The sequence below is a fragment of the Berkeleyomyces rouxiae genome (genome assembly GCF_048999995.1).
Source record: "Berkeleyomyces rouxiae strain 22BRR77 chromosome Unknown BrBRR77_ptg000002l, whole genome shotgun sequence".
Lineage (NCBI taxonomy): Eukaryota > Fungi > Ascomycota > Sordariomycetes > Microascales > Ceratocystidaceae > Berkeleyomyces > Berkeleyomyces rouxiae.
In genome coordinates, this window is record NW_027396492.1 from 3,401,321 (window position 1) to 3,944,329 (window position 543,009).

The 543,009-nt window shown below is 51.6% G+C and overlaps 157 protein-coding genes across 157 annotated transcripts; 60 read left to right on the forward strand and 97 right to left on the reverse strand.

Moving 5' to 3' along the window:
- Window positions 1-447: 447 nt before the first annotated feature.
- BROUX77_002522 (uncharacterized protein) lies at window positions 448-3,103 on the forward strand (the record flags this gene model as incomplete). Its single annotated transcript, XM_073747072.1, has 6 exons — window positions 448-489; window positions 825-873; window positions 935-1,008; window positions 1,169-1,497; window positions 1,568-2,791; window positions 2,884-3,103. The coding sequence occupies 6 exons, from the start codon at window positions 448-450 to the stop codon at window positions 3,101-3,103; spliced, it is 1,938 nt and encodes a 645-aa protein (XP_073607604.1).
- A 1,081-nt stretch (window positions 3,104-4,184) lies between these two features.
- On the forward strand, window positions 4,185-5,495 carry BROUX77_002523 (uncharacterized protein; the record flags this gene model as incomplete). The annotated part of the gene is made up of 2 exons (XM_073747073.1): window positions 4,185-4,286; window positions 4,434-5,495. The coding sequence occupies 2 exons, from the start codon at window positions 4,185-4,187 to the stop codon at window positions 5,493-5,495; spliced, it is 1,164 nt and encodes a 387-aa protein (XP_073607605.1).
- A 2,416-nt stretch (window positions 5,496-7,911) lies between these two features.
- On the forward strand, window positions 7,912-9,750 carry BROUX77_002524 (uncharacterized protein; the record flags this gene model as incomplete). Its single annotated transcript, XM_073747074.1, has 2 exons — window positions 7,912-7,920; window positions 7,990-9,750. The coding sequence occupies 2 exons, from the start codon at window positions 7,912-7,914 to the stop codon at window positions 9,748-9,750; spliced, it is 1,770 nt and encodes a 589-aa protein (XP_073607606.1).
- Window positions 9,751-13,711: 3,961 nt separating this feature from the next.
- BROUX77_002525 (uncharacterized protein) lies at window positions 13,712-14,953 on the forward strand (the record flags this gene model as incomplete). Its single annotated transcript, XM_073747075.1, has 2 exons — window positions 13,712-14,155; window positions 14,246-14,953. 2 exons carry the CDS (start codon window positions 13,712-13,714, stop codon window positions 14,951-14,953), a joined length of 1,152 nt encoding a protein of 383 aa, XP_073607607.1.
- Window positions 14,954-15,158: 205 nt separating this feature from the next.
- BROUX77_002526 (uncharacterized protein) lies at window positions 15,159-16,693 on the forward strand (the record flags this gene model as incomplete). Its single annotated transcript, XM_073747076.1, has 4 exons — window positions 15,159-15,662; window positions 15,728-15,911; window positions 16,068-16,420; window positions 16,514-16,693. The coding sequence occupies 4 exons, from the start codon at window positions 15,159-15,161 to the stop codon at window positions 16,691-16,693; spliced, it is 1,221 nt and encodes a 406-aa protein (XP_073607608.1).
- Window positions 16,694-19,822: 3,129 nt separating this feature from the next.
- BROUX77_002527 (uncharacterized protein) lies at window positions 19,823-20,417 on the reverse strand (the record flags this gene model as incomplete). The annotated part of the gene is made up of 2 exons (XM_073747077.1): window positions 19,823-20,283; window positions 20,345-20,417. 2 exons carry the CDS (start codon window positions 20,415-20,417, stop codon window positions 19,823-19,825), a joined length of 534 nt encoding a protein of 177 aa, XP_073607609.1.
- A 1,209-nt stretch (window positions 20,418-21,626) lies between these two features.
- Window positions 21,627-22,738, reverse strand: BROUX77_002528 (uncharacterized protein; the record flags this gene model as incomplete). The annotated part of the gene is made up of 2 exons (XM_073747079.1): window positions 21,627-22,229; window positions 22,295-22,738. 2 exons carry the CDS (start codon window positions 22,736-22,738, stop codon window positions 21,627-21,629), a joined length of 1,047 nt encoding a protein of 348 aa, XP_073607610.1.
- A 3,961-nt stretch (window positions 22,739-26,699) lies between these two features.
- BROUX77_002529 (uncharacterized protein) lies at window positions 26,700-28,538 on the reverse strand (the record flags this gene model as incomplete). The annotated part of the gene is made up of 2 exons (XM_073747080.1): window positions 26,700-28,460; window positions 28,530-28,538. The coding sequence occupies 2 exons, from the start codon at window positions 28,536-28,538 to the stop codon at window positions 26,700-26,702; spliced, it is 1,770 nt and encodes a 589-aa protein (XP_073607611.1).
- Window positions 28,539-30,062: 1,524 nt separating this feature from the next.
- Window positions 30,063-31,772, reverse strand: BROUX77_002530 (uncharacterized protein; the record flags this gene model as incomplete). The annotated part of the gene is made up of 1 exon (XM_073747081.1): window positions 30,063-31,772. One exon carries the CDS (start codon window positions 31,770-31,772, stop codon window positions 30,063-30,065), a length of 1,710 nt encoding a protein of 569 aa, XP_073607612.1.
- Window positions 31,773-34,080: 2,308 nt separating this feature from the next.
- BROUX77_002531 (uncharacterized protein) lies at window positions 34,081-35,889 on the reverse strand (the record flags this gene model as incomplete). Its single annotated transcript, XM_073747082.1, has 2 exons — window positions 34,081-35,731; window positions 35,885-35,889. 2 exons carry the CDS (start codon window positions 35,887-35,889, stop codon window positions 34,081-34,083), a joined length of 1,656 nt encoding a protein of 551 aa, XP_073607613.1.
- Window positions 35,890-35,978: 89 nt separating this feature from the next.
- BROUX77_002532 (uncharacterized protein) lies at window positions 35,979-36,935 on the forward strand (the record flags this gene model as incomplete). The annotated part of the gene is made up of 1 exon (XM_073747083.1): window positions 35,979-36,935. One exon carries the CDS (start codon window positions 35,979-35,981, stop codon window positions 36,933-36,935), a length of 957 nt encoding a protein of 318 aa, XP_073607614.1.
- A 3,253-nt stretch (window positions 36,936-40,188) lies between these two features.
- On the forward strand, window positions 40,189-40,866 carry BROUX77_002533 (uncharacterized protein; the record flags this gene model as incomplete). The annotated part of the gene is made up of 1 exon (XM_073747084.1): window positions 40,189-40,866. The coding sequence occupies one exon, from the start codon at window positions 40,189-40,191 to the stop codon at window positions 40,864-40,866; it is 678 nt and encodes a 225-aa protein (XP_073607615.1).
- Window positions 40,867-41,250: 384 nt separating this feature from the next.
- BROUX77_002534 (uncharacterized protein) lies at window positions 41,251-42,326 on the reverse strand (the record flags this gene model as incomplete). Its single annotated transcript, XM_073747085.1, has 2 exons — window positions 41,251-41,888; window positions 41,948-42,326. The coding sequence occupies 2 exons, from the start codon at window positions 42,324-42,326 to the stop codon at window positions 41,251-41,253; spliced, it is 1,017 nt and encodes a 338-aa protein (XP_073607616.1).
- A 505-nt stretch (window positions 42,327-42,831) lies between these two features.
- BROUX77_002535 (uncharacterized protein) lies at window positions 42,832-45,675 on the forward strand (the record flags this gene model as incomplete). The annotated part of the gene is made up of 2 exons (XM_073747086.1): window positions 42,832-43,119; window positions 43,225-45,675. 2 exons carry the CDS (start codon window positions 42,832-42,834, stop codon window positions 45,673-45,675), a joined length of 2,739 nt encoding a protein of 912 aa, XP_073607617.1.
- Window positions 45,676-46,258: 583 nt separating this feature from the next.
- Window positions 46,259-47,289, reverse strand: BROUX77_002536 (uncharacterized protein; the record flags this gene model as incomplete). The annotated part of the gene is made up of 2 exons (XM_073747087.1): window positions 46,259-47,200; window positions 47,272-47,289. 2 exons carry the CDS (start codon window positions 47,287-47,289, stop codon window positions 46,259-46,261), a joined length of 960 nt encoding a protein of 319 aa, XP_073607618.1.
- A 336-nt stretch (window positions 47,290-47,625) lies between these two features.
- On the forward strand, window positions 47,626-48,672 carry BROUX77_002537 (uncharacterized protein; the record flags this gene model as incomplete). Its single annotated transcript, XM_073747088.1, has 1 exon — window positions 47,626-48,672. One exon carries the CDS (start codon window positions 47,626-47,628, stop codon window positions 48,670-48,672), a length of 1,047 nt encoding a protein of 348 aa, XP_073607619.1.
- A 194-nt stretch (window positions 48,673-48,866) lies between these two features.
- BROUX77_002538 (uncharacterized protein) lies at window positions 48,867-51,137 on the reverse strand (the record flags this gene model as incomplete). The annotated part of the gene is made up of 1 exon (XM_073747090.1): window positions 48,867-51,137. One exon carries the CDS (start codon window positions 51,135-51,137, stop codon window positions 48,867-48,869), a length of 2,271 nt encoding a protein of 756 aa, XP_073607620.1.
- A 1,520-nt stretch (window positions 51,138-52,657) lies between these two features.
- On the forward strand, window positions 52,658-57,067 carry BROUX77_002539 (uncharacterized protein; the record flags this gene model as incomplete). The annotated part of the gene is made up of 2 exons (XM_073747091.1): window positions 52,658-53,532; window positions 53,584-57,067. 2 exons carry the CDS (start codon window positions 52,658-52,660, stop codon window positions 57,065-57,067), a joined length of 4,359 nt encoding a protein of 1,452 aa, XP_073607621.1.
- A 693-nt stretch (window positions 57,068-57,760) lies between these two features.
- On the forward strand, window positions 57,761-58,618 carry BROUX77_002540 (uncharacterized protein; the record flags this gene model as incomplete). Its single annotated transcript, XM_073747092.1, has 3 exons — window positions 57,761-57,826; window positions 57,966-58,200; window positions 58,290-58,618. The coding sequence occupies 3 exons, from the start codon at window positions 57,761-57,763 to the stop codon at window positions 58,616-58,618; spliced, it is 630 nt and encodes a 209-aa protein (XP_073607622.1).
- A 680-nt stretch (window positions 58,619-59,298) lies between these two features.
- BROUX77_002541 (uncharacterized protein) lies at window positions 59,299-61,051 on the reverse strand (the record flags this gene model as incomplete). The annotated part of the gene is made up of 5 exons (XM_073747093.1): window positions 59,299-59,796; window positions 59,869-60,397; window positions 60,485-60,595; window positions 60,690-60,795; window positions 60,937-61,051. The coding sequence occupies 5 exons, from the start codon at window positions 61,049-61,051 to the stop codon at window positions 59,299-59,301; spliced, it is 1,359 nt and encodes a 452-aa protein (XP_073607623.1).
- Window positions 61,052-63,549: 2,498 nt separating this feature from the next.
- Window positions 63,550-67,171, reverse strand: BROUX77_002542 (uncharacterized protein; the record flags this gene model as incomplete). Its single annotated transcript, XM_073747094.1, has 2 exons — window positions 63,550-63,602; window positions 63,691-67,171. The coding sequence occupies 2 exons, from the start codon at window positions 67,169-67,171 to the stop codon at window positions 63,550-63,552; spliced, it is 3,534 nt and encodes a 1,177-aa protein (XP_073607624.1).
- A 7,557-nt stretch (window positions 67,172-74,728) lies between these two features.
- BROUX77_002543 (uncharacterized protein) lies at window positions 74,729-76,567 on the forward strand (the record flags this gene model as incomplete). Its single annotated transcript, XM_073747095.1, has 2 exons — window positions 74,729-74,737; window positions 74,807-76,567. The coding sequence occupies 2 exons, from the start codon at window positions 74,729-74,731 to the stop codon at window positions 76,565-76,567; spliced, it is 1,770 nt and encodes a 589-aa protein (XP_073607625.1).
- Window positions 76,568-84,020: 7,453 nt separating this feature from the next.
- Window positions 84,021-84,479, reverse strand: BROUX77_002544 (uncharacterized protein; the record flags this gene model as incomplete). Its single annotated transcript, XM_073747096.1, has 1 exon — window positions 84,021-84,479. The coding sequence occupies one exon, from the start codon at window positions 84,477-84,479 to the stop codon at window positions 84,021-84,023; it is 459 nt and encodes a 152-aa protein (XP_073607626.1).
- Window positions 84,480-86,627: 2,148 nt separating this feature from the next.
- Window positions 86,628-87,560, reverse strand: BROUX77_002545 (uncharacterized protein; the record flags this gene model as incomplete). Its single annotated transcript, XM_073747097.1, has 1 exon — window positions 86,628-87,560. One exon carries the CDS (start codon window positions 87,558-87,560, stop codon window positions 86,628-86,630), a length of 933 nt encoding a protein of 310 aa, XP_073607627.1.
- A 64-nt stretch (window positions 87,561-87,624) lies between these two features.
- Window positions 87,625-89,633, reverse strand: BROUX77_002546 (uncharacterized protein; the record flags this gene model as incomplete). Its single annotated transcript, XM_073747098.1, has 2 exons — window positions 87,625-88,060; window positions 88,504-89,633. 2 exons carry the CDS (start codon window positions 89,631-89,633, stop codon window positions 87,625-87,627), a joined length of 1,566 nt encoding a protein of 521 aa, XP_073607628.1.
- Window positions 89,634-90,271: 638 nt separating this feature from the next.
- Window positions 90,272-90,958, reverse strand: BROUX77_002547 (uncharacterized protein; the record flags this gene model as incomplete). The annotated part of the gene is made up of 1 exon (XM_073747099.1): window positions 90,272-90,958. One exon carries the CDS (start codon window positions 90,956-90,958, stop codon window positions 90,272-90,274), a length of 687 nt encoding a protein of 228 aa, XP_073607629.1.
- Window positions 90,959-93,983: 3,025 nt separating this feature from the next.
- BROUX77_002548 (uncharacterized protein) lies at window positions 93,984-95,358 on the reverse strand (the record flags this gene model as incomplete). The annotated part of the gene is made up of 2 exons (XM_073747101.1): window positions 93,984-95,033; window positions 95,119-95,358. The coding sequence occupies 2 exons, from the start codon at window positions 95,356-95,358 to the stop codon at window positions 93,984-93,986; spliced, it is 1,290 nt and encodes a 429-aa protein (XP_073607630.1).
- Window positions 95,359-96,961: 1,603 nt separating this feature from the next.
- On the forward strand, window positions 96,962-99,823 carry BROUX77_002549 (uncharacterized protein; the record flags this gene model as incomplete). Its single annotated transcript, XM_073747102.1, has 2 exons — window positions 96,962-97,596; window positions 97,660-99,823. The coding sequence occupies 2 exons, from the start codon at window positions 96,962-96,964 to the stop codon at window positions 99,821-99,823; spliced, it is 2,799 nt and encodes a 932-aa protein (XP_073607631.1).
- Window positions 99,824-100,497: 674 nt separating this feature from the next.
- BROUX77_002550 (uncharacterized protein) lies at window positions 100,498-101,940 on the forward strand (the record flags this gene model as incomplete). The annotated part of the gene is made up of 2 exons (XM_073747103.1): window positions 100,498-100,617; window positions 100,708-101,940. 2 exons carry the CDS (start codon window positions 100,498-100,500, stop codon window positions 101,938-101,940), a joined length of 1,353 nt encoding a protein of 450 aa, XP_073607632.1.
- A 3,076-nt stretch (window positions 101,941-105,016) lies between these two features.
- Window positions 105,017-106,855, reverse strand: BROUX77_002551 (uncharacterized protein; the record flags this gene model as incomplete). Its single annotated transcript, XM_073747104.1, has 2 exons — window positions 105,017-106,777; window positions 106,847-106,855. The coding sequence occupies 2 exons, from the start codon at window positions 106,853-106,855 to the stop codon at window positions 105,017-105,019; spliced, it is 1,770 nt and encodes a 589-aa protein (XP_073607633.1).
- A 2,446-nt stretch (window positions 106,856-109,301) lies between these two features.
- BROUX77_002552 (uncharacterized protein) lies at window positions 109,302-112,729 on the reverse strand (the record flags this gene model as incomplete). Its single annotated transcript, XM_073747105.1, has 4 exons — window positions 109,302-109,950; window positions 110,009-110,742; window positions 110,809-112,549; window positions 112,605-112,729. 4 exons carry the CDS (start codon window positions 112,727-112,729, stop codon window positions 109,302-109,304), a joined length of 3,249 nt encoding a protein of 1,082 aa, XP_073607634.1.
- Window positions 112,730-113,851: 1,122 nt separating this feature from the next.
- BROUX77_002553 (uncharacterized protein) lies at window positions 113,852-115,174 on the reverse strand (the record flags this gene model as incomplete). Its single annotated transcript, XM_073747106.1, has 1 exon — window positions 113,852-115,174. The coding sequence occupies one exon, from the start codon at window positions 115,172-115,174 to the stop codon at window positions 113,852-113,854; it is 1,323 nt and encodes a 440-aa protein (XP_073607635.1).
- Window positions 115,175-117,957: 2,783 nt separating this feature from the next.
- On the forward strand, window positions 117,958-121,468 carry BROUX77_002554 (uncharacterized protein; the record flags this gene model as incomplete). The annotated part of the gene is made up of 3 exons (XM_073747107.1): window positions 117,958-118,518; window positions 118,700-119,588; window positions 119,664-121,468. The coding sequence occupies 3 exons, from the start codon at window positions 117,958-117,960 to the stop codon at window positions 121,466-121,468; spliced, it is 3,255 nt and encodes a 1,084-aa protein (XP_073607636.1).
- A 692-nt stretch (window positions 121,469-122,160) lies between these two features.
- BROUX77_002555 (uncharacterized protein) lies at window positions 122,161-123,174 on the reverse strand (the record flags this gene model as incomplete). Its single annotated transcript, XM_073747108.1, has 2 exons — window positions 122,161-122,925; window positions 123,001-123,174. The coding sequence occupies 2 exons, from the start codon at window positions 123,172-123,174 to the stop codon at window positions 122,161-122,163; spliced, it is 939 nt and encodes a 312-aa protein (XP_073607637.1).
- Window positions 123,175-123,630: 456 nt separating this feature from the next.
- BROUX77_002556 (uncharacterized protein) lies at window positions 123,631-125,415 on the forward strand (the record flags this gene model as incomplete). The annotated part of the gene is made up of 3 exons (XM_073747109.1): window positions 123,631-124,181; window positions 124,267-124,998; window positions 125,064-125,415. 3 exons carry the CDS (start codon window positions 123,631-123,633, stop codon window positions 125,413-125,415), a joined length of 1,635 nt encoding a protein of 544 aa, XP_073607638.1.
- Window positions 125,416-125,844: 429 nt separating this feature from the next.
- Window positions 125,845-127,526, reverse strand: BROUX77_002557 (uncharacterized protein; the record flags this gene model as incomplete). Its single annotated transcript, XM_073747110.1, has 2 exons — window positions 125,845-126,742; window positions 126,808-127,526. The coding sequence occupies 2 exons, from the start codon at window positions 127,524-127,526 to the stop codon at window positions 125,845-125,847; spliced, it is 1,617 nt and encodes a 538-aa protein (XP_073607639.1).
- A 2,607-nt stretch (window positions 127,527-130,133) lies between these two features.
- Window positions 130,134-131,896, reverse strand: BROUX77_002558 (uncharacterized protein; the record flags this gene model as incomplete). Its single annotated transcript, XM_073747112.1, has 2 exons — window positions 130,134-131,819; window positions 131,894-131,896. The coding sequence occupies 2 exons, from the start codon at window positions 131,894-131,896 to the stop codon at window positions 130,134-130,136; spliced, it is 1,689 nt and encodes a 562-aa protein (XP_073607640.1).
- Window positions 131,897-134,870: 2,974 nt separating this feature from the next.
- On the forward strand, window positions 134,871-137,183 carry BROUX77_002559 (uncharacterized protein; the record flags this gene model as incomplete). The annotated part of the gene is made up of 3 exons (XM_073747113.1): window positions 134,871-134,882; window positions 134,962-135,334; window positions 136,138-137,183. The coding sequence occupies 3 exons, from the start codon at window positions 134,871-134,873 to the stop codon at window positions 137,181-137,183; spliced, it is 1,431 nt and encodes a 476-aa protein (XP_073607641.1).
- Window positions 137,184-139,002: 1,819 nt separating this feature from the next.
- BROUX77_002560 (uncharacterized protein) lies at window positions 139,003-140,535 on the reverse strand (the record flags this gene model as incomplete). The annotated part of the gene is made up of 3 exons (XM_073747114.1): window positions 139,003-140,151; window positions 140,254-140,422; window positions 140,498-140,535. 3 exons carry the CDS (start codon window positions 140,533-140,535, stop codon window positions 139,003-139,005), a joined length of 1,356 nt encoding a protein of 451 aa, XP_073607642.1.
- A 1,623-nt stretch (window positions 140,536-142,158) lies between these two features.
- Window positions 142,159-148,406, forward strand: BROUX77_002561 (uncharacterized protein; the record flags this gene model as incomplete). Its single annotated transcript, XM_073747115.1, has 4 exons — window positions 142,159-142,270; window positions 142,464-146,257; window positions 146,439-148,238; window positions 148,299-148,406. 4 exons carry the CDS (start codon window positions 142,159-142,161, stop codon window positions 148,404-148,406), a joined length of 5,814 nt encoding a protein of 1,937 aa, XP_073607643.1.
- A 393-nt stretch (window positions 148,407-148,799) lies between these two features.
- BROUX77_002562 (uncharacterized protein) lies at window positions 148,800-150,172 on the forward strand (the record flags this gene model as incomplete). The annotated part of the gene is made up of 5 exons (XM_073747116.1): window positions 148,800-148,862; window positions 148,967-149,093; window positions 149,243-149,362; window positions 149,522-149,746; window positions 149,820-150,172. The coding sequence occupies 5 exons, from the start codon at window positions 148,800-148,802 to the stop codon at window positions 150,170-150,172; spliced, it is 888 nt and encodes a 295-aa protein (XP_073607644.1).
- Window positions 150,173-150,550: 378 nt separating this feature from the next.
- On the reverse strand, window positions 150,551-151,644 carry BROUX77_002563 (uncharacterized protein; the record flags this gene model as incomplete). Its single annotated transcript, XM_073747117.1, has 3 exons — window positions 150,551-150,636; window positions 150,727-151,516; window positions 151,594-151,644. 3 exons carry the CDS (start codon window positions 151,642-151,644, stop codon window positions 150,551-150,553), a joined length of 927 nt encoding a protein of 308 aa, XP_073607645.1.
- A 1,333-nt stretch (window positions 151,645-152,977) lies between these two features.
- Window positions 152,978-153,959, reverse strand: BROUX77_002564 (uncharacterized protein; the record flags this gene model as incomplete). Its single annotated transcript, XM_073747118.1, has 2 exons — window positions 152,978-153,720; window positions 153,791-153,959. 2 exons carry the CDS (start codon window positions 153,957-153,959, stop codon window positions 152,978-152,980), a joined length of 912 nt encoding a protein of 303 aa, XP_073607646.1.
- An 8,568-nt stretch (window positions 153,960-162,527) lies between these two features.
- Window positions 162,528-163,819, reverse strand: BROUX77_002565 (uncharacterized protein; the record flags this gene model as incomplete). Its single annotated transcript, XM_073747119.1, has 4 exons — window positions 162,528-162,708; window positions 162,775-163,150; window positions 163,230-163,385; window positions 163,465-163,819. The coding sequence occupies 4 exons, from the start codon at window positions 163,817-163,819 to the stop codon at window positions 162,528-162,530; spliced, it is 1,068 nt and encodes a 355-aa protein (XP_073607647.1).
- A 1,166-nt stretch (window positions 163,820-164,985) lies between these two features.
- On the reverse strand, window positions 164,986-168,298 carry BROUX77_002566 (uncharacterized protein; the record flags this gene model as incomplete). Its single annotated transcript, XM_073747120.1, has 3 exons — window positions 164,986-166,904; window positions 166,970-167,600; window positions 167,687-168,298. 3 exons carry the CDS (start codon window positions 168,296-168,298, stop codon window positions 164,986-164,988), a joined length of 3,162 nt encoding a protein of 1,053 aa, XP_073607648.1.
- Window positions 168,299-169,478: 1,180 nt separating this feature from the next.
- BROUX77_002567 (uncharacterized protein) lies at window positions 169,479-171,579 on the forward strand (the record flags this gene model as incomplete). Its single annotated transcript, XM_073747121.1, has 2 exons — window positions 169,479-169,669; window positions 169,782-171,579. 2 exons carry the CDS (start codon window positions 169,479-169,481, stop codon window positions 171,577-171,579), a joined length of 1,989 nt encoding a protein of 662 aa, XP_073607649.1.
- A 1,656-nt stretch (window positions 171,580-173,235) lies between these two features.
- BROUX77_002568 (uncharacterized protein) lies at window positions 173,236-174,137 on the forward strand (the record flags this gene model as incomplete). Its single annotated transcript, XM_073747123.1, has 3 exons — window positions 173,236-173,382; window positions 173,441-173,805; window positions 173,852-174,137. The coding sequence occupies 3 exons, from the start codon at window positions 173,236-173,238 to the stop codon at window positions 174,135-174,137; spliced, it is 798 nt and encodes a 265-aa protein (XP_073607650.1).
- A 428-nt stretch (window positions 174,138-174,565) lies between these two features.
- BROUX77_002569 (uncharacterized protein) lies at window positions 174,566-175,693 on the reverse strand (the record flags this gene model as incomplete). The annotated part of the gene is made up of 4 exons (XM_073747124.1): window positions 174,566-175,313; window positions 175,384-175,499; window positions 175,565-175,606; window positions 175,667-175,693. The coding sequence occupies 4 exons, from the start codon at window positions 175,691-175,693 to the stop codon at window positions 174,566-174,568; spliced, it is 933 nt and encodes a 310-aa protein (XP_073607651.1).
- Window positions 175,694-176,489: 796 nt separating this feature from the next.
- Window positions 176,490-177,523, forward strand: BROUX77_002570 (uncharacterized protein; the record flags this gene model as incomplete). The annotated part of the gene is made up of 2 exons (XM_073747125.1): window positions 176,490-176,606; window positions 176,669-177,523. The coding sequence occupies 2 exons, from the start codon at window positions 176,490-176,492 to the stop codon at window positions 177,521-177,523; spliced, it is 972 nt and encodes a 323-aa protein (XP_073607652.1).
- A 1,248-nt stretch (window positions 177,524-178,771) lies between these two features.
- On the forward strand, window positions 178,772-179,525 carry BROUX77_002571 (uncharacterized protein; the record flags this gene model as incomplete). Its single annotated transcript, XM_073747126.1, has 2 exons — window positions 178,772-178,784; window positions 178,840-179,525. 2 exons carry the CDS (start codon window positions 178,772-178,774, stop codon window positions 179,523-179,525), a joined length of 699 nt encoding a protein of 232 aa, XP_073607653.1.
- Window positions 179,526-183,455: 3,930 nt separating this feature from the next.
- BROUX77_002572 (uncharacterized protein) lies at window positions 183,456-184,325 on the forward strand (the record flags this gene model as incomplete). The annotated part of the gene is made up of 2 exons (XM_073747127.1): window positions 183,456-183,512; window positions 184,062-184,325. The coding sequence occupies 2 exons, from the start codon at window positions 183,456-183,458 to the stop codon at window positions 184,323-184,325; spliced, it is 321 nt and encodes a 106-aa protein (XP_073607654.1).
- A 318-nt stretch (window positions 184,326-184,643) lies between these two features.
- On the forward strand, window positions 184,644-187,821 carry BROUX77_002573 (uncharacterized protein; the record flags this gene model as incomplete). The annotated part of the gene is made up of 2 exons (XM_073747128.1): window positions 184,644-184,996; window positions 185,778-187,821. 2 exons carry the CDS (start codon window positions 184,644-184,646, stop codon window positions 187,819-187,821), a joined length of 2,397 nt encoding a protein of 798 aa, XP_073607655.1.
- A 5,934-nt stretch (window positions 187,822-193,755) lies between these two features.
- BROUX77_002574 (uncharacterized protein) lies at window positions 193,756-194,751 on the forward strand (the record flags this gene model as incomplete). Its single annotated transcript, XM_073747129.1, has 1 exon — window positions 193,756-194,751. The coding sequence occupies one exon, from the start codon at window positions 193,756-193,758 to the stop codon at window positions 194,749-194,751; it is 996 nt and encodes a 331-aa protein (XP_073607656.1).
- Window positions 194,752-195,691: 940 nt separating this feature from the next.
- On the reverse strand, window positions 195,692-196,573 carry BROUX77_002575 (uncharacterized protein; the record flags this gene model as incomplete). Its single annotated transcript, XM_073747130.1, has 1 exon — window positions 195,692-196,573. The coding sequence occupies one exon, from the start codon at window positions 196,571-196,573 to the stop codon at window positions 195,692-195,694; it is 882 nt and encodes a 293-aa protein (XP_073607657.1).
- A 1,062-nt stretch (window positions 196,574-197,635) lies between these two features.
- On the reverse strand, window positions 197,636-200,602 carry BROUX77_002576 (uncharacterized protein; the record flags this gene model as incomplete). Its single annotated transcript, XM_073747131.1, has 1 exon — window positions 197,636-200,602. The coding sequence occupies one exon, from the start codon at window positions 200,600-200,602 to the stop codon at window positions 197,636-197,638; it is 2,967 nt and encodes a 988-aa protein (XP_073607658.1).
- A 415-nt stretch (window positions 200,603-201,017) lies between these two features.
- BROUX77_002577 (uncharacterized protein) lies at window positions 201,018-205,865 on the reverse strand (the record flags this gene model as incomplete). Its single annotated transcript, XM_073747132.1, has 1 exon — window positions 201,018-205,865. The coding sequence occupies one exon, from the start codon at window positions 205,863-205,865 to the stop codon at window positions 201,018-201,020; it is 4,848 nt and encodes a 1,615-aa protein (XP_073607659.1).
- A 577-nt stretch (window positions 205,866-206,442) lies between these two features.
- Window positions 206,443-208,446, reverse strand: BROUX77_002578 (uncharacterized protein; the record flags this gene model as incomplete). The annotated part of the gene is made up of 1 exon (XM_073747134.1): window positions 206,443-208,446. The coding sequence occupies one exon, from the start codon at window positions 208,444-208,446 to the stop codon at window positions 206,443-206,445; it is 2,004 nt and encodes a 667-aa protein (XP_073607660.1).
- Window positions 208,447-209,976: 1,530 nt separating this feature from the next.
- Window positions 209,977-210,837, forward strand: BROUX77_002579 (uncharacterized protein; the record flags this gene model as incomplete). The annotated part of the gene is made up of 1 exon (XM_073747135.1): window positions 209,977-210,837. The coding sequence occupies one exon, from the start codon at window positions 209,977-209,979 to the stop codon at window positions 210,835-210,837; it is 861 nt and encodes a 286-aa protein (XP_073607661.1).
- A 497-nt stretch (window positions 210,838-211,334) lies between these two features.
- BROUX77_002580 (uncharacterized protein) lies at window positions 211,335-214,529 on the forward strand (the record flags this gene model as incomplete). Its single annotated transcript, XM_073747136.1, has 1 exon — window positions 211,335-214,529. The coding sequence occupies one exon, from the start codon at window positions 211,335-211,337 to the stop codon at window positions 214,527-214,529; it is 3,195 nt and encodes a 1,064-aa protein (XP_073607662.1).
- A 293-nt stretch (window positions 214,530-214,822) lies between these two features.
- Window positions 214,823-215,056, reverse strand: BROUX77_002581 (uncharacterized protein; the record flags this gene model as incomplete). The annotated part of the gene is made up of 1 exon (XM_073747137.1): window positions 214,823-215,056. One exon carries the CDS (start codon window positions 215,054-215,056, stop codon window positions 214,823-214,825), a length of 234 nt encoding a protein of 77 aa, XP_073607663.1.
- A 314-nt stretch (window positions 215,057-215,370) lies between these two features.
- Window positions 215,371-218,565, reverse strand: BROUX77_002582 (uncharacterized protein; the record flags this gene model as incomplete). Its single annotated transcript, XM_073747138.1, has 1 exon — window positions 215,371-218,565. The coding sequence occupies one exon, from the start codon at window positions 218,563-218,565 to the stop codon at window positions 215,371-215,373; it is 3,195 nt and encodes a 1,064-aa protein (XP_073607664.1).
- A 497-nt stretch (window positions 218,566-219,062) lies between these two features.
- BROUX77_002583 (uncharacterized protein) lies at window positions 219,063-220,106 on the reverse strand (the record flags this gene model as incomplete). The annotated part of the gene is made up of 1 exon (XM_073747139.1): window positions 219,063-220,106. One exon carries the CDS (start codon window positions 220,104-220,106, stop codon window positions 219,063-219,065), a length of 1,044 nt encoding a protein of 347 aa, XP_073607665.1.
- Window positions 220,107-220,515: 409 nt separating this feature from the next.
- Window positions 220,516-225,389, reverse strand: BROUX77_002584 (uncharacterized protein; the record flags this gene model as incomplete). The annotated part of the gene is made up of 2 exons (XM_073747140.1): window positions 220,516-221,500; window positions 221,884-225,389. The coding sequence occupies 2 exons, from the start codon at window positions 225,387-225,389 to the stop codon at window positions 220,516-220,518; spliced, it is 4,491 nt and encodes a 1,496-aa protein (XP_073607666.1).
- Window positions 225,390-225,439: 50 nt separating this feature from the next.
- BROUX77_002585 (uncharacterized protein) lies at window positions 225,440-229,361 on the reverse strand (the record flags this gene model as incomplete). The annotated part of the gene is made up of 4 exons (XM_073747141.1): window positions 225,440-226,766; window positions 227,120-228,459; window positions 228,753-228,877; window positions 229,259-229,361. The coding sequence occupies 4 exons, from the start codon at window positions 229,359-229,361 to the stop codon at window positions 225,440-225,442; spliced, it is 2,895 nt and encodes a 964-aa protein (XP_073607667.1).
- Window positions 229,362-233,400: 4,039 nt separating this feature from the next.
- Window positions 233,401-234,441, reverse strand: BROUX77_002586 (uncharacterized protein; the record flags this gene model as incomplete). Its single annotated transcript, XM_073747142.1, has 1 exon — window positions 233,401-234,441. The coding sequence occupies one exon, from the start codon at window positions 234,439-234,441 to the stop codon at window positions 233,401-233,403; it is 1,041 nt and encodes a 346-aa protein (XP_073607668.1).
- Window positions 234,442-235,278: 837 nt separating this feature from the next.
- BROUX77_002587 (uncharacterized protein) lies at window positions 235,279-238,473 on the reverse strand (the record flags this gene model as incomplete). Its single annotated transcript, XM_073747143.1, has 1 exon — window positions 235,279-238,473. One exon carries the CDS (start codon window positions 238,471-238,473, stop codon window positions 235,279-235,281), a length of 3,195 nt encoding a protein of 1,064 aa, XP_073607669.1.
- Window positions 238,474-238,970: 497 nt separating this feature from the next.
- Window positions 238,971-239,228, reverse strand: BROUX77_002588 (uncharacterized protein; the record flags this gene model as incomplete). Its single annotated transcript, XM_073747145.1, has 1 exon — window positions 238,971-239,228. The coding sequence occupies one exon, from the start codon at window positions 239,226-239,228 to the stop codon at window positions 238,971-238,973; it is 258 nt and encodes an 85-aa protein (XP_073607670.1).
- An 893-nt stretch (window positions 239,229-240,121) lies between these two features.
- BROUX77_002589 (uncharacterized protein) lies at window positions 240,122-241,288 on the forward strand (the record flags this gene model as incomplete). Its single annotated transcript, XM_073747146.1, has 1 exon — window positions 240,122-241,288. The coding sequence occupies one exon, from the start codon at window positions 240,122-240,124 to the stop codon at window positions 241,286-241,288; it is 1,167 nt and encodes a 388-aa protein (XP_073607671.1).
- A 164-nt stretch (window positions 241,289-241,452) lies between these two features.
- BROUX77_002590 (uncharacterized protein) lies at window positions 241,453-243,321 on the forward strand (the record flags this gene model as incomplete). The annotated part of the gene is made up of 1 exon (XM_073747147.1): window positions 241,453-243,321. The coding sequence occupies one exon, from the start codon at window positions 241,453-241,455 to the stop codon at window positions 243,319-243,321; it is 1,869 nt and encodes a 622-aa protein (XP_073607672.1).
- A 1,708-nt stretch (window positions 243,322-245,029) lies between these two features.
- On the reverse strand, window positions 245,030-248,620 carry BROUX77_002591 (uncharacterized protein; the record flags this gene model as incomplete). Its single annotated transcript, XM_073747148.1, has 1 exon — window positions 245,030-248,620. The coding sequence occupies one exon, from the start codon at window positions 248,618-248,620 to the stop codon at window positions 245,030-245,032; it is 3,591 nt and encodes a 1,196-aa protein (XP_073607673.1).
- A 9,172-nt stretch (window positions 248,621-257,792) lies between these two features.
- On the forward strand, window positions 257,793-262,591 carry BROUX77_002592 (uncharacterized protein; the record flags this gene model as incomplete). The annotated part of the gene is made up of 2 exons (XM_073747149.1): window positions 257,793-258,914; window positions 259,208-262,591. 2 exons carry the CDS (start codon window positions 257,793-257,795, stop codon window positions 262,589-262,591), a joined length of 4,506 nt encoding a protein of 1,501 aa, XP_073607674.1.
- A 335-nt stretch (window positions 262,592-262,926) lies between these two features.
- Window positions 262,927-265,003, forward strand: BROUX77_002593 (uncharacterized protein; the record flags this gene model as incomplete). The annotated part of the gene is made up of 3 exons (XM_073747150.1): window positions 262,927-263,062; window positions 263,208-263,758; window positions 264,155-265,003. The coding sequence occupies 3 exons, from the start codon at window positions 262,927-262,929 to the stop codon at window positions 265,001-265,003; spliced, it is 1,536 nt and encodes a 511-aa protein (XP_073607675.1).
- A 5,177-nt stretch (window positions 265,004-270,180) lies between these two features.
- BROUX77_002594 (uncharacterized protein) lies at window positions 270,181-275,109 on the reverse strand (the record flags this gene model as incomplete). Its single annotated transcript, XM_073747151.1, has 1 exon — window positions 270,181-275,109. The coding sequence occupies one exon, from the start codon at window positions 275,107-275,109 to the stop codon at window positions 270,181-270,183; it is 4,929 nt and encodes a 1,642-aa protein (XP_073607676.1).
- A 4,840-nt stretch (window positions 275,110-279,949) lies between these two features.
- BROUX77_002595 (uncharacterized protein) lies at window positions 279,950-283,576 on the reverse strand (the record flags this gene model as incomplete). The annotated part of the gene is made up of 1 exon (XM_073747152.1): window positions 279,950-283,576. One exon carries the CDS (start codon window positions 283,574-283,576, stop codon window positions 279,950-279,952), a length of 3,627 nt encoding a protein of 1,208 aa, XP_073607677.1.
- A 50-nt stretch (window positions 283,577-283,626) lies between these two features.
- BROUX77_002596 (uncharacterized protein) lies at window positions 283,627-284,811 on the reverse strand (the record flags this gene model as incomplete). The annotated part of the gene is made up of 1 exon (XM_073747153.1): window positions 283,627-284,811. One exon carries the CDS (start codon window positions 284,809-284,811, stop codon window positions 283,627-283,629), a length of 1,185 nt encoding a protein of 394 aa, XP_073607678.1.
- A 715-nt stretch (window positions 284,812-285,526) lies between these two features.
- Window positions 285,527-285,879, reverse strand: BROUX77_002597 (uncharacterized protein; the record flags this gene model as incomplete). The annotated part of the gene is made up of 2 exons (XM_073747154.1): window positions 285,527-285,638; window positions 285,731-285,879. The coding sequence occupies 2 exons, from the start codon at window positions 285,877-285,879 to the stop codon at window positions 285,527-285,529; spliced, it is 261 nt and encodes an 86-aa protein (XP_073607679.1).
- A 689-nt stretch (window positions 285,880-286,568) lies between these two features.
- Window positions 286,569-289,556, forward strand: BROUX77_002598 (uncharacterized protein; the record flags this gene model as incomplete). Its single annotated transcript, XM_073747157.1, has 1 exon — window positions 286,569-289,556. The coding sequence occupies one exon, from the start codon at window positions 286,569-286,571 to the stop codon at window positions 289,554-289,556; it is 2,988 nt and encodes a 995-aa protein (XP_073607680.1).
- Window positions 289,557-290,554: 998 nt separating this feature from the next.
- BROUX77_002599 (uncharacterized protein) lies at window positions 290,555-295,483 on the reverse strand (the record flags this gene model as incomplete). Its single annotated transcript, XM_073747158.1, has 1 exon — window positions 290,555-295,483. One exon carries the CDS (start codon window positions 295,481-295,483, stop codon window positions 290,555-290,557), a length of 4,929 nt encoding a protein of 1,642 aa, XP_073607681.1.
- A 1,047-nt stretch (window positions 295,484-296,530) lies between these two features.
- On the reverse strand, window positions 296,531-297,073 carry BROUX77_002600 (uncharacterized protein; the record flags this gene model as incomplete). Its single annotated transcript, XM_073747159.1, has 1 exon — window positions 296,531-297,073. The coding sequence occupies one exon, from the start codon at window positions 297,071-297,073 to the stop codon at window positions 296,531-296,533; it is 543 nt and encodes a 180-aa protein (XP_073607682.1).
- A 317-nt stretch (window positions 297,074-297,390) lies between these two features.
- Window positions 297,391-300,585, reverse strand: BROUX77_002601 (uncharacterized protein; the record flags this gene model as incomplete). Its single annotated transcript, XM_073747160.1, has 1 exon — window positions 297,391-300,585. The coding sequence occupies one exon, from the start codon at window positions 300,583-300,585 to the stop codon at window positions 297,391-297,393; it is 3,195 nt and encodes a 1,064-aa protein (XP_073607683.1).
- Window positions 300,586-301,082: 497 nt separating this feature from the next.
- On the reverse strand, window positions 301,083-302,126 carry BROUX77_002602 (uncharacterized protein; the record flags this gene model as incomplete). The annotated part of the gene is made up of 1 exon (XM_073747161.1): window positions 301,083-302,126. One exon carries the CDS (start codon window positions 302,124-302,126, stop codon window positions 301,083-301,085), a length of 1,044 nt encoding a protein of 347 aa, XP_073607684.1.
- A 380-nt stretch (window positions 302,127-302,506) lies between these two features.
- BROUX77_002603 (uncharacterized protein) lies at window positions 302,507-304,684 on the reverse strand (the record flags this gene model as incomplete). The annotated part of the gene is made up of 1 exon (XM_073747162.1): window positions 302,507-304,684. One exon carries the CDS (start codon window positions 304,682-304,684, stop codon window positions 302,507-302,509), a length of 2,178 nt encoding a protein of 725 aa, XP_073607685.1.
- A 50-nt stretch (window positions 304,685-304,734) lies between these two features.
- On the reverse strand, window positions 304,735-306,036 carry BROUX77_002604 (uncharacterized protein; the record flags this gene model as incomplete). The annotated part of the gene is made up of 1 exon (XM_073747163.1): window positions 304,735-306,036. One exon carries the CDS (start codon window positions 306,034-306,036, stop codon window positions 304,735-304,737), a length of 1,302 nt encoding a protein of 433 aa, XP_073607686.1.
- An 842-nt stretch (window positions 306,037-306,878) lies between these two features.
- Window positions 306,879-310,095, reverse strand: BROUX77_002605 (uncharacterized protein; the record flags this gene model as incomplete). The annotated part of the gene is made up of 3 exons (XM_073747164.1): window positions 306,879-307,652; window positions 308,121-309,768; window positions 309,923-310,095. The coding sequence occupies 3 exons, from the start codon at window positions 310,093-310,095 to the stop codon at window positions 306,879-306,881; spliced, it is 2,595 nt and encodes an 864-aa protein (XP_073607687.1).
- Window positions 310,096-314,621: 4,526 nt separating this feature from the next.
- On the reverse strand, window positions 314,622-318,242 carry BROUX77_002606 (uncharacterized protein; the record flags this gene model as incomplete). Its single annotated transcript, XM_073747165.1, has 1 exon — window positions 314,622-318,242. The coding sequence occupies one exon, from the start codon at window positions 318,240-318,242 to the stop codon at window positions 314,622-314,624; it is 3,621 nt and encodes a 1,206-aa protein (XP_073607688.1).
- A 50-nt stretch (window positions 318,243-318,292) lies between these two features.
- BROUX77_002607 (uncharacterized protein) lies at window positions 318,293-319,594 on the reverse strand (the record flags this gene model as incomplete). The annotated part of the gene is made up of 1 exon (XM_073747166.1): window positions 318,293-319,594. The coding sequence occupies one exon, from the start codon at window positions 319,592-319,594 to the stop codon at window positions 318,293-318,295; it is 1,302 nt and encodes a 433-aa protein (XP_073607689.1).
- A 1,003-nt stretch (window positions 319,595-320,597) lies between these two features.
- On the reverse strand, window positions 320,598-321,347 carry BROUX77_002608 (uncharacterized protein; the record flags this gene model as incomplete). Its single annotated transcript, XM_073747168.1, has 1 exon — window positions 320,598-321,347. One exon carries the CDS (start codon window positions 321,345-321,347, stop codon window positions 320,598-320,600), a length of 750 nt encoding a protein of 249 aa, XP_073607690.1.
- A 1,067-nt stretch (window positions 321,348-322,414) lies between these two features.
- Window positions 322,415-323,581, forward strand: BROUX77_002609 (uncharacterized protein; the record flags this gene model as incomplete). Its single annotated transcript, XM_073747169.1, has 1 exon — window positions 322,415-323,581. One exon carries the CDS (start codon window positions 322,415-322,417, stop codon window positions 323,579-323,581), a length of 1,167 nt encoding a protein of 388 aa, XP_073607691.1.
- A 1,319-nt stretch (window positions 323,582-324,900) lies between these two features.
- Window positions 324,901-328,287, forward strand: BROUX77_002610 (uncharacterized protein; the record flags this gene model as incomplete). Its single annotated transcript, XM_073747170.1, has 1 exon — window positions 324,901-328,287. The coding sequence occupies one exon, from the start codon at window positions 324,901-324,903 to the stop codon at window positions 328,285-328,287; it is 3,387 nt and encodes a 1,128-aa protein (XP_073607692.1).
- A 764-nt stretch (window positions 328,288-329,051) lies between these two features.
- On the reverse strand, window positions 329,052-331,406 carry BROUX77_002611 (uncharacterized protein; the record flags this gene model as incomplete). The annotated part of the gene is made up of 1 exon (XM_073747171.1): window positions 329,052-331,406. The coding sequence occupies one exon, from the start codon at window positions 331,404-331,406 to the stop codon at window positions 329,052-329,054; it is 2,355 nt and encodes a 784-aa protein (XP_073607693.1).
- Window positions 331,407-331,909: 503 nt separating this feature from the next.
- Window positions 331,910-333,229, reverse strand: BROUX77_002612 (uncharacterized protein; the record flags this gene model as incomplete). The annotated part of the gene is made up of 1 exon (XM_073747172.1): window positions 331,910-333,229. One exon carries the CDS (start codon window positions 333,227-333,229, stop codon window positions 331,910-331,912), a length of 1,320 nt encoding a protein of 439 aa, XP_073607694.1.
- Window positions 333,230-333,933: 704 nt separating this feature from the next.
- BROUX77_002613 (uncharacterized protein) lies at window positions 333,934-335,868 on the reverse strand (the record flags this gene model as incomplete). Its single annotated transcript, XM_073747173.1, has 1 exon — window positions 333,934-335,868. The coding sequence occupies one exon, from the start codon at window positions 335,866-335,868 to the stop codon at window positions 333,934-333,936; it is 1,935 nt and encodes a 644-aa protein (XP_073607695.1).
- Window positions 335,869-337,020: 1,152 nt separating this feature from the next.
- BROUX77_002614 (uncharacterized protein) lies at window positions 337,021-339,375 on the reverse strand (the record flags this gene model as incomplete). Its single annotated transcript, XM_073747174.1, has 1 exon — window positions 337,021-339,375. One exon carries the CDS (start codon window positions 339,373-339,375, stop codon window positions 337,021-337,023), a length of 2,355 nt encoding a protein of 784 aa, XP_073607696.1.
- A 503-nt stretch (window positions 339,376-339,878) lies between these two features.
- Window positions 339,879-341,198, reverse strand: BROUX77_002615 (uncharacterized protein; the record flags this gene model as incomplete). The annotated part of the gene is made up of 1 exon (XM_073747175.1): window positions 339,879-341,198. One exon carries the CDS (start codon window positions 341,196-341,198, stop codon window positions 339,879-339,881), a length of 1,320 nt encoding a protein of 439 aa, XP_073607697.1.
- A 704-nt stretch (window positions 341,199-341,902) lies between these two features.
- BROUX77_002616 (uncharacterized protein) lies at window positions 341,903-343,837 on the reverse strand (the record flags this gene model as incomplete). The annotated part of the gene is made up of 1 exon (XM_073747176.1): window positions 341,903-343,837. One exon carries the CDS (start codon window positions 343,835-343,837, stop codon window positions 341,903-341,905), a length of 1,935 nt encoding a protein of 644 aa, XP_073607698.1.
- Window positions 343,838-345,128: 1,291 nt separating this feature from the next.
- BROUX77_002617 (uncharacterized protein) lies at window positions 345,129-345,332 on the forward strand (the record flags this gene model as incomplete). The annotated part of the gene is made up of 1 exon (XM_073747177.1): window positions 345,129-345,332. One exon carries the CDS (start codon window positions 345,129-345,131, stop codon window positions 345,330-345,332), a length of 204 nt encoding a protein of 67 aa, XP_073607699.1.
- A 903-nt stretch (window positions 345,333-346,235) lies between these two features.
- BROUX77_002618 (uncharacterized protein) lies at window positions 346,236-347,246 on the forward strand (the record flags this gene model as incomplete). Its single annotated transcript, XM_073747179.1, has 1 exon — window positions 346,236-347,246. One exon carries the CDS (start codon window positions 346,236-346,238, stop codon window positions 347,244-347,246), a length of 1,011 nt encoding a protein of 336 aa, XP_073607700.1.
- Window positions 347,247-347,410: 164 nt separating this feature from the next.
- BROUX77_002619 (uncharacterized protein) lies at window positions 347,411-351,001 on the forward strand (the record flags this gene model as incomplete). The annotated part of the gene is made up of 1 exon (XM_073747180.1): window positions 347,411-351,001. The coding sequence occupies one exon, from the start codon at window positions 347,411-347,413 to the stop codon at window positions 350,999-351,001; it is 3,591 nt and encodes a 1,196-aa protein (XP_073607701.1).
- Window positions 351,002-352,369: 1,368 nt separating this feature from the next.
- Window positions 352,370-353,959, forward strand: BROUX77_002620 (uncharacterized protein; the record flags this gene model as incomplete). Its single annotated transcript, XM_073747181.1, has 1 exon — window positions 352,370-353,959. The coding sequence occupies one exon, from the start codon at window positions 352,370-352,372 to the stop codon at window positions 353,957-353,959; it is 1,590 nt and encodes a 529-aa protein (XP_073607702.1).
- Window positions 353,960-354,756: 797 nt separating this feature from the next.
- BROUX77_002621 (uncharacterized protein) lies at window positions 354,757-358,383 on the reverse strand (the record flags this gene model as incomplete). The annotated part of the gene is made up of 1 exon (XM_073747182.1): window positions 354,757-358,383. One exon carries the CDS (start codon window positions 358,381-358,383, stop codon window positions 354,757-354,759), a length of 3,627 nt encoding a protein of 1,208 aa, XP_073607703.1.
- A 50-nt stretch (window positions 358,384-358,433) lies between these two features.
- Window positions 358,434-359,735, reverse strand: BROUX77_002622 (uncharacterized protein; the record flags this gene model as incomplete). The annotated part of the gene is made up of 1 exon (XM_073747183.1): window positions 358,434-359,735. One exon carries the CDS (start codon window positions 359,733-359,735, stop codon window positions 358,434-358,436), a length of 1,302 nt encoding a protein of 433 aa, XP_073607704.1.
- A 399-nt stretch (window positions 359,736-360,134) lies between these two features.
- BROUX77_002623 (uncharacterized protein) lies at window positions 360,135-361,461 on the forward strand (the record flags this gene model as incomplete). The annotated part of the gene is made up of 2 exons (XM_073747184.1): window positions 360,135-360,345; window positions 360,737-361,461. 2 exons carry the CDS (start codon window positions 360,135-360,137, stop codon window positions 361,459-361,461), a joined length of 936 nt encoding a protein of 311 aa, XP_073607705.1.
- Window positions 361,462-361,958: 497 nt separating this feature from the next.
- On the forward strand, window positions 361,959-364,745 carry BROUX77_002624 (uncharacterized protein; the record flags this gene model as incomplete). Its single annotated transcript, XM_073747185.1, has 1 exon — window positions 361,959-364,745. One exon carries the CDS (start codon window positions 361,959-361,961, stop codon window positions 364,743-364,745), a length of 2,787 nt encoding a protein of 928 aa, XP_073607706.1.
- A 783-nt stretch (window positions 364,746-365,528) lies between these two features.
- On the reverse strand, window positions 365,529-368,611 carry BROUX77_002625 (uncharacterized protein; the record flags this gene model as incomplete). The annotated part of the gene is made up of 2 exons (XM_073747186.1): window positions 365,529-366,585; window positions 367,032-368,611. 2 exons carry the CDS (start codon window positions 368,609-368,611, stop codon window positions 365,529-365,531), a joined length of 2,637 nt encoding a protein of 878 aa, XP_073607707.1.
- Window positions 368,612-369,627: 1,016 nt separating this feature from the next.
- BROUX77_002626 (uncharacterized protein) lies at window positions 369,628-370,794 on the reverse strand (the record flags this gene model as incomplete). Its single annotated transcript, XM_073747187.1, has 1 exon — window positions 369,628-370,794. One exon carries the CDS (start codon window positions 370,792-370,794, stop codon window positions 369,628-369,630), a length of 1,167 nt encoding a protein of 388 aa, XP_073607708.1.
- Window positions 370,795-371,722: 928 nt separating this feature from the next.
- BROUX77_002627 (uncharacterized protein) lies at window positions 371,723-374,035 on the forward strand (the record flags this gene model as incomplete). Its single annotated transcript, XM_073747188.1, has 2 exons — window positions 371,723-372,100; window positions 372,509-374,035. 2 exons carry the CDS (start codon window positions 371,723-371,725, stop codon window positions 374,033-374,035), a joined length of 1,905 nt encoding a protein of 634 aa, XP_073607709.1.
- A 3,677-nt stretch (window positions 374,036-377,712) lies between these two features.
- BROUX77_002628 (uncharacterized protein) lies at window positions 377,713-378,459 on the reverse strand (the record flags this gene model as incomplete). Its single annotated transcript, XM_073747190.1, has 1 exon — window positions 377,713-378,459. The coding sequence occupies one exon, from the start codon at window positions 378,457-378,459 to the stop codon at window positions 377,713-377,715; it is 747 nt and encodes a 248-aa protein (XP_073607710.1).
- A 1,133-nt stretch (window positions 378,460-379,592) lies between these two features.
- BROUX77_002629 (uncharacterized protein) lies at window positions 379,593-382,313 on the reverse strand (the record flags this gene model as incomplete). The annotated part of the gene is made up of 1 exon (XM_073747191.1): window positions 379,593-382,313. The coding sequence occupies one exon, from the start codon at window positions 382,311-382,313 to the stop codon at window positions 379,593-379,595; it is 2,721 nt and encodes a 906-aa protein (XP_073607711.1).
- A 125-nt stretch (window positions 382,314-382,438) lies between these two features.
- BROUX77_002630 (uncharacterized protein) lies at window positions 382,439-383,587 on the forward strand (the record flags this gene model as incomplete). The annotated part of the gene is made up of 1 exon (XM_073747192.1): window positions 382,439-383,587. The coding sequence occupies one exon, from the start codon at window positions 382,439-382,441 to the stop codon at window positions 383,585-383,587; it is 1,149 nt and encodes a 382-aa protein (XP_073607712.1).
- Window positions 383,588-384,683: 1,096 nt separating this feature from the next.
- On the reverse strand, window positions 384,684-385,841 carry BROUX77_002631 (uncharacterized protein; the record flags this gene model as incomplete). Its single annotated transcript, XM_073747193.1, has 1 exon — window positions 384,684-385,841. One exon carries the CDS (start codon window positions 385,839-385,841, stop codon window positions 384,684-384,686), a length of 1,158 nt encoding a protein of 385 aa, XP_073607713.1.
- Window positions 385,842-386,006: 165 nt separating this feature from the next.
- Window positions 386,007-387,737, forward strand: BROUX77_002632 (uncharacterized protein; the record flags this gene model as incomplete). Its single annotated transcript, XM_073747194.1, has 1 exon — window positions 386,007-387,737. One exon carries the CDS (start codon window positions 386,007-386,009, stop codon window positions 387,735-387,737), a length of 1,731 nt encoding a protein of 576 aa, XP_073607714.1.
- A 56-nt stretch (window positions 387,738-387,793) lies between these two features.
- BROUX77_002633 (uncharacterized protein) lies at window positions 387,794-391,729 on the forward strand (the record flags this gene model as incomplete). Its single annotated transcript, XM_073747195.1, has 1 exon — window positions 387,794-391,729. One exon carries the CDS (start codon window positions 387,794-387,796, stop codon window positions 391,727-391,729), a length of 3,936 nt encoding a protein of 1,311 aa, XP_073607715.1.
- A 556-nt stretch (window positions 391,730-392,285) lies between these two features.
- BROUX77_002634 (uncharacterized protein) lies at window positions 392,286-398,367 on the reverse strand (the record flags this gene model as incomplete). The annotated part of the gene is made up of 2 exons (XM_073747196.1): window positions 392,286-394,168; window positions 394,488-398,367. The coding sequence occupies 2 exons, from the start codon at window positions 398,365-398,367 to the stop codon at window positions 392,286-392,288; spliced, it is 5,763 nt and encodes a 1,920-aa protein (XP_073607716.1).
- Window positions 398,368-398,423: 56 nt separating this feature from the next.
- BROUX77_002635 (uncharacterized protein) lies at window positions 398,424-401,784 on the reverse strand (the record flags this gene model as incomplete). The annotated part of the gene is made up of 3 exons (XM_073747197.1): window positions 398,424-399,725; window positions 400,010-401,298; window positions 401,379-401,784. The coding sequence occupies 3 exons, from the start codon at window positions 401,782-401,784 to the stop codon at window positions 398,424-398,426; spliced, it is 2,997 nt and encodes a 998-aa protein (XP_073607717.1).
- Window positions 401,785-402,904: 1,120 nt separating this feature from the next.
- BROUX77_002636 (uncharacterized protein) lies at window positions 402,905-404,716 on the reverse strand (the record flags this gene model as incomplete). Its single annotated transcript, XM_073747198.1, has 1 exon — window positions 402,905-404,716. The coding sequence occupies one exon, from the start codon at window positions 404,714-404,716 to the stop codon at window positions 402,905-402,907; it is 1,812 nt and encodes a 603-aa protein (XP_073607718.1).
- Window positions 404,717-405,003: 287 nt separating this feature from the next.
- BROUX77_002637 (uncharacterized protein) lies at window positions 405,004-406,029 on the reverse strand (the record flags this gene model as incomplete). The annotated part of the gene is made up of 1 exon (XM_073747199.1): window positions 405,004-406,029. One exon carries the CDS (start codon window positions 406,027-406,029, stop codon window positions 405,004-405,006), a length of 1,026 nt encoding a protein of 341 aa, XP_073607719.1.
- Window positions 406,030-407,045: 1,016 nt separating this feature from the next.
- Window positions 407,046-411,482, reverse strand: BROUX77_002638 (uncharacterized protein; the record flags this gene model as incomplete). Its single annotated transcript, XM_073747201.1, has 2 exons — window positions 407,046-407,251; window positions 407,615-411,482. 2 exons carry the CDS (start codon window positions 411,480-411,482, stop codon window positions 407,046-407,048), a joined length of 4,074 nt encoding a protein of 1,357 aa, XP_073607720.1.
- A 56-nt stretch (window positions 411,483-411,538) lies between these two features.
- Window positions 411,539-414,161, reverse strand: BROUX77_002639 (uncharacterized protein; the record flags this gene model as incomplete). Its single annotated transcript, XM_073747202.1, has 2 exons — window positions 411,539-413,219; window positions 413,377-414,161. The coding sequence occupies 2 exons, from the start codon at window positions 414,159-414,161 to the stop codon at window positions 411,539-411,541; spliced, it is 2,466 nt and encodes an 821-aa protein (XP_073607721.1).
- Window positions 414,162-415,112: 951 nt separating this feature from the next.
- On the reverse strand, window positions 415,113-416,594 carry BROUX77_002640 (uncharacterized protein; the record flags this gene model as incomplete). The annotated part of the gene is made up of 1 exon (XM_073747203.1): window positions 415,113-416,594. One exon carries the CDS (start codon window positions 416,592-416,594, stop codon window positions 415,113-415,115), a length of 1,482 nt encoding a protein of 493 aa, XP_073607722.1.
- Window positions 416,595-417,723: 1,129 nt separating this feature from the next.
- Window positions 417,724-419,043, forward strand: BROUX77_002641 (uncharacterized protein; the record flags this gene model as incomplete). The annotated part of the gene is made up of 1 exon (XM_073747204.1): window positions 417,724-419,043. One exon carries the CDS (start codon window positions 417,724-417,726, stop codon window positions 419,041-419,043), a length of 1,320 nt encoding a protein of 439 aa, XP_073607723.1.
- Window positions 419,044-419,546: 503 nt separating this feature from the next.
- On the forward strand, window positions 419,547-422,354 carry BROUX77_002642 (uncharacterized protein; the record flags this gene model as incomplete). The annotated part of the gene is made up of 1 exon (XM_073747205.1): window positions 419,547-422,354. One exon carries the CDS (start codon window positions 419,547-419,549, stop codon window positions 422,352-422,354), a length of 2,808 nt encoding a protein of 935 aa, XP_073607724.1.
- A 578-nt stretch (window positions 422,355-422,932) lies between these two features.
- Window positions 422,933-425,761, forward strand: BROUX77_002643 (uncharacterized protein; the record flags this gene model as incomplete). The annotated part of the gene is made up of 1 exon (XM_073747206.1): window positions 422,933-425,761. The coding sequence occupies one exon, from the start codon at window positions 422,933-422,935 to the stop codon at window positions 425,759-425,761; it is 2,829 nt and encodes a 942-aa protein (XP_073607725.1).
- A 764-nt stretch (window positions 425,762-426,525) lies between these two features.
- Window positions 426,526-430,116, reverse strand: BROUX77_002644 (uncharacterized protein; the record flags this gene model as incomplete). Its single annotated transcript, XM_073747207.1, has 1 exon — window positions 426,526-430,116. One exon carries the CDS (start codon window positions 430,114-430,116, stop codon window positions 426,526-426,528), a length of 3,591 nt encoding a protein of 1,196 aa, XP_073607726.1.
- A 164-nt stretch (window positions 430,117-430,280) lies between these two features.
- Window positions 430,281-431,447, reverse strand: BROUX77_002645 (uncharacterized protein; the record flags this gene model as incomplete). The annotated part of the gene is made up of 1 exon (XM_073747208.1): window positions 430,281-431,447. The coding sequence occupies one exon, from the start codon at window positions 431,445-431,447 to the stop codon at window positions 430,281-430,283; it is 1,167 nt and encodes a 388-aa protein (XP_073607727.1).
- Window positions 431,448-433,362: 1,915 nt separating this feature from the next.
- BROUX77_002646 (uncharacterized protein) lies at window positions 433,363-436,989 on the reverse strand (the record flags this gene model as incomplete). Its single annotated transcript, XM_073747209.1, has 1 exon — window positions 433,363-436,989. One exon carries the CDS (start codon window positions 436,987-436,989, stop codon window positions 433,363-433,365), a length of 3,627 nt encoding a protein of 1,208 aa, XP_073607728.1.
- Window positions 436,990-437,039: 50 nt separating this feature from the next.
- BROUX77_002647 (uncharacterized protein) lies at window positions 437,040-438,296 on the reverse strand (the record flags this gene model as incomplete). The annotated part of the gene is made up of 1 exon (XM_073747210.1): window positions 437,040-438,296. The coding sequence occupies one exon, from the start codon at window positions 438,294-438,296 to the stop codon at window positions 437,040-437,042; it is 1,257 nt and encodes a 418-aa protein (XP_073607729.1).
- A 4,230-nt stretch (window positions 438,297-442,526) lies between these two features.
- On the forward strand, window positions 442,527-444,587 carry BROUX77_002648 (uncharacterized protein; the record flags this gene model as incomplete). Its single annotated transcript, XM_073747212.1, has 1 exon — window positions 442,527-444,587. The coding sequence occupies one exon, from the start codon at window positions 442,527-442,529 to the stop codon at window positions 444,585-444,587; it is 2,061 nt and encodes a 686-aa protein (XP_073607730.1).
- Window positions 444,588-444,950: 363 nt separating this feature from the next.
- On the reverse strand, window positions 444,951-446,582 carry BROUX77_002649 (uncharacterized protein; the record flags this gene model as incomplete). The annotated part of the gene is made up of 1 exon (XM_073747213.1): window positions 444,951-446,582. The coding sequence occupies one exon, from the start codon at window positions 446,580-446,582 to the stop codon at window positions 444,951-444,953; it is 1,632 nt and encodes a 543-aa protein (XP_073607731.1).
- A 402-nt stretch (window positions 446,583-446,984) lies between these two features.
- BROUX77_002650 (uncharacterized protein) lies at window positions 446,985-450,179 on the reverse strand (the record flags this gene model as incomplete). Its single annotated transcript, XM_073747214.1, has 1 exon — window positions 446,985-450,179. One exon carries the CDS (start codon window positions 450,177-450,179, stop codon window positions 446,985-446,987), a length of 3,195 nt encoding a protein of 1,064 aa, XP_073607732.1.
- Window positions 450,180-450,676: 497 nt separating this feature from the next.
- Window positions 450,677-451,720, reverse strand: BROUX77_002651 (uncharacterized protein; the record flags this gene model as incomplete). The annotated part of the gene is made up of 1 exon (XM_073747215.1): window positions 450,677-451,720. One exon carries the CDS (start codon window positions 451,718-451,720, stop codon window positions 450,677-450,679), a length of 1,044 nt encoding a protein of 347 aa, XP_073607733.1.
- Window positions 451,721-452,129: 409 nt separating this feature from the next.
- On the reverse strand, window positions 452,130-452,966 carry BROUX77_002652 (uncharacterized protein; the record flags this gene model as incomplete). The annotated part of the gene is made up of 1 exon (XM_073747216.1): window positions 452,130-452,966. The coding sequence occupies one exon, from the start codon at window positions 452,964-452,966 to the stop codon at window positions 452,130-452,132; it is 837 nt and encodes a 278-aa protein (XP_073607734.1).
- Window positions 452,967-453,717: 751 nt separating this feature from the next.
- BROUX77_002653 (uncharacterized protein) lies at window positions 453,718-453,966 on the reverse strand (the record flags this gene model as incomplete). The annotated part of the gene is made up of 1 exon (XM_073747217.1): window positions 453,718-453,966. One exon carries the CDS (start codon window positions 453,964-453,966, stop codon window positions 453,718-453,720), a length of 249 nt encoding a protein of 82 aa, XP_073607735.1.
- Window positions 453,967-454,070: 104 nt separating this feature from the next.
- Window positions 454,071-455,231, forward strand: BROUX77_002654 (uncharacterized protein; the record flags this gene model as incomplete). Its single annotated transcript, XM_073747218.1, has 1 exon — window positions 454,071-455,231. One exon carries the CDS (start codon window positions 454,071-454,073, stop codon window positions 455,229-455,231), a length of 1,161 nt encoding a protein of 386 aa, XP_073607736.1.
- Window positions 455,232-455,702: 471 nt separating this feature from the next.
- Window positions 455,703-461,120, reverse strand: BROUX77_002655 (uncharacterized protein; the record flags this gene model as incomplete). The annotated part of the gene is made up of 4 exons (XM_073747219.1): window positions 455,703-457,473; window positions 457,782-458,437; window positions 459,117-460,765; window positions 461,060-461,120. The coding sequence occupies 4 exons, from the start codon at window positions 461,118-461,120 to the stop codon at window positions 455,703-455,705; spliced, it is 4,137 nt and encodes a 1,378-aa protein (XP_073607737.1).
- A 253-nt stretch (window positions 461,121-461,373) lies between these two features.
- On the forward strand, window positions 461,374-462,240 carry BROUX77_002656 (uncharacterized protein; the record flags this gene model as incomplete). The annotated part of the gene is made up of 1 exon (XM_073747220.1): window positions 461,374-462,240. One exon carries the CDS (start codon window positions 461,374-461,376, stop codon window positions 462,238-462,240), a length of 867 nt encoding a protein of 288 aa, XP_073607738.1.
- A 730-nt stretch (window positions 462,241-462,970) lies between these two features.
- Window positions 462,971-465,709, reverse strand: BROUX77_002657 (uncharacterized protein; the record flags this gene model as incomplete). The annotated part of the gene is made up of 1 exon (XM_073747221.1): window positions 462,971-465,709. One exon carries the CDS (start codon window positions 465,707-465,709, stop codon window positions 462,971-462,973), a length of 2,739 nt encoding a protein of 912 aa, XP_073607739.1.
- A 967-nt stretch (window positions 465,710-466,676) lies between these two features.
- Window positions 466,677-471,605, forward strand: BROUX77_002658 (uncharacterized protein; the record flags this gene model as incomplete). Its single annotated transcript, XM_073747223.1, has 1 exon — window positions 466,677-471,605. One exon carries the CDS (start codon window positions 466,677-466,679, stop codon window positions 471,603-471,605), a length of 4,929 nt encoding a protein of 1,642 aa, XP_073607740.1.
- A 9,304-nt stretch (window positions 471,606-480,909) lies between these two features.
- Window positions 480,910-484,001, reverse strand: BROUX77_002659 (uncharacterized protein; the record flags this gene model as incomplete). Its single annotated transcript, XM_073747224.1, has 2 exons — window positions 480,910-480,914; window positions 480,998-484,001. The coding sequence occupies 2 exons, from the start codon at window positions 483,999-484,001 to the stop codon at window positions 480,910-480,912; spliced, it is 3,009 nt and encodes a 1,002-aa protein (XP_073607741.1).
- A 164-nt stretch (window positions 484,002-484,165) lies between these two features.
- On the reverse strand, window positions 484,166-485,332 carry BROUX77_002660 (uncharacterized protein; the record flags this gene model as incomplete). Its single annotated transcript, XM_073747225.1, has 1 exon — window positions 484,166-485,332. The coding sequence occupies one exon, from the start codon at window positions 485,330-485,332 to the stop codon at window positions 484,166-484,168; it is 1,167 nt and encodes a 388-aa protein (XP_073607742.1).
- A 1,608-nt stretch (window positions 485,333-486,940) lies between these two features.
- BROUX77_002661 (uncharacterized protein) lies at window positions 486,941-491,739 on the reverse strand (the record flags this gene model as incomplete). The annotated part of the gene is made up of 2 exons (XM_073747226.1): window positions 486,941-490,324; window positions 490,618-491,739. The coding sequence occupies 2 exons, from the start codon at window positions 491,737-491,739 to the stop codon at window positions 486,941-486,943; spliced, it is 4,506 nt and encodes a 1,501-aa protein (XP_073607743.1).
- A 761-nt stretch (window positions 491,740-492,500) lies between these two features.
- On the forward strand, window positions 492,501-494,693 carry BROUX77_002662 (uncharacterized protein; the record flags this gene model as incomplete). Its single annotated transcript, XM_073747227.1, has 1 exon — window positions 492,501-494,693. The coding sequence occupies one exon, from the start codon at window positions 492,501-492,503 to the stop codon at window positions 494,691-494,693; it is 2,193 nt and encodes a 730-aa protein (XP_073607744.1).
- Window positions 494,694-495,519: 826 nt separating this feature from the next.
- On the reverse strand, window positions 495,520-496,903 carry BROUX77_002663 (uncharacterized protein; the record flags this gene model as incomplete). The annotated part of the gene is made up of 2 exons (XM_073747228.1): window positions 495,520-495,577; window positions 495,657-496,903. 2 exons carry the CDS (start codon window positions 496,901-496,903, stop codon window positions 495,520-495,522), a joined length of 1,305 nt encoding a protein of 434 aa, XP_073607745.1.
- Window positions 496,904-496,953: 50 nt separating this feature from the next.
- BROUX77_002664 (uncharacterized protein) lies at window positions 496,954-497,901 on the reverse strand (the record flags this gene model as incomplete). The annotated part of the gene is made up of 2 exons (XM_073747229.1): window positions 496,954-497,655; window positions 497,812-497,901. 2 exons carry the CDS (start codon window positions 497,899-497,901, stop codon window positions 496,954-496,956), a joined length of 792 nt encoding a protein of 263 aa, XP_073607746.1.
- Window positions 497,902-498,528: 627 nt separating this feature from the next.
- On the forward strand, window positions 498,529-499,695 carry BROUX77_002665 (uncharacterized protein; the record flags this gene model as incomplete). Its single annotated transcript, XM_073747230.1, has 1 exon — window positions 498,529-499,695. One exon carries the CDS (start codon window positions 498,529-498,531, stop codon window positions 499,693-499,695), a length of 1,167 nt encoding a protein of 388 aa, XP_073607747.1.
- A 164-nt stretch (window positions 499,696-499,859) lies between these two features.
- On the forward strand, window positions 499,860-503,450 carry BROUX77_002666 (uncharacterized protein; the record flags this gene model as incomplete). The annotated part of the gene is made up of 1 exon (XM_073747231.1): window positions 499,860-503,450. The coding sequence occupies one exon, from the start codon at window positions 499,860-499,862 to the stop codon at window positions 503,448-503,450; it is 3,591 nt and encodes a 1,196-aa protein (XP_073607748.1).
- Window positions 503,451-505,294: 1,844 nt separating this feature from the next.
- Window positions 505,295-507,163, reverse strand: BROUX77_002667 (uncharacterized protein; the record flags this gene model as incomplete). Its single annotated transcript, XM_073747232.1, has 1 exon — window positions 505,295-507,163. One exon carries the CDS (start codon window positions 507,161-507,163, stop codon window positions 505,295-505,297), a length of 1,869 nt encoding a protein of 622 aa, XP_073607749.1.
- Window positions 507,164-507,640: 477 nt separating this feature from the next.
- Window positions 507,641-508,684, forward strand: BROUX77_002668 (uncharacterized protein; the record flags this gene model as incomplete). Its single annotated transcript, XM_073747234.1, has 1 exon — window positions 507,641-508,684. The coding sequence occupies one exon, from the start codon at window positions 507,641-507,643 to the stop codon at window positions 508,682-508,684; it is 1,044 nt and encodes a 347-aa protein (XP_073607750.1).
- A 497-nt stretch (window positions 508,685-509,181) lies between these two features.
- BROUX77_002669 (uncharacterized protein) lies at window positions 509,182-512,376 on the forward strand (the record flags this gene model as incomplete). The annotated part of the gene is made up of 1 exon (XM_073747235.1): window positions 509,182-512,376. The coding sequence occupies one exon, from the start codon at window positions 509,182-509,184 to the stop codon at window positions 512,374-512,376; it is 3,195 nt and encodes a 1,064-aa protein (XP_073607751.1).
- Window positions 512,377-513,347: 971 nt separating this feature from the next.
- Window positions 513,348-514,484, reverse strand: BROUX77_002670 (uncharacterized protein; the record flags this gene model as incomplete). The annotated part of the gene is made up of 1 exon (XM_073747236.1): window positions 513,348-514,484. One exon carries the CDS (start codon window positions 514,482-514,484, stop codon window positions 513,348-513,350), a length of 1,137 nt encoding a protein of 378 aa, XP_073607752.1.
- A 56-nt stretch (window positions 514,485-514,540) lies between these two features.
- Window positions 514,541-515,639, reverse strand: BROUX77_002671 (uncharacterized protein; the record flags this gene model as incomplete). Its single annotated transcript, XM_073747237.1, has 2 exons — window positions 514,541-514,791; window positions 515,096-515,639. 2 exons carry the CDS (start codon window positions 515,637-515,639, stop codon window positions 514,541-514,543), a joined length of 795 nt encoding a protein of 264 aa, XP_073607753.1.
- Window positions 515,640-515,751: 112 nt separating this feature from the next.
- BROUX77_002672 (uncharacterized protein) lies at window positions 515,752-516,441 on the forward strand (the record flags this gene model as incomplete). Its single annotated transcript, XM_073747238.1, has 1 exon — window positions 515,752-516,441. One exon carries the CDS (start codon window positions 515,752-515,754, stop codon window positions 516,439-516,441), a length of 690 nt encoding a protein of 229 aa, XP_073607754.1.
- Window positions 516,442-518,962: 2,521 nt separating this feature from the next.
- Window positions 518,963-521,022, forward strand: BROUX77_002673 (uncharacterized protein; the record flags this gene model as incomplete). The annotated part of the gene is made up of 2 exons (XM_073747239.1): window positions 518,963-520,575; window positions 520,860-521,022. 2 exons carry the CDS (start codon window positions 518,963-518,965, stop codon window positions 521,020-521,022), a joined length of 1,776 nt encoding a protein of 591 aa, XP_073607755.1.
- Window positions 521,023-521,078: 56 nt separating this feature from the next.
- BROUX77_002674 (uncharacterized protein) lies at window positions 521,079-522,215 on the forward strand (the record flags this gene model as incomplete). Its single annotated transcript, XM_073747240.1, has 1 exon — window positions 521,079-522,215. The coding sequence occupies one exon, from the start codon at window positions 521,079-521,081 to the stop codon at window positions 522,213-522,215; it is 1,137 nt and encodes a 378-aa protein (XP_073607756.1).
- Window positions 522,216-523,186: 971 nt separating this feature from the next.
- On the reverse strand, window positions 523,187-524,149 carry BROUX77_002675 (uncharacterized protein; the record flags this gene model as incomplete). Its single annotated transcript, XM_073747241.1, has 1 exon — window positions 523,187-524,149. The coding sequence occupies one exon, from the start codon at window positions 524,147-524,149 to the stop codon at window positions 523,187-523,189; it is 963 nt and encodes a 320-aa protein (XP_073607757.1).
- A 5,911-nt stretch (window positions 524,150-530,060) lies between these two features.
- Window positions 530,061-537,463, reverse strand: BROUX77_002676 (uncharacterized protein; the record flags this gene model as incomplete). Its single annotated transcript, XM_073747242.1, has 3 exons — window positions 530,061-530,065; window positions 530,149-532,136; window positions 532,539-537,463. The coding sequence occupies 3 exons, from the start codon at window positions 537,461-537,463 to the stop codon at window positions 530,061-530,063; spliced, it is 6,918 nt and encodes a 2,305-aa protein (XP_073607758.1).
- A 1,885-nt stretch (window positions 537,464-539,348) lies between these two features.
- Window positions 539,349-540,515, reverse strand: BROUX77_002677 (uncharacterized protein; the record flags this gene model as incomplete). Its single annotated transcript, XM_073747243.1, has 1 exon — window positions 539,349-540,515. The coding sequence occupies one exon, from the start codon at window positions 540,513-540,515 to the stop codon at window positions 539,349-539,351; it is 1,167 nt and encodes a 388-aa protein (XP_073607759.1).
- An 858-nt stretch (window positions 540,516-541,373) lies between these two features.
- On the reverse strand, window positions 541,374-541,898 carry BROUX77_002678 (uncharacterized protein; the record flags this gene model as incomplete). The annotated part of the gene is made up of 1 exon (XM_073747245.1): window positions 541,374-541,898. The coding sequence occupies one exon, from the start codon at window positions 541,896-541,898 to the stop codon at window positions 541,374-541,376; it is 525 nt and encodes a 174-aa protein (XP_073607760.1).
- Window positions 541,899-543,009: the final 1,111 nt, after the last annotated feature.

Below are 543,009 nucleotides of genomic sequence, written 5' to 3' on the forward strand. Positions count from 1 at the left end.
AAGGCAGTAATTGAGAAATAATAAACACCACATGAGCGGCGTTGAAGCCCACGCAAAAATATAAAAGTTCGTCTCATCGTCAGCTCACTCCGGCCGTTAAAAACCTGCACCTGATACTCGCTCCTTCCTCTTACAGATCCGCCTGGGTCGGGTCTTCCTCAAAGCTTCTTTCCTCGATTTCCCTCTGCGCCTTCCTTCTAGGTCGTCCCTGCCCCTGCACACTCCAATTACTACTTGTGCCAGTAACTAGTGAAATATCCATAGATAGTTAACTACATATTTTTTCTTCTTCCTCTTTCTCTCCCTCCACCTTCGCGTTCTCTTCCCCTGCCCGCGATCTTTTTCCTTGTGCTATTGTTGCACGCCAAGAAGAAGTCAAAGAAGAAGACGCTGCCAAGAAGGGTGCCCTCCAATCTTGTTCTTCCAGCGACACTCAAAAAACACATCATGGCTTCAATGGCTTTCAGACGGCTTGGTGCCGCTCCTACGGTGAGTGTGGTTGGGGTTCTTTGTCATGTTTGGCCCGTCACAGCCGGGCCGGTTGTATTCTCTTTTTTTGCCCTCCGCCGGCGCAACTTCCAGACTATGGAAACGCCCTGGACGCCCTCCGAATCTTGCCGCTTCACGGTCTCAAGAGGTTCCGAGGACTAGGGTGTCTGCCGTCTCTCTTGATCGACGACCCCGCGACCTCGTGATTGCTGCCATCAATCTCACAACCCGCCGCCCCTCCACATCCCGAGAAAGCGATACAGCCGGCACAACATTCTTGCAACTCGCTTTTCCGCTGACCTCGAGTCACTAACCTGCTTTTTCGTCTGCTCCAGGCGGCCACCAGGGCCTTCTCCCGCCCGTTCTCATCCTCGCGCAGCGTCGGTAAGCTTTCTCGCTATTTCTCCCAATGTTTTCCGTCTCTGACTCGGCTTCTTTCCCACAGCGCGCGTCTTCGCCAACGGCCCCCTCCGTGCCAAGGAGGCTTCTCCTTTCGTCAGCAACAAGTACTCCGTCATTGTATGCTCCCACCCTTTCTCCCACTTCACAATACAGACCTGTCGTCGGCTCTCCCAAACATCGAGCTCGGCTTCTGCTCGCTGCCGAACGAAACGCTGCCGATCTGCCTGTTTGCTGGGATCTTAGAGCTGACCCGCACCTTTCTTCTTCCCATCTATAGGACCACGAGTACGATGCCGTCGTTGTCGGTGCCGGTGGTGCCGGTCTGCGTGCTGCCTTCGGTCTGGCTGAGGCCGGCTTCAAGACTGCCTGCATTTCCAAGCTGTTCCCTACCAGATCCCACACCGTCGCCGCTCAGGGTGGTATCAACGCCGCCCTCGGCAACATGCACCCCGACGATTGGCGGTGGCACATGTACGACACCGTCAAGGGCTCCGATTGGCTTGGTGACCAGGACGCCATCCACTACATGACCCGTGAGGCTCCCAACTCGATCTACGAGCTGGAGAACTACGGCTGCCCCTTTTCGCGTACTGAGGACGGCAAGATGTAAGAATTACATGCTAAGCAATGTCTCGCCAGTCCAATTACTAACCTTCTGACCCCTCCCCTCCTCTAGCTACCAGCGTGCTTTTGGTGGTCAGTCCCAGAACTTTGGCAAGGGTGGTCAGGCTTACCGTACGTGCGCCGCTGCTGACCGTACCGGCCACGCCCTTCTCCACACTCTCTACGGACAGTCCCTGCGCCACGACACCAACTACTTCATCGAGTACTTCGCCCTGGATCTGATTATGCAGGATGGCGAGTGTGTTGGTGTTATTGCCCTCAACCAGGAGGATGGAACCCTGCACCGCTTCTTCGCTAAGAACACTGTTCTGGCTACTGGTGGTTACGGACGTGCCTACTTCTCGTGCACTTCTGCCCACACTTGCACTGGTGACGGCAACGCCATGGTGTCTCGTGCTGGTCTGCCTCAGCAGGATCTGGAGTTCGTCCAGTTCCACCCCACTGGTATCTACGGTGCCGGCTGCCTGATCACCGAGGGTGCCCGTGGTGAGGGTGGTTACTTGGTTAACTCCGAGGGTGAGCGTTTCATGGAGCGTTACGCCCCCACTGCCAAGGATCTGGCTTCCCGTGACGTCGTGTCTCGTTCCATCACTCTCGAGATTCGTGAGGGCCGTGGTGTCGGCCCTGACAAGGACCACATGTTCCTGTCTCTGAGCCACCTCCCCGCCGAGGTCCTCGCCGAGCGTCTGCCCGGTATCTCCGAGACCGCCGCCATTTTCGCCGGTGTCGATGTTACCAAGCAGCCCATCCCCATTCTGCCCACTGTTCACTACAACATGGGTGGTATCCCCACTCGCTGGACTGGTGAGGTGCTCAACGTCAACGAGAAGGGCGAGGACGTTGTTGTCCCTGGTCTTTACGCCTGCGGTGAGGCTGCCAGTGTTTCTGTCCACGGTGCCAACCGTCTGGGTGCCAACTCTCTTCTGGATCTGGTTGTCTTCGGTCGTGCCGTTGCCCACGATATTCGCGACAAGTTCACACCCGGCGCTGCCCTTCGCCCCGTCGCTGCCGATGCTGGCTCCAAGTCTATCGAGGACCTGGACGCTGTCCGCACTTCCAGCGGTCCTCGCCGCACTGCTGACATTCGTCTGGACATGCAGAAGGCTATGCAGACTGACGTCAGTGTGTTCCGTACCGAGGCCTCGCTCCAGGACGGTGTTCGCCGTGTGACCGAGGTCGACAAGACCTTCAAGGATGTTGGTATCGAGGACCGCTCCATGATCTGGAACAGCGACCTGATTGAGACTCTGGAGCTGCGCAACTTGCTGACTTGCGCGTAAGTTTAACCCCCTTTTCCTGTCCCTTTTCCCCTGCCTCTCGAGGCCTATATGTGCAACATTAGAATCACGCTGACTCTTTTCCTCCTAGTATCCAAACCGCTACCTCTGCCGTCAACCGCAAGGAGTCACGTGGTGCCCACGCCCGCGAGGACTACCCCGAGCGTGATGACAAGGAGTGGATGAAGCACACCCTGTCCTGGCAGGCCGAGCCTCACGGCAAGGTCGATTTGAAGTACCGCAAAGTCATCTCCACCACTCTTGACGAGAACGAGTGCAAGCCCGTTCCTCCCTTCAAGCGTGTGTACTAAGCAGCCTAGGCCATGTGCCGTTTTTTTCTTCTCCATTTTCTCTTGTCCCTTTTCTTTTCCCTTTTCTCCTCTTTTTTTCCTTGTGTTCTCAATCGGCGACTGCTTCTTGTTTTCCTTTTTCCGCTTTTTGTCTTTTCCTGCTGTTGCTGCTGCTGCTTTCCAAATGGAATCCACCAGGCTCAAGGCATTTTGTTCTTGCTAACTACTGCGAGGTGTTGCAAATGTCTTCTTGCCTGCATTCTCACATGTACAACATTACAATCGGCCCATGGTCGCGTCGAGTCCCTCATTCTGCTTGGCAGTAGTGTCGTTCTCCTCCTTTAACTAGTACCATGATAGTTTCTCCGAGAAGGTGTTTTTGTCTCTGGGCTTGTGAAGGGGAGAAACAGGAGGAGGGGCCAAACAAACGCTGTATAAAAGGGTTTTTTTTTTTTTTTTCTTACAACTTAGACTTTTTTCTCCGTACCAAACGAAGCATAATATTTATCCTTCTGTTTTCTCTCGTCTTGCTCGTCTCAGTGTACCATGTTGACTCTCAGAGTCTCTGTTCCCTGGGGTGCATTGCTGTTTGGGGTGTTTTTGTTAGGGTTTGGCTCTGTAGGGCTAACTAGTCAATCTGTGTAACAATAACTAACTAGGTGAACAATAACTTCGCGGGGGTACCATGATAAGCCTCTCCTGGGAAAGGCACTTGCCTTGGAGAGACGAAAGCTTCTTTGCTCTTGCTGTTATTGAGTAAAAGGAGAGCTTCCTTCTCGGGGTCTCGGGGTAAACTCTGTGAAACCTGTTTCCTTTAGTTTGTCTTCGTGTCTATTCTTTTCCATCGTTCTCTTCTTCTCACCTACAAACCTACAAGTCTCCTTTATCCTATATCCCTTCTCGAGCCTTTGTGTTTTCCATTTATTGTTATCTTTCCTAAAATTACTCTATAGTATCGGTACTAGTGTTTAGTATTGGATATTTTTTCTCTCATCGAGCGACTCGCCATGCTGTAGGTCTACGTTTATTGTACTTCCATGTTGATCTACTGAATTGCATTGCTGATATTGTAACATTGAGATTTGAACCTATACCCTCCATCATGTCCGAACCAGAACCAGAACCATGTCCAATGGATGAAGCCCTGATGGAAATAGACGAGGACCTCTTCTATCCGCAAGCGCGCCGAGATCCTCTCAGGGTGGTACGCTCCAGGGCGTTCTTCATAGGCAGGCCCGGCTTCATCCCTTGTATCGGAACCATGTCTCTAGGCACACCATCCGACTGCCCGCTGCTCGCCAAGCTGCGTGTAGCTCGTGATATGCAATTCCAAGGCATCGAGCTATTCTAGGCAGATTTCAATGCCTTTGTTATGCAAGCCATTGGTCTGACGATTGAAGACTACTTGCGTGGGGCCCGTGTAGTTCGAGACTACAGCGAATCTCTTGACCTCAAGATTGTTAGCTTGCAGCCGTTTGCCAACTTCGATGGAATGATGTCCGCCTCCAAAAAAGAGTTGATAAAGGAAGCTTTTACCGAGGTCTGGCTCAAGGTCTTGGAAATCCTGGGTGTCATGATGGTTGGCGTTCCAGCTGCGTATAACTGTGAAGAGGATTTCTCAAACATCTTGTATGAGACCTCTGAAGACGTCAACTGGATATCCCAAGAGCTTCTGAAGACCCCCGGTATCATGGTTGGATACGAGCCTCTTTGCTTCTCCCGTTTCAATTCAACATGGCAAGCAGCACTGAATGTGGTCAATGGATCCAACTATAAAAGCATACTAGATGGCAACCTGCCGATCACCGGGCTCATCATCGACACTTTCAACCTATGTGGAAGCACAATTGCCAACCCAATTACCGACACGGGTTTTGAAGTGAACGGGCATGAAATTTTAGACAAGAGTCTTGACGAGCTAAAAAGATCAGTGGCAGTAAAAAACGGTATCATCTGTCTAGTGCAAGTTGCAGATGCGAAGCTCGTCAAGAGAGGAAGATCGAACCCCTACGATATAAACAAAAAGGAGGTCAAGAGAGTGTGGAGCCGCAACTACCGTCTCTTCCCATGTGAAACAAAGCGCGGCGCATATCTCCCAGTACTCAAGGCGCTACGGGAGCTCACTGACCCCGAGGGGATTGCGTACCAAGGATACATCAGTCTGGAAGTGTTCGTTGGATCATCTGAGGAGAGGACCATTGACCCTGTCTATCATTCCATGGCAGCTTCATACATGCCTGACCAAGCAGGAAGCTGGGGGCTTCCCACTGCGGCAGCTTTGGAGTGCGGTCACCGAGCACGGACCAGTTGGATGAGGCTCTGCGGTGAGCTTGGCTGGCAGTCGGATTGGTCTCCCAAGACTGACGCCGAGTATGTTGGTTATTCCGACTCCGTTTATTCTGGAGATGAGTGAAGGTTGCGGCGTGGAGTGCACTTTGGGTCATAGCCTTTGATAATACTAGGTACGAAATTGAAAAGTAAATGCGTACAAGTGCAAATTGTGAAAGTGAGTGAAAGAATTTCGATAAGAGAGTCGGTGGTTATGGTGAACGTTTTATATACTGGGGAACCCTATTGGAGTAGGCAACGTGATATGACTTGGAGCTAGTTAGTTGGTTTTAATATCTGACATTCCGGGGCTACTCCTTCAAGATAATGGCTTTCCGCATAGAATACCATCAAAACTTGAAAGGTCGTTCCTGGCGTTGGAGTAGGCTGGAATGGACTGTTGGTGTGGTTCTATATGTTCACGGCACCTCAAGATATTTGTTTCTAGACATGTTTACACTATTACATAAGCATATTTGGTTATACAATATTGTGTTTCTAGATACACCATCTCAGCCAAGATGCCGAATGCTCCGTCCTTGATCGTTGCTGTTAAGTAGTTTTTCTTTTTGTTATTTTGTGCTAAGTGGGCCGCATTGGCTACTAGACTAGCTTATTTAAGGGGTGTGAATTGAGATGGAGTATTCCTGATTGGTGTTTGTGTCTTGGTGAACTTGGGGTTATGTAGAGCATTCTGGTTGGGTGACTGAGCCTTTAACGTATACCAATCTTTTTTTTTTGGTTATTGTGCTTGTTTGAGTGGTAGCTTTTGTGGTGGAGGTTGAATGTGCTTGTTGTGGGTGGAGTAATGAGTATCCTGGATTTTGAATCAGAGTGGCGTTGGAGAATATGTTGAGTGTCTGCTGAGGACTGGCGGGCTGGAACCCTATGTTGTAAAGGGCATACTACGAGAGGGGTGAACCCTACGGCTTCCATGTCTTGTTTATGATTTGGATGAGTGTGCTTGCGCGTGTGGGGAATAACGTGTGGTGACCAACCTCGATCACGACAGAAGGAAGCTGAAGGGCCCTTGTACCACAAGCCAGTATTTACCAAGAGCCAATGAGAGAAAATGGAAGTCAGCAGTTGCCTCGAATATGTCAACAAAGCCAGTCGCATAAGTGATTGTTTACATGCTCTAGTAAGAGGTAGCTGCTTCAATGAAGGCTGCGCGTGCTCGGCATGAGCCGGCTAACAGCGCACCAAGCAGCTGCCGAGACGCCGAGTCTGCCGCCTAGTGTGATTCCACATTGTTTTGGATGCTATGAGCCAATGAGAACCCTTGGACTGGCGAGAAATCGTACCACTTTCTAGTTCAGCTGCGCTCTTGGCGGTAGGTACGCGTTCTGACGCGCCGTGTGCCTTCCTCTTCACGGCGTGTCGTGCGGTAGTGGCGGGGCTTCTGGTGTCACAAGAAAAAAGCTGCTCACCGCCTGCCGGTTCGGGCCGAGTGGGTGGTGGGGGCATGGACAGAGTGCAATGGGCTCGGAGAAGTTTTTGATAGCAAGAGGATGTGCGCAGTGGTCGATTGAGGTTGAAATCAAGCCAGGATGTAGCGGTGACTCGTGCGTATTTGCACATGTCAAAAGGTTGAGGAGCAGGCGGGAAATGAGTTCTTGGCGTCGAGAGGGAGGGATGTAGTGCGACGCTAAAAAAGCTTATATTGACGACATGTGGCGGAGAGGGGTCCTATGGTGTCGGAGGAGAGATACATTTCCAGTTACGCAGGGCCTTTTAAACATGCAACCGCGTTTTCCAATACTCTCAATGGCGGGGGTTCATATGAGGGTCTTGAAAATGTATCACAACGCTTATTTTACCGTGATATCATGGAGTGCCTACTTTCTGAGATGTCTTCTGCGGGCAAGATGCGACCGGGAGACCGAGCAGCGGACTCCGCGCGTCAAAAGCCTTTGGTCCTGTATGGAAGTACCATTTCTGAATCGAATGGACCTCCCAGGCCAGTTATACGAGCGATTCTGACCGAGATATCCACCACTAAAACCCAATCGTCCTGTCCGTCTGAATCCCCGTACCTTCTCCCCGCCGGCCCGACGCGTGTCGCGTCCCGAATTCTGCCAGTCATATGGCTCCCCGCCTTCCATTTCGGGCCGGGCTGATTGCGCCAGCCAACCAGAGCTGACGGTCTTGAGCAGGGGGGGCTCTCTGGGTATAAAAATGCGGGCAGTCTCCTGTTGCTCCGGTTGCTGGTCGATTCATTTCTTTCTTCTACATCATCACTCCGACATTGCGTCCGTTTGACTACTTGTGACTTTGCTTCGCGGCTTTGCTTTTCTTCATCGACTGACTTGACTTTCTGATTCTGTTGTTTTCTGCAACTGCTCTGGCTTCTACCATCGTCCATTGTTACTGGCCTCTTTCTCTCTCGTCGTAGTTGCCTGTTGACTTGGGTCATTGTTCTATCCTCGATTCTCGTCTGGTGTTTGCTCTTGCTGTTACTGCTGTTGCTTTTCTTGCTAGCTACCTGCCCCTGTGTCAACATGTCTCGTGTAAGTAGTTGCCCCCTTTCTTGGTGCACACCTTCCTGCGTCAACACATTCACTAACTTCCAGCCCTAGCCCACGAATCATACTGCCACTCCTGGAGGATCGGCTTCCCCGCCGTCTCCGCCAGGTCCACCACCGGGCCCGGCGTATTTCGCCTCGGCATCGGGGTCCGGTCGCCTCCGGACCCTGGATCTTTATCGCGCCCGGTCCGGCAAGGTCCACCGGGTGACCTCTTGGGCTTCGGCCCCGCTGCGGTCTGCGTCCTTTCCCAGGGCGCAGCCTCCCCTCAAGTCGGTCCTGCGGCCGTCTATCTCGCTGCGCTTTATTGAGCGCCCGAAGAAGACGGTCCGCTGGGCCTTTGATGTGAAGGAGAACGCCCCTCGTCCAAAGAAGGTGGACGAGGAAGAGCCCGAAGACTCGGGCTTAGATCTGGAAGCCTTGGTGGCGGAGGCCAAGGCACTGATGGCAGCAGAGTCATTGACTATGCAGGAGGCTATCAACCAGGTCCTGGCCCGCGCACTGGACCCAAGTGATGACGAAGAAGGGGAAGATGAAGACGAAGACGAAGGCAAAGACAAAGAAGAAGAAGGACCCAGCGACTGGGGCTTCAACTCCTTCTCGTCTGAGTCAGACGCGGAGGGAGGTGATGCTGCCCTGTCCCCCGAGGAACAGTCCTCAAATGGCCTGGTGTTGCCAGACCCGTTCTCGCCTTTGGGCAACAACGGTCTGGCTCTGCCAAGCCTGGTCCCCTACAACAGGGGGGACATGGCCCGCACTCCCAGCCCCACTGGCGAAAGCCGGTCGTCTTCGCCCTTCCTCTCGTCGCCGCTTGACGCGAGAGTTTCTCCCGCTCGGGCTTTTCCCTGGGATGCCGGTCTCACGACCGGCGAAGACCGGATGTCTGTGGCTGAGAGCCCAGACCTCCCTTCCTCGCCGTTCCTGTCCACTCCCCGCGATGCCTCGCCGTCTCCCTCCCGTCTCACTTTCTCCCAGGCTCCGGGAAATTCGCTTGAGGAGAGCCCCGTGGCTTCGGCCTCTTCAGTTTCCTCATCGGCGTCATCGACGCGCACGAAACTACGGGAGGCCTACGACCGCCCGTTCCCCGCCCGCCAGTTGTTTGGCTCTGCGTCGCGCACGCAGGGCTCTTATTCGCCTCTTTCTTCTCCTCCTTCTCCTCGCTCTCCTTCGTCCCGTTCGCCCTGGGGCCTTGAGCCGACCGAGGTGCTTGTGTCGTCTCCTTGCCCGGCTCCTGCGCCCGTCCGCCGCCGTAAGAAGCAGCCCCCTGTTCCCCACACGTCGATCCGGGGCGACCCGTTCCCAGTCTTTTCTCTTTTGGGAACAGTCTTTTGGGCTGTTGTCAGCTTTGCCCGCATGGCCTGGGCCCTTGCCATCTCGGTTTCGGTCGACATGGCGAGCCCCTTCTCCTACTTTTGCTCCGCCTTCTTCATCCTGCTTGCTCGCCTCGCCCTGCCCACCCTGTTGGCTCTTCTCTTCGCTGCCTTGCGCCACGGCGTCTGTTCCACCTTGGCCATCCCCCTTTCGCTCCTGCGGTTTGTCAGGTCCTTTGGACCTCCGCCACCCCCAGGCAAGGATAGGTGGGAGTTGTGGGAGGTGTGCTACCTCATAGTTGGTGCCCTCGTCATGCCATGGTGCCAGCTCCTGCGCTTGATCGTCCTGTTCTTGTGGCCCTATGTCGAAATGGGCTACTATGCTGGAATGTCGTGGTACAGCGATACCACTCGATCAATTTCTCGTCGTGCTTCTCACGCCCTGAGCCTGTGTGGATGGGGGATTCGGACAGCGATTGCCACTGTTTGCTGGGAGCTTTTTTAGCCAATGCACTGGGCAGCTGGGCTATCCCTACCTGATCTCCTCCGGGCTGTCGATATCTTGCTGGTCTGCCTGACGACCACTGTTGTTTTTGCCCTTGGCCTTTTGTTGTCGCTCTTGTCGACTGTGTGTGTTGGCATTGTGTGCCTATGCTCTGCCGATTCCTCGATAACTCCAACGCCACCCAGCGAGCCTGAGCCTGTTGTCCCAGTCGTACTGGAACCACGGTGGGGCCGTCTCAACAACTTCCAGGCTGCTGGAATCCACCCGGTCCCTGCTAGCTGGAATGGACCCATGTTTGGTGCAATGCGCAGAAGACAGTAGAGCTTTTGGCTCCTGTTCTCTCGTGTTTGTCCTGCTAGTTTCCGTTCTTCTGGTTGCATAGGCCATCCTCTCAATTTCACCTGTCGTGATACTATCTCTAGACTTTCATCTACGGTTTTGTCCGCAGCTTGATCTGACCGTTCCCGCATCCCCCCAATCTTCTCTATTTCTTGTGGATGGCCTCCCATCGCCATTCGACACCAGACACTGCCCGATGCTACTTGAACAACGACACGCTCCCTGCCTGAGCTTCTGTTTGAGTTGTGTAACCCGGGTTTTCCTCTGTACAACATGGCTTCACCGTGTGGTGGTAGGCCTGGCTCCTTCATGTGTTCCTAAAGTCCCCTTTATTATTGATATCCTTGAAGCTTTCTTATTCATTGTGACTATGATTTTCATTCATCATTACTATCATTTTTGCCATGCTTCGCTTCTGGCTTCCCTAGTTTTTAGGCCTCACCGCGTCGAGCTCCCGCCATATCCTGGGGTCTGCCCTTGCATAATAAGAGGGCACACCACCCAGGGCTTTATTCCAAGAAGGCGAACCCCCGATAAACATTGTCACAAGGGGGACTATACCGAGCTGAAGGACGAGCAGGACGACCTGTGGGGAAGTGTATTCTTGCAAAGAGCCGAACAAGGTCGGTTCCGATGGGGGCATGTCCTACAAGGACATACCCCTTTCTCTTCATCGTCTTCGCCTTGGAGACCCGTCTTCGAGACCTATTTACACGGAATAGGTCTTCAGAGAACAGGTTTCTCAAGACTAGTCTTAAACGAACAGTTACCAAAGCAACTGTTCAGCTTGGGATGCGTCTACATATGCCTACTTTTGTAAGGTTTGCTTTTGGGGAGCAGATTGTCAGAGTCCAGGCTGGCATGGGACGCTTGCCACAACCTCTCTTTTCCTTGTTGTTTTTGTTTTGCTTTCTGCGTTGATGATGCGGCTTGTTTTTTGACCCCGCAGCTCACAAGAGGCTACAGGGCATGTAGCTTCGCTTTGTTTTGTTTTGCTTTCTGCGTTGATGATGCGGCTTGTTTTTTGACCCCGCAGCTCACAAGAGGCTACAGGGCATGTAGCTTCGCTTTGTTTTGTTTTGCTTTCTGCGTTGATGATGCGGCTTGTCTTTTGACCCCGCAGCTCACAAGAGGCTACAGGGCATGTAGCTTCGCTTTGTTTTGTTTTGTTTTGCTTTCTGCGTTGATGATGCGGTTTGTCGTTTGACCCCGCAGCTCACAAGAGGCTACAGGGCATGTAGCTTCGCTTTGTTTTGTTTTGTTTTGCTTTCTGCGTTGATGATGCGGTTTGTCGTTTGACCCCGCAGCTCACAAGAGGCTACAGGGCATGTAGTTTCGCCATGGTATTTAGCATCTCAATTTTCCACCGTGTGTTTCTCCATAATACTACTTCTTTTCTATTGTTTATCTCTATTGTCTGCCATTTTCCTCCCTCATATCACCGTGATGTCATGTTGCCTCCTCCACTCTACCTCTCTGTAAAATTGAGTCATTAGAGAACCTGTCTGTCTCAATAGTCGCGTCATGCCATAGTATATCTATGATCTCATCTCCTGAGCTCATGTCTTTCCCTCTCATTTTCCGCTCTCTCTTCTTGCCTGTAGTGCTCCTTCCAATCGAACATCTGCTTCGCACCGCCCATTTGCTACCAATGTGTCTTATTCTTCTCTACACTAGCGACAGAATCGCTTGTAAAAACTACTGCTTGTCGAGGCGTATGTACTACCACTGCGCCAAAAAGACGAACGTTCCTTGGACTTGCTTACTTAGTCTGGCTTCTATTTTCCATTATGTACACTGGGCTCTCATGGCCATTGTGCTGTACGCTAACTGGGTAACTTGGCCTCTTTGTAGTGATCCCGACAGCGATGGTTTGACACTGCTGGCACTTCAAGTATTTCTGCCGCCTCAATGATCCTTGTTAGTACCCACATGCCAAGTCTTGTGTGACATGGTTATTGAACTGTCGTCCATAGTGGAGTCCCAATAAGCGAGCCCCCGCAAAAAAAAAACGCCGAAGCTGTATCGTGATAGCGAACTTTGCCTTCACAAGCAAGAAACTGGCCGCGTGGCCCAATGGCAAGGCGTTTGACTACGAATCAAAAGATTGTGGGTTCGAATCCCATCGTGGTCATCAGTTTAATCATCCACTTCATCAATGTGGTGTTCTCTTTTTGTGTCGGGCCCTCGATGAGGGTATTGGCAGTTCTAGCCATCTATTTTTTACTAGCCACGAACAGAGGCGCCATCTGGCTGGCTTCCCAAGTGGCGAGACGCGAGTAGACAGGCGCGAGTAGACAGGTAAATAAAGACTTTCATCATCATAAAAAATCAATCAATCAACCTCGCGAGTAGACGGGTTAATAAATACTTTCAACTCAACTCAATTCAACTCGACATCCACAATACTTTTCATGTAGCCTAGTTACGTTCAATACAGTAAAGTCACACAAAACGGCGAAATCAACAACATCTCCCTGCTAAGTAAAGTCGGCGCGCCAGAGTCCCTTTGCCATTATACTTTGGAAGGTGAGGTTGCTGTATGCATGGTTCGCATTTTAGACTTTGGTCTTCACTTCTCTCAGTTATCCATTTAAAATTGATACACGAAATCATCCCGTTTCCTGTCTTCTTTTCCTGCTTGATCCTGTCTTGTTTTTCGTTTCATCGTAACTAGCATCTTCTCCCTTTCTTGCTTCGTTGCTGTACTTTGTTACGCTGGACGTACCTACTGCTAGATTCTAGGATCCCTATCCGCAGCCTGTTTGGCGTGAATCGGCATTCAGTTTCGTCTAGTGGTAGGACAGATGTATCCTCAAATGTAAAGTCATTTTAACTTTGTAATTTTATCTCTACTGTTGGATATTAATTACCGATGGTTTGGAGCAAATCAACAGACTCAGCGCTATAGGGTTAGGAGTGCACAGAGACCATTCAGAACGTGATCTCCAAGGCCGCTGTTGATTGGTTGACCCCTACAAGATAAAAGCACAAAAGCATGATACTCGATCCACTCCAGAAATACAACATCCCAAGCCTCAGGGGTCTTGCTCTTGGGAAGCTTTACCCCCCGGACTCCGCTTCAGGCATGTTGAGCGCCATGGGCGTTGGGGCAGGTATCGTCTACCCGGAGACTACCACCAGACTCTTGGTGTGGGAGGCCCACCAGAAGAACTGCCCCCTTGAAGGCGGGGTACTAGGGACCCGATGGTGCCCTCCATCAGCCGTCCAAGGCCGCTCAAACCTTTGCTCACCGGCGCTCCAGACAGGTGCCTCCACTATCGCATGCGACGCGGCAGCCGCGCCGATACGGAACATGCTGACAGTACGATGCTGCCACCGATTAAGCGTAGCCACACGCGTGATAACACCCCGCGCTCACGCCCGCTTCGACCACAACAGCCGGCGACCGCAACAGAAACATTGAGCAGAAGACACACCAGTCACTCTCGAGTCGTTGGCGCTCCTCTAACCAGAAGGCTCAGCTCCCCCGGTGGTCGATGAGACCCACATCAGGGCAGCTATAAAATCCATGGACATCGAGTCTGCCCCTGGTCCCTCTGGTTGGTCCCCTAAGTTGGTGATCTAAGCAGCGCGGCACCCAGACTTCGTCAGCTTCCTGATGAGACTTGCTGGCGACGTGGCTGCTGGCACCTCCTCCAGAAGGGCCCTTCTCCGGGTCTCACAATTGGTGGCGCTAGACAAGATCCTCGGCGTCCGGCCGATCGCAGCCGGCGAGATCTTTTACTGCCTGGCCACCCGTGCCGTCCTCTTCTCTGCTGGCCTACACGGCCTCCTCCCGAACCAACTTGGCGTCGGCAACCCCGGTGGTGTCGATCCTGCCATCCACCTGATGAGAGAGGCTGTTGAGGGAGACAACCTCCGAGGCTATGAGCGCCTTACGCAGCTCGACTTCTCCAACGCGGTCAACACGGTTTCGAGAAAAGCTATGGCTGAGGCGGTGCGCAGATTTCGCCCAGACCTAGTGAGCATGGCAAGATGGGCGTACGACGAGCCCAGCCTCTTGATCACTGTCGAGAGCAATCGACTTGTTTCGACGGAGGGTGTACGTCAGGGTGACATCCTCGGGCCGCTGCTCCTTAGCCTTCAATTCTGCAGCTCATGAGCCTGTGATTTCCACGAAACCGCCCCAAAGCATTTTAAGATTCTTCTTACCTCTACGATACCATCACCCATGTCTACGCTTTTGATGAAGACCAAATCCATCACCCAGCGTGAAGCTCAAGAATCGGCTCCCACTTCCAAACCAGCGGCTCCTACCACACGCCAGGCCCCTTCCGAGGTGCCGTCTGACCATATTTCGTCCTTTTCCGAACTTGAAGACATCAGCGGCCACTCCGTTGACGCACACTCCCCAGGATATAGCCCGCCTGACGCCACCACGAGTCACAACGACAAGATGGTCCCCGCTCCGCAGCCAGAGCCACCCCAGGCTGCCATCAACGCCTCCCCGATTGAGAAAATAGAGCGAATGAGGCTACAAACCCAAGTTCTCACAGTTGCCTCTGCCCACCCCCCAACGATGTCGGATGCAGATGCAAAGGAGGAGAAAGAGAGCCGCGCCCGAGCTTCTCTCATCACAACCAAGTACCTGAGAGTCGAAGTTTGGGGTTTATGCATCCCCGACTCAGACGCTTTCTCTGGACCCAACAATTGGTCCTCTTGGTACTCCTCTGTCGTGGATGCGTTTCGCGAGCCGAATCTACAACTCCGAGATGTCAAGTACCTTGACGAAAGCACCCACACTCGCCTCCGCCGCATGCTGAAAGCCACAGTATGCGAGACCCTCAAGGACATCGTTTCTCGCACCACGGACTTTGAGGAGGCCATCAACGCTCTCTAGAACGAGACGGTCGGAACCCTCTCTATGACCAACGAGGTTTACCTGGAGAAGCTCAAAGACTTCTGTTTTGCTCCCGGCGAGACTCTATCCACCCTTGTGCCTAGGTATAAAAGCCTAGGGCTTCGTCCAAAAGAAACGCTCAGTTCCTCCCGAGACTGAACCCTCGGGCGTTGACCAAACCACTCATACCACGCATCCAAGCAAGATGGCTGAACCATCTTCTTCTCACGCTTCGCGTTCGAACGATGCTACCGCTCCCGTCGAGGAGCAATTCGTTAAAATGTCAGATTTCGAAATGATGGACAAGCGATACCAAGCCATCATCCTTGAGCTCCAATCTTTGAGAGCTACAAAAACTGCCACCAACGACGAAGACGAGGCCAGAGCCAAATCGGCTAAGAAGGTCTCCATCAACCTAATTCTCGAATGTCGTTGGGAATTTGACATATCATCAACTTCACAACTACAAAACGCCTCATCCTGGGCTTCTTGGTCGTGGTCTGTCCGCATATCATTGGGCAACCTCGGCATCGATATTCTGGATACGCCGTTTTTCGCGCACGACGTTCAGAGCTACCTGTTAGGTAAGCTGAACACCACCGTCGCGCCCCATCTCCAAGCCTCGGTCCGTTCAAGCGCCACAGTTCTTGAAGCATACAACGCTCTTAGGGCTTCCACTCTGGGTTCAGTCACCAACGCTGTCAATGAGGTTCGGGACAAACTCCAGGCAATCAGCTTTCGCCAAGGGGAAACTTTTTCTTCCCTTATCGAAAGATACAAGAAGCTTCTTGGCAAAGCCAACCCTTGGAAGTGTTCACCAACGACCTCGACAAGATTTCTGCACTGCGCACAGTCGTTATCAGCAAGTACCCCGAGCTGAGCATGAGTTTGGCGCGGTACAATGACTGGTTCATGTTCGTGGAAGACCTCAGCCGCGAGTCGCATTTGCCCAAGTACCGTAAGACCTCCTTTCAGCCACAAAGGAAGTCTCTGGGTTCAGGACCCACTTCATATGAAAGGAGGGCAGGCTGCTGGAATTTCCATAAGCCTGACCACCGCTCTGACCACTGTCGCGAGCCCCTCAACCAACCGAGGATCGGCGCTCGCCTCTCAGCCGTTCGTGCCCGAAATGGCAGCAGTCAGAAAAGCGGACCTTCTCCTCAGAAGCAGTCTGTGAACGTCGCCGACAGTGCCGTTTCATTTGATTATGGTATGACGAACCTCCCTAATCCGCCATCCCACCACATTCCCATCACGAAGATCAACGCGTCATGTTTCACCCTGTTGTCGATTGAAGACCTGAGTGCTGGCTCCACAATCGATAGAAGCGTGAAATGGCTAGCCGACACTAGCGCCTCTGTACACGTCGCGCACAGCAAGTCCTACTTCGTGCCTGGGTCTTTGGTGGATGCTCGGATGATGGCATCTACAGCAAATGGGAACGTGATGGCGACTCAAATGGGCAATGTAATTCTTCGGGCTAGAGAATCCAATTTGAGGATTCAACTGAAAGATGTTCTTTTTCTACCACAAGCTTCTGTGAATATCCTCTCTCTGTAGAAATGGAGCGAGGCAGGCGGCATTCTGGCTTCAAACAAAGTGATCACTGATCGACGGATAGTAGCTACATGTGATTCCAAGTTCAGATTTCAGGTCAGAGTGGTTTCCTCTGCGGCCAATGCAGCCGACGAAGAGACGCACGACAAGGCCGTCGTCGCCAATGCTCTAGAAACACCATAGCCAGGACCAGAGGGTCTCTCATCTCCCAACCCAAGTTCTCTAGCATGTGGGCATGTGGCACCTGTCTCAAAGCTAAAGGAACCAGGTTTTCCCCTCAGGACGAGCGACCACCAGTTCACCATATCATGAACTGTGCTCATATTGACGTCGCTAACGTAGGCTGGATATCCGCCAACGACAGCAGGTACTTTGTCGTTCTCGTTGACTAGTTTACAAAGTACAAGTGCGCTTTGCCTATTCCCAAAATCACTAAGAAAGCGGGAGACATAATCATAGCACAGCTCAAAGCTTGGACAGTGCAAACTGGTCGCCTTTCCGTCAAATTCGTGCTCGACAATAGAACTTCAAATGGACGACGCTGCCACAAGGCAAGAGAGCCATAGGAGTCAAGTGGGCATACAAGATAAAAGTCGACAAGGACGGCAAAGAAATACGAAAGAAGTCGAGACTGAACGCGAGAGGAGACCAACAAACCGAAGGGATCGACTACGACGAAACGTTCGCCTCCACAAGCAGACCAGACTCGTGGCGAGTGATGCTAGCACTAGCGCAAAGGGACGGGAAACCAGTACGCCAAATAGACGTTATCACGGCATATCTATATGGGATACTACCAGAAGATGTCTGCTTTCATGTACACAAGATGATCCGCGAGTACATGAGCCGACACCCAGAAGAAGCAGCGGAAACAGGATACGGAAACGACAAGTACATCAAGCTTGAGAAATCGCTATATGGACTCAAACAGGCAGGGAGGTGCTGGCAAGGGCGCTTACGAGCCATCCTGACAAAGATCGGCTACAGCCCAATCCGATCAGACCCAGCGATTTACACGAACGGCAAAACAAGCATATGCACTCACGTCGATGGTTTTTATACACCGGACCAAACAATGCAGAACTAGACAAGTTCGAGAAGAAACTACAGAGACAGATAGCGGTCGAGCTCAACCTCAACCCCAACTTCCTAATGGGAGTGCGCATAGGCATACGCAGAACAACCACGAACATCGACCGACAGACGTACGCCAGCGACATAGCGGAAGAACTTGGAATACAAACAACGACAACCACACAAACGCCGATGCACAAGTACGAAACAGACGGCGACACACCACCATTGGACAAGCAACAAGCCACACAATATAGGGCAACACTGGAAAAGGTGAACTACATGGTAACCATGACCAGACCCGATCTGGCAGCAGCGTGCAGCACAATGGCGGCGAACATGGGTGAACCGACAGAGAGAAACAGGGAACAGCTAAAGCGACTAGTACGGCACATCGCTAACACCACACAATACGCAATACGATACGCAGCAGCAAGAGGGCAACCCAACAAGAAAGTTAAGATATTTGGATACAGCGACGCGACATGGGCGGATTGCAGGCGAACAACAAGATCACGCACAAGATGTGTATTCTTCATCGTGGGAGGACCAGTGAGTTGGGCATCGAGAAGACAACCGACGGCGGCGAAGTCAACCGCGGAATCAGAGTACGCGGCAGCATCAAACGCGGCATCCCAAGGAATATAGTTACACAGCCTGCTAACAGAGTTGGGATACGAACTAGAGCTGCACATGTTTTGCGACAACAAAAGCGCCATCAATTTCGCGAGCAACATGAAGTTCAGCAAAGCCATGAGGCATGTGGCCGTACACTACCACTTTCCGAGAGAACGGGTAGAAGACGGAACCATTCAACTGTCATTCATACCGACGAAGTATCAAATGGCCGATATCCTGGCGAAGGCGCTGGACAAGCAAACCCACAACAGACTGGCGCAAGCACTACAAGGCGCAAAACAGGGGGAGCGGCCACCGCACGAAAGCATAGAGATACACGACGGAGTCAAAGACTAGGCAGCACAGGATGGCACCGCAACGAAAATGTAAGATTGTTTGAATCAAAGACCAGCTAAGGTCTCAGTACTAGGGTTGATACCCAACGAGGAGGCTGAGATCCCAGCAAGATGAGACAACAAACGGGAATAGAGTGAGTCCGTTTTGGAAACGGCTAGGAGAGGGTTGAGGTCACGTACTAGGAAGGCAACCTAGCACTAGGAACCAAATCCCTGGAATGTAAGGAACCCGAGACGGGAGTATGAGGGATAAAGTAACCAAGGTTACTAATCCAATACGAAGGAGATAACAGGGGGCCATACAAATGTGTGGGTCCCCGAAAACCTATAAGAAACCAAAGGAGTAGCAACAAAACGAAACATGGATCTCTTGGAGGACAAGTTGAAGTTTGCGTTTACAAGATACCTATCTTCAGACCGTTAAGTTCTACACATTCTATCTACCAATTAGTGAAACTTCTATACCCATTCAATACACCACCACCCACCATATTACAGAAAAGGCCAGGCGATGAGGGGCAGTATGAAAATGGTATACATCACCTGACCGGACAAGCGATGGACACACCCCGGGGAGTCCAGGAGGAAACGGGCAGCCACCGATGAGTCAGCCAACGCCTCACCGACCCACATACCATCAGCCACAGCTAGGAGGAAAGATAAAACGGCCTGCGAGGCCGAGGATAGGAGAATGGATAGAGATGGAGGAATTATGCAACCATTCAGAGTCTACTTTGTTATTGAGATCGTTATTAATTCATTCACCCCCATCGCTATAACTGATGACTGCTTGGAACATATCATACCCTACCCGCTTTCCACACATTGTGCGGCATCCACCAGAACCACCTCGTGCCCCTACAAAGGGTACAAGCTGCCACCAAGGACATGATGTACTATTCTTTGATAATCTTTTGATGATCATGGTTTTCTAAATAGATTGGATTTTACTGTTGAATGGGTCAATTCTACACTTCCTGCACCGCTCGTTCTGCCGCGCCATTCTGCGAGGAACTGTAAGGAGGCGAAGGGACAGCCTTGACGCCCATGCTGTCGCCCCAGGACGCGATCTTTGCAATGTTGACGTCGGTGCCGTTGTCGAGAGGTGACAAAGACGCGGCTTTTGCTTTAGGCACGCCTCGCAGCTCCACATGGCCGAAAAGTTTGGGGAGGGGAAAATGGATCTGCGTGTTCCCTGAACGATAGTGTGGCGGAGGGCATCATTGCCAATGTGATTCAGGCACTCATGCATGCTTCTGGCCTTCTACAACAAAGTTGCTTCCGCGTGGAGTCCATCGTCGCACGTCAGGTCTGAGATGACCGCGTTCACCATTTCCACGGAATCCCCATTCTCAGAGTGACCTAGAGAATCCATGTAGTACTTGGACATATTCATCACTTTGAACCTGCAATTTTTGTCCACGAACGAAACTTTCTTTCCATCAAGCACCAGCCCTCGGCCATCATTTTTGCCGCGAATTTTCTCAAATTGCTTCATTGACATGGTATCTGCGGGGCCATCCGGGATGTGTAGAACATCTTTCAGCATCAAGGTAGCGCCCAATTCCACCAACAAAATGGCAACAGTGCCCTTCTGACGCACAACGCCATCATCCGTAGCCGACGCCACCCCACGATCACACGACCGCAGGCTACCCGGCGCAAAAGCATCCAGGCTGCGGTGGACATGAACTGTCGCGCCGGTATCCACAAGCATGGGGGTTTCTGGGGTGAGGTTAGCGTTGTTGTTGGTGGTGGAACCGTCGCCGCTAATGGGAAATCGGACCTTCAGAGTTGGAACTGGAATCTTGGACGGCTTGCGTCCGGGCAGCAATACGCTCCGACTCGCGAGTGGACATATAGCGTATTGGAGGAAAACGATATGAATGGTAGATCCGGAGGGCGGATCTCTATCGCGCTGATCGAGAACGAAAAGACAAACGTTATAAGAGAGTAATCGGCGCGCTTCGTAAACACGCAGACTCATAACCTATTGTTTGGGTCAATTGACTCTTTTATTCATAAACTATCTCAAAATGGTAGATTCGCCAGATTACCTTTTATACCTAGAATATGAATGTGAATGTTATTTTTAGAGTCCTGGGGCCCGCAGCGTTGTTATCATCGAGTGATATCATGCCGTGGGCCAGATTCCAACGGGGAACATGAGGACTATAGTGGAGCTAATACTGAACGGGAGTACTATATACATGATGTTGACAACAACAGAGGGCCATTCGGAAGTACTTTAGCAAAAGATGCTCTTTGGATACCCAGCCAGTGAAAAACTCGAAAAACCTGATATCCCTTGTCACATCAATCCTCAGAAAATTCCGAAGAATCTTCTTCACTGGTCCCGCAGGCCATATCTCCCCCGGACGGTGTGCAATGAACACATTCACTATCGGTTTCCAGGGGCTGCCACACGCCGTGAAGCCCCGCGGTGAGGCCACAATTTGTCCAGAATCGTAGAGCTTGTGGTCAACGAAGGCAGGCGAGCTGGAAAAGAACTGTTGAACCTCTAAAGGACAGTCACGAGTTATGAAGGGGGAAAATCCCGAGATGGGTCGGGAGTGAGTAGGAGAGGAGTAAATCGACGACGAAGAAAACCCTCAAAGTAGTAAATGCGGACTCGAGTCCTAAAAACTCATGAGAATGGCAGCAGAATCGGAGTCATGGTGCTGGCCTCGGAAAAAACCCCAGCAAAAGCTCAAGGGGAGGGGGGCCGACCTCAAAAGTAACCCCCCCTCCCCCCTTCCGAGGGTTGTAGGAGGGAAGGTTGCTTTTTGTGTGAATGAGTAAGCGTGTGTTAATATCGATGATCTATTCTCTCTATTCTGGGTTATGGCCGTCCTCCTGGGGTCTCTTATATACTTGTCGCATGTAAGACTGTGGGCGCACTCATCTATGTATGATCATCCTATATGAGGCTGTGGGGCCAGTGGCGGCCGAAGAAGGACGAATTCTCGCGGAGATATTAGCGTTGCTCCGGGGGGAGCTTATCGAGAAGGGAGCTGTGACTCGCTGTGTTGAGGTCGTGCATGACTTCCCGCTGGGCTTTGGGGACCTCAGGGGGGGCTCTTCAGGGTCACGATAGTTGCGAGGGCGGCTTGGGCAATGTCTACTGTGACGGGGTAGACAGCATGGGACTGCTCGAGGTAGAACGGGATGCCCATACCTCCCAGGCGCGTGGGGAGGGCCATAATGTCGTTGTCGTGGGGGACGGGAGCGTCCACGCCTCTGATCCAGCGCATCACCTTGAGTAGGTGGGCATCGAGCTCAGCCCACAGGTCATCAAGTCCATCCGGCCGAAGCGTTCGGACAAGGTGCCTGAGGCCTTGCTGCGTGCACACCCGCAGGGCGAGAAGCGCCTGCTGGCGGGACAAGCGACCCATTCGGCGGTGGGCGTGCGTCTGCTGGGCAATGCGGCCAGCGAGGAAAGCCCGACGGGCAGGCTCTGGGCCCAAGGAGCCATGCACCGCTATGCCAGACGAGGCACGGCAGTCCTGGACGAAGGAGACCTTACTCTTGGACAGGTTGAGGGAGACCCCGATGTCCATGTCATCAAGGATCTCGGTCGCCTTGTCGAGTACTTCCGTCCTCCGGCCTGCGACGAGCAAGTCGTCGAGGTAGGCTATGACTTTCTCGTGGGACCAAGGGCTGCCATCAGCCTTTTCACGAAGGTTCGCATTGCCAGACTGAAGAGCAACGGTCAGAGGACGTCACCCTGACGTACACCCTCCGTCGAAACAAGTCGATTGCTCTCGACAGTGATCAAGAGGCTGGGCTCGTCGTACGCCCATCTTGCCATGCTCACTAGGTCTGGGCGAAATCTGCGCACCGCCTCAGCCATAGCTTTTCTCGAAACCGTGTTGACCGCGTTGGAGAAGTCGAGCTGCGTAAGGCGCTCATAGCCTCGGAGGTTGTCTCCCTCAACAGCCTCTCTCATCAGGTGGATGGCAGGATCGACACCACCGGGGTTGCCGACGCCAAGTTGGTTCGGGAGGAGGCCGTGTAGGCCAGCAGAGAAGAGGACGGCACGGGTGGCCAGGCAGTAAAAGATCTCGCCGGCTGCGATCGGCCGGACGCCGAGGATCTTGTCTAGCGCCACCAATTGTGAGACCCGGAGAAGGGCCCTTCTGGAGGAGGTGCCAGCAGCCACGTCGCCAGCAAGTCTCATCAGGAAGCTGACGAAGTCTGGGTGCCGCGCTGCTTAGATCACCAACTTAGGGGACCAACCAGAGGGACCAGGGGCAGACTCGATGTCCATGGATTTTATAGCTGCCCTGATGTGGGTCTCATCGACCACCGGGGGAGCTGAGCCTTCTGGTTAGAGGAGCGCCAACGACTCGAGAGTGACTGGTGTGTCTTCTGCTCAATGTTTCTGTTGCGGTCGCCGGCTGTTGTGGTCGAAGCGGGCGTGAGCGCGGGGTGTTATCACGCGTGTGGCTACGCTTAATCGGTGGCAGCATCGTACTGTCAGCATGTTCCGTATCGGCGCGGCTGCCGCGTCGCATGCGATAGTGGAGGCACCTGTCTGGAGCGCCGGTGAGCAAAGGTTTGAGCGGCCTTGGACGGCTGATGGAGGGCACCATCGGGTCCCTAGTACCCCGCCTTCAAGGGGGCAGTTCTTCTGGTGGGCCTCCCACACCAAGAGTCTGGTGGTAGTCTCCGGGTAGACGATACCTGCCCCAACGCCCATGGCGCTCAACATGCCTGAAGCGGAGTCCGGGGGGTAAAGCTTCCCAAGAGCAAGACCCCTGAGGCTTGGGATGTTGTATTTCTGGAGTGGATCGAGTATCATGCTTTTGTGCTTTTATCTTGTAGGGGTCAACCAATCAACAGCGGCCTTGGAGATCACGTTCTGAATGGTCTCTGTGCACTCCTAACCCTATAGCGCTGAGTCTGTTGATTTGCTCCAAACCATCGGTAATTAATATCCAACAGTAGAGATAAAATTACAAAGTTAAAATGACTTTACATTTGAGGATACATCTGTCCTACCACTAGACGAAACTGAATGCCGATTCACGCCAAACAGGCTGCGGATAGGGATCCTAGAATCTAGCAGTAGGTACGTCCAGCGTAACAAAGTACAGCAACGAAGCAAGAAAGGGAGAAGATGCTAGTTACGATGAAACGAAAAACAAGACAGGATCAAGCAGGAAAAGAAGACAGGAAACGGGATGATTTCGTGTATCAATTTTAAATGGATAACTGAGAGAAGTGAAGACCAAAGTCTAAAATGCGAACCATGCATACAGCAACCTCACCTTCCAAAGTATAATGGCAAAGGGACTCTGGCGCGCCGACTTTACTTAGCAGGGAGATGTTGTTGATTTCGCCGTTTTGTGTGACTTTACTGTATTGAACGTAACTAGGCTACATGAAAAGTATTGTGGATGTCGAGTTGAATTGAGTTGAGTTGAAAGTATTTATTAACCCGTCTACTCGCGAGGTTGATTGATTGATTTTTTATGATGATGAAAGTCTTTATTTACCTGTCTACTCGCGCCTGTCTACTCGCGTCTCGCCACTTGGGAAGCCAGCCAGATGGCGCCTCTGTTCGTGGCTAGTAAAAAATAGATGGCTAGAACTGCCAATACCCTCATCGAGGGCCCGACACAAAAAGAGAACACCACATTGATGAAGTGGATGATTAAACTGATGACCACGATGGGATTCGAACCCACAATCTTTTGATTCGTAGTCAAACGCCTTGCCATTGGGCCACGCGGCCAGTTTCTTGCTTGTGAAGGCAAAGTTCGCTATCACGATACAGCTTCGGCGTTTTTTTTTTGCGGGGGCTCGCTTATTGGGACTCCACTATGGACGACAGTTCAATAACCATGTCACACAAGACTTGGCATGTGGGTACTAACAAGGATCATTGAGGCGGCAGAAATACTTGAAGTGCCAGCAGTGTCAAACCATCGCTGTCGGGATCACTACAAAGAGGCCAAGTTACCCAGTTAGCGTACAGCACAATGGCCATGAGAGCCCAGTGTACATAATGGAAAATAGAAGCCAGACTAAGTAAGCAAGTCCAAGGAACGTTCGTCTTTTTGGCGCAGTGGTAGTACATACGCCTCGACAAGCAGTAGTTTTTACAAGCGATTCTGTCGCTAGTGTAGAGAAGAATAAGACACATTGGTAGCAAATGGGCGGTGCGAAGCAGATGTTCGATTGGAAGGAGCACTACAGGCAAGAAGAGAGAGCGGAAAATGAGAGGGAAAGACATGAGCTCAGGAGATGAGATCATAGATATACTATGGCATGACGCGACTATTGAGACAGACAGGTTCTCTAATGACTCAATTTTACAGAGAGGTAGAGTGGAGGAGGCAACATGACATCACGGTGATATGAGGGAGGAAAATGGCAGACAATAGAGATAAACAATAGAAAAGAAGTAGTATTATGGAGAAACACACGGTGGAAAATTGAGATGCTAAATACCATGGCGAAACTACATGCCCTGTAGCCTCTTGTGAGCTGCGGGGTCAAACGACAAACCGCATCATCAACGCAGAAAGCAAAACAAAACAAAACAAAGCGAAGCTACATGCCCTGTAGCCTCTTGTGAGCTGCGGGGTCAAACGACAAACCGCATCATCAACGCAGAAAGCAAAACAAAACAAAACAAAGCGAAGCTACATGCCCTGTAGCCTCTTGTGAGCTGCGGGGTCAAAAGACAAGCCGCATCATCAACGCAGAAAGCAAAACAAAACAAAGCGAAGCTACATGCCCTGTAGCCTCTTGTGAGCTGCGGGGTCAAAAAACAAGCCGCATCATCAACGCAGAAAGCAAAACAAAACAAAGCGAAGCTACATGCCCTGTAGCCTCTTGTGAGCTGCGGGGTCAAAAAACAAGCCGCATCATCAACGCAGAAAGCAAAACAAAAACAACAAGGAAAAGAGAGGTTGTGGCAAGCGTCCCATGCCAGCCTGGACTCTGACAATCTGCTCCCCAAAAGCAAACCTTACAAAAGTAGGCATATGTAGACGCATCCCAAGCTGAACAGTTGCTTTGGTAACTGTTCGTTTAAGACTAGTCTTGAGAAACCTGTTCTCTGAAGACCTATTCCGTGTAAATAGGTCTCGAAGACGGGTCTCCAAGGCGAAGACGATGAAGAGAAAGGGGTATGTCCTTGTAGGACATGCCCCCATCGGAACCGACCTTGTTCGGCTCTTTGCAAGAATACACTTCCCCACAGGTCGTCCTGCTCGTCCTTCAGCTCGGTATAGTCCCCCTTGTGACAATGTTTATCGGGGGTTCGCCTTCTTGGAATAAAGCCCTGGGTGGTGTGCCCTCTTATTATGCAAGGGCAGACCCCAGGATATGGCGGGAGCTCGACGCGGTGAGGCCTAAAAACTAGGGAAGCCAGAAGCGAAGCATGGCAAAAATGATAGTAATGATGAATGAAAATCATAGTCACAATGAATAAGAAAGCTTCAAGGATATCAATAATAAAGGGGACTTTAGGAACACATGAAGGAGCCAGGCCTACCACCACACGGTGAAGCCATGTTGTACAGAGGAAAACCCGGGTTACACAACTCAAACAGAAGCTCAGGCAGGGAGCGTGTCGTTGTTCAAGTAGCATCGGGCAGTGTCTGGTGTCGAATGGCGATGGGAGGCCATCCACAAGAAATAGAGAAGATTGGGGGGATGCGGGAACGGTCAGATCAAGCTGCGGACAAAACCGTAGATGAAAGTCTAGAGATAGTATCACGACAGGTGAAATTGAGAGGATGGCCTATGCAACCAGAAGAACGGAAACTAGCAGGACAAACACGAGAGAACAGGAGCCAAAAGCTCTACTGTCTTCTGCGCATTGCACCAAACATGGGTCCATTCCAGCTAGCAGGGACCGGGTGGATTCCAGCAGCCTGGAAGTTGTTGAGACGGCCCCACCGTGGTTCCAGTACGACTGGGACAACAGGCTCAGGCTCGCTGGGTGGCGTTGGAGTTATCGAGGAATCGGCAGAGCATAGGCACACAATGCCAACACACACAGTCGACAAGAGCGACAACAAAAGGCCAAGGGCAAAAACAACAGTGGTCGTCAGGCAGACCAGCAAGATATCGACAGCCCGGAGGAGATCAGGTAGGGATAGCCCAGCTGCCCAGTGCATTGGCTAAAAAAGCTCCCAGCAAACAGTGGCAATCGCTGTCCGAATCCCCCATCCACACAGGCTCAGGGCGTGAGAAGCACGACGAGAAATTGATCGAGTGGTATCGCTGTACCACGACATTCCAGCATAGTAGCCCATTTCGACATAGGGCCACAAGAACAGGACGATCAAGCGCAGGAGCTGGCACCATGGCATGACGAGGGCACCAACTATGAGGTAGCACACCTCCCACAACTCCCACCTATCCTTGCCTGGGGGTGGCGGAGGTCCAAAGGACCTGACAAACCGCAGGAGCGAAAGGGGGATGGCCAAGGTGGAACAGACGCCGTGGCGCAAGGCAGCGAAGAGAAGAGCCAACAGGGTGGGCAGGGCGAGGCGAGCAAGCAGGATGAAGAAGGCGGAGCAAAAGTAGGAGAAGGGGCTCGCCATGTCGACCGAAACCGAGATGGCAAGGGCCCAGGCCATGCGGGCAAAGCTGACAACAGCCCAAAAGACTGTTCCCAAAAGAGAAAAGACTGGGAACGGGTCGCCCCGGATCGACGTGTGGGGAACAGGGGGCTGCTTCTTACGGCGGCGGACGGGCGCAGGAGCCGGGCAAGGAGACGACACAAGCACCTCGGTCGGCTCAAGGCCCCAGGGCGAACGGGACGAAGGAGAGCGAGGAGAAGGAGGAGAAGAAAGAGGCGAATAAGAGCCCTGCGTGCGCGACGCAGAGCCAAACAACTGGCGGGCGGGGAACGGGCGGTCGTAGGCCTCCCGTAGTTTCGTGCGCGTCGATGACGCCGATGAGGAAACTGAAGAGGCCGAAGCCACGGGGCTCTCCTCAAGCGAATTTCCCGGAGCCTGGGAGAAAGTGAGACGGGAGGGAGACGGCGAGGCATCGCGGGGAGTGGACAGGAACGGCGAGGAAGGGAGGTCTGGGCTCTCAGCCACAGACATCCGGTCTTCGCCGGTCGTGAGACCGGCATCCCAGGGAAAAGCCCGAGCGGGAGAAACTCTCGCGTCAAGCGGCGACGAGAGGAAGGGCGAAGACGACCGGCTTTCGCCAGTGGGGCTGGGAGTGCGGGCCATGTCCCCCCTGTTGTAGGGGACCAGGCTTGGCAGAGCCAGACCGTTGTTGCCCAAAGGCGAGAACGGGTCTGGCAACACCAGGCCATTTGAGGACTGTTCCTCGGGGGACAGGGCAGCATCACCTCCCTCCGCGTCTGACTCAGACGAGAAGGAGTTGAAGCCCCAGTCGCTGGGTCCTTCTTCTTCTTTGTCTTTGCCTTCGTCTTCGTCTTCATCTTCCCCTTCTTCGTCATCACTTGGGTCCAGTGCGCGGGCCAGGACCTGGTTGATAGCCTCCTGCATAGTCAATGACTCTGCTGCCATCAGTGCCTTGGCCTCCGCCACCAAGGCTTCCAGATCTAAGCCCGAGTCTTCGGGCTCTTCCTCGTCCACCTTCTTTGGACGAGGGGCGTTCTCCTTCACATCAAAGGCCCAGCGGACCGTCTTCTTCGGGCGCTCAATAAAGCGCAGCGAGATAGACGGCCGCAGGACCGACTTGAGGGGAGGCTGCGCCCTGGGAAAGGACGCAGACCGCAGCGGGGCCGAAGCCCAAGAGGTCACCCGGTGGACCTTGCCGGACCGGGCGCGATAAAGATCCAGGGTCCGGAGGCGACCGGACCCCGATGCCGAGGCGAAATACGCCGGGCCCGGTGGTGGACCTGGCGGAGACGGCGGGGAAGCCGATCCTCCAGGAGTGGCAGTATGATTCGTGGGCTAGGGCTGGAAGTTAGTGAATGTGTTGACGCAGGAAGGTGTGCACCAAGAAAGGGGGCAACTACTTACACGAGACATGTTGACACAGGGGCAGGTAGCTAGCAAGAAAAGCAACAGCAGTAACAGCAAGAGCAAACACCAGACGAGAATCGAGGATAGAACAATGACCCAAGTCAACAGGCAACTACGACGAGAGAGAAAGAGGCCAGTAACAATGGACGATGGTAGAAGCCAGAGCAGTTGCAGAAAACAACAGAATCAGAAAGTCAAGTCAGTCGATGAAGAAAAGCAAAGCCGCGAAGCAAAGTCACAAGTAGTCAAACGGACGCAATGTCGGAGTGATGATGTAGAAGAAAGAAATGAATCGACCAGCAACCGGAGCAACAGGAGACTGCCCGCATTTTTATACCCAGAGAGCCCCCCCTGCTCAAGACCGTCAGCTCTGGTTGGCTGGCGCAATCAGCCCGGCCCGAAATGGAAGGCGGGGAGCCATATGACTGGCAGAATTCGGGACGCGACACGCGTCGGGCCGGCGGGGAGAAGGTACGGGGATTCAGACGGACAGGACGATTGGGTTTTAGTGGTGGATATCTCGGTCAGAATCGCTCGTATAACTGGCCTGGGAGGTCCATTCGATTCAGAAATGGTACTTCCATACAGGACCAAAGGCTTTTGACGCGCGGAGTCCGCTGCTCGGTCTCCCGGTCGCATCTTGCCCGCAGAAGACATCTCAGAAAGTAGGCACTCCATGATATCACGGTAAAATAAGCGTTGTGATACATTTTCAAGACCCTCATATGAACCCCCGCCATTGAGAGTATTGGAAAACGCGGTTGCATGTTTAAAAGGCCCTGCGTAACTGGAAATGTATCTCTCCTCCGACACCATAGGACCCCTCTCCGCCACATGTCGTCAATATAAGCTTTTTTAGCGTCGCACTACATCCCTCCCTCTCGACGCCAAGAACTCATTTCCCGCCTGCTCCTCAACCTTTTGACATGTGCAAATACGCACGAGTCACCGCTACATCCTGGCTTGATATCAACCTCAATCGACCACTGCGCACATCCTCTTGCTATCAAAAACTTCTCCGAGCCCATTGCACTCTGTCCATGCCCCCACCACCCACTCGGCCCGAACCGGCAGGCTTGATTTGATTGTTTTTATTTTACCTGTCTACTCGCGAGGGGTTCTCGACATACGACAGGGGACTACAAGTCCCCCCCGCAAGGTCCTTGACTTGACTTGACTTGACTTTATTTTACGTGACTAAGCTACATGAAAAGCATTACACGGCCCGCCGTGAGGCGGACACAGATCCTAGCAGATCTGCTAGTCATGAGAAAACCCTAGAAATCGGGGCTTTTCAACCCCCGCGTGAGCGTAGGATATCTAGTGGGTGGAATTCTGCATGTGTGGTACAAGGAAACAAGTAACAAAAGAAAAAAAAAAAAAAAAAACGGAAAGTATACAGAAACGAACGCAGTAAAGCACATGGTAGCAAAAGAAAAGACAGAACAGAAGCAAAACAAAAAACGAAAAACCATATCTTCGAAAGATGGCGCCGCAGACAAAGGAAATATGTGAGAAGGTGGTGTGGATTTATTCAGCCTGCGTGGCGCTGGGCATCAACTTCTTTGCGAGAGCGCGGAAGCCCTTCTCGGAGACGATCAGCTTCTGAATGAATCTTTCTTGGAAAGGTCTAGCGACATGGGCGCAGGTCCATGCGTGAAAGGCAGACTTCTCCTCGTTGCAGTCTGGGCAGAGTAGTTCGGCGTCTTCGTGAGCAAAGCGGCGGTGGTACTGGGCGAAGTCCCCATGAGCGGATCTCGCACTCAGCACACGACCAACCGTCTGTCGTCCGAAGCTTTTATACTCGTGCTTCCAGAGTTTGGGCGCATCTAACTGGTGCGTCAGGTGGGAGGGCTTCTTCTGGGTGTTCCACCACTTGTCAGAGCCTTCCTGGAGCCATGTTTTGCGCCACCGCTGGGCCCGGGCAAGCGACATAAACTCTGTCTCTGTGTGGTCCCTGGCAGCGCCTCCTTTTGCGCGTTCGTCAGCCGCTTCGTTTCCCTGTACCCCCATGTGACCAGGGACCCAGTGTACGTAGGCGGTACAGCCGGGCCTGTGGATGTGCCAATTGCGAAGCTTTGACTTGACGCTATCGATCTGGTTTTGGGACGTTCCGATCTTTGTTGTTGGGTTGAGGATGCGGTCGACGACACTCCTGTTGTCCAGGCAGAGGTGTAGAGTTTTGCTTTGACCCGCGTATTCCACTTCAGCACACTCAAGTGCATGAAGGGCTGCGATGGCTTCGGCATCTGCGACTTCATTCCATTTACCCGTTGGTATGGGCCCTGCGAGCGTGTCCTCCGGGTACCCTACGACCCAGCCTGCTCCGGTGAAACCAGAAGCCAGCATGGAACCGTCCGAGTACGCCCATATGTCGTCAGGACACCTGCTCCGCCGTTCGGCGTGTCTCTGCACCTCCTCCTCCTTGTCGGCGAAGGGCAGAGATCCAGGGTATGGTGATATAGCTGTTTTGTCATACAGGTAGCTGGCCTGTGGGATTGATTTTGGTAGAAGCCTGCGGAGTGCGTAAACTCGCGCGTCTCTCTTGTCCCGGACTAGCATGTGATTGGGGTCAAGGGTTGCTAGCCGGATGGCTTCTCGGTGATGGAGGTCGTCTAGGATGAGTTCCATCGTGGGGATTTTGGCTGCGTGATGGAGCAGGGCGGTCGAGGTCGTGCAGTACACCGGGAGGGCCGCCCGCAGGGCTGCCCGTAATGTCTTTCCCAGTTGAGACTCTAGATGTACAATCTGCCGCCTGCGCGTCCGTAAAGGCCACCATGCGACCGCAGCAAACGTTAGAATTGGTATGACACACGCACGCACTGCATGTATCAGGGACTCTGTTGGTGCCCCTTTGTAGACTCCGGAGAGCATCCTGATTCCACTGATAGCCTTTTGGGCTTTCCTCACGGCCAGAGCGACCTGGGGGCGCGGAGACTGCTTTCTATGGAGGAGGGCGCCTAGCCAGCGTAGGGGTTCGTTGACGCCGACTGGAGCGAGGGATTGTCCATTGGGGAGGATGACCTCGGGGTTCCCCATGTTTCGCTTGTGGGTAATGTGAATATACCCGGATTTAGCCCAGTCTAAGGAGAGCCCGTTTCCGGAGCACCAGGACTGAGCCACCTCGAGGTCCATCTTGAGGAGAGCAGCATTCTCTCTGAGTGTTAAGGATTTGGCTACGAGACACCCATCGTCTGCATAGCCTAATGCTGTGGGGACTCTTTCGTATAGCGGGGCCATGAAGAGGAGAAAGAGTATGGGTGAGATTGGTGAGCCTTGGGGCAGGCTTCCACCGAGGGGGGTTGGTTGGTCGTGGAACCCATCCAAGGAGATAGTGGAGGTGCGACCTGACAAAAAGGAGGCTGTCCAGCGGCATATTGAAGCGGGCCATCCTTATGAGATAAGCCGGTTCACCATGCGGTTGGGTGTGACGGAGTCAAGGTCCTTGACTTGACTTTGACTTGACTTGACTTTATTTTACGTGACTAAGCTACATGAAAAGCATTACACGGTCCGCCGTGAGGCGGACACAGGCCCTCTCGGGCCTGCCAAACATGAGAAGACCTTGGTCATCGGGGCCCTTCGACCCCCGCGCGAGCGTAGGACAACCAGTAAATGGAATTCTGCATGCGACAAGGAAACAAGTAACAAAAGCAAAAAAAAAAAACAATTTCCCCAGATAAACCCTAACCCCCACAAAAAGTTGACCATCCCCACCAACATTCGTTCGACCGAGAAACGTGGCCAGACACAAAGTCGACCATCACAACCAGCGTGGCATGGAAAAACCCGAGTCGTTGAGCGGGTGAAAAACCATGCCAGATGAGCCCCCGGAGACTAGGGGTGTATCCTTCCGCTTTTCGAAGTGGCCGCCGCACCGAATCATGGCTGAGGCTCGATGCAGTCCCCGAGTGCCACAGCAGGACAAAGGAAAGACAAAGGAAAAGGAAAAAAACGAAGGTGGACTGTCTGAACCTTCAAAGGGACAGTCCCAAGTTGCATTGAATTGAAAGTCTTTATTTAACCTGTCTACTCGCGAGGGATTCTCGGCATACGACAGGGGACCATTGCTGGTACCAGAAATACATACAGCTGTTTAAAAACCAGCACCCGAATCCGCCTATAGATAGTTGCACTGGCGAAGTGTAATGACGTGCAGTTTCCCACCGCCCAGCTGCTAGGACTGTCCCTCTCTCGTGCAACCTCCAAACAAAACCCGGAATCCTGGCTAACTGCTGTAGTACCGCGCAAAAAGCGCAACAACCCCAAACCATCCCCCAAAGAAAAAGTGGAACCAAAACCAGCGCAGCCCTGCTGTGGAGCTACCATCCCCACCAACATTCATTCGTCGGCTAAAGGGTGGGAAAACGAGAAAAATTCTCGCAGACGAACCAATCAGCGGACGTGGCCTGGGGGCTCTCGAAAGAGCGAAAAAACCACGGCCAGATGAGCCTCCAGAAGTCTGGTGATCGTGGGACCTGAAGAAAGAAAAGTTGGCGTAACCGTAGCGTGCGCAATGGATGAGGCACAGCGATACGGTTCCCGCGCCACGGGGCGGACTACCTGAACCTTCCAGAAAGGCGGTCCATCGAGAGTGAGTGTGTCTCCCTGAGGTGCAGTGCAGAGTGCTCGAGGGGCCGACGGTCGTAGCGGTGGTGAGAAAAGGGGCGAACGTCGACGAGATCAACCCACGAGAGGGGAAAAAGACGGGCTCAAGGCCTCACAACTCGAAAAAAGAATAGACGCAGCTTTGGGGATATGTGCGCGCTCGTTCAAGCCCACAACGAGGGGGGAATGTTCGTTTTTTGGCCAGGGGGCGACATCTTGAACTCAAAGGTGCCACCCCGAGGGTTGTAGGAGGGAAGGTTGCAGTCCCAAGTTGCGAAGATGGATCCACGAGTTGTTGTGTGTGGCGGCGATAAAGGGCCGGCGATCGCGAGGAGGGTGTCGTGAAAAGGGGGCGAGTCGACGGCGAGGAAATCCCTCAAAGTTGGGAGAAAGCGGACTCTGGCTTCGCAGCTCGTTGTCATGTTGAAGAGACGAGAATGGCAGCAGCATTGGGATCGTGTTGCTGTCCTCGTGAGACCCTCAGCCTAGGCTCGAGGGGGGGAGGCCGACCTCAAAGGTACCCCCCCGAGGGTTGTAGGAGGGAAGGTTGGTGACTAAGTTACATGAAAAGCATTTGATTTGATTTGATTGTCTTTATTTTACCTGTCTACTCGCGAGGTATTCTCGACATACGACAGGGGACTAAAACTAGTACCAAGAAATACATACAGAAGCTAAAGAACCAAAAACCCAGAATCATGCATACAGAAAATCCCCACAGCACGAAGTATAATGACGGAGGGTCCCCCGACCGCCCAGCGCAATGGCTGTCCTTCGCTTGTAAGGCCCCAAACAAGACCCCAAGCCTCGGCCTTTACCCTGTAGAAGACCAAACCCAAAAGAAAGATAGAACATGACAAAAGAAAAGTAACAAAGGAAAGACAAGAAGTAGAGAGAGAAAGGGAGAACGAGCAAACAGACGAGAGTGGCAGCGCGCGCGCTAAGCCGAGAGGCCCGGGGGAGCCCCCGCACTGGGAGGTGGAGGGGCGGGCGGTGGTAGGCTCGACGGGGAGCGAGCGGGAGGGTCGGCGGCCTGTGGGTGCACCTCAGTCCTCGCACGGCGGTGGGCGAGCAGCACAGTGGGTGCTTTAGCTGCCTTGGCGGCCAGCCAGGTGGCCCCGCGCTTGGTGCCTATCAACTTCTGGAAGAAGCTGCGGGACACCCGCTGTGGGTTCCGGGGGCAGACCCAAACATGTTCTGGGGCGGTCTCCGATCCGCAAAGGGGGCAGGAGAGCACGGCGTCCACATGTTCGAAGCGGCGATGGTAGGCCGCAAAGTCGCCATGGCCGGACAGAGCAGTCAGCACTGCGCAGGCGAGCTTGCGATCTGTCTCGTCAAGGAGACTTGACCAAGCCTTCTTGGGGGGTTCAACTGGGCGGTGCAGATGGGGTCTGATGGCGCGTCCCTCCTCTGCCCACCAGGCGCGGAAAGCAGAGTCGAGACGGGAGCGGAAATAGTGGCGGGCCCAGGAGAGCGACATGCCGTCCAGCCAGATGTTTGTCCTGGCCCCTAGCTTTGCTTGCTCATCTGCGAGCTCATTGCCCGCGATGTCGGAGTGGCCCGGGACCCAAATAGCCTCTACCTCGGGTGGGCCGTCGGGCCAGGGCCTTGGTCGTGGCCGCTCTGGGTGCGGTCTGATCCAGCTTGCGCAGATCATCTGGGCGCGCCTCAGATACTGCTCGGAGGTGCCCGGCTTGGCGTAGCGAGACGTGAGCCGGTTCACTGCGGCGAGATTGTCGGAGCAGATCCAGACCTTGCGGCACTGTGGCTTCTCCCATGAGTCGACCTCTGCCAGGGCCTTGGCGATGGCCAGCACCTCGGCGTCATGGACTTCGGCGCGGAACGGGGCAGGGCAGTTGCCCGTGGACAGGGTCCTGCCGTCCTGAATGACCACCCAGCCGGCGCCGACCTTGTCATCCCTCAGCTTGGATCCATCCGTATAGATCCAGAGATCTGAGGGGTCCGAGGAGCGGACTAGTAGCTGGTGGGCCGCGGCTGCGGCCTCCTTGTCGCCTTGCAGCGGGGGGCGGGTTGTCGGGAGCACTCCCTTGCACCCAGCAGGGAGGCTCGTGGCGATCCTGTGCGGGAGTAGCCTCTTGAGCGTACCCAGCTTGCCACCATCGGTGTCTCCGAACCCTAAGGGGTGGTTTGCCGGGGCTAGAGATGCCCTGATGCCGGCCGAGGCCAGGAGGTGGTCGAGGACGCAGCTCATGGGGGGGAACCCCGATGCCAGGTTGAAGATCGCACATGGCGTCGTGCAATATAAGGGCAGCGCTGCACGTAGTCCCCTCCTGACCGTGCGGTCCAGGATGTGGGCAGCCCCGAGAAGGCCCCGGGAAGGCTTGGTTGGCGAGGGGCCAGGGCGCCACCACGTGGCCGCCGCGTATGTCAGTTTCGTGACCACGCAGGCGCGGACGGCCGTGAGAGCCCCCCTAATCGGCGCGCCCTTCCAACAACCGGACAAGATCTGGATGCCTCGGATCACGGGCGCCGTCCTCTGGGCTACGTCGCGGATGTGCGGCAGGAACGACAGGTTGCGGGACCACAACACGCCCAGCCAGCGCAGAGTCCCGCGGGGGTCCACCGCATCGCTTGATGGCAACGATTAATGTTACCACTACACCAATTACGCGCTATTAATGGTTGTTGACAGTGATGAATCTTTCCAATCTCAAAAAGTGTCGTAAAAGAAACCTTACAACCATAGGAACATGTATCAACCCTACCCAACCCTTACTATTTACCACATCATCAACGCAACTTTTCTCTCTCAGCAACCTCAAAAAACGATATAAGACACCTCTTTCCGTTCAGAAAGACCGAAGAAGTATTATAAGAATGACGGAGTCGAGCAGCACTGCAAGCGCGCAGGCGCAGCCATCACGCCCAGAGGTGCCGCCCAAGAACAACATGGCGGACATCCTGGCCAACTGGCACGCGAAGAAGATCCAGGAAGCTACCGCGCTGGCCGAAATCGCGGGTGAAATCGCGGCCAAAATGGACGAAGGGGCTACTAAAGCCTTCAAAGACGCCTCGATCAAGAATGGGGACGAGAAGAGAAAGAAGTTGGAGAAGGCACTGGCAGACACCCTGAAGTGGTGGTGCGAGTCAGGCGGAGGAGTGGACACCGTGACTGCGGGTCCAGCCCCTTCACACGCAACGACCAACAACGCCCGCGGCAACAGCACAGCGCCAGCCGCAAAGGAGACCTCGAACAAGTCGGGAAAAGATACGCCCGCCAATACCGGGACTACGAAGGCGTCCCCCAACGAGGGACGGGAAAATGCCACGGGACCGACGAGCGGTCCGAAGACGAACAACTCGACATGGTCGCAAGTTGCCAAGAAGGGGGCAAAAGAACCGGCGCCTCAGCCAGAGCCCAAGACCAAGAAGCGCACGAGCGCGGAAAAGAAGGTATTCGTGGAGCTACCGGAAGGATCCCAGTTTAGGGAACTTAGCCCGAGCGCCATTACTAGACGCCTCAACGAGGGAGTCCCCAAGGGGAAGGGAGTGTTGGAGGCGGGCTTCAGCAAGAAGGGACTGATACTTGTCGCTGAAGGAAAGGCGAAAGACCTGATGGATCGCGCAGAGCACATCAAGAAGGCTTTAGACGCAGTTACAGTCAAAGAACCCTGCACGTGGCAATTCGTGCGCGTATACCGGGTTGAGCGAACCATCCGGGAGCTCGGAAGCGACGGGAAAATTGCCGCCCGCGCCGTGACTGAAGAGGACATCCGAACGGCGGCCATGGAAGCCTTTGGATGTGCACCCCTGGCCCTATCGTGGTGGATCTAGGAGGGCATGCACGAGGGAACAGTGTCGATTGCGCTGGATCCCAAAAAGATGAAGGGAAGACCCAACCACGTGGCGTTCATGGGAACGACACGACCGGTCTCGTACCCATCCAGACGTCCCCAGGCCCGCGGCCACTCCCAGGAAACCACCGCGGAGGAGCCAACCGGGCGCAACACCGGCGATGAAGCCTCAAGAAAGAGAAGAAGGGTCGTCTCCCCCCACGGTATACGAGACAATGGTGACCATGAAATGGACGTCACAGAGCCCTCCGCCAATGACGACGACGTGACGAAGACCGCCCCCGCAAAAGACGCAGAGAAGTCCGGGGCCCCCCAAGTTAAGAACAAGGATGATGTCGCCACTTCCCCGGCCGACGCGATGGAGACCCGGGAAGAAGAACTATGATGGAGGGCCCTATAGAGCCAACAAGGAAGTAGAGTGTTAGAATAGCGTAGATTAACGTGTAGAAGGTAGCGCCATCACACGCAACCCCATTGCAACAGGCACATACTCTGGGAGCAGATATCATTGCCATCCAGGAACCCTGGGTGGGCAAAGATAAAAAAGCCAACAAAACACAGACGCACCATCAATACGACCTGGTGGCACCAATGACGACATGGGACCCAAGACCAAGGGCCTTATTGTACGTGAGGAAGGGACCACGATTTGAGTGCAGGTCACTTGGAGAGGAGCACCCTGACATCACGACAGTAACGATTCGATCTGGAAATACGACAATCCAGATAATAAGCATATACAACGCAGGCAGAGGGTCTGTGAGAACGAACGAGGCGGTCCTACGACTTTTAGAGACTCGCATATCCAGCCCTAGTCTGACAGCCGGAGACTTCAACCTCCACCATCGGGTATGGGACGAGAAATGCGAGAGGACGTCTCCCGAAGCGGAAAAACTTTTGGAGTGGGTAGAGGAGCATGAGGCAGTCGTACTCAACGCCCAGTTAGGCCCAACCCACGACAGGGGACACACCATTGATTTGGCCATTGCGACCAGAGGACTCTTGGCGCAACGGACAGTGAGGAAGGAAATCATTCCAGGCTTATCACCTAGCGACCACGAAGGCCTCATGACGACCATAGAGGGAGCACCAGCAGACAGCGACGCCACGGAAAAGCGACGAGACCTGAAGAAGTTGGATGAGGAGCGATTCGCTAAGGAATGCAAGCGACTCAAAGACGACCTGGAGAGACTGACAGCCGACGACCCCGAGACGATTGAAGGGGGCCCGCAGGGCTATGCTGACAAGCTTGCTGAAGCCCTCACTGTGGGACTACAACGGGCAGTGGAGGTCTGTGCCCCGGAGGTACGGCCGAACAAACGAGGAGTGCCCTGGTGGGATGACAGGTGCAAGGAAGCCGCGAAAGTACACCGGAGAGCCAGACGAAGGTGGAAACAAGCCATGAGAAGTGGCGGAGCTAGGCCCGAGATCGCAGAGCAGAGGAACCTGGCAAAGAAGAAGTTGTGCAAAGAGGTTCGCAGAGCGAAGAAAAACTACTACGCGAAGGAGATCAGAGAGATCACCGACACGAGAAAGATTTTTGAAGCAGCCAACTGGGCCCATAAACAGGCCAAGCAACGCACCCCTCCTCTCAAGAAGCCCAACGGGGAGATGCTGTCAGACACCAGGGACAAGTGCGAACTCCTCTCGGACGTGCATGCACCGACAAGACGAGAAGATGACGAAGCACTGGGCCCACTAGACGAAGACGGGAGAAGGGTCTGGGACCCCCCAACCGAGTCAGAAGTGTTGCGGGCCATCAAAAAGCCAGCAAACACAGCCCCGGGAATGGACGGACTCCGAAACGATCTGTGGAAAAAGGCCTGGCCGCACCTGAAAGAAGCCATTGTCCGCCTCTACCAAGTGGCCCTGACCCACGGAGTACACCCTGACATTTTCAAGAAGACCCGTATGTGTCCGGTCCCCAAGCCAGGGAGAGACCGTCGAGAGCCAAGGGCATACAGACTCATCTCGCTGCTACCGACCCTGGGCAAAGGCCTGGAGCGACTGGTGGCAAGGCGGCTGGCCTATGAAGCCGTGGAAAGAGACGTCATCCCCAAGAGGTACGCTTGTGCGATTCCAAAGCGCGCGTGCTCAGACCTGTTGCTCAGTCTGGTAGACGAGATCGAACGGGGCTGGGAAATGAAGAACGCAGTGTCGATAGCTACATTCGATGTCAAAGGAGCTTTCGATACTGTCACGCCGAACCGCATGGTCAACCGACTTCAGGAGGAAGGGTGGCCAATAGCACTGTGCAAATGGACAAGATCGTTTCTACAAGGACGAAGCGCAGCGCTAGCGATGGACGGTCATGTCACGGACACGAGACAGCTGGGAGGCTCACTACCCCAAGGGTCACCGGTCTCCCCGATTCTCTACATGCTGTTCATGGCCCCTCTATACAGCTCTCTACCGGGAGCTAGGGGTTACGCAGACGCCGGATGTGTCTTGTGGGCTTCGCCAGTTTTGAAGACCAATGCACAGGGGTTGGCTCTCCTTTTGGAACGGGCTGATAACTGGTGCAGAGGAAATGGCCTACAGTTGGACCAGGGAAAGACGGGGATCCTGCACCTCACCAAGAAAAAGCAGGCAGGGAACCCTCCCGTGAAGTTACCGGACGGGAACGTTATTGAGGCTACGCCACAGGGCAGCACTCTCCGCTGGCTCGGACTAGAGCTGGACAGGAAGCTAGCGTTCACTCAGCACCGCGACAAGACGATCAGGAAGATTGAGACCACAGCCAGCGGGCTGAGACTCCTCGCAGGATGCCACAAGGGAGCTCCCCCGGGCCTTTTACTACATGTAGTGAGAGCCTGTGCAGTCTCCAAACTGACGTACGCTGCGGCCGCCTGGTGGCCGATGCACAAGGAACGGAAGATCGCCACGACAGCCAAGCTATTTGATATAGCCCTCAGGAAAGCGATCCGAGCAGTCTTGCCAATGTACAGAACGACGCCAATCGGACTGTTACACCGCGCAGCGATGATTCCGCCGGCAGATATCCTCCTCGATAGCAACGCTAGAAGAGAGGTAACCCGGCTGCACAACCTCGACGACGCTCACCTGTGTAAGGACTGGGACATTGGCAACAGAATTCAGACTCTCTCTAGGCTCCTGCCCAAGACGATACCTAACCCTGGCGGGGTGAGACCTGCAAAGGAGGGACCAGACGACCCATGGAGATAAAGGGCGTCAAAGATGAGGAGGTAGCCAGACATCTAGAGGACCTGCGCATGGCGTGGCCTGATACGGTGTGGGCCTACTCAGACGGGGCGAAAGTCAAAGACGGCGGCGCAGGGGCCGGGTGGACCCTGGTGGTAGACAATACGACCTGCGCCGAAGGTAGCAAACCATTGGGCACCTGGCAAGAAGTGGCTGTCGCTGAGGCAATCGCAGCCCTACACGCCGTGCAAGCGGCCCACGAGCCACCGCAAAAGACGACCGGCGACCTTTACCTATTTCTTGATAACAGGGGCATTGTGAACCGTCTGAATGCAGAAGAGGGCGACCTAGGGACATCCCAAACAGTCATCGACGAGACGAGACGACTCCTGGCAAGCTGGAAGCTGAGACAGGGCGGGCTCTTTGCGCCAAAGGCAAGAGTCAGATGGGTACCGGGCCACAAGAACATCCCCGGCAATGAAAGAGCCGACCGGTTAGCCAGAGGGGTTGCTGGGACTGAAGTTGGCGGACTCGAGATGTCGCTCTCCAGGGCAAAACGGTGGTGCCGAGAGCAGGCCGCCACAGAGTTCAAGACGTGGTGGGGGGCGCAGAACGGGCCTTCCCATATAGACAAGCCAGAGTCCGTCGAACCTTGGAAGTTCAAGGACTACAGGGAACACGACCGACTCGATATTGGCACATTGATGGCAGCAATTTCTGGATACGGCGACTTTGCCACGTACCACTAGAGGTTCGAGCACACCGGGGCCGCTCACGATTATCCGAGATGTGGATAGGAGAAGACTCCGTGGCGCCTGTGGACGTGTAACTTGATTCCAGACAACTGACAGTTGTCGGAGAGACTCGTTATATGGCCTCTGTTCTGCTGTTTACTTTTTAACTCTTGTCATTTAGTATTTGAGCCTATGTGTGTTTTCCCAAGTATCTCTGCGCGAGAGAACCATGATGTCCTTTGGAAAATCCAAGTTGCCACTCACAATCTATTTCGGGGTGTGAACTAGTAATTTAAGCAAAACACCTTACTGCCTAGTCTCACTTACATCTCTTTTTTACCAATGATAGGGCCCTAGTTGAATAGTACATGATTGAGTTTGTGTATTCATACAACCCATCTATTCCAAATAGTCTCTCCGTCGCTCAATGATATCATCTCGCCCAATAGGCCGTGTACCATCGTTGAACACCATAGCCTCGCGGTGCTGTCTGCGAAGCCGCACTTCCTCTTCAGACTGCTCACGCCCTCTAGAAAAAGCACTAGGGGCCGTGGTATTGCATTCTGTAGCATCTTGCTCCTCCCATAGTGACGGACACAGCTCTTCCCAGAACTCGGGATCAAGCTGCTGCTCCGCCTTGGTTGGAAAGGGGAGAAGGCCAGCTACCAGCAGCGCATTCATTCCAAGCGTCGTCTTTTGCAGGCACCTGATTATGTCTGCAGTTCTGTTGCGTCTGTTTGCGGTGTACTCGGAAAAGTTCCTATGCCGCTCTTCAATGCTATCGCCCCAATTCTGCTTGACAAGCCACTTTTCAACGAACTGTGACCGTAGAAGAAGGATGACGTCGCGAGACTGGGTAAGCTCATAAAGAAACGATAGACAAAGCTTCTCGGTCTCATCCCGAAAGTTTTGCTCGTCCCATGTGCTATCATCTAACTTAGGAATTACAGAATCTGGTAGTGATAGCTCTAAGCAGCGCACAAAAGCATCGTACGAGCGCTGATTATTCAATTTTTTGAGCGGATTCCGAGAGCCGTCTGGTTAAATCGCAGTGTCAGCAAGAAGTATACAAAAAGAGGGATAAAAGAATACTTACATGTATTTGTTATCACCAGCGCAAGAGATTGCAGACAGCGAAGCCGGACTTCATGGCTCTTCTTAGTAATGCCTGTGATGAGGATGTCAAGGGTCGCACCATCTTCAACGGCACGATCTGACAAAATCTTTAATGAAATGTCCCGGATGGAATAGTTCGGATGCTCTGCTAGCTTCTCGATTGTATGGAGCGGCAATGCATCTTCAGTCTCCTGAGTAATATACTGAGTCTTGACCTGTACTGGCTCAATAACGCTATCTTCCTTCACCGAGTTTAACATGCTCCACATAACGCCGACCATGGTGACAGCATAAGCCGCCATGCCGAACAACAGCAGACGCTCATTTTTGACACTCCCGATCAGGCTGAGAGAGCTCATGATGGATGCACTTGTGTGTGTGACGTGATTGTGATGTGGGTTCGGGTTCGGGTTTGGGCTTGTGCATCACAAGCTTCAATCACTTTAATCAACCAGCCCTAGCGCTAGAAAGCTTAGCGTAGAAGAGCCGCAGGCGCAGTATAAAAAGGAGTTTGATGCAGCACCACTAAAGAGTACAGAATAGCAACACCAGGATAAGCAATCAAGTGGACAAGTGCATGGCTGATTCAGCCGTTGCCGCCCAAGTTCAGAGGCCAATGAAGACAGCTCTGAAGCTTGCTTGATCCTGGTCCAGTTATGCCCGCGTTCACCGCCTTGCCGATAAGATAGGGATAAGTGGGGCCATACAAAAATAATTTTTGGGATGGGATGGTCTTGAACTTTTTTTTTGCGGTATTGCGATGCTGAGCAGGTCTTAATACTTGCTTGCTCTTGTTGCGACTGGCGCTTGACCGACAAGCGACACTTTTGATTCCATTCCTTATTTTCATACTCCGTCGCAGCCATGGCCCCGTCTCAGCTCAAGCGACTCAAGTCCTCGCTCCGGGAGCAGGGTATTATCGGCCCGCAAAAGTCAAAGAAGCAGAAGAAGGCCCAGGCCAATGATGCCAAAGGCCAGACCGAGAAGCGCCTGCGCAAGGCGGCCGCCTTGGGCAACATTCGCCAGCAATTCAATCCTTTTGATTTGAAGCACAGTCGGGGCCCCAAGTTCGAAGTGACGACCAACAAGCCCGCCGCGTCCAAGGGCGTGATGGGACGGCCTGGCGTGACAAAGGCCGTGGGCGAGCAAAAAGTATACATCTATTCCTCTACCCATATCTGATTCTTTGTAACGTTGCAAATTATCTGCCGCGGCACATGCTTGCTTCATATCGTGCTAACATGGCCCAAAATTCAGCGTCAAGAAACCCTCCTCGTCGAAATGCAACGGCGCAACAAGGTTGGCGGTATCCTCGATAGACGAATCGGCGAATACGATCCCAACATGGCCCTCGAAGACAAGATGCTTGAGCGTTTCGTCGCCGAAAAACAGCGCAGCCACAAGAAATCATCATTATTCGACCTTGAAGATGAGGAGCCTATTAGTGCGCTGACCCACAACGGCCAGGCTCTCAGCTTCGACGACTACAATGATAACGACGACATGTCTGACATTGGCAGCGACGTCTCGATGGACGAGCGCAAGAAGATCAAGCGCCAGCGCTTCCTGGAACAGCTCCAGGCCGACAGAGACGCCATCGAGGGAGATGAAGATGACAGCCAGCCCAAGCCAAAGAAATCCAAACACGAGGTTATGAAGGAGCTCATCGCCAAGTCAAAGATGCACAAGTATGAGCGACAGGCAGCCAAGGAGGACGATCTGGAGGTCATTGCAGATATCGACAAAGAGACTCATGATGTCTTGAACCTGTTGCTAGGCTCGAAGCCCAAGAAAGATGCTGCGCCAGCCGAAAAGACAGTAACCAAGGTTGCCGGCATGGACCGTGCCGACTTTGAGAGGGACTTTGACAGAAAGATCAAGCTGCTTGCCGACGACACTCGCTCAAAGCCTGCCGAGCGCACCAAGACGGATGAAGAAATTGCTGCCGAACAATCCGAGAAGCTCAAGAAGCTGGAGGAGAAGCGCATGAAGCGCATGAACGGCGAAGAGGATTCGTCAGAGTCCGAGCAGTCAGACGACGAGGCCTCCAAGCCTAACCCCGACGGCGACATTAACATGGATGACGAAGAGGAAGATTTTGGTCTGGGTGCCGGTATCAAGACCAGACATACTGCAGCCGAGCTCGGATTCGACGATGAAGACGACTTCCTTATTGACGACGACCTTGTGGCCAGTGGGTCAGACGTGGACATTGCGACCAGCGACGAAGACGACGAGGAAGAATCGGACGACGAGGAGGACGATAGCGAGGACGATGGCAAAGATCAGAATGACGACGATGACGAGTTCACCCAGGGTCTTCGGTTAACAGCACAGGAGCTCCAGAACCCCGCTTTTGAGACTTCGGGTATCAGGACACGTGAGGGGAATGACGAATCCGGCCTGCCCTATACCTTCCCCTGCCCCCAGTCTCTCGAGGATTTCCTAACTATTGTTACTGCCCATCCCTTTGAGAAGGCCCCTACCATTGTGCAGCGAATAAGAGCCCTATACCACCCCAGTCTGGACAGTTCCAACAAAGACAAACTCAGCCATTTTGTAGAGGCTCTAGTTGACTTTGTTGCCAACTGCCATGAGTTCGAGGGTGTCGATTTTTCCGTGGTCGAAAGCGTTTCCAGACACATCCACTCCATGGCCAAGATGTTCCCAATCAATGTTGCCAAGCAGTGCCGCAAGTACATCGCCGAGCTTGCTGAGCAGCGTTCTCTGGCGCCTAGCATGGGCGATCTTGTTCTGTTGACGGCTATTGGGTCCATGTTCCCCACCTCCGACCACTTCCATCAGGTGGTTACGCCCGCCATGCTCTGTATGAACCGCTACCTCGGTCAAAAGGTGCCACAAAACGTCACGGACTATGCCATTGGTGCTTTCTTTGTGACTCTTATCCTGCAGTACCAGCAGCTGGCCAAGCGCTTCGTCCCTGAGGTTCTTGTCTTCACACTCAACGCCCTTGTTTCACTTGCTCCTGTTAAACCATCGACTCCCCTGGGCTCGTTCCCCGTCCACGAGCCTGCCAAAGGTATCCGCATCAGCAAGGGCCAAACTGTTGCCGTTCGCAAGATGATGCTCACTGACTGCGAATTCAAGGATCTCACGGATGTAGAGGAACTGGTGCTCAAAGTATCTCTCGTCAATACCTTTACGCAACTAATCGACGCAGCCTCAGAGCTATGGACCAGCAAAGCCTCATTTGTCGAGACCTTCCAGCCCGCGCAAGACGTACTCAAGCACATTCGCTCCAAGGCCTCGCGCAACCATCTGCCAGCCAGCCTGCTCGAGCGCATCGAGCGCACCATTGCCAAGCTCTCGCGCGCGCTGCAAGTCGCCCAGCTCAACCGCCGGACCCTCGAGCTGCACCACCACAAACCGCTCTCCATCAAGATGTCGTTCCCCAAATTCGAGGACCAGTTCGACCCGACCAAGCACTACGACCCCAACAAGGACCGCGCCGAGTCGGCGCGCCTGCAAAAGGAGTACAAGCGCGAACGCAAGGGCGCCCTGCGCGAGCTACGCAAGGACGCCAACTTTATGGCCCGCGAGAAGCTGCGTGTCAAGAAGCTCAAGGACGAGGCCTACGAGAAAAAGTTCAAGCGCCTGGTGGCCGAAATCCAGGGCGAGGAGGGCGCTGCGTCCAACGAGTACGAGCGCGAGAAGACGGCTCGCAAGAGGGCAAGATCGCGGGCCTAGAGCAGGCAAGCTCTGGGATATGTGTACTTGCTGTTGTTGGTGTTATTGTATCTATTTCTTTTACTTTTTTTTGTCATGCGTGGTTGAGGCTAGGACTGTCCCTATTATCTGGACTCTTCCTCCCCTAGGTATCCTTTCGTTTCATACAAGGAGTTTGTGTGTCGTTGTTGTTCTCTGGCAGCTTAAAAAATCTCGAGACTTTTACAGATTCAATTTTTCAACAATTGGTTGATTATGTGCGTGATTTTATTTGATTGTCTTTATTAACCTGTCTATTCGCGAGGTATTCTCGGCATACGACAGGGGACTACAAGTAGTACCAGAAATTACATACAGAAACAGAAACCCAAAATCCAAACCATGCATACAGAAACCCCCGCACAAAGTGTAATGACTAAAGTGTGTCCACCCGCCCAGCCCAGAGGCTGTCCTTTGCTTGTGTGGCCCCAAACCTGGCCCAGAATCCTGGCCTCGCCGCTGATGCAGACCAAACATAAAAACAAAAACAAAGGAAACAACAAAGGGAAGTACAAACAAAGAGAGAAACAAGTAGGAAAAAGGAGGTGATGGCAGCGCAAACGCGCTAATGGGGAGACCCCAAGGGTACGCCGTCTCTAGGTGGCAGAGGGGGCGCGGGAGGGGCCGCGTCTTGCGCCTGCGTGTCCGGCCTCATGCGGCGGTGAGCCAGCAGGGCCGTGGGGGCTTTGGCTGCTTTGGCGGCCAGCCAGCAGGCTCCGCGCTTGGTACCGATCAACTTCTGAAAGAAGCTGCTGGACACCCGCTGTGGGTTGTGGTGGCAAACCCAGATGTGCTCCGGGCTCGTGTCGGCTCCGCAGAGGGGACAGGAGGGCACGGCGTCCTCGTGCTCGAAACGGCGGTGATAGGCCGCAAAGTCGCCGTGTCCTGACAAAGCTGTCAGCACCGCGCGGGCGAGGTTGCGATCGGTCTCGTCAAGGAGACTTGTCCAAGCCTTCTTCGGGGCCTGCACCGGGCGGCGCAGGTGAGGTCTGGAGTTGCGACCCTCTGCCTCCCACCAGGCGCGAAATGCGGTAGTGACCCGGGCGCGGAATTCACTGCGTGCCCAGGAGAGTGACATGCCAGTCCTTGTGGTGATTATGTCTGCACCCCACCTGGCTTGTCTGTCGGCGAGCTCGTTGCCCACGACATCGGAGTGGCCTGGAACCCAGATCGCTTCCACCTCAATGGCTCCATCTGGCCACGGTCTTGGCCGCGGATGGTTGGCGTCGGGACGTAACCAGTCCGCGCAAATTGTTTGGGCTCTCCGAAGGTGTTCCTCGGAGGTTCCGGGCTTGACGTCCCGGGACGTGAGTCTACTCACCGCTGCCATGTTGTCTGAACAGATCCAGACTTTGCGGCACCGCGGTTTGTCCCGCAGGTCGACGGCGGTTATGGCCTCGGCAATGGCCAGCACTTCGGCGTCGTGCACCTCGGCGCGGAAAGGGACCGGGCAGTTAGAAAAAAAAAATTGTTTTGGTTGTTGCTCCTGGTGGGGGTCGAACCCACGCTATTGAATTTGTCAGTATGCTGATGCTGGAGAGTGATGATTGGCTCTGTTGATGTGGAGAATTAACTTACACTTTCGCATTTCGTCATATTTATCAGCGGGTCTGATCAATATAAGAACGACACGCTAACCACTGCGTCACAGGAGCAGCCAAGTTCAAGTTCGAAAATGCGATCCCTATGACCACTAATACGGCAAAGGTTTTGGTTCTTAACCCTAATGACCTTTCTGTACTGTAGCTAACCCAAACAACTTTAGCTTTACAAGACTGATTATTTAGTTAATTAGTGAGTTATGATAATTTCATAGAAAATGAAAGTAGACAACAACAAGTACTAACTGCATTTATTCTCAAAGTAAGTTACTCCAATTAGACTTAGGCCTCTCCATGAATAACCCCTTAGTAACAATGCAACGCAGCTACAATGAGCTTTCGACATAGACCACCACGGGCTGAGCCATCAGCTCCCACAAAATCTACGGAAAATAGTAACAGCAACGACGCAGAAGAAGAAGAAGAGGACGACTACATGACCATGTCCATCATGGAACCTACGCAACCCACGCAAGAAACTTCATTCCAACGCACCCAGCGTCTCAAGAAAGAAGCCATGGCGCGCGGCCGGCCTAAGTCCAAAGCCGAGCTCGCGCACGACGAAGCAGTCGCGCGCGACGCCGCGCTCTCGACATCGCTGCTCGACGCGCCTGGCGCCAAGAAGAGCAAAGGCCTGGCAATGATGGCCAAGATGGGCTTTGCCGGCGGCGGGCTGGGCAAGAAGACCGAGATGGGGCAGGGCAGCGGGCGCGCCGAGCCGATCCGCGTGGAAATCAAGAGCGACAAGGGGGGTATTGGGCTGGAGGCCGAGCGCAAGCGCAAGTTGCGCGAGGAGGCGGAGCGGCTGGAGTGCGCAGGCGAGGCCGCAGACGGCGAGAACCCGACGGCAAAGAAGAAGCCAAAGGTGCTGGATCCGCTCGAGTACCGCAATCGCCTGGCGCGGGAGCGCGAGACGGAGCGCATCGCGAGCCAGGTCGTTGCTGCGCAGCGGATAGCGCTGCGGCTGGACGAGGATGGGCGCGAGACGGCGCAGACACATGCAACGGACGTTGCGGGCGTCAATGTGCTCTGGCGCGGGCTAGTCAAGACGCGGCGTGAGGCGGAGCGGCAGAAACAGCTGAAGCGCAGGCTGGATGAGAGCCTGTCAGCAATGCACGGCGGCTTTGAGGCTGCGGAGGATGACGATGATAGAATGGCAATGGGCAAGGACGTGTCGTCGCTTCTCCCTCTTGACGAGGATGAAGCCAGCGATGACAAGGAGCTAGAGGAGTTTGAGGGACTGGAACCGGCGCGCAAACTCAACAGGCTGCTAGTCCACCTTCGCGAAACACACAGATACTGCTTATGGTGTAAATCTGCATACCCGGATGCTGAGATGGACGGGTGTCCTGGGATTACGGAAGAAGAACATGATTGATAGGCTGGTAATCGAGCAATTGGGTATAAGATGAGAAAACTATGTACGTATGATGTGCCAGCTCGATCGTGGATATCTGCGCAAATTTAGAAACAAGCAAAGCCAAATAGAGAAAAGAAAACACAGAAGTCCCAGTGAGAAAAAGGAGAAAGAAAAAAAAACAAAACCCACTGCCGTCCATTGCTGTCCCTTGGCTACACCTCAAAGTAGTAATCATCATCCAGGCCATTTCGACTCGGAACAACACCCATGCCTGGCGCAGGCCGAGAATACGACGTCTCCAGATTGACGTTCAACAGCCTGATCTTGAGTCCATAGTCACTGACCATGTTTACCAGCTTATCCGTCTCAGCCGTGATTGGTGTCTGGTGCAGAAGCAAAAGCAGACCGTCAAGCCACTCCGACGCAGCGCTCTGATGCAATGGGTACAGAACAAGCACTGCCTTTTCGTCTGCATGACGCTCACCATCAGGTGCGTCAAAGCTGTTGATGGTAATTTTATGAGCCTTGTTCGACACGACGCCATTGTGTAGGAGACTGGTCGATGACAGGCCGCCGGCAGTGCCGTTTTTTAGAGTCGGCGCCGCAGAATCCGCATCGCCCTGGTCCTCGTCGCCGTCGGCACTCACGGTAGATGACACGTTTGACACCACGGAGCTGATGGTGTTAAGGTCGATCTTTTGCGCCAAGTCATCTAGTGTGGGATCGTGGGATGTTTTCTCAGCAAAGTCGGCATAATGCAAGAAACGCCGGTTGTGAGAGAGGCGCGCAAATCGCCATGGTGTTGCAGTGTATAGTGGTCGCTTCCGTGGATTGTTGTCAAGCCCATCAACTTCGACGTTGCTGCCGTTGCCTGAAAGTCCGTTGTGTGCAGACTGGGCTGCGCTATTCGCTGTATTTGAGCGTTGATACTCGCGCTTGGGTGTTGGTCGGGTGAACCAGGCGCCTTGTAGTAGACAGCGTATGCGCTGCTCCTTTACAAACTGCAAGGCTTCGTTGCGGAGTTCTTCGCGCACTTGGTACAGATGCTGGCCCCAGTTGTCTTCAAACGACAGTTCCAATAGCTCCATCTGGAGCGCACGTAGTCTTGAGCATTCAAACTCTTGTAGCTCTTCTTCCACCTCAACTATGGTCTTGGTTCGTGCGGCCTGGCCAATGACTTGTTCTATTAGGATTCGTACCAGCTCGGCAACCTTGTCAAAATCGGCGCGAACAGCCCCTGTAGCCTTCCACAGCCGGAAAAAAGCGTGAAGACCAGCTGTATGCATTTGTGCCCACTGCAGCATCAGCGGCTTGAACAGCTTTTCGTCCATCTTGTTAGCGTCAAGAGACTGGTGGCTCTTGGGCTCGTCGAGGTCTTTGTCAACTTCAAAGTGATCATAGAGAATGACACTAACTGCCATACTCGCTCTGGCAATCGGACTACGCTCGTGTAGTGGTCTTGATGACTGTTCGAGAAGAAGCTTTTGAAAGCCGTCTTGGTTCTTTTTCACGTAGTCGGCGAGGTCCATAAGACCGAGATAACCGCAAAAGTCGAATTCGGCAGCCGGGTTCTCCGTCTCAAAGCCTAGTCGTCGCCACTTGTTCGGGTTATGTTTGCGGCCCCGCTCTTTATCTTGTCCGGCCTCTACCGAATCGTCTTTGGAGCTGTTCGAGATAGATTGGTATCTCCCTGGGGCGGAAGAGAGATGTATGCTTTTGAGGGCCCGCCGATGCTCTGTGCGATCCGGGTCCACGACAATTTGGCGCCACTTGCGCAAAAGAACTTTGAGCAGGGATTGGAACTCTAGCAAAGGGTGTGCCAGATCTTGCAAGGCGCTACTTTGCATCAGATTGAACACACTCTTTAACAGGCCTAGATCTTGCAGTCTTTTAAAAAACTTCATCCAGTCCTCGAGAGGAACTGCGCTGTCGTTACCATCAACCATGATGGAGTCGCGGATCAAGGCATTGATCAGCTGCAGAGAGTTTGCGCATAGCATGTGATCTGCAGATTGGAGCTGCTGCACGACGAGCTCGAAGAACTGGGGATGTACAGCTACAGCGGGTTTCAAAGCTCGGAAGCCAAAAGTGATTTCAGAGTAGGAGGCGGCAGTAGGGCGAGAGTGGCTAACTAGGGCGACTAGAATAGACATGGCGCCACGCAGAATATTGACGAGTGGATTTGTCACAATAAGCTCGACGACGCGCTCGATTAGATCGCTGGCGTGCGTCCCGTTGAAGATGTCCCAGCCCATGTCGACTTCCAGCAGTCTGCTCAAGCTCTGGAGCGCATACGCCAGCGTATTGCCACCCAGTGTCATGATTAGCCGCCGGAGTGCGTCCAGGCCGCCGGACGATATGAAGACATCTGCAAACGCCGGGTCGTTGATGGAGGACTGGAGCTTGAAGACGGCCATGCGTCGCGCAGCATCTTCGTCGCTGTTGAGGCGGGAAAGCAGCGCTGGGATATCGGCCTGGTCCATGCTGCTTGGCACAAGTGTTGTTTGCGGATGGCTATCGGAATCGTCTGGTTATGGTTGGTCGGCCGGTCGGTAGGTTCTTTGTCAAAAGTTCTCAGAGGGCTTTTCACGGCGTGTCGCAAGACCGAAGGCGCCGTACGCTCCGGCGTAGAGGGCGGATGATGAAGATCGAGGAGGAGATGTATTAGGCGTCGAAGATGGGCAGCATTTCTGACGAGAAGCAAGGAGAGCAAGTGCTACAAGACAGCTGTCGTTGGCCGGGAAAGCCCCTGGAATAATTAGTTTGTCGCGTGGATACCGTAAGCGCCAAAGTGAGGCAGGAAAGGGGAGAGAAGACGAATTGAATTACGGCGACAATACAGGATTTGTAAAAAAAAAAAAAAAAAAAAAAAAAAAAAGAAAAGACAAGGAAATTATAGTACATAAATGCGGGGGAAGGTAGGCGCGACGTGAGAAGAGTGCAACTGCTAGTTCTGTTTTTGACAAGACACAGCCAGTGGACGGGAACATGAGAAAGAAATGAGAAGTTGCTTTTTTTTTTTTTTTTCATTGTTTCACTGGTACTAATAAACCAGCAGCTCCTGCCGATCATGAGACTCCCTTTTAGCAGTTGCATTTGCATTTTGGGGCGGCTCCTCGATGGCAAACCCTTTTTCTATCTTGACACAAAACTATATAAAAACATCTAAGAATGACTAGCAGAGACAGAGTCGTCGCTTCTTCGACGCCGTCGCGAAAGAATTGTAGCCACGGACGGCTAACTAGGTTGCATGATGTCGTCATTATGGCAGATGCTTGGGACAGGTGTCTGGTTTCTTATGCCAAAAGATGGCCTAGCCTGTGATAGTCAATAATCTATCAAACAAGCCCAAACCCCATATCATACAGCCCTGTTTGGTTCGTGGTGTGTTGACTAGTTGCCTGCTCCGGACCAGACATCTCTCTAATACTGAGCAAACAGGTTTGAAAGCCTTCACAAGTAGAGGGAGAGTAGCCCTGGACTTGATCGCATGCACCCGCCAGCGCCAAATAACCAAAAGCCAACACCCGCTTCCGCTTCCACTTCCATCGTTTCTCTCTATAAAGATATCCCGAGACAAGTGTTCCTCATATGCAGCCACAACTCGTGGGCTGCTGGTTGGTGACATGACAGTTGTAATTCATTTCCTAATAGGACAACACTTTTGGCTGTGTAAAATGATGATCCCAAGACCATCACCATAACCCCTATCACGTGACTACACAACCCTACAACTTATCCTAAACACCGCAGACGACAAATATGATTAAAGGGAATGCCCTAATCTAACAGCCCCTTTATTCAGAAGTATAAGTAGCGCGCGGCTGTCCAGGAGGTAGCCATAAGTGATAGACCTTAATAGATAACTTCAACTTCATCCAAAGTGCCGTTCACCACATTCACTGCCTTTTGGAACCTACAGGTTATGAGCCTCTTATTTACATTCCAAACCCGTTTTACCAATCTTTAAACCAGCACCCCAAGAACCCCAGATTTGAGAAACATGGCAAACAACACTGGCAGCCCACTCAACAACTTTGAGGACATGCGGAAAGAAATTTCCAGCATCCCCCAGATTTTTCCGCCGCCACAGTCCATTGTGATGGCTACCAGTGTCCCCAGCCCAACACACGAAAACTATCGACAATGGCTTCAGACTCTGAACCACACCCTGATGCACAACTCCCTGCCGGTAGTAAACGTGAGACCGGGACCCAGATTCGCTGAAGGCTGTGCTCCTTGTGGTGTTACTGACAGTCGATTATATCACACTGTCCTATCCACATTGAACAACACGCAAAAACTCACATTTGCGTCTGAGAGTTCCGAGCGGCTCATGCAAAAGCTTGAAGATTATTTCAGCAAGTTTGACAGAGCCGTGGAGGAACACCTCAAAACCCAGCTGACAAGCATCAACCCGGTCCCCAAGTTTTCCAACATCTGGGCAAACATCAACTGCGTGAGAGCGCAGTTGCAATACTATGATCCATTGGCGGACAAGATACACAATGACAAAGAGTTACTGCGTCGAATCTCATTGGTGATCGACCCAGTACGCTACGACCACGCGATACAGTACGTGAGAAGTACTCCATACGCTTCGGCCGAAGACATACTCGACAAATTCATTACAGATGAATTCAGAAATGTACCCAGCCGCCATGGTGCCCCCAGCTCTCACGTGGCGAAAACTCCGGCACCCACTGTTGCAGCCAACAGTGCCGTCGAGACCCGCTCAGCAAAGGGCCAACGTCGCAGACCTAACCACAACCGCGATGCTGAGCGTCAATACCCTCCTTGCTCGACTTGCGATGATTACCACCATCCCAACTCGCGCTGCAATGAATCTCTAACACCTACAACTGGTAAGTCCCGCTGGTTAGTTGACTCTGGAGCTAGTAGGCACATGACCGCTAACCAAAATCTCAGGTCACTAAAAACCACACGGCCGGTTGTCGTCAAGACTGCGTCAAGCAACCTGAAGGCCAACCAGGTGGGCAACACAACAGTTCGTAGTAGTGATAGAGATAATAAACCATTGCAATTACCCTTGAAAGATGTGCTCATTGTGCCCCAAATCACCGAGAACCTTATATCCGTCAGCACACTATGCCAAAGTGGACACAAAGTCACGTTTGACGACAAACAAGTTGTTGTCACAGATAAAGATGACCAGGTCCGACTCACTGGCCAACACAACCCTGCCGACAATCTGTACGAAGTAGACGAAACTGCTTCGAGAAATAACAAGATTGCTGTGCTTAATGCCGTCACCGAGGAGCAAGAGCTTGAGCATGGGAGACTCGGCCATTTCTTACGCGAATCAAAGATGACGATGGACGACTGCGACGCTTGCACACTCACCAAGATGACTGACAAGCGCAACAAATACAGCAAACCAGCATGCGAACCTTTACAACTGGTATCTGCCGACATCATGGGACCATTCCCACCGTCACTTAACAATGGGCGATACGCGTTGGTGATAGTAGACAGCGCCACTCGAATGCACTGGATCTATGAACTGAAAGAAAGATCCGAAGCACGAGACAGCCTGAACAGATGGCGAACACAGGCGGAGCTGCAATCCGGCCACAAACTAAAGGCAATTCGGTGTGACAACGCACGAGAACTCGTCTCGACTACTCTGGAATGGAACCAAGAATATTCAATTGACAATCAACACACGGTTCCCCATCACTCTTCTCAGAACGGACTAGCCGAAAGAGCGAATAGAACCATCCAGGAGGCTGGGAACGCAATGCTCACATGGTCCAAACTACCCAATGAATTCTGGTTCATGGCCATGGCAGCAGCGACACACACGTACAACACGTTCTCCCCACCACATGACCGCTCAAAATCTCGGTACCAAGCCTTCACAGACAAACCTACAGACACCAAACACTTACGCGTTTTTGGCTGCAAAGCCTTCTCGTTGATGGAGTATGAATCACTACCAACAGGCACAAAGCACAAGAACATGCACCACGCGAGAGAAGTCGTCTTCGTAGGATACTCTGACCACACCGACAAGCATTTCCTAGTATGGGCACCAGACCGACAGCATGTGATCAAGGCACACAAGGTCTCCTTCAGACAAGAAATACCAGCTGGAGACACAGTGCACCTCAACTTGCCCACTCGCAATACAGGTCTAGGATCGAGCAACACACCCCCTGCTCGCCGACCAGTTGGCCGTCCCAGAAAAGAGAACAGCGCACCGAAGCCTACCACCAATGAACCAGAAAACGAACCACCTGCTCCGATTCCAATTGAGAAAGGTTCATCGTTGGAAGAACTAATCGTTGAGCGCATTGAAAACAGTACTAGGAATGAGAACGTTGAGCTAGGCTCCGCAACAACCGACAAGATGAAATCGGAAGCTGAGAAAGACAACAGCACCTCATCAGACACTATTGTGACCGAACGGCCCGCTGACGAGGACATGCAGCCCCAACAAGAAGTCATGCTGGAAGACATTCCCAACCTAAAGCCTGAAGAAAGAGGGGAGCTCCCGGACCCGATCGATCCCGGAACAACAACCACGGTTGAGGAAATAGGGGAGCCAACTCAACAGATCAACCCTGCGACCTTGTCCAGACCCGACACATCCGATAATGGTCCAACATATCAAACCAATCCTATCATCAGTCAGAAGCGAACCATTAACGATACAGAGATAACTCCACCGACGTCACCCCATCACAAGAAGGTGAATCTTGGCCCGATCGACATCGAATTTGTGTTGACCGCCAATGCATCGGCGATAACAATGGCGATCCCGAACTACCCGGTGGAAGTCCCACAACCCAAGAACTATTGGGAAGCCGTCAATGACTCCAAATGGGGACCCTTCTGGGTAGAGGCGAATGAGCGGGAGTTAACGCAGCTGATTGCCAACTGCACTTGGGATGTAGTACCACATCCAGGCAAGAACAGCAACATTTTGACGAGCACCTGGGCGTACAAAACAAAACACAATCCCGACCACACCATCGCACTCTTCAAAAGCCGATTATGTGCTCATGGCTTCAAACAACTGGAAGGGATTGATTTTTTCGAAACATTTGCACCCACGGTCAACATGGCAACACTGCGATTCTGCCTATCGCTGGTGGCACAGACTGGTCTTGAATGTCAACACTTTGACATTAACAATGCATTCACTGAAGCGGACCTCCATGAAACCATCTACATGCACCCACCGCCAGGTCTCAGGAATATTCCCAAAGGACAAGTACTAAAACTCAACAAGGCCATATATGGACTCAAACAGGCCTCACGAGAATGGTACAACACTGCGAGCGAATATTTCCGGAGTGTAGGTTTCGTCATATCAGAAGTAGACCCATGCTTGTTCTACAACCCAGACAAGCAACTCATAGTCCTACTTTATGTAGATGACATACTGGTGATAGGGAAGACGGCAGCGATAGACTGGTACCACATGAAACTGAACAATCGGTTCAAGTTCAAACACTTAGGTCCAGTGAGCCGATTCCTGGGGATGGTAGTTCGACGAGATCAAGAAAAGCGAACACTGACAATATCCCAACAACCATACGTCGAAGAAATTCTCCACGACTATGATTTCATTGACAACCGACGACGACCGGTAAATTCACCAGTGACTGAGGAATGCGATCTGCGCCCGAGACAGGATCACGAAGCACTATGCGATGTCACAGAGTACCAGAAACTTATGGGTAAACTCAACTATCTGGCTACCATGACACGTCCTGACATAGCCTTCGCGGTGAGCAAACACTGCCAATTCATGCATGCTCCCACCGACCGACACATGTCAAGTGCCAAACACATCCTCAGATACCTACGCTCACACCCTGCTAGAGCATTGACATACGGGACCCCATCAGAACAAGGCCCCAGATTACTTGGATACTCAGACGCAAACTTCGGAGCCGAATGGGATGAACGATACTCCACCACAGGATACATATTCATGTCCGCTGGTGCCCCCATAAGCTGGAAGAGCAAACGTCAGAAATGTCTGACAACTTCCACGACCAATGCAGAATTCATAGCATTGTCTCAGGCAGCCAAGGAGTCCGAGTACCTAGCCAAAATCGCGAGATTCCTACACGCACCAACACTTCTACCAGACACATACGAACAAACCGTCAGAAGTCGAGGACAGGAATCTACCCAACTGATCTACGGGGATAACCAAGGTGCCAATGCCCTAGCGAATGGTGGACAAAGTCTTGGACGCATCCGTCACATAGAGATGCACTATCTCTTCGTCCGAGAACAATGTTCGCGCAACAAACTGCGAGTGGAGTACATACCTACAGGACGGATGCTGGCAGATGGCTTGACCAAGCCATTGACGGGACAAGCATTCGAAGACTTCACTGAAGGGCTCACCATGCTTGCCAGGGGAGTGTAAAATGATGATCCCAAGACCATCACCATAACCCCTATCACGTGACTACACAACCCTACAACTTATCCTAAACACCGCAGACGACAAATATGATTAAAGGGAATGCCCTAATCTAACAGCCCCTTTATTCAGAAGTATAAGTAGCGCGCGGCTGTCCAGGAGGTAGCCATAAGTGATAGACCTTAATAGATAACTTCAACTTCATCCAAAGTGCCGTTCACCACATTCACTGCCTTTTGGAACCTACAGGCTGGGCTCTTTCGTCTTTGGTGCTTCTCGAAACTGCAACCGCCCAAAAAAAGCACCACTTCACATCTTGAGCGCCACAGAATTAGTAATCAGGACGCCTTATCTTATCTTTGAATCTCACCGCTTTAGTGTGGCGCAACATTTCCTCTGGCCCAGCCTGGTTTTTTTGAGCTTCAACCTTTGCAAATGTTGTCAGCCCTGTCTGTAATCGACGACATAACTAATCCATAATTACCAATTTCGCCGACTTTATCGCCCTCCTTCCAAAGCCTCTTGCTCTCTTATTAACCGTATTTTCTTTTCTTGTTCCATTTGGATACTTCACCCTCGACCTTGGCTGAGTTAATCGTTCCGAGCTTCTTTATTTCTCCCCCAAGCGCTTTTGCAAAGTCTCCATTCTGTCTTTGTCGCAAAAACAAAAAAAAAAACTCGAATAGCATCGTCACAATGGCCAACTTCCTTGCTTCCATCTTCGGCACAGAGCTTGACAAGGTCAATTGCTCATTCTACTTTGTAAGTTTCACATGCCCGGCACTCTTTGCTGCCCAGAGGCCTCTCGACCGCCTGCCATGTTGACTGTTCCCTCGCGCCGCCCATCTACCCTCTGTTCTGATCCCAACACGGCTAACACTGCCTCTCCTTTTGCCCATAGAAAATCGGAGCGTGTCGTCACGGCGATCGCTGCTCGCGCAAGCACGTCAAGCCGTCATATTCGCAGACCATCCTCATGCCAAACCTCTACCAGAATCCCGCGCACGACCAGAAGAACCGTATGAACCCGAGCCAGTTGCAGAACCACTTTGACGCCTTTTACGAAGACGTGTGGTGCGAGCTGTGCAAGTACGGCGAGCTAGAAGAGCTTGTTGTATGTGACAATAACAACGACCGTGAGTTGATGCTTCCACGCCCTTACTGTATATAAATATATACATTATGTACATCCATACTAACCACTGCTCGCCCCCCTGCTCCCTAGACCTCATTGGCAACGTCTACGCCCGCTTCAAGTACGAAGACTCGGCCCAAAAGGCCTGCGACGAACTCAACACGCGCTGGTACGCTGCGCGCCCCATCTACTGCGAACTATCGCCCGTGACCGACTTCCGCGAAGCCTGCTGCCGCCTCAACTCGGGCGAGGGCTGTGTGCGCGGCGGCTACTGCAACTTTATCCACCGCAAGAACCCCTCGCCCGACCTCGACCGCGAGCTCTACCTCGCCACCAAGAAACACCTTAAAAACATGGGCCGCGGCGAACGCTCTCCTAGTCGCTCGCCTACACCGGAGCCCACGAGACGGCGGTACTGAAGACTGACACCGAAAAAGAAACAGGAATGGGGGAGGGGGGGGCTTGGTCATGTCTCAAGGGAGGCTTTGGTCCGTCAACTGCTCGCGACCTTAAGTTAGGCGACCCAACTAGATCAGTCAGTAATCGGCTGCCAACTGTTGGTGGGTGTGGGTGCATTTCAACAGGCACATGGAGAGGATCCACGCGTGTTATATCTCGATTCTTCATTTTTTTTTAGTTGTCGTGGCATGTCTGGCGTTTTTCTTCTTTTCATTTCAAGTTTTGGGGCTTATTTTCTTTCATGTGGCCTTTCTGTTTTTTTTGGGAAATATTTTCTTCATTGACAACTAAGTATGCATCTTATGATTGTGAATAATATTGAAACAAGTTAAATCTAAGAAAGAAAAAGGGAAAAAAGGAGAGAAGATGCGTGTTGGGGGGTTTTGTGGTATGGACTACAATCCAAGCCCCCTCGCCCTCCTCCCTTCAATATCGTCTTGGCTGAAATGAACGCATATTGCAATGAGTGAAGAGATGAGAGAGATCCAGCTATGTCATAACGGCTAATGTGCAGATACATGACTTGCTTAGAGGATAGTCCGCGGGTTCGGTCTTGATTATGGAATATCGTAGATAGAGAGTGGGTTATGCCGAGTCCGGGATCCTCGAGTCGTTCGTTGGCTACGGCCAATTCAACCGTCTATATGTCTATAAGGTCGGATGAAGCACTCCGGAGTAAGTCGGGCGAGCCAGTCACCGCCGCGGGAGATTGAGGGACAGGTTGGGAAGAAGCGGGCGCCGCAGATGCAGGTTTTTGGCCCTTTAGAATAGGGTAGATGGCCAAGATCTGCTCTGTCTGCTGAGCGGCAGTGGCAGCGCTGTCAATATTAGCATTGATGATCCATTCCAGACCATCTTCACCTTCTTCCATGCTTCCAGGCTCGTCGTGGACGGCGCGGAAGAGTCTAGGGCACCATTCAGTGCCCTCCTGGGCGCGCTTAGCAGCCTCCTCGCGCTGGCGATCTTCAATCTTGCTCTTTTCATCTGTGGCGACAGTGTGGTTCTTGACGACGACGGCCTGAGCTGTGCTCTGCCAGAGACGCTGCGACTCGCGCTCTTCTTGCTCCTCTATCGGGCGGGAGAGGGGCGAAGAAGGCTTCGATTTGTTGGCGTTGAAAAAGACTGTCGTCTTGCCAGTCTATAAGAAGGCTGTTAGTAATTTTGTGAACAGGAAGAGGAGGTCAGTTTGGGTACAAACGTAGTGACATACCTTGGTGCAAGTAATAGACATCTCGCCGCTCCAGTAGCCCGAAAGCTCGTAGAGAACCTCCCCGGTGCTCTCCCGCTTGATGACGCCACCAATCGCATTATAGGTACCGCTGACCCAGCCCTTAGTCTTGAACTCGACATCACACGAGAGATCCAGCTCTGGGCACTTGACGATAGAGTGGTCGCCCAGTTCGTACTTCATTTTTCCAAATAGAATGCCACGGGCATACATGTTTGGCTGTGTCAGGAGGTAACGCTCCCCGTGAGCGGGGTTCCGTCCACGGTTAAGCAGAGTGAGGAAAGCGACACCCTCCATCAGGCTGGCTGCTGAGTTGCCGAGAAACTTGCTGCGGGGTTTCAGGGTGCCGTCAATGCGGATGTGGTGCTCGGGGGCCATGTAGAAGTAGGATGATTTGGGCGGGTGGTGGGAGGTTTGTTCGGATATGTAGTAGGCGCGAGTGTTGTCGTCAAAGTCCCAGTAACAGGTATAGATTTCGCCGAGAATAGGGTTGAGGGGCTTTTTGACGCCTCTATCACATGCAGGAAGAGTCCACGGTTAGTATTGTGTAGAAGGGGGATTTGGAGTCTATCAAGGTAGAGAGTGGGGGAAAGCTTACGGAGGTCGGATATGCCAGCCGCTAAGGTAGAATTTGACGACGGAAACAAAACGATCGGTTGGATCGTCAATGTGTGGTATGGGAAGCAGCATTTCGGGATGGCACATGAAGCTGCAGCGAATTGTCAGTACAAGCGGACACAATGGAGGCGGCGGCAGAAGAAGCTGGATACAGCACCGAGAGGCACTCTCGGGGGCATGCTTACTTTGTTATCCGCTCAAGCATGCTGCGAGGCTCGAGGATAAAGGTTGGGAGTGTAACACGGCTAAGATCGGCGCCAGGACGCAGCTGCGAAATCAGGTGCGAAAGGACTGCGCCGGAGAGGGCTTTGGGTTAGCGAACAATGGGTGGGCGGGCAGGAGAGACACGCGGCAAGCGACATGATGCTGGACGCAGGCAGGGCCCGGAGTAGATGCCGGACCGCTCGTCTGTGGAGAGGCGCGTGAACCTACCGTTGCCTTCACCGGCCTCCATGACTTCGGTGTCGTCATCATCGGCGCCGGGGCTTGTGTGCTGCTCTTCGGGCTTGGCTGAGGCGCCGGGCGAGTTGAACCAGGACGTTAGCATTGTAGTAGATTAAAGACGAGTGCAGTGGGTTGGACCGGAAGTAAGAAAGCGGCTTGTTTTGTTCTTTATCGCGAGTGTGAAGGGACAGAATAAAAAAAAGCAAAAAAGGAAGCTGAAATGGGCCGAAAAATGCAAATAATCTGTCTTGGTTTGAGCGGGGGGAATGATGGGAAAAAAAGAAAATTAAATCCAGGTATTTTTTTCAGCCCTCAAAGCGCTAATGACGCACTCTGACAGCAGCGGCCTGAAAAAAGCGGAAATGAAGGGCTCCTCGTGATTCGATGAGCCAAAAGCGACGCAAGCGAAGCAGAGGCAGAAGAAGGAAAAACGGAAAGGCGACAGCCGGCTGCTGCTGATGAGGGTGCCCGGAATGTCAAGACACGGTGATAATTTTGCAGAGAATTGGCAGAAGCAGCACGTTTGAATAAGCTCGTCGTAACGTGAAGCAGCGGGGTAGCAGCAGCTGGAGCAGCAAGAGCAAGGAGCGGCGGTCTCAAAACAGGCAGCAGCTGCAGTTGGGGCAGTTGCTGCAGTGCAGTAGCACAGTAGTGGGAGACTAGCTAGCTAGCTGACTCAGAGAAACAGCCAAAAAGTAAAAGTAAAGAAAAAGAGCTCCGGCCGGGAAGGAGGAGGAAGGAGGGAGCAACAAGCCTTCCCTTGTCCCGCTTGCAGAAAAGAAACAAAAAAAGGGCGACTCGATGGGCAGGGAGAAGATGAGATGGGAGGACTTGGAAGGCGCACAGCAGAAACGGCAACAACGGAACAGTATATGAAGTAGGAGGAGCTTGAGAAGGGCAACTGTGCGCTTCTCGCTCCTTCCTGGGGCTAATGTATCTGGAGAAGAAACCACCAAAAAAGGTGGAAAAAAAGAGCTGCCCCCCGGGCCGACCGGCCGGCCCGGAATGGCGGGATCCGAGGCCCAAGCTCGAGACTTACCTGGTGATTTTCCCGCCAGCAACGACAGCCTCCGAGGGCTGAAGATGCTCATAGCTGCGGTTTCTGTGTTCTGTTGTCGTGTTTTTTTTTTCTTCTTTTTTTGGCAGCTTCAATTGTGTCACTATTGGCCTGCAAAAGCTTGGGCAAAAGTTAGTCCACGAGTCGCAAAAAGAAAACGTCATAGCTTCCCCTCCTCGCCCAGCTCTGCCGAGTCCGCTTCTCCCCAACACAAGCAGCGGAAGAAAAAGGGCAAGGCGAAAGCTGCCAGCTTGGGTGTGCTCACCAGAAAATAAAGACGCGCTGAGGTCAAGATTCCAGAGTCGTCGGACGGAAGCAGAGCCCACGATCACGACCACGATCACGATCACGATGCCGGTGCCAATAATGGTGGTGCAGGGAAAAGACGGAACAAGTTGGTCGACCAAAAGTCAAATGCATGCAGAGTAAATTTACATGCAAGAAAAGAGCACAGAAAGAAGAAGAAGAGAGAAGTATCGTTGGTTTAAGAAAAAAGAGATGCCCACCATTGCGGCCCAAAGAAAAAAAAGAAAATGCAAAGTCCGATGCCTCCCCCTCCTCCAACCCTCCACACGCCCCTTTCCACTAAGACACTGCATATAACTACCAACTATACAACTAATATATTTCCGAGCCCAAGACCGAGTCTGCACACGTTCGTCCGTCTTTGAGGCGTTGGAGAAAGCGAGTGAAACAAGTGAGCAAGCAGCGGCAACTCAAAAAAAAAAAAAAAAAGAAACGACTTGAAATACCTAGACCAAGTAGTTCCAAGATCAAAAAAAAAAAAAAAAAAACACACGTGTGTGAGCAAATACCGCACTGAAGGCCTCTGCCCTCCTCCTTTCCTCTCCTCCTCCGCTGATATAAATTCCTTGCCGGGTCGTCCGCGTAGAAAAAGGCAATAAAAAACGAATAAAAAAAGAAAAGTCCAGCTGCAGAGCCGCCTCCATTTCTTCTCCACCATTGACGCTCCTTTTTTTTTCTCCTCGTCACATGCTTACGGCTGCCACGCCACATGAAATCTTACACCAGAAACAATGACGCTATTGATACTAACTAACACACTATAGAGAAAAGAATGAAAAGCGGCCCAGACAAGAATAGGTTACAGCACCCAGAACACAAGCACAATACCGTAGACAACAAAAAAGAAAACTAGACAAAGAAATACAAAGGTATCCAACTCTAACCCATCGCTTCATTTCATGCATTACAGCCAAAGGAAAAAAAAAAGAAAAACCCACTCCCCAGCTAGAGAGAAAGGAGGAACAAAAAAGAAGCCTGTCAGACTACGGCGACCGGGCGATAAATGGAACCAACAAACTTCTCCAGCCTCAGACAAGAAAAGAGAAATAAGAAAAAAGAAAAGAGACAACAGTGAGCTTGACATCCTTGGCCAATAAACGTCAAAACAAACCCCCTGCCCCTCTGTCGAGTCAAAGTACATATCATCCCGTCTCGTCTTCATCAGCGCAGATGAGGTAGCCTCTTGTTCTTGTTCTTCATCCTCCACCCTTTGCCTTACTGTTCTGTTCTGTTCTGCTCTACTTGAGACCCTTTGTGCTTGCCGGCAACACACTACACAACAGTGTGCGATCTAAAAAAAACATGTCGAGTTAGTAAAACGAAAACCACGCTTTACCCTTTTGCTCAGATGAAAAAAAGAGGGAAAAAAAAAAACTCACCATCTTCGCCATCAAACATGATGGAAATGTCGTCGTGCTCGCCCGGAATCTCCGGCAAGTCGAGGCACAAAAATGCCATTTCGTCTGCCGTGCCGTCAAGCTCCATGCGTTCGCGGTCCTTTTCCTTGGGAATCCGAGGCAGCGGGAACTTGGCATCGAGAATCTTGATGCCCGCCTTGCCGCCGCGGCTAAACGCCTCAAACTCGTCAGTCCGCTTGAGCACAAGGCCCATGCAGTGTCCGTAGTGGAAGGCCTCGAAAAATACGAGCAGCTGCACCACTCCGTCGCGCTCGACAATTACGATGCGTGTGGCGCCGGCCTCCCATTTCTTGTGCACCGGCACAACCATGCGCCGCCGCGTAATGGCAAACGATGCCGCAACACCGTCAAACAGTACCCGGAAGCCAGTCAGTGCAAACAAGAAGCTGTGCAGATCCCGCGTGTTGACAAAGTTGAAGCTACGCACGGAGCGGCCATTGGCAATCTTCTCTAGAGATGCCTTCATTTCGCCCGGTACCTCTTTGCCAACTTGTGCCTCTGCTACTGCCATGGTCATGTCTGACTGGGGCAACCGCAGGATCTGGAACAGAGACGGCTCCGAGACTCCGAGTCTGATGCGCAGCTCGCCTGGCGTTACATTTACGCGATCAGTAATCGATCCGTTCATGAAGTCTGTGACAATGCGCAGCTTGTCGGCCAGTACAGTTGTGGGAATGTCCTCCCCAGATTCATCGTTGATGACACGCACGCCCTTCCATGCCAGCTTCGAAATACCGGCAAATCCCTCTCTGTCCATCAGCCTGGGTGAGATGCTGTAATGCTTGATGGCGACTTCGGTAAAGATCTTTTCTTGGTTGAGAGATGTACCAACCACGATGGAGTGGAAGCGGAGGCGTTCTTTTTCATCCTTGAACGACAGCACCATCGTGCCCCGAGACCGGTTGCTGTCAAACTTGACCAACAAAGCAGGCGCGTCGTTTTCACCGCGGAGGAAGCCAAACTGGAAAGGTAGACCAGGGGGAAACATATGGCTGACACCGCTCAACGTGCGTGTCTTGGGACCAGTGATGATGGCCAGGCGGAATCCGCGATGGTGGTAGCGCGGACCTGTAGCCGCATCCTCTTTGTAGACTTGTTCTAGGAGGCAGAGCTCAGACCCAGGGATGGCCTCTTTAGGGAAGGCCCGTGACTGGGGATCAGAGTCAAAGTATTGGAAAGCAGGCAACGTCGATCTGAAAATGACATTTTCTCCAGACTTGGGAAACACAAGCGACTGCATCTTCTTGCCATATTCGTACATATTCCAAAGCATGCGGAAGTCAAGAGACGAGCACCGGATGGCCAGCTGGAATCCGCGCGGAAGTCGCACGTCAATGGTGTTGGACTCGGGCTTCCACCGCACCTCTTCCCACGTGGTTCCAGCACCCTTGATAGACTGAATGCGCAGTTGCACGTTGCCATTTTGGCTGACTACTAGGAACGTCAGGTTGGGCTGGTTGACAGGGCGTACAGTCGACAGGAAACAGCGGAACGAAAGGCCCTGGGATTCACGGCTTCCCTGCTCGGACAACACGGCATCGACAATGACTCTACTAAAGTTGAAGTATTCCGGGGTATCTCCCAATGGGAGAGACTCGACTAGAGATAATGGCTTAGGGCCTTGTGGTCTGCTAGAGTTGCTGAGGAGAGAGGTGGTAGCAGAAGAAGTAAGAACTGGCAAGACATCCTGGGGGATTTGGGGATATTCGACCCAAATGAATTTGTCTGTGGTTTGAGGAAGAAAGGCCTCTTCAGGTGGCATAAAGTCATTTCTAGACATGGAAACCGCCAGCTTGCAAAGACTAGAGCGCAAACTGGAGCGGACTTCTTCAACCTCGGGGTGGGGAGGCAAGTTACGAAGTCCCATGACTTCAGGGACAGCTTCCTCGCAGAGCCAGTATGCTTTGGACAGGTTAGCATAAGCCTGCTGCTTTTCCATGGTGTATTGTAGTTCGTCCTGGGCAGCGGCCTTGTTGCGGTTTCGGATGAGGACTTCCAGCGCTTGCCTTCCGCGCAGAAACCACCAGAGAGCGGCTCTGGCAAGGTTTATCAGCTCGCAATACTTGAGCGGACCAGAAGTCTCGGCGTGTAAGCGAAACAGCTCGAAAAGGTGCTTGGTACGTGCCACAAAGGCCGTGAACTCTCGTGGTTCCGCAGCAGGCTGGCCGGTTATCGACACATCGGAGCTGGCATGAGAATATGATGTTTGGCTATAGGCAGAATAGGGCTCGCCGTACGATGCAGTGCTGGCGTTGCGAGAGAGATTACTGGGTAATTGGCCCGAGACATAGGGTGATCGTGTGGTGTAAGATACCGGACTGTAGTTGGACTGGGGGCCACTTGGAGTCGGTGGTGAAACCTTTGCTCGTGAGTTGTGGGCCGGCGGCGGCGGAGGAGTTGCCTCTACAACGGCAGGCTTGGTTGAATCCATGTAGTGGTCGTAGATTGATGTCATTGGCGCCTCGGGGGACACTTCACGCACAATGGACCCGTCTGAGCTGTAATGAGAGCTGGGCGGTGAAGGGCTCATGGGAACGACTTCGTTTTGCACAACAGAGCGGGCCTTTGCGAGGGCTCTACCTTCAGCCATGCGCATCTCTGCTTGCTGTGTGTCAATAAAAGAGCGGCGGTTAAGATCAGGGGCGCGGATAGATTCGAGGTGCCGCGGTGCGGAGTGTTGGTGGGCAGACGGATCGGGCTGTCTTTGGCGCGGAGCAGGCTCGGAGAGTTCTGGGGCAGGGATAGTGTTGAAGCCGGTCTGGTTGCGCTTTAGAGATTTGGGTTGGAAATCAGGGTCATTGTGCAATCTGATGCTCGCAGGGACGGGCGCAGGAGCAGGCCGGCCGGCCGCGATGCGGGCCATTTTTCGGCGCGAGACTTCGGTCGGGGGCTCTTCGCACTCGTCACCACCATCGCCGATGACCTCGGCCAAGGCAGCGTCCGGGAAATGCACCTTCAGACCCTTGTTCTTTCTCCGGGGGTGGCTATATGAGGCCGAACGGACATTGGGGCTGGGGGCGAGCTGGCCAAGCGACCGTTCCTGCACAGAATGATGCGAATGTTGGTGGTGAAGCTGGTGCTGGTTGGAGCGGATGGTCAAGTGATATTGCGGGTTTCCGTTGTTGGTGGTGTCGGGGCCGGCGCCAAGCGAGGCCGACTGGGGATATCTGGGGGCCGCCACAGTGTCGATTTTGGTCAGGGCGCGAGGAGGGGCTTCGGCGCTGTTGTGGAAGTTGGCGGGCAGTCTCCCTGGCGAGGGGATGTCAGAAGGAGTAGAGTGAGAGACTTGCAGAGTGTCGGTGGTGGAATTGAGAAAGTCGTCGACATTGGCGGCGGAATGGGAGTCGTCGACATGGCGGTCCTTGCCAAAGAGCTTTCCCTTCCAGCGGTCTCTCCTTGATACCTTGGCGCCATCGAAGCCAGACTGGTCGGATTCCATCATTGTGGCGAGGGGTGGGAGTGGGTGTGGGTGTGGTATTCTGAGCAATCTAGTGTGCGATAGAGACAGCAAGCAGCATGTTCTTATGGGCAGCAGTTGGCGGCAAAGGCAAGGAGCGGCCGGCGGCTTGAGAGGCTAGACTAAGCTGAGATGGCACAGGCTGTTCGTATCGTGGGGGCCAGACGAGGGGAGGCGAGGCAGATTGGCGGGGACGCCCAGCAATGGGGACGGACGAGAAGCACAAAAAAAACCTTGGGTATTTCGGCTAGGGCGGCGAGGATGACAGGCGGGCCGCGGGCCACGGGGTCGGCAGGCCGAGGAAAAGAGGGGTGAGGTGATGCGGTGGGCGATGGAGATCGGGAGCTGAGGCTCGGATCGAGTGGGCGGGCGCTTGGGGAAATTGTCGCCAGATGACAAGAGGCGAGGAGGCGTGTTTTGGGCGGGCGAGGTGGTCTCTGTCCGGTGCAGGCTGAGCGGAGAAGAGAGAGAAAGAATAATTAAATGGCACGGGCAAGAAGCACGGAAAAAGCAGGGCTGAGGCCACTGTAGATCAGGACGTCCAGGAAGCGGAGGAGTGGAGGAGTAGAGGGGGATCTTGCGAAGCAGCACAGCCAGAGTAGAGTCTCTGAACGAAAAGAAAAAAAATAAGAAAAAAACAAAGACAGAAAAAGGAAACGTGATGAAGATTCCAAGATCAGATGCAACAATGCAAGAAAAGAAAGAAAAAAAGAAAGAAAAACAAATGTGATGCTGCTGCTGCTGCTTCACGCTGCGGCAAATGACGCCGTGCAAAAATTGAAATTCCAGGCAACAAATAGAATAGCTACAGGGCCTGGCAGGCTGGCGTTTCGTGTTTGCAAGCCTAAAGGCACCCACTGCCCGTTAGTTATAGTTAGGGGACATGAAACACCAAGGCTCGCGGCAAAGGGCCCTGTTCTGGTCCAACTATGTACAATGTATGTACAGGAGTTAAATATGTACATATGTACATATGTACCTGGCATTTACGTATGGTTTGGGCCTTTGGCCTTTGGCGCCTGCTATCACTGTTACGGGCAGCTTTACAACATATAATATTCCGCCCTTCATTTTCTTTTTCGCCTGGGGTCTCATCACACACGCAATGTCGCAAAGCCAAAGATGCAGAAACCACAGCTGAGGGACACGAAAGGCGGCAGAAGCAAAGCCCGCACAAGCTCTGCCGGCCTGGTCTGCCTACACCTCCCCGCTCGCCTTTTCCGCCTGGCCTGGCCGTGCTGGCATTTGCGCCCCGTGGCTCGCGCCTCGCAGAGCTCGCAACACGCAGAAGCCCGTTTCCCTTCTCGTGCCCGGTCTCTCGTCTCTCGTCTCGCGTCTCTCGTGTGCCCTCGCCCACCGCCTATTCTCGTCATCGATCAAAATAGAACAAAGAAGGCCCGTGAAACTAAACCTCGTCTAACAATAAATCCCCACTCTCCACTCTGGCCTGGCACCGAGGAAGGTGGGGGTGGGCTTTTAGTGGGCCACCACAGAGCAGTGGGCTCACAAGCCACGGCCGTCAGAGGCTGTGGACTGTGTTGTTGGAGCAGTTGCTGCTGCTGCTGCTGCTGCTGCTGCTGCCGCTGCTGCTGCTGCTGCTGCCGCTGCTGCCGTTGCCGTTCCTGCTCCTGTTCCCGTTCCCGCCCACTCCCACTCCCACTCCCGTTCTTTCTTTTCTCTCTCACGCGTCCCTCCCCTACTCACTCCGTCCTTTACTGTGTCCACACTGTGTCCGCACTGTCCCTGGCATTTCCTTTCTTGTCCCATGTAGCCAGCCCGCAGCCACCTCTTGCACTTGCCTCTTGCCTCGGATTCCTCTCCTGTTTACTTTTGCCTACTTTGGGTTTGTTTACTTGTGCCTACCTTCTCCAACTAGTCACTCTCGACTACTATTGCGATCTCCGTCTCCTCTGGAATCTGCCAACCACACACAAAGTCCGCGCTAAAAACAAGTCTAACGACAGGCTAAGTACAATATTTCCTCGTGTCATTTCCCTTTGCTAGCCTCCTGCAGAATAACCATGTACCTATCTCCCGTTTTCACCCAGCACTGGCCACTCTCGCACTCCGCCCAGTCGCTCCCGAGAACCGTACGTCATACATGTGCCGTAACTAACTATACGTATTTGTAGTTCTCTCGTGATTTGACAGTTTGCGTAATCAAGGCAATCAAATCAAATGTCTGCACCTCGTAGTAGCTATCTATGTATGTACATATGTAACTATATGTACTTAGACACATGGCTGTCTTGACCAAGTCTGACATCACTTTTCGTATCTCTTTTTTTCTCTAAATCATACTGAACCATCCTCTTACCACATTTCTGTTCAACACGCCCACACGCTGCTGAATGCAAGGGAACACTCTCGACATGTGCCAGATTACCATTGTGGTGTTAGTCCTGCCTGCAAACTAGTCAGAGCGCTCGACTTCCACCTCGGTCTTCTTTTCTTGTTGGCCCAAAAGAGACCCTTGTTCTCTCAAATCTGTGCTTTAACCAGCTTGCACAAATGCTACAATGATACCTAGTCAGTCACAAGTACTGGTACAAAACGTAGATGGGCCGAAATAGTGTTTCAGATTTGCCTCTCAGAATCTGGCCGGCTGCGTCACTGGTTTCTTTTAAAACCCCAAGTAACCCTAGTCTACTCAGCCAATCCACCCCAGCCCAAGTCAACTTATCCATAAAGCCGCACACCCACCCCCTTTTCTCTCTCCTACCTCACCTGTCTTTGTTTCCACCTTGTTGGAAAAACATGTCTTTGTTGTTCCTTCTTCCGAACGGCCTGTTTCTCGCCTATTGGCGAAGAATGAGCCATAGTTCTATAGATTCCATCGTCTCCATCGTCTCCAGTCTGCTCCATTCCACAACAGCCCTGCCTTTTTTCTATTTTGCCTCTCCCATCTGTTGTTGTGCACCCTTTCAACAATGGTCTCTAGTAGTTTCATAAAAATGCGCACAATATCCGACTTGGATTGTGATACTCCCATTAATACATACTGCTCGTCTCCCTTGTTATCGCGTTGTCATTGTCCATACGCGCCATGCTCGGCATACATGCACACAAGTAGACATTTTCACATGTGCCATTCATTTTGAAGCTTCCCTTTTCTTCAAAAACAAAGCCCAAATATCCTTGTCACTCTTCTCTTCTCTGTCCTCCAACTATTTTTGGCAGCACCCGTATTCACTTGCTCTGAATGGGAGGAAATGGGGGTGAAAGAAACAAGCTTGTCCTCTAAAACACGAGCTTGACTGGCCCTATAAGCCCTAAAAAAAGCACGTCCCACAGGGTCCCTCGTTTCCCTGCCCGGCATAGTTAGCATCTGGGAACAACACGACAATTATGCTAACCCTAATAATTTGTTTGGAGCATAAATGCTAAAAAGACAGTGAGCTGAGAATCAACACGACCTCCCTTCTTTGGACTTAAAACTAATGGACTGCCTTCAAGAAAGGACATAAAACGGGAATAGGGGTATGAGTAATTTGACAAATCTACTAGAAATAACATAACAACCACTGTTTGGCATTTCACCAACACATGCAAAGTCTGCCTTGCCCAAAACGCCAAGCACTGGGGGCCAGTCCTCCTTAGATTCACATTGACCAACTACACTAAATTGCATTGGGCACATACAAGCATCCACAGATAGTACCAAGAATTCCATGGTGTACTTTTCCTTGGCATGGCCCATATTTGCTCCTTTGTCCATGTAGTAAGTTGAGACTCCTGGTGGTACAAGCTCATGTTAGTGTGTAACCTAATATCCCGTCCACCCTGGAATGTCAGAGTCAGTAAACTACCACTGTGCCAAAAAGACGAACGTTTATTTGGACTTGCTTACTTAGTGAGGCTTCTATCTTCCATTGTGTACATTGGGCTCTCATAGCCTCTGTGCGTATGCCAACTGGGTGGCTTTGGCCTCATGGCAGCGGACTCCCACAGCGATAATTTGAAAAATCGCCAGGCCTGTTAGCACACGAGTGGTCTTGATTGGTGGTATTACTACGAAATAGTTATTACGAGGATAAGAAAATGAGCTCTGCTGTTATTTCCTACTCGACGATCAAACTTTCCATAGAATTTCTTGCAACATGTCTCCCTCACTTAGTGTATTCCCAGGTTTCTTGTTTTCATTGATTTATGCAGCTCGTAATATGAAAACCATATTGCTGCTTGTTCTAGAGTCATGAGTTACACCACCTTGAATGTAGTATGGCTGCACAAACGAATCGAGCGTCAACAGTAGACTATGTGACGAAGCCTGTATGTATCCAGGAGCTATATACGTCGTTTCTGCTTTAGTACATCCGGAGCTTTCTTGTATGTATGAGGTGACGATTCTTCATATGAAATTACACACTTCATATTTAACTAACTACCCATTAAGTAACTAGCGAAGATTGAGATACTAAGATGGTGTTAGTTTTCGCCACAGAGCCATAACAATGCCGAACATGCTTGAATTTCAATGATGAGGTTTCTTTGTAACTAGTGTGGAATGGTGTTCAGAACCAGCCTGCATGATATAATAGTCAAAGAGCCTGGTGGTGATAAAAATACACTCTGCTCAGCAAACAAGTAGGCGGGAAACTTTGTATTTCGATAACAGATCATGATGATATGAACAGGTGTAATGGAAGCCAAAATTTGATACAGGTCATTTAATGTTAAGCGAGACATTCATGTGAAGCTGGGTTGGCGGAGGAGAGTATCTTCAGGAAGGCGAATTAGTTGACATGATTGATGGAACATGCACATAGCGCTTTGAACTATGGAGTAATGTCCGATGGATTAATGCAGCCGATGCCAGCCGATCTTGTCGTCTTTTAAGTGAATTCTACATCGTCCTCACTTGGTCGCTGAACTTGCTTGATATTCGGATAGCTACTCAAATTCCTCTACCAAGCAAACAATATAAACTTTACACTTCACGAACAACGGGATCGAGGTACTTCTGGAAAAAACTCAAATTTTCAGCAACTGAGTTTTAAGGGCCATCAAGGGCTTTTTTTTCCATGTTGAACATATTTATTAAGACCTGTATCCGGTATTTGGCTTAACTTGGCGATGTGAAAACCCCCCCCCCCCCCCCCCCCCCCCCCGAGGCTGACTAAAAGCCATTGGAGATTCTTTAAACAATACAAAACTTTGCTTCTGAAATCTGGGAATTTTCTCAACTAGGATACCATAATTTGAGTTGAAGAGAAGTTGAACTCTGAAACAGTTGGTGTCTGAACGAGCGTAAATATTGTTAGGATGTAGCTGCAGGTGAATATAATGAAAATGATAGTTAATGCTGGGAAAGAAGCAGATCTTTTGTGTCACGACGGAAGTAGAGTCACGTGTGGAATATGCAGTGGGAGGTTGTGTTTATTGGTGATTATAAAGGGAAACTTAAAAGTTGAGCTTGTGGTCAAGCGTATACTGCTGAAATGATTCGAGCCAGATAGGCTCCCGCAAAGAATGGCATCACACTTTTCCCATCAAGGCCATGTTATTGCTTGATGGTATGACTGATGTTAAGAAGACGAGGCAAAAGGCGGAGTGGGAACGGAAACAATTGTACTTAAAGGAGAGCTCAGTGTCACCATTGTAATGATTCATAATGATTTTCATGATGTTATTTCTGCTACGGTCTCATTCGGGGGTATTTGCCTCAAGGGAAAGGTCTCGAACACAGCTGGTTGTCTACGAGGGGAGGGGGGGAGGTATTGTGTGAATCGATGATCTCTTAACTCCCTCTGTTCTAGGTTTTGGGCGTCCTCTTGGCGTACCTTATATAATCCTCGTATGTCCAGTTGTGTGCACACCCATCTATGTGAGGGGCACTCATCTATTTAAGGAGGCACTCTTTTTCTGACAGGTATTATCAACAAAGAGATGTTTTAGGTTTTCAGAAGAGGAATAAAGGGCAGGCAGAGTTCAGGGTATAGAACAGCAATAATGGATCTTAGGAGGACCTGTATGCTTCCACCTATACCGAGACCCGTTCTCATTGGTTTTGGACAAGTATGCCAGAGCTTGTGGGAGAAATGTATAGGCCAAATATACCAGGTCAGCGCGTCGCGGAGATCTTGTTTACATGATGCAGAAAAGGTAGTTACCTCAATGAAGGCTGTGCGTACTCGGGATCAGCCGGCTTTCAACTCACAAAGCAACTGCCGAGACGCCGAGTCTACTGCCTAGTGAGATTCCGGATTGTTTTGGGTGCTGTGAGCCAATGAGAACCCTCAGACTGTCGAGAACCCTCAGACTGTCGAGAGATCGTACCACTTTCCAGTTCAGCTGCGCTCTTAGTGGCAGGTACGCGTGCTGACGCGCCGTGTGCCTTCCTCTTCACGGCGTGTCGTGCGGTCGCGGCGGGGCTTCTGGTGTCACAAGAAAAAAGCTGCTCACCGCCTGCCGGCTCGGGCCGAGTGGGTGGTGGGGAGGCCTAATCGGGACATCAAGGGCCTGCCAATCAGAGGATGCGGGTTAAGAGTTGGGAATAGGGGGCATGGACAGAGTGCAATGGGCTCGGAGAAGTTTTTGATAGCAAGAGGATGTGCGCAGTGGTCGATTGAGGTTGATATCAAGCCAGGATGTAGCGGTGACTCGTGCGTATTTGCACATGTCAAAAGGTTGAGGAGCAGGCGGGAAATGAGTTCTTGGCGTCGAGAGGGAGGGATGTAGTGCGACGCTAAAAAAGCTTATATTGACGACATGTGGCGGAGAGGGGTCCTATGGTGTCGGAGGAGAGATGCATTTCCAGTTACGCAGGGCCTTTTAAACATGCAACCGCGTTTTCCAATACTCTCAATGGCGGGGGCTCATATGAGGGTCTTGAAAATGTATCACAACGCTTATTTTACCGTGATATCATGGAGTGCCTACTTTTTGAGACGTCTTCTGCGGACAAGATGCAACCGGGAGACCGAGCGGCGGGCTCCGCGCGTCAAAAGCCTTTGGTCCTGTATGGAAGTACCATTTTTGAATCGAATGGACCTCCCAGGCCAGTCATACGAGCGATTCTGACCGAGATATCCACCACTGAAACCCAATCGTCCTGTCCGTCTGAATCCCCGTGCCTTCTCCCCGCCGGCCCGACGCGTGTCGCGTCCCGAATTCTGCCAGTCATATGGCTCCCCGCCTTCCATTTCGGGCCGGGCTGATTGCACCAGCCAACCAGAGCTGACGGTCTTGAGCAGGGGGGAGCTCTTTGGGTATAAAAATGCGGGCGATCTCCTGTTGCTCCGGTTGCTGGTCGATTCATTTCTTTCTTCTACATCATCATTCCGACATTGCGTCCGTTTGACTACTTGCGACTTTGCTTCGCGGCTTTGCTTTTCTTCATCGACTGACTTGACTTTCTGATTCTGTTGTTTTCTGCAACTGCTCTGGCTTCTACCATCGTCCATTGTTACTGGCCTCTTTCTCTCTCGTCGTAGTTGCCTGTTGACTTGGGTCATTGTTCTATCCTCGATTCTCGTCTGGTGTTTGCTCTTGCTGTTACTGCTGTTGCTTTTCTTGCTAGCTACCTGCCCCTGTGTCAACATGTCTCGTGTAAGTAGTTGCCCCCTTTCTTGGTGCACACCTTCCTGCGTCAACACATTCACTAACTTCCAGCCCTAGCCCACGAATCATACTGCCACTCCTGGAGGATCGGCTTCCCCGCCGTCTCCGCCAGGCCCACCACCGGGCCCGGCGTATTTCGCCTCGGCATCGGGGTCCGGTCGCCTCCGGACCCTGGATTTTTATCGCGCCCGGTTCGGCAAGGTCCACCGGGTGACCTCTTGGGCTTCGGCCCCGCTGCGGTCTGCGTCCTTTCCCAGGGCGCAGCCTTCCCCCAAGTCGGTCCTGCGGCCGTCTATCTCGCTGCGCTTTATTGAGCGCCCGAAGAAGACGGTCCGCTGGGCCTTTGATGTGAAGGAGAACGCCCCTCGTCCAAAGAAGGTGGACGAGGAAGAGCCCGAAGACTCGGGCTTAGATCTGGAAGCCTTGGTGGCGGAGGCCAAGGCACTGATGGCAGCAGAGTCATTGACTATGCAGGAGGCTATCAACCAGGTCCTGGCCCGCGCGCTGGACCCAAGTGATGACGAAGAAGGGGAAGATGAAGACGAAGACGAAGGCAAAGACAAAGAAGAAGAAGGACCCAGCGACTGGGGCTTCAACTCCTTCTCGTCTGAATCAGACGCGGAGGGAGGTGATGCTGCCCTGTCCCCCGAGGAACAGTCCTCAAATGGCCTGGTGTTGCCAGACCCGTTCTCGCCTTTGGGCAACAACGGTCTGGCTCTGCCAAGCCTGGTCCCCTACAACAGGGGGGACATGGCCCGCACTCCCAGCCCCACTGGCGAAAGCCGGTCGTCTTCGCCCTTCCTCTCGTCGCCGCTTGACGCGAGAGTTTCTCCCGCTCGGGCTTTTCCCTGGGATGCCGGTCTCACGACCGGCGAAGACCGGATGTCTGTGGCTGAGAGCCCAGACCTCCCTTCCTCGCCGTTCCTGTCCACTCCCCGCGATGCCTCGCCGTCTCCCTCCCGTCTCACTTTCTCCCAGGCTCCGGGAAATTCGCTTGAGGAGAGCCCCGTGGCTTCGGCCTCTTCAGTTTCCTCATCGGCGTCATCGACGCGCACGAAACTACGGGAGGCCTACGACCGCCCGTTCCCCGCCCGCCAGTTGTTTGGCTCTGCGTCGCGCACGCAGGGCTCTTATTCGCCTCTTTCTTCTCCTCCTTCTCCTCGCTCTCCTTCGTCCCGTTCGCCCTGGGGCCTCGAGCCGACCGAGGTGCTTGTGTCGTCTCCTTGCCCGGCTCCTGCGCCCGTCCGCCGCCGTAAGAAGCAGCCCCCTGTTCCCCACACGTCGATCCGGGGCGACCCGTTCCCAGTCTTTTCTCTTTTGGGAACAGTCTTTTGGGCTGTTGTCAGCTTTGCCCGCATGGCCTGGGCCCTTGCCATCTCGGTTTCGGTCGACATGGCGAGCCCCTTCTCCTACTTTTGCTCCGCCTTCTTCATCCTGCTTGCTCGCCTCGCCCTGCCCACCCTGTTGGCTCTTCTCTTCGCTGCCTTGCGCCACGGCGTCTGTTCCACCTTGGCCATCCCCCTTTCGCTCCTGCGGTTTGTCAGGTCCTTTGGACCTCCGCCACCCCCAGGCAAGGATAGGTGGGAGTTGTGGGAGGTGTGCTACCTCATAGTTGGTGCCCTCGTCATGCCATGGTGCCAGCTCCTGCGCTTGATCGTCCTGTTCTTGTGGCCCTATGTCGAAATGGGCTACTATGCTGGAATGTCGTGGTACAGCGATACTACTCGATCAATTTCTCGTCGTGCTTCCCACGCCCTGAGCCTGTGTGGATGGGGGATTCGGACAGCGATTGCCACTGTTTGCTGGGAGCTTTTTTAGCCAATGCACTGGGCAGCTGGGCTATCCCTACCTGATCTCCTCCGGGCTGTCGATATCTTGCTGGTCTGCCTGACGACCACTGTTGTTTTTGCCCTTGGCCTTTTGTTGTCGCTCTTGTCGACTGTGTGTGTTGGCATTGTGTGCCTATGCTCCGCCGATTCCTCGATAACTCCAACGCCACCCAGCGAGCCTGAGCCTGTTGTCCCAGTCGTACTGGAACCACGGTGGGGCCGTCTCAACAACTTCCAGGCTGCTGGAATCCACCCGGTCCCTGCTAGCTGGAATGGACCCATGTTTGGTGCAATGCGCAGAAGACAGTAGAGCTTTTGGCTCCTGTTCTCTCGTGTTTGTCCTGCTAGTTTCCGTTCTTCTGGTTGCATAGGCCATCCTCTCAATTTCACCTGTCGTGATACTATCTCTAGACTTTCATCTACGGTTTTGTCCGCAGCTTGATCTGACCGTTCCCGCATCCCCCCAATCTTCTCTATTTCTTGTGGATGGCCTCCCATCGCCATTCGACACCAGACACTGCCCGATTCTACTTGAACAACGACACGCTCCCTGCCTGAGCTTCTGTTTGAGTTGTGTAACCCGGGTTATCCTCTGTACAACATGGCTTCACCGTGTGGTGGTAGGCCTGGCTCCTTCATGTGTTCCTAAAGTCCCCTTTATTATTGATATCCTTGAAGCTTTCTTATTCATTGTGACTATGATTTTCATTCATCATTACTATCATTTTTGCCATGCTTCGCTTCTGGCTTCCCTAGTTTTTAGGCCTCACCGCGTCGAGCTCCCGCCATATCCTGGGGTCTGCCCTTGCATAATAAGAGGGCACACCACCCAGGGCTTTATTCCAAGAAGGCGAACCCCCGATAAACATTGTCACAAGGGGGACTATACCGAGCTGAAGGACGAGCAGGGCGACCTGTGGGGAAGTGTATTCTTGCAAAGAGCCGAACAAGGTCGGTTTCGATGAGGGCATGTCCTACGAGGACATACCCCTGTCTCTTCATCGTCTTCGCCTTGGGGACCCGTCTTCGAGACCTATTTACGTGGAATAGGGCTTCAGGGAACAGGTTTCTCAAGACTAATCTTAAACGAACAGTTACCAAAGCAACTGTTCAGCTTGGGATGCGTCCACATATGCCTACTTTTGTAAGGTTTGCTTTTGGGGAGCAGATTGTCAGAGTCCAGGCTGGCATGGGACGCTTGCCACAACCTCTCTTTTCCTTGTTGTTTTTGTTTTTGCTTTCTGCGTTGATGATGCGGTTTGTCGTTTGACCCCGCAGCTCACAAGAGACTACAGGGCGTGTTGTTTCGATTGGTGGTATTGTTGTTCTGGTGGTTAGCTTGTGCTATTTGAATCTATGCTTTTATCTGTCTGCTTTTCCCTTGTTCCATGTAGTGTCCATTGTTTAATGACCATTGTTTCCTGACCGCGTGTACCGCCCTCCCAGCCACTAAATGCTATTGTCAGCCTCTATAGACTCATCGCTTTGAAACTTTTGATATTAATTTCACTCTGTGTATCAATCCTCTAGTTTCACCGTCTGAATACCTACTGCCTTCGTTTTCCGCTTCTATTGATGCAAGACCTACACAACACCACCGCCATTTCCTTAGCCCCTGACTCAAACACGAGACTTGTAGGCCAAGGTCATCAAGATAATGTATTACTATTGAGATACCTGCGTTAAACCTCGGGTTGTCAAGTTACCCAGCTCTCCCGTACATCCCATAGCTTTGTCTGTCTCTTGCGCTTCTCGTTTAGTCGCCATCGTTTCCATAACCATTGTTATGGTCAATTACTTCTTTATTCATCAACTATCTCAAAAGTGGGAAATCCGCTAGATCACCTTCACATAGTTCTGTGGTGTATGCCAAACTATTGCGGTGGGAATCCGCTGCAATGAGGCCAAATTTATCCAGTTAGTATACGCAAGGAGGCTGAAGTAAAGCCCTGCGTACATGATGGAAAACAGACAAGTCCAAATGGACTTTTGTCTTTCTGGCGCAGTGGTAGTTTGCCCACTCTGACAGTGTAATCCGTGTATATAACCTGCCCTGTTATTGGTCTGCTTATGTAACCTCGCAAACCACTTGCTACCTTAGCCAGCCGCTGCGCGACATTGTCTCTAGAGCTGGCAATTGGATGTTATTTCCGTCGTGGGTTTCAATGTTAACGCATGCACTCCACGAAGCCTATTCCCTCCACCTCCTATAAATTATCGACTGATATGGCCTTTTTCTCTATTTTATTTTGATGCCAGAAGCTCGCATCTCTATACCGCCAGCACTCGAACTTGAACTATACTCGATTTTTACCATGTGACATTCCCTTTCTGTCTCCCCCCCTTATTCTTGCCATCTACAATCACTAACAAATGCTGAGAACAACTAGTAATTCCTGTGTTGCACATTCTTGTGAAGGCTGTTTCTGTGTAACAACGATCGTCAGTCTCAAACTCAACCTGTCAAAATAAAACTGTGAGCCCAGTCTTGACCCAGAACTGTTGATACATCCCATGTAACATCCCTGAAACGTCGATCCCGTTAGGGTTATAACCTGTGACTACAGAGTCGTTGTCTCCAATACGTTTGACGATGGAAATATCAAGTGAACATTAAGGGAATATCACACCTAGTGCATATTCAGATGCATTTCACATGTTCGCATATGAAACTTGCCCAGTTCATGATGCAATGGCTACTGTGAACCTACAATTCCTGATGGACAGTGGATTTGATTTCGTGTATAAATGTATGGCTTTTCCTCGCCTCAATGTGTAGATTTAGACTTAGAAATCATCGATCATCGTTCATCTTTTCTCCGATACCTTGAACTTTTCATTCCTATATCTCTTTGAACTTGTGACTTTCCGGAATCTACTTTCGACAAAGGACAACAGTAAGTCCTCTTAAATACTGATAAGAACGGACAACCCAAATATTGTAATGAATTGGCAGTGCCTACTATTATCCGTCTTGATATGGGGACGTACTGTCGTCCTTCGACCAAAGTAGATTCCGGAACGTCACAAAATCAGAGAGATAGTAGAACAGGGAGATTCAATGTATGAGAAAAGAAGAGAACGATGAACAATGGTTTCTAGGTCAAAGTCTATAGAGAACGAGAAGGAAGAGCAAGCCTTTGCATGCGAATATCAATCAGTGTTGTACCTCATGTGTATTTTACAGACTCAAGATATTATTACATCATGATAATGGTAGATGATTGAATAGAGCATCTGAGCATTTCTGAATCACGAGACTCTGAATCCTCCAACAGTCGAAAGCGGCTGATTTTAGTTTCCTACGTTTTGGATGACTTGGGTTGTTTATATTTAACGCCTACACAAATTACTTACACCAAGAGATGAATTAGGCCCGATGCTGCAAGCAAACCTCTATATTTACCGTTTTGATGTCTAGAAAGAAACAGCGGCTGAATCAACTGTTGAAATGAGAAGCAACTGACAGCCTTCCCACATGTTTTGTGTCGAGCGGCGACGAGAGAAAGGGCGAAGACGACCGGCTTTCGCCAGTGGGGCTGGGAGCGCGGGCCATGTCCCCCCTGTTGTAGGGACCAGGCTTGGCAGAGCCAGACTGTCGTTGCCCAAAGGCGAGAACGGGTCTGGCAACACCAGGCCATTTGATGCCTGTCCCTCGCGGGACAGGGCAGCATCACTCTCCTCTGAGTCAGAGACGAAGGAGTTGAAGGCCCGGTGACTGGGTCCTTCTTCTTCATAATCTTCTCCTCACTTGGGCCCAATTCCCGGGCCAGGACCTGGTGGTTTGCCTCATGCACAGTCAGCGACTCTGCTGCCATCAGTGCCTTGGCCTCCGCCACCAAGGCTTCCAGATCTAAGCCCGAGTCTTCGGGCTCTTCCTCGTCCACCTTCTTTGGACGAGGGACGTTTTCCTTCACATCAAAGGCCCAGCGGACCGTCTTCTTCGGGCGCTCAATAGAGCGCAGCGAGATAGACGGCCGCAGGACCGACTTGAGGGGAGGCTGCGCCCTGGGAAAGGACGCAGACCGCAGCGGGGCCGAAGCCCAAGAGGTCACCCGGTGGACCTTGCCGGACCGGGCGCGATAAGGATCTAGGGTTCGGAGGCGCCCAGACCCCGATTCCGAGGCGAAATACGCCGGGCCTGGTGGTGGGCCTGGCGGAGACGGTGGAGATGCCGACGTCACTCAAGCCGTAGTATGGGCCAAAGGCTACGAAAGAACGTTAGTATTAGAGTTGACGGCAGAAGGGTAACGTGGGAGACAATAGTCAACTCCGCCACTATGACAACCACAATCCTGTCGATGGAGTCATGCGGCGACAAACAAGACTGCTCTACTTACTCTAAGCCTCATGATGCAGATTGGAACCCGCAAGAAGATGACTACAGTGGCCAGACCAGTGCTGATAGTGGAAACAAAGGCCACAGTCAGAATGGCAATGGCAACGCAGTAGTAGCAGTGCTTTTGGCGGACGTGATGATGAAAACATGTGGTGGAAGTGGGGAGAGAGCAAGTGAAAAGAAAAAAGAAGAAAGCACAACTAGTGCAAGATTTATAGCTGCGGTAACAATCGTCCCAGTTCCGGGGATGGAAAGTCTGTCAAGCAAACAAGGAAGGCATTTTGTTTGTTTACAAGACAGGAAAAGGAAACAAGAAGACTTGCTTTCTGTTTACAACGGCAAACTCTCGCTGCCTGAGGCCGACACTACTAAACACACGTGAAAGCCACGCAGTATGATAGTAGATAGTGCCCTAGACGCGGTAGAAAAGGCTGTTTACTGTTGACCACCGTTTTCTCAGTGATATCTTAGCCGAAAGTACCGAAGTACTGGGGTTACTCACTCATCTAGCAGATCTATTATGGTGTAGGGACGAATTTGTCGCACACCAGTGACAACTAGCTACTTCCTTACAATGCTCTTCTTCAAACAATATAGTAGGGCATGAGTGGCGTTTTGATTGCTATCCATCGTAATGTACAGTTCGTTATGCGACGTTATTCAGAGCATAAGGTAGGGCTATACATACAAAAACAATAGTGGCAACTGTAGACATCCAACGTCTAAGTATACTCTCCCCAAAACGGTAGTTAACCCACATCGATGTGGGTTATTATACGAACAATTGTATCCCGCTTGGGGCATCTGTCAAACTATCGCTGTAGGGATCGCTACAAAGAGACCAAGCTACCCAGTTAGCGTACAACACAGTAGCCATGAGAACTCGGCGTATATAGTGGAAGATAGAAGCCCCACTAAAAAAGCAATTCCAAATGACCGTTCGTCTTTTTGGAACAGCGGTTGTTTACATGCTTTGACAGGATAGTGTAGCACCCTGTAACCCTATTCTGAGCTTAACCCTCAAGATACCGTGTGCCGCAAGGCTCCACATGGGATAGGTGAATCGGTCAGAGGAAGGCTATGTAGAACTTAATCCCGAATACATACTATGTGCATACTACCACATGACAAAAAGAAATACGTCATCATGTCTCTGTAGTCCAACGACTCGACAATGCTTATGAGAGGCACGGCGAGCTGGGCAAAGCCGGGGAATTGGCACATAGCGGCCAGTTTCTTGTTGATTTTGCATTTCTGACACCTGGAGTGGATTGGGTAACTGAAGAACAGAGGAAGCGCGCTGGAGCATAGAAGACACGTACCGGGTGTGTTTTGATGCCGCCATGTACATACATCTATAACGACTACCAAACAACGCCTCTCTTTCAAGCTACTACATCAGCTACAGAGGAAGCATGCTAGAAATCACGTAGAAGGCTACATGTAACTAGGCGTAAGACCAGACAAAAAAAGACCCTGAACGAGCCCCTCCACCGACACGCCCTGTCAGCAAGCACAATGGACTAGGCCGGTTCTGGAAAAGCAACAGTCTTTTTGGCCAGCTGCTGGCGATGGATGCCGCGAGCAATCACGCTACCTATGCCATTTTCTGCCGCCAGGCATGTTCTTTTTTGAAGCCACTGACAGCTTCTACATATCCAAGTATGTACATGGCTAAAGTCCGCCACTAGCCGAGACTCAGAGTCTTCCAAACCCTCAAAACAAGCTCAGAAAACGACACCAGCGTATCTATCTCCGCATGTAACCGAGTTCCAGGCTAAGTCTACTCCACCGACTACCAGTACGTGTGCGAGAGCGGGAGCGTGTTTTGGCCGTCAGAAATTGCCAGAAATCAAGTTGCATTGGGCGTCTAAACACAACCCTTGATTATACCATGCGAGTACAATTGAATCGACAGGCACTCGGTCAGTGTCAGAAGAAGAGAGAGTGCGGACGTAGAGATGAACTTGCTGGACGGAACTAGCTTGTTGTCATTGCGTCAGACCCTAACATAGACAATGCCAGGGTTGACACGTGTGATGCTTCAACAAGAGCTTAAAATAGAAGCCAGCTACAGCCCTAAACACCGCAAGGGTAAGACTAACTCAACGCTCGTCACAACAATCAACATTTCCACTGGAGACAGAAACTACGACATACACTGATAAATACACCACGAGGCAAGGATGGAGCTAGTTGTCGACATGAATTGGAGAAGAAGTCTATTCATTGAGCCTTTTAAGGAGGAATAAATATTGAGGCAGTTGAAAGACCTTGAGCAGAGTCCTAGCGAGCTGTGAAAGAGAACCCCATCTTCCACAAGGCCTGTCTGCCTGCCAAAACGCGACATTCTTCATCAATATCATCTTGAATGTTGCTGATTTTAGTCGACACAGCCATTGTCTGCCGGTGGGTCTTTGCGGGCCGACCCGGGTTGAAGATATTGTCAGGTGGGGAGACTTTTTCAGAGAGACCAATCGTCAGTGCAGATTGTAGAGGAGAGAGGTTGATAGAGGAGAAAGACCTGCCTAGGGCACATCACCAAGTATATCGAGGTTAGAGAAGAAGAGTTCCTAGGAAGTCGCAAGGAGCCACCGTAGTCCTTTCCATATGTGCCCCAACCTTCAGGGTGTAAGTCAATGTCAACTGCTAGATTTGGAAGCGCCTCGGTGTCGCAACATTGTCTTTTTAGGCTTTTATTTATTTGTTGTTCTCCTCGGTGCCATTCAGAGCGCACTGGCAACTACGTTATGCCGTCATTCTTCAGCAAGCAACAGCTTTGTCACAGGCACGGGAAACTTGGCCACACCACAACAAGCAGTCTGGCAAATTAGAGCTTTAGGAATTGGGAGCACGCAAGCGGCTTCCCAAAGACACTCGATTGTGAAGTCTGGGTATACGCAAGCACTTTCCCAGTTACAGGAGATATACTAGAAATCACATAGAAGTTTGAGTGTAAGATAAGAAAATGTATAAATAGCGCTTCGTTGTATAAAGGCAAAAGACAAGAAAAGAAGACTGTGCCCCCTGAGGGCCTAGACGAGGAAGCAGGCCATGGCGACAACGCGAGCAAGGATAATGAAACGGGCGAGGATGAAGGACTTCAGATGAAGGCGCTGGGAGCCGGAAATAAGAAGGCCATTTCAAACAACATTCTCTTCTCAGCCAAAGCGCGCCGTCCATCTTCGATGGCACGATGCATTCCCCAAACCTTGGCCGACAGGGTGTTGATTTCCTGTTCGACCGCTTCCATCTCCTCCTTCTTCTTGAGCCGGTATTTTCGGGAGGCCAACGCAGCCTTCTCCGCCTTCTTCGCCTTCTCCACCTTCTTCGCCTTCTTAGATCTTTTAGCTGCCGGTGGGTTTTGGACAGCGCCAGAGTCCGCAGACATGATGGGGGAGGTGGTAAAAACAGCAGGAGCCCCAACCACTTCGGGGGCGACAGGGTCCGCAGAAAGGGCGGTGGTCGTGATGGGACTAATAGTTTGTTCCGCAATGAAATTTAGTTCTTCAAGACTGAGGATACCAGATTCCCAGTTCTCGGGCAGAGGAGCGCCTGACATAGTGGTATAGATAAAAAGAATATGTGGTAAGAAGGTGTGCTGTTAAACAGAATACGTAGTAAAAAGATATGTTTGTAGATCATCTTCAGGAGTGGATGTTGGGTGTCAGTGAAGAGGGTAACTTGATAACTCAGATTAGGTCGGAAGAGGCTTGTATTTATAGTTGATTCTTAGGCCAGTTCACATGACGATGGCCAGCTTGACAACGCGTAGAATGGTGTGATTTCACCCAATGATGCCGCCATTACTGACATCAGGTTACTGGAAGAGAACATAGACTGGACGATATGACGAACGTCTAGTTCCAAGCCCCGTGGTAGGGGCTCAGCCTCATCCGGCACCTTCTCACACACACGCCCTGTCAGCAAGTACAGTGGGAGAGTCCGGTATTGGAATAGCAACAACCTTTCCGGCCGGCTGCTGATGATAGAGGTTCAGAAAGAGCACGCTACTTTATGATCACTAGGGCGAGAGGACGCTCGTAGTTCGAGAAGTTGAGCGGGGATACGCCTGGTCTGGACTTCGCTTTCGACTAGGACTCTTTAGGGACTGGAACTGGACAGGGGCCTTAGCAACGTGTTGATTCGGCCTAGCCCTATGTACATCAGGTACAGGTTTTTGAAAACGCTCGACGTTTCTAAGCTCTATCCGTGTAAGTTTCCAAGTTCGTATGGTATTGGACAGCATTGCAAAAAGAAATGCAAGGGACAGAAGTTGTAGTGGGCCAATACCATGTTACGCTTCACTCAGGGAAGTCCCTTTGTAGTGACATAGCTCTGGAAATACGAAGGAAATAATTGGGAATAGCTGAGTCCAGTGGTCGAAGTAAAGTTTAAGATGCTTAGTCCATGTTACCTGCGCTTATTGACATAGCCGCTTCGAAATTAAGCGCCGGTTCTCTAAGCAACAACTGCATGATTGTGAGCTGCCAAAAGAACAAAGTCATTTACACGATTATAAATGTTATTCTTAAAAACACCAAAGAACTCTACAGCCGTAAAGACTTTCCGTAAGCCACCCTGTTGATATTGTCAGCATTCCAACCCTACAAATAGAAGCATCTTAGGGTTGTGCTCCTCTGACTACATCGGAATTGCCTTTGAAGATGCTGAGGCAGTGATTCTAAGCCAAGGTCCTTCTTTCGCGATTTTTCAAAAATCTCCATCCAGTTCAGCGCCTTTAATAGCTCCAACCAAGGCTTCTTTTGAGAATTTCATGGCACACAGGCTGTCAAAAATTGAGTTGGTTAGTTGATGTTATTGTTACTCGGCTGAGAAGATGGTGTAACACAAGACAGTTCCACTAAACAGTTGGCAGAAACTTTATTTCTTTTTGTTTTATTATTTGTTTTATTACTTTTTAAAGTCTCGCAGGGTGTTGTCACGTGCAGATCAACCCTATATCACAGGGCTTGGGTTTGATATCACGTGAGTCGCATCCCCATCCTGGTGGGGACATGCGGACTGTGTGGGAGATCTATGGCTGGCGCCCGCATTCCGCTGGGCGCGTGGGTGTAGCTATACATGGGTAGGCTACGAAACTACTGGTTTGGTGGCTGAGGTCTTTCCACCGGTTCAGCCACAGGCAATGGAGCTTTGGGGTGGTGGTGTTCAGGCACTGCGTACTCTGTAAGAAAGTTGGATGCTGCGAGGTATTTGGCGAAGCGGATGGCGCCTTCTGGGGTTCCGAGGAGTCGTTAGATGCTGCCAAGCTTGAGGTTAGGCGCGGCGGTTTTCGCCTGCTAGCGCGCGGGTTTGCACTGTATGAAGTGCACGTTGCTTTTTAGGGCCCCGCGTGAATAGCCGAAGCTTTCGGGGGGGGGGGGGGGGGGGTGCCCCATGTGTTGGTGATACGTAGCGAAGTCGCCGTGGGCTGTGCGACACTGCAAGAGGTAGCTGAGGTAGAATCGGGGCAGGGATAGTTCGGGTGGAGCTTTAAAGCACCAAGATATTTAAAGCTCCTGGTAGAAACCTGGGCTGTTCTTCTCCCAGTAACTGGAGGTGGCGACGGTGTGTTGTGTGCGGGCCCATCTTTCGAGGGCTGCAAGGCTTACTGGCAGGGGAGACCCGTCCGATGTGGGAGTGGAGGCCGCGGACTTGTGGCGTAGTCGGCTGCGTCATTTCCTGGGATTCCAGCGTGCCCCGGGATTCAGTGCACGATGACCCTTCCGGGCCCGGAGGAAAAAGCGTTGCGTGTGCGTAGTGGCCAAAGAGCAGCTGTGGCGCGGAATTCGAGGATCACGTCTTGTGACGTCTTAGTGGGTGTGCCAGTAAGCAGGCGGTAGGCTGCTTCTTGGTTGTCAAGCAGGATCACGGCGTTCTCCGCAAAAGCAGCGGCTGGGGACTTGAGCGCGGCTTTCAGCCCGATGAGGGCCCCGTATAGCTCGGCGTCGTAGACCTCCATGGCCTCACCCAGGTGGGCAGCGGTAGATGGCAGCGTGTGGCCTGCGGCGTAGAGCACTGCAGCAACGCCTGTGGACCCGTCTTGCAACTTGGATCCGTCCGAGAAGATTTGGACATCCCATAGAGGAATGCGCATGATGTGAGCTTTGGCTGCCCGAATTTGGCGTACATCCTTGATGTCTGGAGGGCGTGGTGGCGGGTGGTCGAGAGGGAGAACCCGAGGGGGTATGGGCGCGCGCGGGAGCTCGCTGTGCCGAAGGGTTAGGCATGTATAGGCGCGTGACCTGATCATTCTGGCCAAGGGGTGGTGCTCGTCCAGGCCCGTGGCGCGGACAGCGGCGTTACGCCGACAACGGTCAAGCATCAGCGGTGCCGGGAGGATGCCTGCTTCTCTGTACAGAGCCGCGTGCGGCGTGGTGCGGTAGGCGGGGACAATGACTTCCGCCACGTTGGTGGTAACCTTGGAAACCATGTCAATGAGTCTTTTTTGTCGGGCCATGCCCAGGTTGCCTCTAGCGAGGTGTCTTTGAGTCCCATGGTACCATATGGAGGCACCATAGAGAAGGACTGGGAGTACAGCTGCAGTGGCCGCAAGACGTAGGAGGTTGGCAGGGACGCCGCGCACGGCGTTGGCCAAAGATCGGACGTGCGCAGTGGCGCGGGCAGCTCGTGAGGTCATGGTTCTGACATGCAGATGGAAGTCAAGTCTAGTGTCTAGGTAGATGCCGAGCCATCTGGTAGCTTTATTCGGGGATGGTGGCGGGGCCGATGGTAACAGAGGGTTCGGTCTCGCGAGTGCGATGGAAATGTTGGAGTTCTGTCTTCCCAGAGGAGAAGCTGAGGCCGTTTTCAGCGCCCCATTTGATGGCCTCGTTAGCGAGTTTCGTCGCGTTGGCAGCCGAATCTTGGAGGGAGGAGGCGTGTCCTAGCATGGCTGCATCGTCTGCGTAGCCAAAGTGCATGTTGCTGTGGTGCATGGGTGCGATGAACAGCAGAAAAAGAATGGGAGAGGCAGGGGAACCTTGAGGAAGCCCATGCGCAAGAGACGCGGTGGGAGCAATGAAAGACTCGATGCGCAGATGAGCGGACCGGTCGGAGGCGAAAGATCGGGCCCAGCGGCAGGCCCAGCTCGGGAAGCCATAGTCGCGTAGTCGGCCTGCGAGGCGACCAGGAAGGACGCTGTCGTAAGCGGCTTCGATGTCCAGGGTGATGAGGGTAGATACGGACCCTCTCGCGAGTCCTCCTTCGATACGGTGTACGAGGCTCTCCACAAGGTCGGTGGCTGATCGGCCGGGAAGGCCTCCAAAGAGTTGAGCGGGAACAAGGCAGAGAAACTTTATTTCATTTATTACTTTTTAAAGTCGCGAAGGGACCTGTCACGTGCAGGGCAACTCTAGGGGCAAGGCCCGGGGAAGGTGCTCCTGAGTCACAACCTCATCCTGGTGGGGACATGCGGACTTCTATGAAAACTAAGGCTAACACCCGCGATGCGCAGAGTGCAATGATATAGCTACACGAAAGGGTGGAGGCTACTACTTTAGGGAGTTGGTGACTGGCACCTTTCGGCTAGGCCTGCCACAGGCAGAGGTCCATTGGGGTGAAAGTGGACGGGTACGGCGTACCGCGTCAGGAAATTTGATGCTCCTAAGAAGCGAGCGAAGAGTATAGCGCCTTTGGGGGTGCCCAGGAGAACCTGGATACTGCCAAGGCGGAGTTTGGGCTCGGCGATTTCCGCCTGCCTCCAGGCGGGTCTGCACGGCAGGAAGTGCGTGAGGGATTTAGCAGAGCCACAGGCGCATGTTTTCCCTTCCGGAGGATGCCCGAGCTTTTGATGGTAGCAGGTGAAGTCCCCGTGGGCTGTCCGACACTGCAGGAGATAGCTCAGGTAGAATCGGGGTAGATGGAGTTCAGGCGGGGCTTTCACGTACCATGGGATTTGCAGTTCCAGGTATGTTCCTGGGATGTTACCATGCCAGTAGGCGGTGACATTCTTCAGGTGTTGTGACCGGGCCCACGACGCGAGGGCCGCCAGGCTGGACACGGATTCGTGATGCTCGGGAGGAGGGGTGGATACGGCAGCTTTGGCCGCCCGATCTGCAGCTTCGTTTCCGGGGATGTCGGTGTGTCCGGGGATCCACTGAACCATGACCTTCCCGGGGCCAGGTGATATGGAGTTGCGGGTGCGTAGTGGCCGCCGGTCGGCGGTGGCGCGAAAATCGAGGATGATGCCTTGCGACGTCAGAGTGGGTTGGCCGATCAAGAGCCGGTAAGCAGCTTCCTGGTTGTCGAGCATGACGATGACGTTTTCGGCGAAGGTGGCGGCAGGAGATTGAAGTGCGGCTTTGAGGCCTGTGAGTGCCTCGATCAATTCGGCGTCGTAGACCTCCATCATTTTACCCAGATGGATGGAGACCGTTGGGAGTTCCAAGCCTGTGATGTAAAGGGCCGCAGCGGCTCCTGTGGAACCATCTTGTAGCTTGGACCCGTCTGAGAAAACCCGCAGGTCGCAGTAAGGGATTCGGGCGATGCGCGACTTGGCGGCTCGAATGCGCTGGGCATCCTTGGGTTCTGGCGGTTTTGGTGGTGAATAGGCCAGCGGCAGGATGCGTGTGGTGGGGGGCGCTCGGGGCAGTTTTCTGTGCCGTAGCGTCAAGCGCGTGGATGTGCGTGCTCTAGCTAATCGCGCCAGAGGGTGGAATTCGTCGAGGCTTGCAATGCGTACGGCGGCCTGACGGCGGCAGCGGTCCAACATGATGCGTGCGGGGGGATGCTTGCTTCTCTGAACAGGGCCGGGTGGGGAGTGGTGCAGTACGCGGGGATAATGACCCTGGCTGTGCGTGCGACGGCCTTCGCGACCATGTCGACGAGCTGCTGTTAGCAGGCGGGGCCCACTCTATCTCTGGCTAGAAACTTTTGGGGGCCATGAAACCAGACGGAGGCACCATGTAGCAAAACGGGGAAAATAGTGGCGCGAGCCGCCAGGCGCAGCAGGTTGGCCGGGACGCCGCGGATGATTTTGGCCAGCGATCGGGCATGGGCTGCAGCCCGCGTGGCTTTCGCTGTCATCTGCTTGACCTAGCCATCGGGTTTCCTTGTTGGGCTGGATAGTGACTCCGTCGATAACTACTGTTGGCCCCCGTCCTGAGGTCCGATGGAAGTGTTGTAGTTCAGTTTTGCCTTGGGAGAAGCTTAGGCCGTTCTGGGCTCCCCATGCAATGGCCTGGTTAGTCAGCCGGGCGGCTTATGCAGCAGCTTCAGCGAGGGTGGGAGCGCGCCCCAGCATGGCGGCGTCGTCTACATAACCGAAGAGTATCTTACTGTTATGCATGGGAGCAATGAACAGAAAGAATAGAATGGGAGATACAGGCAATCCCTGTAGAAGGCCGTGCTCTAGCTGTGTGTTAGGGACGATGAAGGAATCCACGCGCACGTGAGCTGATCTATTTGACGCGAAGGATCGTGCCCATCGAAGCCGTAGTCGTGAAGCCGGCAGGCCAGACATCCTGGGAGAACGCTGTCGTATGCGGCTTCGATGTCAAGGGTGACTAGGGAAGACACCTCCCCGTTCTGGAGGCCGTGTTCAATGCGGTGAACCAGGCTTTCCACAAGGTCCGTGGCGGAGCGCCCCGGGAGGCCTCCACAAAGCTGGGGGGAAGTCAGGCGATGGATGAGGGCTGAGTTAGAGAGACGCCGGGCGACGAGGCGCTTGATGCCTTTACCAATGGTCGGGAGTAGGGAGATGGGTCTCCAGTTTGCAGGCGTGTTGAGATCTTCTTTGTGTGGCTTTGGGATGGGAACCACTTGCGCTTCCCGGAATGGGGTGGGATGGTAGTCTGTAGCAAGGCACAGGTCAAAGAGTTTCATCAGCCAGGCGGCGCGCCAATCAGGCGCCTGCCAGACGGAGCGGAGCGTCACAGCATTCAAACCATCTGCGCCAGGCGCAGAGTTGTAGACGTCTATGAGGCATTTGTGAACTTCCCGCTCGGATGCGGCAGGCGGGAAATCAATTATGCGTGGGGAGATGGAGTGGGCGAATTTGCGGGCATGCACAGGTTGAGCGCGTTGTCGTCCACCCATTCCTCAAAGGTGCCGATGCCGGATGATGGTGGGCATCGTTGATTCCATCTTTGTGAGACTAGGTTGAAGTCGCCTGCTATTATGGAGTTGCGGCGGATCTCCATGGTCAAAAGGGGATCCAGACTGGCGTAGATGCCCTGGCCTAGCTATCTATACACATTAGTGATATGGATTTAGGGGTTCGTGTTGAGACGGAGACAAATCGTGTCGGTGGTGGCTGTGGTGTTTAGATGTTTCGCATCGAGGCCAGACACCTTTCGCACGTAGGTGAGGCGCCTTGGGCGGAATATTGAGGAAGTGGGGGAGATGGGAGCGAAGAGGTCGTACCCTTGGCAGCTCTTGGGCGGGTGTCGGTGGCCTCGAGTGTTGGACCATGGTTCTTGAACGAGGACAATGTCGGCTCTATGCTCGGCCGCAAAGTGAAGGATTGTGTCATGGCATGGGCCTGATTTCTGCACATTGGCCTGGAAGATTTTTAGCCGAGGCGGCCGTAACCGGCCGCGTCGGTATTCTCTGGGGCGCCGCGAGGGCGGAGGGCTCCCGTGGGGGACTTTCACAAGCGCCTGGAAGGCGCAGTGCCTCCCATGTCACAATCGTCCAGACTGCTGCCGACGATGACGCAGTCGGTCTTGCGGTCCGCGGGAGAGCCGCTGGGTCTTTGGGCGAGGCCTCTGGCTTCCCCGGCAAATCGTTTTCCCCGACAGCTACGCTTGAGGAAGACTCAGAGGGAGAGGGGCCGGAATAAAGCTGGGGATGGGGGCCGAGGCGTTGGCGATGACGGCTGCAAGCTCGTCTTGCTTGTCGTTAGAGGCGGATTTCTTGTTGGACCTGCAGTTAGCCCGGCAGACGCGGAGGCGTTCCTCCGCAGACGGGGAGAAGACACCGCCGACATCGCTACTATAACTAGTGCACTGTGAGGCTCGAATACTGTCAAAGTACATATATTCTGGTGACCGCCCCACTGTGTGGGGCGCCGCCGGAACAACTATACTCCCATGTGTCCACTCCCAAACAAGAGGTTCACACACGGCGTTCAACAACCATTCTGAAAGCCAAATTCAAGACAAGCCTACTTCACGAAAACCACTTCCAACACCCAAGCGTCCAAAGAAAGATACGAAGCTTGGATTACCACTTGATGCCAGACCATAAACCTGGAGCCGATTTAATATCTGGAATCCCCCAAAAATGGTAGTTACATAACACAGTCTAAGGCCTAGATCGGCTCAAAAATAAACAATATATGACAAAAAACATATCACGTAGCCCCACTTGCATAAGTCGCCATATGTAGCAACAAGTACCTTTTTGTTGGTTATGCAATTGTGGATACCATGTCGACAGTCTTCCCACCTTGTGCGACCTTGTGCCTTTCACCTCACGATGACCTTTTCCTGTGAAGGCTGCAAACACCATGGGCCCTAACGACTGCAAGCCACTTTTGAAGTAAGAGCAGATATTTGAGGCCATATTCTGGCGCCGGTGATCTCAGAATCTTAAACTTCCTCTTTACCTGACCAAACACCCGTTCCACCGTGATTCGAAGCCGTGAATGCTGCAGGTTATACAGCTCTTCTTTGTTCTGCGGCCTTCTATTGCCTTGACTCCATTCGTCGAGGTAATGTCGCAGGTTGAAATAGAGCGTCAAGAGACCAGGCCGTGACCCAAATCCGGCATCGCCAAGGTAGAATCTCATGTCATATGTGATACGGTTATACTCTTGAGCCGATCAGGGCCTAGATCTACATACAGCAGAGAAGAACAGTACTCCTTATGTATCTAAAAATCAGCAAGATATAGTTAACCATGCCTTTTTCTACATATCAAGACAGTACACCAAGCGATTTGTCAAGTCACCCGCTGTCATTCTTGAGCACAATATACCTCGTCAAGTACATCAAAGATTCCACGTACAACCGGCCGAATTGCCTGATTTACGTTGTAATCAGAGTTTTCTTGCCATGAAACGGGGGCATTGTGAGGGCTAAGACGTTGGCTATCATGGGACGTTACATACATGCTGCAGAGTCGGGCCTCAGCTGACGTTTTCAACGTAAATGCCAGACTAATGCTATGATAAACTGTCGTGCAAAACAATTTGATGCTGTGTCACTCATTTTCGCTTGGTCATCTGTGTATAAACATACATACATATGGAGTCCTCAATGATAAGCACCGCCGTTACAGTCATGTAGTATGCCTCAGACTTTGATATAAAGACTAGTTCTAGCATCTCCGTTTGAACCTTTCAAATTCTCACTTCCAAAAATAAGTTCTGTTGGGCCGCTTTTCAATAGACTTCCCCTTTGTCATTTCCTAGTTTCAAAGCACCCAAGTTCCAGATACGTCGTTTCTTCGCATCTTTCATTATGGGTAGATCTACCCCCGAAACCTGGCCCCGGCCATTGTCCACGTTTCTGCATCGCCACTGACTTTATCTAGCGCTCTGTGTTATTTGTGAAAAGGGTAAGGGAAACCTCATTTTAATTTGTGATTCATGTAAGTTCATTTTCATGTTTTGTCGTCGAAGCCCAGAAAAAAACTCATCGAAATCCAACAGGCATATGCAGACTCGCAACTTGCGATATTTCTCGGTCCGGTCATTACTACTATCCTAACCGTAAGTGCACGCATCATATAGTTGCCTCGTAGTAGCTATTGCTGGCCACAAGCTTCCCCTTGAGATGAGACATGCTTACCCTTCTCCTTCTTAGGCAACAGATACATGCAAGTCCTGCGACAACCAGACTGTCAATGGCAAAAAATGCAAAGACTGTAATGTAAGTCTCTAGGAGCTTTCCAACTCTTCACTGAAGCAAATAGACACTGGTGAGAGATGGATTCTAATATTGCACCATAGGCTAAAAATGATGGGCCATCAGACATGGCATTGCAAAGCAGGTAAATACCAGGAGAAAATGAGGGTCGGGGAGGTCTATCCATGCACATGAATGTAGGAATATCAAGGCCTTATCAAAGATTCGCGTGCCACTACTGCCCACGTCATTATTTTACACTACGCCGGTTATTCCTCGAGCAGCTCATACCACTCGGGAATTTCCTTGATAAGACCCCACATGTATTTCTCCAGTTTGACTGCGCATTTGGTATACACAGTGGTTGGATCGTTGTACTGCCGACAGTTGCTGAAAATGAGCTTCAGATCACCGACTAGATCCTTAGGGGCCGTGTAAAAGTCATGCTCCAACCGTTCCTCGACCGTTGACAAATCCATTGGCGATGAAATTACGTTATAATAGTCGGGTACCTCGTCTCTGTTGACGGGATTGAGAAACGGCCATGCCTGCTTGTGGTTTTGGATTTGGTACAGGAAGCGCCGAAGCTCATGGAAAAGAGGACCATGTCGCGGTACACGTGCCAGTTCGTCCATGTCTGGAGACCATCCTGTTGCGCGGATGGCTGGTATAGATAACGGGTCGATTGGAGTGACGCCGTTGGCCCATTGCTGGGGCGGTTGGTGAATGATGTGGCTTTTGCTGAGGTGACGGATCTTGGCTTGCACCGTCTCTTTTTGTTTCAGAAGCATTCGACCAGCTTCTAGGTAGCGTATTCGTGGAAGCATGGAGCATTGCATCATGGTTCCACCTTCGTAGTCTTTGATATAGCCCATCCACACAGATTTGTCCAGGGTGATTTCTTTTGTAAACCCTTGCTTTTGGAAGTAGCCCGTGGCGTAGTTGTCGGCATATGTCAGAAAATGCATGACAGGCGAAGTGGCCTTTACATAATCTTTCAGATGGGCCATAAGATGTGCGCCATAACCCTTGACTTGCTGGTCCGATGAGACAGCGCAAAAGACGATTTCGGCAAACTTGCGGTTTCGAAATTCTCTGTATGATATGCCACCAATAACCTCGAGCGGCATTTTTACAATGGCAATGGACTTGTGTGTGCGATCGTAGACAAGCCGTGCAATGTAGTCTTTTGGCATCTTGGGAAGCTGTTTTTGGAAGAGGCACTTGAGGCCCGTCAAGATGATAAAGCTTTCTCTTGCACCATCGTTGTTGACAACTCGGAATTCAATCTCGCCATTGCGCTCTTCCAATACTGCCGGCTTTACATTAGTTAGAAGGTGATTGTAGAGTAAGTGGCGACGCAAGACGGGGACTCAGGGTGGGGTGGAGGTTATGACAGCATACCTTGTCTGGAAAGGGAACTCTGTATGGTGTAGTTGAGGGTACAGCATCCAGTTCTACTGAGCCATCATTACTATGGCTTGTTTTAATGCGCTTTGTATCGGGAGCTGCAGTGGGCTCTTCTGATGTTGTGCGTTTGGCGATAGCGGAGTTTTGGCTTTGGGCCTGGTCGGCGGTGTTGTCAGCGGCATCGGCGTCTGCAACATCGGTGGCCAATGCCGGCTGAGTTTGGGGCTTATCCATTGGTCGGAAATTTGCAGTTCGTGGGGGGGTGTTGTCGCGGTTTCGTGTTTTGCGGGAGCTTCTATGAGTAACCTTTGAGTCTAGTTAGCGCGCAGATGAGCTCATGGATTTGTCGCGAACTTGGCTGGCGAGCTGATGTTGCGACGGGTGGCATCGGTGGCAACCTGGCCAACAACCCTAGTTTCTGTATCACGTGACTATGCGCTATCCAACCCTAGGGTTACGATTCTGGGGCATTGTGAATTGAACTGAGGGTTTTATTCATAAATACTGAGGTAAGTTGTGTTATCAACTAGTATTTATGATGGGGATGAGGGGTGGGGTCCGGTGTTGAGATTAGGGTTAGGGTTGCGCCACAACAGGCATATTAGTCCCGGTTCTATCAAAGATTATAACTAACTTCTGACTCCCAAATGGTGTCTGAACATACCATGCATTGGTGCAGTTGGTTGTTTATAGAGGGACTCAGAGCCGACTCCGATGGTGGCTAGCCCTGCGTCAAGTATCGAATGACAATGGACGTTATGCTTTTAGGATTGTAGATCACTAGCAAGCGAAGGTTTTCCTAATGGTAGAATAACGTCTCCACCATGGTGCAAGCCGAGAGTGATAGCAAGCTCCCATTTTCCCTGCTTAAAGATGAAGAAAGAAATAACTAACTAACCACCTTGATATTTACTAGCTGAAAAAAGCTACGACTCGCCAGATCACTTGTCTAGACACCATGTAGGCGGGGATGTGCCTTGAAGTGTTTAGAACACAACACGCACAAGGGTGAGACGGGTTCAGGTGGACGGAAGTTCAGCCAGGCGTTGAGAGCTATCAATTGAGATGGGTGGTTCATTATTAGCAGTGCGTAACACAACACGTGCCAATGCAATGCAATGCAATGCATTTAAGTTTTGTGGTTTTCATCTGATGGATGGTAGTGTCGTCGTTGCTCTCCAGTGAACAAGCCCTCCTCGAGTAATTAAATCACCAAGTAAACAAATGAAATGAGCATGGGTTGGAAAGGGGCAGCAGAATTGTGTGGCGTCCTGTGGCGGGCCTACCTGGGACCAATTGGGGCTGTACTTGGCCGATTATTGTGGCTTGCCCCAGCCATGTTTACAATTGCGACCCTATTGCTAGCCTTGATTTTTTTTTTAGCTTCCTTTCACATGACATGACTCTTCTCTGCAGCAATCGTTTTGATTCTGCTTCTGAATTCAAGACTCTTTTGTCTTTTTTTTTTTTTTAAGCTCGGTGTCAAGCCTCACCAACCTCAGAGACAGCCATCAGCTGCCGTTGCTGTAGGGAAGCTAGAACACAATCAAATCGAGGCCATCCACCGGCCTATGACCTGACACGCCTGATCTGGAAAGTTTTTAGTTCTTCAACGCCCAGAGCTCAGCCTTTACAGCGCACAGGCCCCTGAAGCTAGCGAACCCACCAGGGGAGTGACACCTGCAAGCTGCAGATTTCCAGGTTCCATCACAGCTGACAGCCGCCTGGGGAAGCTTGGACTAAGCTCTGGCACAGCTTGTTCTGTTGGTTATTTCCTGGCTTCATCTCCCTTCTCTGCACTTCTTTTCCCTTCCCTTCTTCTGCTCTCTCTTTTGCCATGATACAATTGTCTCCCCCTCCGGTAGCGCCCGCCTCGTCTGCCTCGCCGCCAACGCTCTCCGTCCCACGAGCCTTGCCTCGATCTCTGCGAAAATCCGCATCCGCTGTTGGCCTCAATTCTGCATCTCCCATCAACCCTGGGATTTCTCCTGCAGCCTCGTCCAATCTTCACAGCCTTTGTACCCGCCCAGGGTCCAGCCAGGGAATTGCGCCCAACAACCTCGAGCAAAACACCGGCACAAGCCATCGCCGAATCGCCAGTCCTCCCTCTCAACAACGCCAGCCACCGACTTTGACGTTGGCCCGCAAAAAGTCCATCCCCGGCTTGAGCCCCTCTGCTCTGGCTTTAATTCCGGATGCCAGCGAGTCGTATGCATTGAGCTCAGTTGTTAGCCAGTCCTCCAGAACAGCTTCAAAAATTGATACCCAAAGCCAAAGCCAAAGCCACAGAAACCCCACCGCAACAACCATGGCCGATGATTTGCTGGTTGGCGATTCCGTTGATGTCCCTGGAGGCATGGCCGGAACTGTGCGTTTTGTTGGTTCCGTCAATGGCAAAAGAGGCGTGTTTGCTGGTGTCGAGCTGTTGCCCGAGTTTGCCAGCCGTGGCAAGAATAGCGGCGATGTTGACGGGTATGTCCCAATTCTATCACCCCGGGCCATTGCTTGTTTTGTCTAACGTTTGCTTTACTCCAGTATCTCCTACTTTACTACCACTCTAGCAGGCGCCGGCATCTTTGTCCCTGTTTCCAAGGTCATGCGTCATGCTGGGCTCAACAGTTACCCTGCCACACCTACAATCAGTGGCATCAAGGGCTATAGCCAAAATGCCAACAGCACCACTCCACCCACCCCATCAATACTGAAGTTCAGCCAATCAGTTGGTCCTGGTCGTGCCGCAAGCCCTCTCGGAAAGAAACCTAGGCCATCTCTGCACCGCCCCGAGTCGCCTCTTCGACGAGTCCAGATGACACCCGCTCCCCGCCAATCCACGAACGGCATGAAATCCCCGACAAAAGCACCTGCATATGGCAGTCCAATAACCAGCAAGTTCTCCCAAAGCGTAAGAGGAACGGCCGGAGACCCAGGTAAAAGGCTGCCTGGGTCCAGGCTAGACTTTAAGTCCAGTCTTATTGGTGCGCGCAGCTCTTCTGCAATTGGCATGAGACCCATGTCATTTGACGATGAAGAGCCTCCAGTCCCGACTATACAGCGTGCCCGAACTAATGCGGGCGTGTCCTCGGTTGCTCGTAATCGGCCCTCCTCTAGGGCAACTGCAACCTCATCCAATGGCCACACCACTCAGGCAAATGACGAGGAGGTTGAACGCCTGCGTGCCCAAGTTGAAGACAGAGATCGTCAGTTGCGTGACCAAGCAGCTACTCTGACTGAAATGGAGGGTGCCCTGGCCGAGGTTCAAAAATTGATGGAACACCCAAACAACATGCGTCCGCAACGGGATAGTATCGATGATCATGATACCGCTCAGTTGAGAACGCTTTTGCGCGAAAAGAACGAAAGAATTGCCCTCTTGACTGGAGAATTCGATTCTCATCGAGCTGACTTCCGCAGTACTATTGATGCCCTTGAAATGGCCAGCACTGAAACAGTGAGGGTATATGAAGCTCAAAAGAAGGATCTTGTCCAGGAAATAAATGAACTTGAAGCTCGTTTGGAAGATGTTGATGCCGTTGCTCGCCAACTTAAGCAACTAGAGGAGCTTGTCCAAGAGTTGGAAGAGGGCTTGGAGGACGCAAGACGTGGCGAAGCGGAAGCCCGCGGAGAAGTTGAGTTCCTGAGAGGAGAAGTCGAGCGTACGCGCTCAGAGCTTCGCAGAGAAAAGGAAAAGAATGCGAATGGCACTGGCAACGGTGCTAGTACGACCGGAAGCGCCATCAATGGTATGTCAACAGGTGGAAACCGGAGCTCTCTCGCCACCACATCAAAGGAGTTGGAGCAAAAGGAGGATGAAATACGCGGCCTCAAGGCCATAATCCACTCGCTCAGTCGCGACTCGGCACCCAACTCTCCGCCAATCACTGGGCCATCGGATGGCTCTGGCGACTCTGTTGAAACCCGACTTTTGCGTGAAAAACAAGAACGTGAGATAAACGAGCTGCGTGCCATGCTTGATAGCAAAGCCGATCGCGAGGAAGAATTGGAACGTGAGATTGAGGGCTTGCGGCGCAGTGGTAGCTTCACTACAAAACCCCTCAATAGCCGACCCAACTCTCACTCTCACGCCCACCGCACTAGCGGTATGACGATTAGACCTTCCTCTCTCCGAGACCCATTGAAGAACGGTGTGAGCCACACTCGAGACCGCAGCTCAGGTCCCGAGATACGAAAGGCATCAACCGAACTGTCCGGTCATAAACGAGGCTCAACTCTAGACACTATGCCAGAGAGTGATACTTACTCGACCGCCACTGAAACTAGCACGCTCTGGTGCGAAATCTGTGAGACCAACGGCCATGATATCCTCACCTGCACCAACATGTTTGGGCCCGATGGCCCCAAGCCTACTTCAGCAGCAATTAACGGAAGTAACCGTGATACACTCAAGGCCACGGCAAGTCATGCGAGCATGAATGACCACAGCAACAGCAGCCAGGATGAAAGCTACAAAGTGGCGCCCTTGAGGTCAAAAAATACCCCCCCACTCCCCTCGGGCGAGTTTACCGCGGCTTCAGCCCCAGCACCCCTCGCTGCTGTGCCCATCAGAGTCATGCCGAACCCCATGGAGTCAGGCCCGGTTGCTGGAAAGGAAAGCGGTACTATCGACCCGTCTAAGTGGTGTGCAGTCTGCGAGCGTGATGGCCACGACAGTGTTGATTGCCCATTCGAAGATGCCTTCTAGGGCAGTTTGGGTTGACTTGATTTCTCTAATCCCTGTTTCTCCCCTTTGCTATTTTCTCCCATTACCCAATGTTCGCACTTTACATGCTTTAACGATACCACCACCACTTTACCCATGTTGTTTTGTCCTCTATTCTATGCCGTTATGACTTTCGTCCTGCCATCACTTTCGTGTCTTGCCAATCTTTAAGCTGCCATCTACCTTTTAATACCAGGTCTTTCTTTTATGTTTGTCCCACACATCAAGCTACTGGAACCCAAATCAGTTGTTCAAATCAAATCCCTGTCAACATGTCTACAAATAAAACGGGGCTAGCAGGACACGTTGAGGCTGCTGTTAGTAAGGGTTATGTTACTCATGTAGGGTTACTCAGGCTCCCGTCCTTAGTTTACAAGATGTTTGGCGTCTAGAGTTTCTTTTTCTCTCACTCTGACATGATCACAAGAGCTTGCTTTGCGACGCCCGAAACCCGATTTTTACTGACCGCAGAACAGCAGTCTTGAAGGTTGAAATAAGCCAAGCGACCGCTCGAAATAACACGCAACAAATAAAGCCCGAAGTTTACGACGAGAGATCCATCACACGAGAGCGAAGAGCTTGGGACACTTCACGCCAAGCAGTTCCAGCACCCGACAGACGGCGAGGAAATACGAACGAGCTTGCACGGATTCACAATGGCGCAAATGGTGATGGACCTGTTTGCGTCTCTGGGAAATTGTCTAAACTGCTTTCCCGGATCGCCAACCCTCAAGATCAATAGCCGCAGTTTCAAGATTCTGAGGCTGCTAGGAGAGGTGCGGTTCTTTTTCATCTTCTATTGCTGTATTATGCTTGGTATCCCGTTCAAATCTTTGTAGTAACTAACGCCGTGACTATTTTTCTAGGGTGGCTTTTCTTATGTCTACCTCGTCCAAGACATCTCGACTAGCGAGCTCTTCGCCTTGAAAAAGATCCGCTGCCCCTTCGGCGCTGAATCGGTGTCTCTTGCTATGAAGGAGGTCGGGGCGTACAATGCCTTTGCCGGTACCCCCGGAATCATACACAGCATTGACCACTGCATAGCTACTGAGCGCGGGGGCGGTGAAGACAGCAAAACTGTCTACGTCTTATTGCCATACTACAAGCGCGGCAACCTCCAGGATATGATCAACGCCAACCTCGTTAACGGAACGCAATTCCCCGAACGAAAGCTCATGGTTTTATTCTTGGGCGTGTGTCGCGCGCTCAAGGCTATGCACCAGTATCAGGGCAGCGGCGGAAGCGGTGCAGCGCGCCCGGTTGAACACATGCGGATGGGCGATGAAGCAGACGATCTCGACAACCTCGATTCCGACTTGGATTCTGACTCAGACTCGGACACGGGAAAGCAAGCGCTTCGCAAATCCAGCAAGAAGAAGCCCCAGAAACGCAACACGAAGAGCAATCGCAATGCCGGCAGTGGCTCCAAGACGTCTACTTCCAACACTGGGGCTGATGGCGATCATGAGTCTGCGCAACAACGGCCTCTCATGGGCGCCTCCTCATCTGCTGCTTTTTCAGCGACTTCATTCGCCCATCGCGACATCAAGCCTGGCAACATCATGATCGACGACTCGGGTACCGGACCCATCCTCATGGATTTGGGCTCAGTAGCAGAATCGCCGTTGGTAATCACGTCACATTCGCAAGCAGTTGCAGTTCAAGACACAGCTGCCGAGCACTCAACAATGCCCTACCGCGCGCCAGAGTTGTTTGACGTGAACAATGGCGCCGTAATCGACACCAAGGTCGACATATGGTCCCTCGGGTGCACTCTTTACGCCTGTCTCGTGGGAAAGTCTCCGTTCGAGGCTCGTTCAGACGAGACCGGAGGCTCACTAAGCCTGTGCGTGCTAGGCGGCGATTGGCGCTTCCCTGGCGAGGGCGGCCCAGGACAGGGTGTGCAGCGCCAGGGCACGGCGGCAAGCTTGAAAAGGGCACAGCAGGACGGCGTGTCTGGGCCCAAAGAGGTGGTAATCTCTGAGCCTGTTAAGGATATTGTGCGCAAGTGTTTGTCGGTCGAGTCGGTAGAACGGCCAGACATTGACGAGTTGATTCGCCTAGTTGAAGACGCCATTGATGTCGACGACATGTCTTGAAAAGTGATATAGGACTTCTCCAGAAACAGGAGGGTTGAAGAGGGGTTGTTGTCATTTATCTTCATGTTATTGTCTACATATTGTTCCTACTTATCAGTAATCAACATGGATACACTTGAAGAATGATAGAATCTCACGTCTTAGACTGCATAACTAACTAGTTATGTCTTATGATAACCAAGTTCCATGCGCTAGGGTTCTCTGTGCTACATCAGGGTTGTCGCTGATATGTGACGTCATATCTGTACAAGAAGCTTCTACTATCCTGGAACCCACCCTGAGCTTCTGGTCACATATCAATGGATATTGACTTGCCTCTAGAGACGAGATTTTGATGTTTATAAACTGTAGCCCTAATAGGCTTGGGAACGAAAACGCAACACGAAATATATATAACTCACCTAGCCTGGAGGGTTCAAGGAAGGTCGTCGCCGGCGCCGGCGCTGACAAATCGACATGCTGAAGAAGGGTTAGCTATCGATAAAGAAGCTTGAAGTTGGGAATAAATAAGTTGCGATGTAGTGTGAATGAGTGCAGGGGCCGTATTTTCTTGTGATGTGATAACACATATCTTGGCCATCATCAGACTGGCTGACAAAGGCATAGTGAAGCCCTGTGAAGACATCAAAGCCGCTATGTATAATCGATGAAATCGTATTTTCAAAGATGTGGAAGAAATATGCTACATTTCTCTGACTGAAGCCCTGGCTGATAACATATAGAAATGCCACCACTCTCTGCTGTACTAACTGGTACCGGGTTGACTTCACGAAGGTATTTGTACGTAGCCAGGTCAGTAGTGGGACAGGTTCCGACATTGTGCTGTGAAATATCCCTTGAAATACGCTAGGATTGCCGGAGAAGAAGTCTGCTTTGTGCAAGACAGGCAGAAGGGTAGACGTCATGGCGACGACACCAGCCCTGGAATTTCGAAACTTGGTAACGGGAGTGGCATCATTGCAACATGGACGTCGAAACAGGATCAAGGAAGAATGGGAAAAAGAACCGCGTGTTGCCGACAAAATCCCATAGGAAAATCTAGGTGACTAGTAACGATGAGGAGACTGGCCGCTGGACTATGACTGGAGAAGATGGCCGAATGTGTGGGACCAAAGCTTTTTAGATGCTTCCATTTGGATCTATGATGTCAGTCGCAGAAGGGGGTACGCGGGGAGTTTAACGGAGGGTGGGGTAAACATGAAGGGACGTTCTCGAGACGTGTTGCAATGAGTTACATGCTTAACTGAGTCAAACAGGAGAGGTGGCCGATTGGGCCCTGTGAGTGGTGAAGATGGCTTCTACAAGGACACATAGTTGCGTCTGAGACAGACAAAGCTATGGGATGTACGGGAGAGCTGGGTAACTTGACAACCCGAGGTTTAACGCAGGTATCTCAATAGTAATACATTATCTTGATGACCTTGGCCTACAAGTCTCGTGTTTGAGTCAGGGGCTAAGGAAATGGCGGTGGTGTTGTGTAGGTCTTGCATCAATAGAAGCGGAAAACGAAGGCAGTAGGTATTCAGACGGTGAAACTAGAGGATTGATACACAGAGTGAAATTAATATCAAAAGTTTCAAAGCGATGAGTCTATAGAGGCTGACAATAGCATTTAGTGGCTGGGAGGGCGGTACACGCGGTCAGGAAACAATGGTCATTAAACAATGGACACTACATGGAACAAGGGAAAAGCAGACAGATAAAAGCATAGATTCAAATAGCACAAGCTAACCACCAGAACAACAATACCACCAATCGAAACAACACGCCCTGTAGTCTCTTGTGAACTGCGGGGTCAAACGACAAACCGCATCATCAACGCAGAAAGCAAAAACAAAAACAACAAGGAAAAGAGAGGTTGTGGCAAGCGTCCCATGCCAGCCTGGACTCTGACAATCTGCTCCCCAAAAGCAAACCTTACAAAAGTAGGCATATGTGGACGCATCCCAAGCTGAACAGTTGCTTTGGTAACTGTTCGTTTAAGATTAGTCTTGAGAAACCTGTTCCCTGAAGCCCTATTCCACGTAAATAGGTCTCGAAGACGGGTCCCCAAGGCGAAGACGATGAAGAGACAGGGGTATGTCCTCGTAGGACATGCCCTCATCGAAACCGACCTTGTTCGGCTCTTTGCAAGAATACACTTCCCCACAGGTCGCCCTGCTCGTCCTTCAGCTCGGTATAGTCCCCCTTGTGACAATGTTTATCGGGGGTTCGCCTTCTTGGAATAAAGCCCTGGGTGGTGTGCCCTCTTATTATGCAAGGGCAGACCCCAGGATATGGCGGGAGCTCGACGCGGTGAGGCCTAAAAACTAGGGAAGCCAGAAGCGAAGCATGGCAAAAATGATAGTAATGATGAATGAAAATCATAGTCACAATGAATAAGAAAGCTTCAAGGATATCAATAATAAAGGGGACTTTAGGAACACATGAAGGAGCCAGGCCTACCACCACACGGTGAAGCCATGTTGTACAGAGGATAACCCGGGTTACACAACTCAAACAGAAGCTCAGGCAGGGAGCGTGTCGTTGTTCAAGTAGAATCGGGCAGTGTCTGGTGTCGAATGGCGATGGGAGGCCATCCACAAGAAATAGAGAAGATTGGGGGGATGCGGGAACGGTCAGATCAAGCTGCGGACAAAACCGTAGATGAAAGTCTAGAGATAGTATCACGACAGGTGAAATTGAGAGGATGGCCTATGCAACCAGAAGAACGGAAACTAGCAGGACAAACACGAGAGAACAGGAGCCAAAAGCTCTACTGTCTTCTGCGCATTGCACCAAACATGGGTCCATTCCAGCTAGCAGGGACCGGGTGGATTCCAGCAGCCTGGAAGTTGTTGAGACGGCCCCACCGTGGTTCCAGTACGACTGGGACAACAGGCTCAGGCTCGCTGGGTGGCGTTGGAGTTATCGAGGAATCGGCGGAGCATAGGCACACAATGCCAACACACACAGTCGACAAGAGCGACAACAAAAGGCCAAGGGCAAAAACAACAGTGGTCGTCAGGCAGACCAGCAAGATATCGACAGCCCGGAGGAGATCAGGTAGGGATAGCCCAGCTGCCCAGTGCATTGGCTAAAAAAGCTCCCAGCAAACAGTGGCAATCGCTGTCCGAATCCCCCATCCACACAGGCTCAGGGCGTGGGAAGCACGACGAGAAATTGATCGAGTAGTATCGCTGTACCACGACATTCCAGCATAGTAGCCCATTTCGACATAGGGCCACAAGAACAGGACGATCAAGCGCAGGAGCTGGCACCATGGCATGACGAGGGCACCAACTATGAGGTAGCACACCTCCCACAACTCCCACCTATCCTTGCCTGGGGGTGGCGGAGGTCCAAAGGACCTGACAAACCGCAGGAGCGAAAGGGGGATGGCCAAGGTGGAACAGACGCCGTGGCGCAAGGCAGCGAAGAGAAGAGCCAACAGGGTGGGCAGGGCGAGGCGAGCAAGCAGGATGAAGAAGGCGGAGCAAAAGTAGGAGAAGGGGCTCGCCATGTCGACCGAAACCGAGATGGCAAGGGCCCAGGCCATGCGGGCAAAGCTGACAACAGCCCAAAAGACTGTTCCCAAAAGAGAAAAGACTGGGAACGGGTCGCCCCGGATCGACGTGTGGGGAACAGGGGGCTGCTTCTTACGGCGGCGGACGGGCGCAGGAGCCGGGCAAGGAGACGACACAAGCACCTCGGTCGGCTCGAGGCCCCAGGGCGAACGGGACGAAGGAGAGCGAGGAGAAGGAGGAGAAGAAAGAGGCGAATAAGAGCCCTGCGTGCGCGACGCAGAGCCAAACAACTGGCGGGCGGGGAACGGGCGGTCGTAGGCCTCCCGTAGTTTCGTGCGCGTCGATGACGCCGATGAGGAAACTGAAGAGGCCGAAGCCACGGGGCTCTCCTCAAGCGAATTTCCCGGAGCCTGGGAGAAAGTGAGACGGGAGGGAGACGGCGAGGCATCGCGGGGAGTGGACAGGAACGGCGAGGAAGGGAGGTCTGGGCTCTCAGCCACAGACATCCGGTCTTCGCCGGTCGTGAGACCGGCATCCCAGGGAAAAGCCCGAGCGGGAGAAACTCTCGCGTCAAGCGGCGACGAGAGGAAGGGCGAAGACGACCGGCTTTCGCCAGTGGGGCTGGGAGTGCGGGCCATGTCCCCCCTGTTGTAGGGGACCAGGCTTGGCAGAGCCAGACCGTTGTTGCCCAAAGGCGAGAACGGGTCTGGCAACACCAGGCCATTTGAGGACTGTTCCTCGGGGGACAGGGCAGCATCACCTCCCTCCGCGTCTGATTCAGACGAGAAGGAGTTGAAGCCCCAGTCGCTGGGTCCTTCTTCTTCTTTGTCTTTGCCTTCGTCTTCGTCTTCATCTTCCCCTTCTTCGTCATCACTTGGGTCCAGCGCGCGGGCCAGGACCTGGTTGATAGCCTCCTGCATAGTCAATGACTCTGCTGCCATCAGTGCCTTGGCCTCCGCCACCAAGGCTTCCAGATCTAAGCCCGAGTCTTCGGGCTCTTCCTCGTCCACCTTCTTTGGACGAGGGGCGTTCTCCTTCACATCAAAGGCCCAGCGGACCGTCTTCTTCGGGCGCTCAATAAAGCGCAGCGAGATAGACGGCCGCAGGACCGACTTGGGGGAAGGCTGCGCCCTGGGAAAGGACGCAGACCGCAGCGGGGCCGAAGCCCAAGAGGTCACCCGGTGGACCTTGCCGGACCGGGCGCGATAAAGATCCAGGGTCCGGAGGCGACCGGACCCCGATGCCGAGGCGAAATACGCCGGGCCCGGTGGTGGGCCTGGCGGAGACGGCGGGGAAGCCGATCCTCCAGGAGTGGCAGTATGATTCGTGGGCTAGGGCTGGAAGTTAGTGAATGTGTTGACGCAGGAAGGTGTGCACCAAGAAAGGGGGCAACTACTTACACGAGACATGTTGACACAGGGGCAGGTAGCTAGCAAGAAAAGCAACAGCAGTAACAGCAAGAGCAAACACCAGACGAGAATCGAGGATAGAACAATGACCCAAGTCAACAGGCAACTACGACGAGAGAGAAAGAGGCCAGTAACAATGGACGATGGTAGAAGCCAGAGCAGTTGCAGAAAACAACAGAATCAGAAAGTCAAGTCAGTCGATGAAGAAAAGCAAAGCCGCGAAGCAAAGTCGCAAGTAGTCAAACGGACGCAATGTCGGAATGATGATGTAGAAGAAAGAAATGAATCGGCCAGCAACCGGAGCAACAGGAGATCGCCCGCATTTTTATACCCAAAGAGCTCCCCCCTGCTCAAGACCGTCAGCTCTGGTTGGCTGGTGCAATCAGCCTGGCCCGAAATGTAAGGCGGGGAGCCATATGACTGGCAGAATTCGGGACGCGACACGCGTCGGGCCGGCGGGGAGAAGGCACGGGGATTCAGACGGACAGGACGATTGGGTTTCAGTGGTGGATATCTCGGTCAGAATCGCTCGTATAACTGGCCTGGGAGGTCCATTCGATTCAAAAATGGTACTTCCATACAGGACCAAAGGCTTTTGACGCGCGGAGCCCGCCGCTCGGTCTCCCGGTTGCATCTTGTCCGCAGAAGACGTCTCAAAAAGTAGGCACTCCATGATATCACGGTAAAATAAGCGTTGTGATACATTTTCAAGACCCTCATATGAGCCCCCGCCATTGAGAGTATTGGAAAACGCGGTTGCATGTTTAAAAGGCCCTGCGTAACTGGAAATGCATCTCTCCTCCGACACCATAGGACCCCTCTCCGCCACATGTCGTCAATATAAGCTTTTTTAGCGTCGCACTACATCCCTCCCTCTCGACGCCAAGAACTCATTTCCCGCCTGCTCCTCAACCTTTTGACATGTGCAAATACGCACGAGTCACCGCTACATCCTGGCTTGATATCAACCTCAATCGACCACTGCGCACATCCTCTTGCTATCAAAAACTTCTCCGAGCCCATTGCACTCTGTCCATGCCCCCTATTCCCAACTCTTAACCCGCATCCTCTGATTGGCAGGCCCTTGATGTCCCGATTAGGCCTCCCCACCACCCACTCGGCCCGAGCCGGCAGGCGGTGAGCAGCTTTTTTCTTGTGACACCAGAAGCCCCGCCGCGACCGCACGACACGCCGTGAAGAGGAAGGCACACGGCGCGTCAGCACGCGTACCTGCCACTAAGAGCGCAGCTGAACTGGAAAGTGGTACGATCTCTCGACAGTCTGAGGGTTCTCGACAGTCTGAGGGTTCTCATTGGCTCACAGCACCCAAAACAATCCGGAATCTCACTAGGCAGTAGACTCGGCGTCTCGGCAGTTGCTTTGTGAGTTGAAAGCCGGCTGATCCCGAGTACGCACAGCCTTCATTGGGGTAACTACCTTTTCTGCATCATGTAAACAATGCTTTACGCGACTGGCTTTGTTGACATATTTGGGGCAACTCCCAACTTCTATTTTTCTCATTAGCTCTTAGTCAATTTTAGTCGATTATAGGCTAACGCCACTAACGCCACTGATGTCAACAAACCTAAAATTCACTCCCCTTCCCGATTCTGTCTTTCTTGACTGTAGTCCGTGTTTGATCATGTGCCACCTACTTGTAGCTGATCCTTTACGTTACATGCGAATCTCACACAATCCTTCACCCTCAACGTCTGTCTCAAACAGTGGACTCCGTTCATAAATTGCACTTGAATGTAGCCTGAATACTTTTTTTTACTGTTGATTGCATTCTGGAAAGATAGTGCAACAACTATGACTGTGATCATCATCCAAACATATTCCTCCATCTCCACTTGCGCGGGATTCTGAGTGATGGTAATACCCTGTAAATTCACGACACAATGTGTAGTTTCACCACTCCAGACACAAGAACAACAACGTTTTCGTAATATGGCGGGAAGCAAAAAACACCTGGACATCCCATGTCTACTCCCCCATAGTAATTATTTGGCGTACGTCACCTCTACATCATGCATGTACGCAGCGATCTTTGCTGTGACAGCCATCGCGAGGTTCCAGCAAGCTGGCCACTCTTTACTAGAGGTGAGAGGACGAGTGGTTACGTGATGGGGGAAGATGTTTTCTTTGCCTACATCATTTCATTTGCGGCAGTTTGCGATTTTGCGTGCTACGATTTCTTCCCTTCAAGCTCATTTTCTTGTTAATCTTTGATGCTGGGGATGGCCCACTATCCTTCTCAAACAGAAACTATGCGTAGTGCTGAGACGAGGGCTTTGAAATTATGGCCGGTGACTGATTCATCTTCATTCGGTCTTTATGGTTTGTGTAGATGTCAAGTATAGTCAAGTCACATTAAGACGTAAAAGAATACAACAGCAGCAACTAGATAAATATTGAATACTAAAATCAACTCAATTCAAGTCAACTACAGCTGCAGGCGGTATGTCGCAACTTCAAAAGGCCGAAGAGAAATTGGGAAAGAGGACAACCCGGACGACAGAGCATCACACAACTTTATCTCGCTCAGATCATCTTCCAAAATATTCGTCTTGTGAACGCTCTTGATATTCCACGCTGTTTCCACCACGGCTCTAGAATGACCACCTAAGCTCTCATAGACACGAACTATGACGCTCTTTCCAGCACGTGCAGGTAATTCTCCTGTTCTCACATCCTCATCGTCTTCGCCTCGTTTAACACAATCCAGCATCAGTGAATCATCCCCCACAAGCTTGATTGGCATTTTGGTCGTATCAAAAACGCCTCCGGGCGAAGATAGAGACAAGGAAGATGAAGCAGGTATGGGCTTGAGGGGGTTGTTGAACTGATAGGCTGCACGAACAGTTGATGCACCCAGAGGGCCCTTGTGCGGCAAAATTGCCCAGCTAATACTATGGTGACCCATATCAGCGTGAGCATCCGGTGCCTTGGGAGAACGCAAGAGTGAGAGTCGCATAAGGTTTCCGCAAGTAGCAAACCCGTACTTCGAGTCGTTCAGAATAGAGACACCATAGTTGGACTCCGACAAATCGGCGAACCGATGACAGCAAACTTCAAACTTAGCCATATCCCAACTAAGAACTTGTTAGTCATAGAGAAAAGACACACCACTTCAAATTTCAGATCACTTACCTAGTATTATAGTGCGTGGGACGCTTGGTGATACCATATGCACTTTCGTATGAAGCATCGGTATTACGGATTGTCACGGGAAATTCAACCTTAAGGAAGGTCATGCTTTCATGCCAATCAACTTCGGCCCGACAAACCACCGCAGTCTGCTCGTTATCCACGGCTGCTGACAAGCTTATGTAGCTGGCTATAGAGCTCTTGTCACTGATTTTGGTCTGCGTGACAAGAGTCACACGATGAGACTTAGCTTCAAAAACTGTGGTTTCACCAGGTGGTAGTTCTTTACGTGTTTCCAGATGGTAAACCTCAACATCCCATGCCTGCCAATACAGAGGTTTGTCATCAAATACCACATATTGGTTCGCTTTTTGGCCAGGTTCAATGACTTCACGCTCATTGCGTAAGTCGTAAAGTGAGGTGATGACACCCCCCTGTACTGTGACTTTGAGTTGGCTGTTCTTCAGCTCAAATGCATCTTTTGCTGTCTGCTGAACACTGACAAATGGCTTGTCTTCTTGTGCCTTGGAAAATGGCTCGATAGCGAGCAGATTACCCGATCCTGAGGCCACACCGACTTCTGTTTCTGAGATGTCAACAATTTCAGCACGGGGCCACGGCAGAGTGTTGATTGCAACAGAACCGGCGACAGAAACTGCATCAGATGTTGAAAGACCTGAAATAGAAAGAATGTCCTTGAGTAGCTTGGCTCCACGATTGAAAACTTGATCGTATATCTATGAAAATCAAAATGTTAGCAAAAATGTCAGAATAACATAGATATGAGATATGGCTCTACTTGCCTCGTCAGAGTCATCGTAGCACATTTCAATAGAGCTACCAGGGAGGCAGTCATGGAACTGACACAACAGAATCGCTTCCCACATGAAGTCGATGTCCTTCTTAGGATACTTGTAGACCGAGCCATTCTTCAATGAGGCACATGTAGCCAAGTACTCAATGGTACGCATCAACGTCTCGGATTTGCGGTTATTTTTCTTATTGTTGGCCTGGGTGGTGTAAGTGCCACGGTGAAGTTCAAAGTACAACTCGCCATACCACGTGACAAAGCTCGAGGCCTTTTCCTGTAGTTTGTCAAAAAACTCGTCGACCGAGCTACCCATCTTAACTCGAGGCAAGAGGCCAACTTGGTCAGATATACCACGGCAGCGACGCAGCTTTTCAACATGTTGCCAGGTTGGTCCGCCACCACCGTCACCTTTGCCAAATACCAAGAGTGAAGTGGGATCTTGGTCCATTGATTTGTGCTGAGACTGACTGCGCTTGACATCGCCAAAATGGGCCTCGGCAGTGTAAGTTTCTGCGGGGGGCATGTGGCAGATGACTTGCGTGCCATCAAGGGCTACCCAATTGAAAGTTGTATGGGGAAACTTGTTGATGTTGTTCCAGCTAAGCTTTTGCGTCATGAAGCGGTTCATGCCCGCGAGGCGGCACAGCTGAGGAATTTGTCCCGAGTAGCCAAACGTATCGGGCAACCAAAAAGTCTTAGAGCGAGTGCCGAAACGGCTTTCAAAATAGCGCTGGCCGTACAAAAACTGCCTAGTCAAGGACTCACCACTGGGCATATTGGTATCATGTTCAACCCAACTTCCACCGATAGGGTGGAAGCGACCTTCCTTTACCTTTTGCTTAACTCTTTTGAAAACCTCGGGGTAGTTTTCTTCCAGCCATTTGTATTGTTGGGCTTGCGAGCAGGCAAAGTTCAACTCATGGTATTGGTCCATCAAGTTGCACTGGTTAGTCCAGGAGCGTGCAACTTTACGTTTGGTCTCAGCCCAAGGCCACAGCCAGCAGCTGTCGATGTGACAGTGGCCAATTCCAAAGACTTGAGCAGGGTTGTTCGATTCATAGACCTTGGAAGAATCCACCAGAGCACCAAGGTACTCCTGGGCAATCTTTCGACATTTGTCCAAAGATCCGATGTTGTTCTTGTCGAACGTGTCGATTATGCGATTACACACATCAATTGCTTTGTGCTGTTGCCATGTATCTTGGGGGAATTCGCGAGCTGCATCTCCGATGATCCAGATGTCTATCCAAAGACCCCGAGCCTGTAGGTTAACAGCTACAATCTCGGCCTTGGTAAGTTGGAAGTAGCGATTGGGATTTGGTGGCTGGATTGAATCGCCGCCTGGAGCGTTACCAAACATGCCATTGCAAGCCATCTCGACATAGAATACGTGGGGTTTTCCATCCCGAAATGTCTTGGGCATAATCCACTCAATACGCTCATTGTTACCAGTGAGGCCTTGAAGAGGGACGCCAGCCTCAGACCACACCATTCCCTCATTATGTGCGTCCCAATGAAATTCAAGATGTTCCTTGTCTCGCAATTCCTTAGGCACTGTAACTTCGACCTTGATCCAGTGAGTGGACCATGAAGGCCCAAACATGGCACCAATGTTCGTCGGTTTGAAATTTTGAGCAACGGCGTGTTTGAACGTAGGGCGTTCCTGGCCAGGAGCTTGCCAAGCCCAGAGCCTCACGTGAGGTGAACTGGTAGCTTTCCCATCATACATCACCCTAATAGAAGAGTTAGTTGATGTTTTATGCAATCCCAGAGAGGCCTATTACTTACGATCGAAGGTTATGGCTTTCCCACTGGCCCTCAGCCGTAAATTGAGCAATGCGTTCCCGGTAGATTCCAGTAATCCGCTGGCCAACAGGACGCAAAGCCAGCTCCGGATAGCTACTGTCTGTCATATTGCGAGGGGTGCCACACATAGCTGTGACGTCAGAGATTTTGTCTCAGGCGTATAATATATTTCAGAGGGCGAAGATCGGAGGCGGCGGGAGCTTGTATTCTGGAGCGATGCAAAGAGGGAGGGGTCGGTTTTAGGTCGGTTATCACGAAAGGCAGTCGTTATGGTCAATATCCGCACACAATCGAAAGCTTCAGATGCCGAGACTACTGAAGGTAAATTTAATGTCATAAGTTGTCAAAAATATCGCAATCGGAGAGTACAAGAGAACATCAAGGTTTCAAAATGAAGAGGTTGGGTTTGCCCAATGCTAACAGCAAGGGAGAGAACGAGGGGAAAGAATGAATGCAGCAACTGCAGGCATGTGGAAGCTATGTATGTAGCTGCCGGACTTGAGTTGGAGAAACAAGACGCAAACTTGTACACAGTTACTAACTAGTTAACTAGTCAACTACATTTGGGTTTCAAAGGTTCTAGCTATACCTTGCCCATCGCTCTTCAGGTTTGGACGCAAAAACTCCAAGGAACATGCACAAAGTGCGTCTAAGGCTTTTGAAACATCTGAGGCATTTGCTACGTTATTGTTTGTTTCCCTTTCTAGTTGTCCCCCACTCTACAATTAGTTAGCTGGCCACTCGATATAGTTGAGTTCTCCAATTCGCATAGAAGTTGGAGCGGCATAGACCCTAACCTAGTGCAACCCTAGCAACATCATGGGTTTACCACAGAAATACATAACTAATATTCTCAAAATGATCTAATTCTACACACATGAAACTGTGGAGGCTGAAGATTAGGGACCGATTGTGGTCAAGCCTAAGATATCACAAAACCCCTCCCAAATCCAAATGCTACAAAAGGAAAATAAATAAAAGAAAAACAAAAGACAGGAACATCCCCGGAATGGGACAAGATCGAAACAAAAGAAAGAAATTCAAGTTGCTGGTAGCGGATAGCTGCGCTGTCTTTCGAAGAAGCACTAGCTGTGTAAGTCAATGTAAAATGAAATGCGCCACTGGCTGGTGATAACAAGCTCTGATAACAGAAAGGATGGAGGAAGTAGGGTCGTGAAATAGTCGTTGGTGAAAATCAAGGTCGAGACAAGGGCAAATTCCACCATTTATCATGTCGTGTTGTGCTCAGCGAGCATTTGGGCCGTGGTGTATTGCGGGGATGTACGCTCAATATCAATATCCTCGTCCAGTTCCCCATCTTCATCTTCGTCATCGTCATCATCGTCGTCGTCGTCTTCATCTTGGCCCAGATGGCTTGTGCTGTCATCCCCATCATCGCTTTCGCCAGAGCTCTCGTCAAAGGTCAAAAGCCCTAGTAGAGGGACATTTAACTTGCGGTACTGGCTTTTGATAAGGTTGTCGGCAATTTGCAAAAGCTTTCCATCGCGGTCAATGGGGATGTCGTCATCAGTGGAGCTAGTCCCATCTTCAGCATCTGCAGCACTTTGGTTCAACTTGACATCAGGCAAGTTCATTTCTTCGGGGATGTCATGAATCCAGCGGTGGATAGCATCACTCTTGTTAACCCTGGGCGCTTCTGCGTCGGTAGCAGGGCTTGGAGACCCCTTGTGGCTTCGAGCGCCAAGGGCCTTGAGCCCATTGTAAAAACGTCTCTTTTGCTTTTTGCGACGACGTCTAATACGATCCCGTACATACCATGCCACTACAAGCATGGCTGCCTGCATTGTCTCTTGACACTTTTGGCGTTGCACGGTGGCCCAGGCCTGGCATTTTTGGTGTTGAAAATTGGCTATAGCCTGGCAACGTTGCTGATAATATGTAGCAATGCGTGACACTGCGGTGGCATATTTCGCAGCGTCAACATCGTGAGGAAATCCGCCCATCATTGGTGTAGTTGGTAGTGGCAGAGGTGTTGGGATAGACCCGGAGGCCGCTGCAGAGTTGCTGACAGAAGGGCCAGGGATACAGGAAGGGGAGGGCAATGGTGATGTAGTGGCGGTGAATGTGGGCTTGTGAGTTTTTGCCGTTATAGTTGATGGGGTAGGTATAGCGGTGAGCTTTGCCTTGTCGGGTGCGGTGGTAGTAGTGGTGGTACTAGTACTAGTCGTTGTGAATGATGGAGCAGCTGACTGAGCACTGGAAGCCGTAGTGCTTGACTGGGAGTGGTCATTTTTCATAGAGGGCATATTTGGTAGCATGCCCAAAGCGGCAAAAGCAGCAAAGGGGTTCTCCAGCATAGTGGAAGAGGATATTCCAGCAGGGAATGGCGGGTTGTGATCAGGAGGACCACGGAGTTCGGTGGAGGCCTTGCGCTTTAGGGTGGGCGATACCTGCGGCATGTTGGACAAGATGGGAGCAATGTTGGGAGTGTTTAGCCCCGGGAAAACGTTGGTCGAAGCAGTGGGTTTGTTGACAAAGACGTGAATATCCGGGGGTGGCGTCACTGGAACAAGGAAGTCGAGCCTCTGCATTTTCGAGTGTAGCAGCAAGTAGTGGCAGGAGGACAGTTAGGACGTGAAGTCCTGGATGATGGAAATAGAGAAACAAGCAGCGGATGAGGCGGGATAGAAGCTGGAAGCAGGGTTTCCGAGTCTGATTAGAAATTGGTAATGAAGTGCGGAGAGAAGACGGCGGATGGAATGTGGGAGGTGTGATGGGTGTGATGGGTGTGAAGGATGTGATGGCGGCAGAGATTGTTGTGTGCCACGGCGAAGTTGGTGGTGATGTTGTGGTTGTGTGAGTCAATGCAGTAGATGATTGCAAGTCTAACCAGACCGGGCAAGTCGAGATATTTGTATGACGAGTGCTGGTGTGGCAGTGTAGAACCGCCGGTGAATGACTTTGGAGAAAAGGTTAGCAGAGGTTTGGCAGCTGGAGATATCGGTGGGTGGAAGAGGCAGAAAGAAGTGAGATCGGCAAGTTATAGACGCAAGGGACGAGAAGAATAGGCGAGAAAGGTGAGACGAAGCCAAATATAGCGACACATGGGAGAGTGTACCGTACCACACATGTGTAGGAGTGCCTGTACGTGTGTGTATGTGTGCGTTTACTTTTACTTTTGCATGTGTATCTGTATCTGTATGATGCGCCTGTTCGTGCCGGGGCCGCCCACTGCCTCAGTCCACTTGGAGACACTTCTAATCTTGTGCAAAATTAGCAGAGAGACAATCATGACTTACCACTACACACCACCATGGCCCGGCGAATTGGGATAATATGGCGTGTTGTATAGAGGCGAAAACACGAGATGAGAGGTCGACAATGAACACGATGAGCCGGGATTCGGTGCAGCTAGCATGTGTTGGGCGGATGGAAATGGGGTGTTTGGAAACAAGGCCACGCGGAGTAGAAAAAGGAACGAGATGGAAGGCAAGAAAAGAGGAAGAAAACGGGAGTCAAGAACCGGCCTTGCAGTTATCGTCATTTGTACAAGTGCAGGTAAACAAGCGAGAACAGCACAAGGCAAACAGGATCGTCTCGACGGATCAGGCAGAAGGAGAGGAGACACCATGTGCAGAGGAAGCATTAAGAGGTCGATTTATATGGCCTTTTTGGTCATTCTGGGCATATGTAGCAAGAGGGTAGCCAGAGCATACACAGACGCAGGGACGGGCGGGCGAAGTAGTAGGTACATAGATGGCGACCTGTATCTACTGACTACTTGTGTGTACATATGCCAACACACACAGGTTATATGTACATACATGCATACATAACAAGTTGGCTATATATAGTTGGCTGCAAGCAAATTACAAGTCCCAGGCCACTGCCTACAAGTCCTGGACGCCTGTATTCCAGAAGAAGGAAAAAAAAAATTAATAAAGGCCGTGTACGTGGAATTGCTCCGGTAGAGTCCCAATCGAGCCCCAATCGAGCCCCAATCGAGCCCCAAAGGCTTACCTGTGGCCTGTACTTGTATGTCGCGGGTCTGGTGATATCGCCAACGACGTCGTCAAAATGGGCTGAGGTGTGGTTGGAATCGACCGATGATAAGTGGGGCGCCAGGGCCGTGCGAAGTCGCTGGGCAGTTGGACTGGGGTAGTTACATCCTTTTGGGTGTTTTGATTTTATCAACTTGATTTGGCTCTTTCCTCTTGGGGACCTCGGCTGACTAACACACCACACCAGCCAACCAACTAGCCCGTCCGTCTCTCTTTGACCACCAACACATCCGCACCCATGCGGCGCAGAAGAAAGCTGCCAAACACGGCTCGAGTTGATTTGACAGATAATAGCATCTTGCGTCTTGCGTCTTGCGTCATACAAGACTTGCAGTCCGCGCCAGATCTCCCAGTTGTCCCATCTCTGGACCCGTATGACTCCATCGTTGCCGCTACACGTTGCATACCGATGCCTCTCTATTTATCTCCCTGTACATCTATCCTACTCTCCCGCTCGAGACCCTGGCCTTTGCATCGCACGCAGCCGCCCCGCGTGCTTGGCTCCGACAGTGGACCTCCTCGCTTATAAAGACTCGCCTTCTCCCTTCGCGGCCCGTATGATTTGGTTTTCACATCCAACTCGAGAGTCCAGCAGAAAACCTGCAATGGGACATTCCTCCACACTTACCACGTGGTCCTTGGCCCAGAAATGAGGGCTGATGTCAGACTTGTCAGTTCATGTGGCGACCGATCGGGCTGGGAGCCTGGTTTGCATGGTGCCATTTCACAGCCATGTCTGCTGTCTGATGAAACCAGGGGAGGCAGGGCGGGCAGGCATTAGGATTGGGCATGCTATTAAGCAACAGGGCTTAACAGGGCCCGCTTATGCAAGAGCTTATCCGTCTCAACCCTAAGGAACATGCTGCCAAAGGGTTGCTAGCTGCACCATCTCCAGTTTTGCGCCCTGATGATTTTTTTCTAACCCGCTGGTCGCCCATCACAAACCTCAACACCTGTAGCACGCGCTTCGTTGCTCTCCAAAGCAGGGGTCCGCCTGCTCCAAGCGTCACAACATCCTCAATTACCCGCGGGAAAAAGGTGGTCATTTACATGAATTATCTGGCCTCTGTTTGCCAAGCGCCCCTAGTCACACCCAATTCACCGCCAGAGAGGCTGATGCTACGAGCCGCTTCATAGAGACTCACACACAGTAGTACCCTGCCCAGTGCTGCTTAAGCCGCCAAACCCCCTGCCGTCTGGGATGACCTGCGAATTCGTTGCAAAGCGTTATTTCTACATATAGTCACTGGCTTCGCCTTTGGTCTCGCCCCGTCTCCCTCGCTGTTGGTGTAACACAAAGACTCTGTTATATGATGATAACCGCCGCTTGGAAGTCTGGTTCAATATGGCGGCAGTGTCAAGGCAAATTGCACCTGTCACCGCGTTTCCAACCAAGCGGGATCGAGTCACGTGTGCCACAGTTAGATCCAGCATCCGCCATCCGGACATTTGTGCCCAGCAGTGCTCAGGGGAAGTCTGCTGGACCTGCCCAGAAGCGCTCCAAGGCATCTGAAAAGATAACATTCAAGCTGAGCGACCTTCCACAGGGACGTCTGAGCTCACCTTTGGCAAATAAGTTGGATGAAGACCAAAAGATGGAAACACGGACTTCGCCTGGGGTCATCTCCGCCAGTGCCAACCCCCAAGAAGAAGGACATGGTTCTAGTGCGGGCCCCAACATCGATAGTCAGACTCCAAACTACCCAACTGTCATCATGCAGGCTCACCTCAATATGAAGAGACTTCCTAATTGCGTGGTTATAACGCGTGTTGGCGGCTTCTACGAGCTTTACTTGCACCAGGCTGATGAGTTTGGCCCAGCTCTCAGCCTCAAGGTTTCCCAAAAGAAGACTGTGTCAGGGCCAGTGTCAATGGTACGTCGTCTTGTATTGCCCTTGTCTATGTCTCTACTTTAAGCCTGCGCATCTTTTATCATTGGTTTCACGGCGGCCATTCATAAAACGACACAGTGTTTGAACTCCACCTTCAATAGACTTGTGAATGTGAACTCTAGACTAATCAACATGGAATTTACCCCTCATCGTTATACTATAGTCCGGGTTCCCCTTCTTTCAACTAGAACGTTACCTTAAAATCTTAGTTCACGATCTTAATCGCCATGTTGCTATTGTTGAAGAGTTTCCCAAGTCTGAAACTGAGAGGATGAAAACCGGAATAATGCATGATCGAAAGGTTGCTCGGATCGTCACTCCCGGAACGCTGATTGATGAGACTTTCATGGATCCATACTCCAGCAACTATGCTATGGGTATCTATGTTCCATTGTCGAATGAGGAGTTCCAACTCACTGGGAAACATTCCAAAGCTTTGGCCTTGGATGGACCATCGATTCCCCTGGGTCTCGCGTGGCTAGACCTCTCAACTGGACAGTTTTATACCCAACTTACAGACCTCGCATCCTTACCATCTATTGTATCGCGAGTGAGCCCGCGGGAAATTGTTCTTGATCAGTCTCTTTCACTTTCCCCGGATCCGTCTTTGACCTCAGCCCCCGCCCCCCTGACAAACTCTTCAGCGGAAACTAGCACATCTCACATGCCAGATGTCATTCATTCTGTTCTTACTGAAAATCGGAACATAATCAGCTATGCTAACCGTACCCATCTCCTGACACTCGATTCGTGGGGTTCTATTCTGGAGAATCCCCTCTCAAAGGCCTCGGCGAAGACATTTACAGACAGTGAAATCAAGGCTGGAAGCTTGCTTCTTAGCTACATCGAGGATCGTCTCCAAGGATTGAGTATCAAACTGCAGGCACCACAGCGTCAAGGAACCTGTAATGTCATGACCATTGACAAAAATAGTCTACGTTCGTTGGAGATCAAAAATACCATGCGAGACGGTGTTTACAAGGGTAGTCTACTACACGCCATTCGAAGGACTGTTACACGCAGTGGTACCCGCCTTCTCAGTCACTGGCTCAGTAAGTATAACTACTCTACGCTTTTACGTCATATCAGATTGACTAACAGTTACATTCTGTCCTCCACATGTATAGCGTCCCCATCCACGGATATTGTGACCATTGAGAACCGGCAAAACCTGGTGTCGGCTTTCTGTACAGACGTTGAATTGCGAGATACAATTATCGTACTCCTCAGGCGAAGCTGCGACTCCCAGCGTCTTGTTCAAAAGTTTGCCTTGGGTCGCGGTAACGCCGATGATTTACTAGGTCTTGCAGCTACTATTCAGACGACAATAGAAATCTCCGAGAGACTTACTCAGGCCATTGATGAAAATCCAGCTGCAGAAACTGATTTTATTTCATCTTTGATCGATAGACTCTCGTTGGATGGTCCTGTCAAACTAGCTAAACAGATCCGCCGTGCCATCGACGAGGAGGCCCTAGTGCATCAACATCAGCTCGAGGAGTCTGCGACTGGCCAAATGATGGCACTAGCTCAGGAAATTGTCAACACTGAAGGTACACAGGCAGACTTGATAGCCATGCCAAAATCAGTTGCCACGTACTCCAAGAAAAAAGACAAACAATCACCAAGCTTGCGTGATGTCTACGGCGAGGACAGCGAGGTTTGGGTCATGAAGCCATCGGCTAGTGCGGCGCTCAAGAAGCTACATGTGGCATTGGAATCTCTAAAAGAGGAAAAGGAAAAACTATGTGCGACTCTGTGTGAAAAACATGACGCTCCTTCGCTTACACTGAAGTTTATGCCTGGCCTGGGTCACATCTGCCATATCAAAGGCAAGGATGTGCAGAACTCTTCTATTCTATCCCAGGATGATTCCCTACAGACACGGGTTTTACGAGCAAGTCGGACTACCCGTTCATTTTATCTTCCTGAATGGTCTCAACTTGGCATCCGCATAGACCAGGCCCGGACATCCATCCGTACCGAGGAACAACGCGTGTTCACATCTTTGCGCGAAAAAGTTATATCGAATCTTGTCAAGCTGCGACATAACGCCCAAGTTCTTGATGAATTGGATATCGCCACGTCCTTTGCTGTCTTGGCCGAATCCAAGGGCCTTGTGCGGCCGCGCCTGATAAATTCGCCCATCATTGATATCCGCGCTGGTCGCCATCCCACTGTTGAAGGCGGCCTGCAAGATCATGGCAGGTCATTCACCCGAAATGACTGTTCTCTGGGAGGACCTGAACACGGTTCTCTATGGCTCATAACTGGGCCTAACATGGGGGGTAAAAGTACATTCCTACGCCAAAACGCTCTACTAACCATCATGGCCCAGGTTGGCTGCTTTGTCCCCGCAGAAAGCGCCACGTTGGGTGTGGTCGACGCCATATTTAGCCGGGTTGGTTCCGCTGATAACCTGTACCAAGACCAAAGCACCTTCATGGTTGAGATGCTCGAAACAGCACAGATTCTACGCCACGCCACGCCACGGTCCTTTATCATCATGGACGAGATTGGCCGTGGCACCACGCCCGAGGACGGCACTGCCGTTGCCTATGCCGCGCTTAAGCATCTCGTAACCGTCAACAAGTCCCGCGCCCTGTTTGCCACACACTTCCACAGCGTGGCTGATTTAGCGCGCCGGGACGGTCTTTTGTCTCCCGAAGACGCCGGAAGCAACGTGGACAAAACTAGAGACGGCCGCGTTGCGCCGGTTGAAGCCTATTGCACAGACGTCGAGGAAGACCACGACGGCAGCTTTGTCTACGTGCACAAGCTGCGCCCTGGAATCAACCGCCATAGCCATGCGCTCAAGGTCGCGAAATTGGCGGGGCTCCCGGAGCTTGCAATCAAAACAGCAGAGGCGGTGCTTGTGGAGAAGGGACTCGTTACAAAAATGCTGTTGGATCAGGGCGAAAACTCAAGTTGATTGCGGGTATTGTTGGTCGATGGATTGCTTAGGACACACGGCGTGTTCCAAGGTTTATTTGTAGAAAAAAAAGAATTGCGAAGAATTTAGAGGAACAAGTAGTGCACATGTAGAGGGCACCAAACCACACTGGCACTTTCTGCAGTAGCAACATGTGATGTCTACATGAAAAAGAAGAACAAGATTTTATGTAACATGTATCACCAAGTCCAAGAAACAAGAAATTTTTAGTTTTGCAATCTTTTTTTTATTACTTTTAGTTGAAGGACATCAACATGTTGGACTAGAATCTTTGCAAATAGCAATGTTAGCACGTAATGTTCGTTGGGCTGTCTGTCGTGCAACAAGGTTGGGTTTGGGCTCGAGTCATAAAAAATCAAAGTTCATCAAGAAGTTCAGGGTTAAAAAGCTCATGATATGTTGTATAATCATTCGAGTGTGGGGGTGAAGTTTGCGGTTGTAGCCAAAGGCGTAGAGTAGAGTGGGAAGAACTTACCATTAATGTCGTCAAGAAAGATTGTAACACCCAAGGTTGAGAGTACAGTCCATGTTCCAAAGTCTTCGTTTTCAAGTACAAGTCAACAAGCCCAGCAGGCCCGTATTTCAGAGCCTGAGAGTAAGAAACCCACGCAAGAGCAACATAGGTCCGTGAAACGTCCGTTCGACAAGAGTGACTGACTAGTTTAGCACATTTAGTCGAACAGACCGAAGCCCATGTCCTCGTCAGAGTCCTCCTCGGCCTCCTCGGCCTTCTCCTCAGCCTTCTCCTCGGCAGCGCCAGAAGCGGCAGCGGCAGCAGGAGCGGCAGAGGCGTAGGCATCGGGGTTGGCGATGCGGTCCTTGAGCTCGTCGATGGCCTCCCAGCTGTACTCGGTGGTGAGGGCAACGGACAGAACGTTCTTGTAGGAGTTGACCAGCGAGTGGGTGACGGAGGCCAGGGTGGGGTAGGAGACAGCCAGAGAGATGCTGGCAATGGTGGCAATGGCAGAAGACAGAGACTGGAGGAGCTGCTCCTCGCTGATGTCCAGAACCGACGAGGGGAAAGCGTTGCCCTGGTCGTAGACCTGAACAACACCCAGACCGTAGGTGAAGGGAGAGATGTTCAGCATGTTCAGCAGGGTGGCCTCGGAAGGACCGACCTTGGCGTTGGCCTCAATCAGCTTGAGATCGGAGGTAATCTCAATGGTACCACGAGCGATCTTGGTGGGGACACCGAGGGCCTGGAAGAAGGAGGTCTTGCCGGGCTCCATACCAGTGTTGCCAGCGGGAACCCACACATCGACGGGGGCGACGGCACCAGCACGGGCAGGGGCAGCGACACGGTTGTCGAGAATCTTGTCACGGATGGTCTTGAGGTCGCAGTTGGTGAAGACGAAACCGACGTTACCCTTGACGAAGGGCAGCAGGGCCTCGTACTCGGGAGAGTCGCTGATGAAGGTACGAAGAGCACGGCGAACCTATTCAAGCGTCGTGTGTCAGCGGTCTGCGGGGTCATGCTTGGGAGAGTTGAGATTCCAGAAAAAAAAACTTACCATGGTGTTCTTACCCATCAGGACAACGGCCTCACCACGGAGGGAGGCACGGATCTCGTGCATCTGCTGAGACGAGACATTGTCGACGGAGACGATGAAGATGGACTTGTACTCCTCGAGCAAGCCCTTGAGCTTGTCGAAGTAGCCGGCCTTGTTAGCAGTCTTGCCCCCCATTGCTTCTTATTTGAATAAACCTGAAGGTAGGATGTTTAAGGGCAAAAGAAGAGGGAAACGGAGTGAGAGGGAAAAAAGGGAGTTTTGGAGTTGGTGATAGTCTTGTGAGAAAAAGCCAGCAGAAGTCCCAAGCCTTCTTCTGAAATTGCCCAGATATTCAGTATTTTTGTTTCTTGTGGATGCAGAGGGGCGGTTGATCCTCGGCTGATTAGTATTATGACAGAATGTGTGCTTGCTGTTAGGGCTAGGAGACAAACTTGGTTGGGAACCAGTGGCTCCACTTTTGACTTTGGAAGGGGCGTGTAAAACAAAGCGGCGTGGCTTTAAAGTGTGGGTCCTGCTGACTGATCCAGACGTCGGCCAAGTTTTTTTTACATGGCGCTCATGATGAAGTGAAGCGATGTGAAGGTGATAGAATAGGAACACAACCACATATCGTTATTTTACTGCTTTCAAATGGCGGAAGAGACAACTTCGAAGCTGCCGTACAGCAATCTTTCTTGCTTCCGTTCCAACGGCATCGTGTTCGCCGTCCGCGGCGGTCAGATTGTGTCCTTTCGGGAATCGGGCGGTCCGTCTATATCAAAATGGACCCATCCCGATCAGCTAAAGGCAGCTGAACCAGAATCAGCTCCTCCGAAGCGCATTTCTGCCGATATGGAGGGGTCTGAGAACACAGAGGACAATCAAGCAGGCCAGGAAAACTCTGAGCGCTCGACCAAACGCCAAAGAACAGAGGAACCCGAGGCCAAGGGTCTCGAGTCGACGGGAGAGCCTGAGAACACCCAGGACAAGGCTGTCGAGATCCCTCAGTCTGGAGCTTCAAAGGAACAAAAGAAGAGCAAAAAGAACAAGTCCCAAGCTGTAGTCAAGGCCGATAGGGCAATCATTACTCTTTTGAGTGTGACATTGGACGGACGCCATGTAATTGCGGTCTCAGGGCATGACAAAGCCGTTTGGGTATTTGAACATGATGGCAAAGGCGTGCTCACTCGGAGTAGCAAACGGTACGTGTTTGACAAGAATTGCGCACCATGATCAGTTCGGATGAACTCAACATATCATTGAACTCAAACTTACGCTCTGCCACAGGACAATGCCCAAACGCCCATGTGGGATCACTCTTGCGCAAGAGGGGCGCACAATCATTGTCGCCGACAAGTTTGGCGACGTATACGCGCTGCCATTAATTCCCAGCGACACCGTCGCCAAGGGCCCCACGCTGACGCTCGCCGTCAAGCACAAGCGCGAGACTCCCGCCGCCACGCCGCTAACCGTGCATTCCGCCGGTAACTTGCGCGCGCTTGAGGCGCAGAAGCGCCATATGGCCGAGCGGCAAAAACAGCAAGAGGAGGAGCGAGAGCAGCGGCGCGCTGCTGCCGCTGCAGCAGCTGTTGCTGGCTCCGATGCTCCGGAAGCACCAATGTTTGAGCATTCGCTGGTCTTGGGCCATGTGTCCATGCTGGCGGATGTGCTTGTGGCCCGGGGCGTTGGCGAGGGCCAGGCAACGCATGAGTTCATCATTACGGCAGACCGCGATGAGCACATTCGCGTGTCCCGCGCGCCGCCGCAGGCCTATGTCGTTGAGGGCTTTTGCCTGGCGCACAAGGACTTTGTAAGCACCCTAACTATTGACGAGAGTAGACCAGAGATTCTGGTCTCGGCTGGTGGTGATCCCGAGGTCTTTGTCTGGGACTGGCAGCGTAGCGAGCTGGTGGGCCGGACCGACCTGTTGGCCGTTGCCAAGAAACGCTTTGGCGTGGAGAAAATTGCCGTGTCAAACATGGTGGCTGTTGGCGGCCAGTTCTTTGTTGTCTGCGAAGGGTATGTTTCTCTCTGTTTTATTCCCCAAAAAAACTAAAGTGTATTACTAACAGCCCACTTCACAGAATCCCCGCCATATTTGAACTTACCCTAGATGGCAATACTCTATCCACACCATCCATCATCTCTCTACCTGGCAAGCCATTAGGCATCACTGTAGCCAAGGACACTCACATCTTGGTTTCTGTTGATGGCCACGGTCTTGTTAGCTTGAACAAGACGGCCGACGGGACATGGGAGTCCAAGACTGGCGGCTTCGAGGATGCAACGGTCGATTCTGACGCTGCCGATATCACGGCTGCCGAAAGCCAAAAGCTTTTTTATACTGTTGAAACTATGCGGAAACGAGTGTCGGATTTCCTCGCTAGCCAGGAAGCTGAAGCCGAGGCCGAGGAAACACCAGCGATTGAGGGTTAGTTGATATGGATGCATACCATTTTGTACACTAGTATATGAGGTGTAGATAATACGCACTGCATTATCAGAATACCAGATAACAGAGACCATTAGACAAGTGCTAATTACATCTACCCTCAACTTCGTAACGAGCGTGATCATTGAACATAAGACGTGGCAAATTTCATGAACTGGTTATAGTAGACATCATTCAATTGGTAAAGTCACCATGTATATCGACAACCGGAAGAGCATAAGAGTATATTAATTGACCAGAGGCCCAAGGAAAACATGGCAAAAGGGAGCCTCGGGGAAAGCAAATACTATACTAGTGAAAGATGATATCCAGCGAAGCCCGAGACGACGAAAGTAACAATATTGAGTAGATAAAGCCATCGAGAATCGTTGTCACTACTGCAGGGTGTGTGCTAAGCTTATCGCCCTTGCACATTAGAACAGCTTGTGCTCCAGAGTCATCTCAGACTCGGGCTCCAGGCCAACGCAAGCACGGAAGATGTTGGTCAGAGCAGAGCGCTGCTTAGCCAGGGCGTTGACCACGGGAGTTCCCGAGGGGGTCAGGGGGGCCTTGAGCATGTAGCTCAGAACGCTGAGAACCGAGTGGAAATGCTTGAACTCGGCAGCATCGACAGTCTTCCACTGGATACGCGTCATCATCTCTGCAACCAGAACTAGATCGATAATAAGGGGAGAGGCAAGCAGAGAGTCCTCGCAGACGTTGAACATGGAGATGGTCTGGTGACCACCCATGAAGATCTCGGCGTAGTACTCGTCCAGAGCGCGCTTGTTGTCGCCAACAGCGGGCATGTACTTGATGACAACAGTGTGGTCAGGGTGCTCGCCGGGCTTGTAGAGGACGCTGTTGGCCTCAACCATGTCATCAACAACATTGGACTTGCTGATTTCCTTGCTGCGGAACTGCTTCTGCGAACTCAGATTCTTGCCATCATTGTTGCCAAGATGGTTGTACGAAGCAATCGACGTCAGCTTGATTCCAGCATTGATCATAAAGTCAACCAGGGCCGACTTCATCTTGGTCTGGCCAGACTTGAAATCGTCACCACCAATGAAGGCATTGTGGCGCTCGGCCAGCTCAATTGCGCCGGGGACAAAGGTGTTCTGGGGAGAACCGTTGATGAAGGGAGAGCCCTCAAGAATGCAAGCAACAGCGAACACGGTGGAAGGAGACACTTCGTCGTGGCCATCAGAAATTGCCTGGAGCAGGTTGTCGGCTGTATCATTGACGCCAGGGACAATTTCAGCGTAGCGCTCGGTGTTGGCAGTCCAGAGGACAATGACCTTGTCAAGGCTGTGGGTGTCCTTGAAATCACTAAACCGAATGTATTAGCCATGGTAAACTCGAAAGCAATATTACAGGGGCAAATAGCTACTTACCGAATGTCCTTGCGCAGCTTTTCGACATGCTCAGAGCTGGCCTTGGAACCGGCCAACACGTTGTCGGCACGGTCTTCCTGGTTCGCAGCAATAAAGTCGGGGTAGTAAATACTGGGCAGAGGCTTCATGGTAGCCATCTCTTTGCGAACAAGGGCCTTGAGGGTGGGCTCCAGGACCTGAGCACGATCCATGGCCTCAGCCATGTTCATGCCACTAATGTCCCAGCCGCCAAGTACAAAGTTATTAGGGTGGGCCATGGGGAGGATGTCACGGAAAGGAATGTTGACATCCCGCATAGTTTCGGCATCGGTTCCAAGCTTGATGGTGGAGCCCATCATGACGGAGCCGTAGTAGTTGGCAGCACGGGGGCCCTCACGGGTGTCCCACTTGAGGCCGTACTTGTTGGCGAGAATGCCAGCGGTAACAGTAGTTCCATTGTTGCCACCCCATCCGACAAGCATAACGCCGACCTTGGGGACCTTGCGATCGACCTTGAAGTCGTACACAGTTTCCTTGGGTTTGGCGACATACTTGCCAGACGAAGCGTCCTTGGTTACCGAGGTGGTGCGGTAAGTGTACTTGGAGCGGATTTCATTGTCCGAGTACACGACGTTGGGGGAGAGAACCTCGAAGAGCTCCTGGGGGGAGGTCGAAGAGGAGGAGGGGTGCACGGTGGTGCCGTTCGGGGAGTCCGAGTCCATCTCAGCGTGGGGAGCCATTGCGAAAGAGAGAGAAGAAAGGAGAGGTTTGGATCGGAACGGTTTGTGAGTTTGTCAAGACTGTCTCTTATTTGGTAAAGAGAGAGTCCGCTGATCCAGCAGGAGAGGAGCAACGGCCTCCGGCGAACGGGTGGTGCACCCTGAGAACTGGTTAGCACAGGAACACCTTTGAGAGCATGTCGTGCTGTGGGTAGAGCACAAGACTTACGAGTTAAGAAGGTTGGAGAACGTGGTGGCGGTCGGGTGATCGAGTTCAGGAGTCTCGATCGACTTGGTGTTGATATTGGTTGGAAGAGAAGAGAGAAGACGACTCTGGAGCAGGAGGCACTCAGAGGTTTTATGGGGTTGAAGAGATAAAGAAGATGTTTATGATGCCTAGGCAAAATAAAAGAAACAGGTGGTTTGCGGAGCGAGAAGTAGAAGTGGTTGGGTGGGTGAAGAGGAAAGAAACAGAACAAACATTGACGAGAGACAGCAAGTTGTTCTTTATAGTTTTGCCGTGGACGTGTAACAGTACAAGTCACTTACGCACAAGATGCGGTACCTCGGGGGGTACCTGCAGATTACATGAAGTCTAGCAGCAGAATGGCCCAGAAAAGTCCAACATATCATGTACCGCACAAGTACCCGCTGGTGCCTCCCGTCATAGCCATGGCACAGCTCACGAGCCTCGGGCCAAGACGCCACAACAAATGAGTGACAAGCTAGCCAGCAGCGGTCTTATTCTGACGGCATCCTTGCCAGCTGTTCTGACTGGGGGGTTTTGGCGGAATGGAGGAGGTGGTCGGAGCGGTGAGCAATGAAAACAAACAGCCAGAGATACCCGGAAGAATACAACAACGAACGGCTAGAAAGAAAGCGTGCAGTGCAGTCGTGGGACGCGCACTCTGATTGGCTCGACTGGACTGAGGCATAGCTATATGCGACATAGAGAAAAGGCCCCTGAGTCTGGCTAACTAACTAGCAGGTGTAGTTGGCCAACTAGCGTCTACAGACTTGTACATATGTACATGTCTCTGCATGTAGATAGTTAACCATGTACATATATAACTATGTATCTGTGTATGTATGTACACAGCAGCCTCCAGACCGCATTCCCTGGCCCCTCCACGCAGACCAGACTTGCAATGCCGCAACATCCGCAGGCCAGCGAACCTGGTAAATCATGTCGCCGCGCTAGAGGGGGCTCAGGCCAGACTGCTCTGCTCGACCTCAACTAACGGCTAACTGCTTCGGATCTAGCCCCAGTTTCTCGGTTTCTCAGTTTCTGGGCGCAGACAACCCCGTCCGTCCCCTTTGGCCCGAGCTCCAGGTCCAGCCAGTAGAGATACATGCGCATACGTATAACTACAATGACTAAACAGCTGCCTTTCCACCATCTTTCTATCTTTGCGTCTCTTGTGCTCGTGGTCCCTCATCTTGGCTTAGCTTTCTCTTCTCTTCTCCCTTGACTCTCCGCAATTCCAGTAGTCAGGGGGGCAGTCAGAGGTCCAAGTTTTGTTTCCCAACCAAGCCAGGACACATGGCAAGTGTAGCTATCTACCAAGTGAACAGAACTAAACTTGACAACCTCCACCATAAACGTCCAAGAGCCGCCTCCTGGCCCGAGTTGCAACCCTGGCTTGGCCTGTTGATCCCCGCATCAGCAAATCCCGATGGCGGAGACGCCCAAACAGGCAGACCGACCTCATGTTGACACACCGTCGCAGCCAGTTACATAACAACAAGTCTGTAAATCTGTCTTGGCCAAGGCAACAGGTCCTCGATGTTCCGGTAGAAGTATAGCTACATAGCCAGAGCCTCGGTGTGTGTGCATGCAGCCCCTTTTTTGCTCCTGGTGCGTTGGCCTTGTTGTTTTTGGTTTGGCCATGTCACCGCATCACATCACCTGTTGACGATTCCGGGCTAGCGGGCTGTGGCTGGGCGACATTCCTCGCTTCCCCGTAGATTCACACACACACACTAATTGGTATTCAGCGTGGGGAGCCCATGATTCCACCGCCGTTGTGAGCTGGATTAGGCCAGTTCCATCACTGCTAGGGTTAAACCCAACATTCCAGATTAGAAACTGGTATCGTCATCGCCCGCCAAGCCGATAAGGCGCCTACCCCCCACTCCCGATAAGATAACGACTGGTGTGACAAAAGTCAGGGTCTGGTGGGTTATAGGGTTGCTGTGACCAGGGTCGAACCCAACTTGCACAGAAGCTCTATTGAGATGCTGCCTTGAAATTTCGACGCTTATTTACTAGTGCCGATCTTGGCCTTTCTTGGCCGGAGAAATAGAATTAGGAGGCCGAGGACGATGGAGAAATGGAAAATGTAATGCTGCGAGGCAAACTTGAATGAAGAGGAGCCTGTTGCAACCCCACGTTAAATGAGGCTGATTTTATTTTATTTATTCTGGCGTTCAAAATACTACAAGAGAATTGCTGACAAAAAAAGGAAACGAGATAAAGACTGGGACTGAAGATACAGCGATGGCTGCTGTTTTTTGTGCTAGCAAAACGAAGCATTCTGTGAAAAAGACAAGGTGTGGCCAAGGTGATCTAGAAGAAAATAAAGAGGAAAACAAAAGACGAGGAAACAATAAGAAAGAAAAGAAAACTCAAAACATATTTTCTGGAGCAATAATGTTGATGGAGGCCCAGTTGACGATGGGCGCCTCCGTGAGATTGCGCTCATCAATATGAACCTTGGGTAGAGACGGCTCGCCGGGGGTGCCATCATCCTTCCATACAGGATTCAGACGCAGAGGGTTGATGGCCGGCGCCGGCCCATCTGCTTCTGTGCGTCCCAAACTCTCACCGCGGGACCTCGGCGCCCGTTGTGGTGCAGGTACAAGCGGACTAGGTGTTGCGGCCAGAAAATAGCGCCCGAGCTTACTTGAGCCACCGGACGGTGAAGCTGGGGACATGTTGCCGGCAACGCTGGCGTGGACCGTCATGTACGAAGCAACTTCGTCCGCCATGGCGACCTGTTCCATGCCGCGAATTGTGGCCTCGGGAAATGCTCCGCCAGGGGGGAGCACCAGTGTTGGCAGGCCACAATTGACGAGCCGCAGCACATCCGACAAGCCGAAAATCTCCAGGTCTTCGTCGGCGAGGATGTCGCGGAACGGGTTGGTTTCGTCGGTATGCTTATCACGAGGGGTGCGCGGGCGACTAAAGCTGCGATTAAAGCTGGAGCGGGGGCTGATCATGGGACTGGTACAGGGTGACGTCGGTGCTGGTATTCTGGGTCGCACAACTAAGCCCCAGCGACGAGCGGTCACAACGGCGGATTGGATATCGAGATCGGCGTCACGAGCGGCGCGATGAAAGGCAGGGCTCTCGCAAAACGATGACACTGAGCCATATAGTGCCCACCACGTTCGCCCATTGATATAGACACTTGTGGCAGGCGGTGGTGTGATTTCGAGGACAGGATGAGAGGTTTGTACTGGCGTCGGCGGCATGATGCAGGCGCTGTCGGCGCGTCTGGAAGAACATTGGTACTCTTTTATAAGGGCCATTTCATCATCTTCTTCCTCATCTTCGCTAGGCAAAATCTGTGTTGAGCTGTAGTTCTTGACCTGGGCTGGCTTCAAGTTGGTCTCTTCAATGTGCTCGAAACCAGACTCGGGCTCAAAACCAAGGTTATCTGGCTGGTCCCAAAGTCGCATGGTTGAGTCTACAACCACTTCCCACAGCGTCAGATACGTTCTGGGAGGGGGTGATGTCATTTCAACAGTACTGTAAGAGCTCCAGGAGGCTGTATCGAGTTCATCTCTAGGAGTCTCAACGTGGGGGAACATGGCGTTTTGTGGTTGTGGAATACTTTGTTCAAAGACCTCCTCGGGCTCATCGTCATATTCCGATTCCGAATCAGAATCAAGGTTGAGGAATTGAAGCGGCTGTGGCTCTGGCTCTGGTACCTCATGTAACAAAACTGGCTTCAAGCCATCCTTAGAAGTATCGATGCGCCGCATTCCACGGCGCAGACACTCGGTCACGAGAAGCATATCCCGCTCAATGTCGACGCTCCCAGGAGCCCTGGTGTGACTAGGAAGCATGGAGTTGGCGCTATGGTGTTTTTGGGAGCGGCATTGGGAGGAGGAGCGGTAACACAAGTTGGCAGAGGTTGGCACATGAAACTGGGGTGCAAAGGACCGGCGATGCAGCAGCTCACTGCGGACATCGCCAACCTGGGCACGCAGATGGGCAATACAGTAACGATGTGAATAGTCTTCGGTTTCAATAATGGCGCGGAAGCGGCAGTTCGGCTCGCCGCATGTCACAGGCTGACTAAGAGACTAGACGATCACGGAGGGAGTTAGTGGGTGGTCGTCTTGAGGCGGTGTCATGTAAGTGAGCTAGTGGTACTCACCATTTTGGCAAGACGGTTCAGGTAGATTGATGGATAAAGAGAATGGATCGGGGCGATATCTCAAAACACCAAGCAGCAGCAGAATCAAACTGGCAACAATGAATAAATAGGCCAAGACTGACTACACGCTTTGTCGTCACTGGCTTAGAATCAACAAGCAGGAATAACAAGACAAGACAACATAACATCCCAACGATCTCCATTCCACCAGCGTGCGCTAGGCGAGGAGCAGCCGCTGGCTTCTTATAATTGCCGGCTGACATCCACGGCAGCTCCATCTATACCTTACAAACAACACAAGGTGCCAGCACAGCAACGAGAGGCGCAATTTCATTGCTTGGGAACTGATCTGCATTCCATCTGAGAGGGGGGGGGGGCTTTTTTTTTTGCTTTCCAGCATTCCGAGTGTCCAGTTTTTTTTCCTGTGTTGTTTTCTTTTGCTTTCTTTCCTTTTGATGTTCCTTATTTATGTATGTCTCTCGTTGTCACGCTTCTTTTCTTCTTCATGTCTTTCTTTCCGGCTACAACTTGCTTCTTATGTTCCTCTCTCTTACCTCTCCTACATTACCGTCACATTCGCTGCGCTTCTAGCCGCCCCCTTGCGTAGTACGTCAATACAAGTGTACACATGGAGGGTCACTTGCAAATGCTGCTGCTGGCTCAGTAGTCTCCACATCTTTACACAACTCGACTATTTCGTTTCTCTCTGTTTTCTCCCGGCATCTTGGTCTTTTGGTAAAGAGCAGTTCGTCGTGGCTTGCAGGATTCTTGCAAGGCAGGCGCTTCTAGCTCTGTTAATAGGCCCAGAATAAGATGCTGGCAAATATCTTTGCTTCAGGGCTTCTCGACTAACTGAGACTGCAATTAGAGGCCTGGAAGGGGGCCTGCTCCAGCCGCCAACCCCCCCTGAGGACCCCTGGAGGTTGGGCTCCCGGCAAGTTTTTCCAGTTTTCCGGATATTGCCCTATTGGAGGCATGCATTGGGCCTTGTTCTGTTTTTTTTACTGCTAATTCTTCTTCCTGGACAACGTGGAAGCTTGATCCTTGGCCAAGTAGGCAAGCTTGCATCTGGTCGGTTTTCTTTTTCTTTTTTTCTTTCTTTTTTCCTCCTCTCTGCCTCCTTTCTGTCACCTTCCCACACAACTTCACCTTGCCATCCTGCTCTCATGACCTGCCCCTCATCCTCTCCTCGTTCCTCTCCTGCGCCACTTGTAACAAGAAGCTCCGGGGAATGAAGCCTCGCAAATCCTATCGAAAGTCTCTAACAAATTGAAGGCCACCTGACGGACAAGAAGAAGAAAAAGCTGGAACAGCAAAAAGAAACCCATGTGATCCTATGCTTGGCTCTCTGCCTATAGAAAGCAAGAAATGCAGACCATACATATCAGAGGAACCGCCGTCGGTGGGCTCAATATGTACTCTCATTTCTGAATTTGAAAGTCTTTATTGGCCCATCTACGCACAAAGGATCGTCTCTGAACTCTGTCACTATTTTGTGTCGTTACATACATACATACAACTCTCTTGTTTCTGATTCCTTGTTCCTTTTCTTTTCTTTCTGTTTTTTTTTCGCACCTCGCTCCGTTACCCCCAGTTTCGCCGAGCATCATCCCGTTGCAGATGCAAAAAAAAAAAAAAAAAAAAACCTGAACAAAATTCCACTCATCATCACCACAATCTTGTGCAACCATGCACGCTCACGACCATCGTCAAAAAGATGAATATTGACAAGAACGAGATTCGAACTCGCGCGGATTGCTCCACTGCGATGGTCTTCCGGAGGAATGAACCTGAACACAGCGCCTTAGACCGCTCGGCCATCTTGCCCGGTGATGTGAAAGAACGATCGTTATCACCGCTTATAAAGTCAACCCAAAACTCGGCAAAGTTTTTTTTTTTTTCGGCTTGCCGCCGTCGTATTGCTGCGAAATAACAGTAGGTAGACGTAAAAGAATAAAATCAAATCAAATCAACAGAATTGTGTTTCCCGTTCACTTGCACAAGTACAAAGAACAAGATCGGTGGGTAGACCATGTTCTTGGTATGATTAGTATCCAAGCCAGCGTCGTATACATTCGAAAGATGTGCATCATATAATGAAAAGAAAAACACACTCAACCACCTTGCACGTCTGAGCCCTCCGACTTACTTACACAACCATAAACAAGTTCACGTCGGATGATTCGAGACCATCGTACTTTCTCGCTTAGATTCACCTGTGCACGTCTCCTTCTTTTATGCCGTTAGACGTACTACTCGTTAGTTATGCTTGCATACAAGTGCCTTTCCTGTTGCTCATGGATCTCGATCTTCCCATGTCAGCATCTGTCTTCTTTTGTTCTAAGCCCTCCTTTTGTCGCCTCTAACTGTACACATGTACATCTTGTCCTTTCTTCCTCGCTGCGTATTCGTCAATTCCCCTGCATTCTGCATGCCATTTTTTGCAAATCTTGTCACTTACGGATGCTGTCCGAGAAAAATATCTCTTCCTTGTTCCCACAGGCGTGGATACGAAACAAGATGGTTGGGTCAGCGGTGAGTGCCAATCGTCATTATGTCTCTACAAGTCTTTTATATTCCCTATCAGGTTTCATACGAGTGATAAATGGAAAAATAAGGAAAAAAAGTCTTCGAGAGATCTAGAAGGTTTTCTGTTGCTAGGGTTACTCTCAGCAAAACTAGCACCTAGGGTTGAAAAATCTAGTGTTCACCCCCGCAGACTCAGACTCTTCCGTATCATTCATCTGGTTATATATTCAAAAGCAACCAACTACAAACCAGTTTCAATATTGAGTTCCCTTCCCTCAGTTTGGGTATATCACAACCACAATGAAGGTCAATGAAAATACCAGTCAGTCTCACCATAGTGTATTTGCCATCTTTTTGCTACCTGCTAACTCATGCTGCAGTCGTTTCTACACCAAGGGTCTTACTTGTTCCTTACGAAGCTCGTCATGTCCCGCTGTATCACCACTGGATGAAGGATCCCGTATGCTGCCCTATATCCTTACTGGGTTGGTTTCATTAGTAGTGTTACGTTGAATCATCATGCTAATGCCCACGAATAGAAAATCCAAGAAGCTACGGCTTCAGAGCCTATGACCTTGGATGAGGAGCTGGAAAACCAGAAATCATGGCGCACGAGTACTGACAAACTGACATTCATCTTGTGTAAGCCTCTGGATTTCAGCTCTTCCTCTTCTAGTTTACCTTCCGTTGTCTCCGGTACTACTGACGCCGATGACAATATGCTTGGAGATATAAACCTCTTTCTCACCGAGGTTGTCCTGTCAGACTCAGATGATGAAGGTGCTACTGTACCAGGCTCAGGCTCTTGTTGCACTGGCGGCGGCAGCGGCTGCCATTCTCACAATGTGCCTGATGAAGAGAGACTGTATACCGGCGAAATTGATGTCATGATAGCTACTCCTGACCAACAAGGTAAGGGAAGTGGCACGGCTGCTGTGCAAGCACTGTTGCAGTACATCACAAAGCACGAGGCTCAGATTATAGCGGAGGCATCAGATGGCGGCGAGGGTAAAATCATATTACTGGAGGCGCGGATTAAACAGGGTAACGAGCGCAGTCGCAAACTCTTTGCAAACCTGGGGTTTGTTCAAAGGGGGTCTGTCAACTATTTTGGGGAGGTTAAAATGGTATGCGATCGTAGTTGGAGAGACACACAGGTTGACGAGTATAAGGAGGGCAGCTATGTAAGGGGTACTGATCGGTAGCAAAGTTGCCAAAGGTCATACAGAAGAGAATTCTGAGCCCATGAAACTGAATCCTGTGGTAGACTGTGTTACGCGAGCGAAAATGAGCAATGATTTTCCAGGTTTGACGGAAGGGCTCCATCTGTCATGTGCAAGAATAAACGAGACCATACAACGAGGGATTAGGTACCAACATTGTGTTTGAGAATCAGAAGAGAAAACCAACTTCACGGAAGGTGTGTGTCTGTGCAGATAAGTCATCTCGGAATCAATTGTATGCAGTTTGTAAGCACATAGTTATGTACATAGGTTTCTAGGAAGGGGATAGGGGCGGCCAAAAGAGTGGCTGACTGTGGCTGACAAATCTGCTATTCGTGGCTGTCGAATGTGCCAATGGGATTCTGCAGATAAGATAAGAATATATCCAGCGACATGAAAGTTGGCCTTGCGACCATTCAGAACATCTTCACTTCACATTAAAATATTATTTCCCCCCGCTGATACTAACCATCCTAACAATGGAATCAACAGAAAGCGTCGAAGCTGCTACTCCCGTTGCCATCTTCAAAAAGCGCGGACCAAAGGGCAAAAACCTGCGCAAAAGACCAGCAACGCCTCCACCGGCACACGACTTAGATTCCGACTCAGGCTTCGAATCGACCGATGACGAAAACACCGGCCAGCGCATCAAGCGGCGCAAGAAGGCTACACACGCAGTAATCACCGCCTCGTCGGCTACAACAGGCCCGGAAGCAAAAGGGGTTGCGGAGCCAGCCACGGCTGACTTGAACGCCACTGTATTTGCGGCGGATCGCAGCGTTGCCATCACCAGCGTGAATGACGCAACAAAGCAAAGTAACTGGTTCGATGAGCCAGGGGAGGGAACGTCAGTGGTCAAGAAGTCTAATAGCGCTAGTGGTCCAGCAGCCCAGTCTTCAATTGCGTCATCATCGACGTCAGCGCCAGATGGCACATACAAGGGCCTCGCCAACCAAGCCAAGTTTATAGAGAAGAATCCCAATGCGCCGAACCGCACCTACGGCCCAATGAAAGCAGCGACAAATATCCGCACCATCACCGTCACCGACTACGCTCCAGACGTGTGCAAGGACTACAAACAAACCGGCTTCTGTGGTTTTGGAGACAACTGCAAGTTCCTCCACTCACGCGAGCAGGTAATGCAAGGCTGGCAGCTAGACCGAGCGTGGGAGAATGTCAGCAAGGGTAAAAAGAACATGGGCGGGACCGTGATAGCCAACGCGGCGGAACGGACAGCCCAGGTTAATGGTGGCGCCAGCGACGAGAAGGACGCAGCTGAGGCGGCATTGTTAGGAAAAATTCCGTTCAAGTGCATAATCTGCAAAGACGACTACAAGGCCCCTATTATTACGCGCTGTGGACACCACTTTTGCGAGGCTTGTGCGCTCAAGCGCTATCGAAAGGACCCGTCATGCGCAGCTTGCGGAGTCGGCACCAATGGTGTTTTCAACGGGGCCAAGAAGCTTAGCAAGCTGCTTGAGAAGAAAGCTGCGCGACAAGAGCAAATGAAGGCGCAAGATGAGGAAGCGGAAACGTAGCGCCAGTCATGACGGAGGGGCTGATGCCGTAAAACCAAAAGTCATCTATCCCGAGAAGCCTACTCTCTGGCGCGGAACACATCGACAATGCGCAAACTTTGACACCATGCAGCACCATTAGTTCATATTCGGAATGGCCACAGGCCTGAGAAGAGGAGTACGGCAATGAGCGCTAGAGATTCTACTGCTATTTCTTTTCCAACCCCCGTATCGAAATCTTGATCGACTAACCTATCATCAAACCCCCACACAAAGAAAAACATCTCATGTCTACTCCTCTCAACTCAGTATCCTTGGTTTCTTGTACCCCATTTCTCCCCATACCTGCCTATATCGAATGCAACTCTTCAGAAATCCCTTGCTTGAGTGATATTCGGGCTCTCAGTTTCAAGACACTGAAGACCTATTGATTAGGCCCGGCGGCTGTACTTGGAGTGCCAGAACTGCTTCACCTTGCTCTTTGAATTGTTTTCCAGCAATCTCTGGCACTCCGTCGGCATTCCCACTAGCAACCTTTCTTTAAGTCCCATGCAAATAAAGTAGAAAACCTGCCTATACCCATATCAAAACCCTCCCTTGCTGAGTCTAGCTCCATGTTTTTTGTTCTGTTATCGTGCTTCTTGCTGCTGACTTTACAAGGCTACATGAGTGTTGCATTCCACACCCATTTGCAGAGCCCGCGTCTCGTCTGTTTTCTTTACTCTAGAAGGGGGGACAGCCATGGCGTAGAGATGTGTATTAACGACTCTTGTGTGCTGGGCAATGCTTCTTTACAGTCTAGAGGACAGACCGCGGCTTCTCAAGAGTATCTTTTCTTGCCGGTGCAACTTCTGCGCCTTGTTTTTGCGATCCAGTGTAAGCCTGAGTCGTAGCTTGAGGCGGTCGAGGATATGGATGAGTCTGGTCTGCGAGCTTGGAGAAGACGAACAAGGGTCCGAGGAAAATTTGGCCTCGCATGCTGCCAACACGCGGCCCAATGCGGGTGTGTAGTGCTGCAGAGACGCTGGGTTTTGCGCAGCGAGGAGCTGGTCAAGCGCTGGATCCCGCTCGGCTGCCCAGCGAAGAAAGATGTCGACGGAGTCTTTGATATATGAAGACCGAGGAGACCAGGCAATGTTGGGGATGGAGCATGACATCACGAGAGGGAGGCGAGGCAGGGTGTGTATTTGGGTTTGCGAAGGAAGGAGTGTTGTGTGAGGAGCAAGTGAGTTGTTGGGGGTTGGTGATGATGTGAAGAAGTGTAGCTTATGGGACGCTCGAGAAGAAGAATCAGTTAGAGACACAGCGACTCTCTCTCCGAGAATGTTCCCAACCATTTTGACGTGTTCTTCTATTCACTGTCTTTTATACCCACTGCAGAACGGTTTTCTATTTCCATCTCATAACTACGCTGAGAAGCAAAACTTTCAGACATGTCATGCCCACTTGCCTAGCCTATTCATCTCATAAGAGTGCCATTTACCAATCATTCCGTCTAGTGATTGTATAATTCCATGGCTTGAGTTGACGGCTCTGGCCTTGATCGTAACTTATATACACTCTTCTCGCTCAACCCATATCCCTGCTTTGGGAGGGGCCTTGCACCGCATGATCACATAGTCCAACTGGAAACACAACTAGGACTTGATTCGGTGCCAGGACCAGCCACCGGGCCCGTTAATACATAATATATACATGACTACAGCCAAGACTATAAGGCAACACAGAACAGTAGGGTAGTGATAGTGCTGGCTCTCACGTGTATCCATTGGCTGTATCCATTCTATACCTCGCTCCGCATAATGCTTGCTGTTCGCCGTCTTTCCAAAACCTACAGTCCCTAATTTGCAAATATCCTCACTGTAGTATCCATGCTAGCTGTTGCAATGACACACCTGATTTGCGGGCTCGAGCCATTGGCCCCATCCGGCTTGGCGCCGCCCTCGGTCGAGCCGTTTGGCAACTCGGCTGGCGCTGGAGCGGATGCCCAGCGTAACGACGTGATGAACTGCTGGTGTGTGTCGTTGAGCACCTTGACACACTTGCCCTCCTGGCTAAGATCCCAGCAACGCAAGGTCTTGTCGTCGGACACGGAAAGCAGATACTTGCCTCCAGGATGAAAGACAATAGCGCTAATCCAATTGTCGTGGCCAACGAGAGTCCCGAGACACGTGCCCCGTGAGTCCCAAAGTTTGATAGTCTTGTCGCGAGAGCCTGAAGCCATGAATTCCGCCGTGCTGCTAGCTGGTGGTGGTGTCTTGAGACCGGCCCAGGTGGCCAGGTACTGATATGATGACGGGGGTGCTAGTGCGCAGCATGAAATCACGTTCTCATGGCCTGTGAGAGTAAGGGTGTTCTTGGGGTTGGGCGTAGAGACATCCCACAGTCGTACCGTGCGGTCGTTTCCAGTCGACAGCAAAAATCGGCCATCAATTGCCGGGCAAACATCTCGCACCCAGCCAGCGTGGCCCTGTAAAGTCTTGAGACAGTATCCGGTCGATGTATCCCAAATACGCAAAGTCTGGTCACCGCTGGCACTGACCAGGAGATTGCCGCCGGGAATAAAGCGTACAGTGCTGATGCTGTGGTCATGGCCCTTAAGAGTGCGGGTGTTCTTGTAGTCATCCGAAGGATCCCATAATTTGATAGTCAAATCGGTACTGCACGATGCCAGGAGAATATTGCCGCGAGGGCCGCCAAAGTCAACGTCTCGTACAGCCTGAGTGTGTGCCTTTATGGTGCGTTCTAGTTCGCCAAACTCCCAGTCCCAAATTTTGATGGTACAGTCTTCAGAAGCAGAAGCCAGTGACGAGAAAACAGGATGAAAGGCCACAGAGTTGACGGTGTCGCGGTGGGATTCGAGCGAGTGGCGGGACGGTGATCGGGGGAGCCAAGATGACGGATCTTGGCTGCGTTTGGGCATAAAGGCCGGGGAAACATTGTCGAGTTCGGATTGCAATGATGCACAGCGGGTTTCGAGCTCCATAATCTGGCAAAAAACAGAAGAGGTTAGCTTGAGCAACCTTGTTCCTTTGGCGTCGCGTCCCGTCCCAAAGACTTGCTGGTCGAGTCAACTAGGTCTGCGCATTACCTTTTTCTGTAGTCGCACTACACTGGTCCATTTCTTTTCTAGCAGCGTCTCGTACTTCTTGGCGGTTTCGGCGTCAAAGGCTTCTTCGCTCAGATTCAAGTCCTCGCGCAAGGCTGCTGTGGCATTTGGTAAGCTACTGGCGGCCACGTAGGCAATGATAGATTTGTGACTATCAAAGAGGGGACGGTTGTTAGCACGTGTATGTATACAGGGAAAATGGTGGATAGAAAAAGAAGCAGCGTACAGCTCTTCCGCCTGGCGATTGGTCAATATGGGAGCCATTGTTTATATACGAACGAAACCAAACACCGGCTGATGGTGGTGGTATCGTAGAGAGAGGGGGTTTTGGAAGGAGAAAGCGTATGTATCTATGTATCGATGTATCGATAGATGTGTGCTTCCAGGTTGACAGTACAAAGCCAAGCGTGGTAGCCTCGAAGCCGGACGGTTTTGCTGGAGCGCGGATGACTGAAAGGCCGTGAACAACGAAAGCGACACGGCTGGCGGTTTGATGTGCCACACTTCGCAATGGGATCGCCAACGTCAATGGATTCGTGGGGGGGAAGATGTCGCAGGGTCGGGTCAATATCGACAGGCCAGTTCGCCAGAGAAGCCCTTTTCGTTGTGTTAAGAGAGAGAGAGAAGGAGATGGAAAAGAAGCAATGGAAGAGCGTTGTAAAGCCGATTCGCTGGGATGGTCTTTGGCGTGGAGAGAATGAGAAGCTGAGGAGCCAAAAGATGAAGGCCTCTGAAGCTTGGATGGTCGTGGTTATCGGCAGGGGAGGAAGGAGAGGTGAGGAAGAGGCTTTCTAAACCCAGACAACCCAACCCTAAGGGACAAGGACAAGGAGGAGTATGGGAGACAATGGTTTTGTGATTATTAACAACTAGTTATTTGTACGTGCTTGGTTGTTTTTATCAGAGGCATCTGTGCCACCTGCAAGTTACTAGGTAGCTAGACGAAGACCTGGGTTGTGGGAATAGGGCCACAGAATTCATGACATGTCATCTTTGAGGAGTTATGGTCTGGGAATATATCACGTTGGCCGAAGCCCAATATCTGAGTCTTTGCATTAGAGACACATGTTTTCTTTCTTGCCGAGGACGCCCTCGACGGCGGGTTTCCATGGGCACGGAGGAACTCAGGAGTGGCAGAAGCTGGTTGCTTGTTCGTAGCCTATTGAATCGCTGGTCCTGTTAATTTACACGGGAGATGTGCTTGTGTTCGTTCTTTTGTCCTCGGCGGTCTAAACCCTTTAGCATAGGGTTAGCACGGCTGACTAGCACTGTGCAGGATTGAGCTTTGGCCAATCACAGGCGCGAGATGCTGCCCAAGGCCGTGGAAAGCTTGACACGCCCAGCCTGCAGAAAATCACAGCCTTGCCAAAAATCCTTTTCAACATTTTTCTCCCGAGCTTTTGTTGGCCCAGTTTCACGACAAGGCACATAAACACGCGCAACCAGAGCATCATCTTCATCTGCGTGGCCTCCAAAAAAAACACAGGCCTTTGTTTTATTTTTCCTGTACTGGAATCCTGAATCCTGCTTTGCACCCGTGACCAACTGCACGAGGCAACCATTTCCACCCACACGCGCTGTGTTTTGCTCCCGCTCTGTTTCTGTTCGCTTTTGTTTCCCTTGCACCTCGTTCCATACCGCCGTCTTTGTTTAATCATCAACCCCATCTGTCGCGTTCGCTATCTCGATCGCTGCCCATCTGCGGCCTTCCACCGGGGTTCTTTCCTGCTCAGCTTGACCGCGATCTTCCCGCCATTCGATAGTGTGACTTTGACTTGCCGTCCAACGATCTGCTCTGCGCACATAAATCCACCTTCCACTCGCGCTGCTCGCCATCTCTCATCAGCCGACGTTGATTTGTCGCAGTGACAGCTCTCCTTAGCCGCGATGTCGTTCGGTGGCTTTGGCGGCTTCGGCCAGTCAAACAACAACAATAACAATAGCCAGACTTCTGGTGGTTTTGGTTTTGGCTCAAACGCAAACACCAACTCAACTCCCGGTACGTCCTGACAAATATTCGCTGGCTCCCATCGTGGTTCTGAAACCAGTCGCGTTTTGATCCCCCCGCAGCTAATGATCAATGGCCCATGGTCTCGGAGAACCGACAAGGAATGCTCTGAAATCACCGAGACCATCCGCCTGCTCTATCTTTGCGTCTTCTAATACTAACACAATATCAATTGGCTTCATAGGCGGCTTCGGATCGACAAACACAACCAGTGCTTTCGGTGCTAATAAGTCCACCTTTGGAACTCCGGCCAGTGGTGGTCTTTTCGCCTCTTCAAACAACAACACAACCACCAGCAACTCGTTCGGCGGATTTGGTAGCAACAACAACAACACCACCACCAACACGTCCAGTGGCTTCGGCTCAACTTCAGGCAATAGTCTCTTTGGTGCCAGTAAGCCCGCCACTACCGGGACCGGCTTCGGATCCAGCACCCCCAGTGGCGGCCTGTTTGGCAACACTGGTACTTCCGCGTCAACTGGTTTCGGTGCCGTCGCCAACAGCACCATCGGCAATGCAGGTGACCCACCGGGCACCAACACCATTCCATTCCAGGCCTATCAGGAAAAGGAGGGAACTTCGTCGACTCTCAACTCATTCCAGAATATTCTGTTTCAGGACGCTTACAAAAAGTGGTCTTCCGATGAACTACGTCTTGTTGACTACGCCCAGGGCCGTCGTTTCGGCAATGCTTCCGGCGGAGGCGCTTTTGGTGTGAATGCTTTTGGCAGTGGAACCACGTCTGCCTTTGGAAACAACAACACAACTCAACCATCAGCCTTCGGCTCCAGCATCTCGGGCGGTGGTGGAGGTATGTTCGGTAACAATAACAGCAACACTACTGCTGGCACCAACACCACTGGCTTTGGCACCAACAACAACACAACTTCTGCCTTTGGCGGCACGAGCGGTGGAATGTTTGGCGCAAAGACCAACACCACCGGTGGTGGCTTGTTTGGCGGCGCCTCCAACACCACGAACAACACCGGCGGCGGTCTTTTTGGTAATAACAACACAGCTGGCTCTACTACTACTGGTAGTGCCTTTGGATCTACACCAGGTGGCGCCTTTGGCCAGTCCAGCAATACTCCTACCACTGGTGGCGGCTTATTCGCCAACAACGCCGCGAAACCTGCTGGCAACGCATTTGGCGGCTTTGGAAATAACGCCGCAACCTCTGGGACAACAACTGGTGCATTTGGCCAAACGAATAACGCTACTACTGGAGGATTCGGCCAGACCAACAACAATACCGCAGCCGGCGGTTTATTTGGTGGAAATACTGCGACGACTACCAACACTGGTGGCGGTCTCTTTGGAAACAACACAGCAACTCCTGCTGCAACGACCAATGCTTTTGGTGCTGCCAACACCTCAAACACTGGCGGAGGATTGTTTGGAAATAACAACGCTGCCAAGCCTGGCGGCCTATTTGGAGCTGCTCAGGCAAACACTCCCGCTCCTGGCGGAGGCCTGTTTGGTGCGAATACTGCCGCTCCTACTAACACTGGCTTTGGTGCCACTAACACCACCAACACTGCTGCTGCTCCTGGCGGTCTCTTTGGAGCTGCCAAACCTGCTACATCTGGTGGCTTGTTCGGTGGCAATACCGCTACTGCTACCCCGGCTGCGGGTGGTGGTCTGTTTGGTAATGCTGGTGCAACAAATACGGCAGCTCAGCCCGCCACCGGTGGCCTTTTTGGCGGCGCTGCTCAGATTCAGCAGAAGCCATCTCTCTTTGGTCAACCTCAGACCGCCAGTACAGGAGCCTTTGGAGCACAGAATAACCAAGCTGGCAGCTCGTTATTCGGAGGCGCCCAGCCCGGCGCTTCCATGCTCGGACAGGGCGGTTTGGTTGGTAATCAGAATGCTGGTGTAGGTGCTCAAGGTCTGAATGCCAGCATCAATGATGTCTCGGCTTATGGCAATGCATCCCTATTTGCTGGCCTGTCTAATGGCGAAGTTTCAAATCCTGGTCCGCTAGCCACCCCTCTTTCCAACAAGGGCAAGGCAAAGAAGAACAACGTTCTTCCAATGTACAAGTTGAACCCAGCGTCCAGCTCGCGCTACGCGACACCCCAGAAGCGTGGCTTTGGTTTCTCGTACAGCACTTACGGAACCCCCAGCAGTCCTGCTAGCGTTAGTGGCACACCAAACGGCTTTGGTCGTAGTTTACTAGCTACTAGCTTGTCACGCGGTCTCAGCCGGAGCATGTCTACCAATAGTCTGCGCCGTACATATGGCGGTGATGAAGGTTCTGGTGCAATAGGCAATGGCCTGACAAACAACAGCATTTTGACCCCTGGCGCTTTCTCCTCAAATACTTCCTCGCGGTACTACGGTAGCACAGGAAATCTTAACGCCAACAACAAGAAGCTTGTAATCAACCGTGATGTCCGCAGCGACTTGTTCTCGACTCCTGCCAAGGACAAACCTTTGATTGAGCCTTCGTCCAACGCTGCCGCCAACTCAACTAGCACTCGAAAGCTTAGCAAGCGCGTTTCATTTGAGACCAGCGGTGGAAATGATGACGAGGCTTCATCGGCTCCCAAGTCCCGTGTGTCCGCTCTCGCAAGCAGTGAGCGTGGTATCAAGGCAAGTGTCAGCATGCCCTCCCTCCACGACGCCGCCAAGGGTAATGAACTTGCCATCGTCCACGAGGAAGAAATCGGCTCACCTGTACCTGCTCCTAGTGGTGGAAAGGACTATCTCCCCGGCCAGTACTGGATGTCGCCCTCCATCAAGGAACTTTCTAGCATGAACCGCCTCCAGCGCCAGAGTGTGGTTGACTTCACTGTGGGCCGTGAGAACGTGGGTCAGGTTCAATTCAAAGTGCCTGTCGATCTGAGCAACATTGACGTAGATGACATCATCGACAACATTGTGATCCTGGAGACTCGCTCGGCCACTGTTTACCCAGTAGCGGAGAAGAAGCCTCCCATGGGACGCGGTCTGAACGTTCCCGCTCGCATTACCCTTGAGCAGTCTTGGCCTCGCGGCAAGAGGGACTCTGGTGACCAGAGACGCATTGCTAAGCATGTCGATCGCCTTCGTCGCATCGTCGATACCGAGTTTGAGGATTACGATCCCGAGACTGGTGTGTGGGTTTTCTCTGTTGAACATTTCACTACCTACGGTCTAGAAGACGGTGACTCTGACGAGGAGGTCGCCGAAGTTGCCGACACTCCTCGGGCGTTTCCTGCTGTTGCTCAGCAAGATGTCGCCGATATGAATGGCGAGGCCTCTATGCTGAGCCCATCAAGTGACTCATTCGGCTCTGATCCCGACGACACATTTGACTTTCGCAACAAACGCCTAGCACTTCCTGGTACTTTTGACTCCGCTACTTCTACTACCAGTGGCAATCGGTTTCTTGGCAACTCTTCTGCTGCGCAGTCTTTTTTAGGGGTTAGCTCCGTAGGTTCGGCGTCCAACCAAATCATGCTTTCCGTTGAGGACAGCGATGTTGGCGATGAATATGCCGCTTCCGACAGTGACGACACGACGGGTCTTGCTGTTGAAAAGCATCTTGCTGCGGAGCCCTATGACGATGACTCGTCGGCATCTTCGGAGGCCATGGGAGAAGATTCAGAAAATCAGAGCGAAGACGATGATGGAATGAGCACGGATGAAGAAGCTCCTGGCGGTGGTGTTTTGCGCGCGCGCATGCGTGCTCTCAAAATGTCAGCTGGTCCAGTTCGGGTTGAGGTGACAGACGGCGATGACTGGATGGATATGCTTCAGAAAACTGTCAGCCCTGTGAAACGCGATAGGGTCCGTTTCCAGACTGGCCAACTGGCGCCTATCCCCATGACCACGAGTCTGGAATCCAATCCCGTTATCATGGACTCCGAAGGGGAGGAGCACGAGCCTCTGGGAATCGTTGGTGATGGAAGGGGGTTTGCCACAACTATCGACTTGATGAACTCGCTTTTTGAAAAGTCGAAACCCAAGCCAAAGCCCAAAGGCTTTGTTCAGGTGCGTAGTGCTGCTCTCGTCTAGTGTTTTTTTGCCCTGAAAAAAACAGCATTCTTTGGTCTCGGTAACCATTAATACATGTTGTACTGCTTTTCACTTGCATGTCTTTTCATTTGTTCACCCTGCAATACGTGATTTCAAGATTATCATCTGCTAACACAAATCATTATCTCAATTCTAGTGGCCCTATGATCGTCAACCTAAAACTGCTAATGCCCCTACCGACCTTCCAGCGACAACCCGAGTACGTTGGGGCCCCGATGGTACTATCGTTTTTGCTTCACGAAGCCCTCTGCAAGAGACCATATCGACAACTGCGGAACAAAACACGATCCTAACCGTTCACAAATGCCGGCTATCTGAAGAGCTTCCGGGCGTTCGCCTAGGCCGTCTGTCTGCTGATCGAGCTGCGCATCTCCTTGACAACCATGTGCGGCACACCAAAGTCAATGTTTTAAATGGTGTTCCTAGTGCTTCACTTGATATTTCTTCATTGAAAGTCATGTTCCAGGACCGCAATACATCCGACACAGGTGTTGCTTATGAGAAGCTTGTCTGGGATCTTGCAAGCATTCTCTTTGACCCCATGGAGAACGAGTCCTCGCGGACGCGCAAAGAAAAGCTCTCTGCCTTTTGGACGGATATAGTAGCTTCATCATGCGCGACTGAAGCCATGTTTTCAGGCTCTGCCGAGATGAAAGCCGTTGCATCGCTGGCTGGTCACCGTGTGCAAGAGGCCTGCAAGCATCTTCTCGATGGCAAGAACTTCCACCTTGCAACTTTGGTTTCTTTGATTGGCACCGATGAAACACTTAAAAACGATATGCGTGACCAACTGAGTGGGTGGAGGGACGCTAAGATGCTTTCTGAGTTCTCTGAGCCTATCCGTGCCGTGTACGAGATGATCGCTGGCAATGTTTGCGTTTGCGAAGGAATCACCAATGTCCCTCCCCAGGACCGAGCCGAATCGTTTGTGATATCCAAGAAGTTTTCTTTGGACTGGATGCAAGCCTTTGGCTTGCGTCTTTGGTATGCAACAACTCCCAGTGATGATCTCACTGTCGCCATCCGCAAGTTCCACGACGACATTTCACGAAAGTTTGAGCCCTTGCCTATGCCGTGGTTTGTCAAACAAGCTATCACTCCTCTGTGGGATGATCAGAACCAGGCTAAGCGTCAAGATCTTCTCTGGGGTCTTCTGACGCTGTATGCCGGCATTGGAGACAGTCTTCCATGTGTCATCCGCCCCGAAAACTCTCAGATGTCTCCTCTCGATTGGCGGCTGTCATGGCAGCTAGGCCAAGCTCTTGCTTCTATAACCAGTCTGTCTTTTGGTGCTGATGGCGATGTTCAAAGCGACGCCGCTACCCTTTCCTTCGCTTCTCAGCTCATTAATGAAGGTAGTTGGCTACAGGCCGCGTTTGTTCTTCTGCACCTGAACAACGCTGACTCGCGTGCCAAGGCCATCCGCGATCTGCTAGCTCAGAATGCGGGCTCAATCGGCGTTGAAAGCGACGACACATTTGTCACGCTGACCCAGGTGTTCAAGATTCCGGCTGCTTGGATTTGGGAGGCCCAGGCGCTGTACATGCGGAGCGTAAAGCATGACGCACCTTCGGAGGTACGCTGCCTGTTGAGGGCTGGTGCCTTTGTCGAGGCCCATCAGCGCTTCCTGGAGGAGGTTGCGCCTCTGGCCGTTATCGAGCGTGACTACAAGCTTCTATCCTCGATTTTGGGCGACTTCGAGGACCGTCACGACACCATTGCCAATTGGGCTCTGGGCGGCGACGTCTACCAAGACTTCCTTTCCATTGTCACCATAAAGGCCAAGAAAGAAGAGGTCCCAGTGCACCTGCTCACAAAGATGCTCTCCACCCTGCCCGCCATGCAGGAAGCTTCAGCCAACCAGGAAGCTCTGGTCATGGCAGCCGTGTCTGAGATGAGCAGTATTGTTGCTCGGATCATCACTGATGTTTCGCAGGTAGGTCGAAGCGCCCCGCGATATTTTGTTGTAATATGGATGATACTAACTTTAGAATAGGATACTCTGCTGCCCCGTGTGCTGTCTCTGCCGCTGACTGAGGATGGCCACCTGAAGTACTCTATCGACCTGAGCATTTCATACTACAAGGGCATCATGACACAGTAGATGGCGAGCTGTGGTGTGTCGTGTTGGTGATTCCAGGATGTTGTCAAGCCTGTTGGTGCTGATTCATAGGATGGTGGACACGGCGATTGTGCCATGTCATTTGTTACCTTTTGCTGTTTTAACATTTCTAGTTTTGCTATTTGGTGTAGTTGGTTATCACTGGTTTTATTTTGTGTCGAGTTTGTAATAAAATCGCTGGGCTTTTGATTAGCACTGAAATGCATGTGACGGTATTTGTCCTTGGTTGCTGTGATTACGATTATGGTAGATGGATGACTAAGCAAGATCGAGATGCGGATCGGATAGATGGATGGATGTGCCCAGACAAGATGCCTCAATCCGCGCCAATTTCCAAGTGCACCACACCACACGCTTGCACACACATGGCCCGAAATGAGAGGCACTATCACGAGGCTGTTTCGGCAGTCTATGCCACACACACATGAAAATCCACTGGTACAAAAAGCCTCGCACCGACCTGCCACTTTGCTCGCTTGAAAGCGCCTGGACTGACGATGAAATCACCCACTCCCCTCGGGCGTTGGCTTCTGCTAATTTAGGGTCTTCCACGCTCGGGAACACCTCCGTACTGGCCACGCATGCCGAAAAGAAGAAGCATTCGCGGTGTCAAGCACGTGATTGCCGTGTCGTCGGCCAAAGGCGGCGTAGGCAAGAGCACAGTTTCCGGTGGGTGTGATGCAAAGGAGGGAGGGGGGGGGCGACGTATTATTCGCTGTTGTGAAGCTCAAAGCAGAATCGCTAACCTTGTTATGAACGGGGCCCCTGGGCGGCGGCGGGGCCGGGGGGGCGCGGCGGAGAGGGTTTGCGCGGCATAGCAAATCTGTCGATTTCGTTTGCCCACATGGGCTTCAAGGCGGGGATATTGGACGTGGATATCTTTGGGCCGTCGATTCCGACCATTTTTAATCTTGGTGGTGAGCCGCGGCTATCCGAGCGTGAGTTTTATTTTCTACTTCTTTTCTCCGTTTGGGAGAGGGGCGCTAGATTAGACTGTCTGGCGCGCGGCGGCGGGGGGCGGGGCGGGGGGGCGGGTGGGGGGGGGGGGGGTTTCTTTCGTTTTTGGAGAGGCAGGCTAACCCAGTTATCATGCACAGATAATCAGCTGGTGCCACTAACTGGCTACGGGGTCAAGACCATGTCGATGGGATACCTCGTCGGCGAAGAGCAGCCGGTTGTCTGGCGCGGGCCCATGGTGATGAAGGCGATCCAGCAGCTCCTGCATGACGTCGATTGGGGCGAGTTGGATGTGCTGGTGCTGGATATGCCACCGGGTACGGGCGATACGCAGCTCACAATCACGCAGCAGGTGATCTTGGACGGTAGGCAGTTTGTCTCTGGCATACATAGGACTCGTGGGTGGGCGGCTTGGTATTAACTGTCCTTTTTGTCTAGGTGCCGTCATCATATCTACGCCACACACTCTAGCCGTCAAGGATGCAGTCAAGGGCATCAACATGTTCAAGAAAACCGACATCAACGTGCTGGGCATGGTTCAGAACATGTCGCTCTTCACCTGCCCCAACTGCCACCACGACTCCCACGTCTTCGGCGCCAACGAGCGGATGGATGCGCTGTGCAAGGGCCACGGGATTCCTTTTCTGGGCGACATTCCGCTGGACCAGGCCATAGGGCACGACGCTGATACTGGACGGCCTACTGTGGCCACCGATCCGGAGAGCAAGCGATCACATGCATTCATGTCTATTGCCACTACCATAGCAGGACAGATTGGACTGAGACACTAGCGGAGGGCATAGCTGGTTGGATATTATTATTATTTCTTTTCTCTTTATTTCTGGAGACTAAATAAATACTAAATGACGAGAGCCCATCCAGGCACAGCCACTGCCTTGAAAATTTATAGACCAAGTGGTCATGTCATGTCATGATGGGGCGTGCGTTGTGTACCGCGTCGGTACACCACGATAGCAAGCTTGGAACATAAACACCACCGAGTTAGTGTCTGAGACATGGCGAGGGTTCGAACAACGTTACTGTGTGCTGCATATTGCCCAGTGCGGGTAAAAGCAAGATCAAACCAAAGCTTTTTTCCGGGGAGGCGTTCTAGATCATGACCAACGGCATTGTAGCTGGCAACGAGGCGCCATGCCCATACATGTTGTTTAATCCAGGTCGTCAGTTGGCTGGTATACATGTCGAGTTCTGGCTGTGTCCTTACGCATGGCTTTGCCCGATCCAGTGAATCCAACTAGGCGGGAGTATTAGTAAATGGTGCAGCAGGTGGGAATACCAGTCTTATATAAAAAAAGACGCAAAGGGAAAGCTCGCAACAACATACCTCGGCCGTTGATGCCGTCGGGCGTGCGGAACATGCTGTCCTTCTTCTGCGTCTTGCCAAACTTGGATTTCGACTGAAAGCTCTGCCACTTGGACTTGCCCGCCTCAAGTTCTTTGTTAGCCTTGATCTTCTTGGCCTTGCGCGGCTTCTCCTCGCCGTCCAACGTGCTCTGCTCAGCCTGCCGCTTTGCCACCTGGTCGGGGTACAAACTCGCGGCTGCCGAAACAACGGTGCCCGCGACCGCAGAGGCTGCCAGGGCGTTGGGGAGGGGTGAAAAGGTGGCTGGCGACTCGACCACGGGGGTGGACGCGCCCGATGCGCCGCTCTCTGGGCCGGGCGTGCTGCCGTCAGCCTTGCGCTTGTTGGTGGTAAAGGGCTTGATGTCGCGCGCGCGCAGAGTCTCGGAGGCGTCGTAGCCCTTGAACTTGACCGTGTAGACCGGGGCGGTACTCGAGCCGGTGATGGAGGTGATGCGCGCAGGGTAAAAGGCGCGGTCGCCCGTCTTCCAGCGCGCCAGGATGGTGTCGTTGACCTGGTATGTGACGGCTACTTCGTCGTCGGCGGCGGCGGTCGGAGTCGGGCTTGCAGTCGAGCGCGATGTCGAGGCTTTCTTGAAGCCGGTAGCGGGGGGCTTGGCGGTGGCAGCCTGCAGCGGCGGCTCCGGTTCCTTGGGTTTCAGCTCAGCCAGTGATTCATTGAGAAGGGATATCATTTGAGCCAACTCTTCTCTGAGGCCCGAAAGCTCGGCATTCTCTGGGTCTTCCTTTAGCTGCAAGTCAACGAGATCGAGCTGGAACAGCAACGGTTAGCACAAGACTGGACTGGGCCTGGGTGGTGGAGGGGGAGTTCAGCTGCGGATTAACTTACTTGTTCTTGGTATAGCGAGCGATCTTGCTCTAACTCGGATTGGCTCGACATGATGATGGGGTGGATGGCGGAGAAAGACCCTTGAGGTTGATTTGCGGTTCAGTCGTGTGATGTCAGCGAAGACTCGGCTTGGGGTTGGAGGAACTGGAATGTGCGGTTGCGAAGATGAAGGCGACAAAACTCATGTGTGTGATAAAGTTCCACGGCGCCGCAAAGTTGACCGTGTGCTGACTCGCTAGAAGACGTACGTAAATGTGGGTCAAATATGTCATAATCCTGTGCAACAAGACACCGCCAAATCTACGAAGAAAAAAAAATACACAAAAAAGGCAACCCCCCCCTTAGACACCTGAAAAAAGAAGGAAAAAAATGGCGTCACGTGATGCCACGGCCCAGCGAAAACCTGACGTGATTGGACGCCTGTTTTTATTTTATTTGTTTGTTTGTCCCACCTTTGTCATGAATGTGCTGTTGTCAGAGATGAAAACGAAATCGAAATGCATGCGGGTAAATGGGGGGGTTGAGGAAAAAGAGAAGAAGGACAGAGGAAAAAAAAAGGCAAAAAAAAACAACAAAAAAATATGCATACACACACATGTCCCGCCCTCGGTGCGGAGCTGGTCTACAGGTCTCCAAGTAAACAAACCATTGGGAGCACGGACTCTGGAGACTCTGTGCCGACTGACTGGAGGCTGGAGGCAGCGTCTATGCACCTCCCATCCCGTCATTCTGGGTAGTCAAAATCCCACGCAGAGGTGGTGATGTGTTAATCGCTTACTTTTTTTTTCATTTTTTTTTCAGCACGCGCACTCACACTTCACTCATTTTACCAAGACAGGATACGGAAAGAAAAGAAAGCTGTAGTTGTGTCCAAAAAAAAGTAGTTTTTTGTTTTCCTGTGGCGCTATGGTTATAGAAGCATGATAATGCTCCGAGTGTTCCGTTCTCGCCACGCACGACGTCTGTCTCGCCACGCACCAGAGCCACAAGACAACGGACGCCTTTGCACCAAAACCTCAAAAATAGATATGTACAAGAAAAAAAAAGAAGCCCTCCCTGCAAAAAGAAAGAAAGAAAACCGACCCCGCAAACAAGCTCACAATCGCGCAGTTTTCGGGATTCTCGAGACACAAGAATCAGTCCCCGGTCTCATGGAGCAACGGAACAAGAAAGACACGGTCTCAGCTCGGCATGATAGCTTCTATACCCTATATCGGACATGAGCCAGGACCAAAAACCAGGCTAGCCTTGTGCGTAAAGCCCAGCTGGCCGGCCGTGTCCCTATGACGTGTACGACATCCCTTGACTAGCGCAGAGCTGTAGCACACAGAGGACTATTGGGGCTTTTAAACTACAGAATCCTGAGCGGGATTACAGCTAGATTTCACAGCAAGTCTGGAGGCGTGTAAAAGTTGGGCGGTCCTCGAGGGACACAGGCTGGCGGCACGGATGCCATTCCGTATGACGCTGAGCTGTAGCTGGGGGCCTGGTACTGTGCTCGGTACTGGTTTGTTACCGACGAGCCAAGATCATAACTATACTCGACATTGTTGTCGTACACGGGGGGAGACCCGACTTGAGAAGACCCCGAAAGCGTAGAATACTGGTGGGTTGGTGACGGGCTAGAGTTTGGCAAGTTGGGAGACAGCATGTGATCGTTGGTCACCGCAGGTGGCGAGTGGGCGTGCATTGTTGTCTCTGGCTGGGCATGGCCAAAAAAGGCCGACTGACCAGCCAGACCGGGGGTTGTGTTGTAAGCAGAGTGGCTAGCTTGGGCAAACCCAAGACTTCCATGAGACAGGTAGGATGATGGAGTTGGAAGAAATGACGATGTTGATGCTGGCGGAATCGAGCCATCGTAGCTTGCAGTAGACCAGTTTATATTATTTGCAAGAGGGGGCGGGGGCGACGAGAATCTTCTAGGGTTGGCGTTATAGCTAGACAGGGCGGGGAGAATTGCTTCAGGATGGGCCATGTGATGGTCTGGTTCCTCTCTTTGCGACAGTCGCCGCTCGTTCTTGGAGCGTCGACGGGGCCGGTTTTCATGCTGGTCCAAAGAGTGGCTATTCAGAGCTTCACCACTGTTGCGTCGATCAGTCTCAAGCTTTTCCTCCCTCTTCCGCTTGCCTGCGGGTTGAGACAATGGTTAGCAAGCATATCCCAAGACGTACGGGCGAGGCACAGGGACATGACATACGATAGTTCCGCTGGGCAATGCGATTTTGCAGGCGCCGGCGTGTCGCCAGATCGGATTCTTTGGTCCAATCTTCATCGGGGCGAGCTTCGGGGCAAAAAGCACTGCTGGAGTGAACAGCCGTGCTGAACTGCGGGGATGTTTGTCTTTGAGAGTTTGAAAAAGACGACATGTTGACGGATCGTAGGGGGGCCAGAGGAGCCCTGTTGAAGACAGAGTTGAAGGATACGTGTGGTTGCACTGGTATCAGTCGGCCGGGGGCAGCAGGAAGTGGGTTGGCCATCAATAAGAATATAGAAACCGGACGAGACGGGAGGAGAGCAGCTAGTTGTGAGCAAAGAGCATGGGGGAGGACAAGACAAGACAAGATGGAGAAAGAGGAGAGGAGAGGAGCTTGGGGGGGTATTTATGCGCGTCTTTCCGTGCTGCTGCTGTTGATGATAATTATGTCTCTGGTGGTAGTAGAAGTGGTGGCAGTAGAAGTAGATAATGGAGACGGCAGAGCTGTTGGTCTGTCTGTCTGTCTGGCAATGTTGAAGAGTGAATCAATGCATCCGAGTAGCAGGAGGTGGAGTTCATATTTATACATCCGTGCTTGTATAACTAACGAACCAGTAGCTAGCTAGCTAGCTAGCTGTCTGTCTCCGAAGTCGAAGTACCTGCAATTGTCAATTGTTGATAGCCAGTCGCCACAAGGTTGTATCTAGATTATTTGCGTCCATTGGGCACTATACTACAAGGGGGAGGGGGTGGGGTGTGGTGGTCTCGAAGATCTTAGCTTCACGCCGCAGGTAGGAATCGTCGAGTTTAGAACAAACAAACCAAACAACAGGTTAAGAGACAGGGAACAAGGGACGAGGTCGAGGTGAGGATCAAGGGTACATGATGCTTCCACAAGCTACGAGCAAGAAAGAGAGAGAGGCAGGGTACATGGAGTAGGAGTAGGAGTAGATGGGGAGAGAGAGAGGGGGGGGGCGTGGGAGTCCGTGAGTCTGCGAGTCCGTGAGTCTGTGAGTCTGTGAGTCTGTGAGTCTGTGTGGAGTGAATGAGGAGTGACTGACTGACTGAATGGGTGGTGGGCGTGTCTTTCCGTCTTCTGTCTGTCTCTCTTTCTGGCCAGTCTGCTTTGCTTGTATGTACAAGTAACGAGTACAAGTCATGCAATGTACCGTGTACTTATCTTCGATTTGTATAGCTATCTAGCTATAGGTAGGCCAAGTATCCTTGTAAGTACCCTTGTCACTAACTCTAACCAGTTAGCCAACTAACTACTGGCACAAGACAGCTTCACACTCACTCACCAACTCACCCACTCAATCACTCACCCATCCACGAAATATATCTCCACGCTAAGAATCAAGCTTGTATGATATGATGTGATATGATCCAAGTACCAAGTATCCACAAGCTCACCTACCCAAAACAGAACTCAACTGAGCTCTCCAAGCCACTCGCTCTTCACGCCGCTCGCTAGCCGCTGTCCGTTGGCAGCTGGTTCTACCCTTGAGTCTTGAGTTTCCCCTTTCAGGCAAAGACTTGTATGTACCGAGTAGTAGCCACTCCACTGGCTTTACTGATTGACAGATGCTACCCGAAGCGAGGCAGATCAAAATGGCTGTGTTCAAGGATGCAAGCAAACTAGACAGTCGAGGCGCCAGTTTGGGGGAGACTGAGAGTCCTGGAGCTGCGACCTGAGAGAGCTCGCGGCATGGGCTATGACCTGTGAACCGTCACCGGCTACATACTTTAGTTGCTTTCGGTCATCATTACACGCACGGGCTTGTGTTGTGGCACGGTCAAGCTGTGCGATTTTCTGCGAGCGGACTTTCTTAGACGACTGATAATCTCCAGCTAGGGCGCCCAGTGTCAGGTCAGATACTACCATTCGTTGTTGTTGAAGCATAGAGTGCTTACCAGTATTCCATCTGTTGATATTAACCCGAACCAGGACATATTTGTGAGGCCTAGACCTCTATGCATGGGGGGAAGGGGGGGGGGGGGGGCGTTGTTCGGGACTGTTTGTTAGGCCAACCACGGCCATTATATGTATATACGTAGTTCTTCTTGTTTAGTTGATAAAAAAATAAAATAAAAAAAACACTACACAAGCATCCAAACCATGTCTTTCTTTGTGTAGCATCTGTGTCATTGCGGCGGATTCGACATCCCACCATTATTCCATCAACATTTCAAAGACATGGCATGGCATGGCATGGCTTAGCCGAGGTGAAGGAGACAGGACAGGCCTTGCTTGTGACGTCCTTCCCTATGGCCTCCCTCCCCATGTTCCCCCCGTATGTCTGTGTGTAAGAGAGATAGAGATGCAGAGATAGAGGAGCTTGCGGCGTTCTGGCAAGTGTCAGCCCGCCCTTCTAGGCCCTTTCTTATTTAAGCCGAGCACACACAGAGGCTTCTTGGTTTCCCTGTTTTCTTTTCCCTCATGTAACACATCGACAGAGATAGCCAACTACCGTATGCATCTATGTATGTATGACATCGTATTCACGACAGCTAGAGTCGAGCATGTCCCAATGCCCCCCATCCCCCCTCCCACAATCACAGAGAACGCGCAGATGCGATGTCCGCACCGACTTCATGGTGTAGAAGAGGCCGGGAAACGGCCAACTTGACAACTGGATGTAGGGCGCATTGATTGAAGGCCAACTTGAATGTCGTATGATGATGAAACAATGAGAGTGTATTCTTTCATGTTTATGGCCGTGGGTGGAGAGGAGTGGAGAGCGTGGCGCGGGGTGTTAGTGGCCGGAAGAGTCGTAGTGGCGACGGGCTAGTACGATAGGAGCTAGCGGACGGTCGGCGAAGAAAAGCACAGCACGTCTTAGGTGTCATGAGCTAAGAAAGTAGAGCGCACACGTATGGATGTGTGTGTGTAGCTATGGCAGCCAAGGCGTGGGCGAGCATGAGCATGGCCTGATGCCGCAATACCCGCGATTGGCGGCGCGCGAGTCTGCCACGCTAACCGGCCGAGCTCGATGGAGCCAAGGCCAAGGCCAAGGCCAAGGCGTGCCGAGTGAGGCCGAGTCGAGTCGAGTCGAGTCAGTCAGTCCGTCAAGACCAAACGGATTGGGCCAAGGGGTGGGTGGTTGACTCGAGTCAGGTTGGGCGCGAGTTGAATTCCAATTGCAATGGCAGTTGGATTGGGTCAAAGCGTGTGGATGGATGGAGTCGAGGGCGGTCGAGGGCGGTCGAGGGCGGTCGAGTCATGTCGAGTCTGATTCTGATGGAGTCTGGTGGTAGTGGCAGAGGCTCTTCTCTTCTTCCAGGACTGATACACGCATCGTCGCATTTGAGAGAGAGGACGGCACAAGAAAGCAAAAAGAATAATAATGAAGATCCTTCGCTCCCAGTGGTGTAACATTACTTATGGCCCACCCCCCAAAAGGACTCTGCCCTCATCCTAGCTCCACCCACTTTGAGTTAAATGGGAGGCCCACTGGTGCCTGGAAGAGCCTAGTTTAGTCTAGCAGTTGAGAGGAGAGTCTCACCGCGGGCCAATCAGAGGGCGCGAGATCTTGTAGCTTGGAACTGCAGGTCTAGGACGAAAAATGCCCGGCTAACAAGAGACATGCAAAAGGCAAAAGCAGACAGACAGACAGACTTGGCCGGGCCTGGCTTTGGATGCCAAGTACAGGGTACAAGAGTTGTGGTAGCACACGAATATGTTGACCTTGCTCGGCTTTGGCTGTCCTCAACTTGCATACATGTGCAGCTCCTTTTTCCGCAGCCAATAGCAGCGCTGCCCGTGGAAAAGTCGCCGGTGCTTGTGTGGGAGACACGGATACAGATACAGATACAGATTCCAAGTTCGAGTTCCAGTTAGTACCGGCTGGACAGGGCACACACACGCACAGAGAAAGCCATGGAAGCTAGGAGAACACGAGGCACAACCACAGACGGCGGCGGAGGCACGCGGCAGCGGCCAGCGGCCAGCGGCGGGCGAGACAGCCTCAAGACGCGCATCTGTGTGGGCGTGTGCCAGCCAGCAGCCAAGTAACCAACTAACACAGGCATACTAACCACTAGTTGCAAGTGGTGAGGGGAACATCGTCACCCGCGCTTGGTGCTAACAAAACTAGTCCTTCCGCCTCCTCCTCTCCGCCCCTCTCTATCTCTCTCTCCCTGGCGTTGATGGTTCTAGGGAGAACCCGGCAACTGAACTCTACTACCCAGTCTGTTCCTCCAAACTCCCGCATCGAGCTTGCCGCGAAAGAAGGTGCTGACGGCTATGTCGTGATGAGGAGAAGGCAAATGCAACGGCCGGTTGGAACCAACATGCCGCGCTGCACGACTGTTTTTTTTTCACTTGTTTGGAACTGCAAGCTACTCTCCTCCTCACTTCTTCTACTTCCACCTTGTCTCTCCTCCCCTCTACCATGTCTACGGTTTTTTCGCCATCGCCCCCTGCACACCTCTCCTCATCTTTGGTACATGGCTGGCTCCTATTTCCTGGCCCGGCCTGGCTCTCCTTTTCTTTTTTTTTTTCTTTTTTTACGTTTCCTTCGGGCTGGTTTCGCCTCTTACCGGGCGGGGGAGGGGCTGCTGCTTGGACACCAGTGAACTACCCACTCGTATCCGCTGATCTGGACCCCGAAAGAAGAGGAGAAGACTCTGCGAATACAAAGCGAGCTAGTACACCACACCAGATACATGTATATCTGTATGCGTGTACAAAGACCACAAGACAAGCCCATAGAGAGAGAAAGCGAGCGGGGGGCCAAAAACCTCCCGTGTCTTAGTGTCTTGACTAGCCACCACGCACCGCATGCTGTTTGCTGCATAGATTCATTCTTCTTCTTTCTTTGTCTGCTTGGCTTGCCTTTCTTCTCCTTCTTTTCTTTCCTCCTTGTCTCTCAAAATTAACCCATTAACCTCGTTAACTAGTTCTCCCAAACTCGCATGGCCAGCTAACCCTTGCCAAAGGGCGAAAGGGCGAAATGCACATGTCAAGCATAAAATGCCCACTGGGGAGAAAATCACAGGTGAATCACACCAAGCCGCCCGACACGACGTTCTCGTTTCTTGGTTTTTTTCCCCCGTCGTTCTGGTGTCTCTATACCATGCCAAGTCTTGCTCTTTCGAGGCTTGATTAACTGTAGTCAACAAAGCATGCAACTAACTACATAATTACATAGTTACATACTTGCACACTTCTATGTGTACCAACTCACCAACACTATTTGCACTCGCAGACGGGCGACGGCCCATTATCAGACACCCCGAGCAATATGGCGAGCCAGAAAGCAGCAATGAGGATGCAACCAACCTGCTCTTGTACCGTAGTGCAAAAGAAAAAGCAAAGAAGAAATGGAACTGGGTGAGCCGTGGATAGGGCCAGGCCGAGATAAGGCATCCAAGTCGTCGTCGTCGTCTGCGTTGTGTCTCAACCGTTGAGGAGAAAAAACACACTTTCGCACACGCAGAAATGTATATCTGCACACAAGGCAGTGCGTGCTATCTTGGAGCTCCAATGGCGACCTTGTCTGCTTGCTTGCAAGCTACTGGCTAGCTCAAGACAACGACGCCCGTGATATGACATGATGAGAGGTCTTGGGCTTCTCAAAACAGGGATAGCCTGCGTGTGGGACACTGTTCTTTTGTTAGCGAGCAGCCACAAAACACATCGCGGGGACATACTTGGACGCACCCATGGCCATGGGCCATGGCCCAGGGAGAGAGGAGAGGGCAGAGGAAGAGGGAGGGTGACAGGTACTACCTACATACATGAGTGTTTGGCCATGGAGGTGCATGCATGTACATACATACATATGTACTACATACATCGACATATATACCTAGCCAACTACTCAAGTATGTAGCTACATGTGTAGCTATACAAGCAGATACAAATACACATGCAAGTACTCTTTCGTATGCTTCTGGCTAAACTGACTAGCTTCCAACAGCTAACGATTCCAGAGACCAAGCCTCGGAGATTGTCCGACCAACTGACAAACCAACATACACACACACAAATCCAAATACACACACACACAAAGACTCACCACTTCACCTTCCCCCCCCCCCCCCCCCCAAAAAAAAAAAAAAAAAAAACCACGGCAGTACAGTGACACTCCAAGTACTCACCCCCCCCCCCCCCCCCCCCCCCCCCCAAAAGCCAAAAGGCACTTCAAGCCCGCCGACTTGTCCCCCTCTTCGCCCGCCAAGCCCAAATCCGTGGAGCCCACCTAACCATAAGCGAGGCGTGCATATATCCCCAGAACCAAGACAAAGTGTCGTCGAAGCCCAGGTATCCCTGTCCTTGTCTCCTTCCATATCTACACCCACATCCTTGCCCTTGCCACCTCTTGCCGTTCATCCTCCCGCCGCCGCCTCCAACCTGCTCGATTCTACCTGCTTTCTGCCCTTCTCTCTATCTGTTCTGCCAATCACCAACCAACCAACACACCCGGTTCTGCAACCGGTGAGAAGCCCAGCGAGTGTGAGTCTTCTGACCCAAGGGCTAAAAAGAAACAAAAAAAACTGTTCCATGGCCTAAGGCTTCTGTGTGGACTGATCAGTAGCCAGGCCATCCATCTATCTGCCTGACTGCCTGGCCTGCCACAAGCCCGCCCGCCGCCCGTCATGTTACTTATTTCTCTGCTCTTGGATCTTGATTGTGATGGGCCTCTTTCGGGGAGGGGGTTCTTTTCTTCCTTTTTCTTCTGCTTCCTGTCTCCTCTGTTTTAGCAAAAGTCGTAATCACTCCTTGGTCCAGCTGGCTGGTCATGCAGATTTCTCTCTGGCAGAACCCTTATTTCTTTCGTTTAGAACCATGCCATGCTTCTCTATCTCGTTTCTTAGAGCCTGTATCTTCACATCTCCGCCGGCCACTATTCATCTGTAACTATGGCTTGTGCAACCCGGCCCCAGTAAAAAAAAAAGAATAAGAAAAAAGAAACACTGACGTATTTGAGTTTGTATCTTAAGTAGTACAAGTCTACAAATTCGTCGTCATAAACAGCTCTATATATACATCCATTCATCTATATATACGCATCCGCCCGCTGCCACACCGTCCATCAATCCATTCTTCCCCCAACTCGGGCTTTTGCCCTCGTCCCCATCCCTGCCCCTCGCTCGCCTCAGCAAATTTAAACGAGCTACAGGGCCGTCTCGTCCCTCTCCGACGCTGGGCTGGCAGCCAGACAGGCAAATGCACATGCTCAAACCATTGACATTGGTGCCCGTGGTGAATATGACAGGCCGGCCCCGGGCCCGAGCCAGTGGCTTTGCGACGGTAGAATCGTACAATTTCCCGTTTCTCCCTGCCTGGACCTCGTCCGGCCCATCTGCCGCACAGCCAGACTCAAAAGGCGTGGTCAAGCGCTCCCATGAATCCAAGTGATACAAGGCTGATCGCATCAAACTACTCACCATCTCATTGAATGCTTGCGCCGCTACACAATGCACTTCTCCAGCTTCTTGGGCTAGGGATGAACCCTTGAAGACCTGCCTCGCTTGTCAGCAGTCCGGTCACGTCAGACTGACAGACAGAGACTGCAGTTTCTTTAGTGGTTCCTGGCTCCCACCTAGTCATGTACATCCATACATACAAGAACTCGCATCGCTGACCACTGCCAGCTGACGGCCCTCGTCTTCATTCCATAAACCCAACCACACCCGCATCCAAGTCTCTACCCACACTCACACACATGGGCCTCTCTCAAGTCTTTCCATCTTCCACATCCATCACCTTTGCTGCCCCCCCCCCTCTTTAAAGTCCCATAGGGCTGACTTGTAAAGGCTCCGCCAGGCCCCAACTGCGCGCCGTGTCACCTGGTGGAGAGATACATATGTACATACCTGCTGCCAGCTTTGCTTGACAAAGCCCAATTGGTAAGCAAACCTTTGACGCTCAAAAAACACATGTCCACCTACATGCATCGTCACTCGTCTCTCCTTGGTCAGGCGCCCTGTGGTATCCCGCAAGACTGCACCAGTCGAGACTGAAGGCTCAAATCAACCAAGGGGCTGTGTGCAAAACTCAAGACAGCCAGACAGACGTCTGGCCGTCTTCAAGTCACGGCGCATCGCCGGTCCACATGTCTTGCTTGACGGAGACTTGGTGGGCTGGTGTCACATGCCACAGCAAGACCGTCCCTGTTCTGTGACAAACTGTCCACTCACAACGCATTCTACGGCGTCTACTAGATATACTGCCTTTTCTCACAACAATGGCCAAGGAATATCATGTAGATAGGAAATATGTAACGAGATAGGCTCTCTCGGCCCTTTTGCTAAGCTGCAATCTTTTCTTCAAAAAAAAAAAGAAAAATCTATGTACAATTTTCTTTTCGATATAAACTCGAGATAGTTAGATGGAGGCAAATCCTCGTCTTCTTTCTCTTCTCTGTACTCGTGTCTTCTTCTCCTTCTTCAGCCAACAAGACGCCAAAGCCATGCCAAGAACATCCAGTAACACCCGCGAACAAACCCAGACATGTGAACAGAAAAACCTCATAACTAACCCACTGAAACTCCGTGTAACCATGTCGTGCCGTGCCGACCAGTCGAGCATGCACCAATCAATATGCGAGCAGAGTCCCGACTCATCGATGTCGTCATAGATACAGCCAACCCGTGTCGGTTCTTTTTTACAGTCATGTGCGCAGCATTCCATGTTCTCTTCTGGTACGCACACAACTCTGCTTTCCTTGAGAGCCAAAGCTGTCCATCTATCTTGTTGAATTGATAGCACCAAGCCACACAAGCCTTGCACTTACATGTTGTGGCCATTGGCGTTGTGCTCGATACTGGGGTCTGCAAGGTTTATCAGCAACTGGGCAAGACACCGTTTAGTCGCCGCGTCGTCGCGCAGAACCGCCGAAAACGTGGCATCTCGGAGAGGTTCCGGAAGACATTGACGGAGAGCCTCGCGGGCTCGCGCATTGTCGCTGAGTCTAAATACAAAGCAAACAAGTCAGTCAGAGTCACTGCCTGGAGCTTCTGGAAGCACATCATTTTACCTGAGAAAACATCTGACAACATGTTTGAGCAGTCTTGCCGTTTGTTGCTCGACAAGCTGGGTAACCATGTTGCTCAGTACAGTCCCAACGGCATAGAACCGTTCATACGTAGCACAAATGTAGTTGAGACCATTATCATCCAATAGGATCTTCTGGACAATGAAGATGGCGACGGTTTTGCTAAGTTCCGATCCGGTCTCCATGATTCGTAAGCAGAGAGGAATTATCTCTGTTGTGAGCAAAAAGTTGATCACCTCTGATGAGTCATTCTTGACCAACGCGCCAATAACGCCGAGCGATGTGAGACGCAAATATTCAAAGGGCCGTGACTTCGAGGTAGTGTTGAGGAAGGGGTAAAGGTACAAAGGTATGTGAGCTGTATGGGTGATTTCACGTATTAGCATCCATCTCATTGCTAGGCTAGCAGTCGGAATAAGTTTTTAAGAAAGACTCACCGTTGAGGAACAAGGTCCTCGTTTCATTGTGAGATGCAACACACTGCAACAACGCCAGAGCATTGCAGACACGGTTAGAGGCGGCGGCTGTCAACTGGGAAGGGCTGAGAAGGGTATAGACTGAAATTATTTCCTGGAGAAGAGAAGTCATAACACCTAACACAGTAAGCTGTTTGTTAGCCATTGTACTCTTGGTCCACCAAACCAGTGCAAATCGAGTGCTCTAGATGCTTACCGAAAGAGTGCCACAGGATGAGAGCCAGCTCCTGGACCTGCTCTCTCTTTTTGCTCAGCTCCAAGAGCGCAGCCTCCCTTGTGTTTTCGTTGAGAAGATCGGCAATGAATGCCATAGTTCTTCTGTTGTCCTCTGAAACGACCATCTCGTGGCCGGCTTCATGGCCATGGGTGTTTGAAAGTCCAGCCATGGGGCCATGGTTTGCCAGCCGGTTAAAGTGCTGCTGCTGTGCTACAGATGCGGCAGCAGCCACTAGATGTTGCTGCTGCTGCTGCTGGGTCTGCTGCTGCATCCATGAGGACTCAGGTTGTGCATGGAACTGGTGGTGCTGGTAGACGTGGGCCGCGGGTATCATTCTCGGAGCGGGGTGCGGGTGTGTTTCGGCTTAGACGGCGGAGTTTCGGGTATCGCAAAGTTTGTGGCTATTTGCTTGATGTTTCCAGAGCGAGCACCAATGGTTGAGATGAAACCACGTAAGAATATTGGCGTCGAGCCTCAAGTTTCCAAAGAGCTCTTGTTAAACTTGGTTGGCTAGCGTTGTTGGTGGTGTTTGCATTCGAAGCTCGCTCGCCGGATTGATGTCTTCGTCTTCTTCGTATACGAGGTCCCGTCGATTAGAGAATAATGATGTTGGATTGATCGTGATGGTGAGGACAGATCCCACAAGTGTCGTAAACGAGAAATCGCAAGAGCAATAAAATGCAATGTGTAAAGAGGGGTTGTAGGGGGATGGTGTATTTGTTATTCAATGCTGAGCGGGTGAGGGAATTAACAGGTTCTATGTGCGATGGTCTGGCCAGGAAGTAGTTGGTAGGGGACGAGCGTTCAAGGAAGAGGGAAAAATGCAGTGTGGACTTGGGCTTGGGCTTGGGGGTTGTTTAGAAGATTTCAGATGATGGAGTAGTGCTGATTTCCTAGCCTTGTAACCTTGTGTGATTGACTAAAGAAAAGGCTGTGGAAGGAGAGAGAATAAATTTTTGGTGGCCGCAGAATCCAGGCCAAAAAGCCTGGTACCTGAGCACTTGTACCTGAACATATCCTCACTTAGGGTTAGTTATTCTAGGGCTGGTGAGCTGTGCTATTCTTACTATCAAGATGTCGAGATGACCAGTCAGGCCGTGGTCCCTTTATTCTTGCAGACGGAACTGGGAAAAAGCTAAACCACAAGACCTAATATGTTGCTAGGTTACATCTATAACTACAAGCACCTATAACTAAGCATCCTTCAAGTATTGGCTACGCATTCACCGTGGACGAGTCATGCAAAGTTTGCTTCACTACGATAGCTAACCACCCAAAAAAGCGTGTTGTTTGGCAAGAAAAAACGTATGAACAAAAGCCAGACATTGTACTTAGTTAATGCAAAAAAGAAACTATCCCCGTATAAGAGGGAGGGTACATGATTGTAGACAAAAATGAGGGAAATAATTAATTGAAGGTTTGGCTTCATAATTGTGAGGTGTGCTGTGCTGTCAATGCAAATGCGCCAGTGGAGAGTTTTGGGCAGAGGCCACCTAGAACCTAGAACCGAATATCCTTGAGAATTTGATCGGCCATGTTCTTGTATTGCCAAGTATTACCCGTCATTCTCTTGAACTGAATGCCATGGAGAGAGAGAAGAGGCACCTTGACAATAAAGATTTCGAATTCTAAAATCATGCTGCCGCCAAGGTCACTTTGTACATGTGTAGACGTCTCCCCAACTGGTGGCCGCGCTGAAGGTTGGGGTGGGTCGCGAGTGAGGCTCTCGGTTGAAATATCCGAGTTGGAGTAGCTCCGGTCCGTGGGAGCATGGCCAGGAGTCCGCGGAGAATTGCGACTAGCCTCGCGACCTTCCTCGCGCTCACCGGGGCGCAGAGTACCAAAGCTGAAGCGGCGTCTGTGGCCGGATTGGTTAGGGCTGACCGGCGGGTCAGAAACACCCTTGAGATCAATGCTTGGAGAGTGACGACAGCTGAAGCCACCTTTGATCTCGATATAATCAACGCCCAACTTGTTGAGAACCTTTTTGATTTCAGCGCGAATTTCAGGCACAGACTTGGTTGAGGTAGTCGAGACACTGAAAAGACCCTTTAGATAAACCGGTTTTGCCAATTCAGAGTCGTCAAGGCGTTCCGTGGAAAGGCCAAAGCGGTTGTTGACTTCTTGATCGGTTTCTTCGGGAACGTTGGCTTCGCGGACCTCATCGCGACGCATGCGTCGTTGCTGCAGATTTTCAATACGGCCGTGGCTGCTGCTGTGAGGAACACGGGCAGATGTTGAACGGGAAATGGGTTGTGACCTTCTCTCCATAGCTGGGCCTGCCTGGTTACTAGAATGTTCAGAGCTACCAGGCAGTGGAGGCTCTTTTTGGGTCCGATGGGAGATCCGTCGTCTCATTTCTGCAGAATTAACACTTGTGGAGCGTCCCAAGCGTTTAGACTGGCTGCCTGGTAGCCCGCCAGCTGATGGAGGAGGGCTTAGCAATGCACTGTGTTGGGGTTGGCTTGTCCCTGCCCGTGGTTGGCTACCAGTCGTCTCGCGATCATCGCGACGTCCACGGCGAATGCTAAAGCTTTTGCGAGGAGTCGATGGTGAGACGAGCCCAGGGGAATGGACTTGGACAACGGGGGGGTGGGAGCGGTCCTTATCGAGCCTTTCAGGCTCACGCCGTTTCCGTGCGCTGAAGCGACGAAGAAGACCAGCGGCGCCACTTTCTTTCTTGGGAGGCTCGAGTCGGGTGTCTGGCGGTGGCTGTGCCGTAGGTGAAATGGGTGTTTTGCGGGCCGCGACAACAGCTTCAGGGACATCGTCTTCCCCGTGAGTCCGTGCACGGGGGCGAGTTCGGCCACCTGTGGCAGCTTCGCCGGGCATCTCGTACGCGGAGGTGTTGGTATAAGCAGCTTGAGGAGGCGCAAGTTCCACGATGGAGTCTTTGACAAGCTCAGCAGACAGGTCAACTGTGCTCTTACGGGTAGGTCTTTCACGCTCTTTCTTCTCGCGGACCAAATAGTAGACTGAGACTAATGGGCTGAAAGCATTGAGGGGGTCGTTGCCCAGTTGAAGCGCTTCGGAACTTGGAACGGTGAGAGTATCTCGGCTATTGGCGGAGTTTCGTCGACGGTAAAAATCGAAACCAAAACCTCGTTTTTTCTCAGTGTCTTTTACCTGCGGGATTTCACGTTCTCTTTGGTACAAACGGACAGCACGCTGGTACTCTTCGGACTCGATGATTCTAGTGAGTTGGATCCTTATGGTCTCCGGGGAGCCAAAGTTGAAGCCAGTCATGGCGTTTATGACGTCATTGTCCAAAGGAAGCTTGAGCGGCTCACGGGCGGGAAGATAACTTTCGGGGGCGCCTGAGTAGCCTTTGACCATCCAGGGATGCGTTAGAACCTCGTGCATAGTGGCGCGCTGCTTCGGATCGGTAACTAGCATTCGTGACATTAAGTGTTTGCACTCTGCAAGCTTGTTAGTAAGTTTGACGTGTGTTGCGGCGAAGATGATGGTAGGCAGAGAGACTTACCGCTAGAAAGCCAACTTGGATAGTCAACAACGCCCTTTTTGATTTTGGCGTGTAGAGCAGGCATGCTTTGGTCGTCAAAGGGGACTTTTCCGCACACTAAGACGTAGAGAACAATGCCAAAGCTCCAGATATCAACTTCGGGACCCGTGTAGGCGCGTGCCTGGAGAAGCTCGGGAGCGGCAAAGTACAGACTGCCGCAGAAGGTGCGTAGGTGGTTGCGAGGCGAGAACAAATTGCTTAGACCAAAGTCGATGATTTTGATGTCGCCAGTCTTGCTGATGAGGATGTTTTCGATCTTGAGATCTCTGTGAACGATGCTGTTCCGGTGGCAGTAGTCGAGGGCACTGCCAATCTGGCGACTAAACTTGCGGGCTTGCTTTTCTTTCAGCTTGCCATGGGAGATGATATAGTCGAGCATTTGACCGCCATTCACATACTCAAAGAGCATGTACCAGTGGTAATTGGTACGCACGACATCACGAAGGCCACAAATGTAAGGATGGTACAAAAGCGTGACAATGGCAGCCTCGCGGGCAGTGCGGATTTCCTTGGATTGGTCAGCTCGTTCTTTGTCGGCTTTGCTTTGGTGGTTTTCATCTGTTGAGCCGCGGGGAATGATTTTGCAGGCGACCTAAAGTGACAGAGAGAGGATCAATTAGCCAGATTCAGACACGGAGATGAGAGAGCGGCTAAGATGTGATTTCATCAACGACTTACCTGTTCACCGCCATCTTCCTTTCTAGCAAGCTTCACCTTGCCCATACTGCCAGCGCCGATGGTCTTGCCCAAGATCCATTTGCCCGAGGCGGTGGGGATACTGGTACGCGACTTGCTGGGTCTTGACTGGTGATGGGAGGAGTGGTGCCCAGAGCGGCCCTCGTGGCTCGAGGCGGGGGCAGCGCCATTGGGCGGTGCGGCAGTCGAAGTGGCTTCGGGCATTTCGGCAGAACGACGGTGGTGTTGTTTCTGGTCAGACTTTGAGCTGGTGCGGCGATGGGGACGGCCGTGTTCACTTAGAGGAGGGTGGGGATGGTTGGTTGGGATGGAACGATTGTGATGGGTTACGCTGGAAGAAGAATGCGCATAGGCCTGTTGGGGGCGAGGATCGAAGGCGGGGCCGGAGCGGGAGGAGGAACGCCGGCGGGAGTGGTGCTTGGAAGAAGCTGAGGGGCTGTCGGGGGTCTGGTAGTCGGAAACTGAGCCTGAGCCTGAGCCTGAGCGGCGATGATGCGAGCGGGATTGCTTGGACGAGGAGCGGTGGGCGGAGTCGTGTCGACGTGAGTGAGATTGAGACTGAGATTGATATTGAGAGGAAAGCGTCGCAGTCATGGCGGCTGGGCAAGCAAGCTCACAGAAGCGAACATGCACGATGTGACGAATGGAAATCCGCCGGGGGCATGAGCATGGACGAGGAGGAGCAAGGCAGCCTGGGGAATGACAATGAGACTGGGCTCAGTGCACGCAGCAAGCAGAGTAAAGGGCGAATAGCGGGTGGACGGTGACAGGCAGGGACAAAACGTGGCACACGCGAATCTGGTTGAGCAAAAAGACAAAAAGGCAGAAGGGCAAAAAGGGGGGGGGAGTAGTAGTACTTTGTGCTTGGGAGCGTGTCAGGTCAGGCGATGGGATGGCGGGCCAGCAAAAGAATGCGTTGGGCGCCCAGCGTCAGTGAGTGAGTGTGGGTGATGATGAGAAACAGAGCGGAGCGGGAGACCAAGAGCAAAGCGGCGGCGGGCGATTTGTTGGAGATTCAGAGGCTCAAAGGCTCAGATGGCAGATGGCCGATTCGATTGCAGTTGGCAGAGGGGAAAAGACAACGGCTCGATTCAGGAGGGAGGGCCAGCAAACTAATGGGACGAGAGGATGCGAGGTTGCAGCTGCAAGCGAAAGCCCAAGCAAGTACAGACGTGTTAGCAGCTAAGCAACTATGGCTGCGTGTACATAGAATAGTTGCTAGAATAAGAGTATATGGGGGTAGCAGTGGAGTGGACACGCCGAATTGGCTGGCAGACACTGCTGTTGGGGCGCTTTTTTACAGGGGCTAATTTAATTCGGGCTGTCGTGCCAGAGGGAGGAATTTGCGACCATGCCATTCAGTCGGAGCCGCATTCGTTGGCGCGACGGCCCAGCTGGTTTTGGTTCATTGGGCCAGCTGGTTCGCTATGGGTTTCTGCTCGCTGTTGCAGCACTCGTTACAGGACGAAGACGGGAGCAACAAAGCTTCAAAGGGGGCCGGCCGACGTGGCTGCATGGAGATGCGTATGCACACGTGCACTATCGATTCAGTTGTTTCTACCCTACTCGAACTCCTATGCCCAATCACGTGTCTCTCTTTCTTGTCCAACGTATTTGTGGGCCCATTGACTGACACAAGTCTCGAGTCTCGAGCTGGGGATTCTTCACCAACTCGACTTCATCTATTTATTCCTAGATCGATGTGGCTTTCTGGCCATGCTTCAACAATTCTAGCTAACCCAATATCCCCTGAACCTGCTGCCACCCGTGCAAAATGTCTTCAAAACGCACATGGTCTGCCTACGACCACGAGTCTAGCGAGGCTCCTTTTGCCGTCTATGGTTCGCCCATCCCATCATCGCAGAACGATCGAGGAGCCTTTGTGCCACTGCATTTGCAAGAGGCACGGGATGATAAGGGCAGACGAAGGTTTCACGGTGCCTTTACTGGAGGGTGGAGTGCAGGGTATGTCTACAAGCTAAAAGAAAATACTCTCATTTGTGACCATGGCTTCTCCTCCCTTTGACACAACATGCATGGCCTAGATCTAGCTAAAATCAAAGAAATCATGCTACAGGTACTTCAACACTGTTGGCTCCAAGGAAGGCTGGAAGCCCTCGACCTTTGTGTCGAGCCGCACGAACCGTTCAGGAGCCATTGGTGACCAGACCAAAGGGCATTTACAAAAGCCTGAGGATTTTATGGATGAGGAAGACGTGGCAGATGCCCAAGCCTCAGCACAGTTGCACATGGTCGATGCGCCTCAATCTTCCGTTCTGCTTGGAAAGGGCTCGGAATCTTTGTCGCCTTTGGAGCTGATGCTTCTTGGACAAGCGCCTCGAGAGACTACAGGGCATCGTCTTTTACAAAAAATGGGCTGGAAGCCTGGCCAAGGCATTGGTCCCAAGGTTCTCCGTACTGCCCGTCTTCATTTGGGCGGCAGTACTGCACTTTCTGACTCCAAAGACTCTACACTTGGCCAAGAACACCTGTTTGCTCCAGATGATATTGATGTTGCGACGGCCAATCGCAAATCGACTCGTCATGGCTTGGGATATCTTAATAACGACTCGGGGACACACCAAGGTTTGCTGGGTCTTACTGTCCAAGACCGGGATGATGAAACTCAGCCCATAAAAGGCCGGATACGCATGTCAAAATCTTCTTCGTCATCAAGACAAAAAGAAAAGGTTGCACCTCTTGTCGGAGTGTCGTTGGGCGAAGATGACGAAGACTACGACGAGACTGACCTTGGGCCTCGCATCAACTACAGCAAAACAAAGCTGGCCAATGATGCCAAAAAAGCCAAAAGAAAGCCCACCTCCAATCTTTCCAACAAATCCACCCTCAAGCGCAATCCTGTTGCTCTTGGTCAAAGGGTATCATGCACACTACCAGGCGGCTTTGTATCGGCCTTGCGGTCAGCGACTGTAGTAGAGGAGCAATCATCTCGGGATTACGACCCGCCAGTAGTTCCCAGTGGTTGGACTCCCATGGTTTCTGCTTTAGAGAACGGAAGCTCGGCCCGTTCTGTGCAACCTACGACGGCCTTACAGATGCCACAGTATCGCGGGGCCGTCCTTGGTGAAAAGCAGCTTCTAGGCCAATCCATATTTGACTTCATCACCCCAGAAGCTCGTGCACGACTAGCTATAGTTAGTGGAAAGTCGGATCTCCCTGCGGCTGGTGGCAAAGCGATTCCAACGAATGATGATGCTCCAGTATCTGTCGGGGATGTGTACGCAAGCTCGCCATCACTGGATCGCGAGTCGGCGTTGGCAGCCTTGACAAGAGCAAATACATTGGGTGGTCCGTACCACAACGACGAGGCCAAGAAGAAGAGATATACATTGTACTTGAAAGTGCAAGCCAAGCAAGTTGATGTTACTGACATTTCACCCGACCTGTCGTTGGCTGAGCTCAGGCTCGAGCTAGCAGAGTTTTACAATTGCGCTCGTATATTCAGGCCAATGACAGGTTTCATGGCATCTCGTTTTGCTCCCTCATCCAGATCACCAGGCGATAAAGACTCTGACACACGGCCAGCAGTAAAACATGAGGATGCTGCTATCGAAGCTGCGAAACTGGGCATGTACGGAGCACTAACGAGGTCTATACAGGGATTTAGCCCAGTCCGGCTTCTGTATAAGCGATTCAACATTGTGGCCCCATCCCACACAGTTGTACCGCCCGAGTCTGAGTCTGGGCCAGCCCGTGATTCAGATGCCACAGTCGACTTGTCGCACGAAGCGAAGCAGGAGATGGGTGCCATGAATGATGGGCAGCCGGGCCAACAACATGGGCGGGCAGCAGAGGTGGCAAGCCGGCCGCCAGAGGATGTTTTCCGGTCGATATTCGGAGAAGAGGAAGAGTGACTTGACTAGTACAAGGGCGTGGGTGTACCCTGTTGGCAGACGCACGCTCTGGTTGTGACACCAGGTGTAATTACAGAAAAGCGTGCTTGGTCCATGGAGGAACAGGGGGCCCGAGTTACCTGCACCGACATGTTGTAGCGAAGATAAATCGGTCATCACATCACACGCAAAGGTGAATAGTTTTCATCTCGGGCTTTTTGGTGACGATGGCGCGTGTGTATGAATGTAACGGGGGGCTTTTTCTGTACATTTTTATGTGCATGCCCCCATACTTGCACATGGGGGCTAGCGTGCACACCGCCTATGCTGGACCAAGAAAGATAGTGATGGCCGGGCCTCGATGTTCTGGCGGCAGAGCAAGCCAGCGCGAGTTGTCCGTGGTGTAATTTCAAAAGATCTCACAGTTAAATAAACAAGATCCTTTTTTTACGTCCAAAAGCTAAGCTTACAAGTCATAAGAATTGGTCTTTTCGCGCCCAGGAAATGAGGCCTAGTCACCACCGTAACTTGTAACCCGTAACCTAACCCACAACCCAGCCATCCATCCAGCCAGCCAGCAATCGCACCAACAAATCACAACCCATCTCTTGTTTTCTTACCGCTTCCTGCTCTGCAACAGCCAAAATTCAGGTCCCAGCTCTTGTTTTGCTCGCTTCTCTTTTTGCTTGTATTTTTCCCCCGGCCATCTGCTCTCGCTCTTCTCCCAAACTGCCAATACCTCCCTCCTCCTCTGCCAGCGCCCTCCAGCCCATCCATTCCATTCCATTCCATTGCCCTCTTGCTGCAACCCAATCCATAACCCAGTCGCGTAGTGCTACTTGCTGGGAACCCTCCAAACCCGTCCCGTCGTCTTCGCTTCCTGCCCTTTGCTCGCCGCTTTTCGCAGCCACGTTGTCTTCGTTACAAGGCATCTCGATTATCACGGGACAGCCCTCCGAGGCACAACCCACCAGCGATCTCGTCGGCGACCATCGCAATCGTAGCCCAGACCTCGCCCGCCTCCGCCAGATCCCCCTTTCCCAGGCCCAGGGCCAAACCCAGACCCAGACGCCAGCCAAAGCGCCACCGCCTGCCTCTGCCCATCGCCAACCACCACCCCCTGGATATCCAGCTTCTGAGTCCTGCTCATCCCGGCCACCGCCTTTCTCCAAACTCCCTAATCCCACCTCAGACTCTGTGTGTGCGTGCGACCCGGAACCGCACTTGCGACTGCCCACTCCTCAGCCGCCGACTCGCGCCGCCCTGCCGCCCGCTCCTGCTGCCGCCGCTGCTGGTCAAACCTTCTCGCCTTCTGCCCTGACCGCCCTCTCCGACGACCTCGCTTCGGCCCCCTGCTATTCGCCTGACGTTGCGCCCACCCAAACCCCCTCCTGTCCCCCCGACTCACCGCCGTCCGCCTCATCCGCTGTCGACCCGGCCTCTGCTTCCTCTGCCAACAACAACATTATTATTAACAACAACAACAAACCACCCCCGAGCCGCAAGGACGACGATCTTGAACCTCCCCCCGCCTACTCCGAAGGTTCCAGTCCCCTCCTTTCTTTCACATACATCATGTCTGCTGCCGGTGGCCCGTCCAGTCTCATCACCCAGGTGCAACAAGGAGGCCCTCCTGTTATTCCCGTGGGAGATGTTGGCGCCGATGAGTCCATCACCATGGACCTTCGAGGCACCCGCTTCGTCCTGTCCCGTGACGAGCTGTTGACTCTTCCGGAGTTTGTCCTTCTTTCGCTGTTTCCCAACGGTCTATTCCCCGATGGCCAAATGGGAGGCTTTGGCGACAGCGACACAATCCATATTGACGTAAGACAATTCTCCATTGTGCTTTTGCTGCCATTCTAACCACCAATGCTCTATCTAGTACGACCCGACTTCTCTCAACTACATGCTAGAATTCTTCCGCACGGTCGCCCAGTCTATCCCTCCAGAGCTCTCCGACACTGAATCAGCCGATGCCATATCTACCAGAGACGATGCCCGTAGAGCTGGAATAATTGTCCTCCGGGAAGACCTAGATTTCTATGTCATACCGCCGCGTCCCGATATCTCGCCAGAGGCCATGCTAGACGTGAAGCGTGCTGCCTCCCGCATGCTTCTCGCACAGGACGGCATCTTCTCTGGCTTGAAACGCAGCGACGAACCTGGTACTACCGAGGCGCATCTCATTGAAATGCTGACAGCTGGGTACGCCGTCTTTTACCCTCACACACACTCTCTCTACTCTCGGTGCTTCACGCCTTAATTGCTGTCCATATGCTAACACTGTTCCCAGGGGTTTTGACCATGATGATCGCTGGGGCCATCGTGCAGGTGAGCCTAATAAGACAGTCATCTGCAGCCTGGCGCTGGCCCGCCTCAGAAGTGATATCCGAGGTAACGATGTCGGTAACAATGCCGTGGGGATGGCCCAGAAGCTTCTTCTGTTCTGGCGCAAGCCTGCGCGTCGCTGCTGGTGGGAGGGTGTCGAGCTCCAAAATGTCGAAGCTGTTGATGGAGTCTTGAAGGTTTGGATCCGCCGTGTGTGGACCCTAGAGATGAGTGTTATCGGTCTGCGATGAGCCATTGAATCCATTCCACTACTACACTTGACAAGATATGCGCTTTGCACACAAGCCCAGCCAGATCTTTGCTCCTGATGGCCGAACCTTTGGTGTTATATTCGCGTCCTCTCAACTAAACATCCATCCAAATGTTCTTCATTAATGGGTGTTTTCATTCAGAAGGCTCAAGTTTCTGTCACGTTCTTCGTTTTTTTACTGTTCAGTTTGTCTTTCCATCGCCACCCTGCCGTGTCCCATGTCACTCCCTATTCTTACATCATTGTGTGTTATGTATATGAAAAACCAGCACAACCATGTTTATTCGTTCGACTATGCTCATGTTCGCTTCACAACTACACAAGCCTGTCCATTTCTCGCTCTTTTCGTTGCGTTGATGTCATATTAAGAGGCTAAACTAAGATCAAATATCCAATAACTCGACATCTTTACTCCTCAACCGTCTTAATGCACTCCCACTCCCCGCCCAGATTCTCTTTCCAAAGCGTGACCTTGTTGTCGGCGCCGCTGATGGCCAGAACATTGCCGCTCAGTGACCAGCTGACCTTCCAAACAGCGGAATCAAAGTTGAGAACCTTGGAAGTCCACTTGCCCGGATTAGCAGTGTCAGAGGTCCAGATGCGGGCAGTCTTATCCTGAGAAGCAGAGGCAATGTAGGACTTCTGTAGAACAGTGGGTGACCAGGCAACATCTCTGACCCAGTCCATGTGGCCTGTCAGTGGGTCTCCATCCTGAACGTATGACTGCGATGCCACATCAAAGGTCCATAATCTCAACGAGTTATCGCAGCCGCCAGTCACAAATCTCCGGATTCCCGTGGCAGAGGGCGTAGGGGTACTGCTAACAATGGTTCCAGGGCTAGTGGCGGGCGCCCATGACACCGAGTTGACACCAGATCCGTGGGCCTGGAAAATCTTATGGTCAAAGTTGTTGTCCTTGAACTCGAGCACGCTCACAAAGCCGTCGGACGAGGCACATGCGAGGAGACAGCCCGACTCATGTGGCGACCATGAGACGATGTTGACGGATGCCTTGTGGAGCGCAAAGTCAAAAACCTTTTGCCATTGGTTATTCTGCTCGCGCCAGATAAACACCTTGCCGTCGTATCCAGCCGACGCAAGAATGTTTCCATACTTGGGGTGGGCCCAAGAAACACACCATACCGCACCCTCGTGACTGTATATACGCATCAGTACTATTTCTCGGCATGATTGTAGACTAGCATTGTCGCCTAGGTTGTCCTTACCCTCTTAGTGTCTCGAGAAGACGTTGTGATTCACCCTCGATTTCGAAAATTTTGATTGTGCGGTCGCTGGAACAGGTGGCAAGTCGGCGGCCATAGTAGTCGAGAACGGCATCGTGCTGTAAACAAAGCTAGTCAATTACCCTGCTATCTAAAGCCGACACACACCATCGGGTATTCGTACAATCATGTCATCGTGGCCAGTGTTCGAGATTACTTGCGACACCTGTATTCCCCAGTGTTAGTTTGTGCCATGTTATTTCGAGCGAGATTGTGAAGTTCGTACCGCGTTGTTCTGCGATCTAGTCTCCATTGTAGTTCAGAATTTCGGGCAAAGTTCGTTCCTGGGGCTCTAGTGAGTCGATGATGCTGTGTTTATCGAGTATCAAGGTCAGCCCAAGGTATACATACGTTTCAATAACGTGGTCAACAGTGCCTGGAGATTGATAACACTGATGTAGTTAAGTTGAGCTGGACGCTTAGCTAAGTTACCAGCCTTGTAGTCCAAGCTCTCCAGATTAGGCCACGTCGTTAAGTGGGGCTCTACACTAAGTAGCTTTGTATACATGTGACACATAACCCAGGTCAAATATTTTTGAATACAATAACCCTAATGGCTTCGTCCTATTGAAGTCAATATGTGAAGCTGCCACGCCATTGGCGGATGGATATGGTTGAGGTTGATGTTGCATCACCTGCGCTGCTTCTGTCAATGAATGCATTTATCAAGAAGTAGGTAGAGTTGGAGTCTGACATTAGTTTACTGCATACATATTTTGAAGGAGCTTTTTGGTTAACTAGTTGTTGGTTAGACCATTCTGGAACAATAATGAGTAGTTAGTTAGTTGGCTAGTTGGTTGTTTATGAAAAACAAAAGGTGCACATGCAATGTGACGTATACGCACTTGTTTTAGCTGTTGCCGAGTGGGTAAACAACGGGTGATCATGGAATTAGACCAACCTCGGCCATAGTTATGATGTATTGGACATACGTAACTACACATCTAAAGAAGCCATGTGCCAGTCACAACATTTAATATCTCGCGTCCATCAACTACCACTTCTCTGTACCCCTGATTACTTCTACACATCCATCATTTATCACCACAATGTCGGATGGTCTTTGCGGAGACTCAACACCCTTCAAGGGGCTTGTTGCACACCAAACTAAAGACAGCAGCCTACAACGCGGGCTACGAGACTCCGCGCCATCCCAACCCACCGCCGTAGGTGCACTTAATACACCCAGACCATCGGCCATACGGGCCTAATACTAATATAGAGGCAGTCTTTCCGAAACAATGCAGCCGGGCTGAATGGTGGCGATGATCTATTTGGAACCTTCATGGGCGATGCCTCTTCGTTGCAGCTACAAAGCAATGAGCTGCAGGCACCACAGATACAGACACATCCGCAGTATAATATGATGGTACCGGCTCAGCACTTTCAAGCTACACCTGCTATACAACAGCCGCATACAGCCGCACCGTCGGTGAACCATCAAGCTCCCATACCAACGGGCATTCATCCGTCCTCACTGGCAATGCCAAACCCCACCCAAGGACAGTTGATTGGACAAGAGCCAAGACACTTCGCTTCTCCTATAATGGCGGCGCATATGTATAATCGGAGCATGCCACCAATGCAACAAGCTACTCCTCACATGGCGCCGTTAAATTCTCTCGATGTCCAGATGGAAATGGACAAATGGTTAGCAGCCAACGCGGCGGTTGTACAAGGCTCAGACCAAGGGATAGGTGCATCAAGTGTAGAGCAAGACTTCAGCGAGGTCAACGATATCATGGACCAACTAGCTGAGAACCTGTCCAGAGATATGAATATCAAATCAGCCGCTGAAACAGAAACATTGCCGCCAAAGAACTCTCTGCGAAAGGAGACAGACGTCGCCCTTCCCACCATGGACTCTGCGCCAGACACTGAAAAGCAAGCATCTAATGTTGAGAAGCCAAAGCCTTCTGATATTTCTGAAGTCGCGCGACAGATACTTGATTCTGTGGACCATGAAGACGACGAGAAATGGAAAAACTCTTCCTTCTTCGCGCTGATGCGGGACTTTCGAGATGGGAACAAGGAAGTTCTGGACGACAAGATTCTTGATACAAAGGCGCCTGCATTGCCATGAGTCAAGATAGTTACAGATATGTAGTTGCTCAATAATTTACATGACCAAGGAAGATAGACCACACACATGCATACAAGTCCATGCATGTGCATTTGCATGTGCATTTGCATTCATATGTCCTCGTTCCACTTGTATGGTTGTTTGTACTAGGGATTGCGCTATCTACGGAGATGAAACCCGACGGCAAATCTCAAGGCTGCACCCGCTATTTCATTTCAAGTCTGCAATCCGAAAAAGGGGATCGTTGAAGACGCCGATAACGATCCTCTGATATCAACCTGCATTCAAAGGGCGCAACTTGTGAAATTTGACATCCGTGGGTGGTCTAGAACCGCAATTTTCGGGAACCCAAAATGGGTTTCAGGGCTTTATCAGCACAAAAGCCCCCGCCATGGCTGCGACCAACCCTAGTCTGGCACATCAAAGAGTCTCCTTTAGGACTAGCAGCTACGGTGTGTGACTCACACCAGGCCCCAAGAAAACCTGCGCCCCGACACCGGCCAATCAAAAACGAGGTAGGCCGCGCACACAACCCCGTTAGCCAAGAGGGGCGTACTGGGAACTTGGCAAAACTAGCAGCATTAACTATTTTGTATGTGACTGTTGCGTATATTTGTTAGCAATGTGTATTCTGTGCCCGTACTCGGTACTACCATCCTAACTTTGGGCATGTCGCACCAAATGGACTACAAAACCTCTACCAAGCGCCACTCCATTCTGCCTTTGGTTTCTTTTTCTCTTCAACCCAAATGCACACTACATACACTCATCGAAAATCCAGAATACATCAGCCAAGATGTGTTAATTAATTTGCTCCCGCTTCGTTAACTCCCATTTTTTAAATTTCTTTTTTCAAAATACGTCAGCTCCTCCTTTCTAGGTCGATCTGAACTCTCTTTCCACGACTTTTCGTCTTCGAGTTCTTCTCTTTCACTCAATCCCAAGGCTTTTCGGTCTTGTATTTACAATCATCATGGCTCCCCTCCAGTGCTCTCAGCCTATTGGCAACACCTGCGCCCCAACATACAACGAATCCAGACTCTGTCTAGCTTCCTCTTCATCTAGCACATAGAAGAACTACACCCAACCACAGATAGTGGCTACACTAACTTCATCCCAACTGCTCAACCTGCATATCGCACCACGGCCCGGATTACATACAAACCCATACACCGTACTACACATCAAGTGTTTTCTCTTGTCAGAATAGTGACCAGCACACCAAACATTGTCGGACCATTACATAGCATGGACTTTTCAGGTATGTCAACTATTCTACTATACTTCCAAACTCGCATACTGACTTTCTTTTATAGCCATCGACCTGAACGAAATCGCCATGTTGGATAGCCATTTTGTACCCGTGACGGAGGGCTCCCACGGTATGTCCACTATTGGGACTGTTTCGCCTCATGATCTGGTGCTTTCGGACAGCTTTTCGGCGCCGGGCTCCTCATCTCTGACGGCTATGACTACTCCTTCCCTATATGATAGCTCTCCTCTGTTTGAGGTGTCTCCTGGCTTCACGACCGGTGAATTTGATGCCTGTGGCTCCAACTGGTACCCCCTCTTCCCAGTGGAACCCGTTGCTTCAAAGGATCCCGTTCTCGATTCCATGATTGCCTCACCAGTCTGTATCCCACTGTCGTCGCCTAGCATGGCCAGTGATATTCTGCCGGTCTCACCCGTGGACCCCTGCAAGCAGGTCATGACCCCCATTCGTCGCAAGAAGACTGCAACTTCTTCTACCAAACATTCTGCAGCTGCTGGTGTAAATGCTCATCGCCGTACAAAGCCTCTTCCCCCCATTGTGGTGGAGGATCCTTCTGATACCATCGCAATGAAGCGTGCTCGTAACACCCTTGCAGCTCGCAAATCGCGTGAACGCAAGGCTCAACGTCTTGAGTCCCTTGAGGAACGTATTGTTGAGCTGGAAAAGGATCGCGATCACTGGAAGAAGTTGTACCTTGCCTTGTGCGCTGCACAATCCCCTCTCGCCTAAAAGCTTTTGTTCTCGGTTTTTGTTTGCTAGCATTTATTCTGCTACATAATTATCGTTTCTGCTTTTTGTTCCAATCCTCAAAGATTCCGTTGTATTTTTGTTTTTGTCCTTGGTAGTACTAGTCGATAAGAATATAGTCGTGAATTAAGATTTAGGTTCTCATTGTTGACGTCTTGTACATCTGTAATACTCTTGGCTTTTTGCATAGTGGCTGACTTTGTCGGTCTAGTCGCACCACAAGGTGATGAATGTGGAATTCATCGTTAGCCCAAGCACCGCTACATTGAAACAGGTTGTGGAGAGCGAAAGACTTGTACGAATTAACCCTTGAAACAATCCAAAGCTAGGGAATAATAAGGGTTGATACGTTTTGATGCAAGCTTTGGTTACACTGGCGATAAACTCATTCCTAGCCTCGTAGTATTTCGCCTCTACAGATACTCTTCTCTAGTACAACAAAGCTACCTCTTGATTCACCCCTATACTAACTTATACCTATCACTCTACTATTTAAAACTACGCGACCATGATACAACAAAACGAATCTACCCACTGCGAGCGATAAGAACTAGTGCTGATGTTCGAACTTGGCCTAGCTGCACGAAACATGCAGAGAATGAGACGCGTTTACCACCGACATGATCGCCGTTGATACATTATGGAAAGCCATGTGCTACGGACGACACGATTATATTATGCGTTCTGCTTGAGTGTGCCAACACGGCCGTCAAAAGCAATAACTTTCATAACGAATGGCCTGGTGATGTCTGACAGGGCTACTCGAGCGTTGCTGGTACCAAGACGCGATCGAATGGCTGTTATTACCGGTTGCCACTGCGGTGACTACGATAACTGACATTCCGTTGCTTTGGAGAGCTTTTGTCACGATCGATATATTGCCGCACCGGTCGACATCTCAGCTGTTTCAATTGATTCGATGGTTGATACTGGTTATCACTCAACTGTTTATATATCTCTCTGGAAGACACGTGGGAATTACCAAGAGCTATTGCATTTACATCTATTGTGGCAATCCTAGATTCTTGATCCGGTGTTGTTCTAACATCCTAGGTCTTGCGTCTAGTATGTCTAAAGCAAGAAGCGCACGTGGTCGATGAACAAAGAAGGGTTCTCGTTGCCATCAGGGACAGACTCAAGGACTGAGTGCTCTTTATGGCGACTCAAGGCTACGATACCGTTTCTTGGGTAAAATAACTATCCTCCCGAGCATGCGCTTTCTCTGGCAGCTACATGGAGTTAATTGTGGCGGAACTCAGTCGTGTCTCCGTCCATCCCCCTCTTGAAAATAAGAGCTTCATGCTTTCTTCGAGCTACCTCAAACCTACATTGTCCTGGAACTATACTATCACAGGTAGACTGAACAGGCTCTTCACGGAGTAGGGGTTGATAATATATCTAGTCTCCCCCTGTCAGCCTCTACGAGATGTTAAGTCAATGAAGAAGCGGTTGCAGTACACTTTGTTGTTGAGATTTCGGGCTGCCAAGAGTAATGTCGGATTCTAACTTGACTAAGATATATTGTTGTCTCCTGCCTGCTACTGCTCATGTTGTAAACTCGGCGCATGGCTTCCGGGATTACTTCAGAAACTCTATAGCTTTATCCACCGGACAATGTCGACTTGGTGTAACTGTGGCGACCAAGAGTTTGAAAGAATACACGGAACTAGTTGGCGACTCAACAACTATCCCTGAGCCCAATTCATGAGTTCCGCACTTACCTCGAAGAGAGCAAGGTGGACTAGCTCAGTATTTGGACAGGGTCAAGTGGTTTGCCTAGACTGTCCGAACAGGCGATGTTGCTGTGTTTCAAATGACTGTCAAATAACTGGTTAAGGTCTACTCTGACAAAAAGCATCTAGACAGATGATGTATGAGTGCAGGAGCTCTTTACCATGGCTGATAAACTTGTTCTCTAGGTAACACTGTACGTTATGCCGATAGATGCCGACATCACCGATATCTTGGCCCCCCTGTGCCTCAAACCGCCACGCGACAAATACGCTGCTTGACGATCCACGACTGTTACACACACAGGAGGAAAACTCGAATAAGAACAAACATAACCCATACCCAAGTTGTACCTTTTATCGGGGATTTAACTTGGGGCGCCTTTCTCACTCCCACCAGCACATTGGAAGTGGGATTGGCTGCAGGATCGTTCTTGAAATACTGCCATGGCTTTCACGGCATACTGAAATCGATTACACGAGACTGAGGGCTTGTGGATGCCATCTACTACTACCATGTTCCAAAGCGCCTTGGAACTAGAACACGGCTAAATCACTCGCAATTCTTAATTCATTTGTTCTCGCCGTTTCTTTCATTCTCGCCTTCTTTCAAACTGCGTACTTGGGCACACAATAGTGTGAACATCCTATCCAAGTTTTGTATATACACCCTTGATGGTACCCAGCCACAAAATGAATGAAGTCTGACAGATGAAAAGAAATTACGATGGAGAAAAGAGAAAAACCCCATCCAACACAAACGAAGAGGAACGGCTCTCAATAGAAATGAGGTGACGTCAGGCTCAACAACTAGAGCTCCATCCCAGCCACCTAAGCCACTGACTGCTTGGGTCTTCTCTAGTTAGCCACTACTAATTGGGCGCAACGGCAGCAAGACTCGGAACGTACAAGCATTGGTGTATCTAACAAAGGCAATAAGAGCTTCTTCAAGACGAGGAAACACCAAAATTAGCCACCTTAAGCGCGGATTTGCCGTAGAGGCATGATGGCATAGCTCAAGCACAGGAGCTCGTCGTCGGGTATCTTGACATCGACACCGGGGACCTGATAGTAGTTGGGAAACTAGGAGCTGGGTTAGATTTGACCGTCAAATCTTTAGCTGATATGACATTCTCTCAAGGTAAAGAGGGAAAGGCCTTTGCTCGTTGTTTTTGGATGAATGCATCATCGAGACAGCCGGTCGGCGCTACGCCTACATGGCCAGCTGTGTCCCCAAGAACACCTAAATATGAACGGACAAGTCAAACTGCCGACTAGCGAAAGGGTCGAGAAAAAGATCTTGAACAAGATTGGCGTCTGCACCACGCGCGTGTTATACCCTATGAACAAATGGATCTTCTCCTCTATTAGCTCAGTCGCTTTCACTTTTGAGACGCCATTGAAGACCCTAGACTGTCGGATCTATCTCTTTCAATCCTCCCCATTTCGTGAGGTCCAAGCCATTCCCATTCCCAAGCCGCACAAGCATGACCTCACCTTGGCCGTCAATTGGACACCAATATTTTTGCTCTTCGCCAGAGAAGACATTAGACGCCTAGTCGCTCGAAAGTTTCCCAATGACGTTGTCCTCTATTGCCTTGTCCCTACGCAACTCTTCGGCAGTTGCCCCGCGGCCACTGATATTGTGTAAAACCTGGTACATCCCCTCAAGAATGGAGCCATGAAGAAGGTTATGTCCGCTCTTGTCACACTGGATATTGAAGCTGCATACAGCAGTGCTCGCTCTCCTTGGCCGTCTTGCTTGCTAGCTATTTGAGTATGGCGTTCCGGATTGGGTGTGTATCTGGGCCCCCTGCTTTGCCTCCAATCGATCGGCTCTCTCGCGCATCGACTCCTTTGCCACTTGAGAATAACCCCCACAAGTTACTTGTCTCTACCATCATTTTCCTGATGTTCATCGCCCATATGTATCACAGCAATATGCACTTTAGGTATGTGGACGACGTGGTCATAATGGTGTGTGCATTTCTCCTTCAAGAATCTGCTAGCCGAGAGCATCAAGTGGGGCTCTTAAAATGGACCCAATCTCTGCGCTGGGAAAACAGGGCTTGGGCATTTTCACCTCGCCCACGGAGTTGAGCCGTTCTTCGTCATTGACATCTCATCACTACTATCCATCCGAACAAGCCCACCAAACCCGACTTGCGCCTGAAATGTCAAGATGACGAAATTACGATCTGTGCGTGCTACCGCGCTCGGCTGCTCCCTTGCCAACACCGTACGTTACATCCCAGCTAACATGCTCGTCTACTGTATCATACTCCACGTAGCTCTGTACAAGAAAGCGGGCGTCCTGCTAGTCTAATGGATGTTTGACTGCTATCATTGGGCTGCTGCTATCTGCGTTGCCGGCCTGAACGAGTAGCATCCAATCGCAGCCATGGCCGGATAGCGCATCGACGGCGGGCTAAGAAAACAAAGAAGACTTCTGCTGCCACCACCGATACTGGCTCGGCTGATGCCATGACCGTCAATATGACTGCGGAAATGGCTTGTGCAGCCACTATTTCCGATCCCACCATCCGTTGACTGCCACACTCGTTTTCATTCACTCGACACCACCAACCTTCAACGATGCTGCTACCACCTTTGCCCGTGATACGGAAATGACAGACACTGATGCTTTGCCCAACGCATCACCTGTGGCTATTGGTGCCGCGATCAACAAAGGTTGAGAGAAGTTAACAAACGGGCCAACCTTTGGCCTAAAGCTGCCACCTACGTAACAACCACCGCCAACAACACTACTGCTGTCTCTACAATCCAGTGTACCAAGGTCGGCAATATCCTATTCCATGCTGTGAAAAGTCAGGCTGTCAGGTTGATTATCTCCAACATGCCACGTGCGGCTAAGGAGCTGTTCTGCTTTGACGCCTGTGAGTTATCACTTTTCACATCTACCGACTCCCGCACCTGCCAGTTCCCTAAAACCTGCTTTGCCATTCACAGCGTGCTAATTGAAGATAGTTTCGATAGGCTCAAGAACATGGCAGAAATCAACGGCGTCAAGATCCCCGACTCGCCGCTCTAGCTTGTAGCTCCTGCCAAGGGAAAGCAAGCTGGCTTGATAGTCGTCGAAGCCCAGATCCAAGAGAACTATGACAAGTGCGTCGGTAAAAGACCCAACATCGGCGGCGCCATTATGCCTATAGTGCCGTACATCGACCGCCATTACGCGACCAATGGCTCCCCTTGCCCACGAAAGAGGGCCCCACAATAGGACAATGTCTACACATTTTTTTACCAGGACGTGAATAACATAAAGGTTGTTCATGAGGCAATACTTGAGGCTGTTGCCACCGGAAAGACAGACATTGTCTGCATTCAGGAGCCTCATACCCTAGAACTAATGAGCGGGTATCGAATGTTGACACAACCGACTTTCACCCTGGTTGTGGCTTTTAAAGTCAGAAGTCTCGAGGCCATACCTCTGCGCCCGCGGGTCTTGACCTACGTCCGCCAAGGCCTGCCGTTTTCTGTGCTGTTCGAGTTTGGCGATGCTGAGAGTGATATTCGGACCCTGCGCATTCTTGCGTCAGAGCCATTTTCGCTATGCAAAGTCTACAACGAGCGCCAACAGACTCTGCAGTCAGCCCCCGAGTCCCAACACCGCCCATGTACCATTAAGCGCATCAGCCCTTCATCGCGCAATTTTAATACAAGTGCCCTGGTTCTCGGCGACTTCAATCTCCATCGTCAATGGTGGGTTTCCCTACGAGAGCATCCCTACTAACCATAAGCTGGCAATTTTGTTAACTGGCTGATGACGCAGAATGCCACTCTGATTGTCGACTCCGACTACGTTGAACGCAATGGCGGCACCTACACCAACAGCAGCACGACATCGGTGATCGATCTCGCATTTTCCCTGCGATCTTGACCGGGCCTGTTTACAAACTGGAGGTATCTTGAGGAGACAGGCTCCGATCACCAGGCCATCAGCTTTGATTACGTCAGCACGACCACACCAAAAACCTTTACACGTAACCCGGCGTTCAACACAAGACGGCCGACTGGTCACTGTTTCGCAAGAAATGGTTGGCTGGCCCGGCTGATCTTGAGCTTCAGCTGTCCCTGGCAGAGATTTCTGCAGACGGTGATGCAGTGGCGCGACTGCTTTCGGAAGCCCTGTAATCTGCTTGTCAGAAGTGCATGCCCGCGCGAAGCCACGGTGGACGCCCAAGCTCCAATCACGACGTCAGGCCGCATCGCGCGCTGAGAGAAGATGCAGATGAGGCAAGCTGTCGCTGCTTGAGTTTCATTCGATTTGCAACAAGTACACCCATGCTATCGAAGATGCCAAGTCTACCCTCTAGACTACGTTCTTCTTCGACACCGACAATGAAAAAGTCTACACAGCCTAGAAATACACCAAGCCAGCTACGGCGAGCTACTTGAGCCCCATCCAGGGGCCAGACGGGTTAGCCAATACCCTCGAGGAGAAGGAAAAGGCTTTCCTAACGCTACTGGGTGCTACGTCCAGTGCTGGTGTCGACCCCCGACTTGACGCTGCCGTTACACACGACCCCCATCACGACCCCCCCCACGACACCCCCCCCCCCCCCCCCCCCCCGAACGACACCGACCGAAGCTTATACCCCTGGCCTGACCTTACAGACCACGAGATCAAGGAGGCAATCATGTCCGCCAACGCCAAGAAGGCCCCCGGGCCCGACGGCATGAACGCCAAGATCATCCAGATCGCCTTTGAGGCCCATCCGGCGCCCTTTCTCTCCGTCTACAAAGCCCTGTCTCGCCTCGGAATACACCCCACACTCTGGAAGCAAGCTACTGGGATTGTGCTCGCGAAAGACGGAAAGGCTGATTATTCAGTCGTAAAGTCCTACCGCATCATCTCACTGCTCAACTGTCTAGGCAAAGTGCTCGAGAAAGTCTTTGCGACCCGCTTAAGGTACCTCGCTAATTGCCATGACAGCTCGCTTCTAGACGACACTCAACTGGGAGGCCGCAACCAGCGTTCAGCCATGGACGCCGCTCTCGTATACGTCAGCCACCTGCAGAAGGTCAAGGAGATGAAGCTCGTTCCAAGCACTCTCTTCCTTGACGTCAAGGGCGCTTTCGACCACGTGTCAAAGCCCTGCTTGATGCGCAGCTTACGTGAGCTCGGTCTTCCCCTGGTGTTCCGAAAATGGGTTGCTTCGTTCCTCCAGGACCGTACTGTCGGCCTGCACATCGAGGGTCAGCCGTTTCCGATGACCCCGGTTAACATCGGCATCCCCCAAGGTTCCCCCATCAGTCCTCTACTCTTCCTGTTGTATGCTCGGCATATAGTGGCTCGGGTGGCCGGCGACACACCACAACTTCAGCTGTCGTATATAGACGACTTCAGCGTAACCGTGGCGTCCAAAAGCCCGAGGCGTTCGGCGGCGCTTCTCGAAGAACTCGTGACGGAGCTGCGGGCCAAGGCTCGCGACTACGGCATTGAGTTTGAAGAGAGCAAAACTGAGCTGATCCACTACACCGATGCTGCAAAGTGGGCCTCCCAAACTGTCCGAGTAGGTGATGTCACTGTGCGTCCCCAAAAGATGGTCAAGTGGCTAGGTTTCCATTTCGACAACAGACTTTCGTTTAAACAGCACGTCCAGGCACGGACCCAAAAGGCTGAGATCGCGTTCCGCGGCTTGCTTCGGCTCGCTTCGAACACGCGTGGACTGTCCATCGCGGCACTCCGTCAGCTCTACATCTCCTGTGTGGGTACCGTCGCCGATTACGGATCAATTCTCTTGTATGACCCGTCAAAACCCCAGCTCAGTATGCAAAGGGTATACCAGAAACTGCAAAGCCAAGCTGCCGCCCGTATCCTAGGTACATTCCGCGGTTCACCAACACGCGCCGTCGAAGTCGAGGCCGGCCTCCCGCCCCCCTCTATTCGATTCGCCAAAGCACGCATGGCCTACGCCGCTCGCACTCTCCGCCTCCAACGCAACCATCCCGTCCGTGTTGCGTCCCAACCCGACAAGGACGAGCTTGCCCCCGATGACTCAGACCTGCCTCTCCTGGGGCATAACATGAGTGTCAAGACTCGACTCGGCTGCATCATGCGCGAGTTGAAGCCATTGGTGGCAGGCATGTGGAGACGAGAACGTCGCCGACAGGAGTGGGATAGTCCCTGGCAGCCGCCACTGACCGACCGCATCTCCATCGTCGTCGACCCTGGACCCAAGGAGGACGCTGCCGTCAGGCATGCCCAGTTCTTGTCAAGGCTTCCGAACGATGCCGTCACCGTGTATACGGACGGCTCCAAAGAAGGCTCCAGGTGCTCACTTGCAGCGTGCGTGGTCGATACCAAAACAGGTGAAATCAAAACGAAAGTCAGTCACCGACTGCAAGATGTGGAGGTTGCAGACTGCGAGAGCGCCGCCATCGTGGAGGCACTCACGCTCCTCGCCAAAACAGAAAAGATAACAAAGCAAGCTCGCCCCTGCTATGTGTTTGTCGACAGCCAATGTTACGGGTCGTGGACCCGATGTTGGATCATCTTTGGGCTGATCCATTATTACGGATAGGGCCCAAGGAAACCATTAGGGTTCTAGAAAGCCAACGACTCAGGACAATGATAGGTTCCAGAGGTGGACAGTCAGGCCTGCGCGGATATACGGCCGGGAGGAGAGGATAGAACTCTCTAGGTCGTATGGTCGGTTTGAGGTAAAGAGGCACACTCAACTAATTGATCTTATAACACACGGAAGGGAATAAACAATCACAGGAACACTGAGGTAACGAAGACGACAGAAGGTACTGATGCAATGAAGGCTATCAAGAAACAAGTGATGATTAAAGATATAGTACTAAAGAAGAAGGTACTATCGAAGAAGTGATACTATAAACTAGTATACACAGAAGAATGGCAAAAGGGGTGTATGTGATTGTTAAGCTTGGGGAGCAAGAGCTAACCTGATCACACAGGGCAGAAGGCAACGCTATTTAAGGCGTTGCAGATTCTGACAACAGAGATCTTCCCAAGCTAGAACCAAATCACAGATAACCGAAAGTGGGGACATACGTAACTCAACGTTACCAGACGCTACTATCAAACCGGATGTTAGTTCACGAGATAAACCAACACTGCAGCAGCAGACTGAAAATCCCTCAAGACACCCAGGCAACGATATGTCGCGTTACAGCGATATCGGCCTAACAGGTGTGGACCCCACGCTCAAACGCTGTTGACACAAAAGGAACGAGAATAGCAGTCAACTCAGAATAAGCTGTTACGGGTTGAGAACCCGTGGTTGGATCAGACAGAGCTGATCCAGTGCTTTCGAATGCAGGTCGTTTCACCGAATTTGGACAAGGTTTCGGATGAACTTCGGCAACTCTTCGGAGGCTTCGGAGAGCTCGGACCGGGTCGGACTTGAGGTCCGTGGGTAGGATTCGCCTAATCCGGCAGGATGCAAAAAGGTCCGAAGTGTTCCGAGGGAAACTGAGGGATTCCGACGGGATCGGAGTTAACCTCGAGTTATCGCCGAAAACTCGGACATAAGGAGCTCACGGAGGGATATTGAGCCGATCGGGAACTTGCATTTGTAAGCACAAAAATGTCTATATAGTAGACCCAAATCCGCTGTTTAGTTTAGTCTTTCTTCTACCTTTTTCTCTCCATCAAAAGATAATAAACAGCATTCTGGTCATAACTGCAAGACTCTCTTGTACTTAGTGAACCGCTCACATATTATCTTTTGATCCTTTATTGTTTCTTAGAAGTTTGTGAGGAAACTTCATTGCCCCCTATTGTTTCTTAGAAGTTTGTGAGGAAACTTCATTGCCCCCTATTGTTTCTTAGAAGTTTGTGAGGAAACTTCATCACTGTCATGAATAGCCATTCTTGCCATTGCCATTGCATAGGGTTATGCCTGGCACCTTACCCCGCTTCCGTTGTGTCACGCTAATGTTCCAAGGACGTATGATGATACGGTTATACCACTTGGTGGTCTGTGTAACCTTGAGGTGTCACTCCGGTTTATCTACTCGGGTGTGGCCGGCTTGCACACTATAGATCATCGCTATTAGGTAACTCGGTACTCTGCAGTTGATGCAGCTTATTCTGAGTTGACTGCTATTCTCGTTCCTTTTGTGTCAACAGCGTTTGAGCGTGGGGCCCACACCTGTTAGGCCGATATCGCTGTAACGCGACATATCGTTGCCTGGGTGTCTTGAGGGATTTTCAGTTCTGCTGCTGCCGTGTTGGTTTATCTCGTGAACTAACATCCGGTTTGATAGTAGCGTCTGGTAACGTTGAGTTACGTATGTCCCCACTTTCGGTTATCTGTGATTTGGTTCTAGCTTGGGAAGATCTCTGTTGTCAGAATCTGCAACGCCTTAAATAGCGTTGCCTTCTGCCCTGTGTGATCAGGTTAACTCTTGCTCCCCAAGCTTAACAATCACATACACCCCTTTTGCCATTCTTCTTTGTATACTAGTTTATAGTATCACTTCTTCGATAGTACCTTCTTCTTTAGTACTATATCTTTAATTATCACTTGTTTCTTGATAGCCTTCATTGCATCAGTACCTTCTGTCGTCTTCGTTACCTCAGTGTTCCTGTGATTGTTTATTCCCTTCCGTGTGTTATAAGATCAATTAGTTGAGTGTGCCTCTTTACCTCAAACCGACCATACGACCTAGAGAGTTCTATCCTCTCCTCCCGGCCGTATATCCGCGCAGGCCTGACTGTCCACCTCTGGAACCTATCATTGTCCTGAGTCGTTGGCTTTCTAGAACCCTAATGGTTTCCTTGGGCCCTATCCGTAATATTTTGTTAAGCTTCATTTAAAGACTCACACATTCTTCCAACTCTTTGTTATTCTTTAGCACACCTTATTCTTCTTTTCGTTCCGGCTCTCGACTACGGCCGATATCCCGTCTTCCTATGATCATACTAGCGCTGCTGTTGTTACACAACCTTCTTCGTCCGCTAGTCATAACTCGGCTCTTTCTGGTTCTTAGTTGATTCCATTTCTCAATCTACTTCTCTTCTTCTGTGGACAGTCAGTTGATGGCACTGTCTCTGTCCCAGCTCCTTTAATTTCGTTGAAGCACTTTGTTCCTCTAGGCTAATGTCGTCTCAAGCTTTGCGTTCCACTGCAAGCAATGAGAACCGGCGGGCTCACCGCACTACCGCTGAGCAGGTTCTCGATCCTGTTGATCAGGATGACCTACGGCTAGAACAAGTGCACAAGCGATATCCCGAATGCAGTTCGGACAGTTATTATGATTTGCGTCCGGTGTTCTTGCGGGATGGTGTACCTTCAACCACCTCTTGTCAAGACGCAGGTCATGCTGTTAATCTTGTCTCGACTGCCGAACATATCAATACTCTTCCGTCTGATGATGCACATCTAAATTTGCAACTTGTCAAGCAAAACCTGGATGGCATGCTCACACGTGGCTTCATTGCCCCTACTTCTTCAGTGTTGGCTTCTCCGATTCTTTGTCCTCGGGAACCAGGCAGTGTACGATCTTCTGTTGATTTACGGGCGGTCAACTACCTTATTTTATAAGCTGTTCATTTGGTCCCGCATCAACCAGTCGTTACAACTTGCCACATCTGAACGGGGGTTTCCAGAAAGCCATGTCTACCAGCTATGCACCTTTTGGCTTGCAGCAATGATGTTGCCAACTCCCAGATTACTTTGAGTTACAACATGGTACCTGAGTGTATAAAGTGTTGTTGTTGAGTTTACTCACACACCTGCCATTGTGCCAAAGCATGTTATTGAGTTCTTGTGGGATTTCTTGGACAGTTTATGTCTGTTTTTAGACCTCTGTGTCTGTATTTCTTGGCCTTTGTCTTGCCTAATTGTTTTGACTCCTGTTGGGTCTATTTATATGATATCAGCAGCTAGTGTCTGTTCTTTGCTGAGCTCGTTGGTTCTACGAACAGCTCGTGTCTGTTCTTTGGGTTGACACCTCTTAATGCCTCTTCCTTGTGACACCGTGTGTCCATCGGCGACTGCTTTTTTTGTGTCTCTTCTTTGACCACTATGGTGCTTGCGTTTGACCCCTGCTGGGTTATAATTGCCGACAGCTCGTGTCTGTCCGGGTATTGATAGTTTATATCTACTCGCTTTGCTGACAGCCCGTGTCTGTCTGGGTATTGACAGTTGCTGTCTACTCGCTTTGTTAACAGCTCGCTTCTGTCCCACTTCTTGACAGTTATGTCTAGTCTTCGTGCCACAGTTGTGTCTAATGCGTTAGGCCACTGTTCGGACTATTTTCTTTCGGCTGTTGTTGTGTCTACTTACGACCACTATACGTCTACTTCTTGTGACATGTTCTGTGTCCTCTACTTTGGACAGCTCTCTTGCCTGTTACTTTCTTCGACTCTGTTACGTCTACTTGCGACTACTCTATGTCTCCTTTCTTCGACCTCTTTGTGTCTTCACTTGGGCCTACTCTCTGCCTCTCTCTTTTGGACAATATCTTGTTGTTTTTCTTCTCGTTAAAAGAAACACGATGTCCCTCTTCGAAGTCCTGCCTATGGTGGTGCAGGCCAGTCTTGTATCTTGTGCTGAAATACTGCCAAGTTTGACAAGCTGACTTTACCAATTTCTTGTTTTCCCCTTTCACCAATACTCTTTACGGATCCTGCACGTCTTTGTTTCCATGCTGTCTGTTGTCATATACCAATTACCCGATCGATGATGAGTCCCCATTACACATGTTAGTCTATTCTCCCACAACCGGAATCGTGTTCGTTTACATCCATCGAACCATGTCCCAGGGGGTTCTTAGCTATTGTGGAGGCGATTATGTCGCGGCGATTGATGATTGTGCCAACTGAGTAGCCACTCTGGTGTACACTTGTTACCAGAACTTGGTAGTTCTCAGGGGACCTTCTGCATCTTGCAGGCAACAGATTTATGGGCTATGGAACTGAGCGATTGTTGTTTGTTATAACCTACAGGCCTGGCTCTTACTTCTATGACCAATGCCATAACTAGGGAGGACAACAAGGTTGAAAAACCTTTGCCTTTGCGGGTACTGAGCTGCGTTCTCAACTTATTCCCACTTAAGATCCTTGGTGCTGCCCCTCGGTTGATGAGGTTGCCTTTCGTTATTCCCATTCTTTTTTACCTTCCTCTTGTCTGTGGACACGAGGCCCTTACGAAGTTGTCGTTGCACTTCAAGGCCTTGTTTTATGTTGATCAGATGTACAAGCTTTCATGCTAGGGATTCCGTTGATCCCCTATACGTCACGATGTTGTTGGTGCATCGAGATCTACAATTCTTGCCTGCGGAGTCATGCTGTGTCTAGACCCGTATGGTTGGCTTATTCCTTCTGTTCCGATTCTGCAAAGCCCGGTGGACTTCCGTGTCCCTAGATGCCCGGCTTCCTTTTGCGAATTCTCCGACTTGATTCTAGTCTAGGATGTGGCGATCTTAGTACTGCTGTGGAAATCAGTCATTTAAAAGGAGCATACTGTCATGAATAGCCATTCTTGCCATTGCCATTGCATAGGGTTATGCCTGGCACCTTACCCCGCTTCCGTTGTGTCACGCTAATGTTCCAAGGACGTATGATGATACGGTTATACCACTTGGTGGTCTGTGTAACCTTGAGGTGTCACTCCGGTTTATCTACTCGGGTGTGGCCGGCTTGCACACTATAGATCATCGCTATTAGGTAACTCGGTACTCTGCAGTTGATGCAGCTTATTCTGAGTTGACTGCTATTCTCGTTCCTTTTGTGTCAACAGCGTTTGAGCGTGGGGCCCACACCTGTTAGGCCGATATCGCTGTAACGCGACATATCGTTGCCTGGGTGTCTTGAGGGATTTTCAGTTCTGCTGCTGCCGTGTTGGTTTATCTCGTGAACTAACATCCGGTTTGATAGTAGCGTCTGGTAACGTTGAGTTACGTATGTCCCCACTTTCGGTTATCTGTGATTTGGTTCTAGCTTGGGAAGATCTCTGTTGTCAGAATCTGCAACGCCTTAAATAGCGTTGCCTTCTGCCCTGTGTGATCAGGTTAACTCTTGCTCCCCAAGCTTAACAATCACATACACCCCTTTTGCCATTCTTCTTTGTATACTAGTTTATAGTATCACTTCTTCGATAGTACCTTCTTCTTTAGTACTATATCTTTAATTATCACTTGTTTCTTGATAGCCTTCATTGCATCAGTACCTTCTGTCGTCTTCGTTACCTCAGTGTTCCTGTGATTGTTTATTCCCTTCCGTGTGTTATAAGATCAATTAGTTGAGTGTGCCTCTTTACCTCAAACCGACCATACGACCTAGAGAGTTCTATCCTCTCCTCCCGGCCGTATATCCGCGCAGGCCTGACTGTCCACCTCTGGAACCTATCATTGTCCTGAGTCGTTGGCTTTCTAGAACCCTAATGGTTTCCTTGGGCCCTATCCGTAATAATCACCCCCTATTGTTTCTTAGAAGTTTGTGAGGAAACTTCATCACCCTCCTACCGTGCCATACTTGACGAATGAAGTACGGCATCACATCAAGCCCCCGCAGTACAAGCCCCGTACAGCCACCCTCGCCCTCATTCTGGTCCGCATCCGAAGACAACGCGTCCCCTATACGCCGTCGAGCCAGAATGAGTAACGACAAGATGGAAGATGTTCTGGCTGGACTTGCGCTTGACCAGCCTGGCCCCTCCCGGCAACAAGCCGAGGCGCCCCCACAGCAGAGTTCAGACACCCCAGGATTGGAGGTGTTCACCCCGGAGCAACTAAGAGTGATCCAGATGTTGCTACGAAGCCAAGTCCTGTTACAGGCAACCGCCCCCCCGGCACCTGCACCTGCCCCGGTAGCCCCTACCCCGGCGCCAGTACGTACCCCGGGCCCCTTCGCCCCGATGATCGACCATCGGTACAACGCAAAATGGCCGGAGTGGGACGGAAAGACAGCGTCGTTCCCGCGATTCTTCAAACAGTTGAAGGCCCGAGCTCAGATCGAATCACAAGTCGTTGGCTCCTCCCAGGCAATTTGCCTAAGTGTTTTCATGGCCATTCCCACAGAGCAACAGGCCAGAGTTGAACAGTGGTTCACTGACGGAGCCACTCATGGTTGGGATTGGGACGCCTACCTTGGCCATATCCATGACCAATTCGAAGACAAGGAGGCTATTCAGAAGGCGGGTCAAAAGCTTTTGACCATGCAGATGGGAAACCATCAGAGTTTTATATCGTTCTTGCAGGATTTCGAGCATCAAGTTGGCCTTTGTGGAGGTTTAGATTGGCCAGACCGTGTGAAGATCATGTACCTGAATTCCGCTATCAACCAAACGTTACAGGTACACCTCACGGCAAAAAACCTCCCCAACGATGATTACCCGCGTTGGGTTGAGAAGGTGAAGACGGTGGCTGGCCGAGTGGAAGCGTTGCCAGGATACCGGTCGAAGGACACGTCCAAGACCTCGACGTGGTACGCGAAAACTAGAGGTGGAGCAAGGTTCGCCGAAGTGGTGACCCTGTAAGGGGCCAAGTCGTAAAAGGACGTAGAAGGGCAGAAACAGATATATTGCGATGGAGAGAAGAAGAAAGAACTAACTAAAACTAGGAGAGAGCAGCAGCTCTTTATACTGCCTGGGTAGAACAACTGAGGCCTACCTGATTGACCCAAACGTGGTGAGTCATCGGGCGTTCGGATCAAGGCCGGTTGGGCCACTTGTATTCGGACCGTCAGTAGTCGGGCCTTTGCGGACTCGGACCACCGACACTCGAACCACCGTTGCTCAAGCCACACCGGCTTCAACTCGGGCAATCAGGCAAAGCCTTGACCCGGGTCTCCCAGACCCTAACATCAGCCTCCTTCTCTTTCTTCCCATCCTCCCATGGCCGTGTAACACAAAAAAAGAAAACAACAGGAAGGTGGACACCAACTGAAAACAACAAAGGGAATAGCAAACAACAAGCAACTAATCATCGGTAAACGACAACAGAACGAACAAGGAGTGGAACAGACAGTGTTAGGGTCTGGGAGACCCGGGTCAAGGCTTTGCCTGATTGCCCGAGTTGAAGCCGGTGTGGCTTGAGCAACGGTGGTTCGAGTGTCGGTGGTCCGAGTCCGCAAAGGCCCGACTACTGACGGTCCGAATACAAGTGGCCCAACCGGCCTTGATCCGAACGCCCGATGACTCACCACGTTTGGGTCAATCAGGTAGGCCTCAGTTGTTCTACCCAGGCAGTATAAAGAGCTGCTGCTCTCTCCTAGTTTTAGTTAGTTCTTTCTTCTTCTCTCCATCGCAATATATCTGTTTCTGCCCTTCTACGTCCTTTTACGACTTGGCCCCTTACAGACAGTGGAGAAACAAAAAAAATGTCAAAGGAAAGGGAAATAGACCCTGTGCAACAACCGTGGAACTCGCAGCTCCTTCAATCAAACTTCGGACTCAAGCAGTCCTCTCGCCACGGCACTCACACCTCAACGTCGGCAGTCTCCTGCGCTCGCAAGAATTCTTCTAAAGCAGCCGTTTCTTCCAGCGCCTCTGTAGGTTCCCAAGTGGGATCTCGCCAACCAACCCATTTCACCAAGTACTGGGCTGGTTCGTCTCTCGTGGCTGGCCGGTGTTCCAGGATCTTCTCGACTTCGTATTCCTCAAAGCCATCGATCTCGACTGGTCCGGGGCTCGATACGTGCGGGTCTTGTGAGGGCCAAGGGTCGTTCGGGTGGTATTTCAATCTGTCGGCATGAAACACGTCGTGTCCTCTGGCACCCTTCAGGTCAAGACGGTAGCTGTGGGAGCCTACAGCCTCTAAGACCTGGAGCTTCTGGTATCTTGGCCGGAGTCGCTTGCCTGGGCCTTCTTGCTGCACAGTATGGGAGCTTTTTGCCAACCAAACCCAGTCGCCGGGCTGGAAACGTCGATGTGGTTGTCTGTGTCTGTTCGACTGTTCCTCCATAGCAGACTTGGCGGCGCTGAGAGAGGCTTTGGCCCAATCCGTGTGGTCTGCCAAGCTCTTCAGGATTCTTGTTGCTTGAGCTATGGGACTCGTGTTGGCTGCAACGGGGGCTGCTAGGGGGGCAATGGCGTCGGGCTGCAGCTCAACCAAGTCAGGACTATAGCCGTGGGACAACGTGAACGGGGACGTCTCTGTTGAAGCCGCTGGGGCTGCGTTCAGGGCAAACTCCACAATTGGCAGGCAGTCTAGCCAGTCTGAGCGGTCGTGTAGGAGTTTGGCCATCTTTGTCTTCACCTCAGCATTTGTCCTCTCAGTGGCCCCGTTGGTCTGTGGGTGGTAAGCGGTGGACAGACGACGATCGATCTTCAGGGTGGTACAGAGTCGTTTCCAGAACATGTTGGCAAATTGGCGGTCAGAAGCAATGCTGTTAGGAAGACCATGGCGAGGGTAGTAGACTTCTGTTGGGGTTGCACCCTTAAGGACCGACGGAAGCCCGACACCAACACTAACGGCGTATCCTCGAAGGACTAGTCCGGCGCTGGTACGGCAAAACTAATGCCAGACCAGAACCAAGACTAACGGCACTTCCTAGAGGAACTAGTTGTCGTCGCCGCCGATCGTCGGTTGCCTCCCTTTCCAACAGGATAAATAGTCGCATTGTTTCTACACCATTTAGAGAGTTTAGTTTTGTTCTTCAATTCGAGATCTTTGTCCCTCTGTGTCCCTTTCTGTGAAGATCCAGCTTAGCGTAATCACACCTTAACATCATCTCGAATTCTCAAACCCCCCTTTCCCTTTTCCTTTTTTTTTTTTTATTTTTCCTTAAGTCACTCTTATCTTTCCTTTTTTTTTACTTTACCGCCGACCCGACGAGGGATCGAGATATATTTTTACTTTTCTTTTACTTTGCCATTTGAATATCCACAGCGGCCAAACCCTATGGCCCCAAACTATTTTGCACCCTCTGACGACGATTCTTCCTTCCACCACAGCTTCCGAGAAGACAGCATACTACCAGAAGTCCCCGGTGAGCCAGAGGTTTTCCACGAAGCAACAATGGCTGTGACGGGTTGTCTAAGTACGGAGAAAACTCATAGTTAGGTCCAATGCTGTTTATTATCTTTAACATAGGGAAGAAAAGAAAGAAAAGGAAGAAGAAAATCTAAACTAAAGATGGGGGAACTGGCTCTGCTTTATAGGCATTCAGGAATCCAGTTGTGTGGGCCCCACCAGGGCAACCAGCCCTATGACCCCTGTACAATAAAAGTGGGGCATCATCCCTGTACACAAAAGTGTGTCCCGACCCACTTGACACAAAAAGTGGGTCGCACCCTGGTCGACTAAAAGTGGGTCCACAAACCCTAACCCGAAAGTGGACCCAACTTCAAATCACACAAAAAGTGGGTCAACATGGATCAGCCCAAAGATGATCCAACATCGGGTCCACGACCCGTAACATTACCCCCCTCCTCTCATCCGTGTGCGGGGGCCTGTCATAGCGCCAGTCTGTGGCTCTCCAACGTCATCCTCATCTCCAAACTCGGCTTCGAAAGTCTCCAGTGCTTCCGTCTCCTCAAAGTCGGCTCGCGGTCTCCAGTCTGGCTCTGCATACCCTGCCCATTTGACAAGTACCTCTCTGCGGTAGCCTCTTCCTACGCGTCTCCGGCGGCTTCTCAAGATTCGCTCGACCAAGTATTCAGGCTCTCCATATTCGTTCTCTTCGAGCGCGGGGGGTTGCGTGTCGTCGGTCTTTTGGGAGGGGAGTGGATTCCCGGCTGCTCTCTTGATCAGGTCGACATGGAACTTCGGGTAGATATTCGTAGGCACATCAAGCTCGACAACGTGGGGAGATACGACTTTCGTCACTCGGTATTTGGCGTTGACCCACGACATTTTCTTGGAAATCTGGGGTGTCGAAATGTTCTTTAGCTTGAGCCACACTAGGTCGCCTACTTCGAAACGTTCTTGGCTGCTGCGTGACTTGTTGGCCTGATTCTCCATTTCTTGCTGTCGTGACGCCATGGCGGCTTGTGCCAACTCCCAGCCTTCACGGAATCTCTCAACGAATCTCTCGGCGTCTTGCTGTTCCAGTGTCTTCGGCGACTCTTCCGGTTGGACTTGCTCGATCGTGTCCACATGGTAGCCGTGGGTGAGGAAAAACGGGCTCACCCCCATGGACGTATTGCGGTTGTTGATGGCTAACATTGCGGCAGGCAACAGTTCCGGCCAGTCGTACTGGGAATAGGTAACGAACGCTCTCATGTACGCCAACACTTCCTGGTTCATCCGTTCCGTGGCTCCGTCTGTCTGGGGATGGAATCCCGTGGATAGTCTTCTCTCGATGCTGGTTAAACGACATAGGCTGCTCCAAAATTCGCTCGTCCAGTTGGTTCCTCTGTCTGACGTGAGGGCGTGTGGGAAGCCGTGATACTTCCAGTGACATTGCAAGAATCTCTCGGCGCAATGTGTCGCGGTCATTGTTGTCATCGCTTCAAGGGTCACAGCTCCTGTCAATCTGTCGACAATCACCATCAGGTATCTCGGGTCGCCGGGCTTCCGTGCCGGCAGTTCAGTCATGAAATCGATTCCCAGCTCTGAATGTGGTCTTTCCGGTATCGGCAGTGGTCGTAGTAGTCCTTTCTTCCGTTCTCGCCAAACTTTGGATCTTCCGCACACGTCGCAGTTCGCACAGAAGCGACGTACATCTCTCGAAATACCGGGCCAGAAGAAGTCGCGTGATAGAATGGCAAGCGTGCCGTCTCGTCCCGGGTGGCCAGTAACGTGTGAATCATGTGTACTCTGAATCAACGCTGTCCGTAGGGGCTCCCAGTCTGGTATAAAAAGCTTCTGTCGATATACAAGGGCGCCTCGGTTGTCGAATTCACATTCGGCTATGGATATAGCCACCTTCTTGGTCAGTGTCGGGGGAAAACTTCTCTCTGCGGTCGCTAGAGCCTTGTACATTTCGTGGAAATCGCTGTCCTTCGTCTTTGCTTCGTCCCACAGGCGCTGTAAATCTTGCTGCGAAAATATCTGGTCTCCGTGGGGGACAATGTCGGTTCTCTGAACGATCTCCGCCGGGGACAGAGCTACTGTCGTTGCTTCGGGAAGCCAGTGATCCTTGACTAGCTTCATGATTCGAGATTTGAGTCGCTCATCATCCTCGCCCTGGGGGGTGTCCTGCTCTCGTCGACTCAACGCATCGGGCTTTCCGTTCTTGACTCCTGCTCGAAACTCCAGTTGGAAATCATACTCTGAAAGTGTCTGTGACCACCGAACCTGTCTCTCCGATAGCTTGCGCGTTGTCATGAAATATTGAAGATTCCTGTGGTCGGTAAGAATCTTAAACGGGGCTCCAAGACTCTTTAGTTCGCCTCTCCATTCTTCAAGACACTTTATGACAGCCAACAACTCTTTATCATGGATCTCGTAGTTGACTTCGGCGGGGCTCAGCTTCTTTGAGAAAAATGCAACGGGGCGGAGGCTTCCAGTCTCGTCGACCTGCGACAGCGTACCTCCCAGTGCCCATCCTGAGCAGTCGCACTCTACTATTGTAGGCCGTTCTTCATCCCACATTGCTAGCACGGGGGCTCTCATGAAGTCGTTCTTCAGCTTCTCAAAGGCTTGATTTTCTGTCTTGCTCCACTTCCACGGCTCTTCTTTCTTCGTAAGTCGAACTAGCGGCGCTGCAACTTCGCTGAATAACGGGATAAATTGGCGGTAAAAATTCGCAAAGCCAAGAAAACTGCGGACGCTTTTCACATTCGTCGGAGGCTGCCACTCGCGGATTGCAGCCACTTTAGCGGGATCAACTTTTATCCCCTCTCCGGCCTGGATGATAAAGCCCAGGTACTTCGTCTCGGTCACTGCAAACTCGCACTTGTTCAGGTCTAAACGTAGACCAGCATCGCCCAATCTCTCCAACACAAGGTTCACTTTTCTCATGTGGTCCTTGTGACTTCCGTCGGTGTAAATTAGTACATCGTCAAGGTACGCGGAACAAAAGTCGTCCAAATAGTCGCGGAGCGTGCTGTTGATGTATCGTTGAAACGTGGCGGGTGCTCCGGATAGTCCAAAGGGCGTAACTAGCCACTCGTATAGGCCGAACCTGGTCCGGAAAGCGGTTTTCCATTCGTCGCCTTCTGTGATTCGTATCTTGTGAAACGCGGCGCGGACATCGACCTTGGTAAAATAGCGTGCCTTGGCTAGCGCTCTCAGAGTTTCACTGATTAGCGGCAGCGGGTAACGATCTTTCTCGGTTATGTCGTTCAGTGCTCGATAGTCCACGCAGAATCGCAGACCGCCTCCGGGTTTCCGAACAAACAGGACAGGGGCGCCTCCGGGGGAGCTGCTAGCGCGAATCCATCCCTTGTCTAAGTGGTCTGCGAGCGTCTTGCGCAGAACCAATAATTCATCTCTCGACATGTTGTACAGGGGGCCCTGTGACGGGTTTCACTAAGTATGAGAGAATCTCATAGTTATGACCAAATGCTGTTTATTATCTTTAACATAGGGAAGAAAAGAAAGAAAAGGAAGAAGAAAATCTAAACTAAAGATGGGGGAACTGGCTCTGCTTTATAGGCGTTCGACAATCCAGTTGTGTGCGCCCCACCAGGGCAACCAGCCCTATGACCCCTGTACAATAAAAGTGGAGCAACATCCGTGCACATAAAAGTGGGTCCCGACCCTTGTGACACAAAAAGTGGGTCGCACCCTGGTCGACTAAAAGTGGGTCCACAAACCCTAACCCGAAAGTGGACCCAACTTCAAATCACACAAAAAGTGGGTCAACATGGATCAGCCCAAAGATGATCCAACATCGGGTCCACGACCCGTAACATTACCCCCCTCCTCTCGTCCGTGTGCGGGGGCCTGTCCGGGCGTCAGCTTCTGGTACGCCCACATCGTCTTCTGTTCCAAACTCGGCTTCAAACATCTCAAGCGCTTCGGTGTCCTCGAAATCAACGCGCGGTCTCCAATCTGGCTCTGCGTATCCGGCCCATTTGACAAGAACTTCTCTGCGGTAGCCTCTTCCAACGCGTCTCTGGCGGCTTCTCAGGATTCGTTCAACAAGGTACTCGGGTTCGCCGTATTCGTTTTCTTCAATTGGCGGCGGTTGCGTGTCGTCCGTTTCTTGCGACGGGAACGGGTTCTGGCTGGCGGGCTTGAGCAAATCGACGTGGAATCTCGGGTGAACATTTGTCGGCACGTCCAACTCAACAACGTGGGGAGAGACAATCTTCCTGACTTTGTACATCGCGTTCGTCCAGGAAAGCTTCTTTGATAGCTGCGGCGTCGAAATATTCTTGAGCTTTAGCCACACGGTGTCTCCGACTTCGAACCGAACCTGGGGGCCTCTCGATCGGTTGGCCTGATCTTCCATGTCCTGTTGTCGCGCTGCCATGGCTGCCTGTGCTAGCTCCCAGCCTTCGTGGAGTCTCTGAATGAACTTCTCGGCGTCTCGGTGTTCTAGCCTTCGCGGAACGGACTCTTCTGCTGTAACTTGCTCGATTGGGCTGACGTGATAACCGTGCGTCAGGAAAAACGGACTCATTCCCATCGAGGTATTCCGGTTGTTGATCGCCAACATGGCCGAGGGGAGCAAGTCTGGCCAATCATACTGCGAATAGGTGATGAACGATCGCAAGTATGTCAAAACTTCTTGATTCATCCGTTCCGTTGCGCCGTCAGTCTGTGGGTGGAAACCTGTCGACAACCGTTGTTCGATACCAGTAAGCTTGCAAAGATGAGTCCAAAACTCGCTCGTCCAGTTAGTGCCTCGATCAGAGACCAGCGCGCGCGGGAAACCATGGTGCTTCCAGTAACACTGCAGAAAACTCTCTGCACATTGTTCGGCCTTCATCGTGTTCATGGCTTCCAAGGCAACACCTCCCGTTAGACGGTCAACAATCACCATCAGGTAGCGGGGATCTCCCGATTTCTTCGCGGGGAGCTCAGTCATGAAGTCTATACCCAGCTCCGAGTGGGGTCGCTGCGGGATCGGAAGCGGCAACAGTAATCCCTTCTTACGCTCGCGCCACACTTTCGACCGCCCACAAACATTGCAGTTCGCACAAAAACGTCTCACATCTCGCGATATACCTGGCCAGAAAAACTCGCGGGACAGAATGGCAAGCGTGCCGTCGCGTCCGGGGTGGCCTGTGATGTGTGAGTCGTGCGTCTTCTGAATCAGTGCCGTCCGTAGGGGTTCCCATTCTGGAACAAACAACTTGTGGCGATATAACAGTGCTCCACGTTGGTCGAATTCGCACTCGGCTATGGATATCGTTATCTTCTTGGTCAGCGACGGGGGAAAACTTCGTTCGCCTGCTGCCAAAGCTTGGTACATTTCCTGCATATCCGAGTCGTGGTCCTTCGCTTGGTCCCAAAGCTCTTGGAGGTGCGGTTGCACAAACAGTCGTGATCCGTCCGGGACATTGTCGGGGCTTTCTGCGATGTCACCAGCTGCCACAGGCACCGTTGCTGTGTGGGGAATCCATTGGTCCTTGATGAGCTTCATGATCCGAGACTTCAGGCGGTCGTCATCTTCGCCTTGCGGAACATCTTGCTGTCGTCGACTGAGGGCGTCGGGCTTTCCACTCTTGCTGCCTGACCGAAACTCCAGCTTAAAATCGAACTCCGAAAGCATCTGCGACCACCGAACCTGGCGCTCCGAAAGTTTGCGAGTCGTCATGAAATACTGTAGGTTCTTGTGGTCGGACAAAATCTTGAAAGGCGCTCCCAAACTCTTAAGTTCGCCTCGCCATTCCTCAAGGCACTTAACCACTGCCAAAAGCTCCTTGTCATGAATCTCGTAGTTAACTTCGGCAGGACTCAACTTCTTGGAGAAAAACGCAACCGGACGCAACTTGCCGTCATCATCAACCTGGGATAGAGTGCCTCCAAGTGCCCAACCAGAGCAGTCGCACTCCACCACCGTCGTTCGGTCTTCGTCCCACATTGCTAAAACTGGTGCCGTGATGAACAAATTCTTGAGCGTCTCGAACGCGCTCTCTTCGGCTTGGCCCCATTTCCACGGGACACCCTTCTTCGTTAAACTGACCAAAGGGGCCGCCACTTCGCTAAACGAGTCGATGAACTGACGATAAAAATTGGCGAATCCGATAAAACTGCGGACCCCTTTGACGTTGGTCGGCGGAACCCATTCTCGTATAGCGGCAACCTTCGCTGGGTCAACCTTGACTCCTTGGCCGGCCTGAATGATGAAACCCAAATACTTCGTTTCCGTAACTGCGAACTCGCACTTGTTAAGGTCCAAACACAGACCCGCATCTCCCAACTTCTTCAGCACGAGCTCGACCTTTTCCATGTGCTCCTTGCGACTACCATCGGTATAAATCAACACATCGTCGAGGTAGGCGGAACAGAAATCGTCCAAATGTTCACGCAGAGTGCTGTTGATGTATCTTTGGAAGGTCGCTGGTGCTCCAGTAAGTCCAAAAGGCGTAACAAGCCACTCGTATAGTCCAAATCTTGTCCGGAAAGCCGTCTTCCATTCATCGCCCTCTTTGACACGAATCTTGTGAAACGCAGCGCGGACGTCAACCTTGGTGAAGTAACGGGCCTTGGCTAACGAACGCAGCGTCTCGCTAATGAGGGGCAGGGGGTAGCGGTCTTTCTCCGTGATGGCGTTGATACCACGGTAGTCGACACAGAATCGTAGGCCACCCCCGGGCTTTCGTACAAACAGGACTGGCGCACCACCGGGCGAACTGCTGGCTCGGATCCAATTCTTGTCCAAGTGATCCGAAAGTGTTTTACGCAGGACCAAGAGTTCATCTCGAGACATACCGTACAGCGGGCCCCACGGGACTTCTTTCTCTTTGCCGTTGTTGTCCTTGGTTAACTTGATAGCGTGGTCGATACCGGGGCGGTTGGGCGGCAAATCTCGTTTCTCATCGTCTAAAAACACGTGGCCGAGGTGCTTCAGTTCTTCGGGAAGCTGCTCGGTAATCTCTCCTAGGGTCATGCGACGCTTAACTTCAAGAGCCTTGTTGATGTCGTGGATCGTGGCGGCGAAAACCTGGATCTCTTCCTTCTTTTTCTTGCTATGGCGAATCTCAGCGGCGAAAACAGAGGCCATAACCATGTTTGCCTTTGCGCCTGGAACATGCGCGTCGAGCCAACCTTTCTCTCGAACCATAAGGGCGTCAGCTCCGGAACCTAGACGAATAACTCGTTCCTTGGCCAAATAAACGACATCGTTGCGCTCCATCCATGGCTTTCCCAAAATCATGTCGTAAGCTAGATTGGGGATAACGTAACCATAGACTGTTTCTTTGCGTCCGTCGATGTCGAGCTCACAAAAGGCAATTTCCGAAATCCATCTCTTCTTTTCGTCATTCTCGGCTAACCGTAGCTCACGCTTCGTTATCGGCATCCGTTGCAAGCCTTTCTTTTTCACCAACGATTCGTTGAAGGCTGACGTTACTAGGCATCCGCTATCGAACAAGGCGTCACAGTAGAAGGAGTTGTCGATAAAAGCTTCGATCAGGAACGGGGACGAATGCATCTGGGAAATCGCTTGTTTGGGGGCATCCGTAATCTTTGTCTTTCGTGGCGAAATAGGTTCATGCCGGTCCTTCGTGGGGGATTCTCTCCTGGTAACCTTCTTGTCGATACTGTGGTTCTCCGGGGTTGTCGTTGCATGTACTTCTGCGGGCGATTCTGCTGGGCGAAACTTCGGGCACCTAAACGAACGATGGCCCTGCTCTAAACAACGGAAACAGGCTTGTCGTAGTCGTGCCTTTTCGATATCAGATTGCGCTCTCCATGGCGCTCGTGGCTTCGGGGGTTCAGCAAACTTCTGCTGGCTCTTCTTTTCTATAATCTTGGCAGCGGTCTCCAACTGGGAGATCAACGCTGCTACTTCTGACTTCTGCTGAAACTGTACTTTCCGGACCTGTACTTCGGGTCCGTCTTCGGTGTCTTCTTCGTCTGTCGATTCTTCCGCGGCTTCAGGGATCGGGAACTCCTCTTGGTCGACTGGCTGTTGCACATACCACGTGCTGCTAGATCCTTCTCTATATCTTGCTTCGTATTGCGGCAAGCACTCAACTCTTCCAGCTATAGTCCGTACTTTCGTCACCCACTTGTTGTAATCGTCGTCGGGTAACTTCTTCGGAGTGAGGTGGTACTGTAATGTGTCGTTGAGGGCCGCATCTATGAATAGGATCTTGCATCTGTCGGGCCAATGCCAACCTCCACAGGCGCTCAGCGAATATTCGTAGTCTTGCAGAAACGCGTTGAAAGTCTGCGCTTCTCCCATTCTCATGGTCATCAACTTCTGACCTGCCTTCATCACAGCTTGCTTGTCGGTGAACTGGTCGTTGATGTGTTCTAAAAGCTTCTCCCAGTCCCAGTCGTGAGCTTCCCCTTGATCGAGCCAAAGATCCAAACGTGGCTGCTGGCTTTGGGGAATACTCATAAAGATTTCGAAACATATTTCGCTGGGAGTGAGGCGGTGGCGATGGCTGATCCGGGCTCTAAGCTTCAGTTGATTGAAGAAACGCTTGAACGAAGAGGGCTGACCATCCCACTGGGGCCATGAGATATTGTGTGTGGGAGAGGGGGAACATTGTTGGCTCGATAACAGCTGATGCACTGACTGTAACAACTGGAACGTGGTAACATCAGGCTGCGGGTTGACTTCGGTCTGCTGGGGCATGGTGGCGACCTGGGGTGGCAACGTGGCGGGGAGGAAAGGCGGAAAACTGGGGGTCCTAGGGCTCAACATGGCATAAGATTGCACTTGCCCAAATAGGATAAAAACAAACAGGTAGAACAGGGATAGGAACATATCCAAATAGAGGGATGAAAACTGTATATAAAACTTCTTGAACGGATCCCGTAACTCCAGGGGATCGTGAGAAAACTCAAGAAGATGTTAAAGATAATATGTGACGGGTTTCACTAAGTATGAGAGAATCTCATAGTTATGACCAAATGCTGTTTATTATCTTTAACATAGGGAAGAAAAGAAAGAAAAGGAAGAAGAAAATCTAAACTAAAGATGGGGGAACTGGCTCTGCTTTATAGGCGTTCGACAATCCAGTTGTGTGCGCCCCACCAGGGCAACCAGCCCTATGACCCCTGTACAATAAAAGTGGAGCAACATCCGTGCACATAAAAGTGGGTCCCGACCCTTGTGACACAAAAAGTGGGTCGCACCCTGGTCGACTAAAAGTGGGTCCACAAACCCTAACCCGAAAGTGGACCCAACTTCAAATCACACAAAAAGTGGGTCAACATGGATCAGCCCAAAGATGATCCAACATCGGGTCCACGACCCGTAACAGGCCCCATGGGACCTCTTTGTCTCGTCCTTGTTCGTCTTTCTTCATCTTTATAGCGTGGTCGATGCCTGGTCGGTTGGGCGGTAAATCTCCTTCGCCATCGTCTAGGAAGATCGGTGCTAAATGCTTGAGTTCCTGCGGGAGTCTCTCGGAAATCTGTTCTCTTGTGAGGCGGGCTTTCACTTCGAGGGCCTTGTTGATGTCTTGAATGGAGGCCGAAAACACTTGTAGCTTCTGTTTGCTCTTCCTTCCTCGTCGAATCTCTGCGGCAAAAACTGCTGCCATCACCATGCTTGCTTTGGGGGCGCCAGCGTGCGCTTCACGCCAGCCTTTCTCTCGGACAATAAGTCGGTCTCCTTGATCCTTGAAGGTAATCATTCGCTCTTTCGCGGAGTACACGACGTCGTTCTTCTCCATCCAGGGCTTTCCCAGGATCATGTCGTAGGCTAAATTCGGTATCACGTAACCGTAGACTCTCTCTTTGCGACCGTCGATATCAATGTCGCACACTGCAATTTCTGAAATCCATCTCTTCTTCGTGTCGTTTTCTGCAAGTAGTAGCTCTCTTCTCTTCACGGGGATACGCTGGAGACCCCGTCGCTTGACTAAACCTTCGTCAAATGCTGATGTTACCAAGCATCCAGTGTCGAGCAGTGCGTCACAATAAAAGAAGTTGTTGACGAAAGTCTCGATCAAAAACGGTGTGGAATGCATGTGGTTGACTGCATCAGCATGGACGATGTTGGTGCCGGTTCTCTTCTTGCGTCTTCTCTTCTTTAAACTCAGGGGCCGAAATTCGTCTGGGTCTACTCTTGTGTCCGCATCGTGTGGAACACTCTCGATAATCTCGTCCATCGGCTCTGAAACTTCTGGAATCATTGCATGGTTCATTCTCGCTGGTCGACGACTCGGGGCAAACTTCGGGCAGTCAAGAGACCGGTGGCCCGTGGCAAGGCAACGGAAACAGGCGTTGCCAGACTTTGCTTTCTCTTTTTCATCTGCAGATCTCCAAGGTGCACGGGGTTTGACGGGACGGGTGCGTTGGCATTCATTGCTCGGGAGCGGCGTGTGGAAGGCGTTGACACTCATTGTCACGTGTTCTTCATCATTGTCGGGGTGCGGTTGCTGGTCCACGACGCTCGGGGTTACAACTTTGGCGGACATTGTTTCTGCTTTCGTCTGGCTGTACCACGTCAAAGTCTTCGACGGGTCCTTGGAACTATATCCTGGTAGCGCTTCCACTCGTCCCGCTACTCTCTTTACTTTCTCAACCCATCTTGGGTAGTCGTCGTTGGGGAGGTTTTTGACTGTGAGGTATACCTGAAGTGTCGAGTTTATGGCGGAGTTCAGGTGTAAAATCTTAACGCGGTCGGGCCAGTCCAAACCTCCACATAAGCCAACTTGGTGCTCGAAATCTTGTAGGAAAGACACAAAACTCTGGTGACTTCCCATCTGTATAGCGCAGAGCTTCTGGCCTGCCTTCTGGATCGCGTCCTTGTCTTCAAACTGGTCGTTGATGTGCTGAAGAAAACTCTTCCAATCCCAATTGTGTATGGCGCCATCGGTGAACCATTGTTCTACTCTCGCTTGTTGCTCAGCGTGAATACTCATGAAAATGCTGAGACAAATTGCTTGGGAAGACCCGATGACGTGAGCTGCGATTTGCGCGCGGACCTTCAACTGTTTAAAATATCTGGGGAAGGACAAAAGCTTTCCATCCCACTCTGGCCACGGTGCGTTGTAGCGGTGGTTAATCATCGGTTGTGAAGGTGGTAGGGCAAGTGCAGGCGCGGGAGGAGCCGGGGCTTGTAGTTTCGCGTGGTTCTGTAGTATCATCTGGACTATTGCGAGTTGCTGAGGCGTAAATACCTCTAATCCTGGGGTATTGGTGGGCTGCTCCTGTTGGGAGTCGCGGGGTAGCCCGGACAGAACATCTTCTGACTTGTCGTTCATCGTTAAAGTATGCTATCTCACGGCCTGAATGCGAGTCTTAGCTTCTTTCGTCACGTGCGGAACGTGGTATTCTTCGCTTAAGAACCTTGACACTTATGCAAGGTCGGCGGACTTCGTGTGGTGGGGGGACGGGAAGCTTCCTCACAGGCTTCTAAGAGAACATAAGGGGTAATGAAGCTTCCTCACAAGCTTCTAAGACAACAAGGGGTCATGAAGCTTCCTAACAAGCTTCTAAGATAACAAGGGGTAGTGAAGCTTCCTCACAAGCTTCTAAGATAAAAAAAATGTGATGTTAAAGATAATATGTGACGGGTTGTCTAAGTACGGAGAAAACTCATAGTTAGGTCCAATGCTGTTTATTATCTTTAACATAGGGAAGAAAAGAAAGAAAAGGAAGAAGAAAATCTAAACTAAAGATGGGGGAACTGGCTCTGCTTTATAGGCATTCAGGAATCCAGTTGTGTGGGCCCCACCAGGGCAACCAGCCCTATGACCCCTGTACAATAAAAGTGGGGCATCATCCCTGTACACAAAAGTGTGTCCCGACCCACTTGACACAAAAAGTGGGTCGCACCCTGGTCGACTAAAAGTGGGTCCACAAACCCTAACCCGAAAGTGGACCCAACTTCAAATCACACAAAAAGTGGGTCAACATGGATCAGCCCAAAGATGATCCAACATCGGGTCCACGACCCGTAACAATGGCTCACAATAACGAAATGCAGGGACTCCCCAACTCCGCCCCCGCGACCCCAGTGGTTGTGCGAAACACCTCCTCTATTACGGATAGGGCCCGAAGAAAGGATTAGGGTTCCGGGTACAGCCAACGACTCGGGACAATGATAGGTTCCTGAGGTGGACAGTCGGGCCTGTGGAGGAAGACGTCAGTTAGACAGAGTGCTAAGACGTATGGTCGGTTGAGATGAAGAGGCAACACACAACTTAGATGGCTATTCTGAGAATAGAGCGGTACAAAGAGGAAGGAGGAGGAACAATCACACACTTCAAAGAAGAAGAAAGGTTGAACTGCAAAGAAAGCAAGAACAGAATGGTATAAAGAAGAAGAAGAAGGTAAGCAAGTGCATGTGATTGTTAAGCTTGGAGAACAAGAGTAAACCTGATCAACTCAGGGCAGGAGACGACGATATTTATGTTGTCGGCGCTCCTGACAAAACTCTGTCTTCCCAAGCTAGAAACAATCAACATCTAACTACGAACAAAAGATAAGTCTCGTGTAAACAAGACGTAACAGGTTCGTAACAATCGAACCAGATAACAACCCCCACCTAAGCACGCAATGGCAATTGCAACAAGAAAACTCCGCAGCAGCAGAACAACGTCTATCAGAGCACCCGTGCTCAGCACATCCCACGACAACCTCATATCCGTTGATCAACTCACGATCTACACAGACCAACCTGTGCCATAAGCGCATCTTCATAGGTCGCCGACCTTCGGCGTTGTGGAAAAGAAGAGTGGGGTAGGTCTCATGCATAACCCTTAGCATGAGCAGTGTCAGGATAGCTATTCATGACATCCTCCGACCTCCGCCCGGTCCGTTATGACCATACGCGGCCTGATCTCTACCCAACGTACCGGTCATACGTGGAGATGAAGTACCGCTACGACCACAGTCACTTCAACGGCGCAGGAGGGTTCATTCTGCACTGTTACGGTCTGTTAGCCGACAATGCCTTGCTCCAGGCACAGACCTACATTGCCCGCATGAGCCGCGATCCATCGTTGGAGAACGTGGATAAGTTCCTGGAATTCTTGGACAGCTGCTTCGAGGACACCTCAGCTTCCCGTCGTGCACTCTTGGAGCTGCACACCCTCAAATGCCGAGGTGCCTCTGCTCCGGAACATTTGGCTCGGGTCAGTCGGTTGATGCAGATCGCTGGCTGCTATAGACTGAGCCACGAAGAGCGCATAATGAATCTGAGGCGCACCCTCCCCGGGCAAGTGATGTCTGCCCTGGCTGGTTTCCCAGACCCCCCAACCTACGAACAATACGCACAACAGGTGCTTAATGCCTGGCAAAAACTCGACGAGTGTCGGCATGCCCACCCTCCGAGGAACCCTGCCCGGACGTCCCAGTTCCGCAATGTCCCGGCACAACACTCCCCTGATGCCATGGACTGGGCGCCCACCCATAACAGTGCCCCCCGTCGTGCCAAGTGGGTCTCCAAGGAAGAACTCCAGTCACGAAGAGCCAGAGGACTGTGCCTCCGTTGTGGCGCTGGTGGCCACATGTCCCCTAACTGCCCATTCGAGCGTGCCCGCCCCCCGGTACAACAGAGTGTTCGCGCAGCCACGAACCTCCCTCCTCCTGTACTCGAAGAAGAGGGCGAAGAATATTACGAGACCGCCGAGGAGGACTCGGGAAACTGATCGCCTCTGCCCCAAGTCGTGGTCAGAGGCCCAAGCAGGTTTTCAAAGACGACAAGGCTGCTGTGAAGGAATGGGAAGAGTTGAATAGATCTATTACCAACACATCAATTCAATTAGATGCAGTGATCAACAACACTTGTCCCGTGATTGCATTGATTGACACCGGTAGCGCTTCCCCCTCTATGATCAGCAGTGACCTTGTAAAGAAATGGAAACTTGATACGCATTTCAGTTCGCGTCCCAGAACGCTGGTACCATTTAATTCAAAGAGTACCGTCACGGTTGACCGATTAGCCGTGTTTAAAATTGACATATCGGGCCACATAGAAAAACATGTGGCGTGGGTAGTACCAAAATTAGCCGAAGACATCCTGATCGGATACCCATGGCTCAAGAAACAAGGGGCAAGGATAGACTGTGAAGCCGACACAGTTAGATTTAAATCCGGCATTGTCGCTCGAGGAAAGGCGACGACAAACCATACCTTCCGCTCTACCATGGTACGAATAAACAGAGCGAGCACCTTCTTCCGCGCCGCCAAGAGAGATAAGCTGCGGGTTTTTGCAGCTTCAATCGAAGATATCAATAAAGCCTTGGCCCGTTTGGAGAAAGATAGAGTACCAGCCAACCCCAGAGAGTGGAAAAAGAAGATCCCAGCTTGGATCGAGCACGACAAGGTCAAGGTGTTTGATCCAGACGCACAATTTGCTAAAAAGATGCCTCCCCGCCGGCCTGGCCAGGATCATAGGATCGAGTTGACCGTGCCCGACGAAGAAGCTCCATGGGGCCCCCTTTATAGCATGACCAGAGAAGAACTCGTGGTTCTTCGCCAGACGCTTCTTTCATTGCTGGAAAAAGGCTACATTCGCCACAGCCAGTCCACTGCTGCTGCTCCCATCCTATTCGTGAAAAAGCCTGGTGGCGGCCTCCGCTTCTGTGTAGATTATCGTGCACTAAACGCGACTATGAAAAAGAATCGGTACCCACTCCCAAACATCAGCGAGACCCTAGCTAATGCTTCCAAAGCTAAGTGGTTTACGAAACTCGACGTTGTTTCCGCGTTTCATAACATCAGAATCGCCGAGGGAGATGAGTGGAAGACCGCTTTTCGAACGCGACAAGGCCTTTTTGAGTGGAACGTCATGCCTTTTGGTCTGGCCAACGCGCCTGCAGAGTTCCAAAGTTTTGTGAACAGTCTGCTACGCCCATACTTGGATGTGTGGTGCTCTGCCTACGTCGATGACATCTTGATTTATACCGACGGCACGTTAGAGGACCACTACGAGAAGGTCAACTTGGCTTTAGCAAAGGTTCTGGAGGGCCAACTGACAATCGACATTGATAAATGTGAGTTCGCGGTATCGAAAGTGAAGTACCTGGGATACATCCTTGAGCCCGGCAAGATTTCAACCGACCCAACCAAAGTCTCTGCAGTGTCGGACTGGCCAACGCCCAAGAAGGTCAGGGACGTTCGAGCCTTCCTCGGTCTATGCAATTTCTACCGCACCTTTGTCAGAAATTTCACTACTCTAGCGACTCCCTTGCTACAGTTGACAAAGAAAGACCAGGCCTTCCAGTGGGGCGAAAAGGAAGAAGAGTCCTTCCAGGCTCTAAAAGAAGCATTCACCTCGACCCCTGTCCTCTGCACGCACAATCCAGATCTGCCAACTGTTGTTGAGACAGACGCGTCTGGCTACTGTCTCGGTGCAGCGCTTCTACAGACGCAGCCCGATAGATCAACTAGGCCTTGTGCTTATTTCAGCCGCAAAATGACTGCCGCCGAATGCAACTACCCGATCCACGACAAAGAGCTGTTGGCTGTTGTCTGTGCCCTGAAGGAATGGCGTGGCGAACTCAAGGGCCTGAAGGAGACGTTTACCATCGTCTCAGATCATAAAAACTTGCTGCATTTTACCAAGTTGCAGCACTTGTCCGAACGCCAAGCTAGATGGTACCTGACCTTGAGCGAATACAACTGCACCATCGTCCACCGTCCTGGTAAACTCTCCCCTCTCCCAGATGCTCTCTCTCGCCGCGACACCCCAGACAACACGAATGACGCGCGCTACAACGACCGACTAGCCACTATCTTGCACCACGACGGTAACGGCCTGAAAGTTTTCTCGACACAAACCACCAACACGCCAGAAGCCCCTTCTACCCCCGAACTTCCGCCTGCCTTACGGGAACTCTGGTCTGATGCCTGTGCTGCCGATGATGAATACGCCATTATCCATAAAGCGTTGACAGATGGACTGTCACAGTGGCCCGAAACAATCAGACACAAGTTGAGAGTCAACATTTCCGACTGCTCTTTGGACGCCAAATCCGCTATTCGATTTCGGAATAAACTATGGGTACCTACTAACGAGCCATTGAGAACCGCCATCCTACAGAACATTCATGACTCGCCCATGATGCTGCACCCCGGAAAGAACGTCATGCAAGTCGAGCTGTCTAGAGAGTTTTTCTGGCCCCGCTACGTCGAAGATATCCGCCGTTTCTGCCGCAACTGTCAAATTTGTGGTAGTTCTAACATTCGTCGCGACAACAAGGACACCACCCTCAAAGCCTTGCCAATTCCCGACCAGCCTTGGGCCGAGATTGCCATCGACTTTATCGGACCTTTGGAACCAGCACAGAAAGGCGGCATCACCTACACCCACGTCCTAACTGTTATAGACCGTCTATCCAAGGGCGTCATCCTTATTCCCGCCGACGCCCTCGACATGGAATCTGTTGCAGATATGTTCTTCCACCACTTTTACCGACACCACGGCATGCCAAAATCTATTTTGTCTGACCGCGAATTTGTCAACGCAGCTTGGCGACACCTCTGCAAACGCCTAGAGATCGAAAGGCTAACCACAACAGCTTACCATCCGGCTACCAATGGAGCTGCAGAGAGGATGAACGCTGAGATCAAAGTCAAACTTGCCAAACTCAGCGCTGAAGGCCCCGCCTGGCTCAATCTACTGCCCATGGTCGAGTTCAGCATCAATGCCACCCCATCTTCTGCCACTAATGTTTCACCTTTCTTCTTGTCTCACGGCTACCACCCACGAGTCTTCGCCGCACCACCATTGCCTGTCGAACCCGACAATAACGGTCCACTCGGACAGGCTGAGAGGGTCATCCAACGCCTGAGAGACGCCCAGAAATGGGCCCACGCCAACCTTTCTCTGTCACGAGCGGAGATGGAGCAACGCGAGAATGAACACCGACGTCCTGCACCAGATTTTCCTACAGGCTCATACGTTTGGCTCACCCTACGCCCTGAACAACAAGGCTCAGGCCTCGGCAGGAAACTTAGAGCAAAATACCAATACTGCAAAGTGTTGGAACAAGTTACCCCTCACACTTATCGTCTTGAAGTACCGGGTACAACTGCTCACGACGTCTACCATGCCGATCGCCTTCGCTCAGCTGCCAACGACGCTTTCCCTTCCCAAAAGACTCACGACGATCGACCAGCACCTATGGAAGTCATCAATGGTGAAGAATACTGGGAGGTCGAAAAGATCCTAGGCGAACGCACTTCTAACGGTGTCAAGCAAGTCAAAGTCAAATGGAAAGGCTACGTCAGACCTGGCTGGGAACCAGTCGACCTTCTGGTCGATACCGACGCCTACAAACTATGGCTCAGCCAAAAAGGAACCAAAACGACGCGCAAAAGGAGGAAGAGAGGCTGATGTTGGGGTTGCACCCTTAAGGACCGACGGAAGCCCGACACCAACACTAACGGCGTATCCTCGAAGGACTAGTCCGGCGCTGGTACGGCAAAACTAATGCCAGACCAGAACCAAGACTAACGGCACTTCCTAGAGGAACTAGTTGTCGTCGCCGCCGATCGTCGGTTGCCTCCCTTTCCAACAGGATAAATAGTCGCATTGTTTCTACACCATTTAGAGAGTTTAGTTTTGTTCTTCAATTCGAGATCTTTGTCCCTCTGTGTCCCTTTCTGTGAAGATCCAGCTTAGCGTAATCACACCTTAACAACTTCCAAGAAACGGCTGGCAAGATACTCGATATCCAGGCTGCGGCAGGCTATAAGGATGACACCCTTGGACAGATGGTCCACCACCGTCATGACGTGCTTGTAGACTTTTCCTTCCTTCTTGCACGGCGGGAGAGGGCCAATCAGATCTATGCCAATGTCACGCCAGATGCGGTCAGGTACCGGAAGGGGCTTCAGGAGACCTTGCTTGAGCTGGCGCATGACGTTCGTGTTAAGGTGTGATTACGCTAAGCTGGATCTTCACAGAAAGGGACACAGAGGGACAAAGATCTCGAATTGAAGAACAAAACTAAACTCTCTAAATGGTGTAGAAACAATGCGACTATTTATCCTGTTGGAAAGGGAGGCAACCGACGATCGGCGGCGACGACAACTAGTTCCTCTAGGAAGTGCCGTTAGTCTTGGTTCTGGTCTGGCATTAGTTTTGCCGTACCAGCGCCGGACTAGTCCTTCGAGGATACGCCGTTAGTGTTGGTGTCGGGCTTCCGTCGGTCCTTAAGGGTGCAACCCCAACATCAGCCTCTCTTCCTCCTTTTGCGCGTCGTTTTGGTTCCTTTTTGGCTGAGCCATAGTTTGTAGGCGTCGGTATCGACCAGAAGGTCGACTGGTTCCCAGCCAGGTCTGACGTAGCCTTTCCATTTGACTTTGACTTGCTTGACACCGTTAGAAGTGCGTTCGCCTAGGATCTTTTCGACCTCCCAGTATTCTTCACCATTGATGACTTCCATAGGTGCTGGTCGATCGTCGTGAGTCTTTTGGGAAGGGAAAGCGTCGTTGGCAGCTGAGCGAAGGCGATCGGCATGGTAGACGTCGTGAGCAGTTGTACCCGGTACTTCAAGACGATAAGTGTGAGGGGTAACTTGTTCCAACACTTTGCAGTATTGGTATTTTGCTCTAAGTTTCCTGCCGAGGCCTGAGCCTTGTTGTTCAGGGCGTAGGGTGAGCCAAACGTATGAGCCTGTAGGAAAATCTGGTGCAGGACGTCGGTGTTCATTCTCGCGTTGCTCCATCTCCGCTCGTGACAGAGAAAGGTTGGCGTGGGCCCATTTCTGGGCGTCTCTCAGGCGTTGGATGACCCTCTCAGCCTGTCCGAGTGGACCGTTATTGTCGGGTTCGACAGGCAATGGTGGTGCGGCGAAGACTCGTGGGTGGTAGCCGTGAGACAAGAAGAAAGGTGAAACATTAGTGGCAGAAGATGGGGTGGCATTGATGCTGAACTCGACCATGGGCAGTAGATTGAGCCAGGCGGGGCCTTCAGCGCTGAGTTTGGCAAGTTTGACTTTGATCTCAGCGTTCATCCTCTCTGCAGCTCCATTGGTAGCCGGATGGTAAGCTGTTGTGGTTAGCCTTTCGATCTCTAGGCGTTTGCAGAGGTGTCGCCAAGCTGCGTTGACAAATTCGCGGTCAGACAAAATAGATTTTGGCATGCCGTGGTGTCGGTAAAAGTGGTGGAAGAACATATCTGCAACAGATTCCATGTCGAGGGCGTCGGCGGGAATAAGGATGACGCCCTTGGATAGACGGTCTATAACAGTTAGGACGTGGGTGTAGGTGATGCCGCCTTTCTGTGCTGGTTCCAAAGGTCCGATAAAGTCGATGGCAATCTCGGCCCAAGGCTGGTCGGGAATTGGCAAGGCTTTGAGGGTGGTGTCCTTGTTGTCGCGACGAATGTTAGAACTACCACAAATTTGACAGTTGCGGCAGAAACGGCGGATATCTTCGACGTAGCGGGGCCAGAAAAACTCTCTAGACAGCTCGACTTGCATGACGTTCTTTCCGGGGTGCAGCATCATGGGCGAGTCATGAATGTTCTGTAGGATGGCGGTTCTCAATGGCTCGTTAGTAGGTACCCATAGTTTATTCCGAAATCGAATAGCGGATTTGGCGTCCAAAGAGCAGTCGGAAATGTTGACTCTCAACTTGTGTCTGATTGTTTCGGGCCACTGTGACAGTCCATCTGTCAACGCTTTATGGATAATGGCGTATTCATCATCGGCAGCACAGGCATCAGACCAGAGTTCCCGTAAGGCAGGCGGAAGTTCGGGGGTAGAAGGGGCTTCTGGCGTGTTGGTGGTTTGTGTCGAGAAAACTTTCAGGCCGTTACCGTCGTGGTGCAAGATAGTGGCTAGTCGGTCGTTGTAGCGCGCGTCATTCGTGTTGTCTGGGGTGTCGCGGCGAGAGAGAGCATCTGGGAGAGGGGAGAGTTTACCAGGACGGTGGACGATGGTGCAGTTGTATTCGCTCAAGGTCAGGTACCATCTAGCTTGGCGTTCGGACAAGTGCTGCAACTTGGTAAAATGCAGCAAGTTTTTATGATCTGAGACGATGGTAAACGTCTCCTTCAGGCCCTTGAGTTCGCCACGCCATTCCTTCAGGGCACAGACAACAGCCAACAGCTCTTTGTCGTGGATCGGGTAGTTGCATTCGGCGGCAGTCATTTTGCGGCTGAAATAAGCACAAGGCCTAGTTGATCTATCGGGCTGCGTCTGTAGAAGCGCTGCACCGAGACAGTAGCCAGACGCGTCTGTCTCAACAACAGTTGGCAGATCTGGATTGTGCGTGCAGAGGACAGGGGTCGAGGTGAATGCTTCTTTTAGAGCCTGGAAGGACTCTTCTTCCTTTTCGCCCCACTGGAAGGCCTGGTCTTTCTTTGTCAACTGTAGCAAGGGAGTCGCTAGAGTAGTGAAATTTCTGACAAAGGTGCGGTAGAAATTGCATAGACCGAGGAAGGCTCGAACGTCCCTGACCTTCTTGGGCGTTGGCCAGTCCGACACTGCAGAGACTTTGGTTGGGTCGGTTGAAATCTTGCCGGGCTCAAGGATGTATCCCAGGTACTTCACTTTCGATACCGCGAACTCACATTTATCAATGTCGATTGTCAGTTGGCCCTCCAGAACCTTTGCTAAAGCCAAGTTGACCTTCTCGTAGTGGTCCTCTAACGTGCCGTCGGTATAAATCAAGATGTCATCGACGTAGGCAGAGCACCACACATCCAAGTATGGGCGTAGCAGACTGTTCACAAAACTTTGGAACTCTGCAGGCGCGTTGGCCAGACCAAAAGGCATGACGTTCCACTCAAAAAGGCCTTGTCGCGTTCGAAAAGCGGTCTTCCACTCATCTCCCTCGGCGATTCTGATGTTATGAAACGCGGAAACAACGTCGAGTTTCGTAAACCACTTAGCTTTGGAAGCATTAGCTAGGGTCTCGCTGATGTTTGGGAGTGGGTACCGATTCTTTTTCATAGTCGCGTTTAGTGCACGATAATCTACACAGAAGCGGAGGCCGCCACCAGGCTTTTTCACGAATAGGATGGGAGCAGCAGCAGTGGACTGGCTGTGGCGAATGTAGCCTTTTTCCAGCAATGAAAGAAGCGTCTGGCGAAGAACCACGAGTTCTTCTCTGGTCATGCTATAAAGGGGGCCCCATGGAGCTTCTTCGTCGGGCACGGTCAACTCGATCCTATGATCCTGGCCAGGCCGGCGGGGAGGCATCTTTTTAGCAAATTGTGCGTCTGGATCAAACACCTTGACCTTGTCGTGCTCGATCCAAGCTGGGATCTTCTTTTTCCACTCTCTGGGGTTGGCTGGTACTCTATCTTTCTCCAAACGGGCCAAGGCTTTATTGATATCTTCGATTGAAGCTGCAAAAACCCGCAGCTTATCTCTCTTGGCGGCGCGGAAGAAGGTGCTCGCTCTGTTTATTCGTACCATGGTAGAGCGGAAGGTATGGTTTGTCGTCGCCTTTCCTCGAGCGACAATGCCGGATTTAAATCTAACTGTGTCGGCTTCACAGTCTATCCTTGCCCCTTGTTTCTTGAGCCATGGGTATCCGATCAGGATGTCTTCGGCTAATTTTGGTACTACCCACGCCACATGTTTTTCTATGTGGCCCGATATGTCAATTTTAAACACGGCTAATCGGTCAACCGTGACGGTACTCTTTGAATTAAATGGTACCAGCGTTCTGGGACGCGAACTGAAATGCGTATCAAGTTTCCATTTCTTTACAAGGTCACTGCTGATCATAGAGGGGGAAGCGCTACCGGTGTCAATCAATGCAATCACGGGACAAGTGTTGTTGATCACTGCATCTAATTGAATTGATGTGTTGGTAATAGATCTATTCAACTCTTCCCATTCCTTCACAGCAGCCTTGTCGTCTTTGAAAACCTGCTTGGGCCTCTGACCACGACTTGGGGCAGAGGCGATCAGTTTCCCGAGTCCTCCTCGGCGGTCTCGTAATATTCTTCGCCCTCTTCTTCGAGTACAGGAGGAGGGAGGTTCGTGGCTGCGCGAACACTCTGTTGTACCGGGGGGCGGGCACGCTCGAATGGGCAGTTAGGGGACATGTGGCCACCAGCGCCACAACGGAGGCACAGTCCTCTGGCTCTTCGTGACTGGAGTTCTTCCTTGGAGACCCACTTGGCACGACGGGGGGCACTGTTATGGGTGGGCGCCCAGTCCATGGCATCAGGGGAGTGTTGTGCCGGGACATTGCGGAACTGGGACGTCCGGGCAGGGTTCCTCGGAGGGTGGGCATGCCGACACTCGTCGAGTTTTTGCCAGGCATTAAGCACCTGTTGTGCGTATTGTTCGTAGGTTGGGGGGTCTGGGAAACCAGCCAGGGCAGACATCACTTGCCCGGGGAGGGTGCGCCTCAGATTCATTATGCGCTCTTCGTGGCTCAGTCTATAGCAGCCAGCGATCTGCATCAACCGACTGACCCGAGCCAAATGTTCCGGAGCAGAGGCACCTCGGCATTTGAGGGTGTGCAGCTCCAAGAGTGCACGACGGGAAGCTGAGGTGTCCTCGAAGCAGCTGTCCAAGAATTCCAGGAACTTATCCACGTTCTCCAACGATGGATCGCGGCTCATGCGGGCAATGTAGGTCTGTGCCTGGAGCAAGGCATTGTCGGCTAACAGACCGTAACAGTGCAGAATGAACCCTCCTGCGCCGTTGAAGTGACTGTGGTCGTAGCGGTACTTCATCTCCACGTATGACCGGTACGTTGGGTAGAGATCAGGCCGCGTATGGTCATAACGGACCGGGCGGAGGTCGGAGGAGGTGTTTCGCACAACCACTGGGGTCGCGGGGGCGGAGTTGGGGAGTCCCTGCATTTCGTTATTGTGAGCCATTGTTGCTTCGTGGAAAACCTCTGGCTCACCGGGGACTTCTGGTAGTATGCTGTCTTCTCGGAAGCTGTGGTGGAAGGAAGAATCGTCGTCAGAGGGTGCAAAATAGTTTGGGGCCATAGGGTTTGGCCGCTGTGGATATTCAAATGGCAAAGTAAAAGAAAAGTAAAAATATATCTCGATCCCTCGTCGGGTCGGCGGTAAAGTAAAAAAAAAGGAAAGATAAGAGTGACTTAAGGAAAAATAAAAAAAAAAAAAAGGAAAAGGGAAAGGGGGGTTTGAGAATTCGAGATGATGTTAAGGTGTGATTACGCTAAGCTGGATCTTCACAGAAAGGGACACAGAGGGACAAAGATCTCGAATTGAAGAACAAAACTAAACTCTCTAAATGGTGTAGAAACAATGCGACTATTTATCCTGTTGGAAAGGGAGGCAACCGACGATCGGCGGCGACGACAACTAGTTCCTCTAGGAAGTGCCGTTAGTCTTGGTTCTGGTCTGGCATTAGTTTTGCCGTACCAGCGCCGGACTAGTCCTTCGAGGATACGCCGTTAGTGTTGGTGTCGGGCTTCCGTCGGTCCTTAAGGGTGCAACCCCAACAGTTCGTGCTACCGCAGATTTCGCAGTTGCGGCAGAACCGTTTGACATCCGCTGTGTAGTGCGGCCAGAAGTAAGTCTTGGAAACTTCCTGACACATGATTCTTTGGCCGGGGTGGACTAGTGTCACGGAATCGTGAATCTCTTGTAGCAAGGCTGTCCTCAGAGGTTCCCACTGGGGTACCCACAATCTTGATCTGTATCGCAGTCGACCTTCGGAGTCCAATGAGCATTCGGACAGTGACACTCGCCAATTAGTCTTCAAGCTGTCTGGCCATTTGGGCGCCTGAGAGGCAACCACTGCGCATGCTGCCGCATAGTCAGAGTCGGCTGACAATGCTTGTTCCCACAGTGTACTGAGGGCTTCCTTACGGAACGGGGATGGCAGTGTAACGCGAGCAGATCTGACTTTCAGGGCACCGTCGGGCAAACACTGGAGGAGCTGTTGGTTGCGAGCTTGTAGGCGGGGATCATCGGGACCTGAAGGCATGTGAAGACGGGAGAGAGCATCGGGCAGTGGGGACAGTTTCCCGGGACGGTGTTCCAGTGTTAGGTCAAACTCGCTTAGCAGGTTAGCCCAACGAGCTTGCCTCTCTGTTAACTGTTGCGCAGAGGTAAAATGCAACAAGTTCTTGTGGTCTGTTAACACTCGGATGGGTCCCTGGGCGCCACGTAACTCTCCTCTCCACTCTTTCAGGGCTCGGACAATTGCCAACATTTCTTTGTCATGGATCTCATAGTTGGACTCGGCAGGAGACAGCTTCTGGCTGATGTAGGCACATGGAAACAGGCCATCTGGATGCTGCTGCAATAGGACAGCTCCAGTGCTGTAGCCTGAAGAGTCAGCTTCGACAGTTGTTGGCAGAGAGTGGTCGAAGAGGCGCAAGACGGGCGAAGCACAGAAGAGATCTGTAAGGCTTTACGGTCTAAAGGAGAACGCTTTTAGAACAGCAGAAATAAATTAAGAAACAGATAAAGAGAAAAGACTAATGTACAAGAAAACGGGCGGAAACAACACTATCTATATACACGCGGTAGAGGCATGACGCGTACCCTTGACAACGGCGGTGTGCACACGGGTTTGGCAGGCGGTGAGTAACGGCGGTATGCAAGGCGGTGTGGACGGCGGTGTAAACGGCGGTGAGGGCGGAGCCTGAGCCTACCTCGATCCATAGATCGTTACAATCGCCTCCTCCTCCCTCTCCTCCGGGGGACTACTGGCAACTTCCAGGGGCACTCGTGGGTCTGCTCGTATCTCTCAAGGGCTGCTGTGTCTTTGACGTGTGACAAGGGTTCCCACGTTGGCTCTGCCCATCCAGTCCACTGGACGAGCACTTTGTGACGTTTGTCGACGACCTTGTGTCGTAGGATCTCGTCGACAAGATACTCGCCAGCCACTAAATCGCCGGAGGCTTCTTCGGGCGCGATTGCAGGTGGTTCCGGGTTGGCTAGGACTTGGGAAGGCAGAGGGTCATCACGGGCGCGGCGGACAAGACTCACGTGGAAGACGGGGTGGATACCGGTGGGCGTGTCGAGTTTTACGGCGTGTGTGCCAACGATTTGGATCACGCGGTACGGCAAGGCAAGCCAGTCGAGTGTCTTGGAGGGGCGGATGGTGCGCACGTTGCGCAGACGCAGGTAGACTCGGTCGCCGACTTTGAAAGCTTCCGCTGCCTGGCGTCCCCGGTTGGCATGTCGTTCCTGTGTTTCGAGGGCGACAGCCATGGAGGCTTGGGCGAACGCGGTTGCGTCGCGGTGCTTGGCGAGCCAGTTGTGGCCGGCAGTGGCGGGGGAGACGGTGGAGCCTGGTTCGTGGTCGGTAGTCAAGTCGAGGGGGTCAATGTTGTAACCGTGGGTAAAGAAAAACGGGGAAAGGCCAGTGGCAGTAGCGGTGCGATTGTTCAGGGCGACCTGGGCTTGGGGGAGAAGTGCAGCCCAGTCGTCTTGCAGGAAAGCGGTGAAGGCACGAAGGTAAGTCTCGATCTCTTGGTTGGAACGCTCTTGGGCGCCGTCGGTCTCGGGGTGAAACGCGGTGGAGAGGCGGCGGGTGATGGAGAGTTGGCGACAGACTTCTGTCCAGAATAAACCGGTGAACTGAGGGCCTCGGTCGGAAGTGATGGCGCGAGGTAGGCCGTGGTGAGCAAAGACATGGGTTATAAAGGCTCTGGCAACATCTGGGGCAGTGTAAGATTGCATCGGTATCAAGATTTTACTCTTCGACAGCCGATCGGTGATTCCCAAAATTGTAGTGCAGCCTTCGGACTCAGGGAGACCGACGATGAAATCCATGGCGAGTTCTTGCCAGGCACGGTCCGGGACGGGCAGGGGCTTCAGGAGGCCACGCTTCTGGTCGCGCCAAATCTTGCTTTTACCGCAAGTGTCGCAATTACCAACGAAGCGGCGGACATCGTCAGAGAGGCCAGGCCAAGCGTAGGAGCGGCTGACTAGATCACGGGTTGCTGATCCTCCAGGGTGACCGGTAAGCGTGGAGTCATGGACTTGCTGGATGATACGAGTGCGGAGGGGCTCGTAGTACGGGATCCACAGGCGGTCACGCCAGAGGAGACGGGTGGCGGAGTCGAGGGTACACTCGCTGATCTGCCAAGGAAGGCCCCACTCGTTGGGGAACGAGCGGGCTTGTTCTTGGACAGCTTGTCGCGCTTGCCAATAACGTTCGTTACGGGTAAGTGCCGAGTGCCAGAGGGTCTGGAGTTCCGGGTCAGCAAAAGGGGCATCTAGGGCAGCGTGGTCGAGGGTCAGGGTTCCTTCAGGGTCTTTGTCAGGCTCTTTAGCCCAAACGGCGGCGGCAATGACGAAGTCGGGCCCGTCAGGGCGCAGAACTTGGTGGACACGGGACTGGAGGCGTTCATCGGAGAGGTCTTGGGGCAGGTCTTGGTCGCGGCGGGAAAGGGCATCGGAGGTCACTTGAGTAACGCCGGGTCGATGAATTAACCGAAAGTCGAACTCGGACAATTCATGGGCCCAGCGGCGTTGGCGTTCTGACAGGGTTCTTTGCTTCTGGAAGTACAAAAGGTTCTGGTGGTCGGTGTGTACTTCGAACGGGATGCCAGCGAGGTAGGAGCGCCAAGCGCGGAGGCAGGAGTGGATGGCCAACATTTCCTTATCGTGGATAGGGTAGTTGACTTCCGCTGGGCTGAGCTTTCGCGAGAAGTAAGCAACAGGACGCCAAAGAGAATCAGCACCTTGCTGTCTGAGGGAACCTCCCAGGGCCCAGCCGGAAGCATCGGCTTCAACGATGGTGGGGAGGTCAGGGTCAAAGGTGGCAAGGAGCGGGGCAGAGACAAGGGCCTTCTTCAAAGCTTCAAACGAACGGAGTTGTTCGTCTTCCCACTTGAAGGGTTGGTCCTTCTTGGTCAGCAGAGTCAGGGGAGCAGCGACGGTGGAGTATTCGGGGACAAAACAGCGGTAGAAGTTGGCAAACCCAAGAAAACTACGGACTCCGCGGACAGACGTGGGAGCCTCCCATTCCTGGATGGCTTTGACTTTGTCTGGGTCTGCACGGATGCCGGAGCCGGGTTCAACAATGAAGCCGAGGTACTTGATGGACGGGGATTCGAATTCACTTTTGTCCCAATCAAGTTGCAGGCCAGCATCTCCAAGAGCGCGGATGATCTGACGGACAAGGTCACGGTGGTGTTCGTGGGAGTCAGAGCTGTAAATCACTACATCATCGAGGTAAGCGGAGCAGGATATTCCAAGCCAGCGGGAGAGAACATGGTTGATGAAACGTTGGAACGCAGCAGGAGCACCAGTGAGACCGAAAGGGGTGACCAGCCATTCATACGCGCCGAGGTGGGTGCGGAAGGCCGTGTAGGCTTCACTGCCTTCTTTAAGACGGAGGCGATGGAAAGCAGAGATGACGTCAACTTTGGAAACGTACTTGGCAGCAGCAATATCACGGAGGGTGTCGTTGATCAGTGGTAACGGGTAACCATCCTTCTCCGTGACGCTGTTCAGGGCACGGTAGTCTACGCAAAAACGAAGACCACCACCAGGTTTCTTCACGAAGATGACGGGGGCACCGCCTTCAGCACTACTAGCTCGGATAAAGCCAGCGTCCAGCAGGTCGTAGAGGGTTTTCCGGAGGAGCAGCAGTTCTTCTCGGCTCATTGAGTACAGAGGACACGAGGGCGGGGACAAGCCTGGTTTAAGGCGGATCTCTGTATCAATTCCAGGGCGGTTCGGGGGAAGCTCAGAAGCTTTCTTCCTATCGAAGGCGTCGATGACGGGAAGAAGCCACTCGGGACAGTTGGCACGGGGGTCGGTGTAGATCTTGGCTTTGAGAGCTTTCTCAATGTCATGGAGCGTGGCGGAGAAAATGCGGACATTGGGAGAGCGTCGGGCTCTCAACTGGAAGGCACGGATGGCGCGGGCGGAGACGGGGAGAACGTTGGGGTCAGCGGTGGTTGTAGTCAGGCGAAGAGGCGTGGGCAGGCGGATGAATACTTCGTTTTGCGCGGGGCGAAGGGAAGCATCGTGTTTGGCAATCCATCCTTGACCGAGGATAAGGTCTTCAGACTGACCGGGGACGATGTAGGCGTAGAGTTTCTCGTCCAATCCTCCGAGACCAAGATCGAAGACAGCAACTTGGTCTATGACGGGTGGATTTCGGTCATCAACTACTTGAGCAATTGGACGAGGGCAGATGGGCAGGATGGCAGCGTGGGCGCGGGTAGCGGTGCGCGGAGAGACAGTGGCAAGACACAGGCAACCGGAGTCGACGAAGGCAGAGGTAGAACAAGTTTTATTTAGAACAACATCTATATAAGTACCCCTAGCCCCCATTTCCTCCCGAGCGATCTTCTCTCCTTGGGGCTCTAGACGGCGACGTTCGCCTAGAGCTCTCCATTTCCCGACATGTCGCGGGGCACGGGCGTGGGCGCAGGCGCGGGCAGAGGCAGAGGCAGAGCCGGGGTCGGCATAGCAGGCTGGTAAAGGTTGGCGGAGCGGACAGGGACAGTGGTAGTAGGAGCAAAGTTTAGCGGGCAGTTCTGGCGCAGATGGCCAGTCTGCCGGCAGCGGAAGCAGGCGCGGTTGCGGCGAAGGCGCTCGCGCTCCTCGTCGGTCAATGGCTTCAGGGCCGTGGTGGTGATGGTGGGGGTCCAGTCCATGGCGTCGGGGTGGCGGACAGGTGCAGGGTTGGCAGGGAAGGACGGGGTTATCCTGCTGGAAGAACGCTCGAGGACGTTGCATTCCTCCAGCTTGGAAGAGACGGTAAACAACTCGGACTTGTAATCCTCGTAGGTGTAATCCGTCCTCGGGTTCGCCATGGCCCGACGCAGTTCTGGACAGAGGGCGGTGCGCAGGATAGAGATGCTGGCACGGTCGGAGTCAGTACCAGCTTCGCCGAGCAACTTCTCGAACTTGGGCAGGAAAAGAGCGAACGGCTCGTTATCCCGCTGGCGGAGGTTCTGGAGTTGCGTGGAGGCGCGCTCGGCAGCATACGGGTCGATGAACATTCTGTCCAGGTATGCGAGGAAAGTGGCAGCGGTGTAGCCCATCTCAAGGCCACGGGCAAAGTAAACAGCAACAAGGTTCTGGGCTTCGGTGGACATACGGGCAAAAAGATATGTGTACTGATCCCCATCGTCACCGATGGAGGGACCGTCACGCGCGATCTTTTGGCGGGCGTACATGGCCCAAACGCGGTACTCGGCTCTCTTGCCGCTGAACAGGGGAATGTCGGGAATCTTGGGCTTGGGGCGTTTGACAAAGGCGTCAGCTGTGGCAACGGGGACGGACGGAGTAGCAAGAACGGGGGGAGCAGGGGAGGCAGTGGCAGCGCGGGCAAAGGCCTGGAGATTGGCGATCTCCTGGTCCCGCTGTTGTTGCGCGCGGGAGAACTCTTCGCGCAGTTGTAGCTGTGCGCGTTCGTTGTCTGCGCGCAGTTGTTGCTGCGCACGTTCATTTTCCTCACGCATGGTCTGGAGGGCTTGGAACAAGTCTTGCATGGAGGGGCCTGCGTTGCTCGGGCCGGGGACAGTGGGGTTGGACATTGTTGCGGGAGGCGAGGCGGGGTCAAAGAAGACAGAGTTTTGAGAAGCAGCGTCAGAGTCAGAATCAGGGTCTTGAGGGGGGACGCGGTAGGACATGTGACGGTCACAGGAACGTTGGGAACGGAGGTAATTGGCGTTGGACGAGGGGACAAGGTGGGAACAGGGTCTGGTTCAAGGAACGTAGTCGAGGGACGAGGACAAGAAACGAGGTCGAGGAACGAGGACAGGGAACGGGGTCGAGAGGACGAAGAAAGATCTGTTTCTATTGTAAGGCTTTACGGTCTAAAGGAGAACGCTTTTAGAACAGCAGAAATAAATTAAGAAACAGATAAAGAGAAAAGACTAATGTACAAGAAAACGGGCGGAAACAACACTATCTATATACACGCGGTAGAGGCATGACGCGTACCCTTGACAACGGCGGTGTGCACACGGGTTTGGCAGGCGGTGAGTAACGGCGGTATGCAAGGCGGTGTGGACGGCGGTGTAAACGGCGGTGAGGGCGGAGCCTGAGCCTACCTCGATCCATAGATCGTTACAAGATCTTTGAGTGACGAGAAGGCAGCTTGGCATTCTGGAGACCAGACGAAGGGAACTAGGTGACCAGTCAGTGAAGTGAGAGGGACGGCTACTTCGGCAAAGTTCTTGATGAACGGGCGGTAAAAATTGGCAAATCCTAGGAAGCCACGGAGCTCTTTCTTGGAACTGGGTACGGGCCAGTCTTTCACTGCTTGCACCTTGGCAGGATCCATTGTTGCTTTTCCAGGCTTGATGATGTAGCCCAGGTACTTGACTTCTTGTACACCGAACTCGCACTTGTCGATGTCAACCGTCAGTCCGGCCTTCACGAGCTTGGCTAGGACGTGGTTAACTTGTTCCTTGTGCTCGTCGAGGGAGCCATCGGTGTACACTAGGATGTCATCAACGTAAGCAGAACAAAACAGGTCGAGGTACTCTTGCAATACGGAATTCAGGAAGCGTTGGAATTGGGCAGGAGCATTGGACAAACCAAACGGCATCACGTTCCATTCAAAGGAGCCCAGGCGCGTACGGAAAGCGGTCTTCCATTCGTGGCCTGGCTCGATACGGATATTATGGAACGCTGCAACGACGTCAAGCTTAGTGAACCACTTTGAACGGCTGATTTGGCGTAGTGTTTCCTTGAAGTTGGGTAACGGGTATCTATCCTTCTTCATCAGCTTGTTCAACAGACGGTAGTCCACGCAGAATCTAAGTCCACCGCCAGGTTTCTTGACGAACAGGATGGGGGCAGCAGCAGTGGAACTACTCATTCGAATGAACTTCTTGTTCAGTAGGTTCAGTAACGTTTGGCGCAGTACTATCAACTCATCGTGGGAAAGGCTGTACAGTGGTCCCCAGGGAGCTTCCGAGTCAGGGACAGTTAGATGAATCTCGTGGTTCATCCCGGGACGCAGCGGCGGGAGGCGGCGCGTGTAGAGTGCTTCTGGGTCAAAAGCAACAACATTCTGTGGGTCTATCCAACTGGGAACCTTTTCCTTCCAGTCATCTGTAACAGGCTCGTTCTCTCGGGCCAACTTTTCCAATGCTTTGTTGATATCCTGTATGCTCGCAGCAAAGACCTTCAAGTCCTGGTGCAAGATCTTGCTGACACGTGCAGCTTTCAATTCCGTAGGGGTGTCCAAGTTCCGAATGGTCGAAACAGAGCGAGGGACGGAGAAGTGGGGGAGCACCAAACGGTGCCGGTTGCAGTCTATTAGGGCGTTGTGGTGGCTCAGCCACGGGTATCCAATAAGAAGTTCGTCATCATAAATGTCGGGTACGACAAGGGCAAGGACTTCTTCCCGGAGGCCGCCGAGATCCAGCTCGAAGCGGGCAGCCTGAGTGGCCACAGAAGAAGGTTGGTCATTAAAAGGTTTTAGGGAAAGGGAAGTTTGCAGCGCAGAACAAGGTAGTTTCAATCGTTTCACGAGGGCCTGGGATATGATCAAGGAGACTGTATTTCCGGTATCGACTAAAGCTACTGAGTTGTGAGAGCCGTTGATTACAACGTCAACAGATAAGGAGCCTCTCACAAGCAAAGGGGACGTTCCCTTCTTGTTCTTACCCCTCCGGGGGCGACTGTCACCGGAGGGTCTCAGTTTTCCGACTGAGCAGTGGGCAACTGTACGACACCGAAATCGGCATCCAGGTCATCGTCTAGCTGCGGCGGCGTGGGCACGTGTACACCGCGGACACGGGCAGGAGGCGCGTTCCGGTTGGGAGGCACATCGTAGGGGCATTCCCGTACAAAGTGACCTGAGGCGCCACAGCGGATGCAGAGGCCAGCGCGACGACGTCTCTCTCGTTCCTCTTCGCTCGCCCAGCGGGCAGTGCGGCGGTGTCATGAATAGCCATTCTTGCCATTGCCATTGCATAGGGTTATGCCTGGCACCTTACCCCGCTTCCGTTGTGTCACGCTAATGTTCCAAGGACGTATGATGATACGGTTATACCACTTGGTGGTCTGTGTAACCTTGAGGTGTCACTCCGGTTTATCTACTCGGGTGTGGCCGGCTTGCACACTATAGATCATCGCTATTAGGTAACTCGGTACTCTGCAGTTGATGCAGCTTATTCTGAGTTGACTGCTATTCTCGTTCCTTTTGTGTCAACAGCGTTTGAGCGTGGGGCCCACACCTGTTAGGCCGATATCGCTGTAACGCGACATATCGTTGCCTGGGTGTCTTGAGGGATTTTCAGTTCTGCTGCTGCCGTGTTGGTTTATCTCGTGAACTAACATCCGGTTTGATAGTAGCGTCTGGTAACGTTGAGTTACGTATGTCCCCACTTTCGGTTATCTGTGATTTGGTTCTAGCTTGGGAAGATCTCTGTTGTCAGAATCTGCAACGCCTTAAATAGCGTTGCCTTCTGCCCTGTGTGATCAGGTTAACTCTTGCTCCCCAAGCTTAACAATCACATACACCCCTTTTGCCATTCTTCTTTGTATACTAGTTTATAGTATCACTTCTTCGATAGTACCTTCTTCTTTAGTACTATATCTTTAATTATCACTTGTTTCTTGATAGCCTTCATTGCATCAGTACCTTCTGTCGTCTTCGTTACCTCAGTGTTCCTGTGATTGTTTATTCCCTTCCGTGTGTTATAAGATCAATTAGTTGAGTGTGCCTCTTTACCTCAAACCGACCATACGACCTAGAGAGTTCTATCCTCTCCTCCCGGCCGTATATCCGCGCAGGCCTGACTGTCCACCTCTGGAACCTATCATTGTCCTGAGTCGTTGGCTTTCTAGAACCCTAATGGTTTCCTTGGGCCCTATCCGTAATATTTTGTTAAGCTTCATTTAAAGACTCACACATTCTTCCAACTCTTTGTTATTCTTTAGCACACCTTATTCTTCTTTTCGTTCCGGCTCTCGACTACGGCCGATATCCCGTCTTCCTATGATCATACTAGCGCTGCTGTTGTTACACAACCTTCTTCGTCCGCTAGTCATAACTCGGCTCTTTCTGGTTCTTAGTTGATTCCATTTCTCAATCTACTTCTCTTCTTCTGTGGACAGTCAGTTGATGGCACTGTCTCTGTCCCAGCTCCTTTAATTTCGTTGAAGCACTTTGTTCCTCTAGGCTAATGTCGTCTCAAGCTTTGCGTTCCACTGCAAGCAATGAGAACCGGCGGGCTCACCGCACTACCGCTGAGCAGGTTCTCGATCCTGTTGATCAGGATGACCTACGGCTAGAACAAGTGCACAAGCGATATCCCGAATGCAGTTCGGACAGTTATTATGATTTGCGTCCGGTGTTCTTGCGGGATGGTGTACCTTCAACCACCTCTTGTCAAGACGCAGGTCATGCTGTTAATCTTGTCTCGACTGCCGAACATATCAATACTCTTCCGTCTGATGATGCACATCTAAATTTGCAACTTGTCAAGCAAAACCTGGATGGCATGCTCACACGTGGCTTCATTGCCCCTACTTCTTCAGTGTTGGCTTCTCCGATTCTTTGTCCTCGGGAACCAGGCAGTGTACGATCTTCTGTTGATTTACGGGCGGTCAACTACCTTATTTTATAAGCTGTTCATTTGGTCCCGCATCAACCAGTCGTTACAACTTGCCACATCTGAACGGGGGTTTCCAGAAAGCCATGTCTACCAGCTATGCACCTTTTGGCTTGCAGCAATGATGTTGCCAACTCCCAGATTACTTTGAGTTACAACATGGTACCTGAGTGTATAAAGTGTTGTTGTTGAGTTTACTCACACACCTGCCATTGTGCCAAAGCATGTTATTGAGTTCTTGTGGGATTTCTTGGACAGTTTATGTCTGTTTTTAGACCTCTGTGTCTGTATTTCTTGGCCTTTGTCTTGCCTAATTGTTTTGACTCCTGTTGGGTCTATTTATATGATATCAGCAGCTAGTGTCTGTTCTTTGCTGAGCTCGTTGGTTCTACGAACAGCTCGTGTCTGTTCTTTGGGTTGACACCTCTTAATGCCTCTTCCTTGTGACACCGTGTGTCCATCGGCGACTGCTTTTTTTGTGTCTCTTCTTTGACCACTATGGTGCTTGCGTTTGACCCCTGCTGGGTTATAATTGCCGACAGCTCGTGTCTGTCCGGGTATTGATAGTTTATATCTACTCGCTTTGCTGACAGCCCGTGTCTGTCTGGGTATTGACAGTTGCTGTCTACTCGCTTTGTTAACAGCTCGCTTCTGTCCCACTTCTTGACAGTTATGTCTAGTCTTCGTGCCACAGTTGTGTCTAATGCGTTAGGCCACTGTTCGGACTATTTTCTTTCGGCTGTTGTTGTGTCTACTTACGACCACTATACGTCTACTTCTTGTGACATGTTCTGTGTCCTCTACTTTGGACAGCTCTCTTGCCTGTTACTTTCTTCGACTCTGTTACGTCTACTTGCGACTACTCTATGTCTCCTTTCTGCGACCTCTTTGTGTCTTCACTTGGGCCTACTCTCTGCCTCTCTCTTTTGGACAATATCTTGTTGTTTTTCTTCTCGTTAAAAGAAACACGATGTCCCTCTTCGAAGTCCTGCCTATGGTGGTGCAGGCCAGTCTTGTATCTTGTGCTGAAATACTGCCAAGTTTGACAAGCTGACTTTACCAATTTCTTGTTTTCCCCTTTCACCAATACTCTTTACGGATCCTGCACGTCTTTGTTTCCATGCTGTCTGTTGTCATATACCAATTACCCGATCGATGATGAGTCCCCATTACACATGTTAGTCTATTCTCCCACAACCGGAATCGTGTTCGTTTACATCCATCGAACCATGTCCCAGGGGGTTCTTAGCTATTGTGGAGGCGATTATGTCGCGGCGATTGATGATTGTGCCAACTGAGTAGCCACTCTGGTGTACACTTGTTACCAGAACTTGGTAGTTCTCAGGGGACCTTCTGCATCTTGCAGGCAACAGATTTATGGGCTATGGAACTGAGCGATTGTTGTTTGTTATAACCTACAGGCCTGGCTCTTACTTCTATGACCAATGCCATAACTAGGGAGGACAACAAGGTTGAAAAACCTTTGCCTTTGCGGGTACTGAGCTGCGTTCTCAACTTATTCCCACTTAAGATCCTTGGTGCTGCCCCTCGGTTGATGAGGTTGCCTTTCGTTATTCCCATTCTTTTTTACCTTCCTCTTGTCTGTGGACACGAGGCCCTTACGAAGTTGTCGTTGCACTTCAAGGCCTTGTTTTATGTTGATCAGATGTACAAGCTTTCATGCTAGGGATTCCGTTGATCCCCTATACGTCACGATGTTGTTGGTGCATCGAGATCTACAATTCTTGCCTGCGGAGTCATGCTGTGTCTAGACCCGTATGGTTGGCTTATTCCTTCTGTTCCGATTCTGCAAAGCCCGGTGGACTTCCGTGTCCCTAGATGCCCGGCTTCCTTTTGCGAATTCTCCGACTTGATTCTAGTCTAGGATGTGGCGATCTTAGTACTGCTGTGGAAATCAGTCATTTAAAAGGAGCATACTGTCATGAATAGCCATTCTTGCCATTGCCATTGCATAGGGTTATGCCTGGCACCTTACCCCGCTTCCGTTGTGTCACGCTAATGTTCCAAGGACGTATGATGATACGGTTATACCACTTGGTGGTCTGTGTAACCTTGAGGTGTCACTCCGGTTTATCTACTCGGGTGTGGCCGGCTTGCACACTATAGATCATCGCTATTAGGTAACTCGGTACTCTGCAGTTGATGCAGCTTATTCTGAGTTGACTGCTATTCTCGTTCCTTTTGTGTCAACAGCGTTTGAGCGTGGGGCCCACACCTGTTAGGCCGATATCGCTGTAACGCGACATATCGTTGCCTGGGTGTCTTGAGGGATTTTCAGTTCTGCTGCTGCCGTGTTGGTTTATCTCGTGAACTAACATCCGGTTTGATAGTAGCGTCTGGTAACGTTGAGTTACGTATGTCCCCACTTTCGGTTATCTGTGATTTGGTTCTAGCTTGGGAAGATCTCTGTTGTCAGAATCTGCAACGCCTTAAATAGCGTTGCCTTCTGCCCTGTGTGATCAGGTTAACTCTTGCTCCCCAAGCTTAACAATCACATACACCCCTTTTGCCATTCTTCTTTGTATACTAGTTTATAGTATCACTTCTTCGATAGTACCTTCTTCTTTAGTACTATATCTTTAATTATCACTTGTTTCTTGATAGCCTTCATTGCATCAGTACCTTCTGTCGTCTTCGTTACCTCAGTGTTCCTGTGATTGTTTATTCCCTTCCGTGTGTTATAAGATCAATTAGTTGAGTGTGCCTCTTTACCTCAAACCGACCATACGACCTAGAGAGTTCTATCCTCTCCTCCCGGCCGTATATCCGCGCAGGCCTGACTGTCCACCTCTGGAACCTATCATTGTCCTGAGTCGTTGGCTTTCTAGAACCCTAATGGTTTCCTTGGGCCCTATCCGTAATAGGCGGGCAGCAGGCGCACGAGTAGGCTGGGGGGCAACGCGACGGGTTCGTTCCCAGTCCATGGCGTCGGGATGGCGGTGGGCAGCGGGGGCGGACGGGTAATAACCGGAGCGGCGGCCAGAAGTCGACTCGGCATCGAGCTTACGCTGCCGCAGTTCCTCGGCAGCTAACACGACCCGGTCTAAGTACTCCGAGAAGACCCGGGGAGGGAACGAGTTCGCCACGTATTCCCGAATGGGCGTGTCGAGGCTGTCCTTCAGCCACCTAATCTTCTGTGAGTCCGCCGCGTCCAGAGCTTTGGCGCGGGTCAGCAGGTCCTCAAACTCCTGCAGATGGACCTCGATCCTTCTGCCTCTCTGCTTTAACCGCGAGAGCTGGTCTTGTGCCTTATCTACGGCAACTTTGTCCTCAAACGCTCCCTGCAGCTCTTGAAGGAACCGGTCGCAGGAAACGGGGCCGTCGTCTGTTAGTCGGGTCTTGATTGACCGCATGCGGCTGCGGGCCAAACCCTCGGCCTGGGCATAGATCGAGACGATGAAGTCTCGGTCGGCCACATGGCCACGCTCGCAGTGCCATATTTCCAGGACCTGGTCGAACCAGGCGTCAAATTCCTCGGGCTCGGTGGAACTCAGCGAGGGAATCTTGTAGCGCAGTTTTGCGCGACCATTCTCGTTACCAGCCGCTGAGGCGGCGGCGGCAGCAGCAGCGGTGGCGGTAGCAAGCGCTGCTTGGGAGGCTTGGGTTTGGGCGGCTGCCTGCTGGGCGGCTTCGCTCTGGTTCTCCAGCATAGCCAGCATCTTGGCAAACTTGCTCTCCAGCTTGGCGAACCGTTGAGCATATTTGTCCTCAGTGCTGTCGACACTGGGGACAGGGGAGCTTGCGTAAGCGGCCCGCATGTCGTCGGTGGTGCGGCCACTCATGTTGAGAGTTTGTGTAACAGTAAAAAATAATGTGTGATGAAGATTGATAACGGGTTTGGGGAAAATAAACGATAAGACTGTTGAGAACTGTAGGGGCAATGCAATCTGTAAAAGCTGTATCTGTACCTGTGGCTGTAAAGAACTGTAGAACTGTAGAACTGTAGGGCTGTAGCGAAAAAGAAGATCGCAATATGATGTAAGGGGCCAAGTCGTAAAAGGACGTAGAAGGGCAGAAACAGATATATTGCGATGGAGAGAAGAAGAAAGAACTAACTAAAACTAGGAGAGAGCAGCAGCTCTTTATACTGCCTGGGTAGAACAACTGAGGCCTACCTGATTGACCCAAACGTGGTGAGTCATCGGGCGTTCGGATCAAGGCCGGTTGGGCCACTTGTATTCGGACCGTCAGTAGTCGGGCCTTTGCGGACTCGGACCACCGACACTCGAACCACCGTTGCTCAAGCCACACCGGCTTCAACTCGGGCAATCAGGCAAAGCCTTGACCCGGGTCTCCCAGACCCTAACAGACCCTGTTAAGGTGTGATTACGCTAAGCTGGATCTTCACAGAAAGGGACACAGAGGGACAAAGATCTCGAATTGAAGAACAAAACTAAACTCTCTAAATGGTGTAGAAACAATGCGACTATTTATCCTGTTGGAAAGGGAGGCAACCGACGATCGGCGGCGACGACAACTAGTTCCTCTAGGAAGTGCCGTTAGTCTTGGTTCTGGTCTGGCATTAGTTTTGCCGTACCAGCGCCGGACTAGTCCTTCGAGGATACGCCGTTAGTGTTGGTGTCGGGCTTCCGTCGGTCCTTAAGGGTGCAACCCCAACATCAGCCTCTCTTCCTCCTTTTGCGCGTCGTTTTGGTTCCTTTTTGGCTGAGCCATAGTTTGTAGGCGTCGGTATCGACCAGAAGGTCGACTGGTTCCCAGCCAGGTCTGACGTAGCCTTTCCATTTGACTTTGACTTGCTTGACACCGTTAGAAGTGCGTTCGCCTAGGATCTTTTCGACCTCCCAGTATTCTTCACCATTGATGACTTCCATAGGTGCTGGTCGATCGTCGTGAGTCTTTTGGGAAGGGAAAGCGTCGTTGGCAGCTGAGCGAAGGCGATCGGCATGGTAGACGTCGTGAGCAGTTGTACCCGGTACTTCAAGACGATAAGTGTGAGGGGTAACTTGTTCCAACACTTTGCAGTATTGGTATTTTGCTCTAAGTTTCCTGCCGAGGCCTGAGCCTTGTTGTTCAGGGCGTAGGGTGAGCCAAACGTATGAGCCTGTAGGAAAATCTGGTGCAGGACGTCGGTGTTCATTCTCGCGTTGCTCCATCTCCGCTCGTGACAGAGAAAGGTTGGCGTGGGCCCATTTCTGGGCGTCTCTCAGGCGTTGGATGACCCTCTCAGCCTGTCCGAGTGGACCGTTATTGTCGGGTTCGACAGGCAATGGTGGTGCGGCGAAGACTCGTGGGTGGTAGCCGTGAGACAAGAAGAAAGGTGAAACATTAGTGGCAGAAGATGGGGTGGCATTGATGCTGAACTCGACCATGGGCAGTAGATTGAGCCAGGCGGGGCCTTCAGCGCTGAGTTTGGCAAGTTTGACTTTGATCTCAGCGTTCATCCTCTCTGCAGCTCCATTGGTAGCCGGATGGTAAGCTGTTGTGGTTAGCCTTTCGATCTCTAGGCGTTTGCAGAGGTGTCGCCAAGCTGCGTTGACAAATTCGCGGTCAGACAAAATAGATTTTGGCATGCCGTGGTGTCGGTAAAAGTGGTGGAAGAACATATCTGCAACAGATTCCATGTCGAGGGCGTCGGCGGGAATAAGGATGACGCCCTTGGATAGACGGTCTATAACAGTTAGGACGTGGGTGTAGGTGATGCCGCCTTTCTGTGCTGGTTCCAAAGGTCCGATAAAGTCGATGGCAATCTCGGCCCAAGGCTGGTCGGGAATTGGCAAGGCTTTGAGGGTGGTGTCCTTGTTGTCGCGACGAATGTTAGAACTACCACAAATTTGACAGTTGCGGCAGAAACGGCGGATATCTTCGACGTAGCGGGGCCAGAAAAACTCTCTAGACAGCTCGACTTGCATGACGTTCTTTCCGGGGTGCAGCATCATGGGCGAGTCATGAATGTTCTGTAGGATGGCGGTTCTCAATGGCTCGTTAGTAGGTACCCATAGTTTATTCCGAAATCGAATAGCGGATTTGGCGTCCAAAGAGCAGTCGGAAATGTTGACTCTCAACTTGTGTCTGATTGTTTCGGGCCACTGTGACAGTCCATCTGTCAACGCTTTATGGATAATGGCGTATTCATCATCGGCAGCACAGGCATCAGACCAGAGTTCCCGTAAGGCAGGCGGAAGTTCGGGGGTAGAAGGGGCTTCTGGCGTGTTGGTGGTTTGTGTCGAGAAAACTTTCAGGCCGTTACCGTCGTGGTGCAAGATAGTGGCTAGTCGGTCGTTGTAGCGCGCGTCATTCGTGTTGTCTGGGGTGTCGCGGCGAGAGAGAGCATCTGGGAGAGGGGAGAGTTTACCAGGACGGTGGACGATGGTGCAGTTGTATTCGCTCAAGGTCAGGTACCATCTAGCTTGGCGTTCGGACAAGTGCTGCAACTTGGTAAAATGCAGCAAGTTTTTATGATCTGAGACGATGGTAAACGTCTCCTTCAGGCCCTTGAGTTCGCCACGCCATTCCTTCAGGGCACAGACAACAGCCAACAGCTCTTTGTCGTGGATCGGGTAGTTGCATTCGGCGGCAGTCATTTTGCGGCTGAAATAAGCACAAGGCCTAGTTGATCTATCGGGCTGCGTCTGTAGAAGCGCTGCACCGAGACAGTAGCCAGACGCGTCTGTCTCAACAACAGTTGGCAGATCTGGATTGTGCGTGCAGAGGACAGGGGTCGAGGTGAATGCTTCTTTTAGAGCCTGGAAGGACTCTTCTTCCTTTTCGCCCCACTGGAAGGCCTGGTCTTTCTTTGTCAACTGTAGCAAGGGAGTCGCTAGAGTAGTGAAATTTCTGACAAAGGTGCGGTAGAAATTGCATAGACCGAGGAAGGCTCGAACGTCCCTGACCTTCTTGGGCGTTGGCCAGTCCGACACTGCAGAGACTTTGGTTGGGTCGGTTGAAATCTTGCCGGGCTCAAGGATGTATCCCAGGTACTTCACTTTCGATACCGCGAACTCACATTTATCAATGTCGATTGTCAGTTGGCCCTCCAGAACCTTTGCTAAAGCCAAGTTGACCTTCTCGTAGTGGTCCTCTAACGTGCCGTCGGTATAAATCAAGATGTCATCGACGTAGGCAGAGCACCACACATCCAAGTATGGGCGTAGCAGACTGTTCACAAAACTTTGGAACTCTGCAGGCGCGTTGGCCAGACCAAAAGGCATGACGTTCCACTCAAAAAGGCCTTGTCGCGTTCGAAAAGCGGTCTTCCACTCATCTCCCTCGGCGATTCTGATGTTATGAAACGCGGAAACAACGTCGAGTTTCGTAAACCACTTAGCTTTGGAAGCATTAGCTAGGGTCTCGCTGATGTTTGGGAGTGGGTACCGATTCTTTTTCATAGTCGCGTTTAGTGCACGATAATCTACACAGAAGCGGAGGCCGCCACCAGGCTTTTTCACGAATAGGATGGGAGCAGCAGCAGTGGACTGGCTGTGGCGAATGTAGCCTTTTTCCAGCAATGAAAGAAGCGTCTGGCGAAGAACCACGAGTTCTTCTCTGGTCATGCTATAAAGGGGGCCCCATGGAGCTTCTTCGTCGGGCACGGTCAACTCGATCCTATGATCCTGGCCAGGCCGGCGGGGAGGCATCTTTTTAGCAAATTGTGCGTCTGGATCAAACACCTTGACCTTGTCGTGCTCGATCCAAGCTGGGATCTTCTTTTTCCACTCTCTGGGGTTGGCTGGTACTCTATCTTTCTCCAAACGGGCCAAGGCTTTATTGATATCTTCGATTGAAGCTGCAAAAACCCGCAGCTTATCTCTCTTGGCGGCGCGGAAGAAGGTGCTCGCTCTGTTTATTCGTACCATGGTAGAGCGGAAGGTATGGTTTGTCGTCGCCTTTCCTCGAGCGACAATGCCGGATTTAAATCTAACTGTGTCGGCTTCACAGTCTATCCTTGCCCCTTGTTTCTTGAGCCATGGGTATCCGATCAGGATGTCTTCGGCTAATTTTGGTACTACCCACGCCACATGTTTTTCTATGTGGCCCGATATGTCAATTTTAAACACGGCTAATCGGTCAACCGTGACGGTACTCTTTGAATTAAATGGTACCAGCGTTCTGGGACGCGAACTGAAAAGCGTATCAAGTTTCCATTTCTTTACAAGGTCACTGCTGATCATAGAGGGGGAAGCGCTACCGGTGTTAATCAATGCAATCACGGGACAAGTGTTGTTGATCACTGCATCTAATTGAATTGATGTGTTGGTAATAGATCTATTCAACTCTTCCCATTCCTTCACAGCAGCCTTGTCGTCTTTGAAAACCTGCTTGGGCCTCTGACCACGACTTGGGGCAGAGGCGATCAGTTTCCCGAGTCCTCCTCGGCGGTCTCGTAATATTCTTCGCCCTCTTCTTCGAGTACAGGAGGAGGGAGGTTCGTGGCTGCGCGAACACTCTGTTGTACCGGGGGGCGGGCACGCTCGAATGGGCAGTTAGGGGACATGTGGCCACCAGCGCCACAACGGAGGCACAGTCCTCTGGCTCTTCGTGACTGGAGTTCTTCCTTGGAGACCCACTTGGCACGACGGGGGGCACTGTTATGGGTGGGCGCCCAGTCCATGGCATCAGGGGAGTGTTGTGCCGGGACTGTCATGAATAGCTATCCTGACACTGCTCATGCTAAGGGTTATGCATGAGACCTACCCCACTCTTCTTTTCCACAACGCCGAAGGTCGGCGACCTATGAAGATGCGCTTATGGCACAGGTTGGTCTGTGTAGATCGTGAGCTGATCAACGGATATGAGGTTGTCGTGGGATGTGCTGAGCACGGGTGCTCTGATAGACGTTGTTCTGCTGCTGCGGAGTTTTCTTGTTGCAATTGCCATTGCGTGCTTAGGTGGGGGTTGTTATCTGGTTCGATTGTTACGAACCTGTTACGTCTTGTTTACACGAGACTTATCTTTTGTTCGTAGTTAGATGTTGATTGTTTCTAGCTTGGGAAGACAGAGTTTTGTCAGGAGCGCCGACAACATAAATATCGTCGTCTCCTGCCCTGAGTTGATCAGGTTTACTCTTGTTCTCCAAGCTTAACAATCACATGCACTTGCTTACCTTCTTCTTCTTCTTTATACCATTCTGTTCTTGCTTTCTTTGCAGTTCAACCTTTCTTCTTCTTTGAAGTGTGTGATTGTTCCTCCTCCTTCCTCTTTGTGCCGCTCTATTCTCCGAATAGCCATCTAAGTTGTGTGTTGCCTCTTCATCTCAACCGACCATACGTCTTAGCACTCTGTCTAACTGACGTCTTCCTTCACAGGCCCGACTGTCCACCTCAGGAACCTATCATTGTCCCGAGTCGTTGGCTGTACCCGGAACCCTAATCCTTTCTTCGGGCCCTATCCGTAATATTTTGTTAAGCTTCATTTGAAGACCCGACGCTATTACAACTTTGGCTCTCTTTGGCACTTTTTTCTCTCCTCATTTATTTTTCCCTCTCTATTACGTTTCAACTCGCAATGGCCCTCACTCGCGAAATGATCGAGCATCTCAATACGTTCCTCCTGTCGATTCCTGACCGAACTCCTGAGAACTGGCATCTCGGTGCCCTTCCTAGGGAGTTCAGTGCTGAGATCAAAATGGCTATTGTGGCGGCTTACATGTCTGGTCTGCGCACCGACGATGGTGCCCCGCCCATCCCCGTTGGCTCTGTTCCTGATGCGGCTCAGGTTTACTGGGCTGCGTTCCAGGCTGGCGCTGAAGCCCGCTTCAACTCCCTTGAGTCTCTTCCCCGAGTCAAACGGGAAGAGGATGCCGATCCGTTGAAAGAGGCCGACAAGCATCTTGATGTCGTGCCCTATGATGGCAATCAGCAAGGCTTCCAGGCGTTCCAGAGGCAACTTGCGGTCAAATTTGCTGCTGCACCCAAGCACCACCGCACGGAGCAGCGCAAGCTGATGACTGCCTTCTCCTACCTTAGAGATGGCGCTCTGGATTGGGCCATGCCTCGGATGGACCCGGCCACTGGACACATGAACTTTGAAACGTACGACGATTTTATGAAATCGTTAGCTGAGGCTTTCGATGACCCTGACTGGCGCATGACTGCGACCCAGCAGATCTTCGACTTAAAGCAGACAGGTACTTGTACTGCCTATCACTCTGCTTTTACAACGCTGTTGAAGAAACTCGGTTGGGCCGACGCTGATTTCACCATTGCACTATTTCAGCGAGGCCTCAAGCCCCACATACAGGACGCTCTGGCTTGGAACACCTATCCTGCCCCTAAGGGAACGCTTGATCAGTTCGCTAATTTCTGCAACACGCTGGACAATACGATCAACAACCGAACCCGGGGAAACAACGGGAAAATCCAACCGCCTCCTGGTGTGGTCCCCTTTCAGCAAGATTCTCGTTCGAGAAATGCTGGCGCCCAAAAAGCTGTCCCCAACACCAAGCCAGCTAAGGGTACCTCTGCAGGTCCCGATGCCAACGGTCTACCCTTCCGTAAGACTGCTGACGGCAAAATGGCAAAGGGTGTTTGTTGGAAGTGTGGCGCAAAGGACCACATGCTAAAGGCTTGCCCCAAAAACAACCTTGCTCTTCGCGCAGCTACTGTCCCTTCTCCCTCCACTTCTACCCGGGCTCCCTCGACGGCCCCTGCGCCTGATGCGTCAAAAAACTAGAAGGGCTACCGACCCATTCCCCTCTGGTCCTGGCTAGCCCTGACGCTGCTGATGAGGGTCTCTTGAGAATCAGCACTTGTTCTCTTGATAATGCTATCGATTATGGTAACTCTCCCCCTCTGGTTATTCCTGTGACAGTGAATAATTCCATTGAGGCCTACGCTATGGTGGATTCGGGATCAACAACTTGTTTTGTGGATTCTGAATTTATAGCAAGGCATCAGATTCCTACTGTTCTCAAGGCCAGAGCCGAGTCGCTCCATGTTGTTGATGGTAGTGAAACTGCTGCGGGTAAAGTGACCCACCAAGTTCCTTTGTCCCTCTCTTTTCCTAATTATTCAGAAACTTTGGTTTTTCAAATCACGAAGCTTGGGGGCTACCACATCATCCTGGGGAAATGCTGGCTCGACGCCCATAACCCGGAAATTTCTTGGCCTTCCAATACGCTCAAGATATCGGTTACTTCTACCGCCGATGGCAATGCTGTGGCAGCTTCTGATTCTTCTTCTTCTTCTGAGGAGGATAAAGAGCTGTGTGCTCCTATTATTCCCCCTGAAAATTTTATTGGTACCATGTCTTTGGTAGACGAGGTAAAAATCGCGCTATCCACGGACAAGTGGGCTCTTGATGTTATTTCTGCTCTTCGAGGCCAGTCGACCAAACCTCCAGATGTGGACCTCAGTGTCTGCAGGCTTGACAATGACGGTCTTTTGTTTGTCAACGACCTTCTATATTTGCCGAACGAGGATCTACGAGTTCGTGCATTGAAGAATTGTCATGATATTATGCCTAGCGGACACCCTGGACAAAAGAACACTTTTGAACTTCTTGTTCGGGAATACTGGTGGCCCGGGATGCGTCGTGATGTCATCCGGTACATCCGAAATTGTGAGGTCTGCCAACGGATCAAGTCCGCGCGACATAGTCCCTACGGTCTACTGAAACCTCTGACCATTCCGCAAGCTCGGTGGACATCTGTGTCCCTTGATTTTATCACCGGCTTGCCGGTCTCCAATTCTTTTGACATGATTCTCGTTGTCGTCGATAGGCTTAGCAAAATGGCTCACTTTATACCTTGCGATTCCTCGCTGGATGCTGCAGGTTTTGCTAAGCTCTATTTGTCAGCAGTGTATAGGCTCCACGGTCTGCCATTGGACATTGTGTCCGACAGGGGTAGTCTGTTTACGTCGGCTTTTTCCAAGGCTTTAGCCAAACTGTTGGGCATAAAGCAAAATCTGAGTACTGCGTTCCACCCTCAGACCGATGGTCAGACTGAGCGTGTGAACTCTATTTTGGAGCAATACCTGCGGGGTTACACCAACTATAGACAGGACAATTGGGCTGATCTTTTGCCCTTGGCGGAGTTCTCTTACAATGACTCCGAGTCCAGTTCTACTATGCTGACGCCCTTCTTTGCGAACCACGGGTTTCACCCCAGAAGTGGGCGTGAGTCGCTCCCAGTCTCTGTGGAAAAAGGCCCGTTGCGGAACTTTGTTAAAGAGCTTGACAACATTTGTCAGTTTTTAAAGACTGAAATTACGTGGAGCCGTGAGCGGATGACCGAGTACGCGAATCGACACAAATCTTCCGCCCCTCTCCTTCGAGAAGGGGACTTAGTGTGGCTTTTGAGTAGAAATATTCGAACTACTCGTCCTTCAAAGAAGTTGGACTTCAAGAAGCTTGGCCCATTTAAGATTCTACGGAAGGTGTCTTCGCATGCCTACGAGTTGGCACTCCCTGCCACTATGAAGGTTCATCCCGTCTTCCACGTTTGTCTGCTGGAACCATGTGCGTCGGATCCTCTTCCTGGCCAGAAAAACCCTCCTCCTCCTCCCGTCATAGTAGATGGCGAGGAAGAATTTGTGGTCAAGGAAATTATAGGCGTGTCTTCGCGTGGCCCTCTGCAATATCAAGTAGTTTGGGAGGGCTATGAACATGATGGACCCTCCTGGGAACCTCTGGACCATTTAGCCAATGCACCTGAGAAGGTTGCAGAATTCTACAAGAGGATGCCTAACGCCAGACGATCTTAGTACTGCTGTGGAAATCAGTCATAAAAAGGGGGGCTACTGTCATGAATAGCTATCCTGACACTGCTCATGCTAAGGGTTATGCATGAGACCTACCCCACTCTTCTTTTCCACAACGCCGAAGGTCGGCGACTGTCATGAATAGCTATCCTGACACTGCTCATGCTAAGGGTTATGCATGAGACCTACCCCACTCTTCTTTTCCACAACGCCGAAGGTCGGCGACCTATGAAGATGCGCTTATGGCACAGGTTGGTCTGTGTAGATCGTGAGTTGATCAACGGATATGAGGTTGTCGTGGGATGTGCTGAGCACGGGTGCTCTGATAGACGTTGTTCTGCTGCTGCGGAGTTTTCTTGTTGCAATTGCCATTGCGTGCTTAGGTGGGGGTTGTTATCTGGTTCGATTGTTATGAACCTGTTACGTCTTGTTTACACGAGACTTATCTTTTGTTCGTAGTTAGATGTTGATTGTTTCTAGCTTGGGAAGACAGAGTTTTGTCAGGAGCGCCGACAACATAAATATCGTCGTCTCCTGCCCTGAGTTGATCAGGTTTACTCTTGTTCTCCAAGCTTAACAATCACATGCACTTGCTTACCTTCTTCTTCTTCTTTATACCATTCTGTTCTTGCTTTCTTTGCAGTTCAACCTTTCTTCTTCTTTGAAGTGTGTGATTGTTCCTCCTCCTTCCTCTTTGTACCGCTCTATTCTCAGAATAGCCATCTAAGTTGTGTGTTGCCTCTTCATCTCAACCGACCATACGTCTTAGCACTCTGTCTAACTGACGTCTTCCTCCACAGGCCCGACTGTCCACCTCAGGAACCTATCATTGTCCCGAGTCGTTGGCTGTACCCGGAACCCTAATCCTTTCTTCGGGCCCTATCCGTAATAGCTTACCACCCACAGACCAACGGGGTATTACGGATAGGGCCCGAAGAAAGGATTAGGGTTCCGGGTACAGCCAACGACTCGGGACAATGATAGGTTCCTGAGGTGGACAGTCGGGCCTGTGGAGGAAGACGTCAGTTAGACAGAGTGCTAAGACGTATGGTCGGTTGAGATGAAGAGGCAACACACAACTTAGATGGCTATTCTGAGAATAGAGCGGCACAAAGAGGAAGGAGGAGGAACAATCACACACTTCAAAGAAGAAGAAAGGTTGAACTGCAAAGAAAGCAAGAACAGAATGGTATAAAGAAGAAGAAGAAGGTAAGCAAGTGCATGTGATTGTTAAGCTTGGAGAACAAGAGTAAACCTGATCAACTCAGGGCAGGAGACGACGATATTTATGTTGTCGGCGCTCCTGACAAAACTCTGTCTTCCCAAGCTAGAAACAATCAACATCTAACTACGAACAAAAGATAAGTCTCGTGTAAACAAGACGTAACAGGTTCGTAACAATCGAACCAGATAACAACCCCCACCTAAGCACGCAATGGCAATTGCAACAAGAAAACTCCGCAGCAGCAGAACAACGTCTATCAGAGCACCCGTGCTCAGCACATCCCACGACAACCTCATATCCGTTGATCAACTCACGATCTACACAGACCAACCTGTGCCATAAGCGCATCTTCATAGGTCGCCGACCTTCGGCGTTGTGGAAAAGAAGAGTGGGGTAGGTCTCATGCATAACCCTTAGCATGAGCAGTGTCAGGATAGCTATTCATGACAGTAGCCCCCCTTTTTATGACTGATTTCCACAGCAGTACTAAGATCGTCTGGCGTTAGGCATCCTCTTGTAGAATTCTGCAACCTTCTCAGGTGCATTGGCTAAATGGTCCAGAGGTTCCCAGGAGGGTCCATCATGTTCATAGCCCTCCCAAACTACTTGATATTGCAGAGGGCCACGCGAAGACACGCCTATAATTTCCTTGACCACAAATTCTTCCTCGCCATCTACTATGACGGGAGGAGGAGGAGGGTTTTTCTGGCCAGGAAGAGGATCCGACGCACATGGTTCCAGCAGACAAACGTGGAAGACGGGATGAACCTTCATAGTGGCAGGGAGTGCCAACTCGTAGGCATGCGAAGACACCTTCCGTAGAATCTTAAATGGGCCAAGCTTCTTGAAGTCCAACTTCTTTGAAGGACGAGTAGTTCGAATATTTCTACTCAAAAGCCACACTAAGTCCCCTTCTCGAAGGAGAGGGGCGGAAGATTTGTGTCGATTCGCGTACTCGGTCATCCGCTCACGGCTCCACGTAATTTCAGTCTTTAAAAACTGACAAATGTTGTCAAGCTCTTTAACAAAGTTCCGCAACGGGCCTTTTTCCACAGAGACTGGGAGCGACTCACGCCCACTTCTGGGGTGAAACCCGTGGTTCGCAAAGAAGGGCGTCAGCATAGTAGAACTGGACTCGGAGTCATTGTAAGAGAACTCCGCCAAGGGCAAAAGATCAGCCCAATTGTCCTGTCTATAGTTGGTGTAACCCCGCAGGTATTGCTCCAAAATAGAGTTCACACGCTCAGTCTGACCATCGGTCTGAGGGTGGAACGCAGTACTCAGATTTTGCTTTATGCCCAACAGTTTGGCTAAAGCCTTGGAAAAAGCCGACGTAAACAGACTACCCCTGTCGGACACAATGTCCAATGGCAGACCGTGGAGCCTATACACTGCTGACAAATAGAGCTTAGCAAAACCTGCAGCATCCAGCGAGGAATCGCAAGGTATAAAGTGAGCCATTTTGCTAAGCCTATCGACGACAACGAGAATCATGTCAAAAGAATTGGAGACCGGCAAGCCGGTGATAAAATCAAGGGACACAGATGTCCACCGAGCTTGCGGAATGGTCAGAGGTTTCAGTAGACCGTAGGGACTATGTCGCGCGGACTTGATCCGTTGGCAGACCTCACAATTTCGGATGTACCGGATGACATCACGACGCATCCCGGGCCACCAGTATTCCCGAACAAGAAGTTCAAAAGTGTTCTTTTGTCCAGGGTGTCCGCTAGGCATAATATCATGACAATTCTTCAATGCACGAACTCGTAGATCCTCGTTCGGCAAATATAGAAGGTCGTTGACAAACAAAAGACCGTCATTGTCAAGCCTGCAGACACTGAGGTCCACATCTGGAGGTTTGGTCGACTGGCCTCGAAGAGCAGAAATAACATCAAGAGCCCACTTGTCCGTGGATAGCGCGATTTTTACCTCGTCTACCAAAGACATGGTACCAATAAAATTTTCAGGGGGAATAATAGGAGCACACAGCTCTTTATCCTCCTCAGAAGAAGAAGAAACGAGGTCTTCGTAGCGTCTGGTCAGGGCATCAGCTCTAGAATTCAAGGAGCCAGGCCTATAAGTGATGACATAACGGTACTCGCTCAGTTCCATAGCCCACCTCGCTTGCCGTCTGTTCATGGCCGGAATTTGCTTAAGAACGGCTAAATTCCGATGGTCCGTCAATACCAGAACAGGTTTTTCCAGACTTTCAACCATGAATCGCCACGACTTTAGAGACTCCACAATGGCTAACAACTCCTTGTCACCTACGCCGTAGTTACACTGGGCAGGATTCATTTTTTGAGAGAAATAGGCCACGGGGTGTAGTAGAAGCCCCTTGTCAGTCGGGTGGTATTGAGACATGACGGCAGATATTACACGGTCAGACGCGTCTGTTTCAATAACAGTGTCCAACAGGTAATCAAAGTGCTTGAGGATAGGTTCAGAGCAGAAAAGGTCCTTCAGGGTGTGAAATGCTGCCTCACATTCAGAGGACCAGACAAAAGATTGCGTCTTTTTAGTCAACTCGAAGAGAGGTGTGCAGATTCTAGAGAAGTCACGGATGAACCTCCTATAGAAATTGGCAAAACCCAAAAAGGACTGGACTCCCTTAACAGTTCGGGGAGCCTCCCACTCACGGACAGCCGCAACTTTAGCGGGGTCCATCTTCAGAGCATCGGCTGAAATAACAAAGCCAACAAAGGTAGTTTCAGTCTTGTCGAATTCGCATTTTTCACCCTTGACAAACAGACTGGCCTGCGCTAATTTTAGCAGGACTTTGCGCACATGAACATCATGTTCCTCTTGGTTCAGAGAGAACACCAGGATATCATCCAAGTAACAGACACAGAATATGTCCAAATACTCCGACAAGACCTCGCTGACATATTTCTGACACGTGGCAGGAGCATTGGTGAGCCCAAACGGCATCACATTGTACTCAAAAATGCCATATCGAGTTCTGAAAGCTGTCTTGTATTCATCACCTTTCTTGATGCGAATCAAGTGGTACGCAGCTCTCAGATCCAGCTTTGTAAAAATGTTTCCCGTAGCCGCCGTGCGCAGTGATTCATTGATCCGAGGCAGAGGAGTTACGTCTTTGATGGTGATATCATTGACGGCTCGGAAATCAACACAGAATCGTAAACTGCCTGGCTTCCTAGCAAAAAGAATCGGGGAAGCCAGCGGCGAAGAGGAAGAGGAAATAAAGCCTTTAGCAAGCATGCCATCTAGATATTTTTTGACAGCCTGCAACTCGAGTGGAGTCATATCGTACAGCGGGGCCTTGGGGTATTTCGCATCGGGAACGAAGTTAATCGCATGATCAATGTCCCGGTGAGGTGGTAGTTGATCAGCACCTTCTCGAGAGAACAGAGGAAGTAGGTCATGGTATTTCTTCGGGATGCGTTCAAGGAGCCGTGCATGCTCTTGTTCCGGAGTTAGGTCCTCCTGATTGAGATAATCCAGGACTTCCTGAGCGGTGACACGATAAATCTGTAGTTTCTCAGCTTTGGCAAAGCGATGCAAAGCCTGAGACGACACCGTCACACAGGAACAAGACACAGCTGACGATTGTGCAATAAAAGAAGGAAGGGGTGAAGTGGCTGAAGCAGGAGCAGATCCCTCAATCTGACTGCCAGCGGTAGAAGCAATATTTTTGTCGTTTTTTGTATAAGAAAAATCAAACGAAGCGCCAGAATCAGTAGAAGCAGTCGAAACAGAAGAAGAAGAAGAAGAAGAATCAGAAGCTGCCACAGCATTGCCATCGGCGGTAGAAGTAACCGATATCTTGAGCGTATTGGAAGGCCAAGAAATTTCCGGGTTATGGGCGTCGAGCCAGCATTTCCCCAGGATGATGTGGTAGCCCCCAAGCTTCGTGATTTGAAAAACCAAAGTTTCTGAATAATTAGGAAAAGAGAGGGACAAAGGAACTTGGTGGGTCACTTTACCCGCAGCAGTTTCACTACCATCAACAACATGGAGCGACTCGGCTCTGGCCTTGAGAACAGTAGGAATCTGATGCCTTGCTATAAATTCAGAATCCACAAAACAAGTTGTTGATCCCGAATCCACCATAGCGTAGGCCTCAATGGAATTATTCACTGTCACAGGAATAACCAGAGGGGGAGAGTTACCATAATCGATAGCATTATCAAGAGAACAAGTGCTGATTCTCAAGAGACCCTCATCAGCAGCGTCAGGGCTAGCCAGGACCAGAGGGGAATGGGTCGGTAGCCCTTCTAGTTTTTTGACGCATCAGGCGCAGGGGCCGTCGAGGGAGCCCGGGTAGAAGTGGAGGGAGAAGGGACAGTAGCTGCGCGAAGAGCAAGGTTGTTTTTGGGGCAAGCCTTTAGCATGTGGTCCTTTGCGCCACACTTCCAACAAACACCCTTTGCCATTTTGCCGTCAGCAGTCTTACGGAAGGGTAGACCGTTGGCATCGGGACCTGCAGAGGTACCCTTAGCTGGCTTGGTGTTGGGGACAGCTTTTTGGGCGCCAGCATTTCTCGAACGAGAATCTTGCTGAAAGGGGACCACACCAGGAGGCGGTTGGATTTTCCCGTTGTTTCCCCGGGTTCGGTTGTTGATCGTATTGTCCAGCGTGTTGCAGAAATTAGCGAACTGATCAAGCGTTCCCTTAGGGGCAGGATAGGTGTTCCAAGCCAGAGCGTCCTGTATGTGGGTGTCATGAATAGCCATTCTTGCCATTGCCATTGCATAGGGTTATGCCTGGCACCTTACCCCGCTTCCGTTGTGTCACGCTAATGTTCCAAGGACGTATGATGATACGGTTATACCACTTGGTGGTCTGTGTAACCTTGAGGTGTCACTCCGGTTTATCTACTCGGGTGTGGCCGGCTTGCACACTATAGATCATCGCTATTAGGTAACTCGGTACTCTGCAGTTGATGCAGCTTATTCTGAGTTGACTGCTATTCTCGTTCCTTTTGTGTCAACAGCGTTTGAGCGTGGGGCCCACACCTGTTAGGCCGATATCGCTGTAACGCGACATATCGTTGCCTGGGTGTCTTGAGGGATTTTCAGTTCTGCTGCTGCCGTGTTGGTTTATCTCGTGAACTAACATCCGGTTTGATAGTAGCGTCTGGTAACGTTGAGTTACGTATGTCCCCACTTTCGGTTATCTGTGATTTGGTTCTAGCTTGGGAAGATCTCTGTTGTCAGAATCTGCAACGCCTTAAATAGCGTTGCCTTCTGCCCTGTGTGATCAGGTTAACTCTTGCTCCCCAAGCTTAACAATCACATACACCCCTTTTGCCATTCTTCTTTGTATACTAGTTTATAGTATCACTTCTTCGATAGTACCTTCTTCTTTAGTACTATATCTTTAATTATCACTTGTTTCTTGATAGCCTTCATTGCATCAGTACCTTCTGTCGTCTTCGTTACCTCAGTGTTCCTGTGATTGTTTATTCCCTTCCGTGTGTTATAAGATCAATTAGTTGAGTGTGCCTCTTTACCTCAAACCGACCATACGACCTAGAGAGTTCTATCCTCTCCTCCCGGCCGTATATCCGCGCAGGCCTGACTGTCCACCTCTGGAACCTATCATTGTCCTGAGTCGTTGGCTTTCTAGAACCCTAATGATTTCCTTGGGCCCTATCCGTAATATTTTGTTAAGCTTCATTTAAAGACTCACACATTCTTCCAACTCTTTGTTATTCTTTAGCACACCTTATTCTTCTTTTCGTTCCGGCTCTCGACTACGGCCGATATCCCGTCTTCCTATGATCATACTAGCGCTGCTGTTGTTACACAACCTTCTTCGTCCGCTAGTCATAACTCGGCTCTTTCTGGTTCTTAGTTGATTCCATTTCTCAATCTACTTCTCTTCTTCTGTGGACAGTCAGTTGATGGCACTGTCTCTGTCCCAGCTCCTTTAATTTCGTTGAAGCACTTTGTTCCTCTAGGCTAATGTCGTCTCAAGCTTTGCGTTCCACTGCAAGCAATGAGAACCGGCGGGCTCACCGCACTACCGCTGAGCAGGTTCTCGATCCTGTTGATCAGGATGACCTACGGCTAGAACAAGTGCACAAGCGATATCCCGAATGCAGTTCGGACAGTTATTATGATTTGCGTCCGGTGTTCTTGCGGGATGGTGTACCTTCAACCACCTCTTGTCAAGACGCAGGTCATGCTGTTAATCTTGTCTCGACTGCCGAACATATCAATACTCTTCCGTCTGATGATGCACATCTAAATTTGCAACTTGTCAAGCAAAACCTGGATGGCATGCTCACACGTGGCTTCATTGCCCCTACTTCTTCAGTGTTGGCTTCTCCGATTCTTTGTCCTCGGGAACCAGGCAGTGTACGATCTTCTGTTGATTTACGGGCGGTCAACTACCTTATTTTATAAGCTGTTCATTTGGTCCCGCATCAACCAGTCGTTACAACTTGCCACATCTGAACGGGGGTTTCCAGAAAGCCATGTCTACCAGCTATGCACCTTTTGGCTTGCAGCAATGATGTTGCCAACTCCCAGATTACTTTGAGTTACAACATGGTACCTGAGTGTATAAAGTGTTGTTGTTGAGTTTACTCACACACCTGCCATTGTGCCAAAGCATGTTATTGAGTTCTTGTGGGATTTCTTGGACAGTTTATGTCTGTTTTTAGACCTCTGTGTCTGTATTTCTTGGCCTTTGTCTTGCCTAATTGTTTTGACTCCTGTTGGGTCTATTTATATGATATCAGCAGCTAGTGTCTGTTCTTTGCTGAGCTCGTTGGTTCTACGAACAGCTCGTGTCTGTTCTTTGGGTTGACACCTCTTAATGCCTCTTCCTTGTGACACCGTGTGTCCATCGGCGACTGCTTTTTTTGTGTCTCTTCTTTGACCACTATGGTGCTTGCGTTTGACCCCTGCTGGGTTATAATTGCCGACAGCTCGTGTCTGTCCGGGTATTGATAGTTTATATCTACTCGCTTTGCTGACAGCCCGTGTCTGTCTGGGTATTGACAGTTGCTGTCTACTCGCTTTGTTAACAGCTCGCTTCTGTCCCACTTCTTGACAGTTATGTCTAGTCTTCGTGCCACAGTTGTGTCTAATGCGTTAGGCCACTGTTCGGACTATTTTCTTTCGGCTGTTGTTGTGTCTACTTACGACCACTATACGTCTACTTCTTGTGACATGTTCTGTGTCCTCTACTTTGGACAGCTCTCTTGCCTGTTACTTTCTTCGACTCTGTTACGTCTACTTGCGACTACTCTATGTCTCCTTTCTTCGACCTCTTTGTGTCTTCACTTGGGCCTACTCTCTGCCTCTCTCTTTTGGACAATATCTTGTTGTTTTTCTTCTCGTTAAAAGAAACACGATGTCCCTCTTCGAAGTCCTGCCTATGGTGGTGCAGGCCAGTCTTGTATCTTGTGCTGAAATACTGCCAAGTTTGACAAGCTGACTTTACCAATTTCTTGTTTTCCCCTTTCACCAATACTCTTTACGGATCCTGCACGTCTTTGTTTCCATGCTGTCTGTTGTCATATACCAATTACCCGATCGATGATGAGTCCCCATTACACATGTTAGTCTATTCTCCCACAACCGGAATCGTGTTCGTTTACATCCATCGAACCATGTCCCAGGGGGTTCTTAGCTATTGTGGAGGCGATTATGTCGCGGCGATTGATGATTGTGCCAACTGAGTAGCCACTCTGGTGTACACTTGTTACCAGAACTTGGTAGTTCTCAGGGGACCTTCTGCATCTTGCAGGCAACAGATTTATGGGCTATGGAACTGAGCGATTGTTGTTTGTTATAACCTACAGGCCTGGCTCTTACTTCTATGACCAATGCCATAACTAGGGAGGACAACAAGGTTGAAAAACCTTTGCCTTTGCGGGTACTGAGCTGCGTTCTCAACTTATTCCCACTTAAGATCCTTGGTGCTGCCCCTCGGTTGATGAGGTTGCCTTTCGTTATTCCCATTCTTTTTTACCTTCCTCTTGTCTGTGGACACGAGGCCCTTACGAAGTTGTCGTTGCACTTCAAGGCCTTGTTTTATGTTGATCAGATGTACAAGCTTTCATGCTAGGGATTCCGTTGATCCCCTATACGTCACGATGTTGTTGGTGCATCGAGATCTACAATTCTTGCCTGCGGAGTCATGCTGTGTCTAGACCCGTATGGTTGGCTTATTCCTTCTGTTCCGATTCTGCAAAGCCCGGTGGACTTCCGTGTCCCTAGATGCCCGGCTTCCTTTTGCGAATTCTCCGACTTGATTCTAGTCTAGGATGTGGCGATCTTAGTACTGCTGTGGAAATCAGTCATTTAAAAGGAGCATACTGTCATGAATAGCCATTCTTGCCATTGCCATTGCATAGGGTTATGCCTGGCACCTTACCCCGCTTCCGTTGTGTCACGCTAATGTTCCAAGGACGTATGATGATACGGTTATACCACTTGGTGGTCTGTGTAACCTTGAGGTGTCACTCCGGTTTATCTACTCGGGTGTGGCCGGCTTGCACACTATAGATCATCGCTATTAGGTAACTCGGTACTCTGCAGTTGATGCAGCTTATTCTGAGTTGACTGCTATTCTCGTTCCTTTTGTGTCAACAGCGTTTGAGCGTGGGGCCCACACCTGTTAGGCCGATATCGCTGTAACGCGACATATCGTTGCCTGGGTGTCTTGAGGGATTTTCAGTTCTGCTGCTGCCGTGTTGGTTTATCTCGTGAACTAACATCCGGTTTGATAGTAGCGTCTGGTAACGTTGAGTTACGTATGTCCCCACTTTCGGTTATCTGTGATTTGGTTCTAGCTTGGGAAGATCTCTGTTGTCAGAATCTGCAACGCCTTAAATAGCGTTGCCTTCTGCCCTGTGTGATCAGGTTAACTCTTGCTCCCCAAGCTTAACAATCACATACACCCCTTTTGCCATTCTTCTTTGTATACTAGTTTATAGTATCACTTCTTCGATAGTACCTTCTTCTTTAGTACTATATCTTTAATTATCACTTGTTTCTTGATAGCCTTCATTGCATCAGTACCTTCTGTCGTCTTCGTTACCTCAGTGTTCCTGTGATTGTTTATTCCCTTCCGTGTGTTATAAGATCAATTAGTTGAGTGTGCCTCTTTACCTCAAACCGACCATACGACCTAGAGAGTTCTATCCTCTCCTCCCGGCCGTATATCCGCGCAGGCCTGACTGTCCACCTCTGGAACCTATCATTGTCCTGAGTCGTTGGCTTTCTAGAACCCTAATGGTTTCCTTGGGCCCTATCCGTAATATTTTGTTAAGCTTCATTTAAAGACTCACACATTCTTCCAACTCTTTGTTATTCTTTAGCACACCTTATTCTTCTTTTCGTTCCGGCTCTCGACTACGGCCGATATCCCGTCTTCCTATGATCATACTAGCGCTGCTGTTGTTACACAACCTTCTTCGTCCGCTAGTCATAACTCGGCTCTTTCTGGTTCTTAGTTGATTCCATTTCTCAATCTACTTCTCTTCTTCTGTGGACAGTCAGTTGATGGCACTGTCTCTGTCCCAGCTCCTTTAATTTCGTTGAAGCACTTTGTTCCTCTAGGCTAATGTCGTCTCAAGCTTTGCGTTCCACTGCAAGCAATGAGAACCGGCGGGCTCACCGCACTACCGCTGAGCAGGTTCTCGATCCTGTTGATCAGGATGACCTACGGCTAGAACAAGTGCACAAGCGATATCCCGAATGCAGTTCGGACAGTTATTATGATTTGCGTCCGGTGTTCTTGCGGGATGGTGTACCTTCAACCACCTCTTGTCAAGACGCAGGTCATGCTGTTAATCTTGTCTCGACTGCCGAACATATCAATACTCTTCCGTCTGATGATGCACATCTAAATTTGCAACTTGTCAAGCAAAACCTGGATGGCATGCTCACACGTGGCTTCATTGCCCCTACTTCTTCAGTGTTGGCTTCTCCGATTCTTTGTCCTCGGGAACCAGGCAGTGTACGATCTTCTGTTGATTTACGGGCGGTCAACTACCTTATTTTATAAGCTGTTCATTTGGTCCCGCATCAACCAGTCGTTACAACTTGCCACATCTGAACGGGGGTTTCCAGAAAGCCATGTCTACCAGCTATGCACCTTTTGGCTTGCAGCAATGATGTTGCCAACTCCCAGATTACTTTGAGTTACAACATGGTACCTGAGTGTATAAAGTGTTGTTGTTGAGTTTACTCACACACCTGCCATTGTGCCAAAGCATGTTATTGAGTTCTTGTGGGATTTCTTGGACAGTTTATGTCTGTTTTTAGACCTCTGTGTCTGTATTTCTTGGCCTTTGTCTTGCCTAATTGTTTTGACTCCTGTTGGGTCTATTTATATGATATCAGCAGCTAGTGTCTGTTCTTTGCTGAGCTCGTTGGTTCTACGAACAGCTCGTGTCTGTTCTTTGGGTTGACACCTCTTAATGCCTCTTCCTTGTGACACCGTGTGTCCATCGGCGACTGCTTTTTTTGTGTCTCTTCTTTGACCACTATGGTGCTTGCGTTTGACCCCTGCTGGGTTATAATTGCCGACAGCTCGTGTCTGTCCGGGTATTGATAGTTTATATCTACTCGCTTTGCTGACAGCCCGTGTCTGTCTGGGTATTGACAGTTGCTGTCTACTCGCTTTGTTAACAGCTCGCTTCTGTCCCACTTCTTGACAGTTATGTCTAGTCTTCGTGCCACAGTTGTGTCTAATGCGTTAGGCCACTGTTCGGACTATTTTCTTTCGGCTGTTGTTGTGTCTACTTACGACCACTATACGTCTACTTCTTGTGACATGTTCTGTGTCCTCTACTTTGGACAGCTCTCTTGCCTGTTACTTTCTTCGACTCTGTTACGTCTACTTGCGACTACTCTATGTCTCCTTTCTTCGACCTCTTTGTGTCTTCACTTGGGCCTACTCTCTGCCTCTCTCTTTTGGACAATATCTTGTTGTTTTTCTTCTCGTTAAAAGAAACACGATGTCCCTCTTCGAAGTCCTGCCTATGGTGGTGCAGGCCAGTCTTGTATCTTGTGCTGAAATACTGCCAAGTTTGACAAGCTGACTTTACCAATTTCTTGTTTTCCCCTTTCACCAATACTCTTTACGGATCCTGCACGTCTTTGTTTCCATGCTGTCTGTTGTCATATACCAATTACCCGATCGATGATGAGTCCCCATTACACATGTTAGTCTATTCTCCCACAACCGGAATCGTGTTCGTTTACATCCATCGAACCATGTCCCAGGGGGTTCTTAGCTATTGTGGAGGCGATTATGTCGCGGCGATTGATGATTGTGCCAACTGAGTAGCCACTCTGGTGTACACTTGTTACCAGAACTTGGTAGTTCTCAGGGGACCTTCTGCATCTTGCAGGCAACAGATTTATGGGCTATGGAACTGAGCGATTGTTGTTTGTTATAACCTACAGGCCTGGCTCTTACTTCTATGACCAATGCCATAACTAGGGAGGACAACAAGGTTGAAAAACCTTTGCCTTTGCGGGTACTGAGCTGCGTTCTCAACTTATTCCCACTTAAGATCCTTGGTGCTGCCCCTCGGTTGATGAGGTTGCCTTTCGTTATTCCCATTCTTTTTTACCTTCCTCTTGTCTGTGGACACGAGGCCCTTACGAAGTTGTCGTTGCACTTCAAGGCCTTGTTTTATGTTGATCAGATGTACAAGCTTTCATGCTAGGGATTCCGTTGATCCCCTATACGTCACGATGTTGTTGGTGCATCGAGATCTACAATTCTTGCCTGCGGAGTCATGCTGTGTCTAGACCCGTATGGTTGGCTTATTCCTTCTGTTCCGATTCTGCAAAGCCCGGTGGACTTCCGTGTCCCTAGATGCCCGGCTTCCTTTTGCGAATTCTCCGACTTGATTCTAGTCTAGGATGTGGCGATCTTAGTACTGCTGTGGAAATCAGTCATTTAAAAGGAGCATACTGTCATGAATAGCCATTCTTGCCATTGCCATTGCATAGGGTTATGCCTGGCACCTTACCCCGCTTCCGTTGTGTCACGCTAATGTTCCAAGGACGTATGATGATACGGTTATACCACTTGGTGGTCTGTGTAACCTTGAGGTGTCACTCCGGTTTATCTACTCGGGTGTGGCCGGCTTGCACACTATAGATCATCGCTATTAGGTAACTCGGTACTCTGCAGTTGATGCAGCTTATTCTGAGTTGACTGCTATTCTCGTTCCTTTTGTGTCAACAGCGTTTGAGCGTGGGGCCCACACCTGTTAGGCCGATATCGCTGTAACGCGACATATCGTTGCCTGGGTGTCTTGAGGGATTTTCAGTTCTGCTGCTGCCGTGTTGGTTTATCTCGTGAACTAACATCCGGTTTGATAGTAGCGTCTGGTAACGTTGAGTTACGTATGTCCCCACTTTCGGTTATCTGTGATTTGGTTCTAGCTTGGGAAGATCTCTGTTGTCAGAATCTGCAACGCCTTAAATAGCGTTGCCTTCTGCCCTGTGTGATCAGGTTAACTCTTGCTCCCCAAGCTTAACAATCACATACACCCCTTTTGCCATTCTTCTTTGTATACTAGTTTATAGTATCACTTCTTCGATAGTACCTTCTTCTTTAGTACTATATCTTTAATTATCACTTGTTTCTTGATAGCCTTCATTGCATCAGTACCTTCTGTCGTCTTCGTTACCTCAGTGTTCCTGTGATTGTTTATTCCCTTCCGTGTGTTATAAGATCAATTAGTTGAGTGTGCCTCTTTACCTCAAACCGACCATACGACCTAGAGAGTTCTATCCTCTCCTCCCGGCCGTATATCCGCGCAGGCCTGACTGTCCACCTCTGGAACCTATCATTGTCCTGAGTCGTTGGCTTTCTAGAACCCTAATGGTTTCCTTGGGCCCTATCCGTAATACCCAACCGGCCTTGATCCGAACGCCCGATGACTCACCACGTTTGGGTCAATCAGGTAGGCCTCAGTTGTTCTACCCAGGCAGTATAAAGAGCTGCTGCTCTCTCCTAGTTTTAGTTAGTTCTTTCTTCTTCTCTCCATCGCAATATATCTGTTTCTGCCCTTCTACGTCCTTTTACGACTTGGCCCCTTACATCATATTGCGATCTTCTTTTTCGCTACAGCCCTACAGTTCTACAGTTCTACAGTTCTTTACAGCCACAGGTACAGATACAGCTTTTACAGATTGCATTGCCCCTACAGTTCTCAACAGTCTTATCGTTTATTTTCCCCAAACCCGTTATCAATCTTCATCACACATTATTTTTTACTGTTACACAAACTCTCAACATGAGTGGCCGCACCACCGACGACATGCGGGCCGCTTACGCAAGCTCCCCTGTCCCCAGTGTCGACAGCACTGAGGACAAATATGCTCAACGGTTCGCCAAGCTGGAGAGCAAGTTTGCCAAGATGCTGGCTATGCTGGAGAACCAGAGCGAAGCCGCCCAGCAGGCAGCCGCCCAAACCCAAGCCTCCCAAGCAGCGCTTGCTACCGCCACCGCTGCTGCTGCCGCCGCCGCCTCAGCGACTGGTAACGAGAATGGTCGCGCAAAACTGCGCTACAAGATTCCCTCGCTGAGTTCCACCGAGCCCGAGGAATTTGACGCCTGGTTCGACCAGGTCCTGGAAATATGGCACTGCGAGCGTGGCCATGTGGCCGACCGAGACTTCATCGTCTCGATCTATGCCCAGGCCGAGGGTTTGGCCCGCAGCCGCATGCGGTCAATCAAGACCCGACTAACAGACGACGGCCCCGTTTCCTGCGACCGGTTCCTTCAAGAGCTGCAGGGAGCGTTTGAGGACAAAGTTGCCGTAGATAAGGCACAAGACCAGCTCTCGCGGTTAAAGCAGAGAGGCAGAAGGATCGAGGTCCATCTGCAGGAGTTTGAGGACCTGCTGACCCGCGCCAAAGCTCTGGACGCGGCGGACTCACAGAAGATTAGGTGGCTGAAGGACAGCCTCGACACGCCCATTCGGGAATACGTGGCGAACTCGTTCCCTCCCCGGGTCTTCTCGGAGTACTTAGACCGGGTCGTGTTAGCTGCCGAGGAACTGCGGCAGCGTAAGCTCGATGCCGAGTCGACTTCTGGCCGCCGCTCCGGTTATTACCCGTCCGCCCCCGCTGCCCACCGCCATCCCGACGCCATGGACTGGGAACGAACCCGTCGCGTTGCCCCCCAGCCTACTCGTGCGCCTGCTGCCCGCCGCACTGCCCGCTGGGCGAGCGAAGAGGAACGAGAGAGACGTCGTCGCGCTGGCCTCTGCATCCGCTGTGGCGCCTCAGGTCACTTTGTACGGGAATGCCCCTACGATGTGCCTCCCAACCGGAACGCGCCTCCTGCCCGTGTCCGCGGTGTACACGTGCCCACGCCGCCGCAGCTAGACGATGACCTGGATGCCGATTTCGGTGTCGTACAGTTGCCCACTGCTCAGTCGGAAAACTGAGACCCTCCGGTGACAGTCGCCCCCGGAGGGGTAAGAACAAGAAGGGAACGTCCCCTTTGCTTGTGAGAGGCTCCTTATCTGTTGACGTTGTAATCAACGGCTCTCACAACTCAGTAGCTTTAGTCGATACCGGAAATACAGTCTCCTTGATCATATCCCAGGCCCTCGTGAAACGATTGAAACTACCTTGTTCTGCGCTGCAAACTTCCCTTTCCCTAAAACCTTTTAATGACCAACCTTCTTCTGTGGCCACTCAGGCTGCCCGCTTCGAGCTGGATCTCGGCGGCCTCCGGGAAGAAGTCCTTGCCCTTGTCGTACCCGACATTTATGATGACGAACTTCTTATTGGATACCCGTGGCTGAGCCACCACAACGCCCTAATAGACTGCAACCGGCACCGTTTGGTGCTCCCCCACTTCTCCGTCCCTCGCTCTGTTTCGACCATTCGGAACTTGGACACCCCTACGGAATTGAAAGCTGCACGTGTCAGCAAGATTTTGCACCAGGACTTGAAGGTCTTTGCTGCGAGCATACAGGATATCAACAAAGCATTGGAAAAGTTGGCCCGAGAGAACGAGCCTGTTACAGATGACTGGAAGGAAAAGGTTCCCAGTTGGATAGACCCACAGAATGTTGTTGCTTTTGACCCAGAAGCACTCTACACGCGCCGCCTCCCGCCGCTGCGTCCCGGGATGAACCACGAGATTCATCTAACTGTCCCTGACTCGGAAGCTCCCTGGGGACCACTGTACAGCCTTTCCCACGATGAGTTGATAGTACTGCGCCAAACGTTACTGAACCTACTGAACAAGAAGTTCATTCGAATGAGTAGTTCCACTGCTGCTGCCCCCATCCTGTTCGTCAAGAAACCTGGCGGTGGACTTAGATTCTGCGTGGACTACCGTCTGTTGAACAAGCTGATGAAGAAGGATAGATACCCGTTACCCAACTTCAAGGAAACACTACGCCAAATCAGCCGTTCAAAGTGGTTCACTAAGCTTGACGTCGTTGCAGCGTTCCATAATATCCGTATCGAGCCAGGCCACGAATGGAAGACCGCTTTCCGTACGCGCCTGGGCTCCTTTGAATGGAACGTGATGCCGTTTGGTTTGTCCAATGCTCCTGCCCAATTCCAACGCTTCCTGAATTCCGTATTGCAAGAGTACCTCGACCTGTTTTGTTCTGCTTACGTTGATGACATCCTAGTGTACACCGATGGCTCCCTCGACGAGCACAAGGAACAAGTTAACCACGTCCTAGCCAAGCTCGTGAAGGCCGGACTGACGGTTGACATCGACAAGTGCGAGTTCGGTGTACAAGAAGTCAAGTACCTGGGCTACATCATCAAGCCTGGAAAAGCAACAATGGATCCTGCCAAGGTGCAAGCAGTGAAAGACTGGCCCGTACCCAGTTCCAAGAAAGAGCTCCGTGGCTTCCTAGGATTTGCCAATTTTTACCGCCCGTTCATCAAGAACTTTGCCGAAGTAGCCGTCCCTCTCACTTCACTGACTGGTCACCTAGTTCCCTTCGTCTGGTCTCCAGAATGCCAAGCTGCCTTCTCGTCACTCAAAGATCTCTTCTGTGCTTCGCCCGTCTTGCGCCTCTTCGACCACTCTCTGCCAACAACTGTCGAAGCTGACTCTTCAGGCTACAGCACTGGAGCTGTCCTATTGCAGCAGCATCCAGATGGCCTGTTTCCATGTGCCTACATCAGCCAGAAGCTGTCTCCTGCCGAGTCCAACTATGAGATCCATGACAAAGAAATGTTGGCAATTGTCCGAGCCCTGAAAGAGTGGAGAGGAGAGTTACGTGGCGCCCAGGGACCCATCCGAGTGTTAACAGACCACAAGAACTTGTTGCATTTTACCTCTGCGCAACAGTTAACAGAGAGGCAAGCTCGTTGGGCTAACCTGCTAAGCGAGTTTGACCTAACACTGGAACACCGTCCCGGGAAACTGTCCCCACTGCCCGATGCTCTCTCCCGTCTTCACATGCCTTCAGGTCCCGATGATCCCCGCCTACAAGCTCGCAACCAACAGCTCCTCCAGTGTTTGCCCGACGGTGCCCTGAAAGTCAGATCTGCTCGCGTTACACTGCCATCCCCGTTCCGTAAGGAAGCCCTCAGTACACTGTGGGAACAAGCATTGTCAGCCGACTCTGACTATGCGGCAGCATGCGCAGTGGTTGCCTCTCAGGCGCCCAAATGGCCAGACAGCTTGAAGACTAATTGGCGAGTGTCACTGTCCGAATGCTCATTGGACTCCGAAGGTCGACTGCGATACAGATCAAGATTGTGGGTACCCCAGTGGGAACCTCTGAGGACAGCCTTGCTACAAGAGATTCACGATTCCGTGACACTAGTCCACCCCGGCCAAAGAATCATGTGTCAGGAAGTTTCCAAGACTTACTTCTGGCCGCACTACACAGCGGATGTCAAACGGTTCTGCCGCAACTGCGAAATCTGCGGTAGCACGAACGTCATGCGCCAGCTCAAGCAAGGTCTCCTGAAGCCCCTTCCGGTACCTGACCGCATCTGGCGTGACATTGGCATAGATCTGATTGGCCCTCTCCCGCCGTGCAAGAAGGAAGGAAAAGTCTACAAGCACGTCATGACGGTGGTGGACCATCTGTCCAAGGGTGTCATCCTTATAGCCTGCCGCAGCCTGGATATCGAGTATCTTGCCAGCCGTTTCTTGGAAGTCTACTACCCTCGCCATGGTCTTCCTAACAGCATTGCTTCTGACCGCCAATTTGCCAACATGTTCTGGAAACGACTCTGTACCACCCTGAAGATCGATCGTCGTCTGTCCACCGCTTACCACCCACAGACCAACGGGGCCACTGAGAGGACAAATGCTGAGGTGAAGACAAAGATGGCCAAACTCCTACACGACCGCTCAGACTGGCTAGACTGCCTGCCAATTGTGGAGTTTGCCCTGAACGCAGCCCCAGCGGCTTCAACAGAGACGTCCCCGTTCACGTTGTCCCACGGCTATAGTCCTGACTTGGTTGAGCTGCAGCCCGACGCCATTGCCCCCCTAGCAGCCCCCGTTGCAGCCAACACGAGTCCCATAGCTCAAGCAACAAGAATCCTGAAGAGCTTGGCAGACCACACGGATTGGGCCAAAGCCTCTCTCAGCGCCGCCAAGTCTGCTATGGAGGAACAGTCGAACAGACACAGACAACCACATCGACGTTTCCAGCCCGGCGACTGGGTTTGGTTGGCAAAAAGCTCCCATACTGTGCAGCAAGAAGGCCCAGGCAAGCGACTCCGGCCAAGATACCAGAAGCTCCAGGTCTTAGAGGCTGTAGGCTCCCACAGCTACCGTCTTGACCTGAAGGGTGCCAGAGGACACGACGTGTTTCATGCCGACAGATTGAAATACCACCCGAACGACCCTTGGCCCTCACAAGACCCGCACGTATCGAGCCCCGGACCAGTCGAGATCGATGGCTTTGAGGAATACGAAGTCGAGAAGATCCTGGAACACCGGCCAGCCACGAGAGACGAACCAGCCCAGTACTTGGTGAAATGGGTTGGTTGGCGAGATCCCACTTGGGAACCTACAGAGGCGCTGGAAGAAACGGCTGCTTTAGAAGAATTCTTGCGAGCGCAGGAGACTGCCGACGTTGAGGTGTGAGTGCCGTGGCGAGAGGACTGCTTGAGTCCGAAGTTTGATTGAAGGAGCTGCGAGTTCCACGGTTGTTGCACAGGGTCTATTTCCCTTTCCTTTGACATTTTTTTTGTTTCTCCACTGTCTGTTCCACTCCTTGTTCGTTCTGTTGTCGTTTACCGATGATTAGTTGCTTGTTGTTTGCTATTCCCTTTGTTGTTTTCAGTTGGTGTCCACCTTCCTGTTGTTTTCTTTTTTTGTGTTACACGGCCATGGGAGGATGGGAAGAAAGAGAAGGAGGCTGATGTTAGGGTCTGGGAGACCCGGGTCAAGGCTTTGCCTGATTGCCCGAGTTGAAGCCGATGTGGCTTGAGCAACGGTGGTTCGAGTGTCGGTGGTCCGAGTCCGCAAAGGCCCGACTACTGACGGTCCGAATACAAGTGGCCCAACCGGCCTTGATCCGAACGCCCGATGACTCACCACGTTTGGGTCAATCAGGTAGGCCTCAGTTGTTCTACCCAGGCAGTATAAAGAGCTGCTGCTCTCTCCTAGTTTTAGTTAGTTCTTTCTTCTTCTCTCCATCGCAATATATCTGTTTCTGCCCTTCTACGTCCTTTTACGACTTGGCCCCTTACACTTTCAGAGTATGATTTCCAACTGGAGTTTCGAGCAGGAGTCAAGAACGGAAAGCCCGATGCGTTGAGTCGACGAGAGCAGGACACCCCCCAGGGCGAGGATGATGAGCGACTCAAATCTCGAATCATGAAGCTAGTCAAGGATCACTGGCTTCCCGAAGCAACGACAGTAGCTCTGTCCCCGGCGGAGATCGTTCAGAGAACCGACATTGTCCCCCACGGAGACCAGATATTTTCGCAGCAAGATTTACAGCGCCTGTGGGACGAAGCAAAGACGAAGGACAGCGATTTCCACGAAATGTACAAGGCTCTAGCGACCGCAGAGAGAAGTTTTCCCCCGACACTGACCAAGAAGGTGGCTATATCCATAGCCGAATGTGAATTCGACAACCGAGGCGCCCTTGTATATCGACAGAAGCTTTTTATACCAGACTGGGAGCCCCTACGGACAGCGTTGATTCAGAGTACACATGATTCACACGTTACTGGCCACCCGGGACGAGACGGCACGCTTGCCATTCTATCACGCGACTTCTTCTGGCCCGGTATTTCGAGAGATGTACGTCGCTTCTGTGCGAACTGCGACGTGTGCGGAAGATCCAAAGTTTGGCGAGAACGGAAGAAAGGACTACTGCGACCACTGCCGATACCGGAAAGACCACATTCAGAGCTGGGAATCGATTTCATGACTGAACTGCCGGCACGGAAGCCCGGCGACCCGAGATACCTGATGGTGATTGTCGACAGATTGACAGGAGCTGTGACCCTTGAAGCGATGACAACAATGACCGCGACACATTGCGCCGAGAGATTCTTGCAATGTCACTGGAAGTATCACGGCTTCCCACACGCCCTCACGTCAGACAGAGGAACCAACTGGACGAGCGAATTTTGGAGCAGCCTATGTCGTTTAACCAGCATCGAGAGAAGACTATCCACGGGATTCCATCCCCAGACAGACGGAGCCACGGAACGGATGAACCAGGAAGTGTTGGCGTACATGAGAGCGTTCGTTACCTATTCCCAGTACGACTGGCCGGAACTGTTGCCTGCCGCAATGTTAGCCATCAACAACCGCAATACGTCCATGGGGGTGAGCCCGTTTTTCCTCACCCACGGCTACCATGTGGACACGATCGAGCAAGTCCAACCGGAAGAGTCGCCGAAGACACTGGAACAGCAAGACGCCGAGAGATTCGTTGAGAGATTCCGTGAAGGCTGGGAGTTGGCACAAGCCGCCATGGCGTCACGACAGCAAGAAATGGAGAATCAGGCCAACAAGTCACGCAGCAGCCAAGAGCGTTTCGAAGTAGGCGACCTAGTGTGGCTCAAGCTAAAGAACATTTCGACACCCCAGATTTCCAAGAAAATGTCGTGGGTCAACGCCAAATACCGAGTGACGAAAGTCGTATCTCCCCACGTTGTCGAGCTTGATGTGCCTACGAATATCTACCCGAAGTTCCATGTCGACCTGATCAAGAGAGCAGCCGGGAATCCACTCCCCTCCCAAAAGACCGACGACACGCAACCCCCCGCGCTCGAAGAGAACGAATATGGAGAGCCTGAATACTTGGTCGAGCGAATCTTGAGAAGCCGCCGGAGACGCGTAGGAAGAGGCTACCGCAGAGAGGTACTTGTCAAATGGGCAGGGTATGCAGAGCCAGACTGGAGACCGCGAGCCGACTTTGAGGAGACGGAAGCACTGGAGACTTTCGAAGCCGAGTTTGGAGATGAGGATGACGTTGGAGAGCCACAGACTGGCGCTATGACAGGCCCCCGCACACGGATGAGAGGAGGGGGGTAATGTTACGGGTCGTGGACCCGACGTTGGATCATCTTTGGGCTGATCCATGTTGACCCACTTTTTGTGTGATTTGAAGTTGGGTCCACTTTCGGGTTAGGGTTTGTGGACCCACTTTTAGTCGACCAGGGTGCGACCCACTTTTTGTGTCACAGGGGTCGGGACCCACTTTTATGTGCACGGGTGTTGCTCCACTTTTATTGTACAGGGGTCATAGGGCTGGTTGCCCTGGTGGGGCGCACAACTGGATTGTCGAACGCCTATAAAGCAGAGCCAGTTCCCCCATCTTTAGTTTGGATTTTCTTCTTCCTTTTCTTTCTTTTCTTCCCTATGTTAAAGATAATAAACAGCATTGGACCTAACTATGAGTTTTCTCCGTACTTAGACAACCCGTCACAACGTGGTGCCCAGGAACGCTTCGAAGTGGGTGACCTTGTATGGTTAAAACTCAAAAATATCAGCACTCCGCAACTGTTGAAGAAGCTTGCTTGGGCCAATGCCAAGTACCGCGTCACGAAAGTGGTTTCTGTCATGAATAGCTATCCTGACACTGCTCATGCTAAGGGTTATGCATGAGACCTACCCCACTCTTCTTTTCCACAACGCCGAAGGTCGGCGACTGTCATGAATAGCTATCCTGACACTGCTCATGCTAAGGGTTATGCATGAGACCTACCCCACTCTTCTTTTCCACAACGCCGAAGGTCGGCGACCTATGAAGATGCGCTTATGGCACAGGTTGGTCTGTGTAGATCGTGAGTTGATCAACGGATATGAGGTTGTCGTGGGATGTGCTGAGCACGGGTGCTCTGATAGACGTTGTTCTGCTGCTGCGGAGTTTTCTTGTTGCAATTGCCATTGCGTGCTTAGGTGGGGGTTGTTATCTGGTTCGATTGTTACGAACCTGTTACGTCTTGTTTACACGAGACTTATCTTTTGTTCGTAGTTAGATGTTGATTGTTTCTAGCTTGGGAAGACAGAGTTTTGTCAGGAGCGCCGACAACATAAATATCGTCGTCTCCTGCCCTGAGTTGATCAGGTTTACTCTTGTTCTCCAAGCTTAACAATCACATGCACTTGCTTACCTTCTTCTTCTTCTTTATACCATTCTGTTCTTGCTTTCTTTGCAGTTCAACCTTTCTTCTTCTTTGAAGTGTGTGATTGTTCCTCCTCCTTCCTCTTTGTACCGCTCTATTCTCAGAATAGCCATCTAAGTTGTGTGTTGCCTCTTCATCTCAACCGACCATACGTCTTAGCACTCTGTCTAACTGACGTCTTCCTCCACAGGCCCGACTGTCCACCTCAGGAACTGTCATGAATAGCCATTCTTGCCATTGCCATTGCATAGGGTTATGCCTGGCACCTTACCCCGCTTCCGTTGTGTCACGCTAATGTTCCAAGGACGTATGATGATACGGTTATACCACTTGGTGGTCTGTGTAACCTTGAGGTGTCACTCCGGTTTATCTACTCGGGTGTGGCCGGCTTGCACACTATAGATCATCGCTATTAGGTAACTCGGTACTCTGCAGTTGATGCAGCTTATTCTGAGTTGACTGCTATTCTCGTTCCTTTTGTGTCAACAGCGTTTGAGCGTGGGGCCCACACCTGTTAGGCCGATATCGCTGTAACGCGACATATCGTTGCCTGGGTGTCTTGAGGGATTTTCAGTTCTGCTGCTGCCGTGTTGGTTTATCTCGTGAACTAACATCCGGTTTGATAGTAGCGTCTGGTAACGTTGAGTTACGTATGTCCCCACTTTCGGTTATCTGTGATTTGGTTCTAGCTTGGGAAGATCTCTGTTGTCAGAATCTGCAACGCCTTAAATAGCGTTGCCTTCTGCCCTGTGTGATCAGGTTAACTCTTGCTCCCCAAGCTTAACAATCACATACACCCCTTTTGCCATTCTTCTTTGTATACTAGTTTATAGTATCACTTCTTCGATAGTACCTTCTTCTTTAGTACTATATCTTTAATTATCACTTGTTTCTTGATAGCCTTCATTGCATCAGTACCTTCTGTCGTCTTCGTTACCTCAGTGTTCCTGTGATTGTTTATTCCCTTCCGTGTGTTATAAGATCAATTAGTTGAGTGTGCCTCTTTACCTCAAACCGACCATACGACCTAGAGAGTTCTATCCTCTCCTCCCGGCCGTATATCCGCGCAGGCCTGACTGTCCACCTCTGGAACCTATCATTGTCCTGAGTCGTTGGCTTTCTAGAACCCTAATGGTTTCCTTGGGCCCTATCCGTAATATTTTGTTAAGCTTCATTTAAAGACTCACACATTCTTCCAACTCTTTGTTATTCTTTAGCACACCTTATTCTTCTTTTCGTTCCGGCTCTCGACTACGGCCGATATCCCGTCTTCCTATGATCATACTAGCGCTGCTGTTGTTACACAACCTTCTTCGTCCGCTAGTCATAACTCGGCTCTTTCTGGTTCTTAGTTGATTCCATTTCTCAATCTACTTCTCTTCTTCTGTGGACAGTCAGTTGATGGCACTGTCTCTGTCCCAGCTCCTTTAATTTCGTTGAAGCACTTTGTTCCTCTAGGCTAATGTCGTCTCAAGCTTTGCGTTCCACTGCAAGCAATGAGAACCGGCGGGCTCACCGCACTACCGCTGAGCAGGTTCTCGATCCTGTTGATCAGGATGACCTACGGCTAGAACAAGTGCACAAGCGATATCCCGAATGCAGTTCGGACAGTTATTATGATTTGCGTCCGGTGTTCTTGCGGGATGGTGTACCTTCAACCACCTCTTGTCAAGACGCAGGTCATGCTGTTAATCTTGTCTCGACTGCCGAACATATCAATACTCTTCCGTCTGATGATGCACATCTAAATTTGCAACTTGTCAAGCAAAACCTGGATGGCATGCTCACACGTGGCTTCATTGCCCCTACTTCTTCAGTGTTGGCTTCTCCGATTCTTTGTCCTCGGGAACCAGGCAGTGTACGATCTTCTGTTGATTTACGGGCGGTCAACTACCTTATTTTATAAGCTGTTCATTTGGTCCCGCATCAACCAGTCGTTACAACTTGCCACATCTGAACGGGGGTTTCCAGAAAGCCATGTCTACCAGCTATGCACCTTTTGGCTTGCAGCAATGATGTTGCCAACTCCCAGATTACTTTGAGTTACAACATGGTACCTGAGTGTATAAAGTGTTGTTGTTGAGTTTACTCACACACCTGCCATTGTGCCAAAGCATGTTATTGAGTTCTTGTGGGATTTCTTGGACAGTTTATGTCTGTTTTTAGACCTCTGTGTCTGTATTTCTTGGCCTTTGTCTTGCCTAATTGTTTTGACTCCTGTTGGGTCTATTTATATGATATCAGCAGCTAGTGTCTGTTCTTTGCTGAGCTCGTTGGTTCTACGAACAGCTCGTGTCTGTTCTTTGGGTTGACACCTCTTAATGCCTCTTCCTTGTGACACCGTGTGTCCATCGGCGACTGCTTTTTTTGTGTCTCTTCTTTGACCACTATGGTGCTTGCGTTTGACCCCTGCTGGGTTATAATTGCCGACAGCTCGTGTCTGTCCGGGTATTGATAGTTTATATCTACTCGCTTTGCTGACAGCCCGTGTCTGTCTGGGTATTGACAGTTGCTGTCTACTCGCTTTGTTAACAGCTCGCTTCTGTCCCACTTCTTGACAGTTATGTCTAGTCTTCGTGCCACAGTTGTGTCTAATGCGTTAGGCCACTGTTCGGACTATTTTCTTTCGGCTGTTGTTGTGTCTACTTACGACCACTATACGTCTACTTCTTGTGACATGTTCTGTGTCCTCTACTTTGGACAGCTCTCTTGCCTGTTACTTTCTTCGACTCTGTTACGTCTACTTGCGACTACTCTATGTCTCCTTTCTGCGACCTCTTTGTGTCTTCACTTGGGCCTACTCTCTGCCTCTCTCTTTTGGACAATATCTTGTTGTTTTTCTTCTCGTTAAAAGAAACACGATGTCCCTCTTCGAAGTCCTGCCTATGGTGGTGCAGGCCAGTCTTGTATCTTGTGCTGAAATACTGCCAAGTTTGACAAGCTGACTTTACCAATTTCTTGTTTTCCCCTTTCACCAATACTCTTTACGGATCCTGCACGTCTTTGTTTCCATGCTGTCTGTTGTCATATACCAATTACCCGATCGATGATGAGTCCCCATTACACATGTTAGTCTATTCTCCCACAACCGGAATCGTGTTCGTTTACATCCATCGAACCATGTCCCAGGGGGTTCTTAGCTATTGTGGAGGCGATTATGTCGCGGCGATTGATGATTGTGCCAACTGAGTAGCCACTCTGGTGTACACTTGTTACCAGAACTTGGTAGTTCTCAGGGGACCTTCTGCATCTTGCAGGCAACAGATTTATGGGCTATGGAACTGAGCGATTGTTGTTTGTTATAACCTACAGGCCTGGCTCTTACTTCTATGACCAATGCCATAACTAGGGAGGACAACAAGGTTGAAAAACCTTTGCCTTTGCGGGTACTGAGCTGCGTTCTCAACTTATTCCCACTTAAGATCCTTGGTGCTGCCCCTCGGTTGATGAGGTTGCCTTTCGTTATTCCCATTCTTTTTTACCTTCCTCTTGTCTGTGGACACGAGGCCCTTACGAAGTTGTCGTTGCACTTCAAGGCCTTGTTTTATGTTGATCAGATGTACAAGCTTTCATGCTAGGGATTCCGTTGATCCCCTATACGTCACGATGTTGTTGGTGCATCGAGATCTACAATTCTTGCCTGCGGAGTCATGCTGTGTCTAGACCCGTATGGTTGGCTTATTCCTTGTGACGGGTTGTCTAAGTACGGAGAAAACTCATAGTTAGGTCCAATGCTGTTTATTATCTTTAACATAGGGAAGAAAAGAAAGAAAAGGAAGAAGAAAATCTAAACTAAAGATGGGGGAACTGGCTCTGCTTTATAGGCATTCAGGAATCCAGTTGTGTGGGCCCCACCAGGGCAACCAGCCCTATGACCCCTGTACAATAAAAGTGGGGCATCATCCCTGTACACAAAAGTGTGTCCCGACCCACTTGACACAAAAAGTGGGTCGCACCCTGGTCGACTAAAAGTGGGTCCACAAACCCTAACCCGAAAGTGGACCCAACTTCAAATCACACAAAAAGTGGGTCAACATGGATCAGCCCAAAGATGATCCAACGTCGGGTCCACGACCCGTAACATTACCCCCCTCCTCTCATCCGTGTGCGGGGGCCTGTCATAGCGCCAGTCTGTGGCTCTCCAACGTCATCCTCATCTCCAAACTCGGCTTCGAAAGTCTCCAGTGCTTCCGTCTCCTCAAAGTCGGCTCGCGGTCTCCAGTCTGGCTCTGCATACCCTGCCCATTTGACAAGTACCTCTCTGCGGTAGCCTCTTCCTACGCGTCTCCGGCGGCTTCTCAAGATTCGCTCGACCAAGTATTCAGGCTCTCCATATTCGTTCTCTTCGAGCGCGGGGGGTTGCGTGTCGTCGGTCTTTTGGGAGGGGAGTGGATTCCCGGCTGCTCTCTTGATCAGGTCGACATGGAACTTCGGGTAGATATTCGTAGGCACATCAAGCTCGACAACGTGGGGAGATACGACTTTCGTCACTCGGTATTTGGCGTTGACCCACGACATTTTCTTGGAAATCTGGGGTGTCGAAATGTTCTTTAGCTTGAGCCACACTAGGTCGCCTACTTCGAAACGTTCTTGGCTGCTGCGTGACTTGTTGGCCTGATTCTCCATTTCTTGCTGTCGTGACGCCATGGCGGCTTGTGCCAACTCCCAGCCTTCACGGAATCTCTCAATGAATCTCTCGGCGTCTTGCTGTTCCAGTGTCTTCGGCGACTCTTCCGGTTGGACTTGCTCGATCGTGTCCACATGGTAGCCGTGGGTGAGGAAAAACGGGCTCACCCCCATGGACGTATTGCGGTTGTTGATGGCTAACATTGCGGCAGGCAACAGTTCCGGCCAGTCGTACTGGGAATAGGTAACGAACGCTCTCATGTACGCCAACACTTCCTGGTTCATCCGTTCCGTGGCTCCGTCTGTCTGGGGATGGAATCCCGTGGATAGTCTTCTCTCGATGCTGGTTAAACGACATAGGCTGCTCCAAAATTCGCTCGTCCAGTTGGTTCCTCTGTCTGACGTGAGGGCGTGTGGGAAGCCGTGATACTTCCAGTGACATTGCAAGAATCTCTCGGCGCAATGTGTCGCGGTCATTGTTGTCATCGCTTCAAGGGTCACAGCTCCTGTCAATCTGTCGACAATCACCATCAGGTATCTCGGGTCGCCGGGCTTCCGTGCCGGCAGTTCAGTCATGAAATCGATTCCCAGCTCTGAATGTGGTCTTTCCGGTATCGGCAGTGGTCGTAGTAGTCCTTTCTTCCGTTCTCGCCAAACTTTGGATCTTCCGCACACGTCGCAGTTCGCACAGAAGCGACGTACATCTCTCGAAATACCGGGCCAGAAGAAGTCGCGTGATAGAATGGCAAGCGTGCCGTCTCGTCCCGGGTGGCCAGTAACGTGTGAATCATGTGTACTCTGAATCAACGCTGTCCGTAGGGGCTCCCAGTCTGGTATAAAAAGCTTCTGTCGATATACAAGGGCGCCTCGGTTGTCGAATTCACATTCGGCTATGGATATAGCCACCTTCTTGGTCAGTGTCGGGGGAAAACTTCTCTCTGCGGTCGCTAGAGCCTTGTACATTTCGTGGAAATCGCTGTCCTTCGTCTTTGCTTCGTCCCACAGGCGCTGTAAATCTTGCTGCGAAAATATCTGGTCTCCGTGGGGGACAATGTCGGTTCTCTGAACGATCTCCGCCGGGGACAGAGCTACTGTCGTTGCTTCGGGAAGCCAGTGATCCTTGACTAGCTTCATGATTCGAGATTTGAGTCGCTCATCATCCTCGCCCTGGGGGGTGTCCTGCTCTCGTCGACTCAACGCATCGGGCTTTCCGTTCTTGACTCCTGCTCGAAACTCCAGTTGGAAATCATACTCTGAAAGTGTCTGTGACCACCGAACCTGTCTCTCCGATAGCTTGCGCGTTGTCATGAAATATTGAAGATTCCTGTGGTCGGTAAGAATCTTAAACGGGGCTCCAAGACTCTTTAGTTCGCCTCTCCATTCTTCAAGACACTTTATGACAGCCAACAACTCTTTATCATGGATCTCGTAGTTGACTTCGGCGGGGCTCAGCTTCTTTGAGAAAAATGCAACGGGGCGGAGGCTTCCAGTCTCGTCGACCTGCGACAGCGTACCTCCCAGTGCCCATCCTGAGCAGTCGCACTCTACTATTGTAGGCCGTTCTTCATCCCACATTGCTAGCACGGGGGCTCTCATGAAGTCGTTCTTCAGCTTCTCAAAGGCTTGATTTTCTGTCTTGCTCCACTTCCACGGCTCTTCTTTCTTCGTAAGTCGAACTAGCGGCGCTGCAACTTCGCTGAATAACGGGATAAATTGGCGGTAAAAATTCGCAAAGCCAAGAAAACTGCGGACGCTTTTCACATTCGTCGGAGGCTGCCACTCGCGGATTGCAGCCACTTTAGCGGGATCAACTTTTATCCCCTCTCCGGCCTGGATGATAAAGCCCAGGTACTTCGTCTCGGTCACTGCAAACTCGCACTTGTTCAGGTCTAAACGTAGACCAGCATCGCCCAATCTCTCCAACACAAGGTTCACTTTTCTCATGTGGTCCTTGTGACTTCCGTCGGTGTAAATTAGTACATCGTCAAGGTACGCGGAACAAAAGTCGTCCAAATAGTCGCGGAGCGTGCTGTTGATGTATCGTTGAAACGTGGCGGGTGCTCCGGATAGTCCAAAGGGCGTAACTAGCCACTCGTATAGGCCGAACCTGGTCCGGAAAGCGGTTTTCCATTCGTCGCCTTCTGTGATTCGTATCTTGTGAAACGCGGCGCGGACATCGACCTTGGTAAAATAGCGTGCCTTGGCTAGCGCTCTCAGAGTTTCACTGATTAGCGGCAGCGGGTAACGATCTTTCTCGGTTATGTCGTTCAGTGCTCGATAGTCCACGCAGAATCGCAGACCGCCTCCGGGTTTCCGAACAAACAGGACAGGGGCGCCTCCGGGGGAGCTGCTAGCGCGAATCCATCCCTTGTCTAAGTGGTCTGCGAGCGTCTTGCGCAGAACCAATAATTCATCTCTCGACATGTTGTACAGGGGGCCCCATGGGACCTCTTTGTCTCGTCCTTGTTCGTCTTTCTTCATCTTTATAGCGTGGTCGATGCCTGGTCGGTTGGGCGGTAAATCTCCTTCGCCATCGTCTAGGAAGATCGGTGCTAAATGCTTGAGTTCCTGCGGGAGTCTCTCGGAAATCTGTTCTCTTGTGAGGCGGGCTTTCACTTCGAGGGCCTTGTTGATGTCTTGAATGGAGGCCGAAAACACTTGTAGCTTCTGTTTGCTCTTCCTTCCTCGTCGAATCTCTGCGGCAAAAACTGCTGCCATCACCATGCTTGCTTTGGGGGCGCCAGCGTGCGCTTCACGCCAGCCTTTCTCTCGGACAATAAGTCGGTCTCCTTGATCCTTGAAGGTAATCATTCGCTCTTTCGCGGAGTACACGACGTCGTTCTTCTCCATCCAGGGCTTTCCCAGGATCATGTCGTAGGCTAAATTCGGTATCACGTAACCGTAGACTCTCTCTTTGCGACCGTCGATATCAATGTCGCACACTGCAATTTCTGAAATCCATCTCTTCTTCGTGTCGTTTTCTGCAAGTAGTAGCTCTCTTCTCTTCACGGGGATACGCTGGAGACCCCGTCGCTTGACTAAACCTTCGTCAAATGCTGATGTTACCAAGCATCCAGTGTCGAGCAGTGCGTCACAATAAAAGAAGTTGTTGACGAAAGTCTCGATCAAAAACGGTGTGGAATGCATGTGGTTGACTGCATCAGCATGGACGATGTTGGTGCCGGTTCTCTTCTTGCGTCTTCTCTTCTTTAAACTCAGGGGCCGAAATTCGTCTGGGTCTACTCTTGTGTCCGCATCGTGTGGAACACTCTCGATAATCTCGTCCATCGGCTCTGAAACTTCTGGAATCATTGCATGGTTCATTCTCGCTGGTCGACGACTCGGGGCAAACTTCGGGCAGTCAAGAGACCGGTGGCCCGTGGCAAGGCAACGGAAACAGGCGTTGCCAGACTTTGCTTTCTCTTTTTCATCTGCAGATCTCCAAGGTGCACGGGGTTTGACGGGACGGGTGCGTTGGCATTCATTGCTCGGGAGCGGCGTGTGGAAGGCGTTGACACTCATTGTCACGTGTTCTTCATCATTGTCGGGGTGCGGTTGCTGGTCCACGACGCTCGGGGTTACAACTTTGGCGGACATTGTTTCTGCTTTCGTCTGGCTGTACCACGTCAAAGTCTTCGACGGGTCCTTGGAACTATATCCTGGTAGCGCTTCCACTCGTCCCGCTACTCTCTTTACTTTCTCAACCCATCTTGGGTAGTCGTCGTTGGGGAGGTTTTTGACTGTGAGGTATACCTGAAGTGTCGAGTTTATGGCGGAGTTCAGGTGTAAAATCTTAACGCGGTCGGGCCAGTCCAAACCTCCACATAAGCCAACTTGGTGCTCGAAATCTTGTAGGAAAGACACAAAACTCTGGTGACTTCCCATCTGTATAGCGCAGAGCTTCTGGCCTGCCTTCTGGATCGCGTCCTTGTCTTCAAACTGGTCGTTGATGTGCTGAAGAAAACTCTTCCAATCCCAATTGTGTATGGCGCCATCGGTGAACCATTGTTCTACTCTCGCTTGTTGCTCAGCGTGAATACTCATGAAAATGCTGAGACAAATTGCTTGGGAAGACCCGATGACGTGAGCTGCGATTTGCGCGCGGACCTTCAACTGTTTAAAATATCTGGGGAAGGACAAAAGCTTTCCATCCCACTCTGGCCACGGTGCGTTGTAGCGGTGGTTAATCATCGGTTGTGAAGGTGGTAGGGCAAGTGCAGGCGCGGGAGGAGCCGGGGCTTGTAGTTTCGCGTGGTTCTGTAGTATCATCTGGACTATTGCGAGTTGCTGAGGCGTAAATACCTCTAATCCTGGGGTATTGGTGGGCTGCTCCTGTTGGGAGTCGCGGGGTAGCCCGGACAGAACATCTTCTGACTTGTCGTTCATCGTTAAAGTATGCTATCTCACGGCAGGCTTCTAAGAGAACATAAGGGGTAATGAAGCTTCCTCACAAGCTTCTAAGATAACAAGGGGTAGTGAAGCTTCCTCACAAGCTTCTAAGATAAAAAAAATGTGATGTTAAAGATAATATGTGACGGGTTGTCTAAGTACGGAGAAAACTCATAGTTAGGTCCAATGCTGTTTATTATCTTTAACATAGGGAAGAAAAGAAAGAAAAGGAAGAAGAAAATCTAAACTAAAGATGGGGGAACTGGCTCTGCTTTATAGGCATTCAGGAATCCAGTTGTGTGGGCCCCACCAGGGCAACCAGCCCTATGACCCCTGTACAATAAAAGTGGGGCATCATCCCTGTACACAAAAGTGTGTCCCGACCCACTTGACACAAAAAGTGGGTCGCACCCTGGTCGACTAAAAGTGGGTCCACAAACCCTAACCCGAAAGTGGACCCAACTTCAAATCACACAAAAAGTGGGTCAACATGGATCAGCCCAAAGATGATCCAACGTCGGGTCCACGACCCGTAACATTCCTTCTGTTCCGATTCTGCAAAGCCCGGTGGACTTCCGTGTCCCTAGATGCCCGGCTTCCTTTTGCGAATTCTCCGACTTGATTCTAGTCTAGGATGTGGCGATCTTAGTACTGCTGTGGAAATCAGTCATTTAAAAGGAGCATACTGTCATGAATAGCCATTCTTGCCATTGCCATTGCATAGGGTTATGCCTGGCACCTTACCCCGCTTCCGTTGTGTCACGCTAATGTTCCAAGGACGTATGATGATACGGTTATACCACTTGGTGGTCTGTGTAACCTTGAGGTGTCACTCCGGTTTATCTACTCGGGTGTGGCCGGCTTGCACACTATAGATCATCGCTATTAGGTAACTCGGTACTCTGCAGTTGATGCAGCTTATTCTGAGTTGACTGCTATTCTCGTTCCTTTTGTGTCAACAGCGTTTGAGCGTGGGGCCCACACCTGTTAGGCCGATATCGCTGTAACGCGACATATCGTTGCCTGGGTGTCTTGAGGGATTTTCAGTTCTGCTGCTGCCGTGTTGGTTTATCTCGTGAACTAACATCCGGTTTGATAGTAGCGTCTGGTAACGTTGAGTTACGTATGTCCCCACTTTCGGTTATCTGTGATTTGGTTCTAGCTTGGGAAGATCTCTGTTGTCAGAATCTGCAACGCCTTAAATAGCGTTGCCTTCTGCCCTGTGTGATCAGGTTAACTCTTGCTCCCCAAGCTTAACAATCACATACACCCCTTTTGCCATTCTTCTTTGTATACTAGTTTATAGTATCACTTCTTCGATAGTACCTTCTTCTTTAGTACTATATCTTTAATTATCACTTGTTTCTTGATAGCCTTCATTGCATCAGTACCTTCTGTCGTCTTCGTTACCTCAGTGTTCCTGTGATTGTTTATTCCCTTCCGTGTGTTATAAGATCAATTAGTTGAGTGTGCCTCTTTACCTCAAACCGACCATACGACCTAGAGAGTTCTATCCTCTCCTCCCGGCCGTATATCCGCGCAGGCCTGACTGTCCACCTCTGGAACCTATCATTGTCCTGAGTCGTTGGCTTTCTAGAACCCTAATGGTTTCCTTGGGCCCTATCCGTAATAGGAACCTATCATTGTCCCGAGTCGTTGGCTGTACCCGGAACCCTAATCCTTTCTTCGGGCCCTATCCGTAATAGTTTCTCCCCATGTGGTCGAGCTTGATGTACCAACAAACATCCATCCCCGCTTCCATGTCGACCTCCTTAAACGAGCACCGAACAACCCGTTGCCCTCCCAAGAAACAGACGATGCCCAGCCTCCACACATTGAAGAGAACGACTACGGCGAGCCTGAATTTTTGGTCGAACAAATCCTGAGAAGTCGACGAAGACGCATTGGAAGGGGATTTCGAAGAGAACTACTGGTTAAATGGGTTGGATACGCAGAGCCCGATTGGAGACCACGAGCCGACTTTGAGGAGACTGAAGCACTGGACGCCTTTGAAGCGAAGTTTGGAGACGACGATGACGTTGGTGAACCAGAAGCCGGTGCGAGGACAGGGCCGCCCACACAGAGGAGAAGAGGGGGGTAATGTTACGGGTTGAGAACCCGTGGTTGGATCAGACAGAGCTGATCCAGTGCTTTCGAATGCAGGTCGTTTCACCGAATTTGGACAAGGTTTCGGATGAACTTCGGCAACTCTTCGGAGGCTTCGGAGAGCTCGGACCGGGTCGGACTTGAGGTCCGTGGGTAGGATTCGCCTAATCCGGCAGGATGCAAAAAGGTCCGAAGTGTTCCGAGGGAAACTGAGGGATTCCGACGGGATCGGAGTTAACCTCGAGTTATCGCCGAAAACTCGGACATAAGGAGCTCACGGAGGGATATTGAGCCGATCGGGAACTTGCATGTGTAAGCACAAAAATGTCTATATAGTAGACCCAAATCCGCTGTTTAGTTTAGTCTTTCTTCTACCTTTTTCTCTCCATCAAAAGATAATAAACAGCATTCTGGTCATAACTGCAAGACTCTCTTGTACTTAGTGAACCGCTCACACTAACTTTGCAATTTGTCAAGCACAATCTGGATGGCATGCTCACACGTGGCTTCATTGCTCCTGCTTCTTCAGTGTTGGCTTCTCCGGTTCTTTGTCCTCGGGAACCAGGCAGTGTACGATCTTCTGTTGATTTACGGGCGGTCAACTACCTTATTTTATAAGCTGTTCCTTTGGTCCCGCATCAACTAGTCGTTACAACTTGCCACATCTGAACGGGGGTTTTCAGAAAGCCATGTCTACCAGCTATGCACCTTTTGGCTTGCAGCAATGATGTTGCCAACTCCCAGATTACTTTGAGTTACAACATGGTACCTGAGTGTATAAAGTGTTGTTGTTGAGTTTATTCACACACCTGCCATTGTGCCAAAGCATGTTATTGAGTTCTTGTGGGATTTCTTGGACAGTTTATGTCTGTTTTTAGACCTCTGTGTCTGTATTTCTTGGCCTTTGTCTTGCCTAATTGTTTTGACTCCTGTTGGGTCTATTTATATGATATCAGCAGCTAGTGTCTGTTCTTTGCTGAGCTCGTTGGTTCTACGAACAGCTCGTGTCTGTTCTTTGGGTTGACACCTCTTAATGCCTCTTCCTTGTGACACCGTGTGTCCATCGGCGACTGCTTTTTTGTGTCTCTTCTTTGACCACTATGGTGCTTGCGTTTGACCCCTGCTGGGTTATAATTGCCGACAGCTCGTGTCTGTCCGGGTATTGATAGTTTATATCTACTCGCATTGCTGCCAGCCCGTGTCTGTCTGGGTATTGACAGTTGCTGTCTACTCGCTTTGTTAACAGCTCGCTTCTGTCCCACTTCTTGACAGTTATGTCTAGTCTTCGTGCCACAGTTGTGTCTAATGCGTTAGGCCACTGTTCGGACTATTTTCTTTCGGCTGTTGTTGTGTCTACTTACGACCACTATACGTCTACTTCTTGTGACATGTTCTGTGTCCTCTACTTTGGACAGCTCTCTTGCCTGTTACTTTCTTCGACTTTGTTACGTCTACTTGCGACTACTCTATGTCTCCTTTCTTCGACCTCTTTGTGTCTTCACTTGGGCCTACTCTCTGCCTCTCTCTTTTGGACAATATCTTGTTGTTTTCTTCTCGTTAAAAGAAACACGATGTCCCTCTTCGAAGTCCTGCCTATGGTGGTGCAGGCCAGTCTTGTATCTTGTGCTGAAATACTGCCAAGTTTGACAAGCTGACTTTACCAATTTCTTGTTTTCCCCTTTCACCAATACTCTTTACGGATCCTGCACGTCTTTGTTTCCATGCTGTCTGTCGTCATATACCAATTACCCGATCGATGATGAGTCCCCATTACACATGTTAGTCTATTCTCCCACAACCGGAATCGTGTTCGTTTACATCCATCGAACCATGTCCCAGGGGGTTCTTAGCTATTGTGGAGGCGATTATGTCGCGGCGATTGATGATTGTGCCAACTGAGTAGCCACTCTGGTGTACACTTGTTACCAGAACTTGGTAGTTCTCAGGGGACCGTCTGCATCTTGCAGGCAACAGATTTATGGGCTATGGAACTGAGCGATTGTTGTTTGTTATAACCTACAGGCTTAGCTCTTACTTCTATGACCAATGCCATAACTAGGGAGGACAACAAGGTTGAAAAACCTCTGCCTTTGCGGGTACTGAGCTGCGTTCTCAACTTATCCCCACTTAAGATCCTCGGTGTTACGGGTCGTGGACCCGATGTTGGATCATCTTTGGGCTGATCCATGTTGACCCACTTTTTGTGTGATTTGAAGTTGGGTCCACTTTCGGGTTAGGGTTTGTGGACCCACTTTTAGTCGACCAGGGTGCGACCCACTTTTTGTGTCACAAGGGTCGGGACCCACTTTTATGTGCACGGATGTTGCTCCACTTTTATTGTACAGGGGTCATAGGGCTGGTTGCCCTGGTGGGGCCCACACAACTGGATTCCTGAATGCCTATAAAGCATAGCCAGTTCCCCCATCTTTAGTTTAGATTTTCTTCTTCCTTTTCTTTCTTTTCTTCCCTATGTTAAAGATAATAAATGTAAGGCTTTACGGTCTAAAGGAGAACGCTTTTAGAACAGCAGAAATAAATTAAGAAACAGATAAAGAGAAAAGACTAATGTACAAGAAAACGGGCGGAAACAACACTATCTATATACGCGCGGTAGAGGTATGACGCGTACCCTTGACAACGACGGTGTGCACACGGGTTTGGCAGGCGGTGAGTAACGGCGGTGTAAACAGCGGTGAGGGCGGAGCCTGAGCCTACCTCGATCCATAGATCGTTACAATCGCCTCCTCCTCCCTCTCCTCCGGGGGACTGCTGGCAACTTCCAGGGGCACTCGTGGGTCTGCTCGTATCTCTCGAGCGCTGCTGTGTCTAGGACGTGTGACAAGGGTTCCCATGTTGGCTCTGCCCATCCAGTCCACTGGACGAGCACTTTGTGACGTTTGTCGACGACCTTGTGTTGTAGGATCTCGTCGACAAGGTACTCGCCAGCCACTAAATCGCCGGAGGCTTCTTCGGGCGCGATTGCAGGTGGTTCCGGGTTGGCTAAGACTTGGGAAGGCAGAGGGTCATCACGGGCGCGGCGGACAAGACTCACGTGGAAGACGGGGTGGATACCGGTGGGCGTGTCTAGTTTGACAGCGTGCGTACCGACGACTTGGATAACGCGGTAGGGCAAGGCAAGCCAGTCGAGTGTCTTCGAGGGGCGGATGGTGCGCACGTTGCGCAGACGCAGGTAGACTCGGTCGCCGACTTTGAAAGCTTCCGCTGCCTGGCGTCCCCGGTTGGCATGTCGTTCCTGTGTTTCAAGGGCGAATGCCATGGAGGCCTGGGCGAACGCGGTTGCGTCGCGGTGCTTGGCGAGCCAGTTGTGGCCGGCAGTGGCGGGGGAAACGGTGGAGCCTGGTTCGTGGTCGGTAGTCATGTCAAGGGGGTCAATGTTGTAACCATGGGTGAAGAAAAAAGGGGAAAGGCCAGTGGCAGTAGCAGTGCGATTGTTCAGGGCGACCTGGGCTTGGGGGAGAAGTGCAGCCCAGTCGTCTTGCAGGAAAACAGTGAAGGCACGGAGGTAGGTCTCGATCTCCTGGTTGGAGCGCTCTTGGGCGCCGTCGGTCTCGGGATGGAACGCAGTGGAGAGGCGGCGGGTGATGGAGAGCTGGCGACAGACTTCTGTCCAGAATAAACCGGTGAACTGGGGACCTCGGTCGGACGTGATGGCGCGGGGTAGACCATGGTGGGCAAAGACGTGTGTGATGAAGGCTCTGGCTACGTCAGAGGCAGTATACGATTTCAGCGGTATCAAGATTTTACTCTTTGACAGCCGGTCTGTAATACCTAAGATAGTAGTGCAGCCTTCGGACTCAGGGAGACCGACGATGAAATCCATGGCGAGTTCTTGCCAGGCACGGTCCGGGACGGGCAGGGGCTTCAGGAGGCCACGCTTCTGGTCGCGCCAAATCTTGCTTTTACCGCAAGTGTCGCAATTACCAACGAAGCGGCGGACATCGTCAGAGAGGCCAGGCCAAGCGTAGGAGCGGCTGACTAGATCACGGGTTGCTGATCCTCCAGGGTGACCGGTGAGCGTGGAGTCGTGGACTTGCTGGATGATACGAGTGCGGAGGGGCTCGTAGTACGGGATCCACAGGCGGTCACGCCAGAGGAGACGGGTGGCGGAGTCGAGGGTACACTCGCTGATCTGCCAAGGAAGGCCCCACTCGTTGGGGAACGAGCGGGCTTGTTCTTGGACAGCTTGTCGCGCTTGCCAATAACGTTCGTTATGGGTAAGTGCCGAGTGCCAGAGGGTCTGGAGTTCCGGGTCAGCAAAAGGGGCATCTAGGGCAGCGTGGTCGAGGGTCAGGGTTCCTTCAGGGTCTTTGTCAGGCTCTTTAGCCCAAACGGCGGCGGCAATGACGAAGTCGGGCCCGTCAGGGCGCAGAACTTGGTGGACACGGGACTGGAGGCGTTCATCGGAGAGGTCTTGGGGCAGGTCTTGGTCGCGGCGGGAAAGGGCATCGGAGGTCACTTGAGTAACGCCGGGTCGATGAATTAACCGAAAGTCGAACTCGGACAATTCATGGGCCCAGCGGCGTTGGCGTTCTGACAGGGTTCTTTGCTTCTGGAAGTACAAAAGGTTCTGGTGGTCGGTGTGTACTTCGAACGGGATGCCAGCGAGGTAGGAGCGCCAAGCGCGGAGGCAGGAGTGGATGGCCAACATTTCCTTATCGTGGATAGGATAGTTGACTTCCGCTGGGCTGAGCTTTCGCGAGAAGTAAGCAACAGGACGCCAAAGAGAATCAGCACCTTGCTGTCTGAGGGAACCTCCCAGGGCCCAGCCGGAAGCATCGGCTTCAACGATGGTGGGGAGGTCAGGGTCAAAGGTGGCAAGGAGCGGGGCAGAGACAAGGGCCTTCTTCAAAGCTTCAAACGAACGGAGTTGTTCGTCTTCCCACTTGAAGGGTTGATCCTTCTTGGTCAGCAGAGTCAGGGGAGCAGCGACGGTGGAGTATTCGGGGACAAAACAGCGGTAGAAGTTGGCAAACCCAAGAAAACTACGGACTCCGCGGACAGACGTGGGAGCCTCCCATTCCTGGATAGCCTTGACTTTGTCTGGGTCTGCACGGATGCCGGAGCCGGGTTCAACGATGAAACCAAGGTACTTGATGGACGGGGACTCAAATTCACTTTTATCCCAGTCAAGCTGTAAGCCAGCATCTCCGAGAGCGCGGATGATCTGACAGACAAGGTTACGGTGTTCTTTGCGGGAGTCAGAGCTGTAGATCACTACATCGTCGAGGTAAGCAGAGCAGGAGATACCGAGCCAGCGGGAGAGCACATGATTGATAAAACGTTGGAAAGCAGCAGGAGCACCAGTGAGGCCGAAAGGGGTGACTAGCCATTCATACGCTCCGAGATGGGTGCGGAAGGCCGTGTAGGCTTCACTACCTTCTTTCAGGCGGAGACGGTGGAACGCGGAGATTACATCGACCTTGGAGACGTACTTGGCGGCAGCGATGTCACGGAGGGTGTCGTTGATCAGTGGTAACGGGTAACCATCCTTCTCTGTGACGCTGTTCAGGGCACGGTAGTCTACGCAAAAACGAAGACCACCACCAGGTTTCTTCACGAAGATGACAGGAGCACCTCCCTCAGCACTACTGGCTCGGATAAAGCCAGCGTCGAGCAAGTCGTAGAGAGTTTTCCGGAGCAGCAGCAGTTCTTCTCGGCTCATTGAGTACAGAGGGCACGAGGGCGGGGACAAGCCTGGTTTAAGGCGGATCTCTGTATCAATGCCAGGGCGGTTCGGGGGGAGCTCGGAAGCTTTCTTCCTGTCGAAAGCGTCGATGACAGGAAGGAGCCACTCGGGACAGTTGGCGCGGGGGTCGGTGTAAATTTTGGCCTTGAGGGCCTTCTCAATGTCGTGAAGAGTGGCGGAGAAGATGCGGACATTGTGAGAACGGCGGGCTCTGAGGTGAAAGGCGCGGACGGCGTGGGCAGTAACAGGGAGGACATCGGGATTGGCAGTACAGTTGGTAAGACGAAGGGGAGTGGGCAAGCGGATGAAGACTTCGTTCTGGGCAGGGCGGAGGGAAGCGTCGTGCTTGGCAATCCAGCCTTGACCCAGGATGAGGTCCTCAGTCTGACCAGGGACGATGTAAGCGTAGAGTTTCTCGTCCAATCCTCCGAGACCAAGGTCAAAAACGGCGACTTGATCGATGACGGGTGGGTTTTGGTCATTAACTACTTGAGCAATTGGACGAGGGCAGATGGGCAGGATAGTAGCGTGGGCGCGGGTGGCGGTGCGCGGAGAGACGGTGGCAAGACACAGGCAACCGGAGTCGACGAAGGCAGAGGTAGAACAAGTTTTATTGAGAACAACATCTATATAGGTACCTCTAGCCCCCATTTCCTCCCGAGCGATCTTCTCTCCTTGGGGCTCTAGACGGCGACGTTCGCCTAGAGCTCTCCATTTCCCGACATGTCGCGGGACGCGGGCGTGGGCACAGGCAGGGGCAGAGCTGGGGTCGGCGCAGCAAGCTGGGGAAGGTTGGTGGAGCGGACAGGGACGGTAGTAGTGGGGACAAAGTTCAGTGGACAGTTCTGGCGCAGATGGCCAGTCTGGCGGCAGCGGAAGCAGGCGCGGTTGCGGCGGAGGCGCTCGCGCTCCTCGTCGGTCAGGGGCTGAAGGGCCGTGGCAGTGACAGTGGGAGTCCAATCCATAGCATCGGGGTGACGAGCAGCAGCCGACGGGGGAACGGAGGAAACAAAAGGGCCAGCAGGAGCAGGGGAAACAGGGTGGGCAGCGTACGGAGAGTAGGTCGTGTTATCAGTGAAAGCGGAGTAGTGGCCGCGGCGGGGACGAGGTAGGAATTGCTCAGCCTTGGAAGCGACGTTTTGCATGCAGTTGGTAAATTCAGGGTACGTCGCGGGGACGTTGACATAGACCATCGCTTGTCGGAGGGCAGGCGCCATGGCGGTTTGCAACTTCGAAATGCGGTTGCGGTCGCCAATGATGTTGGCGTCCTGGAGGACTTTTTCGAAGCGGGGCAGGAACAAGGCGAAGGGTTCAGAGGGTCCCTGGCGCATGTTGTCCAGGTGGAAGAGAGCACGGTCAGCAGCAAAGGGGTCGATGAATATGGAGTCCAAGTACTCCAGGAACTGGTGGGGCCCGGTGTCGTTCAGCAAGCCCTGCTCGAAGTACGCCACGACGAGGTTCTGGGCTTCTACCGTCATACGCGCAAAAAGGTACGCGTATTGCTTGCGGTGGTCACCGATTGACTCGCTGTCCAGTGCAAGCTTGGAGCGGGCACTCAGGGCCCAGACGCGGTAGGCAGAGCGTTGGCCGGAAAACAAGGCGATATCCGGGAGGGCACGCTTCCTCGGTTCGAGGTTTCTTTCCGTAGTTGCAACGGGCACGGGAGCAGCGGGGACAGCAGTGGGGACAGGGGACGCAGGGACGACGGCGGGAGCGGAAGTAGCGGTGGCAGCACGGGCAAAAGCTTGGAGATCGGCGATGGCCTGATCTCGTTTTTGTTGGCCACTGTTGAACTCGTCGCGCAATTGTTGTTGCGCGTGGTCGTGCTTCTCGTTGAGCTGCTGGATGGCTTGCAGCATATTACGGATAGGGCCCAAGGAAACCATTAGGGTTCTAGAAAGCCAACGACTCAGGACAATGATAGGTTCCAGAGGTGGACAGTCAGGCCTGCGCGGATATACGGCCGGGAGGAGAGGATAGAACTCTCTAGGTCGTATGGTCGGTTTGAGGTAAAGAGGCACACTCAACTAATTGATCTTATAACACACGGAAGGGAATAAACAATCACAGGAACACTGAGGTAACGAAGACGACAGAAGGTACTGATGCAATGAAGGCTATCAAGAAACAAGTGATAATTAAAGATATAGTACTAAAGAAGAAGGTACTATCGAAGAAGTGATACTATAAACTAGTATACAAAGAAGAATGGCAAAAGGGGTGTATGTGATTGTTAAGCTTGGGGAGCAAGAGTTAACCTGATCACACAGGGCAGAAGGCAACGCTATTTAAGGCGTTGCAGATTCTGACAACAGAGATCTTCCCAAGCTAGAACCAAATCACAGATAACCGAAAGTGGGGACATACGTAACTCAACGTTACCAGACGCTACTATCAAACCGGATGTTAGTTCACGAGATAAACCAACACGGCAGCAGCAGAACTGAAAATCCCTCAAGACACCCAGGCAACGATATGTCGCGTTACAGCGATATCGGCCTAACAGGTGTGGGCCCCACGCTCAAACGCTGTTGACACAAAAGGAACGAGAATAGCAGTCAACTCAGAATAAGCTGCATCAACTGCAGAGTACCGAGTTACCTAATAGCGATGATCTATAGTGTGCAAGCCGGCCACACCCGAGTAGATAAACCGGAGTGACACCTCAAGGTTACACAGACCACCAAGTGGTATAACCGTATCATCATACGTCCTTGGAACATTAGCGTGACACAACGGAAGCGGGGTAAGGTGCCAGGCATAACCCTATGCAATGGCAATGGCAAGAATGGCTATTCATGACACAGCAGATCTTGAAGCGACGGGGCCGCCGGGGCTGGAACAGGGACAGTAGGATCGGACATGGCTGTCGGAGGAGGCTCAGAGTCGAAGAAGACGGTGTTGTTGGAAGTGGTGTCAGAGTCGGGGTCGGTGGTAGGTGCACAGTAGGGCATGTGACGGTGGAACAAAAGAGGAACAGAGAGAAACGATGTACAGGTGGCGGGTGGTAACGAGGAAAAGGTACGAAGACAGGGTAAAAGAAACGAGGACAGTGTAAACAAGGGTAGATCTGTTTCTATTGTAAGGCTTTACGGTCTAAAGGAGAACGCTTTTAGAACAGCAGAAATAAATTAAGAAACAGATAAAGAGAAAAGACTAATGTACAAGAAAACGGGCGGAAACAACACTATCTATATACGCGCGGTAGAGGTATGACGCGTACCCTTGACAACGACGGTGTGCACACGGGTTTGGCAGGCGGTGAGTAACGGCGGTGTGCAAGGCGGTGTGGACGGCGGTGTAAACGGCGGTGAGGGCGGAGCCTGAGCCTACCTCGATCCATAGATCGTTACAATAAACAGCATTTGGTCATAACTATGAGATTTTCTCATACTTAGTGAAACCCGTCACATATTATCTTTAACATCTTCTTGAGTTTTCTCACGATCCCCTGGAGTTACGGGATCCGTTCAAGAAGTTTTACACACAGTTTTCATCCCTCTATTTGGATATGTTCCTATCCCTGTTCTACCTGTTTGTTTTTATCCTATTTGGGCAAGTGCAATCTTATGCCATGTCGAGCCCTAGGACCCCCAGTTTTCCGCCTTTCCTCCCCGCCACGTTGCCACCCCAGGTCGCCACCATGCCTCAGCAGACCGAAGTCAACCCGCAGCCTGATGTTACCACGTTCGAGCTTTTACAGTCAGTGCATCAGCTGTTATCGAGTCAACAATGTTCCCCCTCTCCCACACACAATATCTCATGGCCCCAGTGGGATGGTCAGCCCTCTTCGTTCAAGCGTTTCTTCAATCAACTGAAGCTTAGAGCCCGGATCAGCCATCGCCACCGCCTCACTCCCAGCGAAATATGTTTCGAAATCTTTATGAGTATTCCCCAAAGCCAGCAGCCACGTTTGGATCTTTGGCTCGATCAAGGGGAAGCTCACGACTGGGACTGGGAGAAGCTTTTAGAACACATCAACGACCAGTTCACCGACAAGCAAGCTGTGATGAAGGCAGGTCAGAAGTTGATGACCATGAGAATGGGAGAAGCGCAGACTTTCAAGGCGTTTCTGCAAGACTACGAATATTCGCTGAGCGCCTGTGGAGGTTGGCATTGGCCCGACAGATGCAAGATCCTATTCATAGATGCGGCCCTCAACGACACATTACAGTACCACCTCACTCCGAAGAAGTTACCCGACGACGATTACAACAAGTGGGTGACGAAAGTACGGACTATAGCTGGAAGAGTTGAGTGCTTGCCGCAATACGAAGCAAGATATAGAGAAGGATCTAGCAGCACGTGGTATGTGCAACAGCCAGTCGACCAAGAGGAGTTCCCGATCCCTGAAGCCGCGGAAGAATCGACAGACGAAGAAGACACCGAAGACGGACCCGAAGTACAGGTCCGGAAAGTACAGTTTCAGCAGAAGTCAGAAGTAGCAGCGTTGATCTCCCAGTTGGAGACCGCTGCCAAGATTATAGAAAAGAAGAGCCAGCAGAAGTTTGCTGAACCCCCGAAGCCACGAGCGCCATGGAGAGCGCAATCTGATATCGAAAAGGCACGACTACGACAAGCCTGTTTCCGTTGTTTAGAGCAGGGCCATCGTTCATTTAGGTGCCCGAAGTTTCGCCCAGCAGAATCGCCCGCAGAAGTACATGCAACGACAACCCCGGAGAACCACAGTATCGACAAGAAGGTTACCAGGAGAGAATCCCCCACGAAGGACCGGCATGAACCTATTTCGCCACGGAAGACAAAGATTACGGATGCCCCCAAACAAGCGATTTCCCAAATGCATTCGTCCCCGTTCCTGATCGAAGCCTTCATTGATAACTCCTTCTACTGTGACGCCTTATTCGATAGCGGGTGCCTAGTGACGTCAGCCTTCAACGAATCGTTAGTGAAAAAGAAAGGCTTGCAACGGATGCCGATAACGAAGCGTGAGCTACGGTTAGCCGAGAATGACAACAAGAAGAGATGGATTTCGGAAATTGCCTTTTGTGAGCTCGACATCGACGGACGCAAAGAAACAGTCTATGGTTACGTTATCCCCAATCTAGCTTACGACATGATTTTGGGAAAGCCATGGATGGAGCGCAACGATGTCGTTTATTTGGCCAAGGAACGAGTTATTCGTCTAGGTTCCGGAGCTGACGCCCTTATGGTTCGAGAGAAAGGTTGGCTCGACGCGCATGTTCCAGGCGCAAAGGCAAACATGGTTATGGCATCTGTTTTCGCCGCTGAGATTCGCCATAGCAAGAAGAAGAAGGAAGAGATCCAAGTTTTCGCCGCCACGATCCACGACATCAACAAGGCTCTTGAAGTTAAGCGTCGCATGACCCTAGGAGAGATTACCGAGCAGCTTCCCGAAGAACTGAAGCACCTCGGCCACGTGTTCTTAGACGACGAGAAAAGAGACTTACCCCCCAACCGCCCCGGTATCGACCACGCTATCAAGTTAACCAAGGACAACAACGGCAAAGAGAAAGAAGTCCCGTGGGGCCCGCTGTACGGTATGTCTCGAGATGAACTCTTGGTCCTGCGTAAAACACTTTCGGATCACTTGGACAAGAATTGGATCCGAGCCAGCAGTTCGCCCGGTGGTGCGCCAGTCCTGTTTGTACGGAAGCCCGGGGGTGGCCTACGATTCTGCGTCGACTACCGTGGTATCAACGCCATCACGGAGAAAGACCGCTACCCCCTGCCCCTCATTAGCGAGACGCTGCGTTCGTTAGCCAAGGCCCGTTACTTCACCAAGGTTGACGTGCGCGCTGCGTTTCACAAGATTCGTGTCAAAGAGGGCGATGAATGGAAGACGGCTTTCCGGACAAGATTTGGCCTTTACGAGTGGCTTGTTACGCCTTTTGGACTTACTGGAGCACCGGCGACCTTCCAAAGATATATCAACAGCACACTGCGCGAACATTTGGACGATTTCTGTTCCGCCTACCTCGATGATGTTCTGATTTATACCGATGGTAGTCGCAAGGAGCACATGGAAAAGGTCGAGCTCGTGCTGAAGAAGTTGGGAGATGCGGGTCTGTGTTTGGACCTTAACAAGTGCGAGTTCGCAGTTACGGAAACGAAGTATTTGGGTTTCATCATTCAGGCCGGCCAAGGAGTCAAGGTTGACCCAGCGAAGGTCGCGGCTATACGAGAGTGGGTTCCGCCAACCAACGTCAAGGGGGTCCGCAGTTTTATCGGATTCGCCAATTTTTATCGTCAGTTCATCGACTCGTTTAGCGAAGTGGCGGCCCCTTTGGTCAGTTTAACGAAGAAGGGTGTCCCGTGGAAATGGGGCCAAGCCGAAGAGCGCGCGTTCGAGACGCTCAAGAATTTGTTCATCACGGCACCAGTTTTAGCAATGTGGGACGAAGACCGAACGACGGTGGTGGAGTGCGACTGCTCTGGTTGGGCACTTGGAGGCACTCTATCCCAGGTTGATGATGATGGCAAGTTGCGTCCGGTTGCGTTTTTCTCCAAGAAGTTGAGTCCTGCCGAAGTTAATTACGAGATTCACGACAAGGAGCTTTTGGCAATCGTAAAATGCCTTGAAGAATGGCGAGGCGAACTCAAGAGTTTGGGAGCGCCTTTCAAGATTTTGTCCGACCACAAGAACCTGTGACGGGTTTCACTAAGTATGAGAAAATCTCATAGTTATGACCAAATGCTGTTTATTATCTTTAACATAGGGAAGAAAAGAAAGAAAAAGAAGAAGAAAATCTAAACTAAAGATGGGGGAACTGGCTCTGCTTTATAGGCATTCAGGAATCCAGTTGTGTGGGCCCCACCAGGGCAACCAGCCCTATGACCCCTGTACAATAAAAGTGGAGCAACATCCGTGCACATAAAAGTGGGTCCCGACCCTTGTGACACAAAAAGTGGGCCGACCCCTGGTCGAATAAAAGTGGGTCGACAAACCCTAACCCGAAAGTGAACCCAACTTCAAATCACACAAAAAGTGGGTCAACATGGATCAGCCCAAAGATGATCCAACATCGGGTCCACGACCCGTAACATTACCCCCCTCCTCTCGTCCGTGTGCGGGGGCCTGTCCGGGCGTCAGCTTCTGGTACGCCCACATCGTCTTCTGTTCCAAACTCGGCTTCGAACATCTCAAGCGCTTCGGTGTCCTCGAAATCAACGCGCGGTCTCCAATCTGGCTCTGCGTATCCGGCCCATTTGACAAGAACTTCTCTGCGGTAGCCTCTTCCAACGCGTCTCTGGCTGTGACGGGTTGTCTAAGTACGGAGAAAACTCATAGTTAGGTCCAATGCTGTTTATTATCTTTAACATAGGGAAGAAAAGAAAGAAAAGGAAGAAGAAAATCCAAACTAAAGATGGGGGAACTGGCTCTGCTTTATAGGCGTTCGACAATCCAGTTGTGCGCCCCACCAGGGCAACCAGCCCTATGACCCCTGTACAATAAAAGTGGAGCAACACCCGTGCACATAAAAGTGGGTCCCGACCCCTGTGACACAAAAAGTGGGTCGCACCCTGGTCGACTAAAAGTGGGTCCACAAACCCTAACCCGAAAGTGGACCCAACTTCAAATCACACAAAAAGTGGGTCAACATGGATCAGCCCAAAGATGATCCAACGTCGGGTCCACGACCCGTAACATTACCCCCCTCCTCTCATCCGTGTGCGGGGGCCTGTCATAGCGCCAGTCTGTGGCTCTCCAACGTCATCCTCATCTCCAAACTCGGCTTCGAAAGTCTCCAGTGCTTCCGTCTCCTCAAAGTCGGCTCGCGGTCTCCAGTCTGGCTCTGCATACCCTGCCCATTTGACAAGTACCTCTCTGCGGTAGCCTCTTCCTACGCGTCTCCGGCGGCTTCTCAAGATTCGCTCGACCAAGTATTCAGGCTCTCCATATTCGTTCTCTTCGAGCGCGGGGGGTTGCGTGTCGTCGGTCTTTTGGGAGGGGAGTGGATTCCCGGCTGCTCTCTTGATCAGGTCGACATGGAACTTCGGGTAGATATTCGTAGGCACATCAAGCTCGACAACGTGGGGAGATACGACTTTCGTCACTCGGTATTTGGCGTTGACCCACGACATTTTCTTGGAAATCTGGGGTGTCGAAATGTTCTTTAGCTTGAGCCACACTAGGTCGCCTACTTCGAAACGCTCTTGGCTGCTGCGTGACTTGTTGGCCTGATTCTCCATTTCTTGCTGTCGTGACCCCATGGCGGCTTGTGCCAACTCCCAGCCTTCACGGAATCTCTCAACGAATCTCTCGGCGTCTTGCTGTTCCAGTGTCTTCGGCGACTCTTCCGGTTGGACTTGCTCGATCGTGTCCACATGGTAGCCGTGGGTGAGGAAAAACGGGCTCACCCCCATGGACGTATTGCGGTTGTTGATGGCTAACATTGCGGCAGGCAACAGTTCCGGCCAGTCGTACTGGGAATAGGTAACGAACGCTCTCATGTACGCCAACACTTCCTGGTTCATCCGTTCCGTGGCTCCGTCTGTCTGGGGATGGAATCCCGTGGATAGTCTTCTCTCGATGCCGGTTAAACGACATAGGCTGCTCCAGAATTCGCTCGTCCAGTTGGTTCCTCTGTCTGACGTGAGTGCGCGTGGGAAGCCGTGATATTTCCAGTGACATTGCAAGAATCGCTCGGCGCAATGTGTCGCTGTCATTGTTGTCATCGCTTCAAGGGTCACAGCTCCTGTCAATCTGTCGACAATCACCATCAGATATCTCGGGTCGCCGTGCTTCCGTGCCGGCAGTTCAGTCATGAAATCGATTCCCAGCTCTGAATGTGGTCTTTCTGGTATCGGTAGTGGTCGCAGTAGTCCTTTCTTCCGTTCTCGCCAAACTTTGGATCTTCCGCACACGTCGCAGTTCGCACAGAAGCGACGTACATCTCTTGAAATACCGGGCCAGAAGAAGTCGCGCGATAGGATGGCAAGCGTGCCGTCTCGTCCCGGGTGGCCAGTAACGTGTGAATCATGTGTACTCTGAATCAACGCTGTCCGTAGGGGCTCCCAGTCTGGTATAAAAAGCTTCTGTCGATATACAAGGGCGCCTCGGTTGTCGAATTCGCATTCGGCTATGGATATAGCCACCTTCTTGGTCAGTGTCGGCGGGAAACTTCTCTCTGCGGCCGCTAGAGCCTTGTACATCTCGTGGAAATCGCTGTCCTTCGTCTTGGCTTCGTCCCACAGGTGCTGTAAATCTTGTTGCGGGAATATCTGATCTCCGTGGGGGACAATGTCGGTTCTCTGAACGATCTCCGCCGGGGACAGGCCTACTGTCGTTGCTTCGGGAAGCCAGTGGTCCTTGACTAGCTTCATGATTCGGGATTTGAGTCGCTCATCATCTTCACCCTGGGGGGTGTCCTGCTCTCGTCGACTCAGTGCATCGGGCTTTCCGTTCTTGACTCCTGCTCGAAACTCCAGCTGGAAGTTGTACTCTGAAAGGGTCTGTGACCACCGAACCTGTCTCTCCGATAGCTTGCGCGTTGTCATAAAATATTGAAGATTCCTGTGGTCGGTAAGAATCTTAAACGGGGCTCCAAGACTCTTTAGTTCGCCTCTCCATTCTTCAAGACACTTTATGACAGCCAACAACTCTTTATCATGGATCTCGTAGTTGACTTCGGCGGGGCTCAGCTTCTTCGAGAAAAATGCAACGGGGCGGAGGCTTCCAGTCTCGTCGACCTGCGACAGCGTACCTCCCAGTGCCCATCCTGAGCAGTCGCACTCTACTATTGTAGGCCGTTCTTCATCCCACATTGCTAGCACGGGGGCTCTCATGAAGTCGTTCTTCAGCTTCTCAAAGGCTTGGTCTTCTGTCTTGCCCCACTTCCACGGCTCTTCTTTCTTCGTAAGTCGAACTAACGGCGCTGCAACTTCGCTGAATAACGGGATAAATTGGCGGTAAAAATTCGCAAAGCCAAGAAAACTGCGGACGCCTTTCACATTCGTCGGAGGCTGCCACTCGCGGATTGCAGCCACTTTGGCGGGATCGACTTTTATCCCCTCTCCGGCCTGGATGATAAAGCCCAGGTACTTCGTCTCGGTCACTGCAAACTCGCACTTGTTCAGGTCTAAACGTAGACCAGCATCGCCCAATCTCTTCAACACAAGATTCACCTTTCTCATGTGGTCTTTGTGACTTCCGTCGGTGTAAATCAGTACATCGTCGAGGTACGCGGAACAAAAGTCATCCAAATAGTCGCGGAGCGTGCTGTTGATGTATCGTTGAAACGTGGCGGGTGCTCCGGATAGTCCAAAGGGCGTAACTAGCCACTCGTAGAGGCCGAACCTGGTCCGGAAAGCGGTTTTCCATTCATCGCCTTCCGTGATTCGTATCTTGTGAAACGCTGCGCGGACATCGACCTTGGTAAAATAGCGTGCCTTGGCTAGCGCTCTCAGAGTTTCACTGATCAGCGGCAGCGGGTAACGATCTTTCTCAGTTATGTCATTCAGTGCTCGATAGTCCACGCAGAATCTCAGACCGCCTCCGGGTTTCCGAACAAACAGGACCGGGGCGCCTCCGGGGGAGCTGCTAGCGCGAATCCATCCCTTGTCCAAATGGTCTGCGAGCGTCTTGCGCAGAACCAACAATTCATCTCTCGACATGTTGTACAGGGGGCCCCATGGAACCTCTTTCTCTCGTCCTTGGTCGTCTTTCTTCATCTTTATGGCGTGGTCGATGCCTGGTCGGTTGGGCGGTAAATCTCCTTCGCCATCGTCTAGGAAAATCGGTGCTAAATGCTTGAGTTCCTGCGGGAGTCTCTCGGAAATCTCTTCTCTCGTGAGGCGGGCTTTCACCTCAAGGGCCTTGTTGATGTCTTGAATGGAGGCCGAAAACACTTGTAGCTTCTGTTTGCTCTTCCTTCCTCGTCGGATCTCTGCAGCAAAAACTGCTGCCATCACCATGCTTGCTTTCGGGGTGCCAGCGTGCGCTTCACGCCAGCCTTTTTCTCGGACAATAAGTCGGTCTCCTTGATCTTTGAAGGTAATCATTCGTTCTTTCGCGGAGTACACGACGTCGTTCTTCTCCATCCAGGGCTTTCCCAGGATCATGTCGTAGGCTAAATTCGGTATGACGTAACCGTAAACTTTCTCTTTGCGACCGTCGATATCAATGTCGCACACTGCAATCTCTGAAATCCATCTCTTCTTCGTGTCGTTTTCTGCAAGTAGTAGTTCTCTTCTCTTTACGGGGATACGCTGAAGACCCCGTCGCTTGACTAGACTTTCGTCAAATGCTGATGTTACCAAGCATCCAGTGTCGAGCAGTGCGTCACAATAAAAGAAGTTGTTGACGAAGGTCTCGATCAAAAACGGTGTGGAATGCATGTGGTTGACTGCATCAGCATTGGCGGCATTGGTGTCGGTTCTCTTCTTGCGTCTTCTCTTCTTTAAACTCTGGGGCCGAAATTCGTCAGAGTCCACTCTTTTGTCCGCCTCGTGCGGAACGCTCTCGATAATCTCGTTCATCGGCTCTGAAACTTCTGGAATCATCGTGTGATTCACTCTCGCCGGTCGACGGCTCGGGGCAAACTTCGGGCAGTCAAGGGACCGGTGGCCCGTGGCAAGGCAACGGAAACAGGCGTTGCCAGACTTCGCCTTCTCTTTCTCATCTGCAGATCTCCAAGGTGCGCGGGGTTTGACGGAACGGGCGCGTTGGCTTTCATTGCTTTGGAGCGGCGTGTGGAAGGCGTTGACACTCATTGTCACGCGTTCTTCATCATTGTCGGGGTGCAGTTGCTGGTCCACGACGCTCGGGGTTACAACTTTGGCGAACATTGTTTCCGCTTTCGTCTCGGTGTACCACGTCAAAGTCTTCGACGGGTCCTTGGGACTATATCCTGGTAGCGCTTCCACTCGTCCGGCTACCCTCTTTACCTTCTCGACCCATCTCGGGTAGTCGTCGTTGGGGAGGTTTTTAACTGTGAGGTACACCTGAAGTGTCGAGTTTATGGCGGAGTTCAGGTGTAAAATCTTAACGCGGTCGGGCCAGTCCAAACCTCCACATAAGCCAACTTGGTGCTCGAAATCTTGTAGGAAAGACACAAAACTCTGGTGACTTCCCATCTGTATAGCGCAGAGCTTCTGGCCTGCCTTCTGGATCGCGTCCTTGTCTTCAAACTGGTCGTTGATGTGCTGAAGAAAACTCTTCCAATCCCAATTGTGTATGGCGCCATCGGTGAACCATTGTTCTACTCTCGCTTGTTGCTCAGCGTGAATACTCATGAAAATGCTGAGACAAATTGCTTGGGAAGACCCGATGACGTGAGCTGCGATTTGCGCGCGGACCTTCAACTGTTTAAAATATCTGGGGAAGGACAAAAGCTTTCCATCCCACTCTGGCCACGGTGCGTTGTAGCGGTGGTTAATCATCGGTTGTGAAGGTGGTAGGGCAAGTGCAGGCGCGGGAGGAGCCGGGGCTTGTAGTTTCGCGTGGTTCTGTAGTATCATCTGGACTATTGCGAGTTGCTGAGGCGTAAATACTTCTAATCCTGGGGTATTGGTGGGCTGCTCCTGTTGGGAGTCGCGGGGTAGCCCGGACAGAACATCTTCTGTTTTGTCGTTCATCGTTAAAGTATACTATCTCACGGCCTGAATGCGAGTCCTAACTTCTTTCGTCACGTGCGGAACGTGGTATTCTTCGCTTAAGAACCTTGACACTTATGCAAGGTCGGCGGACTTCGGATGGTGGGGGGACGGGAAGCTTCCTCACAGGCTTCTAAGAGAACGTAAGGGGTAATGAAGCTTCCTCACAAGCTTCTAAGACAACAAGGGGTAGTGAAGCTTCCTCACAAGCTTCTAAGATAAAAAAATTGTGATGTTAAAGATAATATGTGACGGGTTGTCTAAGTACGGAGAAAACTCATAGTTAGGTCCAATGCTGTTTATGTCATGAATAGCTATCCTGACACTGCTCATGCTAAGGGTTATGCATGAGACCTACCCCACTCTTCTTTTCCACAACGCCGAAGGTCGGCGACCTATGAAGATGCGCTTATGGCACAGGTTGGTCTGTGTAGATCGTGAGTTGATCAACGGATATGAGGTTGTCGTGGGATGTGCTGAGCACGGGTGCTCTGATAGACGTTGTTCTGCTGCTGCGGAGTTTTCTTGTTGCAATTGCCATTGCGTGCTTAGGTGGGGGTTGTTATCTGGTTCGATTGTTACGAACCTGTTACGTCTTGTTTACACGAGACTTATCTTTTGTTCGTAGTTAGATGTTGATTGTTTCTAGCTTGGGAAGACAGAGTTTTGTCAGGAGCGCCGACAACATAAATATCGTCGTCTCCTGCCCTGAGTTGATCAGGTTTACTCTTGTTCTCCAAGCTTAACAATCACATGCACTTGCTTACCTTCTTCTTCTTCTTTATACCATTCTGTTCTTGCTTTCTTTGCAGTTCAACCTTTCTTCTTCTTTGAAGTGTGTGATTGTTCCTCCTCCTTCCTCTTTGTGCCGCTCTATTCTCAGAATAGCCATCTAAGTTGTGTGTTGCCTCTTCATCTCAACCGACCATACGTCTTAGCACTCTGTCTAACTGACGTCTTCCTCCACAGGCCCGACTGTCCACCTCAGGAACCTATCATTGTCCCGAGTCGTTGGCTGTACCCGGAACCCTAATCCTTTCTTCGGGCCCTATCCGTAATATTGATACCACGGTAGTCGACGCAGAATCGTAGGCCACCCCCGGGCTTCCGTACAAACAGGACTGGCGCACCACCGGGCGAACTGCTGGCTCGGATCCAATTCTTGTCCAAGTGATCCGAAAGTGTTTTGCGCAGGACCAAGAGTTCATCTCGAGACATACCGTACAGCGGGCCCCACGGGACTTCTTTCTCTTTGCCGTTGTTGTCCTTGGTTAACTTGATAGCGTGGTCGATACCGGGGCGGTTGGGCGGCAAATCTCGTTTCTCATCGTCTAAAAACACGTGGCCGAGGTGCTTCAGTTCTTCGGGAAGCTGCTCGGTGATTTCTCCTAGGGTCATGCGACGCTTAACTTCAAGAGCCTTGTTGATGTCGTGGATCGTGGCGGCGAAAACTTGGATCTCTTCCTTCTTTCTCTTGCTATGGCGAATCTCAGCGGCGAAAACAGATGCCATAACCATGTTTGCCTTTGCGCCTGGAACATGCGCGTCGAGCCAACCTTTTTCTCGAACCATAAGGGCGTCAGTGTTAAGGTGTGATTACGCTAAGCTGGATCTTCACAGAAAGGGACACAGAGGGACAAAGATCTCGAATTGAAGAACAAAACTAAACTCTCTAAATGGTGTAGAAACAATGCGACTATTTATCCTGTTGGAAAGGGAGGCAACCGACGATCGGCGGCGACGACAACTAGTTCCTCTAGGAAGTGCCGTTAGTCTTGGTTCTGGTCTGGCATTAGTTTTGCCGTACCAGCGCCGGACTAGTCCTTCGAGGATACGCCGTTAGTGTTGGTGTCGGGCTTCCGTCGGTCCTTAAGGGTGCAACCCCAACATCAGCCTCTCTTCCTCCTTTTGCGCGTCGTTTTGGTTCCTTTTTGGCTGAGCCATAGTTTGTAGGCGTCGGTATCGACCAGAAGGTCGACTGGTTCCCAGCCAGGTCTGACGTAGCCTTTCCATTTGACTTTGACTTGCTTGACACCGTTAGAAGTGCGTTCGCCTAGGATCTTTTCGACCTCCCAGTATTCTTCACCATTGATGACTTCCATAGGTGCTGGTCGATCGTCGTGAGTCTTTTGGGAAGGGAAAGCGTCGTTGGCAGCTGAGCGAAGGCGATCGGCATGGTAGACGTCGTGAGCAGTTGTACCCGGTACTTCAAGACGATAAGTGTGAGGGGTAACTTGTTCCAACACTTTGCAGTATTGGTATTTTGCTCTAAGTTTCCTGCCGAGGCCTGAGCCTTGTTGTTCAGGGCGTAGGGTGAGCCAAACGTATGAGCCTGTAGGAAAATCTGGTGCAGGACGTCGGTGTTCATTCTCGCGTTGCTCCATCTCCGCTCGTGACAGAGAAAGGTTGGCGTGGGCCCATTTCTGGGCGTCTCTCAGGCGTTGGATGACCCTCTCAGCCTGTCCGAGTGGACCGTTATTGTCGGGTTCGACAGGCAATGGTGGTGCGGCGAAGACTCGTGGGTGGTAGCCGTGAGACAAGAAGAAAGGTGAAACATTAGTGGCAGAAGATGGGGTGGCATTGATGCTGAACTCGACCATGGGCAGTAGATTGAGCCAGGCGGGGCCTTCAGCGCTGAGTTTGGCAAGTTTGACTTTGATCTCAGCGTTCATCCTCTCTGCAGCTCCATTGGTAGCCGGATGGTAAGCTGTTGTGGTTAGCCTTTCGATCTCTAGGCGTTTGCAGAGGTGTCGCCAAGCTGCGTTGACAAATTCGCGGTCAGACAAAATAGATTTTGGCATGCCGTGGTGTCGGTAAAAGTGGTGGAAGAACATATCTGCAACAGATTCCATGTCGAGGGCGTCGGCGGGAATAAGGATGACGCCCTTGGATAGACGGTCTATAACAGTTAGGACGTGGGTGTAGGTGATGCCGCCTTTCTGTGCTGGTTCCAAAGGTCCGATAAAGTCGATGGCAATCTCGGCCCAAGGCTGGTCGGGAATTGGCAAGGCTTTGAGGGTGGTGTCCTTGTTGTCGCGACGAATGTTAGAACTACCACAAATTTGACAGTTGCGGCAGAAACGGCGGATATCTTCGACGTAGCGGGGCCAGAAAAACTCTCTAGACAGCTCGACTTGCATGACGTTCTTTCCGGGGTGCAGCATCATGGGCGAGTCATGAATGTTCTGTAGGATGGCGGTTCTCAATGGCTCGTTAGTAGGTACCCATAGTTTATTCCGAAATCGAATAGCGGATTTGGCGTCCAAAGAGCAGTCGGAAATGTTGACTCTCAACTTGTGTCTGATTGTTTCGGGCCACTGTGACAGTCCATCTGTCAACGCTTTATGGATAATGGCGTATTCATCATCGGCAGCACAGGCATCAGACCAGAGTTCCCGTAAGGCAGGCGGAAGTTCGGGGGTAGAAGGGGCTTCTGGCGTGTTGGTGGTTTGTGTCGAGAAAACTTTCAGGCCGTTACCGTCGTGGTGCAAGATAGTGGCTAGTCGGTCGTTGTAGCGCGCGTCATTCGTGTTGTCTGGGGTGTCGCGGCGAGAGAGAGCATCTGGGAGAGGGGAGAGTTTACCAGGACGGTGGACGATGGTGCAGTTGTATTCGCTCAAGGTCAGGTACCATCTAGCTTGGCGTTCGGACAAGTGCTGCAACTTGGTAAAATGCAGCAAGTTTTTATGATCTGAGACGATGGTAAACGTCTCCTTCAGGCCCTTGAGTTCGCCACGCCATTCCTTCAGGGCACAGACAACAGCCAACAGCTCTTTGTCGTGGATCGGGTAGTTGCATTCGGCGGCAGTCATTTTGCGGCTGAAATAAGCACAAGGCCTAGTTGATCTATCGGGCTGCGTCTGTAGAAGCGCTGCACCGAGACAGTAGCCAGACGCGTCTGTCTCAACAACAGTTGGCAGATCTGGATTGTGCGTGCAGAGGACAGGGGTCGAGGTGAATGCTTCTTTTAGAGCCTGGAAGGACTCTTCTTCCTTTTCGCCCCACTGGAAGGCCTGGTCTTTCTTTGTCAACTGTAGCAAGGGAGTCGCTAGAGTAGTGAAATTTCTGACAAAGGTGCGGTAGAAATTGCATAGACCGAGGAAGGCTCGAACGTCCCTGACCTTCTTGGGCGTTGGCCAGTCCGACACTGCAGAGACTTTGGTTGGGTCGGTTGAAATCTTGCCGGGCTCAAGGATGTATCCCAGGTACTTCACTTTCGATACCGCGAACTCACATTTATCAATGTCGATTGTCAGTTGGCCCTCCAGAACCTTTGCTAAAGCCAAGTTGACCTTCTCGTAGTGGTCCTCTAACGTGCCGTCGGTATAAATCAAGATGTCATCGACGTAGGCAGAGCACCACACATCCAAGTATGGGCGTAGCAGACTGTTCACAAAACTTTGGAACTCTGCAGGCGCGTTGGCCAGACCAAAAGGCATGACGTTCCACTCAAAAAGGCCTTGTCGCGTTCGAAAAGCGGTCTTCCACTCATCTCCCTCGGCGATTCTGATGTTATGAAACGCGGAAACAACGTCGAGTTTCGTAAACCACTTAGCTTTGGAAGCATTAGCTAGGGTCTCGCTGATGTTTGGGAGTGGGTACCGATTCTTTTTCATAGTCGCGTTTAGTGCACGATAATCTACACAGAAGCGGAGGCCGCCACCAGGCTTTTTCACGAATAGGATGGGAGCAGCAGCAGTGGACTGGCTGTGGCGAATGTAGCCTTTTTCCAGCAATGAAAGAAGCGTCTGGCGAAGAACCACGAGTTCTTCTCTGGTCATGCTATAAAGGGGGCCCCATGGAGCTTCTTCGTCGGGCACGGTCAACTCGATCCTATGATCCTGGCCAGGCCGGCGGGGAGGCATCTTTTTAGCAAATTGTGCGTCTGGATCAAACACCTTGACCTTGTCGTGCTCGATCCAAGCTGGGATCTTCTTTTTCCACTCTCTGGGGTTGGCTGGTACTCTATCTTTCTCCAAACGGGCCAAGGCTTTATTGATATCTTCGATTGAAGCTGCAAAAACCCGCAGCTTATCTCTCTTGGCGGCGCGGAAGAAGGTGCTCGCTCTGTTTATTCGTACCATGGTAGAGCGGAAGGTATGGTTTGTCGTCGCCTTTCCTCGAGCGACAATGCCGGATTTAAATCTAACTGTGTCGGCTTCACAGTCTATCCTTGCCCCTTGTTTCTTGAGCCATGGGTATCCGATCAGGATGTCTTCGGCTAATTTTGGTACTACCCACGCCACATGTTTTTCTATGTGGCCCGATATGTCAATTTTAAACACGGCTAATCGGTCAACCGTGACGGTACTCTTTGAATTAAATGGTACCAGCGTTCTGGGACGCGAACTGAAATGCGTATCAAGTTTCCATTTCTTTACAAGGTCACTGCTGATCATAGAGGGGGAAGCGCTACCGGTGTCAATCAATGCAATCACGGGACAAGTGTTGTTGATCACTGCATCTAATTGAATTGATGTGTTGGTAATAGATCTATTCAACTCTTCCCATTCCTTCACAGCAGCCTTGTCGTCTTTGAAAACCTGCTTGGGCCTCTGACCACGACTTGGGGCAGAGGCGATCAGTTTCCCGAGTCCTCCTCGGCGGTCTCGTAATATTCTTCGCCCTCTTCTTCGAGTACAGGAGGAGGGAGGTTCGTGGCTGCGCGAACACTCTGTTGTACCGGGGGGCGGGCACGCTCGAATGGGCAGTTAGGGGACATGTGGCCACCAGCGCCACAACGGAGGCACAGTCCTCTGGCTCTTCGTGACTGGAGTTCTTCCTTGGAGACCCACTTGGCACGACGGGGGGCACTGTTATGGGTGGGCGCCCAGTCCATGGCATCAGGGGAGTGTTGTGCCGGGACATTGCGGAACTGGGACGTCCGGGCAGGGTTCCTCGGAGGGTGGGCATGCCGACACTCGTCGAGTTTTTGCCAGGCATTAAGCACCTGTTGTGCGTATTGTTCGTAGGTTGGGGGGTCTGGGAAACCAGCCAGGGCAGACATCACTTGCCCGGGGAGGGTGCGCCTCAGATTCATTATGCGCTCTTCGTGGCTCAGTCTATAGCAGCCAGCGATCTGCATCAACCGACTGACCCGAGCCAAATGTTCCGGAGCAGAGGCACCTCGGCATTTGAGGGTGTGCAGCTCCAAGAGTGCACGACGGGAAGCTGAGGTGTCCTCGAAGCAGCTGTCCAAGAATTCCAGGAACTTATCCACGTTCTCCAACGATGGATCGCGGCTCATGCGGGCAATGTAGGTCTGTGCCTGGAGCAAGGCATTGTCGGCTAACAGACCGTAACAGTGCAGAATGAACCCTCCTGCGCCGTTGAAGTGACTGTGGTCGTAGCGGTACTTCATCTCCACGTATGACCGGTACGTTGGGTAGAGATCAGGCCGCGTATGGTCATAACGGACCGGGCGGAGGTCGGAGGAGGTGTTTCGCACAACCACTGGGGTCGCGGGGGCGGAGTTGGGGAGTCCCTGCATTTCGTTATTGTGAGCCATTGTTGCTTCGTGGAAAACCTCTGGCTCACCGGGGACTTCTGGTAGTATGCTGTCTTCTCGGAAGCTGTGGTGGAAGGAAGAATCGTCGTCAGAGGGTGCAAAATAGTTTGGGGCCATAGGGTTTGGCCGCTGTGGATATTCAAATGGCAAAGTAAAAGAAAAGTAAAAATATATCTCGATCCCTCGTCGGGTCGGCGGTAAAGTAAAAAAAAAGGAAAGATAAGAGTGACTTAAGGAAAAATAAAAAAAAAAGGAAAAGGGAAAGGGGGGTTTGAGAATTCGAGATGATGTTAAGGTGTGATTACGCTAAGCTGGATCTTCACAGAAAGGGACACAGAGGGACAAAGATCTCGAATTGAAGAACAAAACTAAACTCTCTAAATGGTGTAGAAACAATGCGACTATTTATCCTGTTGGAAAGGGAGGCAACCGACGATCGGCGGCGACGACAACTAGTTCCTCTAGGAAGTGCCGTTAGTCTTGGTTCTGGTCTGGCATTAGTTTTGCCGTACCAGCGCCGGACTAGTCCTTCGAGGATACGCCGTTAGTGTTGGTGTCGGGCTTCCGTCGGTCCTTAAGGGTGCAACCCCAACAAAAGGGGCATCTAGGGCAGCGTGGTCGAGGGTCAGGGTTCCTTCAGGGTCTTTGTCAGGCTCTTTAGCCCAAACAGCGGCGGCAATGACGAAGTCGGGCCCGTCAGGGCGCAGAACTTGGTGGACACGGGACTGGAGGCGTTCATCGGAGAGGTCTTGGGGCAGGTCTTGGTCGCGGCGGGAAAGGGCATCGGAGGTCACTTGAGTAACGCCGGGTCGATGAATTAACCGAAAGTCGAACTCGGACAATTCATGGGCCCAGCGGCGTTGGCGTTCTGACAGGGTTCTTTGCTTCTGGAAGTACAAAAGGTTCTGGTGGTCGGTGTGTACTTCGAACGGGATGCCAGCGAGGTAGGAGCGCCAAGCGCGGAGGCAGGAGTGGATGGCCAACATTTCCTTATCGTGGATAGGATAGTTGACTTCCGCTGGGCTGAGCTTTCGCGAGAAGTAAGCAACAGGACGCCAAAGAGAATCAGCACCTTGCTGTCTGAGGGAACCTCCCAGGGCCCAGCCGGAAGCATCGGCTTCAACGATGGTGGGGAGGTCAGGGTCGAAGGTGGCAAGGAGCGGGGCAGAGACAAGGGCCTTCTTCAAAGCTTCAAACGAACGGAGTTGTTCGTCTTCCCACTTGAAGGGTTGGTCCTTCTTGGTCAGCAGAGTCAGGGGAGCAGCGACGGTGGAGTATTCGGGGACAAAACAGCGGTAGAAGTTGGCAAACCCAAGAAAACTACGGACTCCGCGGACAGACGTGGGAGCCTCCCATTCCTGGATAGCTTTGACTTTGTCTGGGTCTGCACGGATGCCGGAGCCGGGTTCAACAATGAAGCCGAGGTACTTGATGGACGGGGATTCGAATTCACTTTTATCCCAGTCAAGCTGTAAGCCAGCATCTCCGAGAGCGCGGATGATCTGACAGACAAGGTTACGGTGTTCTTTGCGGGAGTCAGAGCTGTAGATCACTACATCGTCGAGGTAAGCAGAGCAGGAGATACCGAGCCAGCGGGAGAGCACATGATTGATAAAACGTTGGAAAGCAGCAGGAGCACCAGTGAGGCCGAAAGGGGTGACTAGCCATTCATACGCTCCGAGATGGGTGCGGAAGGCCGTGTAGGCTTCACTACCTTCTTTCAGGCGGAGACGGTGGAACGCGGAGATTACATCGACCTTGGAGACGTACTTGGCGGCAGCGATGTCACGGAGGGTGTCGTTGATCAGTGGTAACGGGTAACCATCCTTCTCTGTGACGCTGTTCAGGGCACGGTAGTCTACGCAAAAACGAAGACCACCACCAGGTTTCTTCACGAAGATGACAGGAGCACCTCCCTCAGCACTACTGGCTCGGATAAAGCCAGCGTCGAGCAAGTCGTAGAGAGTTTTCCGGAGCAGCAGCAGTTCTTCTCGGCTCATTGAGTACAGAGGGCACGAGGGCGGGGACAAGCCTGGTTTAAGGCGGATCTCTGTATCAATGCCAGGGCGGTTCGGGGGGAGCTCGGAAGCTTTCTTCCTGTCGAAAGCGTCGATGACAGGAAGGAGCCACTCGGGACAGTTGGCGCGGGGGTCGGTGTAAATTTTGGCCTTGAGGGCCTTCTCAATGTCGTGAAGAGTGGCGGAGAAGATGCGGACATTGTGAGAACGGCGGGCTCTGAGGTGAAAGGCGCGGACGGCGTGGGCAGTAACAGGGAGGACATCGGGATTGGCAGTACAGTTGGTAAGACGAAGGGGAGTGGGCAAGCGGATGAAGACTTCGTTCTGGGCAGGGCGGAGGGAAGCGTCGTGCTTGGCAATCCAGCCTTGACCCAGGATGAGGTCCTCAGTCTGACCAGGGACGATGTAAGCGTAGAGTTTCTCGTCCAATCCTCCGAGACCAAGGTCAAAAACGGCGACTTGATCGATGACGGGTGGGTTTTGGTCATTAACTACTTGAGCAATTGGACGAGGGCAGATGGGCAGGATAGTAGCGTGGGCGCGGGTGGCGGTGCGCGGAGAGACGGTGGCAAGACACAGGCAACCGGAGTCGACGAAGGCAGAGGTAGAACAAGTTTTATTGAGAACAACATCTATATAGGTACCTCTAGCCCCCATTTCCTCCCGAGCGATCTTCTCTCCTTGGGGCTCTAGACGGCGACGTTCGCCTAGAGCTCTCCATTTCCCGACATGTCGCGGGACGCGGGCGTGGGCACAGGCAGGGGCAGAGCTGGGGTCGGCGCAGCAAGCTGGGGAAGGTTGGTGGAGCGGACAGGGACGGTAGTAGTGGGGACAAAGTTCAGTGGACAGTTCTGGCGCAGATGGCCAGTCTGGCGGCAGCGGAAGCAGGCGCGGTTGCGGCGGAGGCGCTCGCGCTCCTCGTCGGTCAGGGGCTGAAGGGCCGTGGCAGTGACAGTGGGAGTCCAATCCATAGCATCGGGGTGACGAGCAGCAGCCGACGGGGGAACGGAGGAAACAAAAGGGCCAGCAGGAGCAGGGGAAACAGGGTGGGCAGCGTACGGAGAGTAGGTCGTGTTATCAGTGAAAGCGGAGTAGTGGCCGCGGCGGGGACGAGGTAGGAATTGCTCAGCCTTGGAAGCGACGTTTTGCATGCAGTTGGTAAATTCAGGGTACGTCGCGGGGACGTTGACATAGACCATCGCTTGTCGGAGGGCAGGCGCCATGGCGGTTTGCAACTTCGAAATGCGGTTGCGGTCGCCAATGATGTTGGCGTCCTGGAGGACTTTTTCGAAGCGGGGCAGGAACAAGGCGAAGGGTTCAGAGGGTCCCTGGCGCATGTTGTCCAGGTGGAAGAGAGCACGGTCAGCAGCAAAGGGGTCGATGAATATGGAGTCCAAGTACTCCAGGAACTGGTGGGGCCCGGTGTCGTTCAGCAAGCCCTGCTCGAAGTACGCCACGACGAGGTTCTGGGCTTCTACCGTCATACGCGCAAAAAGGTACGCGTATTGCTTGCGGTGGTCACCGATTGACTCGCTGTCCAGTGCAAGCTTGGAGCGGGCACTCAGGGCCCAGACGCGGTAGGCAGAGCGTTGGCCGGAAAACAAGGCGATATCCGGGAGGGCACGCTTCCTCGGTTCGAGGTTTCTTTCCGTAGTTGCAACGGGCACGGGAGCAGCGGGGACAGCAGTGGGGACAGGGGACGCAGGGACGACGGCGGGAGCGGAAGTAGCGGTGGCAGCACGGGCAAAAGCTTGGAGATCGGCGATGGCCTGATCTCGTTTTTGTTGGCCACTGTTGAACTCGTCGCGCAATTGTTGTTGCGCGTGGTCGTGCTTCTCGTTGAGCTGCTGGATGGCTTGCAGCAGATCTTGAAGCGACGGGGCCGCCGGGGCTGGAACAGGGACAGTAGGATCGGACATGGCTGTCGGAGGAGGCTCAGAGTCGAAGAAGACGGTGTTGTTGGAAGTGGTGTCAGAGTCGGGGTCGGTGGTAGGTGCACAGTAGGGCATGTGACGGTGGAACAAAAGAGGAACAGAGAGAAACGATGTACAGGTGGCGGGTGGTAACGAGGAAAAGGTACGAAGACAGGGTAAAAGAAACGAGGACAGTGTAAACAAGGGTAGATCTGTTTCTATTGTAAGGCTTTACGGTCTAAAGGAGAACGCTTTTAGAACAGCAGAAATAAATTAAGAAACAGATAAAGAGAAAAGACTAATGTACAAGAAAACGGGCGGAAACAACACTATCTATATACGCGCGGTAGAGGTATGACGCGTACCCTTGACAACGACGGTGTGCACACGGGTTTGGCAGGCGGTGAGTAACGGCGGTGTGCAAGGCGGTGTGGACGGCGGTGTAAACGGCGGTGAGGGCGGAGCCTGAGCCTACCTCGATCCATAGATCGTTACAATAAACAGCATTTGGTCATAACTATGAGATTTTCTCATACTTAGTGTGACGGGTTGTCTAAGTACGGAGAAAACTCATAGTTAGGTCCAATGCTGTTTATTATCTTTAACATAGGGAAGAAAAGAAAGAAAAGGAAGAAGAAAATCTAAACTCAAGATGGGGGAACTGGCCATGCTTTATAGGCGTTCAAGAATCCAGTTGTGTGGGCCCCACCGGGGCAATCGGCCCTATGACCCCTGTCCAAGAAAAGTGGGGCATCATCCCTGTACACAAAAGTGGATCCCGATCCACTTGACACAAAAAGTGGGGCCGGCCCCTGGTCGAATAAAAGTGGGTCGACAAACCCTAACCCGAAAGTGAACCCAACTTCAAATCACACAAAAAGTGGGTCAACATGGATCAGCCCAAAGATGATCCAACATCGGGTCCACGACCCGTAACATTACCTCTCACCTCTCTGTGGGCGTGGACCTGTCATAGCGCCAGCCTGTGGCTCTCCAACGTCATCCGCATCTCCAAACTCGGCTTCGAAAGTCTCCAGTGCTTCCGTCTCCTCAAAGTCGGCTCGCGGTCTCCAGTCTGGCTCTGCGTACCCTGCCCATTTGACAAGTACCTCTCTGCGGTAGCCTCTTCCCACGCGTCTTCGGCGGCTTCTCAAGATTCGCTCGACCAAGTATTCAGGCTCTCCATATTCGTTCTCTTCGAGCGCGGGGGGTTGCGTGTCGTCGGTCTTTTGGGAGGGGAGTGGATTCCCGGCTGCTCTCTTGATCAGGTCGACATGGAACTTCGGGTAGATATTCGTAGGCACATCAAGCTCGACAACGTGGGGAGATATGACTTTCGTCACTCGGTACTTGGCGTTGACCCACGACATTTTCTTGGAAATCTGGGGTGTCGATATGTTCTTCAGCTTGAGCCACACTAGGTCACCCACTTCAAAACGTTCTTGGCTGCTGCGTGACTTGTTGGCCTGATTCTCCATTTCTTGCTGTCGTGACGCCATGGCGGCTTGTGCCAACTCCCAGCCTTCACGGAATCTCTCAACGAATCTCTCGGCGTCTTGCTGTTCCAGTGTCTTCGGCGACTCTTCCGGTTGAACTTGCTCGATCGTGTCCACATGGTAGCCGTGGGTGAGGAAAAACGGGCTCACCCCCATGGACGTATTGCGGTTGTTGATGGCTAACATTGCGGCAGGCAACAGTTCCGGCCAGTCGTACTGGGAATAGGTAACGAACGCTCTCATGTACGCCAACACTTCCTGGTTCATCCGTTCCGTGGCTCCGTCTGTCTGGGGATGGAATCCCGTGGATAGTCTTCTCTCGATGCCGGTTAAACGACATAGGCTGCTCCAGAATTCGCTCGTCCAGTTGGTTCCTCTGTCTGACGTGAGTGCGCGTGGGAAGCCGTGATATTTCCAGTGACATTGCAAGAATCGCTCGGCGCAATGTGTCGCTGTCATTGTTGTCATCGCTTCAAGGGTCACAGCTCCTGTCAATCTGTCGACAATCACCATCAGATATCTCGGGTCGCCGTGCTTCCGTGCCGGCAGTTCAGTCATGAAATCGATTCCCAGCTCTGAATGTGGTCTTTCTGGTATCGGTAGTGGTCGCAGTAGTCCTTTCTTCCGTTCTCGCCAAACTTTGGATCTTCCGCACACGTCGCAGTTCGCACAGAAGCGACGTACATCTCTTGAAATACCGGGCCAGAAGAAGTCGCGCGATAGGATGGCAAGCGTGCCGTCTCGTCCCGGGTGGCCAGTAACGTGTGAATCATGTGTACTCTGAATCAACGCTGTCCGTAGGGGCTCCCAGTCTGGTATAAAAAGCTTCTGTCGATATACAAGGGCGCCTCGGTTGTCGAATTCGCATTCGGCTATGGATATAGCCACCTTCTTGGTCAGTGTCGGCGGGAAACTTCTCTCTGCGGCCGCTAGAGCCTTGTACATCTCGTGGAAATCGCTGTCCTTCGTCTTGGCTTCGTCCCACAGGTGCTGTAAATCTTGTTGCGGGAATATCTGATCTCCGTGGGGGACAATGTCGGTTCTCTGAACGATCTCCGCCGGGGACAGGCCTACTGTCGTTGCTTCGGGAAGCCAGTGGTCCTTGACTAGCTTCATGATTCGGGATTTGAGTCGCTCATCATCTTCACCCTGGGGGGTGTCCTGCTCTCGTCGACTCAGTGCATCGGGCTTTCCGTTCTTGACTCCTGCTCGAAACTCCAGCTGGAAGTTGTACTCTGAAAGGGTCTGTGACCACCGAACCTGTCTCTCCGATAGCTTGCGCGTTGTCATAAAATATTGAAGATTCCTGTGGTCGGTAAGAATCTTAAACGGGGCTCCAAGACTCTTTAGTTCGCCTCTCCATTCTTCAAGACACTTTATGACAGCCAACAACTCTTTATCATGGATCTCGTAGTTGACTTCGGCGGGGCTCAGCTTCTTCGAGAAAAATGCAACGGGGCGGAGGCTTCCAGTCTCGTCGACCTGCGACAGCGTACCTCCCAGTGCCCATCCTGAGCAGTCGCACTCTACTATTGTAGGCCGTTCTTCATCCCACATTGCTAGCACGGGGGCTCTCATGAAGTCGTTCTTCAGCTTCTCAAAGGCTTGGTCTTCTGTCTTGCCCCACTTCCACGGCTCTTCTTTCTTCGTAAGTCGAACTAACGGCGCTGCAACTTCGCTGAATAACGGGATAAATTGGCGGTAAAAATTCGCAAAGCCAAGAAAACTGCGGACGCCTTTCACATTCGTCGGAGGCTGCCACTCGCGGATTGCAGCCACTTTGGCGGGATCGACTTTTATCCCCTCTCCGGCCTGGATGATAAAGCCCAGGTACTTCGTCTCGGTCACTGCAAACTCGCACTTGTTCAGGTCTAAACGTAGACCAGCATCGCCCAATCTCTTCAACACAAGATTCACCTTTCTCATGTGGTCTTTGTGACTTCCGTCGGTGTAAATCAGTACATCGTCGAGGTACGCGGAACAAAAGTCATCCAAATAGTCGCGGAGCGTGCTGTTGATGTATCGTTGAAACGTGGCGGGTGCTCCGGATAGTCCAAAGGGCGTAACTAGCCACTCGTAGAGGCCGAACCTGGTCCGGAAAGCGGTTTTCCATTCATCGCCTTCCGTGATTCGTATCTTGTGAAACGCTGCGCGGACATCGACCTTGGTAAAATAGCGTGCCTTGGCTAGCGCTCTCAGAGTTTCACTGATCAGCGGCAGCGGGTAACGATCTTTCTCAGTTATGTCATTCAGTGCTCGATAGTCCACGCAGAATCTCAGACCGCCTCCGGGTTTCCGAACAAACAGGACCGGGGCGCCTCCGGGGGAGCTGCTAGCGCGAATTGTAAGGCTTTACGGTCTAAAGGAGAACGCTTTTAGAACAGCAGAAATAAATTAAGAAACAGATAAAGAGAAAAGACTAATGTACAAGAAAACGGGCGGAAACAACACTATCTATATACGCGCGGTAGAGGTATGACGCGTACCCTTGACAACGACGGTGTGCACACGGGTTTGGCAGGCGGTGAGTAACGGCGGTGTGCAAGGCGGTGTGGACGGCGGTGTAAACGGCGGTGAGGGCGGAGCCTGAGCCTACCTCGATCCATAGATCGTTACAATCGCCTCCTCCTCTATTACGGATAGGGCCCAAGGAAACCATTAGGGTTCTAGAAAGCCAACGACTCAGGACAATGATAGGTTCCAGAGGTGGACAGTCAGGCCTGCGCGGATATACGGCCGGGAGGAGAGGATAGAACTCTCTAGGTCGTATGGTCGGTTTGAGGTAAAGAGGCACACTCAACTAATTGATCTTATAACACACGGAAGGGAATAAACAATCACAGGAACACTGAGGTAACGAAGACGACAGAAGGTACTGATGCAATGAAGGCTATCAAGAAACAAGTGATAATTAAAGATATAGTACTAAAGAAGAAGGTACTATCGAAGAAGTGATACTATAAACTAGTATACAAAGAAGAATGGCAAAAGGGGTGTATGTGATTGTTAAGCTTGGGGAGCAAGAGTTAACCTGATCACACAGGGCAGAAGGCAACGCTATTTAAGGCGTTGCAGATTCTGACAACAGAGATCTTCCCAAGCTAGAACCAAATCACAGATAACCGAAAGTGGGGACATACGTAACTCAACGTTACCAGACGCTACTATCAAACCGGATGTTAGTTCACGAGATAAACCAACACGGCAGCAGCAGAACTGAAAATCCCTCAAGACACCCAGGCAACGATATGTCGCGTTACAGCGATATCGGCCTAACAGGTGTGGGCCCCACGCTCAAACGCTGTTGACACAAAAGGAACGAGAATAGCAGTCAACTCAGAATAAGCTGCATCAACTGCAGAGTACCGAGTTACCTAATAGCGATGATCTATAGTGTGCAAGCCGGCCACACCCGAGTAGATAAACCGGAGTGACACCTCAAGGTTACACAGACCACCAAGTGGTATAACCGTATCATCATACGTCCTTGGAACATTAGCGTGACACAACGGAAGCGGGGTAAGGTGCCAGGCATAACCCTATGCAATGGCAATGGCAAGAATGGCTATTCATGACAGTATGCTCCTTTTAAATGACTGATTTCCACAGCAGTACTAAGATCGCCACATCCTAGACTAGAATCAAGTCGGAGAATTCGCAAAAGGAAGCCGGGCATCTAGGGACACGGAAGTCCACCGGGCTTTGCAGAATCGGAACAGAAGGAATAAGCCAACCATACGGGTCTAGACACAGCATGACTCCGCAGGCAAGAATTGTAGATCTCGATGCACCAACAACATCGTGACGTATAGGGGATCAACGGAATCCCTAGCATGAAAGCTTGTACATCTGATCAACATAAAACAAGGCCTTGAAGTGCAACGACAACTTCGTAAGGGCCTCGTGTCCACAGACAAGAGGAAGGTAAAAAAGAATGGGAATAACGAAAGGCAACCTCATCAACCGAGGGGCAGCACCAAGGATCTTAAGTGGGAATAAGTTGAGAACGCAGCTCAGTACCCGCAAAGGCAAAGGTTTTTCAACCTTGTTGTCCTCCCTAGTTATGGCATTGGTCATAGAAGTAAGAGCCAGGCCTGTAGGTTATAACAAACAACAATCGCTCAGTTCCATAGCCCATAAATCTGTTGCCTGCAAGATGCAGAAGGTCCCCTGAGAACTACCAAGTTCTGGTAACAAGTGTACACCAGAGTGGCTACTCAGTTGGCACAATCATCAATCGCCGCGACATAATCGCCTCCACAATAGCTAAGAACCCCCTGGGACATGGTTCGATGGATGTAAACGAACACGATTCCGGTTGTGGGAGAATAGACTAACATGTGTAATGGGGACTCATCATCGATCGGGTAATTGGTATATGACAACAGACAGCATGGAAACAAAGACGTGCAGGATCCGTAAAGAGTATTGGTGAAAGGGGAAAACAAGAAATTGGTAAAGTCAGCTTGTCAAACTTGGCAGTATTTCAGCACAAGATACAAGACTGGCCTGCACCACCATAGGCAGGACTTCGAAGAGGGACATCGTGTTTCTTTTAACGAGAAGAAAAACAACAAGATATTGTCCAAAAGAGAGAGGCAGAGAGTAGGCCCAAGTGAAGACACAAAGAGGTCGCAGAAAGGAGACATAGAGTAGTCGCAAGTAGACGTAACAGAGTCGAAGAAAGTAACAGGCAAGAGAGCTGTCCAAAGTAGAGGACACAGAACATGTCACAAGAAGTAGACGTATAGTGGTCGTAAGTAGACACAACAACAGCCGAAAGAAAATAGTCCGAACAGTGGCCTAACGCATTAGACACAACTGTGGCACGAAGACTAGACATAACTGTCAAGAAGTGGGACAGAAGCGAGCTGTTAACAAAGCGAGTAGACAGCAACTGTCAATACCCAGACAGACACGGGCTGTCAGCAAAGCGAGTAGATATAAACTATCAATACCCGGACAGACACGAGCTGTCGGCAATTATAACCCAGCAGGGGTCAAACGCAAGCACCATAGTGGTCAAAGAAGAGACACAAAAAAAGCAGTCGCCGATGGACACACGGTGTCACAAGGAAGAGGCATTAAGAGGTGTCAACCCAAAGAACAGACACGAGCTGTTCGTAGAACCAACGAGCTCAGCAAAGAACAGACACTAGCTGCTGATATCATATAAATAGACCCAACAGGAGTCAAAACAATTAGGCAAGACAAAGGCCAAGAAATACAGACACAGAGGTCTAAAAACAGACATAAACTGTCCAAGAAATCCCACAAGAACTCAATAACATGCTTTGGCACAATGGCAGGTGTGTGAGTAAACTCAACAACAACACTTTATACACTCAGGTACCATGTTGTAACTCAAAGTAATCTGGGAGTTGGCAACATCATTGCTGCAAGCCAAAAGGTGCATAGCTGGTAGACATGGCTTTCTGGAAACCCCCGTTCAGATGTGGCAAGTTGTAACGACTGGTTGATGCGGGACCAAATGAACAGCTTATAAAATAAGGTAGTTGACCGCCCGTAAATCAACAGAAGATCGTACACTGCCTGGTTCCCGAGGACAAAGAATCGGAGAAGCCAACACTGAAGAAGTAGGGGCAATGAAGCCACGTGTGAGCATGCCATCCAGGTTTTGCTTGACAAGTTGCAAATTTAGATGTGCATCATCAGACGGAAGAGTATTGATATGTTCGGCAGTCGAGACAAGATTAACAGCATGACCTGCGTCTTGACAAGAGGTGGTTGAAGGTACACCATCCCGCAAGAACACCGGACGCAAATCATAATAACTGTCCGAACTGCATTCGGGATATCGCTTGTGCACTTGTTCTAGCCGTAGGTCATCCTGATCAACAGGATCGAGAACCTGCTCAGCGGTAGTGCGGTGAGCCCGCCGGTTCTCATTGCTTGCAGTGGAACGCAAAGCTTGAGACGACATTAGCCTAGAGGAACAAAGTGCTTCAACGAAATTAAAGGAGCTGGGACAGAGACAGTGCCATCAACTGACTGTCCACAGAAGAAGAGAAGTAGATTGAGAAATGGAATCAACTAAGAACCAGAAAGAGCCGAGTTATGACTAGCGGACGAAGAAGGTTGTGTAACAACAGCAGCGCTAGTATGATCATAGGAAGACGGGATATCGGCCGTAGTCGAGAGCCGGAACGAAAAGAAGAATAAGGTGTGCTAAAGAATAACAAAGAGTTGGAAGAATGTGTGAGTCTTTAAATGAAGCTTAACAAAATATTACGGATAGGGCCCAAGGAAACCATTAGGGTTCTAGAAAGCCAACGACTCAGGACAATGATAGGTTCCAGAGGTGGACAGTCAGGCCTGCGCGGATATACGGCCGGGAGGAGAGGATAGAACTCTCTAGGTCGTATGGTCGGTTTGAGGTAAAGAGGCACACTCAACTAATTGATCTTATAACACACGGAAGGGAATAAACAATCACAGGAACACTGAGGTAACGAAGACGACAGAAGGTACTGATGCAATGAAGGCTATCAAGAAACAAGTGATAATTAAAGATATAGTACTAAAGAAGAAGGTACTATCGAAGAAGTGATACTATAAACTAGTATACAAAGAAGAATGGCAAAAGGGGTGTATGTGATTGTTAAGCTTGGGGAGCAAGAGTTAACCTGATCACACAGGGCAGAAGGCAACGCTATTTAAGGCGTTGCAGATTCTGACAACAGAGATCTTCCCAAGCTAGAACCAAATCACAGATAACCGAAAGTGGGGACATACGTAACTCAACGTTACCAGACGCTACTATCAAACCGGATGTTAGTTCACGAGATAAACCAACACGGCAGCAGCAGAACTGAAAATCCCTCAAGACACCCAGGCAACGATATGTCGCGTTACAGCGATATCGGCCTAACAGGTGTGGGCCCCACGCTCAAACGCTGTTGACACAAAAGGAACGAGAATAGCAGTCAACTCAGAATAAGCTGCATCAACTGCAGAGTACCGAGTTACCTAATAGCGATGATCTATAGTGTGCAAGCCGGCCACACCCGAGTAGATAAACCGGAGTGACACCTCAAGGTTACACAGACCACCAAGTGGTATAACCGTATCATCATACGTCCTTGGAACATTAGCGTGACACAACGGAAGCGGGGTAAGGTGCCAGGCATAACCCTATGCAATGGCAATGGCAAGAATGGCTATTCATGACATCCTCCCTCTCCTCCGGGGGACTGCTGGCAACTTCCAGGGGCACTCGTGGGTCTGCTCGTATCTCTCGAGCGCTGCTGTGTCTAGGACGTGTGACAAGGGTTCCCATGTTGGCTCTGCCCATCCAGTCCACTGGACGAGCACTTTGTGACGTTTGTCGACGACCTTGTGTTGTAGGATCTCGTCGACAAGGTACTCGCCAGCCACTAAATCGCCGGAGGCTTCTTCGGGCGCGATTGCAGGTGGTTCCGGGTTGGCTAAGACTTGGGAAGGCAGAGGGTCATCACGGGCGCGGCGGACAAGACTCACGTGGAAGACGGGGTGGATACCGGTGGGCGTGTCTAGTTTGACAGCGTGCGTACCGACGACTTGGATAACGCGGTAGGGCAAGGCAAGCCAGTCGAGTGTCTTCGAGGGGCGGATGGTGCGCACGTTGCGCAGACGCAGGTAGACTCGGTCGCCGACTTTGAAAGCTTCCGCTGCCTGGCGTCCCCGGTTGGCATGTCGTTCCTGTGTTTCAAGGGCGAATGCCATGGAGGCCTGGGCGAACGCGGTTGCGTCGCGGTGCTTGGCGAGCCAGTTGTGGCCGGCAGTGGCGGGGGAAACGGTGGAGCCTGGTTCGTGGTCGGTAGTCATGTCAAGGGGGTCAATGTTGTAACCATGGGTGAAGAAAAAAGGGGAAAGGCCAGTGGCAGTAGCGGTGCGATTGTTCAGGGCGACCTGGGCTTGGGGGAGAAGTGCAGCCCAGTCGTCTTGCAGGAAAACAGTGAAGGCACGGAGGTAGGTCTCGATCTCCTGGTTGGAGCGCTCTTGGGCGCCGTCGGTCTCGGGATGGAACGCAGTGGAGAGGCGGCGGGTGATGGAGAGCTGGCGACAGACTTCTGTCCAGAATAAACCGGTGAACTGGGGACCTCGGTCGGACGTGATGGCGCGGGGTAGACCATGGTGGGCAAAGACGTGTGTGATGAAGGCTCTGGCTACGTCAGAGGCAGTATACGATTTCAGCGGTATCAAGATTTTACTCTTTGACAGCCGGTCTGTAATACCTAAGATAGTAGTGCAGCCTTCGGACTCAGGGAGACCGACGATGAAATCCATGGCGAGTTCTTGCCAGGCACGGTCCGGGACGGGCAGGGGCTTCAGGAGGCCACGCTTCTGGTCGCGCCAAATCTTGCTTTTACCGCAAGTGTCGCAATTACCAACGAAGCGGCGGACATCGTCAGAGAGGCCAGGCCAAGCGTAGGAGCGGCTGACTAGATCACGGGTTGCTGATCCTCCAGGGTGACCGGTGAGCGTGGAGTCGTGGACTTGCTGGATGATACGAGTGCGGAGGGGCTCGTAGTACGGGATCCACAGGCGGTCACGCCAGAGGAGACGGGTGGCGGAGTCGAGGGTACACTCGCTGATCTGCCAAGGAAGGCCCCACTCGTTGGGGAACGAGCGGGCTTGTTCTTGGACAGCTTGTCGCGCTTGCCAATAACGTTCGTTATGGGTAAGTGCCGAGTGCCAGAGGGTCTGGAGTTCCGGGTCAGCAAAAGGGGCATCTAGGGCAGCGTGGTCGAGGGTCAGGGTTCCTTCAGGGTCTTTGTCAGGCTCTTTAGCCCAAACGGCGGCGGCAATGACGAAGTCGGGCCCGTCAGGGCGCAGAACTTGGTGGACACGGGACTGGAGGCGTTCATCGGAGAGGTCTTGGGGCAGGTCTTGGTCGCGGCGGGAAAGGGCATCGGAGGTCACTTGAGTAACGCCGGGTCGATGAATTAACCGAAAGTCGAACTCGGACAATTCATGGGCCCAGCGGCGTTGGCGTTCTGACAGGGTTCTTTGCTTCTGGAAGTACAAAAGGTTCTGGTGGTCGGTGTGTACTTCGAACGGGATGCCAGCGAGGTAGGAGCGCCAAGCGCGGAGGCAGGAGTGGATGGCCAACATTTCCTTATCGTGGATAGGATAGTTGACTTCCGCTGGGCTGAGCTTTCGCGAGAAGTAAGCAACAGGACGCCAAAGAGAATCAGCACCTTGCTGTCTGAGGGAACCTCCCAGGGCCCAGCCGGAAGCATCGGCTTCAACGATGGTGGGGAGGTCAGGGTCAAAGGTGGCAAGGAGCGGGGCAGAGACAAGGGCCTTCTTCAAAGCTTCAAACGAACGGAGTTGTTCGTCTTCCCACTTGAAGGGTTGATCCTTCTTGGTCAGCAGAGTCAGGGGAGCAGCGACGGTGGAGTATTCGGGGACAAAACAGCGGTAGAAGTTGGCAAACCCAAGAAAACTACGGACTCCGCGGACAGACGTGGGAGCCTCCCATTCCTGGATAGCCTTGACTTTGTCTGGGTCTGCACGGATGCCGGAGCCGGGTTCAACGATGAAACCAAGGTACTTGATGGACGGGGACTCAAATTCACTTTTATCCCAGTCAAGCTGTAAGCCAGCATCTCCGAGAGCGCGGATGATCTGACAGACAAGGTTACGGTGTTCTTTGCGGGAGTCAGAGCTGTAGATCACTACATCGTCGAGGTAAGCAGAGCAGGAGATACCGAGCCAGCGGGAGAGCACATGATTGATAAAACGTTGGAAAGCAGCAGGAGCACCAGTGAGGCCGAAAGGGGTGACTAGCCATTCATACGCTCCGAGATGGGTGCGGAAGGCCGTGTAGGCTTCACTACCTTCTTTCAGGCGGAGACGGTGGAACGCGGAGATTACATCGACCTTGGAGACGTACTTGGCGGCAGCGATGTCACGGAGGGTGTCGTTGATCAGTGGTAACGGGTAACCATCCTTCTCTGTGACGCTGTTCAGGGCACGGTAGTCTACGCAAAAACGAAGACCACCACCAGGTTTCTTCACGAAGATGACAGGAGCACCTCCCTCAGCACTACTGGCTCGGATAAAGCCAGCGTCGAGCAAGTCGTAGAGAGTTTTCCGGAGCAGCAGCAGTTCTTCTCGGCTCATTGAGTACAGAGGGCACGAGGGCGGGGACAAGCCTGGTTTAAGGCGGATCTCTGTATCAATGCCAGGGCGGTTCGGGGGGAGCTCGGAAGCTTTCTTCCTGTCGAAAGCGTCGATGACAGGAAGGAGCCACTCGGGACAGTTGGCGCGGGGGTCGGTGTAAATTTTGGCCTTGAGGGCCTTCTCAATGTCGTGAAGAGTGGCGGAGAAGATGCGGACATTGTGAGAACGGCGGGCTCTGAGGTGAAAGGCGCGGACGGCGTGGGCAGTAACAGGGAGGACATCGGGATTGGCAGTACAGTTGGTAAGACGAAGGGGAGTGGGCAAGCGGATGAAGACTTCGTTCTGGGCAGGGCGGAGGGAAGCGTCGTGCTTGGCAATCCAGCCTTGACCCAGGATGAGGTCCTCAGTCTGACCAGGGACGATGTAAGCGTAGAGTTTCTCGTCCAATCCTCCGAGACCAAGGTCAAAAACGGCGACTTGATCGATGACGGGTGGGTTTTGGTCATTAACTACTTGAGCAATTGGACGAGGGCAGATGGGCAGGATAGTAGCGTGGGCGCGGGTGGCGGTGCGCGGAGAGACGGTGGCAAGACACAGGCAACCGGAGTCGACGAAGGCAGAGGTAGAACAAGTTTTATTGAGAACAACATCTATATAGGTACCTCTAGCCCCCATTTCCTCCCGAGCGATCTTCTCTCCTTGGGGCTCTAGACGGCGACGTTCGCCTAGAGCTCTCCATTTCCCGACATGTCGCGGGACGCGGGCGTGGGCACAGGCAGGGGCAGAGCTGGGGTCGGCGCAGCAAGCTGGGGAAGGTTGGTGGAGCGGACAGGGACGGTAGTAGTGGGGACAAAGTTCAGTGGACAGTTCTGGCGCAGATGGCCAGTCTGGCGGCAGCGGAAGCAGGCGCGGTTGCGGCGGAGGCGCTCGCGCTCCTCGTCGGTCAGGGGCTGAAGGGCCGTGGCAGTGACAGTGGGAGTCCAATCCATAGCATCGGGGTGACGAGCAGCAGCCGACGGGGGAACGGAGGAAACAAAAGGGCCAGCAGGAGCAGGGGAAACAGGGTGGGCAGCGTACGGAGAGTAGGTCGTGTTATCAGTGAAAGCGGAGTAGTGGCCGCGGCGGGGACGAGGTAGGAATTGCTCAGCCTTGGAAGCGACGTTTTGCATGCAGTTGGTAAATTCAGGGTACGTCGCGGGGACGTTGACATAGACCATCGCTTGTCGGAGGGCAGGCGCCATGGCGGTTTGCAACTTCGAAATGCGGTTGCGGTCGCCAATGATGTTGGCGTCCTGTAGGACTTTTTCGAAGCGGGGCAGGAACAAGGCGAAGGGTTCAGAGGGTCCCTGGCGCATGTTGTCCAGGTGGAAGAGAGCACGGTCAGCAGCAAAGGGGTCGATGAATATGGAGTCCAAGTACTCCAGGAACTGGTGGGGCCCGGTGTCGTTCAGCAAGCCCTGCTCGAAGTACGCCACGACGAGGTTCTGGGCTTCTACCGTCATACGCGCAAAAAGGTACGCGTATTGCTTGCGGTGGTCACCGATTGACTCGCTGTCCAGTGCAAGCTTGGAGCGGGCACTCAGGGCCCAGACGCGGTAGGCAGAGCGTTGGCCGGAAAACAAGGCGATATCCGGGAGGGCACGCTTCCTCGGTTCGAGGTTTCTTTCCGTAGTTGCAACGGGCACGGGAGCAGCGGGGACAGCAGTGGGGACAGGGGACGCAGGGACGACGGCGGGAGCGGAAGTAGCGGTGGCAGCACGGGCAAAAGCTTGGAGATCGGCGATGGCCTGATCTCGTTTTTGTTGGCCACTGTTGAACTCGTCGCGCAATTGTTGTTGCGCGTGGTCGTGCTTCTCGTTGAGCTGCTGGATGGCTTGCAGCAGATCTTGAAGCGACGGGGCCGCCGGGGCTGGAACAGGGACAGTAGGATCGGACATGGCTGTCGGAGGAGGCTCAGAGTCGAAGAAGACGGTGTTGTTGGAAGTGGTGTCAGAGTCGGGGTCGGTGGTAGGTGCACAGTAGGGCATGTGACGGTGGAACAAAAGAGGAACAGAGAGAAACGATGTACAGGTGGCGGGTGGTAACGAGGAAAAGGTACGAAGACAGGGTAAAAGAAACGAGGACAGTGTAAACAAGGGTAGATCTGTTTCTATTGTAAGGCTTTACGGTCTAAAGGAGAACGCTTTTAGAACAGCAGAAATAAATTAAGAAACAGATAAAGAGAAAAGACTAATGTACAAGAAAACGGGCGGAAACAACACTATCTATATACGCGCGGTAGAGGTATGACGCGTACCCTTGACAACGACGGTGTGCACACGGGTTTGGCAGGCGGTGAGTAACGGCGGTGTGCAAGGCGGTGTGGACGGCGGTGTAAACGGCGGTGAGGGCGGAGCCTGAGCCTACCTCGATCCATAGATCGTTACACGAATCCATCCCTTGTCCAAATGGTCTGCGAGCGTCTTGCGCAGAACCAACAATTCATCTCTCGACATGTTGTACAGGGGGCCCCATGGAACCTCTTTCTCTCGTCCTTGGTCGTCTTTCTTCATCTTTATGGCGTGGTCGATGAGAGCGGTTCACTAAGTACAAGAGAGTCTTGCAGTTATGACCAGAATGCTGTTTATTATCTTTTGATGGAGAGAAAAAGGTAGAAGAAAGACTAAACTAAACAGCGGATTTGGGTCTACTATATAGACATTTTTGTGCTTACAAATGCAAGTTCCCGATCGGCTCAATATCCCTCCGTGAGCTCCTTATGTCCGAGTTTTCGGCGATAACTCGAGGTTAACTCCGATCCCGTCGGAATCCCTCAGTTTCCCTCGGAACACTTCGGACCTTTTTGCATCCTGCCGGATTAGGCGAATCCTACCCACGGACCTCAAGTCCGACCCGGTCCGAGCTCTCCGAAGCCTCCGAAGAGTTGCCGAAGTTCATCCGAAACCTTGTCCAAATTCGGTGAAACGACCTGCATTCGAAAGCACTGGATCAGCTCTGTCTGATCCAACCACGGGTTCTCAACCCGTAACATTACCCCCCTCTTCTCCTCTGTGTGGGCGGCCCTGTCCTCGCACCGGCTTCTGGTTCACCAACGTCATCGTCGTCTCCAAACTTCGCTTCAAAGGCGTCCAGTGCTTCAGTCTCCTCAAAATCGGCTCGTGGTCTCCAATCGGGCTCTGCGTATCCAACCCATTTAACGAGTAGTTCTCTTCGAAATCCCCTTCCAATGCGTCTTCGTCGACTTCTCAGGATTTGTTCGACTAAAAATTCAGGCTCGCCGTAGTCGTTCTCTTCAATGTGTGGAGGCTGGGCATCGTCTGTTTCTTGGGAGGGCAACGGGTTGTTCGGTGCTCGTTTAAGGAGGTCGACATGGAAGCGGGGATGGATGTTTGTTGGTACATCAAGCTCGACCACATGGGGAGAAACCACTTTCGTGACGCGGTACTTGGCATTGGCCCAAGCAAGCTTCTTCAACAGTTGCGGAGTGCTGATATTTTTGAGTTTTAACCATACAAGGTCACCCACTTCGAAGCGTTCCTGGGCACCACGTGATCTGTTTGCCTGGTCTTCCATTTCCTGTTGACGGGTGGCCATTGCTGCTTGTGCCAGTTCCCAACCTTCGCGTAGCTTTTGAACGAACTTCTCCGCATCTGTGGCCTCCAAAACTCCGTGAAGAGCCTGATCGGCGATGACCTGCTGAATTGGACTGACATGGTAGCCGTGCGTGAGGAAAAAGGGGCTCATTCCTGTCGAAGTGTTTCGGTTGTTGATTGCTAACATAGCGGATGGTAGCAGGTCGGGCCAGTCGTATTGTGAATAGGTAATGAATGCTCGTAGGTAGGCCAACACTTCCTGGTTCATCCTTTCTGTCGCCCCGTCGGTTTCTGGGTGGAAGGCAGTTGACAGTCTCTGTTCGATCCCTGTCAGTTCGCACAACTTGGTCCAAAATTCGCTCGTCCAATTGCTTCCACGGTCTGATGTTGTCATGAATAGCCATCCTGACACTGCTCATGCTAAGGGTTATGCATGAGACCTACCCCACTCTTCTTTTCCACAACGCCGAAGGTCGGCGACCTATGAAGATGCGCTTATGGCACAGGTTGGTCTGTGTAGATCGTGAGTTGATCAACGGATATGAGGTTGTCGTGGGATGTGCTGAGCACGGGTGCTCTGATAGACGTTGTTCTGCTGCTGCGGAGTTTTCTTGTTGCAATTGCCATTGCGTGCTTAGGTGGGGGTTGTTATCTGGTTCGATTGTTACGAACCTGTTACGTCTTGTTTACACGAGACTTATCTTTTGTTCATAGTTAGATGTTGATTGTTTCTAGCTTGGGAAGACAGAGTTTTGTCAGGAGCGCCGACAACATAAATATCGTCGTCTCCTGCCCTGAGTTGATCAGGTTTACTCTTGTTCTCCAAGCTTAACAATCACATGCACTTGCTTACCTTCTTCTTCTTCTTTATACCATTCTGTTCTTGCTTTCTTTGCAGTTCAACCTTTCTTCTTCTTTGAAGTGTGTGATTGTTCCTCCTCCTTCCTCTTTGTGCCGCTCTATTCTCAGAATAGCCATCTAAGTTGTGTGTTGCCTCTTCATCTCAACCGACCATACGTCTTAGCACTCTGTCTAACTGACGTCTTCCTCCACAGGCCCGACTGTCCACCTCAGGAACCTATCATTGTCCCGAGTCGTTGGCTGTACCCGGAACCCTAATCCTTTCTTCGGGCCCTATCCGTAATATTTTGTTAAGCTTCATTTGAAGACCCGACGCTATTACAACTTTGGCTCTCTTTGGCACTTTTTTCTCTCCTCATTTATTTTTCCCTCTCTATTACGTTTCAACTCGCAATGGCCCTCACTCGCGAAATGATCGAGCATCTCAATACGTTCCTCCTGTCGATTCCTGACCGAACTCCTGAGAACTGGCATCTCGGTGCCCTTCCTAGGGAGTTCAGTGCTGAGATCAAAATGGCTATTGTGGCGGCTTACATGTCTGGTCTGCGCACCGACGATGGTGCCCCGCCCATCCCCGTTGGCTCTGTTCCTGATGCGGCTCAGGTTTACTGGGCTGCGTTCCAGGCTGGCGCTGAAGCCCGCTTCAACTCCCTTGAGTCTCTTCCCCGAGTCAAACGGGAAGAGGATGCCGATCCGTTGAAAGAGGCCGACAAGCATCTTGATGTCGTGCCCTATGATGGCAATCAGCAAGGCTTCCAGGCGTTCCAGAGGCAACTTGCGGTCAAATTTGCTGCTGCACCCAAGCACCACCGCACGGAGCAGCGCAAGCTGATGACTGCCTTCTCCTACCTTAGAGATGGCGCTCTGGATTGGGCCATGCCTCGGATGGACCCGGCCACTGGACACATGAACTTTGAAACGTACGACGATTTTATGAAATCGTTAGCTGAGGCTTTCGATGACCCTGACTGGCGCATGACTGCGACCCAGCAGATCTTCGACTTAAAGCAGACAGGTACTTGTACTGCCTATCACTCTGCTTTTACAACGCTGTTGAAGAAACTCGGTTGGGCCGACGCTGATTTCACCATTGCACTATTTCAGCGAGGCCTCAAGCCCCACATACAGGACGCTCTGGCTTGGAACACCTATCCTGCCCCTAAGGGAACGCTTGATCAGTTCGCTAATTTCTGCAACACGCTGGACAATACGATCAACAACCGAACCCGGGGAAACAACGGGAAAATCCAACCGCCTCCTGGTGTGGTCCCCTTTCAGCAAGATTCTCGTTCGAGAAATGCTGGCGCCCAAAAAGCTGTCCCCAACACCAAGCCAGCTAAGGGTACCTCTGCAGGTCCCGATGCCAACGGTCTACCCTTCCGTAAGACTGCTGACGGCAAAATGGCAAAGGGTGTTTGTTGGAAGTGTGGCGCAAAGGACCACATGCTAAAGGCTTGCCCCAAAAACAACCTTGCTCTTCGCGCAGCTACTGTCCCTTCTCCCTCCACTTCTACCCGGGCTCCCTCGACGGCCCCTGCGCCTGATGCGTCAAAAAACTAGAAGGGCTACCGACCCATTCCCCTCTGGTCCTGGCTAGCCCTGACGCTGCTGATGAGGGTCTCTTGAGAATCAGCACTTGTTCTCTTGATAATGCTATCGATTATGGTAACTCTCCCCCTCTGGTTATTCCTGTGACAGTGAATAATTCCATTGAGGCCTACGCTATGGTGGATTCGGGATCAACAACTTGTTTTGTGGATTCTGAATTTATAGCAAGGCATCAGATTCCTACTGTTCTCAAGGCCAGAGCCGAGTCGCTCCATGTTGTTGATGGTAGTGAAACTGCTGCGGGTAAAGTGACCCACCAAGTTCCTTTGTCCCTCTCTTTTCCTAATTATTCAGAAACTTTGGTTTTTCAAATCACGAAGCTTGGGGGCTACCACATCATCCTGGGGAAATGCTGGCTCGATATTACGGATAGGGCCCAAGGAAACCATTAGGGTTCTAGAAAGCCAACGACTCAGGACAATGATAGGTTCCAGAGGTGGACAGTCAGGCCTGCGCGGATATACGGCCGGGAGGAGAGGATAGAACTCTCTAGGTCGTATGGTCGGTTTGAGGTAAAGAGGCACACTCAACTAATTGATCTTATAACACACGGAAGGGAATAAACAATCACAGGAACACTGAGGTAACGAAGACGACAGAAGGTACTGATGCAATGAAGGCTATCAAGAAACAAGTGATAATTAAAGATATAGTACTAAAGAAGAAGGTACTATCGAAGAAGTGATACTATAAACTAGTATACAAAGAAGAATGGCAAAAGGGGTGTATGTGATTGTTAAGCTTGGGGAGCAAGAGTTAACCTGATCACACAGGGCAGAAGGCAACGCTATTTAAGGCGTTGCAGATTCTGACAACAGAGATCTTCCCAAGCTAGAACCAAATCACAGATAACCGAAAGTGGGGACATACGTAACTCAACGTTACCAGACGCTACTATCAAACCGGATGTTAGTTCACGAGATAAACCAACACGGCAGCAGCAGAACTGAAAATCCCTCAAGACACCCAGGCAACGATATGTCGCGTTACAGCGATATCGGCCTAACAGGTGTGGGCCCCACGCTCAAACGCTGTTGACACAAAAGGAACGAGAATAGCAGTCAACTCAGAATAAGCTGCATCAACTGCAGAGTACCGAGTTACCTAATAGCGATGATCTATAGTGTGCAAGCCGGCCACACCCGAGTAGATAAACCGGAGTGACACCTCAAGGTTACACAGACCACCAAGTGGTATAACCGTATCATCATACGTCCTTGGAACATTAGCGTGACACAACGGAAGCGGGGTAAGGTGCCAGGCATAACCCTATGCAATGGCAATGGCAAGAATGGCTATTCATGACACTCGACGCCCATAACCCGGAAATTTCTTGGCCTTCCAATACGCTCAAGATATCGGTTACTTCTACCGCCGATGGCAATGCTGTGGCAGCTTCTGATTCTTCTTCTTCTTCTTCTTCTGTTTCGACTGCTTCTACTGATTCTGGCGCTTCGTTTGATTTTTCTTATACAAAAAACGACAAAAATATTGCTTCTACCGCTGGCAGTCAGATTGAGGGATCTGCTCCTGCTTCAGCCACTTCACCCCTTCCTTCTTTTATTGCACAATCGTCAGCTGTGTCTTGTTCCTGTGTGACGGTGTCGTCTCAGGCTTTGCATCGCTTTGCCAAAGCTGAGAAACTACAGATTTATCGTGTCACCGCTCAGGAAGTCCTGGATTATCTCAATCAGGAGGACCTAACTCCGGAACAAGAGCATGCACGGCTCCTTGAACGCATCCCGAAGAAATACCATGACCTACTTCCTCTGTTCTCTCGAGAAGGTGCTGATCAACTACCACCTCACCGGGACATTGATCATGCGATTAACTTCGTTCCCGATGCGAAATACCCCAAGGCCCCGCTGTACGATATGACTCCACTCGAGTTACAGGCTGTCAAAAAATATCTAGATGGCATGCTTGCTAAAGGCTTTATTTCCTCTTCCTCTTCGCCGCTGGCTTCCCCGATTCTTTTTGCTAGGAAGCCAGGCAGTTTACGATTCTGTGTTGATTTCCGAGCCGTCAATGATATCACCATCAAAGACGTAACTCCTCTGCCTCGGATCAATGAATCACTGCGCACGGCGGCTACGGGAAACATTTTTACAAAGCTGGATCTGAGAGCTGCGTACCACTTGATTCGCATCAAGAAAGGTGATGAATACAAGACAGCTTTCAGAACTCGATATGGCATTTTTGAGTACAATGTGATGCCGTTTGGGCTCACCAATGCTCCTGCCACGTGTCAGAAATATGTCAGCGAGGTCTTGTCGGAGTATTTGGACATATTCTGTGTCTGTTACTTGGATGATATCTTGGTGTTCTCTCTGAACCAAGAGGAACATGATGTTCATGTGCGCAAAGTCCTGCTAAAATTAGCGCAGGCCAGTCTGTTTGTCAAGGGTGAAAAATGCGAATTCGACAAGACTGAAACTACCTTTGTTGGCTTTGTTATTTCAGCCGATGCTCTGAAGATGGACCCCGCTAAAGTTGCGGCTGTCCGTGAGTGGGAGGCTCCCCGAACTGTTAAGGGAGTCCAGTCCTTTTTGGGTTTTGCCAATTTCTATAGGAGGTTCATCCGTGACTTCTCTAGAATCTGCACACCTCTCTTCGAGTTGACTAAAAAGACGCAATCTTTTGTCTGGTCCTCTGAATGTGAGGCAGCATTTCACACCCTGAAGGACCTTTTCTGCTCTGAACCTATCCTCAAGCACTTTGATTACCTGTTGGACACTGTTATTGAAACAGACGCGTCTGACCGTGTAATATCTGCCGTCATGTCTCAATACCACCCGACTGACAAGGGGCTTCTACTACACCCCGTGGCCTATTTCTCTCAAAAAATGAATCCTGCCCAGTGTAACTACGGCGTAGGTGACAAGGAGTTGTTAGCCATTGTGGAGTCTCTAAAGTCGTGGCGATTCATGGTTGAAAGTCTGGAAAAACCTGTTCTGGTATTGACGGACCATCGGAATTTAGCCGTTCTTAAGCAAATTCCGGCCATGAACAGACGGCAAGCGAGGTGGGCTATGGAACTGAGCGAGTACCGTTATGTCATCACTTATAGGCCTGGCTCCTTGAATTCTAGAGCTGATGCCCTGACCAGACGCTACGAAGACCTCGTTTCTTCTTCTTCTGAGGAGGATAAAGAGCTGTGTGCTCCTATTATTCCCCCTGAAAATTTTATTGGTACCATGTCTTTGGTAGACGAGGTAAAAATCGCGCTATCCACGGACAAGTGGGCTCTTGATGTTATTTCTGCTCTTCGAGGCCAGTCGACCAAACCTCCAGATGTGGACCTCAGTGTCTGCAGGCTTGACAATGACGGTCTTTTGTTTGTCAACGACCTTCTATATTTGCCGAACGAGGATCTACGAGTTCGTGCATTGAAGAATTGTCATGATATTATGCCTAGCGGACACCCTGGACAAAAGAACACTTTTGAACTTCTTGTTCGGGAATACTGGTGGCCCGGGATGCGTCGTGATGTCATCCGGTACATCCGAAATTGTGAGGTCTGCCAACGGATCAAGTCCGCGCGACATAGTCCCTACGGTCTACTGAAACCTCTGACCATTCCGCAAGCTCGGTGGACATCTGTGTCCCTTGATTTTATCACCGGCTTGCCGGTCTCCAATTCTTTTGACATGATTCTCGTTGTCATCGATAGGCTTAGCAAAATGGCTCACTTTATACCTTGCGATTCCTCGCTGGATGCTGCAGGTTTTGCTAAGCTCTATTTGTCAGCAGTGTATAGGCTCCACGGTCTGCCATTGGACATTGTGTCCGACAGGGGTAGTCTGTTTACGTCGGCTTTTTCCAAGGCTTTAGCCAAACTGTTGGGCATAAAGCAAAATCTGAGTACTGCGTTCCACCCTCAGACCGATGGTCAGACTGAGCGTGTGAACTCTATTTTGGAGCAATACCTGCGGGGTTACACCAACTATAGACAGGACAATTGGGCTGATCTTTTGCCCTTGGCGGAGTTCTCTTACAATGACTCCGAGTCCAGTTCTACTATGCTGACGCCCTTCTTTGCGAACCACGGGTTTCACCCCAGAAGTGGGCGTGAGTCGCTCCCAGTCTCTGTGGAAAAAGGCCCGTTGCGGAACTTTGTTAAAGAGCTTGACAACATTTGTCAGTTTTTAAAGACTGAAATTACGTGGAGCCGTGAGCGGATGACCGAGTACGCGAATCGACACAAATCTTCCGCCCCTCTCCTTCGAGAAGGGGACTTAGTGTGGCTTTTGAGTAGAAATATTCGAACTACTCGTCCTTCAAAGAAGTTGGACTTCAAGAAGCTTGGCCCATTTAAGATTCTACGGAAGGTGTCTTCGCATGCCTACGAGTTGGCACTCCCTGCCACTATGAAGGTTCATCCCGTCTTCCACGTTTGTCTGCTGGAACCATGTGCGTCGGATCCTCTTCCTGGCCAGAAAAACCCTCCTCCTCCTCCCGTCATAGTAGATGGCGAGGAAGAATTTGTGGTCAAGGAAATTATAGGCGTGTCTTCGCGTGGCCCTCTGCAATATCAAGTAGTTTGGGAGGGCTATGAACATGATGGACCCTCCTGGGAACCTCTGGACCATTTAGCCAATGCACCTGAGAAGGTTGCAGAATTCTACAAGAGGATGCCTAACGCCAGACGATCTTAGTACTGCTGTGGAAATCAGTCATAAAAAGGGGGGCTACTGTCATGAATAGCCATCCTGACACTGCTCATGCTAAGGGTTATGCATGAGACCTACCCCACTCTTCTTTTCCACAACGCCGAAGGTCGGCGACCTATGAAGATGCGCTTATGGCACAGGTTGGTCTGTGTAGATCGTGAGTTGATCAACGGATATGAGGTTATCGTGGGATGTGCTGAGCACGGGTGCTCTGATAGACGTTGTTCTGCTGCTGCGGAGTTTTCTTGTTGCAATTGCCATTGCGTGCTTAGGTGGGGGTTGTTATCTGGTTCGATTGTTACGAACCTGTTACGTCTTGTTTACACGAGACTTATCTTTTGTTCATAGTTAGATGTTGATTGTTTCTAGCTTGGGAAGACAGAGTTTTGTCAGGAGCGCCGACAACATAAATATCGTCGTCTCCTGCCCTGAGTTGATCAGGTTTACTCTTGTTCTCCAAGCTTAACAATCACATGCACTTGCTTACCTTCTTCTTCTTCTTTATACCATTCTGTTCTTGCTTTCTTTGCAGTTCAACCTTTCTTCTTCTTTGAAGTGTGTGATTGTTCCTCCTCCTTCCTCTTTGTGCCGCTCTATTCTCAGAATAGCCATCTAAGTTGTGTGTTGCCTCTTCATCTCAACCGACCATACGTCTTAGCACTCTGTCTAACTGACGTCTTCCTCCACAGGCCCGACTGTCCACCTCAGGAACCTATCATTGTCCCGAGTCGTTGGCTGTACCCGGAACCCTAATCCTTTCTTCGGGCCCTATCCGTAATAGATGTTAAGGCGTGAGGGAAGCCGTGGTGTTTCCAGTGGCAGTGTACGAACCGCTCTGCACACTTTTCGGCTGCCATAGTTGTCATGGCCTCCAAGCTGACAGCTCCAGTAAGTCGGTCCACAATGACCATCAAGTATCGTGGGTCGCCAGTCTTTCGTGCAGGTAGTTCCGTCATAAAATCGATACCGAGTTCCGAGTGTGGTCGTTCAGGGATAGGCAGTGGTCGTAAGAGTCCCTTCTTTCTTTCTCGCCATACTTTGGATCGTCCACACACGTCACAATTGGCGCAGAATTGGCGCACCTCTCTTGAAATGCCAGGCCAAAAGAATTCCCGGGACAGAATCGCAAGCGTGCCGTCTCGACCTGGGTGTCCTGTGACATGTGAGTCGTGTGTTTTCTGGATCAGCGCAGTTCGCAATGGTTCCCAGTCAGGCACGAACAGTTTGTGCCGATATACTAGAGCGCCGCGCTCGTCGAACTCGCATTCCGCTATAGAGATCGTGACTTTTCTCGAGATGGTAGGAGGAAAACTTCGTTCGCCACTGGCCAACGCTTGGTACATGAGTGCAATATCCGAATCCTTCGTCTTAGCTGTATCCCATAGTTCCTGCAGGTGGAGTTGCGCGAAAAGCTGCGCACCGTTAGGGATCCGGTCCGCGGGTTGGGTAACGTGGGCCGGGGTCATCATTACTGCTGCATCTGGTGACACCCAATGGTCCTTGACAAGTCTCATGATCCGAGATTTTAACCTGTCGTCGTCTTCGCCTTGAGGAATGTCTTGTTCTCGTCTGCTCAGGGCGTCGGGTTTACCACTTTTGCTTCCTGATCGGAACTCAAGCTGGAAGTCGTATTCTGAAAGCTTCTGGGACCACCGAACCTGCCGCTCTGAAAGTTTCCGTGTCGTCATAAAGTATTGCAGGTTCTTGTGGTCGGTCAATATTTTGAAGGGGGCGCCAAGACTCTTCAATTCGCCCCTCCACTCTTCCAAGCACTTCACAACTGCCAGGAGCTCTTTGTCGTGAATCTCATAGTTGACCTCGGCAGGGGACAGCTTCTTGGAAAAGAATGCTACTGGGCGCAGTTCGCCTTCGTCGTCCACTTGGGATAGAGTTCCTCCCAGGGCCCATCCAGAACAGTCGCATTCCACGATCGTCTTCCTGTCTTCGTCCCACATCGCTAGAACCGGGGCGGTAATAAAAAGGTTCTTCAGCGTCTCGAAAGCTCGTTCTTCGACTGGGCCCCAGGTCCATGCGGTGCCTTTCTTCGTTAGCCTGACTAGTGGAGCCGCCACGTCGCTGAAGGAATCGATAAACTGGCGGTAAAAATTTGCGAATCCTATAAAACTTCGAACGCCCTTGACATTGGTGGGTGGTGTCCATTCTCGTATGGCAGCGACCTTTGCTGGGTCGACTTTGACACCTTTGCCTGCTTGGATGATGAAACCTAGGTACTTTGTTTCAAAAACTGCGAATTCGCACTTGTCGATGTCTAAACGGAGACCTGCATTTCCCAATTTCTTGATGACGAGGTTAACTTTTTCCATGTGGTCTGCGTAGGTGCCGTCGGTGTAAATCAGGACGTCGTCAATATACGCGGAGCAGAAGTCGTCCAAATATTCTTGCAGGGTTGAATTGATATACCGTTGAAAGGTTGCAGGGGCTCCGGTGAGTCCAAAAGGCGTCATCAGCCATTCAAAAAGTCCAAAACGTGTGCGGAAGGCCGTTTTCCATTCATCTCCCTCTTTTATGCGAATCTTGTGGAAAGCGGCACGAACATCGACCTTTGTGAAGTACTTCGCCTTAGACAACGCTCGTAGTGTCTCACTGATCAAAGGAAGCGGGTATCGGTCTTTTTCAGTAATGGCGTTAATGCCGCGGTAGTCAACGCAAAAGCGCAACCCTCCTCCAGGCTTACGTACGAAAAGAACAGGCGCGCCGCCGGGAGAGCTGCTGGCTCGAATCCAATTCCTGTCCAGATGGTCCGAGAGGGTTTTCCGTAAGACTAACAGCTCGTCGCGGGACATGCTGTACAAGGGACCCCACGGGACTTCGTTCTCTCGCCCTTGTTTGTCTTTCGTCAGGTTGATAGCGTGGTCTATTCCGGGGCGGTTCGGGGGTTGGTCGTCCTTTTCGTCGTCTAAAAACACTTCTGCCAAGTGTTTGAGTTCGCTAGGCAGTCGTTTGTCGATCTCTTGTAGGGTAACACGAGGTTTTACTTGCAATGCCTTGTTGATGTCTTCGATGGTGGCAGCAAAAACCTCTATGTCTTCATTCTTTTTCTTGCTGCGCCGGATTTCTGCAGCAAAGACGGATGCCATCACCATGCTCGCTTTTGTGGTTGTTATATGGGCGTCGAGCCATCCTTTTTCTCTCACAACTTGGGCATCTTCTTCGCTTCCGAGGCGTATGACTCGTTCTTTCGCCAGGTAGACAACGTCATTCCTTTCCATCCAGGGTTTTCCCAAAATCATGTCGTATGCTAGGTTCGGGATGACGTACCCGAAAATTCTTTCTGTCCGGCCGTCAATATCTAGATCGCAGAACGCCATCTCTGAGATCCATCTTTTTTTTTTGTCGTTTTCGGCTAACTTGAGTTCCCGTCTTCTTATCGGGATGCGCTGGAGCCCTTTCTTTCTCACCAAAGTCTCGTTGAACGCCGATGTTACAAGGCATCCACTGTCAAATAAAGCATCACAGTAAAAGGAATTGTTAATAAATGCTTCAATTAGGAACGGAGTGGAGTGTAAATCTTTAAATACATCGAGCGGAACATCGCAATTGTTGGGGCTCTTCTTCTTATGACCCTGGGGGCGACTTTTCCCAGAGTCTACTCTTTTTCCTCGTCGTCGGAAAGGTCATCGGCCACATCATCCATCGATTCGGGGGCTTGTTGGATTGTCGTGCGGTTCACTCTTGCGGGCGCACGGGCCGGGGCAAACTTGGGGCATTCGAAGGATCGGTGGCCCTTGGCAAGACAGCGGAAACAAGCGTTGCTGGATCTAGCGGTTTCTATCTCCGCCGGGGTTCTCCAAGGGGCGCGGGACTTTCGGGGGCGTTGTCCATAGTTGTTCGAGGCGCGGCCTTGGAGGGCGTTGACACCTGTCATCATGGTGTCTCCGTCGTTGTCGATTCGCGTCTGCTGGTTTGCGACACTTGGGGTCACCACTTCGGCGAACCTTGCTCCACCTCTAGTTTTCGCGTACCACGTCGAGGTCTTGGACGTGTCCTTCGACCGGTATCCTGGCAACGCTTCCACTCGGCCAGCCACCGTCTTCACCTTCTCAACCCAACGCGGGTAATCATCGTTGGGGAGGTTTTTTGCCGTGAGGTGTACCTGTAACGTTTGGTTGATAGCGGAATTCAGGTACATGATCTTCACACGGTCTGGCCAATCTAAACCTCCACAAAGGCCAACTTGATGCTCGAAATCCTGCAAGAACGATATAAAACTCTGATGGTTTCCCATCTGCATGGTCAAAAGCTTTTGACCCGCCTTCTGAATAGCCTCCTTGTCTTCGAATTGGTCATGGATATGGCCAAGGTAGGCGTCCCAATCCCAACCATGAGTGGCTCCGTCAGTGAACCACTGTTCAACTCTGGCCTGTTGCTCTGTGGGAATGGCCATGAAAACACTTAGGCAAATTGCCTGGGAGGAGCCAACGACTTGTGATTCGATCTGAGCTCGGGCCTTCAACTGTTTGAAGAATCGCGGGAACGACGCTGTCTTTCCGTCCCACTCCGGCCATTTTGCGTTGTACCGATGGTCGATCATCGGGGCGAAGGGGCCCGGGGTACGTACTGGCGCCGGGGTAGGGGCTACCGGGGCAGGTGCAGGTGCCGGGGGGGCGGTTGCCTGTAACAGGACTTGGCTTCGTAGCAACATCTGGATCACTCTTAGTTGCTCCGGGGTGAACACCTCCAATCCTGGGGTGTCTGAACTCTGCTGTGGGGGCGCCTCGGCTTGTTGCCGGGAGGGGCCAGGCTGGTCAAGCGCAAGTCCAGCCAGAACATCTTCCATCTTGTCGTTACTCATTCTGGCTCGACGGCGTATAGGGGACGCGTTGTCTTCGGATGCGGACCAGAATGAGGGCGAGGGTGGCTGTACGGGGCTTGTACTGCGGGGGCTTGATGTGATGCCGTACTTCATTCGTCAAGTATGGCGCGGTAGGAGGGCGATGAAGTTTCCTCACAAACTTCTAAGAAACAATAGGGGGTGATGAAGTTTCCTCACAAACTTCTAAGAAACAATAGGGGGTGATGAAGTTTCCTCACAAACTTCTAAGAAACAATAGGGGGTGATGAAGTTTCCTCACAAACTTCTAAGAAACAATAGGGGGTGATGAAGTTTCCTCACAAACTTCTAAGAAACAATAGGGGGCAATGAAGTTTCCTCACAAACTTCTAAGAAACAATAAAGGATCAAAAGATAATATGAGAGCGGTTCACTAAGTACAAGAGAGTCTTGCAGTTATGACCAGAATGCTGTTTATTATCTTTTGATGGAGAGAAAAAGGTAGAAGAAAGACTAAACTAAACAGCGGATTTGGGTCTACTATATAGACATTTTTGTGCTTACAAATGCAAGTTCCCGATCGGCTCAATATCCCTCCGTGAGCTCCTTATGTCCGAGTTTTCGGCGATAACTCGAGGTTAACTCCGATCCCGTCGGAATCCCTCAGTTTCCCTCGGAACACTTCGGACCTTTTTGCATCCTGCCGGATTAGGCGAATCCTACCCACGGACCTCAAGTCCGACCCGGTCCGAGCTCTCCGAAGCCTCCGAAGAGTTGCCGAAGTTCATCCGAAACCTTGTCCAAATTCGGTGAAACGACCTGCATTCGAAAGCACTGGATCAGCTCTGTCTGATCCAACCACGGGTTCTCAACCCGTAACAGTCGATGCCTGGTCGGTTGGGCGGTAAATCTCCTTCGCCATCGTCTAGGAAAATCGGTGCTAAATGCTTGAGTTCCTGCGGGAGTCTCTCGGAAATCTCTTCTCTCGTGAGGCGGGCTTTCACCTCAAGGGCCTTGTTGATGTCTTGAATGGAGGCCGAAAACACTTGTAGCTTCTGTTTGCTCTTCCTTCCTCGTCGGATCTCTGCAGCAAAAACTGCTGCCATCACCATGCTTGCTTTCGGGGTGCCAGCGTGCGCTTCACGCCAGCCTTTTTCTCGGACAATAAGTCGGTCTCCTTGATCTTTGAAGGTAATCATTCGTTCTTTCGCGGAGTACACGACGTCGTTCTTCTCCATCCAGGGCTTTCCCAGGATCATGTCGTAGGCTAAATTCGGTATGACGTAACCGTAAACTTTCTCTTTGCGACCGTCGATATCAATGTCGCACACTGCAATCTCTGAAATCCATCTCTTCTTCGTGTCGTTTTCTGCAAGTAGTAGTTCTCTTCTCTTTACGGGGATACGCTGAAGACCCCGTCGCTTGACTAGACTTTCGTCAAATGCTGATGTTACCAAGCATCCAGTGTCGAGCAGTGCGTCACAATAAAAGAAGTTGTTGACGAAGGTCTCGATCAAAAACGGTGTGGAATGCATGTGGTTGACTGCATCAGCATTGGCGGCATTGGTGTCGGTTCTCTTCTTGCGTCTTCTCTTCTTTAAACTCTGGGGCCGAAATTCGTCAGAGTCCACTCTTTTGTCCGCCTCGTGCGGAACGCTCTCGATAATCTCGTTCATCGGCTCTGAAACTTCTGGAATCATCGTGTGATTCACTCTCGCCGGTCGACGGCTCGGGGCAAACTTCGGGCAGTCAAGGGACCGGTGGCCCGTGGCAAGGCAACGGAAACAGGCGTTGCCAGACTTCGCCTTCTCTTTCTCATCTGCAGATCTCCAAGGTGCGCGGGGTTTGACGGAACGGGCGCGTTGGCTTTCATTGCTTTGGAGCGGCGTGTGGAAGGCGTTGACACTCATTGTCACGCGTTCTTCATCATTGTCGGGGTGCAGTTGCTGGTCCACGACGCTCGGGGTTACAACTTTGGCGAACATTGTTTCCGCTTTCGTCTCGGTGTACCACGTCAAAGTCTTCGACGGGTCCTTGGGACTATATCCTGGTAGCGCTTCCACTCGTCCGGCTACCCTCTTTACCTTCTCGACCCATCTCGGGTAGTCGTCGTTGGGGAGGTTTTTAACTGTGAGGTACACCTGAAGTGTCGAGTTTATGGCGGAGTTCAGGTGTAAAATCTTAACGCGGTCGGGCCAGTCCAAACCTCCACATAAGCCAACTTGGTGCTCGAAATCTTGTAGGAAAGACACAAAACTCTGGTGACTTCCCATCTGTATAGCGCAGAGCTTCTGGCCTGCCTTCTGGATCGCGTCCTTGTCTTCAAACTGGTCGTTGATGTGCTGAAGAAAACTCTTCCAATCCCAATTGTGTATGGCGCCATCGGTGAACCATTGTTCTACTCTCGCTTGTTGCTCAGCGTGAATACTCATGAAAATGCTGAGACAAATTGCTTGGGAAGACCCGATGACGTGAGCTGCGATTTGCGCGCGGACCTTCAACTGTTTAAAATATCTGGGGAAGGACAAAAGCTTTCCATCCCACTCTGGCCACGGTGCGTTGTAGCGGTGGTTAATCATCGGTTGTGAAGGTGGTAGGGCAAGTGCAGGCGCGGGAGGAGCCGGGGCTTGTAGTTTCGCGTGGTTCTGTAGTATCATCTGGACTATTGCGAGTTGCTGAGGCGTAAATACTTCTAATCCTGGGGTATTGGTGGGCTGCTCCTGTTGGGAGTCGCGGGGTAGCCCGGACAGAACATCTTCTGTTTTGTCGTTCATCGTTAAAGTATACTATCTCACGGCCTGAATGCGAGTCCTAACTTCTTTCGTCACGTGCGGAACGTGGTATTCTTCGCTTAAGAACCTTGACACTTATGCAAGGTCGGCGGACTTCGGATGGTGGGGGGACGGGAAGCTTCCTCACAGGCTTCTAAGAGAACGTAAGGGGTAATGAAGCTTCCTCACAAGCTTCTAAGACAACAAGGGGTAGTGAAGCTTCCTCACAGGCTTCTAAGAGAACGTAAGGGGTAATGAAGCTTCCTCACAAGCTTCTAAGACAACAAGGGGTAGTGAAGCTTCCTCACAAGCTTCTAAGATAAAAAAATTGTGATGTTAAAGATAATATGCGACGGGTTGTCTAAGTACGGAGAAAACTCATAGTTAGGTCCAATGCTGTTTATTATCTTTAACATAGGGAAGAAAAGTGTCATGAATAGCTATCCTGACACTGCTCATGCTAAGGGTTATGCATGAGACCTACCCCACTCTTCTTTTCCACAACGCCGAAGGTCGGCGACCTATGAAGATGCGCTTATGGCACAGGTTGGTCTGTGTAGATCGTGAGTTGATCAACGGATATGAGGTTGTCGTGGGATGTGCTGAGCACGGGTGCTCTGATAGACGTTGTTCTGCTGCTGCGGAGTTTTCTTGTTGCAATTGCCATTGCGTGCTTAGGTGGGGGTTGTTATCTGGTTCGATTGTTACGAACCTGTTACGTCTTGTTTACACGAGACTTATCTTTTGTTCATAGTTAGATGTTGATTGTTTCTAGCTTGGGAAGACAGAGTTTTGTCAGGAGCGCCGACAACATAAATATCGTCGTCTCCTGCCCTGAGTTGATCAGGTTTACTCTTGTTCTCCAAGCTTAACAATCACATGCACTTGCTTACCTTCTTCTTCTTCTTTATACCATTCTGTTCTTGCTTTCTTTGCAGTTCAACCTTTCTTCTTCTTTGAAGTGTGTGATTGTTCCTCCTCCTTCCTCTTTGTGCCGCTCTATTCTCAGAATAGCCATCTAAGTTGTGTGTTGCCTCTTCATCTCAACCGACCATACGTCTTAGCACTCTGTCTAACTGACGTCTTCCTCCACAGGCCCGACTGTCCACCTCAGGAACCTATCATTGTCCCGAGTCGTTGGCTGTACCCGGAACCCTAATCCTTTCTTCGGGCCCTATCCGTAATAGATGTTAAGGCGTGAGGGAAGCCGTGGTGTTTCCAGTGGCAGTGTACGAACCGCTCTGCACACTTTTCGGCTGCCATAGTTGTCATGGCCTCCAAGCTGACAGCTCCAGTAAGTCGGTCCACAATGACCATCAAGTATCGTGGGTCGCCAGTCTTTCGTGCAGGTAGTTCCGTCATAAAATCGATACCGAGTTCCGAGTGTGGTCGTTCAGGGATAGGCAGTGGTCGTAAGAGTCCCTTCTTTCTTTCTCGCCATACTTTGGATCGTCCACACACGTCACAATTGGCGCAGAATTGGCGCACCTCTCTTGAAATGCCAGGCCAAAAGAATTCCCGGGACAGAATCGCAAGCGTGCCGTCTCGACCTGGGTGTCCTGTGACATGTGAGTCGTGTGTTTTCTGGATCAGCGCAGTTCGCAATGGTTCCCAGTCAGGCACGAACAGTTTGTGCCGATATACTAGAGCGCCGCGCTCGTCGAACTCGCATTCCGCTATAGAGATCGTGACTTTTCTCGAGATGGTAGGAGGAAAACTTCGTTCGCCACTGGCCAACGCTTGGTACATGAGTGCAATATCCGAATCCTTCGTCTTAGCTGTATCCCATAGTTCCTGCAGGTGGAGTTGCGCGAAAAGCTGCGCACCGTTAGGGATCCGGTCCGCGGGTTGGGTAACGTGGGCCGGGGTCATCATTACTGCTGCATCTGGTGACACCCAATGGTCCTTGACAAGTCTCATGATCCGAGATTTTAACCTGTCGTCGTCTTCGCCTTGAGGAATGTCTTGTTCTCGTCTGCTCAGGGCGTCGGGTTTACCACTTTTGCTTCCTGATCGGAACTCAAGCTGGAAGTCGTATTCTGAAAGCTTCTGGGACCACCGAACCTGCCGCTCTGAAAGTTTCCGTGTCGTCATAAAGTATTGCAGGTTCTTGTGGTCGGTCAATATTTTGAAGGGGGCGCCAAGACTCTTCAATTCGCCCCTCCACTCTTCCAAGCACTTCACAACTGCCAGGAGCTCTTTGTCGTGAATCTCATAGTTGACCTCGGCAGGGGACAGCTTCTTGGAAAAGAATGCTACTGGGCGCAGTTCGCCTTCGTCGTCCACTTGGGATAGAGTTCCTCCCAGGGCCCATCCAGAACAGTCGCATTCCACGATCGTCTTCCTGTCTTCGTCCCACATCGCTAGAACCGGGGCGGTAATAAAAAGGTTCTTCAGCGTCTCGAAAGCTCGTTCTTCGACTGGGCCCCAGGTCCATGCGGTGCCTTTCTTCGTTAGCCTGACTAGTGGAGCCGCCACGTCGCTGAAGGAATCGATAAACTGGCGGTAAAAATTTGCGAATCCTATAAAACTTCGAACGCCCTTGACATTGGTGGGTGGTGTCCATTCTCGTATGGCAGCGACCTTTGCTGGGTCGACTTTGACACCTTTGCCTGCTTGGATGATGAAACCTAGGTACTTTGTTTCAAAAACTGCGAATTCGCACTTGTCGATGTCTAAACGGAGACCTGCATTTCCCAATTTCTTGATGACGAGGTTAACTTTTTCCATGTGGTCTGCGTAGGTGCCGTCGGTGTAAATCAGGACGTCGTCAATATACGCGGAGCAGAAGTCGTCCAAATATTCTTGCAGGGTTGAATTGATATACCGTTGAAAGGTTGCAGGGGCTCCGGTGAGTCCAAAAGGCGTCATCAGCCATTCAAAAAGTCCAAAACGTGTGCGGAAGGCCGTTTTCCATTCATCTCCCTCTTTTATGCGAATCTTGTGGAAAGCGGCACGAACATCGACCTTTGTGAAGTACTTCGCCTTAGACAACGCTCGTAGTGTCTCACTGATCAAAGGAAGCGGGTATCGGTCTTTTTCAGTAATGGCGTTAATGCCGCGGTAGTCAACGCAAAAGCGCAACCCTCCTCCAGGCTTACGTACGAAAAGAACAGGCGCGCCGCCGGGAGAGCTGCTGGCTCGAATCCAATTCCTGTCCAGATGGTCCGAGAGGGTTTTCCGTAAGACTAACAGCTCGTCGCGGGACATGCTGTACAAGGGACCCCACGGGACTTCGTTCTCTCGCCCTTGTTTGTCTTTCGTCAGGTTGATAGCGTGGTCTATTCCGGGGCGGTTCGGGGGTTGGTCGTCCTTTTCGTCGTCTAAAAACACTTCTGCCAAGTGTTTGAGTTCGCTAGGCAGTCGTTTGTCGATCTCTTGTAGGGTAACACGAGGTTTTACTTGCAATGCCTTGTTGATGTCTTCGATGGTGGCAGCAAAAACCTCTATGTCTTCATTCTTTTTCTTGCTGCGCCGGATTTCTGCAGCAAAGACGGATGCCATCACCATGCTCGCTTTTGTGGTTGTTATATGGGCGTCGAGCCATCCTTTTTCTCTCACAACTTGGGCATCTTCTTCGCTTCCGAGGCGTATGACTCGTTCTTTCGCCAGGTAGACAACGTCATTCCTTTCCATCCAGGGTTTTCCCAAAATCATGTCGTATGCTAGGTTCGGGATGACGTACCCGAAAATTCTTTCTGTCCGGCCGTCAATATCTAGATCGCAGAACGCCATCTCTGAGATCCATCTTTTTTTTTTGTCGTTTTCGGCTAACTTGAGTTCCCGTCTTCTTATCGGGATGCGCTGGAGCCCTTTCTTTCTCACCAAAGTCTCGTTGAACGCCGATGTTACAAGGCATCCACTGTCAAATAAAGCATCACAGTAAAAGGAATTGTTAATAAATGCTTCAATTAGGAACGGAGTGGAGTGTAAATCTTTAAATACATCGAGCGGAACATCGCAATTGTTGGGGCTCTTCTTCTTATGACCCTGGGGGCGACTTTTCCCAGAGTCTACTCTTTTTCCTCGTCGTCGGAAAGGTCATCGGCCACATCATCCATCGATTCGGGGGCTTGTTGGATTGTCGTGCGGTTCACTCTTGCGGGCGCACGGGCCGGGGCAAACTTGGGGCATTCGAAGGATCGGTGGCCCTTGGCAAGACAGCGGAAACAAGCGTTGCTGGATCTAGCGGTTTCTATCTCCGCCGGGGTTCTCCAAGGGGCGCGGGACTTTCGGGGGCGTTGTCCATAGTTGTTCGAGGCGCGGCCTTGGAGGGCGTTGACACCTGTCATCATGGTGTCTCCGTCGTTGTCGATTCGCGTCTGCTGGTTTGCGACACTTGGGGTCACCACTTCGGCGAACCTTGCTCCACCTCTAGTTTTCGCGTACCACGTCGAGGTCTTGGACGTGTCCTTCGACCGGTATCCTGGCAACGCTTCCACTCGGCCAGCCACCGTCTTCACCTTCTCAACCCAACGCGGGTAATCATCGTTGGGGAGGTTTTTTGCCGTGAGGTGTACCTGTAACGTTTGGTTGATAGCGGAATTCAGGTACATGATCTTCACACGGTCTGGCCAATCTAAACCTCCACAAAGGCCAACTTGATGCTCGAAATCCTGCAAGAACGATATAAAACTCTGATGGTTTCCCATCTGCATGGTCAAAAGCTTTTGACCCGCCTTCTGAATAGCCTCCTTGTCTTCGAATTGGTCATGGATATGGCCAAGGTAGGCGTCCCAATCCCAACCATGAGTGGCTCCGTCAGTGAACCACTGTTCAACTCTGGCCTGTTGCTCTGTGGGAATGGCCATGAAAACACTTAGGCAAATTGCCTGGGAGGAGCCAACGACTTGTGATTCGATCTGAGCTCGGGCCTTCAACTGTTTGAAGAATCGCGGGAACGACGCTGTCTTTCCGTCCCACTCCGGCCATTTTGCGTTGTACCGATGGTCGATCATCGGGGCGAAGGGGCCCGGGGTACGTACTGGCGCCGGGGTAGGGGCTACCGGGGCAGGTGCAGGTGCCGGGGGGGCGGTTGCCTGTAACAGGACTTGGCTTCGTAGCAACATCTGGATCACTCTTAGTTGCTCCGGGGTGAACACCTCCAATCCTGGGGTGTCTGAACTCTGCTGTGGGGGCGCCTCGGCTTGTTGCCGGGAGGGGCCAGGCTGGTCAAGCGCAAGTCCAGCCAGAACATCTTCCATCTTGTCGTTACTCATTCTGGCTCGACGGCGTATAGGGGACGCGTTGTCTTCGGATGCGGACCAGAATGAGGGCGAGGGTGGCTGTACGGGGCTTGTACTGCGGGGGCTTGATGTGATGCCGTACTTCATTCGTCAAGTATGGCGCGGTAGGAGGGCGATGAAGTTTCCTCACAAACTTCTAAGAAACAATAGGGGGTGATGAAGTTTCCTCACAAACTTCTAAGAAACAATAGGGGGTGATGAAGTTTCCTCACAAACTTCTAAGAAACAATAGGGGGTGATGAAGTTTCCTCACAAACTTCTAAGAAACAATAGGGGGTGATGAAGTTTCCTCACAAACTTCTAAGAAACAATAGGGGGCAATGAAGTTTCCTCACAAACTTCTAAGAAACAATAAAGGATCAAAAGATAATATGAGAGCGGTTCACTAAGTACAAGAGAGTCTTGCAGTTATGACCAGAATGCTGTTTATTATCTTTTGATGGAGAGAAAAAGGTAGAAGAAAGACTAAACTAAACAGCGGATTTGGGTCTACTATATAGACATTTTTGTGCTTACAAATGCAAGTTCCCGATCGGCTCAATATCCCTCCGTGAGCTCCTTATGTCCGAGTTTTCGGCGATAACTCGAGGTTAACTCCGATCCCGTCGGAATCCCTCAGTTTCCCTCGGAACACTTCGGACCTTTTTGCATCCTGCCGGATTAGGCGAATCCTACCCACGGACCTCAAGTCCGACCCGGTCCGAGCTCTCCGAAGCCTCCGAAGAGTTGCCGAAGTTCATCCGAAACCTTGTCCAAATTCGGTGAAACGACCTGCATTCGAAAGCACTGGATCAGCTCTGTCTGATCCAACCACGGGTTCTCAACCCGTAACAGTCGATGCCTGGTCGGTTGGGCGGTAAATCTCCTTCGCCATCGTCTAGGAAAATCGGTGCTAAATGCTTGAGTTCCTGCGGGAGTCTCTCGGAAATCTCTTCTCTCGTGAGGCGGGCTTTCACCTCAAGGGCCTTGTTGATGTCTTGAATGGAGGCCGAAAACACTTGTAGCTTCTGTTTGCTCTTCCTTCCTCGTCGGATCTCTGCAGCAAAAACTGCTGCCATCACCATGCTTGCTTTCGGGGTGCCAGCGTGCGCTTCACGCCAGCCTTTTTCTCGGACAATAAGTCGGTCTCCTTGATCTTTGAAGGTAATCATTCGTTCTTTCGCGGAGTACACGACGTCGTTCTTCTCCATCCAGGGCTTTCCCAGGATCATGTCGTAGGCTAAATTCGGTATGACGTAACCGTAAACTTTCTCTTTGCGACCGTCGATATCAATGTCGCACACTGCAATCTCTGAAATCCATCTCTTCTTCGTGTCGTTTTCTGCAAGTAGTAGTTCTCTTCTCTTTACGGGGATACGCTGAAGACCCCGTCGCTTGACTAGACTTTCGTCAAATGCTGATGTTACCAAGCATCCAGTGTCGAGCAGTGCGTCACAATAAAAGAAGTTGTTGACGAAGGTCTCGATCAAAAACGGTGTGGAATGCATGTGGTTGACTGCATCAGCATTGGCGGCATTGGTGTCGGTTCTCTTCTTGCGTCTTCTCTTCTTTAAACTCTGGGGCCGAAATTCGTCAGAGTCCACTCTTTTGTCCGCCTCGTGCGGAACGCTCTCGATAATCTCGTTCATCGGCTCTGAAACTTCTGGAATCATCGTGTGATTCACTCTCGCCGGTCGACGGCTCGGGGCAAACTTCGGGCAGTCAAGGGACCGGTGGCCCGTGGCAAGGCAACGGAAACAGGCGTTGCCAGACTTCGCCTTCTCTTTCTCATCTGCAGATCTCCAAGGTGCGCGGGGTTTGACGGAACGGGCGCGTTGGCTTTCATTGCTTTGGAGCGGCGTGTGGAAGGCGTTGACACTCATTGTCACGCGTTCTTCATCATTGTCGGGGTGCAGTTGCTGGTCCACGACGCTCGGGGTTACAACTTTGGCGAACATTGTTTCCGCTTTCGTCTCGGTGTACCACGTCAAAGTCTTCGACGGGTCCTTGGGACTATATCCTGGTAGCGCTTCCACTCGTCCGGCTACCCTCTTTACCTTCTCGACCCATCTCGGGTAGTCGTCGTTGGGGAGGTTTTTAACTGTGAGGTACACCTGAAGTGTCGAGTTTATGGCGGAGTTCAGGTGTAAAATCTTAACGCGGTCGGGCCAGTCCAAACCTCCACATAAGCCAACTTGGTGCTCGAAATCTTGTAGGAAAGACACAAAACTCTGGTGACTTCCCATCTGTATAGCGCAGAGCTTCTGGCCTGCCTTCTGGATCGCGTCCTTGTCTTCAAACTGGTCGTTGATGTGCTGAAGAAAACTCTTCCAATCCCAATTGTGTATGGCGCCATCGGTGAACCATTGTTCTACTCTCGCTTGTTGCTCAGCGTGAATACTCATGAAAATGCTGAGACAAATTGCTTGGGAAGACCCGATGACGTGAGCTGCGATTTGCGCGCGGACCTTCAACTGTTTAAAATATCTGGGGAAGGACAAAAGCTTTCCATCCCACTCTGGCCACGGTGCGTTGTAGCGGTGGTTAATCATCGGTTGTGAAGGTGGTAGGGCAAGTGCAGGCGCGGGAGGAGCCGGGGCTTGTAGTTTCGCGTGGTTCTGTAGTATCATCTGGACTATTGCGAGTTGCTGAGGCGTAAATACTTCTAATCCTGGGGTATTGGTGGGCTGCTCCTGTTGGGAGTCGCGGGGTAGCCCGGACAGAACATCTTCTGTTTTGTCGTTCATCGTTAAAGTATACTATCTCACGGCCTGAATGCGAGTCCTAACTTCTTTCGTCACGTGCGGAACGTGGTATTCTTCGCTTAAGAACCTTGACACTTATGCAAGGTCGGCGGACTTCGGATGGTGGGGGGACGGGAAGCTTCCTCACAGGCTTCTAAGAGAACGTAAGGGGTAATGAAGCTTCCTCACAAGCTTCTAAGACAACAAGGGGTAGTGAAGCTTCCTCACAGGCTTCTAAGAGAACGTAAGGGGTAATGAAGCTTCCTCACAAGCTTCTAAGACAACAAGGGGTAGTGAAGCTTCCTCACAAGCTTCTAAGATAAAAAAATTGTGATGTTAAAGATAATATGCGACGGGTTGTCTAAGTACGGAGAAAACTCATAGTTAGGTCCAATGCTGTTTATTATCTTTAACATAGGGAAGAAAAGTGTCATGAATAGCTATCCTGACACTGCTCATGCTAAGGGTTATGCATGAGACCTACCCCACTCTTCTTTTCCACAACGCCGAAGGTCGGCGACCTATGAAGATGCGCTTATGGCACAGGTTGGTCTGTGTAGATCGTGAGTTGATCAACGGATATGAGGTTGTCGTGGGATGTGCTGAGCACGGGTGCTCTGATAGACGTTGTTCTGCTGCTGCGGAGTTTTCTTGTTGCAATTGCCATTGCGTGCTTAGGTGGGGGTTGTTATCTGGTTCGATTGTTACGAACCTGTTACGTCTTGTTTACACGAGACTTATCTTTTGTTCGTAGTTAGATGTTGATTGTTTCTAGCTTGGGAAGACAGAGTTTTGTCAGGAGCGCCGACAACATAAATATCGTCGTCTCCTGCCCTGAGTTGATCAGGTTTACTCTTGTTCTCCAAGCTTAACAATCACATGCACTTGCTTACCTTCTTCTTCTTCTTTATACCATTCTGTTCTTGCTTTCTTTGCAGTTCAACCTTTCTTCTTCTTTGAAGTGTGTGATTGTTCCTCCTCCTTCCTCTTTGTGCCGCTCTATTCTCAGAATAGCCATCTAAGTTGTGTGTTGCCTCTTCATCTCAACCGACCATACGTCTTAGCACTCTGTCTAACTGACGTCTTCCTCCACAGGCCCGACTGTCCACCTCAGGAACCTATCATTGTCCCGAGTCGTTGGCTGTACCCGGAACCCTAATCCTTTCTTCGGGCCCTATCCGTAATATTTTGTTAAGCTTCATTTGAAGACCCGACGCTATTACAACTTTGGCTCTCTTTGGCACTTTTTTCTCTCCTCATTTATTTTTCCCTCTCTATTACGTTTCAACTCGCAATGGCCCTCACTCGCGAAATGATCGAGCATCTCAATACGTTCCTCCTGTCGATTCCTGACCGAACTCCTGAGAACTGGCATCTCGGTGCCCTTCCTAGGGAGTTCAGTGCTGAGATCAAAATGGCTATTGTGGCGGCTTACATGTCTGGTCTGCGCACCGACGATGGTGCCCCGCCCATCCCCGTTGGCTCTTATTACGGATAGGGCCCAAGGAAACCATTAGGGTTCTAGAAAGCCAACGACTCAGGACAATGATAGGTTCCAGAGGTGGACAGTCAGGCCTGCGCGGATATACGGCCGGGAGGAGAGGATAGAACTCTCTAGGTCGTATGGTCGGTTTGAGGTAAAGAGGCACACTCAACTAATTGATCTTATAACACACGGAAGGGAATAAACAATCACAGGAACACTGAGGTAACGAAGACGACAGAAGGTACTGATGCAATGAAGGCTATCAAGAAACAAGTGATAATTAAAGATATAGTACTAAAGAAGAAGGTACTATCGAAGAAGTGATACTATAAACTAGTATACAAAGAAGAATGGCAAAAGGGGTGTATGTGATTGTTAAGCTTGGGGAGCAAGAGTTAACCTGATCACACAGGGCAGAAGGCAACGCTATTTAAGGCGTTGCAGATTCTGACAACAGAGATCTTCCCAAGCTAGAACCAAATCACAGATAACCGAAAGTGGGGACATACGTAACTCAACGTTACCAGACGCTACTATCAAACCGGATGTTAGTTCACGAGATAAACCAACACGGCAGCAGCAGAACTGAAAATCCCTCAAGACACCCAGGCAACGATATGTCGCGTTACAGCGATATCGGCCTAACAGGTGTGGGCCCCACGCTCAAACGCTGTTGACACAAAAGGAACGAGAATAGCAGTCAACTCAGAATAAGCTGCATCAACTGCAGAGTACCGAGTTACCTAATAGCGATGATCTATAGTGTGCAAGCCGGCCACACCCGAGTAGATAAACCGGAGTGACACCTCAAGGTTACACAGACCACCAAGTGGTATAACCGTATCATCATACGTCCTTGGAACATTAGCGTGACACAACGGAAGCGGGGTAAGGTGCCAGGCATAACCCTATGCAATGGCAATGGCAAGAATGGCTATTCATGACAGCTCTGTTCCTGATGCGGCTCAGGTTTACTGGGCTGCGTTCCAGGCTGGCGCTGAAGCCCGCTTCAACTCCCTTGAGTCTCTTCCCCGAGTCAAACGGGAAGAGGATGCCGATCCGTTGAAAGAGGCCGACAAGCATCTTGATGTCGTGCCCTATGATGGCAATCAGCAAGGCTTCCAGGCGTTCCAGAGGCAACTTGCGGTCAAATTTGCTGCTGCACCCAAGCACCACCGCACGGAGCAGCGCAAGCTGATGACTGCCTTCTCCTACCTTAGAGATGGCGCTCTGGATTGGGCCATGCCTCGGATGGACCCGGCCACTGGACACATGAACTTTGAAACGTACGACGATTTTATGAAATCGTTAGCTGAGGCTTTCGATGACCCTGACTGGCGCATGACTGCGACCCAGCAGATCTTCGACTTAAAGCAGACAGGTACTTGTACTGCCTATCACTCTGCTTTTACAACGCTGTTGAAGAAACTCGGTTGGGCCGACGCTGATTTCACCATTGCACTATTTCAGCGAGGCCTCAAGCCCCACATACAGGACGCTCTGGCTTGGAACACCTATCCTGCCCCTAAGGGAACGCTTGATCAGTTCGCTAATTTCTGCAACACGCTGGACAATACGATCAACAACCGAACCCGGGGAAACAACGGGAAAATCCAACCGCCTCCTGGTGTGGTCCCCTTTCAGCAAGATTCTCGTTCGAGAAATGCTGGCGCCCAAAAAGCTGTCCCCAACACCAAGCCAGCTAAGGGTACCTCTGCAGGTCCCGATGCCAACGGTCTACCCTTCCGTAAGACTGCTGACGGCAAAATGGCAAAGGGTGTTTGTTGGAAGTGTGGCGCAAAGGACCACATGCTAAAGGCTTGCCCCAAAAACAACCTTGCTCTTCGCGCAGCTACTGTCCCTTCTCCCTCCACTTCTACCCGGGCTCCCTCGACGGCCCCTGCGCCTGATGCGTCAAAAAACTAGAAGGGCTACCGACCCATTCCCCTCTGGTCCTGGCTAGCCCTGACGCTGCTGATGAGGGTCTCTTGAGAATCAGCACTTGTTCTCTTGATAATGCTATCGATTATGGTAACTCTCCCCCTCTGGTTATTCCTGTGACAGTGAATAATTCCATTGAGGCCTACGCTATGGTGGATTCGGGATCAACAACTTGTTTTGTGGATTCTGAATTTATAGCAAGGCATCAGATTCCTACTGTTCTCAAGGCCAGAGCCGAGTCGCTCCATGTTGTTGATGGTAGTGAAACTGCTGCGGGTAAAGTGACCCACCAAGTTCCTTTGTCCCTCTCTTTTCCTAATTATTCAGAAACTTTGGTTTTTCAAATCACGAAGCTTGGGGGCTACCACATCATCCTGGGGAAATGCTGGCTCGACGCCCATAACCCGGAAATTTCTTGGCCTTCCAATACGCTCAAGATATCGGTTACTTCTACCGCCGATGGCAATGCTGTGGCAGCTTCTGATTCTTCTTCTTCTTCTTCTTCTGTTTCGACTGCTTCTACTGATTCTGGCGCTTCGTTTGATTTTTCTTATACAAAAAACGACAAAAATATTGCTTCTACCGCTGGCAGTCAGATTGAGGGATCTGCTCCTGCTTCAGCCACTTCACCCCTTCCTTCTTTTATTGCACAATCGTCAGCTGTGTCTTGTTCCTGTGTGACGGTGTCGTCTCAGGCTTTGCATCGCTTTGCCAAAGCTGAGAAACTACAGATTTATCGTGTCACCGCTCAGGAAGTCCTGGATTATCTCAATCAGGAGGACCTAACTCCGGAACAAGAGCATGCACGGCTCCTTGAACGCATCCCGAAGAAATACCATGACCTACTTCCTCTGTTCTCTCGAGAAGGTGCTGAGCAACTACCACCTCACCGGGACATTGATCATGCGATTAACTTCGTTCCCGATGCGAAATACCCCAAGGCCCCGCTGTACGATATGACTCCACTCGAGTTGCAGGCTGTCAAAAAATATCTAGATGGCATGCTTGCTAAAGGCTTTATTTCCTCTTCCTCTTCGCCGCTGGCTTCCCCGATTCTTTTTGCTAGGAAGCCAGGCAGTTTACGATTCTGTGTTGATTTCCGAGCCGTCAATGATATCACCATCAAAGACGTAACTCCTCTGCCTCGGATCAATGAATCACTGCGCACGGCGGCTACGGGAAACATTTTTACAAAGCTGGATCTGAGAGCTGCGTACCACTTGATTCGCATCAAGAAAGGTGATGAATACAAGACAGCTTTCAGAACTCGATATGGCATTTTTGAGTACAATGTGATGCCGTTTGGGCTCACCAATGCTCCTGCCACGTGTCAGAAATATGTCAGCGAGGTCTTGTCGGAGTATTTGGACATATTCTGTGTCTGTTACTTGGATGATATCCTGGTGTTCTCTCTGAACCAAGAGGAACATGATGTTCATGTGCGCAAAGTCCTGCTAAAATTAGCGCAGGCCAGTCTGTTTGTCAAGGGTGAAAAATGCGAATTCGACAAGACTGAAACTACCTTTGTTGGCTTTGTTATTTCAGCCGATGCTCTGAAGATGGACCCCGCTAAAGTTGCGGCTGTCCGTGAGTGGGAGGCTCCCCGAACTGTTAAGGGAGTCCAGTCCTTTTTGGGTTTTGCCAATTTCTATAGGAGGTTCATCCGTGACTTCTCTAGAATCTGCACACCTCTCTTCGAGTTGACTAAAAAGACGCAATCTTTTGTCTGGTCCTCTGAATGTGAGGCAGCATTTCACACCCTGAAGGACCTTTTCTGCTCTGAACCTATCCTCAAGCACTTTGATTACCTGTTGGACACTGTTATTGAAACAGACGCGTCTGACCGTGTAATATCTGCCGTCATGTCTCAATACCACCCGACTGACAAGGGGCTTCTACTACACCCCGTGGCCTATTTCTCTCAAAAAATGAATCCTGCCCAGTGTAACTACGGCGTAGGTGACAAGGAGTTGTTAGCCATTGTGGAGTCTCTAAAGTCGTGGCGATTCATGGTTGAAAGTCTGGAAAAACCTGTTCTGGTATTGACGGACCATCGGAATTTAGCCGTTCTTAAGCAAATTCCGGCCATGAACAGACGGCAAGCGAGGTGGGCTATGGAACTGAGCGAGTACCGTTATGTCATCACTTATAGGCCTGGCTCCTTGAATTCTAGAGCTGATGCCCTGACCAGACGCTACGAAGACCTCGTTTCTTCTTCTTCTGAGGAGGATAAAGAGCTGTGTGCTCCTATTATTCCCCCTGAAAATTTTATTGGTACCATGTCTTTGGTAGACGAGGTAAAAATCGCGCTATCCACGGACAAGTGGGCTCTTGATGTTATTTCTGCTCTTCGAGGCCAGTCGACCAAACCTCCAGATGTGGACCTCAGTGTCTGCAGGCTTGACAATGACGGTCTTTTGTTTGTCAACGACCTTCTATATTTGCCGAACGAGGATCTACGAGTTCGTGCATTGAAGAATTGTCATGATATTATGCCTAGCGGACACCCTGGACAAAAGAACACTTTTGAACTTCTTGTTCGGGAATACTGGTGGCCCGGGATGCGTCGTGATGTCATCCGGTACATCCGAAATTGTGAGGTCTGCCAACGGATCAAGTCCGCGCGACATAGTCCCTACGGTCTACTGAAACCTCTGACCATTCCGCAAGCTCGGTGGACATCTGTGTCCCTTGATTTTATCACCGGCTTGCCGGTCTCCAATTCTTTTGACATGATTCTCGTTGTCGTCGATAGGCTTAGCAAAATGGCTCACTTTATACCTTGCGATTCCTCGCTGGATGCTGCAGGTTTTGCTAAGCTCTATTTGTCAGCAGTGTATAGGCTCCACGGTCTGCCATTGGACATTGTGTCCGACAGGGGTAGTCTGTTTACGTCGGCTTTTTCCAAGGCTTTAGCCAAACTGTTGGGCATAAAGCAAAATCTGAGTACTGCGTTCCACCCTCAGACCGATGGTCAGACTGAGCGTGTGAACTCTATTTTGGAGCAATACCTGCGGGGTTACACCAACTATAGACAGGACAATTGGGCTGATCTTTTGCCCTTGGCGGAGTTCTCTTACAATGACTCCGAGTCCAGTTCTACTATGCTGACGCCCTTCTTTGCGAACCACGGGTTTCACCCCAGAAGTGGGCGTGAGTCGCTCCCAGTCTCTGTGGAAAAAGGCCCGTTGCGGAACTTTGTTAAAGAGCTTGACAACATTTGTCAGTTTTTAAAGACTGAAATTACGTGGAGCCGTGAGCGGATGACCGAGTACGCGAATCGACACAAATCTTCCGCCCCTCTCCTTCGAGAAGGGGACTTAGTGTGGCTTTTGAGTAGAAATATTCGAACTACTCGTCCTTCAAAGAAGTTGGACTTCAAGAAGCTTGGCCCATTTAAGATTCTACGGAAGGTGTCTTCGCATGCCTACGAGTTGGCACTCCCTGCCACTATGAAGGTTCATCCCGTCTTCCACGTTTGTCTGCTGGAACCATGTGCGTCGGATCCTCTTCCTGGCCAGAAAAACCCTCCTCCTCCTCCCGTCATAGTAGATGGCGAGGAAGAATTTGTGGTCAAGGAAATTATAGGCGTGTCTTCGCGTGGCCCTCTGCAATATCAAGTAGTTTGGGAGGGCTATGAACATGATGGACCCTCCTGGGAACCTCTGGACCATTTAGCCAATGCACCTGAGAAGGTTGCAGAATTCTACAAGAGGATGCCTAACGCCAGACGATCTTAGTACTGCTGTGGAAATCAGTCATAAAAAGGGGGGCTACTGTCATGAATAGCTATCCTGACACTGCTCATGCTAAGGGTTATGCATGAGACCTACCCCACTCTTCTTTTCCACAACGCCGAAGGTCGGCGACCTATGAAGATGCGCTTATGGCACAGGTTGGTCTGTGTAGATCGTGAGTTGATCAACGGATATGAGGTTGTCGTGGGATGTGCTGAGCACGGGTGCTCTGATAGACGTTGTTCTGCTGCTGCGGAGTTTTCTTGTTGCAATTGCCATTGCGTGCTTAGGTGGGGGTTGTTATCTGGTTCGATTGTTACGAACCTGTTACGTCTTGTTTACACGAGACTTATCTTTTGTTCGTAGTTAGATGTTGATTGTTTCTAGCTTGGGAAGACAGAGTTTTGTCAGGAGCGCCGACAACATAAATATCGTCGTCTCCTGCCCTGAGTTGATCAGGTTTACTCTTGTTCTCCAAGCTTAACAATCACATGCACTTGCTTACCTTCTTCTTCTTCTTTATACCATTCTGTTCTTGCTTTCTTTGCAGTTCAACCTTTCTTCTTCTTTGAAGTGTGTGATTGTTCCTCCTCCTTCCTCTTTGTGCCGCTCTATTCTCAGAATAGCCATCTAAGTTGTGTGTTGCCTCTTCATCTCAACCGACCATACGTCTTAGCACTCTGTCTAACTGACGTCTTCCTCCACAGGCCCGACTGTCCACCTCAGGAACCTATCATTGTCCCGAGTCGTTGGCTGTACCCGGAACCCTAATCCTTTCTTCGGGCCCTATCCGTAATAAAAAGAAAGAAAAGGAAGAAGAAAATCTAAACTCAAGATGGGGGAACTGGCCATGCTTTATAGGCGTTCAAGAATCCAGTTGTGTGGGCCCCACCGGGGCAATCGGCCCTATGACCCCTGTCCAAGAAAAGTGGGGCATCATCCCTGTACACAAAAGTGGATCCCGATCCACTTGACACAAAAAGTGGGGCCGGCCCCTGGTCGAATAAAAGTGGGTCGACAAACCCTAACCCGAAAGTGAACCCAACTTCAAATCACACAAAAAGTGGGTCAACATGGATCAGCCCAAAGATGATCCAACATCGGGTCCACGACCCGTAACACTTAGTGAAACCCGTCACATATTATCTTTAACATCTTCTTGAGTTTTCTCACGATCCCCTGGAGTTACGGGATCCGTTCAAGAAGTTTTACACACAGTTTTCATCCCTCTATTTGGATATGTTCCTATCCCTGTTCTACCTGTTTGTTTTTATCCTATTTGGGCAAGTGCAATCTTATGCCATGTCGAGCCCTAGGACCCCCAGTTTTCCGCCTTTCCTCCCCGCCACGTTGCCACCCCAGGTCGCCACCATGCCTCAGCAGACCGAAGTCAACCCGCAGCCTGATGTTACCACGTTCGAGCTTTTACAGTCAGTGCATCAGCTGTTATCGAGTCAACAATGTTCCCCCTCTCCCACACACAATATCTCATGGCCCCAGTGGGATGGTCAGCCCTCTTCGTTCAAGCGTTTCTTCAATCAACTGAAGCTTAGAGCCCGGATCAGCCATCGCCACCGCCTCACTCCCAGCGAAATATGTTTCGAAATCTTTATGAGTATTCCCCAAAGCCAGCAGCCACGTTTGGATCTTTGGCTCGATCAAGGGGAAGCTCACGACTGGGACTGGGAGAAGCTTTTAGAACACATCAACGACCAGTTCACCGACAAGCAAGCTGTGATGAAGGCAGGTCAGAAGTTGATGACCATGAGAATGGGAGAAGCGCAGACTTTCAAGGCGTTTCTGCAAGACTACGAATATTCGCTGAGCGCCTGTGGAGGTTGGCATTGGCCCGACAGATGCAAGATCCTATTCATAGATGCGGCCCTCAACGACACATTACAGTACCACCTCACTCCGAAGAAGTTACCCGACGACGATTACAACAAGTGGGTGACGAAAGTACGGACTATAGCTGGAAGAGTTGAGTGCTTGCCGCAATACGAAGCAAGATATAGAGAAGGATCTAGCAGCACGTGGTATGTGCAACAGCCAGTCGACCAAGAGGAGTTCCCGATCCCTGAAGCCGCGGAAGAATCGACAGACGAAGAAGACACCGAAGACGGACCCGAAGTACAGGTCCGGAAAGTACAGTTTCAGCAGAAGTCAGAAGTAGCAGCGTTGATCTCCCAGTTGGAGACCGCTGCCAAGATTATAGAAAAGAAGAGCCAGCAGAAGTTTGCTGAACCCCCGAAGCCACGAGCGCCATGGAGAGCGCAATCTGATATCGAAAAGGCACGACTACGACAAGCCTGTTTCCGTTGTTTAGAGCAGGGCCATCGTTCATTTAGGTGCCCGAAGTTTCGCCCAGCAGAATCGCCCGCAGAAGTACATGCAACGACAACCCCGGAGAACCACAGTATCGACAAGAAGGTTACCAGGAGAGAATCCCCCACGAAGGACCGGCATGAACCTATTTCGCCACGGAAGACAAAGATTACGGATGCCCCCAAACAAGCGATTTCCCAAATGCATTCGTCCCCGTTCCTGATCGAAGCCTTCATTGATAACTCCTTCTACTGTGACGCCTTATTCGATAGCGGGTGCCTAGTGACGTCAGCCTTCAACGAATCGTTAGTGAAAAAGAAAGGTCTGCAACGGATGCCGATAACGAAGCGTGAGCTACGGTTAGCCGAGAATGACGAAAAGAAGAGATGGATTTCGGAAATTGCCTTTTGTGAGCTCGACATCGACGGACGCAAAGAAACAGTCTATGGTTACGTTATCCCCAATCTAGCTTACGACATGATTTTGGGAAAGCCATGGATGGAGCGCAACGATGTCGTTTATTTGGCCAAGGAACGAGTTATTCGTCTAGGTTCCGGAGCTGACTGTTGGGGTTGCACCCTTAAGGACCGACGGAAGCCCGACACCAACACTAACGGCGTATCCTCGAAGGACTAGTCCGGCGCTGGTACGGCAAAACTAATGCCAGACCAGAACCAAGACTAACGGCACTTCCTAGAGGAACTAGTTGTCGTCGCCGCCGATCGTCGGTTGCCTCCCTTTCCAACAGGATAAATAGTCGCATTGTTTCTACACCATTTAGAGAGTTTAGTTTTGTTCTTCAATTCGAGATCTTTGTCCCTCTGTGTCCCTTTCTGTGAAGATCCAGCTTAGCGTAATCACACCTTAACATCATCTCGAATTCTCAAACCCCCCTTTCCCTTTTCCTTTTTTTTTTATTTTTCCTTAAGTCACTCTTATCTTTCCTTTTTTTTTACTTTACCGCCGACCCGACGAGGGATCGAGATATATTTTTACTTTTCTTTTACTTTGCCATTTGAATATCCACAGCGGCCAAACCCTATGGCCCCAAACTATTTTGCACCCTCTGACGACGATTCTTCCTTCCACCACAGCTTCCGAGAAGACAGCATACTACCAGAAGTCCCCGGTGAGCCAGAGGTTTTCCACGAAGCAACAATGGCTTGTAAGGCTTTACGGTCTAAAGGAGAACGCTTTTAGAACAGCAGAAATAAATTAAGAAACAGATAAAGAGAAAAGACTAATGTACAAGAAAACGGGCGGAAACAACACTATCTATATACGCGCGGTAGAGGTATGACGCGTACCCTTGACAACGACGGTGTGCACACGGGTTTGGCAGGCGGTGAGTAACGGCGGTGTGCAAGGCGGTGTGGACGGCGGTGTAAACGGCGGTGAGGGCGGAGCCTGAGCCTACCTCGATCCATAGATCGTTACAATCGCCTCCTCCTCCCTCTCCTCCGGGGGACTGCTGGCAACTTCCAGGGGCACTCGTGGGTCTGCTCGTATCTCTCGAGCGCTGCTGTGTCTAGGACGTGTGACAAGGGTTCCCATGTTGGCTCTGCCCATCCAGTCCACTGGACGAGCACTTTGTGACGTTTGTCGACGACCTTGTGTTGTAGGATCTCGTCGACAAGGTACTCGCCAGCCACTAAATCGCCGGAGGCTTCTTCGGGCGCGATTGCAGGTGGTTCCGGGTTGGCTAAGACTTGGGAAGGCAGAGGGTCATCACGGGCGCGGCGGACAAGACTCACGTGGAAGACGGGGTGGATACCGGTGGGCGTGTCTAGTTTGACAGCGTGCGTACCGACGACTTGGATAACGCGGTAGGGCAAGGCAAGCCAGTCGAGTGTCTTCGAGGGGCGGATGGTGCGCACGTTGCGCAGACGCAGGTAGACTCGGTCGCCGACTTTGAAAGCTTCCGCTGCCTGGCGTCCCCGGTTGGCATGTCGTTCCTGTGTTTCAAGGGCGAATGCCATGGAGGCCTGGGCGAACGCGGTTGCGTCGCGGTGCTTGGCGAGCCAGTTGTGGCCGGCAGTGGCGGGGGAAACGGTGGAGCCTGGTTCGTGGTCGGTAGTCATGTCAAGGGGGTCAATGTTGTAACCATGGGTGAAGAAAAAAGGGGAAAGGCCAGTGGCAGTAGCGGTGCGATTGTTCAGGGCGACCTGGGCTTGGGGGAGAAGTGCAGCCCAGTCGTCTTGCAGGAAAACAGTGAAGGCACGGAGGTAGGTCTCGATCTCCTGGTTGGAGCGCTCTTGGGCGCCGTCGGTCTCGGGATGGAACGCAGTGGAGAGGCGGCGGGTGATGGAGAGCTGGCGACAGACTTCTGTCCAGAATAAACCGGTGAACTGGGGACCTCGGTCGGACGTGATGGCGCGGGGTAGACCATGGTGGGCAAAGACGTGTGTGATGAAGGCTCTGGCTACGTCAGAGGCAGTATACGATTTCAGCGGTATCAAGATTTTACTCTTTGACAGCCGGTCTGTAATACCTAAGATAGTAGTGCAGCCTTCGGACTCAGGGAGACCGACGATGAAATCCATGGCGAGTTCTTGCCAGGCACGGTCCGGGACGGGCAGGGGCTTCAGGAGGCCACGCTTCTGGTCGCGCCAAATCTTGCTTTTACCGCAAGTGTCGCAATTACCAACGAAGCGGCGGACATCGTCAGAGAGGCCAGGCCAAGCGTAGGAGCGGCTGACTAGATCACGGGTTGCTGATCCTCCAGGGTGACCGGTGAGCGTGGAGTCGTGGACTTGCTGGATGATACGAGTGCGGAGGGGCTCGTAGTACGGGATCCACAGGCGGTCACGCCAGAGGAGACGGGTGGCGGAGTCGAGGGTACACTCGCTGATCTGCCAAGGAAGGCCCCACTCGTTGGGGAACGAGCGGGCTTGTTCTTGGACAGCTTGTCGCGCTTGCCAATAACGTTCGTTATGGGTAAGTGCCGAGTGCCAGAGGGTCTGGAGTTCCGGGTCAGCAAAAGGGGCATCTAGGGCAGCGTGGTCGAGGGTCAGGGTTCCTTCAGGGTCTTTGTCAGGCTCTTTAGCCCAAACGGCGGCGGCAATGACGAAGTCGGGCCCGTCAGGGCGCAGAACTTGGTGGACACGGGACTGGAGGCGTTCATCGGAGAGGTCTTGGGGCAGGTCTTGGTCGCGGCGGGAAAGGGCATCGGAGGTCACTTGAGTAACGCCGGGTCGATGAATTAACCGAAAGTCGAACTCGGACAATTCATGGGCCCAGCGGCGTTGGCGTTCTGACAGGGTTCTTTGCTTCTGGAAGTACAAAAGGTTCTGGTGGTCGGTGTGTACTTCGAACGGGATGCCAGCGAGGTAGGAGCGCCAAGCGCGGAGGCAGGAGTGGATGGCCAACATTTCCTTATCGTGGATAGGATAGTTGACTTCCGCTGGGCTGAGCTTTCGCGAGAAGTAAGCAACAGGACGCCAAAGAGAATCAGCACCTTGCTGTCTGAGGGAACCTCCCAGGGCCCAGCCGGAAGCATCGGCTTCAACGATGGTGGGGAGGTCAGGGTCAAAGGTGGCAAGGAGCGGGGCAGAGACAAGGGCCTTCTTCAAAGCTTCAAACGAACGGAGTTGTTCGTCTTCCCACTTGAAGGGTTGATCCTTCTTGGTCAGCAGAGTCAGGGGAGCAGCGACGGTGGAGTATTCGGGGACAAAACAGCGGTAGAAGTTGGCAAACCCAAGAAAACTACGGACTCCGCGGACAGACGTGGGAGCCTCCCATTCCTGGATAGCCTTGACTTTGTCTGGGTCTGCACGGATGCCGGAGCCGGGTTCAACGATGAAACCAAGGTACTTGATGGACGGGGACTCAAATTCACTTTTATCCCAGTCAAGCTGTAAGCCAGCATCTCCGAGAGCGCGGATGATCTGACAGACAAGGTTACGGTGTTCTTTGCGGGAGTCAGAGCTGTAGATCACTACATCGTCGAGGTAAGCAGAGCAGGAGATACCGAGCCAGCGGGAGAGCACATGATTGATAAAACGTTGGAAAGCAGCAGGAGCACCAGTGAGGCCGAAAGGGGTGACTAGCCATTCATACGCTCCGAGATGGGTGCGGAAGGCCGTGTAGGCTTCACTACCTTCTTTCAGGCGGAGACGGTGGAACGCGGAGATTACATCGACCTTGGAGACGTACTTGGCGGCAGCGATGTCACGGAGGGTGTCGTTGATCAGTGGTAACGGGTAACCATCCTTCTCTGTGACGCTGTTCAGGGCACGGTAGTCTACGCAAAAACGAAGACCACCACCAGGTTTCTTCACGAAGATGACAGGAGCACCTCCCTCAGCACTACTGGCTCGGATAAAGCCAGCGTCGAGCAAGTCGTAGAGAGTTTTCCGGAGCAGCAGCAGTTCTTCTCGGCTCATTGAGTACAGAGGGCACGAGGGCGGGGACAAGCCTGGTTTAAGGCGGATCTCTGTATCAATGCCAGGGCGGTTCGGGGGGAGCTCGGAAGCTTTCTTCCTGTCGAAAGCGTCGATGACAGGAAGGAGCCACTCGGGACAGTTGGCGCGGGGGTCGGTGTAAATTTTGGCCTTGAGGGCCTTCTCAATGTCGTGAAGAGTGGCGGAGAAGATGCGGACATTGTGAGAACGGCGGGCTCTGAGGTGAAAGGCGCGGACGGCGTGGGCAGTAACAGGGAGGACATCGGGATTGGCAGTACAGTTGGTAAGACGAAGGGGAGTGGGCAAGCGGATGAAGACTTCGTTCTGGGCAGGGCGGAGGGAAGCGTCGTGCTTGGCAATCCAGCCTTGACCCAGGATGAGGTCCTCAGTCTGACCAGGGACGATGTAAGCGTAGAGTTTCTCGTCCAATCCTCCGAGACCAAGGTCAAAAACGGCGACTTGATCGATGACGGGTGGGTTTTGGTCATTAACTACTTGAGCAATTGGACGAGGGCAGATGGGCAGGATAGTAGCGTGGGCGCGGGTGGCGGTGCGCGGAGAGACGGTGGCAAGACACAGGCAACCGGAGTCGACGAAGGCAGAGGTAGAACAAGTTTTATTGAGAACAACATCTATATAGGTACCTCTAGCCCCCATTTCCTCCCGAGCGATCTTCTCTCCTTGGGGCTCTAGACGGCGACGTTCGCCTAGAGCTCTCCATTTCCCGACATGTCGCGGGACGCGGGCGTGGGCACAGGCAGGGGCAGAGCTGGGGTCGGCGCAGCAAGCTGGGGAAGGTTGGTGGAGCGGACAGGGACGGTAGTAGTGGGGACAAAGTTCAGTGGACAGTTCTGGCGCAGATGGCCAGTCTGGCGGCAGCGGAAGCAGGCGCGGTTGCGGCGGAGGCGCTCGCGCTCCTCGTCGGTCAGGGGCTGAAGGGCCGTGGCAGTGACAGTGGGAGTCCAATCCATAGCATCGGGGTGACGAGCAGCAGCCGACGGGGGAACGGAGGAAACAAAAGGGCCAGCAGGAGCAGGGGAAACAGGGTGGGCAGCGTACGGAGAGTAGGTCGTGTTATCAGTGAAAGCGGAGTAGTGGCCGCGGCGGGGACGAGGTAGGAATTGCTCAGCCTTGGAAGCGACGTTTTGCATGCAGTTGGTAAATTCAGGGTACGTCGCGGGGACGTTGACATAGACCATCGCTTGTCGGAGGGCAGGCGCCATGGCGGTTTGCAACTTCGAAATGCGGTTGCGGTCGCCAATGATGTTGGCGTCCTGGAGGACTTTTTCGAAGCGGGGCAGGAACAAGGCGAAGGGTTCAGAGGGTCCCTGGCGCATGTTGTCCAGGTGGAAGAGAGCACGGTCAGCAGCAAAGGGGTCGATGAATATGGAGTCCAAGTACTCCAGGAACTGGTGGGGCCCGGTGTCGTTCAGCAAGCCCTGCTCGAAGTACGCCACGACGAGGTTCTGGGCTTCTACCGTCATACGCGCAAAAAGGTACGCGTATTGCTTGCGGTGGTCACCGATTGACTCGCTGTCCAGTGCAAGCTTGGAGCGGGCACTCAGGGCCCAGACGCGGTAGGCAGAGCGTTGGCCGGAAAACAAGGCGATATCCGGGAGGGCACGCTTCCTCGGTTCGAGGTTTCTTTCCGTAGTTGCAACGGGCACGGGAGCAGCGGGGACAGCAGTGGGGACAGGGGACGCAGGGACGACGGCGGGAGCGGAAGTAGCGGTGGCAGCACGGGCAAAAGCTTGGAGATCGGCGATGGCCTGATCTCGTTTTTGTTGGCCACTGTTGAACTCGTCGCGCAATTGTTGTTGCGCGTGGTCGTGCTTCTCGTTGAGCTGCTGGATGGCTTGCAGCAGATCTTGAAGCGACGGGGCCGCCGGGGCTGGAACAGGGACAGTAGGATCGGACATGGCTGTCGGAGGAGGCTCAGAGTCGAAGAAGACGGTGTTGTTGGAAGTGGTGTCAGAGTCGGGGTCGGTGGTAGGTGCACAGTAGGGCATGTGACGGTGGAACAAAAGAGGAACAGAGAGAAACGATGTACAGGTGGCGGGTGGTAACGAGGAAAAGGTACGAAGACAGGGTAAAAGAAACGAGGACAGTGTAAACAAGGGTAGATCTGTTTCTATTGTAAGGCTTTACGGTCTAAAGGAGAACGCTTTTAGAACAGCAGAAATAAATTAAGAAACAGATAAAGAGAAAAGACTAATGTACAAGAAAACGGGCGGAAACAACACTATCTATATACGCGCGGTAGAGGTATGACGCGTACCCTTGACAACGACGGTGTGCACACGGGTTTGGCAGGCGGTGAGTAACGGCGGTGTGCAAGGCGGTGTGGACGGCGGTGTAAACGGCGGTGAGGGCGGAGCCTGAGCCTACCTCGATCCATAGATCGTTACATGGCTCACAATAACGAAATGCAGGGACTCCCCAACTCCGCCCCCGCGACCCCAGTGGTTGTGCGAAACACCTCCTCCGACCTCCGCCCGGTCCGTTATGACCATACGCGGCCTGATCTCTACCCAACGTACCGGTCATACGTGGAGATGAAGTACCGCTACGACCACAGTCACTTCAACGGCGCAGGAGGGTTCATTCTGCACTGTTACGGTCTGTTAGTGTTACGGGTCGTGGACCCGACGTTGGATCATCTTTGGGCTGATCCATGTTGACCCACTTTTTGTGTGATTTGAAGTTGGGTCCACTTTCGGGTTAGGGTTTGTGGACCCACTTTTAGTCGACCAGGGTGCGACCCACTTTTTGTGTCACAGGGGTCGGGACCCACTTTTATGTGCACGGGTGTTGCTCCACTTTTATTGTACAGGGGTCATAGGGCTGGTTGCCCTGGTGGGGCGCACAACTGGATTGTCGAACGCCTATAAAGCAGAGCCAGTTCCCCCATCTTTAGTTTGGATTTTCTTCTTCCTTTTCTTTCTTTTCTTCCCTATGTTAAAGATAATAAACAGCATTGGACCTAACTATGAGTTTTCTCCGTACTTAGACAACCCGTCACAGTTAGCCGACAATGCCTTGCTCCAGGCACAGACCTACATTGCCCGCATGAGCCGCGATCCATCGTTGGAGAACGTGGATAAGTTCCTGGAATTCTTGGACAGCTGCTTCGAGGACACCTCAGCTTCCCGTCGTGCACTCTTGGAGCTGCACACCCTCAAATGCCGAGGTGCCTCTGCTCCGGAACATTTGGCTCGGGTCAGTCGGTTGATGCAGATCGCTGGCTGCTATAGACTGAGCCACGAAGAGCGCATAATGAATCTGAGGCGCACCCTCCCCGGGCAAGTGATGTCTGCCCTGGCTGGTTTCCCAGACCCCCCAACCTACGAACAATACGCACAACAGGTGCTTAATGCCTGGCAAAAACTCGACGAGTGTCGGCATGCCCACCCTCCGAGGAACCCTGCCCGGACGTCCCAGTTCCGCAATGTCCCGGCACAACACTCCCCTGATGCCATGGACTGGGCGCCCACCCATAACAGTGCCCCCCGTCGTGCCAAGTGGGTCTCCAAGGAAGAACTCCAGTCACGAAGAGCCAGAGGACTGTGCCTCCGTTGTGGCGCTGGTGGCCACATGTCCCCTAACTGCCCATTCGAGCGTGCCCGCCCCCCGGTACAACAGAGTGTTCGCGCAGCCACGAACCTCCCTCCTCCTGTACTCGAAGAAGAGGGCGAAGAATATTACGAGACCGCCGAGGAGGACTCGGGAAACTGATCGCCTCTGCCCCAAGTCGTGGTCAGAGGCCCAAGCAGGTTTTCAAAGACGACAAGGCTGCTGTGAAGGAATGGGAAGAGTTGAATAGATCTATTACCAACACATCAATTCAATTAGATGCAGTGATCAACAACACTTGTCCCGTGATTGCATTGATTGACACCGGTAGCGCTTCCCCCTCTATGATCAGCAGTGACCTTGTAAAGAAATGGAAACTTGATACGCATTTCAGTTCGCGTCCCAGAACGCTGGTACCATTTAATTCAAAGAGTACCGTCACGGTTGACCGATTAGCCGTGTTTAAAATTGACATATCGGGCCACATAGAAAAACATGTGGCGTGGGTAGTACCAAAATTAGCCGAAGACATCCTGATCGGATACCCATGGCTCAAGAAACAAGGGGCAAGGATAGACTGTGAAGCCGACACAGTTAGATTTAAATCCGGCATTGTCGCTCGAGGAAAGGCGACGACAAACCATACCTTCCGCTCTACCATGGTACGAATAAACAGAGCGAGCACCTTCTTCCGCGCCGCCAAGAGAGATAAGCTGCGGGTTTTTGCAGCTTCAATCGAAGATATCAATAAAGCCTTGGCCCGTTTGGAGAAAGATAGAGTACCAGCCAACCCCAGAGAGTGGAAAAAGAAGATCCCAGCTTGGATCGAGCACGACAAGGTCAAGGTGTTTGATCCAGACGCACAATTTGCTAAAAAGATGCCTCCCCGCCGGCCTGGCCAGGATCATAGGATCGAGTTGACCGTGCCCGACGAAGAAGCTCCATGGGGCCCCCTTTATAGCATGACCAGAGAAGAACTCGTGGTTCTTCGCCAGACGCTTCTTTCATTGCTGGAAAAAGGCTACATTCGCCACAGCCAGTCCACTGCTGCTGCTCCCATCCTATTCGTGAAAAAGCCTGGTGGCGGCCTCCGCTTCTGTGTAGATTATCGTGCACTAAACGCGACTATGAAAAAGAATCGGTACCCACTCCCAAACATCAGCGAGACCCTAGCTAATGCTTCCAAAGCTAAGTGGTTTACGAAACTCGACGTTGTTTCCGCGTTTCATAACATCAGAATCGCCGAGGGAGATGAGTGGAAGACCGCTTTTCGAACGCGACAAGGCCTTTTTGAGTGGAACGTCATGCCTTTTGGTCTGGCCAACGCGCCTGCAGAGTTCCAAAGTTTTGTGAACAGTCTGCTACGCCCATACTTGGATGTGTGGTGCTCTGCCTACGTCGATGACATCTTGATTTATACCGACGGCACGTTAGAGGACCACTACGAGAAGGTCAACTTGGCTTTAGCAAAGGTTCTGGAGGGCCAACTGACAATCGACATTGATAAATGTGAGTTCGCGGTATCGAAAGTGAAGTACCTGGGATACATCCTTGAGCCCGGCAAGATTTCAACCGACCCAACCAAAGTCTCTGCAGTGTCGGACTGGCCAACGCCCAAGAAGGTCAGGGACGTTCGAGCCTTCCTCGGTCTATGCAATTTCTACCGCACCTTTGTCAGAAATTTCACTACTCTAGCGACTCCCTTGCTACAGTTGACAAAGAAAGACCAGGCCTTCCAGTGGGGCGAAAAGGAAGAAGAGTCCTTCCAGGCTCTAAAAGAAGCATTCACCTCGACCCCTGTCCTCTGCACGCACAATCCAGATCTGCCAACTGTTGTTGAGACAGACGCGTCTGGCTACTGTCTCGGTGCAGCGCTTCTACAGACGCAGCCCGATAGATCAACTAGGCCTTGTGCTTATTTCAGCCGCAAAATGACTGCCGCCGAATGCAACTACCCGATCCACGACAAAGAGCTGTTGGCTGTTGTCTGTGCCCTGAAGGAATGGCGTGGCGAACTCAAGGGCCTGAAGGAGACGTTTACCATCGTCTCAGATCATAAAAACTTGCTGCATTTTACCAAGTTGCAGCACTTGTCCGAACGCCAAGCTAGATGGTACCTGACCTTGAGCGAATACAACTGCACCATCGTCCACCGTCCTGGTAAACTCTCCCCTCTCCCAGATGCTCTCTCTCGCCGCGACACCCCAGACAACACGAATGACGCGCGCTACAACGACCGACTAGCCACTATCTTGCACCACGACGGTAACGGCCTGAAAGTTTTCTCGACACAAACCACCAACACGCCAGAAGCCCCTTCTACCCCCGAACTTCCGCCTGCCTTACGGGAACTCTGGTCTGATGCCTGTGCTGCCGATGATGAATACGCCATTATCCATAAAGCGTTGACAGATGGACTGTCACAGTGGCCCGAAACAATCAGACACAAGTTGAGAGTCAACATTTCCGACTGCTCTTTGGACGCCAAATCCGCTATTCGATTTCGGAATAAACTATGGGTACCTACTAACGAGCCATTGAGAACCGCCATCCTACAGAACATTCATGACTCGCCCATGATGCTGCACCCCGGAAAGAACGTCATGCAAGTCGAGCTGTCTAGAGAGTTTTTCTGGCCCCGCTACGTCGAAGATATCCGCCGTTTCTGCCGCAACTGTCAAATTTGTGGTAGTTCTAACATTCGTCGCGACAACAAGGACACCACCCTCAAAGCCTTGCCAATTCCCGACCAGCCTTGGGCCGAGATTGCCATCGACTTTATCGGACCTTTGGAACCAGCACAGAAAGGCGGCATCACCTACACCCACGTCCTAACTGTTATAGACCGTCTATCCAAGGGCGTCATCCTTATTCCCGCCGACGCCCTCGACATGGAATCTGTTGCAGATATGTTCTTCCACCACTTTTACCGACACCACGGCATGCCAAAATCTATTTTGTCTGACCGCGAATTTGTCAACGCAGCTTGGCGACACCTCTGCAAACGCCTAGAGATCGAAAGGCTAACCACAACAGCTTACCATCCGGCTACCAATGGAGCTGCAGAGAGGATGAACGCTGAGATCAAAGTCAAACTTGCCAAACTCAGCGCTGAAGGCCCCGCCTGGCTCAATCTACTGCCCATGGTCGAGTTCAGCATCAATGCCACCCCATCTTCTGCCACTAATGTTTCACCTTTCTTCTTGTCTCACGGCTACCACCCACGAGTCTTCGCCGCACCACCATTGCCTGTCGAACCCGACAATAACGGTCCACTCGGACAGGCTGAGAGGGTCATCCAACGCCTGAGAGACGCCCAGAAATGGGCCCACGCCAACCTTTCTCTGTCACGAGCGGAGATGGAGCAACGCGAGAATGAACACCGACGTCCTGCACCAGATTTTCCTACAGGCTCATACGTTTGGCTCACCCTATATTACGGATAGGGCCCGAAGAAAGGATTAGGGTTCCGGGTACAGCCAACGACTCGGGACAATGATAGGTTCCTGAGGTGGACAGTCGGGCCTGTGGAGGAAGACGTCAGTTAGACAGAGTGCTAAGACGTATGGTCGGTTGAGATGAAGAGGCAACACACAACTTAGATGGCTATTCTGAGAATAGAGCGGCACAAAGAGGAAGGAGGAGGAACAATCACACACTTCAAAGAAGAAGAAAGGTTGAACTGCAAAGAAAGCAAGAACAGAATGGTATAAAGAAGAAGAAGAAGGTAAGCAAGTGCATGTGATTGTTAAGCTTGGAGAACAAGAGTAAACCTGATCAACTCAGGGCAGGAGACGACGATATTTATGTTGTCGGCGCTCCTGACAAAACTCTGTCTTCCCAAGCTAGAAACAATCAACATCTAACTACGAACAAAAGATAAGTCTCGTGTAAACAAGACGTAACAGGTTCGTAACAATCGAACCAGATAACAACCCCCACCTAAGCACGCAATGGCAATTGCAACAAGAAAACTCCGCAGCAGCAGAACAACGTCTATCAGAGCACCCGTGCTCAGCACATCCCACGACAACCTCATATCCGTTGATCAACTCACGATCTACACAGACCAACCTGTGCCATAAGCGCATCTTCATAGGTCGCCGACCTTCGGCGTTGTGGAAAAGAAGAGTGGGGTAGGTCTCATGCATAACCCTTAGCATGAGCAGTGTCAGGATAGCTATTCATGACAGTAGCCCCCCTTTTTATGACTGATTTCCACAGCAGTACTAAGATCGTCTGGCGTTAGGCATCCTCTTGTAGAATTCTGCAACCTTCTCAGGTGCATTGGCTAAATGGTCCAGAGGTTCCCAGGAGGGTCCATCATGTTCATAGCCCTCCCAAACTACTTGATATTGCAGAGGGCCACGCGAAGACACGCCTATAATTTCCTTGACCACAAATTCTTCCTCGCCATCTACTATGACGGGAGGAGGAGGAGGGTTTTTCTGGCCAGGAAGAGGATCCGACGCACATGGTTCCAGCAGACAAACGTGGAAGACGGGATGAACCTTCATAGTGGCAGGGAGTGCCAACTCGTAGGCATGCGAAGACACCTTCCGTAGAATCTTAAATGGGCCAAGCTTCTTGAAGTCCAACTTCTTTGAAGGACGAGTAGTTCGAATATTTCTACTCAAAAGCCACACTAAGTCCCCTTCTCGAAGGAGAGGGGCGGAAGATTTGTGTCGATTCGCGTACTCGGTCATCCGCTCACGGCTCCACGTAATTTCAGTCTTTAAAAACTGACAAATGTTGTCAAGCTCTTTAACAAAGTTCCGCAACGGGCCTTTTTCCACAGAGACTGGGAGCGACTCACGCCCACTTCTGGGGTGAAACCCGTGGTTCGCAAAGAAGGGCGTCAGCATAGTAGAACTGGACTCGGAGTCATTGTAAGAGAACTCCGCCAAGGGCAAAAGATCAGCCCAATTGTCCTGTCTATAGTTGGTGTAACCCCGCAGGTATTGCTCCAAAATAGAGTTCACACGCTCAGTCTGACCATCGGTCTGAGGGTGGAACGCAGTACTCAGATTTTGCTTTATGCCCAACAGTTTGGCTAAAGCCTTGGAAAAAGCCGACGTAAACAGACTACCCCTGTCGGACACAATGTCCAATGGCAGACCGTGGAGCCTATACACTGCTGACAAATAGAGCTTAGCAAAACCTGCAGCATCCAGCGAGGAATCGCAAGGTATAAAGTGAGCCATTTTGCTAAGCCTATCGACGACAACGAGAATCATGTCAAATCTCCCGACGCTCTTCAATACGAATAACGGAACCGAGGTGCTGCTGAAGTTTGTTCGCAAGACGGGTTTTTGCACGAAGGCCTGGGTAGAAGGTGTGGGGAGAAGAGAAAGTAGTGGTGGGAGGAGAGTGGAGGAAGTTGAGGAGTGAGGAGGAGTTGGTGCTTGTGTCTTTGGACAAATTACTGTGTCGACCACGACGTATTTCCTTTGTCGTTGATTTTTGCTGGAGTTTGGATGTTGTTTTATTGTACCTTGCTATGTGTAGATTTACTGCACCTCGCCATAACCCTATCAGGTTCCATGCGAGTAATGAATAAAAAAAAAAAAAAAAAAATCATGTCAAAAGAATTGGAGACCGGCAAGCCGGTGATAAAATCAAGGGACACAGATGTCCACCGAGCTTGCGGAATGGTCAGAGGTTTCAGTAGACCGTAGGGACTATGTCGCGCGGACTTGATCCGTTGGCAGACCTCACAATTTCGGATGTACCGGATGACATCACGACGCATCCCGGGCCACCAGTATTCCCGAACAAGAAGTTCAAAAGTGTTCTTTTGTCCAGGGTGTCCGCTAGGCATAATATCATGACAATTCTTCAATGCACGAACTCGTAGATCCTCGTTCGGCAAATATAGAAGGTCGTTGACAAACAAAAGACCGTCATTGTCAAGCCTGCAGACACTGAGGTCCACATCTGGAGGTTTGGTCGACTGGCCTCGAAGAGCAGAAATAACATCAAGAGCCCACTTGTCCGTGGATAGCGCGATTTTTACCTCGTCTACCAAAGACATGGTACCAATAAAATTTTCAGGGGGAATAATAGGAGCACACAGCTCTTTATCCTCCTCAGAAGAAGAAGAAACGAGGTCTTCGTAGCGTCTGGTCAGGGCATCAGCTCTAGAATTCAAGGAGCCAGGCCTATAAGTGATGACATAACGGTACTCGCTCAGTTCCATAGCCCACCTCGCTTGCCGTCTGTTCATGGCCGGAATTTGCTTAAGAACGGCTAAATTCCGATGGTCCGTCAATACCAGAACAGGTTTTTCCAGACTTTCAACCATGAATCGCCACGACTTTAGAGACTCCACAATGGCTAACAACTCCTTGTCACCTACGCCGTAGTTACACTGGGCAGGATTCATTTTTTGAGAGAAATAGGCCACGGGGTGTAGTAGAAGCCCCTTGTCAGTCGGGTGGTATTGAGACATGACGGCAGATATTACACGGTCAGACGCGTCTGTTTCAATAACAGTGTCCAACAGGTAATCAAAGTGCTTGAGGATAGGTTCAGAGCAGAAAAGGTCCTTCAGGGTGTGAAATGCTGCCTCACATTCAGAGGACCAGACAAAAGATTGCGTCTTTTTAGTCAACTCGAAGAGAGGTGTGCAGATTCTAGAGAAGTCACGGATGAACCTCCTATAGAAATTGGCAAAACCCAAAAAGGACTGGACTCCCTTAACAGTTCGGGGAGCCTCCCACTCACGGACAGCCGCAACTTTAGCGGGGTCCATCTTCAGAGCATCGGCTGAAATAACAAAGCCAACAAAGGTAGTTTCAGTCTTGTCGAATTCGCATTTTTCACCCTTGACAAACAGACTGGCCTGCGCTAATTTTAGCAGGACTTTGCGCACATGAACATCATGTTCCTCTTGGTTCAGAGAGAACACCAAGATATCATCCAAGTAACAGACACAGAATATGTCCAAATACTCCGACAAGACCTCGCTGACATATTTCTGACACGTGGCAGGAGCATTGGTGAGCCCAAACGGCATCACATTGTACTCAAAAATGCCATATCGAGTTCTGAAAGCTGTCTTGTATTCATCACCTTTCTTGATGCGAATCAAGTGGTACGCAGCTCTCAGATCCAGCTTTGTAAAAATGTTTCCCGTAGCCGCCGTGCGCAGTGATTCATTGATCCGAGGCAGAGGAGTTACGTCTTTGATGGTGATATCATTGACGGCTCGGAAATCAACACAGAATCGTAAACTGCCTGGCTTCCTAGCAAAAAGAATCGGGGAAGCCAGCGGCGAAGAGGAAGAGGAAATAAAGCCTTTAGCAAGCATGCCATCTAGATATTTTTTGACAGCCTGTAACTCGAGTGGAGTCATATCGTACAGCGGGGCCTTGGGGTATTTCGCATCGGGAACGAAGTTAATCGCATGATCAATGTCCCGGTGAGGTGGTAGTTGATCAGCACCTTCTCGAGAGAACAGAGGAAGTAGGTCATGGTATTTCTTCGGGATGCGTTCAAGGAGCCGTGCATGCTCTTGTTCCGGAGTTAGGTCCTCCTGATTGAGATAATCCAGGACTTCCTGAGCGGTGACACGATAAATCTGTAGTTTCTCAGCTTTGGCAAAGCGATGCAAAGCCTGAGACGACACCGTCACACAGGAACAAGACACAGCTGACGATTGTGCAATAAAAGAAGGAAGGGGTGAAGTGGCTGAAGCAGGAGCAGATCCCTCAATCTGACTGCCAGCGGTAGAAGCAATATTTTTGTCGTTTTTTGTATAAGAAAAATCAAACGAAGCGCCAGAATCAGTAGAAGCAGTCGAAACAGAAGAAGAAGAAGAAGAAGAATCAGAAGCTGCCACAGCATTGCCATCGGCGGTAGAAGTAACCGATATCTTGAGCGTATTGGAAGGCCAAGAAATTTCCGGGTTATGGGCGTCGAGCCAGCATTTCCCCAGGATGATGTGGTAGCCCCCAAGCTTCGTGATTTGAAAAACCAAAGTTTCTGAATAATTAGGAAAAGAGAGGGACAAAGGAACTTGGTGGGTCACTTTACCCGCAGCAGTTTCACTACCATCAACAACATGGAGCGACTCGGCTCTGGCCTTGAGAACAGTAGGAATCTGATGCCTTGCTATAAATTCAGAATCCACAAAACAAGTTGTTGATCCCGAATCCACCATAGCGTAGGCCTCAATGGAATTATTCACTGTCACAGGAATAACCAGAGGGGGAGAGTTACCATAATCGATAGCATTATCAAGAGAACAAGTGCTGATTCTCAAGAGACCCTCATCAGCAGCGTCAGGGCTAGCCAGGACCAGAGGGGAATGGGTCGGTAGCCCTTCTAGTTTTTTGACGCATCAGGCGCAGGGGCCGTCGAGGGAGCCCGGGTAGAAGTGGAGGGAGAAGGGACAGTAGCTGCGCGAAGAGCAAGGTTGTTTTTGGGGCAAGCCTTTAGCATGTGGTCCTTTGCGCCACACTTCCAACAAACACCCTTTGCCATTTTGCCGTCAGCAATCTTACGGAAGGGTAGACCGTTGGCATCGGGACCTGCAGAGGTACCCTTAGCTGGCTTGGTGTTGGGGACAGCTTTTTGGGCGCCAGCATTTCTCGAACGAGAATCTTGCTGAAAGGGGACCACACCAGGAGGCGGTTGGATTTTCCCGTTGTTTCCCCGGGTTCGGTTGTTGATCGTATTGTCCAGCGTGTTGCAGAAATTAGCGAACTGATCAAGCGTTCCCTTAGGGGCAGGATAGGTGTTCCAAGCCAGAGCGTCCTGTATGTGGGGCTTGAGGCCTCGCTGAAATAGTGCAATGGTGAAATCAGCGTCGGCCCAACCGAGTTTCTTCAACAGCGTTGTAAAAGCAGAGTGATAGGCAGTACAAGTACCTGTCTGCTTTAAGTCGAAGATCTGCTGGGTCGCAGTCATGCGCCAGTCAGGGTCATCGAAAGCCTCAGCTAACGATTTCATAAAATCGTCGTACGTTTCAAAGTTCATGTGTCCAGTGGCCGGGTCCATCCGAGGCATGGCCCAATCCAGAGCGCCATCTCTAAGGTAGGAGAAGGCAGTCATCAGCTTGCGCTGCTCCGTGCGGTGGTGCTTGGGTGCAGCAGCAAATTTGACCGCAAGTTGCCTCTGGAACGCCTGGAAGCCTTGCTGATTGCCATCATAGGGCACGACATCAAGATGCTTGTCGGCCTCTTTCAACGGATCGGCATCCTCTTCCCGTTTGACTCGGGGAAGGGACTCAAGGGAGTTGAAGCGGGCTTCAGCGCCAGCCTGGAACGCAGCCCAGTAAACCTGAGCCGCATCAGGAACAGAGCCAACGGGGATGGGCGGGGCACCATCGTCGGTGCGCAGACCAGACATGTAAGCCGCCACAATAGCCATTTTGATCTCAGCACTGAACTCCCTAGGAAGGGCACCGAGATGCCAGTTCTCAGGAGTTCGGTCAGGAATCGACAGGAGGAACGTATTGAGATGCTCGATCATTTCGCGAGTGAGGGCCATTGCGAGTTGAAACGTAATAGAGAGGGAAAAATAAATGAGGAGAGAAAAAAGTGCCAAAGAGAGCCAAAGTTGTAATAGCGTCGGGTCTTCAAATGAAGCTTAACAAAATATTACGGATAGGGCCCGAAGAAAGGATTAGGGTTCCGGGTACAGCCAACGACTCGGGACAATGATAGGTTCCTGAGGTGGACAGTCGGGCCTGTGGAGGAAGACGTCAGTTAGACAGAGTGCTAAGACGTATGGTCGGTTGAGATGAAGAGGCAACACACAACTTAGATGGCTATTCTGAGAATAGAGCGGCACAAAGAGGAAGGAGGAGGAACAATCACACACTTCAAAGAAGAAGAAAGGTTGAACTGCAAAGAAAGCAAGAACAGAATGGTATAAAGAAGAAGAAGAAGGTAAGCAAGTGCATGTGATTGTTAAGCTTGGAGAACAAGAGTAAACCTGATCAACTCAGGGCAGGAGACGACGATATTTATGTTGTCGGCGCTCCTGACAAAACTCTGTCTTCCCAAGCTAGAAACAATCAACATCTAACTACGAACAAAAGATAAGTCTCGTGTAAACAAGACGTAACAGGTTCATAACAATCGAACCAGATAACAACCCCCACCTAAGCACGCAATGGCAATTGCAACAAGAAAACTCCGCAGCAGCAGAACAACGTCTATCAGAGCACCCGTGCTCAGCACATCCCACGACAACCTCATATCCGTTGATCAACTCACGATCTACACAGACCAACCTGTGCCATAAGCGCATCTTCATAGGTCGCCGACCTTCGGCGTTGTGGAAAAGAAGAGTGGGGTAGGTCTCATGCATAACCCTTAGCATGAGCAGTGTCAGGATAGCTATTCATGACAGTCGCCGACCTTCGGCGTTGTGGAAAAGAAGAGTGGGGTAGGTCTCATGCATAACCCTTAGCATGAGCAGTGTCAGGATAGCTATTCATGACACCCTACGCCCTGAACAACAAGGCTCAGGCCTCGGCAGGAAACTTAGAGCAAAATACCAATACTGCAAAGTGTTGGAACAAGTTACCCCTCACACTTATCGTCTTGAAGTACCGGGTACAACTGCTCACGACGTCTACCATGCCGATCGCCTTCGCTCAGCTGCCAACGACGCTTTCCCTTCCCAAAAGACTCACGACGATCGACCAGCACCTATGGAAGTCATCAATGGTGAAGAATACTGGGAGGTCGAAAAGATCCTAGGCGAACGCACTTCTAACGGTGTCAAGCAAGTCAAAGTCAAATGGAAAGGCTACGTCAGACCTGGCTGGGAACCAGTCGACCTTCTGGTCGATACCGACGCCTACAAACTATGGCTCAGCCAAAAAGGAACCAAAACGACGCGCAAAAGGAGGAAGAGAGGCTGATGTTGGGGTTGCACCCTTAAGGACCGACGGAAGCCCGACACCAACACTAACGGCGTATCCTCGAAGGACTAGTCCGGCGCTGGTACGGCAAAACTAATGCCAGACCAGAACCAAGACTAACGGCACTTCCTAGAGGAACTAGTTGTCGTCGCCGCCGATCGTCGGTTGCCTCCCTTTCCAACAGGATAAATAGTCGCATTGTTTCTACACCATTTAGAGAGTTTAGTTTTGTTCTTCAATTCGAGATCTTTGTCCCTCTGTGTCCCTTTCTGTGAAGATCCAGCTTAGCGTAATCACACCTTAACACCTTTTGCTGACCCGGAACTCCAGACCCTCTGGCACTCGGCACTTACCCATAACGAACGTTATTGGCAAGCGCGACAAGCTGTCCAAGAACAAGCCCGCTCGTTCCCCAACGAGTGGGGCCTTCCTTGGCAGATCAGCGAGTGTACCCTCGACTCCGCCACCCGTCTCCTCTGGCGTGACCGCCTGTGGATCCCGTACTACGAGCCCCTCCGCACTCGTATCATCCAGCAAGTCCACGACTCCACGCTCACCGGTCACCCTGGAGGATCAGCAACCCGTGATCTAGTCAGCCGCTCCTACGCTTGGCCTGGCCTCTCTGACGATGTCCGCCGCTTCGTTGGTAATTGCGACACTTGCGGTAAAAGCAAGATTTGGCGCGACCAGAAGCGTGGCCTCCTGAAGCCCCTGCCCGTCCCGGACCGTGCCTGGCAAGAACTCGCCATGGATTTCATCGTCGGTCTCCCTGAGTCCGAAGGCTGCACTACTATCTTAGGTATTACAGACCGGCTGTCAAAGAGTAAAATCTTGATACCGCTGAAATCGTATACTGCCTCTGACGTAGCCAGAGCCTTCATCACACACGTCTTTGCCCACCATGGTCTACCCCGCGCCATCACGTCCGACCGAGGTCCCCAGTTCACCGGTTTATTCTGGACAGAAGTCTGTCGCCAGCTCTCCATCACCCGCCGCCTCTCCACTGCGTTCCATCCCGAGACCGACGGCGCCCAAGAGCGCTCCAACCAGGAGATCGAGACCTACCTCCGTGCCTTCACTGTTTTCCTGCAAGACGACTGGGCTGCACTTCTCCCCCAAGCCCAGGTCGCCCTGAACAATCGCACTGCTACTGCCACTGGCCTTTCCCCTTTTTTCTTCACCCATGGTTACAACATTGACCCCCTTGACATGACTACCGACCACGAACCAGGCTCCACCGTTTCCCCCGCCACTGCCGGCCACAACTGGCTCGCCAAGCACCGCGACGCAACCGCGTTCGCCCAGGCCTCCATGGCATTCGCCCTCGAAACACAGGAACGACATGCCAACCGGGGACGCCAGGCAGCGGAAGCTTTCAAAGTCGGCGACCGAGTCTACCTGCGTCTGCGCAACGTGCGCACCATCCGCCCCTCGAAGACACTCGACTGGCTTGCCTTGCCCTACCGCGTTATCCAAGTCGTCGGTACGCACGCTGTCAAACTAGACACGCCCACCGGTATCCACCCCGTCTTCCACGTGAGTCTTGTCCGCCGCGCCCGTGATGACCCTCTGCCTTCCCAAGTCTTAGCCAACCCGGAACCACCTGCAATCGCGCCCGAAGAAGCCTCCGGCGATTTAGTGGCTGGCGAGTACCTTGTCGACGAGATCCTACAACACAAGGTCGTCGACAAACGTCACAAAGTGCTCGTCCAGTGGACTGGATGGGCAGAGCCAACATGGGAACCCTTGTCACACGTCCTAGACACAGCAGCGCTCGAGAGATACGAGCAGACCCACGAGTGCCCCTGGAAGTTGCCAGCAGTCCCCCGGAGGAGAGGGAGGAGGAGGCGATTGTAACGATCTATGGATCGAGGTAGGCTCAGGCTCCGCCCTCACCGCCGTTTACACCGCCGTCCACACCGCCTTGCACACCGCCGTTACTCACCGCCTGCCAAACCCGTGTGCACACCGTCGTTGTCAAGGGTACGCGTCATACCTCTACCGCGCGTATATAGATAGTGTTGTTTCCGCCCGTTTTCTTGTACATTAGTCTTTTCTCTTTATCTGTTTCTTAATTTATTTCTGCTGTTCTAAAAGCGTTCTCCTTTAGACCGTAAAGCCTTACATTTATTATCTTTAACATAGGGAAGAAAAGAAAGAAAAGGAAGAAGAAAATCTAAACTAAAGATGGGGGAACTGGCTATGCTTTATAGGCATTCAGGAATCCAGTTGTGTGGGCCCCACCAGGGCAACCAGCCCTATGACCCCTGTACAATAAAAGTGGAGCAACATCCGTGCACATAAAAGTGGGTCCCGACCCTTGTGACACAAAAAGTGGGTCGCACCCTGGTCGACTAAAAGTGGGTCCACAAACCCTAACCCGAAAGTGGACCCAACTTCAAATCACACAAAAAGTGGGTCAACATGGATCAGCCCAAAGATGATCCAACATCGGGTCCACGACCCGTAACACCGAGGATCTTAAGTGGGGATAAGTTGAGAACGCAGCTCAGTACCCGCAAAGGCAGAGGTTTTTCAACCTTGTTGTCCTCCCTAGTTATGGCATTGGTCATAGAAGTAAGAGCTAAGCCTGTAGGTTATAACAAACAACAATCGCTCAGTTCCATAGCCCATAAATCTGTTGCCTGCAAGATGCAGACGGTCCCCTGAGAACTACCAAGTTCTGGTAACAAGTGTACACCAGAGTGGCTACTCAGTTGGCACAATCATCAATCGCCGCGACATAATCGCCTCCACAATAGCTAAGAACCCCCTGGGACATGGTTCGATGGATGTAAACGAACACGATTCCGGTTGTGGGAGAATAGACTAACATGTGTAATGGGGACTCATCATCGATCGGGTAATTGGTATATGACGACAGACAGCATGGAAACAAAGACGTGCAGGATCCGTAAAGAGTATTGGTGAAAGGGGAAAACAAGAAATTGGTAAAGTCAGCTTGTCAAACTTGGCAGTATTTCAGCACAAGATACAAGACTGGCCTGCACCACCATAGGCAGGACTTCGAAGAGGGACATCGTGTTTCTTTTAACGAGAAGAAAACAACAAGATATTGTCCAAAAGAGAGAGGCAGAGAGTAGGCCCAAGTGAAGACACAAAGAGGTCGAAGAAAGGAGACATAGAGTAGTCGCAAGTAGACGTAACAAAGTCGAAGAAAGTAACAGGCAAGAGAGCTGTCCAAAGTAGAGGACACAGAACATGTCACAAGAAGTAGACGTATAGTGGTCGTAAGTAGACACAACAACAGCCGAAAGAAAATAGTCCGAACAGTGGCCTAACGCATTAGACACAACTGTGGCACGAAGACTAGACATAACTGTCAAGAAGTGGGACAGAAGCGAGCTGTTAACAAAGCGAGTAGACAGCAACTGTCAATACCCAGACAGACACGGGCTGTCAGCAATGCGAGTAGATATAAACTATCAATACCCGGACAGACACGAGCTGTCGGCAATTATAACCCAGCAGGGGTCAAACGCAAGCACCATAGTGGTCAAAGAAGAGACACAAAAAAGCAGTCGCCGATGGACACACGGTGTCACAAGGAAGAGGCATTAAGAGGTGTCAACCCAAAGAACAGACACGAGCTGTTCGTAGAACCAACGAGCTCAGCAAAGAACAGACACTAGCTGCTGATATCATATAAATAGACCCAACAGGAGTCAAAACAATTAGGCAAGACAAAGGCCAAGAAATACAGACACAGAGGTCTAAAAACAGACATAAACTGTCCAAGAAATCCCACAAGAACTCAATAACATGCTTTGGCACAATGGCAGGTGTGTGAATAAACTCAACAACAACACTTTATACACTCAGGTACCATGTTGTAACTCAAAGTAATCTGGGAGTTGGCAACATCATTGCTGCAAGCCAAAAGGTGCATAGCTGGTAGACATGGCTTTCTGAAAACCCCCGTTCAGATGTGGCAAGTTGTAACGACTAGTTGATGCGGGACCAAAGGAACAGCTTATAAAATAAGGTAGTTGACCGCCCGTAAATCAACAGAAGATCGTACACTGCCTGGTTCCCGAGGACAAAGAACCGGAGAAGCCAACACTGAAGAAGCAGGAGCAATGAAGCCACGTGTGAGCATGCCATCCAGATTGTGCTTGACAAATTGCAAAGTTAGTGTGAGCGGTTCACTAAGTACAAGAGAGTCTTGCAGTTATGACCAGAATGCTGTTTATTATCTTTTGATGGAGAGAAAAAGGTAGAAGAAAGACTAAACTAAACAGCGGATTTGGGTCTACTATATAGACATTTTTGTGCTTACACATGCAAGTTCCCGATCGGCTCAATATCCCTCCGTGAGCTCCTTATGTCCGAGTTTTCGGCGATAACTCGAGGTTAACTCCGATCCCGTCGGAATCCCTCAGTTTCCCTCGGAACACTTCGGACCTTTTTGCATCCTGCCGGATTAGGCGAATCCTACCCACGGACCTCAAGTCCGACCCGGTCCGAGCTCTCCGAAGCCTCCGAAGAGTTGCCGAAGTTCATCCGAAACCTTGTCCAAATTCGGTGAAACGACCTGCATTCGAAAGCACTGGATCAGCTCTGTCTGATCCAACCACGGGTTCTCAACCCGTAACATTACCCCCCTCTTCTCCTCTGTGTGGGCGGCCCTGTCCTCGCACCGGCTTCTGGTTCACCAACGTCATCGTCGTCTCCAAACTTCGCTTCAAAGGCGTCCAGTGCTTCAGTCTCCTCAAAGTCGGCTCGTGGTCTCCAATCGGGCTCTGCGTATCCAACCCATTTAACCAGTAGTTCTCTTCGAAATCCCCTTCCAATGCGTCTTCGTCGACTTCTCAGGATTTGTTCGACCAAAAATTCAGGCTCGCCGTAGTCGTTCTCTTCAATGTGTGGAGGCTGGGCATCGTCTGTTTCTTGGGAGGGCAACGGGTTGTTCGGTGCTCGTTTAAGGAGGTCGACATGGAAGCGGGGATGGATGTTTGTTGGTACATCAAGCTCGACCACATGGGGAGAAACCACTTTCGTGACGCGGTACTTGGCATTGGCCCAAGCAAGCTTCTTCAACAGTTGCGGAGTGCTGATATTTTTGAGTTTTAACCATACAAGGTCACCCACTTCGAAGCGTTCCTGGGCACCACGTTGTGACGGGTTGTCTAAGTACGGAGAAAACTCATAGTTAGGTCCAATGCTGTTTTTTATCTTTAACATAGGGAAGAAAAGAAAGAAAAGGAAGAAGAAAATCCAAACTAAAGATGGGGGAACTGGCTCTGCTTTATAGGCGTTCGACAATCCAGTTGTGTGCGCCCCACCAGGGCAACCAGCCCTATGACCCCTGTACAATAAAAGTGGAGCAACACCCGTGCACATAAAAGTGGGTCCCGACCCCTGTGACACAAAAAGTGGATCGCACCCTGGTCGACTAAAAGTGGGTCCACAAACCCTAACCCGAAAGTGGACCCAACTTCAAATCACACAAAAAGTGGGTCAACATGGATCAGCCCAAAGATGATCCAACGTCGGGTCCACGACCCGTAACATTACCCCCCTCCTCTCATCCGTGTGCGGGGGCCTGTCATAGCGCCAGTCTGTGGCTCTCCAACGTCATCCTCATCTCCAAACTCGGCTTCGAAAGTCTCCAGTGCTTCCGTCTCCTCAAAGTCGGCTCGCGGTCTCCAGTCTGGCTCTGCATACCCTGCCCATTTGACAAGTACCTCTCTGCGGTAGCCTCTTCCTACGCGTCTCCGGCGGCTTCTCAAGATTCGCTCGACCAAGTATTCAGGCTCTCCATATTCGTTCTCTTCGAGCGCGGGGGGTTGCGTGTCGTCGGTCTTTTGGGAGGGGAGTGGATTCCCGGCTGCTCTCTTGATCAGGTCGACATGGAACTTCGGGTAGATATTCGTAGGCACATCAAGCTCGACAACGTGGGGAGATACGACTTTCGTCACTCGGTATTTGGCGTTGACCCACGACATTTTCTTGGAAATCTGGGGTGTCGAAATGTTCTTTAGCTTGAGCCACACTAGGTCGCCTACTTCGAAACGCTCTTGGCTGCTGCGTGACTTGTTGGCCTGATTCTCCATTTCTTGCTGTCGTGACGCCATGGCGGCTTGTGCCAACTCCCAGCCTTCACGGAATCTCTCAACGAATCTCTCGGCGTCTTGCTGTTCCAGTGTCTTCGGCGACTCTTCCGGTTGGACTTGCTCGATCGTGTCCACATGGTAGCCGTGGGTGAGGAAAAACGGGCTCACCCCCATGGACGTATTGCGGTTGTTGATGGCTAACATTGCGGCAGGCAACAGTTCCGGCCAGTCGTACTGGGAATAGGTAACGAACGCTCTCATGTACGCCAACACTTCCTGGTTCATCCGTTCCGTGGCTCCGTCTGTCTGGGGATGGAATCCCGTGGATAGTCTTCTCTCGATGCTGGTTAAACGACATAGGCTGCTCCAAAATTCGCTCGTCCAGTTGGTTCCTCTGTCTGACGTGAGGGCGTGTGGGAAGCCGTGATACTTCCAGTGACATTGCAAGAATCTCTCGGCGCAATGTGTCGCGGTCATTGTTGTCATCGCTTCAAGGGTCACAGCTCCTGTCAATCTGTCGACAATCACCATCAGGTATCTCGGGTCGCCGGGCTTCCGTGCCGGCAGTTCAGTCATGAAATCGATTCCCAGCTCTGAATGTGGTCTTTCCGGTATCGGCAGTGGTCGCAGTAGTCCTTTCTTCCGTTCTCGCCAAACTTTGGATCTTCCGCACACGTCGCAGTTCGCACAGAAGCGACGTACATCTCTCGAAATACCGGGCCAGAATGTAAGGGGCCAAGTCGTAAAAGGACGTAGAAGGGCAGAAACAGATATATTGCGATGGAGAGAAGAAGAAAGAACTAACTAAAACTAGGAGAGAGCAGCAGCTCTTTATACTGCCTGGGTAGAACAACTGAGGCCTACCTGATTGACCCAAACGTGGTGAGTCATCGGGCGTTCGGATCAAGGCCGGTTGGGCCACTTGTATTCGGACCGTCAGTAGTCGGGCCTTTGCGGACTCGGACCACCGACACTCGAACCACCGTTGCTCAAGCCACACCGGCTTCAACTCGGGCAATCAGGCAAAGCCTTGACCCGGGTCTCCCAGACCCTAACATCAGCCTCCTTCTCTTTCTTCCCATCCTCCCATGGCCGTGTAACACAAAAAAAGAAAACAACAGGAAGGTGGACACCAACTGAAAACAACAAAAGGGAATAGCAAACAACAAGCAACTAATCATCGGTAAACGACAACAGAACGAACAAGGAGTGGAACAGACAGTGGAGAAACAAAAAAAAATGTCAAAGGAAAGGGAAATAGACCCTGTGCAACAACCGTGGAACTCGCAGCTCCTTCAATCAAACTTCGGACTCAAGCAGTCCTCTCGCCACGGCACTCACACCTCAACGTCGGCAGTCTCCTGCGCTCGCAAGAATTCTTCTAAAGCAGCCGTTTCTTCCAGCGCCTCTGTAGGTTCCCAAGTGGGATCTCGCCAACCAACCCATTTCACCAAGTACTGGGCTGGTTCGTCTCTCGTGGCTGGCCGGTGTTCCAGGATCTTCTCGACTTCGTATTCCTCAAAGCCATCGATCTCGACTGGTCCGGGGCTCGATACGTGCGGGTCTTGTGAGGGCCAAGGGTCGTTCGGGTGGTATTTCAATCTGTCGGCATGAAACACGTCGTGTCCTCTGGCACCCTTCAGGTCAAGACGGTAGCTGTGGGAGCCTACAGCCTCTAAGACCTGGAGCTTCTGGTATCTTGGCCGGAGTCGCTTGCCTGGGCCTTCTTGCTGCACAGTATGGGAGCTTTTTGCCAACCAAACCCAGTCGCCGGGCTGGAAACGTCGATGTGGTTGTCTGTGTCTGTTCGACTGTTCCTCCATAGCAGACTTGGCGGCGCTGAGAGAGGCTTTGGCCCAATCCGTGTGGTCTGCCAAGCTCTTCAGGATTCTTGTTGCTTGAGCTATGGGACTCGTGTTGGCTGCAACGGGGGCTGCTAGGGGGGCAATGGCGTCGGGCTGCAGCTCAACCAAGTCAGGACTATAGCCGTGGGACAACGTGAACGGGGACGTCTCTGTTGAAGCCGCTGGGGCTGCGTTCAGGGCAAACTCCACAATTGGCAGGCAGTCTAGCCAGTCTGAGCGGTCGTGTAGGAGTTTGGCCATCTTTGTCTTCACCTCAGCATTTGTCCTCTCAGTGGCCCCGTTGGTCTGTGGGTGGTAAGCGGTGGACAGACGACGATCGATCTTCAGGGTGGTACAGAGTCGTTTCCAGAACATGTTGGCAAATTGGCGGTCAGAAGCAATGCTGTTAGGAAGACCATGGCGAGGGTAGTAGACTTCCAAGAAACGGCTGGCAAGATACTCGATATCCAGGCTGCGGCAGGCTATAAGGATGACACCCTTGGACAGATGGTCCACCACCGTCATGACGTGCTTGTAGACTTTTCCTTCCTTCTTGCACGGCGGGAGAGGGCCAATCAGATCTATGCCAATGTCACGCCAGATGCGGTCAGGTACCGGAAGGGGCTTCAGGAGACCTTGCTTGAGCTGGCGCATGACGTTCGTGCTACCGCAGATTTCGCAGTTGCGGCAGAACCGTTTGACATCCGCTGTGTAGTGCGGCCAGAAGTAAGTCTTGGAAACTTCCTGACACATGATTCTTTGGCCGGGGTGGACTAGTGTCACGGAATCGTGAATCTCTTGTAGCAAGGCTGTCCTCAGAGGTTCCCACTGGGGTACCCACAATCTTGATCTGTATCGCAGTCGACCTTCGGAGTCCAATGAGCATTCGGACAGTGACACTCGCCAATTAGTCTTCAAGCTGTCTGGCCATTTGGGCGCCTGAGAGGCAACCACTGCGCATGCTGCCGCATAGTCAGAGTCGGCTGACAATGCTTGTTCCCACAGTGTACTGAGGGCTTCCTTACGGAACGGGGATGGCAGTGTAACGCGAGCAGATCTGACTTTCAGGGCACCGTCGGGCAAACACTGGAGGAGCTGTTGGTTGCGAGCTTGTAGGCGGGGATCATCGGGACCTGAAGGCATGTGAAGACGGGAGAGAGCATCGGGCAGTGGGGACAGTTTCCCGGGACGGTGTTCCAGTGTTAGGTCAAACTCGCTTAGCAGGTTAGCCCAACGAGCTTGCCTCTCTGTTAACTGTTGCGCAGAGGTAAAATGCAACAAGTTCTTGTGGTCTGTTAACACTCGGATGGGTCCCTGGGCGCCACGTAACTCTCCTCTCCACTCTTTCAGGGCTCGGACAATTGCCAACATTTCTTTGTCATGGATCTCATAGTTGGACTCGGCAGGAGACAGCTTCTGGCTGATGTAGGCACATGGAAACAGGCCATCTGGATGCTGCTGCAATAGGACAGCTCCAGTGCTGTAGCCTGAAGAGTCAGCTTCGACAGTTGTTGGCAGAGAGTGGTCGAAGAGGCGCAAGACGGGCGAAGCACAGAAGAGATCTTTGAGTGACGAGAAGGCAGCTTGGCATTCTGGAGACCAGACGAAGGGAACTAGGTGACCAGTCAGTGAAGTGAGAGGGACGGCTACTTCGGCAAAGTTCTTGATGAACGGGCGGTAAAAATTGGCAAATCCTAGGAAGCCACGGAGCTCTTTCTTGGAACTGGGTACGGGCCAGTCTTTCACTGCTTGCACCTTGGCAGGATCCATTGTTGCTTTTCCAGGCTTGATGATGTAGCCCAGGTACTTGACTTCTTGTACACCGAACTCGCACTTGTCGATGTCAACCGTCAGTCCGGCCTTCACGAGCTTGGCTAGGACGTGGTTAACTTGTTCCTTGTGCTCGTCGAGGGAGCCATCGGTGTACACTAGGATGTCATCAACGTAAGCAGAACAAAACAGGTCGAGGTACTCTTGCAATACGGAATTCAGGAAGCGTTGGAATTGGGCAGGAGCATTGGACAAACCAAACGGCATCACGTTCCATTCAAAGGAGCCCAGGCGCGTACGGAAAGCGGTCTTCCATTCGTGGCCTGGCTCGATACGGATATTATGGAACGCTGCAACGACGTCAAGCTTAGTGAACCACTTTGAACGGCTGATTTGGCGTAGTGTTTCCTTGAAGTTGGGTAACGGGTATCTATCCTTCTTCATCAGCTTGTTCAACAGACGGTAGCACTCTCCGCCTCCAACGCAACCATCCCGTCCGTGTTGCGTCCCAACCCGACAAGGACGAGCTTGCCCCCGATGACTCAGACCTGCCTCTCCTGGGGCATAACATGAGTGTCAAGACTCGACTCGGCTGCATCATGCGCGAGTTGAAGCCATTGGTGGCAGGCATGTGGAGACGAGAACGTCGCCGACAGGAGTGGGATAGTCCCTGGCAGCCGCCACTGACCGACCGCATCTCCATCGTCGTCGACCCTGGACCCAAGGAGGACGCTGCCGTCAGGCATGCCCAGTTCTTGTCAAGACTTCCGAACGATGCCGTCACCGTGTATACGGACGGCTCCAAAGAAGGCTCCAGGTGCTCGCTTGCAGCGTGCGTGGTCGATACCAAAACCGGTGAAATCAAAACGAAAGTCAGTCATCGACTGCAAGATGTGGAGGTTGCAGACTGCGAGAGCGCCGCCATCGTGGAGGCACTCACGCTCCTCGCCAAAACAGAAAAAATAACAAAGCAAGCTCGCCCCTGCTATGTGTTTGTCGACAGCCAAGCTGCCATTGCGCGGCTCCGCAAGCACGGCCACTTCGCGTGGCAGGCCCGCCGCGTCCTAGGTACATTCACGTCGCCAGTCACGGTGATGTGGTGTCCCGGGCACATGGGCATAGTGGGGAACGAGATTGCAGACGCGGTTGCACGCCAGGCTCTCGAGAGTGATGATGAACGCAAGTTCAGCTCACTGGGCAGTGTCTTCGCCAGGGTTAGGAGGTTTACCATGGACAAGTGGGAGACTCTCTGGGCTTTTGAGCGAGACACCGCCGCTGGTCCCTCCCACGGCTCGCACTACCTGCGTACCATCGGTGGTGATCCAGTTCTCCGTGCTAAGGCGCCCAAGGTTTCCGGACCAAGATGGCTAACCTCGGCGTACTTCCAGATGAAGGTGGGTAAAGGCAACTTGTTGCCCTACCTGCTGCTCATCAAGAAGACGGACTCGGACCGGTGCCGCCGTTGTCAAGAACATGAAAGCGAGAGCGTTGAGCATGTGCTGCTGCACTGCGCCGCATTTTCTGCAGAGCGTCAAGAGATGGCCATGGCATTGAGTCCTAAGTCGCTAGATCTCCCGACGCTCTTCAATACGAATAACGGAACCGAGGTGCTGCTGAAGTTTGTTCGCAAGACGGGTTTTTGCACGAAGGCCTGGGTAGAAGGTGTGGGGAGAAGAGAAAGTAGTGGTGGGAGGAGAGTGGAGGAAGTTGAGGAGTGAGGAGGAGTTGGTGCTTGTGTCTTTGGACAAATTACTGTGTCGACCACGACGTATTTCCTTTGTCGTTGATTTTTGCTGGAGTTTGGATGTTGTTTTATTGTACCTTGCTATGTGTAGATTTACTGCACCTCGCCATAACCCTATCAGGTTCCATGCGAGTAATGAATAAAAAAAAAAAAAAAAAAAAACAGACGGTAGTCCACGCAGAATCTAAGTCCACCGCCAGGTTTCTTGACGAACAGGATGGGGGCAGCAGCAGTGGAACTACTCATTCGAATGAACTTCTTGTTCAGTAGGTTCAGTAACGTTTGGCGCAGTACTATCAACTCATCGTGGGAAAGGCTGTACAGTGGTCCCCAGGGAGCTTCCGAGTCAGGGACAGTTAGATGAATCTCGTGGTTCATCCCGGGACGCAGCGGCGGGAGGCGGCGCGTGTAGAGTGCTTCTGGGTCAAAAGCAACAACATTCTGTGGGTCTATCCAACTGGGAACCTTTTCCTTCCAGTCATCTGTAACAGGCTCGTTCTCTCGGGCCAACTTTTCCAATGCTTTGTTGATATCCTGTATGCTCGCAGCAAAGACCTTCAAGTCCTGGTGCAAGATCTTGCTGACACGTGCAGCTTTCAATTCCGTAGGGGTGTCCAAGTTCCGAATGGTCGAAACAGAGCGAGGGACGGAGAAGTGGGGGAGCACCAAACGGTGCCGGTTGCAGTCTATTAGGGCGTTGTGGTGGCTCAGCCACGGGTATCCAATAAGAAGTTCGTCATCATAAATGTCGGGTACGACAAGGGCAAGGACTTCTTCCCGGAGGCCGCCGAGATCCAGCTCGAAGCGGGCAGCCTGAGTGGCCACAGAAGAAGGTTGGTCATTAAAAGGTTTTAGGGAAAGGGAAGTTTGCAGCGCAGAACAAGGTAGTTTCAATCGTTTCACGAGGGCCTGGGATATGATCAAGGAGACTGTATTTCCGGTATCGACTAAAGCTACTGAGTTGTGAGAGCCGTTGATTACAACGTCAACAGATAAGGAGCCTCTCACAAGCAAAGGGGACGTTCCCTTCTTGTTCTTACCCCTCCGGGGGCGACTGTCACCGGAGGGTCTCAGTTTTCCGACTGAGCAGTGGGCAACTGTACGACACCGAAATCGGCATCCAGGTCATCGTCTAGCTGCGGCGGCGTGGGCACGTGTACACCGCGGACACGGGCAGGAGGCGCGTTCCGGTTGGGAGGCACATCGTAGGGGCATTCCCGTACAAAGTGACCTGAGGCGCCACAGCGGATGCAGAGGCCAGCGCGACGACGTCTCTCTCGTTCCTCTTCGCTCGCCCAGCGGGCAGTGCGGCGGGCAGCAGGCGCACGAGTAGGCTGGGGGGCAACGCGACGGGTTCGTTCCCAGTCCATGGCGTCGGGATGGCGGTGGGCAGCGGGGGCGGACGGGTAATAACCGGAGCGGCGGCCAGAAGTCGACTCGGCATCGAGCTTACGCTGCCGCAGTTCCTCGGCAGCTAACACGACCCGGTCTAAGTACTCCGAGAAGACCCGGGGAGGGAACGAGTTCGCCACGTATTCCCGAATGGGCGTGTCGAGGCTGTCCTTCAGCCACCTAATCTTCTGTGAGTCCGCCGCGTCCAGAGCTTTGGCGCGGGTCAGCAGGTCCTCAAACTCCTGCAGATGGACCTCGATCCTTCTGCCTCTCTGCTTTAACCGCGAGAGCTGGTCTTGTGCCTTATCTACGGCAACTTTGTCCTCAAACGCTCCCTGCAGCTCTTGAAGGAACCGGTCGCAGGAAACGGGGCCGTCGTCTGTTAGTCGGGTCTTGATTGACCGCATGCGGCTGCGGGCCAAACCCTCGGCCTGGGCATAGATCGAGACGATGAAGTCTCGGTCGGCCACATGGCCACGCTCGCAGTGCCATATTTCCAGGACCTGGTCGAACCAGGCGTCAAATTCCTCGGGCTCGGTGGAACTCAGCGAGGGAATCTTGTAGCGCAGTTTTGCGCGACCATTCTCGTTACCAGTCGCTGAGGCGGCGGCGGCAGCAGCAGCGGTGGCGGTAGCAAGCGCTGCTTGGGAGGCTTGGGTTTGGGCGGCTGCCTGCTGGGCGGCTTCGCTCTGGTTCTCCAGCATAGCCAGCATCTTGGCAAACTTGCTCTCCAGCTTGGCGAACCGTTGAGCATATTTGTCCTCAGTGCTGTCGACACTGGGGACAGGGGAGCTTGCGTAAGCGGCCCGCATGTCGTCGGTGGTGCGGCCACTCATGTTGAGAGTTTGTGTAACAGTAAAAAATAATGTGTGATGAAGATTGATAACGGGTTTGGGGAAAATAAACGATAAGACTGTTGAGAACTGTAGGGGCAATGCAATCTGTAAAAGAGACAGACACGGGCTAAGCACAAGGCCAACAGATATACACCTGCATCAAAAATGGCCAAATCGACAGAAAAACTCACCAAAACGACTCTGAGCAACAGCTCAATTGATTCTAAGACTAGTTCGAGCAGTGCATCGAACAAAATAGACAAGAAACCGACCGCGCGCGATGAAACGCGCCGCACGACGCGCCTGGGGCTGAGTTTTGCCCAGATGGCGAGCCAGGAACCGCGTTCCGACGACGACGAGCTGCTGCGTTCACCGTCGCAGCCTGCGCCCGTCACCTCATCGATGAAAGTCGATGCAGGTGTTGAAGATGCGCCGGTGGTTGAGATTCCCTCGACACCCGACTCGCGCGACTCGGACGCGACAACGCCGACGCCTAATGCACTGGATGGGAACCTGTTCGTGTTCAGCCAGGCTCAGCGCGATGAGAACGACACCAACAACACCAACAACACCAACAACAACAACAACGACCAGACGATTCCGGCGAAGCGCGCCCGAGAGATTGCTCTCATGTTGGAGCGCAAGCGCCGGCGCGACGAGCAGAACGCCGCCATCATGAACGAGGTCTTCCTTGTTCTAGAACGACTCAAGGAGTCAGCCTCCGAGGCCCAGCTGATGCGCATCCTGCGCCAGTTTGGCAACGAGTGCGGGCTCGTCGTAATGTCGCGCCACGACCACAAGACGCTGGTTGAGATGGAAGTCTCAAAGGCTGCCCGCCCCAAGCCAGCACACGAGGCTGAAGCCGTGGCTGCGTACAGCGAGGCTGCGACGCAGACACCTGAGGTGCCAGCCGCGCCTTCTGTCCTGGGCAGTGAGCCCTGTGCCAGCAAAAAAAACGCCACCCCTGCGCCTAAGGCCAATAAGCGCAGACGCCGCGGCAAAAAGGCCAAAAAAAATGCTGCGACCGCCGCAACCGCCGCAACCGCCGCCACTGACCAGGCTGATGCTATGGTCATCGACACCGCTGGCGACCAGTCCAGCACACCCGACACCACTACCTCGACCACCACCTCGACCGCCACTACTACTACCGATGACGCCGCCGCGCCTCCCGCCCCGGACACGGCTATGGCTGATGCCGACGCGCCCACTGAGTCCCCCGACACGTGGACCGTAGTCGCCAAGCGCGCCCAGAAGAAGGCTGCCGACAAAACCACGACCCCCGCCCCCAACACGACCACCACCACGACCACCACGACTGCCCCTCGCGAGAAAACGGCCGTCGTTATTGTCACCACACCCGAGTCGAGAGCCAGCGCGCTGCCCCAGCGACGCGTGCGCGACGCGGTGAACCGCCTTCTTGGCAAGACTGCAGTGTCTGCGGTCCAGCGCACCAAGGCGGGCAACATCTTGCTGCACGCTGTGGACAGTGAGGCCGTCAGATTGATGACCTCCAATCTGCAGCGCGTGGTCAAGGAGCTGTCCTGCTTTGGCGCCTGCGAGTTCACGCGCGCCACATCTCCCGGCTCCAGAACCCACAAGTCGTCAAAGCTCTGCTTTGTCATCCACGGTGTGCCGATTGAAGACGGTTTCGACAGTCTCAAGGAGCTGCCCAAGGACATGGCGGACTTCAACGGCGTCAAGATCTCCGACTCGCTGCGCTGGCTTGTGGTCCCTGCCAAGGGTAAGCAGGCTGGCTCGGTGGTCGTCGAGGCCCTGACCCAGGCTGACTACGACAAGTGTGTCGGCAAAAACGTCAACGTCGGCGGCGCTATTGTCCCAGCAGTGCCCTACGTTGACCGCAAATCTACGACAGACGGCCCCCCTCGCCTATGAAAGAGGGCCCTACGGCCGGACAACGTCTACGCATCCTTCAGCACAACGTGCACAAAATGAAGGCTGTTCATGAGACAATACTTGAGGCTGCTGCAACCGGAAAGGCGGACATTGTCTGCATCCAGGAGCCTTATACCATAAAACTCAAAGCTGGGTATAGAACATTGACGCAGCCGGGCTTCACCCTGGTTGTGCCGTTTAATGTTAGGAATCTCGAGGCCATGCCTTTGCGCCCGCGGGTCCTGACCTACGTCCGCCAAGGCCTGCCGTTTTCTGTGCTGTTCGAGTTTGGCGATGCTGAGAGTGATATTCAGACCCTGCGCATCCTTGCGTCGGAGCCGTTTTCGCTTCTCAATGTCTACAACGAACGCCAGCTGACTGTGCAGCCTGTCCCCGAGACCCAACCCCGCCCCTATACCATTGAGCGCACCAATCTTTTATCGCGCAATATTGACACCAGTACTTTGCTTCTCGGCGACTTCAATCTCCATCACCATTGGTGGAATTCCCAGCGAGAGCATCCCCACGAACCACGAGCTGACTCTTTTGCTAACTGGCTGATGTCGCAGAATGCCACCCTGATTGTCGACGACGACTACGTTGAACGCAACGGCGGCACATACGTCAACAGCAGCACGACCTCGGTGATCGACCTCGCATTTTCCCTGCGGTCTCGACCGGGCCTGTTTACGAACTGGAGGTATCTTCAGGAGACGGGCTCCGATCACCGGGCCATCAGTTTTGATTACGTCAGCACCACCACACCCAAAACCCTAACACGTAACCCGGCGTTCAACACCAAGACGGCCGACTGGTCGCTGTTTCGCAAGGAATGGCTGGCTGGCCAGGCTGACCTTGAGCTTCAGCTGTCCCTGGCAGAGATTTCTGCAGACGGTGACGCAATGGCGCGACTGCTTTCCGAGGCCCTGCAATCTGCTTGTCAGAGGTGCATGTCAGTGAAGAGGCACAGTGCCCGCGCAAAGCCATGGTGGACGCCCGAGCTACAATCACAACGTCAGGCCGCATCGCGCGCAGAGAGAAGATACAGACGAGGCAGGCTGTCGCTGGTTGAGTTTCATTCGATTCGCAACAAGTACACCCATGCTGTCGAAGATGCTAAGTCTACTCACTGGACTACCTTTCTTTCTGACGCTGACAACGAAAAGGTCTACACAGCCTGGAAATACACCAAGCCAGCTACGGCGAGTTACTTCCCCCCCATCCAGGGGCCAGACGGGTTAGCCAATACCCCCGAGGAGAAGGAAAAGGCTTTCCTGACGCTACTGGGTGCTACGTCTAGCGCAGGTGTCGACCCCCGACCTGACATTGCGGATACACACGACCCCCATCACGACCCCCATCACGACACCCCCCACGACACCCCCCCGAACGACACCGACCGAAGCATATACCCCTGGCCTGACCTTACAGACCACGAGATCAAGGAGGCAATCATGTCCGCCAACGCCAAGAAGGCCCCCGGGCCCGACGGCATGAACGCCAAGATCATCCAGATCGCCTTTGAGGCCCATCCCGCGCCCTTTCTCTCCGTCTACAAAGCCCTGTCTCGCCTCGGAATACACCCCACACTCTGGAAGCAAGCTACTGGGATTGTGCTCGCGAAAGACGGAAAGGCTGATTATTCAGTCGTAAAGTCCTACCGCATCATCTCACTGCTCAACTGTCTAGGCAAAGTGCTCGAGAAAGTCTTTGCGACCCGCTTAGGGTACCTCGCTAATTGCCATGACAGCTCGCTTCTAGACGACACTCAACTGGGAGGCCGCAAACAGCGTTCAGCCATGGACGCCGCTCTCGTATACGTCAGCCACCTGCAGAAGGTCAAGGAGATGAAGCTCGTTCCAAGCACTCTCTTCCTTGACGTCAAGGGCGCTTTCGACCACGTGTCAAAGCCCTGCTTGATGCGCAGCTTACGTGAGCTCGGTCTTCCCCTGGTGTTCCGAAAATGGGTTGCTTCGTTCCTCCAGGACCGTACTGTCGGCCTGCACATCGAGGGTCAGCCGTTTCCGATGACCCCGGTTAACATCGGCATCCCCCAAGGTTCCCCCATCAGTCCTCTACTCTTCCTGTTGTATGCTCGGCATATAGTGGCTCGGGTGGCCGGCGACACACCACAACTTCAGCTGTCGTATATAGACGACTTCAGCGTAACCGTGGCGTCCAAAAGCCCGAGGCGTTCAGCGGCGCTTCTCGAAGAACTCGTGACGGAGCTGCGGGCCAAGGCTCGTGACTACGGCATTGAGTTTGAAGAGAGCAAAACTGAGCTCATCCACTACACCGATGCTGCAAAGTGGGCCTCCCAAACTGTCCGAGTAGGTGATGTCACTGTGCGTCCCCAAAAGATGGTCAAGTGGCTAGGTTTCCATTTCGACAACAGACTTTCGTTTAAACAGCACGTCCAGGCACGGACCCAAAAGGCTGAGATCGCGTTCCGCGGCTTGCTTCGGCTCGCTTCGAACACGCGTGGACTGTCCATCGCGGCACTCCGTCAGCTCTACATCTCCTGTGTGGGTACCGTCGCCGATTACGGATCAATTCTCTGGTATGACCCGTCAAAACCCCAGCTCAGTCTGCAAAGGGTATACCAGAAACTGCAAAGCCAAGCTGCCGCCCGTATCCTAGGTACATTCCGCGGTTCACCAACACGCGCCGTCGAAGTCGAGGCCGGCCTCCCGCCCCCCTCTATTCGATTCGCCAAAGCACGCATGGCCTACGCCGCTCGCACTCTCCGCCTCCAACGCAACCATCCCGTCCGTGTTGCGTCCCAACCCGACAAGGACGAGCTTGCCCCCGATGACTCAGACCTGCCTCTCCTGGGGCATAACATGAGTGTCAAGACTCGACTCGGCTGCATCATGCGCGAGTTGAAGCCATTGGTGGCAGGCATGTGGAGACGAGAACGTCGCCGACAGGAGTGGGATAGTCCCTGGCAGCCGCCACTGACCGACCGCATCTCCATCGTCGTCGACCCTGGACCCAAGGAGGACGCTGCCGTCAGGCATGCCCAGTTCTTGTCAAGACTTCCGAACGATGCCGTCACCGTGTATACGGACGGCTCCAAAGAAGGCTCCAGGTGCTCGCTTGCAGCGTGCGTGGTCGATACCAAAACCGGTGAAATCAAAACGAAAGTCAGTCATCGACTGCAAGATGTGGAGGTTGCAGACTGCGAGAGCGCCGCCATCGTGGAGGCACTCACGCTCCTCGCCAAAACAGAAAAAATAACAAAGCAAGCTCGCCCCTGCTATGTGTTTGTCGACAGCCAAGCTGCCATTGCGCGGCTCCGCAAGCACGGCCACTTCGCGTGGCAGGCCCGCCGCGTCCTAGGTACATTCACGTCGCCAGTCACGGTGATGTGGTGTCCCGGGCACATGGGCATAGTGGGGAACGAGATTGCAGACGCGGTTGCACGCCAGGCTCTCGAGAGTGATGATGAACGCAAGTTCAGCTCACTGGGCAGTGTCTTCGCCAGGGTTAGGAGGTTTACCATGGACAAGTGGGAGACTCTCTGGGCTTTTGAGCGAGACACCGCCGCTGGTCCCTCCCACGGCTCGCACTACCTGCGTACCATCGGTGGTGATCCAGTTCTCCGTGCTAAGGCGCCCAAGGTTTCCGGACCAAGATGGCTAACCTCGGCGTACTTCCAGATGAAGGTGGGTAAAGGCAACTTGTTGCCCTACCTGCTGCTCATCAAGAAGACGGACTCGGACCGGTGCCGCCGTTGTCAAGAACATGAAAGCGAGAGCGTTGAGCATGTGCTGCTGCACTGCGCCGCATTTTCTGCAGAGCGTCAAGAGATGGCCATGGCATTGAGTCCTAAGTCGCTAGATCTCCCGACGCTCTTCAATACGAATAACGGAACCGAGGTGCTGCTGAAGTTTGTTCGCAAGACGGGTTTTTGCACGAAGGCCTGGGTAGAAGGTGTGGGGAGAAGAGAAAGTAGTGGTGGGAGGAGAGTGGAGGAAGTTGAGGAGTGAGGAGGAGTTGGTGCTTGTGTCTTTGGACAAATTACTGTGTCGACCACGACGTATTTCCTTTGTCGTTGATTTTTGCTGGAGTTTGGATGTTGTTTTATTGTACCTTGCTATGTGTAGATTTACTGCACCTCGCCATAACCCTATCAGGTTCCATGCGAGTAATGAATAAAAAAAAAAAAAAAAAAATCTGTAAAAGCTGTATCTGTACCTGTGGCTGTAAAGAACTGTAGAACTGTAGAACTGTAGGGCTGTAGCGAAAAAGAAGATCGCAATATGATGTAAGGGGCCAAGTCGTAAAAGGACGTAGAAGGGCAGAAACAGATATATTGCGATGGAGAGAAGAAGAAAGAACTAACTAAAACTAGGAGAGAGCAGCAGCTCTTTATACTGCCTGGGTAGAACAACTGAGGCCTACCTGATTGACCCAAACGTGGTGAGTCATCGGGCGTTCGGATCAAGGCCGGTTGGGCCACTTGTATTCGGACCGTCAGTAGTCGGGCCTTTGCGGACTCGGACCACCGACACTCGAACCACCGTTGCTCAAGCCACACCGGCTTCAACTCGGGCAATCAGGCAAAGCCTTGACCCGGGTCTCCCAGACCCTAACACAGAAGAAGTCGCGTGATAGAATGGCAAGCGTGCCGTCTCGTCCCGGGTGGCCAGTAACGTGTGAATCATGTGTACTCTGAATCAACGCTGTCCGTAGGGGCTCCCAGTCTGGTATAAAAAGCTTCTGTCGATATACAAGGGCGCCTCGGTTGTCGAATTCACATTCGGCTATGGATATAGCCACCTTCTTGGTCAGTGTCGGGGGAAAACTTCTCTCTGCGGTCGCTAGAGCCTTGTACATTTCGTGGAAATCGCTGTCCTTCGTCTTTGCTTCGTCCCACAGGCGCTGTAAATCTTGCTGCGAAAATATCTGGTCTCCGTGGGGGACAATGTCGGTTCTCTGAACGATCTCCGCCGGGGACAGAGCTACTGTCGTTGCTTCGGGAAGCCAGTGATCCTTGACTAGCTTCATGATTCGAGATTTGAGTCGCTCATCATCCTCGCCCTGGGGGGTGTCCTGCTCTCGTCGACTCAACGCATCGGGCTTTCCGTTCTTGACTCCTGCTCGAAACTCCAGTTGGAAATCATACTCTGAAAGTGTCTGTGACCACCGAACCTGTCTCTCCGATAGCTTGCGCGTTGTCATAAAATATTGAAGATTCCTGTGGTCGGTAAGAATCTTAAACGGGGCTCCAAGACTCTTTAGTTCGCCTCTCCATTCTTCAAGACACTTTATGACAGCCAACAACTCTTTATCATGGATCTCGTAGTTGACTTCGGCGGGGCTCAGCTTCTTCGAGAAAAATGCAACGGGGCGGAGGCTTCCAGTCTCGTCGACCTGCGACAGCGTACCTCCCAGTGCCCATCCTGAGCAGTCGCACTCTACTATTGTAGGCCGTTCTTCATCCCACATTGCTAGCACGGGGGCTCTCATGAAGTCGTTCTTCAGCTTCTCAAAGGCTTGATCTTCTGTCTTGCTCCACTTCCACGGCTCTTCTTTCTTCGTAAGTCGAACTAGCGGCGCTGCAACTTCGCTGAATAACGGGATAAATTGGCGGTAAAAATTCGCAAAGCCAAGAAAACTGCGGACGCTTTTCACATTCGTCGGAGGCTGCCACTCGCGGATTGCAGCCACTTTAGCGGGATCAACTTTTATCCCCTCTCCGGCCTGGATGATAAAGCCCAGGTACTTCGTCTCGGTCACTGCAAACTCGCACTTGTTCAGGTCTAAACGTAGACCAGCATCGCCCAATCTCTCCAACACAAGGTTCACTTTTCTCATGTGGTCCTTGTGACTTCCGTCGGTGTAAATTAGTACATCGTCAAGGTACGCGGAACAAAAGTCGTCCAAATAGTCGCGGAGCGTGCTGTTGATGTATCGTTGAAACGTGGCGGGTGCTCCGGATAGTCCAAAGGGCGTAACTAGCCACTCGTATAGGCCGAACCTGGTCCGGAAAGCGGTTTTCCATTCGTCGCCTTCTGTGATTCGTATCTTGTGAAACGCGGCGCGGACATCGACCTTGGTAAAATAGCGTGCCTTGGCTAGCGCTCTCAGAGTTTCACTGATTAGCGGCAGCGGGTAACGATCTTTCTCGGTTATGTCGTTCAGTGCTCGATAGTCCACGCAGAATCGCAGACCGCCTCCGGGTTTCCGAACAAACAGGACAGGGGCGCCTCCGGGGGAGCTGCTAGCGCGAATCCATCCCTTGTCTAAGTGGTCTGCGAGCGTCTTGCGCAGAACCAATAATTCATCTCTCGACATGTTGTACAGGGGGCCCCATGGGACCTCTTTGTCTCGTCCTTGTTCGTCTTTCTTCATCTTTATAGCGTGGTCGATGCCTGGTCGGTTGGGCGGTAAATCTCCTTCGCCATCGTCTAGGAAGATCGGTGCTAAATGCTTGAGTTCCTGCGGGAGTCTCTCGGAAATCTGTTCTCTTGTGAGGCGGGCTTTCACTTCGAGGGCCTTTTTTTTTTTTTTTTTTTTTTATTCATTACTCGCATGGAACCTGATAGGGTTATGGCGAGGTGCAGTAAATCTACACATAGCAAGGTACAATAAAACAACATCCAAACTCCAGCAAAAATCAACGACAAAGGAAATACGTCGTGGTCGACACAGTAATTTGTCCAAAGACACAAGCACCAACTCCTCCTCACTCCTCAACTTCCTCCACTCTCCTCCCACCACTACTTTCTCTTCTCCCCACACCTTCTACCCAGGCCTTCGTGCAAAAACCCGTCTTGCGAACAAACTTCAGCAGCACCTCGGTTCCGTTATTCGTATTGAAGAGCGTCGGGAGATCTAGCGACTTAGGACTCAATGCCATGGCCATCTCTTGACGCTCTGCAGAAAATGCGGCGCAGTGCAGCAGCACATGCTCAACGCTCTCGCTTTCATGTTCTTGACAACGGCGGCACCGGTCCGAGTCCGTCTTCTTGATGAGCAGCAGGTAGGGCAACAAGTTGCCTTTACCCACCTTCATCTGGAAGTACGCCGAGGTTAGCCATCTTGGTCCGGAAACCTTGGGCGCCTTAGCACGGAGAACTGGATCACCACCGATGGTACGCAGGTAGTGCGAGCCGTGGGAGGGACCAGCGGCGGTGTCTCGCTCAAAAGCCCAGAGAGTCTCCCACTTGTCCATGGTAAACCTCCTAACCCTGGCGAAGACACTGCCCAGTGAGCTGAACTTGCGTTCATCATCACTCTCGAGAGCCTGGCGTGCAACCGCGTCTGCAATCTCGTTCCCCACTATGCCCATGTGCCCGGGACACCACATCACCGTGACTGGCGACGTGAATGTACCTAGGACGCGGCGGGCCTGCCACGCGAAGTGGCCGTGCTTGCGGAGCCGCGCAATGGCAGCTTGGCTGTCGACAAACACATAGCAGGGGCGAGCTTGCTTTGTTATTTTTTCTGTTTTGGCGAGGAGCGTGAGTGCCTCCACGATGGCGGCGCTCTCGCAGTCTGCAACCTCCACATCTTGCAGTCGATGACTGACTTTCGTTTTGATTTCACCGGTTTTGGTATCGACCACGCACGCTGCAAGCGAGCACCTGGAGCCTTCTTTGGAGCCGTCCGTATACACGGTGACGGCATCGTTCGGAAGTCTTGACAAGAACTGGGCATGCCTGACGGCAGCGTCCTCCTTGGGTCCAGGGTCGACGACGATGGAGATGCGGTCGGTCAGTGGCGGCTGCCAGGGACTATCCCACTCCTGTCGGCGACGTTCTCGTCTCCACATGCCTGCCACCAATGGCTTCAACTCGCGCATGATGCAGCCGAGTCGAGTCTTGACACTCATGTTATGCCCCAGGAGAGGCAGGTCTGAGTCATCGGGGGCAAGCTCGTCCTTGTCGGGTTGGGACGCAACACGGACGGGATGGTTGCGTTGGAGGCGGAGAGTGCGAGCGGCGTAGGCCATGCGTGCTTTGGCGAATCGAATAGAGGGGGGCGGGAGGCCGGCCTCGACTTCGACGGCGCGTGTTGGTGAACCGCGGAATGTACCTAGGATACGGGCGGCAGCTTGGCTTTGCAGTTTCTGGTATACCCTTTGCAGACTGAGCTGGGGTTTTGACGGGTCATACCAGAGAATTGATCCGTAATCGGCGACGGTACCCACACAGGAGATGTAGAGCTGACGGAGTGCCGCGATGGACAGTCCACGCGTGTTCGAAGCGAGCCGAAGCAAGCCGCGGAACGCGATCTCAGCCTTTTGGGTCCGTGCCTGGACGTGCTGTTTAAACGAAAGTCTGTTGTCGAAATGGAAACCTAGCCACTTGACCATCTTTTGGGGACGCACAGTGACATCACCTACTCGGACAGTTTGGGAGGCCCACTTTGCAGCATCGGTGTAGTGGATGAGCTCAGTTTTGCTCTCTTCAAACTCAATGCCGTAGTCACGAGCCTTGGCCCGCAGCTCCGTCACGAGTTCTTCGAGAAGCGCCGCTGAACGCCTCGGGCTTTTGGACGCCACGGTTACGCTGAAGTCGTCTATATACGACAGCTGAAGTTGTGGTGTGTCGCCGGCCACCCGAGCCACTATATGCCGAGCATACAACAGGAAGAGTAGAGGACTGATGGGGGAACCTTGGGGGATGCCGATGTTAACCGGGGTCATCGGAAACGGCTGACCCTCGATGTGCAGGCCGACAGTACGGTCCTGGAGGAACGAAGCAACCCATTTTCGGAACACCAGGGGAAGACCGAGCTCACGTAAGCTGCGCATCAAGCAGGGCTTTGACACGTGGTCGAAAGCGCCCTTGACGTCAAGGAAGAGAGTGCTTGGAACGAGCTTCATCTCCTTGACCTTCTGCAGGTGGCTGACGTATACGAGAGCGGCGTCCATGGCTGAACGCTGTTTGCGGCCTCCCAGTTGAGTGTCGTCTAGAAGCGAGCTGTCATGGCAATTAGCGAGGTACCCTAAGCGGGTCGCAAAGACTTTCTCGAGCACTTTGCCTAGACAGTTGAGCAGTGAGATGATGCGGTAGGACTTTACGACTGAATAATCAGCCTTTCCGTCTTTCGCGAGCACAATCCCAGTAGCTTGCTTCCAGAGTGTGGGGTGTATTCCGAGGCGAGACAGGGCTTTGTAGACGGAGAGAAAGGGCGCGGGATGGGCCTCAAAGGCGATCTGGATGATCTTGGCGTTCATGCCGTCGGGCCCGGGGGCCTTCTTGGCGTTGGCGGACATGATTGCCTCCTTGATCTCGTGGTCTGTAAGGTCAGGCCAGGGGTATATGCTTCGGTCGGTGTCGTTCGGGGGGGTGTCGTGGGGGGTGTCGTGATGGGGGTCGTGATGGGGGTCGTGTGTATCCGCAATGTCAGGTCGGGGGTCGACACCTGCGCTAGACGTAGCACCCAGTAGCGTCAGGAAAGCCTTTTCCTTCTCCTCGGGGGTATTGGCTAACCCGTCTGGCCCCTGGATGGGGGGGAAGTAACTCGCCGTAGCTGGCTTGGTGTATTTCCAGGCTGTGTAGACCTTTTCGTTGTCAGCGTCAGAAAGAAAGGTAGTCCAGTGAGTAGACTTAGCATCTTCGACAGCATGGGTGTACTTGTTGCGAATCGAATGAAACTCAACCAGCGACAGCCTGCCTCGTCTGTATCTTCTCTCTGCGCGCGATGCGGCCTGACGTTGTGATTGTAGCTCGGGCGTCCACCATGGCTTTGCGCGGGCACTGTGCCTCTTCACTGACATGCACCTCTGACAAGCAGATTGCAGGGCCTCGGAAAGCAGTCGCGCCATTGCGTCACCGTCTGCAGAAATCTCTGCCAGGGACAGCTGAAGCTCAAGGTCAGCCTGGCCAGCCAGCCATTCCTTGCGAAACAGCGACCAGTCGGCCGTCTTGGTGTTGAACGCCGGGTTACGTGTTAGGGTTTTGGGTGTGGTGGTGCTGACGTAATCAAAACTGATGGCCCGGTGATCGGAGCCCGTCTCCTGAAGATACCTCCAGTTCGTAAACAGGCCCGGTCGAGACCGCAGGGAAAATGCGAGGTCGATCACCGAGGTCGTGCTGCTGTTGACGTATGTGCCGCCGTTGCGTTCAACGTAGTCGTCGTCGACAATCAGGGTGGCATTCTGCGACATCAGCCAGTTAGCAAAAGAGTCAGCTCGTGGTTCGTGGGGATGCTCTCGCTGGGAATTCCACCAATGGTGATGGAGATTGAAGTCGCCGAGAAGCAAAGTACTGGTGTCAATATTGCGCGATAAAAGATTGGTGCGCTCAATGGTATAGGGGCGGGGTTGGGTCTCGGGGACAGGCTGCACAGTCAGCTGGCGTTCGTTGTAGACATTGAGAAGCGAAAACGGCTCCGACGCAAGGATGCGCAGGGTCTGAATATCACTCTCAGCATCGCCAAACTCGAACAGCACAGAAAACGGCAGGCCTTGGCGGACGTAGGTCAGGACCCGCGGGCGCAAAGGCATGGCCTCGAGATTCCTAACATTAAACGGCACAACCAGGGTGAAGCCCGGCTGCGTCAATGTTCTATACCCAGCTTTGAGTTTTATGGTATAAGGCTCCTGGATGCAGACAATGTCCGCCTTTCCGGTTGCAGCAGCCTCAAGTATTGTCTCATGAACAGCCTTCATTTTGTGCACGTTGTGCTGAAGGATGCGTAGACGTTGTCCGGCCGTAGGGCCCTCTTTCATAGGCGAGGGGGGCCGTCTGTCGTAGATTTGCGGTCAACGTAGGGCACTGCTGGGACAATAGCGCCGCCGACGTTGACGTTTTTGCCGACACACTTGTCGTAGTCAGCCTGGGTCAGGGCCTCGACGACCACCGAGCCAGCCTGCTTACCCTTGGCAGGGACCACAAGCCAGCGCAGCGAGTCGGAGATCTTGACGCCGTTGAAGTCCGCCATGTCCTTGGGCAGCTCCTTGAGACTGTCGAAACCGTCTTCAATCGGCACACCGTGGATGACAAAGCAGAGCTTTGACGACTTGTGGGTTCTGGAGCCGGGAGATGTGGCGCGCGTGAACTCGCAGGCGCCAAAGCAGGACAGCTCCTTGACCACGCGCTGCAGATTGGAGGTCATCAATCTGACGGCCTCACTGTCCACAGCGTGCAGCAAGATGTTGCCCGCCTTGGTGCGCTGGACCGCAGACACTGCAGTCTTGCCAAGAAGGCGGTTCACCGCGTCGCGCACGCGTCGCTGGGGCAGCGCGCTGGCTCTCGACTCGGGTGTGGTGACAATAACGACGGCCGTTTTCTCGCGAGGGGCAGTCGTGGTGGTCGTGGTGGTGGTCGTGTTGGGGGCGGGGGTCGTGGTTTTGTCGGCAGCCTTCTTCTGGGCGCGCTTGGCGACTACGGTCCACGTGTCGGGGGACTCAGTGGGCGCGTCGGCATCAGCCATAGCCGTGTCCGGGGCGGGAGGCGCGGCGGCGTCATCGGTAGTAGTAGTGGCGGTCGAGGTGGTGGTCGAGGTAGTGGTGTCGGGTGTGCTGGACTGGTCGCCAGCGGTGTCGATGACCATAGCATCAGCCTGGTCAGTGGCGGCGGTTGCGGCGGTTGCGGCGGTCGCAGCATTTTTTTTGGCCTTTTTGCCGCGGCGTCTGCGCTTATTGGCCTTAGGCGCAGGGGTGGCGTTTTTTTTGCTGGCACAGGGCTCACTGCCCAGGACAGAAGGCGCGGCTGGCACCTCAGGTGTCTGCGTCGCAGCCTCGCTGTACGCAGCCACGGCTTCAGCCTCGTGTGCTGGCTTGGGGCGGGCAGCCTTTGAGACTTCCATCTCAACCAGCGTCTTGTGGTCGTGGCGCGACATTACGACGAGCCCGCACTCGTTGCCAAACTGGCGCAGGATGCGCATCAGCTGGGCCTCGGAGGCTGACTCCTTGAGTCGTTCTAGAACAAGGAAGACCTCGTTCATGATGGCGGCGTTCTGCTCGTCGCGCCGGCGCTTGCGCTCCAACATGAGAGCAATCTCTCGGGCGCGCTTCGCCGGAATCGTCTGGTCGTTGTTGTTGTTGTTGGTGTTGTTGGTGTTTTTTTTTTTTTTTTTTTTATTCATTACTCGCATGGAACCTGATAGGGTTATGGCGAGGTGCAGTAAATCTACACATAGCAAGGTACAATAAAACAACATCCAAACTCCAGCAAAAATCAACGACAAAGGAAATACGTCGTGGTCGACACAGTAATTTGTCCAAAGACACAAGCACCAACTCCTCCTCACTCCTCAACTTCCTCCACTCTCCTCCCACCACTACTTTCTCTTCTCCCCACACCTTTTACCCAGGCCTTCGTGCAAAAACCCGTCTTGCGAACAAACTTCAGCAGCACCTCGGTTCCGTTATTCGTATTGAAAAGCGTCGGAAGATCTAGCGACTGAGGACTCAATGCCATGGCCATCTCTTGACGCTCTGCAGAAAATGCGGCGCAGTGCAGCAGCACATGCTCAACGCTCTCGCTTTCATGTTCTTGACAACGGCGGCACCGGTCCGAGTCCGTCTTCTTGATGAGCAGCAGGTAGGGCAACAAGTTGCCTTTACCCACCTTCATCTGGAAGTACGCCGAGGTTAGCCATCTTGGTCCGGAAACCTTGGGCGCCTTAGCACGGAGAACTGGATCACCACCGATGGTACGCAGGTAGTGCGAGCCATGGGAGGGACCAGCGGCGGTGTCTCGCTCAAAAGCCCAGAGAGTCTCCCACTTGTCCATGGTAAACCTCCTAACCCTGGCGAAGACACTGCCCAGTGAGCTGAACTTGCGTTCATCATCACTCTCGAGAGCCTGGCGTGCAACCGCGTCTGCAATCTCGTTCCCCGCTATGCCCATGTGCCCGGGACACCACATCACCGTGACTGGCGACGTGAATGTACCGAGGACGCGGCGGGCCTGCCACGCGAAGTGGCCGTGCTTGCGGAGCCGCGCAATGGCAGCTTGGCTGTCGACAAACACATAGCAGGGGCGAGCTTGCTTTGTTATTTTTTCTGTTTTGGCGAGGAGCGTGAGTGCCTCCACGATGGCGGCGCTCTCGCAGTCTGCAACCTCCACATCTTGCAGTCGATGACTGACTTTCGTTTTGATTTCACCGGTTTTGGTATCGACCACGCACGCTGCAAGCGAGCACCTGGAGCCTTCTTTGGAGCCGTCCGTATACACGGTGACGGCATCGTTCGGAAGTCTTGACAAGAACTGGGCATGCCTGACGGCAGCGTCCTCCTTGGGTCCAGGGTCGACGACGATGGAGATGCGGTCGGTCAGTGGCGGCTGCCAGGGACTATCCCACTCCTGTCGGCGACGTTCTCGTCTCCACATGCCTGCCACCAATGGCTTCAACTCGCGCATGATGCAGCCGAGTCGAGTCTTGACACTCATGTTATGCCCCAGGAGAGGCAGGTCTGAGTCATCGGGGGCAAGCTCGTCCTTGTCGGGTTGGGACGCAACACGGACGGGATGGTTGCGTTGGAGGCGGAGAGTGCGAGCGGCGTAGGCCATGCGTGCTTTGGCGAATCGAATAGAGGGGGGCGGGAGGCCGGCCTCGACTTCGACGGCGCGTGTTGGTGAACCGCGGAATGTACCTAGGATACGGGCGGCAGCTTGGCTTTGCAGTTTCTGGTATACCCTTTGCAGACTGAGCTGGGGTTTTGACGGGTCATACCGTTGTTGGTGTTGTTGGTGTCGTTCTCATCGCGCTGAGCCTGGCTGAACACGAACAGGTTCCCATCCAGTGCATTAGGCGTCGGCGTTGTCGCGTCCGAGTCGCGCGAGTCGGGTGTCGAGGGAATCTCAACCACCGGCGCATCTTCAACACCTGCATCGACTTTCATCGATGAGGTGACGGGCGCAGGCTGCGACGGTGAACGCAGCAGCTCGTCGTCGTCGGAACGCGGTTCCTGGCTCGCCATCTGGGCAAAACTCAGCCCCAGGCGCGTCGTGCGGCGCGTTTCATCGCGCGCGGTCGGTTTCTTGTCTATTTTGTTCGATGCACTGCTCGAACTAGTCTTAGAATCAATTGAGCTGTTGCTCAGAGTCGTTTTGGTGAGTTTTTCTGTCGATTTGGCCATTTTTGATGCAGGTGTATATCTGTTTTCGAGGGCCTTGTTGATGTCTTGAATGGAGGCCGAAAACACTTGTAGGTTCTGTTTGCTCTTCCTTCCTCGTCGAATCTCTGCGGCAAAAACTGCTGCCATCACCATGCTTGCTTTGGGGGCGCCAGCGTGCGCTTCACGCCAGCCTTTCTCTCGGACAATAAGTCGGTCTCCTTGATCTTTGAAGGTAATCATTCGCTCTTTCGCGGAGTACACGACGTCGTTCTTCTCCATCCAGGGCTTTCCCAGGATCATGTCGTAGGCTAAATTCGGTATCACGTAACCGTAGACTCTCTCTTTGTATTACGGATAGGGCCCGAAGAAAGGATTAGGGTTCCGGGTACAGCCAACGACTCGGGACAATGATAGGTTCCTGAGGTGGACAGTCGGGCCTGTGGAGGAAGACGTCAGTTAGACAGAGTGCTAAGACGTATGGTCGGTTGAGATGAAGAGGCAACACACAACTTAGATGGCTATTCTGAGAATAGAGCGGTACAAAGAGGAAGGAGGAGGAACAATCACACACTTCAAAGAAGAAGAAAGGTTGAACTGCAAAGAAAGCAAGAACAGAATGGTATAAAGAAGAAGAAGAAGGTAAGCAAGTGCATGTGATTGTTAAGCTTGGAGAACAAGAGTAAACCTGATCAACTCAGGGCAGGAGACGACGATATTTATGTTGTCGGCGCTCCTGACAAAACTCTGTCTTCCCAAGCTAGAAACAATCAACATCTAACTACGAACAAAAGATAAGTCTCGTGTAAACAAGACGTAACAGGTTCGTAACAATCGAACCAGATAACAACCCCCACCTAAGCACGCAATGGCAATTGCAACAAGAAAACTCCGCAGCAGCAGAACAACGTCTATCAGAGCACCCGTGCTCAGCACATCCCACGACAACCTCATATCCGTTGATCAACTCACGATCTACACAGACCAACCTGTGCCATAAGCGCATCTTCATAGGTCGCCGACCTTCGGCGTTGTGGAAAAGAAGAGTGGGGTAGGTCTCATGCATAACCCTTAGCATGAGCAGTGTCAGGATAGCTATTCATGACAGTAGCCCCCCTTTTTATGACTGATTTCCACAGCAGTACTAAGATCGTCTGGCGTTAGGCATCCTCTTGTAGAATTCTGCAACCTTCTCAGGTGCATTGGCTAAATGGTCCAGAGGTTCCCAGGAGGGTCCATCATGTTCATAGCCCTCCCAAACTACTTGATATTGCAGAGGGCCACGCGAAGACACGCCTATAATTTCCTTGACCACAAATTCTTCCTCGCCATCTACTATGACGGGAGGAGGAGGAGGGTTTTTCTGGCCAGGAAGAGGATCCGACGCACATGGTTCCAGCAGACAAACGTGGAAGACGGGATGAACCTTCATAGTGGCAGGGAGTGCCAACTCGTAGGCATGCGAAGACACCTTCCGTAGAATCTTAAATGGGCCAAGCTTCTTGAAGTCCAACTTCTTTGAAGGACGAGTAGTTCGAATATTTCTACTCAAAAGCCACACTAAGTCCCCTTCTCGAAGGAGAGGGGCGGAAGATTTGTGTCGATTCGCGTACTCGGTCATCCGCTCACGGCTCCACGTAATTTCAGTCTTTAAAAACTGACAAATGTTGTCAAGCTCTTTAACAAAGTTCCGCAACGGGCCTTTTTCCACAGAGACTGGGAGCGACTCACGCCCACTTCTGGGGTGAAACCCGTGGTTCGCAAAGAAGGGCGTCAGCATAGTAGAACTGGACTCGGAGTCATTGTAAGAGAACTCCGCCAAGGGCAAAAGATCAGCCCAATTGTCCTGTCTATAGTTGGTGTAACCCCGCAGGTATTGCTCCAAAATAGAGTTCACACGCTCAGTCTGACCATCGGTCTGAGGGTGGAACGCAGTACTCAGATTTTGCTTTATGCCCAACAGTTTGGCTAAAGCCTTGGAAAAAGCCGACGTAAACAGACTACCCCTGTCGGACACAATGTCCAATGGCAGACCGTGGAGCCTATACACTGCTGACAAATAGAGCTTAGCAAAACCTGCAGCATCCAGCGAGGAATCGCAAGGTATAAAGTGAGCCATTTTGCTAAGCCTATCGACGACAACGAGAATCATGTCAAAAGAATTGGAGACCGGCAAGCCGGTGATAAAATCAAGGGACACAGATGTCCACCGAGCTTGCGGAATGGTCAGAGGTTTCAGTAGACCGTAGGGACTATGTCGCGCGGACTTGATCCGTTGGCAGACCTCACAATTTCGGATGTACCGGATGACATCACGACGCATCCCGGGCCACCAGTATTCCCGAACAAGAAGTTCAAAAGTGTTCTTTTGTCCAGGGTGTCCGCTAGGCATAATATCATGACAATTCTTCAATGCACGAACTCGTAGATCCTCGTTCGGCAAATATAGAAGGTCGTTGACAAACAAAAGACCGTCATTGTCAAGCCTGCAGACACTGAGGTCCACATCTGGAGGTTTGGTCGACTGGCCTCGAAGAGCAGAAATAACATCAAGAGCCCACTTGTCCGTGGATAGCGCGATTTTTACCTCGTCTACCAAAGACATGGTACCAATAAAATTTTCAGGGGGAATAATAGGAGCACACAGCTCTTTATCCTCCTCAGAAGAAGAAGAAACGAGGTCTTCGTAGCGTCTGGTCAGGGCATCAGCTCTAGAATTCAAGGAGCCAGGCCTATAAGTGATGACATAACGGTACTCGCTCAGTTCCATAGCCCACCTCGCTTGCCGTCTGTTCATGGCCGGAATTTGCTTAAGAACGGCTAAATTCCGATGGTCCGTCAATACCAGAACAGGTTTTTCCAGACTTTCAACCATGAATCGCCACGACTTTAGAGACTCCACAATGGCTAACAACTCCTTGTCACCTACGCCGTAGTTACACTGGGCAGGATTCATTTTTTGAGAGAAATAGGCCACGGGGTGTAGTAGAAGCCCCTTGTCTTTTTTTTTTTTTTTATTCATTACTCGCATGGAACCTGACAGGGTTATGGCGAGGTGTATATTAATACTATACACGAATCAAGGTTTAACGGAATCTCAAACAAGCTAGCTACTACACATAATATACTCCAATCCCCTGGCAGGGAGGCAGTTACATCTAAGATCCCACAAATATAATCCCCAAGTTATGACAGAAAGGAAATACATGAATAGCTTTTGGTATGTATTTCCAACGAGCAGCACTAACCCCAAGTGCCCCAGTTAAGGTTGACTGCTCGTAGAAAATTGGCGTCACTGGTAGGAATCGAACCTACGACTTCTCGGTAGCTAACCGAAAAGCCTTGCCAGGTGCTATACCACTGCACCACAGCGACAAGCCCCTTGTCAGTCGGGTGGTATTGAGACATGACGGCAGATATTACACGGTCAGACGCGTCTGTTTCAATAACAGTGTCCAACAGGTAATCAAAGTGCTTGAGGATAGGTTCAGAGCAGAAAAGGTCCTTCAGGGTGTGAAATGCTGCCTCACATTCAGAGGACCAGACAAAAGATTGCGTCTTTTTAGTCAACTCGAAGAGAGGTGTGCAGATTCTAGAGAAGTCACGGATGAACCTCCTATAGAAATTGGCAAAACCCAAAAAGGACTGGACTCCCTTAACAGTTCGGGGAGCCTCCCACTCACGGACAGCCGCAACTTTAGCGGGGTCCATCTTCAGAGCATCGGCTGAAATAACAAAGCCAACAAAGGTAGTTTCAGTCTTGTCGAATTCGCATTTTTCACCCTTGACAAACAGACTGGCCTGCGCTAATTTTAGCAGGACTTTGCGCACATGAACATCATGTTCCTCTTGGTTCAGAGAGAACACCAAGATATCATCCAAGTAACAGACACAGAATATGTCCAAATACTCCGACAAGACCTCGCTGACATATTTCTGACACGTGGCAGGAGCATTGGTGAGCCCAAACGGCATCACATTGTACTCAAAAATGCCATATCGAGTTCTGAAAGCTGTCTTGTATTCATCACCTTTCTTGATGCGAATCAAGTGGTACGCAGCTCTCAGATCCAGCTTTGTAAAAATGTTTCCCGTAGCCGCCGTGCGCAGTGATTCATTGATCCGAGGCAGAGGAGTTACGTCTTTGATGGTGATATCATTGACGGCTCGGAAATCAACACAGAATCGTAAACTGCCTGGCTTCCTAGCAAAAAGAATCGGGGAAGCCAGCGGCGAAGAGGAAGAGGAAATAAAGCCTTTAGCAAGCATGCCATCTAGATATTTTTTGACAGCCTGTAACTCGAGTGGAGTCATATCGTACAGCGGGGCCTTGGGGTATTTCGCATCGGGAACGAAGTTAATCGCATGATCAATGTCCCGGTGAGGTGGTAGTTGATCAGCACCTTCTCGAGAGAACAGAGGAAGTAGGTCATGGTATTTCTTCGGGATGCGTTCAAGGAGCCGTGCATGCTCTTGTTCCGGAGTTAGGTCCTCCTGATTGAGATAATCCAGGACTTCCTGAGCGGTGACACGATAAATCTGTAGTTTCTCAGCTTTGGCAAAGCGATGCAAAGCCTGAGACGACACCGTCACACAGGAACAAGACACAGCTGACGATTGTGCAATAAAAGAAGGAAGGGGTGAAGTGGCTGAAGCAGGAGCAGATCCCTCAATCTGACTGCCAGCGGTAGAAGCAATATTTTTGTCGTTTTTTGTATAAGAAAAATCAAACGAAGCGCCAGAATCAGTAGAAGCAGTCGAAACAGAAGAAGAAGAAGAAGAAGAATCAGAAGCTGCCACAGCATTGCCATCGGCGGTAGAAGTAACCGATATCTTGAGCGTATTGGAAGGCCAAGAAATTTCCGGGTTATGGGCGTCGAGCCAGCATTTCCCCAGGATGATGTGGTAGCCCCCAAGCTTCGTGATTTGAAAAACCAAAGTTTCTGAATAATTAGGAAAAGAGAGGGACAAAGGAACTTGGTGGGTCACTTTACCCGCAGCAGTTTCACTACCATCAACAACATGGAGCGACTCGGCTCTGGCCTTGAGAACAGTAGGAATCTGATGCCTTGCTATAAATTCAGAATCCACAAAACAAGTTGTTGATCCCGAATCCACCATAGCGTAGGCCTCAATGGAATTATTCACTGTCACAGGAATAACCAGAGGGGGAGAGTTACCATAATCGATAGCATTATCAAGAGAACAAGTGCTGATTCTCAAGAGACCCTCATCAGCAGCGTCAGGGCTAGCCAGGACCAGAGGGGAATGGGTCGGTAGCCCTTCTAGTTTTTTGACGCATCAGGCGCAGGGGCCGTCGAGGGAGCCCGGGTAGAAGTGGAGGGAGAAGGGACAGTAGCTGCGCGAAGAGCAAGGTTGTTTTTGGGGCAAGCCTTTAGCATGTGGTCCTTTGCGCCACACTTCCAACAAACACCCTTTGCCATTTTGCCGTCAGCAGTCTTACGGAAGGGTAGACCGTTGGCATCGGGACCTGCAGAGGTACCCTTAGCTGGCTTGGTGTTGGGGACAGCTTTTTGGGCGCCAGCATTTCTCGAACGAGAATCTTGCTGAAAGGGGACCACACCAGGAGGCGGTTGGATTTTCCCGTTGTTTTTTTTTTTTTTTTTTTTTATTCATTACTCGCATGGAACCTGATAGGGTTATGGCGAGGTGCAGTAAATCTACACATAGCAAGGTACAATAAAACAACATCCAAACTCCAGCAAAAATCAACGACAAAGGAAATACGTCGTGGTCGACACAGTAATTTGTCCAAAGACACAAGCACCAACTCCTCCTCACTCCTCAACTTCCTCCACTCTCCTCCCACCACTACTTTCTCTTCTCCCCACACCTTTTACCCAGGCCTTCGTGCAAAAACCCGTCTTGCGAACAAACTTCAGCAGCACCTCGGTTCCGTTATTCGTATTGAAAAGCGTCGGAAGATCTAGCGACTGAGGACTCAATGCCATGGCCATCTCTTGACGCTCTGCAGAAAATGCGGCGCAGTGCAGCAGCACATGCTCAACGCTCTCGCTTTCATGTTCTTGACAACGGCGGCACCGGTCCGAGTCCGTCTTCTTGATGAGCAGCAGGTAGGGCAACAAGTTGCCTTTACCCACCTTCATCTGGAAGTACGCCGAGGTTAGCCATCTTGGTCCGGAAACCTTGGGCGCCTTAGCACGGAGAACTGGATCACCACCGATGGTACGCAGGTAGTGCGAGCCGTGGGAGGGACCAGCGGCGGTGTCTCGCTCAAAAGCCCAGAGAGTCTCCCACTTGTCCATGGTAAACCTCCTAACCCTGGCGAAGACACTGCCCAGTGAGCTGAACTTGCGTTCATCATCACTCTCGAGAGCCTGGCGTGCAACCGCGTCTGCAATCTCGTTCCCCACTATGCCCATGTGCCCGGGACACCACATCACCGTGACTGGCGACGTGAATGTACCTAGGACGCGGCGGGCCTGCCACGCGAAGTGGCCGTGCTTGCGGAGCCGCGCAATGGCAGCTTGGCTGTCGACAAACACATAGCAGGGGCGAGCTTGCTTTGTTATTTTTTCTGTTTTGGCGAGGAGCGTGAGTGCCTCCACGATGGCGGCGCTCTCGCAGTCTGCAACCTCCACATCTTGCAGTCGATGACTGACTTTCGTTTTGATTTCACCGGTTTTGGTATCGACCACGCACGCTGCAAGCGAGCACCTGGAGCCTTCTTTGGAGCCGTCCGTATACACGGTGACGGCATCGTTCGGAAGTCTTGACAAGAACTGGGCATGCCTGACGGCAGCGTCCTCCTTGGGTCCAGGGTCGACGACGATGGAGATGCGGTCGGTCAGTGGCGGCTGCCAGGGACTATCCCACTCCTGTCGGCGACGTTCTCGTCTCCACATGCCTGCCACCAATGGCTTCAACTCGCGCATGATGCAGCCGAGTCGAGTCTTGACACTCATGTTATGCCCCAGGAGAGGCAGGTCTGAGTCATCGGGGGCAAGCTCGTCCTTGTCGGGTTGGGACGCAACACGGACGGGATGGTTGCGTTGGAGGCGGAGAGTGCGAGCGGCGTAGGCCATGCGTGCTTTGGCGAATCGAATAGAGGGGGGCGGGAGGCCGGCCTCGACTTCGACGGCGCGTGTTGGTGAACCGCGGAATGTACCTAGGATACGGGCGGCAGCTTGGCTTTGCAGTTTCTGGTATACCCTTTGCAGACTGAGCTGGGGTTTTGACGGGTCATACCAGAGAATTGATCCGTAATCGGCGACGGTACCCACACAGGAGATGTAGAGCTGACGGAGTGCCGCGATGGACAGTCCACGCGTGTTCGAAGCGAGCCGAAGCAAGCCGCGGAACGCGATCTCAGCCTTTTGGGTCCGTGCCTGGACGTGCTGTTTAAACGAAAGTCTGTTGTCGAAATGGAAACCTAGCCACTTGACCATCTTTTGGGGACGCACAGTGACATCACCTACTCGGACAGTTTGGGAGGCCCACTTTGCAGCATCGGTGTAGTGGATGAGCTCAGTTTTGCTCTCTTCAAACTCAATGCCGTAGTCACGAGCCTTGGCCCGCAGCTCCGTCACGAGTTCTTCGAGAAGCGCCGCTGAACGCCTCGGGCTTTTGGACGCCACGGTTACGCTGAAGTCGTCTATATACGACAGCTGAAGTTGTGGTGTGTCGCCGGCCACCCGAGCCACTATATGCCGAGCATACAACAGGAAGAGTAGAGGACTGATGGGGGAACCTTGGGGGATGCCGATGTTAACCGGGGTCATCGGAAACGGCTGACCCTCGATGTGCAGGCCGACAGTACGGTCCTGGAGGAACGAAGCAACCCATTTTCGGAACACCAGGGGAAGACCGAGCTCACGTAAGCTGCGCATCAAGCAGGGCTTTGACACGTGGTCGAAAGCGCCCTTGACGTCAAGGAAGAGAGTGCTTGGAACGAGCTTCATCTCCTTGACCTTCTGCAGGTGGCTGACGTATACGAGAGCGGCGTCCATGGCTGAACGCTGTTTGCGGCCTCCCAGTTGAGTGTCGTCTAGAAGCGAGCTGTCATGGCAATTAGCGAGGTACCCTAAGCGGGTCGCAAAGACTTTCTCGAGCACTTTGCCTAGACAGTTGAGCAGTGAGATGATGCGGTAGGACTTTACGACTGAATAATCAGCCTTTCCGTCTTTCGCGAGCACAATCCCAGTAGCTTGCTTCCAGAGTGTGGGGTGTATTCCGAGGCGAGACAGGGCTTTGTAGACGGAGAGAAAGGGCGCGGGATGGGCCTCAAAGGCGATCTGGATGATCTTGGCGTTCATGCCGTCGGGCCCGGGGGCCTTCTTGGCGTTGGCGGACATGATTGCCTCCTTGATCTCGTGGTCTGTAAGGTCAGGCCAGGGGTATATGCTTCGGTCGGTGTCGTTCGGGGGGGTGTCGTGATGGGGGTCGTGATGGGGGTCGTGTGTATCGGCAACGTCAGGTCGGGGGTCGACACCTGCGCTAGACGTAGCACCCAGTAGCGTCAGGAAAGCCTTTTCCTTCTCCTCGGGGGTATTGGCTAACCCGTCTGGCCCCTGGATGGGGGGGAAGTAACTCGCCGTAGCTGGCTTGGTGTATTTCCAGGCTGTGTAGACCTTTTCGTTGTCAGCGTCAGAAAGAAAGGTAGTCCAGTGAGTAGACTTAGCATCTTCGACAGCATGGGTGTACTTGTTGCGAGTCGAATGAAACTCAACCAGCGACAGCCTGCCTCGTCTGTATCTTCTCTCTGCGCGCGATGCGGCCTGACGTTGTGATTGTAGCTCGGGCGTCCACCATGGCTTTGCGCGGGCACTGTGCCTCTTCACTGACATGCACCTCTGACAAGCAGATTGCAGGGCCTCGGAAAGCAGTCGCGCCATTGCGTCACCGTCTGCAGAAATCTCTGCCAGGGACAGCTGAAGCTCAAGGTCGGCCTGGCCAGCCAGCCATTCCTTGCGAAACAGCGACCAGTCGGCCGTCTTGGTGTTGAACGCCGGGTTACGTGTTAGGGTTTTGGGTGTGGTGGTGCTGACGTAATCAAAACTGATGGCCCGGTGATCGGAGCCCGTCTCCTGAAGATACCTCCAGTTCGTAAACAGGCCCGGTCGAGACCGCAGGGAAAATGCGAGGTCGATCACCGAGGTCGTGCTGCTGTTGACGTATGTGCCGCCGTTGCGTTCAACGTAGTCGTCGTCGACAATCAGGGTGGCATTCTGCGACATCAGCCAGTTAGCAAAAGAGTCAGCTCGTGGTTCGTGGGGATGCTCTCGCTGGGAATTCCACCAATGGTGATGGAGATTGAAGTCGCCGAGAAGCAAAGTACTGGTGTCAATATTGCGCGATAAAAGATTGGTGCGCTCAATGGTATAGGGCCGGGGTTGGGTCTCGGGGACAGGCTGCACAGTCAGCTGGCGTTCGTTGTAGACATTGAGAAGCGAAAACGGCTCCGACGCAAGGATGCGCAGGGTCTGAATATCACTCTCAGCATCGCCAAACTCGAACAGCACAGAAAACGGCAGGCCTTGGCGGACGTAGGTCAAGACCCGCGGGCGCAAAGGCATGGCCTCGAGATTCCTAACATTAAACGGCACAACCAGGGTGAAGCCCGGCTGCGTCAATGTTCTATACCCAGCTTTGAGTTTTATGGTATAAGGCTCCTGGATGCAGACAATGTCCGCCTTTCCGGTTGCAGCAGCCTCAAGTATTGTCTCATGAACAGCCTTCATTTTGTGCACGTTGTGCTGAAGGATGCGTAGACGTTGTCCGGCCGTAGGGCCCTCTTTCATAGGCGAGGGGGGCCGTCTGTCGTAGATTTGCGGTCAACGTAGGGCACTGCTGGGACAATAGCGCCGCCAACGTTGACGTTTTTGCCGACACACTTGTCGTAGTCAGCCTGGGTCAGGGCCTCAACGACCACCGAGCCAGCCTGCTTACCCTTGGCAGGGACCACAAGCCAGCGCAGCGAGTCGGAGATCTTGACGCCGTTGAAGTCCGCCATGTCCTTGGGCAGCTCCTTGAGACTGTCGAAACCGTCTTCAATCGGCACACCGTGGATGACAAAGCAGAGCTTTGACGACTTGTGTGTTCTGGAGCCGGGAGATGTGGCGCGCGTGAACTCGCAGGCGCCAAAGCAGGACAGCTCCTTGACCACGCGCTGCAGATTGGAGGTCATCAATCTGACGGCCTCACTGTCCACAGCGTGCAGCAAGATGTTGCCCGCCTTGGTGCGCTGGACCGCAGACACTGCAGTCTTGCCAAGAAGGCGGTTCACCGCGTCGCGCACGCGTCGCTGGGGCAGCGCGCTGGCTCTCGACTCGGGTGTGGTGACAATAACGACGGCCGTTTTCTCGCGAGGGGCAGTCGTGGTGGTCGTGGTGGTGGTCGTGTTGGGGGCGGGGGTCGTGGTTTTGTCGGCAGCCTTCTTCTGGGCGCGCTTGGCGACTACGGTCCACGTGTCGGGGGACTCAGTGGGCGCGTCGGCATCAGCCATAGCCGTGTCCGGGGCGGGAGGCGAGGCGGCGTCATCGGTAGTAGTAGTGGCGGTCGAGGTGGTGGTCGAGGTAGTGGTGTCGGGTGTGCTGGACTGGTCGCCAGCGGTGTCGATGACCATAGCATCAGCCTGGTCAGTGGCGGCGGTTGCGGCGGTTGCGGCGGTTGCGGCGGTTGCGGCGGTCGCAGCATTTTTTTTGGCCTTTTTGCCGCGGCGTCTGCGCTTATTGGCCTTAGGCGCAGGGGTGGCGTTTTTTTTGCTGGCACAGGGCTCACTGCCCAGGACAGAAGGCGCGGCTGGCACCTCAGGTGTCTGTGTCGCAGCCTCGCTGTACGCAGCCACGGCTGCAGCCTCGTGTGCTGGCTTGGGGCGGGCAGCCTTTGAGACTTCCATCTCAACCAGCGTTTTGTGGTCGTGGCGCGACATTACGACGAGCCCGCACTCGTTGCCAAACTGGCGCAGGATGCGCATCAGCTGGGCCTCGGAGGCTGACTCCTTGAGTCGTTCTAGAACAAGGAAGACCTCGTTCATGATGGCGGCGTTCTGCTCGTCGCGCCGGCGCTTGCGCTCCAACATGAGAGCAATCTCTCGGGCGCGCTTCGCCGGAATCGTCTGGTCGTTGTTGTTGTTGTTGGTGTTGTTGGTGTTGTTGGTGTCGTTCTCATCGCGCTGAGCCTGGCTGAACACGAACAGGTTCCCATCCAGTGCATTAGGCGTCGGCGTTGTCGCGTCCGAGTCGCGCGAGTCGGGTGTCGAGGGAATCTCAACCACCGGCGCATCTTCAACACCTGCATCGACTTTCATCGATGAGGTGACGGGCGCATGCTGCGACGGTGAACGCAGCAGCTCGTCGTCGTCGGAACGCGGTTCCTGGCTCGCCATCTGGGCAAAACTCAGCCCCAGGCGCGTCGTGCGGCGCGTTTCATCGCGCGCGGTCGGTTTCTTGTCTATTTTGTTCGATGCACTGCTCGAACTAGTCTTGGAATCAATTGAGCTGTTGCTCAGAGTCGTTTTGGTGAGTTTTTCTGTCGATTTGGCCATTTTTGCAAAAGTTTTTTTTTGAATTCCCGTTGTTTCCCCGGGTTCGGTTGTTGATCGTATTGTCCAGCGTGTTGCAGAAATTAGCGAACTGATCAAGCGTTCCCTTAGGGGCAGGATAGGTGTTCCAAGCCAGAGCGTCCTGTATGTGGGGCTTGAGGCCTCGCTGAAATAGTGCAATGGTGAAATCAGCGTCGGCCCAACCGAGTTTCTTCAACAGCGTTGTAAAAGCAGAGTGATAGGCAGTACAAGTACCTGTCTGCTTTAAGTCGAAGATCTGCTGGGTCGCAGTCATGCGCCAGTCAGGGTCATCGAAAGCCTCAGCTAACGATTTCATAAAATCGTCGTACGTTTCAAAGTTCATGTGTCCAGTGGCCGGGTCCATCCGAGGCATGGCCCAATCCAGAGCGCCATCTCTAAGGTAGGAGAAGGCAGTCATCAGCTTGCGCTGCTCCGTGCGGTGGTGCTTGGGTGCAGCAGCAAATTTGACCGCAAGTTGCCTCTGGAACGCCTGGAAGCCTTGCTGATTGCCATCATAGGGCACGACATCAAGATGCTTGTCGGCCTCTTTCAACGGATCGGCATCCTCTTCCCGTTTGACTCGGGGAAGGGACTCAAGGGAGTTGAAGCGGGCTTCAGCGCCAGCCTGGAACGCAGCCCAGTAAACCTGAGCCGCATCAGGAACAGAGCCAACGGGGATGGGCGGGGCACCATCGTCGGTGCGCAGACCAGACATGTAAGCCGCCACAATAGCCATTTTGATCTCAGCACTGAACTCCCTAGGAAGGGCACCGAGATGCCAGTTCTCAGGAGTTCGGTCAGGAATCGACAGGAGGAACGTATTGAGATGCTCGATCATTTCGCGAGTGAGGGCCATTGCGAGTTGAAACGTAATAGAGAGGGAAAAATAAATGAGGAGAGAAAAAAGTGCCAAAGAGAGCCAAAGTTGTAATAGCGTCGGGTCTTCAAATGAAGCTTAACAAAATATTACGGATAGGGCCCGAAGAAAGGATTAGGGTTCCGGGTACAGCCAACGACTCGGGACAATGATAGGTTCCTGAGGTGGACAGTCGGGCCTGTGGAGGAAGACGTCAGTTAGACAGAGTGCTAAGACGTATGGTCGGTTGAGATGAAGAGGCAACACACAACTTAGATGGCTATTCTGAGAATAGAGCGGTACAAAGAGGAAGGAGGAGGAACAATCACACACTTCAAAGAAGAAGAAAGGTTGAACTGCAAAGAAAGCAAGAACAGAATGGTATAAAGAAGAAGAAGAAGGTAAGCAAGTGCATGTGATTGTTAAGCTTGGAGAACAAGAGTAAACCTGATCAACTCAGGGCAGGAGACGACGATATTTATGTTGTCGGCGCTCCTGACAAAACTCTGTCTTCCCAAGCTAGAAACAATCAACATCTAACTACGAACAAAAGATAAGTCTCGTGTAAACAAGACGTAACAGGTTCGTAACAATCGAACCAGATAACAACCCCCACCTAAGCACGCAATGGCAATTGCAACAAGAAAACTCCGCAGCAGCAGAACAACGTCTATCAGAGCACCCGTGCTCAGCACATCCCACGACAACCTCATATCCGTTGATCAACTCACGATCTACACAGACCAACCTGTGCCATAAGCGCATCTTCATAGGTCGCCGACCTTCGGCGTTGTGGAAAAGAAGAGTGGGGTAGGTCTCATGCATAACCCTTAGCATGAGCAGTGTCAGGATAGCTATTCATGACAGTCGCCGACCTTCGGCGTTGTGGAAAAGAAGAGTGGGGTAGGTCTCATGCATAACCCTTAGCATGAGCAGTGTCAGGATAGCTATTCATGACACTTTGCGACCGTCGATATCAATGTCGCACACTGCAATTTCTGAAATCCATCTCTTCTTCGTGTCGTTTTCTGCAAGTAGTAGCTCTCTTCTCTTCACGGGGATACGCTGGAGACCCCGTCGCTTGACTAAACCTTCGTCAAATGCTGATGTTACCAAGCATCCAGTGTCGAGCAGTGCGTCACAATAAAAGAAGTTGTTGACGAAAGTCTCGATCAAAAACGGTGTGGAATGCATGTGGTTGACTGCATCAGCATGGACGATGTTGGTGCCGGTTCTCTTCTTGCGTCTTCTCTTCTTTAAACTCAGGGGCCGAAATTCGTCTGGGTCTACTCTTGTGTCCGCATCGTGTGGAACACTCTCGATAATCTCGTCCATCGGCTCTGAAACTTCTGGAATCATTGCATGGTTCATTCTCGCTGGTCGACGACTCGGGGCAAACTTCGGGCAGTCAAGAGACCGGTGGCCCGTGGCAAGGCAACGGAAACAGGCGTTGCCAGACTTTGCTTTCTCTTTTTCATCTGCAGATCTCCAAGGTGCACGGGGTTTGACGGGACGGGTGCGTTGGCATTCATTGCTCGGGAGCGGCGTGTGGAAGGCGTTGACACTCATTGTCACGTGTTCTTCATCATTGTCGGGGTGCGGTTGCTGGTCCACGACGCTCGGGGTTACAACTTTGGCGGACATTGTTTCTGCTTTCGTCTGGCTGTACCACGTCAAAGTCTTCGACGGGTCCTTGGAACTATATCCTGGTAGCGCTTCCACTCGTCCCGCTACTCTCTTTACTTTCTCAACCCATCTTGGGTAGTCGTCGTTGGGGAGGTTTTTGACTGTGAGGTATACCTGAAGTGTCGAGTTTATGGCGGAGTTCAGGTGTAAAATCTTAACGCGGTCGGGCCAGTCCAAACCTCCACATAAGCCAACTTGGTGCTCGAAATCTTGTAGGAAAGACACAAAACTCTGGTGACTTCCCATCTGTATAGCGCAGAGCTTCTGGCCTGCCTTCTGGATCGCGTCCTTGTCTTCAAACTGGTCGTTGATGTGCTGAAGAAAACTCTTCCAATCCCAATTGTGTATGGCGCCATCGGTGAACCATTGTTCTACTCTCGCTTGTTGCTCAGCGTGAATACTCATGAAAATGCTGAGACAAATTGCTTGGGAAGACCCGATGACGTGAGCTGCGATTTGCGCGCGGACCTTCAACTGTTTAAAATATCTGGGGAAGGACAAAAGCTTTCCATCCCACTCTGGCCACGGTGCGTTGTAGCGGTGGTTAATCATCGGTTGTGAAGGTGGTAGGGCAAGTGCAGGCGCGGGAGGAGCCGGGGCTTGTAGTTTCGCGTGGTTCTGTAGTATCATCTGGACTATTGCGAGTTGCTGAGGCGTAAATACCTCTAATCCTGGGGTATTGGTGGGCTGCTCCTGTTGGGAGTCGCGGGGTAGCCCGGACAGAACATCTTCTGACTTGTCGTTCATCGTTAAAGTATGCTATCTCACGGCCTGAATGCGAGTCTTAGCTTCTTTCGTCACGTGCGGAACGTGGTATTCTTCGCTTAAGAACCTTGACACTTATGCAAGGTCGGCGGACTTCGTGTGGTGGGGGGACGGGAAGCTTCCTCACAGGCTTCTAAGAGAACATAAGGGGTAATGAAGCTTCCTCACAGGCTTCTAAGAGAACATAAGGGGTAATGAAGCTTCCTCACAAGCTTCTAAGACAACAAGGGGTCATGAAGCTTCCTAACAAGCTTCTAAGATAACAAGGGGTAGTGAAGCTTCCTCACAAGCTTCTAAGATAAAAAAAATGTGATGTTAAAGATAATATGTGACGGGTTGTCTAAGTACGGAGAAAACTCATAGTTTGTTACGGGTTGAGAACCCGTGGTTGGATCAGACAGAGCTGATCCACTGCTTTCGAATGCAGGTCGTTTCACCGAATTTGGACAAGGTTTCGGATGAACTTCGGCAACTCTTCGGAGGCTTCGGAGAGCTCGGACCGGGTCGGACTTGAGGTCCGTGGGTAGGATTCGCCTAATCCGGCAGGATGCAAAAAGGTCCGAAGTGTTCCGAGGGAAACTGAGGGATTCCGACGGGATCGGAGCTAACCTCGAGTTATCGCCGAAAACTCGGACATAAGGAGCTCACGGAGGGATATTGAGCCGATCGGGAACTTGCATTTGTAAGCACAAAAATGTCTATATAGTAGACCCAAATCCGCTGTTTAGTTTAGTCTTTCTTCTTCCTTTTTCTCTCCATCAAAAGATAATAAACAGCATTCTGGTCATAACTGCAAGACTCTCTTGTACTTAGTGAACCGCTCACATATTATCTTTTGATCCTTTATTGTTTCTTAGAAGTTTGTGAGGAAACTTCATTGCCCCCTATTGTTTCTTAGAAGTTTGTGAGGAAACTTCATCACCCCCTATTGTTTCTTAGAAGTTTGTGAGGAAACTTCATCACCCCCTATTGTTTCTTAGAAGTTTGTGAGGAAACTTCATCACCCCCTATTGTTTCTTAGAAGTTTGTGAGGAAACTTCATCACCCCCTATTGTTTCTTAGAAGTTTGTGAGGAAACTTCATCGCCCTCCTACCGCGCCATACTTGACGAATGAAGTACGGCATCACATCAAGCCCCCGCAGTACAAGCCCCGTACAGCCACCCTCGCCCTCATTCTGGTCCGCATCCGAAGACAACGCGTCCCCTATACGCCGTCGAGCCAGAATGAGTAACGACAAGATGGAAGATGTTCTGGCTGGACTTGCGCTTGACCAGCCTGGCCCCTCCCGGCAACAAGCCGAGGCGCCCCCACAGCAGAGTTCAGACACCCCAGGATTGGAGGTGTTCACTCCGGAGCAACTGAGAGTGATCCAGATGTTGCTACGAAGCCAAGTCCTGTTACAGGCAACCGCCCCCCCGGCACCTGCACCTGCCCCGGTAGCCCCTACCCCGGCGCCAGTACGTACCCCGGGCCCCTTCGCCCCGATGATCGACCATCGGTACAACGCAAAATGGCCGGAGTGGGACGGAAAGACAGCGTCGTTCCCGCGATTCTTCAAACAGTTGAAGGCCCGAGCTCAGATCGAATCACAAGTCGTTGGCTCCTCCCAGGCAATTTGCCTAAGTGTTTTCATGGCCATTCCCACAGAGCAACAGGCCAGAGTTGAACAGTGGTTCACTGACGGAGCCACTCATGGTTGGGATTGGGACGCCTACCTTGGCCATATCCATGACCAATTCGAAGACAAGGAGGCTATTCAGAAGGCGGGTCAAAAGCTTTTGACCATGCAGATGGGAAACCATCAGAGTTTTATATCGTTCTTGCAGGATTTCGAGCATCAAGTTGGCCTTTGTGGAGGTTTAGATTGGCCAGACCGTGTGAAGATCATGTACCTGAATTCCGCTATCAACCAAACGTTACAGGTACACCTCACGGCAAAAAACCTCCCCAACGATGATTACCCGCGTTGGGTTGAGAAGGTGAAGACGGTGGCTGGCCGAGTGGAAGCGTTGCCAGGATACCGGTCGAAGGACACGTCCAAGACCTCGACGTGGTACGCGAAAACTAGAGGTGGAGCAAGGTTCGCCGAAGTGGTGACCCCAAGTGTCGCAAACCAGCAGACGCGAATCGACAACGACGGAGACACCATGATGACAGGTGTCAACGCCCTCCAAGGCCGCGCCTCGAACAACTATGGACAACGCCCCCGAAAGTCCCGCGCCCCTTGGAGAACCCCGGCGGAGATAGAAACCGCTAGATCCAGCAACGCTTGTTTCCGCTGTCTTGCCAAGGGCCACCGATCCTTCGAATGCCCCAAGTTTGCCCCGGCCCGTGCGCCCGCAAGAGTGAACCGCACGACAATCCAACAAGCCCCCGAATCGATGGATGATGTGGCCGATGACCTTTCCGACGACGAGGAAAAAGAGTAGACTCTGGGAAAAGTCGCCCCCAGGGTCATAAGAAGAAGAGCCCCAACAATTGCGATGTTCCGCTCGATGTATTTAAAGATTTACACTCCACTCCGTTCCTAATTGAAGCATTTATTAACAATTCCTTTTACTGTGATGCTTTATTTGACAGTGGATGCCTTGTAACATCGGCGTTCAACGAGACTTTGGTGAGAAAGAAAGGGCTCCAGCGCATCCCGATAAGAAGACGGGAACTCAAGTTAGCCGAAAACGACGAAAAAAAAAGATGGATCTCAGAGATGGCGTTCTGCGATCTAGATATTGACGGCCGGACAGAAAGAATTTTCGGGTACGTCATCCCGAACCTAGCATACGACATGATTTTGGGAAAACCCTGGATGGAAAGGAATGACGTTGTCTACCTGGCGAAAGAACGAGTCATACGCCTCGGAAGCGAAGAAGATGCCCAAGTTGTGAGAGAAAAAGGATGGCTCGACGCCCATATAACAACCACAAAAGCGAGCATGGTGATGGCATCCGTCTTTGCTGCAGAAATCCGGCGCAGCAAGAAAAAGAATGAAGACATAGAGGTTTTTGCTGCCACCATCGAAGACATCAACAAGGCATTGCAAGTAAAACCTCGTGTTACCCTACAAGAGATCGACAAACGACTGCCTAGCGAACTCAAACACTTGGCAGAAGTGTTTTTAGACGACGAAAAGGACGACCAACCCCCGAACCGCCCCGGAATAGACCACGCTATCAACCTGACGAAAGACAAACAAGGGCGAGAGAACGAAGTCCCGTGGGGTCCCTTGTACAGCATGTCCCGCGACGAGCTGTTAGTCTTACGGAAAACCCTCTCGGACCATCTGGACAGGAATTGGATTCGAGCCAGCAGCTCTCCCGGCGGCGCGCCTGTTCTTTTCGTACGTAAGCCTGGAGGAGGGTTGCGCTTTTGCGTTGACTACCGCGGCATTAACGCCATTACTAAAAAAGACCGATACCCGCTTCCTTTGATCAGTGAGACACTACGAGCGTTGTCTAAGGCGAAGTACTTCACAAAGGTCGATGTTCGTGCCGCTTTCCACAAGATTCGCATAAAAGAGGGAGATGAATGGAAAACGGCCTTCCGCACACGTTTTGGACTTTTTGAATGGCTGGTGACGCCTTTTGGACTCACCGGAGCCCCTGCAACCTTTCAACGGTATATCAATTCAACCCTGCAAGAATATTTGGACGACTTCTGCTCCGCGTATATTGACGACGTCCTGATTTATACCGACGGCACCTACGCAGACCACATGGAAAAAGTCAACCTCGTCATCAAAAAATTGGGAAATGCAGGTCTCCGTTTAGACATCGACAAGTGCGAATTCGCAGTTTTTGAAACAAAGTACCTAGGTTTCATCATCCAAGCAGGCAAAGGTGTCAAAGTCGACCCAGCAAAGGTCGCTGCCATACGAGAATGGACGCCACCCACCAATGTCAAGGGCGTTCGAAGTTTTATAGGATTCGCAAATTTTTACCGCCAGTTTATCGATTCCTTCAGCGACGTGGCGGCTCCACTAGTCAGGCTAACGAAGAAAGGCACCGCATGGACCTGGGGCCCAGTCGAAGAACGAGCTTTCGAGACGCTGAAGAACCTTTTTATTACCGCCCCGGTTCTAGCGATGTGGGACGAAGACAGGAAGACGATCGTGGAATGCGACTGTTCTGGATGGGCCCTGGGAGGAACTCTATCCCAAGTGGACGACGAAGGCGAACTGCGCCCAGTAGCATTCTTTTCCAAGAAGCTGTCCCCTGCCGAGGTCAACTATGAGATTCACGACAAAGAGCTCCTGGCAGTTGTGAAGTGCTTGGAAGAGTGGAGGGGCGAATTGAAGAGTCTTGGCGCCCCCTTCAAAATATTGACCGACCACAAGAACCTGCAATACTTTATGACGACACGGAAACTTTCAGAGCGGCAGGTTCGGTGGTCCCAGAAGCTTTCAGAATACGACTTCCAGCTTGAGTTCCGATCAGGAAGCAAAAGTGGTAAACCCGACGCCCTGAGCAGACGAGAACAAGACATTCCTCAAGGCGAAGACGACGACAGGTTAAAATCTCGGATCATGAGACTTGTCAAGGACCATTGGGTGTCACCAGATGCAGCAGTAATGATGACCCCGGCCCACGTTACCCAACCCGCGGACCGGATCCCTAACGGTGCGCAGCTTTTCGCGCAACTCCACCTGCAGGAACTATGGGATACAGCTAAGACGAAGGATTCGGATATTGCACTCATGTACCAAGCGTTGGCCAGTGGCGAACGAAGTTTTCCTCCTACCATCTCGAGAAAAGTCACGATCTCTATAGCGGAATGCGAGTTCGACGAGCGCGGCGCTCTAGTATATCGGCACAAACTGTTCGTGCCTGACTGGGAACCATTGCGAACTGCGCTGATCCAGAAAACACACGACTCACATGTCACAGGACACCCAGGTCGAGACGGCACGCTTGCGATTCTGTCCCGGGAATTCTTTTGGCCTGGCATTTCAAGAGAGGTGCGCCAATTCTGCGCCAATTGTGACGTGTGTGGACGATCCAAAGTATGGCGAGAAAGAAAGAAGGGACTCTTACGACCACTGCCTATCCCTGAACGACCACACTCGGAACTCGGTATCGATTTTATGACGGAACTACCTGCACGAAAGACTGGCGACCCACGATACTTGATGGTCATTGTGGACCGACTTACTGGAGCTGTCAGCTTGGAGGCCATGACAACTATGGCAGCCGAAAAGTGTGCAGAGCGGTTCGTACACTGTCACTGGAAACACCACGGCTTCCCTCACGCCTTAACATCAGACCGTGGAAGCAATTGGACGAGCGAATTTTGGACCAAGTTGTGCGAACTGACAGGGATCGAACAGAGACTGTCAACTGCCTTCCACCCAGAAACCGACGGAGCGACAGAAAGGATGAACCAGGAAGTGTTGGCCTACCTACGAGCATTCATTACCTATTCACAATACGACTGGCCCGACCTGCTACCATCCGCTATGTTAGCAATCAACAACCGAAACACTTCGACAGGAATGAGCCCCTTTTTCCTCACGCACGGCTACCATGTCAGTCCAATTCAGCAGGTCATCGCCGATCAGGCTCTTCACGGAGTTTTGGAGGCCACAGATGCGGAGAAGTTCGTTCAAAAGCTACGCGAAGGTTGGGAACTGGCACAAGCAGCAATGGCCACCCGTCAACAGGAAATGGAAGACCAGGCAAACAGATCACGTGTGTTACGGGTCGTGGACCCGACGTTGGATCATCTTTGGGCTGATCCATGTTGACCCACTTTTTGTGTGATTTGAAGTTGGGTCCACTTTCGGGTTAGGGTTTGTGGACCCACTTTTAGTCGACCAGGGTGCGACCCACTTTTTGTGTCACAGGGGTCGGGACCCACTTTTATGTGCACGGATGTTGCTCCACTTTTATTGTACAGGGGTCATAGGGCTGGTTGCCCTGGTGGGGCCCACACAACTGGATTCCTGAATGCCTATAAAGCATAGCCAGTTCCCCCATCTTTAGTTTAGATTTTCTTCTTCCTTTTCTTTCTTTTCTTCCCTATGTTAAAGATAATAAAACAGCATTTGGTCATAACTATGAGATTCTCTCATACTTAGTGAAACCCGTCACATATTATCTTTAACATCTTCTTGAGTTTTCTCACGATCCCCTGGAGTTACGGGATCCGTTCAAGAAGTTTTATATACAGTTTTCATCCCTCTATTTGGATATGTTCCTATCCCTGTTCTACCTGTTTGTTTTTATCCTATTTGGGCAAGTGCAATCTTATGCCATGTCAAGCCCTAGGACCCCCAGTTTTCCGCCTTCCCTCCCCGCCACGTTGCCACCCCAGGTCGCCACCATGCCTCAGCAGACCGAAGTCAACCCGCAGCCTGATGTTACCACGTTCGAGCTTTTACAGTCAGTGCATCAGCTGTTATCGAGTCAACAATGTTCCCCCTCTCCCGCACACAATATCTCATGGCCCCAGTGGGATGGTCAGCCCTCTTCGTTCAAGCGTTTCTTCAATCAACTGAAGCTTAGAGCCCGGATCAGCCATCGCCACCGCCTCACTCCCAGCGAAATATGTTTCGAAATCTTTATGAGTATTCCCCAAAGCCAGCAGCCACGTTTGGATCTTTGGCTCGATCAAGGGGAAGCTCACGACTGGGACTGGGAGAAGCTTTTAGAACACATCAACGACCAGTTCACCGACAAGCAAGCTGTGATGAAGGCAGGTCAGAAGTTGATGACCATGAGAATGGGAGAAGCGCAGACTTTCAACGCGTTCCTGCAAGACTACGAATATTCGCTGAGCGCCTGTGGAGGTTGGCATTGGCCCGACAGATGCAAGATCCTATTCATAGATGCGGCCCTCAACGACACATTACAGTACCACCTCACTCCGAAGAAGTTACCCGACGACGATTACAACAAGTGGGTGACGAAAGTACGGACTATAGCTGGAAGAGTTGAGTGCTTGCCGCAATACGAAGCAAGATATAGAGAAGGATCTAGCAGCACGTGGTATGTGCAACAGCCAGTCGACCAAGAGGAGTTCCCGATCCCTGAAGCCGCGGAAGAATCGACAGACGAAGAAGACACCGAAGACGGACCCGAAGTACAGGTCCGGAAAGTACAGTTTCAGCAGAAGTCAGAAGTAGCAGCGTTGATCTCCCAGTTGGAGACCGCTGCCAAGATTATAGAAAAGAAGAGCCAGCAGAAGTTTGCTGAACCCCCGAAGCCACGAGCGCCATGGAGAGCGCAATCTGATATTGAGAAAGCACGACTACGACAAGCCTGTTTCCGTTGTTTAGAGCAGGGCCATCGTTCATTTAGGTGCCCGAAGTTTCGCCCAGCAGAATCGCCCGCAGAAGTACATGCAACGACAACCCCGGAGAACCACAGTATCGACAAGAAGGTTACCAGAAGAGAATCCCCCACGAAGGACCGGCATGAACCTATTTCGCCACGGAAGACAAAGATTACGGATGCCCCCAAACAAGCGATTTCCCAGATGCATTCGTCCCCGTTCCTGATCGAAGCTTTTATCGACAACTCCTTCTACTGTGACGCCTTATTCGATAGCGGGTGTCTTGTGACGTCAGCCTTCAACGAATCGTTAGTGAAAAAGAAAGGCTTGCAACGGATGCCGATAACGAAGCGTGAGCTACGGTTAGCCGAGAATGACAACAAGAAGAGATGGATTTCGGAAATTGCCTTTTGTGAGCTCGACATCGACGGACGCAAAGAAACAGTCTATGGTTACGTTATCCCCAATCTAGCTTACGACATGATTTTGGGAAAGCCATGGATGGAGCGCAACGATGTCGTTTATTTGGCCAAGGAACGAGTTATTCGTCTAGGTTCCGGAGCTGACGCCCTTATGGTTCGAGAGAAAGGTTGGCTCGACGCGCATGTTCCAGGCGCAAAGGCAAACATGGTTATGGCATCTGTTTTCGCCGCTGAGATTCGGCATAGCAAGAAGAAAAACGAAGAGATCCAGGTTTTCGCCGCCACGATTCACGACATCAACAAGGCTCTTGAAGTCAAGCGTCGCATGACCCTAGGAGAGATTACCGAGCAGCTTCCCGAAGAACTGAAGCACCTCGGCCACGTGTTCTTAGACGACGAGAAAAGAGACTTACCCCCCAACCGCCCCGGTATCGACCACGCTATCAAGTTAACCAAGGACAACAACGGCAAAGAGAAAGAAGTCCCGTGGGGCCCGCTGTACGGTATGTCTCGAGATGAACTCTTGGTCCTGCGTAAAACACTTTCGGATCACTTGGACAAGAATTGGATCCGAGCCAGCAGTTCGCCCGGTGGTGCGCCAGTCCTGTTTGTACGGAAGCCCGGGGGTGGCCTACGATTCTGCGTCGACTACCGTGGTATCAACGCCATCACGGAGAAAGACCGCTACCCCCTGCCCCTCATTAGCGAGACGCTGCGTTCGTTAGCCAAGGCCCGTTACTTCACCAAGGTTGACGTGCGCGCTGCGTTTCACAAGATTCGTGTCAAAGAGGGCGATGAATGGAAGACGGCTTTCCGGACAAGATTTGGCCTTTACGAGTGGCTTGTTACGCCTTTTGGACTTACTGGAGCACCGGCGACCTTCCAAAGATATATCAACAGCACACTGCGCGAACATTTGGACGATTTCTGTTCCGCCTACCTCGATGATGTTCTGATTTATACCGATGGTAGTCGCAAGGAGCACATGGAAAAGGTCGAGCTCGTGCTGAAGAAGTTGGGAGATGCGGGTCTGTGTTTGGACCTTAACAAGTGCGAGTTCGCAGTTACGGAAACGAAGTATTTGGGTTTCATCATTCAGGCCGGCCAAGGAGTCAAGGTTGACCCAGCGAAGGTCGCGGCTATACGAGAGTGGGTTCCGCCAACCAACGTCAAGGGGGTCCGCAGTTTTATCGGATTCGCCAATTTTTATCGTCAGTTCATCGACTCGTTTAGCGAAGTGGCGGCCCCTTTGGTCAGTTTAACGAAGAAGGGTGTCCCGTGGAAATGGGGCCAAGCCGAAGAGCGCGCGTTCGAGACGCTCAAGAATTTGTTCATCACGGCACCAGTTTTAGCAATGTGGGACGAAGACCGAACGACGGTGGTGGAGTGCGACTGCTCTGGTTGGGCACTTGGAGGCACTCTATCTATTACGGATAGGGCCCGAAGAAAGGATTAGGGTTCCGGGTACAGCCAACGACTCGGGACAATGATAGGTTCCTGAGGTGGACAGTCGGGCCTGTGGAGGAAGACGTCAGTTAGACAGAGTGCTAAGACGTATGGTCGGTTGAGATGAAGAGGCAACACACAACTTAGATGGCTATTCTGAGAATAGAGCGGCACAAAGAGGAAGGAGGAGGAACAATCACACACTTCAAAGAAGAAGAAAGGTTGAACTGCAAAGAAAGCAAGAACAGAATGGTATAAAGAAGAAGAAGAAGGTAAGCAAGTGCATGTGATTGTTAAGCTTGGAGAACAAGAGTAAACCTGATCAACTCAGGGCAGGAGACGACGATATTTATGTTGTCGGCGCTCCTGACAAAACTCTGTCTTCCCAAGCTAGAAACAATCAACATCTAACTACGAACAAAAGATAAGTCTCGTGTAAACAAGACGTAACAGGTTCGTAACAATCGAACCAGATAACAACCCCCACCTAAGCACGCAATGGCAATTGCAACAAGAAAACTCCGCAGCAGCAGAACAACGTCTATCAGAGCACCCGTGCTCAGCACATCCCACGACAACCTCATATCCGTTGATCAACTCACGATCTACACAGACCAACCTGTGCCATAAGCGCATCTTCATAGGTCGCCGACCTTCGGCGTTGTGGAAAAGAAGAGTGGGGTAGGTCTCATGCATAACCCTTAGCATGAGCAGTGTCAGGATAGCTATTCATGACAGTAGCCCCCCTTTTTATGACTGATTTCCACAGCAGTACTAAGATCGTCTGGCGTTAGGCATCCTCTTGTAGAATTCTGCAACCTTCTCAGGTGCATTGGCTAAATGGTCCAGAGGTTCCCAGGAGGGTCCATCATGTTCATAGCCCTCCCAAACTACTTGATATTGCAGAGGGCCACGCGAAGACACGCCTATAATTTCCTTGACCACAAATTCTTCCTCGCCATCTACTATGACGGGAGGAGGAGGAGGGTTTTTCTGGCCAGGAAGAGGATCCGACGCACATGGTTCCAGCAGACAAACGTGGAAGACGGGATGAACCTTCATAGTGGCAGGGAGTGCCAACTCGTAGGCATGCGAAGACACCTTCCGTAGAATCTTAAATGGGCCAAGCTTCTTGAAGTCCAACTTCTTTGAAGGACGAGTAGTTCGAATATTTCTACTCAAGAGCCACACTAAGTCCCCTTCTCGAAGGGGAGGGGCGGAAGATTTGTGTCGATTCGCGTACTCGGTCATCCGCTCACGGCTCCACGTAATTTCAGTCTTTAAAAACTGACAAATGTTGTCAAGCTCTTTAACAAAGTTCCGCAACGGGCCTTTTTCCACAGAGACTGGGAGCGACTCACGCCCACTTCTGGGGTGAAACCCGTGGTTCGCAAAGAAGGGCGTCAGCATAGTAGAACTGGACTCGGAGTCATTGTAAGAGAACTCCGCCAAGGGCAAAAGATCAGCCCAATTGTCCTGTCTATAGTTGGTGTAACCCCGCAGGTATTGCTCCAAAATAGAGTTCACACGCTCAGTCTGACCATCGGTCTGAGGGTGGAACGCAGTACTCAGATTTTGCTTTATGCCCAACAGTTTGGCTAAAGCCTTGGAAAAAGCCGACGTAAACAGACTACCCCTGTCGGACACAATGTCCAATGGCAGACCGTGGAGCCTATACACTGCTGACAAATAGAGCTTAGCAAAACCTGCAGCATCCAGCGAGGAATCGCAAGGTATAAAGTGAGCCATTTTGCTAAGCCTATCGACGACAACGAGAATCATGTCAAAAGAATTGGAGACCGGCAAGCCGGTGATAAAATCAAGGGACACAGATGTCCACCGAGCTTGCGGAATGGTCAGAGGTTTCAGTAGACCGTAGGGACTATGTCGCGCGGACTTGATCCGTTGGCAGACCTCACAATTTCGGATGTACCGGATGACATCACGACGCATCCCGGGCCACCAGTATTCCCGAACAAGAAGTTCAAAAGTGTTCTTTTGTCCAGGGTGTCCGCTAGGCATAATATCATGACAATTCTTCAATGCACGAACTCGTAGATCCTCGTTCGGCAAATATAGAAGGTCGTTGACAAACAAAAGACCGTCATTGTCAAGCCTGCAGACACTGAGGTCCACATCTGGAGGTTTGGTCGACTGGCCTCGAAGAGCAGAAATAACATCAAGAGCCCACTTGTCCGTGGATAGCGCGATTTTTACCTCGTCTACCAAAGACATGGTACCAATAAAATTTTCAGGGGGAATAATAGGAGCACACAGCTCTTTATCCTCCTCAGAAGAAGAAGAAACGAGGTCTTCGTAGCGTCTGGTCAGGGCATCAGCTCTAGAATTCAAGGAGCCAGGCCTATAAGTGATGACATAACGGTACTCGCTCAGTTCCATAGCCCACCTCGCTTGCCGTCTGTTCATGGCCGGAATTTGCTTAAGAACGGCTAAATTCCGATGGTCCGTCAATACCAGAACAGGTTTTTCCAGACTTTCAACCATGAATCGCCACGACTTTAGAGACTCCACAATGGCTAACAACTCCTTGTCACCTACGCCGTAGTTACACTGGGCAGGATTCATTTTTTGAGAGAAATAGGCCACGGGGTGTAGTAGAAGCCCCTTGTCAGTCGGGTGGTATTGAGACATGACGGCAGATATTACACGGTCAGACGCGTCTGTTTCAATAACAGTGTCCAACAGGTAATCAAAGTGCTTGAGGATAGGTTCAGAGCAGAAAAGGTCCTTCAGGGTGTGAAATGCTGCCTCACATTCAGAGGACCAGACAAAAGATTGCGTCTTTTTAGTCAACTCGAAGAGAGGTGTGCAGATTCTAGAGAAGTCACGGATGAACCTCCTATAGAAATTGGCAAAACCCAAAAAGGACTGGACTCCCTTAACAGTTCGGGGAGCCTCCCACTCACGGACAGCCGCAACTTTAGCGGGGTCCATCTTCAGAGCATCGGCTGAAATAACAAAGCCAACAAAGGTAGTTTCAGTCTTGTCGAATTCGCATTTTTCACCCTTGACAAACAGACTGGCCTGCGCTAATTTTAGCAGGACTTTGCGCACATGAACATCATGTTCCTCTTGGTTCAGAGAGAACACCAGGATATCATCCAAGTAACAGACACAGAATATGTCCAAATACTCCGACAAGACCTCGCTGACATATTTCTGACACGTGGCAGGAGCATTGGTGAGCCCAAACGGCATCACATTGTACTCAAAAATGCCATATCGAGTTCTGAAAGCTGTCTTGTATTCATCACCTTTCTTGATGCGAATCAAGTGGTACGCGGCTCTCAGATCCAGCTTTGTAAAAATGTTTCCCGTAGCCGCCGTGCGCAGTGATTCATTGATCCGAGGCAGAGGAGTTACGTCTTTGATGGTGATATCATTGACGGCTCGGAAATCAACACAGAATCGTAAACTGCCTGGCTTCCTAGCAAAAAGAATCGGGGAAGCCAGCGGCGAAGAGGAAGAGGAAATAAAGCCTTTAGCAAGCATGCCATCTAGATATTTTTTGACAGCCTGCAACTCGAGTGGAGTCATATCGTACAGCGGGGCCTTGGGGTATTTCGCATCGGGAACGAAGTTAATCGCATGATCAATGTCCCGGTGAGGTGGTAGTTGATCAGCACCTTCTCGAGAGAACAGAGGAAGTAGGTCATGGTATTTCTTCGGGATGCGTTCAAGGAGCCGTGCATGCTCTTGTTCCGGAGTTAGGTCCTCCTGATTGAGATAATCCAGGACTTCCTGAGCGGTGACACGATAAATCTGTAGTTTCTCAGCTTTGGCAAAGCGATGCAAAGCCTGAGACGACACCGTCACACAGGAACAAGACACAGCTGACGATTGTGCAATAAAAGAAGGAAGGGGTGAAGTGGCTGAAGCAGGAGCAGATCCCTCAATCTGACTGCCAGCGGTAGAAGCAATATTTTTGTCGTTTTTTGTATAAGAAAAATCAAACGAAGCGCCAGAATCAGTAGAAGCAGTCGAAACAGAAGAAGAAGAAGAAGAAGAATCAGAAGCTGCCACAGCATTGCCATCGGCGGTAGAAGTAACCGATATCTTGAGCGTATTGGAAGGCCAAGAAATTTCCGGGTTATGGGCGTCGAGCCAGCATTTCCCCAGGATGATGTGGTAGCCCCCAAGCTTCGTGATTTGAAAAACCAAAGTTTCTGAATAATTAGGAAAAGAGAGGGACAAAGGAACTTGGTGGGTCACTTTACCCGCAGCAGTTTCACTACCATCAACAACATGGAGCGACTCGGCTCTGGCCTTGAGAACAGTAGGAATCTGATGCCTTGCTATAAATTCAGAATCCACAAAACAAGTTGTTGATCCCGAATCCACCATAGCGTAGGCCTCAATGGAATTATTCACTGTCACAGGAATAACCAGAGGGGGAGAGTTACCATAATCGATAGCATTATCAAGAGAACAAGTGCTGATTCTCAAGAGACCCTCATCAGCAGCGTCAGGGCTAGCCAGGACCAGAGGGGAATGGGTCGGTAGCCCTTCTAGTTTTTTGACGCATCAGGCGCAGGGGCCGTCGAGGGAGCCCGGGTAGAAGTGGAGGGAGAAGGGACAGTAGCTGCGCGAAGAGCAAGGTTGTTTTTGGGGCAAGCCTTTAGCATGTGGTCCTTTGCGCCACACTTCCAACAAACACCCTTTGCCATTTTGCCGTCAGCAGTCTTACGGAAGGGTAGACCGTTGGCATCGGGACCTGCAGAGGTACCCTTAGCTGGCTTGGTGTTGGGGACAGCTTTTTGGGCGCCAGCATTTCTCGAACGAGAATCTTGCTGAAAGGGGACCACACCAGGAGGCGGTTGGATTTTCCCGTTGTTTCCCCGGGTTCGGTTGTTGATCGTATTGTCCAGCGTGTTGCAGAAATTAGCGAACTGATCAAGCGTTCCCTTAGGGGCAGGATAGGTGTTCCAAGCCAGAGCGTCCTGTATGTGGGGCTTGAGGCCTCGCTGAAATAGTGCAATGGTGAAATCAGCGTCGGCCCAACCGAGTTTCTTCAACAGCGTTGTAAAAGCAGAGTGATAGGCAGTACAAGTACCTGTCTGCTTTAAGTCGAAGATCTGCTGGGTCGCAGTCATGCGCCAGTCAGGGTCATCGAAAGCCTCAGCTAACGATTTCATAAAATCGTCGTACGTTTCAAAGTTCATGTGTCCAGTGGCCGGGTCCATCCGAGGCATGGCCCAATCCAGAGCGCCATCTCTAAGGTAGGAGAAGGCAGTCATCAGCTTGCGCTGCTCCGTGCGGTGGTGCTTGGGTGCAGCAGCAAATTTGACCGCAAGTTGCCTCTGGAACGCCTGGAAGCCTTGCTGATTGCCATCATAGGGCACGACATCAAGATGCTTGTCGGCCTCTTTCAACGGATCGGCATCCTCTTCCCGTTTGACTCGGGGAAGAGACTCAAGGGAGTTGAAGCGGGCTTCAGCGCCAGCCTGGAACGCAGCCCAGTAAACCTGAGCCGCATCAGGAACAGAGCCAACGGGGATGGGCGGGGCACCATCGTCGGTGCGCAGACCAGACATGTAAGCCGCCACAATAGCCATTTTGATCTCAGCACTGAACTCCCTAGGAAGGGCACCGAGATGCCAGTTCTCAGGAGTTCGGTCAGGAATCGACAGGAGGAACGTATTGAGATGCTCGATCATTTCGCGAGTGAGGGCCATTGCGAGTTGAAACGTAATAGAGAGGGAAAAATAAATGAGGAGAGAAAAAAGTGCCAAAGAGAGCCAAAGTTGTAATAGCGTCGGGTCTTCAAATGAAGCTTAACAAAATATTACGGATAGGGCCCGAAGAAAGGATTAGGGTTCCGGGTACAGCCAACGACTCGGGACAATGATAGGTTCCTGAGGTGGACAGTCGGGCCTGTGGAGGAAGACGTCAGTTAGACAGAGTGCTAAGACGTATGGTCGGTTGAGATGAAGAGGCAACACACAACTTAGATGGCTATTCTGAGAATAGAGCGGCACAAAGAGGAAGGAGGAGGAACAATCACACACTTCAAAGAAGAAGAAAGGTTGAACTGCAAAGAAAGCAAGAACAGAATGGTATAAAGAAGAAGAAGAAGGTAAGCAAGTGCATGTGATTGTTAAGCTTGGAGAACAAGAGTAAACCTGATCAACTCAGGGCAGGAGACGACGATATTTATGTTGTCGGCGCTCCTGACAAAACTCTGTCTTCCCAAGCTAGAAACAATCAACATCTAACTACGAACAAAAGATAAGTCTCGTGTAAACAAGACGTAACAGGTTCGTAACAATCGAACCAGATAACAACCCCCACCTAAGCACGCAATGGCAATTGCAACAAGAAAACTCCGCAGCAGCAGAACAACGTCTATCAGAGCACCCGTGCTCAGCTATTACGGATAGGGCCCAAGGAAACCATTAGGGTTCTAGAAAGCCAACGACTCAGGACAATGATAGGTTCCAGAGGTGGACAGTCAGGCCTGCGCGGATATACGGCCGGGAGGAGAGGATAGAACTCTCTAGGTCGTATGGTCGGTTTGAGGTAAAGAGGCACACTCAACTAATTGATCTTATAACACACGGAAGGGAATAAACAATCACAGGAACACTGAGGTAACGAAGACGACAGAAGGTACTGATGCAATGAAGGCTATCAAGAAACAAGTGATAATTAAAGATATAGTACTAAAGAAGAAGGTACTATCGAAGAAGTGATACTATAAACTAGTATACAAAGAAGAATGGCAAAAGGGGTGTATGTGATTGTTAAGCTTGGGGAGCAAGAGTTAACCTGATCACACAGGGCAGAAGGCAACGCTATTTAAGGCGTTGCAGATTCTGACAACAGAGATCTTCCCAAGCTAGAACCAAATCACAGATAACCGAAAGTGGGGACATACGTAACTCAACGTTACCAGACGCTACTATCAAACCGGATGTTAGTTCACGAGATAAACCAACACGGCAGCAGCAGAACTGAAAATCCCTCAAGACACCCAGGCAACGATATGTCGCGTTACAGCGATATCGGCCTAACAGGTGTGGGCCCCACGCTCAAACGCTGTTGACACAAAAGGAACGAGAATAGCAGTCAACTCAGAATAAGCTGCATCAACTGCAGAGTACCGAGTTACCTAATAGCGATGATCTATAGTGTGCAAGCCGGCCACACCCGAGTAGATAAACCGGAGTGACACCTCAAGGTTACACAGACCACCAAGTGGTATAACCGTATCATCATACGTCCTTGGAACATTAGCGTGACACAACGGAAGCGGGGTAAGGTGCCAGGCATAACCCTATGCAATGGCAATGGCAAGAATGGCTATTCATGACAGTATGCTTGTAAGGCTTTACGGTCTAAAGGAGAACGCTTTTAGAACAGCAGAAATAAATTAAGAAACAGATAAAGAGAAAAGACTAATGTACAAGAAAACGGGCGGAAACAACACTATCTATATACACGCGGTAGAGGCATGACGCGTACCCTTGACAACGGCGGTGTGCACACGGGTTTGGCAGGCGGTGAGTAACGGCGGTATGCAAGGCGGTGTGGACGGCGGTGTAAACGGCGGTGAGGGCGGAGCCTGAGCCTACCTCGATCCATAGATCGTTACAATCGCCTCCTCCTCCCTCTCCTCCGGGGGACTACTGGCAACTTCCAGGGGCACTCGTGGGTCTGCTCGTATCTCTCAAGGGCTGCTGTGTCTTTGACGTGTGACAAGGGTTCCCACGTTGGCTCTGCCCATCCAGTCCACTGGACGAGCACTTTGTGACGTTTGTCGACGACCTTGTGTCGTAGGATCTCGTCGACAAGATACTCGCCAGCCACTAAATCGCCGGAGGCTTCTTCGGGCGCGATTGCAGGTGGTTCCGGGTTGGCTAGGACTTGGGAAGGCAGAGGGTCATCACGGGCGCGGCGGACAAGACTCACGTGGAAGACGGGGTGGATACCGGTGGGCGTGTCGAGTTTTACGGCGTGTGTGCCAACGATTTGGATCACGCGGTACGGCAAGGCAAGCCAGTCGAGTGTCTTGGAGGGGCGGATGGTGCGCACGTTGCGCAGACGCAGGTAGACTCGGTCGCCGACTTTGAAAGCTTCCGCTGCCTGGCGTCCCCGGTTGGCATGTCGTTCCTGTGTTTCGAGGGCGACAGCCATGGAGGCTTGGGCGAACGCGGTTGCGTCGCGGTGCTTGGCGAGCCAGTTGTGGCCGGCAGTGGCGGGGGAGACGGTGGAGCCTGGTTCGTGGTCGGTAGTCAAGTCGAGGGGGTCAATGTTGTAACCGTGGGTAAAGAAAAACGGGGAAAGGCCAGTGGCAGTAGCGGTGCGATTGTTCAGGGCGACCTGGGCTTGGGGGAGAAGTGCAGCCCAGTCGTCTTGCAGGAAAGCGGTGAAGGCACGAAGGTAAGTCTCGATCTCTTGGTTGGAACGCTCTTGGGCGCCGTCGGTCTCGGGGTGAAACGCGGTGGAGAGGCGGCGGGTGATGGAGAGTTGGCGACAGACTTCTGTCCAGAATAAACCGGTGAACTGAGGGCCTCGGTCGGAAGTGATGGCGCGAGGTAGGCCGTGGTGAGCAAAGACATGGGTTATAAAGGCTCTGGCAACATCTGGGGCAGTGTAAGATTGCATCGGTATCAAGATTTTACTCTTCGACAGCCGATCGGTGATTCCCAAAATTGTAGTGCAGCCTTCGGACTCAGGGAGACCGACGATGAAATCCATGGCGAGTTCTTGCCAGGCACGGTCCGGGACGGGCAGGGGCTTCAGGAGGCCACGCTTCTGGTCGCGCCAAATCTTGCTTTTACCGCAAGTGTCGCAATTACCAACGAAGCGGCGGACATCGTCAGAGAGGCCAGGCCAAGCGTAGGAGCGGCTGACTAGATCACGGGTTGCTGATCCTCCAGGGTGACCGGTAAGCGTGGAGTCATGGACTTGCTGGATGATACGAGTGCGGAGGGGCTCGTAGTACGGGATCCACAGGCGGTCACGCCAGAGGAGACGGGTGGCGGAGTCGAGGGTACACTCGCTGATCTGCCAAGGAAGGCCCCACTCGTTGGGGAACGAGCGGGCTTGTTCTTGGACAGCTTGTCGCGCTTGCCAATAACGTTCGTTACGGGTAAGTGCCGAGTGCCAGAGGGTCTGGAGTTCCGGGTCAGCAAAAGGGGCATCTAGGGCAGCGTGGTCGAGGGTCAGGGTTCCTTCAGGGTCTTTGTCAGGCTCTTTAGCCCAAACGGCGGCGGCAATGACGAAGTCGGGCCCGTCAGGGCGCAGAACTTGGTGGACACGGGACTGGAGGCGTTCATCGGAGAGGTCTTGGGGCAGGTCTTGGTCGCGGCGGGAAAGGGCATCGGAGGTCACTTGAGTAACGCCGGGTCGATGAATTAACCGAAAGTCGAACTCGGACAATTCATGGGCCCAGCGGCGTTGGCGTTCTGACAGGGTTCTTTGCTTCTGGAAGTACAAAAGGTTCTGGTGGTCGGTGTGTACTTCGAACGGGATGCCAGCGAGGTAGGAGCGCCAAGCGCGGAGGCAGGAGTGGATGGCCAACATTTCCTTATCGTGGATAGGGTAGTTGACTTCCGCTGGGCTGAGCTTTCGCGAGAAGTAAGCAACAGGACGCCAAAGAGAATCAGCACCTTGCTGTCTGAGGGAACCTCCCAGGGCCCAGCCGGAAGCATCGGCTTCAACGATGGTGGGGAGGTCAGGGTCAAAGGTGGCAAGGAGCGGGGCAGAGACAAGGGCCTTCTTCAAAGCTTCAAACGAACGGAGTTGTTCGTCTTCCCACTTGAAGGGTTGGTCCTTCTTGGTCAGCAGAGTCAGGGGAGCAGCGACGGTGGAGTATTCGGGGACAAAACAGCGGTAGAAGTTGGCAAACCCAAGAAAACTACGGACTCCGCGGACAGACGTGGGAGCCTCCCATTCCTGGATGGCTTTGACTTTGTCTGGGTCTGCACGGATGCCGGAGCCGGGTTCAACAATGAAGCCGAGGTACTTGATGGACGGGGATTCGAATTCACTTTTGTCCCAATCAAGTTGCAGGCCAGCATCTCCAAGAGCGCGGATGATCTGACGGACAAGGTCACGGTGGTGTTCGTGGGAGTCAGAGCTGTAAATCACTACATCATCGAGGTAAGCGGAGCAGGATATTCCAAGCCAGCGGGAGAGAACATGGTTGATGAAACGTTGGAACGCAGCAGGAGCACCAGTGAGACCGAAAGGGGTGACCAGCCATTCATACGCGCCGAGGTGGGTGCGGAAGGCCGTGTAGGCTTCACTGCCTTCTTTAAGACGGAGGCGATGGAAAGCAGAGATGACGTCAACTTTGGAAACGTACTTGGCAGCAGCAATATCACGGAGGGTGTCGTTGATCAGTGGTAACGGGTAACCATCCTTCTCCGTGACGCTGTTCAGGGCACGGTAGTCTACGCAAAAACGAAGACCACCACCAGGTTTCTTCACGAAGATGACGGGGGCACCGCCTTCAGCACTACTAGCTCGGATAAAGCCAGCGTCCAGCAGGTCGTAGAGGGTTTTCCGGAGGAGCAGCAGTTCTTCTCGGCTCATTGAGTACAGAGGACACGAGGGCGGGGACAAGCCTGGTTTAAGGCGGATCTCTGTATCAATTCCAGGGCGGTTCGGGGGAAGCTCAGAAGCTTTCTTCCTATCGAAGGCGTCGATGACGGGAAGAAGCCACTCGGGACAGTTGGCACGGGGGTCGGTGTAGATCTTGGCTTTGAGAGCTTTCTCAATGTCATGGAGCGTGGCGGAGAAAATGCGGACATTGGGAGAGCGTCGGGCTCTCAACTGGAAGGCACGGATGGCGCGGGCGGAGACGGGGAGAACGTTGGGGTCAGCGGTGGTTGTAGTCAGGCGAAGAGGCGTGGGCAGGCGGATGAATACTTCGTTTTGCGCGGGGCGAAGGGAAGCATCGTGTTTGGCAATCCATCCTTGACCGAGGATAAGGTCTTCAGACTGACCGGGGACGATGTAGGCGTAGAGTTTCTCGTCCAATCCTCCGAGACCAAGATCGAAGACAGCAACTTGGTCTATGACGGGTGGATTTCGGTCATCAACTACTTGAGCAATTGGACGAGGGCAGATGGGCAGGATGGCAGCGTGGGCGCGGGTAGCGGTGCGCGGAGAGACAGTGGCAAGACACAGGCAACCGGAGTCGACGAAGGCAGAGGTAGAACAAGTTTTATTTAGAACAACATCTATATAAGTACCCCTAGCCCCCATTTCCTCCCGAGCGATCTTCTCTCCTTGGGGCTCTAGACGGCGACGTTCGCCTAGAGCTCTCCATTTCCCGACATGTCGCGGGGCACGGGCGTGGGCGCAGGCGCGGGCAGAGGCAGAGGCAGAGCCGGGGTCGGCATAGCAGGCTGGTAAAGGTTGGCGGAGCGGACAGGGACAGTGGTAGTAGGAGCAAAGTTTAGCGGGCAGTTCTGGCGCAGATGGCCAGTCTGCCGGCAGCGGAAGCAGGCGCGGTTGCGGCGAAGGCGCTCGCGCTCCTCGTCGGTCAATGGCTTCAGGGCCGTGGTGGTGATGGTGGGGGTCCAGTCCATGGCGTCGGGGTGGCGGACAGGTGCAGGGTTGGCAGGGAAGGACGGGGTTATCCTGCTGGAAGAACGCTCGAGGACGTTGCATTCCTCCAGCTTGGAAGAGACGGTAAACAACTCGGACTTGTAATCCTCGTAGGTGTAATCCGTCCTCGGGTTCGCCATGGCCCGACGCAGTTCTGGACAGAGGGCGGTGCGCAGGATAGAGATGCTGGCACGGTCGGAGTCAGTACCAGCTTCGCCGAGCAACTTCTCGAACTTGGGCAGGAAAAGAGCGAACGGCTCGTTATCCCGCTGGCGGAGGTTCTGGAGTTGCGTGGAGGCGCGCTCGGCAGCATACGGGTCGATGAACATTCTGTCCAGGTATGCGAGGAAAGTGGCAGCGGTGTAGCCCATCTCAAGGCCACGGGCAAAGTAAACAGCAACAAGGTTCTGGGCTTCGGTGGACATACGGGCAAAAAGATATGTGTACTGATCCCCATCGTCACCGATGGAGGGACCGTCACGCGCGATCTTTTGGCGGGCGTACATGGCCCAAACGCGGTACTCGGCTCTCTTGCCGCTGAACAGGGGAATGTCGGGAATCTTGGGCTTGGGGCGTTTGACAAAGGCGTCAGCTGTGGCAACGGGGACGGACGGAGTAGCAAGAACGGGGGGAGCAGGGGAGGCAGTGGCAGCGCGGGCAAAGGCCTGGAGATTGGCGATCTCCTGGTCCCGCTGTTGTTGCGCGCGGGAGAACTCTTCGCGCAGTTGTAGCTGTGCGCGTTCGTTGTCTGCGCGCAGTTGTTGCTGCGCACGTTCATTTTCCTCACGCATGGTCTGGAGGGCTTGGAACAAGTCTTGCATGGAGGGGCCTGCGTTGCTCGGGCCGGGGACAGTGGGGTTGGACATTGTTGCGGGAGGCGAGGCGGGGTCAAAGAAGACAGAGTTTTGAGAAGCAGCGTCAGAGTCAGAATCAGGGTCTTGAGGGGGGACGCGGTAGGACATGTGACGGTCACAGGAACGTTGGGAACGGAGGTAATTGGCGTTGGACGAGGGGACAAGGTGGGAACAGGGTCTGGTTCAAGGAACGTAGTCGAGGGACGAGGACAAGAAACGAGGTCGAGGAACGAGGACAGGGAACGGGGTCGAGAGGACGAAGAAAGATCTGTTTCTATTGTAAGGCTTTACGGTCTAAAGGAGAACGCTTTTAGAACAGCAGAAATAAATTAAGAAACAGATAAAGAGAAAAGACTAATGTACAAGAAAACGGGCGGAAACAACACTATCTATATACACGCGGTAGAGGCATGACGCGTACCCTTGACAACGGCGGTGTGCACACGGGTTTGGCAGGCGGTGAGTAACGGCGGTATGCAAGGCGGTGTGGACGGCGGTGTAAACGGCGGTGAGGGCGGAGCCTGAGCCTACCTCGATCCATAGATCGTTACAATGCTCCTTTTAAATGACTGATTTCCACAGCAGTACTAAGATCGCCACATCCTAGACTAGAATCAAGTCGGAGAATTCGCAAAAGGAAGCCGGGCATCTAGGGACACGGAAGTCCACCGGGCTTTGCAGAATCGGAACAGAAGGAATAAGCCAACCATACGGGTCTAGACACAGCATGACTCCGCAGGCAAGAATTGTAGATCTCGATGCACCAACAACATCGTGACGTATAGGGGATCAACGGAATCCCTAGCATGAAAGCTTGTACATCTGATCAACATAAAACAAGGCCTTGAAGTGCAACGACAACTTCGTAAGGGCCTCGTGTCCACAGACAAGAGGAAGGTAAAAAAGAATGGGAATAACGAAAGGCAACCTCATCAACCGAGGGGCAGCACCAAGGATCTTAAGTGGGAATAAGTTGAGAACGCAGCTCAGTACCCGCAAAGGCAAAGGTTTTTCAACCTTGTTGTCCTCCCTAGTTATGGCATTGGTCATAGAAGTAAGAGCCAGGCCTGTAGGTTATAACAAACAACAATCGCTCAGTTCCATAGCCCATAAATCTGTTGCCTGCAAGATGCAGAAGGTCCCCTGAGAACTACCAAGTTCTGGTAACAAGTGTACACCAGAGTGGCTACTCAGTTGGCACAATCATCAATCGCCGCGACATAATCGCCTCCACAATAGCTAAGAACCCCCTGGGACATGGTTCGATGGATGTAAACGAACACGATTCCGGTTGTGGGAGAATAGACTAACATGTGTAATGGGGACTCATCATCGATCGGGTAATTGGTATATGACAACAGACAGCATGGAAACAAAGACGTGCAGGATCCGTAAAGAGTATTGGTGAAAGGGGAAAACAAGAAATTGGTAAAGTCAGCTTGTCAAACTTGGCAGTATTTCAGCACAAGATACAAGACTGGCCTGCACCACCATAGGCAGGACTTCGAAGAGGGACATCGTGTTTCTTTTAACGAGAAGAAAAACAACAAGATATTGTCCAAAAGAGAGAGGCAGAGAGTAGGCCCAAGTGAAGACACAAAGAGGTCGAAGAAAGGAGACATAGAGTAGTCGCAAATAGACGTAACAAAGTCGAAGAAAGTAACAGGCAAGAGAGCTGTCCAAAGTAGAGGACACAGAACATGTCACAAGAAGTAGACGTATAGTGGTCGTAAGTAGACACAACAACAGCCGAAAGAAAATAGTCCGAACAGTGGCCTAACGCATTAGACACAACTGTGGCACGAAGACTAGACATAACTGTCAAGAAGTGGGACAGAAGCGAGCTGTTAACAAAGCGAGTAGACAGCAACTGTCAATACCCAGACAGACACGGGCTGTCAGCAAAGCGAGTAGATATAAACTATCAATACCCGGACAGACACGAGCTGTCGGCAATTATAACCCAGCAGGGGTCAAACGCAAGCACCATAGTGGTCAAAGAAGAGACACAAAAAAAGCAGTCGCCGATGGACACACGGTGTCACAAGGAAGAGGCATTAAGAGGTGTCAACCCAAAGAACAGACACGAGCTGTTCGTAGAACCAACGAGCTCAGCAAAGAACAGACACTAGCTGCTGATATCATATAAATAGACCCAACAGGAGTCAAAACAATTAGGCAAGACAAAGGCCAAGAAATACAGACACAGAGGTCTAAAAACAGACATAAACTGTCCAAGAAATCCCACAAGAACTCAATAACATGCTTTGGCACAATGGCAGGTGTGTGAGTAAACTCAACAACAACACTTTATACACTCAGGTACCATGTTGTAACTCAAAGTAATCTGGGAGTTGGCAACATCATTGCTGCAAGCCAAAAGGTGCATAGCTGGTAGACATGGCTTTCTGGAAACCCCCGTTCAGATGTGGCAAGTTGTAACGACTGGTTGATGCGGGACCAAATGAACAGCTTATAAAATAAGGTAGTTGACCGCCCGTAAATCAACAGAAGATCGTACACTGCCTGGTTCCCGAGGACAAAGAATCGGAGAAGCCAACACTGAAGAAGTAGGGGCAATGAAGCCACGTGTGAGCATGCCATCCAGGTTTTGCTTGACAAGTTGCAAATTTAGATGTGCATCATCAGACGGAAGAGTATTGATATGTTCGGCAGTCGAGACAAGATTAACAGCATGACCTGCGTCTTGACAAGAGGTGGTTGAAGGTACACCATCCCGCAAGAACACCGGACGCAAATCATAATAACTGTCCGAACTGCATTCGGGATATCGCTTGTGCACTTGTTCTAGCCGTAGGTCATCCTGATCAACAGGATCGAGAACCTGCTCAGCGGTAGTGCGGTGAGCCCGCCGGTTCTCATTGCTTGCAGTGGAACGCAAAGCTTGAGACGACATTAGCCTAGAGGAACAAAGTGCTTCAACGAAATTAAAGGAGCTGGGACAGAGACAGTGCCATCAACTGACTGTCCACAGAAGAAGAGAAGTAGATTGAGAAATGGAATCAACTAAGAACCAGAAAGAGCCGAGTTATGACTAGCGGACGAAGAAGGTTGTGTAACAACAGCAGCGCTAGTATGATCATAGGAAGACGGGATATCGGCCGTAGTCGAGAGCCGGAACGAAAAGAAGAATAAGGTGTGCTAAAGAATAACAAAGAGTTGGAAGAATGTGTGAGTCTTTAAATGAAGCTTAACAAAATATTACGGATAGGGCCCAAGGAAACCATTAGGGTTCTAGAAAGCCAACGACTCAGGACAATGATAGGTTCCAGAGGTGGACAGTCAGGCCTGCGCGGATATACGGCCGGGAGGAGAGGATAGAACTCTCTAGGTCGTATGGTCGGTTTGAGGTAAAGAGGCACACTCAACTAATTGATCTTATAACACACGGAAGGGAATAAACAATCACAGGAACACTGAGGTAACGAAGACGACAGAAGGTACTGATGCAATGAAGGCTATCAAGAAACAAGTGATAATTAAAGATATAGTACTAAAGAAGAAGGTACTATCGAAGAAGTGATACTATAAACTAGTATACAAAGAAGAATGGCAAAAGGGGTGTATGTGATTGTTAAGCTTGGGGAGCAAGAGTTAACCTGATCACACAGGGCAGAAGGCAACGCTATTTAAGGCGTTGCAGATTCTGACAACAGAGATCTTCCCAAGCTAGAACCAAATCACAGATAACCGAAAGTGGGGACATACGTAACTCAACGTTACCAGACGCTACTATCAAACCGGATGTTAGTTCACGAGATAAACCAACACGGCAGCAGCAGAACTGAAAATCCCTCAAGACACCCAGGCAACGATATGTCGCGTTACAGCGATATCGGCCTAACAGGTGTGGGCCCCACGCTCAAACGCTGTTGACACAAAAGGAACGAGAATAGCAGTCAACTCAGAATAAGCTGCATCAACTGCAGAGTACCGAGTTACCTAATAGCGATGATCTATAGTGTGCAAGCCGGCCACACCCGAGTAGATAAACCGGAGTGACACCTCAAGGTTACACAGACCACCAAGTGGTATAACCGTATCATCATACGTCCTTGGAACATTAGCGTGACACAACGGAAGCGGGGTAAGGTGCCAGGCATAACCCTATGCAATGGCAATGGCAAGAATGGCTATTCATGACATCAGCACATCCCACGACAACCTCATATCCGTTGATCAACTCACGATCTACACAGACCAACCTGTGCCATAAGCGCATCTTCATAGGTCGCCGACCTTCGGCGTTGTGGAAAAGAAGAGTGGGGTAGGTCTCATGCATAACCCTTAGCATGAGCAGTGTCAGGATAGCTATTCATGACACTATCCCAGGTTGATGATGATGGCAAGTTGCGTCCGGTTGCGTTTTTCTCCAAGAAGTTGAGTCCTGCCGAAGTTAATTACGAGATTCACGACAAGGAGCTTTTGGCAGTCGTAAAATGCCTTGAAGAATGGCGAGGCGAACTCAAGAGTTTGGGAGCGCCTTTCAAGATTTTGTCCGACCACAAGAACCTACAGTATTTCATGACGACTCGCAAACTTTCGGAGCGCCAGGTTCGGTGGTCGCAGATGCTTTCGGAGTTCGATTTCAAGCTTGAGTTTCGGTCAGGCAGCAAGAGTGGAAAGCCCGACGCCCTCAGTCGACGACAGCAAGATGTTCCGCAAGGCGAAGATGACGACCGCCTGAAGTCCCGGATCATGAAGCTCATCAAGGACCAATGGATTCCCCACACAGCAACGGTGCCTGTGGCAGCTGGTGACATCGCAGAAAGCCCCGACAATGTCCCGGACGGATCACGACTGTTTGTGCAACCGCACCTCCAAGAGCTTTGGGACCAAGCGAAGGACCACGACTCGGATATGCAGGAAATGTACCAAGCTTTGGCAGCAGGCGAACGAAGTTTTCCCCCGTCGCTGACCAAGAAGATTACGATATCCATAGCCGAGTGCGAATTCGACCAACGAGGTGCCCTGTTATATCGCCACAAGTTGTGTATTCCAGAATGGGAACCCCTACGGACGGCACTGATTCAGAAGACGCACGACTCACACATCACAGGCCACCCCGGACGCGACGGCACGCTTGCCATTCTGTCCCGCGAGTTTTTCTGGCCAGGTATATCACGAGATGTGAGACGTTTTTGTGCGAACTGCAATGTTTGTGGGCGGTCGAAAGTGTGGCGCGAGCGTAAGAAGGGATTACTGTTGCCGCTTCCGATCCCGCAGCGACCCCACTCGGAGCTGGGTATAGACTTCATGACTGAGCTCCCCGCGAAGAAATCGGGAGATCCCCGCTACCTGATGGTGATTGTTGACCGTCTAACGGGAGGTGTCGCCTTAGAAGCGATGAATACGATGAAGGCCGAAGAATGTGCAGAGCGTTTCCTGCAGTGTTATTGGAAGCACCATGGTTTCCCGCGCGCGCTGGTCTCTGATCGAGGCACTAACTGGACGAGCGAGTTTTGGACTCACCTTTGCAAGCTTACTGGTATCGAACAACGGTTGTCGACAGGTTTCCACCCACAGACTGACGGCGCAACGGAACGGATGAATCAAGAAGTTTTGACATACTTGCGATCGTTCATCACCTATTCGCAGTATGATTGGCCAGACTTGCTCCCCTCGGCCATGTTGGCGATCAACAACCGGAATACCTCGATGGGAATGAGTCCGTTTTTCCTGACGCACGGTTATCACGTCAGCCCAATCGAGCAGGTTACAGCAGAAGAGTCCATTCCGCGAAGGCTAGAACACCGAGACGCCGAGAAGTTCATCCAGAGACTCCATGAAGGTTGGGAGCTAGCGCAGGCAGCCATGGCAGCGCGACAACAGGACATGGAAGATCAGGCCAACCGATCGAGAGGCCCCCAGGTTCGGTTCGAAGTCGGAGACACCGTGTGGCTAAAGCTCAAGAATATTTCGACGCCGCAGCTATCAAAGAAGCTTTCCTGGACGAACGCGATGTACAAAGTCAGGAAGATTGTCTCTCCCCATGTTGTTGAGTTGGACGTGCCGACAAATGTTCATCCGAGATTCCACGTCGATTTGCTCAAGCCCGCCAGCCAGAACCCGTTCCCGTCGCAAGAAACGGACGACACGCAGCCGCCGCCAATTGAAGAAAACGAATACGGCGAACCCGAGTACCTTGTTGAACGAATCCTGAGAAGCCGCCAGAGACGCGTTGGAAGAGGCCACCGAAGAGAAGTTCTTGTCAAATGGGCCGGATACGCAGAGCCAGATTGGAGACCGCGCGTTGATTTCGAGGACACCGAAGCGCTTGAGATGTTTGAAGCCGAGTTTGGAACAGAAGACGATGTGGGCGTACCAGAAGCTGACGCCCGGACAGGCCCCCGCACACGGACGAGAGGAGGGGGGTAATGTTACGGGTCGTGGACCCGATGTTGGATCATCTTTGGGCTGATCCATGTTGACCCACTTTTTGTGTGATTTGAAGTTGGGTCCACTTTCGGGTTAGGGTTTGTGGACCCACTTTTAGTCGACCAGGGTGCGACCCACTTTTTGTGTCACAAGGGTCGGGACCCACTTTTATGTGCACGGATGTTGCTCCACTTTTATTGTACAGGGGTCATAGGGCTGGTTGCCCTGGTGGGGCCCACACAACTGGATTCCTGAATGCCTATAAAGCATAGCCAGTTCCCCCATCTTTAGTTTAGATTTTCTTCTTCCTTTTCTTTCTTTTCTTCCCTATGTTAAAGATAATAAAACAGCATTTGGTCATAACTATGAGATTCTCTCATACTTAGTGAAACCCGTCACACTCATGATCCGAGATTTTAACCTGTCGTCGTCTTCGCCTTGAGGAATGTCTTGTTCTCGTCTGCTAAGGGCGTCGGGTTTACCACTTTTGCTTCCTGATCGGAACTCAAGCTGGAAGTCGTATTCTGAAAGCTTCTGGGACCACCGAACCTGCCGCTCTGAAAGTTTCCGTGTCGTCATAAAGTATTGCAGGTTCTTGTGGTCGGTCAATATTTTGAAGGGGGCGCCAAGACTCTTCAATTCGCCCCTCCACTCTTCCAAGCACTTCACAACTGCCAGGAGCTCTTTGTCGTGAATCTCATAGTTGACCTCGGCAGGGGACAGCTTCTTGGAAAAGAATGCTACTGGGCGCAGTTCGCCTTCGTCGTCCACTTGGGATAGAGTTCCTCCCAGGGCCCATCCAGAACAGTCGCATTCCACGATCGTCTTCCTGTCTTCGTCCCACATCGCTAGAACCGGGGCGGTAATAAAAAGGTTCTTCAGCGTCTCGAAAGCTCGTTCTTCGACTGGGCCCCAGGTCCATGCGGTGCCTTTCTTCGTTAGCCTGACTAGTGGAGCCGCCACGTCGCTGAAGGAATCGATAAACTGGCGGTAAAAATTTGCGAATCCTATAAAACTTCGAACGCCCTTGACATTGGTGGGTGGCGTCCATTCTCGTATGGCAGCGACCTTTGCTGGGTCGACTTTGACACCTTTGCCTGCTTGGATGATGAAACCTAGGTACTTTGTTTCAAAAACTGCGAATTCGCACTTGTCGATGTCTAAACGGAGACCTGCATTTCCCAATTTCTTGATGACGAGGTTAACTTTTTCCATGTGGTCTGCGTAGGTGCCGTCGGTGTAAATCAGGACGTCGTCAATATACGCGGAGCAGAAGTCGTCCAAATATTCTTGCAGGGTTGAATTGATATACCGTTGAAAGGTTGCAGGGGCTCCGGTGAGTCCAAAAGGCGTCACCAGCCATTCAAAAAGTCCAAAACGTGTGCGGAAGGCCGTTTTCCATTCATCTCCCTCTTTTATGCGAATCTTGTGGAAAGCGGCACGAACATCGACCTTTGTGAAGTACTTCGCCTTAGACAACGCTCGTAGTGTCTCACTGATCAAAGGAAGCGGGTATCGGTCTTTTTCAGTAATGGCGTTAATGCCGCGGTAGTCAACGCAAAAGCGCAACCCTCCTCCAGGCTTACGTACGAAAAGAACAGGCGCGCCGCCGGGAGAGCTGCTGGCTCGAATCCAATTCCTGTCCAGATGGTCCGAGAGGGTTTTCCGTAAGACTAACAGCTCGTCGCGGGACATGCTGTACAAGGGACCCCACGGGACTTCGTTCTCTCGCCCTTGTTTGTCTTTCGTCAGGTTGATAGCGTGGTCTATTCCGGGGCGGTTCGGGGGTTGGTCGTCCTTTTCGTCGTCTAAAAACACTTCTGCCAAGTGTTTGAGTTCGCTAGGCAGTCGTTTGTCGATCTCTTGTAGGGTAACACGAGGTTTTACTTGCAATGCCTTGTTGATGTCTTCGATGGTGGCAGCAAAAACCTCTATGTCTTCATTCTTTTTCTTGCTGCGCCGGATTTCTGCAGCAAAGACGGATGCCATCACCATGCTCGCTTTTGTGGTTGTTATATGGGCGTCGAGCCATCCTTTTTCTCTCACAACTTGGGCATCTTCTTCGCTTCCGAGGCGTATGACTCGTTCTTTTGTTAAGGTGTGATTACGCTAAGCTGGATCTTCACAGAAAGGGACACAGAGGGACAAAGATCTCGAATTGAAGAACAAAACTAAACTCTCTAAATGGTGTAGAAACAATGCGACTATTTATCCTGTTGGAAAGGGAGGCAACCGACGATCGGCGGCGACGACAACTAGTTCCTCTAGGAAGTGCCGTTAGTCTTGGTTCTGGTCTGGCATTAGTTTTGCCGTACCAGCGCCGGACTAGTCCTTCGAGGATACGCCGTTAGTGTTGGTGTCGGGCTTCCGTCGGTCCTTAAGGGTGCAACCCCAACATCAGCCTCTCTTCCTCCTTTTGCGCGTCGTTTTGGTTCCTTTTTGGCTGAGCCATAGTTTGTAGGCGTCGGTATCGACCAGAAGGTCGACTGGTTCCCAGCCAGGTCTGACGTAGCCTTTCCATTTGACTTTGACTTGCTTGACACCGTTAGAAGTGCGTTCGCCTAGGATCTTTTCGACCTCCCAGTATTCTTCACCATTGATGACTTCCATAGGTGCTGGTCGATCGTCGTGAGTCTTTTGGGAAGGGAAAGCGTCGTTGGCAGCTGAGCGAAGGCGATCGGCATGGTAGACGTCGTGAGCAGTTGTACCCGGTACTTCAAGACGATAAGTGTGAGGGGTAACTTGTTCCAACACTTTGCAGTATTGGTATTTTGCTCTAAGTTTCCTGCCGAGGCCTGAGCCTTGTTGTTCAGGGCGTAGGGTGAGCCAAACGTATGAGCCTGTAGGAAAATCTGGTGCAGGACGTCGGTGTTCATTCTCGCGTTGCTCCATCTCCGCTCGTGACAGAGAAAGGTTGGCGTGGGCCCATTTCTGGGCGTCTCTCAGGCGTTGGATGACCCTCTCAGCCTGTCCGAGTGGACCGTTATTGTCGGGTTCGACAGGCAATGGTGGTGCGGCGAAGACTCGTGGGTGGTAGCCGTGAGACAAGAAGAAAGGTGAAACATTAGTGGCAGAAGATGGGGTGGCATTGATGCTGAACTCGACCATGGGCAGTAGATTGAGCCAGGCGGGGCCTTCAGCGCTGAGTTTGGCAAGTTTGACTTTGATCTCAGCGTTCATCCTCTCTGCAGCTCCATTGGTAGCCGGATGGTAAGCTGTTGTGGTTAGCCTTTCGATCTCTAGGCGTTTGCAGAGGTGTCGCCAAGCTGCGTTGACAAATTCGCGGTCAGACAAAATAGATTTTGGCATGCCGTGGTGTCGGTAAAAGTGGTGGAAGAACATATCTGCAACAGATTCCATGTCGAGGGCGTCGGCGGGAATAAGGATGACGCCCTTGGATAGACGGTCTATAACAGTTAGGACGTGGGTGTAGGTGATGCCGCCTTTCTGTGCTGGTTCCAAAGGTCCGATAAAGTCGATGGCAATCTCGGCCCAAGGCTGGTCGGGAATTGGCAAGGCTTTGAGGGTGGTGTCCTTGTTGTCGCGACGAATGTTAGAACTACCACAAATTTGACAGTTGCGGCAGAAACGGCGGATATCTTCGACGTAGCGGGGCCAGAAAAACTCTCTAGACAGCTCGACTTGCATGACGTTCTTTCCGGGGTGCAGCATCATGGGCGAGTCATGAATGTTCTGTAGGATGGCGGTTCTCAATGGCTCGTTAGTAGGTACCCATAGTTTATTCCGAAATCGAATAGCGGATTTGGCGTCCAAAGAGCAGTCGGAAATGTTGACTCTCAACTTGTGTCTGATTGTTTCGGGCCACTGTGACAGTCCATCTGTCAACGCTTTATGGATAATGGCGTATTCATCATCGGCAGCACAGGCATCAGACCAGAGTTCCCGTAAGGCAGGCGGAAGTTCGGGGGTAGAAGGGGCTTCTGGCGTGTTGGTGGTTTGTGTCGAGAAAACTTTCAGGCCGTTACCGTCGTGGTGCAAGATAGTGGCTAGTCGGTCGTTGTAGCGCGCGTCATTCGTGTTGTCTGGGGTGTCGCGGCGAGAGAGAGCATCTGGGAGAGGGGAGAGTTTACCAGGACGGTGGACGATGGTGCAGTTGTATTCGCTCAAGGTCAGGTACCATCTAGCTTGGCGTTCGGACAAGTGCTGCAACTTGGTAAAATGCAGCAAGTTTTTATGATCTGAGACGATGGTAAACGTCTCCTTCAGGCCCTTGAGTTCGCCACGCCATTCCTTCAGGGCACAGACAACAGCCAACAGCTCTTTGTCGTGGATCGGGTAGTTGCATTCGGCGGCAGTCATTTTGCGGCTGAAATAAGCACAAGGCCTAGTTGATCTATCGGGCTGCGTCTGTAGAAGCGCTGCACCGAGACAGTAGCCAGACGCGTCTGTCTCAACAACAGTTGGCAGATCTGGATTGTGCGTGCAGAGGACAGGGGTCGAGGTGAATGCTTCTTTTAGAGCCTGGAAGGACTCTTCTTCCTTTTCGCCCCACTGGAAGGCCTGGTCTTTCTTTGTCAACTGTAGCAAGGGAGTCGCTAGAGTAGTGAAATTTCTGACAAAGGTGCGGTAGAAATTGCATAGACCGAGGAAGGCTCGAACGTCCCTGACCTTCTTGGGCGTTGGCCAGTCCGACACTGCAGAGACTTTGGTTGGGTCGGTTGAAATCTTGCCGGGCTCAAGGATGTATCCCAGGTACTTCACTTTCGATACCGCGAACTCACATTTATCAATGTCGATTGTCAGTTGGCCCTCCAGAACCTTTGCTAAAGCCAAGTTGACCTTCTCGTAGTGGTCCTCTAACGTGCCGTCGGTATAAATCAAGATGTCATCGACGTAGGCAGAGCACCACACATCCAAGTATGGGCGTAGCAGACTGTTCACAAAACTTTGGAACTCTGCAGGCGCGTTGGCCAGACCAAAAGGCATGACGTTCCACTCAAAAAGGCCTTGTCGCGTTCGAAAAGCGGTCTTCCACTCATCTCCCTCGGCGATTCTGATGTTATGAAACGCGGAAACAACGTCGAGTTTCGTAAACCACTTAGCTTTGGAAGCATTAGCTAGGGTCTCGCTGATGTTTGGGAGTGGGTACCGATTCTTTTTCATAGTCGCGTTTAGTGCACGATAATCTACACAGAAGCGGAGGCCGCCACCAGGCTTTTTCACGAATAGGATGGGAGCAGCAGCAGTGGACTGGCTGTGGCGAATGTAGCCTTTTTCCAGCAATGAAAGAAGCGTCTGGCGAAGAACCACGAGTTCTTCTCTGGTCATGCTATAAAGGGGGCCCCATGGAGCTTCTTCGTCGGGCACGGTCAACTCGATCCTATGATCCTGGCCAGGCCGGCGGGGAGGCATCTTTTTAGCAAATTGTGCGTCTGGATCAAACACCTTGACCTTGTCGTGCTCGATCCAAGCTGGGATCTTCTTTTTCCACTCTCTGGGGTTGGCTGGTACTCTATCTTTCTCCAAACGGGCCAAGGCTTTATTGATATCTTCGATTGAAGCTGCAAAAACCCGCAGCTTATCTCTCTTGGCGGCGCGGAAGAAGGTGCTCGCTCTGTTTATTCGTACCATGGTAGAGCGGAAGGTATGGTTTGTCGTCGCCTTTCCTCGAGCGACAATGCCGGATTTAAATCTAACTGTGTCGGCTTCACAGTCTATCCTTGCCCCTTGTTTCTTGAGCCATGGGTATCCGATCAGGATGTCTTCGGCTAATTTTGGTACTACCCACGCCACATGTTTTTCTATGTGGCCCGATATGTCAATTTTAAACACGGCTAATCGGTCAACCGTGACGGTACTCTTTGAATTAAATGGTACCAGCGTTCTGGGACGCGAACTGAAATGCGTATCAAGTTTCCATTTCTTTACAAGGTCACTGCTGATCATAGAGGGGGAAGCGCTACCGGTGTCAATCAATGCAATCACGGGACAAGTGTTGTTGATCACTGCATCTAATTGAATTGATGTGTTGGTAATAGATCTATTCAACTCTTCCCATTCCTTCACAGCAGCCTTGTCGTCTTTGAAAACCTGCTTGGGCCTCTGACCACGACTTGGGGCAGAGGCGATCAGTTTCCCGAGTCCTCCTCGGCGGTCTCGTAATATTCTTCGCCCTCTTCTTCGAGTACAGGAGGAGGGAGGTTCGTGGCTGCGCGAACACTCTGTTGTACCGGGGGGCGGGCACGCTCGAATGGGCAGTTAGGGGACATGTGGCCACCAGCGCCACAACGGAGGCACAGTCCTCTGGCTCTTCGTGACTGGAGTTCTTCCTTGGAGACCCACTTGGCACGACGGGGGGCACTGTTATGGGTGGGCGCCCAGTCCATGGCATCAGGGGAGTGTTGTGCCGGGACATTGCGGAACTGGGACGTCCGGGCAGGGTTCCTCGGAGGGTGGGCATGCCGACACTCGTCGAGTTTTTGCCAGGCATTAAGCACCTGTTGTGCGTATTGTTCGTAGGTTGGGGGGTCTGGGAAACCAGCCAGGGCAGACATCACTTGCCCGGGGAGGGTGCGCCTCAGATTCATTATGCGCTCTTCGTGGCTCAGTCTATAGCAGCCAGCGATCTGCATCAACCGACTGACCCGAGCCAAATGTTCCGGAGCAGAGGCACCTCGGCATTTGAGGGTGTGCAGCTCCAAGAGTGCACGACGGGAAGCTGAGGTGTCCTCGAAGCAGCTGTCCAAGAATTCCAGGAACTTATCCACGTTCTCCAACGATGGATCGCGGCTCATGCGGGCAATGTAGGTCTGTGCCTGGAGCAAGGCATTGTCGGCTAACAGACCGTAACAGTGCAGAATGAACCCTCCTGCGCCGTTGAAGTGACTGTGGTCGTAGCGGTACTTCATCTCCACGTATGACCGGTACGTTGGGTAGAGATCAGGCCGCGTATGGTCATAACGGACCGGGCGGAGGTCGGAGGAGGTGTTTCGCACAACCACTGGGGTCGCGGGGGCGGAGTTGGGGAGTCCCTGCATTTCGTTATTGTGAGCCATTGTTGCTTCGTGGAAAACCTCTGGCTCACCGGGGACTTCTGGTAGTATGCTGTCTTCTCGGAAGCTGTGGTGGAAGGAAGAATCGTCGTCAGAGGGTGCAAAATAGTTTGGGGCCATAGGGTTTGGCCGCTGTGGATATTCAAATGGCAAAGTAAAAGAAAAGTAAAAATATATCTCGATCCCTCGTCGGGTCGGCGGTAAAGTAAAAAAAAAGGAAAGATAAGAGTGACTTAAGGAAAAATAAAAAAAAAAAAAAGGAAAAGGGAAAGGGGGGTTTGAGAATTCGAGATGATGTTAAGGTGTGATTACGCTAAGCTGGATCTTCACAGAAAGGGACACAGAGGGACAAAGATCTCGAATTGAAGAACAAAACTAAACTCTCTAAATGGTGTAGAAACAATGCGACTATTTATCCTGTTGGAAAGGGAGGCAACCGACGATCGGCGGCGACGACAACTAGTTCCTCTAGGAAGTGCCGTTAGTCTTGGTTCTGGTCTGGCATTAGTTTTGCCGTACCAGCGCCGGACTAGTCCTTCGAGGATACGCCGTTAGTGTTGGTGTCGGGCTTCCGTCGGTCCTTAAGGGTGCAACCCCAACAGTCATCGGTAGTAGTAGTGGCGGTCGAGGTGGTGGTCGAGGTAGTGGTGTCGGGTGTGCTGGACTGGTCGCCAGCGGTGTCGATGACCATAGCATCAGCCTGGTCAGTGGCGGCGGTTGCGGCGGTTGCGGCGGTTGCGGCGGTCGCAGCATTTTTTTTGGCCTTTTTGCCGCGGCGTCTGCGCTTATTGGCCTTAGGCGCAGGGGTGGCGTTTTTTTTGCTGGCACAGGGCTCACTGCCCAGGACAGAAGGCGCGGCTGGCACCTCAGGTGTCTGTGTCGCAGCCTCGCTGTACGCAGCCACGGCTGCAGCCTCGTGTGCTGGCTTGGGGCGGGCAGCCTTTGAGACTTCCATCTCAACCAGCGTTTTGTGGTCGTGGCGCGACATTACGACGAGCCCGCACTCGTTGCCAAACTGGCGCAGGATGCGCATCAGCTGGGCCTCGGAGGCTGACTCCTTGAGTCGTTCTAGAACAAGGAAGACCTCGTTCATGATGGCGGCGTTCTGCTCGTCGCGCCGGCGCTTGCGCTCCAACATGAGAGCAATCTCTCGGGCGCGCTTCGCCGGAATCGTCTGGTCGTTGTTGTTGTTGTTGGTGTTGTTGGTGTTGTTGGTGTCGTTCTCATCGCGCTGAGCCTGGCTGAACACGAACAGGTTCCCATCCAGTGCATTAGGCGTCGGCGTTGTCGCGTCCGAGTCGCACGAGTCGGGTGTCGAGGGAATCTCAACCACCGGCGCATCTTCAACACCTGCATCGACTTTCATCGATGAGGTGACGGGCGCATGCTGTGTCATGAATAGCTATCCTGACACTGCTCATGCTAAGGGTTATGCATGAGACCTACCCCACTCTTCTTTTCCACAACGCCGAAGGTCGGCGACCTATGAAGATGCGCTTATGGCACAGGTTGGTCTGTGTAGATCGTGAGTTGATCAACGGATATGAGGTTGTCGTGGGATGTGCTGAGCACGGGTGCTCTGATAGACGTTGTTCTGCTGCTGCGGAGTTTTCTTGTTGCAATTGCCATTGCGTGCTTAGGTGGGGGTTGTTATCTGGTTCGATTGTTACGAACCTGTTACGTCTTGTTTACACGAGACTTATCTTTTGTTCGTAGTTAGATGTTGATTGTTTCTAGCTTGGGAAGACAGAGTTTTGTCAGGAGCGCCGACAACATAAATATCGTCGTCTCCTGCCCTGAGTTGATCAGGTTTACTCTTGTTCTCCAAGCTTAACAATCACATGCACTTGCTTACCTTCTTCTTCTTCTTTATACCATTCTGTTCTTGCTTTCTTTGCAGTTCAACCTTTCTTCTTCTTTGAAGTGTGTGATTGTTCCTCCTCCTTCCTCTTTGTGCCGCTCTATTCTCAGAATAGCCATCTAAGTTGTGTGTTGCCTCTTCATCTCAACCGACCATACGTCTTAGCACTCTGTCTAACTGACGTCTTCCTCCACAGGCCCGACTGTCCACCTCAGGAACCTATCATTGTCCCGAGTCGTTGGCTGTACCCGGAACCCTAATCCTTTCTTCGGGCCCTATCCGTAATATGCTGCGACGGTGAACGCAGCAGCTCGTCGTCGTCGGAACGCGGTTCCTGGCTCGCCATCTGGGCAAAACTCAGCCCCAGGCGCGTCGTGCGGCGTGTTTCATCGCGCGCGGTCGGTTTCTTGTCTATTTTGTTCGATGCACTGCTCGAACTCGTCTTGGAATCAATAGAGCTGTTGCTCAGAGTCGTTTTGGTGAGTTTTTCTGTCGATTTGGCCATTTTTGCAAAAGTTTTTTTTTTTTTTTTATCTGCCGTCATGTCTCAATACCACCCGACTGACAAGGGGCTTCTACTACACCCCGTGGCCTATTTCTCTCAAAAAAATGAATCCTGCCCAGTGTAACTACGGCGTAGGTGACAAGGAGTTGTTAGCCATTGTGGAGTCTCTAAAGTCGTGGCGATTCATGGTTGAAAGTCTGGAAAAACCTGTTCTGGTATTGACGGACCATCGGAATTTAGCCGTTCTTAAGCAAATTCCGGCCATGAACAGACGGCAAGCGAGGTGGGCTATGGAACTGAGCGAGTACCGTTATGTCATCACTTATAGGCCTGGCTCCTTGAATTCTAGAGCTGATGCCCTGACCAGACGCTACGAAGACCTCGTTTCTTCTTCTGAGGAGGAGGATAAAGAGCTGTGTGCTCCTATTATTCCCCCTGAAAATTTTATTGGTACTATGTCTTTGGTAGACGAGGTAAAAATCGCTCTATCCACGGACAAGTGGGCTCTCGATGTTATTTCTGCTCTTCGAGGCCAGTCGACCAAACCTCCAGATGTGGACCTCAGTGTCTGCCGGCTTGACAATGACGGTTTTTTGTTTGTCAACGACCTTCTATATTTGCCGAACGAGGATCTACGAGTTCGTGCATTGAAGAATTGTCATGATATTATGCCTAGCGGACATCCTGGACAAAAGAACACTTTTGAACTTCTTGTTCGGGAATACTGGTGGCCCGGGATGCGTCGTGATGTCATCCGGTACATCCGAAATTGTGAGGTCTGCCAACGGATCAAGTCCGCGCGACATAGTCCCTACGGTCTACTGAAACCTCTGACCATTCCGCAAGCTCGGTGGACATCTGTGTCCCTTGATTTTATCACCGGCTTGCCGGTCTCCAATTCTTTTGACATGATTCTCGTTGTCGTCGATAGGCTTAGCAAAATGGCTCACTTTATACCTTGCGATTCCTCGCTGGATGCTGCAGGTCTTGCTAAGCTCTATTTGTCAGCGGTGTATAGGCTCCACGGTCTGCCATTGGACATTGTGTCCGACAGGGGTAGTCTGTTTACGTCGGCTTTTTCCAAGGCTTTAGCCAAACTGTTGGGCATAAAGCAAAATCTGAGTACTGCGTTCCACCCTCAGACCGATGGTCAGACTGAGCGCGTGAACTCTATTTTGGAGCAATACCTGCGGGGTTACACCAACTATAGACAGGATGTCATGAATAGCTATCCTGACACTGCTCATGCTAAGGGTTATGCATGAGACCTACCCCACTCTTCTTTTCCACAACGCCGAAGGTCGGCGACCTATGAAGATGCGCTTATGGCGCAAGTTGGTCTGTGTAGATCGTGAGTTGATCAACGGATATGAGGTTGTCGTGGGATGTGCTGAGCACGGGTGCTCTGATAGACGTTGTTCTGCTGCTGCGGAGTTTTCTTGTTGCAATTGCCATTGCGTGCTTAGGTGGGGGTTGTTATCTGGTTCGATTGTTACGAACCTGTTACGTCTTGTTTATACGAGACTTATCTTTTGTTCGTAGTTAGATGTTTTTTTTTTTTTTTTTTTTTATTCATTACTCGCATGGAACCTGATAGGGTTATGGCGAGGTGCAGTAAATCTACACATAGCAAGGTACAATAAAACAACATCCAAACTCTAGCAAAATCAACGACAAAGGAAATACGTCGTGTTCGACACAGTAATTTGTCCAAAGACACAAGCACCAACTCCTCCTCACTCCTCAACTTCCTCCACTCTCCTCACACCACTACTTTCTCTTGTCCCCACACCTTCTACCCAGGCCTTCGTGCAAAAACCCGTCTTGCGAACAAACTTCAGCAGCACCTCGGTTCCGTTATTCGTATTGAAGAGCGTCGGGAGATCTAGCGACTTAGGACTCAATGCCATGGCCATCTCTTGACGCTCTGCAGAAAATGCGGCGCAGTGCAGCAGCACATGCTCAACGCTCTCGCTTTCATGTTCTTGACAACGGCGGCACCGGTCCGAGTCCGTCTTCTTGATGAGCAGCAGGTAGGGCAACAAGTTGCCTTTACCCACCTTCATCTGGAAGTACGCCGAGGTTAGCCATCTTGGTCCGGAAACCTTGGGCGCCTTAGCACGGAGAACTGGATCACCACCGATGGTACGCAGGTAGTGCGAGCCATGGGAGGGACCAGCGGCGGTGTCTCGCTCAAAAGCCCAGAGAGTCTCCCACTTGTCCATGGTAAACCTCCTAACCCTAGCGAAGACACTGCCCAGTGAGCTGAACTTACGTTCATCATCACTCTCGAGAGCCTGGCGTGCAACCGCGTCTGCAATCTCGTTCCCCACTATGCCCATGTGCCCGGGACACCACATCACCGTGACTGGCGACGTGAATGTACCGAGGACGCGGCGGGCCTGCCACGCGAAGTGGCCGTGCTTGCGGAGCCGCGCAATGGCAGCTTGGCTGTCGACAAACACATAGCAGGGGCGAGCTTGCTTTGTTATTTTTTCTGTTTTGGCGAGGAGCGTGAGTGCCTCCACGATGGCGGCGCTCTCGCAGTCTGCAACCTCCACATCTTGCAGTCGGTGACTGACTTTCGTTTTGACTTCACCGGTTTTGGTATCGACCACGCACGCTGCAAGCGAGCACCTGGAGCCTTCTTTGGAGCCGTCCGTATACACGGTGACGGCATCGTTCGGAAGTCTTGACAAGAACTGGGCATGCCTGACGGCAGCGTCCTCCTTGGGTCCAGGGTCGACGACGATGGAGATGCGGTCGGTCAGTGGCGGCTGCCAGGGACTATCCCACTCCTGTCGGCGACGTTCTCGTCTCCACATGCCTGCCACCAATGGCTTCAACTCGCGCATGATGCAGCCGAGTCGAGTCTTGACACTCATGTTATGCCCCAGGAGAGGCAGGTCTGAGTCATCGGGGGCAAGCTCGTCCTTGTCGGGTTGGGACGCAACACGGACGGGATGGTTGCGTTGGAGGCGGAGAGTGCGAGCGGCGTAGGCCATGCGTGCTTTGGCGAATCGAATAGAGGGGGGCGGGAGGCCGGCCTCGACTTCGACGGCGCGTGTTGGTGAACCGCGGAATGTACCTAGGATACGGGCGGCAGCTTGGCTTTGCAGTTTCTGGTATACCCTTTGCAGACTGAGCTGGGGTTTTGACGGGTCATACCAGAGAATTGATCCGTAATCGGCGACGGTACCCACACAGGAGATGTAGAGCTGACGGAGTGCCGCGATGGACAGTCCACGCGTGTTCGAAGCGAGCCGAAGCAAGCCGCGGAACGCGATCTCAGCCTTTTGGGTCCGTGCCTGGACGTGCTGTTTAAACGAAAGTCTGTTGTCGAAATGGAAACCTAGCCACTTGACCATCTTTTGGGGACGCACAGTGACATCACCTACTCGGACAGTTTGGGAGGCCCATTTTGCAGCATCGGTGTAGTGGATCAGCTCAGTTTTGCTCTCTTCAAACTCAATGCCGTAGTCGCGAGCCTTGGCCCGCTGTGTAAGGCTTTACGGTCTAAAGGAGAACGCTTTTAGAACAGCAGAAATAAATTAAGAAACAGATAAAGAGAAAAGACTAATGTACAAGAAAACGGGCGGAAACAACACTATCTATATACGCGCGGTAGAGGTATGACGCGTACCCTTGACAACGACGGTGTGCACACGGGTTTGGCAGGCGGTGAGTAACGGCGGTGTGCAAGGCGGTGTGGACGGCGGTGTAAACGGCGGTGAGGGCGGAGCCTGAGCCTACCTCGATCCATAGATCGTTACAATCGCCTCCTCCTCCGTCTCCTCCGGGGGACTGCTGGCAACTTCCAGGGGCACTCGTGGGTCTGCTCGTATCTCTCGAGCGCTGCTGTGTCTAGGACGTGTGACAAGGGTTCCCATGTTGGCTCTGCCCATCCAGTCCACTGGACGAGCACTTTGTGACGTTTGTCGACGACCTTGTGTTGTAGGATCTCGTCGACAAGGTACTCGCCAGCCACTAAATCGCCGGAGGCTTCTTCGGGCGCGATTGCAGGTGGTTCCGGGTTGGCTAAGACTTGGGAAGGCAGAGGGTCATCACGGGCGCGGCGGACAAGACTCACGTGGAAGACGGGGTGGATACCGGTGGGCGTGTCTAGTTTGACAGCGTGCGTACCGACGACTTGGATAACGCGGTAGGGCAAGGCAAGCCAGTCGAGTGTCTTCGAGGGGCGGATGGTGCGCACGTTGCGCAGACGCAGGTAGACTCGGTCGCCGACTTTGAAAGCTTCCGCTGCCTGGCGTCCCCGGTTGGCATGTCGTTCCTGTGTTTCAAGGGCGAATGCCATGGAGGCCTGGGCGAACGCGGTTGCGTCGCGGTGCTTGGCGAGCCAGTTGTGGCCGGCAGTGGCGGTATTACGGATAGGGCCCGAAGAAAGGATTAGGGTTCCGGGTACAGCCAACGACTCGGGACAATGATAGGTTCCTGAGGTGGACAGTCGGGCCTGTGGAGGAAGACGTCAGTTAGACAGAGTGCTAAGACGTATGGTCGGTTGAGATGAAGAGGCAACACACAACTTAGATGGCTATTCTGAGAATAGAGCGGCACAAAGAGGAAGGAGGAGGAACAATCACACACTTCAAAGAAGAAGAAAGGTTGAACTGCAAAGAAAGCAAGAACAGAATGGTATAAAGAAGAAGAAGAAGGTAAGCAAGTGCATGTGATTGTTAAGCTTGGAGAACAAGAGTAAACCTGATCAACTCAGGGCAGGAGACGACGATATTTATGTTGTCGGCGCTCCTGACAAAACTCTGTCTTCCCAAGCTAGAAACAATCAACATCTAACTACGAACAAAAGATAAGTCTCGTGTAAACAAGACGTAACAGGTTCGTAACAATCGAACCAGATAACAACCCCCACCTAAGCACGCAATGGCAATTGCAACAAGAAAACTCCGCAGCAGCAGAACAACGTCTATCAGAGCACCCGTGCTCAGCACATCCCACGACAACCTCATATCCGTTGATCAACTCACGATCTACACAGACCAACCTGTGCCATAAGCGCATCTTCATAGGTCGCCGACCTTCGGCGTTGTGGAAAAGAAGAGTGGGGTAGGTCTCATGCATAACCCTTAGCATGAGCAGTGTCAGGATAGCTATTCATGACAGGCGGGGGAAACGGTGGAGCCTGGTTCGTGGTCGGTAGTCATGTCAAGGGGGTCAATGTTGTAACCATGGGTGAAGAAAAAAGGGGAAAGGCCAGTGGCAGTAGCGGTGCGATTGTTCAGGGCGACCTGGGCTTGGGGGAGAAGTGCAGCCCAGTCGTCTTGCAGGAAAACAGTGAAGGCACGGAGGTAGGTCTCGATCTCCTGGTTGGAGCGCTCTTGGGCGCCGTCGGTCTCGGGATGGAACGCAGTGGAGAGGCGGCGGGTGATGGAGAGCTGGCGACAGACTTCTGTCCAGAATAAACCGGTGAACTGGGGACCTCGGTCGGACGTGATGGCGCGGGGTAGACCATGGTGGGCAAAGACGTGTGTGATGAAGGCTCTGGCTACGTCAGAGGCAGTATACGATTTCAGCGGTATCAAGATTTTACTCTTTGACAGCCGGTCTGTAATACCTAAGATAGTAGTGCAGCCTTCGGACTCAGGGAGACCGACGATGAAATCCATGGCGAGTTCTTGCCAGGCACGGTCCGGGACGGGCAGGGGCTTCAGGAGGCCACGCTTCTGGTCGCGCCAAATCTTGCTTTTACCGCAAGTGTCGCAATTACCAACGAAGCGGCGGACATCGTCAGAGAGGCCAGGCCAAGCGTAGGAGCGGCTGACTAGATCACGGGTTGCTGATCCTCCAGGGTGACCGGTGAGCGTGGAGTCGTGGACTTGCTGGATGATACGAGTGCGGAGGGGCTCGTAGTACGGGATCCACAGGCGGTCACGCCAGAGGAGACGGGTGGCGGAGTCGAGGGTACACTCGCTGATCTGCCAAGGAAGGCCCCACTCGTTGGGGAACGAGCGGGCTTGTTCTTGGACAGCTTGTCGCGCTTGCCAATAACGTTCGTTATGGGTAAGTGCCGAGTGCCAGAGGGTCTGGAGTTCCGGGTCAGCAAAAGGGGCATCTAGGGCAGCGTGGTCGAGGGTCAGGGTTCCTTCAGGGTCTTTGTCAGGCTCTTTAGCCCAAACGGCGGCGGCAATGACGAAGTCGGGCCCGTCAGGGCGCAGAACTTGGTGGACACGGGACTGGAGGCGTTCATCGGAGAGGTCTTGGGGCAGGTCTTGGTCGCGGCGGGAAAGGGCATCGGAGGTCACTTGAGTAACGCCGGGTCGATGAATTAACCGAAAGTCGAACTCGGACAATTCATGGGCCCAGCGGCGTTGGCGTTCTGACAGGGTTCTTTGCTTCTGGAAGTACAAAAGGTTCTGGTGGTCGGTGTGTACTTCGAACGGGATGCCAGCGAGGTAGGAGCGCCAAGCGCGGAGGCAGGAGTGGATGGCCAACATTTCCTTATCGTGGATAGGATAGTTGACTTCCGCTGGGCTGAGCTTTCGCGAGAAGTAAGCAACAGGACGCCAAAGAGAATCAGCACCTTGCTGTCTGAGGGAACCTCCCAGGGCCCAGCCGGAAGCATCGGCTTCAACGATGGTGGGGAGGTCAGGGTCGAAGGTGGCAAGGAGCGGGGCAGAGACAAGGGCCTTCTTCAAAGCTTCAAACGAACGGAGTTGTTCGTCTTCCCACTTGAAGGGTTGGTCCTTCTTGGTCAGCAGAGTCAGGGGAGCAGCGACGGTGGAGTATTCGGGGACAAAACAGCGGTAGAAGTGTGAGCGGTTCACTAAGTACAAGAGAGTCTTGCAGTTATGACCAGAATGCTGTTTATTATCTTTTGATGGAGAGAAAAAGGAAGAAGAAAGACTAAACTAAACAGCGGATTTGGGTCTACTATATAGACATTTTTGTGCTTACAAATGCAAGTTCCCGATCGGCTCAATATCCCTCCGTGAGCTCCTTATGTCCGAGTTTTCGGCGATAACTCGAGGTTAACTCCGATCCCGTCGGAATCCCTCAGTTTCCCTCGGAACACTTCGGACCTTTTTGCATCCTGCCGGATTAGGCGAATCCTACCCACGGACCTCAAGTCCGACCCGGTCCGAGCTCTCCGAAGCCTCCGAAGAGTTGCCGAAGTTCATCCGAAACCTTGTCCAAATTCGGTGAAACGACCTGCATTCGAAAGCACTGGATCAGCTCTGTCTGATCCAACCACGGGTTCTCAACCCGTAACAAGAAGTTGGCAAACCCAAGAAAACTACGGACTCCGCGGACAGACGTGGGAGCCTCCCATTCCTGGATAGCTTTGACTTTGTCTGGGTCTGCACGGATGCCGGAGCCGGGTTCAACAATGAAGCCGAGGTAAAGTTCTTGATGAAAAAAACTTTTGCAAAAATGGCCAAATCGACAGAAAAACTCACCAAAACGACTCTGAGCAACAGCTCAATTGATTCCAAGACTAGTTCGAGCAGTGCATCGAACAAAATAGACAAGAAACCGACCGCGCGCGATGAAACGCGCCGCACGACGCGCCTGGGGCTGAGTTTTGCCCAGATGGCGAGCCAGGAACCGCGTTCCGACGACGACGAGCTGCTGCGTTCACCGTCGCAGCATGCGCCCGTCACCTCATCGATGAAAGTCGATGCAGGTGTTGAAGATGCGCCGGTGGTTGAGATTCCCTCGACACCCGACTCGCGCGACTCGGACGCGACAACGCCGACGCCTAATGCACTGGATGGGAACCTGTTCGTGTTCAGCCAGGCTCAGCGCGATGAGAACGACACCAACAACACCAACAACACCAACAACAACAACAACGACCAGACGATTCCGGCGAAGCGCGCCCGAGAGATTGCTCTCATGTTGGAGCGCAAGCGCCGGCGCGACGAGCAGAACGCCGCCATCATGAACGAGGTCTTCCTTGTTCTAGAACGACTCAAGGAGTCAGCCTCCGAGGCCCAGCTGATGCGCATCCTGCGCCAGTTTGGCAACGAGTGCGGGCTCGTCGTAATGTCGCGCCACGACCACAAAACGCTGGTTGAGATGGAAGTCTCAAAGGCTGCCCGCCCCAAGCCAGCACACGAGGCTGAAGCCGTGGCTGCGTACAGCGAGGCTGCGACGCAGACACCTGAGGTGCCAGCCGCGCCTTCTGTCCTGGGCAGTGAGCCCTGTGCCAGCAAAAAAAACGCCACCCCTGTATTACGGATAGGGCCCGAAGAAAGGATTAGGGTTCCGGGTACAGCCAACGACTCGGGACAATGATAGGTTCCTGAGGTGGACAGTCGGGCCTGTGGAGGAAGACGTCAGTTAGACAGAGTGCTAAGACGTATGGTCGGTTGAGATGAAGAGGCAACACACAACTTAGATGGCTATTCTGAGAATAGAGCGGCACAAAGAGGAAGGAGGAGGAACAATCACACACTTCAAAGAAGAAGAAAGGTTGAACTGCAAAGAAAGCAAGAACAGAATGGTATAAAGAAGAAGAAGAAGGTAAGCAAGTGCATGTGATTGTTAAGCTTGGAGAACAAGAGTAAACCTGATCAACTCAGGGCAGGAGACGACGATATTTATGTTGTCGGCGCTCCTGACAAAACTCTGTCTTCCCAAGCTAGAAACAATCAACATCTAACTACGAACAAAAGATAAGTCTCGTGTAAACAAGACGTAACAGGTTCGTAACAATCGAACCAGATAACAACCCCCACCTAAGCACGCAATGGCAATTGCAACAAGAAAACTCTGCAGCAGCAGAACAACGTCTATCAGAGCACCCGTGCTCAGCACATCCCACGACAACCTCATATCCGTTGATCAACTCACGATCTACACAGACCAACCTGTGCCATAAGCGCATCTTCATAGGTCGCCGACCTTCGGCGTTGTGGAAAAGAAGAGTGGGGTAGGTCTCATGCATAACCCTTAGCATGAGCAGTGTCAGGATAGCTATTCATGACAGTAGCCCCCCTTTTTATGACTGATTTCCACAGCAGTACTAAGATCGTCTGGCGTTAGGCATCCTCTTGTAGAATTCTGCAACCTTCTCAGGTGCATTGGCTAAATGGTCCAGAGGTTCCCAGGAGGGTCCATCATGTTCATAGCCCTCCCAAACTACTTGATATTGCAGAGGGCCACGCGAAGACACGCCTATAATTTCCTTGACCACAAATTCTTCCTCGCCATCTACTATGACGGGAGGAGGAGGAGGGTTTTTCTGGCCAGGAAGAGGATCCGACGCACATGGTTCCAGCAGACAAACGTGGAAGACGGGATGAACCTTCATAGTGGCAGGGAGTGCCAACTCGTAGGCATGCGAAGACACCTTCCGTAGAATCTTAAATGGGCCAAGCTTCTTGAAGTCCAACTTCTTTGAAGGACGAGTAGTTCGAATATTTCTACTCAAAAGCCACACTAAGTCCCCTTCTCGAAGGAGAGGGGCGGAAGATTTGTGTCGATTCGCGTACTCGGTCATCCGCTCACGGCTCCACGTAATTTCAGTCTTTAAAAACTGACAAATGTTGTCAAGCTCTTTAACAAAGTTCCGCAACGGGCCTTTTTCCACAGAGACTGGGAGCGACTCACGCCCACTTCTGGGGTGAAACCCGTGGTTCGCAAAGAAGGGCGTCAGCATAGTAGAACTGGACTCGGAGTCATTGTAAGAGAACTCCGCCAAGGGCAAAAGATCAGCCCAATTGTCCTGTCTATAGTTGGTGTAACCCCGCAGGTATTGCTCCAAAATAGAGTTCACACGCTCAGTCTGACCATCGGTCTGAGGGTGGAACGCAGTACTCAGATTTTGCTTTATGCCCAACAGTTTGGCTAAAGCCTTGGAAAAAGCCGACGTAAACAGACTACCCCTGTCGGACACAATGTCCAATGGCAGACCGTGGAGCCTATACACTGCTGACAAATAGAGCTTAGCAAAACCTGCAGCATCCAGCGAGGAATCGCAAGGTATAAAGTGAGCCATTTTGCTAAGCCTATCGACGACAACGAGAATCATGTCAAAAGAATTGGAGACCGGCAAGCCGGTGATAAAATCAAGGGACACAGATGTCCACCGAGCTTGCGGAATGGTCAGAGGTTTCAGTAGACCGTAGGGACTATGTCGCGCGGACTTGATCCGTTGGCAGACCTCACAATTTCGGATGTACCGGATGACATCACGACGCATCCCGGGCCACCAGTATTCCCGAACAAGAAGTTCAAAAGTGTTCTTTTGTCCAGGGTGTCCGCTAGGCATAATATCATGACAATTCTTCAATGCACGAACTCGTAGATCCTCGTTCGGCAAATATAGAAGGTCGTTGACAAACAAAAGACCGTCATTGTCAAGCCTGCAGACACTGAGGTCCACATCTGGAGGTTTGGTCGACTGGCCTCGAAGAGCAGAAATAACATCAAGAGCCCACTTGTCCGTGGATAGCGCGATTTTTACCTCGTCTACCAAAGACATGGTACCAATAAAATTTTCAGGGGGAATAATAGGAGCACACAGCTCTTTATCCTCCTCAGAAGAAGAAGAAACGAGGTCTTCGTAGCGTCTGGTCAGGGCATCAGCTCTAGAATTCAAGGAGCCAGGCCTATAAGTGATGACATAACGGTACTCGCTCAGTTCCATAGCCCACCTCGCTTGCCGTCTGTTCATGGCCGGAATTTGCTTAAGAACGGCTAAATTCCGATGGTCCGTCAATACCAGAACAGGTTTTTCCAGACTTTCAACCATGAATCGCCACGACTTTAGAGACTCCACAATGGCTAACAACTCCTTGTCACCTACGCCGTAGTTACACTGGGCAGGATTCATTTTTTGAGAGAAATAGGCCACGGGGTGTAGTAGAAGCCCCTTGTCAGTCGGGTGGTATTGAGACATGACGGCAGATATTACACGGTCAGACGCGTCTGTTTCAATAACAGTGTCCAACAGGTAATCAAAGTGCTTGAGGATAGGTTCAGAGCAGAAAAGGTCCTTCAGGGTGTGAAATGCTGCCTCACATTCAGAGGACCAGACAAAAGATTGCGTCTTTTTAGTCAACTCGAAGAGAGGTGTGCAGATTCTAGAGAAGTCACGGATGAACCTCCTATAGAAATTGGCAAAACCCAAAAAGGACTGGACTCCCTTAACAGTTCGGGGAGCCTCCCACTCACGGACAGCCGCAACTTTAGCGGGGTCCATCTTCAGAGCATCGGCTGAAATAACAAAGCCAACAAAGGTAGTTTCAGTCTTGTCGAATTCGCATTTTTCACCCTTGACAAACAGACTGGCCTGCGCTAATTTTAGCAGGACTTTGCGCACATGAACATCATGTTCCTCTTGGTTCAGAGAGAACACCAGGATATCATCCAAGTAACAGACACAGAATATGTCCAAATACTCCGACAAGACCTCGCTGACATATTTCTGACACGTGGCAGGAGCATTGGTGAGCCCAAACGGCATCACATTGTACTCAAAAATGCCATATCGAGTTCTGAAAGCTGTCTTGTATTCATCACCTTTCTTGATGCGAATCAAGTGGTACGCAGCTCTCAGATCCAGCTTTGTAAAAATGTTTCCCGTAGCCGCCGTGCGCAGTGATTCATTGATCCGAGGCAGAGGAGTTACGTCTTTGATGGTGATATCATTGACGGCTCGGAAATCAACACAGAATCGTAAACTGCCTGGCTTCCTAGCAAAAAGAATCGGGGAAGCCAGCGGCGAAGAGGAAGAGGAAATAAAGCCTTTAGCAAGCATGCCATCTAGATATTTTTTGACAGCCTGCAACTCGAGTGGAGTCATATCGTACAGCGGGGCCTTGGGGTATTTCGCATCGGGAACGAAGTTAATCGCATGATCAATGTCCCGGTGAGGTGGTAGTTGATCAGCACCTTCTCGAGAGAACAGAGGAAGTAGGTCATGGTATTTCTTCGGGATGCGTTCAAGGAGCCGTGCATGCTCTTGTTCCGGAGTTAGGTCCTCCTGATTGAGATAATCCAGGACTTCCTGAGCGGTGACACGATAAATCTGTAGTTTCTCAGCTTTGGCAAAGCGATGCAAAGTGTTACGGGTCGTGGACCCGATGTTGGATCATCTTTGGGCTGATCCATGTTGACCCACTTTTTGTGTGATTTGAAGTTGGGTCCACTTTCGGGTTAGGGTTTGTGGACCCACTTTTAGTCGACCAGGGTGCGACCCACTTTTTGTGTCAAGTGGGTCGGGACACACTTTTGTGTACAGGGATGATGCCCCACTTTTATTGTACAGGGGTCATAGGGCTGGTTGCCCTGGTGGGGCCCACACAACTGGATTCCTGAATGCCTATAAAGCAGAGCCAGTTCCCCCATCTTTAGTTTAGATTTTCTTCTTCCTTTTCTTTCTTTTCTTCCCTATGTTAAAGATAATAAACAGCATTGGACCTAACTATGAGTTTTCTCCGTACTTAGACAACCCGTCACATATTATCTTTAACATCACATTTTTTTTATCTTAGAAGCTTGTGAGGAAGCTTCACTACCCCTTGTTATCTTAGAAGCTTGTGAGGAAGCTTCATTACCCCTTATGTTCTCTTAGAAGCCTGTGAGGAAGCTTCCCGTCCCCCCACCACACGAAGTCCGCCGACCTTGCATAAGTGTCAAGGTTCTTAAGCGAAGAATACCACGTTCCGCACGTGACGAAAGAAGCTAAGACTCGCATTCAGGCCGTGAGATAGCATACTTTAACGATGAACGACAAGTCAGAAGATGTTCTGTCCGGGCTACCCCGCGACTCCCAACAGGAGCAGCCCACCAATACCCCAGGATTAGAGGTATTTACGCCTCAGCAACTCGCAATAGTCCAGATGATACTACAGAACCACGCGAAACTACAAGCCCCGGCTCCTCCCGCGCCTGCACTTGCCCTACCACCTTCACAACCGATGATTAACCACCGCTACAACGCACCGTGGCCAGAGTGGGATGGAAAGCTTTTGTCCTTCCCCAGATATTTTAAACAGTTGAAGGTCCGCGCGCAAATCGCAGCTCACGTCATCGGGTCTTCCCAAGCAATTTGTCTCAGCATTTTCATGAGTATTCACGCTGAGCAACAAGCGAGAGTAGAACAATGGTTCACCGATGGCGCCATACACAATTGGGATTGGAAGAGTTTTCTTCAGCACATCAACGACCAGTTTGAAGACAAGGACGCGATCCAGAAGGCAGGCCAGAAGCTCTGCGCTATACAGATGGGAAGTCACCAGAGTTTTGTGTCTTTCCTACAAGATTTCGAGCACCAAGTTGGCTTATGTGGAGGTTTGGACTGGCCCGACCGCGTTAAGATTTTACACCTGAACTCCGCCATAAACTCGACACTTCAGGTATACCTCACAGTCAAAAACCTCCCCAACGACGACTACCCAAGATGGGTTGAGAAAGTAAAGAGAGTAGCGGGACGAGTGGAAGCGCTACCAGGATATAGTTCCAAGGACCCGTCGAAGACTTTGACGTGGTACAGCCAGACGAAAGCAGAAACAATGTCCGCCAAAGTTGTAACCCCGAGCGTCGTGGACCAGCAACCGCACCCCGACAATGATGAAGAACACGTGACAATGAGTGTCAACGCCTTCCACACGCCGCTCCCGAGCAATGAATGCCAACGCACCCGTCCCGTCAAACCCCGTGCACCTTGGAGATCTGCAGATGAAAAAGAGAAAGCAAAGTCTGGCAACGCCTGTTTCCGTTGCCTTGCCACGGGCCACCGGTCTCTTGACTGCCCGAAGTTTGCCCCGAGTCGTCGACCAGCGAGAATGAACCATGCAATGATTCCAGAAGTTTCAGAGCCGATGGACGAGATTATCGAGAGTGTTCCACACGATGCGGACACAAGAGTAGACCCAGACGAATTTCGGCCCCTGAGTTTAAAGAAGAGAAGACGCAAGAAGAGAACCGGCACCAACATCGTCCATGCTGATGCAGTCAACCACATGCATTCCACACCGTTTTTGATCGAGACTTTCGTCAACAACTTCTTTTATTGTGACGCACTGCTCGACACTGGATGCTTGGTAACATCAGCATTTGACGAAGGTTTAGTCAAGCGACGGGGTCTCCAGCGTATCCCCGTGAAGAGAAGAGAGCTACTACTTGCAGAAAACGACACGAAGAAGAGATGGATTTCAGAAATTGCAGTGTGCGACATTGATATCGACGGTCGCAAAGAGAGAGTCTACGGTTACGTGATACCGAATTTAGCCTACGACATGATCCTGGGAAAGCCCTGGATGGAGAAGAACGACGTCGTGTACTCCGCGAAAGAGCGAATGATTACCTTCAAGGATCAAGGAGACCGACTTATTGTCCGAGAGAAAGGCTGGCGTGAAGCGCACGCTGGCGCCCCCAAAGCAAGCATGGTGATGGCAGCAGTTTTTGCCGCAGAGATTCGACGAGGAAGGAAGAGCAAACAGAAGCTACAAGTGTTTTCGGCCTCCATTCAAGACATCAACAAGGCCCTCGAAGTGAAAGCCCGCCTCACAAGAGAACAGATTTCCGAGAGACTCCCGCAGGAACTCAAGCATTTAGCACCGATCTTCCTAGACGATGGCGAAGGAGATTTACCGCCCAACCGACCAGGCATCGACCACGCTATAAAGATGAAGAAAGACGAACAAGGACGAGACAAAGAGGTCCCATGGGGCCCCCTGTACAACATGTCGAGAGATGAATTATTGGTTCTGCGCAAGACGCTCGCAGACCACTTAGACAAGGGATGGATTCGCGCTAGCAGCTCCCCCGGAGGCGCCCCTGTCCTGTTTGTTCGGAAACCCGGAGGCGGTCTGCGATTCTGCGTGGACTATCGAGCACTGAACGACATAACCGAGAAAGATCGTTACCCGCTGCCGCTAATCAGTGAAACTCTGAGAGCGCTAGCCAAGGCACGCTATTTTACCAAGGTCGATGTCCGCGCCGCGTTTCACAAGATACGAATCACAGAAGGCGACGAATGGAAAACCGCTTTCCGGACCAGGTTCGGCCTATACGAGTGGCTAGTTACGCCCTTTGGACTATCCGGAGCACCCGCCACGTTTCAACGATACATCAACAGCACGCTCCGCGACTATTTGGACGACTTTTGTTCCGCGTACCTTGACGATGTACTAATTTACACCGACGGAAGTCACAAGGACCACATGAGAAAAGTGAACCTTGTGTTGGAGAGATTGGGCGATGCTGGTCTACGTTTAGACCTGAACAAGTGCGAGTTTGCAGTGACCGAGACGAAGTACCTGGGCTTTATCATCCAGGCCGGAGAGGGGATAAAAGTTGATCCCGCTAAAGTGGCTGCAATCCGCGAGTGGCAGCCTCCGACGAATGTGAAAAGCGTCCGCAGTTTTCTTGGCTTTGCGAATTTTTACCGCCAATTTATCCCGTTATTCAGCGAAGTTGCAGCGCCGCTAGTTCGACTTACGAAGAAAGAAGAGCCGTGGAAGTGGAGCAAGACAGAAAATCAAGCCTTTGAGAAGCTGAAGAACGACTTCATGAGAGCCCCCGTGCTAGCAATGTGGGATGAAGAACGGCCTACAATAGTAGAGTGCGACTGCTCAGGATGGGCACTGGGAGGTACGCTGTCGCAGGTCGACGAGACTGGAAGCCTCCGCCCCGTTGCATTTTTCTCAAAGAAGCTGAGCCCCGCCGAAGTCAACTACGAGATCCATGATAAAGAGTTGTTGGCTGTCATAAAGTGTCTTGAAGAATGGAGAGGCGAACTAAAGAGTCTTGGAGCCCCGTTTAAGATTCTTACCGACCACAGGAATCTTCAATATTTCATGACAACGCGCAAGCTATCGGAGAGACAGGTTCGGTGGTCACAGACACTTTCAGAGTATGATTTCCAACTGGAGTTTCGAGCAGGAGTCAAGAACGGAAAGCCCGATGCGTTGAGTCGACGAGAGCAGGACACCCCCCAGGGCGAGGATGATGAGCGACTCAAATCTCGAATCATGAAGCTAGTCAAGGATCACTGGCTTCCCGAAGCAACGACAGTAGCTCTGTCCCCGGCGGAGATCGTTCAGAGAACCGACATTGTCCCCCACGGAGACCAGATATTTTCGCAGCAAGATTTACAGCGCCTGTGGGACGAAGCAAAGACGAAGGACAGCGATTTCCACGAAATGTACAAGGCTCTAGCGACCGCAGAGAGAAGTTTTCCCCCGACACTGACCAAGAAGGTGGCTATATCCATAGCCGAATGTGAATTCGACAACCGAGGCGCCCTTGTATATCGACAGAAGCTTTTTATACCAGACTGGGAGCCCCTACGGACAGCGTTGATTCAGAGTACACATGATTCACACGTTACTGGCCACCCGGGACGAGACGGCACGCTTGCCATTCTATCACGCGACTTCTTCTGGCCCGGTATTTCGAGAGATGTACGTCGCTTCTGTGCGAACTGCGACGTGTGCGGAAGATCCAAAGTTTGGCGAGAACGGAAGAAAGGACTACTACGACCACTGCCGATACCGGAAAGACCACATTCAGAGCTGGGAATCGATTTCATGACTGAACTGCCGGCACGGAAGCCCGGCGACCCGAGATACCTGATGGTGATTGTCGACAGATTGACAGGAGCTGTGACCCTTGAAGCGATGACAACAATGACCGCGACACATTGCGCCGAGAGATTCTTGCAATGTCACTGGAAGTATCACGGCTTCCCACACGCCCTCACGTCAGACAGAGGAACCAACTGGACGAGCGAATTTTGGAGCAGCCTATGTCGTTTAACCAGCATCGAGAGAAGACTATCCACGGGATTCCATCCCCAGACAGACGGAGCCACGGAACGGATGAACCAGGAAGTGTTGGCGTACATGAGAGCGTTCGTTACCTATTCCCAGTACGACTGGCCGGAACTGTTGCCTGCCGCAATGTTAGCCATCAACAACCGCAATACGTCCATGGGGGTGAGCCCGTTTTTCCTCACCCACGGCTACCATGTGGACACGATCGAGCAAGTCCAACCGGAAGAGTCGCCGAAGACACTGGAACAGCAAGACGCCGAGAGATTCGTTGAGAGATTCCGTGAAGGCTGGGAGTTGGCACAAGCCGCCATGGCGTCACGACAGCAAGAAATGGAGAATCAGGCCAACAAGTCACGCAGCAGCCAAGAACGTTTCGAAGTAGGCGACCTAGTGTGGCTCAAGCTAAAGAACATTTCGACACCCCAGATTTCCAAGAAAATGTCGTGGGTCAACGCCAAATACCGAGTGACGAAAGTCGTATCTCCCCACGTTGTCGAGCTTGATGTGCCTACGAATATCTACCCGAAGTTCCATGTCGACCTGATCAAGAGAGCAGCCGGGAATCCACTCCCCTCCCAAAAGACCGACGACACGCAACCCCCCGCGCTCGAAGAGAACGAATATGGAGAGCCTGAATACTTGGTCGAGCGAATCTTGAGAAGCCGCCGGAGACGCGTAGGAAGAGGCTACCGCAGAGAGGTACTTGTCAAATGGGCAGGGTATGCAGAGCCAGACTGGAGACCGCGAGCCGACTTTGAGGAGACGGAAGCACTGGAGACTTTCGAAGCCGAGTTTGGAGATGAGGATGACGTTGGAGAGCCACAGACTGGCGCTATGACAGGCCCCCGCACACGGATGAGAGGAGGGGGGTAATGTTACGGGTCGTGGACCCGATGTTGGATCATCTTTGGGCTGATCCATGTTGACCCACTTTTTGTGTGATTTGAAGTTGGGTCCACTTTCGGGTTAGGGTTTGTGGACCCACTTTTAGTCGACCAGGGTGCGACCCACTTTTTGTGTCAAGTGGGTCGGGACACACTTTTGTGTACAGGGATGATGCCCCACTTTTATTGTACAGGGGTCATAGGGCTGGTTGCCCTGGTGGGGCCCACACAACTGGATTCCTGAATGCCTATAAAGCAGAGCCAGTTCCCCCATCTTTAGTTTAGATTTTCTTCTTCCTTTTCTTTCTTTTCTTCCCTATGTTAAAGATAATAAACAGCATTGGACCTAACTATGAGTTTTCTCCGTACTTAGACAACCCGTCACACAAAGCCTGAGACGACACCGTCACACAGGAACAAGACACAGCTGACGATTGTGCAATAAAAGAAGGAAGGGGTGAAGTGGCTGAAGCAGGAGCAGATCCCTCAATCTGACTGCCAGCGGTAGAAGCAATATTTTTGTCGTTTTTTGTATAAGAAAAATCAAACGAAGCGCCAGAATCAGTAGAAGCAGTCGAAACAGAAGAAGAAGAAGAAGAAGAATCAGAAGCTGCCACAGCATTGCCATCGGCGGTAGAAGTAACCGATATCTTGAGCGTATTGGAAGGCCAAGAAATTTCCGGGTTATGGGCGTCGAGCCAGCATTTCCCCAGGATGATGTGGTAGCCCCCAAGCTTCGTGATTTGAAAAACCAAAGTTTCCGCAGCAGTTTCACTACCATCAACAACATGGAGCGACTCGGCTCTGGCCTTGTGTCATGAATAGCCATTCTTGCCATTGCCATTGCATAGGGTTATGCCTGGCACCTTACCCCGCTTCCGTTGTGTCACGCTAATGTTCCAAGGACGTATGATGATACGGTTATACCACTTGGTGGTCTGTGTAACCTTGAGGTGTCACTCCGGTTTATCTACTCGGGTGTGGCCGGCTTGCACACTATAGATCATCGCTATTAGGTAACTCGGTACTCTGCAGTTGATGCAGCTTATTCTGAGTTGACTGCTATTCTCGTTCCTTTTGTGTCAACAGCGTTTGAGCGTGGGGCCCACACCTGTTAGGCCGATATCGCTGTAACGCGACATATCGTTGCCTGGGTGTCTTGAGGGATTTTCAGTTCTGCTGCTGCCGTGTTGGTTTATCTCGTGAACTAACATCCGGTTTGATAGTAGCGTCTGGTAACGTTGAGTTACGTATGTCCCCACTTTCGGTTATCTGTGATTTGGTTCTAGCTTGGGAAGATCTCTGTTGTCAGAATCTGCAACGCCTTAAATAGCGTTGCCTTCTGCCCTGTGTGATCAGGTTAACTCTTGCTCCCCAAGCTTAACAATCACATACACCCCTTTTGCCATTCTTCTTTGTATACTAGTTTATAGTATCACTTCTTCGATAGTACCTTCTTCTTTAGTACTATATCTTTAATTATCACTTGTTTCTTGATAGCCTTCATTGCATCAGTACCTTCTGTCGTCTTCGTTACCTCAGTGTTCCTGTGATTGTTTATTCCCTTCCGTGTGTTATAAGATCAATTAGTTGAGTGTGCCTCTTTACCTCAAACCGACCATACGACCTAGAGAGTTCTATCCTCTCCTCCCGGCCGTATATCCGCGCAGGCCTGACTGTCCACCTCTGGAACCTATCATTGTCCTGAGTCGTTGGCTTTCTAGAACCCTAATGGTTTCCTTGGGCCCTATCCGTAATATTTTGTTAAGCTTCATTTAAAGACTCACACATTCTTCCAACTCTTTGTTATTCTTTAGCACACCTTATTCTTCTTTTCGTTCCGGCTCTCGACTACGGCCGATATCCCGTCTTCCTATGATCATACTAGCGCTGCTGTTGTTACACAACCTTCTTCGTCCGCTAGTCATAACTCGGCTCTTTCTGGTTCTTAGTTGATTCCATTTCTCAATCTACTTCTCTTCTTCTGTGGACAGTCAGTTGATGGCACTGTCTCTGTCCCAGCTCCTTTAATTTCGTTGAAGCACTTTGTTCCTCTAGGCTAATGTCGTCTCAAGCTTTGCGTTCCACTGCAAGCAATGAGAACCGGCGGGCTCACCGCACTACCGCTGAGCAGGTTCTCGATCCTGTTGATCAGGATGACCTACGGCTAGAACAAGTGCACAAGCGATATCCCGAATGCAGTTCGGACAGTTATTATGATTTGCGTCCGGTGTTCTTGCGGGATGGTGTACCTTCAACCACCTCTTGTCAAGACGCAGGTCATGCTGTTAATCTTGTCTCGACTGCCGAACATATCAATACTCTTCCGTCTGATGATGCACATCTAAATTTGCAACTTGTCAAGCAAAACCTGGATGGCATGCTCACACGTGGCTTCATTGCCCCTACTTCTTCAGTGTTGGCTTCTCCGATTCTTTGTCCTCGGGAACCAGGCAGTGTACGATCTTCTGTTGATTTACGGGCGGTCAACTACCTTATTTTATAAGCTGTTCATTTGGTCCCGCATCAACCAGTCGTTACAACTTGCCACATCTGAACGGGGGTTTCCAGAAAGCCATGTCTACCAGCTATGCACCTTTTGGCTTGCAGCAATGATGTTGCCAACTCCCAGATTACTTTGAGTTACAACATGGTACCTGAGTGTATAAAGTGTTGTTGTTGAGTTTACTCACACACCTGCCATTGTGCCAAAGCATGTTATTGAGTTCTTGTGGGATTTCTTGGACAGTTTATGTCTGTTTTTAGACCTCTGTGTCTGTATTTCTTGGCCTTTGTCTTGCCTAATTGTTTTGACTCCTGTTGGGTCTATTTATATGATATCAGCAGCTAGTGTCTGTTCTTTGCTGAGCTCGTTGGTTCTACGAACAGCTCGTGTCTGTTCTTTGGGTTGACACCTCTTAATGCCTCTTCCTTGTGACACCGTGTGTCCATCGGCGACTGCTTTTTTTGTGTCTCTTCTTTGACCACTATGGTGCTTGCGTTTGACCCCTGCTGGGTTATAATTGCCGACAGCTCGTGTCTGTCCGGGTATTGATAGTTTATATCTACTCGCTTTGCTGACAGCCCGTGTCTGTCTGGGTATTGACAGTTGCTGTCTACTCGCTTTGTTAACAGCTCGCTTCTGTCCCACTTCTTGACAGTTATGTCTAGTCTTCGTGCCACAGTTGTGTCTAATGCGTTAGGCCACTGTTCGGACTATTTTCTTTCGGCTGTTGTTGTGTCTACTTACGACCACTATACGTCTACTTCTTGTGACATGTTCTGTGTCCTCTACTTTGGACAGCTCTCTTGCCTGTTACTTTCTTCGACTCTGTTACGTCTACTTGCGACTACTCTATGTCTCCTTTCTGCGACCTCTTTGTGTCTTCACTTGGGCCTACTCTCTGCCTCTCTCTTTTGGACAATATCTTGTTGTTTTTCTTCTCGTTAAAAGAAACACGATGTCCCTCTTCGAAGTCCTGCCTATGGTGGTGCAGGCCAGTCTTGTATCTTGTGCTGAAATACTGCCAAGTTTGACAAGCTGACTTTACCAATTTCTTGTTTTCCCCTTTCACCAATACTCTTTACGGATCCTGCACGTCTTTGTTTCCATGCTGTCTGTTGTCATATACCAATTACCCGATCGATGATGAGTCCCCATTACACATGTTAGTCTATTCTCCCACAACCGGAATCGTGTTCGTTTACATCCATCGAACCATGTCCCAGGGGGTTCTTAGCTATTGTGGAGGCGATTATGTCGCGGCGATTGATGATTGTGCCAACTGAGTAGCCACTCTGGTGTACACTTGTTACCAGAACTTGGTAGTTCTCAGGGGACCTTCTGCATCTTGCAGGCAACAGATTTATGGGCTATGGAACTGAGCGATTGTTGTTTGTTATAACCTACAGGCCTGGCTCTTACTTCTATGACCAATGCCATAACTAGGGAGGACAACAAGGTTGAAAAACCTTTGCCTTTGCGGGTACTGAGCTGCGTTCTCAACTTATTCCCACTTAAGATCCTTGGTGCTGCCCCTCGGTTGATGAGGTTGCCTTTCGTTATTCCCATTCTTTTTTACCTTCCTCTTGTCTGTGGACACGAGGCCCTTACGAAGTTGTCGTTGCACTTCAAGGCCTTGTTTTATGTTGATCAGATGTACAAGCTTTCATGCTAGGGATTCCGTTGATCCCCTATACGTCACGATGTTGTTGGTGCATCGAGATCTACAATTCTTGCCTGCGGAGTCATGCTGTGTCTAGACCCGTATGGTTGGCTTATTCCTTCTGTTCCGATTCTGCAAAGCCCGGTGGACTTCCGTGTCCCTAGATGCCCGGCTTCCTTTTGCGAATTCTCCGACTTGATTCTAGTCTAGGATGTGGCGATCTTAGTACTGCTGTGGAAATCAGTCATTTAAAAGGAGCATACTGTCATGAATAGCCATTCTTGCCATTGCCATTGCATAGGGTTATGCCTGGCACCTTACCCCGCTTCCGTTGTGTCACGCTAATGTTCCAAGGACGTATGATGATACGGTTATACCACTTGGTGGTCTGTGTAACCTTGAGGTGTCACTCCGGTTTATCTACTCGGGTGTGGCCGGCTTGCACACTATAGATCATCGCTATTAGGTAACTCGGTACTCTGCAGTTGATGCAGCTTATTCTGAGTTGACTGCTATTCTCGTTCCTTTTGTGTCAACAGCGTTTGAGCGTGGGGCCCACACCTGTTAGGCCGATATCGCTGTAACGCGACATATCGTTGCCTGGGTGTCTTGAGGGATTTTCAGTTCTGCTGCTGCCGTGTTGGTTTATCTCGTGAACTAACATCCGGTTTGATAGTAGCGTCTGGTAACGTTGAGTTACGTATGTCCCCACTTTCGGTTATCTGTGATTTGGTTCTAGCTTGGGAAGATCTCTGTTGTCAGAATCTGCAACGCCTTAAATAGCGTTGCCTTCTGCCCTGTGTGATCAGGTTAACTCTTGCTCCCCAAGCTTAACAATCACATACACCCCTTTTGCCATTCTTCTTTGTATACTAGTTTATAGTATCACTTCTTCGATAGTACCTTCTTCTTTAGTACTATATCTTTAATTATCACTTGTTTCTTGATAGCCTTCATTGCATCAGTACCTTCTGTCGTCTTCGTTACCTCAGTGTTCCTGTGATTGTTTATTCCCTTCCGTGTGTTATAAGATCAATTAGTTGAGTGTGCCTCTTTACCTCAAACCGACCATACGACCTAGAGAGTTCTATCCTCTCCTCCCGGCCGTATATCCGCGCAGGCCTGACTGTCCACCTCTGGAACCTATCATTGTCCTGAGTCGTTGGCTTTCTAGAACCCTAATGGTTTCCTTGGGCCCTATCCGTAATATTTTGTTAAGCTTCATTTAAAGACTCACACATTCTTCCAACTCTTTGTTATTCTTTAGCACACCTTATTCTTCTTTTCGTTCCGGCTCTCGACTACGGCCGATATCCCGTCTTCCTATGATCATACTAGCGCTGCTGTTGTTACACAACCTTCTTCGTCCGCTAGTCATAACTCGGCTCTTTCTGGTTCTTAGTTGATTCCATTTCTCAATCTACTTCTCTTCTTCTGTGGACAGTCAGTTGATGGCACTGTCTCTGTCCCAGCTCCTTTAATTTCGTTGAAGCACTTTGTTCCTCTAGGCTAATGTCGTCTCAAGCTTTGCGTTCCACTGCAAGCAATGAGAACCGGCGGGCTCACCGCACTACCGCTGAGCAGGTTCTCGATCCTGTTGATCAGGATGACCTACGGCTAGAACAAGTGCACAAGCGATATCCCGAATGCAGTTCGGACAGTTATTATGATTTGCGTCCGGTGTTCTTGCGGGATGGTGTACCTTCAACCACCTCTTGTCAAGACGCAGGTCATGCTGTTAATCTTGTCTCGACTGCCGAACATATCAATACTCTTCCGTCTGATGATGCACATCTAAATTTGCAACTTGTCAAGCAAAACCTGGATGGCATGCTCACACGTGGCTTCATTGCCCCTACTTCTTCAGTGTTGGCTTCTCCGATTCTTTGTCCTCGGGAACCAGGCAGTGTACGATCTTCTGTTGATTTACGGGCGGTCAACTACCTTATTTTATAAGCTGTTCATTTGGTCCCGCATCAACCAGTCGTTACAACTTGCCACATCTGAACGGGGGTTTCCAGAAAGCCATGTCTACCAGCTATGCACCTTTTGGCTTGCAGCAATGATGTTGCCAACTCCCAGATTACTTTGAGTTACAACATGGTACCTGAGTGTATAAAGTGTTGTTGTTGAGTTTACTCACACACCTGCCATTGTGCCAAAGCATGTTATTGAGTTCTTGTGGGATTTCTTGGACAGTTTATGTCTGTTTTTAGACCTCTGTGTCTGTATTTCTTGGCCTTTGTCTTGCCTAATTGTTTTGACTCCTGTTGGGTCTATTTATATGATATCAGCAGCTAGTGTCTGTTCTTTGCTGAGCTCGTTGGTTCTACGAACAGCTCGTGTCTGTTCTTTGGGTTGACACCTCTTAATGCCTCTTCCTTGTGACACCGTGTGTCCATCGGCGACTGCTTTTTTTGTGTCTCTTCTTTGACCACTATGGTGCTTGCGTTTGACCCCTGCTGGGTTATAATTGCCGACAGCTCGTGTCTGTCCGGGTATTGATAGTTTATATCTACTCGCTTTGCTGACAGCCCGTGTCTGTCTGGGTATTGACAGTTGCTGTCTACTCGCTTTGTTAACAGCTCGCTTCTGTCCCACTTCTTGACAGTTATGTCTAGTCTTCGTGCCACAGTTGTGTCTAATGCGTTAGGCCACTGTTCGGACTATTTTCTTTCGGCTGTTGTTGTGTCTACTTACGACCACTATACGTCTACTTCTTGTGACATGTTCTGTGTCCTCTACTTTGGACAGCTCTCTTGCCTGTTACTTTCTTCGACTCTGTTACGTCTACTTGCGACTACTCTATGTCTCCTTTCTGCGACCTCTTTGTGTCTTCACTTGGGCCTACTCTCTGCCTCTCTCTTTTGGACAATATCTTGTTGTTTTTCTTCTCGTTAAAAGAAACACGATGTCCCTCTTCGAAGTCCTGCCTATGGTGGTGCAGGCCAGTCTTGTATCTTGTGCTGAAATACTGCCAAGTTTGACAAGCTGACTTTACCAATTTCTTGTTTTCCCCTTTCACCAATACTCTTTACGGATCCTGCACGTCTTTGTTTCCATGCTGTCTGTTGTCATATACCAATTACCCGATCGATGATGAGTCCCCATTACACATGTTAGTCTATTCTCCCACAACCGGAATCGTGTTCGTTTACATCCATCGAACCATGTCCCAGGGGGTTCTTAGCTATTGTGGAGGCGATTATGTCGCGGCGATTGATGATTGTGCCAACTGAGTAGCCACTCTGGTGTACACTTGTTACCAGAACTTGGTAGTTCTCAGGGGACCTTCTGCATCTTGCAGGCAACAGATTTATGGGCTATGGAACTGAGCGATTGTTGTTTGTTATAACCTACAGGCCTGGCTCTTACTTCTATGACCAATGCCATAACTAGGGAGGACAACAAGGTTGAAAAACCTTTGCCTTTGCGGGTACTGAGCTGCGTTCTCAACTTATTCCCACTTAAGATCCTTGGTGCTGCCCCTCGGTTGATGAGGTTGCCTTTCGTTATTCCCATTCTTTTTTACCTTCCTCTTGTCTGTGGACACGAGGCCCTTACGAAGTTGTCGTTGCACTTCAAGGCCTTGTTTTATGTTGATCAGATGTACAAGCTTTCATGCTAGGGATTCCGTTGATCCCCTATACGTCACGATGTTGTTGGTGCATCGAGATCTACAATTCTTGCCTGCGGAGTCATGCTGTGTCTAGACCCGTATGGTTGGCTTATTCCTTCTGTTCCGATTCTGCAAAGCCCGGTGGACTTCCGTGTCCCTAGATGCCCGGCTTCCTTTTGCGAATTCTCCGACTTGATTCTAGTCTAGGATGTGGCGATCTTAGTACTGCTGTGGAAATCAGTCATTTAAAAGGAGCATACTGTCATGAATAGCCATTCTTGCCATTGCCATTGCATAGGGTTATGCCTGGCACCTTACCCCGCTTCCGTTGTGTCACGCTAATGTTCCAAGGACGTATGATGATACGGTTATACCACTTGGTGGTCTGTGTAACCTTGAGGTGTCACTCCGGTTTATCTACTCGGGTGTGGCCGGCTTGCACACTATAGATCATCGCTATTAGGTAACTCGGTACTCTGCAGTTGATGCAGCTTATTCTGAGTTGACTGCTATTCTCGTTCCTTTTGTGTCAACAGCGTTTGAGCGTGGGGCCCACACCTGTTAGGCCGATATCGCTGTAACGCGACATATCGTTGCCTGGGTGTCTTGAGGGATTTTCAGTTCTGCTGCTGCCGTGTTGGTTTATCTCGTGAACTAACATCCGGTTTGATAGTAGCGTCTGGTAACGTTGAGTTACGTATGTCCCCACTTTCGGTTATCTGTGATTTGGTTCTAGCTTGGGAAGATCTCTGTTGTCAGAATCTGCAACGCCTTAAATAGCGTTGCCTTCTGCCCTGTGTGATCAGGTTAACTCTTGCTCCCCAAGCTTAACAATCACATACACCCCTTTTGCCATTCTTCTTTGTATACTAGTTTATAGTATCACTTCTTCGATAGTACCTTCTTCTTTAGTACTATATCTTTAATTATCACTTGTTTCTTGATAGCCTTCATTGCATCAGTACCTTCTGTCGTCTTCGTTACCTCAGTGTTCCTGTGATTGTTTATTCCCTTCCGTGTGTTATAAGATCAATTAGTTGAGTGTGCCTCTTTACCTCAAACCGACCATACGACCTAGAGAGTTCTATCCTCTCCTCCCGGCCGTATATCCGCGCAGGCCTGACTGTCCACCTCTGGAACCTATCATTGTCCTGAGTCGTTGGCTTTCTAGAACCCTAATGGTTTCCTTGGGCCCTATCCGTAATACGGGAGGAGGAGGAGGGTTTTTCTGGCCAGGAAGAGGATCCGACGCACATGGTTCCAGCAGACAAACGTGGAAGACGGGATGAACCTTCATAGTGGCAGGGAGTGCCAACTCGTAGGCATGCGAAGACACCTTCCGTAGAATCTTAAATGGGCCAAGCTTCTTGAAGTCCAACTTCTTTGAAGGACGAGTAGTTCGAATATTTCTACTCAAAAGCCACACTAAGTCCCCTTCTCGAAGGAGAGGGGCGGAAGATTTGTGTCGATTCGCGTACTCGGTCATCCGCTCACGGCTCCACGTAATTTCAGTCTTTAAAAACTGACAAATGTTGTCAAGCTCTTTAACAAAGTTCCGCAACGGGCCTTTTTCCACAGAGACTGGGAGCGACTCACGCCCACTTCTGGGGTGAAACCCGTGGTTCGCAAAGAAGGGCGTCAGCATAGTAGAACTGGACTCGGAGTCATTGTAAGAGAACTCCGCCAAGGGCAAAAGATCAGCCCAATTGTCCTGTCTATAGTTGGTGTAACCCCGCAGGTATTGCTCCAAAATAGAGTTCACACGCTCAGTCTGACCATCGGTCTGAGGGTGGAACGCAGTACTCAGATTTTGCTTTATGCCCAACAGTTTGGCTAAAGCCTTGGAAAAAGCCGACGTAAACAGACTACCCCTGTCGGACACAATGTCCAATGGCAGACCGTGGAGCCTATACACTGCTGACAAATAGAGCTTAGCAAAACCTGCAGCATCCAGCGAGGAATCGCAAGGTATAAAGTGAGCCATTTTGCTAAGCCTATCGATGACAACGAGAATCATGTCAAAAGAATTGGAGACCGGCAAGCCGGTGATAAAATCAAGGGACACAGATGTCCACCGAGCTTGCGGAATGGTCAGAGGTTTCAGTAGACCGTAGGGACTATGTCGCGCGGACTTGATCCGTTGGCAGACCTCACAATTTCGGATGTACCGGATGACATCACGACGCATCCCGGGCCACCAGTATTCCCGAACAAGAAGTTCAAAAGTGTTCTTTTGTCCAGGGTGTCCGCTAGGCATAATATCATGACAATTCTTCAATGCACGAACTCGTAGATCCTCGTTCGGCAAATATAGAAGGTCGTTGACAAACAAAAGACCGTCATTGTCAAGCCTGCAGACACTGAGGTCCACATCTGGAGGTTTGGTCGACTGGCCTCGAAGAGCAGAAATAACATCAAGAGCCCACTTGTCCGTGGATAGCGCGATTTTTACCTCGTCTACCAAAGACATGGTACCAATAAAATTTTCAGGGGGAATAATAGGAGCACACAGCTCTTTATCCTCCTCAGAAGAAGAAGAAACGAGGTCTTCGTAGCGTCTGGTCAGGGCATCAGCTCTAGAATTCAAGGAGCCAGGCCTATAAGTGATGACATAACGGTACTCGCTCAGTTCCATAGCCCACCTCGCTTGCCGTCTGTTCATGGCCGGAATTTGCTTAAGAACGGCTAAATTCCGATGGTCCGTCAATACCAGAACAGGTTTTTCCAGACTTTCAACCATGAATCGCCACGACTTTAGAGACTCCACAATGGCTAACAACTCCTTGTCACCTACGCCGTAGTTACACTGGGCAGGATTCATTTTTTGAGAGAAATAGGCCACGGGGTGTAGTAGAAGCCCCTTGTCAGTCGGGTGGTATTGAGACATGACGGCAGATATTACACGGTCAGACGCGTCTGTTTCAATAACAGTGTCCAACAGGTAATCAAAGTGCTTGAGGATAGGTTCAGAGCAGAAAAGGTCCTTCAGGGTGTGAAATGCTGCCTCACATTCAGAGGACCAGACAAAAGATTGCGTCTTTTTAGTCAACTCGAAGAGAGGTGTGCAGATTCTAGAGAAGTCACGGATGAACCTCCTATAGAAATTGGCAAAACCCAAAAAGGACTGGACTCCCTTAACAGTTCGGGGAGCCTCCCACTCACGGACAGCCGCAACTTTAGCGGGGTCCATCTTCAGAGCATCGGCTGAAATAACAAAGCCAACAAAGGTAGTTTCAGTCTTGTCGAATTCGCATTTTTCACCCTTGACAAACAGACTGGCCTGCGCTAATTTTAGCAGGACTTTGCGCACATGAACATCATGTTCCTCTTGGTTCAGAGAGAACACCAGGATATCATCCAAGTAACAGACACAGAATATGTCCAAATACTCCGACAAGACCTCGCTGACATATTTCTGACACGTGGCAGGAGCATTGGTGAGCCCAAACGGCATCACATTGTACTCAAAAATGCCATATCGAGTTCTGAAAGCTGTCTTGTATTCATCACCTTTCTTGATGCGAATCAAGTGGTACGCAGCTCTCAGATCCAGCTTTGTAAAAATGTTTCCCGTAGCCGCCGTGCGCAGTGATTCATTGATCCGAGGCAGAGGAGTTACGTCTTTGATGGTGATATCATTGACGGCTCGGAAATCAACACAGAATCGTAAACTGCCTGGCTTCCTAGCAAAAAGAATCGGGGAAGCCAGCGGCGAAGAGGAAGAGGAAATAAAGCCTTTAGCAAGCATGCCATCTAGATATTTTTTGACAGCCTGCAACTCGAGTGGAGTCATATCGTACAGCGGGGCCTTGGGGTATTTCGCATCGGGAACGAAGTTAATCGCATGATCAATGTCCCGGTGAGGTGGTAGTTGATCAGCACCTTCTCGAGAGAACAGAGGAAGTAGGTCATGGTATTTCTTCGGGATGCGTTCAAGGAGCCGTGCATGCTCTTGTTCCGGAGTTAGGTCCTCCTGATTGAGATAATCCAGGACTTCCTGAGCGGTGACACGATAAATCTGTAGTTTCTCAGCTTTGGCAAAGCGATGCAAAGCCTGAGACGACACCGTCACACAGGAACAAGACACAGCTGACGATTGTGCAATAAAAGAAGGAAGGGGTGAAGTGGCTGAAGCAGGAGCAGATCCCTCAATCTGACTGCCAGCGGTAGAAGCAATATTTTTGTCGTTTTTTGTATAAGAAAAATCAAACGAAGCGCCAGAATCAGTAGAAGCAGTCGAAACAGAAGAAGAAGAAGAAGAAGAATCAGAAGCTGCCACAGCATTGCCATCGGCGGTAGAAGTAACCGATATCTTGAGCGTATTGGAAGGCCAAGAAATTTCCGGGTTATGGGCGTCGAGCCAGCATTTCCCCAGGATGATGTGGTAGCCCCCAAGCTTCGTGATTTGAAAAACCAAAGTTTCTGAATAATTAGGAAAAGAGAGGGACAAAGGAACTTGGTGGGTCACTTTACCCGCAGCAGTTTCACTACCATCAACAACATGGAGCGACTCGGCTCTGGCCTTGAGAACAGTAGGAATCTGATGCCTTGCTATAAATTCAGAATCCACAAAACAAGTTGTTGATCCCGAATCCACCATAGCGTAGGCCTCAATGGAATTATTCACTGTCACAGGAATAACCAGAGGGGGAGAGTTACCATAATCGATAGCATTATCAAGAGAACAAGTGCTGATTCTCAAGAGACCCTCATCAGCAGCGTCAGGGCTAGCCAGGACCAGAGGGGAATGGGTCGGTAGCCCTTCTAGTTTTTTGACGCATCAGGCGCAGGGGCCGTCGAGGGAGCCCGGGTAGAAGTGGAGGGAGAAGGGACAGTAGCTGCGCGAAGAGCAAGGTTGTTTTTGGGGCAAGCCTTTAGCATGTGGTCCTTTGCGCCACACTTCCAACAAACACCCTTTGCCATTTTGCCGTCAGCAGTCTTACGGAAGGGTAGACCGTTGGCATCGGGACCTGCAGAGGTACCCTTAGCTGGCTTGGTGTTGGGGACAGCTTTTTGGGCGCCAGCATTTCTCGAACGAGAATCTTGCTGAAAGGGGACCACACCAGGAGGCGGTTGGATTTTCCCGTTGTTTCCCCGGGTTCGGTTGTTGATCGTATTGTCCAGCGTGTTGCAGAAATTAGCGAACTGATCAAGCGTTCCCTTAGGGGCAGGATAGGTGTTCCAAGCCAGAGCGTCCTGTATGTGGGGCTTGAGGCCTCGCTGAAATAGTGCAATGGTGAAATCAGCGTCGGCCCAACCGAGTTTCTTCAACAGCGTTGTAAAAGCAGAGTGATAGGCAGTACAAGTACCTGTCTGCTTTAAGTCGAAGATCTGCTGGGTCGCAGTCATGCGCCAGTCAGGGTCATCGAAAGCCTCAGCTAACGATTTCATAAAATCGTCGTACGTTTCAAAGTTCATGTGTCCAGTGGCCGGGTCCATCCGAGGCATGGCCCAATCCAGAGCGCCATCTCTAAGGTAGGAGAAGGCAGTCATCAGCTTGCGCTGCTCCGTGCGGTGGTGCTTGGGTGCAGCAGCAAATTTGACCGCAAGTTGCCTCTGGAACGCCTGGAAGCCTTGCTGATTGCCATCATAGGGCACGACATCAAGATGCTTGTCGGCCTCTTTCAACGGATCGGCATCCTCTTCCCGTTTGACTCGGGGAAGAGACTCAAGGGAGTTGAAGCGGGCTTCAGCGCCAGCCTGGAACGCAGCCCAGTAAACCTGAGCCGCATCAGGAACAGAGCCAACGGGGATGGGCGGGGCACCATCGTCGGTGCGCAGACCAGACATGTAAGCCGCCACAATAGCCATTTTGATCTCAGCACTGAACTCCCTAGGAAGGGCACCGAGATGCCAGTTCTCAGGAGTTCGGTCAGGAATCGACAGGAGGAACGTATTGAGATGCTCGATCATTTCGCGAGTGAGGGCCATTGCGAGTTGAAACGTAATAGAGAGGGAAAAATAAATGAGGAGAGAAAAAAGTGCCAAAGAGAGCCAAAGTTGTAATAGCGTCGGGTCTTCAAATGAAGCTTAACAAAATATTACGGATAGGGCCCGAAGAAAGGATTAGGGTTCCGGGTACAGCCAACGACTCGGGACAATGATAGGTTCCTGAGGTGGACAGTCGGGCCTGTGGAGGAAGACGTCAGTTAGACAGAGTGCTAAGACGTATGGTCGGTTGAGATGAAGAGGCAACACACAACTTAGATGGCTATTCTGAGAATAGAGCGGCACAAAGAGGAAGGAGGAGGAACAATCACACACTTCAAAGAAGAAGAAAGGTTGAACTGCAAAGAAAGCAAGAACAGAATGGTATAAAGAAGAAGAAGAAGGTAAGCAAGTGCATGTGATTGTTAAGCTTGGAGAACAAGAGTAAACCTGATCAACTCAGGGCAGGAGACGACGATATTTATGTTGTCGGCGCTCCTGACAAAACTCTGTCTTCCCAAGCTAGAAACAATCAACATCTAACTACGAACAAAAGATAAGTCTCGTGTAAACAAGACGTAACAGGTTCGTAACAATCGAACCAGATAACAACCCCCACCTAAGCACGCAATGGCAATTGCAACAAGAAAACTCCGCAGCAGCAGAACAACGTCTATCAGAGCACCCGTGCTCAGCACATCCCACGACAACCTCATATCCGTTGATCAACTCACGATCTACACAGACCAACCTGTGCCATAAGCGCATCTTCATAGGTCGCCGACCTTCGGCGTTGTGGAAAAGAAGAGTGGGGTAGGTCTCATGCATAACCCTTAGCATGAGCAGTGTCAGGATAGCTATTCATGACAGTCGCCGACCTTCGGCGTTGTGGAAAAGAAGAGTGGGGTAGGTCTCATGCATAACCCTTAGCATGAGCAGTGTCAGGATAGCTATTCATGACACATCCCGCGCCCTTTCTCTCCGTCTACAAAGCCCTGTCTCTGTAAGGGGCCAAGTCGTAAAAGGACGTAGAAGGGCAGAAACAGATATATTGCGATGGAGAGAAGAAGAAAGAACTAACTAAAACTAGGAGAGAGCAGCAGCTCTTTATACTGCCTGGGTAGAACAACTGAGGCCTACCTGATTGACCCAAACGTGGTGAGTCATCGGGCGTTCGGATCAAGGCCGGTTGGGCCACTTGTATTCGGACCGTCAGTAGTCGGGCCTTTGCGGACTCGGACCACCGACACTCGAACCACCGTTGCTCAAGCCACATCGGCTTCAACTCGGGCAATCAGGCAAAGCCTTGACCCGGGTCTCCCAGACCCTAACATCAGCCTCCTTCTCTTTCTTCCCATCCTCCCATGGCCGTGTAACACAAAAAAAGAAAACAACAGGAAGGTGGACACCAACTGAAAACAACAAAGGGAATAGCAAACAACAAGCAACTAATCATCGGTAAACGACAACAGAACGAACAAGGAGTGGAACAGACAGTGGAGAAACAAAAAAAATGTCAAAGGAAAGGGAAATAGACCCTGTGCAACAACCGTGGAACTCGCAGCTCCTTCAATCAAACTTCGGACTCAAGCAGTCCTCTCGCCACGGCACTCACACCTCAACGTCGGCAGTCTCCTGCGCTCGCAAGAATTCTTCTAAAGCAGCCGTTTCTTCCAGCGCCTCTGTAGGTTCCCAAGTGGGATCTCGCCAACCAACCCATTTCACCAAGTACTGGGCTGGTTCGTCTCTCGTGGCTGGCCGGTGTTCCAGGATCTTCTCGACTTCGTATTCCTCAAAGCCATCGATCTCGACTGGTCCGGGGCTCGATACGTGCGGGTCTTGTGAGGGCCAAGGGTCGTTCGGGTGGTATTTCAATCTGTCGGCATGAAACACGTCGTGTCCTCTGGCACCCTTCAGGTCAAGACGGTAGCTGTGGGAGCCTACAGCCTCTAAGACCTGGAGCTTCTGGTATCTTGGCCGGAGTCGCTTGCCTGGGCCTTCTTGCTGCACAGTATGGGAGCTTTTTGCCAACCAAACCCAGTCGCCGGGCTGGAAACGTCGATGTGGTTGTCTGTGTCTGTTCGACTGTTCCTCCATAGCAGACTTGGCGGCGCTGAGAGAGGCTTTGGCCCAATCCGTGTGGTCTGCCAAGCTCTTCAGGATTCTTGTTGCTTGAGCTATGGGACTCGTGTTGGCTGCAACGGGGGCTGCTAGGGGGGCAATGGCGTCGGGCTGCAGCTCAACCAAGTCAGGACTATAGCCGTGGGACAACGTGAACGGGGACGTCTCTGTTGAAGCCGCTGGGGCTGCGTTCAGGGCAAACTCCACAATTGGCAGGCAGTCTAGCCAGTCTGAGCGGTCGTGTAGGAGTTTGGCCATCTTTGTCTTCACCTCAGCATTTGTCCTCTCAGTGGCCCCGTTGGTCTGTGGGTGGTAAGCGGTGGACAGACGACGATCGATCTTCAGGGTGGTACAGAGTCGTTTCCAGAACATGTTGGCAAATTGGCGGTCAGAAGCAATGCTGTTAGGAAGACCATGGCGAGGGTAGTAGACTTCCAAGAAACGGCTGGCAAGATACTCGATATCCAGGCTGCGGCAGGCTATAAGGATGACACCCTTGGACAGATGGTCCACCACCGTCATGACGTGCTTGTAGACTTTTCCTTCCTTCTTGCACGGCGGGAGAGGGCCAATCAGATCTATGCCAATGTCACGCCAGATGCGGTCAGGTACCGGAAGGGGCTTCAGGAGACCTTGCTTGAGCTGGCGCATGACGTTCGTGCTACCGCAGATTTCGCAGTTGCGGCAGAACCGTTTGACATCCGCTGTGTAGTGCGGCCAGAAGTAAGTCTTGGAAACTTCCTGACACATGATTCTTTGGCCGGGGTGGACTAGTGTCACGGAATCGTGAATCTCTTGTAGCAAGGCTGTCCTCAGAGGTTCCCACTGGGGTACCCACAATCTTGATCTGTATCGCAGTCGACCTTCGGAGTCCAATGAGCATTCGGACAGTGACACTCGCCAATTAGTCTTCAAGCTGTCTGGCCATTTGGGCGCCTGAGAGGCAACCACTGCGCATGCTGCCGCATAGTCAGAGTCGGCTGACAATGCTTGTTCCCACAGTGTACTGAGGGCTTCCTTACGGAACGGGGATGGCAGTGTAACGCGAGCAGATCTGACTTTCAGGGCACCGTCGGGCAAACACTGGAGGAGCTGTTGGTTGCGAGCTTGTAGGCGGGGATCATCGGGACCTGAAGGCATGTGAAGACGGGAGAGAGCATCGGGCAGTGGGGACAGTTTCCCGGGACGGTGTTCCAGTGTTAGGTCAAACTCGCTTAGCAGGTTAGCCCAACGAGCTTGCCTCTCTGTTAACTGTTGCGCAGAGGTAAAATGCAACAAGTTCTTGTGGTCTGTTAACACTCGGATGGGTCCCTGGGCGCCACGTAACTCTCCTCTCCACTCTTTCAGGGCTCGGACAATTGCCAACATTTCTTTGTCATGGATCTCATAGTTGGACTCGGCAGGAGACAGCTTCTGGCTGATGTAGGCACATGGAAACAGGCCATCTGGATGCTGCTGCAATAGGACAGCTCCAGTGCTGTAGCCTGAAGAGTCAGCTTCGACAGTTGTTGGCAGAGAGTGGTCGAAGAGGCGCAAGACGGGCGAAGCACAGAAGAGATCTTTGAGTGACGAGAAGGCAGCTTGGCATTCTGGAGACCAGACGAAGGGAACTAGGTGACCAGTCAGTGAAGTGAGAGGGACGGCTACTTCGGCAAAGTTCTTGATGAACGGGCGGTAAAAATTGGCAAATCCTAGGAAGCCACGGAGCTCTTTCTTGGAACTGGGTACGGGCCAGTCTTTCACTGCTTGCACCTTGGCAGGATCCATTGTTGCTTTTCCAGGCTTGATGATGTAGCCCAGGTACTTGACTTCTTGTACACCGAACTCGCACTTGTCGATGTCAACCGTCAGTCCGGCCTTCACGAGCTTGGCTAGGACGTGGTTAACTTGTTCCTTGTGCTCGTCGAGGGAGCCATCGGTGTACACTAGGATGTCATCAACGTAAGCAGAACAAAACAGGTCGAGGTACTCTTGCAATACGGAATTCAGGAAGCGTTGGAATTGGGCAGGAGCATTGGACAAACCAAACGGCATCACGTTCCATTCAAAGGAGCCCAGGCGCGTACGGAAAGCGGTCTTCCATTCGTGGCCTGGCTCGATACGGATATTATGGAACGCTGCAACGACGTCAAGCTTAGTGAACCACTTTGAACGGCTGATTTGGCGTAGTGTTTCCTTGAAGTTGGGTAACGGGTATCTATCCTTCTTCATCAGCTTGTTCAACAGACGGTAGTCCACGCAGAATCTAAGTCCACCGCCAGGTTTCTTGACGAACAGGATGGGGGCAGCAGCAGTGGAACTACTCATTCGAATGAACTTCTTGTTCAGTAGGTTCAGTAACGTTTGGCGCAGTACTATCAACTCATCGTGGGAAAGGCTGTACAGTGGTCCCCAGGGAGCTTCCGAGTCAGGGACAGTTAGATGAATCTCGTGGTTCATCCCGGGACGCAGCGGCGGGAGGCGGCGCGTGTAGAGTGCTTCTGGGTCAAAAGCAACAACATTCTGTGGGTCTATCCAACTGGGAACCTTTTCCTTCCAGTCATCTGTAACAGGCTCGTTCTCTCGGGCCAACTTTTCCAATGCTTTGTTGATATCCTGTATGCTCGCAGCAAAGACCTTCAAGTCCTGGTGCAAGATCTTGCTGACACGTGCAGCTTTCAATTCCGTAGGGGTGTCCAAGTTCCGAATGGTCGAAACAGAGCGAGGGACGGAGAAGTGGGGGAGCACCAAACGGTGCCGGTTGCAGTCTATTAGGGCGTTGTGGTGGCTCAGCCACGGGTATCCAATAAGAAGTTCGTCATCATAAATGTCGGGTACGACAAGGGCAAGGACTTCTTCCCGGAGGCCGCCGAGATCCAGCTCGAAGCGGGCAGCCTGAGTGGCCACAGAAGAAGGTTGGTCATTAAAAGGTTTTAGGGAAAGGGAAGTTTGCAGCGCAGAACAAGGTAGTTTCAATCGTTTCACGAGGGCCTGGGATATGATCAAGGAGACTGTATTTCCGGTATCGACTAAAGCTACTGAGTTGTGAGAGCCGTTGATTACAACGTCAACAGATAAGGAGCCTCTCACAAGCAAAGGGGACGTTCCCTTCTTGTTCTTACCCCTCCGGGGGCGACTGTCACCGGAGGGTCTCAGTTTTCCGACTGAGCAGTGGGCAACTGTACGACACCGAAATCGGCATCCAGGTCATCGTCTAGCTGCGGCGGCGTGGGCACGTGTACACCGCGGACACGGGCAGGAGGCGCGTTCCGGTTGGGAGGCACATCGTAGGGGCATTCCCGTACAAAGTGACCTGAGGCGCCACAGCGGATGCAGAGGCCAGCGCGACGACGTCTCTCTCGTTCCTCTTCGCTCGCCCAGCGGGCAGTGCGGCGGGCAGCAGGCGCACGAGTAGGCTGGGGGGCAACGCGACGGGTTCGTTCCCAGTCCATGGCGTCGGGATGGCGGTGGGCAGCGGGGGCGGACGGGTAATAACCGGAGCGGCGGCCAGAAGTCGACTCGGCATCGAGCTTACGCTGCCGCAGTTCCTCGGCAGCTAACACGACCCGGTCTAAGTACTCCGAGAAGACCCGGGGAGGGAACGAGTTCGCCACGTATTCCCGAATGGGCGTGTCGAGGCTGTCCTTCAGCCACCTAATCTTCTGTGAGTCCGCCGCGTCCAGAGCTTTGGCGCGGGTCAGCAGGTCCTCAAACTCCTGCAGATGGACCTCGATCCTTCTGCCTCTCTGCTTTAACCGCGAGAGCTGGTCTTGTGCCTTATCTACGGCAACTTTGTCCTCAAACGCTCCCTGCAGCTCTTGAAGGAACCGGTCGCAGGAAACGGGGCCGTCGTCTGTTAGTCGGGTCTTGATTGACCGCATGCGGCTGCGGGCCAAACCCTCGGCCTGGGCATAGATCGAGACGATGAAGTCTCGGTCGGCCACATGGCCACGCTCGCAGTGCCATATTTCCAGGACCTGGTCGAACCAGGCGTCAAATTCCTCGGGCTCGGTGGAACTCAGCGAGGGAATCTTGTAGCGCAGTTTTGCGCGACCATTCTCGTTACCAGCCGCTGAGGCGGCGGCGGCAGCAGCAGCGGTGGCGGTAGCAAGCGCTGCTTGGGAGGCTTGGGTTTGGGCGGCTGCCTGCTGGGCGGCTTCGCTCTGGTTCTCCAGCATAGCCAGCATCTTGGCAAACTTGCTCTCCAGCTTGGCGAACCGTTGAGCATATTTGTCCTCAGTGCTGTCGACACTGGGGACAGGGGAGCTTGCGTAAGCGGCCCGCATGTCGTCGGTGGTGCGGCCACTCATGTTGAGAGTTTGTGTAACAGTAAAAAATAATGTGTGATGAAGATTGATAACGGGTTTGGGGAAAATAAACGATAAGACTGTTGAGAACTGTAGGGGCAATGCAATCTGTAAAAGCTGTATCTGTACCTGTGGCTGTAAAGAACTGTAGAACTGTAGAACTGTAGGGCTGTAGCGAAAAAGAAGATCGCAATATGATGTAAGGGGCCAAGTCGTAAAAGGACGTAGAAGGGCAGAAACAGATATATTGCGATGGAGAGAAGAAGAAAGAACTAACTAAAACTAGGAGAGAGCAGCAGCTCTTTATACTGCCTGGGTAGAACAACTGAGGCCTACCTGATTGACCCAAACGTGGTGAGTCATCGGGCGTTCGGATCAAGGCCGGTTGGGCCACTTGTATTCGGACCGTCAGTAGTCGGGCCTTTGCGGACTCGGACCACCGACACTCGAACCACCGTTGCTCAAGCCACATCGGCTTCAACTCGGGCAATCAGGCAAAGCCTTGACCCGGGTCTCCCAGACCCTAACAGTCTCGCCTCGGAATACACCCCACACTCTGGAAGCAAGCTACTGGGATTGTGCTCGCGAAAGACGGAAAGGCTGATTATTCAGTCGTAAAGTCCTACCGCATCATCTCACTGCTCAACTGTCTAGGCAAAGTGCTCGAGAAAGTCTTTGCGACCCGCTTAGGGTACCTCGCTAATTGCCATGACAGCTCGCTTCTAGACGACACTCAACTGGGAGGCCGCAAACAGCGTTCAGCCATGGACGCCGCTCTCGTATACGTCAGCCACCTGCAGAAGGTCAAGGAGATGAAGCTCGTTCCAAGCACTCTCTTCCTTGACGTCAAGGGCGCTTTCGACCACGTGTCAAAGCCCTGCTTGATGCGCAGCTTACGTGAGCTCGGTCTTCCCCTGGTGTTCCGAAAATGGGTTGCTTCGTTCCTCCAGGACCGTACTGTCGGCCTGCACATCGAGGGTCAGCCGTTCCCGATGACCCCGGTTAACATCGGCATCCCCCAAGGTTCCCCCATCAGTCCTCTACTCTTCCTGTTGTATGCTCGGCATATAGTGGCTCGGGTGGCCGGCGACACACCACAACTTCAGCTGTCGTATATAGACGACTTCAGCGTAACCGTGGCGTCCAAAAGCCCGAGGCGTTCGGCGGCGCTTCTCGAAGAACTCGTGACGGAGCTGCGGGCCAAGGCTCGCGACTACGGCATTGAGTTTGAAGAGAGCAAAACTGAGCTGATCCACTACACCGATGCTGCAAAATGGGCCTCCCAAACTGTCCGAGTAGGTGATGTCACTGTGCGTCCCCAAAAGATGGTCAAGTGGCTAGGTTTCCATTTCGACAACAGACTTTCGTTTAAACAGCACGTCCAGGCACGGACCCAAAAGGCTGAGATCGCGTTCCGCGGCTTGCTTCGGCTCGCTTCGAACACGCGTGGACTGTCCATCGCGGCACTCCGTCAGCTCTACATCTCCTGTGTGGGTACCGTCGCTGATTACGGATCAATTCTCTGGTATGACCCGTCAAAACCCCAGCTCAGTCTGCAAAGGGTATACCAGAAACTGCAAAGCCAAGCTGCCGCCCGTATCCTAGGTACATTCCGCGGTTCACCAACACGCGCCGTCGAAGTCGAGGCCGGCCTCCCGCCCCCCTCTATTCGATTCGCCAAAGCACGCATGGCCTACGCCGCTCGCACTCTCCGCCTCCAACGCAACCATCCCGTCCGTGTTGCGTCCCAACCCGACAAGGACGAGCTTGCCCCCGATGACTCAGACCTGCCTCTCCTGGGGCATAACATGAGTGTCAAGACTCGACTCGGCTGCATCATGCGCGAGTTGAAGCCATTGGTGGCAGGCATGTGGAGACGAGAACGTCGCCGACAGGAGTGGGATAGTCCCTGGCAGCCGCCACTGACCGACCGCATCTCCATCGTCGTCGACCCTGGACCCAAGGAGGACGCTGCCGTCAGGCATGCCCAGTTCTTGTCAAGACTTCCGAACGATGCCGTCACCGTGTATACGGACGGCTCCAAAGAAGGCTCCAGGTGCTCGCTTGCAGCGTGCGTGGTCGATACCAAAACCGGTGAAATCAAAACGAAAGTCAGTCACCGACTGCAAGATGTGGAGGTTGCAGACTGCGAGAGCGCCGCCATCGTGGAGGCACTCACGCTCCTCGCCAAAACAGAAAAAATAACAAAGCAAGCTCGCCCCTGCTATGTGTTTGTCGACAGCCAAGCTGCCATTGCGCGGCTCCGCAAGCACGGCCACTTCGCGTGGCAGGCCCGCCGCGTCCTCGGTACATTCACGTCGCCAGTCACGGTGATGTGGTGTCCCGGGCACATGGGCATAGTGGGGAACGAGATTGCAGACGCGGTTGCACGCCAGGCTCTCGAGAGTGATGATGAACGTAAGTTCAGCTCACTGGGCAGTGTCTTCGCTAGGGTTAGGAGGTTTACCATGGACAAGTGGGAGACTCTCTGGGCTTTTGAGCGAGACACCGCCGCTGGTCCCTCCCATGGCTCGCACTACCTGCGTACCATCGGTGGTGATCCAGTTCTCCGTGCTAAGGCGCCCAAGGTTTCCGGACCAAGATGGCTAACCTCGGCGTACTTCCAGATGAAGGTGGGTAAAGGCAACTTGTTGCCCTACCTGCTGCTCATCAAGAAGACGGACTCGGACCGGTGCCGCCGTTGTCAAGAACATGAAAGCGAGAGCGTTGAGCATGTGCTGCTGCACTGCGCCGCATTTTCTGCAGAGCGTCAAGAGATGGCCATGGCATTGAGTCCTAAGTCGCTAGATCTCCCGACGCTCTTCAATACGAATAACGGAACCGAGGTGCTGCTGAAGTTTGTTCGCAAGACGGGTTTTTGCACGAAGGCCTGGGTAGAAGGTGTGGGGACAAGAGAAAGTAGTGGTGTGAGGAGAGTGGAGGAAGTTGAGGAGTGAGGAGGAGTTGGTGCTTGTGTCTTTGGACAAATTACTGTGTCGAACACGACGTATTTCCTTTGTCGTTGATTTTGCTAGAGTTTGGATGTTGTTTTATTGTACCTTGCTATGTGTAGATATTACGGATAGGGCCCGAAGAAAGGATTAGGGTTCCGGGTACAGCCAACGACTCGGGACAATGATAGGTTCCTGAGGTGGACAGTCGGGCCTGTGGAGGAAGACGTCAGTTAGACAGAGTGCTAAGACGTATGGTCGGTTGAGATGAAGAGGCAACACACAACTTAGATGGCTATTCTGAGAATAGAGCGGCACAAAGAGGAAGGAGGAGGAACAATCACACACTTCAAAGAAGAAGAAAGGTTGAACTGCAAAGAAAGCAAGAACAGAATGGTATAAAGAAGAAGAAGAAGGTAAGCAAGTGCATGTGATTGTTAAGCTTGGAGAACAAGAGTAAACCTGATCAACTCAGGGCAGGAGACGACGATATTTATGTTGTCGGCGCTCCTGACAAAACTCTGTCTTCCCAAGCTAGAAACAATCAACATCTAACTACGAACAAAAGATAAGTCTCGTGTAAACAAGACGTAACAGGTTCGTAACAATCGAACCAGATAACAACCCCCACCTAAGCACGCAATGGCAATTGCAACAAGAAAACTCCGCAGCAGCAGAACAACGTCTATCAGAGCACCCGTGCTCAGCACATCCCACGACAACCTCATATCCGTTGATCAACTCACGATCTACACAGACCAACCTGTGCCATAAGCGCATCTTCATAGGTCGCCGACCTTCGGCGTTGTGGAAAAGAAGAGTGGGGTAGGTCTCATGCATAACCCTTAGCATGAGCAGTGTCAGGATAGCTATTCATGACAGTAGATTTACTGCACCTCGCCATAACCCTATCAGGTTCCATGCGAGTAATGAATAAAAAAAAAAAAAAAAAAAATGAAGCCGAGGTACTTGATGGACGGGGATTCGAATTCACTTTTATCCCAGTCAAGCTGTAAGCCAGCATCTCCGAGAGCGCGGATGATCTGACAGACAAGGTTACGGTGTTCTTTGCGGGAGTCAGAGCTGTAGATCACTACATCGTCGAGGTAAGCAGAGCAGGAGATACCGAGCCAGCGGGAGAGCACATGATTGATAAAACGTTGGAAAGCAGCAGGAGCACCAGTGAGGCCGAAAGGGGTGACTAGCCATTCATACGCTCCGAGATGGGTGCGGAAGGCCGTGTAGGCTTCACTACCTTCTTTCAGGCGGAGACGGTGGAACGCGGAGATTACATCGACCTTGGAGACGTACTTGGCGGCAGCGATGTCACGGAGGGTGTCGTTGATCAGTGGTAACGGGTAACCATCCTTCTCTGTGACGCTGTTCAGGGCACGGTAGTCTACGCAAAAACGAAGACCACCACCAGGTTTCTTCACGAAGATGACAGGAGCACCTCCCTCAGCACTACTGGCTCGGATAAAGCCAGCGTCGAGCAAGTCGTAGAGAGTTTTCCGGAGCAGCAGCAGTTCTTCTCGGCTCATTGAGTACAGAGGGCACGAGGGCGGGGACAAGCCTGGTTTAAGGCGGATCTCTGTATCAATGCCAGGGCGGTTCGGGGGGAGCTCGGAAGCTTTCTTCCTGTCGAAAGCGTCGATGACAGGAAGGAGCCACTCGGGACAGTTGGCGCGGGGGTCGGTGTAAATTTTGGCCTTGAGGGCCTTCTCAATGTCGTGAAGAGTGGCGGAGAAGATGCGGACATTGTGAGAACGGCGGGCTCTGAGGTGAAAGGCGCGGACGGCGTGGGCAGTAACAGGGAGGACATCGGGATTGGCAGTACAGTTGGTAAGACGAAGGGGAGTGGGCAAGCGGATGAAGACTTCGTTCTGGGCAGGGCGGAGGGAAGCGTCGTGCTTGGCAATCCAGCCTTGACCCAGGATGAGGTCCTCAGTCTGACCAGGGACGATGTAAGCGTAGAGTTTCTCGTCCAATCCTCCGAGACCAAGGTCAAAAACGGCGACTTGATCGATGACGGGTGGGTTTTGGTCATTAACTACTTGAGCAATTGGACGAGGGCAGATGGGCAGGATAGTAGCGTGGGCGCGGGTGGCGGTGCGCGGAGAGACGGTGGCAAGACACAGGCAACCGGAGTCGACGAAGGCAGAGGTAGAACAAGTTTTATTGAGAACAACATCTATATAGGTACCTCTAGCCCCCATTTCCTCCCGAGCGATCTTCTCTCCTTGGGGCTCTAGACGGCGACGTTCGCCTAGAGCTCTCCATTTCCCGACATGTCGCGGGACGCGGGCGTGGGCACAGGCAGGGGCAGAGCTGGGGTCGGCGCAGCAAGCTGGGGAAGGTTGGTGGAGCGGACAGGGACGGTAGTAGTGGGGACAAAGTTCAGTGGACAGTTCTGGCGCAGATGGCCAGTCTGGCGGCAGCGGAAGCAGGCGCGGTTGCGGCGGAGGCGCTCGCGCTCCTCGTCGGTCAGGGGCTGAAGGGCCGTGGCAGTGACAGTGGGAGTCCAATCCATAGCATCGGGGTGACGAGCAGCAGCCGACGGGGGAACGGAGGAAACAAAAGGGCCAGCAGGAGCAGGGGAAACAGGGTGGGCAGCGTACGGAGAGTAGGTCGTGTTATCAGTGAAAGCGGAGTAGTGGCCGCGGCGGGGACGAGGTAGGAATTGCTCAGCCTTGGAAGCGACGTTTTGCATGCAGTTGGTAAATTCAGGGTACGTCGCGGGGACGTTGACATAGACCATCGCTTGTCGGAGGGCAGGCGCCATGGCGGTTTGCAACTTCGAAATGCGGTTGCGGTCGCCAATGATGTTGGCGTCCTGGAGGACTTTTTCGAAGCGGGGCAGGAACAAGGCGAAGGGTTCAGAGGGTCCCTGGCGCATGTTGTCCAGGTGGAAGAGAGCACGGTCAGCAGCAAAGGGGTCGATGAATATGGAGTCCAAGTACTCCAGGAACTGGTGGTGTCATGAATAGCTATCCTGACACTGCTCATGCTAAGGGTTATGCATGAGACCTACCCCACTCTTCTTTTCCACAACGCCGAAGGTCGGCGACCTATGAAGATGCGCTTATGGCACAGGTTGGTCTGTGTAGATCGTGAGTTGATCAACGGATATGAGGTTGTCGTGGGATGTGCTGAGCACGGGTGCTCTGATAGACGTTGTTCTGCTGCTGCGGAGTTTTCTTGTTGCAATTGCCATTGCGTGCTTAGGTGGGGGTTGTTATCTGGTTCGATTGTTACGAACCTGTTACGTCTTGTTTACACGAGACTTATCTTTTGTTCGTAGTTAGATGTTGATTGTTTCTAGCTTGGGAAGACAGAGTTTTGTCAGGAGCGCCGACAACATAAATATCGTCGTCTCCTGCCCTGAGTTGATCAGGTTTACTCTTGTTCTCCAAGCTTAACAATCACATGCACTTGCTTACCTTCTTCTTCTTCTTTATACCATTCTGTTCTTGCTTTCTTTGCAGTTCAACCTTTCTTCTTCTTTGAAGTGTGTGATTGTTCCTCCTCCTTCCTCTTTGTGCCGCTCTATTCTCAGAATAGCCATCTAAGTTGTGTGTTGCCTCTTCATCTCAACCGACCATACGTCTTAGCACTCTGTCTAACTGACGTCTTCCTCCACAGGCCCGACTGTCCACCTCAGGAACCTATCATTGTCCCGAGTCGTTGGCTGTACCCGGAACCCTAATCCTTTCTTCGGGCCCTATCCGTAATATTTTGTTAAGCTTCATTTGAAGACCCGACGCTATTACAACTTTGGCTCTCTTTGGCACTTTTTTCTCTCCTCATTTATTTTTCCCTCTCTATTACGTTTCAACTCGCAATGGCCCTCACTCGCGAAATGATCGAGCATCTCAATACGTTCCTCCTGTCGATTCCTGACCGAACTCCTGAGAACTGGCATCTCGGTGCCCTTCCTAGGGAGTTCAGTGCTGAGATCAAAATGGCTATTGTGGCGGCTTACATGTCTGGTCTGCGCACCGACGATGGTGCCCCGCCCATCCCCGTTGGCTCTGTTCCTGATGCGGCTCAGGTTTACTGGGCTGCGTTCCAGGCTGGCGCTGAAGCCCGCTTCAACTCCCTTGAGTCCCTTCCCCGAGTCAAACGGGAAGAGGATGCCGATCCGTTGAAAGAGGCCGACAAGCATCTTGATGTCGTGCCCTATGATGGCAATCAGCAAGGCTTCCAGGCGTTCCAGAGGCAACTTGCGGTCAAATTTGCTGCTGCACCCAAGCACCACCGCACGGAGCAGCGCAAGCTGATGACTGCCTTCTCCTACCTTAGAGATGGCGCTCTGGATTGGGCCATGCCTCGGATGGACCCGGCCACTGGACACATGAACTTTGAAACGTACGACGATTTTATGAAATCGTTAGCTGAGGCTTTCGATGACCCTGACTGGCGCATGACTGCGACCCAGCAGATCTTCGACTTAAAGCAGACAGGTACTTGTACTGCCTATCACTCTGCTTTTACAACGCTGTTGAAGAAACTCGGTTGGGCCGACGCTGATTTCACCATTGCACTATTTCAGCGAGGCCTCAAGCCCCACATACAGGACGCTCTGGCTTGGAACACCTATCCTGCCCCTAAGGGAACGCTTGATCAGTTCGCTAATTTCTGCAACACGCTGGACAATACGATCAACAACCGAACCCGGGGAAACAACGGGAAAATCCAACCGCCTCCTGGTGTGGTCCCCTTTCAGCAAGATTCTCGTTCGAGAAATGCTGGCGCCCAAAAAGCTGTCCCCAACACCAAGCCAGCTAAGGGTACCTCTGCAGGTCCCGATGCCAACGGTCTACCCTTCCGTAAGACTGCTGACGGCAAAATGGCAAAGGGTGTTTGTTGGAAGTGTGGCGCAAAAGACCACATGCTAAAGGCTTGCCCCAAAAACAACCTTGCTCTTCGCGCAGCTACTGTCCCTTCTCCCTCCACTTCTACCCGGGCTCCCTCGACGGCCCCTGCGCCTGATGCGTCAAAAAACTAGAAGGGCTACCGACCCATTCCCCTCTGGTCCTGGCTAGCCCTGACGCTGCTGATGAGGGTCTCTTGAGAATCAGCACTTGTTCTCTTGATAATGCTATCGATTATGGTAACTCTCCCCCTCTGGTTATTCCTGTGACAGTGAATAATTCCATTGAGGCCTACGCTATGGTGGATTCGGGATCAACAACTTGTTTTGTGGATTCTGAATTTATAGCAAGGCATCAGATTCCTACTGTTCTCAAGGCCAGAGCCGAGTCGCTCCATGTTGTTGATGGTAGTGAAACTGCTGCGGGTAAAGTGACCCACCAAGTTCCTTTGTCCCTCTCTTTTCCTAATTATTCAGAAACTTTGGTTTTTCAAATCACGAAGCTTGGGGGCTACCACATCATCCTGGGGAAATGCTGGCTCGACGCCCATAACCCGGAAATTTCTTGGCCTTCCAATACGCTCAAGATATCGGTTACTTCTACCGCCGATGGCAATGCTGTGGCAGCTTCTGATTCTTCTTCTTCTTCTTCTTCTGTTTCGACTGCTTCTACTGATTCTGGCGCTTCGTTTGATTTTTCTTATACAAAAAACGACAAAAATATTGCTTCTACCGCTGGCAGTCAGATTGAGGGATCTGCTCCTGCTTCAGCCACTTCACCCCTTCCTTCTTTTATTGCACAATCGTCAGCTGTGTCTTGTTCCTGTGTGACGGTGTCGTCTCAGGCTTTGCATCGCTTTGCCAAAGCTGAGAAACTACAGATTTATCGTGTCACCGCTCAGGAAGTCCTGGATTATCTCAATCAGGAGGACCTAACTCCGGAACAAGAGCATGCACGGCTCCTTGAACGCATCCCGAAGAAATACCATGACCTACTTCCTCTGTTCTCTCGAGAAGGTGCTGAGCAACTACCACCTCACCGGGACATTGATCATGCGATTAACTTCGTTCCCGATGCGAAATACCCCAAGGCCCCGCTGTACGATATGACTCCACTCGAGTTGCAGGCTGTCAAAAAATATCTAGATGGCATGCTTGCTAAAGGCTTTATTTCCTCTTCCTCTTCGCCGCTGGCTTCCCCGATTCTTTTTGCTAGGAAGCCAGGCAGTTTACGATTCTGTGTTGATTTCCGAGCCGTCAATGATATCACCATCAAAGACGTAACTCCTCTGCCTCGGATCAATGAATCACTGCGCACGGCGGCTACGGGAAACATTTTTACAAAGCTGGATCTGAGAGCTGCGTACCACTTGATTCGCATCAAGAAAGGTGATGAATACAAGACAGCTTTCAGAACTCGATATGGCATTTTTGAGTACAATGTGATGCCGTTTGGGCTCACCAATGCTCCTGCCACGTGTCAGAAATATGTCAGCGAGGTCTTGTCGGAGTATTTGGACATATTCTGTGTCTGTTACTTGGATGATATCCTGGTGTTCTCTCTGAACCAAGAGGAACATGATGTTCATGTGCGCAAAGTCCTGCTAAAATTAGCGCAGGCCAGTCTGTTTGTCAAGGGTGAAAAATGCGAATTCGACAAGACTGAAACTACCTTTGTTGGCTTTGTTATTTCAGCCGATGCTCTGAAGATGGACCCCGCTAAAGTTGCGGCTGTCCGTGAGTGGGAGGCTCCCCGAACTGTTAAGGGAGTCCAGTCCTTTTTGGGTTTTGCCAATTTCTATAGGAGGTTCATCCGTGACTTCTCTAGAATCTGCACACCTCTCTTCGAGTTGACTAAAAAGACGCAATCTTTTGTCTGGTCCTCTGAATGTGAGGCAGCATTTCACACCCTGAAGGACCTTTTCTGCTCTGAACCTATCCTCAAGCACTTTGATTACCTGTTGGACACTGTTATTGAAACAGACGCGTCTGACCGTGTAATATCTGCCGTCATGTCTCAATACCACCCGACTGACAAGGGGCTTCTACTACACCCCGTGGCCTATTTCTCTCAAAAAATGAATCCTGCCCAGTGTAACTACGGCGTAGGTGACAAGGAGTTGTTAGCCATTGTGGAGTCTCTAAAGTCGTGGCGATTCATGGTTGAAAGTCTGGAAAAACCTGTTCTGGTATTGACGGACCATCGGAATTTAGCCGTTCTTAAGCAAATTCCGGCCATGAACAGACGGCAAGCGAGGTGGGCTATGGAACTGAGCGAGTACCGTTATGTCATCACTTATAGGCCTGGCTCCTTGAATTCTAGAGCTGATGCCCTGACCAGACGCTACGAAGACCTCGTTTCTTCTTCTTCTGAGGAGGATAAAGAGCTGTGTGCTCCTATTATTCCCCCTGAAAATTTTATTGGTACCATGTCTTTGGTAGACGAGGTAAAAATCGCGCTATCCACGGACAAGTGGGCTCTTGATGTTATTTCTGCTCTTCGAGGCCAGTCGACCAAACCTCCAGATGTGGACCTCAGTGTCTGCAGGCTTGACAATGACGGTCTTTTGTTTGTCAACGACCTTCTATATTTGCCGAACGAGGATCTACGAGTTCGTGCATTGAAGAATTGTCATGATATTATGCCTAGCGGACACCCTGGACAAAAGAACACTTTTGAACTTCTTGTTCGGGAATACTGGTGGCCCGGGATGCGTCGTGATGTCATCCGGTACATCCGAAATTGTGAGGTCTGCCAACGGATCAAGTCCGCGCGACATAGTCCCTACGGTCTACTGAAACCTCTGACCATTCCGCAAGCTCGGTGGACATCTGTGTCCCTTGATTTTATCACCGGCTTGCCGGTCTCCAATTCTTTTGACATGATTCTCGTTGTCGTCGATAGGCTTAGCAAAATGGCTCACTTTATACCTTGCGATTCCTCGCTGGATGCTGCAGGTTTTGCTAAGCTCTATTTGTCAGCAGTGTATAGGCTCCACGGTCTGCCATTGGACATTGTGTCCGACAGGGGTAGTCTGTTTACGTCGGCTTTTTCCAAGGCTTTAGCCAAACTGTTGGGCATAAAGCAAAATCTGAGTACTGCGTTCCACCCTCAGACCGATGGTCAGACTGAGCGTGTGAACTCTATTTTGGAGCAATACCTGCGGGGTTACACCAACTATAGACAGGACAATTGGGCTGATCTTTTGCCCTTGGCGGAGTTCTCTTACAATGACTCCGAGTCCAGTTCTACTATGCTGACGCCCTTCTTTGCGAACCACGGGTTTCACCCCAGAAGTGGGCGTGAGTCGCTCCCAGTCTCTGTGGAAAAAGGCCCGTTGCGGAACTTTGTTAAAGAGCTTGACAACATTTGTCAGTTTTTAAAGACTGAAATTACGTGGAGCCGTGAGCGGATGACCGAGTACGCGAATCGACACAAATCTTCCGCCCCTCTCCTTCGAGAAGGGGACTTAGTGTGGCTTTTGAGTAGAAATATTCGAACTACTCGTCCTTCAAAGAAGTTGGACTTCAAGAAGCTTGGCCCATTTAAGATTCTACGGAAGGTGTCTTCGCATGCCTACGAGTTGGCACTCCCTGCCACTATGAAGGTTCATCCCGTCTTCCACGTTTGTCTGCTGGAACCATGTGCGTCGGATCCTCTTCCTGGCCAGAAAAACCCTCCTCCTCCTCCCGTCATAGTAGATGGCGAGGAAGAATTTGTGGTCAAGGAAATTATAGGCGTGTCTTCGCGTGGCCCTCTGCAATATCAAGTAGTTTGGGAGGGCTATGAACATGATGGACCCTCCTGGGAACCTCTGGACCATTTAGCCAATGCACCTGAGAAGGTTGCAGAATTCTACAAGAGGATGCCTAACGCCAGACGATCTTAGTACTGCTGTGGAAATCAGTCATAAAAAGGGGGGCTACTGTCATGAATAGCTATCCTGACACTGCTCATGCTAAGGGTTATGCATGAGACCTACCCCACTCTTCTTTTCCACAACGCCGAAGGTCGGCGACCTATGAAGATGCGCTTATGGCACAGGTTGGTCTGTGTAGATCGTGAGTTGATCAACGGATATGAGGTTGTCGTGGGATGTGCTGAGCACGGGTGCTCTGATAGACGTTGTTCTGCTGCTGCGGAGTTTTCTTGTTGCAATTGCCATTGCGTGCTTAGGTGGGGGTTGTTATCTGGTTCGATTGTTACGAACCTGTTACGTCTTGTTTACACGAGACTTATCTTTTGTTCGTAGTTAGATGTTGATTGTTTCTAGCTTGGGAAGACAGAGTTTTGTCAGGAGCGCCGACAACATAAATATCGTCGTCTCCTGCCCTGAGTTGATCAGGTTTACTCTTGTTCTCCAAGCTTAACAATCACATGCACTTGCTTACCTTCTTCTTCTTCTTTATACCATTCTGTTCTTGCTTTCTTTGCAGTTCAACCTTTCTTCTTCTTTGAAGTGTGTGATTGTTCCTCCTCCTTCCTCTTTGTGCCGCTCTATTCTCAGAATAGCCATCTAAGTTGTGTGTTGCCTCTTCATCTCAACCGACCATACGTCTTAGCACTCTGTCTAACTGACGTCTTCCTCCACAGGCCCGACTGTCCACCTCAGGAACCTATCATTGTCCCGAGTCGTTGGCTGTACCCGGAACCCTAATCCTTTCTTCGGGCCCTATCCGTAATAGTTACACGCTGTGACGGGTTTCACTAAGTATGAGAAAATCTCATAGTTATGACCAAATGCTGTTTATTATCTTTAACATAGGGAAGAAAAGAAAGAAAAAGAAGAAGAAAATCTAAACTAAAGATGGGGGAACTGGCCATGCTTTATAGGCGTTCGAGAATCCAGTTGTGTGGGCCCCACCGGGGCAATCGGCCCTATGACCCCTGTCCAAGAAAAGTGGGGCATCATCCCTGTACACAAAAGTGGGTCCCGGCCCACTTGACACAAAAAGTGGGGCCGACCCCTGGTCGAATAAAAGTGGGTCCACAAACCCTAACCCGAAAGTGGACCCAACTTCAAATCACACAAAAAGTGGGTCAACATGGATCAGCCCAAAGATGATCCAACATCGGGTCCACGACCCGTAACATTACCCCCCTCCTCTCATCCGTGTGCGGGGGCCTGTCATAGCGCCAGTCTGTGGCTCTCCAACGTCATCCTCATCTCCAAACTCGGCTTCGAAAGTCTCCAGTGCTTCCGTCTCCTCAAAGTCGGCTCGCGGTCTCCAGTCTGGCTCTGCATACCCTGCCCATTTGACAAGTACCTCTCTGCGGTAGCCTCTTCCTACGCGTCTCCGGCGGCTTCTCAAGATTCGCTCGACCAAGTATTCAGGCTCTCCATATTCGTTCTCTTCGAGCGCGGGGGGTTGCGTGTCGTCGGTCTTTTGGGAGGGGAGTGGATTCCCGGCTGCTCTCTTTTTTTTTTTTTTTTTTTTATTCATTACTCGCATGGAACCTGACAGGGTTATGGCGAGGTGTATATTAATACTATACACGAATCAAGGTTTAACGGAATCTCAAACAAGCTAGCTACTACACATAATATACTCCAAACCCCTGGCAGGGAGGCAGTTACATCTAAGATCCCACAAATATAATCCCCAAGTTATGACAGAAAGGAAATACATGAATAGCTTTTGGTATGAATTTCCAACGAGCAGCACTAACCCCAAGTGCCCCAGTCAAGGTTGACTGCTCGTAGAAAATTGGCGTCACTGGTAGGAATCGAACCTACGACTTCTCGGTAGCTAACCGAAAAGCCTTGCCAGGTGCTATACCACTGCACCACAGCGACCCAGCTGCTCTCTTGATCAGGTCGACATGGAACTTCGGGTAGATATTCGTAGGCACATCAAGCTCGACAACGTGGGGAGATACGACTTTCGTCACTCGGTATTTGGCGTTGACCCACGACATTTTCTTGGAAATCTGGGGTGTCGAAATGTTCTTTAGCTTGAGCCACACTAGGTCGCCTACTTCGAAACGCTCTTGGCTGCTGCGTGACTTGTTGGCCTGATTCTCCATTTCTTGCTGTCGTGACGCCATGGCGGCTTGTGCCAACTCCCAGCCTTCACGGAATCTCTCAACGAATCTCTCGGCGTCTTGCTGTTCCAGTGTCTTCGGCGACTCTTCCGGTTGGACTTGCTCGATCGTGTCCACATGGTAGCCGTGGGTGAGGAAAAACGGGCTCACCCCCATGGACGTATTGCGGTTGTTGATGGCTAACATTGCGGCAGGCAACAGTTCCGGCCAGTCGTACTGGGAATAGGTAACGAACGCTCTCATGTACGCCAACACTTCCTGGTTCATCCGTTCCGTGGCTCCGTCTGTCTGGGGATGGAATCCCGTGGATAGTCTTCTCTCGATGCCGGTTAAACGACATAGGCTGCTCCAGAATTCGCTCGTCCAGTTGGTTCCTCTGTCTGACGTGAGTGCGCGTGGGAAGCCGTGATATTTCCAGTGACATTGCAAGAATCGCTCGGCGCAATGTGTCGCGGTCATTGTTGTCATCGCTTCAAGGGTCACAGCTCCTGTCAACCTGTCGACAATCACCATCAGGTATCTCGGGTCGCCGGGCTTCCGTGCCGGCAGTTCAGTCATGAAATCGATTCCCAGCTCTGAATGTGGTCTTTCCGGTATCGGCAGTGGTCGCAGTAGTCCTTTCTTCCGTTCTCGCCAAACTTTGGATCTTCCGCACACGTCGCAGTTCGCACAGAAGCGACGTACATCTCTCGAAATACCGGGCCAGAAGAAGTCGCGTGATAGAATGGCAAGCGTGCCGTCTCGTCCTGGGTGGCCAGTAACGTGTGAATCGTGTGTACTCTGAATTATCGCTGTCCGTAGGGGCTCCCAGTCCGGTATAAATAGCTTCTGTCGATATACAAGGGCGCCTCGGTTGTCGAATTTACATTCGGCTATGGATATAGCCACCTTCTTGGTCAGTGTCGGGGGAAAACTTCTCTCTGCGGCCGCTAGGGCCTTGTACATCTCGTGGAAATCGCTGTCCTTCGTCTTGGCTTCGTCCCACAGGCGCTGTAACTCTTGCTGCGAAAATATCTGATCTCCGTGGGGGACAATGTCGGTTCTCTGAACGATCTCCGCCGGGGACAGAGCTACTGTCGTTGCTTCGGGAAGCCAGTGATCCTTGACTAGCTTCATGATTCGAGATTTGAGTCGCTCATCATCCTCGCCCTGGGGGGTGTCCTGCTCTCGTCGACTCAACGCATCGGGCTTTCCGTTCTTGACTCCTGCTCGAAACTCCAGTTGGAAATCATACTCTGAAAGTGTCTGTGACCACCGAACCTGTCTCTCCGATAGCTTGCGCGTTGTCATGAAATATTGAAGATTCCTGTGGTCGGTAAGAATCTTAAACGGGGCTCCAAGACTCTTTAGTTCGCCTCTCCATTCTTCAAGACACTTTATGACAGCCAACAACTCTTTATCATGGATCTCGTAGTTGACTTCGGCGGGGCTCAGCTTCTTTGAGAAAAATGCAACGGGGCGGAGGCTTCCAGTCTCGTCGACCTGCGACAGCGTACCTCCCAGTGCCCATCCTGAGCAGTCGCACTCTACTATTGTAGGCCGTTCTTCATCCCACATTGTTGGGGTTGCACCCTTAAGGACCGACGGAAGCCCGACACCAACACTAACGGCGTATCCTCGAAGGACTAGTCCGGCGCTGGTACGGCAAAACTAATGCCAGACCAGAACCAAGACTAACGGCACTTCCTAGAGGAACTAGTTGTCGTCGCCGCCGATCGTCGGTTGCCTCCCTTTCCAACAGGATAAATAGTCGCATTGTTTCTACACCATTTAGAGAGTTTAGTTTTGTTCTTCAATTCGAGATCTTTGTCCCTCTGTGTCCCTTTCTGTGAAGATCCAGCTTAGCGTAATCACACCTTAACATCATCTCGAATTCTCAAACCCCCCTTTCCCTTTTCCTTTTTTTTTTATTTTTCCTTAAGTCACTCTTATCTTTCCTTTTTTTTTACTTTACCGCCGACCCGACGAGGGATCGAGATATATTTTTACTTTTCTTTTACTTTGCCATTTGAATATCCACAGCGGCCAAACCCTATGGCCCCAAACTATTTTGCACCCTCTGACGACGATTCTTCCTTCCACCACAGCTTCCGAGAAGACAGCATACTACCAGAAGTCCCCGGTGAGCCAGAGGTTTTCCACGAAGCAACAATGGCTCACAATAACGAAATGCAGGGACTCCCCAACTCCGCCCCCGCGACCCCAGTGGTTGTGCGAAACACCTCCTCCGACCTCCGCCCGGTCCGTTATGACCATACGCGGCCTGATCTCTACCCAACGTACCGGTCATACGTGGAGATGAAGTACCGCTACGACCACAGTCACTTCAACGGCGCAGGAGGGTTCATTCTGCACTGTTACGGTCTGTTAGCCGACAATGCCTTGCTCCAGGCACAGACCTACATTGCCCGCATGAGCCGCGATCCATCGTTGGAGAACGTGGATAAGTTCCTGGAATTCTTGGACAGCTGCTTCGAGGACACCTCAGCTTCCCGTCGTGCACTCTTGGAGCTGCACACCCTCAAATGCCGAGGTGCCTCTGCTCCGGAACATTTGGCTCGGGTCAGTCGGTTGATGCAGATCGCTGGCTGCTATAGACTGAGCCACGAAGAGCGCATAATGAATCTGAGGCGCACCCTCCCCGGGCAAGTGATGTCTGCCCTGGCTGGTTTCCCAGACCCCCCAACCTACGAACAATACGCACAACAGGTGCTTAATGCCTGGCAAAAACTCGACGAGTGTCGGCATGCCCACCCTCCGAGGAACCCTGCCCGGACGTCCCAGTTCCGCAATGTCCCGGCACAACACTCCCCTGATGCCATGGACTGGGCGCCCACCCATAACAGTGCCCCCCGTCGTGCCAAGTGGGTCTCCAAGGAAGAACTCCAGTCACGAAGAGCCAGAGGACTGTGCCTCCGTTGTGGCGCTGGTGGCCACATGTCCCCTAACTGCCCATTCGAGCGTGCCCGCCCCCCGGTACAACAGAGTGTTCGCGCAGCCACGAACCTCCCTCCTCCTGTACTCGAAGAAGAGGGCGAAGAATATTACGAGACCGCCGAGGAGGACTCGGGAAACTGATCGCCTCTGCCCCAAGTCGTGGTCAGAGGCCCAAGCAGGTTTTCAAAGACGACAAGGCTGCTGTGAAGGAATGGGAAGAGTTGAATAGATCTATTACCAACACATCAATTCAATTAGATGCAGTGATCAACAACACTTGTCCCGTGATTGCATTGATTGACACCGGTAGCGCTTCCCCCTCTATGATCAGCAGTGACCTTGTAAAGAAATGGAAACTTGATACGCATTTCAGTTCGCGTCCCAGAACGCTGGTACCATTTAATTCAAAGAGTACCGTCACGGTTGACCGATTAGCCGTGTTTAAAATTGACATATCGGGCCACATAGAAAAACATGTGGCGTGGGTAGTACCAAAATTAGCCGAAGACATCCTGATCGGATACCCATGGCTCAAGAAACAAGGGGCAAGGATAGACTGTGAAGCCGACACAGTTAGATTTAAATCCGGCATTGTCGCTCGAGGAAAGGCGACGACAAACCATACCTTCCGCTCTACCATGGTACGAATAAACAGAGCGAGCACCTTCTTCCGCGCCGCCAAGAGAGATAAGCTGCGGGTTTTTGCAGCTTCAATCGAAGATATCAATAAAGCCTTGGCCCGTTTGGAGAAAGATAGAGTACCAGCCAACCCCAGAGAGTGGAAAAAGAAGATCCCAGCTTGGATCGAGCACGACAAGGTCAAGGTGTTTGATCCAGACGCACAATTTGCTAAAAAGATGCCTCCCCGCCGGCCTGGCCAGGATCATAGGATCGAGTTGACCGTGCCCGACGAAGAAGCTCCATGGGGCCCCCTTTATAGCATGACCAGAGAAGAACTCGTGGTTCTTCGCCAGACGCTTCTTTCATTGCTGGAAAAAGGCTACATTCGCCACAGCCAGTCCACTGCTGCTGCTCCCATCCTATTCGTGAAAAAGCCTGGTGGCGGCCTCCGCTTCTGTGTAGATTATCGTGCACTAAACGCGACTATGAAAAAGAATCGGTACCCACTCCCAAACATCAGCGAGACCCTAGCTAATGCTTCCAAAGCTAAGTGGTTTACGAAACTCGACGTTGTTTCCGCGTTTCATAACATCAGAATCGCCGAGGGAGATGAGTGGAAGACCGCTTTTCGAACGCGACAAGGCCTTTTTGAGTGGAACGTCATGCCTTTTGGTCTGGCCAACGCGCCTGCAGAGTTCCAAAGTTTTGTGAACAGTCTGCTACGCCCATACTTGGATGTGTGGTGCTCTGCCTACGTCGATGACATCTTGATTTATACCGACGGCACGTTAGAGGACCACTACGAGAAGGTCAACTTGGCTTTAGCAAAGGTTCTGGAGGGCCAACTGACAATCGACATTGATAAATGTGAGTTCGCGGTATCGAAAGTGAAGTACCTGGGATACATCCTTGAGCCCGGCAAGATTTCAACCGACCCAACCAAAGTCTCTGCAGTGTCGGACTGGCCAACGCCCAAGAAGGTCAGGGACGTTCGAGCCTTCCTCGGTCTATGCAATTTCTACCGCACCTTTGTCAGAAATTTCACTACTCTAGCGACTCCCTTGCTACAGTTGACAAAGAAAGACCAGGCCTTCCAGTGGGGCGAAAAGGAAGAAGAGTCCTTCCAGGCTCTAAAAGAAGCATTCACCTCGACCCCTGTCCTCTGCACGCACAATCCAGATCTGCCAACTGTTGTTGAGACAGACGCGTCTGGCTACTGTCTCGGTGCAGCGCTTCTACAGACGCAGCCCGATAGATCAACTAGGCCTTGTGCTTATTTCAGCCGCAAAATGACTGCCGCCGAATGCAACTACCCGATCCACGACAAAGAGCTGTTGGCTGTTGTCTGTGCCCTGAAGGAATGGCGTGGCGAACTCAAGGGCCTGAAGGAGACGTTTACCATCGTCTCAGATCATAAAAACTTGCTGCATTTTACCAAGTTGCAGCACTTGTCCGAACGCCAAGCTAGATGGTACCTGACCTTGAGCGAATACAACTGCACCATCGTCCACCGTCCTGGTAAACTCTCCCCTCTCCCAGATGCTCTCTCTCGCCGCGACACCCCAGACAACACGAATGACGCGCGCTACAACGACCGACTAGCCACTATCTTGCACCACGACGGTAACGGCCTGAAAGTTTTCTCGACACAAACCACCAACACGCCAGAAGCCCCTTCTACCCCCGAACTTCCGCCTGCCTTACGGGAACTCTGGTCTGATGCCTGTGCTGCCGATGATGAATACGCCATTATCCATAAAGCGTTGACAGATGGACTGTCACAGTGGCCCGAAACAATCAGACACAAGTTGAGAGTCAACATTTCCGACTGCTCTTTGGACGCCAAATCCGCTATTCGATTTCGGAATAAACTATGGGTACCTACTAACGAGCCATTGAGAACCGCCATCCTACAGAACATTCATGACTCGCCCATGATGCTGCACCCCGGAAAGAACGTCATGCAAGTCGAGCTGTCTAGAGAGTTTTTCTGGCCCCGCTACGTCGAAGATATCCGCCGTTTCTGCCGCAACTGTCAAATTTGTGGTAGTTCTAACATTCGTCGCGACAACAAGGACACCACCCTCAAAGCCTTGCCAATTCCCGACCAGCCTTGGGCCGAGATTGCCATCGACTTTATCGGACCTTTGGAACCAGCACAGAAAGGCGGCATCACCTACACCCACGTCCTAACTGTTATAGACCGTCTATCCAAGGGCGTCATCCTTATTCCCGCCGACGCCCTCGACATGGAATCTGTTGCAGATATGTTCTTCCACCACTTTTACCGACACCACGGCATGCCAAAATCTATTTTGTCTGACCGCGAATTTGTCAACGCAGCTTGGCGACACCTCTGCAAACGCCTAGAGATCGAAAGGCTAACCACAACAGCTTACCATCCGGCTACCAATGGAGCTGCAGAGAGGATGAACGCTGAGATCAAAGTCAAACTTGCCAAACTCAGCGCTGAAGGCCCCGCCTGGCTCAATCTACTGCCCATGGTCGAGTTCAGCATCAATGCCACCCCATCTTCTGCCACTAATGTTTCACCTTTCTTCTTGTCTCACGGCTACCACCCACGAGTCTTCGCCGCACCACCATTGCCTGTCGAACCCGACAATAACGGTCCACTCGGACAGGCTGAGAGGGTCATCCAACGCCTGAGAGACGCCCAGAAATGGGCCCACGCCAACCTTTCTCTGTCACGAGCGGAGATGGAGCAACGCGAGAATGAACACCGACGTCCTGCACCAGATTTTCCTACAGGCTCATACGTTTGGCTCACCCTACGCCCTGAACAACAAGGCTCAGGCCTCGGCAGGAAACTTAGAGCAAAATACCAATACTGCAAAGTGTTGGAACAAGTTACCCCTCACACTTATCGTCTTGAAGTACCGGGTACAACTGCTCACGACGTCTACCATGCCGATCGCCTTCGCTCAGCTGCCAACGACGCTTTCCCTTCCCAAAAGACTCACGACGATCGACCAGCACCTATGGAAGTCATCAATGGTGAAGAATACTGGGAGGTCGAAAAGATCCTAGGCGAACGCACTTCTAACGGTGTCAAGCAAGTCAAAGTCAAATGGAAAGGCTACGTCAGACCTGGCTGGGAACCAGTCGACCTTCTGGTCGATACCGACGCCTACAAACTATGGCTCAGCCAAAAAGGAACCAAAACGACGCGCAAAAGGAGGAAGAGAGGCTGATGTTGGGGTTGCACCCTTAAGGACCGACGGAAGCCCGACACCAACACTAACGGCGTATCCTCGAAGGACTAGTCCGGCGCTGGTACGGCAAAACTAATGCCAGACCAGAACCAAGACTAACGGCACTTCCTAGAGGAACTAGTTGTCGTCGCCGCCGATCGTCGGTTGCCTCCCTTTCCAACAGGATAAATAGTCGCATTGTTTCTACACCATTTAGAGAGTTTAGTTTTGTTCTTCAATTCGAGATCTTTGTCCCTCTGTGTCCCTTTCTGTGAAGATCCAGCTTAGCGTAATCACACCTTAACACACATTGCTAGCACGGGGGCTCTCATGAAGTCGTTCTTCAGCTTCTCAAAGGCTTGATCTTCTGTCTTGCTCCACTTCCACGGCTCTTCTTTCTTCGTAAGTCGAACTAGCGGCGCTGCAACTTCGCTGAATAACGGGATAAATTGGCGGTAAAAATTCGCAAAGCCAAGAAAACTGCGGACGCTTTTCACATTCGTCGGAGGCTGCCACTCGCGGATTGCAGCCACTTTAGCGGGATCGACTTTTATCCCCTCTCCGGCCTGGATGATAAAGCCCAGGTACTTCGTCTCGGTCACTGCAAACTCGCACTTTTTTTTTTTTTTTTTTTTATTCATTACTCGCATGGAACCTGGCAGGGTTATGGCGAGGTGTATATTAATACTATACACGAATCAAGGTTTAACGGAATCTCAAACAAGCTAGCTACTATACATAATATACTCCAATCCCCTGGCAGGGAGGCAGTTACATCTAAGATCCCACAAATATAATCCCCAAGTTATGACAGAAAGGAAATACATGAATAGCTTTTGGTATGAATTTCCAACGAGCAGCACTAACCCCAAGTGCCCCAGTTAAGGTTGACTGCTCGTAGAAAATTGGCGTCACTGGTAGGAATCGAACCTACGACTTCTCGGTAGCCAACCGAAAAGCCTTGCCAGGTGCTATACCACTGCACCACAGCGACTGACCTTTTCGTTGTCAGCGTCAGAAAGAAAGGTAGTCCAGTGAGTAGACTTAGCATCTTCGACAGCATGGGTGTACTTGTTGCGAATCGAATGAAACTCAACCAGCGACAGCCTGCCTCGTCTGTATCTTCTCTCTGCGCGCGATGCGGCCTGACGTTGTGATTGTAGCTCGGGCGTCCACCATGGCTTTGCGCGGGCACTGTGCCTCTTCACTGACATGCACCTCTGACAAGCAGATTGCAGGGCCTCGGAAAGCAGTCGCGCCATTGCGTCACCGTCTGCAGAAATCTCTGCCAGGGACAGCTGAAGCTCAAGGTCAGCCTGGCCAGCCAGCCATTCCTTGCGAAACAGCGACCAGTCGGCCGTCTTGGTGTTGAACGCCGGGTTACGTGTTAGGGTTTTGGGTGTGGTGGTGCTGACGTAATCAAAACTGATGGCCCGGTGATCGGAGCCCGTCTCCTGAAGATACCTCCAGTTCGTAAACAGGCCCGGTCGAGACCGCAGGGAAAATGCGAGGTCGATCACCGAGGTCGTGCTGCTGTTGACGTATGTGCCGCCGTTGCGTTCAACGTAGTCGTCGTCGACAATCAGGGTGGCATTCTGCGACATCAGCCAGTTAGCAAAAGAGTCAGCTCGTGGTTCGTGGGGATGCTCTCGCTGGGAATTCCACCAATGGTGATGGAGATTGAAGTCGCCGAGAAGCAAAGTACTGGTGTCAATATTGCGCGATAAAAGATTGGTGCGCTCAATGGTATAGGGGCGGGGTTGGGTCTCGGGGACAGGCTGCACAGTCAGCTGGCGTTCGTTGTAGACATTGAGAAGCGAAAACGGCTCCGACGCAAGGATGCGCAGGGTCTGAATATCACTCTCAGCATCGCCAAACTCGAACAGCACAGAAAACGGCAGGCCTTGGCGGACGTAGGTCAGGACCCGCGGGCGCAAAGGCATGGCCTCGAGATTCCTAACATTAAACGGCACAACCAGGGTGAAGCCCGGCTGCGTCAATGTTCTATACCCAGCTTTGAGTTTTATGGTATAAGGCTCCTGGATGCAGACAATGTCCGCCTTTCCGGTTGCAGCAGCCTCAAGTATTGTCTCATGAACAGCCTTCATTTTGTGCACGTTGTGCTGAAGGATGCGTAGACGTTGTCCGGCCGTAGGGCCCTCTTTCATAGGCGAGGGGGGCCGTCTGTCGTAGATTTGCGGTCAACGTAGGGCACTGCTGGGACAATAGCGCCGCCGACGTTGACGTTTTTGCCGACACACTTGTCGTAGTCAGCCTGGGTCAGGGCCTCAACGACCACCGAGCCAGCCTGCTTACCCTTGGCAGGGACCACAAGCCAGCGCAGCGAGTCGGAGATCTTGACGCCGTTGAAGTCCGCCATGTCCTTGGGCAGCTCCTTGAGACTGTCGAAACCGTCTTCAATCGGCACACCGTGGATGACAAAGCAGAGCTTTGACGACTTGTGTGTTTTTTTTTTTTTTTTTTTTTATTCATTACTCGCATGGAACCTGACAGGGTTATGGCGAGGTGTATATTAATACTATACACGAATCAAGGTTTAACGGAATCTCAAACAAGCTAGCTACTACACATAATATACTCCAAACCCCTGGCAGGGAGGCAGTTACATCTAAGATCCCACAAATATAATCCCCAAGTTATGACAGAAAGGAAATACATGAATAGCTTTTGGTATGAATTTCCAACGAGCAGCACTAACCCCAAGTGCCCCAGTCAAGGTTGACTGCTCGTAGAAAATTGGCGTCACTGGTAGGAATCGAACCTACGACTTCTCGGTAGCTAACCGAAAAGCCTTGCCAGGTGCTATACCACTGCACCACAGCGACTGACTTGTGTGTTCTGGAGCCGGGAGATGTGGCGCGCGTGAACTCGCAGGCGCCAAAGCAGGACAGCTCCTTGACCACGCGCTGCAGATTGGAGGTCATCAATCTGACGGCCTCACTGTCCACAGCGTGCAGCAAGATGTTGCCCGCCTTGGTGCGCTGGACCGCAGACACTGCAGTCTTGCCAAGAAGGCGGTTCACCGCGTCGCGCACGCGTCGCTGGGGCAGCGCGCTGGCTCTCGACTCGGGTGTGGTGACAATAACGACGGCCGTTTTCTCGCGAGGGGCAGTCGTGGTGGTCGTGGTGGTGGTCGTGTTGGGGGCGGGGGTCGTGGTTTTGTTGGCAGCCTTCTTCTGGGCGCGCTTGGCGACTACGGTCCACGTGTCGGGGGACTCAGTGGGCGCGTCGGCATCAGCCATAGCCGTGTCCGGGGCGGGAGGCGAGGCGGCGTCATCGGTAGTAGTAGTGGCGGTCGAGGTGGTGGTCGAGGTAGTGGTGTCGGGTGTGCTGGACTGGTCGCCAGCGGTGTCGATGACCTTTGCCCACCATGGTCTACCCCGCGCCATCACGTCCGACCGAGGTCCCCAGTTCACCGGTTTATTCTGGACAGAAGTCTGTCGCCAGCTCTCCATCACCCGCCGCCTCTCCACTGCGTTCCATCCCGAGACCGACGGCGCCCAAGAGCGCTCCAACCAGGAGATCGAGACCTACCTCCGTGCCTTCACTGTTTTCCTGCAAGACGACTGGGCTGCACTTCTCCCCCAAGCCCAGGTCGCCCTGAACAATCGCACCGCTACTGCCACTGGCCTTTCCCCTTTTTTCTTCACCCATGGTTACAACATTGACCCCCTTGACATGACTACCGACCACGAACCAGGCTCCACCGTTTCCCCCGCCACTGCCGGCCACAACTGGCTCGCCAAGCACCGCGACGCAACCGCGTTCGCCCAGGCCTCCATGGCATTCGCCCTTGAAACACAGGAACGACATGCCAACCGGGGACGCCAGGCAGCGGAAGCTTTCAAAGTCGGCGACCGAGTCTACCTGCGTCTGCGCAACGTGCGCACCATCCGCCCCTCGAAGACACTCGACTGGCTTGCCTTGCCCTACCGCGTTATCCAAGTCGTCGGTACGCACGCTGTCAAACTAGACACGCTATTACGGATAGGGCCCGAAGAAAGGATTAGGGTTCCGGGTACAGCCAACGACTCGGGACAATGATAGGTTCCTGAGGTGGACAGTCGGGCCTGTGGAGGAAGACGTCAGTTAGACAGAGTGCTAAGACGTATGGTCGGTTGAGATGAAGAGGCAACACACAACTTAGATGGCTATTCTGAGAATAGAGCGGCACAAAGAGGAAGGAGGAGGAACAATCACACACTTCAAAGAAGAAGAAAGGTTGAACTGCAAAGAAAGCAAGAACAGAATGGTATAAAGAAGAAGAAGAAGGTAAGCAAGTGCATGTGATTGTTAAGCTTGGAGAACAAGAGTAAACCTGATCAACTCAGGGCAGGAGACGACGATATTTATGTTGTCGGCGCTCCTGACAAAACTCTGTCTTCCCAAGCTAGAAACAATCAACATCTAACTACGAACAAAAGATAAGTCTCGTGTAAACAAGACGTAACAGGTTCGTAACAATCGAACCAGATAACAACCCCCACCTAAGCACGCAATGGCAATTGCAACAAGAAAACTCCGCAGCAGCAGAACAACGTCTATCAGAGCACCCGTGCTCAGCACATCCCACGACAACCTCATATCCGTTGATCAACTCACGATCTACACAGACCAACCTGTGCCATAAGCGCATCTTCATAGGTCGCCGACCTTCGGCGTTGTGGAAAAGAAGAGTGGGGTAGGTCTCATGCATAACCCTTAGCATGAGCAGTGTCAGGATAGCTATTCATGACACTCTCCTCCGGGGGACTGCTGGCAACTTCCAGGGGCACTCGTGGGTCTGCTCGTATCTCTCGAGCGCTGCTGTGTCTAGGACGTGTGACAAGGGTTCCCATGTTGGCTCTGCCCATCCAGTCCACTGGACGAGCACTTTGTGACGTTTGTCGACGACCTTGTGTTGTAGGATCTCGTCGACAAGGTACTCGCCAGCCACTAAATCGCCGGAGGCTTCTTCGGGCGCGATTGCAGGTGGTTCCGGGTTGGCTAAGACTTGGGAAGGCAGAGGGTCATCACGGGCGCGGCGGACAAGACTCACGTGGAAGACGGGGTGGATACCGGTGGGCGTGTGTCATGAATAGCTATCCTGACACTGCTCATGCTAAGGGTTATGCATGAGACCTACCCCACTCTTCTTTTCCACAACGCCGAAGGTCGGCGACCTATGAAGATGCGCTTATGGCACAGGTTGGTCTGTGTAGATCGTGAGTTGATCAACGGATATGAGGTTGTCGTGGGATGTGCTGAGCACGGGTGCTCTGATAGACGTTGTTCTGCTGCTGCGGAGTTTTCTTGTTGCAATTGCCATTGCGTGCTTAGGTGGGGGTTGTTATCTGGTTCGATTGTTACGAACCTGTTACGTCTTGTTTACACGAGACTTATCTTTTGTTCGTAGTTAGATGTTGATTGTTTCTAGCTTGGGAAGACAGAGTTTTGTCAGGAGCGCCGACAACATAAATATCGTCGTCTCCTGCCCTGAGTTGATCAGGTTTACTCTTGTTCTCCAAGCTTAACAATCACATGCACTTGCTTACCTTCTTCTTCTTCTTTATACCATTCTGTTCTTGCTTTCTTTGCAGTTCAACCTTTCTTCTTCTTTGAAGTGTGTGATTGTTCCTCCTCCTTCCTCTTTGTGCCGCTCTATTCTCAGAATAGCCATCTAAGTTGTGTGTTGCCTCTTCATCTCAACCGACCATACGTCTTAGCACTCTGTCTAACTGACGTCTTCCTCCACAGGCCCGACTGTCCACCTCAGGAACCTATCATTGTCCCGAGTCGTTGGCTGTACCCGGAACCCTAATCCTTTCTTCGGGCCCTATCCGTAATAGAGAGGGAGGAGGAGGCGATTGTAACGATCTATGGATCGAGGTAGGCTCAGGCTCCGCCCTCACCGCTGTTTACACCGCCGTTACTCACCGCCTGCCAAACCCGTGTGCACACCGTCGTTGTCAAGGGTACGCGTCATACCTCTACCGCGCGTATATAGATAGTGTTGTTTCCGCCCGTTTTCTTGTACATTAGTCTTTTCTCTTTATCTGTTTCTTAATTTATTTCTGCTGTTCTAAAAGCGTTCTCCTTTAGACCGTAAAGCCTTACATGCCCCGAGTCGTCGACCAGCGAGAGTGAACCATACAACGATTCCAGAAGTTTCAGAGCCGATGGACGAGATTATCGAGAGTGTTCCTCGCGATGCGGACACAAGAGTAGACCCTGACAAATTTCGGCCCCTGGGTTTAAAGAAGAGAAGACGCAAGAAGAGAACCGGCACCAACGTCGTCCATGCTGATGCAGTCAACCATATGCATTCCACACCGTTTTTGATCGAGACTTTCGTCAACAACTTCTTTTATTGTGACGCACTGCTCGACACTGGATGCTTGGTAACATCAGCATTTGACGAAGGTTTAGTCAAGCGACGGGGTCTCCAGCGTATCCCCGTGAAGAGAAGAGAGCTACTACTTGCAGAAAACGACACGAAGAAGAGATGGATTTCAGAAATTGCAGTGTGCGACATTGATATCGACGGTCGCAAAGAGAGAGTTGTAACAGGAAAACTTTTGCAAAAATGGCCAAATCGACAGAAAAACTCACCAAAACGACTCTGAGCAACAGCTCTATTGATTCCAAGACGAGTTCGAGCAGTGCATCGAACAAAATAGACAAGAAACCGACCGCGCGCGATGAAACGCGCCGCACGACGCGCCTGGGGCTGAGTTTTGCCCAGATGGCGAGCCAGGAACCGCGTTCCGACGACGACGAGCTGCTGCGTTCACCGTCGCAGCATGCGCCCGTCACCTCATCGATGAAAGTCGATGCAGGTGTTGAAGATGCGCCGGTGGTTGAGATTCCCTCGACACCCGACTCGCGCGACTCGGACGCGACAACGCCGACGCCTAATGCACTGGATGGGAACCTGTTCGTGTTCAGCCAGGCTCAGCGCGATGAGAACGACACCAACAACACCAACAACACCAACAACAACAACAACGACCAGACGATTCCGGCGAAGCGCGCCCGAGAGATTGCTCTCATGTTGGAGCGCAAGCGCCGGCGCGACGAGCAGAACGCCGCCATCATGAACGAGGTCTTCCTTGTTCTAGAACGACTCAAGGAGTCAGCCTCCGAGGCCCAGCTGATGCGCATCCTGCGCCAGTTTGGCAACGAGTGCGGGCTCGTCGTAATGTCGCGCCACGACCACAAAACGCTGGTTGAGATGGAAGTCTCAAAGGCTGCCCGCCCCAAGCCAGCACACGAGGCTGCAGCCGTGGCTGCGTACAGCGAGGCTGCGACACAGACACCTGAGGTGCCAGCCGCGCCTTCTGTCCTGGGCAGTGAGCCCTGTGCCAGCAAAAAAAACGCCACCCCTGCGCCTAAGGCCAATAAGCGCAGACGCCGCGGCAAAAAGGCCAAAAAAAATGCTGCGACCGCCGCAACCGCCGCAACCGCCGCAACCGCCGCAACCGCCGCCACTGACCAGGCTGATGCTATGGTCATCGACACCGCTGGCGACCAGTCCAGCACACCCGACACCACTACCTCGACCACCACCTCGACCGCCACTACTACTACCGATGACGCCGCCTCGCCTCCCGCCCCGGACACGGCTATGGCTGATGCCGACGCGCCCACTGAGTCCCCCGACACGTGGACCGTAGTCGCCAAGCGCGCCCAGAAGAAGGCTGCCGACAAAACCACGACCCCCGCCCCCAACACGACCACCACCACGACCACCACGACTGCCCCTCGCGAGAAAACGGCCGTCGTTATTGTCACCACACCCGAGTCGAGAGCCAGCGCGCTGCCCCAGCGACGCGTGCGCGACGCGGTGAACCGCCTTCTTGGCAAGACTGCAGTGTCTGCGGTCCAGCGCACCAAGGCGGGCAACATCTTGCTGCACGCTGTGGACAGTGAGGCCGTCAGATTGATGACCTCCAATCTGCAGCGCGTGGTCAAGGAGCTGTCCTGCTTTGGCGCCTGCGAGTTCACGCGCGCCACATCTCCCGGCTCCAGAACCCACAAGTCGTCAAAGCTCTGCTTTGTCATCCACGGTGTGCCGATTGAAGACGGTTTCGACAGTCTCAAGGAGCTGCCCAAGGACATGGCGGACTTCAACGGCGTCAAGATCTCCGACTCGCTGCGCTGGCTTGTGGTCCCTGCCAAGGGTAAGCAGGTGTTAAGGTGTGATTACGCTAAGCTGGATCTTCACAGAAAGGGACACAGAAGGACAAAGATCTCGAATTGAAGAACAAAACTAAACTCTCTAAATGGTGTAGAAACAATGCGACTATTTATCCTGTTGGAAAGGGAGGCAACCGACGATCGGCGGCGACGACAACTAGTTCCTCTAGGAAGTGCCGTTAGTCTTGGTTCTGGTCTGGCATTAGTTTTGCCGTACCAGCGCCGGACTAGTCCTTCGAGGATACGCCGTTAGTGTTGGTGTCGGGCTTCCGTCGGTCCTTAAGGGTGCAACCCCAACAGCAGGCTGGCTCGGTGGTCGTCGAGGCCCTGACCCAGGCTGACTACGACAAGTGTGTCGGCAAAAACGTCAACGTCGGCGGCGCTATTGTCCCAGCAGTGCCCTACGTTGACCGCAAATCTACGACAGACGGCCCCCCTCGCCTATGAAAGAGGGCCCTACGGCCGGACAACGTCTACGCATCCTTCAGCACAACGTGCACAAAATGAAGGCTGTTCATGAGACAATACTTGAGGCTGCTGCAACCGGAAAGGCGGACATTGTCTGCATCCAGGAGCCTTATACCATAAAACTCAAAGCTGGGTATAGAACATTGACGCAGCCGGGCTTCACCCTGGTTGTGCCGTTTAATGTTAGGAATCTCGAGGCCATGCCTTTGCGCCCGCGGGTCCTGACCTACGTCCGCCAAGGCCTGCCGTTTTCTGTGCTGTTCGAGTTTGGCGATGCTGAGAGTGATATTCAGACCCTGCGCATCCTTGCGTCGGAGCCGTTTTCGCTTCTCAATGTCTACAACGAACGCCAGCTGACTGTGCAGCCTGTCCCCGAGACCCAACCCCGCCCCTATACCATTGAGCGCACCAATCTTTTATCGCGCAATATTGACACCAGTACTTTGCTTCTCGGCGACTTCAATCTCCATCACCATTGGTGGAATTCCCAGCGAGAGCATCCCCACGAACCACGAGCTGACTCTTTTGCTAACTGGCTGATGTCGCAGAATGCCACCCTGATTGTCGACGACGACTACGTTGAACGCAACGGCGGCACATACGTCAACAGCAGCACGACCTCGGTGATCGACCTCGCATTTTCCCTGCGGTCTCGACCGGGCCTGTTTACGAACTGGAGGTATCTTCAGGAGACGGGCTCCGATCACCGGGCCATCAGTTTTGATTACGTCAGCACCACCACACCCAAAACCCTAACACGTAACCCGGCGTTCAACACCAAGACGGCCGACTGGTCGCTGTTTCGCAAGGAATGGCTGGCTGGCCAGGCTGACCTTGAGCTTCAGCTGTCCCTGGCAGAGATTTCTGCAGACGGTGACGCAATGGCGCGACTGCTTTCCGAGGCCCTGCAATCTGCTTGTCAGAGGTGCATGTCAGTGAAGAGGCACAGTGCCCGCGCAAAGCCATGGTGGACGCCCGAGCTACAATCACAACGTCAGGCCGCATCGCGCGCAGAGAGAAGATACAGACGAGGCAGGCTGTCGCTGGTTGAGTTTCATTCGATTCGCAACAAGTACACCCATGCTGTCGAAGATGCTAAGTCTACTCACTGGACTACCTTTCTTTCTGACGCTGACAACGAAAAGGTCAGTCGCTGTGGTGCAGTGGTATAGCACCTGGCAAGGCTTTTCGGTTGGCTACCGAGAAGTCGTAGGTTCGATTCCTACCAGTGACGCCAATTTTCTACGAGCAGTCAACCTTAACTGGGGCACTTGGGGTTAGTGCTGCTCGTTGGAAATTCATACCAAAAGCTATTCATGTATTTCCTTTCTGTCATAACTTGGGGATTATATTTGTGGGATCTTAGATGTAACTGCCTCCCTGCCAGGGGATTGGAGTATATTATGTATAGTAGCTAGCTTGTTTGAGATTCCGTTAAACCTTGATTCGTGTATAGTATTAATATACACCTCGCCATAACCCTGCCAGGTTCCATGCGAGTAATGAATAAAAAAAAAAAAAAAAAAAAGTGCGAGTTTGCAGTGACCGAGACGAAGTACCTGGGCTTTATCATCCAGGCCGGAGAGGGGATAAAAGTCGATCCCGCTAAAGTGGCTGCAATCCGCGAGTGGCAGCCTCCGACGAATGTGAAAAGCGTCCGCAGTTTTCTTGGCTTTGCGAATTTTTACCGCCAATTTATCCCGTTATTCAGCGAAGTTGCAGCGCCGCTAGTTCGACTTACGAAGAAAGAAGAGCCGTGGAAGTGGAGCAAGACAGAAGATCAAGCCTTTGAGAAGCTGAAGAACGACTTCATGAGAGCCCCCGTGCTAGCAATGTGTGTTAAGGTGTGATTACGCTAAGCTGGATCTTCACAGAAAGGGACACAGAGGGACAAAGATCTCGAATTGAAGAACAAAACTAAACTCTCTAAATGGTGTAGAAACAATGCGACTATTTATCCTGTTGGAAAGGGAGGCAACCGACGATCGGCGGCGACGACAACTAGTTCCTCTAGGAAGTGCCGTTAGTCTTGGTTCTGGTCTGGCATTAGTTTTGCCGTACCAGCGCCGGACTAGTCCTTCGAGGATACGCCGTTAGTGTTGGTGTCGGGCTTCCGTCGGTCCTTAAGGGTGCAACCCCAACATCAGCCTCTCTTCCTCCTTTTGCGCGTCGTTTTGGTTCCTTTTTGGCTGAGCCATAGTTTGTAGGCGTCGGTATCGACCAGAAGGTCGACTGGTTCCCAGCCAGGTCTGACGTAGCCTTTCCATTTGACTTTGACTTGCTTGACACCGTTAGAAGTGCGTTCGCCTAGGATCTTTTCGACCTCCCAGTATTCTTCACCATTGATGACTTCCATAGGTGCTGGTCGATCGTCGTGAGTCTTTTGGGAAGGGAAAGCGTCGTTGGCAGCTGAGCGAAGGCGATCGGCATGGTAGACGTCGTGAGCAGTTGTACCCGGTACTTCAAGACGATAAGTGTGAGGGGTAACTTGTTCCAACACTTTGCAGTATTGGTATTTTGCTCTAAGTTTCCTGCCGAGGCCTGAGCCTTGTTGTTCAGGGCGTAGGGTGAGCCAAACGTATGAGCCTGTAGGAAAATCTGGTGCAGGACGTCGGTGTTCATTCTCGCGTTGCTCCATCTCCGCTCGTGACAGAGAAAGGTTGGCGTGGGCCCATTTCTGGGCGTCTCTCAGGCGTTGGATGACCCTCTCAGCCTGTCCGAGTGGACCGTTATTGTCGGGTTCGACAGGCAATGGTGGTGCGGCGAAGACTCGTGGGTGGTAGCCGTGAGACAAGAAGAAAGGTGAAACATTAGTGGCAGAAGATGGGGTGGCATTGATGCTGAACTCGACCATGGGCAGTAGATTGAGCCAGGCGGGGCCTTCAGCGCTGAGTTTGGCAAGTTTGACTTTGATCTCAGCGTTCATCCTCTCTGCAGCTCCATTGGTAGCCGGATGGTAAGCTGTTGTGGTTAGCCTTTCGATCTCTAGGCGTTTGCAGAGGTGTCGCCAAGCTGCGTTGACAAATTCGCGGTCAGACAAAATAGATTTTGGCATGCCGTGGTGTCGGTAAAAGTGGTGGAAGAACATATCTGCAACAGATTCCATGTCGAGGGCGTCGGCGGGAATAAGGATGACGCCCTTGGATAGACGGTCTATATTACGGATAGGGCCCGAAGAAAGGATTAGGGTTCCGGGTACAGCCAACGACTCGGGACAATGATAGGTTCCTGAGGTGGACAGTCGGGCCTGTGGAGGAAGACGTCAGTTAGACAGAGTGCTAAGACGTATGGTCGGTTGAGATGAAGAGGCAACACACAACTTAGATGGCTATTCTGAGAATAGAGCGGCACAAAGAGGAAGGAGGAGGAACAATCACACACTTCAAAGAAGAAGAAAGGTTGAACTGCAAAGAAAGCAAGAACAGAATGGTATAAAGAAGAAGAAGAAGGTAAGCAAGTGCATGTGATTGTTAAGCTTGGAGAACAAGAGTAAACCTGATCAACTCAGGGCAGGAGACGACGATATTTATGTTGTCGGCGCTCCTGACAAAACTCTGTCTTCCCAAGCTAGAAACAATCAACATCTAACTACGAACAAAAGATAAGTCTCGTGTAAACAAGACGTAACAGGTTCGTAACAATCGAACCAGATAACAACCCCCACCTAAGCACGCAATGGCAATTGCAACAAGAAAACTCCGCAGCAGCAGAACAACGTCTATCAGAGCACCCGTGCTCAGCACATCCCACGACAACCTCATATCCGTTGATCAACTCACGATCTACACAGACCAACCTGTGCCATAAGCGCATCTTCATAGGTCGCCGACCTTCGGCGTTGTGGAAAAGAAGAGTGGGGTAGGTCTCATGCATAACCCTTAGCATGAGCAGTGTCAGGATAGCTATTCATGACAGTAGCCCCCCTTTTTATGACTGATTTCCACAGCAGTACTAAGATCGTCTGGCGTTAGGCATCCTCTTGTAGAATTCTGCAACCTTCTCAGGTGCATTGGCTAAATGGTCCAGAGGTTCCCAGGAGGGTCCATCATGTTCATAGCCCTCCCAAACTACTTGATATTGCAGAGGGCCACGCGAAGACACGCCTATAATTTCCTTGACCACAAATTCTTCCTCGCCATCTACTATGACGGGAGGAGGAGGAGGGTTTTTCTGGCCAGGAAGAGGATCCGACGCACATGGTTCCAGCAGACAAACGTGGAAGACGGGATGAACCTTCATAGTGGCAGGGAGTGCCAACTCGTAGGCATGCGAAGACACCTTCCGTAGAATCTTAAATGGGCCAAGCTTCTTGAAGTCCAACTTCTTTGAAGGACGAGTAGTTCGAATATTTCTACTCAAAAGCCACACTAAGTCCCCTTCTCGAAGGAGAGGGGCGGAAGATTTGTGTCGATTCGCGTACTCGGTCATCCGCTGTCATGAATAGCCATTCTTGCCATTGCCATTGCATAGGGTTATGCCTGGCACCTTACCCCGCTTCCGTTGTGTCACGCTAATGTTCCAAGGACGTATGATGATACGGTTATACCACTTGGTGGTCTGTGTAACCTTGAGGTGTCACTCCGGTTTATCTACTCGGGTGTGGCCGGCTTGCACACTATAGATCATCGCTATTAGGTAACTCGGTACTCTGCAGTTGATGCAGCTTATTCTGAGTTGACTGCTATTCTCGTTCCTTTTGTGTCAACAGCGTTTGAGCGTGGGGCCCACACCTGTTAGGCCGATATCGCTGTAACGCGACATATCGTTGCCTGGGTGTCTTGAGGGATTTTCAGTTCTGCTGCTGCCGTGTTGGTTTATCTCGTGAACTAACATCCGGTTTGATAGTAGCGTCTGGTAACGTTGAGTTACGTATGTCCCCACTTTCGGTTATCTGTGATTTGGTTCTAGCTTGGGAAGATCTCTGTTGTCAGAATCTGCAACGCCTTAAATAGCGTTGCCTTCTGCCCTGTGTGATCAGGTTAACTCTTGCTCCCCAAGCTTAACAATCACATACACCCCTTTTGCCATTCTTCTTTGTATACTAGTTTATAGTATCACTTCTTCGATAGTACCTTCTTCTTTAGTACTATATCTTTAATTATCACTTGTTTCTTGATAGCCTTCATTGCATCAGTACCTTCTGTCGTCTTCGTTACCTCAGTGTTCCTGTGATTGTTTATTCCCTTCCGTGTGTTATAAGATCAATTAGTTGAGTGTGCCTCTTTACCTCAAACCGACCATACGACCTAGAGAGTTCTATCCTCTCCTCCCGGCCGTATATCCGCGCAGGCCTGACTGTCCACCTCTGGAACCTATCATTGTCCTGAGTCGTTGGCTTTCTAGAACCCTAATGGTTTCCTTGGGCCCTATCCGTAATATTTTGTTAAGCTTCATTTAAAGACTCACACATTCTTCCAACTCTTTGTTATTCTTTAGCACACCTTATTCTTCTTTTCGTTCCGGCTCTCGACTACGGCCGATATCCCGTCTTCCTATGATCATACTAGCGCTGCTGTTGTTACACAACCTTCTTCGTCCGCTAGTCATAACTCGGCTCTTTCTGGTTCTTAGTTGATTCCATTTCTCAATCTACTTCTCTTCTTCTGTGGACAGTCAGTTGATGGCACTGTCTCTGTCCCAGCTCCTTTAATTTCGTTGAAGCACTTTGTTCCTCTAGGCTAATGTCGTCTCAAGCTTTGCGTTCCACTGCAAGCAATGAGAACCGGCGGGCTCACCGCACTACCGCTGAGCAGGTTCTCGATCCTGTTGATCAGGATGACCTACGGCTAGAACAAGTGCACAAGCGATATCCCGAATGCAGTTCGGACAGTTATTATGATTTGCGTCCGGTGTTCTTGCGGGATGGTGTACCTTCAACCACCTCTTGTCAAGACGCAGGTCATGCTGTTAATCTTGTCTCGACTGCCGAACATATCAATACTCTTCCGTCTGATGATGCACATCTAAATTTGCAACTTGTCAAGCAAAACCTGGATGGCATGCTCACACGTGGCTTCATTGCCCCTACTTCTTCAGTGTTGGCTTCTCCGATTCTTTGTCCTCGGGAACCAGGCAGTGTACGATCTTCTGTTGATTTACGGGCGGTCAACTACCTTATTTTATAAGCTGTTCATTTGGTCCCGCATCAACCAGTCGTTACAACTTGCCACATCTGAACGGGGGTTTCCAGAAAGCCATGTCTACCAGCTATGCACCTTTTGGCTTGCAGCAATGATGTTGCCAACTCCCAGATTACTTTGAGTTACAACATGGTACCTGAGTGTATAAAGTGTTGTTGTTGAGTTTACTCACACACCTGCCATTGTGCCAAAGCATGTTATTGAGTTCTTGTGGGATTTCTTGGACAGTTTATGTCTGTTTTTAGACCTCTGTGTCTGTATTTCTTGGCCTTTGTCTTGCCTAATTGTTTTGACTCCTGTTGGGTCTATTTATATGATATCAGCAGCTAGTGTCTGTTCTTTGCTGAGCTCGTTGGTTCTACGAACAGCTCGTGTCTGTTCTTTGGGTTGACACCTCTTAATGCCTCTTCCTTGTGACACCGTGTGTCCATCGGCGACTGCTTTTTTTGTGTCTCTTCTTTGACCACTATGGTGCTTGCGTTTGACCCCTGCTGGGTTATAATTGCCGACAGCTCGTGTCTGTCCGGGTATTGATAGTTTATATCTACTCGCTTTGCTGACAGCCCGTGTCTGTCTGGGTATTGACAGTTGCTGTCTACTCGCTTTGTTAACAGCTCGCTTCTGTCCCACTTCTTGACAGTTATGTCTAGTCTTCGTGCCACAGTTGTGTCTAATGCGTTAGGCCACTGTTCGGACTATTTTCTTTCGGCTGTTGTTGTGTCTACTTACGACCACTATACGTCTACTTCTTGTGACATGTTCTGTGTCCTCTACTTTGGACAGCTCTCTTGCCTGTTACTTTCTTCGACTCTGTTACGTCTACTTGCGACTACTCTATGTCTCCTTTCTGCGACCTCTTTGTGTCTTCACTTGGGCCTACTCTCTGCCTCTCTCTTTTGGACAATATCTTGTTGTTTTTCTTCTCGTTAAAAGAAACACGATGTCCCTCTTCGAAGTCCTGCCTATGGTGGTGCAGGCCAGTCTTGTATCTTGTGCTGAAATACTGCCAAGTTTGACAAGCTGACTTTACCAATTTCTTGTTTTCCCCTTTCACCAATACTCTTTACGGATCCTGCACGTCTTTGTTTCCATGCTGTCTGTTGTCATATACCAATTACCCGATCGATGATGAGTCCCCATTACACATGTTAGTCTATTCTCCCACAACCGGAATCGTGTTCGTTTACATCCATCGAACCATGTCCCAGGGGGTTCTTAGCTATTGTGGAGGCGATTATGTCGCGGCGATTGATGATTGTGCCAACTGAGTAGCCACTCTGGTGTACACTTGTTACCAGAACTTGGTAGTTCTCAGGGGACCTTCTGCATCTTGCAGGCAACAGATTTATGGGCTATGGAACTGAGCGATTGTTGTTTGTTATAACCTACAGGCCTGGCTCTTACTTCTATGACCAATGCCATAACTAGGGAGGACAACAAGGTTGAAAAACCTTTGCCTTTGCGGGTACTGAGCTGCGTTCTCAACTTATTCCCACTTAAGATCCTTGGTGCTGCCCCTCGGTTGATGAGGTTGCCTTTCGTTATTCCCATTCTTTTTTACCTTCCTCTTGTCTGTGGACACGAGGCCCTTACGAAGTTGTCGTTGCACTTCAAGGCCTTGTTTTATGTTGATCAGATGTACAAGCTTTCATGCTAGGGATTCCGTTGATCCCCTATACGTCACGATGTTGTTGGTGCATCGAGATCTACAATTCTTGCCTGCGGAGTCATGCTGTGTCTAGACCCGTATGGTTGGCTTATTCCTTCTGTTCCGATTCTGCAAAGCCCGGTGGACTTCCGTGTCCCTAGATGCCCGGCTTCCTTTTGCGAATTCTCCGACTTGATTCTAGTCTAGGATGTGGCGATCTTAGTACTGCTGTGGAAATCAGTCATTTAAAAGGAGCATACTGTCATGAATAGCCATTCTTGCCATTGCCATTGCATAGGGTTATGCCTGGCACCTTACCCCGCTTCCGTTGTGTCACGCTAATGTTCCAAGGACGTATGATGATACGGTTATACCACTTGGTGGTCTGTGTAACCTTGAGGTGTCACTCCGGTTTATCTACTCGGGTGTGGCCGGCTTGCACACTATAGATCATCGCTATTAGGTAACTCGGTACTCTGCAGTTGATGCAGCTTATTCTGAGTTGACTGCTATTCTCGTTCCTTTTGTGTCAACAGCGTTTGAGCGTGGGGCCCACACCTGTTAGGCCGATATCGCTGTAACGCGACATATCGTTGCCTGGGTGTCTTGAGGGATTTTCAGTTCTGCTGCTGCCGTGTTGGTTTATCTCGTGAACTAACATCCGGTTTGATAGTAGCGTCTGGTAACGTTGAGTTACGTATGTCCCCACTTTCGGTTATCTGTGATTTGGTTCTAGCTTGGGAAGATCTCTGTTGTCAGAATCTGCAACGCCTTAAATAGCGTTGCCTTCTGCCCTGTGTGATCAGGTTAACTCTTGCTCCCCAAGCTTAACAATCACATACACCCCTTTTGCCATTCTTCTTTGTATACTAGTTTATAGTATCACTTCTTCGATAGTACCTTCTTCTTTAGTACTATATCTTTAATTATCACTTGTTTCTTGATAGCCTTCATTGCATCAGTACCTTCTGTCGTCTTCGTTACCTCAGTGTTCCTGTGATTGTTTATTCCCTTCCGTGTGTTATAAGATCAATTAGTTGAGTGTGCCTCTTTACCTCAAACCGACCATACGACCTAGAGAGTTCTATCCTCTCCTCCCGGCCGTATATCCGCGCAGGCCTGACTGTCCACCTCTGGAACCTATCATTGTCCTGAGTCGTTGGCTTTCTAGAACCCTAATGGTTTCCTTGGGCCCTATCCGTAATATCCGCTCACGGCTCCACGTAATTTCAGTCTTTAAAAACTGACAAATGTTGTCAAGCTCTTTAACAAAGTTCCGCAACGGGCCTTTTTCCACAGAGACTGGGAGCGACTCACGCCCACTTCTGGGGTGAAACCCGTGGTTCGCAAAGAAGGGCGTCAGCATAGTAGAACTGGACTCGGAGTCATTGTAAGAGAACTCCGCCAAGGGCAAAAGATCAGCCCAATTGTCCTGTCTATAGTTGGTGTAACCCCGCAGGTATTGCTCCAAAATAGAGTTCACACGCTCAGTCTGACCATCGGTCTGAGGGTGGAACGCAGTACTCAGATTTTGCTTTATGCCCAACAGTTTGGCTAAAGCCTTGGAAAAAGCCGACGTAAACAGACTACCCCTGTCGGACACAATGTCCAATGGCAGACCGTGGAGCCTATACACTGCTGACAAATAGAGCTTAGCAAAACCTGCAGCATCCAGCGAGGAATCGCAAGGTATAAAGTGAGCCATTTTGCTAAGCCTATCGACGACAACGAGAATCATGTCAAAAGAATTGGAGACCGGCAAGCCGGTGATAAAATCAAGGGACACAGATGTCCACCGAGCTTGCGGAATGGTCAGAGGTTTCAGTAGACCGTAGGGACTATGTCGCGCGGACTTGATCCGTTGGCAGACCTCACAATTTCGGATGTACCGGATGACATCACGACGCATCCCGGGCCACCAGTATTCCCGAACAAGAAGTTCAAAAGTGTTCTTTTGTCCAGGGTGTCCGCTAGGCATAATATCATGACAATTCTTCAATGCACGAACTCGTAGATCCTCGTTCGGCAAATATAGAAGGTCGTTGACAAACAAAAGACCGTCATTGTCAAGCCTGCAGACACTGAGGTCCACATCTGGAGGTTTGGTCGACTGGCCTCGAAGAGCAGAAATAACATCAAGAGCCCACTTGTCCGTGGATAGCGCGATTTTTACCTCGTCTACCAAAGACATGGTACCAATAAAATTTTCAGGGGGAATAATAGGAGCACACAGCTCTTTATCCTCCTCAGAAGAAGAAGAAACGAGGTCTTCGTAGCGTCTGGTCAGGGCATCAGCTCTAGAATTCAAGGAGCCAGGCCTATAAGTGATGACATAACGGTACTCGCTCAGTTCCATAGCCCACCTCGCTTGCCGTCTGTTCATGGCCGGAATTTGCTTAAGAACGGCTAAATTCCGATGGTCCGTCAATACCAGAACAGGTTTTTCCAGACTTTCAACCATGAATCGCCACGACTTTAGAGACTCCACAATGGCTAACAACTCCTTGTCACCTACGCCGTAGTTACACTGGGCAGGATTCATTTTTTGAGAGAAATAGGCCACGGGGTGTAGTAGAAGCCCCTTGTCAGTCGGGTGGTATTGAGACATGACGGCAGATATTACACGGTCAGACGCGTCTGTTTCAATAACAGTGTCCAACAGGTAATCAAAGTGCTTGAGGATAGGTTCAGAGCAGAAAAGGTCCTTCAGGGTGTGAAATGCTGCCTCACATTCAGAGGACCAGACAAAAGATTGCGTCTTTTTAGTCAACTCGAAGAGAGGTGTGCAGATTCTAGAGAAGTCACGGATGAACCTCCTATAGAAATTGGCAAAACCCAAAAAGGACTGGACTCCCTTAACAGTTCGGGGAGCCTCCCACTCACGGACAGCCGCAACTTTAGCGGGGTCCATCTTCAGAGCATCGGCTGAAATAACAAAGCCAACAAAGGTAGTTTCAGTCTTGTCGAATTCGCATTTTTCACCCTTGACAAACAGACTGGCCTGCGCTAATTTTAGCAGGACTTTGCGCACATGAACATCATGTTCCTCTTGGTTCAGAGAGAACACCAGGATATCATCCAAGTAACAGACACAGAATATGTCCAAATACTCCGACAAGACCTCGCTGACATATTTCTGACACGTGGCAGGAGCATTGGTGAGCCCAAACGGCATCACATTGTACTCAAAAATGCCATATCGAGTTCTGAAAGCTGTCTTGTATTCATCACCTTTCTTGATGCGAATCAAGTGGTACGCAGCTCTCAGATCCAGCTTTGTAAAAATGTTTCCCGTAGCCGCCGTGCTGTGACGGGTTGTCTAAGTACGGAGAAAACTCATAGTTAGGTCCAATGCTGTTTATTATCTTTAACATAGGGAAGAAAAGAAAGAAAAGGAAGAAGAAAATCTAAACTAAAGATGGGGGAACTGGCTCTGCTTTATAGGCATTCAGGAATCCAGTTGTGTGGGCCCCACCAGGGCAACCAGCCCTATGACCCCTGTACAATAAAAGTGGGGCATCATCCCTGTACACAAAAGTGTGTCCCGACCCACTTGACACAAAAAGTGGGTCGCACCCTGGTCGACTAAAAGTGGGTCCACAAACCCTAACCCGAAAGTGGACCCAACTTCAAATCACACAAAAAGTGGGTCAACATGGATCAGCCCAAAGATGATCCAACATCGGGTCCACGACCCGTAACATTACCCCCCTCCTCTCATCCGTGTGCGGGGGCCTGTCATAGCGCCAGTCTGTGGCTCTCCAACGTCATCCTCATCTCCAAACTCGGCTTCGAAAGTCTCCAGTGCTTCCGTCTCCTCAAAGTCGGCTCGCGGTCTCCAGTCTGGCTCTGCATACCCTGCCCATTTGACAAGTACCTCTCTGCGGTAGCCTCTTCCTACGCGTCTCCGGCGGCTTCTCAAGATTCGCTCGACCAAGTATTCAGGCTCTCCATATTCGTTCTCTTCGAGCGCGGGGGGTTGCGTGTCGTCGGTCTTTTGGGAGGGGAGTGGATTCCCGGCTGCTCTCTTGATCAGGTCGACATGGAACTTCGGGTAGATATTCGTAGGCACATCAAGCTCGACAACGTGGGGAGATACGACTTTCGTCACTCGGTATTTGGCGTTGACCCACGACATTTTCTTGGAAATCTGGGGTGTCGAAATGTTCTTTAGCTTGAGCCACACTAGGTCGCCTACTTCGAAACGTTCTTGGCTGCTGCGTGACTTGTTGGCCTGATTCTCCATTTCTTGCTGTCGTGACGCCATGGCGGCTTGTGCCAACTCCCAGCCTTCACGGAATCTCTCAACGAATCTCTCGGCGTCTTGCTGTTCCAGTGTCTTCGGCGACTCTTCCGGTTGGACTTGCTCGATCGTGTCCACATGGTAGCCGTGGGTGAGGAAAAACGGGCTCACCCCCATGGACGTATTGCGGTTGTTGATGGCTAACATTGCGGCAGGCAACAGTTCCGGCCAGTCGTACTGGGAATAGGTAACGAACGCTCTCATGTACGCCAACACTTCCTGGTTCATCCGTTCCGTGGCTCCGTCTGTCTGGGGATGGAATCCCGTGGATAGTCTTCTCTCGATGCTGGTTAAACGACATAGGCTGCTCCAAAATTCGCTCGTCCAGTTGGTTCCTCTGTCTGACGTGAGGGCGTGTGGGAAGCCGTGATACTTCCAGTGACATTGCAAGAATCTCTCGGCGCAATGTGTCGCGGTCATTGTTGTCATCGCTTCAAGGGTCACAGCTCCTGTCAATCTGTCGACAATCACCATCAGGTATCTCGGGTCGCCGGGCTTCCGTGCCGGCAGTTCAGTCATGAAATCGATTCCCAGCTCTGAATGTGGTCTTTCCGGTATCGGCAGTGGTCGTAGTAGTCCTTTCTTCCGTTCTCGCCAAACTTTGGATCTTCCGCACACGTCGCAGTTCGCACAGAAGCGACGTACATCTCTCGAAATACCGGGCCAGAAGAAGTCGCGTGATAGAATGGCAAGCGTGCCGTCTCGTCCCGGGTGGCCAGTAACGTGTGAATCATGTGTACTCTGAATCAACGCTGTCCGTAGGGGCTCCCAGTCTGGTATAAAAAGCTTCTGTCGATATACAAGGGCGCCTCGGTTGTCGAATTCACATTCGGCTATGGATATAGCCACCTTCTTGGTCAGTGTCGGGGGAAAACTTCTCTCTGCGGTCGCTAGAGCCTTGTACATTTCGTGGAAATCGCTGTCCTTCGTCTTTGCTTCGTCCCACAGGCGCTGTAAATCTTGCTGCGAAAATATCTGGTCTCCGTGGGGGACAATGTCGGTTCTCTGAACGATCTCCGCCGGGGACAGAGCTACTGTCGTTGCTTCGGGAAGCCAGTGATCCTTGACTAGCTTCATGATTCGAGATTTGAGTCGCTCATCATCCTCGCCCTGGGGGGTGTCCTGCTCTCGTCGACTCAACGCATCGGGCTTTCCGTTCTTGACTCCTGCTCGAAACTCCAGTTGGAAATCATACTCTGAAAGTGTCTGTGACCACCGAACCTGTCTCTCCGATAGCTTGCGCGTTGTCATGAAATATTGAAGATTCCTGTGGTCGGTAAGAATCTTAAACGGGGCTCCAAGACTCTTTAGTTCGCCTCTCCATTCTTCAAGACACTTTATGACAGCCAACAACTCTTTATCATGGATCTCGTAGTTGACTTCGGCGGGGCTCAGCTTCTTTGAGAAAAATGCAACGGGGCGGAGGCTTCCAGTCTCGTCGACCTGCGACAGCGTACCTCCCAGTGCCCATCCTGAGCAGTCGCACTCTACTATTGTAGGCCGTTCTTCATCCCACATTGCTAGCACGGGGGCTCTCATGAAGTCGTTCTTCAGCTTCTCAAAGGCTTGATTTTCTGTCTTGCTCCACTTCCACGGCTCTTCTTTCTTCGTAAGTCGAACTAGCGGCGCTGCAACTTCGCTGAATAACGGGATAAATTGGCGGTAAAAATTCGCAAAGCCAAGAAAACTGCGGACGCTTTTCACATTCGTCGGAGGCTGCCACTCGCGGATTGCAGCCACTTTAGCGGGATCAACTTTTATCCCCTCTCCGGCCTGGATGATAAAGCCCAGGTACTTCGTCTCGGTCACTGCAAACTCGCACTTGTTCAGGTCTAAACGTAGACCAGCATCGCCCAATCTCTCCAACACAAGGTTCACTTTTCTCATGTGGTCCTTGTGACTTCCGTCGGTGTAAATTAGTACATCGTCAAGGTACGCGGAACAAAAGTCGTCCAAATAGTCGCGGAGCGTGCTGTTGATGTATCGTTGAAACGTGGCGGGTGCTCCGGATAGTCCAAAGGGCGTAACTAGCCACTCGTATAGGCCGAACCTGGTCCGGAAAGCGGTTTTCCATTCGTCGCCTTCTGTGATTCGTATCTTGTGAAACGCGGCGCGGACATCGACCTTGGTAAAATAGCGTGCCTTGGCTAGCGCTCTCAGAGTTTCACTGATTAGCGGCAGCGGGTAACGATCTTTCTCGGTTATGTCGTTCAGTGCTCGATAGTCCACGCAGAATCGCAGACCGCCTCCGGGTTTCCGAACAAACAGGACAGGGGCGCCTCCGGGGGAGCTGCTAGCGCGAATCCATCCCTTGTCTAAGTGGTCTGCGAGCGTCTTGCGCAGAACCAATAATTCATCTCTCGACATGTTGTACAGGGGGCCCCATGGGACCTCTTTGTCTCGTCCTTGTTCGTCTTTCTTCATCTTTATAGCGTGGTCGATGCCTGGTCGGTTGGGCGGTAAATCTCCTTCGCCATCGTCTAGGAAGATCGGTGCTAAATGCTTGAGTTCCTGCGGGAGTCTCTCGGAAATCTGTTCTCTTGTGAGGCGGGCTTTCACTTCGAGGGCCTTGTTGATGTCTTGAATGGAGGCCGAAAACACTTGTAGCTTCTGTTTGCTCTTCCTTCCTCGTCGAATCTCTGCGGCAAAAACTGCTGCCATCACCATGCTTGCTTTGGGGGCGCCAGCGTGCGCTTCACGCCAGCCTTTCTCTCGGACAATAAGTCGGTCTCCTTGATCCTTGAAGGTAATCATTCGCTCTTTCGCGGAGTACACGACGTCGTTCTTCTCCATCCAGGGCTTTCCCAGGATCATGTCGTAGGCTAAATTCGGTATCACGTAACCGTAGACTCTCTCTTTGCGACCGTCGATATCAATGTCGCACACTGCAATTTCTGAAATCCATCTCTTCTTCGTGTCGTTTTCTGCAAGTAGTAGCTCTCTTCTCTTCACGGGGATACGCTGGAGACCCCGTCGCTTGACTAAACCTTCGTCAAATGCTGATGTTACCAAGCATCCAGTGTCGAGCAGTGCGTCACAATAAAAGAAGTTGTTGACGAAAGTCTCGATCAAAAACGGTGTGGAATGCATGTGGTTGACTGCATCAGCATGGACGATGTTGGTGCCGGTTCTCTTCTTGCGTCTTCTCTTCTTTAAACTCAGGGGCCGAAATTCGTCTGGGTCTACTCTTGTGTCCGCATCGTGTGGAACACTCTCGATAATCTCGTCCATCGGCTCTGAAACTTCTGGAATCATTGCATGGTTCATTCTCGCTGGTCGACGACTCGGGGCAAACTTCGGGCAGTCAAGAGACCGGTGGCCCGTGGCAAGGCAACGGAAACAGGCGTTGCCAGACTTTGCTTTCTCTTTTTCATCTGCAGATCTCCAAGGTGCACGGGGTTTGACGGGACGGGTGCGTTGGCATTCATTGCTCGGGAGCGGCGTGTGGAAGGCGTTGACACTCATTGTCACGTGTTCTTCATCATTGTCGGGGTGCGGTTGCTGGTCCACGACGCTCGGGGTTACAACTTTGGCGGACATTGTTTCTGCTTTCGTCTGGCTGTACCACGTCAAAGTCTTCGACGGGTCCTTGGAACTATATCCTGGTAGCGCTTCCACTCGTCCCGCTACTCTCTTTACTTTCTCAACCCATCTTGGGTAGTCGTCGTTGGGGAGGTTTTTGACTGTGAGGTATACCTGAAGTGTCGAGTTTATGGCGGAGTTCAGGTGTAAAATCTTAACGCGGTCGGGCCAGTCCAAACCTCCACATAAGCCAACTTGGTGCTCGAAATCTTGTAGGAAAGACACAAAACTCTGGTGACTTCCCATCTGTATAGCGCAGAGCTTCTGGCCTGCCTTCTGGATCGCGTCCTTGTCTTCAAACTGGTCGTTGATGTGCTGAAGAAAACTCTTCCAATCCCAATTGTGTATGGCGCCATCGGTGAACCATTGTTCTACTCTCGCTTGTTGCTCAGCGTGAATACTCATGAAAATGCTGAGACAAATTGCTTGGGAAGACCCGATGACGTGAGCTGCGATTTGCGCGCGGACCTTCAACTGTTTAAAATATCTGGGGAAGGACAAAAGCTTTCCATCCCACTCTGGCCACGGTGCGTTGTAGCGGTGGTTAATCATCGGTTGTGAAGGTGGTAGGGCAAGTGCAGGCGCGGGAGGAGCCGGGGCTTGTAGTTTCGCGTGGTTCTGTAGTATCATCTGGACTATTGCGAGTTGCTGAGGCGTAAATACCTCTAATCCTGGGGTATTGGTGGGCTGCTCCTGTTGGGAGTCGCGGGGTAGCCCGGACAGAACATCTTCTGACTTGTCGTTCATCGTTAAAGTATGCTATCTCACGGCCTGAATGCGAGTCTTAGCTTCTTTCGTCACGTGCGGAACGTGGTATTCTTCGCTTAAGAACCTTGACACTTATGCAAGGTCGGCGGACTTCGTGTGGTGGGGGGACGGGAAGCTTCCTCACAGGCTTCTAAGAGAACATAAGGGGTAATGAAGCTTCCTCACAAGCTTCTAAGACAACAAGGGGTCATGAAGCTTCCTAACAAGCTTCTAAGATAACAAGGGGTAGTGAAGCTTCCTCACAAGCTTCTAAGATAAAAAAAATGTGATGTTAAAGATAATATGTGACGGGTTGTCTAAGTACGGAGAAAACTCATAGTTAGGTCCAATGCTGTTTATTATCTTTAACATAGGGAAGAAAAGAAAGAAAAGGAAGAAGAAAATCTAAACTAAAGATGGGGGAACTGGCTCTGCTTTATAGGCATTCAGGAATCCAGTTGTGTGGGCCCCACCAGGGCAACCAGCCCTATGACCCCTGTACAATAAAAGTGGGGCATCATCCCTGTACACAAAAGTGTGTCCCGACCCACTTGACACAAAAAGTGGGTCGCACCCTGGTCGACTAAAAGTGGGTCCACAAACCCTAACCCGAAAGTGGACCCAACTTCAAATCACACAAAAAGTGGGTCAACATGGATCAGCCCAAAGATGATCCAACATCGGGTCCACGACCCGTAACACGTGCGCAGTGATTCATTGATCCGAGGCAGAGGAGTTACGTCTTTGATGGTGATATCATTGACGGCTCGGAAATCAACACAGAATCGTAAACTGCCTGGCTTCCTAGCAAAAAGAATCGGGGAAGCCAGCGGCGAAGAGGAAGAGGAAATAAAGCCTTTAGCAAGCATGCCATCTAGATATTTTTTGACAGCCTGCAACTCGAGTGGAGTCATATCGTACAGCGGGGCCTTGGAGTATTTCGCATCGGGAACGAAGTTAATCGCATGATCAATGTCCCGGTGAGGTGGTAGTTGATCAGCACCTTCTCGAGAGAACAGAGGAAGTAGGTCATGGTATTTCTTCGGGATGCGTTCAAGGAGCCGTGCATGCTCTTGTTCCGGAGTTAGGTCCTCCTGATTGAGATAATCCAGGACTTCCTGAGCGGTGACACGATAAATCTGTAGTTTCTCAGCTTTGGCAAAGCGATGCAAAGCCTGAGACGACACCGTCACACAGGAACAAGACACAGCTGACGATTGTGCAATAAAAGAAGGAAGGGGTGAAGTGGCTGAAGCAGGAGCAGATCCCTCAATCTGACTGCCAGCGGTAGAAGCAATATTTTTGTCGTTTTTTGTATAAGAAAAATCAAACGAAGCGCCAGAATCAGTAGAAGCAGTCGAAACAGAAGAAGAAGAAGAAGAAGAATCAGAAGCTGCCACAGCATTGCCATCGGCGGTAGAAGTAACCGATATCTTGAGCGTATTGGAAGGCCAAGAAATTTCCGGGTTATGGGCGTCGAGCCAGCATTTCCCCAGGATGATGTGGTAGCCCCCAAGCTTCGTGATTTGAAAAACCAAAGTTTCTGAATAATTAGGAAAAGAGAGGGACAAAGGAACTTGGTGGGTCACTTTACCCGCAGCAGTTTCACTACCATCAACAACATGGAGCGACTCGGCTCTGGCCTTGAGAACAGTAGGAATCTGATGCCTTGCTATAAATTCAGAATCCACAAAACAAGTTGTTGATCCCGAATCCACCATAGCGTAGGCCTCAATGGAATTATTCACTGTCACAGGAATAACCAGAGGGGGAGAGTTACCATAATCGATAGCATTATCAAGAGAACAAGTGCTGATTCTCAAGAGACCCTCATCAGCAGCGTCAGGGCTAGCCAGGACCAGAGGGGAATGGGTCGGTAGCCCTTCTAGTTTTTTGACGCATCAGGCGCAGGGGCCGTCGAGGGAGCCCGGGTAGAAGTGGAGGGAGAAGGGACAGTAGCTGCGCGAAGAGCAAGGTTGTTTTTGGGGCAAGCCTTTAGCATGTGGTCCTTTGCGCCACACTTCCAACAAACACCCTTTGCCATTTTGCCGTCAGCAGTCTTACGGAAGGGTAGACCGTTGGCATCGGGACCTGCAGGGGTACCCTTAGCTGGCTTGGTGTTGGGGACAGCTTTTTGGGCGCCAGCATTTCTCGAACGAGAATCTTGCTGAAAGGGGACCACACCAGGAGGCGGTTGGATTTTCCCGTTGTTTCCCCGGGTTCGGTTGTTGATCGTATTGTCCAGCGTGTTGCAGAAATTAGCGAACTGATCAAGCGTTCCCTTAGGGGCAGGATAGGTGTTCCAAGCCAGAGCGTCCTGTATGTGGGGCTTGAGGCCTCGCTGAAATAGTGCAATGGTGAAATCAGCGTCGGCCCAACCGAGTTTCTTCAACAGCGTTGTAAAAGCATAGTGATAGGCAGTACAAGTACCTGTCTGCTTTAAGTCGAAGATCTGCTGGGTCGCAGTCATGCGCCAGTCAGGGTCATCGAAAGCCTCAGCTAACGATTTCATAAAATCGTCGTACGTTTCAAAGTTCATGTGTCCAGTGGCCGGGTCCATCCGAGGCATGGCCCAATCCAGAGCGCCATCTCTAAGGTAGGAGAAGGCAGTCATCAGCTTGCGCTGCTCCGTGCGGTGGTGCTTGGGTGCAGCAGCAAATTTGACCGCAAGTTGCCTCTGGAACGCCTGGAAGCCTTGCTGATTGCCATCATAGGGCACGACATCAAGATGCTTGTCGGCCTCTTTCAACGGATCGGCATCCTCTTCCCGTTTGACTCGGGGAAGAGACTCAAGGGAGTTGAAGCGGGCTTCAGCGCCAGCCTGGAACGCAGCCCAGTAAACCTGAGCCGCATCAGGAACAGAGCCAACGGGGATGGGCGGGGCACCATCGTCGGTGCGCAGACCAGACATGTAAGCCGCCACAATAGCCATTTTGATCTCAGCACTGAACTCCCTAGGAAGGGCACCGAGATGCCAGTTCTCAGGAGTTCGGTCAGGAATCGACAGGAGGAACGTATTGAGATGCTCGATCATTTCGCGAGTGAGGGCCATTGCGAGTTGAAACGTAATAGAGAGGGAAAAATAAATGAGGAGAGAAAAAAGTGCCAAAGAGAGCCAAAGTTGTAATAGCGTCGGGTCTTCAAATGAAGCTTAACAAAATATTACGGATAGGGCCCGAAGAAAGGATTAGGGTTCCGGGTACAGCCAACGACTCGGGACAATGATAGGTTCCTGAGGTGGACAGTCGGGCCTGTGGAGGAAGACGTCAGTTAGACAGAGTGCTAAGACGTATGGTCGGTTGAGATGAAGAGGCAACACACAACTTAGATGGCTATTCTGAGAATAGAGCGGTACAAAGAGGAAGGAGGAGGAACAATCACACACTTCAAAGAAGAAGAAAGGTTGAACTGCAAAGAAAGCAAGAACAGAATGGTATAAAGAAGAAGAAGAAGGTAAGCAAGTGCATGTGATTGTTAAGCTTGGAGAACAAGAGTAAACCTGATCAACTCAGGGCAGGAGACGACGATATTTATGTTGTCGGCGCTCCTGACAAAACTCTGTCTTCCCAAGCTAGAAACAATCAACATCTAACTACGAACAAAAGATAAGTCTCGTGTAAACAAGACGTAACAGGTTCATAACAATCGAACCAGATAACAACCCCCACCTAAGCACGCAATGGCAATTGCAACAAGAAAACTCCGCAGCAGCAGAACAACGTCTATCAGAGCACCCGTGCTCAGCACATCCCACGACAACCTCATATCCGTTGATCAACTCACGATCTACACAGACCAACCTGTGCCATAAGCGCATCTTCATAGGTCGCCGACCTTCGGCGTTGTGGAAAAGAAGAGTGGGGTAGGTCTCATGCATAACCCTTAGCATGAGCAGTGTCAGGATAGCTATTCATGACAACTGGTCCCCATCGTCACCGATGGAGGGACCGTCACGCGCGATCTTTTGGCGGGCGTACATGGCCCAAACGCGGTACTCGGCTCTCTTGCCGCTGAACAGGGGAATATCGGGAATCTTGGGCTTGGGGCGTTTGACAAAGGCGTCAGCTGTGGCAACGGGGACGGACGGAGTAGCAAGAACGGGGGGAGCAGGGGAGGCAGTGGCAGCGCGGGCAAAGGCCTGGAGATTGGCGATCTCCTGGTCCCGCTGTTGTTGCGCGCGGGAGAACTCTTCGCGCAGTTGTAGCTGTGCGCGTTCGTTGTCTGCGCGCAGTTGTTGCTGCGCACGTTCATTTTCCTCACGCATGGTCTGGAGGGCTTGGAACAAGTCTTGCATGGAGGGGCCTGCGTTGCTCGGGCCGGGGACAGTGGGGTTGGACATGGTTGCGGGAGGCGAGGCGGGGTCAAAGAAGACAGAGTTTTGAGAAGCAGCGTCAGAGTCAGAATCAGGGTCTTGAGGGGGGACGCGGTAGGACATGTGACGGTCACAGGAACGTTGGGAACGGAGGTAATTGGCGTTGGACGAGGGGACAAGGTGGGAACAGAGTCTGGTTCAAGGAACGTAGTCGAGGGACGAGGACAAGAAACGAGGTCGAGGAACGAGGACAAGAAACGAGGTCGAGGAACGAGGACAGGGAACGGGGTCGAGAGGACGAAGAAAGATCTGTTTCTATTGTAAGGCTTTACGGTCTAAAGGAGAACGCTTTTAGAACAGCAGAAATAAATTAAGAAACAGATAAAGAGAAAAGACTAATGTACAAGAAAACGGGCGGAAACAACACTATCTATATACACGCGGTAGAGGCATGACGCGTACCCTTGACAACGGCGGTGTGCACACGGGTTTGGCAGGCGGTGAGTAACGGCGGTATGCAAGGCGGTGTGGACGGCGGTGTAAACGGCGGTGAGGGCGGAGCCTGAGCCTACCTCGATCCATAGATCGTTACATTAGTAGGTACCCATAGTTTATTCCGAAATCGAATAGCGGATTATTACGGATAGGGCCCGAAGAAAGGATTAGGGTTCCGGGTACAGCCAACGACTCGGGACAATGATAGGTTCCTGAGGTGGACAGTCGGGCCTGTGGAGGAAGACGTCAGTTAGACAGAGTGCTAAGACGTATGGTCGGTTGAGATGAAGAGGCAACACACAACTTAGATGGCTATTCTGAGAATAGAGCGGCACAAAGAGGAAGGAGGAGGAACAATCACACACTTCAAAGAAGAAGAAAGGTTGAACTGCAAAGAAAGCAAGAACAGAATGGTATAAAGAAGAAGAAGAAGGTAAGCAAGTGCATGTGATTGTTAAGCTTGGAGAACAAGAGTAAACCTGATCAACTCAGGGCAGGAGACGACGATATTTATGTTGTCGGCGCTCCTGACAAAACTCTGTCTTCCCAAGCTAGAAACAATCAACATCTAACTACGAACAAAAGATAAGTCTCGTGTAAACAAGACGTAACAGGTTCGTAACAATCGAACCAGATAACAACCCCCACCTAAGCACGCAATGGCAATTGCAACAAGAAAACTCCGCAGCAGCAGAACAACGTCTATCAGAGCACCCGTGCTCAGCACATCCCACGACAA